Source organism: Erpetoichthys calabaricus, chromosome 5 (genome assembly GCF_900747795.2).
Source record: "Erpetoichthys calabaricus chromosome 5, fErpCal1.3, whole genome shotgun sequence".
NCBI classification, from domain to species: domain Eukaryota; kingdom Metazoa; phylum Chordata; class Cladistia; order Polypteriformes; family Polypteridae; genus Erpetoichthys; species Erpetoichthys calabaricus.
Window position 1 is genome coordinate 64223199 of NC_041398.2, and position 576716 is coordinate 64799914.

A 576716-nucleotide genomic window follows, 5' to 3' on the forward strand; every position below is an offset into this window, starting at 1 on the left:
GGCTTTCACGAAAAAAGTTAGGGCTTTGCTACAGGATACACCCTCCACAAGTTAAGCAAGTAAAAATAAAAGTATATATTTCTGTTTTATTTAAACCTTTTAAGTTCGTATGCATAGCCCCATTTGGCTGTTTTAGTTTTTTTTTTCTTTCTTCAGTAATATTTAATCTCCTTAAAGAAAAAGAACATATGCATTTTACTTTTTTTGTATCTCTTTAGTAATATTTTAGTGTAAAAGGATAACCAGTATTTAAACCTTTTATGTTATTTTATAAATTTATTTTACACAATGTTGAAAAATTAATAACAAAGCTACATATTTTGGCAGCTGCTGCTTTAATTTTCAATGAAATGAAAAAAGCTCTCCAAGAGAAAACCTCAATGAAGAAGAAACAGTTTGCACTATCTAAAAAGGAGAAACCCTCATTTATAAAGGTTTGCTGCAGATGACTTAACTGAAAATAAATAGTTCCTATGTGTATAATACATATTTATCTGTTTTACTTATGCCTTTATTCCAGCAACTTGCAACATCTGAGGTACAATTTGTTACATTACTTTTGTTTTTTGCAGCACAGGCAGGTGAAGTGACTTCCTCAGGGTCACACAGTGGTGTCAGTACCAGGATTTGAACTGACAAGCTCCGGGTTTGCTGAAATATTACTGAAGAAAGAAAAAAAACGAAAACGGGCAAATAGGGCTGTGCATACAGATGTCCATCCATCCATTATCCAACCCGCTATATCCTAAATACAGGAGCCAATCCCTGCCAACACAGGGCACAAGGCAGGAAACAAACCCCGGGCAAGGTGCCAGCCCACCGCAGGGCGCACACACCCACACCCACACACACCCACACACCAGGGACAATTTAGAATCGCCAATGCACCTAACCTGCATGTCTTTGGACTGTGGGAGGAAACCGGAGTACCCGGAGGAAACCCAGACAGACACGGGGAGAACATTCAAACTCAACGCAGGGAAGCGAACCCGGGTCTCCTAACTGGCACCTTTCACTGCGCCACCATGCCGCCCGCATACAAACTTCAAAGGATTAAATAAAACACAAATATATACCTTTATTTTTACTTCCTTAACTTGTGGAGGGTGTATCCTGTAGCAAAGCCCTAAGTTTTTTCATGAAAGCCCCTTTCAGTCAATTAGCCTTAAAAACAGGTGTAAAGCTAAACTTGCAGCACCACTATTCAATTACACTTGCCTAACGCGTCTCCTAAGGGGACATACTGTTGGATCTGGGCATCAGTCAAAGCACCAATCACAGGCCCGATTAGAAAGCGGGAAGCTGTGATTTGTCGTCTCCCTCCCATGTAACAATCACAGCCCGTGTTACAACGCACTATGTATGTATGTATGTATATATGTATATATGAAGAGGATGGATGTATATGTGTGAGTTTATGTATATGTGTATATGTATGTGTATATATATATGTTGATATGTGTATATATATATATGTATATATATGTTGATATCCATCCATCCATCCATTGTCTCCCGCTTATCCGAGGTCGGGTCGCGGGGGCAGCAGCTTGAGCAGAGATGCCCAGACTTCCCTCTCCCCGGCCACTTCTTCTAGCTCTTCCGGGAGAATCCCAAGGCGTTCCCAGGCCAGTCGAGAGACATAGTCCCTCCAACGTGTCCTGGGTCTTCCCCGGGGCCTCCTCCCGGTTAGACGTGCCCGGAACACCTCACCAGGGAGGCGTCCAGGAGGCATCCTGATCAGATGCCCGAGCCACCTCATCTGACTCCTCTCAATGCGGAGGAGCAGCAGCTCTACTCTGAGCCCCTCCCGGATGACTGAGCTTCTCACCCTATCTTTAAGGGAAAGCCCAGACACCCTGCGGAGGAAACTCATTTCAGCCGCTTGTATTCACGATCTCGTTCTTTCGGTCACTACCCATAGTTCATGACCATAGGTGAGGGTAGGAACATAGATCGACTGGTAAATTGAGAGCTTCGCCTTGCGGCTCAGCTCCTTTTTCACCACGACAGACCGATGCAGAGCTCGCATTACTGTGGATGCCGCACCGATCCGCCTGTCGATCTCACACTCCATTCTTCCCTCACTCGTGAACAAGACCCCGAGATACTTGAACTCCTCCACTTGGGGCAGGATCTCGCTCCCAACCGTGAGAGGGCACTCCACCCTTTTCCGGCTGAGGACCATGGTCTCGGATTTGGAGGTGCTGATTCTCATCCCAGCCACTTCACACTCGGCTGCGAACCGATCCAGAGAGAGCTGAAGATCACGGCCTGATGAAGCAAACAGGACAACATCATCTGCAAAAAGCAGTGACCCAATCCTGAGCCCACCAAACCGGACCCCCTCAACGCCCTGGCTGCACCTAGAAATTCTGTCCATAAAAGTTATGAACAGAATCGGTGACAAAGGGCAGCCCTGGCGGAGTCCAACTCTCACTGGAAACGGGTCCGACTTACTGCCGGCAATGCGGACCAGGCTCTGGCACCGATCGTACAGGGACCGAACAGCCCTTATCAGGGGGGCCGGTACCCCATACTCTCGGAGTACCCCCCACAGGATTCCCCGAGGGACACGGTTGAATGCCTTTTCCAAGTCCACAAAACACATGTAGACTGGTTGGGCAAACTCCCATGCACCCTCCAGGACCCTGTAGATATGTGTATATATGTATATATATGTTTACATAACCTCTTTAACACACTACTTCTCCGCTGCGAAGCGCGGGTATTTTGTTATATATATATATATGTGAATGTGTGTATGTATGTATATATGTATGTCTTTATTTATATATATATATATATATATATATATATATGTGCATATGTATATATATATATATATATATATATATATGTGTATATATATGTAGATATGTATATATTTATGTAGATGTGTAAATTTGTATATGTATATATATGTATATGTGGATGTGTATATGTATGTATATATATATGTATATGTAGATATGTGTATATGTAGATATGTATATATATGTATATGTGTATATATGTTTACATAACCTCTTTAACACACTACTTCTCCGCTGCAAAGCGCGGGTATTTTGCTAGTATATATATATATATTGTCACACACATGTGTTTAGGAGACAACTAAAGGGCTTGAATACATGTGATTCCATGCCAGACCAGGGGGTGTCGAAGTGCACTAATTTTCCCTTTCGATCTTTTGCAGACCATTCTAGGGAAATCCCGCCCGACTCTGGGGCAGCCAATGACGTCACTTCCGGTTCCAGTGTTGATGACATCACTTCCTTCGCTGGCCTTTAAAGCCACCATATTGCCTGAAGAGAATCAGTTCTGTTTTGGACTCAGTTGAATGAACATGTCTTTGTTTATTAATCAGTTTTGCAGCCGGGAACAATTATACGGGTGGCTGCCCCAAACCTTCGCAACGTCTTATGGTTGTTTTTGTGACACTGGCGTAGCCGGCAGGATGGAAGAAACCCAGAAGAGAATGGGACCGGACCTGAATCATATCCAGGTGGGAGAGTACCTGGGCCGAGTTTTTGGGTGGGGATTGTGTCTCGGATTTCAGAAAGAACCGGTGCAGACTCCACTCCCTTTGTCTAGCTCCGAATCACCTAAATCAAATAGGGAGAGTGTCGATGGGACACACAGACGTGGGCTGGTTTCTATGGGGGAAGCGAAGGGGACTTATTATGCTCTCTCGGAGGAGAGAGCTGTCCTTCCCACTGGGGCTAAGGCCTCAGAGCAAAGTGGGGATTCCCCAGACCAGCAGGTGAGAAAAATAAAAAAATGGAAATTTGACCCTGAGCGGTCTACCCAAGAGCAGCTTGATGCTCTTTGGGAAGCGGTAGCAGGTTGGTTAAGGCCAGCCGAATGCACCCCCTTCCAACTGGTCAAGAAAGTGGCCTGCTTTATATTTATAAATAGCCTGCCCGAGCATTTCACCCAGCTGGTCTGTGGAGAATTTTCTAATGTCACCGAGCTCATTGAGCTCATTGAAACCTTGTGGACAGCCTCGCAATTTGGGAGAGCAGAACTGTCCTTAAGCGGACGCCGTAGAGATTACGTCCCTCTTAATCTGCCCTCTCGGCATAAACCGGAGTTTGCACCGGAGTCCCCGAGTCCGCGGGCGTGGCCCTCGCTCGAGAGCAAGGCGGAATGTAAATGGAGAGAGAGGGATGGATTGTGTGCGCTTTCAAACCCCTTGTTAATGGTTGATAAGGGAGAGGTCATTATAAATGGGTACAAAGTAGAAGCTCTGTTTGATTCCGGCAGCAACATTTCTATTGTTGACCGTCGATACGTACTACCACGACAATGGTTAAAAATAAAGACCAGAATTACCTGTGTACATGGAGATGTCCGCTCCTACAAATCCGCTCGATGTTTAATCAGCCATGGAGGATCACTTAAAAGACTTATCGTAGCGGTCCTCCCAAATCCACCATGCGCTGTGATTCTCGGGAAGGACTGGTCTGATATTAAAAGCGGTGAAGTACTGATCTCTCCTAATCCGAAATTGGGCCTAGTAACAGACGGGAATCCACCGTCTCAGGTTGTCTCCACACCATGTACGCAGCCGGTGGAGAGAGGTATGGGAGACCAAGAGGTTGATGAGGAACTTCCTGGACCATCGCGGACAACTACGTCATCTGTCCGCGTCTCGCCAGAACGGGATGATTCTCCGCCACTTGAGGTCAGACCAGACCCTCTCTCAGATCTGAGCTTTCAATTTAGACAAACACCGGCCTCATTTAAAAGGGAACAATGGAATGATGATTCCCTTAAATTTGCTAAGAATGCAGTTGTCCTAGTCAACAGCAACGCACCAATCAGCCCATGCCACAAGGGCCCCACTTTGTTTTAGACAATGATTTATTATATCGGGTCAGTCAGCACGATGGGGGGGCGCGGAAGCTGTTGCTAATCCTGCGAACTTTCCGGCGGCAAATTTGTGAGTTAGCGCACGCCCACCTCCTAGAAGGCCACCTGGGCACCGAGAAAACACTACAGCGCATTAAGCTCTGTTTCTATTGGCCGGGAATTAACGAGGAGGTTCGCCACTTCTGTATTTCATGTCCCGAATGTCAGCTGTGGCAAATTCCTAGGAGGGACCGTGCTCCTCTTGTTTCCCTTCCCTTGATAGATGTCCCACTTGAAAGGAAAGGGGTCGACATAGTGGGATCCCTGGAACCCTCGGCCCGAGGACATAAATATATATTAGTCCTCGTGGATTATGCAACCCGATATCCAGAAGCTGTTCCGTTGTGCTCAGCCAATTCTAAAGCAATCGCACGGGAACTAATGGGTGTCTTTGGGCGAGTTGGGGTTCCTAAAGAAATCATTACAGATCAAGGGACTCCGTTTACCTCGGAAACGTTCAGGGAAACGGCCAAGTTACTTAAAATAAAGCACTTGAAAACCGCGGTGTATCATCCTCAAACCGACGGTTTAGTAGAGAGATTTAATCAAACTCTCAAACAGATGCTTCGCAAGGTGGTCAGCGGGGATGGGAGGAATTAGGATCAACTTCTCCCCCTCGTACTCTTTGCCTACAGGGAAGTCCCTCAAGCCTCCACGGGGTTCTCACCCTTTGAATTATTATATGGACAACAACCCCGGGGCATATTGGACATTTTAAAAGAAGGTTGGGAAGGAGAGGCTCTTCCCTCCACTAATATTTTGGAATATATCGCGCAATTACGCGATAGATTTAAGAAAATTCGGCCCATATTAAAAAGTCACATAGAGGAGGCACAATCAGCACAGACCCATTATTATGACAGTGGCACGACACTTCGGGAGTTTCAACTGGGGGATCGAGTCATGGTATTGGTTCCCACCTCTCACTCTAAATTACTTGCCCATTGGCAAGGACCATACGAAGTTAAAGAGAGAAAAGGACTCGTCGACTATTTGGTGAAACAACCCAATTGTCGACCAAGTGAGCGGATATATCATGTGAATCTGCTGAAGCCGTGGAAGGAAAGGGACCCTGATCCTCCCTCTGGCCAGCCTCGCTCCTTCTTTGCTCAAACTAACACACTTAACTTCGGGTCTAATTTGAATACCCGACAGGCGAGAGCTCGAAGCAGTTATCTCGTCCGTCCCGGAGGTGGTAGACGAAAACCCAGGAAGGACCTCTCTGATTGCCCACGATATTGTGACTGAGCCTGGGGTCATCGTCCGAGAACGCCCATATCGTCTTCCTGAGGCAAAGAAAGCTGAAGTGGAACTGGAAATCAAGCAGATGCTGGACCTAGGAGTCATAGAGGAGAGTCATAGTCCCTGTGTCCAGCCCAATTGTCTTGGTTTCTAAGCCCGACAGGAGTTGGAGATTTTGCAATGACTTCCATCGGCTTAATCAGGTCTCACTATTTGATGCTTATCCAATGCCTCGAGTGGACGACCTCCTTGAGAGGCTTGGACAGGCTAAATATCTGACCACACTTGACATGACTAAAGGGTACTGCCAGGTTCCTTTAACAGATTCTGCAAAGGGTAAAACTGCATTTAGCACCCCTAATGGGCACTGGCAGTATCGTGTCCTTCCATTCGGGTTACATGGGGCTCCTGCAACTTTCCAACGTCTGGTGGACAAAGTGCTCCGCCCCCATAACACGTATAGTGCTGCCTACCTGGATGACGTCGTCATCTATTCCAGCACCTGGAAGGAACACCTACAGCATGTCCGATCAGTATTACGGATGCTAGGTGAAGTCGGTCTTTGAATCAATCCAAAAAAATGTTTCTTTGGATTGGAAGAAGCCAAATATTTGGGCTACCTGGTGGGTCGTGGTACTGTGAAGCCGCAGTGCTCTAAAATAGAAGCCATTTTAACATGGCCCCATCCGCGAACCAAGCAGCAGGTCAAGGCATTTCTCGGCTTAGCAGGGTACTACCACCAGTTTGTACCACGCTTTTCGGAGAGAGCCGTGCCCTTGACTAATTTAACAAAGAAGAGGGCCCCTAACACTGTGGTATGGACTGAGACGACTGAGGTAGCCATCGGTGACTTAAAAAAGGCCCTGACGTCAGCACCTGTTTTGAAGGCACCTGATTTTTCACTTCCCTTTATCCTCCAGATGGACGCTTCGGACACAGGCCTAGTGGCAGTGCTGAGCCAAAACATCGATGGTGCTGAACACTCCGTCATGTTCCTGAGCCGGAAACTGCTGGATCGGGAGACCAGGTATGTGGAGAGAGAGTCTGTTGTGATTAAGTGGGCGATTACACAGTTGAGGTACTACCTCTTGGGTTGGGAGTTTACACTTGTCACAGACCATGCACCTTTACAGTGCATGGCCCTGCATAAGGAGTCTAACCCTTGAGTCACGGGGTGGTTTCTTGACTTACAACCTTATAAGTTCTTGGTCATTCATCGGAAGGGTTCTCTCCACACCAACACCGACGCTCTCTCCTGTGTTCACGACCTCTCGGTGCAGAATGCCCTACCTGATGGGTCTGGGCTAAGGGGGGGGGGGCCCTGTCACACACATGTGTTTAGGAGACAACTAAAGGGCTTGAATACATGTGATTCCATGCCAGACCAGGGGGTGGTGAAGTGCACTAATTTTCCCTCTCAATCTTTTGCAGACCATGCTAGGGAAATCCCGCCCGGCTCTGGGGCAGCCAATGACGTCACTTCCGGTGTTGATGACATCACTTCCTTCGCTGGCCTTTAAAGCCACCATATTGCCTGAAGAGAATCAGTTCTGTTTTGGACTCAGTTGAATGAAGATGTCTTTGTTTATTAATCAGTTTTGCAGCCGGTTAACAATTATAGGGTGGCTGCCCCAAACATTCGCAACGTCTTATGGTTGTTTTTGTGACAATATATATATATTGTGACAGATAGGGGCGCTGTCATTCCTTTGAACTCTCAGACCACACGTCAGGTGGCACCAGGTAAAAGTCCAGATATTTAAATTTATCGGTGTAAACCGTAAGTTTAAATGAAGTTTATAGAAGCGCTCCCGCTGCCGTTTGCAATACCATATTCGCGAGATACAAGTTTAATGAGAAGACACGAGGTATAAACGAGACTTTGGATCACTTTGTAACAGAGTTAAAATTGCTGTAGCGAGAAACTTTTAAGTGCCGGGTCTTAGCTAACATTAAATAAAGCCGTGGACATCGCAACATCACACAAGAGAGCGGCTCACGTGAATTGACTGAACGCAGCACGTCGGAAACAAAACACCGTGTAAACCTAAAGTTTAAATTAAGTTCATAGACCTACAAAAGGTTGCCATTGATTTGAGGCAAGATTGATTTTCTCCTGTACAACTATACGTTGCATTCTCAAGAGTGTGCTTGCATGGCTTGGTCATATTACAACCGGAGTGCTGAACTGACAACGTGGTATACAAAGAGAACTATAACAATCGTAATATGTATATATATATATATATCTATAATAATAAAAGGCAAAGCCCTCACTGACTGACTCACTGACTCACTCATCACTAATTCTCCAACTTCCCGTGTAGGTGGAAGGCTGAAATTTGGCAGGCTCATTCCTTACAGCTTACTTACAAAAGTTAGGCAGGTTTCATTTCGAAATTCAAAGCGTAATGGTCATAACTGGAACATATTTTTTGTCCATACACTGTAATGGAGGAGGCGGAGTCACGTATCGCGTCATCACGCCTCCTACGTAATCACGTGAACTAAAAACAAGGAAGACATTTACAGCACGAGTCGCACGCGGGAACGAAGGTAAATGACGTTAATTTTTGACTGTCTTTTAATACTGTGTAAGCATACATATTAACACATGTGCAATTAAACGTGTGCATTTATGGGGTGATTTCTCAGGCTTAAAAGCTCACCTTTTATCAAACGCGGGAACAAAGGTAACTGACGTTGTTCACTGTCTTTTAATACTGTGTAACCATACATATTAACACATGTCCAATTAAACGTGTGCATTTACGGGGTGATTTCTCAGGCTTAAAAGCTCACCTTTTACTAAAAAGGTAAATGCAAAACTATTTTCAATCAGTTTATTGAAACGCTCCCGTTAAGGATTGCAATAACATATTCGCGAGATAAAAGAACGAAGTGGGGTGAAATGGAGGAACAGCCGCAAACAGCGAAGAGCAAAAAATTAATTAAATAATTGAGAACGGAGCGAGTTAAGCATACAAGCATGTTCATAAGGGAAACAAAGCACGGTGTAAAACGTAACTTTAAATTAAGTTTATACAAACGCTCCCGCTGCGGATTGCAATAACATATTCGCGAGATAAAAGTTTAATGAGAAGACACGACGTATAAACGAACCACATGCCGTGGCGCAACGTTAGGGGCAACAGTTTCAACCATTCTATGATCTGCTTCTCGCAACTGAAAGACGGCACATGGCGGATGTTAGCCGACTTGCTGACCGCAACGTTAGGGGCTTCAACTATGGCGCTGACGCCACATCTCAGTGCCAACACTTTGCAGGCTGTAGTTAAAAGACACGCCCTCCTCACTGAACAGTTAAAAACACCAATCAAACTAACTATGACATCAAGTATTACCCAATCAAAAGTAGGAAAGGAGGCATCTTCATAAAATGCGTGTGGGATGATTTGCATGAGACGCTGCTTTAAAAAAAAAATGATAAAAAAAATACGGGATAAATCCCGTCCAGTATTGATTCAAAACGGGACGCGCAATTTCATTCTCAAACGCGCCACGACTCCGTATTTTAAAGGACAGGTGGCAACCCTACAGTGCCAGGTAACCACCCATACAATCAGATTGTGATTCAGACTAGGAATGCAATGAATGTAATTACCCCGATCTACATACAAGGCGAAAGTCTTGCAACATTCAAAGATGATGGTTTGGGATAAGTACACCATACAACATAAAAGAGCTTATGAAGCCTTGAACCGAAAAAAGCAAGATCTCAGAGATCGTAAAAAAAAATAACAGGAGGTAATGTTGTTTTACTCGCTGTACATTTTAGTCAAACATTACCAGTTATTCCACGAGGGAGACCAGCAGATGAACTCAACGCGTGTTTAAAATCCATGCTTCTCCCACGCTCGGTTATATGTCGCGTGTTCTCCGGTAGGTGCACCAAAAAATGTATACATTTAAGCATGTAATTGGCAAACAAAAAATGAGGTATACCCGAAGGCACTGCAGTAGTACTTAATGTAACTTTACTTCTTAAATGTTAATGTTTTACTGTTTAATAATTTATACGCTTCTTATATGTTGTTCAAATTCTTTTATCAAAATACCACTGACAGCGCAATGCACGATAACATGGAGTGAATACACCATACGCATCCGCCCACGGCTGCCCTGCTGTGCGCAGATAGGAGTTGATTCTACAATAAAATAAAATAAAGATAAAAAGAGTAAAACAATCATCACCCATAAAGCGGATAGTAGACGTGACGTACTATATGTGTACCACATTTCAAGTGTATAGGTGAAACGGTTTGCGAGCTACAGGTCATTTAAAATCCTGGACAGACACACAAATTGCCACAGTAGCAAATTACAGAAGAAGATTTAACTGTTTAATAATTTATATTTATATGAAATGTGCTTCTTATATATTACTTCATATTCTCATATGATAATGATGTTAATGTTTATATTGATTTCTGTGTTATTAAAACTGCATGTATGTGTATATATGTATATATATATATATATATACTACCAAAATACCCGCGCTTCGCAGCAGAGAAGTAGTATGTTAAACAGGTTATGAAAAAAAAAGGAAACATTTTAAAAATAACGTAACATGATTGTCAATGAAAGCCCGTTTCAGTCAGTAAGTCTTATGTGTGTGTTTATGTATGTGTGTGTATATATATGTAGATGTGTATATGTAGATATGTATATATATGTATATGTATATAAATGTTTGTGTGTGTGTATATTATATATATAATATATATATATATATATATATATATATAAAAGACAGCAACAGTTATAACAATGACAACACAATTACATTGACAATCATGTTACGTTATTTTTAAAATGTTTCCTTTTTTTTTCATAACCTCTTTAACACACTACTTCTCCGCTGCGAAGCGCGGGTATTTTGCTAGTATATATATATATATATATATATATATATATATATATATATATATATATATATGTAGATATGTATATATGTGTGTATATATATGTAGATATGTATATATATATGTATATATATATATGTGTCTATGTGTGTACATATGTATATATGTGTGTATATATATATGTATGTGTATATGTATATGTGTGTGTGTATGTATGTGTGTATATATATGTGTATATTTATGTTGATATGTGTATATATATATGTATATATATGTGGATGTGTATATGTATGTATATATATATATGTATATATGTGTATATGTAGATATGTATACTATATATATGTATATATGTATATGTACTGTATATATATGTTTATGTGTGTCTGTGTGTGTGTATATATATATATATATGACAGCAACACTCATAACAATGACAACACAATTACATTGACAATCATGTTACGTTATTTTTAAAATGTTTCCTTTTCTTTTTCATAACCTCTTTAACACACTACTTCTCCGCTGCGAAGCGCGGGTATTTTGCTAGTATATTGATATAGCAGATCATTTTAACAAGCGATATAAACAAAAGCTGCTTGTGCAAAAGCTCATGCCGGTTCATACACATTAAAAATCATTCAGTTTGAGAGTATTTACTATTATTAAATTAGAACAAGGGAAACATTTGCTTTCTTCAACCCTGATTTTTCCACCAATGAAAATTGTCCTTAAGAAATGTAAGTTTATGATCCTGTCTGAATCCTGAATGAATAAATGCTGTGGAATTTTGTGGTGAATGGGCTAACTGTAAAGCATATCTTTATTGTCTGTTTTCTGCCTCACAGAAAAGTTCTGTGCAAGAAACTTAATCTGGCAATACTCTAAATGTACATTTTAGTTGCTTTGTAAATAATACTTTGTCTATGTTAAGAACTATGGAATGGCATTTGCAGTGGAAAGTACTATGTAAAAGAAAGATTTAGCTGTATATTTTAAAAAGAAAAGTTGACCTAAAGATTTATTTTTTATTTATTGGTACTTACTAAGAGATGAGTTTAGTGCAATGAAGAAGTTACATCCCAGTAGCATAAATAAGCTTTGGGAGACTGAAGTCTTTAAAACTATAGAATGATAAATAGGTCCATCAAATAAATTTATAACATATTTGAAGGCATGCATTTTTATTAGGAAACCATTAAATGAAATCCATAGACTGCAGCCTCTCCCAGCCCCTGCTTTTATAGCAAGTCATTAGATTATTTATGTGCAAATATGACAAGGTGTGATAAATGGCGTGAATGTAACACTTCTAAAGGAAACTTCAGTAATGTCAAACCAAATAAACTATTCGGCTATAAAAGAAATGAAGCCAATCTGTGATGCAATATGATTGTTTGTGAATGTGTGTGAGATTGGGAGACAAAGAAAAAGTAAAGGATGATTTAACTGATTACAAAATAAAAGACTGCAACCATTTAAAACATTAAACAGTAAAGTCAGTTATATATCAGAATATTGATGATGCTCTGTTTATTTAGTTAGTAACAGAAGCATTCGGTATTGCTTGGAATATTTCTGGTATGCTTGTCCAAATCAAAAAACCTTACCATAGGACAGAGGAGAGCTGCATAAGATTTACCTCTGGCAGGCGTTCTTAAGGCTTCAGTATACATATACTGGGAGTATGACACATTCTTTTGCTACATGTTTTTATTTTTTAATTCTAATGAAATGGTTCTGTACCCTAAGATAAAATCCAAAACATTATCCCCAAGATGCTGTATATTTAGTACAGAGTAATGTAAATGACATTTTAGGGATTTATATATGATCTGTGTGTACTATTATTTATTTGAATTATTGTAACTAAAAACTATTAATGCATATTAATGTTTTATGATTCATTTCCATTTCAAAATCTTTATTTTTCTGTTAAGAAAATGATTTGAAGTGTTTTGTCTGCTGTCAAGTTTTCATCTCTTAATGATTTTTTTTATTTAGGAAGCAGTTACAGTTGTTATATCCATCCATCCGTTCATCAGCTCAATATATTGTCATGGAAGGCCACAGTTTTTTGCCTTCCAAACTGGGACTAAGGCAGGAAGCCAGCATCACACAGATGCCAGTTTATCACAGGGTGCACCCCAGGACAAATTTGAGCTGCAAGTTCACCGAATATGTATATCTTTGTGGATGTGGAATGAAACAAGAGGACCTGCGGAAAAAATGTCATGAACAGTAGCTAAACATGCAGGTATAATGGAAAATGTAGGATCACAAAGTAGATGGGTGGATGAATTCCTTCTGCTGTGTTTAATTTCAGACCATAGTTCTTATTTTCTACATATTATAATGACCTTTTTTTCCTGCAACTAGCTTGATATTGTTATATTTGGGAGCTGGTATAATCTCATGTCTTCAGAATCTTAGCATATGTATGAAATAAAAAGTATGAATAAGGAGAGCAGTACAGGTGTGTGTCTGTGTGTCCTGTCCTACTAGAACATACAAATGAGTGTCTTCACAGTTTGCACAAGTGTGTGTATATCTTATATATCTTATATATACTGTAAACATCTACACATGGAAGTGTGTGTGTCTGTCCGGCCCCTAAGTGAGAGGTGGATTTGGGGTAAGGGCTCTACCTCCGAGAAAACAGAAAACTCGCTTAGCCACTAATAACACAAGTGAGGCCAGCATGTCAGCAAAATGAAACCTCAGAAGAAAGACAGAGTCGCAAATCGGTATCCCTTTTACTTTTTCACCTGCCACTAATGCACAAGCGATGCGAGCACGTCAGCAAAACGAATCCTCCTGGAAGAGAGATGCCTAGAGTAGTTTCTTTCAATTACCTGACATCTCTACATTTCAATTTTTTTTTTTGACAATTTCAATAGTTTCTAGGACCCCGAGCTTTTTACAGCACGGGCTTATACAGCTAATTACATAATAAATATCTCATGCTATTACATAATAAATATCTCAATCCATTACATTGCTTTCTTCACCCCTTACTAATTCCATGTTAATGGAGCAACTTTGGCTACAAGTATTTAACAACTGTTGGCGTCTGTAGTCTCCACACACGTATATGAAACAGCCACACTCCCTTCTTGACTGTTAATGAGGCAGACCTCAAGAGCTGGCAGATTTTTTACTTGGATAATATTTTGAAACTAGCTAAGAACTGACCCCATGAAAGGAACTCCTGTGTAGTAGTATTTTTTCTTTCTAGTTTAAATGTTTGTCATTCTTAAAAACACATCATAATAGTATGTACTATGAAAGTCAATATATGAAAAAATGTTTATGTAAGGTGATCTGCCAGCACACGTACAACAAATGTAGAACTGCTCATCTTTTACACCTACCATGTCAACAAACATTAAAATCTCATTTGATCTCAGACACTATTCTGCACCTCAGAAGAGCCTTCATGTGTCAGTCCTTTCTATTTGAATTCCTTGGGGTCCAGAAGGTTTCAGAGCTCAACTGTAAAGACTGATGCCATTTGTGTCCAGGTAGTCTGAAGCCTGTGTACTCCGAGCCTCCCCTCCCAAATTGTGTATTTCAAAATATGCACAGGCACTGCCTGTTTGATTTGCAATGTTTCAGTACTGCAAAAAATTAAAAATATATAAATAAGCAATAAGTACTAAAGCATTTTTATCATAAAGTACATAATACACCAAGTAAAATATTACTGGCTAACACATTATTATAGGATATGATTTGCAATAATGTCTTCCTCTCTTTAATTTCCTCAGATATGTGGTGCACACAGAGTACATCTACAAATATGCTGCTGGTGCTTTTATTCACAAAGTGAACTGTGGCACTATATGTGCTTTCAACATCTGCTACCAGGTCATAACAATCAAGAGCAAAGATTTACCTTGATCACTGCAAAATGCTAGCTTCCATTTTGTGATGCAGTCGTCCCAGAAAACAGCCCAGCATGAGCTAATAGTGGCAACTCAGCATTCTATCATTTCTGCCGCAATTTGGAGAATTGCTCTTTTTGTTCGCTGATGAATCAAACACATAATGTTTCGTTTCTGGGATCTGCTGTTTATTTCAGACTCTTAAGAATGGGGACAAAAATGCTATTTTCTAGTAATGGAAATTTTACCTAAGGAGAAGTATTCTTTTGGCCACACAAATCTGCTTTGAAAATACAGTGTTTGCCTAGAGCTGATACAGTGCAGTATATTTTTGCTAGCTGCCTAAATTAAAAATTCAATAAATATTTTAGTCAGCTGCAAGAATTAATTTCCAAAATGAAATACGGAACTTTTGATCCCATAAAACTGCATTGCTATATTTACTGTATGTTCTGACAGAGACTGTTGTATCATGAGGTCATATTTGTTTAATTTTGAGTACAGAGAATGAGGGTTCTGAGGGCAAGTAACCGTTAAGGCCCCATGAAATGTGATGAGGAACCACATTAAATAGCAAAAGTCAAAATAAAATAAGTTGGACGTGTTCTCTGTAAATAATAGGAAGGGCAAAATGAGATAATGGTGAGGTAAGTTAAGATTTCATGTGATCTTTGTGTTTTAATAATTAAATCAAATGATCTTCCTTTTATAGTGAATTATGTTAATGTACAATATAGTTACTCTCAAAAAATCCATGTCTCTTAAACCCATCATGTCTTAAGAATTTCCTCTTGCCGCTTTATTACCTATAATTTAGGCTTTGCTGAAGGCATTTATGTCATATGTAGAAGAGGAGTTGTCATCTTCTCCAGTTAAACACAAGCTACAGGTAACAGAAATTTTATGAATGACAAATTTTCCAGGAATATAGAATTATAATGGTTATAATAGTGGCATTTGGACATAGCAGTACAACTTTATGAATCAGAATACAAATACCTCCCTGTGAAAAAACAAAAACAGAATAATATGTCTAAATTGTCTTAGGCACGAGACAATAAGAAGGGCTGACTGGTCAGTAAAAGGATAGCCATCTGTCAGACCAGACTATATTGATTACCACTTACAGCACTTTCGTCCATACATTATCATATTAATGCAAGTAGAACTAGTGAAGAGTGAAACTTTTTGCATTCTTAATGCATTCTAAAGTAATGGTAGCACTGAAAAGGCTGGTAAATAGCACTAATGAAGGTCATCAGAAGCAGATGGTTATGTGATTAGGCATTGACAAGGCCTGGGATTGGTAGACATTGTGATCTGGTACCTCAGTAGCTCAGCTTTTATAGACAAAGTGATGAATGGTTGAGATTTTTTAAGTTTCAACAAGCCTTTCCCCGAGAGATATAAATATAATGAAGCCAGTCTGGGATGCAATATGTATGTCTGTGAATAAGTGTTACAGTTGACTCAGTCATTCAGTACTGATAGGACAAATCTAAACTGTATCAAATGTCATAATTTCTATAGGAATTGGCATCAAAAATGTAAAGTGTTCCAGTGATTAGAAAGGTAGCAAATTGTTTTTGAATTCACATGTTGCATTGTTTTATTCAATATGAATTGTTGTTTTATTTTAACAGTACAGTACAGTAATCCCTCGCTACTTCGCGGTTCACTTTTCACGGATTCACGACTTCGCGGATTTTATATGTAAGCATATCTAAGTATATAACGTGGATTTTTCGCTGCTTCGCGGGTTTCTGCGGACAATGGGTCTTTTTACTTCTGGTATTTGCTTCCTCAGTTGGTTTGCCCAGTTGATTTCATACAAGAGATGCTATTGGCGGATGGCTGAGAAGCTACCCAATCAGAGCACGCAGTTCCTGTGTGCTGCTGATTGGCTCAGCGACGGAGTGCTGCATTAACCAGGAAGTCTCATCTCACTCATTCACCATTAACGTGCTCTTGTTACTGCATTCAGGGGATTATCACCTTCATCGTCATCATTTTTACTGCGCAGCATATTCATCACCATCATCACGTCATATATAGCTACGTGTACTTCGCTATACAGTAAGTGTAAACTTATCTACCGATTTCATATTGCTTAGCAGTTGTCCCTGTTATTAATAGAGTAAAGGGTGGGTTGTAAACAATACAGGGAGGGTTTAAAGACGTCCAAATACACGTTAAATAATTAAATAAATATGGTGTCCCTACTTCGCGGAAATTCAGTTATCGCGGTCGGCCTTGGAACCTATCTCCCGCGATAAGTGAGGGATTACTGTAATGAACTTTGAACTTGTCTATAGAAAGATATGTAAAAATATATTAAATTTAATTCTAGTCACTTAGTGTACTATTCCTCCACTAACAAGTGTACTTTTATAATATAACTGTGCAAACAAAGAACCCTTCAGCCTTGTCTCCTTTTTAACCCACTCTCCTATCTCTCTTTCTTTTTTGTTTCTTTCTTTCTTTCAGAACCTATTACTTTTCTGAATTTGTTTTAATGCTGCGCACTGAGGGAAGGGGCTTGGGAATTAATTCCTTCTCAACATTTTTGGAAGCAAAAGACATGTTTGTTCATACAAATTATCTAATTTGTTTAACTAAGATGGGTGTTACTTTGTGTCAACTTAGTAAATTTTGAGAAACAGTAATTTTTCTATGTCTTCTTTGTTCTCTATAGAAAGGATGCAGAAAATAGCCTCCTGAAAACAGAGGGTGCGCCTTATTTGAATAGTACCCTCTAGTCACCCCTTTAAGACTTGAACTGGATTTGGGGTGTTGCTTACCATTTATTCATATTGTCTATCTAGCCAGTACACTTCTTTCCTATAAATCTACATTAATTGTACATGATTTAATGAGTGCTTGTCAAAAGCCAAAGCTCTCTTACAGTAGCCACAGAAACATCATATAGATGTAGCTACAAAACCTTAATAATAATAATAATAATTCATTACATTTATATAGCGCTTTTCCTTAGTCTTAAAAAATAGTTAAACATTAGTCATCAACTATATGAACAAAATCTTCAAATCACTAACAGAAGATGAAAAAAAGATTGTTCCTCTTATGCAATTTCAAATTCAGCATTGTCCAACACTAACAATACTGTACAGTGAAATTGAACTTAATGCTGTCTGCATGGAAAACACCACAGGGACTGATTTGTGGGAACTGAATACTGAGTGACAATGAAAATCAAACGTCCAAATGAAAAAAGCTACTTACATGGGGGCAAAAGCAAAATATAAAGCCCTAGTACCCTGCTCTTTTGTAACAAAAAATATGCAGGTAGTTGTCGACTTATGACCATGTTCGGTTCCAACAGATCAGTTGGAAGTTGATCTAGATATAAGACGGACTGGTATATGTATTCAAACCTGACTGTATTTATAGTACTGTATAATAAGTCCCTTATGTCATATTGTTTGTTTTATATCATTTTTTATCGTCATTCTTAGAAGCTTGTGTAGATTTCCTATCTTTTTTTTGTGTAAATTGATTTTTATTATTATTTTGTTCCATTATTACTGCTACTCGTATGGGTGCCAATCCTTTAGCAGCTTCACAAATCCTTTCTTTGTGTTATGTAACATCATCAGCGTGAGCCTCTCCCAGTGTTCATTGTGTTACCTGTGAGAGGAGGAATTATACCGGCTGAGTCTGAGCATTCACATGTTTTTTGTTTTGACATTTCAACATGTTAACAATAAACTTTAATAGATAAAGGACTTCAGTGTGGTTTCATTATCCCTTTGTTGCAGTTCGCACAGAGCGGCACATCGTGAGTCACAAATCAGAAGCTTCAGAGGTTAACTGGATTCAAAGCCAGAGCACAGCAGAGCAGAACAGTGCTCTGGTAATAATGGATACAATGGGATAACAAAAGTCAAATGGCTCTCGTTCGCTTTCTTTCCTTCCTCATACTGCTTGATCGCCTTCATTTTTGTGTCGAGATCAATTGTCTTTTTTCCAGTAATTGTAAGACAAATGTAACTGAAAGTAGTTGAAACCACTACAGATAATAAACTGAGATCAAGATGATTGAGTCACGGCATACAGAGCTGGCATGGCAAAAACTGCCTTAAGTCGAATGGTTGTAAGATGCATAGGTCATAAGTCAACAACTACCTGTATACAACTGAAAGACAAGTTTGGAAAAAAGCCACACATTCTCTGTTTTCTAGACTTTTGTTACTTGTAGTAAATGTTATATTGTTTTATGTCATAAATTCTGTGTGTATCACCTTAAAGTTTATATGTTGTGTACTGCATTCCTAACCCCATACACAATACAACTATTTATAAATGTTTCAGGTCAAATAGATGCTTTTAGTCTGCATCAAACCTTCTCATGAAAGCTCCAAATAACACGAGTAGATATTGCTAGTATAATAATCTATTTTTCCTTCCACCTCCACTCCTCTCCAGGTATGTTTTGCCCCTACTCTGTTCCCAATTCTGACTCACCCATCTGAGAGGATATGCTCCTTTTAAAGTCAAAACTGGGTGTACTTCCAGCATGTATAAGATGTGGTTAAGAAGCATTTCCAGCTAATAGAGATCTCCATGATGGGGATGGGGACTCCGTAACTCCTCCAGCAGCATTGAAAAAAATAACTCGTTGGATCTATGTTAACCTCCTTGGTGTTAATACTAAGCATGACATGAGCTCAGAATGCTATGTAAATACATTTAAGCCCAAGTTAGACTCTCAGGATATTATTCTACTGCTGTCTTGTGAATGAAATAACATCTGCTGTCAAAAATCATGAATATTTCTTTACATTCTGCCACTTTGCAGTTACTCATCAATATTCATGAGTTGGCTGAGTCTTCACCCAAAAACACAATGGCAAATGGAAAGATGTAAAGACAGTTTTAGAACAAACTGAAACTGAACTATTGCTCAATTCGAGCAATAGTGATAACTAAGTGAATTAGTCATCAGACTTTGACATGGACAGTGAAACTGACAATGTTGGTAGATTACGACCTGGCAAGTTTCAAAGACATTTGTGTTTGGTATCAGTTTCATGCTACTGCTGACAATTCTCAACCTCCTTGGTGCCCATTTACGGGTAACCCCAGTCTAAAGATATCTGCTTATCATGATTATCTGGGCTATTTAAGATTTGTTGAGGACAGTCTGTTGGAAAAGATTGCTGCAATGGACTGCTATGCAGAACAGTGTCAGAAATGTGACAGTAAACATTTTTCTTGTCACAATTACTCGCTGCCTTTTGCTGCAGACAACATGTGGTTGTTTTTTAGCCTCCTGACATTGCAGGGCCTAGTGGTTAAACCAGTCCAGAGATGGTTCTGTTGTTACATCACATCCAACAATTCAGTAATAAGTTCTACATGCTGTGCAAAGCAAGCTCTGAGTACATCTGCAACCTGATACTTTACACGGGTAGAGTGACCAAACGGGATAGCAAGTACAGGCAATATCGCATTGCTACATCATCTGTGCTGCCAGTGACAACCCTTTGCTTGACCAAGCTTACTGTGTAACGATGGACAATTTCTATAACTCACCTGAGCTGCTTGAGATCTTACTTCAGCATGGTGCAGTACCTGTGTGGCAAAAAGGCAAAATGATTATGATCAAGTTGAAGGACAAGAAAGTTATCTACTTCCTAAGCACAGTTCACATGCAGCAGCTGACAGTGTTCGTGTCGGAGAAATTTGGAAGTCACTACGTCTTGCACGGTGAAAGACTACAGTAACACAATGGGCAGTGCCAAGTGTAAGCAACATAAAAAATATAAACAAATCTGCTTGAACAGTGCCTATGTGCATTGTTTACTATTTCAAAACATACAACACAAAGCACATATTCTAAATCTGCATCAATACAGCAGTGGACATACCTTTCCTACTGTGATTATGTTGACATTTTGGTATTTGCATGTTTCTGTTACACATGATAACATTTTTTGTTGTTGGGAAGAAAAAATTCAGCAGTTTTGGCTCATTTTTCCAACGGAAAACAAAATGCTAAGGAGGTTAATAAAATGATGATGCATATTTCCATTTAATTGAAATAAGTAGTTATAATATGAAAGAAATGTGCAGGACTAACATTCTCATGTTTTGCTATTACAACGAGAGTTTATTGAAAAAAATAATTTGTCTGATCAAGTTAATAAACTTGTCTTACCTATTTCCCTTTAATTATGCCAAGTTGCTCTAATCTAAACCAAATGTGTAGATCTAATCAACAACTTTCTTTGTTCATTAGCCAAACATAACTTTAAAAATATGCAATTACATCATCATTTTTATATAAATGTATTTTCTTTTTTTTGAACCAGCCTCCATTTAGCCCACTCCTAAAGGCCAGACAGCTAAATAACCAATTTTACCAGATGGTATAATCTGAACATTACATGGCCTCCCAATTTGACATGGAGGATACATGTACTCTATGCTCCTGTGATGCAGGGTGTATAAAAGGTTTGCTAGAGTGCTGAAGGTACATAAGCCTAAAGCCACTTTTATAACAGTACAAACATTTGGCAGTTAAAAAAATACTTTTATGTACAAAGTTTTGGACACTGCACAAATGAGTGAAGATCCTCACAACTCTTTGCAATGTCTTTCCATAAAAGGTGGCTCCATATGCAAATACGTGTACTTTGCAAATTATTCATTTTTGCAAAGAAAAAATAACTGAAAAACTGTGCATATCCCCATAATATCACTCTCTGACCAGGCTCTCTTTTTCCAATTAGAAAATATTTTTAAAAAATCACATTATTGAGGGGAATCTGTGCCCTTGTTTGCATTACTGTCTAATGTTGTAATGTGATGGATGGTTAGATGCCTATGAGATCAGTTTGCTGTGTTTAATCATAAATTAACTAAATTATTATGACATCTGACAAAACGACGTCAATTGTACATATTAGAAACACATACATAGAGTCTACAAATACTCCAATTTTGATTTCAATTCCAGTAATCCCTCCTCCATCGCGGGGGTTGCGTTCCAGAGCCACCCGCGAAATAAGAAAATCCGCGAAGTAGAAACCATATGTTTATATGGTTATTTTTATATTGTCATGCTTGGGTCACAGATTTGCGCAGAAACACAGGAGGTTGTAGAGAGACAGGAACGTTATTCAAACACTGCAAACAAACATTTGTCTCTTTTTCAAAAGTTTAAACTGTGCTCCATGACAAGACAGAGATGACAGTTCTGTCTCACAATTAAAAGAATGCAAACATATCTTCCTCTTCAAAGGAGTGCGTGTCAGGAGCACAGAATGTCACATAGATAGAGAAAACAATCTCTAGCAAACAAATCAATAGGGCTGTTTGGCTTTTAAGTATGCGAAGCACCGCGGCACAAAGCTGTTGAAGGCGGCAGCTCACACCCCCTCCGTCAGGAGCAGAGAGAGAGAGAGAGAGAGACAGAGACAGAGACAGAGTTTGTTTTTCAGTCAAAAATCAATACGTGCCCTTCGAGCTTTTAAGTATGCGAAGCACTGTGCAGCATGTCGTTTCAGGAAGCAGCTGACAAAAGATAGCAACGTGAAGATAATCTTTCAGCATTTTTAGACGAGTGTCCGTATCGTCTAGGTGTGCGAACAGCCCCCCTGCTCAATCCCCATACGTCAGGATCACAGATAGTCAGTGCAAGAGAGAGAGAAAAGTAAGCAATCTAGCTTCTCAGCCATCTGCCAATAGCGTCCCTTGTATGAAATCAACTGGGCAAACCAACTGAGGAAGCATGTACCAGAAATTAAAAGACCCATTGTCTGCAGAAATCCGCAAACCAGCAAAAAATCTGCGATATATATTTAAATATGCTTACATATAAAATCCGCGATGGAGTGAAGCCGCGAAAGGCGAAGCGCGATATAGCGAGGGATCACTGTATCTTAAAGTTGCTATGTAATGGTAAATATTCCCAAAAATCAACTATAGTTAAAAACATATTATTTTTGAGCAAAGTCAATGTAAGGAAATTAGGTAATGGAAAAATACCCCAAAAATTATTTCTGTGGTTGGTGCTGGCATTTAAACCAATTAAATCCATTTATGATTTAACAAATAAATTACTCTTGTAAATGTAACACCAAAGAAATACAATTCAGTTCTCCTGGAAAAAGATATGTAAAGCCTTAAAAAATGCTGATTTTAAGTTAAGTCAATTTAAATTACAGTAGTGTAATAGCCCGTAAGCGTCCAAACAGGAGCCCTGCCAGAGGGATACGCCCACCTAGAACACTGGGTTAACATATACTGATCCTTAGGGGGCAGTCTCCCACTGCCTTGCTGTTATTTAGGCCCCCTAAATGGAGAAGGTACCATTAATGCTGAACCTGAAAATCGCTTCAGGGGTGCTGAACAATGGCTAACCATGCACTGTGATTCCCAGAGGTCAAGCAAAAAGACAATTTCCCCTCAGGGATTAACAAAGTATATCTCTCTATTATATAAAAAAAGTCCCGCAAGACAAGACTGTGCCAAGAGATGAATTGAAAGCCGAACAGGTCCAATAAAAGACAAAGAGTAGAAGACAAAGTAGAACGTCGTAAAGAGGTTCACATGCAGAGCAGGTTAGAGATTATGAAAGTACTAAAATTCGAAAGTTTCAAGAAAAAGTGATAGTAAGGATCGCATCAGCACTAACAAACGGAAATTATTACTCGGTGACATAACGGAACAGCGAAAAGAGATCAAATATAAGGACATAGGTGATATGACAGAAGTATGTAGATATTGTTTGGCTTTAAAGTTTAAGTCAGAGACTTGTAGATCGTCTAATTCATGTTGCCATCAGGGAAAAGTAGTGTTTCTTCCCAATGAAGAGGCATATACACGAGAAATAAAAGGTTTGTTATTTGGTGAAAGTGAAATCCACAAACACTACAGGCAAAATATCTGAATCTACAATAATCTGTTCATGATTACAACATTTGATGCTCAAAACATAGATTTGCACGATTCAGGACCATACGCTATGAGAATCTGTGGTACCGTAACAATTAAAACTACTACAAGTTTAATTTCAAAGAAACCACAATTTGGTCAGGTTTATATTTATGATCACGGAGAAGCGATGTAACATAGAATCGAAAGAGTTAAGCAATCAGACGTATTAGAAATTCAACAGCCAATAATGGATACAAATCCATTAGTCCAAAAGTATTGCACTTTACACAAAATTTATTTGAAAAACATGGACAAAGAAGTTTTCTTGGATTTCTATATGAATCCAAAAGATCACGCTCACATATATAATAAACCAACATGTGACAAATTGTCAGCAATAATAGTTTCAAAAGACAGAGATATCAAAGACAGAGTTGATATTCGTATTTATCCAAAAGCACATCAAGATTCGTCGCAAGCGGCAGATCTGGGAAATGACTACTGTGTAGGGCCCACATGGGGGTTGGTGAGCAAAGCAAGCAGGGAGAGCCCCCTAGTCAAATCAAAAAACCATCCCAGCCTGAATGTCTGCCCATTCATCCCTTCCACAACAATGAATATAAATAAATAAACATTTATTACTTTACTACTTTTCAACTAGTTTTAAAATTATCTGTAATACAGCTGTATGCACAATATTTATATTTTGTATAACAGAGCAAAGAAGAGTTAAGTGACACACGGGATCACATAGTAAGTCAAGGGTGGAGACAGAACTAGTAACAGTGTGGTTTAGTGTCCCCACTCTAATCTCCCATACCACATAGACTTTATAAATTGATTCCTCTTTAAAAAATTAAAGAAAAATCTAAACTCTACTAGTACACATTCTTGTGCATGCACTCCATACAGGAGCTTTAAAATTACAGAGGGAACAAAATAGAGAAAGGTGAGGAAAAACTGTAGAGGAACAGAGATAAGAACTAAAGAGGGAAAACGGTGGCAGTTGGACAGATGAAGGATCCGATTAAAAATTATATGGATGTTGCAGAGTGGCAGATTGATCAACCCATTACTACTTTGCAGCAAAGCTGTACTCAGAATACCATTTAATTTCAAGAATAATTCAGGATCCACTTTCCTATAATTCTTTAATTTCTCATGTACAATTCCAATGTGTACATAAAGAAATAATTTACCTGCAGTCAGAGGTTACTGGTTTATTTTTGGACCAATTCTCTGAAATCTTTTATTGCATAGATGGGCAGATAAACATGTAGCCAGGGGATGCACTCTCTTCTTTTCAGGAAGACAGCCCTGAGTAGCGCTCAATGGCCTCATTAATGGTGGTGAACTTGAGTTAAGTTAAAAAAAATTCTGATCCTTATGCTGATTTTCTATTTATTAGTTAATACCTCTACTTTCCTACATCTACAGTGCATCTGGAAAGTATTCACAGCGCATCACTTTTTCCACATTTTGATATGTTACAGCCTTATTCCAAAATGGATTAAATTCATTTTTTTCCTCAGAATTATACACACAACACCACATATTGACAACGTGAAAAAAGTGTACTTGAGATTTTTGCAAATTTATTAAAAATATAAAATTTGAGAAAGCACATGTACATAAGTATTCACAGCCTTTGCCATGAAGCTCAAAATTGAGCTCAGGTGCATCCTGTTTCCCCTGATCATCCTTGAGATGTTTCTGCGGCTTAATTGGAGTCCACCTGTGGTAAATTCAGTTGATTGGACATGATTTGGAAAGGCACACACCTGTCTATATAAGGTCCCACAGCTGACAGTTCATGTCAGAGCACAAACCAAGCATGAAGTCAAAGGAATTGTCTGTAGACCTCCGAGACAGGATTGTCTCGAGGCACAAATCTGGGGAAGGTTACAGAAAAATTTCTGCTGCTTTGAAGGTCCCAATGAGCACAGTGACCTCCATCATCCGTAGGTAAAAGAAATTCGAAACCACCAGGGGCCTCATGTATAAACGGTGCGTACGCACAGAAATGTTGCGTATGAACCTTTCCACGCTCAAATCGCGATGTATAAAACCTAAACTTGGCGTAAAGCCACGCACATTTCCACGGTAACTCATTCCTTGGCGTACACAATTTATCCGCCCGGTTTTGCAGACTGGCGGCACCCAGTGTCAAAGCAGTGCTACTGTTCCTGTGTGATCAACCTTTCTTTCTTAAATCCACATTCCTGGCGCGGCTTTATAAATACACTGAAATTAACTGCATATTGTTTATTAGTGTAATGCATCTGATTGTAATTAACCTGTAGCAATATAATGGTCCAGGGAATAGCCATAGTATTCCAAATACCAGAACTGCTTTAGCGTTGTAACTCTCACTGCATCTTATTTCAGCTGATCCCGTTAAGGGTTACCACGGCAGATCATCTTTTTCCACATTACTCTCACTGCACCACTCGGAGTATTTATATCACTGTATCTGAGTGGGAAATTACAGCAGCAGCTGATTGGAAAGAGAATTATCGGTACACAGCATGAAGCAGATGCTGCCTGAGCCACAGCAAACGCTTTAGTCCCTGTACGGACTTCGCGGTTTAGAAACAGTTTCATCCCAAGAACTCTAAAGGCACTAAATCAGTCCATCAAGTGCTCCTTGTAGAACTGTTTGTACTTATAAGTACAATTACCCCACTGTAAACTTGCACTATAGTTATAATATTGTACAACCTGCGCCACTTTATAAAGCGCGTATTTACATGTGATGACGGTATTCATTTCTAAGACGAAATGCAGCAAAACATGTTGATTATATTATACAGATAAAACTTTAACTTCATTTAAATAATCTGTATTGTTAATAATTAAACATGTGAAGACACGGTGCCGCAGCGCTAGCTAGTTCCTGCCTTGCGCTGTATTCTTGCTGGTGCTGACGCGACACTGGAAAGATAGACGGATATAATAATTAAACACGTACTACTAAGATATTTCAATGTTCCTTAAAAGTTTTGAAGATTCGAAGTTCTAAGCTTACAGATGGCTTCACGTCTATTACATAGCTTATTGTGTGGCGATTGAGTTTTTGGAGAAAGAAAAGTAAGGACAGGAATTGGAGGTTAGTACGTTTGAAAGAGACAGTACTGCTGTGATAAATTATGTCATTGAAGGTCGCGCATGGCGCAGCAAGCCTCTTGCGTGAGACATGAACAAGCACTGCGCCACCGTGTTCCCATGTTTAATAACATGCTTTCATTCCTATCATCATGAAAAAGATATCCATCCATCCATTTTCCAACCCGCTGAATCCGAACACAGGGTCACGGGGGTCTGCTGGAGCCAATCCCAGCCAACACAGGGCACAAGGCAGGGAACCAATCCTGGGCAGGGTGCCAACCCACCGCAGGACACACACAAACACACCCACACACCAAGCACACACTAGGGCCAATTTAGAATCGCCAATCCACCTAACCTGCATGTCTTTGGACTGTGGGAGGAAACCGGAGCACCCGGAGGAAACCCACGCAGACACGGGGAGAACATGCAAACTCCACGCAGGGAGGACCCGGGAATCGAACCCAGGTCCCCAGGTGTCCCAACTGCGAGGCAGCAGCGCTACCCACTGCGCCACCGTGCTGCCCCATGAAAAAGATATCACGTATATATCTCAGTATTTTAATTATTCAGAGAGCTGTAATATCACGAATGTAATGGATTATGTGTCCTGTCGGAGAAAGAGAAAGCCCGTTTAAAAAGCAGGTAGTGATTCATACACATAGAGCACATAGAAGAACAAATACAGAACAAAGCATTTAACATGCCACTTTAGTTACAATGGGATTTGAGAAACTAGTAAATTAAACGATTTTAAGATGAAGTTTATGATGTTCTACTTTAGGCAAAATAAACTACGTGATTAAAGTGGAAATTTCGAGATTACAGTTGACATTTCGTGCGTTTTTCCCCACTGTATGCCTTTTTTTTGTCTGTACCCTAATAGGCTTTCATATGACACTCAGACGGTGGGCTACGACTCGCTTTTTCACGGCAACTTTGAAATGTGATTTCTTTTTTATTTCGGGCACTGTGCGACTTTGTGAAGTTGAGCCTTCGAGTTTCTCCGACACTCTGTCACTCGATCAGCTTTCTTTTGTTGATTATACCACTGTTTAAACCAACAAATAGTACGTTTTTCCTTTGCCTCCACTTGGTATTCGCTGAAATTCTTATATTTTCTCCTGTGCTTTTCCCATTGTCTTTTCACAGAAGGCTATTTATATTGATTTGCATATTCAAAGAGGCGTAATTCTGGGAGGAGTTGGGGCGGGACAGAAGGCGCGTGCACGTGCGTTACTTTTCACACAAATCGGGATTTATGTAGTGGAAGAACGTGAAAGTATGCATGAGCACAGATTCCTGCATCTGGATTTTTCTGTGCATACGCACAATCCCGCTTTTGTGCTTACGCCATGTTATAGTGTGAGTTCTACGCACGGCGTTATACATGAGGCCCCAGGACTCTTCCTAGAGCTGGCCGGCCATCTAAACTGAGCGATCGGGGGAGAAGGGCCTTAGTCAGGGAGGTGACCAAGAACCCGATGGTCACTCTGTCAGAGCTGCAGAGGTCCTCTGTGGAGAGAGGAGAACCTTCCAGAAGGACAACCATCTCTGCAGCAATCCACCAATCAGGCCTGTATGGTAGAGTGGCCAGACGGAAGCCACTCCTTAGTAAAAGGCACGTGGCAGCCCGCCTGGAGTTTGACAAAAGGCACCTGAAGGACTCTCAGACCATGAGAAAGAAAATTCTCTGATGAGACAAAAATTGAACTATTTGGTGTGAATGCCAGGCATCACGTTTGGAGGAAACCTGGCACCGCTCATCACCAGGCCAATACCATCCCTACAGTGAAGCATGGTGGTGGCAGCATCATGCTGTGAGGATGTTTTTCAGAACTGGGAGACTAGTCAGGATAAAGGGAAAGAATGACTGCAGCAATGTACAGAGACATCCTGGACGAAAACCTGCTCCAGAGCGCTCTTGACCTCAGACTGGGGCGACGGTTCATCTTTCAGCAGGACAACGACCCTAAGCACACAGCCAAGATATCAAAGGAGTGGCTTCAGGACAACTCTGTGAATGTTCTTGAGTGGCCAGCCAGAGCCCAGACTTGAATCCAATTGAACATCTCTGGAGAGATCTTAAAATGGCTGTGCACCGACGCTTCCCATCCAACCTGATGGAGCTTGAGAGGTGCTGCAAAGAGGAATGGGCGAAACTGGCCAATGATAGGTGTGCCAAGCTTGTGGCATCATATTCAAAAAGACTTGAGGCTGTAATTGCTGCCAAAGGTGCATCGACAAAGTGTTGAGCAAAGGTTGTGAATACTTATGTATATGTGATTTCTCAGTTTTTTTATTTTTAATAAATTTGCAAAAACCTCAAGTAAACTTTTTTCACGTTGTCATTATGGGGTGTTGTGTGTAGAATTCTGAGGAAAAAAATGAATTTAATCCATTTTGGAATAAGGCTGTAACATAACAAAATGTGGAAAAAGTGATGCGCTGTGAATACTTTCCGGATGCACTGTATATCTAATAATACTATAAAGCTCACTGTGACACTGTTATCTGTTTTTCACTTCTGCCATTTAAATCTACACGCAAAAAGAATTTTAAGTGAAATCTATGTGCAGGGCAGGTGCTGTGAATCTCTATGTAATAAACTTATTAAGTTATAGTGTAATGAAAATTGCATAATTAGATCTGAACCACCCTATAGATTGCTTTGTGCTGTCACGTGTTTAACTGGATATGCAGTATGTGTGCATCCTGGGCACTGTTATTAAACTATCTTTCCTCCCCATGACTTGTTTGCAGTCTTTCAAATGTTGGTCTTGTCTCAACATATGCACTCACCTATCAAACGTGTGAAGAGTTAATGCTCACCACAGTGGCAACAGTGGAATGGCGATGCACCTTCTGGCAGAACATAAGAGGCACAAAATGAGAGCTGATCTGCTCCTGTAAGTACAACACAACCCCTAGTGTGATGAAAAGGGGAATATTAATAAAGTTAAGTGAATGAAAGCACAGTTACTGATTTGGAGCAACAGGTGTGTATGTGAGCCAGGTATTGAAATTTTAAAAAGGGAGAGCTCTCACAATAGATAGTGGCAAGAGCAAACCAGATAAGCCAGCAAATGCAAGTGTTCAAGTTAAAGAAAGACTGAGGCCAATGGCCTTTTCCTTGTGATGCACATTGTAAGGACTGCGTTCACGCTCAGATGGCAGCAAGTTACACACTCCGGTTGTGCTGGAGCAAAATATGGACTCAGCCATGCCAAACCGTACTTAATCTTCAGTTTCTTACTTGCCCTCCACTCAAACTCATCAGTCAATGGACAAAAACAGATAAATCAGTCAGAGATAAAGGCTCAGTAAGTGTAAAATGAGTATACAGCAGTGGTGGGCCGTCAGGGCCTGCAAGGCCTTCGCTGCTGGCCTAAAAAAATATCTGAATCACAAACGGATGTTAATTATATTTTGTCCATGAATACTTATTAAATATAATTCCAAATAGTCTGTCCGCTTCCTTTCATAGCTTTTCCGATGGTTGTGCCGCGCCTGCTTCCAGACATGTATTTTTGTATTAAAGCATTTAACCAATCACATTTCAGCCATCATTTGTTGCCAGGCAGGGTCAAAGTCAAAGAAGTTTGCCCGGAGGCCTTCACAATCCGTTCTGCAGGCCTTCCAACACAAAATGAATGTCGATTAAACTGTTGCTTCAACCAATCAGATTTTGAGTTGGTTTCACTAGGGCCCTCTAGCAGGTGTACGGCAACGTCACCGTATTCAGACCCGTTGATTGGATAGGATGGTGTAATAGAAAAATCTGAATGAGAGCATCATGGGGCAGCTGTACACATTGGTATGTTTGGCGGTGACCATTCCCATGTCCACTGCTTCTGTCAAGCTGACATTTTCAGCCCTAAAGTGAATTAAAACTTGCCAGAAATGCCAGAAATACGACAGGGCAGGTTCGACTTTCAGCATTAGCTTCGATGGCAATAGAAAGAGACTTTGTGATGGAACTAAAGCGCACGGAAAATTTGTACGACAGAGTAATTGAACTATTTTTGAGGAAAGAGGGGAGGATGGATTTTGTTTACAAATAATCTGAATTTTTGGTGAGTAAAATGTTGCGATTTTCCTAAATAATATTGCATGCTTATGAGTTATTATTGTTGTTTTTTATGTGTGTCGTGGGCTGTAGCTGCAGTAGAAAGGAACTTGTTCACCCCTGGTTTGTCTATTCAATAAAGGCATTTATTGTGGCTGCAGGAGTTATCTATCTGCGATACAACGGCTCTTTATACTGTATTTCTGCATATTAAGATGGTTTTTATAACCATAAATTAGTTTTTGAGTGACAGGTTGATTCAGATGCACAGTCTGCCACTGGTATACAGTATATGAAAATGATGAAATACTACACATACACCCCAAATTCGCCGATGCATGTATTGAGAGTGATAGAAAAAAAAAAAAACATGAAACAGAGCTGACCCACCATTATCTTAACCAGAAACACGTATAAATTACAAAACAAAAAGCAAACATTCATATACACACAAAGTCAAATGTGAAAACAAGGTAACTGCAGAAATTGAGAAATGGATGGAAGTCCCAAACTATGATGAGATGACAGCAAAACACAATTCAAATGGAGTAATTTGAAATTGTGAGCAAGTCCTGATAGCAGTCCAACAACTATATTTAGTGGATGATGAAAAGTCCTAAACACTTTACTGCTATGTGTAACTGGATGAAACGTGATGATCTGTTGTTACTTTTGATGAAATGATATCAGCGTTTGTTATGATAAATCTTTTTTTTTCATTGCTTCCATTTCCTCTTTGTCATGCGGTTCAGCCAGCATTTTCCCCCTTGCTGGGGTTCACAGTTGTGTTTTCTGTTTGTAATGTCTCATTTCATGTCATTTACTTGTATTTGTTTCTTCTGTGTATTATGTGCACGCTTTTCTTTGTGCTTACTTTTAAATGAATGTGAACTTGGCTATGTCTCTTTTGTGTTGTAGGTGGTTCCATAAGGGGCAGGACCACCTGCCAATTACCACCAGGAATGGCCCTCCATCCTATTTAAGGGAGGGCTTCCCAAAGTTCCTGGTGATTTATTGTGAATGTGCTAGGAAGTGGAGTGTTTCTTGTGATTACTGTGCTTTCTCTTTTTTCTTCATAATGATGGTACTGTACTTTGACCCTGTGCTCTATGTCTCGACTTTGTCTCTGGATTCTGTTTTTGAACTATGTTTACTACTATTTTGAACCCCTGCTCTGCTTTGATGACTACCACCTTTGGATTCTGTTTTGGGACTTTGTTCATGGTAGATTGCTTCGCCATTTTCAGGCAATTCCTTATGCATTATGGTGCTTCTTGTATTGCAGAGTCTTTTCAAAATAAACCTTTTATATTTTTGAAATTTTGCAGGGCTCTCTTTGGCATTTTTGATGGTGTTTTCAACCCTTCTAGTGGGCAACTTTGGAAAGTGTTTTGGTACCTTTGCTTCAGAACTCCCCATTTTCATGACACTCTTGCAATGTGAGAAACTAACAGGAAACCCCACCATCTCCAGTAAGATTGAGCACTGTGATCGGTGACTTTCTTGCAGATGCAGAGGGGAAACTCTTCTTCAGGTGTGTGTGTATTTATATGTATACTAGGGAGTTCCCCCCTGCTCGGTTTGTTCGCCAACCCCCCCGGACTGCGCTATGCGCAAGCCACTTCACGTCTCTGCCACCCACGTTGTGAAGAGGGGGGCTGAAAGCACCTCAAGTAGACGCTGTCGCTCCTCCAAAACCCCCTCTTAAATGGTGATACAATGGGAAACAAATACAGTTTTTTTTTACCTCCTCTTTGCTTGATCAGCCGATGACTTGCTGCTGTTGCCGTGCCACGTGATCTGCATTTTGCGTGGCACTTTGAACATTTAAAAGCCTGCACAGCAGCTGTCCTACTCTTTGTGTTTTATTTCCGACCCCGGGCGTGGTTAAACCTTTTGGCACAAAGTCTCATCTCGTGGGAAGTGAGTTCTTGATATTTTTAGTTTAGAATTTAAAAACGAAATAAGAATCTGAAAATCTAACAACATCACAAAAAAGTTTAATAAATTCTGAAAAGAACGATACCAAACATATATATGTAGATTTTAAAATAAGCCCGATTTCAAGCATGACAAAAAAGTCACATAAAATCGTTGCACTTTTAGGCTTAGGATTTTATATATAGAGAGTATATATATATAGGGCGGCACGGTGGCGCAGTGATAGTGCTGCTGCCTCGCAGTTAGGAGACCCGGGTTCGCTTCCCGGGTCCACCCTGCGTGGAGTTTGCATGTTCTCCCCGTGTCTGCGTGGGTTTCCTCCGGGCGCTCCGGTTTCCTCCCACTGTCCAAAGACATGCAGGTTAGGTGGATTGGCGATTCTAAATTGGCCCTAGTGTGTGCTTGGTGTGTGGGTGTGTTTGTGTGCGTCCTGCGGTGGGTTGGCACCCTGCCCAGGATTGGTTCCTGCCTTGTGCCCTGTGTTGGCTGGGATTGGCTCCAGCAGACCCCCGTGACCCTGTGTTCAATTCAGCGGGTTAGAAAATGGATGGATGGATGGATGGATATATATATATATATATATATATATATATATATATATATATATATACATATACATAAAATACCAGAAAAACATCAGACAAATACAACACTTATAAACATTGAACAAACAAACACAACTGACATTTTATGTAGCCCCACTACAATGTCTATATTTGAAGAAGCGTGTCAAGAAATGCTACTGGGGCTCCTTCATATTGTAATGTCCCAGTCAGGTCAAAGGCCTTTTGGAGTGACTGTTGGGTCTGATTGATGGAGGGCGGAGTATAGCGTGGAGGACTGATAGCGGGGGTATGATTGAAGTGGAAAGGGGGGGGGGGGAGATATCCAGGAGGAGGGTTCAAAGTCTCGTTGGAGAAAGGACTAGAAGGTTGTGTTGTGGGGTTACAAAGTTGGCATTTTTCTTTTTCTGTTTTGCTTTTCTTTAACGGCATCCCTCAGGACCACAAATATGAGAGAAATAAAGGAGATTGTACTGTAAATAGTTCAAAGTCAAAACGTTCATTTTTTTCGCTGTTACAACCCTGTGGTTTTTTTTTTCTTCTTCTTTACTGTTCAAGTAAACTGTTTTCTGAACTTTACGTCATCCATCTTTTTTTCTTCTTTTTTGAACCTGATGTGGAGATATCAACAGCATTATGTCTGCATAATGCCTCACTGTGACTGACTGCCAAGTCAGAAATTTTCTTTCTTTAAATATTTCTTGCTTTTTATTCATTCTGTTGTGTGCTCAGACCAAAGTGCTTGTGTGTGTAAATTTTTATTTATCTGCCTATTTATGTATTTATTTATTTAAAGAGCATTTGTAAAATGCCCATTTCTCTCTGGGGACAAATAAAATTCTGTCCATCTTTCTGTGTATCAATGAACAGTCAGTTCCGGCTTCAGTTCCTTAACAGAGTTACTTCTTTATATTTCTGTAGCACCTCTGAGTAGATTGTGAGGAGAATCCAATGGAAATGTATCCTTTGTTTAGCAGTGACTCCTAATAGGTGCAGAGTGACAAAGCCTTCTGATCATTTGACGTCCTTGGACCTCAGAAAGTTAAAGCCACAATAAAACTGATAGTCAAAGAAACATAAATTTACTTGACTGAATTTTTCAACATTCAAAGGGATTACTCCTAAAATAAGCTATAGGAGTGGGCTTTGTGCTCCAGGGTTGAGAAACTGTAGTTGAAGGGATGTTGGCCCCTTTTTAACATTTGGACTTATGGCATCGGACAAGTGTTGGTACCTGAGACCATTTGCTACCGATGCAGTCTTACATGCAATTCGGTAAGCACCCGTTCATTCCCATGGATAAAAGCCTTAGTAGACCGTGTGTCAGCACAACTGTTTTTCTTATTTATAATCTCATTGACACACAATTTAGTCATGCATTCTTTCTTCCAGACATCTATCATAAAAACTGTTAAATTTAGCCTTTCCTGATAACACCAGGCGCAGAATAAAAACAAAGTTTGGATGGGTATCATATTTATTTTTATTTACATTTTGAAATCTAATAAAGTAAAAATGAACAACTTCCTAAGTGAATGGTTACCTAGAAGTGACAAACAGGTTGCCCTGCAACTTTTGATCCTATTTCTCTTTTCCCCTGTGAATATTAATAGTAAAAAATGTAGATTCACCCTGCCTCCTGGGAGTTCGGAGGAAAACAGGTAAAGACAATATTATTGACTTATCGTAGAAGAAGTAGTCTTGTTTTTTACTGTTTTTTTTTAATTATAACAATTAAAAATAATGATTTTGAACCAAAAATGTGATTTAATAAAAATCCAAACAACAAATATAGCAGCCTATTAAGCTATTGCTATGAGATTCAATAAGTGTTTCTGTTGAGAGTCACAGCTTTGACATATCTACAACTTATTTTGCTTAAATGTAACTTTTTTGTTATGTATTTGACATTCTTTTTAGCATTTATCTTTCAACACCAGTTTGAAGCCCCTTCTGTGTCATATTATAGTTAGTTTTGTTACTAGTTATATGCCTCACATTCTCACGGTACATGATGCTACAATGTGTAATATATGAGGTGACTGGGCAAGCAGATAAGTTGGAGAGCCAAAGAAAGGCTGGGGTACCACACTGGTAATCTGTGACACCCCGTGTATTGGTAAGGTTGGCACCCGACCACACAATGGGCGTCTTGCAGTTTGGGACTGACCGGGATCAGATTTGAAAGAAGTCAGACATGAGACACAGACACAAAAAGGTGGTATTTCCAAAACAAAAGTGGGTTTTATTTACAGGTACAACAATAGAAAGAAAGCCTTAAAGCTTCACGAGGCTTCATTTTCACATCACTAGAAATAAGGCTCAAGCCGCTATTTGGTATGCTAACCGAATGAGCTATACTAACACACTATCCATGCCAGACTGGGTCAAAAGACAACCCTTGTGAAGCAGGAAGTGCCTCTTATAGTCTGGGAACAAATCTTTAGCCAATCCCGTGACACGTTGCTCCCTTTCACCAGTTGTGACTGACACAGGTGCTCCTCTCAACCTTTGTAAGACATGTAATAAATAGGGCTAGCGGCCTTGTGTGCGTGTACCCCAACACGCTCCCTTGGAATAGCCAATGCGCACTACAAAAATTAAGTTTCTTTTTTTCTTGGGATTTCCCTCCTCACACTCATGCATGCATGTTGTTAATTAAAATGCTTTCTGTGCCAATGGCAGGACTAAAGAGAAGCTCGCCTTTATGATGGGGTACACGCAGCGTCCTCCAGCAGGCCTGACCTGGAGGAGCGCCCGACCCGTTGCCAGCGTCTCGCTGCGTGAACCTGCCGAAGACAAAGTTAAAATGACTGCAAAAGAGCACCCTGCACTTAATGACTTAAACAGGTAAGTGCTTTAACGTTTATTTTGCAAAAGTTGACTTTACCCTATTCTTAGGACTTTCTTTCCTTTAAAGTGGTAATGCCTAGTAGGCGGATTACAACATAACCCCGCTCAGTTTCAACAAAAAAGACATCTCAAACAAAACGTTTCAATTGTTGCTGCAGGCGTTGAATAGACTAGTAGGAGTTCTGTCCTCTGATAAAGTCAGTTTGGCATTTGAAGGCACCTTCTAGGAACGTGCTGACTTTACAGGGCTGAGACTGGAAGGGGTGGAATTTTCTCGGTGTGGTGGGGTCAATTGTCTTGTCTTGGGGGCAGTGGTTCCCAATCTTTTTTGTGCCCCACACCCCTAGAAAATATTTGATTTATGTTCGTGCCCCTAAAAAAGTAATATCACATTTGAAGAAGTCAAATTTCTCATTTTTGAACAAGTAGTACTAGGGTGTTGTACCATGCTGGCCATTATGAATGGAGTGAGAAGTCAAGCATATGTGCATATTGTAATCTTTTTAGTTAGCCAATAAAAGGTGTCATTTTGCTTGACTTCTCAGTAATTTTTGAACTACGTACAGACCTGAGGATGAACAAACTGAACTAAAAAAATAAATACAATTGAAAACTAAATCTAAAGCATTCATAACTTTTATGGACAGAATTTCTAGGCACAGCCAGGGTGTTGAGGGGGTCCGGCTTGGTGGACTCAGGATTGTGTCACTGCTTTTTGCAGATGATGTTGTCCTGTTTGCTTCATCAGGCCGTGATCTTCAGCTCTCTCTGGATCGGTTTGCAGCTGAGTGTGAAGCGGCTGGGATGGGAATCAGCACCTCCAAATCCGAGACCATGGTCCTCAGCCGGAAAAGGGTGGAGTGCCCTCTCAGGGTTGGGAGCGAGATCCTGCCCCAAGTGGAGGAGTTCAAGTATCTCGGGGTCTTGTTCACAAGTGAGGGAAGAATGGAGCGTGAGATCGACAGGCGGATCGGTGCGGCATCCGCAGTGATGCGGGCTCTGCATCGGTCTGTCGTGGTGAAAAAGGAGCTGAGCCATAAGGCAAAGCTCTCAATTTACCAGTCGATCTATGTTCCTACCCTCACCTATGGTCATGAGCTATGGGTAGTGACCGAAAGAACGAGATTGCGAATACAAGCGGCTGAAATGAGTTTTCTCCGCAGAGTGTCTGGGCTCTCCCTTAAAGATAGGGTGAAAAGCTAAATCATCCGGGAGGGGCTCAGAGTAGAGCCGCTGCTCCTCCACATCGAGAGGAGTCAGATGAGGTGGCTCGGGCATCTGATCAGGATGCCTCCTGGATGCCTCCCTGGTGAGGTGTTCCGGGCACGTCCAACCGGGAGGAGGCCCCAGGGAAGACCCAGGACACGCTGGAGGGACTATGTCTCCCGGCTGGCCTGGGAATGCCTTGGGATTCCCCCGGAAGAGCTAGAAGAAGTGGCGGTGGAGAGGGAAGTCTGGGCATCTCTGCTCAAGCTGCTGCTCCCACGACCCGACCTCGGATAAACGGAAGAGGATGAATGGATGGATGGAAATCTAAAGCAGTGAAACACAGTTGACAAGCTTTGTATCCTGATAAAATCTGGATTATAGTTACAACTGCTGCGCTACTGCCAGGACTGCCAGCAGGAGACATGGGGCTGAATGTAAGCAGCAGGTGATGCCTCCAACTCAGTCCTGTTGCTCCACCCCTGGCAAAAACATCAATCAAACCTCGAAATCAGTGACATTTCATGATCAGGACTTGCACAGAATTCAATACTGGATCTCCCCCTTTTCTACAGATCATTGCAAGGTCCAAACTCCATTCTTTTGAAAAAAGTTATTCTATATTATGAATGTTCCACCTGCAGCAAGGAATGTGCATTTCTGTGGCTCATTCACAGGTAACAAAGGCACATGCAATGCTTGATTTGTGAATGTTTAAGTTGGTGAATAGAAAATCTAAAACCTTAAATCTTTGTTTGCCATACTAGTCATTTGAAGAAAGCTCTTTAGTATAGCTAGGAAGTGTTTTGTTTTCTGACATTAATTTCTAAATGTTGTAATTTTGTTTTGATGATCAGATTTGTTGCTCTTTGTTTCAGACCCTTGCCCTATCCCTTCACTATTCTTTGGATTCTCCTCAAAGCTATGTTTGCAACTCAATTGTTTTCATTCTGTAGCTTTTCAAACTGCTCACAGCAGTTATAATGAGCATACCTGTCAATTTAGGTGAGCTTCCTCACCAAGGGAATATTGCAGACTTAAGGGCTGAGGATTTATTATTAGTAGAATGTACCAGTGTGTTTGATTGCTAATAATTGTTTGTCATAGAGGTGGCAGCATGAATCATAATAAATTTACATAAGAAACTCTATTACTGATGGTGGAGAGTACGTTTTATTGACAATAAATATTATAAGGTGATACTTGTTTTCAGTGTGTCTCTTTACAGGTAACACTGATTCAGAAATCTTAAAGAATACTTTAAATGTTGGTACAAGGAAATGTTAATGTGTTTTTCTCAGAAATGTATATAGTGCTCACCACTGTATGGTAAAATGGCAACAACTAAGGAATTAAATAAATATTCATTATCTGCTTGTCTCTTATTCCAGCAATTTTGAGTGTGAGACAAACTGCTTTCCTTTCAAAATTTAGAATCGCCAACTGACATAAGAGTGAGAACAGGTCATTCAGCCCAATATTGCTTACCAGTCCTATAAACCTAATTCTTCCAAAATAACGTCAAGTCAAGTTTTGAAGGTCCCTAAAGTCCTACTATGTTATCAAAGTGTCTATAATACTCTGTGTAAAGAAAAACTTCCTAATGTTTGTGAAAAATTTACCCTTAACAAATTTCCAACTCTGTCTCCATGTTCTTGATGAACTCATTTTAACAGTCACGATCCACTGTACTAATTCCCTTCATAATTTTAAACACTTCAATCATGTCACCTCTTAATCTTCTTTTGCTTAAACTGAAAAGGCTCAGCTCTTTTAATCTTTCTTCATAATTCCTCCCCTGTAGCCCTGAAATGAACCTAGTCACTCTTCTCTGGACCTTTTCTAGTGCTGCTGTGTCCATTTTGCAGCCTGGAGACCAAAACTGCACCCAGTACTCCAGATGAGGCCTCACCAGTGCATTATAAAGGTTGAGCATAACCTCTTTGTTCTTGTACTCCACACATTGTGTTATATAACCTAACATTCTGTTTGCCTTCTTAATGGCTTCTGAACACTGTCTGAAAGTTGATAGCGTAGAGTCCACTACGACTCCTAAATCCTTCTCATAAGGCGTACTTTAAATTTTCAGACCACAAATTGTGTATTCAAACCCAACATTTTTATTTTCTACATTTAATACTTTGTATTTACTGACATTAAATTTCATCTGCCACAAATCTGCACACGCTTATATGCTATTTGTATCCTTTTGTAATGATTCAGTGGGTTTAAGATTATCTGCCAAACCATCGAGCTTGGTATCATCTGCAAACTTAACCAGCTTGTTAATTACATTCATATCCAATAATCTTCTCTCGGCAAACTCACATACACACATGCAGTATGTCTGTGGAACACGGAAACCATCCGACCAAGTTTAGATTCAATACCAAGGACCCCCTCCCAAAATAGTTCATTTGTAATGTACATAAACAAGCTAGAGATTTAAGATAACAGCTTAATATTTTGTATACCTCAAAAATGGTATATTTTGTAGCAATCTTACATATTAGGAAACACCGAAAATCACATTACCATCCAGCAAAATATCAAAAGCCTTAAATTATAGCATACTGTTTTCATTTTTTGGCACAGTCAGACTGCTAAACATCAGCACAACAAGCATTTCACACTCCCATGCCAAAGAAACATCATTGTTGAAAACTTGACAACAGACATGTCTCCACAGAAGCCAAATACATTATCTAAATTGTCATGTCTTTATCTAATTGTAGAAAAAGTCCCCAAAACCTAAATGGAGACCCTGAATACTTGCTCTGATGTTCAGAAAGTGTCTGTTAGTTTGGTGCATACACTTGTGTGTGTGTGTTGAGATCAGAGGAGCTGGAGCTTTGTGCTTTGTTGTCTACACATTCAAGCAGAGAAAGATATTTAAACTATTTACATGTCTCATAATTAATGAATTAGGGGAGCATGATAAATGACTGCAGTTTCAAAATAAAAAAAACATACAAATTTTAAATATTATTTTTAAAAGAAAAACAAAGATTAAAACCTCTCAAGCTAAAATAAATGACTAAATACACATATAATTGAAAAAATACTGCATGAATAGTGTGGCACCTCTTCCCAGCAGTCTTGTTCTCGGTAATGTCTTAGTAATTTGCATTTCTGTTTCTATTAAGGAATCATAATGATGAATTGCAAGATGAAACAAACTAGAAGAAGAAAGAAAAATGAAGGTGGGCACCATTTTATGGGGGTATGGTGACAACTGTTATACTGAAAACTGGTGTAGCAATTGAAATGAAAGATTCATTTGATTATGCTTATATGGCAAAATGAAAAAAAGTCTTCACCACATAAAAAACTGCAAATTAACAGGATATTATTTCTGTCAGAATTTATCATGTCAAAAGCATAATAAAAATAAATAGATTGGGCTTGTTTATGCTCTCGAGTGTGTCGTAAAACTCAAACAGAAATCTATAGCAGCTTAAATTTTGTTTCCTGGTTATTATTTCTGTCCTCACATTTTACAGTGTCTTCTGTATATGTTTTTAAAAAAGCTCTTGTAGTAGCCCTGAATTTAGAATAACATCAAGTAAGCAAAGTGTGGAAGAAAAAATATAAAGGCGACATACACCTAAAGGGGAAACCCAAAATATACTGTAAAATAAAGTCAGCCAAACCCTGCTGTCCCCGCTGTCTCTATTGGCACACCATTATGGGTTCTATGTTCCTTAAAGTGTCAAGAACAAAAGACCACTCGTTCCGAGATCTCACATCTTATCCTCTCTCTCTGTCTTCTCAGACTCACTCTGGCATCTATATTGGACAAGAGCTTGTATTGTACTTCTCCCAACTCCACACTCGGGTACGGACTGGCTGTGAGGTGACTTTAGGCCTTAACTTGCTGACTTGGCCCTCCCGGAACAAGTTCCCCTTGATTGCTCCTGAGACACAGGGCTAAAGGTCCCTCTAGGGCATTGTCGCAGTTAAGCCCCTCGTCCACCTCTCGGACCCTCAGGTACCACTCCAAACACGATGTAAAAGTACAATTCTTGTTTATTGTACAATCACGTGCACAAAGCACCCTCCACTCCACACTACTCATATATTCAATATTCACAATAATAAACACCAATCCTCCTCTCCCAGACACTTCGCCACCCTACCTCCCAGCTCAGCTCAGTGTCTGGGCTTTCCCACAGTCCTTTTATACACCCTGACCCGGAGGTGTTCCTGCCCAATCAGTCCACAGTTCCTTATCCCTTCCGGGTCAGGGTAAACAGTCCTTTTCCTCAACCCGGGAGCACGTCGTTTCTTCCTGTCACGTGATGATGACGTACCCCCAGGTTATAGGGCACATAAGAGCCCACGAGCCCCCCTACAGCGACGCCTGGTGGCCCCCAAGGTATCCAGCAGGGCTGCGTATAAAAACTACATAGTCCATGAGGCCCTGCTGGAACTCGGGGGACGTTCACGCTGTTGGGAGAGCTCCTCCTGGCGGCCTGGGGGTGAGAGCCGGAATCGAAAGCCGGCAATCCACCACAGCATATAAATATATCCTTCTATACGCAGGACATGTTTCTTTCCCCTGCCTGTAGTGCTGCCAAGGCATCCATAACTTCTGTGATGCCAAGATTAGACTGAGTTGGTAGCCTGGGTCAACATGTGATTCATTTATTTTGAAGCAAAGTAATTTGGGCAAATGCGATGTTGCTGTACATGGTGGCTAGCTTGTTGGTAAGGTAACTAGCTGAACCCTCAGTGTTTCATATGGCCTGCACTATTCATTGTATCAGTAATCATGTCACTACATGTGCCAGGTGATTGTGGCTACCCACTCAGGTGGTGGTGCCTTACACTTTTCCTCAACCCCCAGAACAAAGAGGAGAGGCGCTTCAATGTTGCATTGCATTGATTTTACAAGGTCAGTTGTGGAGAGCAACTAGATAAGCATAACATCTCTGCTACACCATCTGACAATGAAGCACTCAAGACACCTGCTAATGTGCCCTCATCACTAGCTGAAGAGTCTACCCCATTATTTCAAAGAACTGTGTGTTATTTCAAGAAGCTGGAAGTGGTTGTTGGATACAGTGACTTTGACATGGCATGTATATGTTACGGCCAAAACCGAAATCGGCCAAAGCGGGAAATGTCCGGCCAAATCGGGAAATGGCCAATGTCGCTGTAAATTGACCGGCCAATGTCTGATCTTTTCCTCGATTTCGGGATTTGGCCAGCCAGTTTGAGAAATGGCATGGGGCAATCGACCAAAGTCGGAAGGAAAAAGGCATGAGCAGCGATTTGTTGCGCACTTAGTAGTGCAATTGCGTTGAGTGTAGCCTTGGCGGCTCTTGTTCAGAAAGCAGACTCAACTTGGTTGTTTCACAATAATTAAGATTAGGTATATACTGTAAGTAGATTTCACATTTCTGTTATCATTTTAGCCGTAAAATAGTGACTTAACATCAGGGACCTATTTTATTGACCTTAAGGTTAGTGTTTGGGCGAGGGGAAGGACGTCTCAAGTAGTGTCCACTTTCTGAACAAGACCCGCCTTGAGCAGTTTTCTCGTGCAGAATGGAAAACTCACTTCTGAATCTGCATCTGAAAATTTTTAAGCATCGGATTTTGACCAGGTAGTTCTCGCCACTTCGCGAAATGGCTGGCCAAAGTAGCATATATGCTGGTCATTTCTAGTACTTCGGACTTTGGCCACACCTCGCGGCCAAAATGTGAAATGGCCGGTCAATTCGGGAACTGGTTGAACTTCGGGTTTTGGCCGTAACATACTGTATATAATGATGCTACCAAGTTACATCAGCCAAGGGTGCGTCATTCAGATAATACAAGTACACACACAAGCCCTGTGTGTGCTATTATACTAGCATTACTAGTTATGCTGTTAGTCCTAGTGTGTGCAGTTCCAAAGCCATACATGTCCTTGTCCCTATCCTGTGCTATCCTGAGAGAGCCTGCATTGCTAGTCCTGAGCATAATGTTTTCTGATGTACTGTAGTTATTTGTGTACTGACTCTGCTTAAATAAGAATGGAAGCAGGATATGGATTGAGATATTACTAACAGACAAAGATCAATATAGGAAATGCAGTACTCTAATAAACAAGCCCTGGACGTAAAACCAAAATCATAATTCAAGAAACATAACCAAACAAATGTCACATAACCAGAGTCAAAACTTACGTCAAAATCAATAAACAAAAGGAAATCGTTGCCACAAAAAAGATTGAAACATTAATGAAAATGGCAAGTCTTTTCTTAGGAAATGGATCACCAAAAACTGTACAATGCTAACCTTTATACCCTTAACTTGGCGTGATCATGTAGTGCGCACTTCAAGTTGACCTTGTCTAACTACTGCTTGGCAACAAGACCAAAGAGAATGCACAAAACTACAGTGCCCATATCATAAACAAAATGACACCATGGCATTGAACTCATTATATTCCTTGGCCTCCTAAAACTGCAAAACGTTGGTTAATTTCAAGGGTCAAGGAATGGCTACAAAAACATAAAACACTACTCAGATCATGAAGATCAGAACCAGTGAATTGCTATTAAAATAAAAGTAAATATTCAGAACATTGAGCAGTGCACAATGGGTTAGCCTTTCAATAATTGCTAATAAGCTTCTGGACATCAAACAAACTATTTACAGGAGTTTAGCATGTTTCTGGTTACTTTAAGCAAATACAGTTTTCTGGTCTGGTTTTTGTGTTTGACTTTTGATTAATCTTTTGGCACTGTTATATTGGATTTCCGATTTCCTGTCATTTCAACTTGTGTCAGTCCCTGATGCTGATTTTTGTTTTGCTCATCTTCGGGGTTTGTTCTTTCTTTTTCCTCTGTGGTTTCTTTTTCTGACAGCACATTCAAAGGAATGTGAGTGAATGCTTCGTAGTTAATGCCAACCAGATCCATCATCTGTGGTCTTACCTGCTTCTGTTTTATTGACCCTAGTTGCAATTCCTCTTAACAGTTTACACTTTTATCCATAAAAAAGATGTTATTCATTCTTTAAAATACACTTTACCCCATCTATATATAGTCAAACTTGCAAGTATTCTGAGTGTATCGCAGGGTCTTGTCAGGGAACATGAAAGGGAAAGAATAAGAGCCAGTGTCTTTTCCACATTTAGATAAAAATAAAAAAGTGCCATGCCTGGAAAAAGGAGGCCAACATACAATTCTTTTACATTACTCATTTATTTGAGATCATTGTCCTCCAGTTCTAATCTGTTCCTGTACAGGGTTCAGAAAAGTAAAAAACAAATACTTAGAAAACTGAAAAAATAAATGAGAAAAATAACAACACATTCCTAACCTACAACTTTTGCTCTTGTTCTACTGGGACAAAACCGAGTACAACAGTAAGCCTGGTACTCCATACTCCTGAAGAACCACCAAAGGACACCCCAAGGGACCCAGTCACATGCGTTTTCCAAGTCAAAAACACATGTAGACGGGTTGGGCACACTCCCATGAATCCTTATGATGGTAAAAAGCTGGTCCAGTGTTGCTCGATTGGGATGAAATCTGCAATATTCTTCCTGAAACAGAGGTTCAAACAAAAGCTGGACCTTACTTTTCCAAAACCCTGGCATATGCCATCCCAGGGATGCTAAGGAGTGTGATCACCCTAAAGCTGGAACACACCCTCTGGTCCTCTATCTTAAAAATGGGGAACACCATCCCAGTTTGCCAATCCAGAGGAACTACCTCCACACAATGTTGAAGAGAAGTGTCAGCTAAGGTAGCCCAATAACATCAGGAGTCTTCAAGAGCCTTCATGGATGATATTCAGAGTGAATATCATCCACCTCCAGGGCCCTGGAGTTTTTTAACTTTACCTCAGTGACTTCAGCTCCAGGGATGGGGTAGTACTCCTCCAAGTCCCCTGACTCTGCTTCCTCAAAGGATGTCATGTTGGTGGGATTTCGGAGTACTCTTTCCACTGCCCAACTATATCCCCAGGTGAGGTTAGCAGGACTGCACCTCTGCTGTAAACATAATGAGCAAAGTACTACTTTCCGTCTTGAGCCTTCTGGCAGTTTGGTAGAATCACAAGCATTACTTTATATATTGAGTTGCAGACATGTAAAGGGTGCTGCCTTGCTAGGCATGATGACAATCATTTTATCTTCATAATATTGAATGAATGAAAGTGTGTGTTTGTTTTTTAAATGTTTTCAATAGAAAAGAAAAAAAATATCTATGGATAATGTAAGAGATTCAATCAAATAAGTCAAGATTGGAGCTTCAAACACACAGAAGCAAGACAACACTAAGCAGTGAACAGGGCTCCATTTTATCAAATAGTAAACACAGAGATAACATACAACCATACACGGAAAATACACCAACTTGATTTGGTCATCCAACATCTGCTGTACCGTAGCTCTATCTGCCATGCCACTGTGCTGCCTTCAACACACTGCCAGAAATGAAAAATGATGCTTTACTCTACAAGACAGGAAAAAGCAACACCAAGCAAAATAAATAAATAAACATTAAAATGAGAAATGAAACACCTCAGCAACCACAGTCAAATGTGTTAATTCATTATCACCTCTCACAAGGCTGCAGGCAACAGTATTAAACAAATCTACAGTTGGCTTGTCAACACTACATCGAAAAGTGTCTCATTGAAGATCTTACACTTCTGATCATTAGTATTTAACTTCTTTGCATATAAATAATCATTTCCAAATAATTTGACTATGGGCTTATTTATTAATAATATCAATTAATACCGACCATATTTTCATGCATTCATACAACAAAATCAATCATGTTTTTACTATGTTGATAACATCAACACAATATTTGTACTGTATACAATATTTAAAAGAAGATCCTGCTACCATTGGACTGAATACATATGTATATCAATATTATAAAACATAACTGCCAAATTCCTAACCACAAATGTTATGATATGTTTTGAGTTTTTTGGAAAAATATGGAAAGTTGTTTATCTGGATATACAGAATAGATAGATAGATTATAAATAAATCATTTAGATTCCTAACCATAAATGTTTAGATTATCTCCAATCTCTGCACCACTGCTGTTCTCACGTTTCATTCCCACTGCAATATGCAAACAATAAAACCAAAGCCCAGTACGCCCAGATTTCCAATATTGTTAACAGAACATTATGCATACACAGTTCTTTCTGCTATACTCATCTTTCCATTTTATAATTTTTTAAACAGTGAGTTACAATTTAATTTTCAGTTCCTCTTCATCAGTTACACACAGCACCCCTCTCACTCCATATATATCCCCAAACATGTCGGTTGTGTGCATCAGCTTATAATAAGCAAATTCAAGTTTTAGCCTTGTTTGAATATTTAACCTAAAAAGTAAAAGGGTGTCCACAGGTTGTTTTCCACACTGTTTATCTTTCCTGCTTTTTAAGATTGCTGATTTTAGATAGATAGATAGATAGATAGATAGATAGATAGATAGATAGATAGATAGATAGATAGATAGATAGATAGATAGATAGATAGATAGATAGATAGATAGATAGATAGATATGAAAGGCACGTTATGATAGACGGAGAGATAAATAGATAGTCATTTGGGTGATGTCCAGCTTTTCATCTGTACCTGATTATCAAAATGCCATTTTTTAAATTTCTCTCTTTGGGAAGGTAATTAGTCCTTGGATTTTCAAGGTTTGAAAGTTGAATCTTGATTAGCCAGTAGCTTAATGAGAGTGGAAAAGCAGAATAGTGTGAGCATTGTTCCAAATCGAGTTGCTATTAAGTGCTGCATCCCGTGATGTCACGTGACGTAAGGGTGTATTAAACAGCACAACAAGGCCTTTCAAAAATGTTGGAAAGAACTACACTGTACACTCTCCAAACATCAGCAGGCAGCTGCTTTCCATTACCTTTTCAGCACGAGTAATGCACATGGTCTCCTGGCTTGACTCTGGAACATGTCTGTGAGAGGCACATGTGTAAGCAGGCTGAAGAAAGAATTTTCTGCAACAGAATCAGAAAACTCTAGTGAGGTGTGACATTCCTTTAGCTTTGCAGTACAGGATTAAGGATGTTTGAGACTGTTATGCTATGTTACATTAATTTATTGAAACCCACGCATATGTGTTTCAGCAGTTTAAAATCCAAGCAAGCACGAAAACATAATATGCCAATTCAAATTACGGAGTGGTGATTTTTTTTTTACTTTAGTATTTGTTGTGAAGTTTCTACACAATGGCAGCCACCTATTATAATGTTGTGTTATACTTAAATTTCCCTGATCTTGCAAAATGATATTTTTTGAATTCCTTGCAACCATTTGGGGATTCTTATTACAGAGGTTAAGTTTCCAATGTTGGCACTCAAAGATGCAGATTAAAAATAAATTGCTTAGTTTCATTGATTTTCATGAGCGTTGCCATTTATTTATTCATTATCTTCGTGGCACGTGACGTCATCAGAAAGATGGGATAAAAAGTCGCCCAGAATAACCTTTGATTATGTGAGATTACTGACAAACCACACCTATATGAACTTCTTAAAATAACTTTTTTGTGTTTGATCTCATGTTTTAAGATTTTTTATTTGATTTTTACCCGGTACCCAGTTATAGGCACTGACTGTTTCCCGACAGTATCTTTTCTTATTTACTCTAAAAGTTTTTCACCTAGCGGAACACAGTAACTTTGTGCAACTTTGCCTGTTTGAAATCATTCATCAATATTCCCTAAATTAATTCATATCTTCTAAGTATGGTGAGGTGTTCCTCACTCACTTATCAAGTGCAAAGGTCCAGAGGACAGTGTATTCGAATGGCTGCAGCCGACATAAAGCACAGTGGTGTGAAGCACAGGCTTTGGAGTAAGCAGGCTTCCAGGTCTTGGATAGGCTTTACAGCTTTCCTGGTGCACCTTGAAGAGCTGGCCAAAGTACAACGTCCTCATGTATTTTCAGTGACTTGAGATGCTTAAATTCATTTCAATTCTAGTCTGTTAATTTCAGGGGTCTCCAACTCCAGTCCTGGGGCCTCATGTATAACACCGTGCATAGAATTCACACTATAACATAGCGTTTGGACAAAAGCGGAAATGTGCATACGCACAAAAAAATCCAGATGCATTAATCTGTGCATTCAGCAACTTCCATGTTCTTCTGCTACATAAATCCCAGTCATCGTGAAAAGTAACACATGTGCACGCGCCTGCTGCCACTCCCCAACTCCTCCCAGAATTACGCCTCTTTGAGTATGCAAATCAATATAAATAGCCCTTAAGCTCAGCGTTCTGTGAAAAGGCATGGCAAAAGCACAGGGGAAAATAGAAGAATTTCAGCGAATACCAAGTGGAGGCAAGGAAAAACGTACTATTTATTGGTTTAAACAATGGTATAAACAACAAAAGGAAGTTGATCGAGTGACATAGAGTGTCAGAGGAACTCGAAAGCTCAAGTTCACAAAGTCGCACAGTGCCGAAATAAAAAAGAAGTTGTCAGATATCAAAGTCGCCATGAAAAGGCACGTCGTAGCCCATTGTCTGAGTGTCATATGGAAGCTTATTAAGGTACAGAGAAAAGAAAAAAAAATAGGGACACAGTGGAGAAAAAAGCTTGAAATGTCAACTTTAATCTCGAAATTTCCACTTTAATAACATAGTTTATTTTGTCATTAAAGTAGAACATCATAAACTTCATCTTTAAATCGTTTAATTTATTAGTTTCTCAAATCTCATCGTAACTAAAGTAGCATGTTAAATGCTTTGTTTTGTATTTGTTCTTCAATGTGGTCTATGTGTGTGAATCACTACGTGCATCTTAAACGGGCTTTCTCTTCCTCCGACAGGACACAGAATCCATTACATTCGTGATATTACAGCTCTCTGAATAATTTAAATACTGAGATGTATAATTGATATCATTTTCAGAATGACAGGAATTAAAGCATGTATTAAACATGGGAACACGGTGGCGCAGTGATAGTGAAGAGCTAGCGCCATGTCCAGAGATTGTCCATGCCTCCCGCAAGATGCTTGCTGCACCGTGCGCGACCTTTGATGAAATAATTTATTGCAGCAGTACTGTCTTTCATACATACTAACCCCCAATTCCTGTCCTTCCTTTTCCTTTTCCAAGTACCCAATCGAAACACAATCAGCTCAGTAATAGACGTTAAGCCATCTGTAAGCTTAGAAAGTCGATTCTTCAAAACTTTTAAGGAACATTGAAATATCTTCGTAGTATGTGTTTAATTACTCTATCCATCTATCCTTCCAGTGTCGCTCCAGCCCCAGCAAGAATACAGCGCGAGGCAGGAACAATCACTGAATGGGGCTCCAGCTCCTTGCTAGCGCTGCAACACTGTGTCCTCACATGTTTAATTATTAACAATATAGATTATTTAAATGATGTTAACATTTTATCTGTATTATGTAATAAACATATTTTGCTGCATTTCATCTTAAAATGATATCATCATCATATGTAAATATGCGCTTTATAAAGTGGCTTAGGTTGTCCAATATTATAACTGTATCACAAGTTTACAGTGAGGTAATTGTACTTGTAAGTACAAACAGTTCTACAAGGAGCATTTGATGGACTGATTGATTGCATTTATAGTTCTTGAGATGAAACTGTTTCCGAACCGCGAGGTCTGTACTGGAAAGGCTCTGAAGCGTTTGCCGTATGGGAGCAGTTCAAATAGCGCATGCCTGAGGCAGCGAGTGCTTGATGCTGTATACCCATAATTCTCTTTCCAATCAGCTGCTATAGAGCTGTGATTCCACACTCAGATGCAGTGATATAAATACTCCGAGTGGTGCAGTGAGAGTAATATGGAAAAAGACGATCTGCTGTGGCAACTCCTAACGGGAGCAGCTGAAAGAAGAAGAAGAAAGTGCAGTGAGAGTAACAACACTAAAGCAGCTATGGTATTTGGAATAATTTGGCCATTCCGTGGACCATTATATTGTTACAGGTTAATTACAATCATGCCTTAAACTAATAAACAATATGCGGTTAATTTCAGTGTATTTGATAAAGCCGTCAGGGATGTGCATTGTGACAGATAGGGGGCGCTCTTGCTCCCTTGAACCCTCGGACACCATGCCAGACACCAGGTAAAAGTCCAAATATGATATTTATTTGGTCTATACAGTGCACAAAGCACTCTCCTCTCCATAATACTCATAAACAATAAAGAATACACTAATCAATAACACTCCACCACTCCCAGACGCGTTGCCACCCTTCCACTCAGCTCAGCTCGTTTGTCTGGGATTTCCCAGAGTCCTTTATAGTCCGTGACCTGGAAGTGCTTCTGAACCCTCAGTCCATGTGACTTCTGTTTCATCCCGGAAGCACGTTATTCCTTCTGTCCATGTGACTGGGACGTACTTCTGGGGTGTAGGGAAAACAGATGTCCTTGTGCCTCCCTGCAGCGACTCCTGGCGGTCCTTATGGTAGCCAGCAGGGCTGTGCATAAAAAATTCGTTCTCCATAATTCCCTGCTGGCATTCGGGGCACCTGCATGCTGCAAGGAGGGCTCCATCTAGCGGGCTAGGGGTATTGGCTGGGATGAGTGACCGGCCATATCTCACAGCATCTAAAAAAGAAAGGGAAACCACACTGGAACAAAAGCACTGCTTTGACGCTGGGTGCTGCCAGTTTGCAAAACCAAGCGGAGAACTTGCGTATGCCAAGCATTTAGCTGGCATGAAAATGTGTGTGGCTTTACACCAAGTTTAGGTTTTATACATCTGGAAACGGGCGTACGCAACATTTTTGTGTGTACACACCGTTTATACATAAGGCCCCTGGAGAGCTACTATGGCTGCAGGATTTCATTCTAACCCTTTTCTTAATTAATGACCAGATTTTACTGATAATTTAACTGTTTTCTTTAATTTTTATTGATGCACAACTTAAGTCTCAGGCCCCTTAATTATTTTTCCTTAATTAGCAAACAAACAATATTAAGACACAAAATGGACCAACATATAAACAACAAACTGCGTCCAGCACACAATATCTCAAAATAAAGAAAGGAGAAGGCCTCAGTGATGTTGATCTGCTCAGGTCCACAAAACATTAAGACAGCGCTCTTAGAAAAGAAAATCAACAGTTTTGGAAATGTCTGCCAAGGCAGAATGAGCACCATGGAATTAAATTAGCAACAAAAATTGGCTTCAAATTAAGAAACAGAATGAAGTGAAGTTGGTTGGAGTTTGAGGCCCCAACTTAGTTGGTCATCTGTTGGCTCACTTCACGTCAAATTTATGTTTAGGTACCGGTTAAGGAAAAAAGAATCAATTCAGTGCTCAGAGTCTCAAGAAAAGTCGATGAAAATAAAGGGAAATAGTTAATTAGCAGCAAAAACTGGTCACTAATTAAGAAAAGAATTAGAATGAAAACTTGCAGCCACAGTAGCTCTCCAGGACTGGAGTTGGAGACCCTGGCCTATTTGCATTACTTACTTTGTTTCACATTACTTGCATTTTTAGATTTGGTTGGAGGGGCCGGCGTGATTGAGATTACAGACTCTGGAGAATTTCCTTTTCCACTTTAAGTTTCTCTGGAAGGCTGCACCACATTTGTTGAAAGAGAACTTTACACCTGGGATAATGATGGATATTAACCTCTAAAAGAATGATTTACCCTTTGCCACTCAGTGCAGAAATGGAAGAAACACTGACATATGATCTCAGACGAATCATCTCTTTAAGATTTGTTCAGTGCAAAACACAGAGGTTCACTCTCCAGTTAGCTGATCCTGCAGTGAAGCAATTACTCTGCCGAGTCCCCTCCGTCAGCTTAATGGCAGGGTGAATTATTCAAAATCCACAAGTTAGGCTGTACTGATATAGTAATGATCCTGGTGTCCACAAAGCTAACGGTTGTTGCTTTTATTAGATTCATGTGCTAAATGGTCCTGAAAAGAGTGTATGATGAAAATATTGCTAAGACTGTAATAACATCACATATTGTAAAGTACATTGCTGACACCTAAGCATTGATTTACCTGAAGACAGGTGGTGTGGTCACTTATTCTCTACAAGATGACAATAAAGCTAAATAAAATAAATAACATTTCAGGTTTCCTTTACCCTAAATCAGGAATAAGTATCAGCAACAAACTGATAATCGAGCTTAGAAGAACGCAATTGATGCCAATTTAAAGGTGATGCCGATCTGCGGCTTGAAACACACTACAGTGTGTCCTGTCTTTTATGGACATTTTGTGGTCGAAGTAATTTTAATAAACAGTGAAGTTACAGTATTACTGTTTATTAAAGGACACCTTGACAATCAGCCCACACATGGAGCTTTTGCACTGTCTGCTTTGATTTAGGATTAAGGATATTCTTTTACCAAGACAAACAGGCCAGCATTTTGATTTTTTTTTATGCTGGTTTTGCTTTTCCATAAAAAACAATTCAGAAAAAAATGACCAAATTGCACACTCCCTTTAGGGTGCTGTTGTGTCATATTGATCTGTACCACCACCTTGCAGCCCCAGTAGGCTGCATTAAAATGTGACCTGGCCAGCTTTTGGGGGACTTTGGGAGAGTTCTTCTCCAGGTATTCTGGTTTGCCCTGTGAGCAAAAAGATATGCGAGTTAGGCTGATTGGTGACAGATGTGGACACGTGTCAGTGTGTATCGTGATGGGACTGGTGACCAGTGTGGATATTTATCAATGTGTTTTGTGATAGGATTGGTGACTAGTGTAGCCATTTGTCAATGTGTATCATTATTGGTGTTGACACGTGTCAGTGTTCATAGTGATGGGATTGGTGACTACTGTGCCCACATGTCAGTGTGTATCATGATTTGTATGGACAGATGTCAGTATGTATTGATCAGTACCACCACTTCACCACCCCAGGAGGCTACATTAAAATCTGACCTGGACAGATTTTGGAGGAGTTTGTATTTTCTATATGTGGCTCTGAGAGTTCTTCTCCAGGTAATCTGGTTTGCTGCATTAGCAAAAAGCTAAACTGGTGATTGGTGACTGGTGTGGACATTTGTCAGTGTGTATCGTGACTGGTGTGGACACGTGTCATTGTATATCATAATGGGATTGGGGACTGGTGTGTATAGGGATTGGTATGGAGACATGTTAGTGTGTATCATGATGAAACTGGTGACTGCTATCGACATGTGTCTGTATGTTTGATGATGGGATTGGTGAATGATGTAGACACGTGACAGTGTGTATCGTGATGGGTTGGGTGTAGTCAGTGCTTTTTGGTTAGACTGTGACCCCCATTGACCCTAAAAAGGAAACAAGTGCAGTCCTCTTTACATATGCAAACTGTTGGCAATCAATATTCTCCTAAAATAAATTTTAATCCATTCTAATTAGAGGAAACATTATGGTACTGTAAATGGTGCTGTAAATCAATGGTGCCAGCCTACCTCACCCAGATGAACAGCAGTCACTCAGTCAGAAAACTGATATACAATACATATCACTTGTGTATAAAGTTATAGGACATTATGTATTGGTGCATCCGACGCTGCCATGTAGAGCCACAGACTATCCAGGAGTTTACTGATGGACTGATTCAGGTCTAGGAGGAGATCCCCCATCCGCCATCTCAGTGCATACAGGCATGTGGGGGCCATACACACTGATGAGTAACATTATGAGCTGCCATGATGAAATTCATGCATGTTGGATCAGCCTGTGATTTCAGTTTTTGACTTTGATTTTCAGCGTGATGTTGAATCAGCCCTCAATGTATTGGTGATTTTAGTTTCCATTGACCATTGTTCCATCATTTTGTTCTCAGCAAATTACACAGTATTACTCAGTAAAGATTTCCACTTGAATATTTCATTCCTTGAGATCTGATGTGTGGTTAAAGTGATCCTTTATTTGTTTTGAGCAGTGTATATGCCCTTAATACCCATCTGGCTAACAGTTCATGTTTCTTTCTAGCTGTCTAACTTTAATCTAAAGGCTATTCTATTGTTATATAGAGGTAGCATTCCATTTTCTTTAACTTATGGGGACATTAAACTGAATCTTCTATTATCTATGTTAAGCTATATTATATTCAACTTCAAAACTAAGCAAACTAAGGAAAATTTAACATAAACATTAACTTAAAGTATTTAGCTCTTACAGTGGTAATTGAACACATACATGTTTTTTCTTATGAACACCATCCTTAGTTACAACTCATGTATCTGATGCTATCTGTTGTCATTCTGTAAAAGCAGATCTCCTAAATGCATGTCTCCTTTTTTTTCGTTTTTTTAACAAAGAGAATAATGAAACCTGGACAGTCTGATTTGGCTAACAAGACGCTAACAAACTTGTCAGGTCATTCTGCACCACGCACATTTTTCTGATATTGCACAATGTGGCTTTTTAATTGTATTGCTCCCAGGTTGTGACTGTCGTGTAATCTCTGGACACTCACACACACACCACTAATGGGTGTCACACACGCGTGTTTAGGAGACAAGTAAAGGGCTGGAGTACATGTAATTCCACGCCAGACCAGGGGGTGGCAAAGTGCACTAATTCTCCCTCTCGATCTTTTACAGACCATTCTAGGGAAATCCCGCCCGGCTCCCAACGATGTCACTTCCGGTTCCGGTCCTGATGACATCACTTCCTCCACTGGCCTTTAAAGCCTCCATCTTGCTTCCAGTTAATCAGTTCTGTTTTGGAATCAGTTGTGTGAACATGTCTATTATTTCGATGCAGTTTTGCAGCCGGGAAAAATTATACGGGTGGCTTCCCCAAACCTTTTCCATGTCTTATTGTTGTTTTTGTGACATGGGATACTTTGAATGTGGAGTCCAAGCGTAGACAGATTGCCTAAGGTGTAAAGCTGATGGAAGTGGCCCCACATATCTTTGTGATCCATGTGACATTGCTGTTTTTTTCACTTATTCATTATTATGAGGTTCATACTCCTATGAGATTATGCCTTCAATTGCTAAGTGCTACCACTTACTCCCATCAGTAATCCAGTGCCTCTGGGCCTATGGGGTTTTTATATCTTCAGTATCTAACATATCTTTTTCACATAGGTATATTTTTCTCATTCTCATGCTATACTCTGAGATCTCCTTTGATGTTCAATATACCGAATGGTCATATAGTGAGTGTAAAATCTGAGGTGGTTTCAAAATCTCCCATGGCAAACAATTAATATGGAAAAACTATCTATCTATCTATCTATCTATCTATCTATCTATCTATCTATCTATCTATCTATCTATCTATCTATCTATCTATCTATCTATCTATCTATCTATCTATCCACATTATATACTATATAAATATATATATATATATATATATATATATATATATATATATATATACACTGTATATACTTGTTAGTGTTACATTTGGACTATAAACAGTGAGAAACATGCAAGTAGGGCGCATCAGAAAGCAAGCCATGAGCCAGAATTCCTACTACAGGTAACAAAAAGCAAGATGTTTTCTACTAATAGTAAAGCTTCTGAAGCACAGACATGATTTATTATTCTTTGCTGAAACATCACTTGCCGGTAACCTATTTTTTCCCCTTTTTTATCCCCCTCCAACTCTTCTACCTTTTAGTAACGCAAAAACAAATGATCAGTTAAGATCTGAAATCTGAAAGTATAAATCATTTAAGACATTTTTAAGTAGAGTGGAGGGACAGGCCTAAATAAAAAGTGTCAAACAGCTCCCTCTAGTGCTCCTTTTCCTAAAGTAACCCCACAGCTGTTTCAAGGAAGTCCAGCCTCGGCACTGGCCTATAATCACTGGGAATGGGAAACGAAGTGAACAATGCATCTTCAGATCAGTTGGTGTAGTAATAAATATTTGACTGTTTGCACTCTAAACTCAGGAACAGGTCTTCTGGATAATTCTTTGTGCACACATTAGCCATACTAGTAAAGCAAATTATTTATTGCCATAACATCATCAGTTGCATGTAATTTGATCTGGTGAGACTTACTCAGACAGGTTTACGGGTTTTATAGCATTATTATTGTCACATGTACAGAGAACAATGAAATTCTTACTTGAATCTGCTGATCAACACACACACTATTGTGTGCCCACTTCTCACCACCATGATTAACTCGATTGTGTTTCTTTCCTGTAGCGCTCTTCACTGAGTGCAGTATTACTACCATACCTCAGTATTCTCAGAACACAGTTTATAACACTGTCCACTAGTATGAGACATATTAATTCAGTACATTTTAGAAAGTGAGTAACCGTAATAAAGGAAAATATGCTTAGTAATCCACTTAATAGAAATAGTGATATGTTTATTATTTTTTAAATAACACACTAGACAATAACCTGCACTTCAACATCAGCAAGACAAAAGAGCTGGTGGTAGACTTGCGGCCATCCAAACAGCCATTGAGACCAGTCACAATTCATGGGGAGGACATGGAAGTGGTGCAGAGCTACAAGGACCTGGGGGTCCACATAAACAACAAACTGGACTGGTCTGACAACACAGTGACGCTGTGGAAGAAGGGTCAGAGCAGACTGTAGTTGCTAAGGAGACTCTGGCCTTCTGATACATGCAGCAAGCTGCTGGAAATGTTCTACCAGTCCATAGAAGCCAGTGTGGTGTTCTAAGCTGCAGTCTGTTAGGGAAAAACCTGAGCAAAAAGAAGTACAATGCCTGAACAAATGTATTATGAAAGCCTGCTCCATCACAGGGTGAAGAAAAGAGGATGATGGGAAAAGTGGATGCCATCATGAAAAATTCCCTCCAGAAGGTGCTGTCTTGGAGCACTTTGAGCCACAGGCTCATTGCACAACAGTCTGCTAAGAAGCACCTCTGGGGGTCTACCGCTGTCAGGTAATTCAATGCTTCCTCCTGATGTACTCTTGAAATATTTGCACAATATACATTTGTTTATTTATTTATTGATTGATTTGATGTTTTTTTTTAATGTCCTGTGAGTTTGTATCCTTGCTTTTTATGTTTCTGCTGCTGTATACATCTGATTTTCCCCTTGGGATTAAAAAAGTTTATCTAATCTAATAAATAAATAATCAGTAAGAGCATACGAAGAACAGTCATCATTATTATTACTTGGCTGATGCCTTTATTCAAAGTGACCTACTACTGGTTACATTTCTTTTATTTTTTACAGTCAGAGCACAAGCAGGTCAAGTGACTTGCTCATGGTGACACAGTGTCAACAGTGGGATTTGAACTCACAGTTTCAGTGTCCAAATCCCTAAATGCCTGCAAGTCCTACACACACATCACTTCAACTCAAAATTAATGGCAACTCATTAGTTGAGGTACTACAAAAATGGATTTGGTACTCATTTACTCTTCTATAACAAGATTTGGTCTTCATAACGCTTACAGAACATCAGTAGATATGTTATTGATCTCTGTGCAGTGTGGCAAATTGGCATGATGGTAAAATGAATTGTTAATACAAAGGATGCACAGGTTTTAAACTAAAGATGTAACATCAAAAGAAATATGTCTCTATGCAGCCACCTCAGACTACCTCAAAGTGAAGTTTTGTTAGTAGGTCACATGACAGATATGAATAAACACTTTATGGATGCTTTATAAGTGTTATGAAGACCCAGAGAAGTGTTTGTTAAGCTCTTGTTACATAATAGTACATGACTAATAGATGCATTTTTGCAGTACATAACTAAAGTGTTACCAAATTAATTTATCAGGTTATTGTAGGTGACTCCTAAGATCAAGGCATTAAACTTGCGAGAGAAAATGAGAAAATGCCATACCAACTATGACGGGAAACACATTCAGTAATGGACCAATAGAACATGAGCACATGGTCATTGCTTCCTTTGCTGGTCCAGACTCATTCAGACTGAGTTGTCTGAATGAAAACAGATGTGTTGTTAGATTTGACCTCCACAGGTTTGAAATTATAATAATAGGCTGTTTATATTAAATAGCACTTAATTAAAATATAAATGTTTATTATCAGTGCCCCAACCTGTTAATATATAGTGCAAACTGCAGATTTCATTGCAGTTCACAGCAGACCACAGGCCCTACAAGTACATCCACACAGACACCATGTCAATTTTGAGTCAAGTGACAGCATGACTTTCCACTGGGAGTGAAATTAGACATCAACGCTGCCATAAACTTCACAATCAAGGTATTCCAACCCGAAACCCAGCTCTTTGGGGCCTATTAGTCAATCATGCATTTCATGTAATCTAAGAAACTCAACTTTGGTAGTTTTTAAGTGGAAGTGCGTTTAAAACTGAAGACAGGAAGCACTTTTTTACGCAAAGAGTTGGAAGAAACTACCAAGACATGTGGTTGAAGCAGAAACCTTGAGAACCTTTACAAAGAATCTGGATGAAATATTGGGACAGCTTAGCTATTAGTGAAACAAACAGGCTTGATGGAGTGAATGGTTTCCTCTCATTTGTCAGATATTTTATGTTTTTCTTTTTAAAACTGCTTTGAGGTGAGTAGGTGCCACTTCATTATTATAATTGAGGGTTCTAAAGACCATCCTGGCAATAATGGACACAAGATAAGAAGCAGCACTGGACAAGCGACAGTTCATTGTAGGGCATACAGATTCACCACAATCATTCTAAAAAGGCCACCAACTTATCTACATTTTAATGGAACAATATGAATAGTCAGAGAAAAAAACCTCACACTTACCACTACACCATTCTACATTGTCTGAATTAAAGTAAAATCCTCAAATAGCAGTGGTTAAAGATTCTGTATTGAAGTATCTATTAGAAATGTTGTATTATTAAAACTGAAAAACCGCTTTCAAAACCCCATCACCTTACATTAAGATTTCAGCACCTATCAGTTTACCCCGATTTACTTAACAGGTAAGCTACATTGATCATATACATTTTGATGTGTTCTTGAACTTCATTCACAGAGGTATTTAGGTTTTTAAAATATCTTAAAAGGCGCTATATGAGCGCCGACCTGACACAGACAGACACGGGAGGCACACTGATAAAACAAATAAATGTTTTATTTCTATTTCTTCACCTGTGGGCAACACCTTCCCCATTCCCACAAGCACAACTCCCCACAATACTTCTATGTCTCTTATTCTTCCTCCACTCCTCCTCTGTAAGCTTCGTCCTCCTCCTCCCGACTCTGGCCTCCGTAGTAGTGGCTGCTGGCTCCTTTTATAATACACCCGGAAGTGCTCCAGATGCTTGATGACTTCATTTCCGGCAGCACTTCCGGGTGTTGCGAAAGGACTGCCCATAGGGGCTCAGCAACTTCAGGTGCAGCACCCCTTGGCGGCGCCTGTGGATCCCAACAGAGCTGCACCAAACTCCAACTCCCATGAAGCCCTGCGGGAGTCCGAGGCACAGTTGCAACCCAGGGGGGTTGCCATCTAGCGTCCCAGGGAAGGTAACATACTGGCTACGCCTGCTCCCCTGGTCTTCCCAGCTTGGAGGCATGGAAGCTAGGCAAAGGCCCCCGCCGCACGCTACACTTTTTAATTAATTTTTTTCAGGATGGGAATCTATTTCAAGTTTAAGTTAGTTTCTTCTAATGCCTGATTTTCCTTAGATTACGGTATCCAGTCTAGCCATCTTTAATGTGAGCCTAGAATTGCAGAAACCTAATCAGCCCTCAGGGCAAGAAACAATGAGCACAATGCAATTGTCCATGTTCACTCCTGCAAATATGCTATTAAGTGATAAGAAGAAATAAGTCAGGGCTTTGAATTGTTTTCAAGGCCTCCTTGCTCTTAATTTTCAATATTCAAATCAAATCCTTCTCTGAAATGCATTATACGAAAAAAGAGGCAGAGAGGGTTAAGAAAATTCCCTGCTGTAGTCATCAAGAGCACTGTACAGCAAGTAGATTTAATATAAACAGCTATTCATTTTAATGCCAGAAGAGTGAGGGAAAATCTTTTCTTTAAAGTGAACATGTACAAGTTAGGGTGATTGGTGACTTTCTCTATAAGACGCCTGGCTGCCTGGAAGTCTTTTGTGACCAGAGTGACTTGCCGAACGGTCTTTAATTCTGCACCTAAGAGAGAAATAGTTTTGTTATTATTTCTCCCAATGGCTACTTGTACAAATGGCAAGAGGCATGCTTTTTTTTGGACTTTGCTCAATTAAACAGGATGACCTGGTTGTTGTTCCATCTTTTATCCTTTCTGCAACCAATTATTCCTGCACCCAGCCATGAAACAGCATCCAGAGTTGGTTTCTGCCTCACTTTTGATGCTGCCTGGATGGGCTTGGGCTCCCTGAAACTATCATATCCTTAAGCAGTATTCAATGTTGCTTGGATAGACAGATAGGTGTTTCATCCTACAAAACAAAAAGAGATACTTTTATTGTATTTATATTTATATAAGGTATTGTCCCAGTTCTTTTGATTGCCTAGTAGAGGTCTTTTCTGTTAGTGAAATGCTTTAATATCTAGTTTTTACATTAGTCAGCTCCTTTAGGTTTTCTTTATTTCCTATTTTTATTTAGGATTTATTATGCATATTGTATTAGCCTATCCCAAAAGTATTGGCTCAAGAGAGGAGCCAGCCCATCTTAGGTCACACCTGCGTTCACTCTCACCAGGCATCTTTAGACTCCCCAATTGACTTAACATCCAGGTCTTTGGATTATTTAGAAAAAGTAAACCTCCAGGAGAAAAAATCAGGTAGCCATGTGGAGAATGTACAAAAGTCCACACAGTCAGTTACCGTGCCTGGATTCAAATTCAGTTTCCATGTTGTCACCCATGCAATATGCATGTTACATATATATATATATATATATATATATATACTGAATATATAAAATCCAATGTCTGTCTGTCTGTATGTCTGTGCACTTTTCACAAGAGAATTACTTAAAGGATTTAGATCAAGTTTTTTTCTATAATTTGCTTGAACATTCCGGTTGATTTTCTGACTTCTCTCATAGTTCACTTGTGGCAGCGATTTATTTGTGCTAATCCAAGACAGAGGTTGTGGGCTGAAGGGAGGGGGAAGCGTGACGTCAGTAGTGGGTTGCTGAACAGTGCCCTCCTCACTCATGTGCTAGCCTCCATTCGAATCGGTCTACCACTGGCCACGTTTTGGAGCGTACCTTGCCTCTGCATAGCTAGCGATACCTGTTTGTTTATTGATTTTTAAAGTTTGTCCTGTTTCCCTGCTACGCGGGTGGAGCCAGGGGGATAGCTAGTATATATATATATACTGTATATATATATATATATATATTTATATATATATATAGATATACTGTATATATATATATATATATATATATATAGATACACTGTATATATATATATATATATATATATATATTGTGGTAGACAGCCGGCAGCTAATCCCGGCCGACACCCCTGAAGTGGAAGGATGGGGGAAGGCAGCTTTTTCAGGACACTGCCTTCCCCAGAACGCTAGATGGCAGCTCCCCTGGAGTGTAGCGGTGCCCCAGATTCCCACAGGGCATCCTGGAACTTAGAGTCCAGTTTCTCAGCCCTGTTGGGTGCCGTGGGTGCTGCCAGGGGGAGCTGTGAAAGGACCTGGGGTGTTATGCTTCCCTTGCAGCCCGGAAGTGCTTGGAAGTCATGAGGACAGGAGCCCCACAGTACTTCCGGGCTGATTAAAGACTTGGGATTCTCTATCTGACCCGGAAGTGCTGGCAAGTCACATGGGAGGAAGAGCAGGAGAACTTCCAGGTCAAGAACTATATAAAGGACTGGTGGAGACCCAGCAAGCAAGCTGGAGTTGGGAGGTAGTAGGACAGAGCTTGCTGGGAGGAGTGGAGGAGAGATTTGTGTTTATTTATTGTGCTTAGTTATTGTACTTATTGTTACTGTGCTGCTTTGGAAGCAATAGTATAGAAGTCTCCTGAGTGCTTTTAACCTGTGTCCTGCATCTGTCTGTTAGGAAAAAGTTGGGCAACAGTGCCACCTAGCATCCACCTACTTACTGTATATACATATTATATAAAAAAATCTTGGGTTTGAGACGTGATAATCTCGGAGAGACACTTTGAAGTCCTGCTAGACTTCTTGCACATCATGCCCTACTTACAAACAATTTCTCAGAGACACTTTAACGTCTCACGACACAAGGAAGTGAGACAAAAGGACAGCTGGTGTACAGGCTTTTAAATGATCGATGCGCAGCGCGACATGCAGATCTCGCAGCTTGGCAGCAGCTAGGAGACAGCCAGCAGCTGATCCGTCCACATCTCCTTAGCATGCGTTTAGCCCCACCCCCTTCATAACACGAGCGGCAGAGACGCGAAGTGGCTAGCGTGAAGCGCACCCCTGGGGGTGGGGGTTGTGGGGTGGGTGAGCAAAGCAAGTAGGGGGCACAGCCCCCTAGTATTTATATATATAGCTATAGATATATATTGTGGAATATGACCCGGACACAGACAGGCGGACACCGGAGGTACAAAACCCATCACTAGTTTATTCATATTATTTACAGTGAAACAGCACACAACCCAATACTCCCCCAAAGTCCAGGCCTCTCACAATGCCTCTTTTCAGGTCCGCCTCCACTCCTCTCCTCCCGAGCTCTGTCTTTCTTCCTCCCAACTCCAGCCATTGGATGGAGGGAGTCGAACCCTTTTATATCCACCCTGAAGTGCTCCAGGTGCCTCCCAATGAGCGCCTGCCGACCCTCCCTGGTGTGGCAGAAGTGCCGGCTGTGCACCCGGAAATGTGGTGGAAGTTCTGAGGGCCAGGGCTGTTCAGGCATCGGGGCGCCCCCGGCAGTGATCACGGGTCCCTATAGGATTGAGATTCTATGCTCCTTCCTCGTGGTCCCCATAGCCACCAGGGCAGTCGCCCCCTATGGTCTGGAGGAGGAGTAATCCCTCCTCCGGTCCTTCCGGGCATCCCGGCTGGGTACCACCCCGAGCTGCTCGGCACAATATATATATAGCGCCTTTCCCTGTAGCACTCAGTACAAGACAGGAAGCAGCCATGGAAAGGGTGTCACTCCACTGCAGTACTCCCACAATCACAATGTCACAGGACAAATGTGGAGTCACTTAACCTCACCAGCAAGTCCTTGAGAATGTGGAAGGAAACCTGAGGGAAATCCATGAAAACAAAGAGAGAAGAGGAAAAGCTAAATTCAAGTTCCAGATTCCAAATGTTCTAGGTGAGATGCTAACTGATTCCACTGAGGTGCAGGTGGTATTTGTAAAATTTAATGAATGCCTAGCATCAGGTCACTCATTTGTGACAACTCGTCGACTACAGTGTCCCAAAGGACATCAAAGTGACATTCTGTATCATCACACCCACATACCACTCAGTCTTTGATGTGTACTAATGTGAGACATCTTTAACAAAAGTAAAGAGTCATTCAGTATATGAATTATTATGAAACACAAAATGCATATATAGTATTCTCTAAACAAGACTTCCTTTCTGCTGTAGAACAGACTGATTGATCCTCAGTCAGGTTTCAAAAGGGGCAATTCCACTGAGACAGATCTACTGACTGTTGACAACATTTAACGACTGGCTAGATCTACCAACTTGTCATCTGTCATCTTCCTGCTTGATCTCTCCTCTGCCTTCTACGCAGTAAACCACCAGATCCTCCTTGCCACCCTCCCTGACCTTGGCATCACTGGGACTGCCCTCAGGTTGTTTGAGTCCTATCTCTTGGGCAGATCCTACTGTGTTTACTGGTGAGGACAAATGGCATGAGTGCACCAGGCAAGCACAGAGGTGCCCTAATAATCTGTGCTGGGCCCTCTTCTCTTCTGTCTATATACAGTACCTCCTCAATAGGTCCTATCATTGTGTGCCATGACTTTTCATATTAGTGCTATGCCAGTGATACAGGTTGTAAAGGACAGCCGGGTCCCATGCCCGGCAGGGACGCCCCTGCTGCATCTGTTCCGGGGGAGCCACCGTGGGCAGCTCAATACCTCCCCCGGGACGCTTGGTGGCAGCCTCCTTGGCGGACGATGATTCCCCAACCTGGCGCATGGCTCCATGGGACATGGAGTCCTCCACAGCCTGGTTGGGGGCTCGGATGGCCGCCAGGGGGAGCTGCATGGACTTTGCAGCCTGGGTGGTCAATTCCTCAGCCCCACCCGGAAATGCAATTAGGCCCAGGTGATTAAGCACCTGGAATACTTCCGGGTGGGGTATAAAAAAGGCCAGCCACCACCACTCAGGAGAGCCAGAGTCGGGAGGAGGAGGACTAAGCCTGAGGAGGAGTGGTGGTAAAGGAAGAGAAGAGTATTGTTGTAAGGATTGTGAGTGTTTTGGGACTGTGTTGGGCCTGTGGGACACGGGGAAGGCGTGCCCCACGGCTGAAGAAAAATAAAAGTTTTATTTAAGTACGTGCCTCTGCATCAGTCTGTGCTGGGTCAGGCGCTATATAGCGTCTTTATTACAAGGTGTACATCTTGTTACTTCCAGAGGACACCACAATATCGGTTAGAATCTGTGCATGTCTCACTGATATTGCAAATTAGATGAAGGAACACCATCTTCATCCAAAAATTAATATCTTGTTATCTTGGCTTGTCCATCTATTCAGTGCCTTATCTCAGTTCAGCTCAGATTATTATCGCTAACACCCACTGAGTCTGCATGCAGTATAGAAGTGGTGATCAATGAACAACTGTCCTTCAGGGACCATCCAGCAATGGTTTCTCAGTCATGCAGATTCACTCTATGCAACATCTGCAAGGTCAGACCATATCTGACTGCGTATGCAGCACAGCTCCAGGCTTTGGTCTTGTCACATCTGGGCTACTGCAACTGTCTATGGGCAGGAGTACAAGTATGTGTCACCAAGCCTCTGCAGATAATTAAAAAAATGCAGTGGCACATCAATTCAACTAGCTTAGGTGGGCGCATGTCACTGCTCTTTTCAGATCACTACGTTGGCTCCCTATAGTGGCACATATTAAGTTCAAATCCTTAATGCTTGCCGACTGCAGGGTCCTGGACAGCTTATGCAGCTCAAGCAGAATTATCTATAGTAATGTTTAATAGTCAGTCTGTTCAAGTTGTTCACTTACTGCTCTCCAGTTAATTCAAAATGCTGCCACCAAGATCATAACTAGAAACTAATAAGTAGGTCTTCACTCACATCATTGGATTCCAGATAAGTTTAGGGACAATTTTAAAATCCTCCTTCATACATATACATTTGTAAACAGTTTAGTTACCCTCATGTTGCAGAGCTTGTTGTTATTATTGCTTATGCTCCATTGCGATTTCAGGATGCAGACCTCCTTAAATTAAACTACTGTACGAGGAAGAGCCTTTAGCTATAGGGCGCTCGAATGCTGGAATGATCTGCCTGACAATATTAGAGAAGCCCCATCGGTCTCAGCACTTAAATCAAGGTGGAAGACTCATTATTTTAGTGCAGCATACGCATCTTAGAGCTGCTTCCGATGTTCCTTCATATTCCTGTCACATATTGCTTTGTAATTGTAGTAATTGTTTCTGTTTTGCCATTATTAAGTTATTTCCTTTTCATTCTGTTTTGGTGATGTGTGGTCTGCCTTGGAATAAACGTGATGTCGCACATGATGAGCTTATTTTACATTTTTAATCTAAATTAAATTGTTATCATTTGCATATAGAATGATCCTTTTCAGTATGCACCTGACCTAGTAGAGTTACAGTTTGGACCACCATGCATTTAAGTACTTGTTTCACACTATATTTGTAATTTTTAGTGTGCTGGGCTCACAATTGAACTTATTCTTATGCACCCAAACCCAATAATGTTCAACTCAGTCATTAGTTTAAATAATTAATGTTTTTTAATCTACTAATTACCAAATATTATAAAGTACTTCCAATAATTATACAAAGTAATAACACTTTTCCTCTCCTTCTGCCTCCGGTTGAGTGTTGCCCGCTTCTTGTGACCCAGCATGACTTGTGGGGAGTACTTCTGGGCTGTTTGAGAACCAGGGTGGCCCTCCCCTGACAACACCCCCTTGCGACACCCAGGGACCCTGACAGGGCTGCACTTCTTGACTCCAGTTCCCATGAACCGCTGCAAGTGTCCAAGCTGAGATGCCTCCAGAGGACCATATAGAATTTTTAGTTAATATATAATAATCTTTTAAAATATATTACATGTACATACAGAATAGGGACGACACAGTGGTGCACTGGTAGCACTGATGACTAGAAGTAGGGAGATCAGGGTTTGCGTCTCTTTCCTCCAGGAGTGGAGTTTGCATGTTCTCCCCATGTCTGCGTGAGTTTCCTCCCACAGTCCAAAGACATGCAGATTAGGTGAATTGGCGACACTAAATTGGCCCCAGTGTGTGGTTGGAGTGTGTTTGTGTTTACCCTGTGATGGAGTGGCACCCTGTCTAGAGTTTGCTCTTGCCTTGTGCCCTATGTTAGCTGGGATAGGCTCCAGCCGACCCCCATGACCCTGTTCAGGACTAAGTGGGATTGATAATGACTGACTGACATACAGTATATATATGTTGTGGCAGACGAGCAGGGACCTTGCCCCAACAGGACATCTGGAGAATGGAAGGACTGGGAGAGAAGCAATATTTTCCCCGGGATGCAAGAGGGTAGCCCCCCTGGATTGCATCGGGGCCACAAGCTTGGAACTTGGAAGCTCAACCATCAGGGTGCGCTTAGACGGTTCCAGAGCCTTGGACTGCAGCATATGTGTATAATGGAATGAATATATTAGGCACAAGGAAAAGAATTGAATGTAACTCAAGAGTTAACTAAATGTAACTTAATGCTAAAAGCATAAGAGATCTCTGCTTCATCTTAGATAAGTCACCAGTGTCATTTTCCAAGGTTAGAATGAGGTAAATGAGTAATGAACACCCCTCCAGAAATTGGGGATAAACTGATGGGAAAGCCTATACATCCCTCCTATGAAATGGTGCTAAGATCAATAGGACAATCTGCAAAGCATTTGTCTTAATAAAACAGTGTTCAGAATAAAGGGAGAATCGACATGAGTCAGAAATCACTGGTGGTGTCAGTTGATTGGAGAAGGTAATAAAGTTGTGCACATTAAGAGTCAAATCACATGATGTATTAAATAAGGCGATACAATCAGAAAAGTATAAAGGCAGATGAATTGTTGAATTTATTGCTCAGTCCATGGACAGAGAAGTATGTGCAAAAAAAATGGTCTCCAGTTTCTGCTTGTCCATCCCCTGGCACCTTCCCTCTTGTCCAGAGGTCATGCCGTCATCCAGCCTGAATACCTGTCTGTCTTCCATGGCACAACATTAATCACCAAACAACTGAAAGCCAATGGTTTCATATATTGACAACTTGGCTCATAATATCTACCCAGAGATGCTATCTAAAAGCAAAAAGTGTTCTGTGACGAGAACATGACGTTTCACTTGTGTGCATGCAATAGTCTTATATTTTGCTAACATATCATACTCTATAGCTGCCCAAAAATATTTTTTTGTTCATTTTAATTTGAATAGATTTGCTTTGTTCATTTTATCTGAGCATGGGAATGGCTTCAATTAGAAATAAAGAAAGATGTCCATTCAGCCTTCTGTTATAACAGCCACTTCAAGGTCACAAGAGACAAATATGCCCTGTAGCAGTAGAGGTTCCGATGCACCTCTTGAACCCTCAGGTACCACTACAAACACCAGGTAAAAGTCCAAGACTCTTTTATTTTGCAATTATCACGTGCACAAAGCACCCTCCACTCCACACTACTAATATAAATCAATTCTCCAAATACAAACACCAATCCTCCTCTCCCAGACACTTCGCCACCCTACCTCCCAGCTCAGCTCAATGTCTGGGCTTTCCCAGAGTCCTTTATACCCCCTGACCCGGAGGTGTTTCTGTTCCATTACCCACAAGTCCTTATTCCTTCCAGGTCAGGGTAAACAGTCCTTATCTTCAACCCGGGAGCATGTCATTTCTTCCTGTCATGGGATTATGACACACTTCCGGGTTATAGGGCATATATGAGTCCACGAGCCTCCCTACAGCGACTCACGGTGGTCCCCAAGGTATCCAGCAGGACTGTGCATAAAAACTACATAGTCCATGAGGCCCTGCTGGAATTCGGGGCCTGTCCATGCTGTCGGGAGAGCTCCACCTGGCGGCCTGGGGTTGAGGGCCGGAAACTCTCGCCAGCCATCCATCACAGTCCACATGTCATTGCTGACAGCAGGATCTTTGCCAAGCAGTTGGTCTGCTAGTTCCCCACTGCTGCCATCATGCTACAACATGGGACAATTTTTCAAGTTCTCCACTAAATCCGAGACCTAACTGCTCAATTATTGCTTCATTGATAACCATGGTAAATGATCATTGGTCTTCTTCATGTCTAGAAAAGAATATGCCTGATAGAAAAAGAAGGATCCTTGTGTGGTTGTCTGTTGCCTCAGTCACAATTAAAGTTCTTGCTGACAGGAGCTATATTTAAGTTTTCTACAGCTTGAATTGCAGTTACTACTATTGCAGTCTTTCTGTGCCTAATGTACAATAGTATATTCTTAGATGGGTAACTTGGAACAACTACAGTGTCTGTAAAAAGTATTCACCCTGTTGGAAGATTTCACACTCTACTGTTATACTACAATGAATCACACAGGATTTAATTAGGCTTTTTTGACACTAATCAGCAGAAAAAGACTCTTTAATGACAAAGTGAAAACAGATTTCTGCAAAGTAGTCTAAATTAATAACAAATATGAAACTCAACATAACTGATTGCATAAGTTATAAGACACACCTAAATCATCACTGGGGCAGCCAATTGGTTTGAGAAGTCCCATCATTAGTTTGCATGGAATACACTAAGAACAGCCTGTATGTGCAGGAGCTCCTTCTAGACAAGCGTAGTAGTAGTGTGGTCATGGGGGGAATATGTGGGCAACAGCTCTAATGCCTTGAGATAGAGTAGAGGTTTGGTAATTCTAAGTATATGGAGTGAATTAGAAATCATTACTGATAAATGCTTAAGAAAAATCATCGCAACTGCTACTACCTGTTCTCATGATTCTGGTGTCTTTTAAATTTTTTTCATTAATTTTGGTTTATTATTGTTGATTTTTTTCTTCCCTTTTTTAAAGTTTTAAAATAAATTTTAGATATTGTTGATATCATTCTGATAAAATTTTGTTGTTTATTCCCTCACCACCACTTTGAGGATTTTGTTTTTTTTTTCTCCAGCCATATTGTTTATGGTTGTTTGGTCTGTTAGCAGCTGAATGCCATGCAAGTTATGTGATGTATTACATCATCCTATGCCATCTGTATAAGATGGTGGAGTGAAAACTCAGTGGTCCAAGTAAATGGATGAACACATTTAAAAAAACAGGGCCCATAGTTATCAAGCGTCTCAGAGTACAAAAACGATTCTAATTGCCTCAAAATTCTCAGAATAACGCAATTTTGCTTCTACTCTAAGGAGTACTCTTAACTTCAGCAGGATTTAGGAGAGCTTGTGATTTGTCCTAACACTCTAGGAGCTGCCAGATGATGACCCTCAGGCAGAGATCCTGGGAAAGGTTGAATGACTTGGAAACACTAACCAAATGAACTTGTAAAAATATATAGTTTTGACAGAAATTGGATAATATTCATCACAAATTTTGCACATTATGTGATTGCTCCATCTGCACGGAAAAGCCAAGTGCTCTCAGCCAAAATGACAATGAAGCATTACATGTAAAATGAAGCTTTGCAATGTTGATGATTTGGGTATCTGCGGTGGGTTGGCACCCTGCCCGGGATTGGTTCCTTCCTTGTGCCCTGTGTTGGCTGGGATTGGCTCCAGCAGACCCCCGTGACCCTGTGTTCAGATTCAGCGGGTTGGAAAATGGATGGATGGATGATTTGGGTATGTCACAACCAAGCATTTCTTGAATTTTGCTCCAAACACACTCGGGTCCCAATTTGAGGCGGCCCATACGGGTGGGCGCATGGAACATCTTGTTTCTCCGGCAAGATGATCTTCATCCTCTGCTGTCGGAGGAGCTGCGTAAACTCCGCATTTCAGTGGCAGCACTCTTTGAGGTGCACAGACTGGGGACTGGCCAGATCTCTGTAGGTGGATACACCTTTTATTGGTCTGGTCGGTCTGATGGCTGTCATACTCAGGGAGTAGCTGTTGCTGTAGTGGATTGGCTTCTTCCGATGGTGTCCGATGTCACTCCATTCAACAATCGTATTATGAGACTCAAATTACGGCACTCTCTGGGTGCCCTGTCTGTTGTCTCAGTGTATGCTCCGACCGTGGTGAGTGATGTCTCAGTGAGGGAGACATTTTATTCATAGCTTCGCTCAGTGATTGATGGGTGCCCACAAGGTAACACTCCTTTGGTCATGGGTGAATTCAATGCAACCACTGGCACTGACACAGCTGGCTATGAGGATTGTCTCGGTCCCCATGGGTCTGGTGACCGTGGTGAAAGTGGCTCCATGTTCCTTGACTTTGCAAAAGGTCAGGGACTGCGAATCACTGAATCCTGGTTCCAATACCGGACTTGGTACTCCAATACTGGTGGTGCGGTGAAGGAGATCGATTACATCCTCATGGGCAGACGCTGGAGGGTCTTGCAAAATTGCAGGGTCTACAGAAGTGCCCAGTTTGTGAATTCTGACCACAGACTTGTTGTTACTCTGAAGATCCAGCTTAGGTCCAGTAGGTTACCACCTACTAGGAAAATGAGCCTGGACTTGGCCAGACTCCAAGACCAGGCTGTTTCTAATGAGTTTGCACACAGTTTGTTTGAGGAACTTTCAGATTTGGGTATGACTGCTGATCCTAATGTGATGTGGGAGACCTTCCTTGACAAGATCCTGAAGGTTGCTGAGGGTTGTGTTGGTGTTACTGGTGTTCCCAGAAGGAGGTGTTTCATCTCGCAGGGCACCCAGGATATCATTGAGAGGAGTTGCAGTGCACGGCTCAATGGCAACTCTGGTCTGTACCGGGAACTGAAAGGGACGGCTGCGAGGGCTCTGAGGGCAGATAAGGAGGCGTTTGTTTGAGGAATCTGTGAGCAAGTGACACACCATCTGTGGTCTAGCGACCCACGTCCTGCTTACAGAGGAATCAAAACATTACGCACATCTGAATCTGTTCCTTGGAAAGTTGCAGTCAGGGCAGCTGATGGCACGATCCTTACGGATGACACTGCAGTTGTGACCCGCTGGGCTGGCTACCTTGAGCAGCTGCTCAAAGCTGATCCTCCGGCTTGATGACATCAGTTCCAGTCCCGAAGACGTCACTTCTGGTTCCGGCATAGATGACATAATTTCCTCTTCTAGCCCTCAAAACCACCATCTTACCGCCACTTAATCAGTACTGTTTTGGACTTTGTCTTGCAAACAACTCAACTTTTCAAACCTTTTGCAGCCAGGATTATATTATACGGGTGGGTGCCCCAATGGCTAGGACATTGAATATTTCTGGGTCCACAGTTCTTGAGGCTGATCCTCCAATTAGCTGTGAACCACCCATTCTCACTGAGGTTGCACAGGTGGTGAGCCAGCTGAGGGGGGGAAAGGCTGCAAGGATCTGTGGTATCCGGGGTGAACTTCTCCAGGCTGGTGGTAAGGCTGTCCTCCTGGCATTGCAAGCAATCTTTGCTTCCATTTGGGAGACTGGCATCATCCCAACTGACTGGAAAATGGGACTTGTCGTCCCTATCTGGAAAGGGAAGGGTGATTGCCTGGATTGCAGCAACTACAGGGGGATAACACTGCTCTCTGTGCTGGGTAAGGTCCTTGCTAGGGTTGTCCTCAATAGGATCAGTGATAACTTGCTGACCTATCAGCGACCGGAAAAGTCTGGTTTTACGCCTAAGAAGTCTACCATCGACCACATCCTGGCATTGAGGATTCCAATGGAGTGCAAACGCGAATATCTGCAGAGTTTTTTTGCAGCCTTTGTCGATTTTCGCAAAGCGTTCAACTCAGTTGATCGAGCTGCCCTGTGGGATATCCTGAGGATTCGTGGGATCCCCTTGAGGTTGCTGGATATCATGGCCGGCCTGTACACTGGTACTGTGAGTGCTGTGCAGAGTGGAGGCAGAACCTCTGTGTTTTTCCCAGTTGATTCTAGAGTTCATCAGGGGTGTGTTCTTGCTCCTACTCTGTTCAATGCTTGTATGGACTGGGTGTTGGGCAAGGTTGTGGGGTCCAGAGGCTGTGGGGCATCTGTTGGTGAAGAAAGATTCATGGATCTTGACTTTGCTGACGATGCTGTGATCTTCGCGGAGTCAATGGAGGTTCTCATCGGGGAGCTTGAGAGACTGAGCGAGGAGTCTGAGTGTCTGGGCTTGCGAGTGTCCTGGATAAAAACCAAGATCCAGGCCTTTAATGACCTCTTGGGCACAGCCATCAGCAGTGTGTCTGTTTGCGGAGAGAGTGTCGACCTTGTCGAGAGGTTTACTTACGTTGGCAGTGACATTCATGTCTCTGGTGACTCTTCCTATGAAGTCAGTAGACGGATTGGGAGAGCATGGGGGGTCATGAGGTCGCTGGAAAGGGGTGTGTGGCACTCCTGACATCTATGCAAAAGGACGAAGGTCCAAGTCTTTAGAGTCCTGGTGCTTCCTGTCTTGCTATATGGTTGTGAGACATGGACGCTATCCAGTGACCTGAGACGAAGACTGGACTCCTTTGGTACTGTGTCTCTCCGGAAAATCCTTGGGTACCGTTGGTTTGGTTGTTGATGGAGTCCTGAATGAGGCACATTACCTGCATTGTGAGGGAGCATCAGTTACGGCACTACAGCCATGTTGCACGTTTCCCCGAGGGTGACCCAGCTCATAAGATCCTCATTGTCAATTCTTGATTTTATGTTTTGGGTTTAACCATGGGCTCTCTCCTTCATTTCCTATTTTATAACTCTTAGTCTGTTCTGAGACAATGATTTCAGTTTGCTCCTTAACTCCCTTTTCATCTCATGCTCAATTATTTTCGACCTGTGCCTGTATTTATCAAGCGTCTTAGAACTACTTCTAGGAATTGCACTAACAAGTTTGACTAGGAAAGAATTTGTCCTGCCTCAAAGCAGGACATGAACTATTTCTTTAATTATGCATTTTTTGTAGCCTTGTTTTGCATGTTTTCTTGGACTTTTTGGTTCACTTGAGGATTTTGAAGTTTGCTGAATCTTATTGTGATAACAAGATTTTATAAAAAAAGTTTATATAAACACATTAAACATTTGAACATCTTTTACACAACACTATTTTGTTTTTCTGCGGTCATCGCCATTTTTGGGTGATGTACTGTTGCTGGTCCCATTGCTTTGCAAAACAGCCTGAGGTCATGACCCATGATTGCATGAATTAAAGGTTATATAGGGCAGCTCAAAAATCTCCTGCTTATATGAGGTTGTGGACAGAAAACTTGATTGTAGTGAGTACAGTTTTGCATATCAATTTCCTGGTTAAGTCCAAGGTTTACGCTTGACGATAGATCGGCTTCAATTTTGTATTAACAAACTTTTTTTACTTAATACAAACTTTTGTATTAACAAACTTAACTTTTGAAAACATGTCTTAATCAAGAAAATCTGCTTCAGTTCTTGCTGTGGCATAATAGATCCAAGAGTTAGGAAAAAGAAATGAGAGTTGTGTCACGATCTGACTGACATTTGTTTTTGATGTTTGTATATTTTGTTTTTCAAAATTATTGAGACTTTGTTAAGGGGTTTTATATGTCAAGTAGTCTTGTGGTTAAATTTGTTTCCATGTTAGACATTGTTAAGTGAAGGAGACATGAACAATGCAAAAGCTGAAGTGAGGCTTTAACAAAAAAGCATAAAGCAGGCCAGAACCTTAACCAGCCGGCTCAGGCGAAACTCACCCAGACCAGCTTAATCCCCAGCTACTACCAGGAGGCTAACTAGGTCCCAAATAGAGAAAAACTGGTTTCACGACTCAATATAAATCTAAATAATCCCACAATTCCTTAAGAAGAGAAACCATAAAAAACTCCAGCTTGAGGGCAAAAGGATTAGTTGTAAAATGACAATATTTTATTAAAGAGTGAAAATGGACACAAAAGGTGCTCAAAACGCAATCCTCAAGTCCCAAACACTATTTTGAAACAGAATCCAATAATGAGAGCAAAATGTTAAAAAAAACCCAGTAAAATCCAAACACAGTAAACACAATACTTTAACTCCTACCAGCAACTTCAGTGAATAGCTGCTCAATCTCCTGTTTCTCTGGCTTGAATGGAGGGCTCAGGTGTGGTGACGTCTGTTGCAGAGCTGTCCACAAAAATCAAGGAACATTGAGAAACTTAAAAAGACAATACACAATTATCCAATGTCACACATGTGCGCATGGGAGGCATCTAAAGGGCTTGAATGACAGTAATTCTGAACCAGACCGGGAGATGGCAGAGTGCACTGACCCTTTTTCTCGCTTTTCTGCAGACCGTCCACGGGAAATTTCTCCTGGTCCTGGTGACATCAATTCTGGTTCCGAACCCTTTGACGTCACTATTGATGAAGACCTTTCCAGTTCTGGTCCCTCTGATGTCATTTCTGGGGCCGAGCCTATGGATGAAGACCTTTCCGGTCCCGACCCCCCAATGTTATTTTTTTTACTGGCCTTAAACAGCTGCCACCTCTCCGCAGTCCCCTCAGTTCTGTTTTAGATTCCGATTTGTGCACATCGGCGCAATAATTTTTTCAACTTTGCAGCCAGGAAACAATATATGGGTGGCTGCCCCAAACCTTGCTATCGCTCTTTGTCGAGTGACACCAATTATAATCAAAATTAACAAAAACAACATAAAAATAATTAAAAACTAGCAAAGACACCAATAAATTATAATATACATATCAGTTGAAGTAGGAATACAATGGACATGTTTTTACCAATGCTAAAAACGAAGGTCTTAACCCACTGTGCCATTTTGTTTTTAATGAATGCGCTACCATTTTGTGACCTCTGTTGTCATGGGTGCCAGGTTGTTTGTTAAGATGTACAAATGTGCGATGCATGATGTCATTAACATGATGATATAAAGGTCAGCATCATGCACTTCTGGTTTTCCAAGATTGCGGGTAACAGCCTGTAAAAGGCCAAGTGTCTAATATAGCATGTTCTAAACATTTTTCGATTTGAATGTTTTGTGCCCTTGACTTCAATTTACCTCTTTCGATTTGTCTCTGGTTTAATGTACTTCCCCAGCTTTCAGAATGATTACTGGGCCATGTCTTGGGCTTTTTTTAATATTCTGGTTGCGACTTTGGCGTGGTGACAACTACTACGGTCTGTCGCCTGATTCTGATTACTATTAAAACTACTGTCATTCAATGCAGAGGTGTGACCAGAACATCATGTGTGGGTGGGCATTTGGCTTGTCTGGGGGGGCAAAAAATATCCTTCCATCCATCCATCCATCCCCATTTTTGTAGGGGGGTCAAATAATAATAACAACATAGTTTTATATAACATATAAAAGCAAAAATTGTGGCATAAATCATAACCTATTTTTCAATAAAATTAACAGAGACAATGGAACTTGTATTATTATTTTTTGTGTACAAATATAGAACTACATCTACAGTACAAGGTAAATATCAATAAAGTTAAAATGTATACAACATCTGCGGTGGGTTGGCACCCTGCCCGGGATTGGTTCCTGCCTTGTGCCCTGTGTTGGCTGGGATTGGCTCCGGCAGACCCCCGTGACCCTGTGTTCAGATTCAGCGGGTTTGAAAATGGATGGATGGATGTATACAACATATAAGAGCAAGAACAGAAACGTGGCTTATTGTAGTCATGGGAGGCTATAGACATCAGTTTCCAGTGTTTAACCTGGATGTTATCTACAGGACCTGTCTACGGTTACTCTTGGCAAATTCTGAAATAAATTCATTCATGTCTAGATTTTCTATGATGTTTTTCTCATGTGCCAGAATGACTACATTTCTCCTCCTTGAATGCAGCATTGTTCGGCAGAGTGGAGTGAGAATGCGGTTCAAAGTAGAGAAAGAGCTTTCGCATGCAGCTGAAGACACACCAATGATGAGTGCTGTGATGCAGACATGGCTCTGACGTGCGGGATACTAGACGCGTGTTTGTGGAAGCCGCCACCGTCTTTTTCTAGAGCTTTTTTCCAATTAGTGTAGCCGTGTTTGGTGAATATGTCCTCGCGGTCCGAATTGGAAACACTAAATTTGTGGCAGGCAAAGCAAAAGCTGCCATCACGGACAACAGAATATTCAAGCCATGGTCGAGACTGATACCAGCTTGCACTAAAACATCTGAGTGTCTTTCCGAACGCGCTCTTGGGATAATTAATTAAAATGGGCTGGGATGGGCTATCCATATTTAAGTCAGGCAGACCGGACTGTATATTTTGTTGAAGTCAGAGGATTTGAGTACCCGACACGGGTGCAGAGCTGGAGGATTGTGTAGGCTTATCTACATCTTTTGGAGTTTCAGTTCCCGATGTGGGTGCGCTGTGCTCCGTGTTGGTACCAGCGGTGCTGGGCTCAACCGTGGAGCCAGCAGCTTGCGGAGGGACAGAGGTTGAAGATGTCTGTTTTTTAATAAGCCGCCTATGCATAGCCTTTGGTGTTACCAACCAGAAAATAAAAGAAGAATGGAACGTATACGCTGTTTTAGTTAAAGAATGCGGTCAACAGGTTCAAAACGTGCTGCAAAATGTGCGGCGAAGTGAACCGTGAGCAGCACGGTGCCTCTCTAGTGGAGGAGACACTGACGGATATGCCACAAATTCAAACGGGCCGATTGGAAAGCAACTCAGTTTTGAAAATCAAAAGTTATTCTTCTCCAGAATTTTCATTGGACAGACAGAGCATTTCGCATGGGGGGCACGGCTTGTCTGTGGGGGGTCAGTGCCCACCCCTGCCCCCCTGTGGTCACGCCTCTGATTCAATGCAGTCACTACAAGCAGAACCTTGTCAGATGAAACAAATGAAGATTATGAGGTGACAAGACTGAAGTGTTTGAATGCATGAAAGAAGTTAGTACAGTGGATCTCGACTATTATTTTAAAATGAGTTCTTCAACAATAACACAGGGAGACAGGTAGAAACTTGGTAGAAGCATGTCTCAAAAATGCTGCAATAATTTTCTTCATACAGAGAAATATAAATACATGGAATATGTTAGCAAATATGATCCTTCATCCTTTACTATGTTCTTGACATAGTAAATTCGTCATTAGATACGGGGGTCTTCCCAGACTGTCTTAAGACTGCGGTAGTTAAACCCCTACTTAAGAAAAATAATCTCGATCCCTCTGCTCTTGAAAATTATAGACCCATCTCTAACCTGCCTTTCTTAAGTAAAATTCTAGAGAAGGCAGTCATTATGCAGTTAAATGAGCACCTCAATAAACATGCTATTCTTGATAAATTTCTGTCAGGTTTTAGAACAAATCACAGCACAGAAACTGCACTCGTTAAAGTAGTAAATGACTTGCGGGTAAATACAGACAGAGGCCATTTATCTGTTCTCATCCTCTTAGATCTGAGTGCCGCATTTGACACCATTGATCATAATATTCTTAAGAATCGCCTTAGTCAATGGGTGGGCCTCTCTGGCAGTGTCTTAAATTGGTTTGAATCCTACCTGGCAGGGAGAAAATTCTTTGTTAGTTGTGGTAATTATAACTCAAAGACACATGATATTCTATATGGTGTTCCACAAGGCTCTATCCTGGGTCCACTGCTCTTCTCAATCTACATGCTTCCATTAGATAGATCATTAGGTCAGATTATCTCAGGGCACAACGTGAGCTACCACAGCTATGCTGATGACACACAGCTGTATTTATCAGTAGCACCTGATGACCCCAAATGTCTTGATTCGCTAACACAATGTCTAACTTGTATCTCAGAATGGATGAATAGTAACTTTCTCAAATTAAATAAAGAAAAAACCGAAATCTTAGTGATTGGCAATAATGGATACTATGAGGCTATTAGAAATAAACTGGATGCATTAGGATTAAAAGTCAAATCGGAGGTAAAAAGCTTAGGGGTAACCGTTGATTGTAATCTGAATTTTAAATCGCATATTAATCAGATCACCAGGACAGCATTTTTTCACCTAAGAAACATAGCAAAAGTTAGACCTCTTATATCATCGAAAGATGCAGAGAAATTAGTTCATGCGTTTGTTTTCAGTCGGCTAGATTACTGTAACGCACTCCTCTCAGGTTTACCCAAAAAAGACATCAATCGTTTGCAACTAGTGCAGAATGCAGCAGCTAGAATCCTTACCAGGAAAAGAAAATCCGAACACATTTCTCCAGTTTTGATGTCACTACACTGGTTACCTGTGTCATTCTGAATTGACTTTAAAATTCTGCTTATGGTTTATAAAGCTTTAAATAATCTCGCCCCGGCTTATATATCGGAATGTCTGACACCTTATATTCCAAATCGTAACCTCAGATCCTCAACTGAGTGTCTCCTTAGAATTCCTAGAGCAAAACTTAAAAGAAGTGGTGAGGCGGCCTTCTGCTGTTATGCACCTAAAATCTGGAATAGCCTGCCAGTAGGAATTCGCCAGGCTAATACAGTGGAGCACTTTAAAAAACTACTGAAAACACATTATTTTAACATGGCCTTCTCATAACTTCACTGTAATTTAATCCTGATACTCTGTATATCCAATTCATTATAATAACTATTCATTCAAAATCTGTACTAACCCCTACTCTCTCTTCTGTTTCCTTTTCCGGTGTCCTGTTGGTGGTGGCATGCGCCACCACCATCTACCCAAAGCACCATGATGTTCCAACAATGATGGATGGATTAAAAGCCAGAAGTCTGTATGACCATCGGCATCAAGTGACTCCGTGAAAAACCCGAACTACAAAGAGGACTATTTCATTTATGTTAGGTAGAATGCCCAGAGGGGACTGGGCGGTCTCGTGGCCTGGAACCCCTACAGATTTTATTTTTTTCTCCAGCCTTCTAGAGTTTTTTTTTGTTTTTTCTGTCCACCCTGGCCATCGGACCTTACTCCTTTCTATGTTAACTAATGTTGTCTTATTTTAATTTCTTATTTTGTCTTTTATTTTTCTTCTCTTCATTATGTAAAGCACTTTGAGCTACTTTTTGTATGAAAATGTGCTATATAAATAAATGTTGTTGTTGTTCATGACACAACTCAATGTCATTTTGAAGAAGTTATGTGAGAGCGATTGGTGTGCTTGCTGGGCTGAAAGGTGTCTAGTATTGACGACTGTTCTGCTGTTCTAGATGCAACACCCTTTAGCCACAGTGCAATTTTGCATGCCAGTATCTAATGGCATACTGAAGAACGTTACTATTGTTGTAGCCACACAACACACACACGCACAAACACACAGCCATCAGTTGCAGTGCAGTGCAGCCTTGGAGCTCAAAGTACTTCAATTGTTCGAAGAATGCCAAGATATTAAAACAAACCTGGCTAAAATAAAAATTCTGTGGTTCAATGATCTTTGTTCACCTTATTTTTATAACTGGCTTATAAAAAAGCCTTCAGTTCACATCTTTTTTGCTTTATGTACGAACCTGAAGTCTGAAAGCATTGTGCGCAGGTGTAAGCTTTGCAACAATAGAGGGATTAAGTGCATGAGCCTGAAAGACCTCGCAACAGCATCCTCTCTCGGAGTAATCCGTCATTTCTTTCTCAGTAAAACAACCTAATCTTTTCTGTTTCTTTGCTGCTCCTCCTAAGGGAAACTGAGACACCTGAAACCCATTTTTAAACTTTCAGCCGTCCTTCTTCTGTTTCACGGAGATTATATTTAGAAATGCTGCAATTCCAACTGCTGAAGCTTTAAATTACCCATTCAGCATGACACGAATTTTCTCTTCACTCTTCTGATTTATTAACCTTTTCTGTTTATTGGTGTGAGGAAAAAAGAGAAGGATGTTCCTTGGGGAGGTGAAACGCTTTACAAGAAGAGAATTCCCTCAGGCACTTTGCTCTGACAGAAGAGAAACTGCATGTGTAGGTTAACAATTTCTAGTCACTTGCTGCACAAAATGTAGCAGTCCATTAAAATGCTGAGCAGGTAGAGAAACACACATCATTAATCTGAGCAGATATTTTAAGTTGGAAGAAGGAGGATGCCTGTTATGACAGGCAATCTAAAGCATGACAATTGTGTTTAGTCGGCTTTCTCTCCTGAGCTGGTAATGAACAAATCAGAATCAGGAAAAAGAATTGAGCAGCTGTAAATAATGGACCTCCGAGTGTGTCTGCCAGATGGTTTTAACTGTTACACCATATTCCGTTAAAATGGGAAATCTAGTCTCAAGGATTAAGGGTTCTCCTTCCACTTTGTCACCAGATCACGTTCCTTTCACCATCCTCGTCTTCACCTCTTACCATTTGATGCTCCTTCCTGCTGTTGTGTGTAAAATGAATCCACACATTTCTGTAAGTTACTGTAGCTCCATAGCTGCTGGACTGATTATTTATCACTTATTTTTAATTTCTTTTTGTTTTGCTTTTGTTTTGTTTGTCATTTGGCTGTTGCATGATGATGTTATTGACCCACCATTTCAGATTTTTTGATGGTTCTGACACTTTGTGCTACTTAGGAGTTGTGCCCGCAAGTGCACAAACTGAGAAATACAAGCATGAGCCTTGCACAGACCATCTTCACTTTATATGTTAGACCAGGGGTCTCCAACTCCAGTACTGGAAAGCTATTGTAGCTGCAGTTTTTCATTCTAACCCTTTTCTTAATTAGTGACCAGATTTTACTACTAATTAACTCTTTGCCTTAATTTTAATTGATGCACAACTTAAGACTCAGGCCACTTAATTATTTCTTTTTTCCTTAATTAGAAACCAAACAATATTAAGACACAAAATGTACCAACACACAAACAACAACCTGCTTCCATCACACAATAACTGAAAATAAAGAAAGGAGAAGGCCTCAGTAATGTTGATCTGCTCAGGTCCACAAAACATTTTGAGAGCACTCAACAGTTTTGGAAATGTCTGCCATGACAGAATAAGCGCCATGGAATTAAATAACGGGTTTAATTAGCAAAGAGACTTGGCTTCAAATTAAGAAACTGAATAAAGTGAAGTTGGTTGGAGTTTGAGGCCCTAACTTAGTTGGTCATCTGTTGGCTCACTTCACATCAAATTCATGTTTAGGTGCCATTTAAGGAAAAAAGAACCAATTCAGCGGTCAGAGTATCAAGAAAAGTCAATGAAAATAAAGGGAAAGAGTTCATTAGCAGCAAAAACTAGTCACTAATTAAGAAAAGAGTTAGAATGAGAACTTGTAGCTACAGTAGCTCTAATTATCTAATAGTATCTAATATCTAATCTAGTATCTAATTACAGATGGCATGACTATGTAATGAACAATTCGTTCTCTCCTCCAGTCCTTTTCCATGCTGTCTTCATCTTTCCTACCATCAGGACACCACGTCTGCTTTTACCAGTTCTGACATACTTTTGGCCTCACACACTCCAGTCACTAAGAAATTGATGCTCCTATGTAGTCTACTATAATAGCTGCCACTGGCCACAGAGCCAATCACATTCAAGTGTTGTTAATAGGACATTCAAACAGCATTGTGGGATAAATTGTACCCAACTAGAAAAGGACTACAGCAAATAAACAAAACTGACATGATTTATTAATGGTTTAGATATCAAATTATAAGAGCTACATATGTTAAAGTAGAATGTGTAAATGTTTTTCTTTATTCAGTGATAATTTAATTTGTTCATATTAATGCTGGGTTACTTACAGTTACAACACCCAGAATTTAATGCAAAGCTAAATCACCATTACAGCTATACAGTCAGTACTACTGTTATTGAAATGCTGTTTATATAATACAGTAGACTAGCAATAGCATACATTTTTTAAAGATGTTCAATTACATGTCAAAGTGTATGGCATTTTTAAATGTGCAGTAGAACCTCTGGTCACGAACGTTTCCGAACACATACAAATCGGGATACAATCAAAAAGTTCACCAAACTTTTGCATCTGTTCACAACCACACACTCTGGTGGCAAACAAAAACACTGGCCGCCAGTTTCCCTTCCGGTTCGTACGCACTAATGATTTCTGCACGTGTTCAGTCTCTACCTGTACATCATTCTCGGTCAGATGTGTGTGCATTCACTGTGAACTCTTTGTGCTCTATTTCGTGTGCTTTTGCATTAATTTTGCAATTAACCATGGCCTCTAAGCAAGTGAAGAGTGGTAGTGTTGGTGAGAAGAAAGGTTCAAAGAAAATTTAAATCCAATTAAAGAAAGAAATCATTGAAAAGTATGAGCGTAGCATTCATGTTACCGATCTTGCCGCTGAGTACATGAAGTCGAAATCTACTAGAAACCTATCGATTTCTAAATTGAAATCTTCCTTCGCGGAGCCGGACTCTTCCTCAAAACTGTAACCTCCTCTCCACCCAGCTTCCTCCTCACTTCCTTCATGCCAGAACTCGACTCATGCAAGGTTAGATTTCTTGGTTGTTTATGGTTAAGTTTTTGTATAAATTAAGGATTTTTCAAACTTTAATTTTTTCCCTGTGCTTAAAAAAAAGTGTTTACAGCGAGCGGTTCATAAGGGTGTAGCGTGAACTCTTACAATGTTAGTTTTCTCTGTTGTTCAAGGTTCTCTCAGTGTTATTCAATATTTTTACATTTAGTTTACAATTAAATGGTGTATTCTATGGTATAATTAACTATTTTGGTGCTTAAAAATCTTTAAAAAAATGTATATACAGTTCGTATGGGGTGGAATGGATTAATTGTATTTACTTACAATCTTATGGGGAAATTACGTTCAGGTCGCAACCAAATCAGGTCGCATCCGAGTGAATAAGCAACAAAGTTGGAAAACAGCGAGAGGGAAAGAACAGGAAAAAGAGAAAGGCATCCTGACAGCAAACAGCAGAGCGCATGATGTACACCTGAAACCCTATATTTAAGCACTAACCGCCTACGTAAGCATTAAACATGGAATAAGCAGACATTCTAGAGGCACAAAGCAATCCATGTGATCTTCTAGTGCTTAGCAGAATTTGCCAAAAATAAAATGAAGGTTAAATCTATTTTGAGTTGCTGTAATTTGAAAAGAGTACAGTAAGTTCCCATCTGTGTAAACTTTTACACGTTTATGATTCTCTACATAAATATTTACCACATTTCTTGGATTTTAACATGCCAAGAAGAGAAAACCCTGGATGTCCTTGAGGCTGACTACAGGCTGCTCCCACAATGAGCTTCAAGTTCAGAGGTAAGTTGGGGCAAAAACTCAACTAGCATGGAGGCAATGGGGTAAGAGACTGGCGAGGATGAGAAGGAGGGAAGATGGAAGCTGAGTGCAAGATTCTCTGGTACTTGAGGTAATGAGTTGAGATGAGGAAATAAAACCACTTTCGTAGCTCCTCAGATTTATATAAAAATAATTATACTTTGGCTCAAACTACTTTTCTGCAGCATTGCTTAAAAATATATTCACGAAACAGCAGCAGCTTACCACATACGAGGATCAAATACCTCTAAACCTAGGAGACTTATCGTGCATTTCGAAAAATTACAATTTAAATTACATGTAATGTCACTTCTCAGACAAAAACAAGAGATTATATTTGAAAATAACCACATTCGCATCTTCACGGATTTCTCACCCTCAACAGCTGCTAAACGTGCCGTTTTTTACAACATTAAATGGCCCAATTACGGAAAACCAATTTCAGATTCAGCCTCTTGTATCCTGCCAAACTGAAAGTAGACATTCAAGGCAAGCATTACATCTTTACCTCTATGGAGGAAGCAGAAAAAGAGTTAAGAAAACTGATCCAGACACTTTTTTGAAATACGATCATGCGTCGCATCCTGTCATGGCATGGCAAAGAAGATCTTACTGGCTGTTTGATCCGCTTGCAATGATACTGGTACTGTAATCATACATCCTTTTTCCTTCTCTGACACTTTTATGCTTCAATTACAATTATATGTGTATATGTATGTATACCCTCCACTATTATTGGCACCCCTTGTAAAAACTAGTAAGAAGGGTTAGAAAAAAGTCACTGTTCACTGAAGAACTGTCATCTTGCACTAAAAAAATGACAAACATCTGACTTTTAATATTTCTAACAAAAACACATGTGCCACAATTGTTGGCACCCTTGGAAATTAATGTGAAACAATGAAATTGAAGCATGTTTCCCATTTAAATTGGACATTGTTAAGTTGATTAGAGTGTATAGGAACTTTCCAGCTGAAATCAATGACTGATTAACTGGGATAAAAATGTGAGGAGACACAGAAACAAATTTCCTTAGCCAACCATCATCATGGCAAAGAAAAGAGAACGCTCAATCCAAATGAGGGAGGGAGAAGTGTGTTGCCCTTCATAACTCATGGAATGGTTATTAAAAAAAAATAGCTACTCACATGTAAATGTCCATTTCTACAGTTAGGGCAATAACAAAAAAAATGGTCATCTACTGGAACTATAACAAACTTGCTTGGAAGTTTATTTTACCCCGATGTACAGTGAGAAGGATGGTAAGAGAGGCATTAATATCTCCAAGGATCACTGTTGGGGAATTACAAGAAAAAGTAAAATCCTGGAGTTATTAAGTCTCCAGAACCACCATCAGATGGCATGTCCATGCCAACATATTATTTGCAAGGTATGCCAGAAAGAAGCCTTTTCTATCAGTTATCCACCAACGTAAGAACCTTGAGTTTGTAAAATGTTACTACAACTTTGACTGGAACTGTGTTCGATGGTCTGATGAAACAAAAACTGCACATTTTTGGCAATAAACACTCAAAGTGGTTTTGGTGTAAAAAGGATGGCTATAATGAAAAGAACCTTGTCCCAACTGTGAAATATGTTTGGAGATTCTGTGATGTTGTGGGGCTGTTATTCTTCCAAAGGCCCTGGAAACATTGTTGGGGTACAAGGGATAATGGATTCCATGAAATATCAGGAGATTTTAAATCAAAACCTGGCTGCCTCCACCAGGAAACTAAACCTGGGTCGTCATTGGATCTTTAAGCAGGATAACGATCCAAAACACATGTTGAAATCAAACCTGCAGTGGTTAACTGACCGCAAAATCAAAGTTCTGCCATGGCAATCTCAGTCCCCTGACCTGAACTCTATTGAAAACCTGTGGAGTGAGCTGAAGGGGAGAGTACACAGGAGAGGGTCTAGGATCCTGGATGATTTGGAGAGATTATATAAAGAATGGTCTCAGATGCCATGCTCTGTATTCTCAAACCTTATGAAAGGTTATAAGAGAAGACTCCGTACTGTTATATTGACAAAGGGAGGCTGTACACAGTGTTAAATGCAGGGATGCCAACAATTGTGGCACATGCGTTTTTGTTAAAAATATTTATTTCTTGTTGAGGGCTTTTGTTTTTTTTTTTAATGTACTTCAATGTTTCGATTAAAAGTCAGATGTTTCTCATTTTTTCAGTGCAAGATGACAGCTCTTCAGCAAACAGTGATTTGTTTTCTAATCCTTCTTACTAATTTTTACAAGAGGTGGCAATAATAGTGGGGGCACTATATGTGTGGAAGAAATTAATATATTTTTTCTCTTCTAAAGGATACTGTTCAATATCATACTCTTGGTTTATTGTTATTGTTATTATTGTATTAGGGTTTACTGTGCCTGCAGTGGGTTGGCACCCTGCCCGGGATTGGTTCCTGCCTTGTGTCCTGTGTTGGCTGGGATTGGCTCCAGCAGACCCCCGTGACCCTGTGTTCGGATTCAGCGGGTTGGAAAATGGATGGATGGATAGGGTTTACTGTGCTTATCCAGGGCCCCTTTTTAACACCATTCCCTGGGTTTACTATCTTACTATCTCAGGATTGTTGAAGATTATATTTTATGCTTATAGTAATTGGACTGTGTTGGCAATAGGCGTCATGGCAATAACTCCTGGGAAAATTGGAAATTAATGTCAAAGCTGTCTTATTTTCAGTTAAGACTACAAAATGACAACAAAAGTTCAGAAGCAATGTCTCCAGGACAGAACAGTTAACTTTGTGAGCTTAAATGAATCACAAATTAAAGAGAAAGAAAGCATTCTCTCACCTAACAGGTCTAAACGCTAAAATAGTATTTTTACAAGGGACCCACTTATTAAGCAAGAATCAGTTTTGGTTGCACAAAGACTGGACCGGCCAAATGTTCCATTCCAGCTTTACAAAGAAAATTAGAGGGGTGGGAATTCTTATACATAGAACAGTCTCATTTGTAGTATCAGATGTAGTATCTGATCCTGAAGGAAGATATATGATTGTCATAGGGGCAATTTATTAAATTTATTTATAAATGTTTATGCACCCAATGTTGATGATGAGGAATTCATGCAAAATGCATTTGCATCCATTCCCAATGTGTACACTCATAAAATTATAATGGCTGAGGACTTTATTTGTGTTTTAAGTCCAGAGCTAGATAGGTCTCCTGTCACAGGGGCGATGACATCTAACACTGCAAAGACAATTACACAGTCTTTAACTGACCACATCTTATCAGACCCCTGGAGATTTCTACACCCAAACTCAAGAGCATATTCCTTCTACTCACCAGTGCATCATTGCTACTCAAGAATTGATTATTTCTTTGTAGATAACAATTTCTTGTCTACAATTAAATCTTGTAAGTACAACACTTTTGTTATTTCTGACTATGCCCCTTTAAGCTAAAATCATTATGCCCCACATACTCATCTCACAGATGGCGTCTTAACCCATTTTTATTAGCAGATGAAAATTGTACAGAATTTATATCGAAGCAAATCAATATTTTTTAGAGACAAAAACATCCTCAGAGGTTTCTGCAGGAATACTCTGGGAAACCCTAAATGCCTTCTTAAGAGGACAGATTATTTTATATCTTTCCCACAGAAATACATTGGAAATCAAGAATGTATCAGAGCTAATCAGCGAAATTACTAGAATAGATCAAGAACATGCCATTATCCTCATGTATACGTCACTGGACTTCCTGTCTGGTCGCTCCCAGAGGGTCAGGCTGGGTCTCCACACATTCACTGCTCTCAGCCTCAACACAGGGACGCCGCAGGGTTGTGTGCTCAGCCCACTCCTCTACACCCTCTACACATATGACTGTGTCCCCACTCACCATAGCATCAAGATTATAAAGTTTACGGATGACACGACGGTGGTCGGACTCATCTCGGGCAAGGAGGGTGAGCTGGCATACAGGGACGAGGTGGAGCGGCTGTCAGAGTGGTGCACAGTCAATAACCTGCTCTTTAACACCAAAAAAATGAAGGAGCTTGTTATTGACTTTAGAAAAAACAAAACTGACATCCAGCCACTCATCATTGGCCTGTGTGGAGAGGGTCCCGTGTTCAGGTTTCTGGGTATTGAGCTGGAGGATGACCTGACCTGGAGCGCAAACACCAAGGAGCTGCTGAAGAAGGCACAGCAGGGACTGTATTTTTTGAGAATTCTCAGAAAGAACCATCTCCTTGATTTTTATCATTGTTCCATCGAGAGTGTGCTCACATATGGACTGTGTGTGTAGTACAGCAGCTGCACTTCCTCAGAAAAGAAAGCGCTCCACAGGGTTTTCAGGACAGCGGAGAGAACAATTGGTTGTACCCTCCCCACTCTGGAACAAATCTACACCTCCCGATGCCACAAAAAAGCAATAGACATTTCACAGGATTCATCACATCCCGGTCATTGCCTCTTCCATCTTTTGCCATCGGCCAAGAAATACAGAGCTATGAAAACCAGGACAAACGACCTTAAAAACAGCTTTTATCCAAAAGCAATCATGGCCCTGAACTCAGAATAAAACTGCTCCATATCATTCTACCAATGTGCAATATAGACCTTAAGTCAACAAGTGCAATTTGTATATTTTGTAAAGTACTTTTATTACTATTTGGTTTGTTATTATTTTCTCTCTTCTTGTCTTTTTGTCTTTTTAACTCTTATTCCTCACACTGAGTCGACTGCACCTTCAATTTCATTGTTCCTTTGTAAAAGTGACAATGACAATAAAGATCTATCTATCTATCTATCTATCTATCTATCTATCTATCTATCTATCTATCTATCTATCTATCTATCTATCTATCTATCTATCTAAATGGTGCGTATGCACAAAAATGTTGGGTACTACTGTTTCAACACTCAAATCGCAATATATAAAACCTAAACTTGGTGTAAAGCCACGCACTAGCTCAAACCCTGGCGTACGCAAGTTCTCCGCTCGGTTTTGCAAACTGGCGGCACCCAGTGTCAAAGCAGTGCTACTGTTCCAATGTGGTTTCCCTTTCTTTTTTAGATCCACATCCCTGACGCGGCTTTATCATATATAATGATATTAACCGCATACTGTATTGTTTATTAGTTTAAGGTGTCTGATTGCAATTAACCTGTAACAATATAATGGTCCACGGAATAGCCAAACTATTCCAAATACCATAGCTGCTTTAGCGTTGTTACTCTCACTGCACCTTCTTCTTCTTTCAGCTGCTCCCGTTAGGGGTTGCCACAGTGGATCATCTTTTTCAATATTACTCTCACTGCACCACTCGGAGTATTTATATCACTGTATCTGAGTGTGGAATCACAGCTCTACAGCAGCTGATCGGAAAGAGAATTATCAGTATACAGCATCAAGCACATGCTGCCTCAGCCATGCTGCCTATTTGAACTGCTCTCATGCAAAAACGCTTCATAGCCTTTCCTGTACGGACCTCACAGTTCAGAAACAGTTTCATCCCAAGAACTATAAATGCACTCAATCAGTCCATCAAGTGCTCCTTGTAGAACTGTTTGTACTTATAAGTACAATTACCTCACTGTAAACTTGCGATACAGTTAAAATATTGCACAACCTGCGCCACTTTATAAAGCGCGTATTTGAAATATGATGGCGATATTTTTAAGATGAAATGCAGCAAAATATGTTTATTATATTATACAGATAAAACCTGTAGTACTAGGGTGTTGTACCGTGTTAGCCATTATGAATGTAGAGAAAAGCCAAGCAAAATGACACCTTTTATTGGCTAACTAAAAAGATTACAATATGCGAGCTTTCGAGGCAACTCAGGCCCCTTCTTCAGGCAAGATGTTATATGGGTTGGAGACGGTGGCACTGACCAGAAAGCAGGAGACAGAGCTGGAGGTGGCAGAGTTAAAGATGCTAAGATTTGCATTGGGTGTAACAAGGATGGACAGGATTAGAAATGAGTACATTAGAGGGTCAGCACAAGTTGGACGGTTGGAAGACAAAGTCAGAGAGGTGAGATTGTGTTGGTTTGGACATGTGCAGAGGAGAGATGCTGAGTATATTGGGAGAAGGATGCTAAGGATAGAACTGCCAGGCAAGAGTAAAAGAGGAAGGCCTAAGAGAAGGTTTATGGATGTGGTGAGAGAGGACATGCAGGTGATGGGTGTAACAGAACAAGATGCAGAGGACAGAAAGATTTGGAAGAAGATGATCCACTGTGGCAACCCCTAATGGGAGCAGCCAAAAAAAGAAGATTATTAGAATTACTAGATGCTATAAACTAACTTCAGAATGGGAAAGCAGCAGGCCCTGATGGCTAACCTGTCGAATTTTATAAGAAATTCTCAACTCAGCTAGCTCCCCTTCTATTAGCAACATTTACAGAAGCGAGAGAAAATAAAATTATACCTCAAACATTTTGCCAAGCATTAATTACAGTCTTTCCTAAACAAAATAAGGATTTATTACAATGTGCATCATACAGAGCAATTTCACTTATGAATAATTCTGTTAACATACTCCCCAAAGTCCTAGCTAGAAGGATGGAGAAAGTGCTGCCTTCGGTAATATCACAAGACCAAACTGGATTTATTAAAGGCAGACACTTCAACGCCTGTTTAATGTAATATATTCACCCACAAAGTCAAACACCCCAGAGATATTATTATCGTTGGATACAGAAAAAGCATTTGATATGATTGAATGGAACTACCATTTCACTACATTGGAGAAATTTGGGTTTGGCCCGAACATTTGTGCATGGATCAAACTACTGTATACTAATTCAGCAGCTTCAGTTTGTATTAACACCATTAAGTTAGAATACTTTAAACTAGAACGTGGTACCAGACAAGGATGCCCCTTGTCACCACTGCTTTTTGCAATTGTCTTAAAGCCAATGGCAATTCACTGTCGACATGCTAATGAGATAAAGGGAATTATCAGAGAAGAACTTGAAAAGAACATTTCTCTATATGCAGATGATATGGTACTGTATATATCTAAACCACAATATACTGTGCCTGCAGTGTTAACAGCACTAATAGAATTTCACAGGATTTCTAGTCTCAGAATCAATTTGAATAAAAGTGTGCTCTTCCCAGTGAATTCTCAAGCACACAATATTAGACTGGACACCTTCCCTTTTATCATCGCAAATCAGTTTAAATACTAAGGGGTAAACATCACAAGTAAACATAAAGCTCTTTATCGACAAAATTTTGCCGTCTGTATGGAAAAAAATTAAGCAAGACTTGCATAGATGGTCAACTTTCATCTCACTTTAGCTGGAAGAATTAACATTGTTAAAATGAATATCCTTCCTAAGCTTCTCTTTTTATTTCAGAACATTCCAATATACATCAATAGATCATTTTTTAAGAAATTAGATTCAACCATAACCTCATTTATTTGGAATTCAAAACATCCACGTATCCAAAAGGTGATTCTACAAAGACCTAAGGCAAAAGGTGGCATGGCTCTACCTAACTTTCAATTTTACTACTGGGCAGCAAACATATAAGCTATAAAAACCTGGACATGGACACAAATAGATAAACAAACACAGTCTTGGTCCGCAACAGAAATAAAATCCTGCAGTACTTCTTTATATTCCTTGCTTTGCACCCCAATAAATACAAATTATCACCAATATACTAACAACCCAATTGTGCTTCACTCACTCAGAATATAAATCTGCACAAGAACCACCTTTTTCTACCCTCTCAAACGTACGCGGTTTTTAATGTCTGGAAAACATTTGGGATTAAATCATTTAGAGACCTGTACATAGACAAAGTCTTTGCATCCTACAAACAATCACACTTCAAATTTAACTTGTCCAGCAACACATTTCTTTCACTACCTTCAAATTAGAAAGATGGTTAAACAGAACCAATTTTCCTCACCTCCCACCTACCTCTATGCCGGAAAAAATATTGATCAGTCTTGAAGACTCAGACAGCATTTCCGTAATATATAAAACCATTTTACAGCCCATTCCTTTCAAAGATCCAAGAATACAATGGGAAAAAGATCTCTCACTCAACATCTCAGAAAAGGAGTGGAAGGTTGCAATGCAGAGAATTCACTCGAGCTTCATATGCACAAAGCATAGAATTATTCAACTCAAAATTATATATCAAGCGCATCTCTGTCGTTTAAAATTGTCCAAAATGTTTCCAGGGCAAGATCCAATCTGTGAATGCTGCAATCGAGCTCCAGCCTCATTGGGTCACATGTTTTGTGCCTGCACCAAATTAACATCATTCTGGACCAAAATTTTTAAATGCCTTTCAGACAGCCTTGGTGTCACAATCCCTCCTAACCCATTAACAGCTGTGTTTGGTGTCCTTCCAGATGGGTTTAAAGCGGAGAAGGACAAACAAATTGTGATTGTCTTTACTACACTATTGGCACGTAGCCTTATCTTGCTCAACTGGAAGAATCCTAACTCTCCTATTCTAACTCAGTGGATAACCGATGTTATATACTATTTGAAACTGGAAAAAATCTAATTCGCACTTAGAGGATCTGTACAAAACTTTTTCAAAACCTGGCAGGATCTAATGAATAACATTTTAGAATAAGCTTTTAAATTTAGGAAGCAGATTCTCTCCCCTCTTTTACTCCATTTATCTTTTTTCATTTATTAATTTATCTATTTACTTATTTTTACTAACTTAAAGTTTTACTCTGCTGGCCTAGGTCTCTTTCTCATGGGTGGGGGGTTAATTTGTTTCAAACATTTTTTTTGTAAAACTTGAGTTATTTGTATGGAATGTTATTTGATTTTAATAAAATCAATAAAATCAAAAATATATATATATTGCCATCAGAATCACTTTAGCATGCAGATGGATGTCAGTACTTGCTGGGTATGTAGGCATGCAGGACAGAAACATCATGTTAAGGCACGAGACAAGAATCCCTGCTGCCCGTTTGCAGTAGTTTCTTATTTCACAGTTCAAGGGATTAGTGTCTTTGGACACAGATCAAACATCCATCCATCCATCCATTGTCCAACCAGCTGAATCCGAACACAGGGTCACGGGGGTCTGCTGGAGCCAATCCCAGCCAACACAGGGCACAAGGCAGGGAACCAATCCCAGGCAGGGTGCCAACCCACCGCAGGACACACACAAACACACCCACACACCAAGCACACACTGGGGCCAATTTAGAATCACCAATCCACCTAACCTGCATGTCTTTGGACTGTGGGAGGAAACCGGAGTGCCCGGAGGAAACCCACGCAGACACGGGGAGAACATCAGATCAAACATCCCTTACAAAATTTTATTCTTCTGCATTCTTTGGAGATATTTTGCTGATGAGAAATGATTCTTTATGGCCAAAGCATTCCATTTTACAGCAGAACATTTTGAGCAAAATTCATGCTAGCTTTTGGCTCAGTGGCACGCAGGTTGGCACACAGGCTGCCTGCCATTTCACTTTTGGATTTTTACTTCTCCTGTTACTTTTTGCTGCTGCACATATTGGCTTTTGATTGATTATGTGTCTGTCATGATTTAAATGGCCACTTTCTAAGCTGACTGGATTTGAATTTGACTTACCGTCAACATCTAGGGTCCCCAATTGATCATAAAACCCGCTAACTGTTTGAATGTTTCATATTGATACTTACCATTGTAATTTACAGCAACATTCTAGCACTACTTCAACAAAAATCTTGAGAATGACAGAACCTAGAATGTTCAGATGTCTGCTCCAACTTCAGGAGAAACTTGGCATTTTCTTGGTTACACTGTGACATTAGACTTGCCTGAAAATGAGTTCTATTCTATTTTGTGTAAATATTTTACTTTATTCCTCCACTTTGAAGTCAGCATGGTGTGCAGATAACTGCTAAATTCCCACTACAGCAGTACACTCCTTGAATGATGAACACCAAGAGACTGTCCTGGATGCTGCTGTTATTTGCTTGGTAGCAAACATGAATGTGAAGTTTCAAAGAAATGTATACTGCAAGAAAATGAATTTCTAGACCTTATAAGGCTATTGTAATAGTTACAAAGCACCAAATTAGATAACATTTCAATAAAATTTAATCCCAGAACCTTATCCATTGTTACAAAATGTGTCTTGATTTTGAACATTATTTATTATAATTCCTGTTGTAACAAATTGACTCCAGACAGTCACAAAGGTTTGGGGCACCCACCCGTATAATATAATCGTGGCTGCAAAAGGTTTGAAAAGTTGAGTTGTTTACAAGACAAAGTCCAAAACAGAACTGATTAAGTGGAGGTAAGATGGCGGTTTTGAGGGCTAGAAGAGGAAATGATGCCATCTATGCCGGAAACGGAAGTGACGTCTTCGGGACTGGAACTGATGTCATCAAAGGCTCCGGGACCGGAAGTGACATCCTCAGCTGCACTGGGACCAGAAGTGATGTCATCAGAGGTGCCGCAACCTGGCGGGATTTCCCGGGAATGGTCTGTAAGAGACTGAGATAGACGATCAACACACTCCACCACCTCTTGGTCTGACGTAGTATTACAGTTACTCAGGCCCTTTAGCTGCCTTTTAATCACTTAGGAGACAGTCGATAAGCCTGAAGTTGAGTGAAACATCGTGAGATAAGGGGTCGATATACGTTAATGATGCCTCTCTCTCTTTACTTCTGGCAGAAAGAAAGAAGAAAAATAAATCAGTGTGGATGAACTCTAAAAATGGCCGCCTGATGACGTCACTTCCATCTCCTCCTGATGACATCATTCACCTTGCTACATTACTTTTTTTTTTGGCATAAATATGTTTTATCTAACTGCCTTACCTTAACCTTTCTTATTTCTATTTGTCTGTTTTATTTCATTCTGTCTGTTACCTGTTATTAGATGCAACTGAGAAGGCAAATTTCATGTTTTCCTGTGTAAACATGACTAAATAAAGAAACCTAACCTAACCTAACCTAACCTACTTCTGGTCCATCCTTGATGAGGACGCTTCCATCCCTCTGATTCAACGTCATCTCCTGCCAACTCACTTCCTGCATCCATTTTGTATATCAATGTATAAAAGTGCCATCATACTGTACAATGACGGTCAAATACTTACCGTTTTGATCAAAACAAAGTCTGTTTTATCTTTATGTGTCCATTGGACGTTATATGGGGACGGTCCCCAAACCTTTGTATTTTGTGAAGGACTCTTTTTTGAAGAAAATCTATCACACACTGTTTATATTTCATTTTCCTCAGGCTTTCCTGAAGTTGTAATAATAATCAATATATTTTTTGTGATATTTTTTACCAAGAGAATTGTTTTTTGCCATTAGTTTTTTTATTCTATTTTATTCTGTAGTTCATCATTCATCTTCTTCTTCTTCTTTTGGTTGCTCTCATTAGGGGTCGCCACAGCGGATCATCTTGTTCGCATATTGATTTGGCAAAATTTTACACAGGATGCCCTTCCTGATGTAACCCTCCACATTTATCTGGGCTTGGGACCGGCACGAAGAAACACACTGTTTTGTGCATCCCCTGTGGCTGGGTTGTAGTTCATCATTCATCATTTTTTCTTTTTGTTTGTTTTGTTATTGTTTTTCTTCTCAGCCTTGTCCACTGTCACGAGAATCCTTCTCTGTGTAGTGTGTCAGTAACATCACCAGCGCGTCCGCATAAAGCTCACCTGGGCACAGCCTCACTCCATCTGTGATTAGACTCATTTATCGTCAACTACGTGTTTATTTTGAGACTTTTGAGGACACACTCTTACTCAGAACTTAAACTTCCATTTTTGAGGTGGTATTTCTGACTTTGGTATTTCTCACATTGATTTCTGGTTTTGATCAATTGCTTTTTTTTCTGTCCGATTTAAAATGGGGCTCTGGCTTTTAACAGTTCAAGAAATGCATAAAAATACCCTTCAAGGGATAGGATAGCCAGAAACCTCTACTTTGAAAGACAAAAACAGAACAATTATCCTAAACTTCAACGAATTTATTAAATAAACAAAAGAAGAACATAAAATTGCAAATGGGGTATGCCTAAATAGAATAGCAAGTCAAACCCACAATCAAGAAATCAAGAACCAAAGACGGAACAAAAATCCACAATAATCTAGAAGCAATCCAATCCAAGCACATTCTTAGAACACAAGATGAAGCTTCATCCACAACAATCGATCAGGGACTCGTCTCCTTAGCCTCAATTTAGTTGGCTGACTGTGGACCATCAGAATAGACGTCCTGGTATCCTAAATTTATTTGATATAGTATGTTTTTTTATAACAATATGTAGTTGTTGAGGTAAACAATAAATGACATGTAACACAAGCAACAATAACTAAAAAGAATAGACTTTGCCAACATGAATAAGTGCCACTTAATAATAATAAAGTAAAGCTGCTCTCCTCATTACACATTTTTGTTTCAAAATTGAATTTTATTGTTAATAATAATGCTAAACTAGAGTATATGTAATTATGCCATAAATTGCAAAGCACTAAGATATCTTATAACTTTAAAAACTACATTTCATGTCAGAGTAATAATTGCCATGTTCACTTTTAACTCTGGCTTGCTCTGTGATTTCATTAATGCTTGTTACAGAATTGTTGGGCCATTTATGAAAATGGCAGCACCTAATGGGCAATTTGCTCTTTACTCCTACGCATTTCTTTTTTTGAACTGTCATAAACACTTAAGGAACAAACAACTGCATTTTGTGTTATTGCAGTTTGAAAAGCTTAAAGATGTGACAGAAATGAAAAAGAAAGAAAGCGAGATTAGCAGAAGAGAAAGAAAAAGAGACTAACCCCACAGGGAATATAAGAGTCCTGGTCACAACATGCAATGCAAATGGCCTTCTTCAGCAAAGATGTGACCTATGATGGAAAAAATGGAGAATTTGAAAATCAATACTTCCATCTGAGAGCAGAGAGCAATCAGAAGTGTGGTTTGTGAGTAATTAATTTGCATGTGGACATGGTAATACACCAGCAAATGCAGTTCTCACGGTGCTATCATTTTCTCACTTACAGCAGTCAAGATTACGCTGGTGAAAGGGAGGTGTGAACAGATGTTTCTTATTTTTGAAAACAATTACATATTTCTGTTAGCATAGCAGAGAGGCTGATTATTGTAATTTTCAGTTAACGACAGGCTAGGAATGTGGAGCAATGCTGACACTAAAAAGCAAAAACTACGGTGGAATGTCCATATGGTTTTGTAGATTCCAGGCTCTTTCACTGAGCAAAGCACAGGAATGCTAGACACAGATCTGAACGTAAGAACATAACATGAATAAAGAAAACTCCCAGAGGACAACAAGCTTATTCAAGGACTGAAAAAGTAGGAGTTATGCATATTGCGTTGTTTTTTTCATCCTTATTATCCATTTTAGTGTTGTTATTCACTTGAAGCAGAAGCCCATTTAAACAATGTAGATAAAAGGTAATTGCAAATTACTTTTGTAGAGTTATGGAAATGAAAAGGGTGAGGGATGATTTAGTGTAAAATTTAGCTAAGGCATTGGTCGGTGGAAACATTGTTCCTAAAAAAATCGATTGCTCTAAATTGTCTGGCATTTTTTTGTTGCATTATTTGAAAATCAATAAGCTTTGTATGAGTAAATGAAGGTAATGATCAAATATCTGACACTGTGCTATTTTCACACCAAAGACGCCAAAGGTGCTTTATTTGTTCTACTGTATATTTTATAAAAAGGAAGGATAACAAATATAAGAGTGTTGGGGCTTCAGCTAAGAAACACCCCTTCAACTGGCAAGCTATCACAGCCAAGAAAGGTTAGAAACTCCAGCAATTTAGGGGCTTGGTGCCCTCTGGTGACAGAGATTTGAACTAATACTGCTCACTGCTGTGAGTTGTGGTATATTGACCCCATTGGTTGTACCACGATGGTTTTTCCTCCTCCTGTCAGAAGAAGCAAAGAAGGGGGCAGAAAATAAGTGAATAAACATTCTGCTGCCAGAGCTGTCAGATTGGGTGGTTTCATGCCCGGTTTGGCTATTATACAATCTCAATTTTGGGCTATTTTTCTTTAAGTTGTGTGCAATTTTGTAAAGGCCAAAAATGTTTACTTGCATTCCCACGTACCTTTAGCCTATGAAATGGGTTATTTTACTTTTCCAACCTATGACAGTGAAATGTCACACAACCCCCTTCATTTAAAGTTTAAAACCTGTCAACTTCTCAGAGAGTTTCAGTTCATTTATCAATGACCTGGCAGTCACAGCTACTGCTACCTAATTATCGATAAAATCGAGCAATGCAGTAGCAAGTATACGTGAGAATTTAAGACTAAATATAAGGACTATTTTATGTTACCAAACAACTGCATGAAATATGTGATATGCCTGCATCTTCAGTAACTAAAGCAATGGAAGTTTGATAATTGATGCATTTTTATTAATGCATTGGTTTTTTGTTTGTGTAACAAACTTGGCGACGAGGATGGGATAGACAATAACCTGTCACAATGTTCAAAACAACCCAAGCTTCTTTGCTTTGAATTGAGTGAATTATCGATGTTTTCAATGTTCTGTGTGGCGTCTTGAAGTGAGCACCCTGGGTCTGCGAGAAAAGCGCATGAATAAAACAGTGAGTAAAGTGAGTAAAGAAAATCTTAAGAATTTGAAATGAAATGTATGGATGTGTAGGACAAATGGTTGCTTTTGACTGCACTGAGACGGAATGGGCTGCTTATATTGAGAGACTTGAATAGTACTGCTTCACAAACGATATCAGGAATGAGAGAAAGGTGGCCGTGGTTTTAAGTGTAATGGGTCCAAAAACGTATAATCTGTTGCGCAGTCTAGTGGCACTGGCATTTAAAGATGTTGTAGATGTATTGCAAGCACATTTGAACCCAAAGACGATGATTATTGCCCAGTGATTTTGTTTTCATAAATGGGATCAAGAGAAAAGTGAGTCAGTTTTGGACTATATTGCTGAGCTAAGGAGGCTATCAGTTTGGCGAGGCCTTGTCCAACGCATTAAGAGATGGACTTGTGTGTAGACTTCACAGCAAGAGTATACTGAAACGGCTCCTCACCGAAAGAGAATTAACATTACATCGCATACTGGAAATAGTGATTTTTATGGAAACGGCAGCAAAAGACACCCTAGAACTTCAGAGAAAAGTGACTCCATAGTTCAGCGTCAATAAGATTATAGCAAAGCATGCTGAGAAAATGCAGTCCTGTTTTAGATGTGGAAAAAAAAATGACACATTCCGACCCAATGTTGGGTTAAAGATAAAGAGTGCAGGCAGTGTAATAAAAAAGGGCACATCCAGAAAAAGTGCAAAATGAAAGAAAATAAAGGAATGTCACATACCATGGATAATAAAGGCAAAAAGGTGCATGATATAAATGAAACCAACTCCAGTGACTCAGAAACTGAACATTTTGTCTAGAGCTCCATTCTATTAAATGCACAAAGAGCAAAATATTATGGGTGACACCCAAAGTTGACATTAAATATGGAGGTGGACACTGGATCCATCCATTTTCCAACCCACTGAATCCAAACACAGGGAGCCAATCCCAGCCAACACAGGGCACAAGGCAGGGAACCAATCCCAGGCAGGGTGCCAACCCACCGCAGGACACACACACCGCTAGGGCCAATTTAGGATTGCCAATCCACCTAACCTGCATGTCTTTGGACTGTGGGAGCAAAACCACGCAGGCATGGGGAGAACATGCAAACTCCACACAGGGAGGACCCGGGAAGCGAACCCAGGTCTCCTAACTGCGAGGCAGCAGCGCTACCACTGCGCCACCGTGCCGCCCCTAGACACTGGATCATCCCTGTCAATTATTTCAGAAAAAGACTATAAAGAAATTCCCAATGTGAAACTGAAACGTTCTTCAGTAATACTAAAAAACATTCAAAGGTGAAAATATTGTTCCTATTAGTAAACCTAAGGTGAAAGCCATCGACGTGTGCTGGAATTATATGTGCTACCAAGACAGGGCGTTCCGTTATTTGGACATGAATGGCTAAAAAGTATCCAGCTTAACTGGCAGTCAATAAAAGAAATGCAGTTCACCACAGGACAGAACACATTGCCTACGCAAGAAGAGCTGAGTTCACTATTGGATCACTATGCACATGTGTTCCAAGAAGGAATTGTGACTCTTAAACATATCAAAGTACACATTGCTGAGGAAGAAGATGTGCATCCAAAGTTCCATAAGGCTTGCCCTGTACCATATGCTATTCATCCTAAAGTTGAGGCAACGTCCAGTGTTTAGAAGGGCAGGGTGTCCTCTCTAAAGTTGATTAGTGTGAGTGGGCAATGCCTATCGTGCCACTGATCAAGAAAAATGGGGCTGCACGCCTCTGCGGTGGCTTTACAATAAATAACAATAAGTCACAATAAATCCCGTACTGCATGTCGACAAGTATCCATTACCACGCATAGAGGATATCTTCACCTCACTTGCTGGTGGTGAATATGTTTGAAAGACAGATTTGGCCCAAGCATATTTACAGATGGAATTAGAGGAGTGATCTAAAAAGTACTCCATAATTAATACTCACAAGGAACTCTTCCGTTATAACAGACTGGATTTTGGAGTTTCGTCTTCTCATGTCTTGTGGCAGACAGCAATAAATCAGGTGATGTGGGACATTCCTGGTGCTAAGCATTACCTAGATGACAGAATTGTGACTGGAAATGATAATAGTGCAGATCTGGCAAATCTTGACTCAGTCCTTACCAGACTGGCAGAATAAGTGCCAATAAAAGTAAATGCCAATTCTTTAAAGACACCCTAGAGTACTGTGGACGTATTATTGTTAAGCATGGACTCCATTTACCCCCGGACAAGACTGATGCCGTCCTAAAGGCAACCCAGTTATGTTCATTCCTGGGCCTTGTAAATTACTAACACCAATTTCTGCCAAATTTTTCAACAGTGTTGCATCCACTAAACTGTTTGCTGCATCAGCAGAGTAAATGGGAATGGTCACAAGTTTGTGAACAAGCGTTTAAAACTGCCAAGCAGCTGATTAGATCTGATAGTGATGACACATTTTAATCCAAAGATGCCATTGTGCCTGGCTTTTGATGCATCATCATATGGCATTGGTGCTGTTCTCTCTCATAAGATGCTTGATAGCATGGAATGACCAATTGCTTTTGCATCAAGGTCCCTAAATCCTGCAGAAAAAAATGATATACTGATAGGCAGAGAAGGTCTAAGCCTTTTGTGGGTGGTGAAGAAATGTAATCAATGTCTATATGGTAAGCATTTCACATTAGTCACTGATCATCAGCCTTTATTTGCTATTTTCAACAATGGCTGCAGCACACATACAATGATGGGCTTTGTTTTTACATGGCCACGAATACCAAATCGAATTCAGAGGCACAAAACAACATGCAAATGCAAATGGACTCTCACGTCTACCATGTGATTTTCCATCTATCCATCCATTATCCAACCCGCTATATCCTAACTACAGGGTCACGGAGGTCTGCTGGAGCCAATTCCAGCCACCACAGGGTGCAAGGCAGGAAACAAACCCCAGGCAGGGCGCCAGCCCACCGCAGACCACGTGAGTTTAATGGATTTAAAAACCTTTCCGATCCAGTTCAAATTTTCCACCTAACACAACTGGAGCCCTTACGCGTTACAAGCATTCAAATTCAGAAATAGACAAGTCGAGATCCCACTATGGCCAAATTATTTGACTTGATAATTAAAGGCTGGCCTTCTGGATGCTGATTTTCCAGAGCACTCAAATTGATGTGAACAAGTTATCAGTTTCTCAAGGATGCATTAAATGGGGAACAAGTGCGATTATGCCACCAAAACTTCTTCCAAAAATACTTGATGCACTTCATGAAGGTCATTTAGGTGTTGTGAAGATGAAAAGCTTAGCCCAGAGCTACACATGGTGGCCAGGAATCGAACTTCAAATAGAGAATCTGGCCAAGTCGTGCACTGGATGCCAACAGACTCAACAACAGCCCCAAAACGCTCCCCTTTATACCTGGGAATGGCCAAGCTCTGTCTGGCAGCGACTTCACATTAACTATGCAGGACCTTTCCATGATCAAATGTTTCTTGCTGTAGTTGATGCACATTCGAAATGACCTGAAATGTTTGCAGTTAAAAAGACATCATCTAAAACAGTAGATATACTCCACAACTTATTTGCACGTACGGGTCTTCCAGAACAATTAGTCGGTGACAATGAAACTCAGTTTACATCATCAGCCGTGTTCCTGACATTTATCATGAAGAATAGCATTAAGAACGTCACCTCTGTTCCTTACCATCCTGCAACAAATGGTCTAGCTGAACGTTTTAATCAGTCTTTCAAACTATCCATGAAAGCCTTGGAAAAAGAAAAAAGGGTCTCTACACGAGAAAACCGAAAAGTTCCTTCTAGCCTATCAAAACACAGCTCAGTCAACCACAGGTCAGACTCCAGCAGTCCTTTTCTTGGGAAGAAGATTGAGATCGAGCTTGGATCTGCTGAAGCCTGATTTGCATCAACATGTGCAAAAGAAGCAGAGCTTTCAAAACCAAAAACAAGGCAGGCTTAGAATATTTGAAGTTGGATAAAAAGTGCTTGCTAGAGAATACTGACACTAAAATCAGAAATGGCAGCCTGGTAAGACTGTGTCACGGACTGTCACATACACAGTGCAAGTTGGTTATGATACGGTGTGACGCAGAGATATTGAACAGCTGCTAGATGCACAGGCTTAAGATGTTGCAGCACAATACATTGCTGAGGAGCTGATCGTTCCACAGGGCTCAAATGAGTTTACTTTTTTGACATCTGATACATCCCTTGCTGCTGGTGAATCTCAGCTTCAAGTATCTGCTGAATAAAAACCTCATCTCAAATGCCTGCTCCAGCTACATGAGCAAGATGCTATCCAGAAAGGATGTGTAAACCTCTGGAAAGGTTCAACTTGTAGTTGATGTTAATGTACAAAGTGCTTAAGAGTTCTGTTAGCTTTGGAAAATGGGGTTTCCCAGTATATAAAAGTTTTGTACAGATACATTTAAATTTATTTTTGCCATGTATTTCTTTGCTAATTAAAAAAATTCCCAGAGTTAACTTGTTAAAAAAAAAATTGGGTGCGTATCTGTGCACTGGCGGCTACTGTATCAGTTTGGCAGTTTCCCTGATTATGTTAGCACAGCATGTTATACAGTACTAACCCGCTTTACTAACTTTAACCTTTAATTATCAGTTAATCCTGGTTTGGGATGCACTACACTGTACTGTGCTTTTACCGTAAGGCTTGATTGTATGGCATTTATTAACACTTGCTGTTTAAAACTGATGTACTCGTTCTGGTATCTTGATGTGCATTTATTATGCACTGCTCAAAAAATTAAGGGAACACTTTAAAGCACACATCAGATCTTGATGAATGAATATTTAAGTGGAAAATCTTTACTGAGTAACACTGTGTAATTCTTTGAGAACAGAATGATGTAACAATGGTCAATGGAAACCAAAATCACAAACCCACTGAGGGCTGGATTCAACATCACACCGAAAATGAAAGTAAAAAAGTTAAATAACACACTGATTCAACGGGCATGAATTTCATCACGGCAACTCATAATATGACTCAGTAGTGTGTATGGCCCCCCACATACCTGTATACACTCCTGATAACATCTGGGCAGCGGATCTCCTCCCAGACCTGGATCAGGGCATCAGTGAACTCCTGGATATTCTGTGGCATGATGCATTGATACATAATGTCCTAGAGGTTCTCAGTTGATTTCAGGTCTAGGGAATGTGTGGGACAGTCAATGGCATCAATGCCTTCATCATTCAGGAACTGTCTACACACTCTTGCCATATGAAGCCGGGCATTGTCCTGCACCCGGAGGGACCCAGAGCCCACTGCACCAGTGTAAGGTCAGACGGTGGCTTTGAGGATTTAATCCCGATACCTAACAGCAGTCAGGGTACTGTTGCCAAGTATTTGAAGATCTGTGTGACCCTCCAAGGGTATGCCTCTCCAGACCATCACTGACCCATTGCCAAACTGGTCATGCTGGATATGTTGCAGGCTGCATAATGTTCACCACGGCGTATCCAGATTCTTTCATGTCTTAATGAACCTGCTCTCATCTGTGAAGATAATAGGCACCAATGGCAGAGCTGCCAATTGTGTATTCTCTGGAGAATGCCAATTGAGCTGTAGGGTGATGGGCCGTGAGGACAGGTCCCAATAGAGAACATTGGGCCCTCATGTCACCCTCATGAAGTCTGTTTCTGATAGTTTTGTCAGAAACATGCACACCAGTAGCCAACTAGAGGTAATTTTGCAGGGCTCTGGAGCAGATAACACTCCTGCTGCTGGGTTGATGCCCTTCTACGGCCTTGCACAGCTCTTCATGTATAATGGCCTGTCTCCTGGTATCTCCTCCAATGTTCTTGAGACTGTGCAGGGAGACACAGCTAACCTTCCTGCGATGGCACATACGGATGAGCCACACTGGAGGGGCTGAACTCCCTGTGCAACCTGAGACAGTTGCAGGTACCACCTCATACTACCAACAGTAACAAGAACACTAGCAAAACTTCAACATTAGAAAAGAATCGTCAGGAAAGATAAGGGAAGAGCAATTGTCCATGGCCACCACCTTCAAAACCATTCCCTTTTTGGGGTTGTCTTGCTGTTGCCTCTCCAGTGCACCTGTTGTCACTTTCATTTGCACCCAAAGCAGGTGAAGATGATTCACAATCACTTATGCTTCCTAACTGGACAGACTGATATCCCTGAAGCTTAACTGACTTGGTGTTAGACTGGGATGATTAAGTGTCCCCTTAATCTTTCTGAGGTGTGAATAGACTGCACCATGAAACAGAGCTCCCTATCAGTTGACAGAACAACATTATTACACCCAGAGGGCTTTTCTTATTTTGTTATTTGTAGTGGCATACATAGTGGCCTTTTTAAAATTATTTTTGTGATTGCATTAAATGGGGATGAACGGGTTGGCGCCCCAAGATTTACCTGTAGGAACCTGCATTGCTTTATTCAATCACATTGTTCACTGCAGCTATCAAAGCAGTTAACTAAATCCCACACACGCCTGAATGTTAAACTTGCCATTGTGTTGTTACTGAGTGAACAACCCACATTGCAATCTGCTCCAGACACAGACAACCTGAGCATGAACTTGAACCTGTCCTGTGTCACTGCTCAATTCCGGCTCTTACAAATGAACGGCCGCCTTCTGACATTACAACAAGTCACACGTTTGAGTCCTGTGATATGTTGTTCATTTAGGGTAATGCACCCCTATCTAGCAATGCATCCCATAGCTTATGGTTTCTGTTTCACATACTGGACTTTGCAGTTTCTCCATTAACTAAAGATTTTGTTATATGTAAGTATTTCTGAATTCCTGGGGACGTTCCTTGAAATTGATTTTTTTTTTTTTGCCCTACACAGTGCTCTGTACATTGGAGCCATGCTGATTACTTTCAAGCCTGATTAGGTTCACAAATTGACTGTTTACTCGTCCAAAACAATAAAACAAGCATGGCTTTGATCAGAGTGAATCTGATTAACACATGTTCAAATATTCATCTGTCCACATTTACGTAAAATAAAATAATGCAGCAGGTAATTCCGAGCAGAACAAAATGTAGATTTCCAGCCACACTGTCAGGATTGAAGTCCTTTGCATGACCTCTGACTCCACACATTTTTTTTTTTTTTACTGTTAACGGTGAGCTGATTTTTAAAATGCAAAACAACACTTTTTGACAAAGATTAATTGCTTGCCCTCTTCATGTGCTTTTGCAACACTTGCATTTTTTTTCAAAGGTGCAATTTCAGCACATAAAGGGTAGCTAACTGTAAAACATACTACAGGACTGGATAAAACGGTGAAAACCACAACCAAGTGCCTTTACTATGGAGACTGTGCAACTAGAAAGCAATCCATAGTGAATATCTCACATTGTAATAATATATGGCTGGACGTTAGCCCTGCTGTCACAATTCCATTCTTACCCAATTGCTCTCTGTGTGCTGTTTGCATATTCCGGCCATGTCTGTGATGCTTTGCCCCTGTGTGGTCCTGTTTCCTAGCCCATAAGGAAAAAAATGTGTCTGGCGCATCTAACAATGGACTGGCACCCAACTCAGTTTTGTGTTTTGCTTTCTGCCCACTGCTGCCGAGATAGATAAAATAGGATCAGTTACTTTTGTCTTATGATTACAGGAAAAAAGGCAATTGGTCTCAACACAAAAATGAAAGTGACCAAGCAGCATGAGGGAGAAAAGAAAGTGAATGCAATCGCATGTGACTTTAAGTTATCCCATTGTAACTGGTGCTCCCTGCACGTGCTGTACTTCTGCGCTCTGGCCTGGCCTGGAATCCAGTTAATCTCTGAAGCATGTCTGTTGTGACGAACTGCCACAAAGGGGTAATGAAACCACAATGAACTCCTTTATCTGTTAATGTTTATTATTAACAGGATGAAATGTTAAAACAGAAAGCATATGAGTGCTCAAACTTTGCAGGTTCAATTCCTCCTCTCACAGTTAACAAAATGAACACTGGGAGAGGTGAACACAGATGACGTAACATAACACAGACAAAGAAAGGATATGTGAAGCTGTTAAAGGTTTACCTGGTAATAACGAAATAAAACAATAGAACAAAAAATAATTGACAAAAAATGATAGAAAATCTACACAATGTGTATTGACAAAAAAGGATATTAAACAAACAATATGACTTACAGGACTTATTATAGGAGTTTGCATGTTCTCCCCGTGTCTGCGTGGGTTTCCTCTGGGTGCTCCGGTTTCCTCCCACAGTCCAAAGACATGCAGGTTAGGTGCATTGGCGATTCTAAATTGTCCCTAGTGTGTGCTTGGTGTGTGTGTGTGTGTGTGCCCTTGGTGCGCTGGCACCCTCCCCGAGATTTGTTCCTGCCTTGCGCACTGTGCTGGCTGGGATTGGCTCCAGCAGACCCCCGTGACCCTGTGTTAGGATATAGCGGGTTGGATAGTGGATGGATGGATGGACTTATTATACAGTACCATACATATGGTAAGGTTTGAATACATATACTAGCCCATCTTACGTCCAGATCGACTTGCGATCAAAATATTAGAACCAAACATGGTCATAAGTTGACGACTACCTGTATTTGTAATTCCAGCAACCTGCGATTGAATCCATCTGCCGCCATCTTAGGGAGGATGGAAGCTGAGAGAGGATGGGGGTGACACCCCGAGTAAATTCTTCAGCAGAGACAAATGGTGCTGGTGACCTGGATTTGCTCATTTTGGGGGGAAGTGTAAGCAGAGGGGTATGAAATGTGAAGCTGAGAGAGCCATTGTGAAGCCCTCCTCACCTGGCAGCTGGATCAGCCGATGACGTTAGCAGAGAACTTGTTGCTTGAAATTTTAGGCAGGAAATCCTGTGTAAGGGTTTAGAGACACCCTGGGTGAATCATAGACAAACACAAAAAGCAAGTATTCTATAGCAAAATCATTTTGTGAATTGTAGATGGTTGTTGTCTCAGCTAACAAAAATACCGTATATACTCGCCTATAAGTCGGGTCTTGAAGCCTGAAAAATCGATCATAAAATCTGATCCCAACTTATATGCCAGTTCAAAAATATGACACTGAATTTTTTTATTTTTACATCTTTTTGCTTCCTCCAATCTCGCACCAGTTTCTCAGACACATCCAATTTTGTTGCAGCAGCGTAGTTACCAATTTCTTTCACCACTTCAACGACTTTTAATTTAAAACCAGCTTCATATTTTCTTCTGATCGAATGCTCCATCGTAGATAACAGATGCTATTATGATAAAGATGTACATAAGGGTGTGAGATACAAAAAACACAAAACAGTGTAAACGTCACTTTAGAATAGTTTGGGTATAACCGTGTGGTCACGTAGGCACAAAACATAGAAACAATAACAATAAAATTTTATAGTTTGCTTCACAAAACTACATGCAGATTGAAAGTCGGCCATTTCTGTCATCACCAGTGGATAGTAATAGAAGGCTCTCCTCTAGTCATCTACTGTGCCACTGTTGAAAGATGCAATAGACATGCTACTCGTCAAGATATCCTCTAATATACCAGAGAATTTAAAGCTTTATAGATGAGTAGAAGTGTCTTAAAATCAATTTGATATCTTACTTATTACCAATGTGTGTAACAAGTGTGATTTTGATGGGTGAATATACTTTATTTAGGAAAGCTATTTAAAACTGAAAAGATGTTAAGATTGTGCTAAGTTTTTATTTGATTTTATTTTAATTTTTCTCAATCTATTCACAAGTATATTATATAACAGAATTTTTGATTATGTAGAAAATTGTATTCTTTTCCAGTCTGTTTACTTTTGATTCACCACCATTTTGGGAACCTTTGTTTCTGGTTATCACCTGAGTTGCTACCTCATAACATCCTGAACTGTGAGATGAGTGATGGCATAATTGTGACGGTATGAAGGTCAGCGTTGTGCATGACCATGTTGTCCATTCTGGGTAAAGGAATAATAACATGAGTGCTCTTTTTTGTTTCCTTATCAGTTTATAAGATTTTGATTTTCAACTACAAGTTTTGTGTAGTAATTTAGGTTTTGGTGCACTGAGCCTTTCAGCTATGAGTTTTGTGCATGGTGCATGTTCATGTTTCTTCTCTAACTGGTTTTGACCTGTCCCCTGATTTTTTTGTTTTTTTACTAATGAAGTTCCTGGTTCCTTATTATTTCTTGCCTTTCTGTCCTGTCAGAACACCGAAACAAGAGAACAGAACCCATTTCAGGAGGATTCAAGTGTCGGGCATTCAAATTACATGGTGAACCCAGTGGAGCTGATGATGCTAGCATTGATGCTGGTCATGATTGATTCACAATGGTTCTTGGAACTCCTGTCTTCCCAATTAACTTTGCTCTGAAGTTTGCTTTTGTGAGATTTTTTTTTGATTGAGGTGTTTACAATTATGAAGGGAATTAGTACAGTGGATTGAGACTGTTACTTTAACAACAACAATATTTATTTATAGAACACATTTTCATACAAACGATGTAGCTCAAAGTGCTTTACAGGATGAAGAAAGAGAAAATAAAAAAGACAAAATATAAAAATAAAATTAGTCAATCAAATTAACGTAGAATAAAAATAACGTCCAATGGCCAGGGAAGACAGAAAAAACAAAAAAAAAAACTCCAGACGGCTGGAGAAAAAAAACAAAATCTGCAGGGGTTCCAAGGCCACGAGACCACCCAGCCCCCTCTAGGCATTCTACCTAACATAAATGACCTCAATCAGTCCTCATGGTTTTCAGGCTTCACATGGAAAAATTAGATGATGATGGTCATGTGGACCTCTGGCCTTCAATCATTCAATGTAGGGACTGCACGGTGCTTGGATCAGGTGGTGGTGATGCAGATCGCCACCACAGAAAACCAGAAAAAGAACAGAAGAGAAAGTAGGGGTTAGCATGGATTTCGGAGCCACGAAAAAAATGATAATTAAATGCAGATACAGAATATCAGGGTTAAACTATAATGAAGCTATGAGAAAGCCATGTTAAAATAATGAGTTTTTAGCAGTTTTTTTAAAGTGCTCCGCTTGGCAAATTTCAATTGGTAAGCTATTCCAGATTTTAGGTGCATCAAGAATACAGGGACACATCTGGGAATGTTGTTAAGGATAAATGCCGAAAAAAATATTAGGAGGTTTTTCTTCACACAGAAAACCATAAAAACATGGAATAAGCTACTTGGTAGTGTAGTAGACAGTAGTACCGAATGGACCTTCAAAACTTGACTAGATGTTATTTTGGACAAATAAAGTGGATAGGAGTTTTGTTGAGCTGAATGGCCCGTTCTCATCTAGATTGTTCTAATGTTCTAATGTTAGATTTGAACACACAAATGGGAGGCTTGAAGTTTGAGAATGAGGGGGGCCTAAGAGCCATAGTGGACTCTTCACTTCTCCATTCAGAGGGTGTACAGAAGCAGATCAAAAAGGTTAGCAGAATGTTAGGTCTTATAGTCTTATGTGTGGAGCAAAGCTCAATGGAGGGTATGCTGAAGAAATATAACTCCACAATCAGGGCTCATCTGGAGAATCATCAGTATGTTTGGTCTCCATATTACAAAAAAGACTTAGCAGTGCTAGAGGAAGTCCAGAAGAGAGTGACTCGGTTGATTCCAGGACTGAGAGGTATGATCAATGAAGACAGAATGAAGAAGTTGTACTTTTTCACTTTAAGCAAGTGGAGATTAAGAAGTATCAGGATTAAAATGTTCTTATTTATGATTAGAAGTAGTTTGGTGGAACCAAGTTGTTATTTTACAATTAATTCTTCAAGAACATAAGAAAACCGAGGGGAACTTATTAAGAGTGAATTTTGGACAAACTTTGAAGAATTTTATTTCATACAGAGATCCACACTTGGGATAATCTGCGTCAAAACTTGACTCTTTTTTTTTTTGGAGAAATCAGCGGGAAAGGACAGACAAGCTTTTTTGGACTAAGAAGTATGCTTTTGGCAAAATTATTCTAATGTTCTATAAAAATGCAGTGTTATAAAACCACATCTAGAAACTATTTTTTTCTGTCTTTGCTGCATTTTCCTATAGAAGACAATGTCACAAATTGTGCTATTAGTTTTCTTCCCTTTGCTGTTATTACTCGTCCCATCATCTACCAAAGGAAATGACAGAATGAGTTCAAAAGGTAATTAATGCAGACATTTACGATTTTATGGAGTAAATGACAGAATGAAGAAATTTAATATGTAAAAAGCAATGGAGAAATCCCACAGGCTCTGGCTGAAGGTTATTAAGAGAAGACTTCAATTATCATTGATCACATTAATTAGGAAAGTTAAATGCTTTCTCATAAGGAGGATATTATTATATCAGCGATTTCACCATTTTAACCTAATGGTATGGAAGTGCCATTTTAAGAGCTGGAGGCTCTTATTATCGAGTGCCTTGACTTACTGGACCTAAGGTATGGTGTGAGGAAGCCAGGTAGTCAACGGTAGTCGGGGAGAACATTTATATTCTCAGCAAGCACATCTGTGCTGTGACAGCACTCTGCATGAACCCCAGATATGGCGTCAAACATCAGAGTGCTTACAGCCACCGAACAATCCATGTGGTGATGCACTGCGTCTCGCTAATTAATGACCCCTGCTGCGTAAAGGAGATAATGAAAATTAAAGAAGGGGAACATGCACACATTAATTCATGCATGTGATTAGAAAATTGTTAGTCATTTAGGAAATAAGTGCCCATTTAACTGCAATTCAAAACAACCTGGTGTTTCAGTACAAACCTGGTAAATAGAAATCCAAGTCTGAGAGACCATCTATCATGTCATACATCAGTTAGGAAAGCAGATTTTTTTCTCTTAAGTTTATGCTATTAGCGGCAATAACAACATATGTTTTTGTCTGCTGAATTTCTCCAACTATAAAAACAATTATATTGAAATGTTTAATCAATAGTTGACTAGGTGAAAAAATATGTGGTGTCATAATCTGGACAAAAATAAATACTGTATGGCTTTTCTGTCCTGCGTGTGTTTCACTTCATTGTCTTTAATAATTTTGGTAGTTTTTTGACAAAAAGGAATTTCCTGGTATCATTATTTTTATAAATTATTGTCTCTGGACATACATTAACAAATATTATCTTTATGTATTTGTTGTACCACAGTGACATGACATTTTCAGGAGCTGTTGCTAGGCCACATCCCTAGAAGCCCTGTCATGTGACATCATCATCGTGAAACTTTATAAGCAGGCACCCCACACTCATTAACGTCTCAGACATGTGTTGGTTGTTTTCAGGGTGTTTTGACTCTTCTTGGTGATTTACAGCAAGAACTGAGACATCTTGATTGTCCAGCATTTTGGTTTTGGTTAAGTTTCCTGATGTCCTGATTTCTGACTTTGTTACATTTAAAGTTTTGGTCCATCTCCTGGTTCCTTTTGACAGTTCATTTTAGTAGCAGGGAAGTTCAGGTTTGATAAAGCATTTGGGATTTGCCAATGTTGAACTTCTATCTTTTCAGCAATGCCAATAAGACTAAAGTGTGTTTGTTTTTGTTTTCTTGTCTCTGTACTTTTTTTTCATTTGGTTGGTTGCTCTTCAAATTCTCTTTATGTCCAGAAGAGTTCTTCTTTAATGACAAAAAAGGGCAGGAGAAACTAGGAAATAACAGCTCATTTGCATCTTCTTAGAGTAAGAAAGATTGATTGTGTAAAGTATTTTCATGGTGGCCAAACTGATATTGCTTATGATTTAACTGGGAACAACATGATTTGTGGACAGAACTGGTTATGGTGGTAACTGTTTGGTGAAATTGTCAGTGAGAGTAGAACCTCCATGCTTCTTAGATCCTTTCCCAGCCAAAAAAGTAATTAGTTGCTTCTAGATAGATAGATAGATAGATACTTTATTAATCCCTAGTTTGCCAATTTCTCTCTATTATATAAACAAATCTTGGGACAAGACAAGACTTTTTCAGAGAGACGAGACAAGACATTTTCAGAGAGATAATTTCACGTCCCGCGAGACGAGACTTTGTGCCAAGAGATGAACTGAAAACCTAACAGGTCCAAGCGGAGGCGGAAATAAAAGTCAAACAGTAGAAGAAGAAAAGACAAAGAGTAGAAGACAAACTAGAACATCATAAAGATGTTCAGAAACATTGGTACGATACACATGCAGAGCAGGTTAGAGATTATGAAATCCACATACGCGAGTGGCAGAGATGCAAAGCTCCCTAGTTGTTCATAAAACATCCTCCACTTTGCAAAGCTTCTGCTAAACAAACCTCAATATTGACACTTTTTTCACAGTTACAGTGGTCTCATCTGCTAGTAATGTAATAGCAGTAAATATTGGCAAATAAGTCTTCCTGGCATTCAACACTGGAATTACAATCACAGTTGTACTTCCTGTTTACATTTCAATGTATGCAAATAGAAATCTAAAAATGATTTGTAAACATATAACATTCTCATTGTCTATTTAATGTACTGAAGAATTAAAAAAGCAAAGTACATTTCAGATTATATCATACAGATCTTCAATATAAACCAAAGGCCATTTATCTTGGACTCTCTAATACACCAATGACACTGCATCTGCAGGACTGTGTAGGCGATTTTCATCATCATAGTTTGAAAATTACATTTGTGCAGTAGAAGCACTATAAAAAGAAAGAACCAAGTTCATCACTGGATTAAAAACTGCTTTGACAAGTTAAGGGAATTAAATTTCCTAAGTCTTAAACAGAGAGGTTTGCGTAGGTATTTAGTTCTGATCTTCAAGATTTTGAAAGACATCAGTAAAGTTGATTCAGCAGCATTCTTCCAGTTAAAGAGTGAAGTGTGTACTTTGACGGTACCGATGAAAACAAGTCAAGTCAGACAAGAGTCAACCAGGGAGCACACATAATGTTGATGGGAATCTGGATTAAGTGTCTTAATCATGTAGCAGAGAATCTGATAAATTTTAGCACAATCTGGAGGTAATATTGAAACAGGTTGTTTTTTAGCTAAGTAAACAAACTGAACAAATTGGATTTTCTTCCGTTATTTTGGATGTTCACAACAATCATTTAATTCAGAATGACACTGTGAGAATCAGTGTTAAAACTAAAAAATATAATTATATATATATATATATATATATATATATATATATATATATATATATATATATATATATCCATCCATCCATTTTCCAACCCGCTGAATCCGAACACAGGGTCACGGGGGTCTGCTGGAGCCAATCCCAGCCAACACAGGGCACAAGGCAGGAACCAATCCCGGGCAGGGTGCCAACCCACCGCAGGATACACACAAACACAGCCACACACCAAGCACACACTAGGGCCAATTGAGAATCGCCAATCCACCTAACCTGCATGTCTTTGGACTGTGGGAGGAAACCGGAGCGCCCGGAGGAAACCCACACAGACACGGGGAGAACATGCAAACTCCACGCAGGGAGGACCCGGGAAGCGAACCCAGGTCCCCAGGTCTCCCAACTGCGAGGCAGCAGCGCTACCCACTGCGCCACTGTGCCGCCCATATATATATATATATATATATAACTATTTTCCTTTCCAGTGAAACTTGTGAGACTTTTGCTGTATTTTTTAATCAAACAATTAATGATATTAGAGATAATACAGTACATCTCCCCAACACTGATCCTCTTAAACCGGTACTCTATTATAAATAAATTAAATACTTTCACCAGGATAGATTTACCTGATTTATATAAAATAATTCCTCAACTGAGATCCTCCACCTTCATCCTTGACCCAATACCAACAAGATTTTTCAAAGAAGTTTCGGGCGTGCTAATTGATAATATTCTTGACATAGTAAACTCGTCATTAGATACGGGGGTCTTCCCAGACTGTCTTAAGAATGCTGTAGTTAAACCCCTGCCCAAGAAAAATAATCTTGACTCTTGCTTTTGAAAATTTTAAACCCATCTCTAACTTGCCTTTCTTAAGTAAAATTCTAGAGAAGGCAGTCATTATGCAGCTAAATGACCACCTCAATAAACATGCTATTCTTGATAAGTTTCAGTTGGGTTTCAGAACAAATCACAGTACTGAAACTGCACTCGTTAAAGCAGTAAATGACTTGCAGGTAAATGCAGACAGAGGCTGTTTATCTGTTCTCATCCTCCTAGATCTGAGTGCCACATTTGACACCATTGATCACAATATTCTTAGAAATTGCCTTAGTCAATGGGTGGGCCTGTCTGACTGTGTTGAATCCTACCTGGCAGGTAGAAAATTCTTTGTTAGTTGTGGTAATTATACTTCAAAGACCCATGATATTCTATATGGTGTTCCACAAGGCTCTATCCTGGGTCCACTGCTCTTTTTGATTTACATGCTTCCGTTAGGTCAGATTACCTCAGGGCATAACGTGAGCTACCACAACTATGCTGATGACACACAGCTATATTTATCAATAGCGCCTGACGACCCCGACACTCTTGATTCACTGAAACAATGTCTTACTTGTGTTTTTGAATGGATGAGTAGTAATTTTCTCAAACTAAATAAAGAGAAAACAGAAATTTTAGTGATTGGAAAAAATGGATATAATGAGGTTATTAGAAATAAACTTGATGTATTAGGATTAGAAGTCAAGACGGAGGTAAAGAATTTAGGGGTAACTATTGACTCTGACCTGAATTTTAAATCACATATTAATCAGATTACTAGGATTTAAGAAATATAGTAAAAGTTAGACCTCTTATAAGATGCTGAGAAATTAGTTCACGCGTTTGTTTTCAGTCAGCTAGATTACTGTAGCGCACTCCTCTCAGGACTAACCAAAAAAGACATTAATCGGGTGCAACTAGTGCAGAATGCAGCTGCTAGAATTTTAACTCGGAAAAGAAAATCCGAGCGCATCTCTCCAGTTTTGATGTCACTACACTGGTTACCTGTGTCATTTTGAATTGACTTTAAAATACTGCTTATAGTTTACAAAGCCTTAAATAATCTCGCTCCATCTTTTATTTCGGAATGTCTTTCACCTTACACCCCAAATCGTAACCTTAGATTTTCAAATGAGTGTCTGCTTATTATTCCGAGAGCTAAACTTAAAAGAAGTGGTGAGGCGGCCTTCTGCTGTTATGCACCTAAAATCTGGAATAGTTTACCGATAGAAATTCGCCAGGCTAATACAGTGGAGCACTTTAAAAAACTGTTAAAAACACATTATTTTAACATGGCTTTCTCATAGCTTCAACTAAGTTTCTTCATCTTGCAAAGTTATAAGGGGTTTAACTTTTGCTGTATTCCTTAAGTGAAAAAATGCTGTCCTGGTAATCTGATTAATACAATATGTCAATAGTTACCCCTAAATTCCTTACCTCTGTCTTGACTTTTACACATAATGGATCGAGTTTATTTCTAATACCGTCATTATACCCATTTTTTCAAATACTTAAGATCTCTGTTTCCTCCTTATTTAGTTTGAGAAAATTACTACTCATCCACTCAGAAACACAAGTAAGACATTGTGTCAGTGAATCAAGAGAGTTGGGGTCATCAGGCGCTATTGATAAATACAGCTGTGTGTTATCAGCATAGCTGTGGTAGCTCACGTTATGCCCCGAGATAATCTGACCTAATGGAAACATATAGATCAAAAAGAGCAGTGGACCCAGGATAGATCCTCGTGGAACACCATATAGAATATTGTGTGTCTTTGAGTATAATTAACACAACTAACAAAGAATTTTCTACCTGTCAAGTAAGACTCAAACCAATTTAAGACACTGCCAGAGAGGCCCACTCACCGACTAAAGTGATTTATAAGAATATTGTGATCAAAGGTATCAAATGCGTCACTCAGATCTAAGAGGTTGAGAACAGAAAAATGGTCTCTGTCTGCATTTACCCGTAAGTCATTTATTACTTTCACCAGTGTAGTTTCTGTACTGTAATAAGCACATTATGAAGTGCACATATTTGTTTTTCTAAGCACATACGGAAATTTCTTCCATTTTAAAAAGAACTTTACCTCTCCTATAAATCATGATGCCTATTATTTCTAAAGAAGCAAAATTTTTAACTGGAGAGCTGAAGAGAATGTCAACGTCCTGAAGAAAACAGTAAAACATCTTAATGGAAACATACAGGGAACGTATTGTTATTGTATAATTTATTTCTAGAAACAGTTCAGAAAACGCTGCTAATAGCATTGCCAGAAAGGAATACCTAGGCATTACTTTAAAGAGTGACCCTGACTTACTTTACATTTCCAGACAAGTGACACTTGAGGGTGCTCCTATTAGACATGGCCACAGTTTTCAAGGGGAAGTCAACACAAAAAGGGCACCACTTAGTCGTACAGCTTTGAATAACTGTGTGTTAAAAATCTGCTTGAAAATGTTTAACAGAACAGATTGCCATAATATTTTACTGCTTGTGTAATCGCTCCAAAATGGAATCACTGATATTGATTTATGTAATGAGAAAAACTGCATGCCCAGATGTCATCAGTGATTGTCAGGATTTCTTTTCTGTATGCTTCTTTGTTTTACATTGACCACAACATTTTTTGGACTAAAATGAAGCAGTATTAATGAAACCTGTATACATTTCAAGGAAAGGCGTCCTTTAGAGATGGCATTTGCAGAATGATGGCTGGCAGTGTCCAGAGATGGCACACAGAATACGTGTGAATGTGTACAAAAGGAGAGGAGCGTGTGCCAAATGAAAGAAAGGCGAAAAGGCCATCAGGTAAAAACTGGAGGATGCATTTGCCTTAAGGTGTGCAGGCAATGGACATTCTAACTTTAAGAGAGCTTTCAAATTCCATTGCTAAAGGATTTCTAGAAATATATATAATTAGAAATATATTGGTTAAACGGTGAACATATCAGGATGTTTGTTGGTCTTTAAAGTGGCTGCTATCTTTAACTTGCCTCCTCTTTGGTTCACCTTTACGCTCGCTAGCACAAAGCTGCCATCATTGTTTCTTTCCATACATTCTCCTTTTTTTCATTCAGTAAATATTATCTCTGTAATAGATTTCTTTCTTGTTAATATTTACTATTTATGGCCAGACTGGACACTTTGCATGACCGCAGATATATTGGCTTGCCTTGGCCTCCAACAGGACAGGTGCTTAGTAAACCACATTATGATGGATTCATTAATAAGATGACGAGAATGCATCTAATATAATGCTTAGTAATTTTAATCACAATACAAACCTGCTTCACATTTTCAAACCCATTTTAACATACATGAGTCAAAAACTACATGTTTTATAATGTATTAAGCCCAGAAAGAAAAGCCTGCTTGTTCAGTTCCCTTATTGTATGTTCGTTTGTTTTCAAGTAAGCCATTAGAAGGATTTCGGCTCTCCTGTATATGCATCCATTGACTTGCTGACCGGCATGTGCAGCTCAAGTTCACAGAGGTGAAGGCATATATTTGCATCTCACTAACAGGCTTTTAACCAAATCAGGCCTGAATCCAGCTGATAAGAATTTTACAGCTTTCTCTTGCTACTGCATTCAGCCACTGTGCCATTTAAAATTATGCTTTGACTGCAAGTTTTTTTTTTTTTCCTTTCAGCAAAATCTTATAAAATATATCACTAGAACACCACCATGTCTCTGGTGTGGCCTAAGCTAATAAAAAATGTGATACATTTCTACTAAACAGCTGTGGCGAACAGTTCACAGAGGACATTATTTATGGACATGTAGTGGCCAGCCATGCTGCTTGTCAGCAGGGGGCAGTACTGCAATCAATCTCGCTTTCTCTTCATTTTTCTTAAGGCCCCTCGTACAGTTGTGCCTGTGTGGCATTCACACACTCTCTGTGTCTGCATGTTGTGTTTCTTTTAACTCAGGTTTCTTGGATCCATGTAAGACGAGCTTGTTAGGGTACCTGGTGCTTTTAAAAATTGGTCTCACGTGAGTAACGGAGGGTGTAAGCATGAATGTATCCTGCTAGGGACCGACACTATGGGCGTGATTCCTGTATTGCATCAAATGCTGCTGGGACGGCCAACTTTACCCTGAATTGGACTGAGCTGTATATCATTTAGGAATGGGAGAAGCATGGTGGTGCTGTAAAGAATCCAGGATTCGCGTTCTCTCGTGTTTCTGGGTGCTCTGGGTTCCTCAAACAGTTCAAAGACATGCAGGTTATATGGATTGGTTCTCCTAAATTAGCCCTAGTTTGTGTTCAGTGTGTGTGTGTGTGTGTGTGTGTTTTCACCCTGCGATGGACTGGTGCCCTGTCCAGAGTTTGTTCCTGCTTTGTGCTCCATGCTAGCTGGGATAGACTCCAGCACCACCCTGTGACCCTGTTCAGGACTAAGTAGGTTAGACAATGACAGTGAGTGAGGATGATGGGAGGCAGACTAGATCCTAACTGTCATAGCTACCTGCTCTATCTGCTCTAGATAAATCCGTCAGCCTTTAGAGTCATTGAACCTTGTACAGATGGTCTAAGAGCATAACGCCTTACAATGCCATTAAGAATAACATGGTCACTTGGTCATCCATTTTATGGGTCTTTTCTGTTAATCATATTTTGTCCTTATGTGACACAGGAGAATATATTTTAATGATATTTAAATTCTCTCTTCAAATGTCTAAGGGACTGACACATTTTAGGTATCCTGTAAAATTTGATTTGACCATTGGCTGCATCATGTCAGTTTCTATATTAGTGTATTTGCATGTCTGAGGCACAAGTACCACGTGAACAGACTGATGACTGCCAAATTTGTCCTGCTCATCACAGTCCTGAAATGCCATATAATTACAGTGGTTTTGAATTAAATCACTTCACTGGAACTGCCAGTATGATGACTATAATCTCTGTTTTTTTAACCAAAGTGACTCTCAGAATTTCCTTCTGAACAAAATATCTCAAATGAAAAATTGTTACTGCATTCTGGATGCATTTTGTTTATTAGAAGTCCAGAGAGCTTTGAATATTCTTGCCCCTTCCTATATTCTGGAGTGCCTGAACCCTTACACTCCAAGTCGTAACCTGTGTAGTGCCACCTTGAATATATTATATACTGTACGTACTGAAATATATACTTCTTGGATTTAGGAACTACTTGAAGGACTGCTCTATGCAAAAACGATTTAAAACAGTGTGTCACAATAACGACCATGAGACATTGCGAAGGGTTGGGGCAGCCACCCATTTAATAGTTCCCGGCTGCAAAACTGATTCAAAAATAGAGACATGTTTATTCAACAGAGTCCAAAAAAGAACTGCTTCTCCTGAGAAAAGATGGCGGCTTTAAAGGCCAGCAAAGGAAGTGATGTCATCAACACCGGAACCGGACGTGACATCATTGGCTGCCCCAGAGCCCGGAGGGATTTCCCTAGAATGGTCTGCAAAAGATCGAGAGGGAAAATTAGTGCACTTCGCCACCCCCTGGTCTGGCGTGGAATCACATGTATTTAAGCCCTTTAGTTGTCTCCTAAACACACGTGTGTGACAAGTGTTAAAAACCCTCTGTATTTGTAGTGGTAGCCAAGGAAAAATTTTAATCTCATTTTTTTCACGGAGAAAAAGACATAAGGTTTTAGATAGAATGGGATCCACTAGTGGCAAATGCTGGACATCAGCAAACAATATCATAAACATCTGTGAAAAAACCTCACGTTACTACTGTCCACACTTCAAGTCATTTAGTCCTATACTCACAACCTGTAAAACGCGTGTACTTCTTAGTAAAATATGGTTAAGTAAATATCTCAGGAAAATGAAAGAAGTGCACAAACAGGAAGTTACTTAACACAGGTTCACGCTTTTGAATTGAAGACTCACCTCTACCCATCATTCACTGGTAAAGAGTCCTGTGTCCAATACAAAAGCACGTCCCCATATGAATGGGCTCCTTGTATGTGCATTACTGTCATTTTCTGGAGTTATTTATTTAACGGTATTTCAACAAAAACACATGCTTTTGACTCAACGTGTGGGTTATTAGACATAAGCAATGTGAGACCTTTTTTATGGATGTTTTAGATATTGTTTCCGGTTATCCAGTGCTGGTCACTAATTCTATCAGAAACTTGAGATTAAAAGGTTTTATCAGCTTCCACTACAAACTACATGTGATAAGCAACATATAAAAAAACATTACTTTAAGCATATTTCTGTTTGGTAGAATGCCCACTGGGGGCTGGGTGGTCTTTTAGACTTGGAACCTCTGCAGAATTATTTTGTAGACCATCTCTACAGCTGGAAATTTTTAATGTTTTCTGTCCTCCCTGGTCATCTGACTGTAGCATCAGACTTGCAATTATAATTATGAGAGATTTAAAAACAAATCCATAATTCAGGACTCTACTTTATCTATTACGTGGGCCACATGGAGGTCGTAACAAATGAGAGAATTAAAACAAAATGGAGTGCCATTATGAACACTGCTGTACATCCTCTCTCTGACACACTAACACTGAAGACTTTCAGCCAACAAATTATTGCAGCAGAAGTCTGTGAAGAAATGCTACGGGAGCTCCATTATACCAACACCAATACGCCTGCATAATGCCTCTCTGGGACTGTGACAGCCAATTCCGAACTTTGGTTTCTTTTCAATGTTCTTGCTTTTTAGTCATTCTAGTGTGTGTTCAGACCTTAGTGTGTGTGTATATATATATATATATATATATATTGTCACACACGTGTGCATGGGAAACAGCTAAAGGGTCTAAATAATGGTAATTTTACACCAGACCAGGGGGCAGCGGAGTGTGCTTACTGTCTCTCTCAGTCTCTTGCAGACCATTCTTGGGAACCCCCGCTTTGTTCCGGCGCCGACGATGACATCACTTCTGGCCATGAACATGTCACTTCCGGTTCCGGCGCTGTTGACGTCATTTCCCGTCCTATCTGTTAAAACCGCCATCTTGTCTCAGTGCAAATCACTTGTGTTTTGGACTCTGTTCTGTGAACATCAAGTATTTAAAATCAACTTTTGCAGCCGGGAAAACCATATAAAGGTGGCTGCCCCAAATCTTCATGATGTCTGTGACTCGTTTGTTTGACAATATATATATGAATTTATTGATTTAAAGAGCTTCTGTAGAAAAACAAATTTAAACTTTTGGCAAATAAAGTTCTATCTATTGTCAGAAAAACAACCAACAGACACCATAAAGGTATGGGGCAGCCACCCGTATAATATGCCCTGGCTGCAAAAAGGTTGAAGTTTTAACAGAGTTGTTCACAATACTGAGTCCAAAACAGAACTGAATAGGTGGAGGTAAGATGGTGGCTTTAAAGGCCGGTGGAGGAAATTATGTCATTGAAGCCAGAACCGGAAGTGATGTCTTTGAGACTGGAAGTGATTTCATCGCAAGTACACCCCACCCCCAAACCGACCGGCAGTGACATCATCAAAGGCGCCAGAACCTGGTGGGATTTCCCAAGAATGGTCTGCAAGGAACTGAGAGAGACAGTCAGCGCACTCTGCCGTCCCCTGGTCTGGTGTAGAATTACAATTACTCAAGCTCTTTAGCTGTCTCCTACTCGCAACGTGTGTAACTCATCTATCTATCTATCTATCTATCTATCTATCTATCTATCTATCTATCTATCTATCTATCTATCTATCTATCTATCTATCTATTGTCACAAGCGGCTGAGGGACAGACCCAGCCGGGATGCCTGGAAGGACCGGGAGGTGGCGTATTCATCCTCCGGGCCATGAGGGGGCAACCGCCCTGGATCTGGAGAGGACCACGGGTGAGGAGCAAAGAGGCTCAAGCTCATTGGGGCCCGTGGCCACCGCCAGGGGGCACCCCAAGTCTCAGAGAGCCCAGGAAACATCTACTTCTGCCACACCCGGGAACATGGAGGATGATCCTTCCAGGGACACCTGGAGTGCTTCCAGGTGCTCTCCTGACACTTCTGCCACACCAGGAAGTGTCGTCAGACGGAGCACCTAGAGCCCATCCAGGTCATTACAAAAGAGGCCACCTCCCTACAATCAGGGAGCTAGAGTCGGGAGTGGGAGCAGGATGAGGCTCCCGTGGAGAGAGGGAAAGTGGCCCATGGACAGTAAGAAAGAAGCCCGGAGTAGGGGTGAGAGGTGCTGGGAGCACAATGTGCTGTGCGGGACTGTGTTGTGTAACCTTTAATAAATGTGTGCTTTTTGATAAAGACGTGGTCTCTGGCTGGTGGTGTCTGGGCGTAGCTCACACTACCTATATTGTTTAAGTTCATATTGATTTATTCTTACTTTCTTTTATTCATTTGTATACTTATTTATTTGTAATTTATTTTCCTTCTTTTATTTTAATTTTTCTTTAACTTCCTGTAAAGTGCTTTGAGCTGCATACCTTGTATTAAAATGTGTCATAGACATAAATGGTGTTGTTGGACCATATTTTGCACTTATTGAAGAAGTGTGCATTTTATGTACTGTAGTGCTGGATTTCAGTAATTATCTGAAAAACTAATTGAAAGGTTCAGCTCTACCTAATGATGTCTCAGATTACATAGGCAGTGACATTTTTTTTTGCTTGTTTATAGAGAACAATGGTATATTAAGGGCAGGTCAAGAAAGCTAGCCAAGTGTCTTGTACATAGCAAAAGAAATACATTAATAAAAACGTATGTAGTTGAGACTCAGTTGTTCAAAAGATAAAGCTCTCTAAAGGTCTGAAGAAGGGGCCTGAGTTGCTTCAAAAGCTTGCATATTGTAATCTTTTTAGTTAGCCAATAAATTGTGTCATTTTGCTTGACTTCTTACTAATAAAAACAGAGGTAAAAATAAAAAAAAAATAAAACAAAACAAAAAAACTGACAAAATGCACACAATTCTTGGAGGCTTTCAGAAATGTCTCAATACTACAATGCAGTCAGTACCACCATCTATTCCTCAAAGGTATCACACTTTTTTTTTCCTTTTTAATTTGTGATTTAATTTAATGACTAAACGTGAGAAGCCGACACTGTGGTCCTGTCGCTTACTTGATATAGCTTTGCAGTGTTCAAGTGTAACATTGCATCTTTTACTAAGAGATCAATGCACCAAATTCTGCTCTTCAGAACCACAGACTCCAAACATCTAAGTACCTCCAACAAATAAATTAATAAAGTGAACAAAAACAGAGCGGCACGGTGGCGCAGTGGGTAGCACTGCTGTCTCGCAGTTAGGAGACCCGGGTTTGCTTCCCGGGTCCTCCCTGCGTGGAGTTTGCATGTTCTCCCTGTGTCTCTGTGGGTTTCCTCCCACAGTCCAAACACATGCAGGTTAGGTGCATTGGTGATTGTCCGTAGTGTGTGCTTGGTGTGTGTGTGCCCTGCGATGGGCTGGCGCCCTGCCTGGGGTTTGTTTCCTGCCTTGCGCCCTGTGTTAGCTGGGATTGGCTCCAGCAGACCCCCGTGACCCTGTAGTTAGGATATAGTGGGTTGGATAATGGATGGATGGATGATTAAAAACATGTAGTGTGTTGCTCTTTGTTGGCCTAACTTTGGTCACAGCCACTTTCCTTTCCCTTCTCAAGTCTTGCTGTCCCTGTATCAGGTTGTGACAACAATGCCTTTTGGTCATTTTTTAAAGAGCAAACTTTCATATAACAAGTTAAATCCACATGAGACACGTCTAGCATAGGCTGTGCTTGAATAATGCCTGGGGCACTTGTAATATAAAGCTGTAAAGCTGAAGGGACTTTGCCACATGAGACAGCTGGCGTTCACAGGAATTTCACTATTAGCAAGTTGCCTGGAGCGTATTTATTTAAGGCACAAAGGAATAATGGGACCACTAACACATTTCTACATGATAATAATTGTTGCTGAGTGGGTAACTGGACATTTAAATAAATGTCTTAAACTAATATAATAGTTCACCGAAATAAGATTGAATTTTATTGTGCCATTTAGATTTTTAGTACGTTTCTGATTTCCAGTTGTTTTCCAAAATGATTCACTTCAATAATCCTTATTAGTAACCAGCATTACACAGTAAATTTATAAATGAGTCAGCAGTAAAAGTCCTTTGGAATAAGGTTTGTAATGTGCTCTAAAATGATTAAACAGATAAGCATAGCACTGTAATTCAAACGTAGCAACCCTTGGATTCCATTACTCATTTTATTTACTATTTCGAATACAGAACCAGTAATCCAGATGAGTAATTTTCAGCAGGTTTTATTTTTGTTAAGGCAATAATGGATTGTAAACATGTAACGATTCATTGTAGCTCAGGGTCACCAACAGTATCTGACAAAAGGCTGGAGCCAACCCTATATGGGGCACAAGTCTATTGTAGTGCACGCTGGTGAGCACAGCAGCCCACTGGTGGTCCCTAGTGTCTGTGCACCCCGGTCATTAAAGTGCTAGACATCACAGACTAAATCATGAGCATCAGGGCTGCAGATATCCCAATCTTGGGTCACACTGTGCTTTCTAACAGCCAAGAGGATTTTTTTCCTGTGCCGTCTTTTCCCATTTAATGACTACGCAGGTAGCTCCACCAGTTCCTGGATTGCAGGAGATGCTGTGCCTCGTGTTCCCCTCCTGTACTCGGCTTGTACAGAGACTGAGGGTCAGGCACTCCATTAGGTCAGCCTTAGCATCACGACAGAGGTTGGTATTTTTCAAACAAAAGTTGTTTTGCTCACAATTATGGTATATATTAACATGCCAGGGGAAATTACATATTTAAGAGATGCATCGTTTATACATTTTTTTAGAAGTACCTTCCCTACTCTTGCGATTTAAAATGGGGTCAACAAGGTACCGGTAAAAAATGTGAAAATAAAAGCCTACAACTTGCCAAATGTGTTCATTTTCAAACCAAGAATGTTCTTGATTACTGATCTGTGTAATATGTCAACCTGGTTCTGAACCTCGACTTGCAGAAATTTTTGTTGTTTGTGAATTAATGTATCCATAAAGCTGACAAATAATGCACCATGGGTGACTAACCATATGACAACCTACACAATCACAAATTTCCATTCACATCCATGTACCTGTTCATCCATTTTAAGAACCCACTTAGTTTTACTTACTTACTTACTCCATCTTCTCCCATTAAACCTTACTGTGTTGGGGTAATTATGTCTCTGAATCATTCTTACCCTGTGCGAGTGATTAGCCCAGGTAGACCCCATTTCCTCAGTTCAACTGGCCTTTGACACACGACTGCTTATTCTGAATAATCACAGAAATCCCATTTCCAGGACTTCCTTTCCACCACCCAGTGGATGCTCTCTCTAGGGGTATGGTGTCCTAAGAGTAGGAGTGTTGTCTGCCAGTTAGTCCTGGCTTCAGTAGGTGCACGGCAGGAACCAGCACTAGATGGAATGGTAGTTCAGCAGAGGGGTATACCAAAGTACACACCCATGCGGCCCATCAAATACTCGTTTGTTTTGTTTGTCCTACAATGCGGAACTCTTTCTTCAGATCACTGGGTGAGGCTCTAGTAGTTTTATCAAACAAAGCCCATCCTCTTCTTCTTGAACTAAACATTAGGACGCCAGATTTAACACTATCTGAAATACTTCAAAAATGTGCAATATGTAGTGTAAAATGAACATGTTAATGGTCAATAAAGTACTATTGGCCTTTTTCATCTGTATTTGATAGACCCCACGCTAAATGGATGGACCATAAGAACACAAGGAATTTGACAAACAAGAGGAGACCATTCAATCCATCAAGCCTGTTTATTTAGCTAATAGGTCAAGGTTTCTGCTTCAACTCAAAGTCTCAGTAGTTTGTTCCACATTCCCACAACTCTTCCTCTTAATTTTCACTAATGTCCTCAAATATGAGATTCACCATTAAGTTGAAAGAATCCATCTGGATCCACTTGATCAATGCCACTGAGAATTTTAAAGACCAGAATTAGGTCCCCACACAGTTTTCTTTGCTCAAGACTAAGTAGGTGTACTTTTCTGAGTATCTCAGAGTAGGACATATCCTTACGTCCTGGGATACACCTGGTCGCTCTCCTCTGCACACCATCAAGTGCTGCTATGTCATTTTTCTAGTGTGTATAGACAATTGTATTCTTAAAATTGTTAATTTACACGTACTAGAAAAGTATTATACGTACTTGAGACAAGTAGATATAATATTTCACTAAGCATTAAAATGGATGAGGTAGAATTAAAAAGACTTATGCCTACATATTCTTTATTATATTGTATGAGCCAGAAAACACCAGTTTTTCATAAGCCAAAGGTCAGATGTGCTATAGAGCTGAAGAATGGGCCCCTCGCTTAGAGAAGGGACTGTGAACTCTTTGGTTATAAATCGTTGTAGCAAGCAAGCTGAGATAGTATGGGGAGAGGATAGCCCTTATCAAACAGATAAGATGGACAGTGCAGGGTTTGACACCCCGTTAACCTTAGAATTATTGATGGAATTAATTAGAGGCAGGACTAGAGCAATGGAATGCTAGAAGTCAGATGAGGAAGAATAATGGCTTAAATGATAAGAATTGTAATAAAAGTAAAAGGTGCCCATTGCTACGTGCTCACTGTTCCATTTTCTGTATGCACGCCATACAATAAAGCTGAATTCTGCTGTTTGTTCTGAGTCTCTGAGTGCCTTCACTGGGGCTGAGGGTGCCCCTGCTGTGTCAGCCTGCTTCAACACGTGGTGACAAGAACTGCACACAATACTTCAGATGTGGTCTCACCACTCTGTTATATAGTCTGAGCATAACATTCCTTAATTGATATTCAACAATTATTATGATAAAACTTATGATTTCATTCACCTTTTTAATTGCTTCTGTACATTGCTTAGTCAATGAAAATGTTGTGCCAACATAATCCTCTAAATCCTTTTCAGAGGTTGCTTCCTGAATGACAGTGTCTCCCATTTTGTATTAATAACTGATGTTCCTTTTGCTCACATGTTAAAGTGCGGTGCCTATTGTTAATACAGAGAACTTAGAGGGAAAAGCAAAACTCTTCTTACACTGCATCTCTGCTGTGGTAAAACTAAAAGGGTGAGAACAGTTTTACACTCAGCTTGGTTGGTCTACTTTATTATTGCTCAGGGTTTACTTCATTGGTCAATTTTGGACTGAAAAGCACATACTAGCTCCATGACACACTCAGTGTTCTTTTGTTCTGTATAACTTTTTAATTTCCCAAAACACAAATGTTCTATCAAAGCAACTCTCTACATGACATCCATAAGGAAAAGCTGAGCTCCCTATAGCAATCTCCCAAATTTTCTGTGACAGGTAGGAAATGGAAGAGGTGAGCACGGAGTGACGTGGGGCTTGCAATAAGAATTAAAAAGAATGCAATAACACTGATAAAATGATTTAGATTCTAAAATTAAAATTAGTCTTCATACACACTTGTGCTTGGGAGACAACTTCAGGGCTTGTCAAATGGTCAAAGGTTGGCACAGTTGCCTCTGATCTTTTTCCACCTGCGGATCCAACTAGTAAAAGAACATCACTGTCTTACATTACCTCCAGATTCCGGTCATTTTACCCAGGATCTTCTGCCCCTTCCACCTCATTACCTGCTCAAGCGCCATCTTGAGTCAGTCTTGTCTAGGACTCCAGTCTGAAAAGATGTTATCGAGAAGACTTTGTACAACTGATTTTTTTGTTTTCCCACCAATTATATGGGGATCACCCACTGGCACCTCAATCCTTTATGCTCTTGTCTTTGCTTTATTTACAGTGTCCACATTTAGCAGCCACACCTCATGGTAGTTTACAAGTTATATTTTCAATTATTTCAAGATCATAGGGAAGGCTTTACTAATTTACTTTTTTATTGTTTGCTTTGTTAGATTCCTTCATATGGTGTTCACTGTTTAAACACTGCATTTGAAAATAAAGACCTGCTGAGTTTCACCAGGCTTAATGCTACAGCACCTGCTCTCCAACATCCTTAAAATGGCTGACAAAGAGAGAAGTTCAACAGCATAAAAACATCTGCCCAAGATCTTTACTTGCCATAGACAGGCCAGGGACCAGCTGCTGCTAATGCCAAGAAATGATTCTGGACAAATACATTTGTAGGCTGAGACAGGAATCAGTAATAAATAAAAATTGGACAGGGACATGACAGCGAAAAGGAGTGTACATCAACCAAACTGCACTTAATGAATCTTTCTCTTTCTTATTTTACAATGAGTGCATGACAAAATGCATAGAACAAAATTTTCTCAGCAGCACCATCCTTAAAACAGAATATGTTTCTGCATTTTTAACAGCTGCTCTTAGAAATAAAATATCCAAAACTGCTTAATCTAATTCTAATCACAGGTAGGGTCTTGGCTATATATAATATAATGACTGGCTTGACACAAATCTCCAGTTTATTAACAAAGAGCAGGTGTGAAATTACAAGTAAAGAAACACAGTATTCAGCACGCAAATAACAGTTTGGTAATAGCGGCAGTACAGAACGGTAATATTTTACATATACTGTATAAACTTACCGGCTATGCTACCACAGGCTTAAACAGGCGGGATGAACTTCGCTTGCATGAATTTGTGGCAGATACATTACTTACATTGGGAACGTCCCACTGTAAGGCGGCCCAGGAAGGACAAATATCACAAGGTAAGCATATCTGAACATAACAACAGTTTACAAAATTGAAGTGGTTAATACTTAAGCATTTTGCCCCTCTTTAAGAAACATGACAACTAGCCTTATCATGTTGTATGGTTTGGTTGGCAAACAACACTAATTGTACTCTGTTTCCTTAAAATTTGGACATATCTCTATCTATATATATAAAATTCATTTTGCGTTTGAAACGGAAATGACATATGACCACGCGATATGGAAATTACGTAAAAGTGGTAAACACAAACACGCCGATCTATCCCATACAAGTGCACCCCGCATCGCCCTCTCCCAGCCCTCCTCTCTGGACTCCAGCACTGACCCGTCCGCTGCCAGGCACGTTCTCACAGAGAAAACTGCCACATTGTAACTTTTTTTTAATTTGCAGTACTTGATAGTAGAAGAGATGAATAAAACAGCTTTGCATCTTTCTACTTTTTAACTGCGCCGAGTTGTAAACAATGTGAAGACGAGATCGCCCTCAGCGGCGAGGGGTCGTAAGAACAAAGTGGACGCTTCGCAGTTTCAGGCAGCGTCCTCTCTTCTCGCACTCCTCGTTTGTCAAACTTCAAGTTCCCCATCGGCTCCTGGGATAGTGGAAATCTTTGCGAATAAGTGTAATCAGTGCTATTGAAGCGGGACTCTCTTGGTAAATTGCGGTGCACGGCTACTTACTGTCCCTTAAGATGAATTTGGGTCACTAAAATCCCGCAACATTCAAGGTTGCTTTTGTGATGAATTCTTTTAATAAGATGGAGGGTTTACATCTAAAAAGATGTACAGACCTCTTCATGTTAAGTATTGGACTTGGGAATTGTTTGGACCTTCTGCCCGTTAAGCATGGAAAGGCAGCATCCACATTTCTCAGAATAATTTTTCTCTTAAATCACAGGCACATAGTGCAAGGTTGTCAAGCAGGTAGTTTGCCCGAAACCACTACAGTAGTACTCAATGTATCTTTACTTCTTAAATGTTAATGTTTGACTGTTTAATAATTTATATGCTTCTTATATCTTCTTCAAATTCTTTTATCAAAATGTTTTACTACTTAATAATTAATATTTATATAATTTCTATTTACTGTAAATGCTCTTTATTTGTTCAAAAATAACATTGGTAATTAACAAACTTATTTTATAAATACTACATTTTAGTTTTTTTCCCTTACATTCAGTGAGTGAAGCCACTGGGTAATCAGCTAGTAAGATATAAAATCCAGTGTCTATCTGTCCATCTGTCCACTTTTCATGAGAGGACTATTTAATAGATTTAGATTGTTTTTTTTCTATATTTTGCTTGAACACTCCGGACTTCTTTCATTGTTTTAAGTATCATAGTCTGCTTGCAGGAGCGATTTATTTGCGCTAATCCGAAACAAAGGCTGCAGGTCGAGGGGAGGGGGAAACGTGACGTCAGGAGTGGGAAGCCAGGTGGGGCCCTCCTCACTCGCACGACAGCCTCCGTTCTAATCGGTCTACCTCTGGCCACGTTTTAGAGCGTACCTTGCCTCCACATAGCTAGCGATACCTGTTTGTTTATTGATTTTTAAAGTTTGTCCTTTTTCAGGTGCTTCACTCACTCAGAATATGGAACCAATGTAGGAAGCATTTTAAGATGGAAAATCTTTTATCTGTGGCACCTCTGCATGAGAACCACCTTTTTCAATCCTCACAAACAATTTTTAATGTGTGGAAAACATTTGGGATTAAATCATTTAGAGATCTGTACATAGACAACGTCTTTGCATCCTATGAACAATTACATTCCAGATTTAACTTTCCAGCAACACATTTCTTTCACTATCTTCAAATTAGAAACTTTGTTAAACAGAACCTGCCTGATTTTCCTCATCTCCCACCTTCCTCTATGCTGGAAAAATATTGCTCAGTTTCAAGGACTCAGACAGCATTTCTGCAATATATAAAATCATTTTACAGTCCCTCCCTTTGAAAGATCCAAGAGGACAATGGGAAAAGTTATCTCTCACTCAACATCTCAGAAAAGGAGTGGAAGGTAGCAATGCAGAGAATTCACTCGAGCTCCATATGTGTAAAGCATACAATTATTCAACTCAAAATTATATATTGAGCACATCTGTCTCACTTAAAATTGTCCAAAATGTTTCCAGGGCAAGATCCAACCTGTGAACGCTGCAATCAAGCTCCAGCCTCACTGGGTCACATGTTTTTGGGCCTGCACCAAATTAACATCATTCTGGACCAAAATCTTTAAATGCCTTTCAGACAGCCTTTGTGTCACAATCCCTTCTAACCCATTAACAGCTGTGTTTGGTGTACTCCCAGATGGGCTTAAAGTGGAGAAGGACAAACAGACTGTAATTGCCTTTACTACACTATTGGCACGCCGACTTATTTTGCTCAACTGGAAGAATCCTAACTGTCCTCTTTTAAGTCAGTGAGTAACTGATGTTTTATATTATTTGAAACTGGAAAAGTCAAATTCTGTGCAGAACTTCTTCAAAACCTGGCAGGATCTAATCAATAATATTTTAATGTAAGATCTTACAGCACTGAGGAAGCAGATTCTCTTCCCATTTCATTTTCTTCTCCATTTATCTTTATCAGCCTATTAAACTCATCAATTTACTTATTTTTACTAGCTTTAAGTTTTACTCTGTTGGCCATGCTCTGTTTCTCGGGGGTGGGGGTTGATTTGTTTTCAATCCTATTTTTGTAAAAATTGATCTATTTGTATGGAATGATTACAATAAAATCAATAAAATTAAAAAACAAATTGTATGAAAATCAGATATTCTTGTATTTTGTGGGCTATAAACTTTTCATTACACTTGTTATAAGCTTATACTGAGCAACTGGACATGATTGTGCATGGTTTACTTCAAAATGAATGCCACCAACATTCGAGTCACCATGGAGGGTGCAGAAGGGGGCATTTCCCCCCTTCACTGAACTGCCTCATCCCCTTAGATTTAGATGAAGGGGTATTTGAACACTTTTACTTATTTAACTTACATACCGTGAATTCAGAGCAACATAAGCGCTCATCCATCCCATTTACAATCACCAGTATTGATCAGTATTTTAAGGCTGCAGGAAGGAATGAAAATACAAGTTTCATGGTTTTGGAAGTCTTTTGTGTTCATTTCTCAGCATTTGTCTACAGGAGCTTATGGCTGATTTTATTTTCATTTTGAGAGCGTACTGTAAGTAAGTGAACTGAACTTTATTTCACAATAGCTGTGAATATTCCCAGTGTAGTATGTTTAATTTGTATTAACATTAATAAATACTGTTTTGATTCTGTCCTGTGAGGTTATTGTTGGGTCAGAAGCATTGGTGATGGAGTAGCGTAACAGGAGACTGGCTGAACACTGGAAGACAATGAGAAGATGGGCAGCATGATGAGGAGAGCTCGCCAAGATGGCAGTTTCCTCCATGGAGGTTCAGGTATTTTACTAGACATCTTCGGAGATCATTTTTTGGCCTCAACAAATTAAGCTGTTTTTTTAGGGGTTTGTGAGGTCAAGGAATTCAGTAGTTTCATTTATTTTTTGTTTTGATTCATTTTACTGAATGTTCCAGCAACGCTATATTGTTTTTGTATAAATGCCGCTATTGTTGGTGAAAAGTTGCTAGGTTTAATGATCGGAGGTGCGTGTTGTGTGATGTCACCACTGCAACAGGATAAGGGTCAGCAACATGCCTTTCTGAATCTTCTGAGAATTTACATTACTTCTAAGTACTTGTTGAGAACTGACCTTAAAAATCAAAGTGTTGTGATACTAAGTGTTGCATCTACTAGTTTTATTTATATCATTAATGTATTTATTCAGTAAGGGACTTGCTTCTCTCCCACCTATTCTACAGACAGGAGTGGGCAGAGCTCAGTTTCTTTCTGTTTGAGGAGTGGAGAGTTTGGGACACGATCCTTTAAATGAATGGGCAGAAGCAGGCTTAAAAAGATCACACAAGTGTAACAACAACAACAGCAATTTATTTCTTTTAGAGCCCAAAATCACACAAGTTGTGCCACAATGACCCTGTTTTTTGATGCCCCCCCCCCTCCCCCAAAAAAAAGCCTTGCAGGGAAAAAATGGAAGAAATCTTAAAGGCAATTCAGAGAGAGAGTCCCTTCCAGATAGATTGGGTGTGTAATGGGTGTCAAAATACAGAATACACAAAACAGAACACAAATAATCCTCTTCACAGAACTAGATGGCCTATCTGTTATTGCCACCTCAGAAGTGCAATATAATAGTACAATAGTAAGAGTACAAACTACAACGCAAAATGCAGGAATAGATTATATCACTCGGTAAATACAGAACCATCACATATGAGGATTCAGATTTCTTCAGAGTCCTGGAGACCTCAGCCAATAAGCTAACCCCACCATGGCCATTCCACAGCTGTGTCACTGGTGGGCCAGACAATCTGATGAAAGGACCCTTCTAACTGATGATTCCAGTGCTCCTTTATCAGAGATGACTATTACATAGGTAGGCATGCAACTTGGCAGTGGCAACATGTGAAACATGCAAGTACTGAGAAATGGAATAGGTAAGTGATAGTAACAAATTATAAATGTTGTATTACTTATGTTTTAATACTAATGACTAACAACAGATTATCAATATGCCCAGTTAGTCAGCAGCTTTGGTCTGGCTATGCTAAACTGAAGTAGTGAGGTGGGATTTAAAAGGGGTACCTCTTATAGCAGCAGGCTGACCATTGCACAGATTCAGGGCCCTGTAACTAAAATCTCGACCTCCCACTGTTATTTTATTAATCTTTGGACTCATAAGCAGACCGGCATCTTGAGATCTTAATGTGCGCTCTGGTTTGTAAGTCATGATAAGCTCAGATAAGTAAGCCGGACCTTGGCCATTTAAGGCTTTACATGCTAAAAGGAGAATTTGAAATCTGCCCTAAACTTAATCAGGAGCCAGTGTAAGGATTTAAGAACTGGAGTTACTGTATGTGTTTGTATTTTCTTGTTCTTGTAATAATTCTTACAACAGAAGTTTGAATTAACTGAAAGCTGTAAAGAGAACAATTTGAACAGCCAATAAACACCACATTGCAATAGTCAGTCCTATCTGAAACAAATTCAGGAATTAATTTCTCAGTAACCTGCATATTAAGAAAATGCCTTAATTTCCCAACATTTTTAAGATATATAATATTGATCACAATATTCTTAGAAATCGTTTTAGTCAATTGGTGGGCCTCTCTGGCAGTGCCTTAAATTGGTTTGAATTCTACCTGGCAGGTAAAAAATTCTTTGTTAGTTGTGGTAATTATACTTCAAAGACCCATGATATTCTATATAGTGTTCCACAAGGCTCTATCCTGGGTCTGCTGCTCTTTTTGATTTACATGTTTCCATTAGGTCAGATTATCTCGGGGCACAACGTGAGCTACCACAGCTATGCTGATGACACGCAGCTGTATTCATCAATAGCACCCGACGACCCTGGCTCTCTTGATTCACTGACACAATGTCTTACTTGTGTTTCCGAATGGATGAGTAGTAATTTTCTCAAACTAAATAAAGAGAAAACAGAAATTTTAGTGATTGGCAATAATGGATATAATGAGGTTATTAGAAATAAACTTGATGCATTAGGATTAGAAGTCAAGACGGAGGTAAAGAATTTAGGGGTAACTATTGACTCTGACCTGAATTTTAAATCACATATTAATCAGATTACTAGGACAGCATTTTTTCACTTAAGAAATATAGCAAAAGTTAGACCTCTTATAACATTGCAAGATGCTGAAAAATTAGTTCACGCTTTTGTTTTCAGTTGGCTAGATTACTGTAACGCTCTCCTCTCAAGTCTACCCAAAAAAGACGATTGCAACGAGTGAAGAAGGCAGCTGCCAGAATCTTAACTTGGAAATGAAAATCCAAGCACATCTCTCCAGTTTTGATGTCACTACACTGGTTACCTGTGTCATTTAGAATTGACTTTAAAATACTGCTTATGGTTTACAAAGCCTTAAATAATCTCGCTCCATCTTATATTTCGGAATGTCTGACACCTTACACTCCAAATCGTAACCTTAGATCTTCAAATGAGTGTCCACTTAGAATTCCAAGAGCTAAACTTAAAAGAAGGGGTTAGGCGGCATTCTGCTGTTATGCACCTAAAATCTGGAATAGTTTACTGATAGAAATTCGCCAGGCTAATACAGTGGAGCACTTTAAAACACTGCTAAAAACACATTAATTTAACATGGCTTTCTCATAGCTTCATCTTAGTTAAATCCTGATGCTCTGTATATTCAATTAATTATCATTATTATTCATGGTGGCTCCAAAATCCGTACTAACCCCTACTTTCTCTTCTGTTCTTTTTCCGGTTTTCTGTGGTATCGACCTGCACCACCACCACCAGTGATCAAATGTTCCTACACTGATGGCCAGAAGTCCACATGACCGTCATCATCAAGTTCTTCCATGAGAACCCTGTGTCAGAAAAACAACCATAAGACGTTGCGAAGGGTTGGGGCAGCTACCCGTATAATTGTTCCCAGCTGCAAAACTTATTCAATAACAAAGACATGTTCATTCAATTGAGTCCAAAACAGAACTGATTCTCTTCAGATAAGATGGCGGCTTTAAAGGCCAGTAAAGGAAGTGATGTCATCAATACTGGAACCGGAAGTGACGTCATTGGCTGCCCCAGAGCCCGGCGGGATTTCCCTAGAATGGTCTGCAAAAGATCGAGAGGGAAAATTAGTGCACTTCGCCACCCCCTGGTCTGGCATGGAATCACATGTATTTAAGCCCTTTAGTTGTCTCCTAAACACACATGTGTGACACCTGAATACAATGTGGACTGATTGAGGTCATTTATGTTAGGTAGAATGCCTAGAGGGGGCTGGGTGGTCTCGTGGCCTGGAACCCCAGAAGATTTTTTTTTCTCCAGCCGTCTGGAGTTTTTTTTTTGTTTTTTCTGTCCTCCCTGGCCATCGGACCTTAGTTAATTAGTGTTCCCTAATTTTAATTCTTATCTATTTTGTCTTTTTTCTCTTTCTTCATCATGTAAAGCACTTTGAGCTACATTGTTTGTATGAAAATGTGCTATATAAATAAATGTTGTTGTTGTAGAAAAAACACGTTTTGGACAATTTTGTAATGTGCACTTTAAATGACATGCTAGAGTCAAAGCTAATGCCTAGATTGTGGGCTGAGTCAGTAAAACTAATGGTGATTCCAGCTGAGTTAAATAACAAAAAAATATTGTAGCAGTCAGCATCATTCCCTACAATAATTATCATCTCTGTTTTTTCTGTGTTTAAAGACAAGTAGCTCTAATCCATCCACTCCCTTAATTCACTAACACTTCTAATTAAGGACATCGGAGAAACATCATTTGGTCTAAATGAAAGGTATAACTGGGTGTCATCTGCATCCGAGTGAAAATTAACATGATGTTTTCTAATGATAGATCCCAGTGGAAGCATGTAAAGTGAAAACAGTAATGGTCCCAGTACTGAACCCAGCAGGACCCCGTATCTCACTTTTGTGTATAATGATAGAGTATCGTCAGCACATTTCTGTACATATTGGAATAGATTTGATAAATAAGAACTAAACCAAGCGAGCATGATGCCTGTAAGCCCAACATCATTTTCTAGCCTGTGTAGTAAAGTAGAATGGTCAGTGGTGTCAAACGCTGCGCTTAAGTCTAACAACATAATTACAGTGGAGTTTCCTTCATTAGAGGATATCAGAATGTTGTTTACAACCCGCGTTAGTGCCGTTTCTGTACTATGACCAGTGCGGAAACCAGACTAGAATTTCTCAAATAAATTGTGATGCGTAAGGTGAGACTGAAGCTGACTGGTGACTACTTTTTCAAGTATTTTAAAGAGAAAAGGTACATTTGAAATGACCCTATAGTTAGGTATATGTGGGTAAAGGTCTGCCTTTTGAATAAATGGTTTGATGACTGACACTTTTAGTGCATCAGGAACTGCACCTTTCAATAATGAGCTATTGATAATACTAAGAATAGGTGATGCAAGAACATCCATTTAGCTTTTTACTAGTTTTGTTGGTATTGGATCTAAGCAACAAGTAGTAGGTTTCATTTTAGAAATTAATATTAAGACTTTAAAGTGTAGCCCTATAGTTGTTAGCTTGTGTGGAAATGTTTATAAATAATCAGCAATTTGTTGTTTTTTTTGGAATTATCTATAATGTTGAATAAGCATTTCAGCCTTGATAGCAACCCTTGCAGGCTTGACAATAATGGTTTGGTAAAATTACACTTTTCAAATCTGGTTAGTTTTGTACCAGCAAAGTAATCACAAATTGAGATAACCCATCATGTGCACATTCTGAAACTCCTTTTGCAGACATTGTCAGAATCTAAAGGGAAAAAAATACCAAGGAAAAGGGTTGGAGGTTGTTTCAACCTCCATATATGAGGGTAAGTCATAAAGTAAAGGCAATTTGAAAATTACACAGTAACTGCAAATAAAAGTTGATGTAATAAAACATGTTTGCAATAACTTATGGGGAGCTTTCTACTGATTTATAAGTTGTTTGTTGTATCATGTTGTTTTTACTTCCATGCTGAGCCAACATCTTTCAGTAAAATTCAATAGGTTTCACTCCCTGTGCCCAAAGAAATCTCGGTACGGTGTGTTGTTCATCAATGGTGCAATCCCACAGCAGAGCATCCAGAATCATTTGACCTTGGCTTCAACTAAATTAGTGGAAGAGCACTGCTCTGTGCATGTTCAGACTACCAATAAGCCATTGCAAGTGTGTTCTATTGCATCAACTTCTATCCGTTGCGTAGACCACATAATTTCAAAAATGCTTTTACTTTTTGATTTACCTGTTTATTATTAGTTAAGCACAGAGGTGCTATCCCTATCAAGGCCTCAGCTGGACTGCTCAGTCCTGTTAGTCACTTTCTTCTAAATCAAATGTACACAAGAACAGGAGGGACAGATGGAATGACAACATTTAGTACCAACTCCTTGGGTACCTATCATGATATTCAGAATATAAACATGAATTATTTGTTCACATTATTTAACAATTTCCAAAGCATTTCATTCAAATTCAGTGTGAGTGGGGCCAGCGCCTATCCTAGAAGCAACCAATCCTAAGCAAGTTGCCAGAACATCACAGGGCACAGTCATTCACACTGTGCCACCAATCAACTTAAATTACACATCTTTGGGATATGTAATAAAATAAATAAAAAACCCTGGGAAGACCATCGAGGAGGTTCAAACTTCATTCATGCTGTGAAAGGACCAGAAGCTGAACTTTAGACCCTTGGGGCTAAGAGGAAGCAGCACTTACCACTATGGTACCACATCTCCCTTATTTAATGCAGCTAGCATGTTGTCGTACACGGCTGGGTGTCGGACCAGGCCGGGACTCCTGTAAGGACTTGGTGCTGGCATATTTGTCCTCCGGGCCACGAGGGGGCAACCGCCCTGGAGTAGAAGAGGCCCACGGAAGGGGAACAGGGAGGCTCAAGACCGTTGGGGCCTCTGGTCACTGCCAGGGGGCGCCCCGAGTCTCATGGAGCCCGGGACTTATTCACTTCCGCCACACCCATAGAGGATGATCCTTCCAGGGTCACCCGGAGTGCTTCCGGGTACTCTCCTGATGCTTCCGCCACACCAGGACGTGACGTCAGGTAGAGCACCTGGAGCTCATCCGGGTGAGGATAAAGGGGGCTGCCTCTCTCCTGTCAGTGAGCTGGAGTCGGGAGCAGGAGCAGGACGAAGCTCCTGGAGAAAGGAGACAGGTGGCCCAGGGACGAGGAGAGAGAAGGCCCAGGAGAAAGGTGACTGGGGCTGAAGACACTGTGATGTTGTGCGGGACTGAGTAGTGTGTTGTGGGAAGACAAAATAAAAAGGTATTTTGATAAAGATGTGGTCTCTGACTGGTGATGTTCAGGCAAATATCACAATGTATATAAATGAATAATGCAAACAATGACCTCAAGGTTTAGGTAAGGTAAAACAGCTCAGTTTAAGTACAATAAATGTGAGCATCCACACCATAATGATCTCTTATTTAAGAAGCCTTTGTCCCAGTTTAGAGATGCATGAATCCATAGAAGAAGTGCAATTGTGATTGTCGGCATAATTAAAACGATTTTCAAAACCTTGTTCCAAACACTTGGTGTAATAGAAAAAATTACTCATCCCTGAATAAATTAATTCAAGCCCATTTCTTTAAATCAAATGTTGAACATCAGCCATTCTCACAACAGAATTAACTAAATTAATTACAAATTGCACACAGACATCAATGCTGTAAACACTAAAGAGAATATAGTGCGGGTGGGATGGAAAGTAATTGTCTCATGCAAAGAATTCTTCTTTTCATTTAATAAAGGACTGCCAAAAAGCCGTTTAAAGGCACAGGATACATGTGTCATGTTAACTCTACAATCCCCAGAGTTGTTCCAATTGAATAGATTGTGATAAACTGTAAGCATGAACAGTAGAATTGTGTGTAAAAATGCATCAGAACAGGAGTGGCCTGGGTGGCATAATGGCACAGCGACTAGTGTTGCTACCTCACGGATCAAATGCTCAGGGTTCAACTCTCCCCATGTCCATCTATGTTTCCTCTTCGGTCCCAAAAATGTGTCTGTTAGGAGCCTGCATTAGACTGGCAACCCTGTTTTTTGCTTTGTGTCCAATGTTGTCAAGTTAGGCTCCAGTGTGCCATTAGTCACCGGGTGAGAATATTGTATGAATAGTCTTTTAAGCCAGGTGAGAATATTGTATGAATAGTCTTGAAATAATAAACTTTTTCCTAATAGTGCATTAATAACATCAACACTAGTAGTTTTCCTAGAATCAGTTTATACTGTTTTGCTACAGTAATGAATAACAGTGACCACTAATGACAGTGGGAAACTTTTATGTGCCATACACGTACACAAAGGTTATTACATGGAAATAAGGAAATGAGCCCAAAGTGTAGTCAGGAAGGCAGGGGTCAAAATTGTTGCGACAAAAATAAAGCAAGCGGCAAGTTAAAGAGGGGAGCCAAGAAGAGTTTGTCTCGTAAACAAAGCCAAAGTCAAAAGAACAAAACAAACCTCTCTATCGGATTTTTGGAAGCTCCCCATGTAAAATGCCACCGACTTTATACATAGTAGACATTATGTCATCGATGTGACTACCATAAACGCAAAATAACATAATGTTAAAAAATATTAATATTGTTTAAAACAAACCTGTTTCATTTTGTTGGGGCAAGTTGCAGACTGGTTGGATTGAGTCACTGGAAATGTCAGACTACAGAACTAGCAGTCACTGGAGTGCAACACAACTGCCTCTGACTCTCTAAGATTATGTAAATGAAAATCACTGGAAACGTCGTGTGATATGACGTGGCCTTAAACTGACACACTGTAAAAGAGGGCTGGAAAGGAAAACAACTGACTTCTGTCTCACAGTGCTACAGGCCTGAAACATGCATAAGAAACGTAAGAAATTTGACAAATGAGCCCATCAAGCCCCTCGCTGCTACAAAGAAAGGCACTGGTTACTCTGGATAAAACATTTTCAAGTTTATACAACAAAATACTCAGACAGAAGGGATCAAAGAAAGAGATTGTAGAAAGACAATTATGAAGAAAGAAAAGTGAAGATGGATTGGAAATCTGGAAAATGAAGAAGGTATAGTAAAAAAGTAATCCAAGTATTGGCATGACCTCTTGAACCTTGTTACAGCTGTAGCATTCCAAAACTCAGAATAATAAACATAATAAATATTTAAATGATTTGGACAAATACCATAATGACAACTACCATAGTTTTCCTAGTGACCCCTGCAATTTACTCAGATGTTCAGTGTTAAGGATAACTTGGTATAAAGTAATCTAATTAAATAGCATAATGAGTTATTGTTTAAATTACTCTTATTGACTTAATTAGAATTTTGTTGAATCACACATGTTTCTAAGACAATAATATTAATGCTAAGATTTGCATTAGGTGTGATAAGGATGGATAGGATTAGAAATGAGTACATTAGAGGGTCAGCTCAGGTTGGACGGTTGGGAGACAAAGTCAGAGAGGCAAGATTGCGTTGGTTTGAACATGTGCAGAGGAGAGATGCTGGGTATATTGGGAGAAGGATGCTAAGGATAGAGCTGCCAGGCAAGAGAAAAAGAGGAAGGCCTAAGAGAAGGTTTATGGATGTGGTGAGAGAGGACATGCAGGTGATGGGTGTAACAGAACAAGATGCAGAGGACAGAAAGAGATGATAGAAGATGATCCGCTGTGGCAACCCTTAACGGGAGCAGCCAGAAGAAGAAGAAGAAGATTATGTACACCTATAGCGATGTTTGGTTTAAGTGTTTGATGATCTACGTGAGCCCTTCACCAATGGTCTTCCAAATCGCAGGATGCACTGCACTTAACTATGCAGAGTCTTTTTTTACGCTAAACTTCCTTGTTTTGTTTATTTTCTTTATGTACTGCTTTAGTACTGTTTCCTTTTAAGCAAATATGTTATTTATCTTATATTTCATCTTTATTTTGACATTTGGTTTATGCAAATTTTAGATACATGCATATGTTTTTACTTCCATTTCTTCCTTTGTTTTGCAAGAATAGTGTATTGCCATTAATAGCAGATTTAGAAGGATTGCTTATGTGTCTGTTATAAATCCTGAGACAATATTCATCTGCACCATATGAGGACCAAAAATACTCGAGGGATGACTTTCTGACTGTTTACTGAATTGGTCAATATAAACTCTACAAAATTGGCACTTATTGAACTTATTGAAAAAGAAGAATACATAGAACTGATGAGCAAGGCCCTATAAAGGTCTTGAAGGGCCTTCCATTTCACATAAGGGTTGAGTGACGCTTCTAATGACAGCCCTTCTACAAATCTACAAAAGTAAAGACTTCAAGCAGTGCAGTATCCTCACATGTATGCTGGCATGTTTATGCCAACCCTTTAAGGCTGTAATGAACAGGGTGAAGAGCTTTATGTATGAGTAATTTAACTTTACTTTCATTGTGAGTAGTGTTGATCGGCAAAATCCGCAAAAGCATTTTTTGCACCAAATTTACTTGGTTTGACAGTGACCTTTTTGCCAAAATTCTCCCTGAAAATTCACTGCTTAAGCAAGCTTTCCTTTTCCCAGTGTCCCATAATGCTTTGCAAGGCCAATTTGACATCACAGAGGCATAGCTGCCAATTTTGGATTGGACAGTCCACTTTATATATTGCTGGTCCTTTGCATGGCAGACTCAGATTTTGCCAGTGGAATCCAGTCCTCAGCTGTACAACCAAGAGCAATGGCTCACACCCAGAGGCAGCCAGTATGCACTTCTTTTATGATTCCCATGCCGGTCCTCCATCACACAGATGCTGGAGCATAAGAGACCCCTCCTACCCAGCCACCCCCAAATTTACCATCTAAACGGGCACCTAGATAAGTCATTAGTGTTGCAGCTCCTGCCCTATCAGTTGGTGGACATGACCTGATAATTTGCAGCATCCCCAGCTGGCAGGTCCCTAGCCGCCATTACTTTGTGATTCTTCAGACAATCTCTCATTCATAAAAATGAATTAATCACAAAAGCCATCAACTTATACCAAACCATCTGCAAATTAATACAAATACAAATTAGGAAATGCCAAGTCAATGGTCAAACATCTTTTTATCAAAAAATTAGTTAATCCAACCTACATACTGTAGATATTTTACATACATCTGGAAGAATCCACCAGGTGGCACTGCAAGATATTATCACGGTGAGAACAGGTTTGGCTTCGCTGTGTTGTGAATTGCCTGGAACACCCATTAAACTCTGATGACACCTTACCACAATATCTCTGAAAAGGATGTTTAATGATTAAATCCATCAGTCCAGGGATGTGTCCATTCCAGCAAGCATTGGGCATGAGGCAGAAACAATCTCTAGATGGGGCATCAGCTCATCGCAAGGTGAATACAAGCACACACATACACGCTGGCGTCATTTTAGTGTCACCAAATCTGCAGATCGTTGGAAGGAAAGTGGAGCACACTGTGGAAACCCAGCAGGAAAACATGTAAACTGCAGGCAGAGAATACCAGCGACGTGACTCTCTGCAAGACAGCAGTGCTAACGCTCCGCCACCGTGTCACCCCCAGGTGTGTAATTATTAACAGTTTTAATTATTTAAATGAAATTAACAATTTATCTGTAAAATGTAACATACTTTAATGCATTTCATCATGAAAGTGATATCAAGTATAAATCCAAGGATTCTAAATGTGTAGAGAGTTGGAATATCATACATTTAATGTGTTCTGTGTGGTGATCTATTGCTGTTTGCCACTGCTGTCAGGTCAGGAGGATGCCCCAGAAAAAAAAGATGGCACAGAAGACGGTATGTGACACTTTTAAAATGTATCGTGTCATTACGATCGGGAATATGCGACACTTGAATATAAAAGCACCACGAATGTATTTGTATGTCGGCATTTTGCTTCACCACTTCGAACCATTCATCAAACATCGAAACGCGCACACCAATCTCGTAGGATCCGCAAAGCAGCTTTCTGTCACATGTAGATAGTAAACAGAGACTCTGACGTCACATTCCAACTATTAGCACACTGCACCCCCTGACTTTTTGCTGGTATTGCACTCACACACGCATCACGTTAATTTCTGAGGACCTGCTCAGAGGACATGTCAAATGAACGCTGGGAACGCATGGCAGCCATGATGCATGTGCGTACGCGTTCTGAGTGTGAAGTATAAATGAGCCATAACAAGGTCATGTTCATTGAATCACTGATGTGGAATGTGGCCTTTACAATAAGTAGGGCCAAACCTAAACAGTATACCAAATTCATTACCATCAGCTTAACTGTTTTGGTGTGATAATGCAATTTCATTTTGTGCCCCCATTACAATCCTATTTCACAATGGAAAAGTGTATGATTTAAGTTGTCACAACAATTAGATGCTTCCGAAATTTCATGAACTTGACTTGCTCATTTTGGAGTGATCCATTTTTGGCCTTGGTTCCCATTTCAACCCCCCATCCCTGTGAAACTTTTCAGATGCTTTGTACAGTATCTTGGATTTTAAGTTGGTTCAGCATTATTATAAATGCAAATGTTCATTAAGGCAGAGTCAGACATTTTGGAATGATGTGCAGTTTTTGGGTTCTTCCCCATTTGAAACATCCATCCATCCATCCATTTTCCAACCCGCTGAATCCGAACACTGGGTCACGGGGGTCTGCTGGAGTCAATCCCAGCCAACACAGGGCACAAGGCAGGAACCAATCCCGGGCAGGGTGCCAACCCACCGCAGCATTTGAAACACCTCCATGGTTACATTTTTGAAACATCACATACCAGGGAGGTTCACAGTGGCTACAGGTTTTCGCTTTATCCAGTTTCTCTAACTAGAACCCACTTATTTACTACAAAAGCAATATTTTTTGTAGTTTGTTTTAGTTAACTCGTTTGAATTTAGAATCCTTAATAATTCCTATTTTAAACAGTTCCATTAAGGTTTTAATTGTTGCCTGTTTTCTTAACCAGCCATCATAAACAACAGAACATTTGAACTATTTAAATGAGAACAGGCCATTCAGCCCCACAAAGCCTGCTGTCCTATCCACCTACTGTATTTCTTGCAAAATAACATCAAGTTTAGCCTTGAGTGTCCCTAAAGTCCTACTGTCTACCACACTACTTGTTATCTTATTCCAAGTGTTTATCGCTCTCTGTGTAAAGAAAAACTCCCTCATGTTTGTGCGAAATTTACCCTTAACAAGTTTCCAACTGTGTCCCAGTGTACTTGATGAACTCATTTTAAAATAACAGTCTCGATCCACTGTACTAATTCCCTTCATAATTTTAAACACTTCAGTCTTGTCACCTCTTAATCTTCTTTTGCTTAAACTGAAAAGGCTCAACTCTTTTAATCTTTCCTCATAATCAATCCCATCACTTAATAATGAGATGCAAATGACAAAGGAACCACCAGCTCTCCGGCTTATATGCTTCCATTCAATCCTGTGTACATGCATCTTGAAGTATCCGTATAAATAAAAATATTTTGAAGTAAACGAGAGACAAGGGAGAGACCAAGTGGTACAAATCTTTTCTGGACCACAAACATATGGATAATATTCTCAGAAAATGAAAAATCTACAATGTGATAAAGATTTGTCTTGAAAGGATGAAAACGATAAAAAACCATACAATTAAATGCCATGTTTCATTACCTGCTAGAGCTGGCTACTAATTATGAAACTGGATGGAGCAAAAACCTGCAGCCACTGCAGACTTCTAGAACCGTAAATGAGGACTCCTGTTATATAGCGTATATTGTAATTTGGACCAATGGCAACCTACACGCAAAATTTGGTGAAAATCTGTTGCCTGATTAGCAAACAAATAAAAAGATAAGATGTGACCTAAGGGATGAAATTGATTTGGATGATGTCTTTATCAAAGGCCAAGGCAGGTGAAGTGACTTGCTTCTAGTCACACAGTGTCAATATTGGGAATGTTTAAATAATATTTATAATAATGTTTAAAATGTTATAATAATGTTTAAACTGTTGGAAGCCTTTGTGCTCAAATTAATAATGTTAAATATTTTGTGATATGTATTTTTTGATAAAAAGATTTTTGATGAGTGACCTGGCTGTTTGCTAATTTGTATTTGTATAAACTTGCATTTATTTTGGTATAAGTTGATGGCTTTTGTGATTAATTGATTATCAGTCTTTGACAGCCTCCATCACCATGTTGGAAGCCTTTGTGCTCAAATTAATAATAAATATTTTGTGACTATCTATCTATCTATCTATCTATCTATCTATCTATCTATCTATCTATCTATCTATCTATCTATCTATCTATCTATCTATCTATCTATCTATCTAAAGTACTCACGCAAGTCAGTCAGCCAGTCATCATCCAACCTGCTACATCCTAACACAGGGTCACAGGGATCTGCTGGAGCCAATCCCAGCCAACGCAGGGCGCAAGGCAGGAACAAATCCCAGGCAGGGCGCCAGCCCACCGCAGGACACACACACACACACACACCAAGTACACACACCAGGGACAATTTCAGGATCGCCAATGCACCCAACCTGCATGACTTTGGATTATGGGAGGAAACCCACGCAGACACGGGGAGAACATGCAAACTCCACGCAGGGAGGACCTGGGAAGCGAACCCGGGTCTCCTTACAGGACAGCAGCGTTACCACTACGCCACCATGCCCACGCATGCAAGTATAAACAGTAAAACGCTTGCATAGCAGGAGCTGGAGCATGTGTCACGTCACGTGAAGTATAAACCTGGCCTAACTGGTGTGACGGAGAACCAACACAAAAATCATGCAATAATCAAAAATATCTATGTGTACTTTCAGAAAATTTTGCATTCATGTTATTGTTCATGCAGTTTAAAATAATGGCTTCTTGGAGTTTGAAGAGTTTCATTGGGTGGTCGCAATGGGAGGACCAACATCACAGTACATCCAGAAATACAAGGAAGTAGTGTTTATGATTCCAAATCAGCAAGGAATTACCAAAATTATAGAATTCTATCATACTCATCATGAACAGTAATCTAAAGCTTCATGGGACTGACTTTTTGAATTGAAGACCCCCTCTCTCCCCTCATTGGCAGGTCAGCAGTTTTGTCTTCAGTTGAAAACATTCCTCCCAAGAGCCTTTAGTTTACTTTTTCTGATTTATGCTAACCATATTTTAGCAAAAAAAACATGCATTTTCCACATTTTGAGCATACAAATAGATAACTGACATGTGGCTTATGTGACATGAGTAACATGAGATTTTTTTTTTCTTTTTTCCACGGGAGCTTGTCACATCATTTGCCATTGTACATCATTGGTCATTATTGGCTACCATTATGTCATAAACTTTTTTCCCTCAATTCTACATGAATACATGAGACTACAATTTTATTTTGGTCACAAATACAAAGTACACGGGGGGTAAGTAACAGATAAAAAGTGTATTTTTGGGTGGAGTATTCTTCTAAATTTATTCAGACCTACAAAAGAGCAGAGAAACTGACACCACCTTCTGCAGACCGACTTGGGGTTGGTGTTGTGGCAAGGATGCCCAGGAGGACCGGAGGAGGGCTTGTGCCTCCTCCAGACCACAAGGGGGCATCCACCCTGGTTGCTTTGGGGGCCACGGGTACAGGGCTTAGAAGCTCAAACCTGTAGCGGCCCGTGGTCACCGCCAGGGTGCGTCCCCATGCCTGATGGACCCTGGACCCCAGCACTTCCGCCACACCAGGAAGTGCTGGGGGGAAGAAGAGAGGGAACACCCGGAGTGCTTCCGGGGAGACAGCCGGCACTTCCGCCACACAGGGGCGTGTCGGGTGGAAGATTGCCGGTGCACACCTGGAGCACATCCGGGTAGGGATAAAAGGGGCCACCTCCCTTCATTCAAGGTTGGATTCGGGTGTAAGAGGATGAGGTCTGGAAGGAGAGAGAAGGAGGTGGTCTGAAGGAAAGGCGTTGTGGTATTGGCCTGGACTTTGGGGGAGTCTGTGGGTTGTGTGGCACAATAACTTTGTAAATAGTGTAAATAAACGTGTGTTGGGTGACCATACAATGCCTGTCTGTCTGTGTCTGGGCTGTTCCCCACAGTGTTTCCCAGCATGTACTCGGTGGTCAGGTGCAGTGCTAATCAGATGAGAGACCCAAAACACCCTGAAGGGATTACATCTCTGGGCTTGCCTGAGAACATCACTGGAAATAAGGTGGACTTGTTTGTCAAGTTCTGTGCATTTCTACTGTAGCCTTCACTAGGAGAAGAGCGCGGATGGTGAAGAATTAATGAAGCCATGCAGAGAACCTTACAAAGGAAAACACAGCACACTAGTCCAATCGGTCAAAAAAAGTGACAGTCAAAGAGAAGGACGCAAGCGCAACCATTTGATGAACCAGCAGAAATATACTGCTCAAAAAGGAACACTTTGAAAACACATCAGATCTCAATGGGAAAAAAAAATCCTGCTGGCTATCTATACTGATATAATAAATAATAATAATTCATTACATTTATGTAGTGCTTTTCTCAGTACTCAAAGCGCTATCCACACAGGGAGGAACCAGGAAGCAAACCCACAATCTTCCACAGTCTCCTTACTGCAAAGCAGCAGCACTACCACTGCACCACCTGTGAGTATGTACTGGGTAACATGTTTGGAACAACATATCAGATCTCAATGGGAAAAAAATCCTTCTGGATATCTATACTGATACGGATTGGGTAATGTGTTAGGAACAAAAGGATGCCACATCGTTTGATGAAAATGAAAATTATCAACCTACAGAGGGCTGAATTCAAACACACCCTAAAAATCAAAGTGAAAAAATGATGTGGCAGGCTAGTCCATTTTGCTGAAATTTCATTGCTGCAACTCCAAATCATATTCAGTAGTTTGTAAGGCCCCCACATGCTTGTATGCATGCCTGACAACATCGGGGTATTCTCCTAATGAGATAACAGATGGTGTCCTGGGGGATCTCCTTCCGGATCTGGACCAGGGCATCACTGAGCTCCTAGAAGGTCTGAGGTGCAACCTGGCATCGGCAGATGGACCGAAACATAATGTCCCACAGGTGTTCTATTGGATTTAGATCAGGCGAGCATGGGGGCCAGTCAATGGCATCAATTCATTTGTCCTTCAGGAACTGCCTGCATACTCTCGCCACATGAGGCCATGCATTCTTTGTTCACCAGGAGGAACCCAGGACCCACTGCACCAGCATAGGGTCTGACAATGGTTCCAAGGATTTCATCCTGATGCCTAATGGCCGTCAAGGTGCCGTTGTCTATCCTGTAGAGGTCTGTGCGTCCCTCCATGTGTATGCCTCCTGAGACCATCACTGGCAAACCACCCAAACGGTCATGCTGAATGATGTTACAGACAGCATAACGTTCTCCACGGCTTCTCCAGACCCTTTCACGTCTGTCACATGTGCTCAGGGTGAACCTGCTCTCATCTTTGAAAAGCACAGGGCACCAGTGGTGGACCTGCCAATTCTGGTATTCTATGGCAAATGCCAGTCAAGCTCCATGGTGCTGGGCAGTGAGCATAGGGCCTACTAGAGGATGACAGACCCTCAGGCCACCCTCATGAAGTCTGTTTCTGATTGTTTGGTTAGAGACATTCACACCAGTGGCCTGCTGGAGGTCATTTTTAGGGCTCTGGAAGTGCTCATCCTGTTCCTCCTTGCCCAAAGAAGTAGATACCAGTCCTGCTGATGGGTTAAGGACTTTCTATGGTCCTGTCCAACTCACCTAGAGTAACTGCCTGTCTCCTGGAATCTCCTCCATGCCCTTGAGACTGTGCTGGGAGACACAGTAAACCTTCTGGCAATGGCATGTATTGATGTGCCATCCTGGAGAAGCTGGACTACCTGTGTAACCTCTGTAGGGTCCAGGCATCGCCACATGCTACCAGTAGTGACACTGACTGTAGCCAAATGCAAAACTAGTGAAAAAACAGTCAGAAAAGTTGAGGAGGGAAACATGTCAGTGGCCTCCACCTGTTAAACCATTCCTGTTTTGGGGGTCGTCTCATTGCTGCCCCTCTAGTACACCTGTTGTTAATTTTAACACCAAAGCAGCTGAAACTGATTAACACCCCCACTACTTAACTGACCAGATTAATATCTCAGAAGTTTCACTAACTTGATGCTAGACTGTGATTAAAAAGTATTCCTTTAATTTTCTTGAGCAGTATATTATAGATGCCTTGATGGAACCTATAGAATTTGTCTGTGACATGAATTTACAACAGGCTAATGGAAGCGGATGAGATCCCTGCTAGATGGAAAATTAGAAGTGTCATTTTAGTCTTCTTAAAAAAACAAACCAGAATCAGAGAGTAATAGGCCAGCGAGGTTAACCTTAACAGTGGCTAAAAAGCAATGAAGAGGCGAATTAGAACTGAATTTAATGGATATTGGTCAATTTCCATATATAATTCTTAAGAGACTGGGAATGAAACAAAGTAGAATCACTTAAAATGTACTCACTGGACTGCAGCCAATGTCCCTCTGCCCGTTCAGTCCAAGTACAAAACATTAATTATAAAGACAGTGCCATATAACAGTTTTTCATTGTTCTTTCTTGTGCCCCCTTGTAATATAATTTGTCCCCTCCCCAACACAATAATACTGCCTTTTTCTTTTCCCTTTTTGCAGCTGTGTTACCCACACCAGTGTCCTTTACTCTAGTGTTTTATATGGTTGAGTGGTGTATTGATTTTCTTCTGTTAACAAAAATCTGTTTTCATTAATGTCTTTTTTAACACACACAGGCTGCACTGCAACACTAGCATTTGACATGAAAGTGGAACAAATTGCTATTACAATGTACAGAGAGGTAACAGTGCAGGTGAATCACAATGGAGATTTGAAGGCATTGGCAGGCAAACAGGAAATCTGAATAAGATATATCATCTTTTGAATGCAGCATTGATTGCTGAAGTGCTCATCCTGCATTATCACAGTTTATGCTTGGGCCTTCATCCCCACCCCCAGCTTTTTGTCTGCAACGAACAATGATTTGCTGGTTGCGGTTTTCCAATATTCATTGCTTGTGATCTGTGCATTTATAGTTTGTTTAATGACATATTGAATATTGTGGGTGGCACAGTATTTAGTGCTGCTGACTCACTGCTCCAGTGTCCCCCTGTACAGAGTTTGCACATTCTTCCTCTGATGGCATGGGTTTTCTCTGAGCACTCCATTTCCTTCTCAGCCTGATGTGTCACTGAAGCCAAACATATAATATATAGTATGTCTGGCGACAACCATGAGTGAATTTTGTTTCAGACTCAGTGGGAACAATTAGACGGCTCACTGAGTGTCACATTTCTAAACCAATCTAACGCCTCAAAGAGGTGGTGCTCAAAGTAGTGGCAGTGATTGTGGACTGCAAAGATCAGAGGTGCTCTCATTAACCTGGTCTAATAGAGAGCAAGCTTCTGATTATGATGAACCATCTACACTCGAAAAGTCTCCTAGATAGGCCCCTATTAAACATAAGCGTGCTGGGTGTGCTGAGAGCACATTGCGTATTTTAAAAATAAACATAACCTGATGCAGAGGAAACCCTTTCTGTACACTCCATTCGATGGCATCAATGGATGAATGGCAAACATGAACGATGTGTTGTCGCAGGTGCTGGGCGTGCTTTCTGTTGTTCAGCGTTATGATGATAGTGTAGGATTCGATGTAAGCTTGATAGAATTGGCAGCTATATTCATGAAGATATGAACATTTGAGATAAATGGTGTGTCACACTCCATCAAAAGGACTGCTGTTAAGAGAGCTGATAACAAAAAGCAGATTTCAGTGCTCAAAACACCTGAATCAACAAATCTAAAACACAACACCAGTAGATGCACAGATGAGGCTGCACAACATCCACCTTCTGACTGCATGGCTGCACAAATAACTAAAGAAATTAAACATTACTGTCTAATTGGAAATGCAAACATGTCATAACAAAATAAACACAGCATGTTAACACGTTGGATACGCATAGACTATAATGCTCACCTAAACTCCTATTTGCTGTTGTTATGTCATGCAGTGATGCAATAGTTAAAATGACAGAAAGATATCATAGCAGGCAGAGGCACTTCTCAAAAGTGTGGAGTCTGGTAGCTGCAGTGGTCTATGTGTGTGTGTCTGTTGTGGACCACCAGGGGGGATACCGCTCTCCAAACCACCACACAGACAGGCTGAGACACCAGATCAATACGGCACACATTTTATTCAGGTGGGGAAGCGTTTTTCTTTTGCTCCCCACCTCACAGCACAGTACAAAAACATCAACTAATATAGCACACAGTCCTTTTCTTCTTCTCTCTTTCTCTTCTTCTCCTTCCAGCAAGCTTCATCCACCTACCACCTGACTCTGGTTCATTGCTGTGAGGCTGGCAAGTCCTTTTATAGTGTCCAACCTGGAAGTGCTTCTGTTCTTCCGTCCCTTCCGTCCACGTGGTCTGTAAGCACTTCTGGGTTGGGAGGAAATCCTATGCCACATGGCTCCTCCATTTTTACAGTATCCCCTGGTGGCACCCACGGTACCCAACAGGGCTGAGATAAAGAACTCCAAGTCCCATAGTGCCCTGTGGGAATCCAGGGGAGCTGCCATCTAGTGTTCTGGGGGAAGCAGTGCCCTAAACAGGCTGCCTTCCCCCATCCTTCCACTTCTTGGGTGTCCTGGCCATCTCTTACATTGTCTGTCTGTCTCCACTGTTGCAGCGCTCATTACAACACACTAATCAATGATTAAGTTTCATTTACCTTGTGCTATTGGGCTCCTGAATGGATAACAACAATTTTAGCTTTATATTTTTTCTCAACATGAAGTCTTTTCTTCATTATCTTTTGCTCTCACCTTGATACCCCGGTGGTGGTTTAAAATGCTGTGACTGGAGAAATCGAGGACGGGTGATTTAGGAAGAAGCCCTGTGGGTGTAGTCTTTGCAGTGCAGGATTTTGCCACTCTCCACTACACACATTTAATGGGTTGTTCCCAGACTTGTATTTTTCTCTGAGAGATTAGTGCCTCTGTAATATGTCATGTGAGGCAACTATTATATTGAAATGCAACTATGATTTTGAAATACTCTGTGCTGAGTGATGTGATGTGTTCTGTTAGGCTGTGTGCTTGTTAACCTAGAAGTGTATGCTATGAGGTAATTACATTCAAAATAACCAGCATCTCCTGTTGTCAGATGCAGGGGCATCTCCAAAATGTAATGGTATCAGGATATTTAGCCCACTTAAATAAAGAAGACAAAACAAGGAAGAAAACATCATGGGCTTGGCACAATATATCAAAGCTTAAGCCTGTAAAGCCCATCTATTCTGACACCTCTGGTCAGCTGCAATGTTGAACGTCAATAACGTAAAAGTCGCAATCACTTTAAATATACCCAGATCATGACAAAGTTGGCAACCAGCAGCCATACCATGACTTACCAGGGTTCCATGCCAGAAATAAGACCATTTGGGGACTTTTCAGAAGTTCAATGTCTAGTCAAGTCAGGTCCAGTTCATTGTCACATGTGTATAGTTGTTAGGAAGCCATTTCTTATTTAATTTTTTCTAACCTTTGAAAGGATATATTTTGACTTTCCACCACAGGTTTGGGGTTAGAACCTTGGAGATTATGTTTTCTGTGTACATTTTAAATTTTGACTGCTGTTGTAGATGTTTATAATTTATTTGTACCATTTCATTGTTTTTCACAGCTTTAGATAGATAGATAGATAGATAGATAGATAGATAGATAGATAGATAGATAGATAGATAGATAGATAGATAGATAGATAGATAGATAGATAGATAGATAGATAGATACTTTATTAATCCCAAGGGGAAATTCACATACTCCAGCAGCAGCATATTGATAAAAAACAATATTAAATTAAAGAGTGATAACAATGCAGGTATAACAGACAATAACTTTGTATAATGTTAACGTTTGCCCCCCCCCCCCCCCCCCCGCCCCGGGTGGTATTGAAGAGTCGCATAGTGTGGGGGAGGAACGATCTCCTTAATCTGTCAGTGGAGCAGGACAGTGATAGCAGTCTCTCGCTGAAGCTGCTCCTCTGTCTGGAGATGACACTGTTTAGTGGATGCAGTGGATTCTCCGTGATTGACAGGAGCCTGCTCAGCGCCCGTCGCTCTGCCACAGATGTCAAACTGTCCAGCTCCATGCCTACCATAGAGCCTGCCTTCCTCACCAGTTTGTCCAGGCGTGAGGCGTCCCTCTTCTTCATGCTGCCTCCCCAGCAAACCACCGCGTAGAAGAGGGCGCTCGCCACAACCATCTGATAGAACATCTGTAGCATCTTATTGCAGATGTTGAAGGATGCCAGCCTTCTAAGGAAGTATAGCCGGCTCTGTCCTCTCTTGCACAGAGAATCAGTATTGGCAGTCCAGTCTAATTTATCATCCAGCTGCACTCCCAGGTATTTATAGGTCTGCACCCTCTGCACATAGTCACCTAAGATGATCACGGTGTCCATGAGGGGCCTGGGCCTCCTAAAATCCACCACCAGCTCCTTGGTTTTGCTGGTGTTCAGGTGTAGGTGGTTTGAGTCGCACCATTTAATAAAGTCCTTGATTAGGTCCCTATACTCCTCCTCCTGCCCACTCCTGATGCAGCCCACGATAGCAGTGTCGGCAGTGAACTTTTGCACGTGGCAGGACTCCGAGTTGTATTGGAAGTCCGATGTATATAGGCTGAACAGGACCGGAGAAAGTACAGTCCCCTGTGGCGCTCCTGTGTTGCTGACCACAATGTCAGCAATAAACAATAAACCATCAGTTTATTGTAAATTGGAAGAGAGAAACTCACTAGCTTTGTTATTGTTATTGGAATGGCTTACTCTTGCACCCTAAGCTTAACATACTTGGAAAGACACATAAGCACTGTTTCTGAGTGAGGCCTGCAATGTCTGTCACTCCTCAGTACTCCACATTGGGACTCACTATCTTCATTGTGAAAAACATACCGGTGTTCCCAGGTACATTTCAGATGTAAACGCTACTTTGGTCACCTATGCACATGAGGGCACATGAGGGCTGCACCCGTTGGTTATATGCCACTTACCAACCAACAATGTTTTACTTCTACCGCAATGTTCTTTTATTTGAAAGGTCTTTTGTCAGCCTGATAACCCTATAGGAAAAGCGTAGCTGCAATCTTAGACTTTTCTAAGGAGCTTGGTTTGATGAAGGTCACTGATGTTGCTGAAGTTTCAACCCAAACTCGAATTTGTGGTCAAAAGGTACGGCTGAATGAACCTGTTTCACTGAAACAGAAGTGTTATTGCCTGTTACAATACAACAATGTAAAGTCTCTCCAATAGGTCCACTACTAAAGGAAAAATGAATTGGTATATATTTGCGAAGACGTCAAGGTGGCTCTACATTCTGTTCTAATCATTGTCAAATGGTAACTTTTTGTATCAATTTCTGGGGGGCAGTTTTTCAAGTCAAAGTTATTTCTTCAAAATGTTATATATTAACCTCCATAGTGTTATATATACTCCGAGAAAGACGAGTCAAAAGTGTGAATTTTCTTCAGATAAGAGAAAATGCTATTACATGTAAGAGAAACATATAAATGCCAAAACGTCAACATAAATAGAGTAGGGAAAGGTATGTCTAGTGTCCACTGCTGTACTGATGCAGATTTAGTACCCGTCCTTCATGTGATATGTTTTCAAACAGTCACCAACGCACAACCTGATGTTGCACTCAGGACAGTAGTAGCGTGTTTCTTTTTTTCTATTGCTTCTGCACGAAAGGGTAGAATGTCAATGCCTGGTACACACCATGAATGTGCCCCTTGTGTTGTTGTAGGCTACCACAGTGCAAGGCTTAGTGACTTCCACATTTCCTCTGACATGAATGACAGTCGCTGCATTGTGAACAGTGCTTAGGGAGCTAACACTTTTCTTGACCTTCTACTTGATTGCAATCATTTTGCCTTTTTGCCAGGCACCTACTTGTAGCATGGTGAAACTTCACATGATTAAATTCAATGAGCATATCATGGCCGTTCGGTCATACAGTGACATATACATTGTGGCAGGTGGCCGGGTGTGGCCTTCAATTAGCCGCCTATATAACGAGCCGCCCTGCAATCAAGGCTTGAGTCGGGTGAGGAGGTGGATGAGGTCAGAGGAGGCGGCAGGAGAGGCCCTGAGTGTTGTGTTGGAAGAGAGAGAAGAAAGTGGCTGCTGGAAGCCTGGACTTTGGGAGTCGGTGGGGGTTTGTGTGGTGCACTTAAGACTTTGTATATAATAGTAGTACTGTGTAAATAAACGTGTGGTGATGGCTTGCAATGTGTCTGCCTGTCTGTGTCCGGGCTGTACCTTTCTACAACATCAATTTCACTATCCGTGTTGACATCTAATGACCAAGTCACATTGTCATCACTATCTCTTGGTTCAACTAATGGTTCAGTTTCAGTTTATTCTAAAACTGGATTTACAGCTTCTCATTAACATGCCAGTGTGTGTATTATTTGAAGTCTTCACCACACTCATGAACATTGATGAACTACTTTAAATCATAGAAATATTTATGATTTATGGCAGACTAATGTTATTTAATCTACTAGAATGCAACAGAGAGTTATTCAGGCTTTAAACCGTAAAGCAGATCATTAAACGTTACTCTGAGTCTGACTCGAGTTTACCAAAACTATGTAGAAGTTACACACTTGGAGTTAATGCCAAGGTGGTTCCATTACCAGATTAAATTGTTTTCTGAAGTGAACCCATTTTTTTATTTAAAAAATGCCTAGCTTATTCTTGTGTTTCAGAATGGAAGCCATGGAGCAGGGGTGCAAACAAAAGAACAAAAGCCTTACAACTTACCAATGAAGTTCACTTTGAAGCAGTAAAGATTTTGATTTAAGAATACATGCCTGCTGCTTTTTTGGGATATCTTTTTGACAACGGTAAACTGGAAGTAAATTATTTTGCCACAGATTCTTTTGACTATTTTCTTGTGGTAAGGATTGATTTTGACTTTTTTCCACAGGCTTCTTTTAGTCTGTCTAGCTAAGCAAAGCAAAGCAGTCAGTGTGTGATGAAACCATCTGATTTAAGTACGCGTCTGCTCTCAAATTATTGTGACTATGTGTGATTCACAATGTGTGCCAGCCCCAGTGGCATGTACGTCCTGAAAATCACATTTTTTTCTTATGTCATTTGTACTCAGAACATATTTTGTATATGCAGTTTTGGTGCACATGCTGAATTACATGCAGACACAGAGGTTTAACAGGAGATTTACAATCAAATCATATGATTATTTTTCCTAAATGGCGCCTCATGTACACTCTAGTTCCACATTGCATTGATCCTTCTAGCTACAGCCTCGATGGAAACTCAGATGTGTGTCCTCCTCAAGCAAAGAAAACCAAAGATTTATTGTCACATTTTCTACCATATCTGTGAGTGTGCCGCCTTCCAGCCGGTGCTGTCCTCTTCATTCATGGCTTTCACGTTCCACTCTATGCCATCTTCTCTGTTCTACACATGAAAAATGGTGCCCGCTGGGTATTAATTACTCCAAGTTGTGTGAAACACACTGTAATGCCATTCAGGGTGATTATATGTAAGGTGGGGTGTTTTTCTTTTAATTATATTGTGTGTAGTTATACTTTACATAGTCTACAGAGTGAGATCCACACTGAGAGGCAGCATGTTACCCACTGGTCAAACGCACCTAACAGTTCCATTGTACTTTGTACACATGACAATACATACCTGGACTATTTACCTTATATTATTTATTTATTAAATACTTTTTTGAAAAGCCAAACCTGCTTGTGGACACCAAGCTCACAGTGACAATCAGCAGTGATAAGTCATCCTGAAGCCCAGTTTGGGACGAATGTTAAATTGGGGAAATGCCAGTCCTGGGAAAGAGTGAAATGTCATAAATTGTCATTTAGTCAACCTAAATTCCAAACGTTTAACAAGCTATTGTGTGGAAAGGTAATTACTGTTGTCACAATTAGCATTTGTTTAGGTGCAATACAATAATGGAAGGCCACAGATGTTGCAGGTCTTTATGAAATACCAAAGGAGCGCATTTGAATATCCTGCACTTCCTTAAGGTGTGTACAGTTCTTATTCGACATTATGCAACTTTCAGAGTGTCTGTATTATTTAATTTTAAGTAAAGGTGTTGTAAGCATCACTTTTCTTCTACCCTTGCAAACTCAAAGGATTTCTAAGCAAACTGGATGGCAACTGGAATATAATGTTATCCTGATTTCCCACATGCAAACCTGTGCCGTAAAACTTAAAGATGTTCCATTATGTGTTTGTGTTCCTGACAGTTTTATTTAGTTTGCATCAAGATATGTAACATACCTGTTTGAATTGTTTGACTTTTTACTTGGAATTACAAATTACTAAGGCAAACACAGTGGTACCTGCACTGCCCTTTGCACCTTCAGCACTGATATGAGTGCTATTGAAAAGAGACACATCCATAATTGGTTCTCAGAGCTGCAGTATAACCTGACAAGATCATTTGCAGCTTATCTCTTATTCTCATGTCTGCCTCTAATCCCCAGTCCCCAACCTTCTTGATGTAGCTTCACCTCTATTAGCCCTTGTTGCTGCCTTTCTTTATCCTGATATGCCACACTGTTCTACACTGCAACTATGCATCATGACAGTAATTTGTTAATGAGCTAACACTCTCTGCTGTAAAAACCTGACAGTTCCAGTAGAATCCTCGCTACAGGAAAATTAGACAAGTAAAAATAAATAATCCTGACAGGGGACCAATAAATGTAATGAAATTTGAACCAACTGTGTCTAGTCTTGATCTCACTTAAGAGAGTTTAATAGAAACGTATGTAGCGCCTGTGCACGCTTTTATGGATTCACAAATTATACAGAGCTCTTCAACGTTTTTTTTGCTTTTTTCTTGATCCTTAACAAGTAAATCGAGTCCTGAAAGATAAACTTAGCAAATGCTTGGTTACCAAATTATCTTAAGAGGAACATACATCTTGACAATGAAATTTTATAGGACCATTGACAGCGCACTGCATGATAGCGTGCAGTGAATACACTTGACTTGAGCATTCCTAGTTTTCCTCCTCTTTCTCTGTACATTTTGTATTCGTTTGCTCAGAGGTTGATGCGCTTGATGCTTCCTGAGCAGCTCTTCTTTTCTCCACCCTAGCGGCCCACTTCTTCTCTTCTTTGATCTGTATCTTTTTGCGTCAAAAACTGATTAAGTCAGTGTCTGTGTTGCAATTACTTAGTATGTTTTCTTTCATTTTTCACTTAAGCTGGCACTTAAGTCTTCAATCTGCCTCAAGAATGATTTAAGATATGAAGAAGTAGGGGAAGTGACGGTGAAGGTGGTAGGAATGAGAACGGCGCCCGTATGCAAGTGTCGCACGGCCACCCTGTTGGCTGCTGCTGAGCATTGATTCTACAATAAAATAAAAATAAAAGAGGAATAACCTTGGAGGTCAATCATCACCCTGAAAGCAGATAGTAGACGTCATGTAGTATATGTGTACCAAATTTCAGGTCAATAGGTCAAATGGTTTGCGAGCTACAGGTGATTTAAAATCATTGACAGACAAACAGACAGCCACAGTAGCGTATTATACATAAAGACTAGTATGGTACGCTGGATTTATACAGCTACTGGTCTGAACCATTTCTTAAAAGACTTAAACATCACTTTAAAAAGTCCATTAGAACACTTACAAGATTTTATGCTGATGCTCCAAGCCATTTTTACATCCTTTACAAATACACAAACATTGTTATATAAATATAAAGTGATAGATGTGTGGGGTTGTGTGTGTGTGTATAGATAGACAGTGTCACTACCACGGGGCATTACAGCACCCCAAATCCCTTAACAAAAGGCTTCTTTGTAATAACAAACACAAGTACAATAGAAAACCCAACTTATCTCTTCTCTCTTTTTTCCTTTCTTTCATTCCTCCCAGGCAATTGTTGTCCTCTTCCACCCAACTCCAACTTGCCTGGGTGAGGCAGAATGGCTCCTTTTATCGGAGACCCAGGAGTACTTCCAGTGTCAGGGCATGGCTCATAGAAAGCACTTCTGGGTCATGTTGAAACTCCACAAAGTAGGGATCATGGAACCCTGCAGCACCACCTGGCGGCACCCACAAAGCCCAGTAAGGCTGCCCCAAGTTACTACAGTTCCCAGCATGCCTTGTGGATGTCTGTTCTGGTAGAGCAGTCCAGGGATGTTACCACCCAATGCATTGGGGGAGTATGTAGCCCTGACAGGTTGTCTTCCCCTGTACTTCCATCACACTGGCCTCCCAGCCGGATATTGTTCTTCAGTTCCTCCCGTCCAAGTAAGATTTTATCTTTGTGAATGTGGAAACAATTTCTTTTAAATCCATTGTTTAAGCTAGTTCACTCACCACTCCACTGATAAGGCTGATGCAAATTATATGAATCGTAATGATGTCCATATCTACTGTATATACAGCATATAAACTACACAAATGACTGCTAGGTTGTACTATAGGGTTTCTCCGTCATTTTCAGTAATTTCACAAATTATCCTAGTTATCCGGCTTGACTGATCCAGTATGGAAATTTGTATTGTTGTCCGCATATTGATTTGTCAAAATTTTACACCGGGTGCCCTTCCTGACATAACCATCCCCATTTATCTGGGCTTGGGACTGGCACGAAGAAACACACTACATCCCCAGTGGCTGGGTTTAGGTGTTGTGATGGATGGCCTGGGCCCATGCCTGGTCGGGACGCCCCTTCACCACATCTGCCAGGGGGACAAGGGTGGGAAGCCCAGTATCTCCCCCTGGATGCTAGATGGCAGCCTCCCTGGGTTGCAGCGGTGACTCGGACTCCCGCAGGGCTTCATGGGGGTTGGAGTTCTGTGCAGCTCTGTGGGGTTCCATAGGCGCCGCCTGGGGGTGCTGCAACTGGAGCGGCTGGCCCCTTTTGGGCACTGGTTTTGAATTACCTGGAAGTGCAGCTGGATGTCGATAATCAACCACCTGGAGCACTTCCGGGTACCCAATAAAAGGGAGCCAGCGACCACCACTCAGCGGCCAGAGTCAGGTGGAGGTGAACAGAGCTTGCTGAGGTGGAGTGGTGGTGGAAGAGAGGAGAAAAAGAGTGCTTGGTTTACTGTGCTTTATTTGGGACTGTGTATTGCCTGTGGGTCACGGGGAAGACGTGCGCCCACAGATGAAGAAAATAAAAGGTTTGTTTTATTTTACCTGTGCCTCTGTGTCAATCTGTGTCAGGTCAGGTGCTATATAGCGTCTTCTTACAGTGTAAATAATATAAAACAATAAAATAAGGTTAATAGAAGTCGGACAGCTATTTTGAGTCAATTTGTAAGTTAGGATCTCTATTGTTTAGAAAAACACCACAAACCAAATTTTGCCACCCTACTGTAACCACCTAGTTCCCCTAAATGGTTTTGCTAGCACTGATTGCAACCAAAACATTTTCATAAAAAATATTACCAGCAACAAAAATGTGAACTGTGAAAGACCAGCCTGGCATTCAGACCAACTCCAAAGGGAGTAATCTGTGTGAATCAGCTGTAATTGGCATTTTATGTGCAGCAGTACCACTTGTAATAGATTACCAAGTGGATTTGGCCATCTAGCCAGTCGTCCCACAAATCCACAAAACCTTATGCAAATGCAGGAAACAAAAGAGCACAATAACAAAATACATGGCCCTTCCTTTAGAAGCTTTTTCTTTTGGCTTTCTTTGCAGCAATATCTTTTATGATTCCTTTGAAATCCAGATGCCAAAGGACATCACTTTCAAGGGACATCAGCTTTAGACTGTGGACCTCCAGTCTATTTTTACCCAAAGCTCACTTTAAAGAAGAGTGCTCCCCCTTGGCATTAGTGACAGGTAATCAGGGATGGACTGAGATTGAAAATTGGCCTTGGACTTTTGACTATCACAATCAGTCCGCGTAACACCAATTTGTAAATGAAGCAGTTTTATTGTACAAATAAAACATTCATAGAAGCTATTATAGAATTTCATAGTCTTAGATACTGACCTGATTTGACTACATACAAGTGATTCAGATCTGCTAAAGGCAGCATGAAATGTAAATAAATGTTCAACGCTTTATCTCCCACAAAAGCTAACCCCTGATGAATTGACGGTGATTATTCTGTCACCTCACTACCTGAAATGCTACACATTAAACTCTACAACTGAAGTACCTTCCTTATTAAAATAGTTTTACAGTGCTTAATCGCAGAACCCATCTTGTTATCAGACTCAATATGTCTGATCTCCACTGATCTACCAGCTCTCCTTGGCAGGCACTCCAAATTCTTTTTTATATCTGTTCTCCCTGGGTTGCACTGCTGATTACTAAAAATGTACAGATTAGGCCATTTGTCTTTGATGAAAGCAATTAATGTGTGCTTACCTTTAGTGGACCACATTCCTGCTGTCTCCCCCGTTGGGTTTGTTCAACCCCAGAGTCCTAGCATGGTCAGTTACTTTCTTTAGTATAATTTTGATTCACAGGGTAAAAAAGCATTTTATTCATTGAGTAAACCTTTAGTTATTTAAAAAATGAACAATATAAGTATATTTTTAAAGGTAATGGGATATCAATATAGTGCTAAGCTGACAACAACTTTTTTGCAACCACCTAACCTGCCATCTTCTTAACCCTCTGTCACGCATGCACACAGTGGATTGCACTCCAGTGGTAATACCACTCCGGGACAAGAGGGGGTGCTGGTGCTAATCACGTCCTCTTCCAGTCCCTCCACACTGCCAGAAATTCAACCAGTGAGGGCAGCTGACTCTACCCCTTCTGGTCTCCCCCCTATAAATCACAAGGCCACCGGAAGGAGGCATCACTCCGTGATCAGAGCACACTGCAGGACAGAGCTCCTATCTCGTGGCCTTCACCAAAACAATGAATCCCTTGAGGCCTCACTGGCTTCCTACTTTATTTATTTAATTTCCTATTTGTGCCACAGAGTGCTTGTTTTGTTTGCTTCGCCTTAGATTAAATGGGGATTGGGTGCCCTAACATTTATCATTTTGGATTTGTTGTTCCACACTTGACCTCTCCTCTTTATCTTGAGTCTACCCAGAACCAAATATGGATGGAGTGTCAGTCCATTGTATGGCACACTCACTTATAATGAGTCAGTTCCTAATGAATATTTAACCCAACATGCAAATCTTTGGGACACAAAAGGAAAGTGAAATTGTGCAAACAGAAGACAAACAGTGACCAGGCCAAGATTCCAATTCCATCTCCTGAGATTGTTTTTTTCCAGCTGTCTTAATCACATTTGTAAAAATGATCTAACAAGAAGGAAGACAATGCACAAAATGGGGACACAAATAAAAAAAAAAAATACTCCAAACATCAACCTAAATACAGGAACTATGCTGTACAATTCCTACTGTTAAATTAACATTGAGCATATATGGGTCAACTCATTCCACATATATAATTTTAATGGTTACGTCATCCCTATGAGAGCTAATCTAACACTAGCAATTTTACTATGTGTTTGGCTGTTCTGCTCTAATGCATCACTGTTGGCCCTTATCTGATGTAGGTAGTGGGGCCCGATGCTCACAAGCTTATCTCAAACAAACACTTGTCCTTTAACTGTCTCATTCCTTCTCCAGGCAAGCATGAAGCAAAAGGCATAAATATTGGCATGGCTCCTGTCACCAGACAGCATCCCTTTGGGTTGCTTAAACTCAAACAGTCAGCGCATGCATGAGTTGCCCAGTTGCAATCCAAGCTCTACTTATAAAAAACATGGTCTAAGACGTTTGATCATTTTCAACAGACACTCGGTTTAATTGATCCAGCAAATATACTTGCACAGTATCCACACGAAGAAGGCAAAAGCATGGCTTAATACTCTGTTATGGCTTGTGCCAATATCAAGAATAATCATTAATAACCTCATAAGGTAACTGCAAAAGTAACCATGAGCACTTTCTTTCAAGTTGTCAACTTGACTATATCTGCCCACACAAGAAAAGTACCACTTTTTTCAATATTTAGTGAAAAGCTTATGCCAGAGTCCATTAATATAAACCTGAAGTAAATGATTAGGAAACTATAAACCTCTTGCATCAATGTTAGATTCCTACTGACACAATGTGGCTCTTATCTAGAACATGGATCACAAAACTGGAGCACTAACCTCATGATCTAACAAGTAAGCTTACAAATAAGCATATTATACTTTGTTCTAGGGGAGTGGGTTCAGATGAGGGCTGAGTAGTGCTGGGCGGTATGACCAAAATTCTATATAACAGTATTTTTCAGAATTATCCCGGTTTCACGGTATTCAACAGTATTTTTTTCCCATGCATGAGTGGATGTTAACCACATTTTCCACTACAATAACTGGCTAAGAATAACCTATTCCACTGTCATGAGAATTGTACATTGTACAAAAAAACATTTTAATGTGCACACACGTATTAATAGAGGCTTGCATGGCCCCATAAAGTGATGGTTTTCAAGTGGGTGGCACTAATGAAGAGAAGGAATCACATTTCATGACAGTTGCAGTCAAAATATAGAACCTTTTTATTGAACAAATTTTGCAAACAACTTAAACTAAAATTTTGACAACATATTTTCAACCATCCAAAGAGGCATTTAGACTTAGTAAAATATCCAGGGGTGCTTGTCAAAAGTTGTATTGCACTGAACATGTCTTAGAAAAGGAATAAATAGTAAATATTTTTTGTAAACCAACTACACTTTCTGTTAATGTTAACAATCTCTGTCCACTGACATGTTAAAGTGACTTTTTAAACAACTTTACCATCATTAAACTGCATAATATTTAAACTAATAAATAATAACAATATAATAAATAATAGTGCAACTTCCAGTAATAATACTATTACTTCAAGACTTCAAGCCTAGGTACATTACACAGTACAGTATTCACCAAATAAAAATAAAATAAAATAAGTGCAACTTGGTGATAACGTTCTTCTGTGTCATCATCTTCAACTTTATTGTCTGCTACAGTTTCAGTTTCGGAATGTCTGTCCATTTTCACCGCATAATACCTCCACTACCGCATGTACTCCGTTGCATGTGTTTACTGGTGTAGCAGTGAAAAAGGTCCCCACTTAAACAGTTTCCCGCTGTGCCACGTTCTGAACATTGTTTAGGCAATTTAAACCGGTGTTGTAGTATAAGAAAAATCCATATCATAACAAAAATAAAAAATGGTTTTCGGTATGAACCAGTATACCAGCACTAGGGCTGAGGCATCAAAATTCAACAACACTTCACTCACCTCTCAAATATATAAAAACTATTGCACAGTCTACATTTCCAGCATTTCTTTCAGGAGGTAAAGGCTGTGATGAACCAGACAGGGTCCCAGCTGGCACCCTTACATGGCCTGATAGCGAAAATAAGGGATGGTCAGGAAGGGAGCTGCAATCTTCCTCCTCAGTGCAAACAGATAAATGTAGTGGGATGCTGCAGCAGCAGGTGCACCCGAGTTGGCATCTTAGCAGTTGGCTGGGCAAGCAACCTGGTTGGGCAGGAGACCAGAAATAGAGGAGAGTGAGAAATTGCCTGCTATGGGCATATCATTCCCCCATACACTGTGTGGTGGCAACTTTTGGATGCCCACAGGTCTCATACAGCTGCCCTGTCAGGTTCTGTGGCAGTCGCCAGTGGGAGCTGCTGGAAATTAACTGCTGAGTGACCAGAGTGGTCCTGCCTAACCTGGAAGAGCTTCCAGGAGGCAACAGATTGAGCATGCAAACTGCTTCCAGGTTGGGAGTTAAAAGAGAGAAAGCCCTCCACTTGGCCTGGTGAGTGGAAGTGAAGAAGGGCAACATTTGTCTGACAGGAGTGGACGAATAAATAGTAAAAGGAGAATAAAAGAAAATTAAGGAAAGGAATTGGACTGAGGAATTAGAAAAAGGGCCTCTGGAAAGGTACTTTGTTAAATAAAAAAATTGTGAATAAGGAGTTGTCTGTGTAATGCTGTCTAGGGTTTGGGGTTCAGTGGCATCCCTAGAGGCCGCTAGACAATCTTGAACGCTTGGCTGAAGCTCTCTCTACCTGTCAGTAGCTCTCTCTCCTATTCCCTGTCTAGTGGCATCCATAGAACAATTTGGACATTATCCCAGATTTTCTTCAGTTCATAAAGTCAATATTGTCGCATTGAAATTCTTGCATATGCTAATCAAAATGGAACATGTCACTGCTCTTTGCCGTCATAATCAGTTAGTATTACTACTTTAACTCAAAACTTCTTTCTTCCTTACCTCGAAATGTATATTTACTCTCTCTATAGAAAATCCTAATCCTAAAAGTGCAACGATTTTATGTGACTTTTTTGTCATGCTTTAAATAGGGCTTATTTTAAACCTACATATATATGTTTGGTATCATTCTTTTCAGAATTTATCGAACTTTAATGTGATGTTGTTAGATTTTCATTTTTAAATTATAAACTAAAATATCAAGAACTCACGTCCCGCAAGATGAGACTTTGTGCCAAGAGATTTAACCACGACCAGAGCCGGAAATAAAAGAAAGTAAAACAGCTGCTCTACAGGCTTTTAAATGTTCGAAGTGCCGCGTGGGATGCATATCACTTGGCACGGCAGCAGCAGCAAGCCAGCAGCTGATTGAGCAAAGAGGAGGTAAAAAAATAAAACTGTATTTCTTTCCCATTGTATCACAAATTAAGGGTTCTATTCAATAAGGGCGCGCACAAAAAGACGACCTTCAAAAGGGCGACCTCAATTGGGCGCAGCGAATAAAAGCGCACATAAATAAAAGCGATCTTCAAAAGGGCGACCTCAATTGAGCGCCGAATAAAGGCACCCGTAAATATAGGCGAGCTTCAAAAGGGCGACCTCAATTGAGCGCCGAATAACTGCGCGCATAAATAAAGGAGTGCTTCAAAAGGGTGCCGTCAATTGGGCGCAGCGAATAAAGGCAAACGCAACAAAATGATTACATCGCTTTTATTTATGTGCGCATTTATTCGCCGCGCCCAATTGAGGTCGCCCTTTTGAAGGTCGCCTTTTTGTGCGCGCCCTTATTGACGGATACCCAAATTAAGAGGGGGTTTCAGAGGAGCGACCACATCTCCTTAGGGTGCGTTCATCCCCCTATTCACAACACAAGCAGCAGAGACGCAAAGTAGATGGTGCGTAGCTCAGGCTAGGGGGGTTGGCAAGCAAAGCAAGCAGGGGTAAGCCCCCAAGTATGATAGACAGTAATCCCTCCTCCATCGCGGGGGTTGCGTTCCAGAGCCACCCGCGAAATAAGAAAATCCGCGAAGTAGAAACCATATGTTTATATGGTTATTTTTATATTGTCATGCTTGGGTCACAGATTTGCGCAGAAACACAGGAGGTTGTAGAGAGACAGGAACGTTATTCAAACACTGCAAACATACCTTTCCATTAAGTTAGAATTATAATTGATAAGACCCATCAGTCACAGTATCACCATTTCCTTGTTAGTTTCCTCCATTAGTCCAGGTTCCTTCTCACATCTCAAACGCCTCGTATTCGATTGAATGACAGTTCCAAATTGGCACTGCTAGGCTATTGGAGGCACACAAGGATTTTTCTTTTAAAAGAACAGACTTACCAGAGAAGCAGAAAGCAGGCAGCTCTTGCTCCACCTGCAATCCAGAATGAGATTAATTTGTAAAACTGAACAATTCTGCCACTTTCATGTTAACCAACATTTGGTCAGATTACTTTCTGAATTTCGTCTGACAACAAGAGGTGTTGAAGAACAGTTGACATATTTGTAGGGACTCTTGTTAGAGGAATAACGCATTTGCGTGTGCTTCAATAACCAAATTATTGAGGGAAACCTTATTTCTAAAATGCCCCTGTAAAGATGTATTCCCATTACAGAAACTGGGCTATTAGCCTCTGAGAAAACTGATGAACAGTAATAGATTTCTACGTGAATAGTCCAATTATGTGGCCAAGTAAACATTAACCTGTCACTGTGAGGAATTTTGTAGTCTGCGAATGTCTGTTGCACTCTGTCAGCCTGCACTTGTACTTGCTTTGCATACACTTTCACCAGCTATGGGTAGAAACATCCACAAAATACATAACCAGAGGCAAACATTCAGGCGATTGTAATATACCTTCTCCTAGCAGAAATAACTTCAATATTTCAGAAATCACTAAATTTATATTGATGAGCTTAACGTACAATGCTAAACTCTGCTAAGCAATCACGAGAGCAGTAGAGGAACATGGTAAAAGTAATGTGCGTTAAGTAGTCTGGTTACATTTTTACAGTAACAAGTAACCTAACACATATTTTATTGAAGTAAAAATACCTGCATTATTATTATTCCAGCAGCACTGGGTGGAAGGAAAGAAGCACACTGCTCAGTTGCAGGGTTCAATCACAGAACCAAGCAGAAAAGATTTTCCTGCGTGCAACCTATGAATAAAGCATCAATTTGATTAATTTATAATATTTTTATTACATATTTATATATAAAACACAATTTATAAATATTTACAAAACACAAGTAAAGTATTACTTCTTTCTAATTCACGGTGGCTGATGATGACGTTTATCTCTTTTTTTGGCGCAGTTTAGTGATCTTGGAGTGTTTTCCCAAAGGAGAATTCCAGAACATTACTTGCGCATGTAAACATAGATTTTTAAGAAAGCTAGTTTCTGCTTTAACCAGGTTATTCCCCTTAACCTGATTATGTGTGGGCATGTAAACACACTGAAAGAGAGGCATACAAGGACATTGTTCTTAATTTTGTAAGTGCACACTGAACCCTTTCTTACTATGATCACCAGCCTCCATAAGCATCCATAAACAAGGATGGACCTGTAAATGAAAATGGACTATAATCCAAACAGCAGTGGCTACACCCTACCCTACCAACCTAAAAATGCATGCATTTCCTCACTCTGTTTGGAGCAGCTATGCTCATCTAGTCTCTGGTAGACAGGAAACTCACCCATGCATCTATTAGGGCACTGGGTGCTCTTTCTGCCAAAAGCTGGACACCCTGAAAACCCCTATGTAGATAAATCACTACCCTTGAAGATTCACTCCTTCATGATTAGACTTTGTGCCAGTGACTGAGCACCATCTGGGAGAAGATGTTTTGCTTCAAGAAGAAAATCGTCAGCACCAACATACCTCTTCCAGAAAAAGTCATGCTTTTCCCTACAAATATACAAAGGACAGGGCAAACACTCCAAAATGAGCTAAGGAGAACATTTTGCAGTCCAAAGACAATGAGTGCACTGCATTGCAAGTGAAGTTCATCACAACATGCACCACACTACTTTAGATATCATCCTTGAAGGTTTGGTATCATAAAACTACATTTTAAATGTGTCAACAAGATAAATTGAAACTCAAAGCAGCTAGTAAACAGAAAGCTAAGGACCTGCTTTCTTAATTTTGTGAGTGTTCTACAAGCTCTTGATGGACTATGTGAGGTTAACTTCTAGCTTTTTCAAGCTTTGAACTAATTTGGAAAACAAAAGAGCCTCAGGCCACAGCTGTTCATTAGGGCAAGGGTAAGTTGACTGTGCCATCATGTTAAAATTCCAAAAGTGAAACACTAAAGTAGAACATTTATAAAACTCAAGAAACTTAGAAAAAGCCCTAAACAAAATAAGAACAGTTGCTTTTGTGCTGTATGCTAGTCTCTCTCGTCTGTGTCCAGTTTTAATATACTAGCCAACCCGCAGCGTAGCATACGCTGCATAATTATTTATTTGATGGGTGAACACTTCCTGAAAGACACAGTTGTCCAAATGGGATAAGTTTCAGCACTTGTTCATTAAGGTGTAGCGAGTCTTCATTGGTGACGCTTAATATACAGGAGGAGGGTTAGAGTTGGCGGCCGGGGCTCTGTCGTGTGTATCCCATGACGCAGGAGGGGGGGTTAGAATTGGTGGGCGGGGCTCTGTCTTGCGTGCGTCTTGCTTGCCATGGTCTTAGTGAATTATAGATAAGCAGTTGTCATAGTGCTATTGACCTTGTGTGTTTCTTAAAAGTGAGTGTGCTTCATTTTCCATGTCTTCAGGAGGGGGGGGTTAGAGTTGGTGGGCGGGGCTCTGTCGTGCTTATCCCATGACGCGGGAGAAGGGTAAGAGTTGGTGGGTGGGGCTCTGTCTTGTGTGCGTCTTGCTTGCCATGGAGACTATTAAGAAATTCTTTGGGGAATGAAAGTTGATCTGCAGGATCGTCTGTGACGATGGAGTCAACGCTGATGAAAGTCACTTCGTCGGTAGGGATAAGTTTCAGCACTTGTTCATTAAGGTGTAGCGAGTCTTCGTTGTTGACGCTTAATATACGGGAGGAGGGTTGGAGTTGGTGGCCAGGGCTCTGTCATGCGTATCCCATGACACGGGAGGAGGGTAAGAGTTGGAGGTTAGGGCTCTGTCGTGCGTATCCCATGATGCGGGAGGAGGGTAAGAGTTGGCGGGCGGGGCTCTGTCTTGCGTGCGTCTTGCTTGCCATGGTCTTAGTGAATTATAGATAAGCAGTTGTCATAGTGCTATTGACCTTGTGTGTTTCTTAAAAGTGAGTGTGCTTCATTTTCCATGTCTTCACGGAAATCGAAGTGCTGAGAAATCCCATCTATGCAAGAAGACAAAGGAAATAAAATGGGAGCCTTACCAACATGTCTCATTAATTATTGGCATTGACAAAAAGCAAAAACAATAAATAATTTATTGATTAACATCAATCTATCTATTTGTCTTCCTCACAAGTTATGCTTAGCAGGAACTGAAAATCTGCCTCAGCTAGTAATCGGTGTGCAGGCTTTCGGCAGATGTTAGCTGGCAGCCAACATATTTCTGGACTGCTGTAGGCCAACGCAGCTGTGAGCTCTGGGCACAAGGCATTGATGGTTGGCTAGTAGCTGCTGCTGCAGGCTGAGCAATAGCCAGGCTGGCCAGTGAGTCTTACCAGCTGTCAAAAATATCATGCAGGGGCACTTCTGAACTGGTGCAGCTGGTGAGCAGTGAGGAGGTGGGATGGCAGACCTGCTAACTGATGGTGCTATTGTGATGGATAATTGGTGAATTTGTGGAGCAATTATGTGTTGTACTTTATCAGTGCCACTAGCTAGGCCAGAATGTCAGCATCAGTCTTGTTGAATGATGCAAGATCTCACCCACTGGGAAGACGTCTGGAGATCTAGTGTGTTAGCTCTCTGTCCAGTAATGGTTTAAAGGTATGTCTGAGATGACAGCCGGTCTGCCACATTCTCTTATGGTTTAACCAGAGTTTTACCCCTGGCTCAAGTAAATTTTTGTTTTATGTGTTATTTTTATGCTTTGTTATATATTAAATATATGCTGAATTTTGCTTTAAATATCTTGTTTATAACATAATGGATGGACAAACACCTTGTCTGGGATGATGAAAAATAGCTTACCCTAGTAGACAGAATTGATGGATTGAGGATTCTGTTCCTTTTATTATTTGCTTGAATTTTGTACTCATTTTGAAGAGTTTTGTTGTGCAACATCCTGGGCACCATTTTAGGTCCTCCATCGCCACCATATCGTAATACTGTCATTAGATCTATTGCATTGGGTTTCTAGGGGTGTGGCCTTTGAGGTCGTGACCTGTGCTTAATTGACATAACAGGATAGAAGAATGGCTGGATTGTCATTTCCTTATATGACGCCAAAACTCTTAGAAAAACACCTGTGCAAACCTTCTCGTGTGTTACTTCCAGTTTTGACCTGTTGCTTCTTCTCTTGACCTCAAATCTTTTCTCTCATTTTGCCTTCATTTTCCTTTGCTCTCGTACTCTTTTTGTTTTCCCACATGCACCTTCTGGTCATGCTGAAAAACTTTGTCTGCAAAACACTTCCAGCTATGAGTTACAATAAAACAAAAAACTTTGATTTTCTGGTTCAAAGATTTCTTGCTTTGTTTTATCAGCATTGATTTTTGATTACTATTCTTGCCATTGTTAGAAGTTAGGATGATTAGGCTGGTCTCTTGTTTGCCATTTGTATATTCTGGTCACTATTTTCCTTTCTGTTTTACTGCAGACGGAACACAAAGAACAGCATTCTGTCACAATGAGTGGAAGTACCTGGTATGTAGAATTGTGTGAGTGAATTTTGTATTAATCTTGGGCAGAGTGGTAATGAAATTTTTAAGATGTTACAGCAACCATTCAATCTGTTACAAGAAGACAGAAGGCTCATTTTATGCAAACTTTTGGCTTCACTTAGCATCTCATTCAATTGGACTGAATAAATTGCAACCAAGAAACTGAAAATTTATTGAGTGTACACAAGGTGGGTACCCAGAAATCTCACAGAAAAGCAGATGCAATGATGAGTTAAATAACGCAAGAATGTCGAGAGAGGACCCTTGATTTCTTAACGTTGATTGTGACATGTGATACTTCTGTCCTCATGCAACAGTTCATTTGTCTTGGTAATGTTGACATCTATAAACCTAGTGAAAGGCCTACTTGAATGCGCTTCGTCATTCACTTACTTGTCGCACACCTTAAAGTGCTTCCACCACCGAAATACAGAAGCACGGTTAATTGTTTCATCACTGTATGCTTCCCATAACATTTCATGTGTTTCATGACTGCTCTGCCCAACCTCAATGTAAAATTGAATTACATACCTCCGTTGTACTTTCACAGGAATGTCTTCTTCATCCACCATGATGACACATACGAGTTGCTTCTGCTCACTGTGACAGAATGCTGAAGAATATGGCGGAACAACTGCAGGTTCACACATGTTGATGTATGCCATTCACAAACATCTGCATAGAATTCCCATATCTACCTCCCTGGAAGAGGAACAGGGACAGTCTCATTACTTTTCAATCAGCCCTCATACATGTATGGTGCATGAATCTGCAAAATTGCACTTTAAAGGGAACCATGCACTGTCAAGAGTTTGAACTTTCACTATTTAAAGCAAATATATTGCAAGAAAGTGCTCCTTAAACACCAAACGTGTTAACTCTCTTCAGGCTCATTCTTCTGAACACCTTAGTTGTCAAAATCAACAACACTTGCTCATACTGAGTACACTAAGATTATAACATAAGCAGTTGCCAGCAGACATCTAAACTCTGTTATCATTTTGGGGGATTTTGTGGTTTATTTTTCCATTTTTATTCATACTGGAATTATGGTGAATATCATTTTATCTGGATTTTCTAATTATCTTTTTATTAATCTTGGCTGGAATTTTGTGATATAACGGCCATGTTATTGATGGCAACTTAGTGTCATTGCCATTATGTGACACCATTAAGTGACGTGTCGTGATGTCATTAAGCAAGAAGTGTAAACTGTGATGGTGTGCTATTCCTGGCATCCAAGATCCTGGATTCTGAACTAAAGAATAATTCAGGGCAGAAAACTTTAGCAGGTTTATTTTGTATTTGACTTAAGTTTTGAGCTAGATACTTTTGGTTTCATTCTGGCCTCAAGGTAATTTTGACCTTCCTTTTCATTCTTGACCATCTGTTTGTCCTTTAAAAATATTTTTCTCTTTGCTATCTTCCATCCTTCATAAAACATCATCTTTGATCGTTTTCAAATTTTGGTCCGTCATGCTGGAGATATTCCGTGATAAAATGGAGTGTGTACAGACTGAGGAGCTGAATCTTAGAAAACAAATCAATGAGCTTAGATCAGCTGTATTTGATAATATTATTGCTGTGGGGAAAGATCAAAAGCTTAAGAAGTAAATATGATAAATTATTCTCTAAAGATTCTGAAAAACAAAATGTGCATCTTCTGTGAGTACAACAAATTACAAGGGTCGTTCAAAAAGTTTCCGCACTTTTATATTTTCGTTGGAAACAGTGAAGGCAGGAGGAACAGTAATTGGGCATTAAAAAGTTGGTACGATGCTGGGAAAATTGCATTGCAAATGAAGGTGCCTGTGTAAAAAGCTGATGTAATTTGTTTTTGAAATTCTTAATGAATAAAGTTTAAAAAAGTGCAGAAACGTTTTGAACGTCCCTCGTATTATCATGGTGGTTCAAATTATTGGTTTATTACATGTCCAAATTTGCCAACAGGACAAAGGATCCAGTCTCCTTTAACAGCTGGAAAAGCCAGATATTGTAGTCAGACTTAAGTGGAAAACAGTTTGTCGATTCCTCTAAGAATAAATACACACAATACAGTGGTACCTCAGTATACTTCTGCTTTGGCATAAGTCCAACTTGGTATACATCCTGTTTGGACGCGAAAAATTTTGATTGGTATACAACCTTTGTTTGGAATATGACTCACGTGCTAGAACACCGCGTGTGGTATAGCGGGTCCACGGCTTCAAGAAAAGGGCCAGGTTTTAACCCGTATAGCCGTATCGTTCTCCATGGGCGTGACTGCACAACCGCGGGGAAGTTAATGAGGTAGTTGGAGCGAGTCGCACCTGCACAGGTGGGCTGTGATCGGGAACAGTGAGACTGCATTTTTAACCTTGGATTTTATCTGATTTATTTATTGTTGTTTTTATCCCCACAGAACACTTGTTTTTATGGTTATTTATTAAATAATTATTTATTGAAACCAGATGCACTGCACTTTTTGTTTAGACACTGATTTTTGTTTTAAATAAAAGGCACTTGGCATTCTTGCACTATCCCCTGGCTTCATTTGAGAATTGTCCTCATTTGTCAGCTCATCTCGGTGACATTACTGACGCTGTTGGGTTCAGGGCTCCCGTAAGGACGTATGGGAGCGTTGAGGGGACCTGCATCATCTCACCGCGCGCTATCCTACGCTGCCCACGAGTGTCAGTACGCCAGTTGCTAGCATTCAGTGAACAAGCGCTATAACTCTATGTGAATTTTCATGTGATTTTGTGTTTTTTCGCGTAAATTTGAATTGATTGTTGAAAAGTATGAAGGTGGCATGCGTATGGGACATGGCTGCTGCACACCATATGCCGAGAACGACGGTATCTACGATTGTGAAAAACAAAGACGTTATTAAAAAGTAAAGTGAGGTTAAATTTTAATTTATTTCATCTAATTGCTTTTGTATTTATGTAGTAAGCAGTGTTTAAATTATTTTATACAACCCCATCAATGTATAATATGCCAATAACAATAGGATTTTTTTTTTCATGGGAACAGATTAATCATTTTCCCTTTATTTCTTATGGAAAAAATTAGTTTGGTATACGTCCTGTTTGGTATAAGTTAAAGAATCTGGAACGGATTACAGATGTATACCGAGGTACCACTGTATTTGGAATTTAGTAGATTCAGGACCAGCAGAAAATGTTATCAGCTAACCTATTGAAAAACCTTGGCGTTAGAAAGGCATCTTTAAGATTTAAATCTTGGATGTCTTCAGATGATGGCAGTCCCATTGGTAGTGGAGTTTTAGGAAGTACTTCCCCTATTTTAGCCATGTAAATTGTTTGTTTGAACTATGAATAACTCACCTTTGTGTTATTACAAATAATATCCTAATCCTGGGCTACTCTTGGATAATTAAGTACAGTCCTTGGATAAACTGGTTTAACCATGATGTAGAAGCTTGTAAATCACAATGTTTCAAGAACACTTTACATAACATTTCTCCAATTTTACCTTGCAACATTTCCATTCAACATTTCCACCACAGTAAGTAGACCTTCCAAAAGTTTTCAGTTAGAAGAAATTGGAATTGCAATCATACTGTAGCTATGACTGTGCTATTGATTTGCTTTCTGGAGCACCTTTTCCTAAGGGTATAATTTATGTCCTGTCTAAACAAGTAGCAAAACTAATAGAGGAATATATTCAAGAAAATCAGCAAATAGGGTTTATTAGACTTTCTAGCAGTCCAATATTATTTGAGGAAAAGGATTATGTTGATGATAGAGAGTTGAATAAAATTACTGCTGTGAAAAATAAAAAAGCCAAACAAAAGACAATTATCCTGTCCCCTTAATATGCTCTTGACTCAGTGAAGTCACCAGTTTGTCTGTTTTTGTGAAGCTCGGTTAACAGAGGTTTATAACCTAATGTATACCAGAGAAGGGTATTAACGGAAAATAGCATTTAATAATGGAAATGGGGATTGTGAGTACGTGGTAATGTATGGACTGGCCAATGTCCCAGCTATTTTCTAATCCATTGTTAATGATATCATTCACATTGTATTGGGGATTTAAATGTTAGTATATAGCGATGACATTCTTATTTTTGCCAAAAACTTAAATCAACACATTTTTTGTTATGCTGTATTCAAATCAGCTCTTTATACTTAATATACTGCTGTGAGAAAAAATGATATTTTTCTGACTATTGTAATCACATGGAACTGTAATAACTTTGAGGGATGACTAAATGTTAATAGGGTTTACAGATTTGTCTCCACCATCAGATCTTTCTCACCTGTCATTTCTGTAGAATGTGTCTAAGCAGGAGATATTTCAGCAGGTGGTGAGGACTCATTTATATCCACTGCCTCCTTCAGTTTGTGAGTGACATTAGAATTTACTATTTTGAAGTATTATCTAACTCTGCTTTGCTTCACAAATTGATATACGACTGTCTAAGATACCACAAAATTAACTATTGCCACAATTTCTGTGAACAAATGAATCTCTTACTCATTCACTCTTATGTATCAAGACTTTAACAAAGGCTTCTTTAGGTCTTCATTATACTTGTAAAACATCAGTAAATACATTATTCTTTTGTATGTATTATTTTATTTGTGTTTATTTGTCTGCCATTGTTTGTGTTTATATTTCAATGCCCTAGCTATGTTCCAGGTGTTTTGTGGGTGGTCCCACAAGGAGGAACTGCAGGAACTGCCCTACATCCTATAAAACCAGAGGGTCTTTCACAATTGCTGGCGGCTCATAGTGAATGCATTCAGCATTTGGGATTTTGACATTTATTGCTCTGTGTTTGACTATGTTTCTAAATCTTTTTATTGGGTCTCTGTTCTTTTGCATTGCCCTGTGTCTATAAGTAATTCAATTTTGCCTTTTGCTCAATGGAGTTTCTGTGCATTAGGAACTCTCCTTGTGAAGAATAACGCTTTGATTCAATAACGATTCTTCAAGACCCTGTCTAACCGTGGATTTTGATGGTGTCACCAAGTGTGGGCATTATTCAAAGTGCATTTTGAACTTTTTGGGACTTATGTGCTTTGGAACTCCAAGTTCACAACAATACTATGCTCCAACTCCACTCACCAATTTGTGTTTCATCGATGCTCAGGTCTCAAACTGTGACACGATTTCTATTTTTCTTTACTTCTTCAATAGCTGCCAACTTTCAATAGTTGAATACTTTCTGCTTTCATTGCCTTTGTGTGATATGAATGCTTTAAGCAATTCTTCATCCATTACCTAACATCAAAAAATTATAATATTATAATAATAAAATAATAGCATGTATTTTAAAATATTTTGAGAACATATGTGCATGGGTGGCATGGTGGTGCAGTTGTAGCGCTGCTGCCTTGCAGTAAGGAGACCTGGCTTCGTTTCCCGGGTCCTCCCTGCGTGGAGTTTGCATGTTCTCCCCGTGTCTGCGTGGGTTTCCTCCAGGTGGTCCGGTTTCCTCCCACAGTCCAAAGACATGCAGTTAGGTGCACTGGAGATCCTAAATTGTCCTTGGTGTGTGGGTGTATGTCTGCCCTGCAGTGGGCTGGCGACCAGCCCAGAGTTTATTCCTGACTTGCGCCCTGTGTTGGCTGGGATTGGCTCCAGCAGACCCCCGTGAATCCTGTTTTAGGATATAACGGGTTGGATAATGACTGACTGACATATGTGCATTAAGAATTTTAACATAGGGATATTACACCCACCTTGCGCCTCAATTTGTTGTGTGTGAATCAAAAGTTTTCATACAACACTGTGCATTAATGTCAATACTTACCACCAGTGACTACAAATCCAAGGGTCTTGTTGTTTTAAAGTAAGTATGTAAAAATACTTTCTTCCAGATTAAAAATTTAGCTTTGAATTATCATACATCTTATATGCTGTTAAAACTTAGAACATGTTAGATTTTGGTGAACTGCTGCAGATTTATTTACCAACTCAAAGATTCACCACAGTGTGCATGTGAGTGCAGCATCTATTACTGCTAGATTAACATTACTGCACAGCTTATCCGAATGTGGTATTTATTAGTGATAAGGTGCAAATGCAGTTATTATACATTTTGGGGTTGCAGATCCCATTTCTAGCATTTATTTTTAATTTGATTTAAAGTAAGTGAAAATACATCATGTCTTTCCAAATGCCATGTTGTTTCTTTTCTTGGACATCACCTTTTTGTAGGTTCTTACTGTGTTGCTGCTAAGGTGGTTGGCATGCAGGATGACTAGAGGTTATGATCTGTGATGTCATCAGGCCAACTGTATAAAGGTCAGCAACACTAATTTCTGGGTCATCTGAGATTAGATATTACCTTGAAGCAACAATTTTCATGGGTTATAGATTTGTGGTAACAGAACTTTGGCTTCAACTTTTGAGTTTGACTTAGGGTTCTGTTTTTGACTTTTGTGACAATGCATCTCCAAGTTCTGAACTTTGTGTTATTCGCTTTATCTCTTGATCCTTTTATCTCTTTGCCAGTTTATTTTTGTAAAAGGAAAGTTTGGTACTAATAAATCAGGGGAGTGTTGCTTATGCCGTGGACCAGCTGAACTGATAGATCGCTGGTTTGGCATTATTATTTATATAAAAGCCTTAACAGAATGTAATGCTAGTCCCCAAAAAAAGCTAAGTGGGAGAACTCTGTAAAGTTCACAGAAGCTGGATTCATCATTGCATTCTGCCTAGTCAGTGTGAGCACCTGCTTATTATATCTAGCTCCTAAATAAAACCTAAAAGACCATAGTGCTAAAAAATGTAACCTACAACAACCTTAAAAAGAAATAGGGGTACAACATTTTTTATGATACATTCTAAAGAAATGAAAGTTCAAAAGCACTAAAAATGTAAATAGTAACAAGGCTGCATTACAATAATTACATCAGGTTAATTCCTAAAAAATATCTTGATAATCTGACACTTACTAGAGCAGCTTATATTGTATTCCAAAAACAGTGCCAAGACCATGTGACTGCACTCCAGAATAACAATTGTCAAACTTATGGCAATGGCCACAAGACCACATGTTCACCTCCATGTGATATCACAATGCAATCACCATCTCGGTTCCCCCTGAAACAAAGAGAAATCACCAACAAAAACAGCAAAAAAAGATTTAACATTTAAATAGTGGAAAACAGTGCTAATCAACATCTTAACCAAGAAATACCTTCTTTAAAATGAAAAAATGGATAACCACAATAACTGTGTAGTCGGTATGAGATACAAAGTGAAGTATTTTTGGACAAATATGCAATAATCAGAGTATTTTCAGGTTGAAACAGTTTTTTTTAACCTGGAACCAAAACTAAGCGCAGGAATCTAAGTCAAAAAGAATGAAGCAAAAGTCAAGAACTTTTCTTCAGAATCAAAACATGATCCAAAACAAGAGCAATGATTTGTAAGATGGAACTAATCAAAGAAAAGTCTTTGAAAAACAACTCAAGTGCTTACCCATCAAACTCAGATAAAACATGGCTGCTACACTTCACCTAATGAGATTAGGGTTGCGATCTCTGAGAACACACCTCCAGTAACTAGAAGACTCATCATAGCAAAGAGATCCACAAAATGGTGGGGCCCAAGAGAATTATAAAATAGTGTCACAGAAAATATAAATAATGATTAAACTTTCTTAAGGTGCATGAAACTCAAAAACAACCCTCAAATTTGGAATCTCTGTCTGTCAAATCTCTATAGTCGATATAGAATTAGCAAGGAACTCTGCTAGAATTTGTGTAGTAACTGTGTATAAGTTAAGAGCTCATAACACCAGGAACACTTTGGGCACCAGTCCATCACAGGACCTATTCAGATGGGGAACTCAAAACTGAAAAAACATAGCCCAGTACTCATGTCCAGGATTTAATGTCACCTTTTTTTCTAAATCAGGTTTAGTAGAATCTATTTCCTCATTATTGATATAATTTTACACTGGCGGGGGAAGATATTCAAGAATAAAAAGCACTCGGGTATTGTTTTTGAATGTCTTTACATCACTGAGGTAATGTCGCTCCAACTGCAGTATATGATGTATCAATTTCAAAGATGGAGGTGAAAAACTTAAAGTACAGTAAAATCAAATATACACTTCCAAAATTCAAGTGACTTCTATATATCTAAAGTCCTACGACAAAGGTGACCCTTTTATTAGTATTAAAACAGCAACAGAAACAATCAAAATGTTGAAATTTTTAAAGAAGCTTTAGTTACAACTAGGGATCCCTGCAAATATTAAAACTTACTTAACTGAAGTATTAGACATTTAATGACAGAATTAATGTTACCTGGATCCATCATTAACCTTTTCCTAAACTTATCACACAAATGATTATTCCATAAATTATCTACTGTAATTTCTTAACATTAATATTGATTCAATTGAAAAAATATGTTAATAAACACCATTCAAAATGCACAAGATGACATAAAAATATCAAAAGAAATGCTGCAGAAGAATTGATCAGATCTATGTATTCAGAATACCCTTTAGTAATGCTGAAAGGGATTTAACAACGTCATTTATTCCATAACCAACGAGAATGCCTTTTCATTAAAATACCTATTGTTGGCTTCGTTTTCTAAAGGCAAAGGTTGAAAATGCTAAACTGGAAATGACAATGAATTAATTTAATTAAAATGTAGGATCTTCTTAATTTCCCTCTGGTAAAGGCACCAGATTGACTGTGTAGGAGAACCAAGATCCAGGGAAACAAGTAAATTTACCAGCTGGCTGTGCTACAATTTAGCAGTAAACCATTTTTCACATCCTTGTATACAAATTGCCACTTGATGTCACAGTGAGTGTCGTTTAAAGTAAATCCACAGTGAACGTCAGGTGTTTATCAAAGAATTGTGTTAAATACAATATTAAGACAGAAAGTATCCACCCAAATTTTCAAAATTATAAAAATGAAAGAAATGGAAATTAAGCTGGGAGCTTTATAAAACACACACTAATCTAAATAATAATAATAATACATTTTATTTATTTGTAGGCGCCTTTCTAAACACTCAAGGACACCAAACAATAGACAAAACACAGATTATAAACAATAAGTAAAATACAAAAGTTAAAATCAGACAGAGCAATTGTAATCAAAGAGAAAAAGCAGTCTTACACAAGTGAGCTTTAAGTTTAGATTTGAAAAGTGAGAATGATTCAGTATTTCTAAGCTCAGGTGGTAGTAAGTTCCAAAGCTGGGGAGCAGAGCAACTGAATGCTCAGCTCCCCATAGTGGTAAGACGGACGAAGGGGACAGTCATGTGGATGGAGGAAGAGGATCTAAGAGTACGGGAGGGAATGGCAACATGGAGGAGGTCAGACAGATACGGAGGGGCAAGGTTGTGGATAGCCTTAAAAGTTAATAGGAGAGTTTTGAATTAAATTCAGAACTGAACTGGAAGCTAATGAAGCTGCTGCAAAACGGGAGTGATATGGTGAACAGAGGGGGTTCTAGTAATGATGTAGGCAGCTGAGTTCTGGACCAGTTGAAGCTTATAATGAGATTTGCGAGAAAGACCAAAGAAAAGGGAATTGCAATAATCCAGACGAGAAGTGACAAGACTATGAACAAGGATAGCAGTGGTGTGGGGAGTGAGGGAGGGGCGAATACGATTAATGTTACGCAAGTAGAAATATGCAGACCGGGAGATGTTACTGATGTGGGACTGAAAGGATAAAGTACTGTCAAAGATGACACCCAGACTCTTAACCTGTGGGGAAGGGGAGACAGAGGAATTATCAATAACAAATGAAAAATGATCAGTTTTGGATAATGTTGATTTTGTACCAATGAGGAGAACCTCAGTTTTGTCAGTATGTAATTTAAGAAAATTTGAAGAAAACCACAATTTGATTTCTGCTATGCAATCAGTAAGTGAGGAGGGTAGAAAGGAAGCAGTAGGTTTGCTAATGAGATAGAGCTGGGTGTCATCAGCATAACAGTGGAAGCTAATGTCATATTTATGAAAGATATTACCAAGGGGAAAGAGGTAAATAATGAAAAGGAGGGGTCCCAAGACAGAGTCCTGGGGCACACCTGAAGTAACAGCGGTGGGTTGGGATGTGAAAGTTTTAAGCTGAACAAACTGGTAACTGGTGTCTCTAAAGTGGCCCCCTATGGGTGAGTGCAGGTGTATTCCCATCCAAGGTAGATGCTACTATGTGATGATGAGCGTTCTGCTCCATGCTCCCATCTTGCTTCCGGGAGCCCTTGAACCCAACACCATTGGTAATGTCACCAATGAGCTTGGCAGTGACGCAAAACAATGAAGCAAGGGGATGGTGTAAAAATGCCAAGTGCTTTTATTAAAAACAAAACAATCAAAACAGTGTCCAAACAAAGTGTGGTGCCTCAAATATCCATAAATAAATAATTCTATAAAATGAGCAAAAGGTGGAGGTTAAAAAAATAAACAATAAATAAATCCTTTAAAGCGAGGTTAAAACAACGGCTGGAAGCAGTCTCTTTAAAACCAAAGCCTGGTGCCTTCTTTTTACCTGGTGGCTCCCCTGCTTCTCCCATAGGGCTTCGCAACAGGAGAGTCGCCCTACCTGAAGCTGACCTTCTCTCACTGTTCTGATCTGGAGGCTTCCTGATCCCTGGCTTCAGTTTAGCACTCTCCAGACCGAGACTTAGGTTCCCCCAACGGCTAGGACGCTCACGCTAGGGAATCCAACTCCCAAGCCTCCCGACTCCCACTGTCTTCCGCGGCGAGTCATTCTTCTTCTGGTCACTCCTGCTCCTCACAGAATGCTCAGCGGGAGTGACCACAATCGACTGCCCTAGGTGTCGGCCAAACACCCCGCTAGGGCTGAACTGTCCAGCTGCCTGCGCTCACTCACTCACTCACTCACTCACTCACTCACTCACTCACTCACTCACTCACTCACTCACTCACTCACTCACTCACTCACTCACTCACTCACTCACTCACTCACTCACTCACTCACTCACTCACTCACTCATACCAGGTTTCTCCTCGCTGCTTCTTGCCTTCTTCCCTGCAACCTCCGTCTTTCTTTTCTCTTTTCCTTTTTTCTTCAACTAGCCGCCTCGCGCTTCTATTTATCACAGGGATGTGGATCAGCTGTGGCAATCAGCAGCTCCCGGGAACAATTGCGGATGCAGATTACTCCTCACCTGTGCACGTAAGTGAGAATCGCCCGCATCACAAACTCCCTGGGAACCACTCGGCCAAACACCACCACACCCCCTCTCTAAGCCGCAAGTGCAGCGATTATTTATTTTAAAAACTGGCCCTTTAGACATGAGCTGTGGACCTGCTATACCACATGCTCCCTGCAACTGTAAATATGATTTAGAAAGATACAGATAATAGATGAGTGGATGGAAGATTAAAGTGTTTGAAGTGATGTCATTTATCTAAAAGCTGAACCTTTACAAACACTGGATTAAATATTATTAAGTGATGGTGAGGTTCCAAACACTATGCCCCAAACAGCAACACATGCCAATATCAATATTACAAACATAACGATCAAAGAGATTTGTTAATTTTCCAAAAGTCGTAATGAGCTGCAGTTGTTTACAGCAACATTCAGTGTAAGACCCAACCCTGGAGAGTATGCCAATACACCTTCTATCACACTACATCACACACAACCAATTACGAGGCACCAATCAACCCAACGTGCACATTTCTGGGATATACTTAGCTCTGCTGCCTCACATCTTCACCCTCCTGAGTTCTAGTCTGGAATCGCCAATGAACTGTAGAGTTTGTAACTTCTTCATTTTACTTGAATATTAGTGTGAATGGCAATTTTGATTTATGTTGTGTGTGAATGTGTTGAGCAACAGGATTGTTGGCAATCCTGGGTGGGTTCCTGCCTTGTTTACAGTCAGCGTTGTTAATGTTAGGAACAGACAGAGTCTATTCCAAGATTATTGTGAATAATATGAACAGAAGATTAAGAGGCTAAACAAATTGACAAGCAGGCTCAAGATGGGTCAAAACCAGTAAAGCTAACAAACTGACACACCTAAGGATTTTCTAGATTAGATTAGATAAACTTTATTAATACCATCTGGGGCAAAGAAAGAATCAAGGTCAAAAACTAGAGCAGAACTCAGCAATCAAACCAACCCAAGGAAAACCTTCAGCACACACAGCAAAGATCTGCCTTGAAAATCCCAAAGTTAGGGTAACCAAAGCCTGTGGTGCCATCTTTGTATATGCTGGCAGTGATAATGTTCTGTACCATAAGGTTGGGGGGGGGGGGGGGGGGGGGGGTATGTCACATGACCAAAACCAGTCAGTCTAGTCACAACACAGATAGACGTCCAAATGAAAAATGACCTCACCAAAATGGTGGCGACATGACATGTTCATCACAACAATAAAAATAAGCAAACTCAACAAATTCCAAACATAAACTCAAAATGAGACATGAAATTGATACAGAAGCTAATAATAATGAGAGATACAACAGTTGAGACTCTTCTCCCACCTCCAAGTTTTGGTCATGTGAAGCCCTAAAATTATCAGATATAATAAAGAATTAATAAAATGATGCTCTCACTGTTTTATTACAGTACATTTTAACAAGAAGAGAGTGTGCTCTGAAAAAGGAATGATGACAAGAATGTTGATCTTTCAAAGATGGTGTGGTTATCATTCAAACACAAATTGAGGAGGGGGGAGAGAGGGAGAACATAAAGAAAAATCTTAGGATGAAACAGAAAAAAAAACATAGTTGTCTCTGAAACCTAGCAGAAAAAAACAATAAGCAGGGAATTTAATCCACCTTAATAAAAGGACAAGGGTCTGTGTGTCTGACTGTGTGTTCATCCGGTTTCTGTGTCTCTGCCATTCCACAAACATTTTTAGTAATAAAATGCACTGCGTTTATTATTCCAACACATGGTGCATCACAAACATTAACACTCCTTTTACAAATCCCATACATCCCATGGCATATAACAGAGACATATCTATTACAAGGTGCAGTGCAAACTTTAACATTGATTACCGTATATATTTGTGTATAAGTTGGGTCTTGAAACCCAAACAATCAATCATTAAATCAGACCCCGACTTATACGCCCGTTCAAAAGTGCAAAACTTAATTTTTATTTATTTTTTTTTTGCATCTTCCTGTTCCCTCCAATCTCGCACCAGTTTCTCAGACCCATCGAATTTTGTTGCAGCAGCACAGTTACCAATTTCTTTCGCCACTTCAAAGACTTTTAATTTAAAACCAGCTTCATATTTTCTTCTGATCGAACGTTCCAGCTTAGATAAGGGATGCTCTTACGATAAAGGCGTATGAGGGTGTGAAATATAAAAAACACAAAACAGTGCAAATGTCGCTTTGGAATAGTTTGGGTATTACTGTGTGGTCACATAGGCACAATACATAGAAAAAAAAGGCAGTGTGCTCAGTGGTCACTCTCTCAGGTGGGCATTGGCATATCATAATGTCTTGGACCAATAGTGTGAGTGTTCAGCATACGACTTACGCGACCAACATTATACCGGAAATTATACGGTAAAATCAAGCCCCGACTTATCCGCGGGAGAACTTAAATGCGAGTATATACGGTACTTAGATTTCAACCTGTCTTAGATAAGTAGCACAGCTAGTTAGAGAAAATATTGTATGTTGAAACAAATGATTAGTAAAGGGAATATAATAGAAAGCATCTGTAATCATCCAATTATAAACAGTAAACAAAAATTGAATATACAGTAAATTGGAACAGATAGCTCAAAAATACAAAAGTAGACTCCAAAGTAGGTAACTAATCCAAAATCAGCATGACCCCTATAGGTTGGCCATCAGAATGCAGAAAAGATTATTCGGAGCATACAAACAACAACAAAAAAAATAAACAAAAAGAAGAACAATGTAACAAAGGTTTATAATATTTACACAGATGTAAACAAGCAATTAAATACATATAAAATGAAATAACACATATATGAATGTATAATAACAAAATGGGGGGTATGAAGGAACACATGCATGGATGGGCATCCCTGTTGGGATTGGTACCATTCCCTTAACCAGCTGGAAGGTCAACATGACAGAGCAATGTAAGGATGCTCAGTCTCAGAAATATATGCCTCCCCAAACCACTAGATGGCAGCATCCCTGGGCTTCAGGACCCATTCCCATAACTGCAAGGCATCATGGGATTTGTAGTGCCGTGGATGCCACCAGAGAAGTCTTTAGGAAGTTTCACTCCCTCCTCTAGGAAACTCCTGATTGCCCGGGAAGTGATTCTATTCCCTGCTCCACGATAAAAGGAGCTGCTCGACCTCATTCAAGTTATGTTTGAGTCAGGAGGAAGAGGGCAACACTTGTAAGAGGAAGAGAAGTCTGGAGAAGACAGAACAGAGACTATTCCGTGTCAGACTATTCAGTGTCACTATTTGTGTCAGTCTGGGGTTTAGGGCTCCGTGGCACCCCCTAGTCTCCACAAAGGGGTAACAGAAAAGAAAAGCACTCAAAAATGCATAAAAAACAATATAAATGCATATATTGATAAATAGAGCTCCAGGTCACACTCAGAAAATATATCTCTTTAGGTTGAGTTTTAAAGCAAAAGTTTTAAAATGAAAACTAATGAACACTTGAGTATTGTTTATCTACATTGAGCAGTCTGAAATATGGCAATGTTCTTAGCAAAATGATTCAGTACCCAGAGGATGAAATCCTCTTCTTCTATGCATTTCTTTTACTGAGGGAAAAAAATGACTATTGAATATGTGTTCCTACATACATTACTATTTATTAAAGGGTCTGGTTCAGATGCAGCACAGACAACTCTTACTTAATAGGATAATAATGAATGAGGCTGTCATCAAAGCAGCTTATTTGTTGGAGCTATAAGCAACACAATACTATGACTGTGAGTCAATGAGGAGGGCCATTGCAGTATGTACAGTACCAATGCCGAGGCAGCAAATGAATTCATGAAGAATGACTGGAGTAAATATCAGCCTAGGCCTAGTTACACAGAGTTCTGTCAAATGGCTGCCTGGCTTTCTCCTTTAGTCACCCTTTCAAATACCAGCAAAGAACTCTCCCTTCTCTACTTCTTACTCTTCACTTTTTTGCTATTCCTGGCTTTTCCTCCTCTCACTGTGAGCCTTTGTCCCAACTCTCCTCCTGACACAACATTCAAATGTACTTCAGCTTAAGGTGAGTTTAAAATCTCTTCCAGAGTTACTTCTCCTTTAAGACCCCAACCATTTGTGGGATCCGGGTAGCATTCTTTGGCTATATAGACTCTAGGCTAGAGCTCCCTCTACAGATCCCTTGTCTCCCTTTACCCCTTAACTTGGTGTAGTTCTTTAAGGTTACACAGGTGGCTGTCTTAAGAGGACAACACAGTAAACCTCCATTAAACATACCCCTCATACCCCCCATAAAACAATCCCCAGTCCCCTAGTTCAGATCTGGACTATGTGCTGCCTTCTATCAGACTGTCATAACCTTATCTCTCTCAGATGAAAAGTATTAGGCACCCATAGTCTTATCTGTATTTTCTACCTTCAGGCATCCTAGGCGAGATTTTTCCTTATTTTGTTTCTGGCTCTGGTATGTTGTGTGATTCCATTCTTGGGAAATCAGTCCTGACGACAGTCAATGTTCCCAAAGGACTTTACACAATAACAGGCATAAATGCTCTCTCATTGCCAGTTTTCTCATATCACATCTTGGCTGGAGTTTACCCAGTGGCATGCGAGAGACTGAAAACTTTGGGATGAAGATTCTATATTCTGTTGAGAATAAAACAGAGTTTTTAGGTCTCAATTCTAAGTGCTGTACTTTGCACAAACCAAAAACAGCATTGTAATGCCTGATGAAACCTGGCAAGCCACAAGAGCTGAAAAGAATATTTTGATCACTAAATCACAGGCTTTATTTTAGGGAAATCCAGAACATTTGGTCAAAACGAACAGGCAAGTGTCTGAAAGCAAAAATAAAGTGATAAAAATTGGGCCACAAAAAACAACCAAAATTAGGTCAGTATTAAACAAACCTAAGTTCTCGAGACTAGTCTTTCATCCTTTTCCTAAATCGCTAGACGTTTTTAGCATTTTAATGGAGCAAATTTAAACACTGGACACATGGCAGCATCATTTCATAATAAAGTAAGGTATCCCACCCATATGGCATCACTTAACAAGCTCACACAACTGGCAACCGTGGTGTAATGGAGTGACTTCTAGCATATAAATTGAAAAAAAAAGTTGTATGTCTTTCTTTGTAAGCTAGACAAAGCAAATGAAATATTAGTGTTTCAGGAGGCAAGTTTTACTTCATTGATGAGAACAGCAGTGCATTGATGTTCACCTAACCAACCCCACCTTAGTCTTTAGGACTGAGTCAGGATGTGAAATGCATGGTAAGGGAATGGAGCATCAGACCAGCTTGGCAAAGGACTTAGAGTCTATAAGCCATTCACCACAGGAAGGCCATATACTGACTAAACAAAGTAACTGGGGGATGAGTTGTACCGGAGCACTTTCATTGGTAGATGAACTAATTCTCTTGGTCTAAATTATGGCTGTTTATGATTGGTTTTGAATTGGAAGTCATTCTGTACTATAAAGTCCCATTGGTTTGAAGCAGTAAGAAGAATATAAAGTTGGTCACCTTACCTTTACCCCTCTCTCACTCTCACTCTCACCATTTGGCCACAAAGAGAAAACCATGATGAAGACAACTCTATCTCGACAGCCATACTGAGATAGTCGTTTGGCCTGTTTCAATACTTCCTATATAGGCCATGTGGTAGCAAAGCAAGCTGGGCTATACATAAGTCAAGAGCTGCCTATGGAGCATTTCTGGACACACGTCCTGGTGAGGCAGAACAAAGTAGGGCTTTGCAGTCCCTGCAGCACCCCCTGGTGGCACCCATGGAACCCAACAGGGATGTACCGAACTCCAACTCTCATGAAGCCCCGTGTGAATCTGAGGCACCGCTGCAATGCAAGAGGGCTGCCCTCTAGCACTCCGGGGGAGGTAATGCCCTGTGCACGTCCTCTCCCCTGGTCACTCTATAAGACAGGCGTCCTGGCCAGGTAAGGGCCCTGGCTATCCACCACAATGGATTAACAATGTAAAAAATATTACATCAGTCTTTCATTTCAGAGTTTTGGTGTTACTGAAACAGTGCTTTAATATTTAACATTTTACCATTGTTTACCTTTGCCATTTAACAGTTTTTCTCTGTAAAGTTTTTACAGTATGTGTCACAAAAATAGTAACCATTTTCTTGATTCTTAACATACAGTTGGTCCGCAGTAAACTGATGACATTTGCACCTCATCATATTTTTTCTGCATTATTGTACTCTTGAATTTGGTCAGGTCTGTGAATTGCAGTGCTATAAAATGGAGAGACTGAGGGAATGTATTGTAATCAAATATAATAATAATAATAATAATAATAATAAATTTTATTTATATTGCACTTTATATTTTAGCAATCTAAGAAAAAGTATATTCCCAACCCAAATAAAGGAATAATTAGCATCATAGTTAACAATTAGACCAATTTAGTCAATCCCTGTCCCCTATAAATTGAATTAAATTTGCCCCCCCTACAATAAAAGTGAAGCTAATGCTACACTGGTTCTAAATCCTCAGCATTTAACAACCAATAGAATTTTCTGGCCAGCCTTCAACAGGACCAGGGAAACTTGACATCATTTTAGGAACAATACATTTTACTCTTAATCTTAAGGGGAACATCAGCTCATTTGTGAATGAAATGGAGTTAAAGTACGGCTGTGCCAGGCAGTAGCAAAATGATCCAAAAGACCCAAACAAGTGTATATCCACATGACTGATAAACATAAAATTTAAGATTATTAGAATGGCTCAGTCAAAGAGGTTGTAAACCCCAATTTAGATGATAATGTGACAGGACCTGAAACAAGAAATTCGTGCTCAAAAACTCACAAACAAGTCAGAGTTTAAATAGTTCTCATAAGAGGAGTGGATCCAAATTCTGTCAGATTGCTGTGAGAAGCAAAGCAGTAAACTACCAGAAGCCCCTGGATGCAACTGTCACTGCTAAATCTGACATAAACAGTTATTGAAATCAAGAGGTTGGGTATTTTAACATGACACTCTAAGCATTTCGTATCATTTATTAAAAAACTGATAAGTTGGAAAGTTTTGTGTTTCCTCTCTATCCAGTTTATCTAATGTTGGATTTTGATCGATGATTTTCTAACATTTACTGTAAAAATATGCAAAAAAGAAAAAAAAACTGCTTGCATTGTATATATTGTGTTATAGCTTAATGAAACTGTATATCTCTCCATCCATCTGTAAATGTGCTTTATTCAGTCTAAGGTTGGGCCTGCAGCAATGGGCAGGAAGAAAACACTGGCTCTGGGTCCCAGCAGGTACAACCACACAGGCCCATTTAAAATCACAGAATTCTGGAATATTTATAAGCTTACATATTTAAATTCAATGTGAAAACTTCATTTTTTTACAGTGCATAACATTTTCAAAGAATTTCTCATTCAGCAATGTTTAAATTCAATAATTATTCAAAGCACTATCACACCCAGAGTTTTGTTTACCTTCTCAGAACTCTTGCTGTTTGTAACATTAGTGTACTTTAAAAAAGAAATACTCCCCCAAAAATGATATTTTTTTTATATGTTACTTATACCATGTAGTTTATATTGAGGGCCGATTAATCTCACTTTTTCATGAAGAATGGAGAGAAAAACATTTATGATATAATAGAAGCTAACAGTGACCAATGCTGAGCCTTTTTAAATTAAAGACAGGATTGCTGACTAATGAATGAGGAGAGGCGAGTCTAAAATTCCAAAAGTCAATCCCATGAGGCTTTATGTTTCCTGTTTATAATGTGTGATGATTGTACCAGAATTGTACCATTATCCAACCCGCTATATCCTAACTACAGGGTCACGGGGATCTGCTGGAGCCAATCCCAGCCAACGCAGGGCGCAAGGCAGGAAACAAACCCCAGGCAGGGCGCCAGCCCACTGCACCAGAATTATATATTTAATAGATAGATAGATAGATAGATAGATAGATAGATAGATAGATAGATAGATAGATAGATAGATAGATAGATAGATAGATAGATAGATAGATAGATAGATAGATAGATAGATAGACACTTTATTAATCCCAAGGGGAAATTCACATAGCATTTTGATAATAAACAATATTAAAAAAAGAGTGATAAAAATGCAGGTATACAGACAGACAATACTTTGAATAATGTTAACGTTTACCCCCCTGGGTGGAATTGAAGAGTCGCATAGTGTGGGGAAGGAACGATCTCCTCAGTCTGTCAGTGGAGCAGGACAGTGACAGCAGTCTGTCGCTGAAGCTGCTCCTCTGTCTGAAGATGACACTGTTTAGTGGTTGCAGTGAATTCTACATGATTGACAGGAGCCTGCTCAGTGCCCGTCGCTCTGCCACGGATGTCAAGCTGTCCAGCTCCATGCCTACAATAGAGCCTGCCTTCTTCACCAGCTTGTCCAGGCATGAGGCGTCCTTCTTCTTTATGCTACCTCCCTAGCACACCACCGTGTAGAAGAGGGCACTCGCCACAACCGTCTGATAGAACATCTGCAGCATCTTATTGCAGATGTTGAAGGACGACAGCCTTCTAAGTAAGTATAGTCGGCTCTGTCTTCTCTTACACAGAGCATCAGTATTGTCAGTCCAGTCCAATTTATCATCCAGCTGCACTCCCAGGTATTTATAGGTCTGCACCCTCTGCACACAGTTATCTCTGATGATCACGGGGTCCATGAGGGGCCTGGGCCTCCTAAAATCCTCCACCAGCTCCTTGGTTTTGCTGGTGTTCAGTTGTAGGTGGTATGAGTCACACCATTTAACCAAGTCCTTGATTAGGTTCCTATACTCCTCCTCCTGCCCACTCCTGATGCAGCCCACGATAGCAGTGTCGTCAGCGAACTTTTGCACATGGCAGGACTCCGAGTTGTATTGGAAGTCCAATGTACGTATATAGGCTGAACAGGACCAGAGAAAGTACAGTCCCCTGCGGTGCTCCTGTGTTGCTGACCACAATGTCAGACCTGCAGTTCCCGAGACGCACATACTGAGGTCTGTCTTTAAGATAGTCCACGATCCATGCTACCAGGTATGAATCTACTCCCATCTCTGCCAGCTTGTCCCTGAGGAGCAGAGGTTGGATGGTGTTGAAGGTGCTAGAGAAGTCCAGAAACATAATTCTTACAGCACCACTGCCTCTGTCCAAGTGGGAGAGGGATCGGTGTAGTATGTAGATGATGGCATCCTCCTAATGCTATTTTAGCAAAATATTATGCATTTTGCACATATTGAGAATATGACTGGATAACTAGCATGTGGCAGGAGTAAGGTGATTTTTTTCACATTATTTGTTGTTGTACAGAATTGGTCACTACTGGCTTCTACTATATCATGAACATTTTTCCCTGCATGAAAACATGAGATTAAAAAATTTTCTTAGCCATCACTACAAACTATATGGGGTAAGTACCACAAAAAATCAATTCTGGTTGGAGTATTCCTTTAATGTGAAATATTTTGTGTATTTTTAATATGTTAGTCTCAGCTATAGATTAGTAAAAGACCATCTAATAGATTAAATGATTCTACATAACATCTCCTTCTTTGCATCATAAATATTCCTACAGTTTTAACCCATGTGATTCCCAGGTTGCCTGCAGCTGGCATTACCATCCCTGAACTTGGGACATCAATAGTCACAAATGAGGAAGGACAAGACACAACACAACATAAGAATGTGAAAAATGTGCTTTGAGCTTTTATTTCGAAACAATTAGTGTCCAAAACCATGTGCACTGCAGATTTAATAAATAAATAAATAATCCATAATAAAAACAGTGCCTTTGTTAAAAGTCAATAAATAAATAATCCAAATGATTAAAAATTAGGTTAAAATCACAACGGGGCCCTCTTATAAAACCCATCAAGAGCTGTGGTGCATCCATTCCAAACTTGATGTCTCCTCTGCTCACCCTTTAAAAAATCTCCTCAGCAAAAGGAGACATCCACCAGCAAGTGCAGTCATCCTGTTGTCGGCTCGCGTTCCTGCCGCCATCCCTGGGCCTTCAGCTGGGAACCCATTTGAGGTCCTGCTCCTTTCTCCCACTGCCATCCCTCAGCATTCTGTGGAGGACTTCCTGGAGTGGATGATTGCTCCTGCTCCCTCAGTGCTCAGGAGGAGTGACCCTGCCCCATGAGCACTGTCTGTTCGCTCCCTTTAGGGTGACTTCCCAACCACTTGCCTCTATTCCACATCACTGGCTTTGCTATGATCATGTCTCTCCTTTTCCATCCTTATCCTATCTTTTAACCTCCAGACTCTTTCTTAGTTCTTGTTTCTCACTGTCTAACCTATTCATGCTTTTTTCATACAATTTTGGGCATAGTTGACTTGATTAGAGACCACAGAGCATTAATGAGGAAGTCGCCTGAACCACACATTTCTGCACATGAATGTGTGCTATGCTAATTTCCTCATCAACACCAGGGTGCTACTCCGCCATGCTACTGTGCACACTGACCCCCATCCCCAAGCCTGAGCATGGTTTTTCAATTAAAATTTGCACACTTCCAAGAATCTGTAAGGCACTTTACCACAACCCAATATAAGCTTTTCTTCTATGGATGAAAATTAAATTTACATTTCAGCATATTCTTACTAATTAAACAATAACTAACAGGATCTATCAAATGTTGTACATATAGCAATTTTTTTTCATTTGACTACTAGAAAAGTCAATTCAATATGGTTAACTTCAGAAAATATCAAAAAATTATTACAATTTTTCCACTGCTTTCATCTCTTTAACTGTAAAAAATGAAGTCCACTAACATCTTTGGTTTTAGTCATTGCCTATCCCAATGTTTCTCAGCCTTTATGGTGTGGCAACCCATAGTAAAATGTAGTGCGGTCCCCCTCAGTACAATGAGCATGCATGTAAAAGCTGAGGGGCTGGGGGTTCGCCCTTGGTGAAATGATCACAAATGTCAAGGGTATAGTATGGTTCTCCCATTGGTGAAATGAGCGCGAACATCAAGTAAGGATGTAAAATTGTTGGGGAGGTTTGGCAGATTTAGTATTGTCATTAATTTAATATGGGGATAAATATTACTTAAGTGACCCACTAGCACACCCAACAATGACAACCACAATCCAGAACCTGTGGCTGTGAAGCATTGACCAAAGTCAAACTCTTGAGCTCATGAAAGGCTGTCAGAAACATTACCCAAAGGTTTCTCACTTTTCATGATGTTTTAGAGCATCCTTATTATAATCTGCAAAAAACAAGCAAAAAAAAAAATAAAAAAAAAAATATATATATATACAGTATAAATATACAGGATATAGTCACACAGAGAAGTGTGATTAGTCTCTTACAAGGACAGTATTTTTGGGTACAAAGTGGTAAGAGCAGGGGAGTGAACAGTTGCTCACTCAATGTCCATTTCCCTCCTCTCCAAAAAGGTAGTGTCACTTCTACTCCGTCTATGGGTTTTCAGGAAGGATAAAAACCCACCTCCTTCTGACTCCGACATTATTTTTACCTCCCAAGGTCAGGAAAAATGTAGCATTCTCTGTGGATGTATTTCTGGTTGGTGTGAAATTTGTAGTGCATTACAAGGTTGTCTCTAACTGTTTTCCTGTGTTTTTGTATGCACAATAACTACAAATTAAAAGGAGCTCCAATTCTTCTTTTCCCTATCTGTCCTTCCTTTTCAATATATATTACAGCATATATCTGTATTTATATATAAACTAGCTGTGTAAACCTGTTCTGTAAAAAGCCCGGGGTCCTAGAAACTATTGAAATCATCAGAAAAAAATTTGAAATATAGAGATGACAGGTAATTGAAAGGAACTACTTCTGGGCATCTCTCTCCTAGGAGGATTCATTTTGCCAACGTGCTCGCCTCACTTGTAAATTAGCGGTGGGAGGAAAAGTTAAAGGAATACCGTTGTTAGCATCTAAGTGAGTCTGTCTTTCTTCGGAGGTTTCGTTTTGCAGATGTGCTCGTCTCAGTCATGTTAGTAGCAGCTAAGTGAGTTTTCTGTTTCCTCGGAGGTAGAGCCCTTACCCCGACTCCACTTATATCTTCCGGGCCGGACAGACACACACACACTTCCATGTGTAGACATTTATATATAAGATGTTGGTCTGTATGTTGACATGTCACTGTCTTTTAATAAGTCTTGAATCAGATAGGCTAGCTTAAGTGGGTTTTGGTCAGGATGTTTCTTATTACCATGCAAAGAGTAATTGTAAATACAGGTGCTGGTCATAAAATTAGAATAGCATGACAAAGTTGATTTATTTCAGTAATTCCATTCAAAAAGTGAAACTTGTATATTAGATTCATTCATTACACACAGACTGATGTATTTCAAATGTTTATTTCTTTTAATGTTGATGATTATAACTGACAACTAATGAAAGTCCCAAATTCAGTATCTTGGAAAATTAGAATATCAATTAAGACCAATGCAAAAAAAGGATTTTTAGAAATGTTGGCCAACTGAAAGGTATGAACATGAAAAGTATGAGCATGTACAGCACTCAATATTTAGTTGGGGCTCCTTTGGCCTGGATTACTGCAGCAATGCGGCGTGGCATGGAGTCGATCAGTCTGTGGCACTGCTCAGGTGTTATGAGAGCCCATGTTTCTCTGATAGTGGCCTTCAGCTCTTCTGAATTGTTGGGTCTGGCGTATTGCATCTTCCTCTATACAATACCCCATAGATTTTCTATGGGGTTAAGGTCAGGCGAGTTTGCTGGCCAATCAAGAACAGGGAAACCATGGTCCTTAAACCAGGTACTGGTAGCTTTGGCACTGTGTGCAGGTGCCAGGTCCTGTTGGAAAATTAAATCTGCATCTCCATAAAGTTCGTCAGCAGCAGGAAGCATGAAGTGCTCTAAAACTTCCTGGTAGACGGCTGCATTGACCTTGGACCTCAGAAAACACAATGGACCAACATCAGCAGATGACATGGCACCCCAAACCATCACTGACTGTGGAAACTTTACACTGGACCTCACGCAACGTGGATTCTGTGCCTCTCCTCTCTTCCTCCAGACTCTGGGACCTTGATTTCCAAAGGAAATACAAAATTTACTTTCATCAGAAAGCAGCAGTCCAGTCCTTTTTGTCTTTAGACCAGGTGAGACGCTTCTGACGCTGTCTCTTGATCAAGAGTGGCTTGACACAAGGAATTCGACAGCTGAATCCCATGTCTTGCATAAGTCTGTGCGTGGTGGTTCTTGAAGCACTGACTCCAGCTGCAGTCCACTCTTTGTGAATCTCCCCCACATTTTTGAATGGGTTTTGTTTCACAATTCTCTCCAGGGTGCGGTTATCCCTATTGCTTGTACACTTTTTTCTACCACATCTTGTCCTTCCCTTCGCCTCTCTATTAATGTGCTTGGACACAGAGCTCTGTGAACAGCCTGTCTCTTTAGCAATGACCTTTTGTGTCTTGCCCTCCTTGTGCAAGGTGTCAATGGTCGTCTTTTGGACAACTGTCAAGTCAGCAGTCTTCCCCCATGATTGTGTAGCCTAAAGAACTAGACTGAGAGACCATTTAAAGGCTTTTGCAGGTGTTTTGAGTTAATTAGCTGATTAGAGTGTGGCACCAGGTGTCTTCAATATTGAACCTTTTCACAATATTCTAATTTTCAGAGATACTGAATTTGGGACTTTCATTAGTTGTCAGTTATAATCATCAACATTAAAAGAAATAAACATTTGAAATACATCAGTCTGTGTGTAATGAATGAATCTAATATACAAGTTTCACTTTTTGAATGGAATTACTGAAATAAATCAACTTTGTCATGATATTCTAATTTTATGACCAGCACCTGTAGACTTTGAGCACTTCTATTTATTTTCTTCTCGTATGTCTCTGTATCTATGAAACACAATCTTTATTTGTTCTTTATGCACAATTTTTTTTTTCAATCCACAGATTTGAAATCACTTCTTACGATAATTCAGGTTTTTGACATGCAACTTTTAGTCTTGTTCCACCAAGAAACAGTGGGAGTGGCTCAGGGTTGGAGTAAGCAGCAAGACGTACTACAATGTCATCTCTCAACAAAGAAAGAACTCCATGCATGTTATGATGATAATGTAGTAGTTAGCAGGCTTGCCATGCAAACAAAAAATCTGGGTTTGATTCCCACCTATTACACTAACTTTTTCATTAATCAAGTCTTTCCCGCATTGTTTTTGTCATGGTCTCAAGCTGCCACAGGTGAGCAATGTTATCCCTAGAGTTATTTATTGCAATGTGGAGCCACAAGTGCAATCTGTCACCATTACATCACCATCACAAGCTACCTGGCACACTTTCTCTGTCGCTTATGAAGCTGCATAAGTCAGGTTTTTGACATAGAGCTTTTGGCCTTGCCCCCATTGGGTTTCAGTGGAGAAGGTGAAAGGTCTGAGTGAATTGTTGTAATTGCATGACTAATTCAAACCTCCTAATGAATTTTGATTACCAATCATATTCAGTCTAGATGAAATAATTATTTCCCACTTTAAATTTACATTGACATTTGGAAATGATACCTTGGAGCTACAGTACATCATTTAGAACAGTGAGCAGTATGAAATAGAGAAACAGAGAAACAGCACACTTTGTGATGGTTGTGTGATTAGCATGCTTTCTTTTAACCAAAATGTCTGGGCTTGGTTCCTGGCCATTACTGTTCCTGTAACTTTTTTCAAATATTTCTCTCATTATTTTTGTCATGGCACCAAGCTGTCCTGGATGAGACCATACTGTCTCTGGAGATATTTATTGTTATTTCTGAGCCAAAGGGCAAAAACAAGATTATTGTATACAAAGACGTTTTTTGTATTTCCATAGTTATGTACTATTAAATACAAAAGGTTTGGTTATAACATTATATGTAAGTTGTATATACTTTTTACCTCTCCATCTTCTCACCTGGACAATGCAGTGTCACACATTTAGTGCTATATGATCTGACTAGAAATTGAAGCAAAAGAATGATTTTCTTTTAAATAAAACATATACATAATGAGTAGTCACATCAGTCTGGTACATTAGAGATGGAAAAAGTGTCACTATTAGGAAAATGTGTAATTATTTTGCCTCAGTTCACCATTTTTAAAAACCATTTAATGACCGTTCACATGTTATATTGGCCCTAACATCTGCGTCAAACTTGCTAATGACACAACTGTGGTGGGCCTGATATCTAACAACAATGAGCCGGCTTACCTGGATGAAGGGCAGAGTCTGTCACACTGGTGTCAGGACAACAGTCTTCTCCTAAATGTCATCAAGACAAAAGAGCTGATTGTGGAGTTTGAGAGAAAACAGCAGAGGCACTTGCACCTCCTCAGTATTAACAGCACTCAGGTGGAGAGGGTGAACAGATTCAGATACTTCAGTGTCCACATCACAGAGGACCTGACCTGATCCAGGTATACTGACACCATGAGGAAGAAGGTATGACAACATCTTTACCACCTCAGATGCCTTAGGAATTTTAGGATGCCCTCCCAATTATTAAAGAACTTTTATATTTCCACCTGACAAGAAGTATTAATGTAACTACTAATGAAAACAGCACGCATCATGACTGCCAGGCTCTACAGAGAGTGGTTCGGTCAGCTGAAAGCATCAATGGGAGTGCAATCTCCAACTTCTAGAACATCTATACAAAGCAGGGCAAAGACAATTATCAGAGACAGCAACCGTCAAAACAAAGGCTTCTTCTCTGTGCTGCAGTCAGGGGAACATTATCTCTGCTTGAAGACCACTTCAGAGAGACTGAGGAGGAACTTCTTTCCACAGTCCAAACATCCACATCATAAATTAGACAGTGCCTAGAATTACATCATGTCTAATTGCTAATTCTCTTATATTATGTATGCTGTCATTTTACATACTGATTTTTATTGTGTATTGTCTGTTATATTTATCTTCTAATACACAGTCTTGCACTTTAGCAACTAAGCACTTCAGGACATGTCGTACTGTGTGTATAATTGTATGTGACAAATAAAATTTGATTTTGATTTGATTTGATGTCAAATAAGACTAAAGGTATTGATAAGATGCTATAACCCCATATTTATTTTTATGTACTTTGGGAGTAAAAAATATAAATGCCCAAAGAAAAGATGCTTAGTTTATTTGTGTCTCCAGTTCCATCTGGTATACACATAAACTGTAACTGAGCACCATCTTCTCCAGGGCTGGGTGCTGCCTTCTGTTTTTAAGGTGACAGTTACAGGCTGAGGTCCCCGCAACCGTGTAGTGTAGAAAATAGATGAGGTTCATAATATAATCTTTTACATGTTAATGTTGTGTACCTCTTTACATGTCTTAAAATGCAACTTAATTGTACTCCTAAGAACAATACTACATTTAAATTTTGTTTGTATAGTATTGTGTTAATGTTGCGGCTTGAAGACAAATTCTGCACATACGAAATTTTATTTGCATGAAAAAGTGATGACTAATTTAATGTTAAATATTGCTCTTGTCAACAAGTTTGCTCTAAATAAAGATGAACAGATTTCACTCATAAGTGACACCACAGTTAACACTGCTGTCATTCTGCTTCAGGAAACTGAGCTCAGCTTGGCCACTGTCTGTGCAGTTTACTCATTCTGTCCATGTGTGTATTGCTTTTTCTCCAAAAAACTCTGGTTATAATTCTTACTCTGAACTGGTACAGTATGGATATGAAAGTGGGGTCTATAATGGACTGGTGACAGTGTCAGTCTCTTTCCTTGAACCTGATGCAGCAGGCATAGTCTCCTGTCCAGTGTATCCCAGTACGACTCACAATAGATTTGAAAATAAATGGATGGAACATTTTATTCATGCACAAATGATTGGTTTTCATTTGCATGTTGGTTTAAATACAACCAACATAACTTATTTTCACCTGTACCTAGAAAAAATGTCTATTCTGAATATTTTAATGTGTCTGCCAGTGATGCAATCATTTGGAAAGGCTATATTTTTTTCTTTATATCTTAATGTTAAATTGTTATGTTTCACACTGCAGTGTATTTTTGCTGTACTGTAAAGCTCTGCATGCTGCTATATATAATAAAGATGAACCGGTATGGATTGATTGTAAAGAAAAATGTGTACATTACCTGTTAAAAAGGAGTTTATACATTATTTGCTATATAAGGGGTCAAAGGTGTTGACTTATGAGTCCCATGACACCTCCATTATAAGCTGGGCTATGAATTGCCCTCTTAAGTACTGTATAACTAATAAAGTTAAGGAGGTTGCATACAATTCTTCGAATTTATTCTGTAAAGATTCTAATTGTTAAAAATTAATACAGACAATAAATGTACTTTGTGTGACAGTATTTCTGAAACTACTTGACATTTATTGTGTTCATAAGAATCATGGACAGATCTACTATGAAACTAATGAAGTTTCAGCTTCAGGGACTCTAATCCTTGGAAAGGGCCCCAGCAGTGACTACAGTAATCCCTCCTCCATCGCGGGGGTTGCGTTCCAGAGCCACCCGCGAAATAAGAAAATCCGCGAAGTAGAAACCATATGTTTATATGGTTATTTTTATATTGTCATGCTTGGGTCACAGATTTGCGCAGAAACACAGGAGGTTGTAGAGAGATAGGAACGTTATTCAAACATTGCAAACAAACATTTGTCTCTTTTTCAAAAGTTTAAACTGTGCTCCATGACAAGACAGAGATGACAGTTCAGTCTCACAATTAAAAGAATGCAAACATATCTTCCTCTTCAAAGGAGCAAATAAATCAATAGGGCTGTTTGCTTTTAAGTATGCGAAGCACCGCGGCACAAAGCTGTTGAAGGCGGCAGCTCACACCCCCTCCGTCAGGAGCAGAGAGAGAGAGACAGATAAAAAAATCAATACGTGCCCTTTGAGCTTTTAAGTATGCGAAGCACCGTGCAGCATACTTAAAAGCTGCACACAGAAGGTAGCAACGTGAAGATAATCTTTCAACATTTTTAGACGAGCGTCCGTATCGTCTAGGTGTGCGAACAGCCCCCCTGCTCAATCCCCCTACATCAGGATCACAGATAGTCAGCGCAAGAGAGAGAGAAAGAAAAGTAAGCTGGGTAGCTACTCAGCCATCTGCCAATAGCGTCCCTTGTATGAAATCAACTGGGCAAACCAACTGAGGAAGCATGTACCAGAAATTAAAAGACCCATTGTCCTCAGAAACCCGCGAAGCAGCGAAAAATCCGCGATATATAATTAAATATGCTTACATATAAAATCCGCGATGGAGTGAAGCCGCGAAGGGCGAAGCGCGATATAGCGAGGGATTACTGTACTTCAGATTGCTTAAAAATTTTTGGTGTCCACTGCATGAGAAGGGTTTTTTTTAAAAATAATACAAATAATATAGTGTAATTCAGTAGAAAAAATAGTTGAACTAAAAAATGAAAAGATTATTAAAGTATCATGTAGGCTAGCCGTGAAAAAAATGTTCAAATTAAGAATATTTCATTCTAAATACAAGGGGGTACCCAAAAATAACCGTAGTTGAAAAAAAAAATTGTTTTAATAATTTTTACTTCCTGAAACATTAGTTTCCTTCAAAGTACTCTACATGTGAATGAATGCACTTGTCCCAACGGTTTTCCCACTGGTGGAAACATTTTTGGAATCGCTGAAGAGGAACATTGTCCAATACCTGCAGTGATTTTTCTTTGACTTCCTCCACAGTACAAAAACGCTTTCTTTTGAGTTCTTTTTACATATGTGGGAACAAGAAAAAGTCACACAGAGCAAGATCAAGTGACATTTCCCCTCATTTGAAAACCACTCGTAGACCTGTGTTTTACTTACAGCTTCCTCTTTGAAACAAGTTTCAAGCATCACTACAGTTTGAAAGAACAGCGAGTCTGCATTAAAATTTGTTACCTCTTAGGGAAAACAGCTGCTGAAACTGTAGTGACCCTCTGGCTTTCTAGCAGGAAACTACAATTATCTGATCCCTAGCTGTCCCTTATGCACATGCGTGTGACACATTTATGACAGAAATTAAAGTTTTTATTAAAATTATTTATCTAAGACTAGCCGTAATCAAAAAATGAATGCATATTCCATTGCTTGCAGTCATTGTTATGTACACCATTTCGGAAACTTTTTATATATTGTTCATAGGTGTCTAAAATAAAAGATTATATTGATTGTGGACTTTTCTATGTTTTATGATGCATCATGCAACTATATAACATTTCCCTAATTTTCACCCCCCTATAACTTGAAAACTTCAAGGCATAGGAACTTTTTATTCACACTAGCGACTTTGACATGTCAGAATAATCCAGTACAGCAGTTTTAATCAAAATCTAATATTTAGTGGTTAAATGTTTAAAACATTTGTGATGATCTGACATGGAACAACCCTAGTGAAGAACATAACAGTGGTTAAACAGACCTCACTGCTGTTTGAGAAGGGGCCCCCATAACAGTTCATGCCTTTTATGAGTTCATAAAATGTAGGTCTGCCACTGATAAGAATTATTTATGAATTATTTGAAATTAGTTTTCTTTTTGACTTGCACCACCTGACCCACAGTACAAGAAAACCCCCACATATGAAAAACCCTGCATTTTAGACCATTTGTGGACCATATTTTGTGCAATAATTTACACCCTTATGATAAAGAGAAAACAAATAGGTGTTTGTAAGAAAAATGATCAGGAAGACTTGAAGCTGTGCACGCCACATTAACTGACTCCAGGGGTTCACCCGCTAATGAGATACGAGGAGTCAAAGTTACTCCTTTTCACAAAACTTGGGCATGTGGAATGCCGTTTTAAGCTATTTCAAGGTTGCAGATCATACAAATATAGTTTTGATATTTGATTCCTTATTGGTGATATCAGACCTCTAAGACCCACTCCCAGAAGGTTAGAAATTACAAATTTCATACATAAGCCTGTGGAGTATAGTTTTTTGAAGATTTCAAGGTCAATGATTACGAAAATGATGTTATTTTTGATATTTTCTATAACAATCGAGAATATTTAGACTTTAAACATTTAAACTGAAGCATACATATTAATATTCCAAGTATTGGATGAAACGATTCTTGTTTATTACTAGGGGGCTCTGCCCCCTGCTCGCTTCGCTCGCCAACCCCCGTGTGCGCCCTACACGGTAGTCATTTCCTGGATCTGCTGCTTGAGACGAATCGTGCTGTGCTTTTGCATAAACACGAATATCAACTCTGTCTTTGATATCTCTGTCTTTCGAAACTATTATCGCTTACAATTCCTCACATGTTGGTTTATTATATATGTGAGCGTGATCTTTCAGATTCATATAGAAATCCAAGAAAACTTTTTTGTCTGTGTTTTTCAGATAAATTTTGTGAAAGTGTGATATTTTTGGATGTATGGATTTGTATCCATTATTGGTTGTATAATTTCTAATACGTCCAATCGTTTAACTCTTTTGATGCTATGCTGCATCACTTCTCCGTGATCATAAATATAAACCTGACCGAACTGTGGTTTCTTTGAAATTAAACGTGCTTTAATTGTTGTGGGACCACAGATTCTCAAAGCGTATTGGTCCTGAATCGTGTAAATCTACGTTTTGAGCATTGAATGATGCGAACGCGAACAGATTATTGTAGATTCAGAATTTTTTGCTTGTAGTGTTTGTGGATTTCACTTTAACCAAATAACAAATCTTTTATTTCTCTTCATTGGGAAGAAACACTACTTTTCCCTGATGGCAACACGAATTAGACGATCTACAAGTCTCCGACTTAAACTTAAAGCCGAACAATATCTACATACTTCTATAATATCACCTATGTCTATATATTCGATCTCTTTCACTGTTCCGTTATTTCACAGAGTAATAATTTCCATTTGTTTGCGCTAATGCGATCTTTACTATCTTTTTGAGACTTTCGAATTTTAGTTCTTTCATTATCTGTAACCTGCTCTGAATGTGTATCATACCAACGTTTTTGAACCTCTTTACGACGTTTTATTTTGTCTTCTACTCTTTGTCTTTTATTTCCGTCCTCGGGCGTGGTTAAATCTCTTGGCACAAAGTCTTGTTTTGCGGGACTTGAAATTATCTCATATAGAAATCCAAGAAAACTTCTTTGCCCGTGTTTTTCATGTAAAGTGCGAAACTTTTGGACGTATGGATTTGTATCCATTATTGGCTGTAGAATTTCTAATACCTAAATTCTATTATATAATGTATCTATGTACATGGGTCCTGCGGTGGGTTGGCACCCTGCCCAGGATTGGTTCCCTGCCTTGTGCCCTGTGTTGGCTGGGATTGGCTCCAGCAGACCCCCGTGACCCTGTGTTTGGATTCAGCGGGTTGGAAAATGGATGGATGGATGTACATGGGGCGGCACGGTGGCGCAGTGGGTAGCGCTGCTGCCTCGCAGTTGAGATATCTGGGGACCCGGGTTCACTTCCCGGGTCCTCCCTGCGTGGAGTTTGCATGTTCTCCTCGTGTCTGCATGGGTTTTCTCCGGGCGCTCCAGTTTCCTCCCACAGTATAAAGACATGCAGGTTAGGTGGATTGGCGATTCTAAATTGGCCCTAGTGTGTGCTTGGTGTGTGGGTGTGTTTGTGTGTGTCCTGCGGTGGGTTGGCACCCTGCCCGGGATTGGTTCCCTGCCTTGTGCCCTGTGTTGGCTGGGATTGGCTCCAGCAGACCCCCGTGACCCTGTGTTCGGATTCAGCGGGTTGGAAAATGGATGGATGGATCTATGTACATGTCACAATGTAAAATATGAAAGCAATTTGTACTTATATACATCGTTTAAACGTTTTTATAAGTTGTAATTTGTTTTTATTCTGTATCACTGGCAGTGTTTTTGTTTGAAGTACACCTTTGATATGTGCTTTTGCTTGTATTGTACTTTTGTTGTTGACGTTATGATAAAAAAGGCGCACACCTTATGCTGTTTGCTAAGTCACGGATTTTCTGTGACTCCGGAGAGGAAAGCAAGGGTGTAAATAATGATCAACAAAGAAAACTAGATAAAAACAGCTCATTCGAACTTTTACAAACTGATATAGTTTTACTTTTAAAAGTTTGTAGTTAATCAAAGCGAATGACTACGATGCCAAAACTGAAATCTTTCCAATTCTCAGTCACAAATGGATTTTTGAGGCAAACCTACGAAACAACAGGCATGAAAATCATTCAGTTCTGATTATAAATGATGAGCCTCATTTTTATTCCTAATTCTGTCAAAAGCCTCACCCCGCTATCTTTCTGATTGGCTAACAGATTTGGCTGTCGCAGGGCCCAATGGGACATTCCTGTAGTAACTTAAAAATCGTTAGAAAGAAATCGTGATATTCATCGAATAAATGTAACACATTTGGTCTCGTATTCTGATATGAAGAAAATATTTCTACAGCAAGGACTTTTTTCTGGCAATCAAAAATGAATTGTTGTACACTGCTGTCCCACCCTCTGTGAGGATTGGCTGTACAGAGCAGGAAACTAATGCGATTGGATCACCGTTGCTGTCATTTATGGTACCTTTACCGGAACAAGAATATTCGGTGCTATCTTTGAGTTATATTTTCAGTACCTTTGCCAGATTTTTTTTTAACACTTCTTCTATTTAAGCTTTTTTTCCCGGCTGTGTAATAGCACCTTTCAAACTTAAGCGAAGACTGCTATTCCTCTTTAGTTACACTCCACCCCAGACGCTGGTTAACCCATGATGCAGTGCAGTATTTTTGTGGCTCTTCAGTTTTAATGTAGATTTTTTTTTTCCCAGTCGAAGATGGCGGTGCAAGAATCAGCTGCTCAACTCTCCATGGCGTTGAAGGTTCAGGAATATCCAACTTTAAAGGTGTGGTATTGAACTCCAGCCAGTCATGACAATACTTAAATCGGGTTATAACGCTAATTATTTTGAGAGGTAGGGGGAGTGGGGCCCCCGTGATGTCTGAGTGGCTCGCTGATTTCTTCATGACACTCAGTCGTATTTCTCTGTTTTAAAACTCTATAGTGTATTTGCAGGATTTAGACACTTGCGAAAGATCGATATTTGAAAGCCCCCTTTGTCTATCGTTGTTCGTTTTTTTAACGAAATGAATTTCGCAGCCTTCTTATTGATGTGATGTTCATTTTTTCGTAATAAAATAATGAATCCTAATTATTATTTATTGCATTATGGAAGAATACCGTGTACCTGTTTTAACATCATCTATCACCTCGTGCTCGATTTTGCTGGGCCTCAAGTTTAGGTGGAGTTGCCCTGAACCTCACACTGCTCTGTATGTCACACACATGCTGTCAAGCCAGGTATGCACACTTGTACTTGATCTGTCACCTCATAAAACAACTTATGGTTTCTAATGTGTTGTTTATTGAAGTGTAGTCTACACGTGGAAACCTCAATGGCAATAGAACAAAACTATTTCATTTTTTTTATCTTGAACTATACATGCAATGCAGTTCTAAACATTTTGCAGTTTCCTTTGGTGACGATCAGAACTTGAATAATGTTTTGCCATTATGGTTTACAGATAAGAACATAGATAGGTTGAGTAATTTGCTTGGAGTTAGTGGCAGGGATTGACCTGCCAGGCTTGGCAACATTGGAATGGGTTACATATGCAGCAGTCGTGTGGATGATGTATGTGTTAAAGCTACTGGCAGTTATGGTGAAGTGTATGATTGAATGATTCATTATTGGAACACATTTAAAACAAACTCAAATATATTTGTCAAACACATAAGTTTGTGTCTTTCAATGTTTATTAATCTGAATGTTGCTAAGACCATTTGCTGTCCTTGAATTTGGAGACGGCAATCTATATTGTACTGGCACTGCAGAGATACTACTAGTGAGAATGCAGAGAGACAAGTGAATAAGGCTTTATTAGATGAAAATTATGTTCATTTGCAGACAGTCCTGATAAATGTCCACACCAGTATTTTTAATGAGGGGTTAGGGAGTTATTCTCAGGTGTGTATATGACCTCTTCATGCCATAGGGGTTTTTATAAGGTGTTTTCTAGTGGAACATAATTACCAAGAGCTAAAAGAACATGAAGAAAGGGTCAGGGTGAAGTGCAAAGTAATTTTTGCAGTTGTGGAATTTATGGAAGAGTACAGAAGCATAACTCTGCTTAGGTCTTTGTCTCATTTACACTTTCAGCAGTCTACTCTTAAACATGATCACATTGTTACTCAGAGTTTTATAGTGGCTTTTTTTTGTCATTGTATTTACTTTTTCTTCTCACTCAGTTGTTTTTCATGCTGCTAAAGCTTGCATGTGTTGTTTAAAAATATGCTCCAGTTTAAATTACTTGTTTAATCTCTTTGGTGACTACTGAGCATTTCCAGGCCCAACACCTGAACTACACTGGCTTCCTGGCAGATACGGAAACCATCTGTAAAACAAAATTAATTGACTTAAAAATCAGTCATCACCAATATCATAAAATCCCTCGGCTTCTTAATCCTGTAGAAGCCTGTGAGACAATTCAGATCTTTTGACTCAAGTCCTCACACTGTGCCAAAAAATATGCAGTACAACTTTTGTTGACTTTGTCAATTTAGATCCTTTTTTTTTTTTCTTAGACTTGTCTTCCTTCAGTGAATTTCTGAAATTTAACTTATGGAGTGTGTTATAGAGCTATAGTTTATGTTTTGGTTCCTCTGTTCCCATTGTACATCATTCTCCATTTTTAATGTCTGGCCTTTTGCAACGTCCTTCCAGTGCCTGTCCATATTATGTGTTCATTTTAGATAGATATTTGTCCCCAAGGGAAATTCAGCTTTTAATAGAAGCTCAAGAAATATAGGAATATTATAACAAACAACATCATCCCCCTTCTGACACACACATAAGAATATCCAAAAAAAGAGAAACATCTGACTTGGCTAATGTTAGTCTGCTGTACAGGCCTAATTTTTTTATTGTTCTCAACTTGATACTGTATTTCAGTCTTGTTTGATTTGTGAAACACTTCATGTTGATGAGTGTATTTTGTGGCCCTATATAAAATAAAGGTTGCTATATTAAATGATTGGTTCTGCTTATGTTTTGATGTTAATTAGCTATAGTACACACAATGGCCACTGTGAGTATACAGTACATAGCTATTACAGGCAGGGCCTCTACTTGCCTCCATGACAGCCCAAATTCTTTGACAAGTGGATATGAGAAGGTGCTTGAAATATTACTTAAATACTTTTGTCTATACTTACTCGAGAACATCACCCATTTCCTCCTATTCTACTTTAGTCTAAAGGCACCTTATTGGATTGCTATCCAGAGACTGACCAGGGTGTTGGAATATATTGAAATCTGTGTTATATTCATGAATTCAGCTTGAGATAATGTATGCTTTGTGATGTGGTGCATTATTCTGCTGGGAATATTCATTGTGGGGTAAGAAAGGTACTCTGTGCCCACAGAATGATGCACATAGTCAAGAGCAGTGCTCAGGTAAGCAGTGTAATTTGTATGTCACTCAGTTGGTACTGAGACCTATCGTGTGCCAAAAAAAACCCATCTGATTGCATGTCTGTTATATTGTATGTTTGAGAATACCTTTCTGTGTAGCACTGTTGTGACAGGTTGGTTGTTCATCAAAGGGACCCCTTATATACATACTAGCATTTCCACTAGGGTTTTTGTGGGAGTGACATTAATCAAATCCACACAAGAGTAAAGTTGGCCTCTGTGAGTGTTCTTGTGTCAGACCAACATTGTGTCTAGAGTTAATTCCTTTCTTTTGCTAAATGAAGATTAGGTAGCTTAGATGTTGAATACATTTTGTTCAGCGATTAGCGATTTTTGTAGTTATTGTTGGATCTCTTATTTTGAAACTGGAAGCTCTAGCAGGTCATTTGGAATGTTAACTATTTTGTGCACAATCGGAATATTATTTGTCCCAATGGTGAAATTTAACATTTACAAAATCTCATGGAGTATAATATAAAAAAAAAAACTCAGTCATACACAACAATTGCAAAAAAGAAGAAAACTAAGAATGAGAGCAGTCTCAGTGAGTGATTATAAGGGCGTATTTGTTGCAAGTGTGTAGCTTGTCATACATCTGTTGAATAATTCATTTTCTACAAAATACTCAATAATAGTGTGTCATATATAGGATGTGCAACACTGTTAATAATGGCACTCGGTTTTGTCTTCATTCTGTCTCATTTACTACTTCCACCACCAAATCAAGAGTGTATGCTATAACTGAACCTGCTTTCTTAATTAGATTGTTTATTTGATGTGCCTCTGATGTTACCAGCCCAGATAGTCCATTATCCAGGACACTACAGGCTTATCCTTATGCATATCCATAAACTTACCCCTTCACAGGGGTGGCTGGATGGTATTGGAGAAGACAAAAAAAACATGATTCTCCCAGTGCTGCCAGACTTGTTTAAATGGGAATATGCCTTATGGAGCAGATAGATAATAGCATCTACTGCAACAATCTTTGTCCACCTAATTATTTCACATTACGTGACTTTTTGTTATGGAGTTTGTCAGATTTGCAGACCGCAGGCACTGATTTCATCTCTGCACCATGTCAGTTTGCATGACTGAAAATCACAAACCTTGTCATATTTATTGACCAACCTCTAATTTGTGCTGCCTGACAGAACTAGTGATGTTTGAAGGGTTAACTGCAGAGGCAAGTTCAGCAGCAATCTCTGCCCTTTATTTATTTTTTCCACTCTGTTATGATATGTAAAATATGAGACATCAGACAGATAAGCTTCTCTTCTGTTTGTGATTTTTACAGAACACATGCTGCTTAATGGGGCCCACACAGTACGAAGGATTAATTGTTGTGGTGAGTTGAGCCATGGTTTCGGGCCTTTTTAGTACATAACATGGACCAGCTGTTCTTCTGTTTGTGAGGTGCAAAATTCTTCGCATTGTACTTCTGAATGAGCATTCATTGTTTGTCAGCTCTCCTGCACACACAGCCCACACCTCCAAGAAAAGACAAAATCAGACCTGTTTGATTTTATCATAGTATGTTGGATATGTCATATCAAATGATCAGCTTCACGGGAGTGTGCCGCCAAATGCCTCTGACTTGCTAAGATTATGTAAATGTAGGCTATTACTGAAAATCACTGTTAGTCACGTAATATGATATAGGGTTAACAAAACCACAGTGGATCCAAATGTTCTTTTATAAGAAGACTCATATAGTGCAGGACCAATCTTTTAAAGGTGTCCATGATACAGGTGAGGAAGCTCCTGCTTCCTTTGGAACTGGAACAATACAGAAATACTGTAAGGAAGAGGTAAGAATGCAAAACACTTGGCATCCTACACTCAAAGAGGTAGACAGCTATATCTGTTTCTGACTCGACCACCACCAAATAGTGAACAATTTGTATGTAAAGGTTTTTTTTTTTGTTCTTTATTTCGCCTTATACAATTTCTTGTATTAGGAATTTGTTAGTTTTCGCATACCCCTTGGGGTCAGAGCGCAGGGTCAGCCATTGTACAGCACCCCTGGAGCAATTACAGGTTAAGGGTCTTGCTCAAGGGCCCAGCAGAGCTGGATCTCTTTTGGCAGTGACAGGGATTCAAACCGGCAGCCTTCAGGATACCAGCGCAGATCCTTAGCCTCAGAGCCACCACTCCGCCCTAATTTAATTTAATTTAATGTAGAATTTGCCATAGTTTTTGTAATTCAGTTGAAATGTTTCTTTCATTACGCTTCCTATTCATTTCCATGACATTGTGTTATTATGTTAAACTAGCCAGCCGCATAATCACTCTGCTTTTTTAATGATTTTTAAGCACAGGGAAAAAAAATGAACATTTGACAAATCCGTAATGTAATAAACAACCAAGAAAAGTAACATTGCAACAGTGCACGCTACGAACCAACATACAATCATCATTCAGTACGCACTGCCTGCTCATGTCCCCACCCCCAACGCTTTTGTCTCTGCTACAGTCCACATGCACCTCTGAGCCACATTGTCTTTTCATTGTTCTTTGCGGTTCCGGCTGCTTTTCTATATATAATCCACGAGGTCACCCGAACATGGTAGCATGGTAGTATCGAGGGGGGTGCGGGGGGGAGGTGTGTACAAAGGGCAGGGACATAATCAGTGCGAGCGTATGACCCACACTTACTGGGAATTCCTCGACGCCGACCGGTTGGCGATCGTGAAACTATTTAGCTGTAGGGAGTCTCATTCGTTTTCGGAATTAACCAGACAAATCGCTCCACCAAATAAGAACGGCCATGCAACACCACCCAGAGAATCGAGAAAGAGCTATCAATCTGTCAATCCTCTCCGTGTCCGGGCCGGGTGAGGTTTCCTGTGTTGAGTCAAATTAAGCAAAATTTGTGTGTGATGTGTTTTTGCGTCTGGGCACATGAGCAGGCACTGTCAATGCCTTGAGAGCGTGGGTGGACGCGTGCCTGGGAATAATGAGTATCTATATATCTTCTTAGATATAGAAAGCGTCTGATGCGGTGTTTGGTGAATTGTTGCAGTTTGTGAGTTAGCAGTACATTGCGGTGAGCGCTGGTAACAGTCAGGCAGGTGGGCAGGCGTTTTCGTCCCATGCTCTTAGAGTTGGTGGGTGTGTCTCTGTATCGGTTCGAGTTGTTGAGCGGTGCTCTGTCGTTTGTATCCCATGATCGGACGACTTGGTGGATTATATATAGAAATGCAGCTGAAACCGAAAAGAATAATGAAAAGTCAATGTGCCTCAGTAGTGCATGTGTACTGTAACAGAGACGAAAGCGAGTTGGTGAGTTGTTGCGTCTGGGTACATGAGCAGGCACTGTGAATGCCTTGAGAGCGTGGGTGGACGTGTGCTCGAGTTGGTGGGCATGAGTTGGTGGGCTGGGCATTGTGAGTTGACTGACATGGCTATTTTTTGCGTATCCCATTGTTGTCTTCTGGCAGTGTGAATGCCTCGAGAGACAGGGTGTCCTTGTTTGGTGAGTTGTTGCAGTTTGTGAGTGCATACAGTGATTCACATCCGCGACAAACATGCCTCTTCTTAGATGGTCCTGCGGCGTCCACCCTCGTTCTCGAAGCATACACACCGCCTGGTCATGTGCCCGCTCGCAAGAGCAACTCACAGAGACCCGCCCACCAACTCTAAGATCATGGCGTGTAAAACAGTTTGCGATGGTGGACGCGGTCGTGTGTCATAACCGAAAAGAATAATGAAAAGTCATCGTGGCTCAGAGGTGCATGTGGAGTGTAGCAGAGACGAACGTGAATGACGCCCTGTGTTGTGAGTTGCTACGTCCGAGTTGGTGGACGTGGCTCGGCGAGTTGTCGTTGTATTCAGTGACGCCATGTTTTGTGAGTTGGTACGTCCGAGTTGGTGGGCGTGGCGCTGCGAGTTGTCATCGTATCCAATGGTCTTAGAGTTGGTGGCCGTGGCTCTGTCCTGCGTGCTTCCATGGGTGTCTTGCTTGCGCTGGCGGCAGCTTAGTGAATTATATATATAGATTAGTGTTAATGTATGAGTATTGGCCAAGAGAATGTATCTGTGAGTTTGCCCCTTCCTTGGACCTGTTCGCTGTGAAGTGTTGGTTCCCTCCTTGTACCTAGTTCTGCTGGGGATAGGCATCAGCTCTCTGCAACCCTGAACCTGATGAACAGGTTAGAAAATTGATTTAGTAATAATTAAAATACTTTTTTTAAAGAATTCCTTTGAAAAATACTTAAATTCTGGGTTGCTTGATGTGCAGTATTTTATTGGGAAATGCACATTTGTGCACTTTTGTTGGTATTTTAGTCTTTTGTTTGATTTGTGAAACACTTCATGTTGATGGGTGTAATTTGTGGCCGTATATAAAATAAAGATTTCTTGATTAAATGATTAGTTCTGCTTACGTTTTGATGTTGATTAGCTACAGTACACACAGTGGCCACTATGGGTACACTTGTACAAAGATACAAAGTGAACCCATTGCATTACTTTAAAAGATATTTCTGAAGTTATGTCAAAGGAACACAATCTTTGCCTTAGTCTCTTCTGTGCATTGTTTTATTGTTTTCTTTTAGTTATTCTCTATTTGTTGCAATTGAATGTGGGGCGGTGATATGGCCAGGAAGTACTTGAACCTATTGCAATGAATAAGTAACCACACAGTGATACAGTATGAAACACACTTTTATTTGCATCACACACCTGTGCATTTTCATAACTGGATGTTCTTGTACTCTTGGGAAGAGTTGTAATGTCCTGTCTTTTTTCTACTTAGTTTTTGGCTTTTGCTGACTGCCAAAAGTTAAATGGGGCACTCACCTGAGAACTGCATGCTGGATTTGTATTTTATTCCATTGATCATGATGCATGTTGTTACATGTGACACAGATATAACATTTTTTTTTTGATCTCTGGATTTTATTTTTGTAAAGATCAAACGTGTAGAAGTGTCCCATGAACAAAGAAACTGTCATTCTGGTTTCAATATTGAGTATTAGTAGAATTATTATTATTTTTTTTGTATCTTAAGCTGAGGAAGCATTTGTTCTTCTTGTCTGACTTTTGCTAAAACTGCACCTTCTTGAGAAGTTTCAACAATTACAGCATGCCTTTAATACTTAACAGTGGAATCAAACTTGTCTACAGCATATCCAGTCAATAATCTTGTGTTCCCTGAGGGATTTTTTTATTGCAAGCCACTTGGATTACTTTTCTTCTTTAATCTGTTTGAGTACACTGAAGTTACAAATTGTGTATCACAAAATAATAAGATTGAAACTTCCATTAGTCACTTGTATTTTTCTCTTATTGTAATTGAAAAATTTCATGATTGTTAAGTAATAAAGGTTAAAAGTGAATGGTGAGTCACTCACTTTTCAGACAGGGTACAGTTCGTATAATTTGGAGGATATAGATTAGTTATTTTTCCCCCCTAAAGATTTGGCCAGCTTTAGAAATGTGCTGCATTTAGAACTGTGGTGAAAAAGTAGCCTTATAATGACCAGTTTAGCCTTTTCAAGTAATCATCATCAGATTATATGCAACTTTGTGAATCTTGCAAATATGGCACTTAGCATTTTATGCTGCTACTTGTTCTCATAACTATTTATGAACATTTTACTTGGTAATTTCCATTTTAACTTTGTTGCTATTTTTAGTTCTTTCTTTGTTTAGCCTTTAGGAAACATTTTCTTTTGAAATAATACTCATTACTTCACCCAAAATATTGCATTCATAATGAACTCAGTTTCCAGTTATTTGTTACAATCTAGGTGGATGTATTTTTTTTATTTTGGTAGACAGCCATCTCTCCATATTCTGAACTCAACTTTTCCTAGCATAGGTTTAATGTAAACCTGAACCAAGCATAGCCAATGTCATATTTTTCCAGTGTTCCACCTTTCAACTGCTTAGTGCATGCTTAACATAAATTACTATGTATACCAACTTAAAGGTATTTGCAAATTTGCTCTTGCTGATGTCATTGTTGCAGTCATTGTTGGACAGCACAGTATGTGATAGTGGATAGTAGCTTCAGGAAATGTAAATGGCTAGAAGTTGCATTTGCCTGCTAAATTCATATTCTATGTGATGGCATGATCTCATTCATTTGATTTATTTTTTTTACATTTTTTTTATATACCTCTGTATTCTGTCACTATAGAAATGTTATTTGCATCCAGTTTAATTGGCAAAGCTCAATAAAAACTTAGGATTGACAAATACTGTTGTTGATAAATTTTAACATACTCCAACAAATATACTGTACAGTCCTTTTTTATTAAATAAAAAAGAGAAGTATTTATGTTGTCCTTTCACATAGGAACTGACACAATTATTTTGTAAAATGATTAATCTTGTCAGTTATTTTATCGAATATTCAATTAATCTAACTACTGTACTAACTTTAGCCAAGTAATTCAAATAGGCATATGAATGTATGCTGTACTGTAAATAATTTTATGTTGTACTTTTGAATAATTTCATGTGCAGAATTTAAAAACCTCAGTATAAGGGAAAAAAACAACTAAAATAACTCTTAACAAAAAGACAAAGAAAGGTAACACTGTTAACCATAAAACATTTAAGTCAAAAGAGTCTAAAAGTAAAAAAAAAATGTTTTTGGTTAATACTTTATTAATATAACTTGGTTTCAGAAATTCTATATCCTGGGTATGACGTTAAACTGCATCCGGCCCTGTAAGCGGTCCTCCAACTTGCAGGGAAATAATGGGGGTTGGTGGCAGGATTGGCACTCCAGCCACGGTAAAAAAAAACTTGACAAAGCTCCGAGACTACAGAAAGGACTTCTTTTTGCTCTCAGCGGGAGTAGCTCTGCTGCGAAGGCTGCTCGCATCATGAAGAGGATGGGGGAAAGCCCTTGGGAGCCCCATCCCCGGAAGAGTCGAAACCGTTGGAGAGCCAATAGGGTCAGGTCTGTTGGAGATCAGAACTGGTGTGGTGCTGAGGTGTCGCCTGCTGCACGGCAGCACTTGGGTCCCAGTTTGAGGTGGCCCATACGGGTGGGCGCATGGAACTTCTTGTCTCTCCGGCAAGATGATCATCTTCCTCTGCTGTCGGAGGAGCTGCGTAAACTCTGCATTTCAGTGACGGCACTCTCTGAGGTGCGCAGACCGGGGACCGGCCAGATCTCTGTAGGTGGATTCACCTTTTATTGGTCTGGCCGGTCTGATGGCTGTCATACTTGGGGAGTAGCTGTTGCTGTAGCGGATTGGCTTCTTCCGATGGTGTCCGATGTCACTTCTTTCAACGAGCATATTATGAGACTGATTACGGCACTCTCTGGGTGCCTTGTCTGTTGTCTCTGTGTATGCTCTGACCGCCGTGAGTGATGTCTTGGTGAGGGAGACATTTTATTTACAGCTTCGCTCGGTGGTTGATGGGTGCCCATGAGGTGACACTCCTCTGGTCATGGGTGACTTCAATGCAGCCACTGGCACTGACAGGGCTGGCTATGAGGATTGTCTCGGTCCCCATGGGTCTGGTGACCATGGTGAAAGTGGCTCCATGTTCCTTGACTTTGCAAAAGGTCAGGGGCTGCGAATCGCTGGATCCTGGTTCCAGCTCCCTGAACCACATTGTTGGACTTGGTACTCTAGTACTGGTGGTGCGGTGAAGGAGATCGATCACATCCTCATGGGCAGACGCTGGAGGCTCTTGCAAAACTGCAGGGTCTACAGAAGTGCCCAGTTTGTGAATTCTGACCACATACTTGTTGTTGCTACTCTTAGGATCCAGCTTAGGTCCAGTAGGTTACCACCTACTAGGAAAATGAGCCTGGACATGGCCAGGCTCCAAGACCAGGCTGTTTCTAATGAGTTTGCAGTTTGTGTGAGGAACTTTCAGATTTGGGTACGATTACCGATCCTAATGTGATGTGGGAGACCTTCCGTGACAAGACCCTGAAGGTTGCTGGGGGTTGTGTTGGTATTACTGGTGTTCCCAGAAGGAGGTGTTTCATCATTCAGGGCACCCTGGATATCATTGAGAGGAGTCGCAGCGCATGTCTCAATGGCAACTTTGGTCTGTACCGGGAACTGAGAAGGATGGCTGCGAGGGCTCTGAGGGCAGATAAGGAGGCGTTTGTTTGAGGAATCTGTGAGCAAGTGACACACCATCTGTGGTCTAGCAACCCACGTCCTACTTACAGAGGAATCGAGGCACTATGCGCATCTGAATCTGTTCCTCGGAGAGTCGCAGTCAGGGCAGCTGATGGAGCGGTCCTTACAGATGATACTGCAGTTGTGACCCGCTGGGCTGGCAACTTTGAGCAACTGTTCAAAGCTGATCCTCTGGCTAGGATGTTGGATATCTCTGGGTCCACGGTTCTTGAGGGTGATCCTCCAATTAGCTGTGAACCAGCTGAGGGGGAGAAAGGCTGCAGGGGTCTGTGGTATCCGGGGTGAACTTCTCCAGGCTGGTGGTAAGGCTGTCCTGGTATTACAAGCAATATTTGCTTCCATTTGGGAGACTGGCATCATCCCAACTGACTGGAAAACGGGACTTGTCATCCCTATCTGGAAAGGGAAGGGTGATCGCCTGGATTGCAACAACTACAGGGGGATAACACTGCTCTCGGTGCCAGGTAAGGTCCTTGCTAGGGTAGTCCTCAATAGGATCCGTGATCACTTGCTCGCCTACCAGCGACGGGAAAAGTCTGGTTTTACACCTAAGAAGTCTACCGTCGGCCACATCCTAGCACTGCGGGTTCTCATGGAGAGCAAATGTAAATATTGGCAGAGTTTCTTTGCAGCCTTTGTCGATTTTCGCAAAGTGTTCGACTCAGTTGATCGAGCTGCCCTGTGGGACATCCTGAGGATTTGCGGTATCCCCTCGAGGTTGCTGGATATCATGGCCGACCTGTAAACTTGTACTGTGAGTGCTGTGCAGAGTCGAGGCAGGACCTCTGCGTTTTTTCCCAGTTGATTCTGGGGTTCGTCAGGGGTGTGTTCATGCTCCTTTTCTGTTCAATGGCAAGATTGTGGGGTCAAGCGGCTGTGGGGCATCTGTTGGTGAAGAAAGGTTCACAGATCTTGACCTTGCTGATGATGCTATGATCTTCACGGAGTCAATGGAGGCTCTGAGCGAGGAGTCTGAGTGTCTGGGCTTGCGAGTGTCCTGGATAAAAACCAAGATCCAGGCCTTTAATGACCTCTTGGGCACAGCCATCAGCAGTGTGTCTGTTTGTGGAGAGAGTGTTGACCTTGTTGAGAGGTTTACTTACCTTGGCAGTGACATTCATCTTTCTGGTGACTCTTCCTATGAAGTCAGTAGACGAATTGGGAGAGCATGGGGGGTCATGAGGTCACTGGAAAGGGGTGTGTGGCGCTCCCGATATCTATGCAAAAGAACGAAGGTCCAAGTCTTTAGAGTCCTGGTGCTTCCTGTCTTGCTATATGGTTGCGAGACATGGATGCTATCCAGTGACCTGAGATGAAGACTGGACTCCTTTGGTACTGTGTTTTGTTGTGTAGTGGGTGCGGCAATGCACTGTACCAGTGCATGCTCCCCAACTTGACTTGTTTCAGAAAGTTCAACTTGAAACAAGACCAATAACTAGGCTTTTGGGTTCTTTTACTCTATTATAATGGATCAGTTACAATACTAATAGTACATGTATTTTTTTAAAAAATCCATCTTAATTTAAGATCAAGGCAATTTATAGAGATCATGAATATAGCTGCTAGGTGTATTTGGCATAAAGCATCTTAACAATTTTTGTAAAGTATAAATCAAACAAACTGAAATCATATTGACTGGCAACTTGTAACTTTTGAAGAGAATCAACAATCTATCCTTTTGCAACTGCAAAGCTTTAAATGAATATATGTGAAACATTTCAGTAACTGTTACTTTTTGGACTGCCAACATTGTACTTTGTACTGAAGGATGCAATGTCTGCACAACAAGCATTATTTTTAATTCCCATTGCTTGTTATTGTCATCATCACATTAAATATGTATTATTTATAGGAACAGTCACAAGCTGGGCTGTTTAAACGCATGTAAATCTGTTTATATTTTAAATTCTTGATGTTCCTTGGCCTTTCTTCACTTTTTCAAAGGCAACCTACTAGATATCTTAATTTAGTATGTTATCCCATACAGTGTGGATTAATAATCCATCAAAAATTCTGTGCATCAGGTTCTAGTGCTTACGATATTGTTGGCTTGTCTGTTGCTATACTTCATTGTGCTTTCCTCTTCAGGTACATGCATTGAGCTAGTTCTGTTGTGGAACACCATCTGTTGTTTTACACCATAAACTATCGTTTTCATAGATTTTTAGGCAAAATACTCTCGCACAGAGAAATTACTGAAGTAGTGTTGAACTGAGCCAAGCGTGCTAATAGTGTAGTTTAAAAAGTAAATGGACATAGTAGGTGGCAATAAAAAAATAATGGGGTTCCTAAAAAAAGAGAAGGTTTGAAGTAACTACATGAACACACTGACAGATGAGAAATCATAGTTTTATTTCAACAAGGCTGTAGGCTGAGCTACAGCACGCTATTCCGGACTCTAAGGCGTAGACCCAGGCATCACTCAAGCTGTAAAAACAGTGCTAAAAGTGTTAATCCCAAGTGTCTCTCAGGCAACGGTATAGTCGTGTCTCACATAAGACCCAAGTATTACTCAGGCTGTAGAAGTGCCGACAGCATTAGTGGCGAGCATTACTCGGGCAACAGTATAAGCGTGTCTTCTCCTAACCTCATAATGGTGTCTTGTAAGAAACGCGTGTCATCAACAGTGATGACAAGGTTAATCTGTCTTCAGGCAGCGAAATTGAAACGGACAGTGAAACCAAAAGTGATTCTTGTGAATCCGAAAGTAATGCTTGTGTCACTTGCACATATGCAGTGTGCTGTTCATATCATTCATTATAATAAAAAAATCCTGGGACGAGACGTGACTTTTTCAGAGAGATACTTTCACGTCCTGCAAGACGAGACTTTGTGCCAAGAGATTTAACTATGTCTCAGGCTGGAAATAAAAGACAAAGAGTAGATGACAAAGTAGAACGTCGTAAAGAATTCAAGTTGGCGTGATACACATGCATTGCAGGTTAGAGATAACGAAAGTACTAAAATTCGAAAGTCTCAAAAAAATAATATTAAAGATCGCATTAGCGCAAACAAATGGAAATTATTAATCGGTGAAATAATGAAACATTGAAAAGATATTGAATATATTGTTCGGATTTAAAGTTTAAGTCGGAGACTTGTAGATCATCTGATTCGTGTTGCCATCAGGGAAAAGTAGCGTTTCTTCCCAATGAAGAGGCTTATCTGTGTGAATTAAAAGATTTCTTATTTGGTGAAAGTGAAATCCACATACACGAGTGGCGGAGGCTGGGTTGGGGAAGGGGGGGGGGGGGGGTTTATTGCGGTTGGCTAGCGAAGCCCCCTAGTTGTTAATAATAAAAATATTGCTATTATTCATTATTATTATTTATATCGTTATAGTACAAAGTCAGAAGTGTAGGAAGTATAATAAGTGTTTTGCACATTTACTGAAGGAAGATGATTTAATAAAAATGTCATTTTCAAGCCAGAAAATGCAATGCTTCTTACATGTTTTTTTTTTTTTTGAGAAAAAATTTAACTCTAAGGAGGTTAAGTTGTTGTAAAGTAATGGAAAGAAACAGTGTGTTGAGGATGGAAAATGCAGTGGAAGTCTCAAAACATCTCATTCCTTAACAGTATTTAAAGGACAGACATTTGTGCTGTTAGTGCCTTCTGGCATCAAATTAAATTCTTTGACTGGGCATAAAAGAAAGAATACAGAGTCCTGATACACTTAAGAATTTTTTCTTGCAGAATGTCAACAGGAAGAACAGACTGCAGTACGTGTAACACTGTAAAACTTGAAGCAATTATCAGTGGCAGACTGTTTTATGTAACAAACCCAGTTCTGAATTTTTTTTCAAGTTTCCAGAATGTTAGAAAAAGAGTGTGCAGCTTTCAGTGAAGAGCGGTGGTTATTTTTGTCATGGCCATATAGTACATTTCAGCCAGTGTTTTTGTTGATTTGATCAGAATGCAACTTCGTTTTATAACTGCTAAGAAGTTTAAATTGATTTTGATACTTCATTCTGTACCTCCAGGAAAACAACATTTTGGCTAAAACTTGGTCTTTAAGCAAAGTAACCACTACAAAGCACAATTTAGATCTACTTGAAGTGGTAGTCTGCAGCACTAAAATATTAGATTGGCCACATCATGGCCCCAAACTAAGTGTAACTGAAGTGGTGTGCAATTACTGTACTTAGTTAGAGGAACAGAGCAAGAACCAGCTGAAAGAAATGTTATGGTAAATTCTCTTGAGCTTTATGAATTAGCCTTGAATTAGATTGTTTTTCTTCTTTTCCCTCATTCTTATTTGGTGTTACCTTTTTCCTTTTACGCATTATTTTTTTGGGTTGCAGATTCTATTTCTGGAATGTAATATTACTTTGGAAAATGGTTTAAAGTAGTTCAAATTAAATACATTAAATCACTTTTTTCGTCTTTTTTCTTTTTTTTTTTTTTTGGACAATACCATTTTGTATGCTTTTTGTGTGTTGCTAGGGTGGTTGCCACCACGGGATGACTGAATCTCATGACACGTGATGTCATCGTTTTAACTGTATAAAGGTCAATGCCACTCATTTTCAGGTATCCTTGATTGATGGTGTGTATTTGTTCATTTGCTTATAGATTCCAGATAAATAAGCTTTGGCTTTGCCTTGAGAATTTTGTTTTTAATTCCCTGGCACTGAAATTTACCTGATCTCATCACCTGATTGTTTTTTTTTATTTATGTATGTATATATGTACTGTAAGTCACTTACTTTTTATAACAGTGAATTTTGCAATTTTAAAAAAGCAGATGGACCAGCTGAGTTGGTAGCTCTCTGGTGAGGTCTTTTTTTCCATCTGTGGCAGAACACTAAGAAGCTTGAAAGAATTTACAATGTAATTTGTTGAAAAAATGGCACAGCAGTGTACCAAACTGATTGATTCAGTTTTGTATGGTATAGTTGCACAAAATACTGATTTGTGTTAAAGTCAGCAACCTAAGAGCAGTAGGGTAACAAGTTAAAAATAATGCATGTTAAGTAGTCTGATTAATTTTTAAATGAATGAATAACCTAGCACAATACTTGTCTTGAAGTAAAAATTCTGGTGTTATTATTCCAGCAGCACTGGTTGTAAGACAGGAAGCACACATACCAGGTCCTTTGCAGGGCTGAATTGCACAACCAAGTAGTAAAGGGTGAGCTGCATACAATCCGCTACCAGTAACCTATAAATAAAATGTCAATTTGACTAAACATATTTACAAACCATAAGAAAATTATTTCTTCCTTAACTGGGTTATTCCTCTTAACCTTGTTATGTGTATGCATGTAATCACACTAAGTATTTGTTTGTTTATTCTAATACAAGCCGCCCCCATGGCTCCGCCCATGTAATGAAACTGGACAGTGAGGAGGGGGCTGTGCCTGGCTCCCTACTCCTGATGTTATGTTTCCCCCTCCCCCCGGCCCACAGCCTCTCTCTCAGATTAGCGCGAATATATCACTCCTGCAAGTGAGCAATGATTCTTAGCTCGATGAGAGAAGTTGCAAAATCAACCGGAATGTTCAAGCAAATTCTACAAAAAGGCCAATCCAAATCCGTTAAGTAGTTTTCTCATTACCTAGCTAAGTAGATGTAAAATACGCCCCGAGGCTGGCGTGTGAGTGAGGAAGGCCCCTCCCCTTGGCCTGCTGCATCTCTCTTGAACTCTCTCATATAAAAAAAGTACCACAAGCAAACTATGATACTTGGCGCAATGAGAGAGGTTGCAAAATCAACCGGGAATGTTCAAGTAAATTATAGAAAAAAAATCTGATCTAAATCCGTTAAGTAGTTCTCTCATGAAAAGCGGACAGATAGACAGAAAGACAAACAGATATTTGACTTTATATATACAGTCATATGGAAAAGTTTAGGAACCCCTCTTAATTCTTTGGATTTTTGTTTATCATTGGCTGAGCTTTCAGAGTAGCAACTTACTTTTAATATATGACATGCCTTATGGAAACAGTAGTATTTCAGCAGTGACATTATGTTTATTGGATTAACATAAAGTATGCAACTTGCATCATAACAAAATTAGACAGGTGCATAAATTTGGGCACCCCAACAGAGATATTAAATCAATACTTAGTTGATAGATAGATACTTTATTAATCCCAAGGGGAAATTCACATACTCCAGCAGCAGCATACTGATACAAAAAACAATATTAAATTAAAGAGTAATAAAAATGCAGGTAAAAACAAACAATAACTTTGAATAATGTTAACGTTTACCTCCCCGGGTGGAACTGAAGAGTCACATAGTTTGGGGGAGGAACGATCTCCTCAGTCTGTCAGTGGAGCAGGACAGTGACAGCAGTCTGTCACTGAAGCTGCTACTCTGTCTGGAGATGACACTGTTTAGTGGATGCAGTGGATTCTCCATAATTGATAGGAGCCTGCTGAGCACCCGTCGCTCTGCCACAGATGTCAAACTGTCCAGCTCCATTCCTACATGAGCCTCCTTTTGCAAATATAACAGCCTCTAGATGACTCCTATAGCCATTGATGAGTGTCTGGATCCTGGATGGAGGTATTTTTGACCATTCTTCCATACAAAATATCTCCAGTTCAGTTAAATTTAATGGCTGCCGAGCATGGACAGCCTGCTTCAAATCATCCCATAGATTTTCGATGATATTCAAGTCAGGGGACTGTGACGGCCATTCCAGAACATTGTACTTCTCCCTCTGCATGAATTGTCTTGCTGGAATATCCAACCCGTGTAACTTCAACTTTGTGAGTGATGCTGGAACATTATCCTGAAGAATTTGATATTGGGTTGAATTCATCTGACCCTCGACTTTAACAAGGGCCCCAGTCCCTGAACTAGCCACACAGCCCCACAGCATGATGGAACCTTCACCATATTTGACAATAGGTAACAGGTGTTTTTCTTGGAATGCGGTGTTCTTCTTCCGCCATGCAAGGCGCTTTTTGTTATGACCAAATAACTCAATTTTTGTTTCATCAGTCCAAAGCACTTTGTTCCAAAATGAATCTGGCTTGTCTAAATGACCATTTGCATACAACAAGCAACTCTGTCTATGGCATGAGTGCAGAAAGGGCTTCTTTCTCCTCACCCTGCCATACAGATGTTCTTTCTGCAAATTGCGCTAAATTGTACAACGATGTACAGATACACCATCTGCAGCAAGATGTTCTTGCAGGTCTTTGGAGGTGATCTGTGGGTTGTCTGTAACCATTCTCACAATCCTGCGCATATGCCGCTCCTGTATTTTTCTTGGCCTGCCAGACTTGGGTTTAACAGCAACTGTGCCTGTGGCCTTCCATTTCCCGATTACATTCCTTACAGTTGAAACTGACAGTTTAAACCTCTGAGATAGCTTTCTGTAGCCTTCCCCTAAACCATGATAATGAACAATCTTTGTTTTCAGATCTTTTGAGAGTTGCCTTGAGGATCCCATGCTGTCACTCTTCAGAGGAGAGTCAATGGGAAGCACAACTTGTAATTGACCACCTTAAATACCTTTTCTCATGATTGGACACATCTGTCTATGAAGTTCAAGGCTTAACGAGCTAATCCAACCAATTTGGTGTTGCAAGTAATCAGTATTGAGCAGTTACATGCATTCAAATCAGCAAAATTACAAGGGGACCCAAATTTTTGCACAGCCGGTTTTTCACATTTGATTTAATTTCATACAACTAAATACTGCTTCACTAAAAATCTTTGTTTAGAAAACACCCCAGTATTCAGATGTTCCTAGGAAATGAAATACATACCACTGTTATCTTTTTTGTTGAAAGTAGAGTAAATTATTATGCAGTCTTATGACTGTATATAGAGATATTTTCTAGTATTTTTCTCAAACAAACACTTGCTGCCCAGTTAACTAGTTTTAAAAATAATGTTCTTCAGTGGCTCAAGACTTTTGCACAGTACTATATGTTCAGGGAAATTTCAGCTTGAGTTAAGTTCCACCCCCAACCCCATTGCCAGGCTAGTCTCAGAGAAAAATTTGAATATGTGGCTTCAGTACTTTGTGAAGGTTATTGTAAACAAATGTTTTTTTTTATTGCTTTATAACACTTGGTTTTACATGCTTTGGAGTTTGTTTTTCTGTTTTACTCCCATTCTTTTTAATCACTTTTTTTGCAGTGCTACAAAGTTTAACACACTTTTATTTCTGCTCAGAATGTGCATTTGCTGGGTTACTGCAAATTAAAGAAAATATTTTACTCTTCATTTAGTCAATCAATATGGTTACCTCTAAGCAGCTGCAAGCTTGCAGTACTGGAGATGAAAATATGAGGTGTGGGCGGTCATGAAACATGCAGATGTTGGAAGTAAGCACAGAGAGGAAGAGTTTAATAAGCATTGAAGAAATGTAGGTTATTGCAAATCAAGATTGTACACCACAACTGATACAGAACTTATTATAGTGCTAAATCATTCACAATTTTTAGCCATTCTTGTAAAACTGTATGCTGCCATAATAATCAGTAAGAACGTCAAATTTTCAGTTTGCACATCATGCATCCTATTTGGAGCACACCACCCAGTGAAGTGACTGTTTGGCATCTGTGACTGTATTTTGAAGCAGAGGTACAGTGAGACTATGTACTGTAGAAATTGTCATCAATGAATGATACAGTATTGATGTATGACATTTTAAAGTGATACACAATCAGGGTTTCCTTTTCAGTAGAATACATAAACAGTATCACTCATTGACACTTTTTTTTTCTTTATTTCTTATATTTATCTTTATCATACTAGAATTAGGAGTTAATAATGGCATTCTGGCTTTGACTTTACTGCTCAGTCTGGCTTACAACTGTAGCTTTTTTTTTTTGTTCTTTATTTTGCCTTATACAATTTCTTGTATTAGGAATTTGTTAGTTTTCGCATACCCCTTGGGGTCAGAGTGCAGGGTCAGCCATTGTACAGCGCCCCTGGAGCAATTACAGGTTAAGGGTCTTGCTCAAGGGCCCAGCAGAGTAGGATCTCTTTTGGCAGTGACAGGGATTCGAACTGGCAACCTTCTGGATACCAGCACAGATCCTTAGCCTCAGACCCTAGCTATTGACCCTTTTAGCTTTGCAACGGATGTGGAATCTAGTGATGTGTCGTTCGCGAACTAGCCGGCTCTTAGAGCCGATGCTTTGAAGCGAACGAGAGGAGCCGATGCCCATTGAGCAGAGCTGAAGCTTCAGCCGCTCCTGCTCAGCTCTGCTGAAAATCCATTCGGCAGGGGCGGGACTTTACTTATATGGGCGCTCATAATGCCGGCTCGTTCACGAACAACACATCGGACTAGGATCGTACCATTATGTGAAAGAAGGAAGGGGGGCAGACGCTCCGAAGACAGCGAGTGTTGGTACAGGCCAGGTACACAGAGTGACACTGTCGCTCTGTGTACCTGTCGCTGCGACAGACGAAGAGCCAGATTTAAATGCAAGCGCATCGTGAAAAAAAAAAAGAAGAGTGAAGAAATGAGTGAAAGCTGAAAAAGAAGCAGCATCTGGCTGCATTTCAGTGATATTGGAGACTGCAAAGCTAAGTGCAGAATTTGTAATATGAAAATATCCGTTAGAGCAGGGTCAACAACAAACCTGCACAGACATATAAGAACCACCCACCCATCCGTGCAACTTGGGGAGAGCGTGCCCTCTTTCCTGCCATCCACTGACCTTGGAAAAGAGCCAAGTACTTCTGCTGCAGCATCCAATGTCTTACCGAAAACTGCAGGTATAACACGGCCTTCAGTTCAAACCAAAATAAGCACATTTATTCCAAAACAATTGACGCCAAACAAACAAATAAGTGTCGATGAGGAACTGGCTAAAATGATAGCTAGAGACTTTCAACCATTTTCCATTGTGGAGGACAGAGGATTTACATCTTTTGTACAGGCCTTAAACCCCATGTGTGTTCTCCCTAGAAGAAAAACTTTGTCCCAAACAATTATTCCATAACTATATATCTGAGGATGGAGTACAACACTGTGCTTTCAGAAACCACTGCTCTGGAAAAAAGGTAGCATTTAATGACAACAGAGCTGTGGATGAGGCATTTCAAAGAATAAGTGCAGCAGCAGAAAGATGCAACCCTAGCAGCCTGTCTGCTCCTCCATCAGAGGGCCAAGAGGAAGAAATTGGAGCAGGGGCGTGTTCACAGGAACCACAAGCTTCTGCTGTGTGGAGGCTCTTTGGCGAAAGAGCAACAGGAGACACTGCAAGGAGAAATCCCACAGCTGATGCTATGCTGGAGTTGAGGTCCTATCTTGAGGAGCCCCTCATCCAAAGAGCTGAAGACCCACTGAGCTGGTGGGAGGCCAAGGCTGCAGTCTACCCACACCTGGTTAAGGTAATGGTAGGAAGACTTTGCATTGTCGCTACATCGGTCCCCTCAGAAAGAGTCTTCTCAAAAACAGGACAAATAATCACGGAGAGGAAAAATCGCATCAGCCCATCTAAGCTCAGGCATCTGGCATTTCTGAATGCCAACCTGGCCTAAAAACTTTTATGCAAAGAGTCATAGTGTTGTGTTGTTTTTGTTGTTGAGTTTGGCCTTTATTTAATTTGTTTGCTGTGGTTTTGTGTTAAGTTGTTCATTTAAAGCTTTTATTAAAATGTTAAACAATAGTAACTGTGTATTTTTTGTAATGAAAAAATGCATAAAGATACGTAATGTCTGAAAACAATGAATAAGAAATTGCTTATACACAAACCATTCATAATTGCTTAGTTAGGCTAAAATATAAGCATCCAAGTGATACTAAACGAAGAGCCATTCGGGAGCTGTAAGAGCCGGCTCTTTAAAGGGAGCCGATCCAAAAGAGCCGAAGCTTTGAAAAGAGCCGGAGTTCCCATCACTAGTGGAATCCCTTGCATGGATTTTTGATCCCTGTCCTGCACTGGGCAGAAAAAATTCAAGCAATCCATTGCATAAATGTTGTTGATAAGGGATTCATGGGACACCCAAATTTGGAAAGCCTTGCAGTCGCTGAACAGCTTGTGTTATAGAAACAACAGTCTGGCCAAGGGGCATTTTATATTTGTTTCTATAATTAAAACAAATACTATAACAGAGCAAGATGCAGAGGACAGGAAGATATGAAAAAAGATGATCTGTTGTGGCAACCCCTAATAGGAGCAACCAAAAGAAGAAGAATTAAAACAAATACTGTAACCAAAATCATTTAATCTGTTGTGCCCATCATAGCTTTGCTCCCTCTTTAGCTTTGTGTGAAAGGCGCTCAGTCCTTCTCTGCAAAGTGGATGCATAAGTAAGCTAACTGGCAAGGGTGAAGAGTGTCTTGTTTATTCTTGTCTTTTGTGTCAGTGTTATCGACATGTTTGAGCAGTCTTGGTGTATTGAGCATGAGTATGGTGTTGTAATGTCTGATTACTGATGAGAGTGGATCCAGATCTCTGTGGGAGCCTGGTGGTGTGCAATCAAGGGAGTGCATTAGTGAGCAGGTGTGGGATGAGATTGTGCGTGAGACCCCTAGGTAGCTTCATGCTTGTCTTAAAAATTCTCTCAGTTTTAATCTTCTACCCTCCTCCCCCTCCTCGCCCTTCCCTAAGTAGCTTTGAAGCAGAATTTTTATTTGCCAGTTGCTAGGTATTAGTAGTATTCATCCCACTAAAACATCTTGTGAAATTATCAGCTTCTTGTTTTTTTCTGTTATTTTGATAAGTGTATGCTGTGAGTTAAGAAATTTAAAGCTTTCACTTTGTAAAACAAGAAAAATGATTTGATCATATAAATGTAGAATATTGCAAGAATTGGTGTCTTGCAGATATTTAAATATGTTTGTATTTGTACATTTTAACATATGCAAATAATGCAGTATGTTAACTTTTATGTAAAGAATTTTTTTTGGCATTTTAATGTTTAAGAAAACAAATTCTGTGATCAGTTAAGACAGTTCCTATTGTGCTGCAGTAAGCCATTATTTGCGATAGCTATGAATGCAGCAGACTTAATTATCCCTGATAATTAACTAGCAAAAAATAAATAAAAATAGATGGGTTAATTAAATTAAAATTGCCATCACACTTTCTTCTTTTTTATCTTGGTGCTGTCTGTTGTGCTAGTTTCTGATGTGATATAAAGTGCCTTTGGTTGCATCCTCCCCTCACCAAGGTGCAGTAAAGACTAAAGTTGAAAGAATATGTGGCCTGACTTTTTTGTTTGAATCAAAAAGAAAATAATCTTCAAGAGGCATGTTTGTAGACTTGAACTACTATAAAATACTGTTTCCAAAATTATCTTCATTTAAGGAGCAAATGTTATATAGTTTAAAGAGAAAAAAGCAAGCATAGCTGCTCAAAATAAATGTATCTTTCTGAATAATGGCCAGCATAGTAGGATGTCAATTAAAACTGCTTCAAGGATCAGCTTCTTGGCTTTGTATCCCATGCTTAATTGCTGTGTGGAATTTGCACATTTTCTTCCCAATACTCCGGTTTTTCTCCTATATCCCCAAACATGCCCCTGTTAGATAACTATTGATTCTGGACTGGGCCCATGTGATTATTTGTGTGTGTGAGTGGGCCCTGCAATGGACGATCACCCCAGTTTGGGTTCATTTCTGTCTTGTGCCCAATGTTACCAGGGTAAACTTGAACTTGATTTTGTATTAAGTGGGTTATGGTTGCGGAATAGTGCATTTGCCAATCTACTTTTGTTTTCCTTTATTGTATATTGCAATAACTGATTTTACTACAACACAATATGATAAATATAATGCTCACTGAACGTAATGTTAATAATGGTTTTGATAGTTTGTTGAGGAAATAAAATAATAGAGAGCAAAAATATGTTGAATTGTTTATTCTTTCTTTTAGAAGCTGGAATTTTGTGAATGATGGACTATATTTGCATAAGAAAAGAAATAATCGGATTAGTTTTTTGTTTTTTTTAATTCTACTTTTTCACTACTGTAGGTGCCATATGAGACATTAAACAAACGATTCCGGGCTGCCCAGAAGAATATTGACCGTGAGACAAGTCATGTGACCATGGTCGTGGCAGAGTTGGAGAAGACACTAAGCAATTGCCCTCAAGTGGACTCTGTTGTCACTTTACTTGATGGAGTTGTGGAGAAACTGAGTGCACTGAAAAGAAAAGTAAGTTTTCTATTATATTTCTTCAGTTTCTGTTTATATGTTTGTTCCAGATAAGCTAGTAGTCAAAAGTAATTGTCTTCTGCATTGTTGAGTAATCAAATATATTTTAATAAGAAAATAATTCACAGTAGTATTAGTATGCTTAATTTAAAAAAAATTAAAATAAACCTTAGGTGAAATCTGAATCAGTGGAAAAAGTTTAAAAATAATTAGGGAAAAACTTAATAGCGGAACATTTTGTCAGTGTGATTTTGTGTGTGTGTGGTTTTTTTTTTTTTTATAAATTAAATTAGTAAACCCCATTAAAGAATACAGCTTTGTAGTATTGCTTTTTGACTGCTTCTGACTGGACTTGATTCCCTGTCTACTTTCTTACTGTGTGAAGTTTGCACCTTCTCCAAATGTTCTTATAGATTTTACTACTCTAATTTTCCTGCCACATCTCTTAAGAAATTCATGTAGGTAAATTGGTGACTCTGAATTGTACTTCTTTGAGTGACTTGTTGTATTGCCACCAATGTGGGGGAGGTAAGTTGTTTTTACATTCTAAACTTGTTATGATTGTTCAGATCTATTGTGTTATCTGTTGATTCAATATTGTGTAACCATCTGCCATTTGTATAAAATTTTAGTTTGCATTTCGAATGCAGATGGGAATGTACAATGAACAAGGCTCCTGTGTATAAGGAGTAGAGCTGTTAGATTTTATTGATCCTTTAACATCAGTTTAATTTATTGAATCAGTGTGTTTAAAAATTGATTTTTGGCAATCTAAAGTAGCTGTAGGACTTCAGACAAAATGGCTCCTTGTGGCTCCTGAAAGAAAAACCTTAAGAGCCAATAGCGTTGATGTAGGTGCAAAATAATCAAATGTGTAAAATATGAATCTTTCAGTCTCTCACCTTTGCAGCTTCCATGTATGTCTACCTAATTATTTTCCTTCTGTGAAGTGCATCTTTTCCTTGTACATTTGTGTCCGTCTTGATGATTTGGGTAGCTGAATGTCATAATAATAATTTACACACTATGCACAGCCATTAAAAACATTGTATTTTATTCAGGATTTGAGTCTGTGTCACTGAATGTCCGTGTCAGAGGGCCATCCAGTGTAATTTGGCGGTATTTTCCCTGTGTTTGAAGTGAGCCAGCAACCCTTTTAAATGTAGTTTGAAGAATTCTAGTTGTCCGGTGTTCATTTTGCAAGCAGCAAGACTAGGTTAGGGCAAACTGACACAGTGAAGAAAAAAGTGTCATTGGATTCTTTTTAAAGACGTTTAGCTCAATGTTAGCTGTCCAGTGTTCATTTTGTAAATAGAGCATTTCAATGACAACGGTTCAGCTGTGGAAATGAGTGTTCCCACCAGTGGATGAGGTAGAGAGGCAAATTAAATATGAAGTTGGTATATAGAAACAGGTGACAATGACATGCATTTCTATAGCAAAGGCTCAGCTGTGGAAATAACTTCCCCCTCTGGGGAAAGGAATGGAGGGGCACAGAAGACATGAACGTGCTAAAGAAGACTGCCTGATAGAGCATAGTATCTTTAATAAGCCTATTTTAACTATTCAGTGTTCATTTTACAAAGGGGAGCAGCAGATGATTACCTTTGAGTGCTTTATTCAAGTTTTATGAAATATATTGCCATGATCAGCTATGCTTGTAATATACAGGAAAATCCAATTAAGTGGTGGTCATAAGTGGCAAGGGAATTTCTTTTTTTGATAGAATTTTTAATAACTCATATGACACAGGTGAAATTTCTGTTCCACAACTTAGCCTTTCCCATGGAAATGTTTTTTTTTTTCCCCTCTTTCTTTCTACCCGAAAAAAACTTCCCACGGAAATGTAAATTAAGAGCAAGGCACCACATATGGCGTGAAAGTGGATTAGTACATTTATTTTAACAATTGTCTTTTAAATGTCTTTGTACAGAGTTCTTGGTTGTCAACTAATAAATTATTATAATTATTACTGTTATTTATATTTTACTAAATCTGTTTCTCTATGTCTGCGGTGGGTTGGCACCCTGCCCGGGATTGGTTCCTGCCTTGTGCCCTGTGTTGGCTGGGATTGGCTCCAGCTGACCCCCGTGACCCTGTGTTCGGATTCAGCGGGTTGGAAGATGGATGGATGTTTCTCTATGTTTCTTTGAGCTCCCATTGAAGAATTTATTGGTGACAGAATGTATAGTGAGCGCACCAAAACAACTTAAATAACTAACAAACTGGCATTTATTAATACCATTTTAACAAAGTTTACTGTCCGCCACTGATCATAGAGCACCCTGGTAAAACTATAGTAATATGTAATACACCTGCAACCTTAAAACAAAGACTTCACGACATCGCTGTGTGTGAGGAAATGGCAGCCATGCGGCTATGATTTCATGTTTACTTATGGTTAGGCAGGTGCTTTGTATGGAGCATGCGTCAAATATAAAGAGAAACATGATGCATAGATGCTTAAACACAAGGTGGTCCGTGATAACATTTTAGTATGTGTGCACCAAGTCAGAAAGAACTACTGAATTCCATGGGGCACATATATCTTCATAACAGGGGGCTTACGTCATGGGCAGATGAGTTTCAAATGTTTTGCATTTCTTCCTTGCATTATGATGATCTGTTGTGTCATTTTCAGCCCTTCGTTCATTATTCTGGCACAAACGTAACAAGCCTGTCTTTGAAATTTACCACTTGGAAAACACGGCTGCTCCATGTAGTTAGAAATATTTTCGTGCATTTGTGTCCAAGTCTGACATCATGTTTGGCACTTTTCCCGGTTGCAGCAACATAATACAGTGGAACCTCGGGTCACGAACGTCTCGGGCCACGTACAAATCGGGTTACGACCAAAAAGTTCGCCAAACTTTTGCATCTGTTCACGACCACACACTCGGGTGACGAACAAGCCAGTTTCCCTTCTGGATCGTACACGCCGATAATTTCCACACGTGTTCAGTCTCTCCCTGTGCAGCGAGCGAGAGAGAGAGCGCGAGAGAGACGGCTGGCTGCACATGGCCGAGAAGGCAGTTAAAGAATGCACCGGGCTTGTTTTTAAAGAGACTGCTTCAAGCATTGTTTTAACCTTGTTGTATTTAATGAAGACTTCTTTCTATTGGATTTTAACCTCCACTTCACGTCTGGTTTTATGGGATCATTTATTTATTGAAGGATTCTGAAAGCACTGCACTTTATATAATTTGGACTTTGTTTTTGATTGTTGTTTTGTTGATTTTATTAAAAGCACTTGGCACTTTTTGCACCATCCGATTGCTCCATTGTAGTGCCTCACTGTCGTGCTCATCGGTAACATTACTAACGGTGACGGGTTTAAGGGCTCCTGGAAGTGAGATGGGAGCATGCAGCGAACTCACATCGTCACAGACTTTACCTCAAAACTGTAATCTCCTCTCCACCCAGTTCCTCCTCACTTCCTTCATGCCAGAATTCCACTCATGCAAGGTTAGTTTTCTTGGTTGTTTATGGTTAGTTTTTGTATAAATTATGGATTTTTCAAATGTTCATTTTTTTCCCCTGTGCTTAAATCTCATTAAAAAAAAAAAAAAAAGTGTTTACAGCGAGCGGTTCGTAAGGCTGTAGCGTGAACTCTTGCAATGTTAGTTTTCTCTGTTCAAGGTTTTCTCAGTGTTATTCAATGTTTTTACATTTAGTTTACTATTACACGTTGTATTCTATAGTATAATTAATTATTTTTGTGCTTAAAAATTAAAAAAAAAAAAAATTTTACATACAGAATGGATTAATTGTATTTACATACAATCCTATGGAGGAAATTACTTCGAGTCACAACCAAATTGGGTTGCAACCAGAGTTTTGGAACGAATTACGGTCGTGATCCGAGGTTCCACTGTACCTGCGTTTCTCTCGCGCTCAGTGCGGGGACGTGTTAAGTATAAATTAGCCTTTAGTATTTATTTAGTAAGTATTTATCTCTGCAGCAGTGTTGAGTAGGAGGATATACTTGACAGGTTAAGTTGAAGTTTTCAAAATAAAAGTTTGTCATGAAGACTCTGAAGTTTTCACATCCTATGCTACATATAATAGAGAAAATAAACAATTTAAATATACAATTTAAAACATAGACCTAGACCAAGACCAAGAACAGCCAACCTAAGGTCATGTTGATTTCAAGCTGCCATTTTTTATACATCACTTCATGCTGAGAGTTTTTTCAATCTCTTAAGTTTTCTTTTCACATTCTGGATTTTTAATGTGAATTCTTCATTTCACACTGCATTTTTTATGTGGCACAGCCGTTCAACAATTAAAAAAAAAAAAAAAAAAAAAAAAGGCCTTTTACATCTGTTACAATATAATTAAAGTTTCAATGATTTTATTGCCCACTGGCGATCTAAGTATAAATTATAATAGCCAAAGCTTATTTTTGGTTGCATTTGCGACCATTTTAGTTGCAGTCTGGAGCCCTGACTTGACAAATCTAATGCATTGAATAATTTTTCCCACCTAAAGGAAAGCGATGTGTAAATGATTAAGTTTTTTTTTTTTTGGTCATCCGTTTGGCACGCAGCATGAAGGCAAAAAGAACTTTGATTCATGATTTTAATTTACACTGGGATTGGGCAGGAGATGCACAGTTCTTTGCAGGAAATCTAAATTGTATTTACTGGGGCTTCTATCTCATGGTGAGCATGAAGAACTGAACTGTGACATATCTAATATGTGTTAACTTATTTTAGTGATACTTCACAATTCGGAATGTGCTAATTCTTGCCTGTACTAATTCTAGTTATATAATAAGTATACTTCAAAATGTTCTTCAAGTGTTCCTTTAAACTAATCCTAATATGAATGTAGTTATTGACCAGAGCTGCAGGTTCAAGCTGTGTGATATCCAAGCCTCTGTCAGGCGAAAGGGAAATGCAGAGAAAAAAAAAAGAGAAAAGGTGGTTCTTAAAAAAAAAAAAACAAAAAAAACAAAAAAACAAGAGGCTGATCTTGTTTCTCAGTACAGTGATCCCTCGCTATATCGTGCTTCGCCTTTCGCGGCTTCACTCCATCGCGGATTTTATATGTAAGCATATTTAAATATATATCGCAGATTTTTTGCTGGTTCGCGGATTTCTGCGGACAATGGGTCTTTTAATTTCTGGTACATGCTTCCTCAGTTGGTTTGCCCAGTTGATTTCATACAAGGGACGCTATTGGCAGATGGCTGAGAAGCTACCCAGCTTACTTTTCTCTCTCTCTTGCGCTGACTTTCTCTGATCCTGACGTAGGGGGATTGAGCAGGGGGGCTGTTTGCACACCTAGACGATACGGACGCTCGTCTAAAAATGCTGAAAGATTATCTTCACGTTGCTATCTTTTGTATAGCTGCTTCCTGAAATGACATGCTGCACGGTGCTTCGCATACTTAAAAGCTCAAAGGGCACGTATTGATTTTTGACTGAAAAACAAACTCTGTCTGTCTCTATCTCTCTCTCCCTGCTCCTGACAGAGGGGGTGTGAGCTGCCGCCTTCAACAGCTTTGTGCTGCGGTGCTTCGCATACTTAAAAGCCAAACAGCCCTATTGATTTGTTTGCTAGAGATTGTTTTCTCTATCTATGTGACATTCTGTGCTCCTGACACGCACTCCTTTGAAGAGGAAGATATGTTTGCATTCTTTTAATTGTGAGATGGAACTGTCATCTCTGTCTTGTCATGGAGCACAGTTTAAACTTTTGAAAAAGAGACAAATGTTTGTTTGCAGTGTTTGAATAACGTTCCTGTCTCTCTACAACCTCCTGTGTTTCTGCGCAAATCTGTGACCCAAGCATGACAATATAAAAATAACCATATAAACATATGGTTTCTACTTCGCGGATTTTCTTATTTCGCGGGTGGCTCTGGAACGCAACCCCCGCGATGGAGGAGGGATTACTGTACTCCGCTTTGCGTCAATTGAACTGCTCCACACCATTCTGCGAGATTGCATTTTCATCTCTCCCACCCCACTGTGTTATCTTCTTCATTGTCCAGCAACCACCCACCCCAATTCAGTGTCTCCTTCTGCTTACTTAATGTCTGAGGTAACCCCACCCTCTTAACTCCCCGCCTCTTTGCAACTCTCTCCATTTTCAGAAAACCATGCTTCAAAAACCAAGGTTTTTTTTTTTTTTTTTTTTTTTTGCGTAAAAGATCATTCTACCAAAATTAAAACATTTTTAGTTTTTAGTGTACTATCATTTATGGAACATTTATAGAAATTGTCAGACTAATGCAGAAGAATATGCAATGAGGGACAAAGACCAATGTTTACAATTATTAATAACAATAAAATAAATGTGTTTAGGATTACAATTTTGATATTCATCAACAATGGAAAGCTTTTTTTTTTTTTTTTTCTCCTTTCTTTTGGACAGAATTGTCAACATTCAGGGGCCTTCACGGTGGTGGCTCTGAGGCTAGGGCTCTGTGTTGGTAATCAGAAGGTTGCTGGTTCGAATCCTGTAAATGCCAGAAGTGATTCCATTCCGTTGGGTCTTTGTGCTAGGCCCTTAACCTGCTGTTGCTCTATCATGGGTATGATGTTAACATGCATCTAGCCCTGCAAGCAGGTCTCAGCTGCAGGGAAAACTTAGGGGTTGGTGGCAGGATTGGCACTCCAGCCATTGTTGTTGAGGGGAGTGGTTGAGGAGAGTGGGGGGGTTGGGGAGGAAAAACCCTCACTCCGTTCCACTTCATTTGACCTATTGTGGGTCTGAGGTGTTACCCATTGCACAACTGCACTTGGGTCCTAATTTGGGAGGTAGTTCGTTGTATAGTGGATGTGGCAACTTGCTGTTTCAGTGCTCCCAACCTCTCTCATTCTGTCAGGGGCCTTCATCCTTCCTTTAAAAATAAATGCAACAGGTACAAAAGCAAACTTGGCCTATATATTGACTTGGAGTTATTTTGCAATTTTTTGATCTGTATGTAAATTTGTGAATATTTCTTTTGATTAGATTTCACGTGTATTTTGTTCTCTGGAAAATTATTGTATGTTAAAGTATGGCTATTTTAGGCTTTCAGTTTTTTGTATTCCATATTAAACCACCTTCTGTTATTACATAAAAAATAATTTACTAAAAAAGTATTTGTCTTAAATAAGAAAAACTTAAAACATATACCTATGCCTACACAAAAACTACCAGTAGTCACTTGTTAAATTCCCCAAATACAATATTATGGATGGAGGATTTAAGAAACATTACCTTTACTTGTTTGTGCCTAATCAGGGTTCAGTAGTTAATTTAAGACATCATAAACTGTGGTATTTCGAAACATTCAATTCCTGGAGGGGGTATGCAAAAAAAAAAAAAAAAAAGGTTGAGAACTCCTTGTCTAGAGATACCAAACATCTGTTTACATAGGTGTCAGTAGTGTACTATAGTTGGCTTAAAAAAGTTTGGGAACTCGTGCATCAATCTGTTGCACTGTAAACTAAGCGAATGTGTTTAGAAGAATGAAATTATAGCTACTTTGTTTTTTAGTCTCAAAAGTTTCACTTAAGTTTTTATTCATACATTTTAAAACTACATGAGATTTTTTTTTTGAATGTCAACCTTGGCAGGGCTGCTGCAGCTCTCCTGATTAGGAGTTTTTTTTTTTAGTTTTATTGCAGCCTATTGATGATTAGGTTATGGAGACAGACCTGTTAACTTAATTATACAAAGGGCACAGGTGTTATTATTAGGAATCAAACTGAAGCTCTGTGCTTAGGGTATCCGTGAACAGTTAACCATTCACTTAGGTTGCTACTATCACCTGAAGTGCAGATGGATGCAGCCAGTTGCTGTATGTTTCCTGCTGTAATCAAATTCTGCTTTGGTTTGCTACCTGTAGGAAATTTTGGGATGTTTATATCACAACACTTTTTCATGCAGTATATCATCTGATGCAGAATGAGCACAAGACTGTCTGATTTAATAATTACATACCAACTTATCTTTAATTTTGTTACCCTTGGCCCCAAACGTGTTGCATGCCACCAGGTATTACCAACATAAATGGGAAAAAAATTCACTTTAGTGACTTGTCACATGCTGTTGAATAAAATATACTCCAGCCCCATGTATGATAATAAAATAATGTACGATGTGATGTTTAGGAGCTAAATGCCCTGAAGTAGAAAAAACAATCTTTTGTGTAGTCTCACCATAAATGTGTTTGACTTTTGCAGTGTTAGATTTATGTTTGTAACTCATCTGTGAGTGGGATGAGGGTTGTAGAACCTTCAGGGACAGGGTTTAGAAAAGCATAAAAGAATATCTGAACATAAACATTAAACATCATCCTAACTGCCTAGTTTGTGATTCATGCTCTGATATTCCCAGACTTTTTATCTTTTTTTTCCTGTTTACTCCATGCAGCTCCAGTATGTTTGTTATTATATGAAGAAGATTTCAATGAGGGTGCTTAATAGACAGGTGCAATCATATTGAATATGTGTTTTGGTGAACGGGACACTGTCTCCATATCAAGAGCAGTATCCATATCAGGCCGGATCCAGATAGATAAAGGGAAGATATGATGGGGAAAATATAAAAAATTAGCATGATGCCCCTTCAGGCATAACTAAACATAAGACAGCACTAACTATCCCCTAGCAGACAGTCCCTTTTCCCACTGTCCGCATGCGTTCACTCAGCCGTTATCTCCATTCTGTTTCTCCATCACTGTCTTCTCTCCTCCAGTTCTATACACGTTATGGCTAGTCTCCACTTCCTCCCAACTCCAAGCTTACTTGGAGGTCCTCTTTAGGGCTAGACTTTGGAGTAATTTTGGTGTGAAGTACCTCCAGGTAATCTAAAACCCCATAAGAATGCTGAAGCTTCCTCTGCTGTAGCACACTGCAGCAGACCCAGGTTTTTATGCACAAAGTGTTTCCTGAAGAAACTTCATCTTCCAGTCAACTCTGCTTGAGACTGAAGTAATGTAATAAAGTAAAATAAAGTAATGAAGTAAGTAATGTGGATGCTGTCTCATATCATGCTTGGGACTCAAATACTATAAGTCCTCACCCATTTTTTTCACCTTGTTATTCTCCTGTCTATTATGCAAAAGCCCTTGTAGTAATGATTGCTGCCCTTTTTTTTTTGTTTTGTTTTAACATTGTATTAAAATCATCTATTTTTAATCATTCTAGAAAGATCTGTGCACACCATATTATCTATACTAATTAATAAAAGGCAAAGCCCTCACTGACTGACTGACTGACTGACTGACTCACTCACTCACTCACTCACTCACTCACTCACTCACTCACTCACTCACTCACTCACTCACTCACTCACTCACTCACTCACTCACTCACTCACTCATCACTAATTCTGCAACTTCCCGTGTAGGTGGAAGGCTGAAATTTGGCAGGCTGATTCCTTACAGCTTATTTACAAAAGTTAGGCAGGTTTCATTTCGAAATTCAAAGCGTAATGGTCATAACTGGAACCTCTTTTTTCACAATATACTGTAATGGACGGCAGCTCGATGGCCGTGGGAGGAGGAGTTGAGTGTCACGTCATCACGCCTCCCACGTAATCACGTGAAAAGACTGTGAACGCAGTAGGGAGAAATGAAGGAAGAGCCGCAAACAGCGAAGAACAAAAAATTTATTAAACAATTGAGAAGGGAGCGAAACAATAACAAGAGCGAGTGAAGCATACAAGCATCTTCATAAGGGAAAAAAGCACGGTGTAAAATGTAAGTTTAAATTAAGTTTATAGAAACGCTCCCGCTGAGGATTGCAATAACATATTCGTGAGATAAAAGTTTAATGAGAAGACACGAGGTATAAACGAACCACACGCCGTAGCGCAACGTTAGGGGCTTCACCTCTGGCGCTGACGTTCGAGATTCGATTCCCGAGAGGGGATGCAATGAGTGTGTACGCATGAAGAGCACAGAATTAGGGCGAAACACGTGACGCGTACTCTTTGCATAATTTGAAAGTAAACAATTTCAACCATTCTATGATCTGCTTCTCGCAACTGAAAGACGGCACATGGTGGATGTTAGCCGACTTGCTGACCGCAACGTTAGGGGCTTCAACTCTGGCGCTGACGATAGAGATTCGATTCCTGAGAGGGGATGCAGTGAGTGTGTACACCTGATGAGCCCAGAATTAGGGAGAAACACGTGTCACATACTCTTTGCATTATTTGAAAGTAAACTGTTAAAACCATTCTATGATCTGCTTCTGGGAACAGAAAGAGGGCACGTGGCGGACGTAAGGCGACTTGCTGACAAACCACAAGCGTGACCTGGCAGGTAACCACCCATACAATCAGATTGTGATTCAGAAAACGAATGCCATGAATGTAATTACCACGATCTACATACTGTCAAATAAACGAAACACACGCCGTAGCGCGACAGCTGTGAAAAGGGAGGTTCACAAAAAAACAGATCCTTAACAAATTGTTATTGGTATATTTTCGATCCGTTTAAAAAGGTTTTCTTTTCTTCTTAATAAAAATTAAAAGCAGTACTTCGCCGCAACGAAGCGCGAGAATTTGGCTATATATATCTGCTTCTCGCAATTAAAAGAGGGCACGTAGTGGATGTTAGACGACTTGATGCCCAAGCATAAGCATTACCTGCCAGGTAACCACCCATACAATCAGATTGTGATTCAGACTAGGAATGCAATGAATGTAATTACCCCGATCTACATACAAGGCGAAAGTCTTGCAACATTCAAAGATGATGGTTTGGGATAAGTACACCATGGAACATAAAAGAGCTTATGAAGCCTTGAACCGAAAAAAGCAAGATCTCAGAGATCGTAAAAAAAAAAAAAAAAGGAGGTAATGTCGTTTTACTCGCTGCAGATTTTAGTCAAACATTACCAGTTATTCCACGAGGGAGACCAGCAGATGAACTCAACGCGTGTTTAAAATCCATGCTTCTCCCACGGTCGGTTATATGTCGCGTGTTCTCGGGTAGGTACACCAAAAAATGTATACATTTAAGCATGTAATGGGCAAACAAAAAATGAGGTATACCCGAAGGCACTGCAGTAGTACTCAATGTAACTTTACTTCTTAAATGTTAATGTTTTACTGTTTACTAATTTGTATGCTTCTTATATGTTGTTCAAATACTTTTATCAAAATACCAGTGACAGCGCAATGCACGATAACATGGAGTGAATACACCATACGCATCCGCCCACGGACGCCCTGGTGTGCGCAGATAGGAGTTGATTCTACTTTGAGTACTGAGAAAAGCGCTATATAAATGTAATGAATTATTATTATTATTATTACAATAAAATAAAATAAAGATAAAAAGAGTAATACAATCATCACCCATAAAGCGGATAGCAGACGTGACGTACTATATGTGTACCAGATTTCAAGTCAATAGGTGAAACGGTTTGCGAGCTACAGGTGATTTAAAATCCTGGACAGACAAGCGAATAGCCACGGTAGCAAATTATAGAAGAAGATTTTACTGTTTAATAATTTATATTTATATGAAATGTGCTTCTTATATATTACTTCATATTCTCATATGATAATGATGTTAATGTTGTTTATATTGATTTCTATGTTATTGTAAGTGCATGTATGTGTGTATATGTATGTGTGTATATATATATACATATATACATACTCCAGCTGCAAAAAATATTAAATTAAAGAGTAATAAAAAATGCAGGTAAAAAAACAGACAATAACTTGAATAATGTTCAACGTTTACCCCCTCTGGTGGAATTGAAGAGTCGCATAGTTTGGGGGAGGAATGATCTTCTCAGTCTGTCAGTGGAGCAGGACAGTGACAGCAGTCTGTCGCTGAAACTGCTCCTCTGTCTGGAGATGACACTGTTTAATGGATGTAGTGGATTCTCCATAATTGATAGGAGCCTGCTGAGTGCCCGTTGCTCTGCTACGGATGTCAAACCGTCCAGCTCTATGCCAACAATAGAGCCTGCCTTCCTCACCAGTTTGTCCAGGCGTGAGGCATCCTTCTTCTTAATGCTGCCTCCCCAGCACACCACTGCGTAGAAGAGGGCACTCGCCACAACCATCTGATAGAATATCTGCAGCATCTTACTGCAGATGTTGAAGGATGCCAGTCTTCTAAGGAAGTACAGGCGGCTCTGTCCTTTCTTGCACAGAGAATCAGTATTGGCAGTCCAGTCCAATTTATCGTCCAGCTGCACTCCCAGGTATTTATAGGTCTGCACCCTCTGCACACAGTCACCTCTGATGATCACGGGGTCCATGAGGGGCCTGGGTCTCCTAAAATCCACCACCAGTTCCTTGGTTTTGCTGGTGTTCAGTTGTAGGTGGTTTAAGTCGCACCATTTAACAAAGTCCTTGATGAGGTTTCTATACTCCTCCTCCTGCCCACTCCTGATGCAGCCCACGATAGCAGTGTCGTCCACAAACTTTTGCACGTGGCAGGACTCCGAGTTATATTGGAAGTCCGATGTATATAGGCTGAACAGGACCGGAGAAAGTACAGTCCCCTGCGGCGCTCCTGTGTTGCTGACCACAATGTCAGATCTGCAATTCCCGAGACGCACATACTGAGGTCTGTTTGTAAGATAGTCCGCGATCCGTGCCACCAGGTATGAATCTACTCCCATCTCTGTCAGCTTGTCCCTAAGGAGCAGAGGTTGGATGGTGTTGAAGGCGCTAGAGAAGTCTAGAAACATAATTCTTACAGCGCCACTGCCTCTGTCCAAGTGGGAGAGGGATCGATGTAGCATATAGATGATGGCATCTTCCGCTCCCACCTTCTCCTGGTATGCGAACTGCAGAGGGTCGAGGGCGTGTTGGACCTGTGGCCTCAGGTGGTGAAGCAGCAGCCGCTCCATGGTTTTCATCACATGTGATGTTAGAGCGACAGGCCGGAAGTCATTCAGCTCACCAGGACGTGATACCTTTGGGACTGGGGTGATGCAAGATGCTTTCTAAAGCCTCGGGACTTTCCCCTGTTCCAGGCTCAGGTTGAAGATGCACTGTAGAGGACCCCATTAAACTCAAATTATAGAATTTTTCATGTATCTGTGGCAGTTATTAATTTATTTGTTAAAGTGAGCTTCCTTCTGGGGTGTAACGAAACTCATGGGACCATAAGAATATTTTGTGGTAAAAGAAATTTTGTTATAATGAATATGGGGAAAATACGTATACTATTGTGACAGGGGTTGCCATCTCTAACAGCAGGGAGCAAGGACAGATCAGTTGCTGTTCTTCTGCATCTGGTAAGCAGTAAACCAAAGGCAAAATAATTGGTTCTCCTCTGCAGGAGCAGGGTTACTGCATAACCTGCTTGACCACAATGTTTAGAACATTTAACACCAGACTTTGATCTGCTCTTCCTTGCAGTTTCCTGATATCTCATCTCCAGACTGAATTTGCCACAGTGTTGATTCTGAGCCGCTGGTGTTCTTCTGACGATGAGAGCTAAAGCAGAACAATTGCCTTTGTCAAGCGTCCTTACAGCTCCTAATTTGAATGAAGTCTTGAGACTGTATCTGCCTTCTCTAAAAATTAGTACCTGTACTTTCCTTGGAATCCTGAATTCACCTTCCGGTCCTTCTCGTTCAACTCTGTGACCAAAGCTTGGCAATACCTGTATAAAAAAAAACAAAAAACAAAAAAACAGTGCTTCTTAAATGGCAAAAAATATTTTATTTGAAAATAACTTTTGTATATAGAAATACAGGTATGGAAACACAGAATGAAAATGAGTTGTTGGATGTAACTTTTTTTTTAATGGAAATTCTGGTATGAACACAAAGAAAACGAGTCGTTAGATGTAGTTTTTTTTAAATAGAAACACAGGTATGAGCACAGAATGAAAACAAGACGTTAGATGTAACTTTGTATTTCTATTAAAAAAAAAAAAAAAAAAACGTGCTCCTAATTTTATTTTTTTCATTTGGGTCCAGTAGCTCAGTAGGCATTTGGCTTTGTGTATGATGTTGTGACCACACTCTCACTGAGACTGCCAGAGTCTGGAAATTTCGCAAAAGACCATCTCTTTCAGACAGTCTGTTGCAGGGTCCCTAAGACTTGACGTGGAAAATGTAGGCGCGGCATTAAGTATTTTTTGTATCTCATTATCATCTTTGGTGGCATTTTTTGTCACAAAAATGTTTGTTATACTGAAATTTACATTTTGCTAAAATGAAATTAATTTAAGACAATGGTGTATGAATGTTTGTCCTGGCCCACAGAAAGTATTCGTTATTCTAAAAATTTCTTTACATCAGTATTCGCTACAACGGGATTTGACCTGTGTGCGTGTGTCTGTACACATATTTTGTGGACACTAGAGGGCACAGTTGCCCCACAAACTCAACACAACAGACAAAGGGCATGAGTTAAAAGCACAAAGAACTTATTTTACTCACTCTTTCCAATCATTTCCCACCACCACTGCCACAAGTAAATACTTAGCACGACACTCAATTCTTCTTTCTTTGTGTCTTTCTCCTCTTCTCCTCCCAGCAAGCTTTGTCCACCTAACACCTGACTCTGGCTCCTTTCTGTGAAGTCTGTCCAGTCCTTTAATATTGGCCAATGCCCATGCTGCAAGCAATTTTGGGTTAGGCGGAAATGTTATGCCACATGTCTCTTCCACAGCACCCCCTGGCAGCACCCATGGTACCCAACAGTGTTGATAAATCGAGCTCTAAGTCCCATGGTACCCTCTGGGAATCCAAGGCACCGCTGTAAACCAGGGGAGGTGCCATCTAGTGTTTTGGGGGAGGCAGTGCCCTAAAGCAGCTGTCTTCCCCCATCCTTCCATCCTCTGGGTGTCCCGGTTGGGTTGGGATGCTGGCTGTCTCTTAAAATATGTGTGTTTGTGTGTATAAGTATATACAAACACGCACACAGGGCATGAATGAAAATTCAGGCTGTAATTATATTTGTTAGTTTATTTGTATTGTCTTGGGCTATACCAAAGGTTTTATGTTTTTTAAAGCTGATTAGCAATTACTAGTGCATATGTGCAACATTGCTCTTGTAATCTATTTTTGCTGGATTTAATTCTGTAGTTTTCTTTTCTGTTTGAGAAAGTGTTTCAGGAGCAAAACATTACCTGTCTCCTCATATACCAACCCGAGTGCCAAACAAGAGAAACATTTGCCTTTGTGAATGGCTACATCAGAAACATTGGTGGGTTTCCAGTTTGGACTACTGTGAATCAGTTTGAATTGGCTCTCACTGGGGTGAAGAGCTTGCCTGAATTTTGTTGGCTTTTTGTTAGTTGAGCTTACAAACTGCTTTGTATATTTTCCCACCATTTTGAGTTTTGTGGGAAATGGGCACTGATAAATTTATAAGGTAAGCAATATGGGCTGCTGAAAGAAAAGGCTCAAAATACCAGCCTGCAGAATCAGAGGGTGGCATTTCAAGCAAATATCTCTTTTGTTACTAATTGGAAGTTAATTCAGAATTGCCTTTTTTTGTATGTTGTACACAAGAACCTCAAAAATACAGAAATTAACATTTTGAGTTCTGCTCTGTAATTAACTAGAAGCCTGTGTAAAGATTTAAGAACTGCAGTTACATGATTATATTTTTTAATTCCAGTATGAATTGCAACTGAAAGCTACATATAGAATGGTTTGAACAGCCTGTGAATAGTTCATTATAGTAGTCCGTTCTAGAAGTAGGTGCATGGATTTTTATTTCTCATTATCCGTTATATTTAGAAAAAAATCGTAATTTTGCAGTTTATTAAAATTAAAAAAGAATGAATGATTTAAAGTTGTAGAATAATAACACTTGAAATGTAAAATCAAAAAAAAGCTGGAATTTTCTAAAACTTAGTGTGCGATTGTTATACTACATCAAACTCATCAGCAGATATTATCAAATTAGCAAAATCTTGGTTGATTCTTTTAATGCAGTTATTTTTCAACTGCTCTTTTTGTGTCAGTGATGCCCTGATTTTAGTATTGGATGCAATAATTTTCCTGTACAAGTTAAGTGCCAAATGTAAACATTTTTCATTTGTAATTACATAGCACACAGTATGAACAGGAGGCTTGTAAAGATGTGAAGGCTTTTCATATTGAGAGAAATACAAATCCACTGAATATAAGAGTGTAGTTAACTGCAGCATGGATGTTTATTTGAAAAGATGGGAAGCAGCACACTACTGGTTTAACCTAATGTTACTGGGATGAATTTATGAATATTAAAAAAAAACATTTATTATGGCAGTTTGCCTGAGTTGGTCTGGTTTGTGGATAGCCTCTTAATGAGCACAGTTTTAATGATTGCAGATGGTTTTTTATTCCCTCCCTAGATAAAAAGGCAGATTGCTGAAGGCTCTTGCCGATGGCACCTGCCTCAGAGCTAAAAATGATTGAATTGCTGGTTCCCTAGAAACTTTGATTCATAAAACAATATTTCTTAATGTTATTATTTATGTAGCAGTTGCCTTCATCCATGGTAACTTACAAACATTAATATTTATACAATATCTTTGATTGTTTGGCAATAGAGTAGGATGTTTACATGCAAAATTGAGGATAGTTTAAAGTAGATTACAATTAGTTTAACAATCCGTTTCAGCTAGTATTGACATACAGTAGAGATTATATAGGGTGGCACGGTGGTGCAGTGGTAGTGCTGCTGCCGCCTCGCAGTTAGGAGACCCGGGTTCGCTACCCAGGTCCTGCCTGCGTGTCGTTTGCATGTTCTCCCCATGTCTACATGGGTTTCCTCTGGGTACACAGAGTCCAAAGACATTTAGGTTAGCTGCATTGGCGATTCTAAATTGTCCCTAGTGTGTGCTTGGTGTGTATGTGTGTGTGCCCTGTGGTGGGCTGGTGCCCTGCACGGGGTTTGTTTCCTGCCTTGTGCCCTGTGTTGGCTGGGATTGGCTCCAGCAGACCCCCATGACCCTGTAGTTAGGATATAGCGGGTTGGATAATGGATGGATGGATGGAGATTATATAAATCTTAGACAGCCTTGTGAAAATGTGGGTTTTCCAAAGGTGCTTCAGTATTGGTTGATTTGACATCAGTTTTACACATTCAGGTGCAGGTTAACATAATCCATTGAAATGCTTACCTCACTTGGTCACTTGTTTACTAGCAGTGGCCACTCACTGACAGTTGCCTGTAATGCATAAATTACTGAAAGTATGTTAAAAGTCTATAGCTGACTTGAGTTAATTAAAAAGTGTGACTTTAAAATTAAATAACAAGCTTGTAAAAAAAAATTGCAAAGCCCACAAAAGTAATTTGGTGTTCTGCAGTTAAAATAAGTGCCATTTTACAATACTTATGTCAATATGGTCCTCGTGGTATTTAGAAACAAGAATAGTTGTTGGGACTATCTTGTAGCTCTTTAATATTACACATAATCATGAACAGATTCAAGTGAGTCAGAATGTAAGTTTATATTCTCATTTCCATTTTAAGTGATTCCTCCTGCCACTGCTCAAAGCATGACATGTCAGCTATTTGCACAGTTTGCAAATTTGCAAGCAGCTGTGGCTGGAGACTGTGCACATAAATGATTTAATCAGAAAAACTAAGATATTGTAGCTCCACAGGAGCAACAACAACACTAGAGGCTTGCTTCACTTGCCCTCTTGTGAACCCCTCTGGAACAAATTTCAAACCTTAAGTGCCAAGATATCCAAATACAGTTTTCAAGTAAATTAGTAATTTTTATAAAGAATATTTTTGTGATTAGATTTTTAATATAATTATTTTTATTGAATATGTCTGAAAGGCAATATAAATCATTCATCTAGCACAAATCAATATACAGTAGGTCTTGCCAGATTAAATATTTGTCCTGTTTCAGAAGTAAAGCTTTAGTTAATCTATATATTATTAGAAATAAATAAAACATTTTAAATATGAATTTGGCTCAGCAGTTCAGGAGAGCATCAGAGTACAGATGCTGCTTCTCCAGATTGGGAGTAGCCAATTGAGATTGTTTGGGTATATCATGTAGATGCCCCCCAGAGAAGCACCCCCTGGGCATGTCCCACTGCATGAAGACCATGCAGCAGAACCTGGATGTGCTGGAGGGATTATTACTCTTCGTTGTCTTGGAAACACCAGAAGAACTGGAATGTGTAGCTGTGGATAGGGAAGCCTGGTCTGACCAGCTTGACCTGTTGCCACTGCGGCCCTCACCAGAAAAAGCAATATGAGATAAGAATATGAACTTGGCAATGTGCTGTGGCACTGCTGATAGAAATTACACATTTTTAAAGAAACCAAAATAGGCATTTATTTATTTTCTTTGAAGCCTCCAGTAGAAACCAGATGCAAACAATGAGGGAAATCAGTTTGGCATCGGTAGATATTAAACAGCTAGCTGGAATACTTTAGATCCATCTGCCTGTATGGCTTTACATTTTAAAGAGTGCAGTTAGAACCTATGGATAACAAAATACCTGCTGTTTGTGTGCAGACTGTAATTAATAATTTGTTCAGTTTCAGCTTATTATTAATGGTTTGCCCCATCAGCAACATTTCTTAAATATTTTTAATACCTTTACAAATTATAAAGGCTTTAGGAAATAGTTATTTTTTATAACCATTGTGACACTTGAGTCTCTGTCTTGCACCCAAGAGATGAGGCCGAGTCTGATGACTTCAGAAAAACCAGCTTTATAACACTTGAAACAGGAACAGCAAGGTTATTTATTGCAGCAGGAACTACCACTCTACTACACTCTACTACATGGCAAACAGGCAGGGCCGGAGCCAGGGCCAGGGCCAGGTCAGTGGCCAAGTTATAATGTTCCCTGCATCACCCATCAGGCAACAGATGCTTTGTGCGAGGTGGCAGTGAGGTTGTGGTTGCCTCTGTGGCTCTGCGAACCTGCAAGGTTTTCCAAATCTGCGGGTTGCTGTGTACCTGCAGTTGCCTCGGCAACAGATAAGCTCCCCTCAACAGATGCATCGATCATGTTTCAGCGTGTTGTCCCTGTTGCTTTGGGGGTCTCAAAAGAGTTCAAAAATCTTGTACCATATTTTATCGAAGCCAATAACATCTAGCATCTTTTATACAGCTGGCCCTCAATTAGGAAAAAAACTATTATGCATTTGCATTGGGTCATATTTTATAGGACTTGGCATTATTTTATTTACACTTTTGAAAGTATATGAATATTTTAAATATAGTGTCATGAATAGTGGTTTACTCCCCTTTCTGACTTCCTTTATTATTGCAAAGTTTGAGCACTGAATGTTTGCATGTATTTAACCATATGAGATAAAGGACACTAGAGTGAACAAATAACAAATTTCTTAAAAACCTGCTTCATTTTTTTCATTAACAATGCTGTCTAACACTAACTGGCTCTGTATGAAAACTTTTTTGCCTCCTAGTTAAATTCATCAAACAAAAAATAATCAGGAGTCCGCTGATTATACACGGCCAGGCTTGATTATAGCTAGCTAACTCTGCTCCATGTAAACCAAACCTCTTATGAACATGGCTGCACAGAGATTCAGCAAGTGTATAATTCTGCAATCAAAGGGAGTTCCTGAAGAGAAGAAAAAGTTGTTGCTATCTATCAGTATGAAAAGGGATACAAAGCAGTGTAAAATCATCCTTGATGTTGCAAAGGATCCTACAAAAATCCAAAGAACCGCAGAATTCTTTTGCATCAACAAAGGTCAGTGTTCATAGCTCTACGTAAACAAAGTTGAAACCACTGCTAACCAAGAAGGCACTGTTTGCCTCTCATTTGCCAGAAAGCAAATCGATAATCTGTAGAAATTTTTGTTGAATGTTAGTTGGATAGATAATTAAAGTAGAATTGTTTGGATAGCATGAGTTCCATCATGTCAGATGTAACACAAAAACAATTCCTCAGTGAGAGCATATTACAACAGTCGAACATGGTGGTAATAATGTGATTCTGTGGGGATGCTTTACAGCCTCAGGACCTGTATGTGTTGGGATCAAAGCAACCATGAATTCTGTTCTGTTCTGAAAATTCTTAAGAACAAAAGTATGGTCACCTGTCTGAGCTGAAGCTCTTGAGATCCAAAACACTGAAGCAAGTTCACATCACATTTCCTGAAAAGATGCAAATTTCAGTTTACATTTGGCCTAACCAAAGTCCAGTCCCAAATGCAGTAGAGATTCTGTGAAAGTACTTACTGTAAAACACACAGTTCATGTTTAAAAATCTAGCACAATTTCTAAAGTAGAGCAGTTCTGCCAGAAGGAGTGGGCTAAAATTGAAAGATTAGTGTTGAGTAATAGAAGTATTTGGTTGCAGTAATTGCAGCCAAAGGTGACACAATCAGTGTAAGGGGGCAACTAATAACTTTTACAGAATGCCAGGGTGTAAGGATAGAAGATATTAGGAAGTGGACAAAAGTTTTTCACTCCACTCTTTATGTTTAATTGGAATAGTGTTATCACATAATATTATAAACTAATGTTCATAATTACCTGTAGTTGGATTGTTTACTGTAAAAAGTACAGTGAATTGTGACCGAACGAGGCTTAGAGCAAAACCACCTTTTTTTCCAGTATTCAGGACACACAAGCTCAGCTTTGAGGTTTGGGCATTTTGCCTACAATAATAAAACCATAATCACATCTGGTTCCATTTTAAACTGGCATTCTTAGGAGAAAAAGAAAAGATATTCCAGAACTGTCTTATCTTAAAAGAAGATCAATATAAATTATCCAAGTGCTTAAAATGAGAGAAAGCAGCCCTGTGTCTTAGACAAAGATATTCCCAAGACTTGGATAACAACACAGAGAGTTTTAGGTGTTCTGTTAATTTTTAAATGGCAATCATTAGGTGTACACTTAACAATATACTGTACAGGTGCATCTCAATAAATTAGAATATCATCAAAAAGTTAATTTATTTCAGTAATGCAATTCAACACACACAGTGCCATATTTCAAGTGTTTATTTCTTTTCATTTTGCTGATTATGGCCTACAGGTAATGAAAACTCAAAACTCAGTATCTCAGAAAATTAGAATGTTACACAAGACCAATAAAATTATTTTTAATACAAAAATATTGGCCTACTGAAAAGTATGTCCATGTACGCACTCAATACTTGGCCGGGGCTCCTTTTGCATGAATTACTGCATCAATGCAGCGTGGTATGGAGGCAATCGGCCTGTGGCACTGCTCGGGTGTTAAGGAAGCCCAGGATGCTTTGATAGCATGTGGTATAGTGGGTCCACAGAATGTCATGTCAAAAGGGCCAGTTTTTAAAATAATCGCCGCACTCGTGGCTTAGTGAGGGGGCGTGGTGGTGTGTGGCTGAGCGGTTCTCGGGAAACTCGTGATGCGGGCAATTCTCACTTAAGTGCACAGGTGAGGAGTCGTCCACATCCATAATTGTTCCTGGAAGCGTCCCCGTAATAAATAGAAGCGCAAGGTGGCTAGCAGGGGAACATGAAGAAAAGAAAAAAGGTTGAAACGGAGGTTGCAGGAGTGAAGAAGAAGGCTGGAAGCAGGGAGAGGATAGCCGGTGCGAGAGAGAGCGAACGAGCACAGGCAGCTGGACAGTTCAGCCCTATCAGGGTGTTTGGCTGACACCTAGGGCAGTCGATTGAGGTCGCTCCCACTGAGCATTCTGTGAGGAGTGGGAGTAACCAGAAGAAGGATGACTCGCCACGGAAGACAGCGGGAGTCGGGAGGCTTGGGAGATGGTTTCCCCAGCGGGAGCGTCCTGGCCGTTGGGGGAACCTAAGTCTCGGTCTGGAGAGTGCTAAACTGAAGCCAGGGATCGGGAAGCCTCTAGATCAGAACAGTGAGAGAAGGTCAGCTGCAGGTAGGGCGACTCTCCTGTTGTGAAGCCCTATGGGAGAAGCAGGGGAGCCGCCAGGTAAAAAGAAGGCACCAGGCTTTGGTTTTTAAGAGACTGCTTCCAGCCGTTGTTTTAACCTTGTTTTAAAGGATTTATTTGTTTTTTTTTTTGTTTTTTTTTTTTACCTCCACTTTTCACCTGTCTTTACTGGATTAATTATTTAAATGATTTTGATACACTGCACTTTATTTGGAAACTTTGTTTTTATTTGTTTTCAGTTGTAATAAAAGCACTTGGCACTTTTGCACCATCCCCTTGTTTCATTGTTATGCCTCACTGCCTAGCTCATTGGTGACATTACTGACTGTGTCGGGTTCAGGGGTCCCGTAAGGACAATGGGAGCATGGAGCCGGACCCGCATCGTCACATAGCAGCCTTCAGCTCATCTGCATAGTTGGGTCTGGTGTCTCTCATCTTCCCCTTGACAATACCCTATAGATTCTTTGTGGGGTTTAGGTCAGGCGAGTTTGTTGGCCAATCAAGCACAGTGATACCATGGTCATTAAACCAGGTATTGGTACTTTTGGCAGTGTGGGCAGGTGCCAAGTCCTGCTGGAAAATGAAATTTGCATCTCCACAAAGCTTGTCAGCAGAGGGAAGCATGAAGTGCTGTAAAATTTGCTGGTAGACGGCTGCGCTGACTTTGAACTTGATAAAACACAGTGGACCAACACCAAATCATCACTGACTGTGGAAACTTCACACTGGACCTCAAGCAACTTGGATTCTGTGCCTCTCCACTCTTCCTCCAGACTCTGGGACCTTGATTGCCAAATAAATTGTAAAATTTACTTTTATCTGAAAAGAGGACTTTGGACCACTCAGCAGCAGTTCAGTCCGTTTTCTCCTTAGCCCAGGTAAGATGCTTCTGACATTGTCTCTGGTTCAGTACTGGCTTGACACAAGGAATGCGACAGTTGTAGCCCATGTCCCGGTTATGTCTGTGTGTAGTGGTGCTAGAAGCACTGACTCCAGCCATAGTCCACTCCTTGTGAAGGTGCTTGTGTACCTTTTTATGCCACATTTTTTCCATCCATTCAACTTTCCATTAATTACAGCACTCTGTGAACAGCCAGCTTGTTTAGCAATGACCTAGTGGAGGGTGACTATGACTGCCTTCTGGACAACTGTCAAGTCAGTGGTCTTCCCCGTGATTGTGTGGCCTACTGAACCAGACTGAGAGACCATTTAAAGGCTCCAGACACCTTTGCAGGTGTTTTGGGTTAATTAGCTGAGTGGAGTGTGACACCATGAGTCTACAATATTGAACTTTTTCACAATATTCTAATTTTCTGAGATACTGAATTTTGCCATAATCGGCAAAATGAAAAGAAATAAACACTTGAAATATATCATTCTGTGTGTAATGAATCTATATAATATATCCATCCATCCATCCACCCATTATCCAACCCGCTACATCCTAACTACAGGGTCACGGGGGGGGGGGGGGGGGGGGGTCTGCTGGAGCCAATCTCAGCCAACACAGGGCGCAAGGCAGGAAACAAACCCCAGGTAGGGTGCCAGCCCACCGCAGTATATAATATATGAGTTTCACTTTTTGAATTGAACTTTTCGATGATATTCTAATTTATTGAGATGCACCTGTACAGTAAATCCATTGTGGCTTGGAAGACATCTTTATTAATCTTGGTTTTGTCCACATTTTGCATGTGATTTTTAGAACATTTTTTATGGGTTAAACATTGGCTCTATAAAGCTAGATCTTACAAGGAAATATGTAGATTTGATGTTTCTTTTAGTCTTTTAGTGATATGTATCCTCAAATCTAACATTTTTTTTTTTTATTATTATATATTTAAACATTTTCAATCTTGTTTTTGTGTAGCAGTGAGTTTTACATTTAAGCTACATTCACAGCCAAAACATTACACGTTATAATTAATTTTCTTTTTAACCTATTTTCAAATATACAACACAACCCTACCACTTTGATTAAGTGTTTCTATTATTTTATATATTTAAGTAATCAATGTAATTTGTTACACTTGTTTGTAAATCTATTAAATCAGTTATTACTTTAAAATCACAAGGTTTTACTGCATGTAACAATGAAACAAAATCTTGCAGTACAATATGTACTTTAGTTTTACATTCATAATAAGTGGGCTTTTGAAAAGTCTTTGTTCATCATTTTTGTAATTAACAAGAAAACAAAGTTTTTAATTTTTCTTTGCTTTTAACTATTTTTTTGACATTCTGTAAAGCACTTTGAGCCACATTGTTTGTATATAAATGTGCTATTGAAATAAATGTTGTTGTTGATCCTAAACAGTGTGAAACAATAACTGATGGTGTTCTTACTTGAACGTGATCCCTATTATCACCATTTCTGTCTGTATTGCTAGCATATGCAGCCTGTCTTTTGCAAAAGAATAATAAATATTAGGTTTGTGAAACATCCTTGTCAGATGTGTTATGGTTTCCCAGAAGTGCAAGTAAAAAAAACAAGAGGTACCAATATTTTTTTTTTGTACTTGAAAGTCCGCATAAATAGGAAAACAATTCTGGTTTGGTAGTGCTGCTGCTTTGCAGTAAGGAGACTGTGGAAGATTGTGGGTTTGCTTCCCGGTTCCTCCCTGTGTGGATAGCGCTTTGAGTACTGAGAAAAGCGCTATATAAATGTAATGAATTATTATTATTATTATGGGAAAAAAACCATAATTCCGTTTTGTAATATAGTTACATGGCTTTTCTAGCAAATAACTTTGATTTTCATCACAACATGCTGTTAACACCTAAGAGCATCACTTTCAGATCTGGTTCCTGCATTGACGTTCCTGGTGTAGTAAACAAGGAGAAACCTTTGAAAATCAGATTTCCTTTTACATTGTGTGCATGTACATCCTGTTGTGATCTGGCTGTCCTGGTTACCATGTACAATACTGTGCAAAAGTTTTAGGCAGGTGTGAAAAAATGCTGTAAACAAAGAATGCTTTCAGAAATATAAATAATGATTGTTTATTGTTATCAGTTTACAAAATGCAAAGTGAGTGAACAAAAGAAAAATCTAAATCAAATCAATATTTGATGTTACTACCTTTTGCCTTCAAACCAGCATCAATTCTTATAGGTACACTTGCACAAAGTCAGGGATTTTGTAGGATTATAGTCAGGTGTATGATCAACCAATTATACCAAACAGGTGCTAATGATCATCAATATCACACGTAGGTTGAAACACAGTCATTAAGTGAAACATAAACAGGTTGTGGAAGACAGTTTCATGTCATGGCAAGATTGAGCACAACAACAAGACACAAGGTAGTTATACTGCATCAGCAAGGTCTCTACCAGACAAAGATTTCAAAGCAGACTGGGGTTTCAAGATGTGCTGTTCAAGCTCTTTTGAAGAAGCACAAAGAAACTGGCAACGTTGAGGATCGTAGATGCAGTGGTCGGCCAAGGAAACTTAGTGCAGCAGATGAAAGACACATCAAGCTTATTACCCTTCGAAATTGGAAGATGTCCAGCAGTGCCATCAGCTCAGAACTGGCAGAAACCAGTGGGACCCAGGTACACCCATCTACTGTCTGGAGAAGTCTGGCCAGAAGTGGTCATCATGGAAGAGTTGCAGCCAAAGCCATACCTCCGACGTGGAAACAAGGCCAAGCGACTCAAGTATACACGAAAACATAGGAACTGGGGAGCAGAAAAATGCCAGAAGGTGCTCTGGACTGATGAGTCAATATTTGAAATATTTGGCTGTAGCAGAAAGCAGTTTGTTCATCGAAAGGCTGGAGAGTGGTACAATAATGAGTGTCTGCAGGCAACAGTGAAGCATGGTGGAGGTTCCTTGAACGTTTGGGGCTGCATTTCTGCAAATGGAGTTGAAGATTTGGTCAGGATTAATGGTGTTCTCAATGCTGAGAAATACAGGCAGATACTTTTCCATCATGCAATACCATCAGGGAGGAGTATGATTGGCTCCAAATTTATTCTGCAGCAGGACAACGACCCCAAACATACAGCCAAAGTCATTAAGAACTATCTTCAGCGTAAAGAAGAACAAGAAGTCCTGGAAGTGATGGTATGGCCCCCACAGAGCCCTGATCTCAACATCATCGAGTGTGTCTGGGATTACATGAAGGGACAGAAGGATGTGAGGAAGCCTACATCCACAGAAGATCTGTGGTTAGTTCTCCAAGATGTTTGGAACAACCTACCAGCCAAGTTCCTTCAAAAACTGTGTGCAAGTGTACCTAGAAGAATTGATGCTGTTTTGAAGGCAAAGGGTAGTCACACCAAATGTTGATTTGATTTAGATTTCTCTTTTGTTCATTCACTGCATTTTGTTGATTGATGAAAATAAATGATTAACACTTCCATTTTTGAAAGCATTCTTTGTTTACAGCATTTTTTTCACACCTGCCTAAAACTTTTGCACAGTACTGTACATTAAAACATCACACAGACAAAAGCGTGTTGACACATCACCTAATAGACACCCTCAGCATCAGGGATATAATCACCAAAAAAATTACATACACTATCCCTAAGAAATCGAGGAGGATCACTTTCTTGACTCCTACAAAATTATTTAGCGGCCTATATGATTATTATTGGAATATACACTCTGGCATCTTTCAATAAGAGAGGAAATGTCCTTCAGATGAGAGGATATGGTAGACCATTACTCTTTCAAGAAATCCATGAGGCTTCTACCTTATAGTTGTTCTATGAGCTCAACAATCCACAAATTACTTGTTTTTTTGATCTTTTTGTTAAATTTAATGCTAAAGCAGACAGTTGGCTTTTTAATGTTTTAATTTGCTTATCATGTTGAGTCGACTGAAGCCCTCAGCATGCCAAAGTCCTTGGTGATTTGCTTTTGTTCTACCATGACATTGTTAATATGACAATGCTGAGCTTGACTTTCATAAAAGGACTGCCCCTCATAACGATGATTTTGGTTGGATACATATTTTTTGATTTCCTCAAAGAAGGCTACCATAGTGGTGTTATGTCCATATTCCAATCGTGGGAGTAAACCTGGAACTCCAGACCTTTTCAGAACAAACACAAGCGGTACATGGAAACTCTACTTGGATGGCAAGAAAACATGGTGTGTGTTTATCAGAGATTGTTTTATATAGCCAGCACCTTAGTCTCTTGTATTCTGCCCTCAGCATGAAGAGTGAACAACACCACCTTTAGCCAGCCAAGTGAAAGAGAAGTCGTTTTGGGCTTTTTACTGCTATTCTGCCCAGAATTTAAAAAAAAAGAAGATAATCAGAAGGAAATTGCCAAAAGAGGAAAAAATAATCTTGATTTTTAAAATACAGCATTTTGTGCAGTAACTATTTTTGACCAGTTATGTATCATCTTTCTGCAAATAAGTTCTCTTCTTTCATTTTACATTTGAACCTAACTTTTCATTACACACTCATTTGCTGACAGTCCTCATGCTTTCTGTCACCTGCTAATGCTGCCAGTTTCATGAATTTTTACATGAACCAACCCTTAATGCTGCTGCCTCTGTATTTTGTGCACATGACCTTATTTGTTTAATGGTTTTGCTGGTTACATTTTGGATCTACTGTCGTGTGTACATAAGTAGTAAAATTTTACACAAACTTTCTTGCTATATTCTAGCTCAATAAGGAGTTAAACATGATCTGCAGAAGTTCTGTTGGTTGACATTCTGGATTATAACTCAAGGATAAAATTTGAAAAAACTCCAAATATGTATTTGGTTCATAGGGTATTGTTCCAAAAGCCCAGTTCCAAGCAATATCAATGCAGAAACCCATTTCATTACCGTCCCAGGACCTGCCCAACACAAAGTTTATTTGGTCCAAGGTTACAATTTGTCCTTATGAAAAAGTATTAATTTATATTATTTGGTATTTATTTTAAATGTTAACACAGAATGAGAACACATTCAACTCCTGCTAGTCTTTCTCTGTACTCCATTAACTGATAAACAAGTGCATATAAATAGCAAGTCTGCAGAAATGAAATGCTAAGTATATGATACAGCATCTCATAGATTGATGTCAAGCAGGTATGAAAGCAGATGAGAAAAGTTCCTTTATTAAGATTTGTCAGAACTGGTTTGCTGTGACTCTGCTACCCGCCATGTAGTGTAGAAAGAACATGCATATTTAACAATTCAATTCAGCTTGACTGATTTTACTTTGTTAGAATCAATACAGAACCGTGCGAGTCTGAACTCATTATTTAAATCAGTTGCTGCCTTTTATGTCACTGGAATTACTCTGTTTAAGGGTTACACATTTTAAAAGCAGCAGGTGGTGAGATGGAAATGGTCCTTTGATTTTTAGAAGAGAAATATATTTAGTAGCATTATTAAAATAATAAAATCTCTTTCTGTAAGTGAAGCATTTCCACTAAGATGAATACCTTACTGCCCAAGTACAAACATGTGAAAGCCAATATCGCTTGTATTGGATATTTTGTGCTGTTAAGACAGCAAAGCTTATTGTTTTTTTTACACTTTATTGGAAAAAGCAATTTCTTTGAAGTCATAAATATTTGAAGACGGCAAGGGAGAGAGAGAGCCAGCCTGGCTTTCTAACAGGATGTGCCTGAAATTATTCAGATTAACAAGTATTGATGAATTTGAATACAGCACTGAATTTTTAATCCTTCTGGAGAGTACTTGTCACATTCTCCTTCCTACTTCTAGAGGTTTGAGCATTTTACATTTTCCTAAACACCATATTTTTCAAAACTAGGAAAATTATAATGTTGCTAAAAGGAGTCAGATTAGAGTCCTTTTTTATTTTATTTTTGTGTTTTGTTTTGATTTTTACATCATCTAGGCAGCTTTTAAATGCCATCTGGCTGTGCTTTTTATTTACAGCTTTTACCCGTGTGTGTGTGTGTGTTTGTGTGTGTATAGAGATATATACTGTAGATATAGTTATGGATGAAAGAGTAGCCCTTCAGCTCTTTTTATTGTGTCCTGTCCTCGGGTAATGAGCTTACAGAGATTTTCAGGAGTGAATTCTGTTTATTGTTTTTTCTTTCTTTCTTTTTTCCCCTCCCTGCCTTTCGTGCCTTTGTTAATTTTTGCCAATTTTGCTGATTTTATTGTTCTGGCTGTTGCTAATGTTTTTTCTTTCCTGTAGATAATGGACACATGACCTGAGGTTGTATATTTTTAAGTGTGCAATAAGCTGCTGCCTTTGCATAGTAATTTTATTTTTTTTATTACTTTTATAAGCCTTTTTGTGCTTTTTTTGATTTAAAATGAAAGATTATAAGAATTACCTTTCTTTTTGAAAGAAATTTTTAAACAGTTCTTGATAAGTGTATCAGTAAAATTATTACTACTAATATATTTCTTTCTATATTTCATCCAGCCTTTGTGTGAAAGTATTGTTGGTATTTTGTAGAGGTAGCAGAATCAAATATAAAGGAAAACCTTAACGGGCATCCATTCTCATTTCAAGTAATCATCAGGAGAGTTTTATGGATTCTGTTTTGTAGTGGGAGATGTATCAAGCTCTTCTTGCTTGACTGTCAGCAAATGTGAAGGCTGTTGTGCTCCATATTAATTCTTTTTTTTTTTTTTTTTTCTTTCCTCCAGTCTTCCCAGCATTCATGTTTAGCTCTGGGGTAGCTATTCTTCTGCCAGCTAACTGTGTTAAGAGGATTGTTCCCTTAACACTGTTGGCAAATGAGAAATAATTCATTAGTATGATTCTTTGAATAATATTGGACATATTATGTTTGATGGTGGTTAAATACTAATTTGGTCATGAGTTGCATTTGTATCTGTTATTTTTTGTTAAGAGTGTTGTACATCATTTTTATATGTATTGAGTAGATAAAACACATCATACATAGCACTTGTCAACTGTTACTCTCCAAGTCCCATTACAGTGCATTGTGCATTTTATAATAATCATTATCTGTGACATTTGCATAATGGTGCAAAGCCAAAATGTGCATATTGTTAATTTGTTACTCATATTTTTTGTTTATTAATATTGTAGTGGGGCGACATGGTGGCTCAGTGGTAGCCTACGCTGCTGCCTCGCAGTTAGTAGACCTGGGGTTGCTTCCCGGGTCCTCCCTGCGTGGAGTTTGCATGTTCTCCTCGTGTCTGCGTGGATTTCCTCCGGGTACTCTGGTTTCTCCCACAGTCCAAAGACATGCAGGTTAGGTGTATTGGCGATCCTAAATTGTCCCTAGTGTGTGCTTGGGATATATGTGTGTGTGTGTGTGTGTGTGTGTGTGTGTGTGTGCGCGCGCCCTGTGGTGGGCTGGCACCGTCCCCGGGGTTTGTTTCCTGCCTTGCGCCCTGTGTTGGCTGGGATTGGCTCCAGCAGACCACCGTGACCCTGTCGTTAGGATATAGCGGGTTGGATAATGGATGGATGGATTGATAGTATTGTAGCATGAAGTACCAGTGGGGAAAAAAAAATTGGAATATGAGCTTGTGAGGGTGTTTGGTCTTCTTTTTCTTTATTTTTGATGTAAAATGAAAGTGCCATGTGTTTTGCTCTTTGTATTTTGTAGTTTTCGTATAACTTTATCAATTTTACACAATATGCTGACCAAGTATAAATCAAATCATTCAACCATGTACTCTATTTTCATAGTTACCTATTTAAATTTGGAGTTGTTACATTTCAGTGCATAGTTCCTGAGGCATACGTGCAAAAAGTCCTAAATTTGACATTTCATGATCTCTGTCATTCTTACTTATACTGTGACAGGTTTCAAGTAACAAAATTTCCAAATTTCCATGGAGAAAGCATGCAGGAACATTGGGGGACTAGCCTTATCTGGACTGTGCTTGAATATATTTCATATATCTTTTTTGGTGTTTTTTTTTCCACAATTAACTCACAAAAAAGTAATAGGATCATTGCAAGTATTGTGTTGGTTATCATCACTTCCTGGGGTGATGCATAATCTATATATACAGTATATAATGCAAAGTTCACTCATTCACTCGTCAACAAAAACACTTTTTCCCTCTTTAGTTTAAAAAGCTGAAATTTGGCAATATGGTTCATTTAGGCCAATAGGTTTTGCTGTAAAAAAGCACAGTATTTAGGATTAAACATGCCCCTAACCCCCTGAAAAATTAAATACCCCAAAATTAAATACCCCCAAAGGGCTTTGACAGATTTCATTGAAACCTGGTAATAAATATTTTGTCAATATTTATTAATGTTATGCCAACTTAAAGGCAAGGCTCATGAAGCTATGCTGAAAGTGTGTTTTATGTAAATGAAGAATCCAGCAGAAGTGCTTGAGAGGCCACAGGAATAGCACCAGTAACCAATAGAGTAGATAACTGACAATAGGGTGCTGTCCTTGACCGGAAAAAAGAGATGTCCTCATGTTGTGAAATGAAAAAATCGAGTGATCTGAATCACCAACACTTGAACAATACACGAGTGGTTGGAAAGTGGAGGTTTGGAGTGGATCAAGCACTGCAAAGTATCAACACATAAATAATGACTATGGGGGTTTGACTCCTGGGTTTTCATGAGTAGTGGGTGCATTACCAAAGGATGAAAGGTGAGATGGCAGTTAAAAAATGCTATGATGCACCCAGAAAAAGGAGCACAGCCACAACTTAGAGCAAACATAGCTGATTGCCCATTTCAGTTAAAAAAACAAAAACAAAAAAAAAACACAAAACACTTTCTTGTAAAATTGCTTATTGCAGTGATCATCAACAAAAGCCAAGTCACTACGAAAAGACAGGAATAATTGGTCAAATACAGGAATGTTTTACCCATGGACAATTGTGCATGTTCAAAATTATGCAGCTTCAGGGACCTAATAATATTTAATATAATTAGTTATTATTTGACTAATGCCTTTATCCAAGGAGACTTAAAAAGCGAGTCCCATTGTGCATTCTGTATTGATCCATTTTTTTAATGTTTTCAGCTGTAGATTAACTGTTATTTTGTCAGTGCATATATTCCTTGGCACCCCTGAGAAACAGAACAAAAAAAAATTTAAAGGGCTGAAGTCATACAGATTTCTGAGCCTTTGTTGACTGCCCTAGAGCAGTGTTACTTTTTAATCTTTCACCTGTGTGTATCATATGACTGTGGAACGTCACAGTCTTTATAGTAAAACAAATGACTGTATTGTTATATCTCAAAACTTTCTCCGTGACATCATTTGATCTTAATGTACCTGTCGTTTACATCAATTAGCACTTTTTATTTAAAATAATGATTCATTGTGTTTTGTTTTCAGTAATCTTAGAACTAGGAAAGCAGGCTACAAAAAGCATTTTGGATCATTTGTGACTTGGTTAGGATCATTGCAGAGTAAAAATAAGAAAGTGAACTTAGCGGTTTGTGAATTTAGACTTTGTCATAACAGTCAGCAATATACAACACCAGTACATGCTTGTTGTTTCAAATTATAGTCAGGAAAAAATGCAAGAGGTGTGGGATTTCATGTGCCTGATTGTGATGCAGTTAAACTGATAGGGCCTTCATTTCTACTGTCCCAGAAGACTCAGGTAGATAAACTGGGAATTAATTAAATGGAATTTATGACCAAAGCCTACATCAGCATTAATATCACATTTCATCAGTACCTTTGAGAGCTTGGACTAATTAAGGCTTTGTCAAATTGTTATGGAAAAACATAACTTAAAATGTGTATTAGCTATGTTTTTAGTAATTCTCTTTTAATAGTTGTTTCACACCTTTATACGTCAAAATAGGTGCATATAAAATAGTATGTCTGTATACTAATTATTCAAATCTTATTCTTTCGGCTGCTCACGTTAGGGGTTGCCACAGTGGATCATCTTTTTCCATATCTTCCTGTCCTCTGCATTTTGTTCTGTTACACCCATCACCTGCATGTCCTCTCTCACCATAAACCTTCTCTTAGGCCTTCCTCTTTTTCAGTTACTTGTCGGCTCCATCCTTAGCATCCTTTTCCCAATATATCCAGCATCTCTCCTCTGCACATGACCAAACCAATGCAATCTTGCCTCTCTGACTTTGTCAACTGTCTAACCTAAGCTGATTCTCTAATGTACTCGTTTCTAATCCTGTCCATCTTCGTCACACCCAATGAAAACCTTCAAAACATCTTTAACTCTGCCACCCCCAACTCTGTCTCCTGTTTTTAGGTAAGTAACACCGTCTCCAACCAATATAACTTAGCTGGTCTCACTACCATCCTGTAGACCTACCCTTTCACTCTTGCTGATACTCATCTGCCACAAATTATTCCTGACACTCTTCTCCACCCACTCCACACTGCCTGCACTCTTTTTCATCTCTCTTCTACACTTCCCGTTACTCTGTACTGTTGATCCTAAGTATTTAAACTTATCTATCTTTGCCAACTCTACTCCCTGCATCCCCACCATTCCGCTGACCTCCCTCTCATTTACACACATGTATTCTGTCTTGATCTTACTGACCTTCATTCCACTCCTCTCTAGGGTCTCCTCAACCTGCTCCCTGCTCTCACAATATCATCTGCAAACATCATAGTCCTCTTGTCTGTCAACATGTCCATCACTATTGCAAATAAGAAAGGGCTCCGAGCTGATCCCTGATGTAATCCCTGATGTAATCCCACCTCCACCTTGAAATGTACAAGTCACTTCTACCGCAGACCTCACCAGTGTCACACTTCCCTTGTACGTATCCTGTACAACAATTATATACTTCTCTGCCACTCCGGAATTCCTCATACAATACCACAGCTGGTCTCTAGGCACCCTGTCATATGATTTTTCCAGGTCCACAAAGACGCAATGCAACTCCTTCTGGCCTTCTCTATACTTCTCCATCAACATCCTTAGAGCAAACATCACATGTGTGGTGCTCTTTCCCTGCATGAAACCATACTGCTGCTCGCTAATCATCACCTCCCTTCTTAACCTAGCTTCCACTACTTTTTCCCATAAGTTCATGCTGTGGCTCATCAGTTTTATCCCTCTGTTGTTACTACAGCTTTGCACATCCTCCTAATTCTTAAATATCGGTACCAGTACACTTCTTCTCCACTCCTCAGTCATCCTCTCACTTTGCAAGATTGCATAAAACAATCTGGTTAAAAACTCCACTGACATCTCTCTTAAAAACCTCTGTGCTTCCACAGGTCTGTCATCTGGACCAGCGGCCTCTCTATTCTTCATCCTCTTCATAGCTGTCCTTACTTCCTCCTTACTTATCTGTTGCACTTCCTGATTCTTTGATGATGCGGGTTCAGCTCCATGCTCCCATATGCTGTTTGGGAGCCCTTGAACCCTACACTGTCGATAATGTTACCAAGATGAGCAGTGAGGCAACAATAGCAAGGGGATAGTACAAAGTGCAAAAGTGCTTTTATTTACAATAGAACAAAACAGTGTTCAAAATAAATAAGTACAGTGCTTCTAAAAAGTCTTCATTAAATAAATAATCCAATAAAACAATGTGGAGATAAAACAATAGAAAGATAATCCTTTAAAAATCAAGGTTAAAACAATGCTGGAAACAGTCCTTTAAAATACCATTCAGAGCCCGGTGCTTCTTTACCCTAGCGTCTCACCCACTTCACCCATCTGGGCCCCACAGCAGGTGAGACTCACTCTCTGCAGCTGTCCTCTTTCACTTCCAACACAGGTCTGGAGGCCTCCCGGTCCTGGATTCGGTCGCGCTCTCATTCCAGGCCTGAGACTTGGAGTCCTTGATGACCAGGACGCCCATACCAAGGACTTCACCACCAAGCTTCCTGACTCCCACTGCCGATCCGGCCTCACGCGGCCAGTCGTCCTTCACTGGTCACTCCCACTACTCGATCACTCAGTGGGAGTGACCGCTACTATAACTCCTGGGTGTCGGCCTAACACCCAGGCTTCCGTACAGCTGCCTGCGAGCATTTACTTTCTCTCTCTCTCTCTCTCTCTCTTTCTCTCTCTCTCTCTCTCCTGTGTCCTGCTTCTTCCAGCAACCTTTGTCTCTTTCTCTTTCCGTTCATCTTATTTTCCTCCTAACCGTCTCGGGCTTCTCTTTATAATGGACGTGGCAGCTGTGGCAATCAACAGTTCCCGGGAACGATTATGGAGCGGACTGCCCCTCACCTGTGCACTTAGGTGAGAAATGTCCGCAGCATGAATCCACCCAGGAACCGCTTCAGCCATACTACCACGCCTCCTTGCTACGCCGCGAGCGCGGTGATTATTTATTTAAAACGACCTTTGCTAAGAGAGCTGTGGACCTGCTATACCACAACATTATCCAACCTTCTCTCTCTCTCATATTTTCTTAATTCATCAGCCTCTCAAAGTACTCTTTTCACCTGCTGAACACCCTCTCTTTGCTTGTGAGTACATTTCCATCTTTATCCTTTATCATCCTAACCTTTTCTCCCTTCTAGTGTCCATCCTCTCATACAGCTCATCATACGCCTTTTATTTAGCCTTCACAACCTCTCTCTACATCTTTTGCTTATCTCCTTGTACTCCTGTCTACTTTATGCATCTATCTGACTATCCCACTTCTTCTTCACCAACCTCTTCCTCTGTATACTTTCCTGTACTTCCCCATTCCACCACCAGGTTTCCTTTTTCTCCCTCATCTGTCCAGATATCACGCCAAGCACCCTTCTTGCTGTCACACTTACTATTGCTACCCAGCTATCTGGTAACTCTTCTCTGCCACCCAGAACTTGCCTTACCTCCTCTTTCCTTTTCAACTTCAACCATTTGATCTCCAGCGTTATCCTACAGACCACCATTCTTTGCTACCTAACTACATTTTTCCCTGCCACCACTTTGCAATCTCCAATCTCCTTTAGACTGACCCTCCTGCATAGAATGTAATCCATCTGTGTGCATCTTCCTCCACTCTTGTATGTCACCCTATCTTTCTTCCTCTTCTTTAAATATGTATGCACCTCAGCCATGTCCATCCTTTTCACATAATCCACTACCATCTGACCTTCTGAATTCCACTCCTTGTCACCATACCTACCCATCACCTCTTGATCTTCTCTATTTCCTTCACCAATGTGTACATTGAAATCCACTCCAATCACTTCTCTCTCCTTTGGGTACACTCTCCACCACTTCATTCAACTCACTCCAGAAAACTTCTTTCTCATCCAGTGCATACCCAACTTGTGAGGCATATGCACTAATAACATTCATTGTCACACCTTCAATTTTCTGCTTCATAATCATCACTTTGTCTGACGCTCTTTTCACCTCCAAACAAATCTCGACATACTGTTCCTTCTGAGTAACCCCTACCTCATTTCTCATCCCATCCACACCACAATAGAACAATTTGAACCCACTGCCGATCCACTTGATTTTACTCCCCTTCCATTTAGTCTTTTGCACACCCAATATATCAGCCTTCCTTCTCTCCATCACACCAGCTAACTCTCTCCCCTTACCAGTCATAATGCCAACAATCAACGTTCCTAGCCTCACTTCCACTCTCTTTACCTTCCTCCTGTCTTCCCACCTCCCTCCTCTCTTTCCACATCCGGACACTCCTTCCCCTCCTTCTTCGGCCAACAGTAGCCCAATTTCTGGCTGTACCCTGTTGGCTAACAGTACTGGTGGCGGCCTCAACCGATTCGGAAATCTGTATTGTCCACTTACTGGTCTGGCAAAATTTTACACTGGATGCCCTTCCTGACGTAACATTTCCCATTTATCCGGGCTTGGGACTGGCACGAAGAAACACACTGGTTGGACACACTGTGCAGTTTATTAAAGGGTGAATAGATGTCTTATATTTCCCAGGTATGTCCTTATTTTTAATTATTTGCAAAACTTATGAAATATTATCTGGGATTTGTAAAATTCCTAAAATTGTCCAGGATTTCATTTTGCTTGTCCCAGACATAGTGTGAACGAACAAAGAGCTATTTATTTTCATTTTTTTTCCATTTACTACTTGTAACCAATGAAAATACAGAAAATGCAGATTTTTTTTTAACTTCCATGGAGCACAAATTTTGTATGTGAATAATGTGTAGCAAATGTTGCTAGGGAACAGAACTTTTTTCGAAACTTGGTTGACAGGTGCAAGGACAACGGTATAAGCTGCATTATGTATAACTGAATACCAGATCATAAATACAAAAGATTGCCAAACAAAAGTATAATTTACAGATGAGTAAAAAAAAATGTTTGTTTTCAACCTGGATGTAATAAGTTGGAAGTCAAATGTGTACTATCTATAGAGCTGACATGTACATGTCAGTAGAGAGTAAAGGAGCTAGAGACTTAGAAACTCATCTTTGGTTACTGTACAAAGCATAATGCTGGTGAGCTTATTAGCAGATGGGACAGACTGTTTTGCAAGATCTGTTAAACGGAGGATGCTAGAACTACAGCTCATGGTGTTTTTGGCATTTCACACAGTTACACATTACAAAAACTATAGATCATTAGAATTAACTGCCCTGATATAGAAGGCATTCCCAAATTCAGACATTGCCAGAAAACTGTCATTTGTTGGCATCAAAACAGAAACGCTCATTAATGCTCTGATTTCACAGCATTCTGTTCAAATAGCACTAAAAGCACTTGAAGGTGTTACCAGTTGTGGTATTGCAACTGATAGCAGCAATCACGATGCAGTTCAGATATTCTCAAGTTATAATTTTCTGTTTGTTTTGTTTGTTTTTTGGAAGAAAGATGGCACTAAAACTAAATTACTCTAAGTCATATTCACACCCAGTTAAACAGATGGGTAATATGTTAGAGAAACAATAGAGAATACCCTGGAACTATTTAAAATGTTTACGAAGATGTTTTTATAATATGTATGTTCAAGGTTTTAAGTTAAAATTTTTTAACAGTAACAAGGACATTGGAGTCGTGTGTCTCTTACCCAGCCCTCCCCCCTTGTTTTGAAAAAGTACAGAAGTCACCCATTTTTAATAGTTGTAGGCAGCAATCAACCTTGACATATCTTGTGTCCTGTCCTCTACACAGACTCAGTGCTTTGTCAGCAGATAAACACCTTTCTTCTTTTTCCACATTTTTATTGGTGTTAAGACACCAAGTGGCTTTCAAATTTAAATTATGCCATTATATATAAATTATGAAGTATTTTTAATACAGAATGAAAATTAGTAATATCTATATTCCTATTAATCTTAATACATAATTCGCCTGCCTCCTCACTCACACACTCACTCACTCACGTCCGTCCGAAGCCGAATGCGCAGTCGCCTTCTGCGCAGCTGCCCGAAAAACCTTGCGAGACCGACATCCAACCCCAACATCGCGGCAGGCGGCGGATTTACGGCTGCAAAAATTCAAAGAGAAAGGTGGCTTCGATTAAAGCTCTAGAGGCCTGAAAGGCGATTTCGACTACAGCTTGAGGCCTAATTACGCATTCTGATTCAATTACGCATTCATTCAATACACCTATATCAGGTTTGTGGTGCTTATTACTATTCCATATTGTACTGGAACATTCATCATTCAATATTATACTATAGGCCTGGAAAATTCATCAACTAACAGTACAAGCCTGTACAATAATGAGTAAAGCGGACTACAATCATTACAAAACAACTTCTTCGTTACTTATCATTTGTTCTTAATACACTGCTGACACAAACTCTTGCCCATTTCATCTTACGTTGTCAAAACGGGCTCTTTGTCTAGTCTATACAGAAAGCATCCAATATTATGAATAGCCAAAGTAACAAAACTTTACAAAATATACATTAAAAAAGTTAACTTTAAAGCAAAGCAATATATTCAGTTAGATTTTTGGACAGTGGCACAATTTTCATAATTTTGACTCTATATGCCACCAGAATTGTTTTGAAATGAAGAAATAATTACATGATTGAAGTGTAGGCTTTCAGCATTAATTCAGTGAGTTTAACAGAAATCTAGTATGACTACCATTTTTTACACATGGTCCCCCCCATTTTCAGGGTTTCAAAAGTATTTGGAAAATTGACTGACAAACTGTTCCATAGTTAGGTGTAAGCAGGTCCCTCATTATTTAATTAACTATTCAGCAGGTTATTATTATTATTATTCAGCAGGTAGAAGGTCTGGAATTGATTCCAAGTGTGGAATTTGCATTTGGAAGCTGTCAATATGAGGACCCAAGAGCTGACCATGCAAGTAAAAACGGGGCCATCATAAGGCAGAGAAAATAAAATAAACCCATCCAAGAGAGAGCAGAAACACTAGGATTGGTCAAATCAACCATCTGGTACATTCTTATAGAGATGGAACGCACTGGTGAGCTCAGCAATACCAGCAGTCCTACACAACCATGGAAGACAGCTGTGCTGGATGATCACAGAATTCTTTCCTTAGTGAAGAAAAATCAATTCATGACATTTAGCCAAACCAAGAGCACTCTCTTGGAGGTAGGCCTGTCATTGCCAAAGTGTACAATCAAGAGACGATTTCATGAAAGTAAATACAGAGGGTTAACTACAAGGTGCAAACCATTGGAAATCCTCAAGCATACGAAGGACAGATTAGACTTTGCCAGAAAATATTTTTAATAAACTAGTCCACTTTTGGAACAGTTTTTGTTGGACAAATGAAGTTAAAATCAGTATGTACCAGAATGATGAATAGAGAAGAGTATAGAAAATTTGTAGCATACCATATCATCTGTGAAATATGGTGGAAGCAGTGCACTTGGGCAGACACGACTTCCAATGGAAGTGGGTTACTGGTGTTTATTGATGACATGACTGCTGACAAAAATTGCAGGATGATTTCTGAAATGTACAGGGCTATACTGTCTCCTCAGATTCAGACACATGCTGTAGAACTAATAGGATGACACTTCACATTATAGATGGATAATAAGCCAAAACATACTGTGACAACAAGCCAAATGCATTTCAAGGCAAAAAAGTGGAATATTCGTCAATGACCAAGTAAGTCAACTGACCTCAACCTACTTGGACATGCATTTCACTTGCTGAAGACAAAACTAATGGCAGAAAGTCCAACAAACAAGCAGCACCTGAAGACAGCTGCAGTAAAGGCCTGGCAAACCATCAGTAGGGTGAAAACCCGGCACTTGGAGAAGGCTATGGGTTCCAGATTTCAAACAGTCAATGACCACAAAGGATTTTCAACCAAGTATTGAAAATGTTTGTTATATTCATGACTATGTTAGTATGTCCAAATTCTTTTGAGCCCCTGAAAATTGGAGGACCATACATAAAAATGGCAGTCTTTTCTAAATGGCTCTTGCAATCATCATTGTCCAACCTGCTATATCCTAACACAGGGTCACAGGCTCTGCTGGAGCCAATCCCAGCCAACACAGGGTGCAAGGCAGGAACAAACCCGGGGCAGTGAGCCAGCCCACCGCAGGACACACACACACACACACACACACACACACACACCCCAAGCACAAACTAGGGACAATATAGGATCGCCAATGCACCTAACCTGCATGTCTTTGGAGGAAGGAAACTGGAGCACCCAGAGGAAACCCATGCAGACACATGGAGAACATGTTAACTCCACGCAGGGAGGACCCCGGAAGCGAGCCCAGGTCTCCTTACTGCGAGGGAGCAGCGCTACCACTGCACCACCATTGCTCTTGCAATGTTTCTGTTAAATGCCTTAAATTAAAATTTCAAGTCTACATTTCAATCACATCTTGATTACTTCATTTCAAATCCATTGTTGTGACTCACAGAGCCAAAATTATGAAAACTGTATCAAGTACTGTCCTTATGGACCTAACTGTATAGACAGACGATGCTATCACAAATATGAATATAAAGGCAGATGGCAGTGCATTGGAACTGGTTCGTTTACATGTGTATGAACAGCAGCCATAATGCTGCTGAACTAACTCCCTGGTTACATTCCATAGGATGCAAGGGGCAATTAGGAAAAATGCCAAATATATCCTATAAATGCTTTAGTTTTTTTTATAAAATGAAAAAGTGAAACAAGTCCTAAGAGAATACCTTCATTTGGATGCATGTCACGAGTAACAAGCCTATTATCACGAGGCAAAAAGCTTAGTTAATGACAGACCCTTTCATTGTTTTTGTAAGTGTCCACACAATTAAATTTCTGTTTTTGTTCCCCACTGCGGCTGTCCAAGATGGGAGGAGCAATCCACTAGTTCCATGAATTTCTCATTGCATGCTTTTGTTAGTGCCTATTTTTCAGCCTGTTTTTGACCTGTGCACTTTGTCATGCCACATTAAAAGTTTCTTAACAAGACTGTAAAACACAAGTTATTCCAGGGGCCTCATATATAACAGCGTGTGTAGAATTCACACTATAACATGGTGTATGGACAAAAGCGGAAATGTTCGTACGCACAAAAAAATCCAGATGCATAAATCTGTGCGTACGCCAACTTCCACGTTCTTCCGCTACATAAATCCCGGTCAGCGTGAAAAGTAACGCATGTGCACGCTCCTGCTGTCCCGCCCCAACTCCTCCCAGAATTACGCCTCTTTGAATATGCAAATCAATATAAATAGCCCTTAAGCTCCGCCTTCTGTGAAAGACAATGGCAAAAGCACGGGGGAAAATAGAAGAATTTCAGTGAATACCAAGTGGAGACAAGGAAAAACATACTATTTGTTGGTTTAAACAGTGGTATAATCAACAAAAGGAAGTTGATCGAGTGACAGTGTGTCGGAGAAACTCGAAAGTTCAAGTTCACAGAGTCGCACAGTGCCCGAAATAAAAAAGTGGTCAGATATTAAAGTCGCTGTGAAAAGGTAAGTTGTAGCCCGCTGTCTGAGTGTCATATGAAAGCTTATTAGGGTACAGAGAAAAGGAAAAAAAAATAAGGGACACCGTGAGAAAATAAGCTCGAAATGCCAACTTTAATCTCGAATACCATCGTAACTAAAGTAGCACGTTAAATGATTTGTTTTGTATAAGTTCTTCTATGTGTATGAATCACTATGTGCTTCTTCTTAAACATGCTTTCTCTTCCTCCGACAGGACACAGAATCCATTACATTCGTGATATTACAGCTCTCTGAATAATTAAAATACTGAGATGTACACTTGATATTATTTTCATGATGATAGGAATTAAAGCATGTTATTAAACATGGGAACACAGTGGTGCAGTGATAGTGACAAGCTGGCGCCCTGTCCAGAGACTGCCTCACGCAAGATGCTTGCTGCACCGTGCGCGACCTTTGATGAATTAAATTATTGCAGCAGTACTGTCTTAGCTTAGAATATAGCTTAGAATGCCAATTCTTCAAAAGTTTTAAGGAACATTGAAATATCTCTGTAGTACATGTTTAATTATTCTATCCATCTATCTTACCAGTGTCACGCCAGCCCCAGCAAGAATACACCGCGAGACAGGAATAATCGGGGCGCCCACTCGTCGCAAGCGCTGCGACACCGTGTCCTCACATGTTTAATTATTAACAATATAGATTATTTAAATGACATTAACATTTTATCTGTATAATGTAATAAACATATTTTGCTGCATTTCATCTTAAAAATGATATCGTCATCATATGTAAATATGCGCTTTATAAAGTGGTGCAGGTTGTGCAATATTATAACTGTATCGCAAGTTTACAGTGAGGTAATTGTACTTGTAAGTACAAACAGTTCTATAAGGAGCACTTGATGGACTGATTGAGTGCGTTTATAGTTCCTATGATGAAACTGTTTCTGAACCGTACAGGAAAGGCTCTGAAGCGTTTGTTGGATGAGAGCAGTTCAAATAGCGAATGGCTGAGGAGCGTGTGCTTGATGCAGTATACCGATAATTCTCTTTCCGATCAGCTGCTTCGAGTGGTGCAGTGAGAGTAATATGGAAAAAGATGATCCGCTGTGGCAGCCCCTAACGGGAGCAGCTGAAAGTAGAAGAAGAAGGTGCAGTGAGAGTAACAACGCTAAAGCAGCTATGGTATTTGAATGGAATAGTTTAGCCATTCCGTGGTCCATTATATTGTTACAGGTTAATTACAATCAGATGCCTTAAACTAATGAACAATATGCGGTTAATTTCAGTGTATTTATAAAGCTGCATTAGGGATGTGGATCTAAAAAAGAAAGGGAAACCACACTGGAACAGTGGCACTGCTTTGATGCTGGGTGCCGCCAGTTTGCCAAACCGAGTGGAGAACTTGCTTACGCCAGGGTTAGAGCTACCGTGAAAATGTGCGTGGCTTTACGGCAAGTTTAGGTTTTATATATTGCGATTTGAGCGTGGAAATGGGCTTACGCAACATTTTTGTGCGTACGCACCGTTTATACATGAGGCCCTGTCTGTCTAGCATGTTGTTATACATTTATGGTGTATGTTATGTATGTTGAAAGTTAAAGGTTTAATCCTTTATACTTATTTGTGAGAATTGAGAAGTATTTACAGTCGGATATTGTTAGAAAGAAAAGAGAAACCACAATCTATGGAAGAGTACATTATAAACTTTCAAAGTGAAGTTACATACTCAGTGGCAGTGATGGTGTCAAAGTAAAGAGAAACAAAATTCACAAAAACATCTGTCATTTCAATGGCAGGTTCAAAGGACACTGTAGTACTTCAAAGTGGTCATATGTGTATTTAAAGTATGGAAATTGTAAAAATCAAAAGAAATGCAAACTGATGTAGTCAGTATAGAGAACGCTATATATGGGAGGAAAAACAGGTTAGAAGCTCTATATCTTCTTGTTTGAATGGAAAGACTACAATGGTTAAGATATTGTAAAACTACAGTATAAGCAATGTGCACTTGTAAAGCTTGATCCTGTTCAAATGAATAGTTGAGATATTTGAATGTTAGAATGTTTTATAAGTAAAATGTAGGTTTTGATTTTTACACACCTGAAATTCATTCCAAAATTTTTATTCCTGTTTTAGGGCAGTGATTACAAAATTGTTAGAACTGCCTTTTCTTAAGTATATATGAAGGTGAACTGCTGCTTGAAAATGTCTTGTTTTAAGAATTGCGTAGTGAAGTATTTTGAAAGAGATAAATGTGTTGAAAAAACTTATAAGGTGTATACTTCTCCAGAAATCCTGATATTGAAGGAGGGAGTTGAATATTAAATTGACTATTCATGGTGCTTAGTACTATATAATGTTTTTACTGCATATTTCTATGATGAAGATATGAAGGCAGTGCAGCGTGTATTTTTAAATGGTATTGGTCTACTATATAATAAAAGGGCATGGTTGACCAATAGTACTTCTAAACTTTGACACAGTTTTAGTTAATGTTAATTTGGTTGTTTTGAGTATCTTTAATAGATTTTCATTTTTTTTCTTTTTGTTTATTAGGCAGCTGAATCAATCCAAGCCGAAGATGAGAGTGCAAAACTGTGTAAGCGTAGAATTGAACATCTCAAGGAGCATAGCAGTGACCAGCCAGCAGCTGTGAACTTGTGGAAGAAGCAGCGCATGGATCGAATGATGGTAGAACATCTCCTGCGGTGTGGCTATTACAACACTGCTGTGAAACTCGCCAGGCAGAGTGGAATAGAGGTCTGTTCCTGGGGAAAAATAATGGGTTTATTGCCTTTTAAGCTGAAAATAATTGTCAGTCATAATTGAGTTTAGTCAAAAAAATAATTCAACAACTTCTTTTTACCAGGAAGGGAGCACATTTTGACATTAGGTGCAAATCTGAGTTTATTCTTCAGGGCAGTTGGGTTCATAGGGAAGTACAAACATTCTTCATGGTGACAAGAGACTCATATTTTTGAAATGAATGGGCTTTTGGGTAAATGTGAGTATAGTTTCAAGGTTTAGATTAAAGTAAAATGTCTCCTGCCTCCCTGGTATGAGAAAATCCCACATATGATATACCATTCGAGATGTGTTCATGTCTAGTTATTCAAAGTATCAAGCTTTTTGGAGTTCCTCCTTAATTTTTTTGGACCCCTGGACTTGTAGACCTCTCATTTTTAGGCCATATTTTGTGCAAGAAATTAGACCCTTGTGATAAAGAATAAACTAATCTGTCTTCAGCAACAATGATCAGAAAGATTTGAAGTTTTGCCCGCCACATCAGCTGACTCCAGGGGTTCACACCTTAATGGAATACAAGGTGTCAAAGTCACTCCTTTTCTAAAAAATTGAAAAAAAGGGGTTGATAATATAGGCATGTGTAGTGTTGTGTTGTGCAACAAATCAAGGTTGCTGATCACGAATATGATATTTTTGATATTTGATTCTTTACTGGTGGTGCTAGCCCTCTGAGAGCCGCTCCCAGAAGATTAAAAATGACAAATGTCAAATATATACTTGTGGCATGCCATTTTAGACTATTTCAAGGTCAGTGGTTACAAATACGTTGTTTTTGATATTTTTTTTTCTATTTAAGAATATTTAGATGTTAAACATTTAAACTGAAACACACATTTAATATTTCAAATATGTGTCGCAGCTGATTTTTTTTATTGTGTACTTCTTCCTCATGAAGTGAATCATTACATTTTTCATGGACACCCCACATTAGGGTTGCATACTATAATTCAGACTTTTTTTCTTTTGTAAATGCCAGTGCTGTTTAGCATACCTTTCTTGATGATATGTATTGATATTTATGATAGGGTTAGGGTTGGGTTAGTCTTGCAGGGCCATAAATGCAATGTATATCATATGTCTGGAAAGAACTGTGAATGAATCTGGCTTAAGTGTGGATGGAGACAAATGGGACTGTTCACTGGGTATGACAAGGCCAAGTAAGGGGTGGTTATTTAAACAGCAAAGAGCAATGGTACTCTTGTTAAGCAAGCCTATGTTTATGATGGCTGCAATGTCTATGACTCAAATGTTTTCCAAAAGCAACCTCGTTAAACATAAATGTGTGTTGTGTGTTTGGCGAGCACATTACATCTTTATATATAATACGCTACCGTGGCAGTTCGTTTGTCTGTCCAGGATTTTAAGTCACCTGTAGCTTGCAAAATGTATGACCTATTGGCCTGAAATTTGGTACACATATACTACGTGACGTCTACTCTCCGCTTTCGGAGTGATGATTGACCTCCAAGGTTATTTCTTTTATTTTTAGTTTATGTTATTGTAGAATCAACACTCGCCAGCGGCGCATGTGTATGGGCTCTGTTCTCATCCCTACCACCTTCCCCTACCTCTTCGTATCTTAAATCATTCTTGAGGCATATTGAAGACTTAAGTGTCAGCTTAAGTGAAAAATTAAAGAAAACGTACTAAGTAATTGCAACACAAACACTGACTTAATCAGTTTTAACGTGAAAAGATGCCGATGGAAGAAGAGAAGAAGTGGGCCACTAGGGTGGAGAAAAGAAGAGCTGAACAGGAAGCAGACAAATGCACTCTGAGCAAACGAATGCCAAACATACAGAGAAAGAGTCTGGAAACTAGGAATGCTCAAGTCAAGTGTATTCACTGCACATTATCGTGCAGTGCACCATTACTGGTGTTAAATAGAAAGATAACCTGTTCCATGGGTCAAAGCATTCAGTAAACCAAATTAGATTTTGGCATTCGAAATCAACACTGAACTAGTGGTAAAAGTGAACAATGCCTTGTCACCATCAGTATGCGTTTCTATTGCTCACAGTTTAAGTGATGTAGTCAAAGTAAATGCAAAGTTTAAAGAACTGGCAACTACACATGCAAAAAAGATGAATTTGCACTCAAGATAAATGCTGTGCTGCCACACTCACTTTGAAGGTGATGAATAGAACTCCCATTAAGCAAGGTCTTTTTTCACTAAATGTGCCTAACAATTCTTATACCAGTGAAACCATGTATCACAGACAAGGTTTCACAACATCTAATTCAGATACCAAACATGTCATATCAGAATATACTATATATATAATTCACTAAGCCGGGAGACAAGTAGCCACCCATGGAAAGCACGCCGGAAGGGGCGTGGATTCACTAAACCGCCAACAAGTAAGACGCCAATGGCGCACGCAGGAAGGAGCCATGCCCACCAACTCTTAGACCATTGGATACGACGAAAAAATCACAGAGCCACGCCCACCAACTCGGACGCGACGCCTCGGAAAACATGCCGTCATTTCTGTTTGTCTGTGCCACAGTCCACTTGCAGCTCTGAGCCACATTGACTTTTCATTAGTCAATCTCAGTGGAACCTTGGTTCACACAGAGGCAGCGCCAGAGAGAGACAGAGGCACACACAGGCAGCGCGAGAGAGAGAGCCACGCACACACAGGCAGCGCCAGAGAGACAGAGGCACACACACACACACACACACAGAGGCAACGCCAGAGAGAGACAGAGGCACACACAGGCAGCGGGAGAGAGAGAGCCGCGCACACACACAGAGGCAACGCCAGAGAGAGACAAGCGAAAACACAGGCAGCACGCGAGAGAGAGCCACACACACACAGGCAGCGCCACAGAGAGACAGAGGCACACACAGGCAGCGCAAGAGAGAGCCGCGCAATCCTTTAAAACTGAAGTTAAAACACAATGAAGGAAGCAGTCTTTAAAAACCAATAAGCCCTGTGCCTCTTTTTCATTAGCGTCTTACCTGCTTCAGGCCTTGCAACAGTCGAGACGCTCTCTCTGCAGCTGACCTTCTCTGTGCCTGACTCCACTACTGTCAGTTGCCTGATTAAAAATGGCCTTTTGAAGGGGAGCTATGGACCCGCTATACCACAGGAACACATTGCCTTCGAGCCTGCTCTCGCTCACTCTAATGTACCGGCTTTCTCTCTCTCTCTCCTCACTCGCTCACACACTGCACAGGGGAGAAATGCCCGAAGCACGAGTCTACCCGGAAACCGTTTCAGCCACACTTCCACGCCCCTCGCTACACTGTGAGTGTGGTGATTATTTATTTAAAAATGGGCTTTTGAAGGGGAGCTGTGGACCTGCTATACCACAGGATCACCTGTGACATTGCCTTCACATTCTTTTCCTTTTATTTATGATCCTGTTGAGCAGATCAGACACCCAGGCAAACAACACTGAATAATCAATAGCTCCAACTACTTTGCCCGCCCCAACTCCTCACCTGAATCGGTTTTGTCTGTGTTCAGCAGTGTTTCCCAAACTCGATCCTGGTGAACCCCTGTGAATGCAGGGTTTTGTTCCAACCAGATTCCTAATCATTAATGCCGGTGAAACTCATCCGGGATAAGTCGGTTTTTCAAACGCAGACGTGTAGCACATTAGTCTAGCAGACTAGCTGGATGTAAAAATGTCATTGACGAAACTGTTGCTCTCAAACTTCGCAACATGGCTGTTGGCTTTGTTTGCCAACATTGGGATAATGTCGGCGACGTGGTCACAAACTGCAACAACTCACCACACAAGGACGTCCTGTCTCTCGAGGCATTCACACTGCCGGAAGACAACCATGGGATACGCAGAAAATAGCCATGTCAGTCAACGCAGATCAGACACCCAGGCAAACAACACTGAATAATCAATAGCTGCAACTACTTTGCCTGCCCCCCACTCCTCACCTGAGTCGGTTTCGTCTCTGTTCAGCAGTGTTTGCCAAACTCGGTCCTGGTGAAACCCTGTGGCTGCAGGGTTTTGTTCCAACCAGATTCCTAATCATTAATGCTGGTGAAACTCATCTGGGATAAGTCGGTTTTTCAAACGCAGCCATGTAGCAGATTAGTCTAGCAAGATGTAATAATCCAAGATGAATGCGCGCCCTCGCACTGAGTGAAAAGCCAATATATATTGAGTCTACAAAACATGATCAGCAAGTCTTTGATAGGCAACAAAATGATGAAAGAACGGGCGCATTTTTTTCACACAAGCTGAGTGGGTGGGTGTTAGTTAGTTAATTAGCAACTCGAAGGATTTCAAGATATAATATACACAAGAGGTAACACTGCAAAAGCGGCCCAAACCAGAAAAGACGGCTGGCAAAAAGTGGCTGACAAATTAAACGCGTGTGCATTGTACTTACTGAAAGCAGCGTTATGGATTTTGCAAATGTTCATTTTTTTCCCTCTGCTTAAAAAACATTGAAAAAGCGGCGCGGATTGGTTTGCAGCGTGTAAAACAGTTTGTTTGTCGCGGATAATTTGCTATCCACACAGGAAGGAACCGGGAAGAGAACCCACAATCTTCCACTGTCTCCTTACTGCAAAGCAGCCGTACTACTACAGCGCCACAAGGCAGTTAAAGAATGCACCGGGCCACATGTTCATTTTTTCCCCTGTGCTTAAAAGACATTAAAAAACTGTTTCTCAACTGTGACTCCGGAACAAGTCAGTACGCGAAAAGCGGCCAGAATCGCAAACAACAATGAAAACTCTACGTGACTCACAGGTAGTGATGGGCCGCTCGATACTCAGGTTTCGACACTGTGTCGAGCTTTCGAAGCACTGCAGATTTTAATACTTGATCGAATAATGACATCTGTGATTTAAGGATTTCACATTTTCTTTCTCAAATGTGCTTACCTATATCATGGCAAAGTACAGGGATAAACCTTTATTTTCTGTCTACTCCGTTTTAATTAAGACAGACCAAACAAAACATTTAAGGCTATTAAATGTGATCTCAAGAAAAGATCAGGGTTAATTATAATACTAATAACAGGAGTGATTATAATGATACAGTGCAAAAGTAAATACTAATTGAAAGAGCCGGGAATGCATGAGGTGAGGCATCTTATTTTGTTTAACTCTTGCTATCGTATAGTGCATTCTGCCTGTCGGTGTTAGTTATATTTATATTTTTAGACATCACACACTACAAGCTGCTGACGAACCCTTCTCTTCGTTGTCAGTCTGTAGCTACGAAAAAATAAAAGCAATACGACTTTTAACAGACGTCATTGAAGTGTATCATAAGTTTCTGTAACGTTAATGAAAATGGCCTGGAGGTGTCACGAGAGAGGTGAGTGTCAAATGCTTCGAAACTTCGATACGATTTCCGACACAATTGCTTCAAATGTGTTGATGCTTCGTGAGGCTTCACTCCGCCCATCACTACTCACAGGTTACTGAACGAGAAATCAGCAGACTAGCATGACGGATGGGGCGTAATGGGCGTCCTTCCCCTCTCCTCTGGATTTTTCAAATGTTCATTTTTTCCTTGTGCTTAAAAATCATTTAAAAAGAGGCCTGATTATGCGGCGTATGGTACGCCGCGGGTTGGCTAGTATATATATATATATATATATATATATATATATATATATACACAGTGCATCCGGAAAGTATTCACAGCGCATCACTTTTTCCACATTTTGTTATGTTACAGCCTTATTCCAAAATGGATTAAATTCATTTTTTCCCTCAGAATTCTACACACAACACCCCATAATGACAACGTGAAAAACGTTTACTTGAGATTTTTGCAAATTTATCAAAAATAAAAAAAATTGAGAAAGCACATGTACATAAGTATTCACAGCCTTTGCCATGAAGTTCAAAATTGAGCTCAGGTGCATCCTGTTTCCCCTGATCATCCTTGAGATGTTTCTGCAGCTTAATTGGAGTCCACCTGTGGTAAATTCAGTTTACTGGACATGATTTGGAAAGGCACAGTTGACAGTTCATGTCAGAGCACAAACCAAGCATGAAGTCAAAGGAATTGTCTGTATAGATAGATAGATAGATAGATAGATAGATAGATAGATAGATACTTTATTAATCCCAATGGGAAATTCTTCTGTAGACCTCCAAGACAGAATTGTCTCGAGGCACAAATCTGGGGAAGGTTACAGAAAAATTTCTGCTGCTTTGAAGGTCCCAATGAGCACAGTGGCCTCCATCATCCGTAAGTGGAAGAAGTTCGAAACCACCAGGACTCTTCCTAGAGCTGGCCGGCCATCTAAATTGAGCAATCGGGCGAGAAGGGCCTTAGTCAGGGAGGTGACCAAGAACCCGATGGTCACTCTGTCAGAGCTCCAGAGGTCCTCTGTGGAGAGAGGAGAACCTTCCAGAAGGACAACCATCTCTGCAGCAATCCACCAATTAGGCCTGTATGGTAGAGTGGCCAGACAGAAGCCACTCCTTAGTAAAAGGCACATGGCAGCCCGCCTGGAGTTTGCCAAAAGGCACCTGAAGGACTCTTAGACCATGAGAAAGAAAATTCTCTAGTCTGATGAGACAAAGATTGAACTCTTTGGTGTGAATGCCAGGTGTCACGTTTGGAGGAAACCAGGCACCGCTCATGACCAGGCCAATACCATCCCTACAGTGAAGCATGGTGGTGGCAGCATCATGCTGTGGGGATGTTTTTCAGCGGCAGGGACTGGGAGACTAGTCAGGATAAAGGGAAAGATGACTGCAGCAATGTACAGAGACATCCTGGATGAAAACCTGCTCCAGAGCTCTCTTGACCTCAGACTGGGGTGACAGTTCATATTTCAGCAGGACAACGACCCTAAGCACACAGCCAAGATATCAAAGGAGTGGCTTCAGGACAACTCTGTGAATGTCCTTGAGTGGCCCAGACTTGAATCCGATTGACCATCTCTGGAGAGGTATTAAAATGGCTGTGCACCGACGCTTCCCATCCAGCCTGATGGAGCTTGAGAGGTGCTGCAAAGAGGAATGGGCGAAACTGGCCAAAGATAGGTGTGCCAAGCTTGTGGCATCATATTCAAAAAGACTTGGGGCTGTAATTGCTGCCAAAGGTGCATCGACAAAGTATTGAGCAAAGGCTGTGAATACTTATGTACATGTGATTTCTGTTTTTTTTTTTTTTTTTTAAATTTGCAAAAACCTCAAGTAAACTTTTTTCACGTTGTCATTATGGGGTGTTGTGTGTAGAATTCTGAGGGAAAAAAAATGAATTTAGTCCATTTCGGAATAAGGCTGTAACATAACAAAATGTGGAAAAAGTGATGCACTGTGAATACTTTCCGGATGCACTGTATATAGACAAAGAGTCCATAATACTAAATCAAATTTTCATTTTTTGTTATCCATTTTGAAATACTACCATTAATGTTGCCGTAACAAAATCAATACATTTTGCCGGCCATCAGGATGTTGCTTTGTTTGTGTTTTCAGTTGTACTCCAAGCTTTTATTTTACATTGGGGTTGCATTTTAAAAAAGAACCTCTGTGGACATTGCCTTTTCAGCAGTGGATTTTGCCACAGTCTACTAAGTTTTTAGTGATTTGTCCCAAGGTATGTATTCCCATCTGGGAACAGCTTGCTTTTTTACATAAACATTTATAGTATACAGTATATGCAGATATATAATGTGTATTTTGTGTGTGTGCATGTATATTGCTGATGTTAGAACCAAAACTTTGGTATCAAGTTGATACAAAAGTTCAGAAAACTTAACAGTACCAGCTTTTTTACCATAACAGTCGTACTGTGAAAGTAGGTACCACTTTCATGCGTGACTGCAAGTAGACAAATTACTTTGGAAGGAACAATAATATGAAAGAAATTAATGAGTAAAAACTACTTAAGAAAATGACTCTCAGAGATGAAGATTCAAATCTCTGGTAGTTTGCTGTTTACCTTTTCACCATTTTAGGTCATTCATTACGTCAACTTTTTAAATTTGAGTGTTCTAAAACTTTTGACCGGTAGTATATTTACTGTATATAGCAACAGCAAGGTGAAATGCCATTTAATGAGTTCAGCTGCCAAGAAAAAGAAACAAAGAGGTGTTGATTCACCTTAAAATGACTTCACAAGAATTCTTTCATGAGGCGTTCAAGGGTATAAATGACAACTTCCTGCTGGCAGATTGTCTGTCTGCTTTATAGATATGAACCCAGAAGGGGTGGGTCTTAAAACATGCATCAGGGCTAGGCATCCTCTGCAGGGAAACATTTAGAGCTGTGAAGAAGAAACAAGATAATTGTTAGCATCAGTGCACTTTCCTGCTGAGGTGTGGTATTGTCGGTCTTACCTGACCCTTTTGGTTGGTCCCTATGTGTACATTTGAATATTCATTTGTATATGTTGAAACTATGTTGTTTTGGTTCTGTTGTATTTTATTTCAAAGTTAAAACAGGATTGTGAAAAGCAGGAAGCAGTTGTAACACAATGACATTAGTGAATTTATAAAAAAAAAAAACCCCAAAAAAAACCAAAAGAAGTATTCCTTCAGTAGAATTCAGTCCTGTACTATTCAGAACTAGCCTTAGGACTTTTGACATTTACTTGCCTGCACATCCAGAAGAAACTTGAAAGAGGGCTGCACAATTTATACCATTTATTTAACTGGGATGAAATTTCTCATAAATACAGAATTATTTAGGTAGCCTTTTAAGCTGTTTGATTGTACTTTTCTCTATGAAATGGTAAGTTAAGAAAATTTGCATCTGTATTTGATTTATTTAACTGAAGTCTAAAAATATATGAAAAGGGCATTTAATACTGATTTATTACTTGTAAATGAATGTTTCAACAAACCGCTTGGAATTTGGTCTAAAGTGCTGTCAGTAGATTTAATTTTAAAAATCCGATCAGACTACGGTGGTAAATGCAATAGATGATGTTAGACAATATAGTGTTGTTAGGTCTGGAAGCTGACTGTCTACGTGTCTATTGTGTTATTTATTCATGAAGTCATAGCTATTAAGTAGACTTTTGTTTAGGAAAGTTTATATTTCTTTTTTTGTCAGGTTAGATATTGTTTTGAATAAAAGCTATTTATAGTTTCATCAGTTTTTCTGGAAAAGTAATGTGAATGTGCTTTTTGGAGATCTCTAAATTTAAATACTGCTAAGTCTTTGCAGAGTGATTTACTTTTGAGACTGTTGAAATCCATTTACACTCTAATATACAATAGTGTGTGTTTAAAAAAAAAAAAAAAAAATAATAATAATAATAATGTGACTCTCTTTTCATTAGGAGCTGCTTCATCCAATGTGTTTTCATGCATAAGCAATTTTTGTTTTGACATCTCATTTATATTTATTAGCTTTCAGGCTTAGATTTAAGGACTTTGTAATGTCATTAAATATCAAAATATTATGTTGCTTAAATGTTTCATTGTTGTGGCATTTGCCATTTATTTCTAAGAGAACAACCAAATCAAAGGGTAATCAATTATATACGCTTTCTGGGCAAAGAATTTCAACTGGACTTCTGGAGCAGTGAAACAGCAGCACAAACAATTGCACCATGGTGCCACCTCAAACTGTAAATTATTTGTGTTTGTTCAAACAAACAATCCTGTTACAGAACTGAGACAATCTGAGTTAACTTGCATTACCCTCTCTACACGTACAGACAAATGCACTATAAAAACAGAGCAAGCTGATGCTACAATGATACCATAATAAATCCAAAGCTTCTTTGTGTATATGTTTTATCTAATGTTATGTGTTTACTTCTTCCTATATTTCTGTTATACAATAAAAAATAGGAACTTTTTTTTTTTTTTACTTTTTAATTCCTTATCCAGACCCAGAGTTCTATAGTAATATTTGCAATATTATTTAATGTGCTCTGTCTGACTTTCATAACATGTAGCATACAATATTACTTGTTGATGGTAAAGTCTGACCCTTAACATTTTGACTTGGGGTAATAATGAAGTGTTAAATGCTGCTTTTCAGTCCCTTTTACAACATCAGCTGAACTTGGATGAATGGGTGCCCTTCTGACAGATGAACTCATCTTTTTATGTTGTGTTCAGTACAGTATCTGATATTTTAAATTAGAAAAAGAAGAGATAAAGAACAATTTCTCCCTGCTGCTTAGTAAACAATAGGCTGGTCTGCTTGAGTGTCTACTTTATTTGTAATCTTATTAAGTATGCCTTGTATGTTCTTGATAAAGATGTTATGAAAATTTTATTAGAATGGTGGCATGATTATGACAAGTGTTTTATTTTATACCTTATACTGCTATATTGTGGATAAATGTTTAGTATACGTGTTTTATAAGTTAACAAATGTGTAAATGAATTTGATTTAATTTAGCACTTTTATGGTCACTGAGCAATAAGCCTGTATAAATGAAACGGAACCGTAATTCCCATGGTCCTAAATGGGGGGGGGGGGGGGGGGGGGGGGGGGGGGGGGGGGGGGGGGGGGGGGGGGGGGGGGGGGGGTGGGGGGGGGGGGGGGGGGGGGGGGGAGAGAATAACACTTTAAGGAATAAGGATTCTACGTGGCTGGTCATACAGGAACTTATTGTTTACTAGCCAACCTGTGGCGGGCGCACAAAATTATTTATTGATGGGTGAACATTTCCTGAACGACACAGTTGTCCAAATGGGGTGTGTTTGAGGATACGACTGTGAGTGAATGATAAGACGGAACTCTGGAGAGAGCAACATACAATTGTCCGTGACTGAAAACTGGGTTTGGCAGATACAGGCATATCGTTTTGAAAGTTTGGCCCTGTGCCTTATTAATTGTCATTGCAAAGGCCAATCTAACAGGAAATTGTCTGCGTGTAAAAGTAAAAGGCAAATTTGAATCTGATGGGGTCAGGGATATCCGGAGAATAAGGACAGTTTGTGAGGTAGGAGCTGCGATAGTTTTACACTCCAGTACGTTGCGGTGAATGCTGGTAACAGTCCGTCTAGTGCCATCACAGAGACTTCTTGCTGGCATGAGGTTTCTGAGAAGCATGACGACTGAACCTATTTTAATTTTGAGTTTATGCGGAGGCATGCCAGTGGGAGTAAGACTGTTAAGAAATTCTTTGGGGAATGAAACTTGATCTACGGCATCATCAGTGACGATGGAGGGAACGCTGGTGAAAGTTACTTCGTCGGTAGGGATAAGTTTCAGTACTTGTTCATTACGGTATAGCAAGTCTTCGTTGGTGACGCTTAATATAGCTTGCGTACTGAGTTGTTCCAGAGTCACAGTTGAGAAGTCGATGTTGCCATATAGTTGTTGAACGGGATCAGAAATAAAAGGAAAACAGTGTGAAGGCAATGGACGTGGGAGGAGTGTTAGAGTTGGCGGGAGGGGCCTCTGTCACAACACGTGCCATGTCGGCTGCTTAGTGAATTGTTGGTGGGCGGGGGCTCTGTGAGTTGGCCGGCGTGGCTGTGTCTTGCGTCTTGGCTGCCTTAGTGAATTATGGGTGCGTCTTGCCTGCCATGGGCATGGCTCTGTCTTGCGTCTTGCCTGCCATGGTTGACTGCCTTAGTGAATTATATATATAGATGTTAAAAAAAAAAAAAAAAAAGAAACTTTTAAAAGGATAAAAGAATTCGGAATTGGCCAATTTTAGTAACACGTTAATCGATGATCAGTATCAGCCCTAAAAAAAATTTTAAAAAAATCATGACAAGAGCTTTCCAAATTAGTGGATTCTTCAGTGATGGATAATGGTTTTCTCGGGTGTTCTCATCTCATAAACAAGAAAAGGTGCTTTACAAATGTAGGCATGCTTACTTCCTGATTGCAGTTATGATATTTACTGTTGCATTTTATATCAGCTGTTAAGTGAGCTTTGAACAACTGAATGACAGTTTTTAATAATCAGTTTGTTTTGAAGCAAAAAAATGAGGGTAGCTTTTGTTATCCTGCATAGTTAAAAGTTTCCTTTAATTTTCCTATGTACAAGTAATATGGCTTAAGTTGGTGCCTAAATCCTAAGTTAATATCACAAAAAATAAATAACATGAACCCTTCCATAGTTGATAATACATACTGTACAATAAGGATCTCTATCAAAATATATTGATTATATATTCCCATAGATGCTGAATGGTACTAATGTTAGTTCCTGCAGGCTACTATGAATGAAATATGAAATTATTTGTCCTCTTGTATGGGTTCTTTTTGATTTTCATAATGTTAGAGGAAGAAAGAGCTTGATATACTGTATAAGCAGCGTCAGACAAAAATCAAGTAGTTGGCAGTACGGTTGCACAGTAGACTGGTATTGAAAAAGTACAGAAAAACCTAATTTTTTAAAGCATTAGTAAATGGTAGTTTTCGAGAACTGCGGTGGGTTGGCACCCTGCCCAGGATTAGTTCCTGCCTTGTGCCCTGTGTTGGCTGGGATTGGCTCCAGCAGACCCCCGTGAACCTGTGTTCGGATTCAGCGGGTTGGAAAATGGATGGATGGATGGATAGTTTTCAAGAAATTCATGCTTAGTTGTTTAATAGCGTAATCAAAAATCCAAGTAGGACCCTTTGCTCACCAATTGTTGTAATGAATATACTGCACATATTACATTTAGGTTGAAAGGTGTCTGCCTGCACCCCACCAGGTCTTATTTATATAAACATACCAGAGACTGCAAGGAGCTGCTGCTGTTAATGATTTGCAGAGTAGAGCTCTGCAGGGAGGCGTGTAATCGTGTAGCAAAGCAGGGTGGCAGGAGAATGGAAATTATCCGTTATTTGCTTCAAAACAGTTTTGGTACCAATACTGAGTTCCGTAAGATGGTATCGAAAACAAAGTCACAATTTTAATATCGATCCAGCACTACTCAGAACACACCAAACTTGAGCTGTTTCACCCTGCCACCTTGCAGGAATTCTTGAAAGCTGAATTTTTTACCTTGCATTTATAGGTTTCTTTCTTCCAGTAGTACATGAAGGATAAGTGCCCTGACTGGTCAAAGATTAGATTGCTTTTGTCCTGAGATGCAAATAAGCCTGGGAAGCAAAATTATTATTATTTTTTTACAGGATACCTACCTCCCCATGTTAATTAATTAATTGGAACTTTGAAAAGTAAAACGTGCTTAACACATTTCCTTTTATGTGTAATTGTTGAAAAATATTTTGCAAACAGGAATATTCTAATCAATATACATTGTATATACTGCAGGGAGGTATTTACTCATGGTTCTGGAGGTCGACAGTGGCTGCAGGTTTTCATTCCAACAATTTTCCTAATTGGAAGCAGTCCCATGCTGATAATAGAAACTTAGTATTTAATTATATGGCTTGTTGGTACATTCATTCATCCAAGACACATCTGCATCAAAGTATAGAGTGTCTTTTTCTAAAGACAGAACATATTTGCACTCCACAGTCCTTTCCTTTTCTCTCTCATTTATTTCTAATCATTTTATTTACACAGATACTTCATGATGCATAGTCAAAGTGGCTCCTTTGTTATTTGCATTTCATTATTAACTGGTTGCTAAGAAAACAGGTAATGGTTAAAACCAAGGTGCAGCTGTTTAAAACTAAAATAGGCAATTAAGGGTTCTGAATCGTAACAAGTGAGTTAATTAAAATGAAGCCCAAAAACATATTGCTTTAGCAGCAAATAAATAGGTTCTAATTAAGAAACTGGTTGAAGTGAAAACCTGCAACCTACCAGGACTGTATTTGAAGATCCCTGCTCTACAATGTAATTAGTATTTGTCTTGGATGAATGAAAGCGCAAACAAGCAATATAGTAAAAATTCCAAGTTTCATTATCCTCAAATACTGTCGTCTGATTATGGAAACTGGTTGGAATGAAAACCTGCAGCCAGTCTGTCTCTCCAGAACCAGTCTGGTATACTGTGTACTGCGTAAAAAGCAAAAACAAATGTGTATGCTTCATTCATTGATTTTCACAGAGAGTGTGTATATTTGTCCCTACTTCCGATTTTAGTTGTAAACCGTAACAAAATCCATACCCTTCTTCTAATATTATTTAATAGCAATTTCAGTATGTTACTACTATGCTGCAGTCAAAGCTGTAACTTTTATGGTTATATAGACTTCATATGGTTAGTAATACAATAAGAGCAATATACCAGCCTTGAAGATGGCCTAATGTGTAAAATTTAATGCAACTCTGGACAAATGGTGAAAACAGCATTATCTGCATTTGTCAGTATGAACTCATATTGGTTTATATGAGATTATGTTGCTCAATTACTGCATCTGGCATAATAATATATGAATGGGGTTTATATATCCTTTATCTCACCTTTTCTATTACTGATTTATCAATATACACAGCAATTATATGTGCAATAAAAAAATAGAAAATACTTTTTAGTAATTCACCGTATGCAAATACAGAGGGGCAAATTAACAACAACTGAGGATTCATTTAAAGGAGACCTTCAACTGATTTTAATTACATCCTTCTTTCACATGCCTCAATATAATGACCAATGACACAAAAGTTAAAGGACATTGCCTCCACCTATTATTTATTAATTTTCTGATTTCAGGTTCCTCCATGGTGGATTATTTTTAAAATCCTTATCAGTTACAGTTGTTAGTGATTGCTGCATAAGCAAAGCAGCCTTAATGGTTTTTAAATCCCAGGAGCCTTTTTTTTTTTAAAACTGCTATAGATAACCTTCAAGCAAGGGCTGCATTTAAAGTCTTAAGCCACCAGCACTTTTTCAGTTCTGCTTAGTTTGTTTACTGCTTAATACTGTGTGTTTTACATACTTGCTACAATAAAATATTTCCTTACTTTATGTAAAAGCCTTTTAATGAATTTATGTGCAATTCTTAAAATTATACTTTTACTTCAGATCTCTTTTTACACCTTTATGGTTTATTTCTACTGTTTGTCAAATTGTTAGTGGTCAGATTTAAAATATTTTATTAGGAATTACATTGTGATTCTGTATTCTAGGCCAATATTGTATGCCTTTAGCAACCTTGTGTTTGAGGAAATCAAAACACTATATAAATAAAATGTTTAGAACTGTATTAGCAGCAGACATCTTTGCAATAGCAAATTCTGCACACAATCATCAGAGATGATATGAAAAGATGGCCAAATGAGTCAGCCGACATTGCAAGGGCATTATATGTCTTTATACTTTCTGCTAGAACAACACTGTACAAATTAAATAATGAAGTAGCAGCTTAACTGACACAGTGACAAGTTATGAGCAGGATTTCTAACAGTTAAGTGAGTTGTAGGAAATATTTACGGTATACGACTTGACATCTTAATTTGAGAAGGCTGGAGTTATGAGAAGCAAAAAACTCTTTGTTTTACTTTTTTTCGGTTGATCATTGATAACACAAATGATAACCTACAGAAAATGGGCAGTTCTCTTTATGAGGTTCTTGTTGCGAAGAATTCCTTCTGACTTTGTCAAATAGAACATAATATTAAAATAAAAATCAATAGGCTATTTTCTATAATCTTTCCTGCTAATAAATGAAAATCTTCAGATTTCCATCTTTAGCCTTAAAGCAAATAGATATCTTTATTCATTATATGTAGGTTTCTTTTGTAGTGATCAACCTGCTGTCTAAAGTGGAATAAAAATCAAGAAAGAGCTTTCAGTATACTCTCACCTCTATAGGGTGGCATAATCAATTTCAATTTATTCTTATATTGAAATACTGTTCTTTACTGGTGACATTGTCTGAGTGCTTACACAAATTTCAACAAAGACCAGTTGAAAACCGAGCAGAAAAAACCCCAAAAACTTCAGTTAACAACATTCCTGGAGGACATAGAACCTCATGGAATCAGTGTTTTGGAACAAGAAAAACAAAGCTCAACTAACTTAAACCTACTAGTCACTTCAACTTTTGGGCATTGTAGAATACGATAAAACACATGATGAAATCCGTAACTGCAATATAATATGATTGTCTGGTGTTATTTCAGTATTCCTTAATATGCATTGTTTCCAACCACTCTGATATCTCCTTTTCACATTTAGAAATAGTAGCTTTTTCAAAGCAGTGGCACCAAGTGAAACAGCAGGTTACAGAAGTAAAAACAAAAAAAGCAGTGATGCTAAAATTTAATATGGGTTTTATTCTTTGTAAATTTTGGAAATCATGTTACACTATGTAAGACCGAGATCAATAAAGTATATAATCAATACTACTTTCTGTATATTTGTTTCATATCAAATCAATCTCAGCCCTCCTCCATCTTCCCAATTTGAAGAGTTTCGTGAACAAAGAGACCAAAATGATGTTATGCCACATTCATGTGGAGCTGTCAAGTAGGTTAACAGAGGCTCAGTTCGCTTATTTCAGGATAGCATTAATTGTAACAACAAACATTGAATATCAATGGCCTAATCAGCAGCTCTAAAAAGTGTACAGTAAATTAAACTAGTGAACATTCAGCCTGGTTTTAATTTCTGAGACTGATGGAAGAATTCTTTACAATAGCAGGGAGATTGTCCTACAGTTTGTTGCAGCCTTGCACCTTAAAGCTGTACCTCAGTTAAGTAAGTTTGTTTATTTTGTGATTTTTACAAGACATATATCTTGCATATGTGTATTGTTAAAAGTGCTGTTGAGGCCATTTGAAGCACTTTATGTGAGAAATAGTTTTAAATCAACCCTAAGTGATAGCCAGCGTGGAAATATAAGAACATAAATTTGTCTTGCACATCTTAATTCTAGTACAAAACATGCAGGAGTATTGATGAATCGATAAATAGATAGAACAGTTCAGTAATGTGACCACTGAATGATAAATTGTCAAAGTAATTGTTGAGTTTTGTGCTGATTTGACAAAGCTAGCATCTGCTCATTCCAGGTTCAAAGTTATTAGCATTTCAGTGCTGCCAACAGCATTTCTAACAACTAAAAGGATTTTTGTTTTTATCAGGTTAAAGATAAGTAGTTATCATTCTATAACACAATTGGAAAAACACCATTAGATTTTATTGATAATACAACTGACTGTTTACCTGAAGACATGTGAAAACGTATTAATATATTTTATTGAATTGCATTTGTTAATAGTAGCATTTCCACAGTCAACAGTATTGGCGCTTAAAAGAGAATATCATTTCATTTTCAGCTAGCTGCATATTTGGCCTTCCTTTTTTCCCCTCTTTCATCAGTCTTACTTGTATCAGGTGATGGGTAGGTATGGTGTCAAGGAGAGGAATGAAGAAGATCAGATGTTACTGGATTTTGCGAAAAGGATGGACATGGCCGTGGCAAAGATTTATAACAGTGTATTTTAAGATAATTTGCCTGGCACCTTGCAGTCACCAAAAATGACATATAAAATGGAAAATGTAACATTGAAAATGATGTTGCAAAGTATATGGACAAATAAAAGTAGTATTCTGTACTTTGGGGACAAACAGATACATACTCCATGCATACTCCACATTAGTGACTGACTGCAAGCTATGAACACAGAGCACTTGATTTGCCTGCAGTTTTCGCTTCAGGGACAGAGCATAAAAAGCTTAAGGTTAGAAATGTAAATATATTCTTATTGAAAAACTACACTTTGTTTTCCTAACTGTATATGACAATGAGTCTATTTTTCTTCAGTTTTGTTTAAACATAGATAGGTGAAGTTTATTATCTTGACCCTTCTCAAAGTTCATCTGGTGCCCTAATAAAATATAAAATCAAGTTTACTTCTGGATTACTACTGCATTATTTAGTTTGAATGGGTTCAGGCCCGTAATTTTGTATTGTTGCTGTCTTTGAGAGCTAATGATGTCCACTACCAGACAGCTGAACGGTAACAGGAGTTGTCCTGTCTTAACTAATGATGAAAACACAGATTGCCACAAATATTTTACATCTCTTACAAAGACAATTTTTTAAGTTTTTGTTTTTAACACTATACTGTATATAACTGTGTAAAGCTGCTTGCACCTTGACATAACATTTAGTGCTTAGCTTGTCAACTTCAAGGACCTATATCTGATTCCTTATTTAATCACTATCAGTGTTAAGAGAGCTTTTTTTCTCCATGTAATTGAGGGCTGCTCTTCTAATAGTAATTTTATTATTTAATATTCATTTGATATTTAGGCATGAATTAGGTACTGTGTATATAAAAAATAATTGTTTGGTTACTTGTCCATTCCAACCTAGTGAAATGTTTTCTGGTTCATGCTTATTGTTGCATGTTCTCCCATAGACTTGTGACAGTAACAATAACAGAAAAAGGTAAAGCATATATACACAGTATGCACAAGAAACTCTCTTTGTCTGCACAAACGAAGAGGGAGAAAAGTGACTCTGTATGATGGTTGAAGTCTGTTAATGATACTGTTAGCCTTTCTAAGCTAGTGTATGTTATATATGTCTGAAGATTAGGCGGTTTTGTATCAGTAATACTCTACCACCTTCACTCCCTCTGCAGTGCTTTTGTGGTTCTGCTGTGCTGCCTGTGAGAGCAGACTTTACTGTGGACTTGACTGAAAGGAACATAGATATGGAGTCATCTGGGCTTTCCTCAGACATCTAAATAAGTAAAGGCATTGGAGAGCTTCCTTGTCTATAGCCAAGATGTGTTATACCCACTACAAGTCACCCGTAATGGCTGTAAAATATAAAGCAGCTAACACCCTTTACTCTTCATCACCACCTAAAATGTAGATAAATGTGTTGTCTGCCTTGTGCTTTCTGATGTCTATGACCACCTATTCAAGCTGACATTCAGGAAAATAGTTTTTGTATATCACTGTGTCAGACTGGGAAATCGTTGCTGATTGTCTGGCCTGTAGTAGACACCTTCATTACTTTGTAAATAAATAATCCTGATTACTTAAACTATCCATCCATCCATCCATCCAAACAATTAGAATAAGAGTATACACTGTGGTATTGAAAAAGAAATAATGACTTGAAAGGTTTTGTGGTTTCATTGTGTTACAAGGCCTTTATCTATTGCACGTCTATTAGAATTCAAGATTTTAAATTTATATCTTAAAAGCAAGCAGTTTCAGTGCTTGATGTATTTTAAAATTCTCTACATCTGCAGCTGTTTTACCCAGTCTGTTTCTTTCATTTTGCTTTTTTCTACTTACTGTTGTTTGATGTACGCTATACTGTTTCTTTAAATACAGATCTCTCAGAAGTGAATAGACTGATTTTGTGCAAGTCTTACTTCTTTGGAAATTAAAATGTACGAAAAATATGATACAATAGATCTCCAGTTTCAAAGAATTGTGCATGATACTTTTTTATCACAACTCCCTTATATGTAGTACTTGTTATCTTTTACTGTGTAAAATATGTTCCACTTACTTTTACACTTGGAATTTGGTGCTGTGTGAAATCATTTTCATTGCAAAGAAAATGTATACTTTCTGGTTATGCCTAATCCTAATTTTAATCAGAACTCTTGATGAGAAAGGCTGTACTATTCTTAAACTCAGTCAGGTCCCTAAATATAGAGGTACTGTTGTAAACAAGTGCACTGTTCCACCTAGTGGCAATAAAACAGGTAATGATTTTTGAAATTCTTACTTTAGTTGTGTAAATGCTAAGCCTCTCTGCTCTATAAAGAGTTCTAAGAACTGAGGGTTTATTTATACCATTAGCCGATCTAATGATAGCAGATTTATTTTAATGTTTTTTATTTATTTTATTTTTAGGATCTTGTAAATATTGAAATGTTCCTCACGGCCAAAGAAGTAGAAGAGTCTCTGGAGCGACAGGAAACTACGACCTGCTTAGCCTGGTGCCATGACAATAAGTCGAGGCTTAGAAAAATGAAGGTACAAATGTTTTACTTTGTATAATATTGTATTGTGAAGATTATTCCAAACACTCCAGATCAGTTTTTGGCAGAAACGTGTTTTTCCACAAATGTTGTATTAAGTGGGGTAAGAAACTTGAAAGGAGTCGCACAGTAAATCATTGGTGTGGATGGAATTTATTGCCTTGTGCTTTCCAGCCCAATTTTTCAGGCAGTAGGCAACACTGCTTGCCAAGGCCAATCTCAATGTAATACTTTTCCATCTGAAAAGATGGCTTATGCAGTTGACTGATTTTATTGTTGCTCAAGCCTGGATTCATCGTGCAGTAATAAAACGTCATGTTGATTCACATCTGGAAACTAACTTGCCATCAGAATCTCTGGGTTCATTTTAGGTAAGCTGAAGTTTATTTATTATTTCTCTGAAAGTAAGAAAACACTGTGTATACTAAATTACATTTTTCCTTTAAACATTTAATAAAATATGCATTGTGTAGAGTTAAACAATTTTTGGTCATCCTTTCTAACTACTTTGTATTTAGTTATGTAATAGTTTTATTTAAGACCATATGTTAGAACGTTTGATGAACAAGAAAATCTAATTTAGAAAGAAAACTTGATTGAATGATTACAAACAACATTATAAACTTTTTTTTTACAGTTTCATTTACACTAATTATTTGTATTTTTTTGGATTTAAAAATGTAAATACAGTATATTTACGGTGTCATGTAGATTCCATTTTCTGCTTGGAAAGGACAATTGTTAGAAGACATCCCCAACTAATATTATACTCCTTATGTGGAGTAGAGTTGATAAATAGTCTTGTACTGCAGGTTGTTTCTAAAGTTTAAATTTCTTCCTTAGACTTTTAAACTCAAGCTACTGTGGAATTGTACTTTGTTGTTTGCCTAAAGTTAAACAACTTGGTTACAGAGGTTTCCATCTCATATGTGTCAGAGGTATTTTTAATTTTTCAAGCTGCAGCTTTGCTTTTGTTTTAATATTATATATTAAACTAGCAAAATAACCGCGCTTCGCAGCGGCGAAGTACTGCTTTAAAATTTTAAGTAATAAACTGAGGGAAAATGTACCAATAATTATTTGTTAAGGATCTCTTTTGTATCGCCCCTCCGGTTGTAATATAACCAAGCTGTGCACTGAGTTTACTCTTGAGCATGCAACGTATAGTTGGCCATGTGAAAAGCAATCTTGCCTCAAATCAATGACAACCTTTTGTAGGGTCTGTCCCTGAGACTTATTAATTGTCATTGCGAAGCAGAGCCTTACTGGAAATTGGAGGCGTTTGAATTGAAATGTGAGATCAGAGGGTATAACGGGGATGCAAGGAATAAAAACTCTCTCCCCTGAGCCACCGCCAGTAAAAATAGTTGCCTCAATTAGGTTCTTTTGCAGGCATGTGACCTGAAGTCACAAGCCATTACAAAGTTTCAGTGGCTGTAAGTTTCTCAGCCCCAACCTTCAAAATTAGATTATGCTCCGGAGTGCCTGGAAGATTCAGAGTGTGGACCGAGCTGCAGGCTATGGACGTATATATGTACGTAAGTAGGATTCAGTTATAGTTGGGAACCCGCGTACCAAATTTCTTGAAGATGGGCCCATTAAGTAACAAAGACCGTTGGAAAGTTCAATATGGTGGCCGACAGTGGTGTCATACCACCGAAATAAGTACGTACATCGGTTTCGGTTAGCGCAGGGAAGCCGCCTACCAAATTTTGTGAAGATGGGGCCATAAATAAGAAAGTTTAACATGGCGGACGTTGTCGACCGTTATGACTGTTACGTGTAGAATTTTGAAATGCAACCTGCTTAACTTTTGTAAATAAGCTGTAAGGAATGAGCCTGCCAAATGTCAGCCTTCTACCTACACGGAAAGTTGGAGAGTTAGTGATGAGTGAGTCAGTGAGGGCTTTGCCTTTTATTAGTATAGATTACAGTGTTCTCCCCAGAAATTTTTCCCGGCCAGGTGGCATGAAAAAGTAGCCGGGTGGGATGGGGAAATTTTGTGGTAGGGAAAATTAAATGTGCACTATTATTATTAGTTAATTATTATTAATTATTTTACAATGCTCAATATGACTTCCTTTTTTAAGGTTTGACAATTGTGCCAGAATATTTTTATTAAATTTAAGAAGTATCCAATTCAGGATCCTGCAACCCTAACAAAAATTTTAAATAACAATTTTTATGACATAAACCAAGAGGCACAAGTATTGTTGCTGTCGGGAAGAAAAGTGAAAACAATGGGGGAAAAAAAGTATGGGAAACCTAATGAAGAAAAATTTTTAAATATTCTTCAAAGCCAACTTGCATATGCAGAAGGTGTCTTCAGTTAAATATTTATTCTTCTTTTCTTTCTAGAGGCCCAGTTGTCTGCAGCTTTCCCATAATCAAAGTCCCCAGGATCTGGGGTGACCCTGCATGATCAGCATGAGATTATTTAGTGTGCTTTGATTCATGCGATTTCTCAAACATGCCTTGAACCATTTAAGGGCAGAAAACCCCCTTTCACATTCAGCTTTGCTCACCAGGATCACTAGCCCAGTATGAGCTAGTTTGGCTAAATTTGGAAACGACTCTTTGAGCTCTGATGTAATTGCCATTTTTAGTAAAATCTGTTTTGGACTGAAGTCTTTGTATGATTGACTTCTGATCATTTTTGACGCAACTGTCCATTCTTGCCAGCTACTTTCATATTTTAAAATTGGAGGGCTACCATTTTTGGAGTAATGATCGAAAAGAATTTCAGCAGACTCACTTGAATCGTGAGTTTGACAACTGTCTCTAGGTATTTATCATATATTGCAGTTTTGAATGACATTACATCACTCTGTGTATAAACAGTATGGAGATCTGACCATTCTTCTGCCAGACAATGATGAAGGCTTTGAAAATATCTCCCAGGAGTGTCTTTCAACTCCATGATGGACAATTTTGTGGCAAGCAAAATTGGCTCAATTTCGGTAAGATTGACATCTTGCCTTTGCCAAGCCTTAGATAAGTTGGAAAACAATGGTAATATGTCTGAAAGCATCATCAGAGAGGAAACAAAATTGTACATTTTAATACATCTGCATAATCCTTTAGCAGTAATGTCCTCATGCACTGTCGTAGTGACTGTACTGCAGAGTCATGAGACAGCCATCTAGTGTCACTGGCCATTTTCAGCTTAATCTGGGGAATGTTCAGAATATTTTGGATTTCCGTTAAACCAGCCATCCTAACTGAAGAATTTTGGAAGAAATAGATTATCTGCCTTGAGATGTTGTTCAGTTTTGTTAAATAAGGTATAGCAGCTGCTGCTTGGGCACTTGCAAGGGCCAATCGGTGGTTTACACAGTGGCAGTAGACCAAGAGACCAGATGTTTTATCTTTAAGGAGTTTTGCCACACCTTTCTGTTTCCCAATCATAACAGCCCCTCCATCTGACCCTAGTCCAACCAGATTAGCCGTTTTCAAGCCTAGATTGTCCATAGACTCACTCAGTGTGTTGGTTATAGTCTCCGCTTTGCCATCAATCATATTGTGGGTTGATACAAAACTAAATCTGACCTCTTTAGTGACTTGGCAAACATATTTAATGTAAATAATTAATTGTTTTTCAACTGAGATGTCTGTGGTTTCATCACTCAGAATACTGATAAAATTTTCAGCATGTAAATTTTTCAGTATGTTAGACTTTATTTCTGATGCTAAGACATCCAGCAGCTCTGCATTATTCTTTCAGAGGTGTAATGTGCATTTTTACCAACATTGAGATGTTGTAAAAAGGAACCACCCATTTCTTTACAATATTCCAACAGCTTTTCAAACAACGTTATATGTGGCAACTCATTTTTTGCCAACCAATACATGGATCTTAAAGCTCCCACAAAGGCATCTCTCTGTAAGTTATTTAACACAGATATAGATCTTTCAATTTGACCGATTCCAGTTTGCTCTAGTACACGCTTTCCTAAAAGGTCAGCAGAAGACTTGATGTGCGTTTTACTTTTTTCGTGGTCCAGCAAGCTTTCTTTTTGAATTCTTGTGCATGGCACATTTACCCAAGGTAACTCCCTCCTTGGGGGGTGTTTGTTTGAATATTTCATGCACAGTGAGCACCACATACCATTTTCTTTGACTATTAGCCATTCAAAATCTTTAAACCATTGTTTGTTTATGCCAGATAAGCGGTGCTTAGATTTATCAATTGGCAGAGTGTGTGCTGAAGAGATTTCCCCTGATGGACCTCTGCAATGTCTTTGTCTGAAATTGCCACATCAGGAGTTGATGCTGCACCTTCATTAGTTTGTGACGTTTCTTTTCTGAAATAACTGAACAGTGTTGTTTTCTGAACACATTTTTTTACTCATGTTGGTGAAACGTTTGGTAAAATTAAAAGTACCTATGAATAAAACATTTGAGGGGGAAAGTGGGAGCCTGTTTGATATTCAATGCACTTGCAGTATGGCAGGGCAAAATATGAACAAAAAAAGGAATGGCAGATGGGTCACTTTAACAAAACCCTCAGCAATTCAGTGACAAAACTTTTGCTCTGCACACAGTGTGTGCTGCAAGGGTTTCTGCACACTTTTTGCCATATGAACGCAGGTCCAAATATGAGCAAATATAAGAACGGCAGATGGGATCACTTTAACAAAACCCTCAGTATGAGCAAATATAAAAACGCCAGAGGGAGTCACTTTAACAGGAACCACAGTGAGTGCTACAAGTATTTTTGCACACAGAACACAACTAATGCTTAGCCCTTAAACCACATAGTCAGTTCCCAATGCAGTTTGCCAGCACGCTGGAGCCAAGTATATTCGGCAAAGTACATTTGTTGTAGCGCTGCATCCGGCTAAAGTCGGTTTCAGGTGCAATTTGGAAGCACACTGAAGCCAAGTATATGTGGCGACATACATTCATTGAACTTCGCAACCGGCTAAAGTTGTTTCTCAGTGCAATTTTCCAGCACACAGGGGCCGAGCATATTCAGTGACATACATTCATTGAATGCCGCAGCTGGCTATAGTTGCTTCACAGAGCAATTTGCCAGCACGCCGGAGCTGATCAGTCAGTGCCGTATATTCGTTAAGCAGCCAGCTCTTGATCACTGCCTGCCCCGGCAGCACTGCAGCATCATTGTCTCTGGGATTCAGCTGCTGCACTAGATGAGCTTGCCAGCATCAGCGTTGGGCTCTGTATGCTTGCGTGCAGCCAGTTTAAGTGCATTTGGCTCGGTGATTTACTGAATTTCATCAATGGCGTCAGTTGCACCTTGTACATATAATAATTGATTGTTGCAGTAGTTTTTTTATATACAGTTTATTGGCAGTGTGTAAAATGATCTGTGTTGCAGTAATTGTGATGCTCTTTGCATGAAAAAAATACGTGTTCCATTAAAAATTTCACATTTTCTTTGTGAATTGTGACATTTACTTAAAAAAGTGCAGCAAAAACAGTATTTGGCGTCCAGGGGTGCATTAACCCCCAAGTATGTGGCGGTTTAAGGGTTAAACTACTGTGTGTGTGTATCAGTGGCGGACCGTGCATTTCACACCTAGGCCTTCAGTAGTGCTCCGTCTGAATCAACCCGCCCCTCAAAAACTAATTTATGGTTATAAAAACCATCTTAATATGCAGAAATACAGTATAAAAAAACGTTGCATCGCAGATAGATAACTCCTGTAGCCACAATAAATGCCTTTATTGAATAGACAAACCAGGGGTGAACAAGTTCCTTTCTACTGCAGATACAGCCCGTGACACACATAAAAAACAACAATAATAACTCATGAACTTGCAATATTATTTAGGAAAATCGCAACATTTTACTCACCAAAAATTCGGATTATTTGTAAACAAAATCCATCCTCCTCTCTTTCCTCAAAAACAGTTCATTTACTCTGTCGTACAGATTATTTGTGTGCTTCAGTTCTATCACGAAGTCCCTTTCTATCGCCATCGAAGCTAATTCTGAAAGTCGAACCTGCCCTGTCGTATTTCTGGCATAAGTTGTAATTCCCTTTAGGGCTGAAAATGTCTGCTCGACAGAAGCAGTGGACACGGGAATGGCCACCGCCAAACATACCAATGTGTACAGCTGCCCCATGATGCTCTCATTCAGATTTTTATATTACACCATCTTATCCAATCAACGGGTCTGAATACGGTGACGTTGCCGCACGCCTGCTAGAGGGCCCTAGTGAAACCAACTCAAAATCTGATTGGTTGAAGCAACAGTTTAATCGACATTTATTTTGTGTTAGAGGGTCTGCAGAACGGATTGTGAAGGCCTCCTGGCAGACTTCTTTGACTTTGACCCTGCCTGGCAACAAATGATGGCTGAAATGTGATTGGTTAAATGCTTTAATACGAAAATACATGTCTGGAAGCAGGCGCGGCACAACCATCGGAAAAGCTATGAAAGGAAGTGGACAGACTATTTGGAATTATTTAATAAGTATTCATGGACAAAATATAATTAACATCAGTTTGTGATTCAGATATTTTTTTAGGCCAGCAGAGTAGGCCTTGCAGGCCCTGACGGCCCGCCACTGGTGTGTATATATGTATAGGTTCGGTGTGTACTGAACAAGAATAGAACAGCTGTACTCTTAGCAGCACTACACAGACTGCACTGACACTGAGAACAGAGACGTCACTTCCTGGATACCTTTTTCTAATATCTGACAGGATGGTTCCACTAGGTCTTTTTTTATTTTATTATTTACACTGACTCTGCATACACTATAATCCTGAATGCTAATAAAAGGTGTTATAGGTTTGTAACACCTTATATTAACATATCACAGCAGTCCTCCTCTCGCCCGCCCACCTCCACATCCTCTTTACTTGTGAACTCTGCTCCGCCTTGTCCCTGCTATTAGCTTGTTCAGCATCTGGTGATCCATAAAACCCCGCCCCGCCTCTCCTTCGCCACTTGCGATCCTGCTTCTAAAATATTTGAACCAAGAAAACTAACCTTGCATGAGTCCAGTTCTGGCATGAAGGAAGTGAGGAGGAACTGGGTGGAGAGGAGATTACAGTTTTGAGGTAAAATCTGTGACGATGTGGGTTCGCTGCATGTTCCCATCTTGCTTCCGGGAGCCCTTAAACCCGTCACCGTTGGTAATGTTACCGATGAGCATGACAGTGAGGCACTACAATATAGCAAGGGGATGGTTCAAAAAGTGCCAAGTGCTTTTATTAAAATCAACAAAACAACAATCAAAAACAAAGTCCAAATTAAATAAAGTGCAGTGCTTTCAGAATCCTTCAATAAATACATGATCCCATAAAACCAGATGTGAAGTGGAGGTTAAAATCCAATAGAAAAAAGTCTTCATTAAATGCAACAAGGTTAAAACAATGCTCGAAGCAGTCTCTTTAAAAACAAGCCCGGTGCATTCTTTAACTGCCTTCTTGGCCTTATGCGGCCAGCCGTCTCTCTCTCTCGCTTGCACGCTCGTTGCACAGGGAATGCACAGGGAGAGACTAAACATGTGCGGAAATCATCGGTGTGTACAAACCGGAAGGGAAACTGGCTTGTTCGTCACCCGAGTGTGTGGTCGTGAACAGATACAAAAGTTTGGGGAACTTATTGGTCGTAACCTGATTTGTACGTTGTCCAATACGTTCGTGACCCGAGGTTCCACTGTATTACTGTTAAAATATGAAAAAGTTTATAAAATAAAATTTTGTTTAGATCTATAAATAAAGACATATCTATTCAATTCATTCTTCCATCATCTAAACTGTATTTATTGAATGTAGTATTACTAAGCATTATATATCAGGTATATTCAAATATAAAAATGTCATTTTTGAGCACTTTGAGTTACATTATTTGTATGAAAATGTGCTATATAAATAAATGTTATTGTTGTTTACATGTGTAAAAATATTACTACAAAATTTGCATACAATTTAAAAGAGGAAGCAAACTGAGCTATGCGTGATATTATGTGAATCATCTGATAATGATCTGTAAGTAATTTTAGGAGCATAATTAGGCAAATCATGCAACTTTTCTCACTTTTCCTATAAAAGGCTCATTGAAAAACTTCAAAATGCAGTATATATAACCTACCTTTTCAGTTATACACCAGAAAAAAATCGGCACATTTTCCAGAGTTAACTGTGTTCTCGCTCTGTATATGTGTGTGTGTGTGTGTGTGTGTGTATGTATCTATATATATATATATATAATATATATAATTTATTCAACTTTTCTTCCATCTATATTCTGTAGAATTCTAAAAGCTAAAAGTAGTCCTCTATGTTGAGTATAATTATTAGTTTCAGTCAGATGGAATTTGTAAAGAAGTTGCCAGGTCCTGAAACAATCTGTCAGTCACATAAATTACTAATAAATAGCCTGATTGAGTGTTTTTGTCTTCTTAAAGAGCTGCTTGGAATTCAGCCTTCGAATTCAAGAGTTTATTGAGCTCATTCGACAGAACAAAAGGATGGATGCTGTCAGGTAAAAAAAAAGTTTATAAAAGTTTTATGGTTTATAAAAGTGTCATCTGTCTAATATAATGTACCCATGATGTGTTTTAGGGCAGTTAAGTCAAAATTGCCTATTTTCCCTTGTATACATTAGCAATTTTAAACTTTCTTATTAATGTTTGATTCTATGTATATGTATATATTTAATGGGCATAAAGTTACTTGTGGCAGGAACTGTTTATGATTTCATTTTTTAAGTCAGCAGTTTATTATGAAACAATATTTTTTTACTGCCTAATTATGGTAAAGTTTGTATTTTGCTTGTTATGAAATTTAGTTCATGGACTGCAGAGAACATCCTCTTAAATATGTTTTTATTGATATTCTCATCTCCATAATAAACCTACAGTACAACACAAGACATAAAGCCACAGTTGACACCTCATGTATTTAATAATTAGAATACTGTGTTTAGTGTTCCCAGTGTTTTCCTGTTTTTGTGGTGATATTTTTCAAGTCAATAAAATATCAATACCATTAATATTAATAATAATATTAATAGTGCAACTCAAAATGAGGTGAGTTATGCTGTTTGACTTTAAAATGAAGCATGTTTGTTTTTTTTTTCCTCTCATTGTTTGTTTGTTATTAAGAACAGAAGACTTAAAATTGCATTGTAGTTGAAACTAAATGGAATGATCGCTTTAGTGTACCAGCACAAAAACAGGTGTTCTCTTCTTTTGGAGGTATGGATTGTGAAAAGTAGCACAGTGATCCACGAATGTCACCACTAATGATTATGTAGAAGGCACCCATTTCAAGAGGAACGTGCGTACATTGCAAATGACAAGTATACATTTTTTGTTTGAGGGAGTATGTTATATTTTCAGTCCGTTTTATATTTTAAGTCGCTCACCTAGCTTTTAGCATGCAAGATTATTTTGCGTAATTCAAGGATATATCCGAGGTTTAAGAAAGATACCAGCAGCCATGGAACCAAAATCAGCATTGAGTGGAAAAACATTATCTCTAGTGTTTTTACTACCTCGTGTCCCATCCCCTCCACTCATTTTCAATAAATGATGCCAGAGAATACTAGCACTTTAGTACTGATCTTAAATCAAATTAATATTAATTTACCTTTAGCAATGGAGTATATTAAAATAAATATGCAAAATGCTATCACTATATAAATATAACAATACAACAGTAATGGGTAGGTTTATCAATTGATGGTATTTCACTTTTAAAAACAGAATACCAGTTTAAAAAAAATAAATATGTTTAATTAAAGACACACATGACAGCTACTTTGTGTGATATGGGGTTTTGTGTAATTTCCACTATGATATAAAACAAGCATACATATATTAAATATGCAATTCATAAAATGCTACGGTTTTAAAGTGAGAGCTGACCAGTTCAGGGATAAGGCAGAACTCCAGCCTTGGAGCTTTTTGATTTCTCACATTTTGAGGATTTACAAAAGCACAAGAGTTATCCTAAAACCAGCCCTAATGGCAGTTTACTGTGCTTAAAAATAAAACAACAAATTGAAAGAAAAATCAATGTACTATATTCAAAATATGCATCATGACAATGATGAAGTAAAAATGGAAAAGAAGATGAAGGACACACTTGCTGTAAAGGACAAAGAAGTAAAACAAAAATAAAAGTATGAACTTGAACTTGGAGAAAATAATGACATTCAGCTAAGGAGTGCCTCTGTGAAGCCTAGTACATTACACTGTGGTATTTGGAGAAAAGCCAAGCAAAATGACCTTTTATTGGCTAACTAAAAAGATTACAATATGCAAGCTTTCGAGGCAACTCAGGCCCCTTCTTCAGGCAAGATGTAATACAGAGACTGGAGTTCCCTATGTTTATACAGTGAGTGCATCCGGAAAGTATTCACAGCGCATCACTTTTTCCACATTTTGTTATGTTACAGCCTTATTCCAAAATGGATTAAGTTAATTTTTTTCCTCAGAATTCCACACACAACACCCCATAATGACAACATGAAAAAAGTTTACTTGAGATTTTTGCAAATTTATTAAAAATAAAAAAATTGAGAAAGCACATGTACATAAGTATTCACAGCCTTTACCGTGAAGCTCAAAATAGAGCTCAGGTGCATCCTGTTTCCCCTGATCATCCTTGAGATGTTTCTGCAGCTTAATTGGAGTCCACCTGTGGTAAATTCAGTTTACTGGACATGATTTGGAAAGGCACACACCTGTCTATATAAGGTCCCACAGTTGACAGTTCATGTCAGAGCACAAACCAAGCATGAAGTCAAAGGAATTGTCTGTAGACCTCCGAGACAGGATTGTCTCGAGGCACAATCTGGGGAAGGTTACAGAAAACTTTCTGCTGCTTTGAAGGTCCCAAAGAGCACAGTGGCTTCCATCATCCGTAAGAGGAAGAAGTTCGAAACCACTAGGACCCTCCCTAGAGCTGGCCGGCCATCTAAACTGAGCGATCGGAGGAGAAGGGCCTTAGTCAGGGAGGTGACCAAGAACCCGATGGTCACTCTGTCAGAGCTCCAGAGGTCCTCTGTGGAGAGAGGAGAACCTTCCAGAAGGACAACCATCTCTGCAACAATCCACCAATTAGGCCTGTATGGTAGAGTGGCCAGATGGAAGCCACTCCTTAGTAAAAGGCACATGGCAGCCCGCCTGGAGTTTGCCAAAAGGCACCTGAAGGACTCTCAGACCATGAGAAAGAAAATTCTCTGGTCTGATGAGACAAAGATTGAACACTTTGGTATGAATGCCAGACGTCACGTTTGGAGGAAACCTGGCACCATCCCTACAGTGAAGCATGGTGGTGGCAGCATCATGCTGTGGGGATGTTTTTCAGCGGCAGGAACTGGGAGACTAGTTAGGATAAAGGGAAAGATGACTGCAGCAATGTACAGAGACATCCTGGATGAAAACCTGCTCCAGAGCGCTCTTGACCTCAGACTGGGGCAACGGTTCATCTTTCAGCAGGACAACGACCCTAAGCACACAGCCAAGATATCAAAGGAGTGGCTTCCGGACAACTCTGAATGTCCTTGAGTGGCCCAGCCAGAGCCCAGACTTGAATCCGATTGAACATCTCTAGAGAGATCTTAAAATGGCTGTGCACCGATGCTTCCCATCCAACCTGATGGAGCTTGAGAGGTGCTGCAAAGAGGAATGGGTGAAACTGGCCAAGGATAGGTGTGCCAAGCTTGTGGCATCATATTCAAAAAGACTTGAGGCTGTAATTGCTGCCAAAGGTGCATCAACAAAGTATTGAGCAAAGGCTGTGAATACTTATGTACATGTGATTTCTCAGTTTTTTTATTTTTAATAAATTTGAAAAAACCTCAAGCAAACTTTTTTCACGTTGTCATTATGGGGTGTTGTGTGTAGAATTCTGAGGAAAAAAATGAATTTAATCCATTTTGGAATAAGGCTGTAACATAACAAAATGTGGAAAAAGTGATGCGCTGTGAATACTTTCCGGATGCACTGTATACACACTCTAGGACGAGAAACAACATTGGTAAATCTTTAAATGAGAAATTTTAAATGTAAAAAATTAATAGGTTCATTCAGGCTAGGGTTAATTTAACAAGAGAGAGAAGAACAATGTATGGTCAAGATCTCTGGATAAGATAACTGTCCAACAAAGTCTTTTGAAGTTTGTAATGAGTTTTTTCAAAATAATGTAGGTCTGTAGACAGGCTGTCTGTCATTCTGAGAGATGTAAACAATCCTCATATCTGGCCATAAAACTCTTGTCTCTATTCAATCCATGTTGTAATGTATTAAATTTTAGCATGAGTTTAACTTCCCATTCTTTTCTGTCTTGCTGTGTTTTGAAGTTGCCCATAAGCACGGTGACTTTAAAGTCCCTCTCACAGTGTCCATGGCTGTTGAAGTGGGCCGATACAGGAACTTTTGTGTTGCCATGTTTAATGTGGAACCTGTGTAAATTCATTCTCTGGTGGAGTGTTTGTCCAGTTTCTCCCACATAGAGTGCAGTGTCAGGACATTTCATGCAGAAACTTGGGTAGACTACATTAGATGATCTGCAGGAAAATGATCCCTTGTATGTGATGTTCATGTCTGCAGTGTGGTATAACTATACGGTCTGTATCATAGATGTGGGCACATGTTTTGCATCTTTTCTGTAAGCATGAAGATGTGCCATTTTCTGTTGGTTTACTTAGGGAGCTTCGGACAATTAGTTGTTGAAGGTTTGGTGGTTGTCTGTATGCCAGGAGGGGAGGTTCAGGAAATACATTTTTCAGTGTCTGGTCATTGTTTAGTATTGGCTGAAGTTCTTTTATAATTTTTCGAAGTGTTTCAAGATGTGGGTTGTGGGTGAAAACAAGGGGGATGCAGTTCTTGTTGTCTTTGTTTTTATATTCCAGAAGGTTGTCTCTGTACAATCTTTGGACAAGATTGCTACTTGCAACAAATGGGGACTGCAATGGGCTGTCAGTTTGCACCTCACTATGCAAACCTATTTATGGCAAAATTGGAGGAAGATTTCATGTCAATGTGCATCGTAAAACCAGTGTTGTATCTCCGTTACATAGATGACATCTTCATAATCTGGACTGCCAGTGAGAAGGGCCTCCTCCATTTTCATAATGAATATAATTGTTTTCACCCCTACATAAAGTTGAAGCTGAATTACTCAAAAACAGAAGTCAGCTTCCTTGACACTACCGTTCAACTGAAAGACAACACCCTTGTAACTTCTGTTTTTCACAAACCGACAGACAGACTGACCTACCTGAAAAGTGATAGCTTCCACCCCAAGCATATAAGGCGCTCCATTATTTTCAGCCAAGCAATACGGTACAATCGTATTTGCTCTTACCTGACAGACCGGGATCAACAACTGCAGGAGCTCAGACAAGATTTCTTCAGACAAGGTTACACCCCCAAAACAACAGACACTCAAATAAGAAGAGCTACTGCCATACCCAGGGACAACCTTCTGGAATATAAAAACAAAGACAACAAGAACCGCATCCCCCTTGTCATCTACAACCCACATCTTGAAACACTTCGAAAAATTATAAAAAGAACTTCAGCCAATACTAAACAATGACCAAACACTGAAAAATATATTTCCTGAACCTCCCCTCCTGGCATACAGACAACCACCAAACCTTCAACAACTAATTGTCCGAAGCTCCCTATATGAACCAACAGAAAATGGCACATCTCCATGCTTACAGAAAAGATGCAAAACATGTGCCCACATTTATGATACAGACTGTATAGTTATACCACACTGCAGACTTGAACATCACATAAAGGGATCATTTTCCTGCAGATCATCTAATGTAGTCTACCTAATTTTCTGCATGAAATGTCCTGACACTGCACTCTATGTGGGAGAAACTGGACAAACACTCCGCCAGAGAATGATTTTACACAGGTTCCACATTAAACATGGCAACACAGATGTTCCTGTATCGGCCCACTTCAACAGCCATGGACACTGTGAGAGGGACTTTAAAGTCACCGTGCTTATGGGCAACTTCAAAACACAGCGAGAGAGAAAAGAATGGGAAGTTAAACTCATGCTAAAATTTAATACATTACAACATGGATTGAATAAAGACAAGAGTTTTATGGCCAGATATGAGGATTGTTTACATCTCTCAGAATGACAGACAGCCTGTCTACAGTTCTACATTAGCATCAGCATATTAATTCTGTTAGACCTCAGTGCAGCATTTGACACGGTCAGACATGACATCCTACTGTCCAGAATGGAGAACATACTGGGTATCTCTGGCACTGCCCTCCAGTGGTTCAAGTCCTATCTGACTGATAGGCAAGAGTTTGTTAGTCTTGGCAACAGCAGATCCAGCTCAGCGCTGGTCACACAAGGAGTTCCTCAGGGCTCTGTCCTCGGTCCTCTGCTTTTCTGTATTTATATGCTTCCCCTTGGCCATATTATCCGTAGCTATGGACTGGGTTATCATTTTTATGCAGATGATACTCAACTCTACTTCAATGTTAAAACTGGAACTTCATCAGCACTTTCTCAGCTCATAACCTGCCTTAGTGAAATTAAAACCTGGATGGAGCAGAACTCTTTAAAATTAAATTGCAATAAAACTGAACTCCTGCAAATTGGGACTAAAATGCAACTTAATAAAATGAGCTCCTTCCCAGTCTATCTTGGCGGTGATCTCATCAGACCTGCCTCTACTGTAAAAAAAAAATCTTGGTGACATTTTTGATTCCTCCCTCTCTTATTCTGCCCACATAAATCACATTAAGAAACTTTCTTACTTTCACCTCCGTAACATATCCTGTGTTCGCTCCTTCCTCTCCTTCTCTAATGCTGAGAAATTTGTCCATGCTTTTATCACATCCTGCATCAATTATTGTAATTCCCTACTGGCAGGTGCCCCTTCTAATCTTCTATCACAGCTCCAGCTTATTCAAAACTCAGCTGCAAGAGTCCTTACTCAAACCAGCAGCAGCGAGCACATCACACCCATCCTGGTCCGTCTTCACTGGCTCCCTGTTTCTTACAGAATCGAATATAAAATCCTACTAATAACCTACAAAGCTTTAAATAACCTCGCACCAAACTACATCAGTGACCTTCTCCATCACTATGTGCCTGCCCGCCCACTAAGGTCCTCTGATTCTGGCAATCTAGTTGTACCCCACACTAATCTACACTCCATGGGTGACAGGGCCTTCAGCTGTATAGCGCCCAGACTCTGGAATGACCTACCGAAATTAATTAGATCAGCTGACTCCTCAAATTCTTTTAAAAAACAACTCAAAACTCATCTGTTCAGGAAGGCTTTTAGCTCTACTTGACTTTATTACCCTTCTCTCAGTTTACTTCTCTGTCAAGATGCTCATGTAACCTGTGTGTGTGTGCTAGACCATCAATTATGTTGTCTGTTTTTTTTTTTCCAGAATTCACTGTCTTAATCTTCTTTATTTATTTATCTGGTTTGTACAATGCTATATACTGTATACACTGCGTTCTTTATTATATTCTGTAAGTGCCCTGAGCATGGGAAAGGCGCTATATAAATAAAATGTATTATTATTATTATTACATTGTTTTGAAAAAACTCATTACAAACTTCAAAAGACTGTTGGACAGTTATCCTATCCAGAGATCTTGACCATACATTGTTCTTCTCTCTCTTGTTAAATTAACCCTAGCCTGAATGAACCTATTAATTTTTTACATTTAAAATTTCTCATTTAAAGATTTACCAATGTTGTTTCTTGTCCAAGAGTGTGTATATAAATATAGGGAACTCCAGTCTCTGTATTACATCTTGCCTGAAGAAGGGGCCTGAGTTGCCTCGAAAGCTTGCATATTGTAATCTTTTTAGTTAGCCAATAAAAGGTGTCATTTTGCTTGGCTTTTCTCTACATTCATAATGGCTAACACAGTACAACACCGTAGTACTACTGTGGTATTTGAAATAGCAGCTTCTAAAGAGTGCCCTGGTCAGCATAGATACTTGAGAAAGTCTAGACACAGAGAAGAAATTGTTGCTAATGCTTAGATCATCCATTTATACCGGCATTATTCCGTGCATTACAAATGATGACACCTGACCACGTTAAAAACAGATGTATTGTCAATACACTGGGGATGGTGCACAAAGACACATTTGGAGTAGTTCAGCAAAAAATTGTGATTATGTTTAATACATATAACAATCGAGTAAAAGAAAAGACAGAATAATTTTGTAGGGCGGTGGCAGCAATCAGGTATGATTGGTAGCCAGCATTAACTCTTGTGCAGCTTTAAAAAATTAATGTAGTGGTCTACATGAGATTGAGCTAGCATTTCCATTATGAGATTCTCACATCGTTTTCCGTCTTGTTTAAACACTAAAGCTTATTTATGGCAGTGTAGGATCTCAACCTCTTTTTACATTTTCTTGTTGGGTCATTATAAGCAGCCTGTTTTCATTCTAACTACGGGTGTGTTGTTCTGTGCATAAAGCAACAACCATTAGAGGCAGTTGTAAATGTAAATTACGGATAGAATCTATATATGAAATGGCAAATTTTGAGAACACTAGCAGTCATTACAGGTGTATGTAACATGTTTTGAATGTTAATGAAGTGGGCTGCATTAAAAAGATCCAAGCGCTTGATCCGGCTTGTGGGCCTTGAGATTGACACCCTTAGTTTAGGGAAACTGCTACAGTCCACATTAAAATCAAAACAATATCAAAAAATGTGCTTTTGCAGCATAATGAGGAATCTACTGTTGAAAAAGGTAGACTATGCCATTGAATCCTTGCTTAGTAACATTAAGCATATTGTTCCTAAGCTCCCTGCTGGGAGGTGCTGTCTTTTCCTGTGGTGTAAGGGCAATTTCAAAATATATACTTAACTCCTAAGAGTTACCTTTTATTCAAAAAATACATGGTTGTCTTGCAAAATATCACACCTTCCTCTACAGACACACAGTGAGAGTTGAACTTGCAAAGGAAAATATCTGTTTACTTGTTTAATTAAAAATGCCACATGCACAAACAAATACAGAATAAAAAGAGTCAAGTAATAAATTAAAAAGCGTGATACAGAAAAGTAATGCATTTAATACATTTAAATACATTTAACTTTCTGTTGGAATCGAATGCTGTGCAAGAAGAGATTAAATCTGTCAAAAGACGAATCTAATCTTCAGAGTACAGAAATTAAGAAACACTCGCCAGATGCAGTAAAGTATTTGTATCCCACAAATTCACAAAACCATTAAGCTACCATTTAATCTCTATAGCATCTGGAAATTCAACTGCATCAGTATCCAAAACTATCATCTCCATGTGCTCCTTGGAGGAGATGGCAAGAGTGCAGTCACTGTGTGTAATGGTTATAAAATGAGCCCACTTGACCCTCTACAAAGTATCTGTGCAATACTTAGCACAGTCATCTTTTCAGATAGCCATAGCCTACAGTAGCGTAATATAATAAAGTTTTGCCTTTTAAAAACCATGGACTCTAAACTAATGGTATTCTTTGTTCACCTTAATATGGTGTGAAATGCTGCACAACCAGTTGAGGTTTTTGAGACTCCTATAACCCCCCAACCCCCCAAAAAACTCCAAGTGCTCTATGCGACAACACTTTGATAACGCAGGCAGGAACTGGTTATTCGCTACCGGTGCAACTGCAAGTTTGCAAGCTTACCGCATAACGCGTCTATTGCCTGCTGGGGAACATTTAAAACCGGCTGCTAACTTGGCCGTGAGCTCACTTTCTGTCTCCTTGCTTGTGTAGGGAGGCTATGTGTTTTTTTTGATCTGAGAAGGGAGAGAATGCTGGACAATGTCATTTTCTCTGCTTGTATGTTGCGTGTGTTTGAGTGACAGCTCACGTTTGAAACATTGCTTTAAGAATGTTCCCGTCTTCACAGCAATAAAGCTGATTTTTTTTTTTTATAAGATTCAGCTGTAGCTGTTACCAATTGCTTTCTAGAACAAGAAAGAGAGCATTAAACCATTAATGGTGGAAATAAAACAATATGAAAATAGTCATAGGAGCAAAGGAAGGCCAGAGCTTTTCTTTTAATCTGAAGTAAACTCGCTCAACCTGTGGAACAAAATATGCCAGGCTATTGGACATTTAGTTTTCATGTCAGTCTGTGAGCATTCTGCTTTCATTTTAACTCTGTCATTATATTTTTGACAGTATATCCTCACCTTTATAACATTTCTAAATTCACAGTACTTAAAGAGTATAGTGGTAGTTTGGGATATATACAGTACAAGAAAGGGTAGCTGATACACACTATAAGGCCAGGTTTATACTTCGCGAGACATGACACATGCTCCAGCGGATGCTACTGCTACACAAGCGTTGTACTGTTTATACTTGCGCATGTACTTTACGTAAATCTGGAAGATTCCACCAGGTGGCACTGCGATATATCATCACAGTGAGAACAGATTCGGCTTGCTATGTCGAAATTGCCTGAAACACCCATTAAATTCTGAGGACACTTTGCCGCAATATCTCTGAAAAGGATGTTTAATGATTAAATCCATCAATCCAGGGGTGCGCCCATTCCAGCTAGCATCGGGCACAAGGCAGAAACAGTACCTGGACGGGGCATCACCTCATTGTAATGTGAATACAAGCACACACATACACAAGCATCATTTTAGCGTCCCCAAATCCCCAAACCTTCATGTCTTTGGAAGGAAACTGGAGCACACTGTGGAAACCCACCAGGAAAACTTGCAAACTCCAGGCAGGGAACGCCAGGGACGTGACTTCCTGTTAGACATAGACAGCAGCACTACCGCTGTGCCACCATGCCACCCCCATATGTGTAATTATTAACAGTATTCATTATTTAAACAAAGTTAACGATTTATCTGTAAAATGTAACATACATAATCTAATGCATTTCATCATGAAAGTGATATCAAGTATAGATCTAAAGATTCTAAATATGCAGAGAGTTGGAATATCATAAATTTTATGTGTTCTGTGCGATAATGTATTGCTGCTTGCCACTGCTGTCAGGTAAGGAAGAAGCCCCAGAAGCATATAGCGATTAACAACTGGGTCGGTTTTAAGATGATGTTTACGATGGTCTGCTTTAATGATAAAGTAAACTACGAGGTTAAAGTGGACATTTTGAGATTAAAGGCGAAATGTCCACTTTAATCACAAAATAGACCTTTTCACCATGTTCTTAAGTTTTTTTCTCTATGGCTTAAATACATTGCCGTACATTCTGATGCTGTTGTGAAGGTGTAACAGAACATGGCATGTGAGACTTTTAAAATATATTGTGTCGTTATGTTGGGGAATATGCAACGCTTGAAAATAAAAGCACCACAAATGCATTTGTATGTTGGCATTTTGCTTTACCACATCGAGCCATTCATCAAACATCGAAGAACGCACATTAATCCTGGAGGATCCTCAAAGCGGCTTTCTATCACATGTAGATAGTAAACAGAGACTCTGATGTTGCGTTCCAACTTTTAACACACTGCTCCCCCAGACTTTTTGTTAATAAAAAAGCTCACACACGCGTCACGTTAATTTCTGAGGACGGGCTCAGAGGACGCGTCAAATGAACGCTGGGAACACGTGGCAGCCATGATGTGTGTGCATACGTGTTCTGAGCGTGAAGTATAAACAAGCCTTGAGAGTGTTTGTTTTTAGGATGAGGGATGATGTTTTAACAATTGAGATTTTGTTTAGTTTACTTGGAAGCAACAAGGAGAGTTGGCTGCTTAGCTGTGTATGATTCATTGTTCTGGCTTCTAAGCTATTCATGTAGGTTAGGGTTATGAGAAGCTGGTGCCTATTCCAGCATCACTGGGAATAAAGTAGGAAGCAACCTTGAATTGGATGCTGAACCATTTCAGGGCTCGCTCGTAAGCATAACAACACTGGACCAATTTACAGTTGGACAGTTAACCTAACATGCAGGCCTTTGGAGTGTGGAGAGGGAAAACAGGGTTTTCGTTGTTTCAGTACTCTCTACAAATATGGGCAATTTCTGTTTTCTAAGGTAATGTTGATTATTTACACAGACCTGCTTGTCTCCCTCTTAAAATTCATTTAAGAAAAATAGACAGATTTAGGTCTGAAAAACATGAAAGAATATAAAGAAACATTTCCATTATGTCTCCTTTTTCTTTGTGTCTGAATTTGTTAATCTTGAAATGTCCTTTTTTTTTTTTCTTTCTTCCAAGACATGCAAGGAAGCATTTCAGTCAAGCTGAGGGAAGTCAACTTGATGAGGTCAGACAGGTGATGGGAATGCTGGCATTTCCTTCAGACACTCACATATCACCTTATAAGGTATGCTGGTAACTTTCAACTATTGCTTTTGGCGTTTACTTTGTCTTGTGTAAATGTGAAAAATGTAATAATGCAGAAAGTATGTCGCAGTCTATTACCATTAATCTGTGTCTATATATGAAGATGTAAAGGAAAAACAATTAGTCTAAAAAAATTTGTTTTGGTAGTGTTAATAGTTTGAGACAGTTTATGAAAACTGCAAATTATGAAAAACTACTAAATGTTTAATTAATGTATCATTCATTTTCTTTCTTGTTTCAGTGTTATTTTATTCCTAAATGTAATTACAGATTAACAGTTCAAATGAAAAACTACTATCTATTTCACAACTGGCCCCATTACAGGGTGAACTGAAGCCAGCCTAAACTTGTTATTACACTTAAATGCCACAGACATGTTAATAAATTGTCTTGTTTATTTTCTGACTTTGAAGGATCTTCTGGACCCAGCCCGCTGGAAGATGTTAATACAACAATTTAGATATGACAACTATAGATTACATCAACTTGGGAATAATTCTGTCTTCACAATTACTCTTCAGGCTGGCTTATCTGCCATAAAGACACCGTATCCTTTCCCTTTAAATAATGATCTTTCATTGTTCTTAGCAATTTAATGAAATAGTTTATAGTCTCTTTTAGGCCACTTTTATGTGAAATAGACAACATCGTCTTAGCCTGGAGACAAAAAAAAGCAAAATATGTTAAATAGTTATCAGTTTGTTTTTAAGGTGATAATATGGTTTCAGGTAAAACATTTTCATAGTTTTTTTAGTGGTAAGACTTTAGTAAAGCTGGAAAATACCAAAAATAGAGGGGGGAAAAAACCAAAAGCAAACATTATTTATAATGTTAAGAATTTATGGTTCTTGTGCCGTATACATTTTTAGATTTTGGCACAGGTTTTGACAAACCCTCCTCGTCTCTTTTCCAGGTTTTTGATGTCTGTCTTAAATGCTGCATAATGCACATTCACAACATCTGTAGCAATTGCTCAGTTAGTTTATTGTTATTATCATTGCTATTATTGTTGTTACTCTACTTAATGGTATATAGTAATAATAGTATTTTTTAAAAAATGTCCACTGTAATAAGTAACCAGTTGTTAAAAAATATATTAATTTTGCATTCTTCAGTTAGTACAGTTTTAGAAGATGACCTCTGCCAATATGTATTTAAGAGCCTTGGTTTATTCAGTATTCCATGACAACTACTTGTGGATTGTTATTTTTTCACAACCATAAACAGACTTTGATCAGATCATTGGTTATGTTCAAAAATGTAAACTTAAATGCTGTGTCTGTTTGTCCAGATTGACAAACCAACATCTTGTCAAGGAGGAAGGTGTTGTTATGAAACAAGGTTGTTACAAAGGATTAGTGTATACTAGCTGAAATACCCAACGTTGCCTGGGAGGAAAATAGTGGTTTTTTTTAATTGTTTGAGAAAAATATCTCTATATTATAATAATAAAAAAAAATCCTGGTACGAGACTTTTTAGCCTGGAACGAGACATGACTTTTTCAGAGAGATATTTTCACGTCCAACAAGTCGAGACATTGTGCCAAGAGATTTAAACCATGCCCGGGGCCGGAAATAAAAGACAAAGAGTAGATGACAAAGTAGAACGTTGTAAAGAATTCAAAAACATTGGCGCAGTGCACATGCAGAGCAGGTTAGAGATAATGAAAGTATTAAAATTCGAAAGACTTCGAAAAAAATTCGAAAAAAAAAAAATGATAGTAAAGATCACAAACACATGGAAATTTTTACTCAGTAAAATAACGGAATAGCAAAAAGAGATTGAATATGTTGTTCAGATTTAAACTTTAAGTCAGAGACTTGTAGATCGTCTAATTCGTGTTGCCATCAGGGAAAAGTAGTGTTTCTTCCCAATGAAGAGGTGTATCCGCAAGAATTAAAAGATTTGTTGTTTGGTGAAAGTGAAATCCACATAAGTGAGAAGCAGAGACTCAAAGTGGCTGGCGCATAGCGCAGGCCTTTGTTGGCGAGTGAAGCCCCCTAGTAATTAAAAAAAAAAAAAAAATACAACTTCAAAAACAAAAATAAATTAACAAACAATGTGGTCTTGCAGTCTTGTATGTATGTTATCATCCAGTTGACCCTCTGAACCAGCCAACTCTATTTAATTTCAAAAGCAATAGGGATGCGGTGGTGCTCAAACATAAAGAATGCTGGCTGTCACCTCCAGTTCACCCTCTGGTGGTCGTTCCGAGTGTCAAGTGGATGATGACATGCATACAAGACCGCAAGATCACCCCCCACCCTACACAGAAGGGGGTGGGTTAGGGTTGATTTCACCCTACAGTATTTTTTGTCGACCAATGAGAAACATGTGTATCAAGTTTCATGAAAATCACTCCAGCCGTTCAGAAGTGATGCTGGAACATACATACATACACACACATACATTGACTTTATATAATATATATATGTATATATATATAAATTAGCATTACTTATTTTTAGTAAATGTGACTTAATAGTATTGCTACTATCCTGCTAATATCCTGATCCTTATTGAAATGAGGATACAGATAAATGGCATTGAAGGTACATCTAGTGAACAAGTCACTTCACCTGCCTGTGTTCCAATTGGAAAAACAAAAGAAATGTAACCAGTTGTATCTAAAATTCTGGTCAAATATTACGTAATAATAATATTATTAGGTCACTGGAGCTACTTACTCTTGAAAGTACACAATTGTTCTTGAGTAAAGCTTTCCTGCATTAGATTAATTCTTGGCTTTTCCTAGTGACGTGAGTTTTGTTGATGATTATTGCAAAAAACAATTTTGGTGTGCTTTGTAGCCCTTTTGATCTTGCCGTCCAGCTGGTATTGCATTTCTTACAAGCCCCTACTGCACAGCATTTTTGAAGGGCTGCACAACTATTATCTTGCCTTTTACTCGTATGGTAATGCACACACTAGTCACAAAACTCCACAGACCCAACCCCCTGGTCATTAGATAACTAAGACGAGAGTTGGTACTCAAGTGTGGGTGCTGCAGTCAACAGCAAAAACCAGTGCTTGCTAACTACTGAGCTTTACAACTTTATTGAGTCTGCCAAACTTTGTTTTTCCATTACAGAATTTGATGAAGTCTCTTTTTTTCCAGTCCATGACACCACCCCATCTTCAATCATCAGGTGTCTACTAAAAACATGCAGTTTTTCAAAATGTGAGCATAGACTGGTTCAGTGAAATTGGTTTTAATCATGTTTGAGGTTTGATTTGCATTTGTGACATTTTAGTGGTACACCTGCTTCCTTACTAATAGTGCTGGAGTGGTCTCGTCAGTTGAAGCATTAACGTACTGTACTTTGTTTCTTTACTTTTTTTCATGCTTGTTTATGGATTTATTACCTTGATACACCTCAACAGACAGTGTTATAAAGAAGATGGAACTTCCAAAAATCCCGACTGCCCAGTGTGTAGCAAATCATTAAACAAGTTAGCTCAACCATTGCCAATGGCTCATTGTGCTAACTCTCGCCTAGTCTGTAAGATCTCTGGAGAAGTTATGAATGAAAATAATCCTCCTATGATGCTTCCAAATGGATATGTTTATGGATATAATGTAAGTATTGTCAGAAAAAAAAAGACATTACTGTTCCTTGTCTTTCTCACACACACCCAGACAAGACTATATTAGTGTGCCATTTTTCACTTTGTAGCATCTCTGATCAAAAAACTATACTGTATTTAATGGGGCCATACTTCTTTTGGATTTTATTGAAATCAAATAGCATTCCATACAAATAAGTCAAGTTTTACAAAAATAGGTTCAAAACAAATCAACCCCCACCCATGAAAAAGAGAGATAGGCCAGCAGAGTTAAACTTTAAGCTAGTAAAAAATAAATGAATAAAAAAATAAAAAATAGGAAAAAAAAGAAAAAAGGGGAGAGAATCTGCTTCCTCAATTTAAATGCTTATTCTAAAATGTTATTGATTAGATCCTGCCAGGTTTTGAAAACGTTTTGTACAGATCCTCTAAGTGAGAATTTGATTTTTTCCAGTTTCAAATAGTATATAACATCAGTTACCCACTGACTTAGAATAGGAGAGTTAGGATTCTTTCAGTTGAGCAAGATAAGTCTGTGTGCCAATAGTGTAGTAAAGGCAATTACAGTTTGTTTGTCCTTCTCCACTTTAAGCCCATCTGGAAGTACCCCAAACACAGCTGTTAATGGATTAGGAGAGATTGTGGTTCCAAGGCTGTCTGAAAGGTATTTAAAGATTTTGGTCCAGAATGATGGTAATTTGGTGCACACCCAAAACATGTGGCCCAGTGAGGCTGGAACTTGATTGAAACGTTCACAGGTTGGATCTTGTCCTGGAAAAATTTAGGACAATTTTAAGTGAGACAGATTCGATATATAATTTTGAGTTGAATAATTGTATGCTTTGCGCATATGGAGCTCGAGTGAATTCTGTGCATTGCTACCTTCCACTCCTTTTCTGAGATGTTGAGTGGGAGATCCTTTTCCCACTGTACTGTTGGATTTTGAAAGGAATGGACTGTAAAATGGTTTTATATATTATGGAAATGCTGTCTTGAGTCCTCAAGACTGATCAGTATTTTTTCTGGCATTGAGGTAGGTGGGAGGTGAGGAAAATTTGGCAGGTTCTGTTTAACAAAGTTTCTGATTTGAAGGTAGTGAAAGAAATGTGATGCTGGAAAGTTAAATTTGGAGTGTAATTGTTTGTAGGTTGCAAAGACATTGTTTATGTAGATCTCTGAGTGATTTAATCCCGAATGTTTTCCAGACATTAAAACTGTGTATGTTTGAGAGGATAGGAAAAATGTGGTTTTTGTGCAGAGGTACCACAGATAAAATCTTCTCTATCTTAAAATACTTCCTACATTGTTTCCATATTTTGAGTGAGTGAAGCTCAAGTGGGTTGTTAGTATATTGGCGATGACTTGTATTTACTAGGGTACAAAGCATGGAGTATAAAGAAGTACGGCAGGATTTTATTTCTGTTGCGGACCAAGCCTGTATATGTTCATCTATTTGTGTCCATGTCCAGGTTTTATAGCTTGTATATTTTTTGCCCAGTAATAAAATTGAAAGTTAGGTAGAGCTATGCCACCTTCCACCTTAGGTCTTTGTAGGGTCGCCCTTTGAAAACGTGGATGTTTTGAATTCCAAATAAATTAGGTTATGGTTGAATCTAATTTCTTAAACAATTATTTATTGATGTACAGTTTATTGGAATGTTTTGAAATAAAAAAGAAGCTTAGGAAGGGTATTCATCTTAACAATGTTAATTCTTCCAGCTAAAGTGAGGTGAAAGGTTGACCATCTATGCAAGTCTTGCTTAATTTTTTCCATACAGATGGCAAAATTTTGTTGATAAAGAGCATTATCTTTACTTGTGATGTTTATCCCTAGGTATTTAAACTGATCTGCGATGATAAAAGGGAAGGTATTCAATCTAATATTGCATGCTTGAGAATTCACTGGAACGAGCACACTTTTATTCAAATTAATTCTGAGACCACAAATCTTTTGAAATTCTGTTAGTGCTGTTAGGACTGTAGGCACAGTATTTTGTGGATCTGATATATACAGTACCATATCAATCGCATATAGAAAAATTTTCTGTTCAAGTCCTTCTCTGATAATCCCTTTTATCTCGAAAACATTTCGACAGTGAACTGCCAGTGGCTCAATGGTGACTGCAAAAAGCAGTGGTGACAAAGGGTATCCTTGTCTAGTACCATATTCTTCTTTAAAGTTGTCTGAATTAATGTTTTTAATACAAACTGAAGCTTCTGGACTGGTATACAGTACTTTGATCCATGGACAAATGTTCGAGCCAAACCCAAATTTCTCCAATGTAGTGGAAAGGTAGTTCCATTCAACCATTTCAAATGCTTTTTCTGCATCCAACGATAATATCATCTCTGGGGTGTTTGACTTTGTGGGTGAATATATTACATTAAACAGGTGTCAAAGATTGGAAGCTAAGTGTCTGCCTTTAATAAATCCAGTTTGGTCTTGTGATATTACCAAAGGGAACACTTTCTACATCCTTCTAGCTAGGACGTTGGAGAGTATCTTAACATCATTATAACAGAAGTCTGTAATTTGTCTGTATGATGCACATTGTAATACTGTAAGTCCCTATTTTGTTTAGGAAAGATGATAATTAATGCTTTGCCAAATGTTTGCGGTAGAATTTTATTATCTCTAGCTTCTGTAAATGTTGCCATACTTCTTTGGGTCAGTTTATACTTCATGCTCAGAACGCGTGTGTGCACGCATCATGGCTGCCACGTGTTCCCAGCATTTATTTGACACGTTCTCTGACCACATCCTCGGAAATTAAGACGACGCATGCACGAGTTGCAGTACCATAACCTGGAGAGCGCAGTGTGTTCAAGTTGGAACATGATGTCAAAAGTTTTTCTTTACTATCAACATGTGACAGAAAGCGGCTTTGCAGATCCTACTGGATCAATGTGCATGGTTCGATTTAGTAAAATGCTGACATACAAATGTATTTGTGGTGTTTTTCTTTTCAACCGTCTCATATTCCTCATTGTAATGACGCTATACATTTTAAAGGTCTCACATACCATCTTCTGTGCCATCTTTCTGTGCAGAGAAAAAAAATAGGGACACAATGTAAAGGTCTATTTTGTGATTAAAGTTAGGTTTAATCTCAAAATTTCCACTTCAATCCCGTAGTTTATTTTGTCATTGCTTCTGGGGCTTCCTCCTGCAGTGACAGCAGTGGCAGGCAGCAGTTGCCACACAGAACACATTAAAATTATGATATTCCAGCTCTCTGCACTTTTAGAATCCTTAGATTTATAATTGATATCCATTAAAGTATGTATATTATATTTTACAGATAAATTGTTAACTTCATTTAAATAATGAATACTGTTAATTTCACATGTGGGGGTTGCACAGTGGCAGAGCGGTAGTGCTGCTGCCTCGCAGTAGGGTGTCATGTCCCTGGTGTTCCTTGCCTAGAGTTTTCATGTTTTCCTGGAGGGTTTCCATAGCGTGCTCTGGTTTCCTTCCAAGGACATGCAATTTTGGGGATTAAAAATGAGGCTAATATATGTGTGCGCTTGTATTCACCTTGCGATGAGCTGATGCCCCATCCAGGGATTGTTTCTGTCTCCCATCCAATGCTTTCTGGAATGGGCACGTTCCTGGATCGATGGAAGTAATCATTAAATATCCATCCTTTTCAGAGATATTGTGGCAAAGTGTCCTGGGAATTTATTGGATGTTTCAGGCAATTCACAACACATCGAAGCCAAGTGTTGTTTTCTAACCATGATGATATCTGACACTGCCAACCAGTGGGATCCTCCAGATTTACAGTGGGTATAGAAAAGAATCACCCCCTTTGAAATATTCCCTTTTTTTTTTTTTTTTTTTTTGTTTACAGCCTTAAATGAAAACACACACACACAAATATTTCTTCCCAGCCTTACTTACTCAATGCAGCCTTTAACATCCAAGTGAAAGATATCACAGCTACAGTTCAGAAAAATTATAAAAAATCAAAAACAGTAACATCTGCATGTGAACGCGTTGCGTGAATTATAAACCCGGCATTACTCTTATTAATAGTAATATTAAACTAGGTCCAAGAAATATTTATAAATTTTATTAGTTTTATTAAATTTGTTTTTCTTTTTGTTTAATTATAATGTGACTGCAAGGTATGACCTAAACCAGCATACCAATTCATTGCATTGCATTTCCACAGTCATTAGTGCCAGCCCAAATTTGAGGTGGGAGTAAATTGGAAATGCTGGAGGCTTAAGAAAAAATGTCATGGAGAAACTTTCAGATTTCACAAAACGTCTGGGCAGCAAGTCATACCTGTCTCTGCAGAGTTCAGACCGTGGCTGTAACCAGTGTTGCTTTCTGTTAGCTGAACTGTTGTGAGCACATACTTTTGTCGATGCCTTTGCTGTTTTTTGAAAACAGTTCAGTGTGTGTATGAATCTTGACTTTTAAGGCACTTCACAGCTCTAGAAACCTTCACCCAAGATAGCTCAGCTTTTACCATTTTATAAAATTTTTAAAATGATTGATTGGATGTTGTAGAGTAGGAATTGTAGGTAAATTAATTAAAAAGATTTAAGGCAGTGAAGCACCAAAACGCCATTAAAATGGTCAAAAACATTTTTATGGGTGCTGCATATACCTCTCTCCTTTGTTTATTTTTTTAAATAGAAAATGTACAAAAACTTTCTAAACTACTTGAATATGTAAATATTAGTTGTAATGTACACACCAGGTACACTCATAAAAATAATGGCTCTTTAATTACATTTTATGTTTTTTTATTGGGTTGTATCCTTATACAACCATTGCTTAACAAAGAATAATTTTGTTCTAAGAAGGGCTCTCTGCATATGAAGATGGTTCTTTGTGCTTTGAAAAACTTAACATGTAGAACAAACTGAAATCCTTAATGTATAGGTAGGCTGCAGTACACTAACAGATTAAGAATACCTGGAGTTAGCAAGCATGATTCCCCTATGGCATTACTCAGAAGACCACTCTGGCACCTTTATTTTTAAGAGTGCAGGCACAGCAGTGAAGGTTGCAAGATCGATTTTATAATACTTGACATTAATGTAGCAGTTATGGAAGATAAAGCCTACTATATTACCAGACTACCTTTGCTACTAAAGACTGCAGATGTGGTCTATGGCTGGCATTACATTTGCAAAGGAAAGCTGTCTTCACTAGATTGTGTTTGATAAATGGGATAGTGAAAGGAGTAAAGCAAATTGACTTTTATAAAAACCATATGTTGCAGCATAACACAATCATTGGGCTTATGGATAGGTTTCAGTTCAATGTAATTTGGCTTTTTTTTTTAAAAACAAAAACAAAACACCAGAGTTGTACTTTTCTGTTTTTACTCTTTTTGTTCCATAGTCTCTGCTCTCTATTCGTCAAGATGATAAAGTTGTTTGTCCAAGAACCAAAGAGGTCTTCAACTTTTCCCAAGCTGAGAAGGTCTACATCATGTAAAGATCGGGACAAGTGACAATGCTACTGAACAGGAACTGATGGCTTTCTGTGCCAGAGACAGTCAAGTCTGTTGGAAAAATGGGACCTACATTGTAAAGAGCGGCATTGTTTCTTGTAACCAAAGAACAGACGTAAGGAAAGCCTAAAGAGCATTTGCTTGACTGGAAGCAGAACAATAAAAATCCTGCTTAAAACTCATGTTTTCAATGTGGGGGTTTATAATAGAACTGAGATTGTTTTTCCTAATAATTAATCTACAAGCATTAGTGTTGTGCATAGGCGTATCAGAATCATTAGTGGTGCTGCCTTATTTTTTGCCATTATTATAAAGTAGCAGTTTAGTTTTATTGGTGCTGGATAACAGAATGAAAACTAGTCCAACATATCCAAATGATTAACCAGGACTGCATAATTCTGTTTAAATGCAAATAACATGATACAGTGTCCTCCATCATTTCAGAAGGCAAGCTTCTTCTGGCAAAGTTAGTATTTGGAATCGTAGCTGATTGGTTGTTTTAGTAACATTTATTTATGCATGTTTCTATCTAGAATATAGAAAAAAACTGTACATGTAAAATTCCTAAATCAGGTTGGTAATAAAATTGCAGTTTTTCTTCATTTGTTTTTTTTTTCTTTATGTTCAAGCAATTGATTATAGAGTACAGTGTTTCCTGCTTATAAACAGCTGTAAGATTTCTCACAATGAATACTACTTGCAGATTGTTTTTCCTATACCAAAGCTTCTCATTTTCATTTGTTCACTTTTCTGATCTATATAGTAGGTCCTATTTTTTATCATATACAATTTTAGTCATTTGCCCGCTTAAAACTACATGATGTTTATAAGATGTATCATTCCAAGTTTGAAAGATTTGACAGACTTACAAAGTTATTTATTTCTCTTGATCAACTGCAACTCTTGTTGTGTTACTACCTTCATCCTGAATTCATTGAGTTGTTTGTTAAAAAATAGTGACAAGTTTCACAAGAACAACAGATGAAGCCCAACAAGGTTGTCAGTCCCATTTACCTAATTACTTGAAAGTCACATTAAATTGAGTTTTGAAAATTTCACCCCCACACCCCCAAAGTACTGCTGCCCTACCACACTACAATACTTGGTAATTTATTCCATTGGTCTGTGGTTTTTTTTGTGTGAAGAAAAACTTTTACACATTTGTCTGAAATTTACCCTTAATAAGTTTAGATCTGTGTCTCACTGTCCTTGTTGTAGAATTTCTTTTAAAGTAACAGCTGGGATCCACCCTACTAATTTGCTTCATAATTTTAAATATTTCAATCATATTATGTCTTAATCTCTTTTTGTTTAAACTGAAAAGGTTTAGCCTCTTTGACCTTTCTTCATAAACCAAATCATTTTGTCCTAGAATCAGCCTACATGCTCTTCTCTGGACTTTCTGTATCACTGCTATGTCTTTTTTTTATAATATGAAGACCAAAACCACGCACAGTTCTACAGATCAGGCCTCACAAGTGCATGTTAACTGTATGTTAAGCATAACTCTCGGTTTACTTTTATTCCAAAGATCAGGCTATGTAACCTAACATCTTAAGTAGACTTCTTAATGGTTTCCATATACTGCCTTGAAGTAGAATGTTAGTCCACCGTGGCTCCCAGATCCTTCTCATAAGGTGTACTATTCAAGTTCCAAATCTTCCATTGTGTATTTAAATTTTACTTACCTTTGGCTTTTCTTGATAGAGTTAAATTGTTTTTCTAGAAACCTTGTGATATCTGCTTCATTGTAAGGGTAAATACATGGTGAGTCAGCAAATATTTTTTCATCACACTGTGTACATGAGGGTGTGCACCCCTGAGCTAACCTCGTGTCCTACTTTGACAGACTTTGGGATTGTAATAGCTTTCATTTAAATCAGAGAAGTGTTTGTGAGGATCTCATTCAGAAGATCAAAATCCTTAAATGTGATAATTCTAATAGATATTAATTTTAACAGGTTTCCATCACCTAAGATGGTAAACGCGCCTATGGTCAAAAGGTAAAGCATTTTAGGATAAATTGGCCCTTGCCCTTTCTGCCAGGCTACAGTGGCAAATCAGGTCAGTAAGGCAGAGGTTTTATTAGATCTCAAGCTGCACAAAACTCTCACTTTCATTCCAAACTAAATGACTAAGCTCTTCTTACTAAGATCTGGCTGTACTTCAACAGATAACAAAGGTTTAAATCAGAGGTGACCTGACATATTTGCCGAGGCATTCTCTCCTGCAAAAGAGCACAAAAATAGACTTGTGATTCAAGGAATGACAACTAGGATGGACAGAATAACTTGCCTATAAGAAGACACTGACTGTAACTAAAAGTGACTTTACTCCATTCAGGGTAAGGATCAGCCTTCTTTTATAAACTAGCAGCACCCTACAGGGAGAGGCAGAGAATGTTAAGGGAAGTTCTGGGATTCTCTCAGGGATGGAGAATTGTTCAAAATGACTAAAAACCTCTGAAACTTGCGCTATGAACTTAAAAGCTTATGAGCCTGTCTTCCTTGGAGAGCTGAAGCATAAAATTTTTTTTGGAGCCTGAGAGCTTGGGATCGAGCTGGGAATCCAGTCTGCCAAGCTATGCACTGAGCCCTGTCTGCTGAGAAGCAACCATTACATCAGGAAGGGAACTTCTGCGTCTAAGATCTTGTGCCAGAAAGACTGATACTTTTCTCCATGAAGTTGTAGATGACTCAGCAAAGGGCTTATCCGAGGAAAGCACTGCACACTACACACAAGGATCATGCAGCAAAATGAAATAGTGCACTTTGACGCATGAAGAATCCTATACTTGAACCTAAAGCAACAACTCCACACAACATCAGACATCATCCACAAAGACTTGGTATTGTAAAACTATCTGTGATCTCTAAATACCACTAATAGCCAGCCTATTATATGTCAATATATGTGCATTTATCATACTCTATAATCCTTGTGTTTATTAATAAATAGTATTATTCTGTTCTTTAAACTTGATAAATGTCTAAAGGCCGGAGACCTGCCTCCTACAACAGAGAAAGGTAAGGAAAATAAAGTAGGAGCCTTGCTGGAGTATTAAGTTAATTTCCGGTATTGCTGAACGCAAGATTAATAAATAAACTAAACATTCACTCAATTCTGCATTTAAACGGACAGTTCCTAGGTGGGCAAATTATTACTTTTTCAGATCTACACCATCCGACCATCTGTTACTGAATGCCACTAATTAAGCTCAGAGTTACGGTGGCAGAAACTCTGAGAGGCATTAGGCTCAAACCTGGAGCCAGCTCTGGACAGGACACTAGTGTAAAGAGACAGTACTGTATTGATTCCTGAAGAAATATTCACAGTATGCAGCAACTAAACCTGAAAACATAAAGTAAAAAGCTAAGTTTTATTATATAAATGCAAGAATACTTCGAAATACATACATAACCAACACACATATAAGTCTTTCAAATATCCCTTTCCTCTTCATATCCAAGGAAGAATGCATTTAGGACCTGGCAACTGGGATTATATATAGAATAGTACAAGGCAGTGATGGGCCATAGAACACCCTGATAATGTATGTATTGGCGGTGGAACTGAATACTATTGTTCACATTGACAAAAAGTGCCTGGACAAAGTTGTTAGTAAAGGTGGCTTTAATATTAGAGAAGGTTAGCATCCTGTAGGAATGCAGAACTCTTGAGATATCTGAGGGCAGACATTCCAGTTCTAACAGGGTAGTCTGACCCATCCCCACCCTTTTACGTGAGCAGTTGCTATCAGTGTAGGTGCACTATGTATACCAATTGTATAGGTTTTTTTTTTTTTTTAACATTAATCGGAATGACTGATGGGATCAGAGGAGGGTGTCGGCGTTCCTTTAGTCCAGTAGGGTGGCAGGAGAGAGCCCCAAAGGTACCTCTGTGTTTAATGGAGCATGTGGCTTCATGCTGCTTGTATTAAAGACCGGTAACTTGTGATACACTAAACCAGGGGTCCCCAACTCCAGTCCTGGAGGGCCCCAGTGGCTGCAGGTTTTCATTCTAAGCTTTTTTTTTAAATTAGTGACCTGTTTTTGCTCCTAATTAATTTCTTTTGAATTAATTTTATTTGACTTTGTCTTGCAGACTCTGACCCTTGAACTGTTTCTTTTTCCTTAATTAGCAGCCAAACAATAAGATACAAAACATAACCAACAAACACTGTCCATCATACAGTATCTAAAAGTAAAGGTGTCAGAAATGTTGATCTGCTCAGGTCCCCAAAACATTTTAACAGTGCTCTTAGAAAAGAGAAAATCTGCAATTTTGGAAATGTATGCTATTGCACAATGAGAGCAGCAAACAACAACAAACCATGGAATTAAAGAACGGGTTTAATTATCAACAAGAATCGGGGCCTTATTAAGCAACTGGTTGGAGTTTGAAGCCCTGACTTAGGTGTTTTCTGTTGGCTCCCTCATTTCACATTTCATTTCTGTTTGGGTACCATTTAAGGAAAGAAAGAAAGCAATTCAGAGGAACAAATCTTTAAAAAAACAAGTCAATTAAAATTAATTCAAAAGACATTAATTAGCAGCAAAACTGTGCACTAATTCAGAAAAAGGTTAGAATGAACACCTGCAGCCACATGTTCCCACCAGGACTGGAGTTGGGAACCCCTGCCCTAAACTTTGCACTGATGCTGAAATTTAGGAGTGGAGCTGGGAGAGAAAATTTCAGAGGCATGTCCTCACAGTGGGGAAGTGCTTTGCACATCCAACACAAAAGTAGTTCATTGGCCTCAACGTAAATGATGGAACTTTGGGGTTTAGGGGATCTGGCCAAAGACTGGATAGAAGGAGCAGTAGTTTGACTTTAGGTAAACCTGGAGGGGCTGTCGTATTGTTTCAGACCCTACAAGGTGATGTAGTCAGGAATGTCATCATTTTTAAGGTAAGGCAGTTTGTTCAAGTAAGCAGAACAGACATTTTAAGTTAAGGTTGTTCTTCTCACTGATAGCAACATGTATGCTGATGAGCATGTGTGAAAGCAATTTCCACTATACTCTGCATGTATGACAATAAGGACTCTTTTTGTATTTCTTTGCCCCAACACCCTGTAGCTTTCTCTTTTCTGATTATTCTTGGTGGTAAACATTTTTACTTTTTGTCTTTTTGGTGTTACTTTGTTTCATGGATGGCTCAACAACATCTCCATCTTCAGCAGTTTTGTCAATTTAACATTTTTTGTAACTCATTAAATGATTTTTAAAGGTTTAGGGGGATAATGTTTATTTAAACTTTTAAAATAAATGTCACGTGAGTGAATTTGTGTTGTACACTAAGCCTTAATGTCAGTATGCCTCAAGTAATAAAGCAGCAGAAGTCTTGGTGTTTGCATCAAACCTGTATCATTAATACACCTCTTGTTGATAAACCTTTCAGAACTGCAGCTATAGTGGTCTGTTTTATAAATGTTTGATGAAAGTGTAATAGAAGTGGGCTACTTTAGAATGTACATGTCATTATACCCTGTTTTAGCCCAAATCTCATTCAACCCTTTGATTTTAGTAGCATAAAACTAATGAATGCACTATAACAGCAATAAACTAAGTCAATAAGGTTTCAGATTATGTCCACTACTGGCCAGGAGCATGTCATGTAACCCAAGTGTGCTCCGTCTGTAGAGAATATTCATTATCTTAAAAATGTGTGTTGCTGTAGTCATCAAGAGTTAGGACTGGACTTTACTCTGACAGGCACTATATAAAACTGTACAATCCCTACAAAAGATGACCAGCCACGATGCCACGTAACCATTGCTAGTGTTTTATTACAACTATTATATATAATAATTATCAGTTTGCATAACCAGTATTGTGTCCAAATCCACAAGATACAATTTTAGCACAGTAAACATTATTTGAAAATGATTTTAAAATGTAAAAATAGAAATAAAAAATAAATCGTATGACACATTGTGCAGACATTCTCTAAGTAAGACGGAGAGGATTTTAATTTTTTTTAAATGTCAATTTTTTTTTTAAAATGTAAAAATAGAAATAAAAAATAAATCGTATGACACATTGTGCAGACATTCTCTAAGTAAGACGGAGAGGATTTAAATTTTTTTTAAATGTCAATTTTTTTCAACAACATCCCCTGGTCCAGGGTTGGCTCCTGCTCTGTGCTTAGGCCGGAGTGACAGAGTAAAAAAAGGGTCAAAAACAGAAAGATGGCAATTCATCTTAAAAATATTAAATGCGAATGACTGTGTCCTGCGATAGATTAGCACCAATTAAATCCTATAGTGGGATAAGTGCATTTGCATTGCATTTCTGCTTTCCACACACACACACACACAAAAAACCAACCAGTAACGTGCTAGCACAAAGTCTCCAGCAGATGGCGCTCCTCCACGAACCTCCCTTTTCTATGAGCGAGCTGCGTCAAGTCGAGCCACAAAGGCGAGCGTCGCTTGCATCGTGACGCCAATTACAGCGCGCCTGGCTTGTTTACAGGCGTCTTCTTTTTCAGGTTTGTAAAAATTCTGAGACAGCATTCGAATCTATTCTGAAAATGACGGGTGGATGAAAACAACACTGCACGAGGGATTACGGATTTCATTTTGTGCGTTAGTTTGGACGTCTTCCTGCTTGCCAGGTAAAGATATGTACGGTTTTCTTGTATTGTAAACTGAAATTCCGTGAACATCAAGTAAATGTTTGCATTCTTAATATAAAAAGCAATGTATTTCTTTTAGTTTACATTTCATACAGTTTAATAAAATGTAAAGAAAGGGAAAACGAATCTGTCGTATTGGGAAAATATGCAACCTTTGTGTCCAATGTTGTCGTGTTTAGTAATTGGTGGCATTCGGCTGAGGAGGCGGGGTTAATACATGTGATTGGGTCACCAATGTGCCACTCACTATATGTCCGGGCAAGTCAGCTCGAGTCAATGAATTTGATAGAGATGTACATACGGTAAAAAGCACTTTAGACAGGAGAGACAGTGACACACAAACTGGCATACTTATTGATTTACCTAATTACAGAGGCAAACGGATCCACGGTTAGGAGCCCAAATAACACCTCGAAAAGAACAAACAAGCACCGAAAACATTAGGACATTACTTCGCTTTGCCTCCCTTCTCACGCGCACTCGTAACAAACACGGGCCGTACTGCAACTTGCACCTGCTGATGTGTGGGCCAGCTCTTCGCGTACAGTAGTTGAATTCTCAGTGATCCTGACTGCTCCGCCACTCCGATGCGCACAATCCCTCATTCCTTCATCCAGCTTCAGCTCAGTCTAGACGACGGTGTTTTGACTCCTTCATTCAGCCGGAGATCGCATTCGAGCTCAACTCTTGTTGCCGGACCGCCTGGGAATTGCGACGCTCGTATTTAAAGTACCCGTACTGCGAGATGCGCAGTACCTGGACTGTACTCCCCATAAATTGTGGAATAGACGGGGTAATTCCGAGTTAGTTTCCAATCGAGTAGTTGGCAGCAGTCCGTCAGCAAGTGATGTCCAATACAGTAAACGCTGCAAGTGTCTGGACCCAGCCATTCCGTAAGTTTTGACTTCCAGCAGCTACACTAGTCGGAATAATGTGAAATGGGGTCAGATGATATGGGTGTCTTGTTTGTATCGCGTTGACGCGTTTTTATCTGTATATTTAAATCGGCGAGAGAAAGCATGTATTTTATTTTATATACTGTTTGTATAGTAGATGCGCCTCGAACTTGAACGATTTTGGAATGCTATTGCTCTTGAAATTGAGAGCGATAACGGGGTTGACATTATAATGCAATAAAATCATCGCACTACCCAGCCGCCTTATTAATTTTGCTTCTACTTGATACATTTAAACAAGGATTCAATGAACTTATGCCATCTGTGATTGTGTTCTCAATCTGTGCTCATATTTAATTGTTTGGATTTTCCAAATCAATCAAGTAAACTTATTGGAGGAGCCTGTTACTCAGATGAACTGAAAATCCAGCTTTCAGCATGTTTGAGTTTCATCCTGGTGGTCTGCAGTGTCGAGTTAAATTTGCTTTCTACCGGTAATTAAAACGTCTCTCTTCTGAACGGTGGCTCTGAGGCTAGGGATCTGCGCCATTGCCGGTTCGAATCCCGTAAACGCCAGAAGAGAATACACAGCTTGAACAAGGCCCTTAACCTTGCACGCGTTCAGTCTTGGGTATGACGGTAAACCCTAAACTGCATTCAGGCCAGCAAGGAGGTCCTTCAACTTGCAGGGAAAATTTGGGTGTTGTTGGCAGGATTGTCACTCCAGCCAATGCTAAATATAAAAAAAAAAATCCTCACACCTCTCAATGTGGTGTTGAGGTGTCACCCGTTGCACCACTGTACTCAAATCTCAATCCGGGTGGTTCATAGACAGGCTCCCAACCTCCTTTATTTAGTCTGCACTCTACGTGTTGCGTTCAAATGGGCAAGTCAAGGCATACATATGAGATTTAAACCTAACCATACTTCAAGTAAGATCCCCATAGGCAGTTTTAATTGAACTGCTTGCTTAATTATGCTACTGGCATCACAGCTTCCAAATGCCAGCAAATGTGTATTTTTTTTGGTAGTCAAATTAGCATTTCCATTTAATTTCTCTCCTCAAAGTGGCCTTTGGTAAGGTGTTCCTATATGTGTTGAATATGCAGCATGCTAAGTGTACTCTGTAATGGAGTTACTTCCCACCCAGGATTTATTCCTGAACACCTTTTCAAATTTGCAACTAGTAATCAGCCTGTCCCACCTTGCACATTTGTGTGTCAAGAGCCTTGACCTCAATTCACAAGCTCTTTCCTATATGAATGTGTTTCTTCTGCTTGCACTACACTGCTTTTCTGGAGGTATGCACTAATTTGTTTTATGTTTGGTTTATACTTTTGTGTATTTGTCTAAATCTATACACATTTTCTATTAGTTATCCACATGTATAACTTGCATTATAATCCTAGGTTAGAATGACCAATAAATTAATGGCTCAAATGCCTTGTGGAATGTATGGATCCCAAGGAAATTCGGGCGGAGTGGTGGCTCTGAGGCTAAGGATCTGCGCTGGTATCCCGAAGGTTGCCGGTTCGAATCCCCGTCACTGCCAAAAAGGCCACTGCTCTGCTGGGCCCTTGAGCAAGACCCTTAACCTGTAATTGCTCCAGGGGCGCTGTACAATGGCTGACCCTGCGCTCTGACCCCAAGGGGTATGCGAAAACTACCAAATTCCTAATACAAGAAATTGTATAAGGCGAAATAAAGAACAAAAAAAAAAAAATTGGACACAGTATAGGTAAACGATCGACACAATAAGGTGCTTGTACATAGTTTTAGGATTAAAGCTTTTTGGACAAGCGGTCTATCATCAAAGTAGTTAGCCAATTGGTTTTTGTGTAACATCACAGGGTCCAGAACCCCACATAGTACTTTTGACATAAAGGATGGACTGCCCAAAGGTAAGACAGAGACTCCATCCAGCTGAATTTGAGAGGCAGTGTTTATCGTATCATCCTGAACTCTTAGTAAAGACAAGTTCCCTTTATCATCTTCTCTCACTTTCTGGCACAGATGTTTCCTTTGGTGGTATTCTCCAGTTTTCATATCCTTATGGAAAGTATTGTTTACTCTGAGAAAAAGGGTGGATTTTATTAGGGTTTGATATCCAGGCATTGACACTGAATTATATTTTTCTATTATTTATTTAGTTTATTTTTTTTACTGTTGTTATTCTATTTTACTAAATATTACTTTGTTTTAAATTTCTATACTTAGCATTTCTTGTCTGATTGAGGTAAATGAAGGGCACCTGGCGTGGGGAAATAGACACTTTTTTCCCCACAGTGTTAGTGGCCAAGGAGGGATGCCTTCAGTATTGAACAGCACAGTAAAGAGTAATGTGCCATTGGTCAGTGGCAATAACTAAAGCCAATGTCACATAACTTCTTGTCGTGGGATATGTTAGATTTGATGACTATAGTTCCTGATCATCTAGCTGGACCATGTTAATTTAAAAGACTGAAAATCGCTGTGCATGTCACATCTACCTATTGAGTTTTGATCTTCCAGCACAGTAGTGCTCTGTTTGTTTTTTATGGTAGAGTTGCAGCCCAGTTGGAATGAGTCACTGGGCATGTCAGATTACGTGATCACCTTCACATGAGCATGCAGCCAACTGTTTCTGACTGAAAATCGCTTCAAATGTTGCATAGTATGTGACATAGCTTTAACACATACCAACCTTCAGTATCTAGGAGTCACCCGAGGCACCTCTGATCTGCTAGTGAGTCCCCAAGTTGAATACTAAAGAGTGATAGGCAGTGTGAGCATGATTGCACTTTGTTTGTTTGTGTGTGTGTTAATTAAGCTTAGTCTGTATGAGAGAAGGCCAATCTATAATGTACTTGGTGAGTCCCTCTCACCCCACAATGGAACACTGGGAAAAATGTTTAACTGTTAACCTGTGTAAGCTAGAGAACACCATTTGCAGAAGGTTGATGTACTAATTAATTATAGATGGGACAAAGTGAGGTAAAAGACCAAAAGTGTTCTAATTCACTTTTGCCTGCAAGGCTGCTTTGTCCATCCATGCAGCACACCCAAATTTGACATCTGCAGACTGTTACAACTTTAATTTGTAAACTTAGTTTTTGTTATGGTTTTTGTAATTTTAGCAGTTTTTGTATTAAGACATTTAAATTCCTCCATCCTTGCATTGTTGTTTTTATACATTTTTTTTATAAACTACCATGCTCACAGAAGTGAATAAAAATGTTGCAAAACTAATAGATAACATGCTGTAATTGTCAAGTTAAAAAAGAAATTTAATTACTTTTGCCTTTTTAATGTCAGATGGACAATCAAAAGCGGGAGACACTTTCCGCTCTAGTAGAGGAGCTGACCACCTCAGGACAACCCCAACTTGATTCTGCTAAAATGAAGCAGCTGAAACAAATATGCAAGTATGGTTTTTTGATTACTTTTTTGGTTTCTTCATGTCACCATTATTTAGCTGCAGTTCATTGTATTAAATACATGCAGATTCTCTGTTGTATTATGGTAACTAATAAGTATCAACAGTAGTGATACCGTAATGTTAGTGTATTGTAATATAGAACTGTTATGGGAATAAAAGAGAGATTACACTGGTCTACAAAAAATATTTTTTGTTTGCTACTGGGAACTTCAGAGCAGCTTTTTATTTTATTTTTTTATTTTTTTTAAGTTTTTTACACTGATTTCATATATGAAATCGGACTTAAGCTAGCACGTCAGGTTTTTGAAATAAACATCATTGATGTTTTGACACTTTGATGTTTGTTTTTGAATATCAATATAATATATCAACACGATATCTGGAGTTTGGACTATGTCCCACCAAAATTGTTTTGATGTGTTTATTCTGAAAACCAACCAGAAGACAATACCAGAGACATGTTAAAGCATATTTATGTCAATTTACCTCAATATAAAAGTGAGGTCAGCGTGCCCAAAAATGTTGGAGGCACTCGCTTTTGCGCTTGTACTGCACATTCGTCTCTCTTTGCAAAAACCAACAGTAGTCACCCATCATGCTCGGAGTGAATTTTCCCCAATATCAGTTTTCCATCACTTTTATATCTTGATGAAATTTTTCCCCATGCTCCTCTCTGACATCGCTTAGATTTGGTGGTAAAAAGTCGAGATGAGAATGTAAAAAATGTGTCTTCAGTGACATTCTGGCTCCCGTAAGCTAATATACTTTCAGCATATTCTCCACAAGCTCAGCATTATTCTCTGCTTTGTGACTATGAAGAAAATTCTAGACAACCTGCACAAATGAGGGTGCTGATTCAGTTGGCTTCAGTTTCCTTTTGAACTCATCATCAAGCATCAGTTCACGGATTTCAGGGCCAACAAAAACACCTTCCTTAATTTTGGCTTCACTTTTCTCGAGACCAGACTTATTTCTTAAATGCTGAAATGCATTGCCTTTACCGTCCAGTCACCCTAGTTGTCCAAGACCTGGAACATCATAACTAAAAAATGGGACGTGCTGGACGAAAACAGTTTTCCGATTTGGAGTCAGCAAGTGAAATTTGTTAAAGTACAAATGAAAGAATCCCAGTAGCAAAATGCTTGTTGACCAGTGATATGTATCTATTTATGTCCCTTGACCAATGTTCTGTTAATATTAAAGTGAGCTGAACTGAGTTAGAAAAATAGTATACATATATCAGTGTACTGGTTTTATATCTTAGAAATTTTAGATTTACATAAGGTTTATATAGCTTGAATATTCCAGGATTGCAGAGGCCTTCAAAGAAAAATCATACTCTTAAAAAAAAAAAAATAAAAAGGAGAAACATCATTAAAAAATTAAAAATATTACGAAGAGTAATTTTTTTTTGTCATGGTTTGAAAGAGCCTTCCATGTTCAAGGAGTTTCAAAATATAGTTGATACAACTAAAAATCTTGCCAAAGGTGCATCGACAAAGTATTGAGCAAAGGCTGTGAATACATGTACATGTGATTTCTCAGTTTTTTATTTTTAATAAATTTGCAAAAACCTCAAGTAAACTTTTTTCACGTTGTCATTATGGGGTGTTATGTGTAGAATTCTGAGGAAAAAAATGAATTTAATCCATTTTAGAATAAGGCTGTAACATAAAATGTGGAAAAAGTGATGCGCTGTGAATACTTTCCGGATGCACTGTACATAGGACTACTACTAACTTACACATTCTTACTTAAAATTACCTACTCAGTGAATGTAGCTGTTTCTGGAGTTGCTCTTTCCTTTTTATAATTCACACTAATTTCTGTATTTCACAAACAGTATTTTTATCATTTAAAAAACGGAATATTTTTCTCATCTCAAAATGATCTGTAAGCATACTGTACGTTTGTCTTTACAAAACTGTTTTTGGATTCCAGTGTATCACTGCTAGCAAAGCTAGCTGATCACTTTTAATTAATGTGATTAAGTAGGATGGTAGAACATCCCTTGTATTTGTAATATACATGTCCATTCACAGCTAGAGCTTTGTCTACTTCCTCTTCATCTTTTCCCACTTCTATGTGGGGTCCATATGCTTGATCAACCTTCTGCTAACAGCTCAATCCTGTACTGTATGTGCTGTTTTTTAAATACTAGCTGTCCCCCACGACTCCATAAAATATTAGTGAAACAGGACAAACTTTTAAAAATCAATTAAAAAAAAAAAAAAAAAAAAAAAAAAAAGGACTTTGATAATAGGGTCACTGGACTGATTTGTTGAGGGATCTAATTTGCACATACAGTATAATGCCTAATGTTTATTTGAATTAAGCTGCTTGTCTGGAATTGTATTTTTGATTCAGTTAACTGTTGTAAATCAAGAAAACATTTTTCTGTTCTATTTTACAGATCTTCTAATGAATATATTGATCATATCTACCACTTAATCATGACCCAGTTAAATGAAGACCATGCAGAGATTCGCTTGTCTGCATTTCAAATAGCAGATGAACTTTTTGCTAGATCACACCATTTTCGTTCTCTTCTTGTCTCCAATTTTCAAGAATTCCTGGAACTAACGGTTGAGACAGACCCTGCTGAACAGCCTCTCCCTCCACCTAAGGAAGCTGCTCAGAAACTGAAGATAATGGCCATAAAGTCAGTACAAGAATGGCAGAGCAAGTATGGAGAAGCCTACAAGAAGCTTGCTGTAGGGTACAATTTTCTGAGGCATGTTAAAAAGGTAAGGAACGATTACTATTTTTATATTCCAAAACTTAATTGTTTAAAATCTAGTTTTTCCTCACTTCATTCTTTTCCCAATCAAACACTTACTACACTTTCAAGCTAGTATGCTCAGGAATGCCTAAAGATCTATATTTGTATCAATTTTCAACCAATGTTCTAAATTCACTCGTGCAATGTTACCCCTTTGCATATATTGTAATGGAAGCCTGCAGGTTTGTCTTCTTCACTATAAGGGAATATTAAACTCATTTTTGTCTGCTGCAGAATTAGTGTATATATAAGAAAAAGTAAAACTTTCAAATGTGAAGTATATGTTTGTTCTTTTAAAGTTGTTTTTATTGCATAATTATATTCCTAAAAAGAAGGTAACATTTTGTATGCTGCTGTTGTCCTCTGGACACATTCCTTATTTACATTTTTTTTTTTTTTTTTTGCACTGTCCATTTTAACTTTATCACTTGTATAAACTTTGCCACAAAATTATCACTTTCAGTGTCCTATACTTCTTTCTCTCATCACCTCAGCAGCTAGGCTGTGTGGCAATTTGTATTTATTTTTTTCTGAATTTTCAAATGTGTATGGCTTAGTACTTGTCATTATGGGTGTTTTAGCACAGTAAAACTTTAAGCTTTTTTTTTTTTTTTTTTTTTTTTTTAATGTTGATAAAAATGATAAAGAGCACAGTATGCAAATTTGTATAGATGTGTAAGCAAGGAGAATGTCTGTAGGTTTAGTTTCGTTAATACCTAGACATCAAAGTTTAAAATGAGTACCCACTGATTGTCAAAAAGTCTTTGTCCCATGGGTTATCAATTTTTATTTGATCATTTGTGAAATGACGTTCATGTTATTTGACTCTGCATATTATATGATCTTCCACTGCCACCAACAATCAGTATTTCCTATCTCAGATTAAATATAATAAAGATACATTATATAAATCCTTCTTTTAAAGTTACTTTGTTTTAAAAAAGTAATATCCACTTATTATACACTTAAACTACTTAAAAGTGCACCCCCACCTTTTGAAGCCAACAGAGATCTCAAGAATTCTGCAATGCAGACAGATGCATTCAACCGGTCATATCTTTCTGACAAGGTGGAAAAGACACCCTTGGGCTTTTTGGAGAAGAAATGGGTTTGGCCATGGTGTGTGTTTGTAGACTGCTTTATTAAAAAAATCTGAGCCACTTTCACAGAAAATTAAATGTGGATTCATTTTACATTTGCTGTTTTGCCTCCTGAGGAAGTTTATTTTAGGCAGCCTAAAGGTGGATATCTGAAGTCTTTGCATCTTTATTGAAATACACGCTTTTGTTCCTGTCAAGTCTAAACACCTGACAGATAATCATGGACCAGTTTTCATCTTTAATAACATCTTGTAAACAATAATAATGATATGATTCTTAAAGGGATTATTTATAAAGAAAAAAGAGTACTTACACTTATTTCATTATGGAAGCAGTTTTTAATTTCATTATTTCAGCAGTTAAATTGGTTGGATTTCTATCAACATAGCACTGCTAGATGTTGTAATTTGCAGTGGTTCTACAGTAGCGATATACACTCGCCGGCCACTTTATTTATTCTTAGTACTGGGATGGAACCTCTTTTGCCTTCAGAACTTCTGTAATTCTTCATGGAATAGATTCAACAAGGTGCTGGAAACATTCCTCAGAGATTCTGGTCCATATTGACACAATAGCATCATGCAGTTTCAACAGATTTGTCGGCTACACATCCATGATGTGAATCACGCATTATCCTGCTGGAAGTAGCTATCAGAAGATGGGTAGACTGCAGTCATAAAGGGATGGACATGGCCAGAAACAATACTCGCATAGGCTGTGGCATTTAAATGATGCTCAGTTGGTACTAAGGAGCCCAAAGTGTGCCAAGAAAATAACTTCCACATCATTACACCACTACCAGCCTGAACCATGGACACTGCTGCTCCCTGGATATTTTCCTTTTCTGATACCATTCTCTGTAAATCCTAGAGAAGGTTGTGCATGAAAATCTCAGTAGATCAGCAGTTTCTGAAATACTCAGACCAGCCAGTCTGAGACCAACAACCATGCCATGTTTAAAGTCACCTTTCTTCCTGATTCTGATGTTTGAACTTCTGCAGGTCATCTTAACAATGTCTCCATGCCTAAATGCACTGAGTTGCTGCCATGTGATATTTGTGTTAACAAGCAGTTGAACAGGGATACCCAGTAAAGTGGTTGGTGAGTGTAAGTTAACCATAAAAAAAAAAATTAAACTTACAAGTTTATTTAATGTGCGCCATTCTTTTCCAATATGTGGTGTGATGAACTCAACAGTATTGCACAAGCCTGCTGGATTAAAAGTAAAGTTTGTTATCGTGTATAGTTTAGTCAGATTCATATCTATGTGTCTCCTCAGACAACTGACAAAAGTGCAATACAAAAAAAGTATACTTAGCATGCAACAAGTTTTGCAGTTTAAGACATCAAAGTAGCGTGGTGTTCTTTTGGTTCATGCCACATAATATACATTTTATGTAATGTGTAAGTTCCTTGCACATTATATGGACATCAGTTTGTTTGTTTTAAAAAAAAAAAAAAAAAAGTTCCTCTCCTGAGAATCAAAACATGGAGGGTCAGTTGCAGTGTACCTGAGATTACGTACTAAGAGGAGACAAGCCTCCGGTCTAAGTGCTATTGCAATGAACAGCAGAATAAGATCAGTGCCAAGTTTAACTCATCCACAGTTAGTATTGTTTTTGTTTCTTGTTTCTCCTCAGTGTGCTCAGCTTGCCATCTGATTGCCTGTTAACAGTGGCACATTGGCAGTTAACGTCTTGCCCCCTCTCAATTAATGACATGCCACTACAATATCCTCTCAATTAAAGGGACAGAGCACAGGGAAAAAGTATGTCCTCATGTAAACATATTTAAATAATAATTGCAATCGTTAATCTACATTAGATTAAAATGAATGTCACTGTTGTCGATGTAAATGTTATTCACTACGAGTGTATGAAAAGGAAATCAATCCTTATGCAGAAAGGAATGGCATTGAAAAGTAAACATTACGAAAATGGTATCTAAAGCATAATTCTTCAACTCCTGAGAGAATCTACCATCGTAGTGACCTGGGTGCATATCCAGGGGCCTTGACACATGTCACAATAAAGTAATGCTGGCATTTTTGTTTCCATTTTTACCTTGCTTCTATGCAACAGCTGTACACAGTTTCTTGTCCATTATATTGTCACCCCTTGATCTAATGTATGAGTGACCAGTAGCTTAAATCTCAGGGAGACCAGCCCCTGGCACTCGTTTTTATATTTGATGATAGTAAAGTGTAAATATATGAATGTGACACCTTGGGGCCTGTATGGATCTAAGTCTTGTCTTTATAATTCATTTTCCAATTACATAGATAATATAGAAGAGTTAACACTTGTCATTCATTATTAACCCAGCTTTTCCTAAAAAACAAATGAAGCTAACAGTCACCAAAGCATATAAATTACCTAGTCAGAGGCAGGCAGTATTCATAAAGAACATCTAGTCATACTGCAGACTTCACTTTAGAGCACAACTTCTATATTATGCGTATTGTGTGAGATCTCATATCAGATATAGAAAACACTTGCAAAATAACCTCCATGCCACTCCAAAGGAATATAGTATGGAAGAATTTTTCAATGCGCAATTTCCAAAACAGTTTTTTTATTGGGGACATCAACTCTGCATCTTTAAGATTAATAGTTAAATGTATACTGATTCACATTTTCCTATTTCTTGCTTTGCTTGTCTTTTTCTGTGACATTGAGTTAAATATATTTGATTCAGTATTGCACCATACTTCAGTCCAAATATGGTTTCCATATTTTTTTTTAATGACATGTGCTTTTACATGTTGTTTGTGACAGTCTGTCCAATGTGTGCCAAATTAATTTTTCAGCATTGTCCACCGTACTAAATCCATTTAACCTATTCACGAGGTGGTCTAAGTTAGTACTCCACTTTGTTCCCCTTCACTGGCACAAAAAATGCAACTGCACTCAGTTTTATTCTTGATCCGATGCTAGTCTGCACATTGTAACAGCGCAAAACCCAAAAGTTAGTTTTTTTTTTTACTGTAAATACATTATAAGACCAAATTAGCACAGGATCATCCCCAGCTGACAACACAATGCAACTGTCCTGGAATGACTACAGTTTTTGTGATTTTGCAAAACTGCTGTTATATTTTGGGGTGTTAGAATTACAATCTTATTTTGTATTATGGTCTTGCTTTAAATAATTGGCTGATCATGCTTATGTCTACGCATCTCTGCTAATGACAAATTTTAGCTGTAAACTGGAGCTGTTTACAGTTGCATTAATGAAAAGCCACATTAGGAATTCCTAAAGGTATTTTCTTTTTTATTCTGTGCACTGTTCTTGTTAGGTTGATTTCAATGATGTAGAAGCTAGGACTCTGGCAGAAAGGAAGAAAGCAGAAGAAAAACAGAAGAGGCTTGAAAACATATACAAGGATAAAGTTTGTAAAGTTGAAAAAGAAATGGGAGGTCTGTCTGGTTTTTTTTTTATCTTCCCAGAATCATTTTGGTTTATTTGAATAAGCTAAGAATTCTTCTGTCTCCAACTTTTCATGTATTATTAGCATTGGTCATATCTGTTCACGTTCAGAATTTATGCAAAATTCTGTATTGTTTTTTTTTTCTCCCAGCATGTGCATAAAGGTAGTTCTCCAAATGCAGCACAGGTACACATGGTATTTGCACTGATTTATCATCATCACTCAAGTATGCAGATATCAGTTTTCTCTGTTGGTGTGTATTTTATAAACCATTTTTACTTTACATTTTTGCTATTTTAAACTCCGTTCCTTTTTACCCATTGATAAATTAACTGATTGTAAATTTGTTTTTATGAGCCAGCTTGGATTTTTATTTTATTTTTTCTTTATTAAAGAAAAAGTCTGCTTTTCTGCTTCCTAAATCCAGTGCATTCTGACTTCACCCTTCTAGCATCTATAGAGCAGTGACATCCTAATAATTTGGCTTATAATAAAGTTAAGTTGTAGGTTTTTTCATCTTGTTTTTAATTTCTCTACTATTTTGTTTGCTTTTTTTTATATGCACATCTATCATTGTTTTTACCACATAGTGCATTGTACAATCTCTTTGATATATGAACAGCTTACCCTAAGGGTCGATTGGCAACACCTACATTTTAAATCCAGTACAGTGGTACCTGTGGTCACAACCGTAATTCATTCCAAAACTCTCGACGCAACCCAAACGTAATTTCCCCATAAGATTGTATGTAAATACAATTAATCCGTTCCTGACCGTATGAACTGTATGTAAATATATATATTTTAATCAAAAAAATAATTATACCATATACCATAGAATATACAGTGTAATAGTAAACTAAATGTAAAAACATTGAATAACACTGTGAAAACCTTGAACAACACTAACACTGTAAGAGTTTGCGCTAGACCCTTATGAACCGCTCGCTGTAAACACTTTTTTTATGAGTTTTAAGCACAGGGAAAAAAATTGAATGCCACTTCTCTTGAGAAACTTTTCAGACTATCCTCTACTGGCTTTAAATTCCTCACCTTCGCCGCTTGAAGAAGGATTTTTTTTCAGCAAATCGGCATGAATCTTCCTGGCTTTCTCGCATATGATCACCTCGCTTAAGCTATCCCCTGCAAGTTGCTTCTCGTTTAACCACACTAGCAACAGTTTTTCCACCTCTTCCAGCACTTGAGGCCTTTGCTTGGTTAACATTGTAACTCCTTTTGCAACATCAGCTGCTTTTTTAGGCCCTGTATACGCAAACAAAAGAAAATGGGAAACGGAGAATGTGATATCATTGGCGTGTACGAATGCGCGTAGGGAAACTGTCCGCCAGTGTTTTTGTTCGCCACCAGAGCGTGTGGTCGTGAACAGATGCAAAATTTTGGCAAACTTTTTGATCGTAACCCTATTTGTACATGTTTGGAAATATTCGTGACCAGAGGTTCTACTGTATTGGTAATTTGCTTTGCCGTTGAGCAGACAGCAAAAAATGACTATTGCACATCTGTGAATAATCACTGACAGGACTGGTTTTTATGATCACCAAATATTGAAATAATATACTAACATTTACATTTTATTTAGAAGATATCACAGTGTAAGTACATATTTAAAATGATTATATTAAGTTACTTGCAAAAACCTTAAATCAAGAGTGAATATTCTGAGCCATCCATCTTTATTAAGTATTTTTACATTTTGTTTTACATCAGTTTTGTTAGTATAATAGTTTGGAAAACCTTTAAAATATAATGTAGTATGAAATAATTCCAGCAAAAAAATCTGTAATCAGCTATAATATTTTTAAGTTGGAAGAGGTTTTGTGAATTTGCAAATAACAAAGATGAATTTTATTTTAACAGAAATGGCCTCAGAGATTCAGGAATGTCTGACTGAAATTGATAATTGCTTTAAGCTTCTGTTGTCGGATCCTGCTGATTTTACTTTCGATGATTTTATACCCTCATCATACAAACAAAATCATTTTGAAAAGTCTACATCCACTCAGTTGATAAGTAATAATCAATTGGTCACGCCTGATATTGATGATGAAGTGCCATGTTGTAGTAAGGATCTTCTACCTATGTCCATGTTGTCAGAAGACAGGAAAGTAAGTGAGTCCACTGTAAAGCACATGGCCAACCAGCAAACTAAGGATAGCAGTGATGATGAGTCTGATATTGAGCAAAATTCTGGCCATGATAATGAAACATTCCTCCGGAATAATGGCATTATTTCTTATAAATACAGCCTTGATCTGGACATATCCTCAGGTGAGATTGATGCTTTGGTAATATTTGTTTTATTTACTGTTGCAGTTCTTAGATGTTGCACATTTTGCAGTTTTGGCAGCATGTTAAAAAAAATATATATGTAATATTTATGTAGGTATCTTAAGTATGTGTGTGTGTGTATATGTATGTATGTATGTATGTATATTATATGCCCTCCATAATGTTTGGGACAATGTATATGCAGTATATGCTCTCCATAATGTTTGGGGCAAAGACACACTTCTTGATATACAGTACCCCTCCGCTCCACATTTTAAAATTACAAATTAAACCATTCAGATGTGATTGAAGTGCACATTGCAGATTTTAATTTAAGGATATTTGCATACATTTTGGTCACACCATGTAGAAATAAATACATGTATATATGTATGTGTATGAAACAAAGTAATCTATCCCAGATGGAATACTTTGGCCAGTTTTGGAATATTTATTTTCTGGGCTGAAAAAAAGTACAACTTATATTTAAAGCATCAGTACACGGTAACAGAGGTAGTGTCCTCAATAGCTTAAATCAGTCATTGTTCTAGTATTCCAACTAGTTTTCTGTACAATTCAGGAAAAATTTTACTGTCATACAAAATTAATAGAAAAATGTTAAATATCGCATGCTAAATTTAGATAGTTTTTTTTGTCTTCTTTGCGGAGTTATTGTTAATGCAATCACTCTTCATTTATTTCGAAAATGATGACCATCCAACAAAAACTCTTATTACAACATGGTGTTAGGGTATGAGTTCACCTGTTTTAATATATAGGCTTATTATAATGCTTACCAGGTGCTTGTGTAGATACAATAAACTAATTTTTGTACATATTGTTTCTGTTTGTAGTAATTTACTTCTACTCCAAATTACCATTTTTCTGTTACAGTATGTAAAATATTCTCCAAATTATTTTACCATGCTATTAAAAGTATTACTTCATTTTTAAATTGCATTTTTTCAAAACAATAAAGGTCCAATTATTTCATGCACATTCTGTCATATCTTCATGATACTCTCCATGTACACTAATGTGGGTCTTATAATATTAATTAGTCAAATTCCGTGTATACTTGGCCAATAAGTCTGATTCTGATTAACAGGAATTTTCTGTGCTACTAAAATAAAACATTCTGTAGCTGACATGACGTATCATCATCATTGCCGTTACACATCCCATGGATGTAGCTCTTCTGGTTGAAGGTCAGGTTTTGGTCACATGGGGCCAGGTTTGGATAACAGGTGAATGTTGCATCTTTTCACCCAAATCCATGTCTTTACAGAGCATTCTTTTAAACCTTTGCACTCTCAGTGGGGCCATTGTCATGAAGAGAGGGAGTAGACCTCTTTCCTCACTGTTCATAGACTTAAGCAGAGTGCCACAGCAAATCTGTGTATTATTGATCTGTTATATGGGTCTTCTGAGGCACTATACATTCAACATCATAAGCAATTATGGATACTTCCTTTCTGGCAATGGTTTGAACTTTGTGTTTCTTTGGAAATGCAAAATCACCATGCTTTCATTGTTTTGATTACTGTTTGGACTGTGAACCATTGTCCTGTTTCTAGTGCTATCTCTTTCAATAGCCATTAAAAACACTTCTTAAATTGCTCATTGTTCAACTTCATTAGCTCAGGCCTCTCCTTGGAACATTTGAAGCAGTGATACTAGGAGTTTTTTTAGGAGTCTGCGCTCTCGACACCCAAATGGTACAGATTGTTCATATTCAGCTGTTCCAGAAGAACAATACATTCATCTGGCCCATAACTAATAACTTAGTCTTCTGTCTCATTCACCACGATTCTTTGATTTCTCCATTACAAGTTAGTCCATGGAAATTAACATTTTCTACTGTCTTCCGTATTGAAGGCCAGGTCAGACCTTTGGTCAATTTCAGAATGCATATTGCCATGAAAGAGTTCTGCAGCCCAACTTTTGACTTGTTCTATGAAGACGAATTGTCCTATTACACACTGGCTTTGAAAAAATGTATCTCCAAAGCCATATTGTTCTGTAGTGTTAAAAATTTAGATAGTGCTAAACTTTATTTTTCTTTTTTTAACATGTATGTTGAATGAGTTCTGAAATAGTAAAGATACAGTATAAGCTACAAATGCTATACACATTTAATTTACATATTTTGGTACAGCAGAGCTACTGTTTGTCCAGTTACATAATCAGCAGTGAAAAAGTACCCCTCTGAAAACATTTTGATCACGCATTTGTACACATGCTGATTTTTTGATGCCTCTTGACACTGGTTAAGTACTACAATGATCCTATATATTCAAAAGTAAGAATTTTTGTTTTTCAAAGAGTCAAGGGTTGAATATTTGTCAGTGGTGGTAATATGAGTTAATGTTTGTAGATTTAAAATAAATATTTTTCATGGTACCTGCCTATTTCTGTTGTTTACATATATTCCTGATTCTTATATTTAAATGTAGGTTTAAACATTAATGAGAATGAAAACAATGAAGCAGTGGTTGCTACCATACGAGACTTGCATAGATTAATTACGACTAAGCTTTTGCCTTCAGTTCAGTCTTGGATTCAGGTATGCAATATTTCTTTAGATTGTGTGTCACAGTCTTTGTTACATTTTTAAGCATACTCTATATGTTGTTGTTAAAAAGCATTTTGATGTCGATCAGTGTTTCCTCTAAGGACAGAGTTAGCATGATCAAAACTTGTTTGTTGTAAGCAAACATTTTCTGTTATATTACTCTGTGAAAAATAGTAATTATTATACATTATAAATATTTATTAATATGTAACAATGTGTATGTATTACAGAATACATTTAAAAATTTATTACAGTGTCTTGTTTATTTAAACAATTCAAGCATACACAATCTGTTAATTCATTAATTCCCTCAGACAGATAAGCTGTATGTTGCTCATTACCAGAAATGAAAAAAAAAAATCGCACAGCCATCTAAACATTGTATCGTTTTTTTAAGTGTGTTCACGTATAATGTGATTAGCACCAACTACAATTAACAGATCTTAGTAAATCAATATTTTTCTGACACTATAATTTATCAGCAAAGCTCCAGATATGTTGTCCATCGTGGTTCAAAATAGCTAATAATTTTACTTTGTGAATTCAACGGAGATTTTAAATCTGCTTTGGGTTCTTGCTTTAAAAATGCTATGTTTATATGTAGCTTAAATTTAGTAGTTGCAGACCCTCTACAATGAAAAGCTAACAGGACATCAATCAGTGCCATTTTTATATAACTTGAATTAAAATCTTCTGCCATGAGTACATTTACATGCACACACAAATCTGGGATAAGTTAAATACCCATTTTACTCATAAATGTGTGAGTCCCCTTATGGAGTTGTCCCTTGGCAAAATGCTCCTACATTAAATTGCAAAAAAGATTAAATATGTTAAATGTCATTGTTGGTTACTATAAACTCGAACCCAAGCATGGAGCCAGTGGGTCTGCTGTGCTGTACCTGAGATAGTACCATACTAGGAGCAGATCAAAACTGGACTACGTAGCACTGTGTGAGTAAACAGCAGAACAAGATCATTCCCAGGTTTAGCTAATCTGCATGTATTCTTGTTTTTGCCTTGTTTTTCTTTATTTTCAGTTTGCTCAGCTGGCTGTGTGATTGCCAGTTAATGGTGGCACAGTGGCAATTAATGTCTTACCCTCTTTCAATTAATGATGTACCACTGCTTATTCCTCTTGATTTAAAGGAACAGAACACAGGGAAAAAGTTTCTTTATGTAAACTTGTAAAAACTTCACATAAAAAATAATTGCAATCATTAAGCTGTTGTTATTGTAAACATTATTCACTTTGAGCACATGAAAAGGTCCTGAAATCCATATACAGAAAGTAGTGAGAGATGCACATTAATAAAATAATATTAACAACTTGGTGCATAACCACGTTATTTAAAGCATGTGTAAACGCAATCGATGAAAGCTACTGAGCCCCACCTGAAGCCTTTTTGGGCTCCATTTTTAACTACATGATATTGTAAAGTACCGTTAAGAAGCATTCAGTTAACTTGGAGGACACCCATAAAGTATATAGGCCACAAGAATTTATTGTGATAGTCTTTTGAATAGATGTTTGACATAAAAAACTGAACACCACCCTTGACATTGTGATATTGTCAAACCACTGTTTTGCATCACAAACCTCCACTTTATCACTCCTCTCAGCGATCTCTACGTACAAATATGTCAGTGATAATTGTGCTGATAACAACAGCTACTATGTTTTATTTTCTTTTTCTCTTATTAGCCATCATGAAATGATGAATTTGCAGATGTCCTACATAGAAATGATGTGAAGTACCACAGCTGTCAGCATGCTGCTGTTGGTGTTTATGATGGTACATGAGTGCACATCTATCTGACCAATTTCACATTTATGATGGTTAGCTGTACACACTTTTATTGTATTTGAAATTCTTGTAAAATTAATTTGAACAGTCAAACACTTAGATATGAACCAAAAATTGGAGCTGTGTCTTATACCTGCATTTTGAACAGATCCATTATAAATCTTACAGTCATTATTTAAGAATGGAAAAATTAAAGAGTATTTTACTGGATGTGGTGACATTCTTATGAAAAAACCTAAATGATGTACTTTTGCATTTTTTTTACTATAGCTTTACTGTTGAAAGTAAGCGTTCAATTACTAATTCAAATAGTGTAAGTTTTCAAAGTGTTTTTTCACCTTCTTTCAGATATTTACTAAAGCTGGAATAAATGATGACCGAATGAAACGTGCTATTGATTTCAAAAAAGCATTAGAAATCGCCATTAAGAAACATGAAGATCTGCATATTAATTATAAATGGAGAGAGAGAAAAGTGGTGAGCATTCTTAATTCCTTTTTTTATTTTTAGTGCCCTCTTCAGCTTTAATTTATTGATAGTTTTGTGTAGGTATGCTTTGTAATTTTATATTCTCGAATGAGCTTTTTACAGATAATGACATTTCATTTATACTGTGTGTTAGCAACAGTAGTTGCTTGATTTACTAATTAAGCTCCTTGAAAAGACTTGCAGATATATGTCATGTAATTCACAAGTGTAGCTTGGTTTTCTTCACTGTTTAACTTGTGTTAATTAGTCTTTGCATGACAGTTGATAAAAACTGTAAACATTTTTATGTAAATGTTTATACATGTTACATTGTTATATTTATATATACCTTTAACATAATGTTTATTAATGCTTTGTTAAATTAATACAGTTTTATAAGATCAAGTATGTCTTCATTTGTAGGCCTGTTTTTATTTATTTATTAAGCAAACTAAAGAAAGAGCAGTTACACATCTGTAAAAGGTTGTCTTAAAGAGTTAATAAGTGCCTTTTAAATGTGTTGTGTTTGTATTACAAGGATTGTCCTTCTAATATGTATATAGCCCAAGAAGCCAACAAAAAATCAAATGTAATTTCAGAATAATGCCTCAAGAGGGAAGCATTTTCAGTAGTTTGTGGTTAATGAATAACTTTATCTATTTTGCTATAATCCAGGCACCTGTTATTTGGGTTTGTAAATAACACATTTTTTGGTTGAATCTTATATTACTTTATTTAATAAATCAATAATAAAGCAAATATACACCATTTGTGGACATAGAAAATATAAATATGTTCATATTATTTCCAGAAGAAATACTTCCTTTTATCTGGATGACCTAATAGTAGTGCAGGTTAGGTGAACTGGAGTCACCAAATTGGCCCTTGTGTGTTTGTGTGCGTGTGTTCATCCTGTGATAGAATTGCACTCTGTCCAGGTGGTGTTCTTGCCTTACACCTGATGATTGCTGGCAGAGGCTTCAGTTGTCCAAAAACCCTTCCCTGGAGTAGTAATTGTAATGGTTTTATATTAAAAGGTAATACATTGAAAGGAGTTGGTTCCTCACAGAATTTATTTGTTAAGTGACTTTGCATTTTCTGTTCTTGCTTGCATTTATTTTATGTTATAGCTGAAAGTGCTGTTTGTATAAGTACAACATGTGATGAACAGTGTTAATTCCATTGGTGTTTTCCACTTTGGACTTGTTGTTATTAAGGATAAACTTTCATTGGCTGAAAAAGGTGAATTACAAAAATGAATGTTAAGGAGGATGTTTCTTCATCCATTTATTTTTATACTAAATGATATTTAAGGTACAGCTAGTTTTCACTGAATGAGTTTGCACAGTAAGTAGATCTGAGTATTTTTTAAAATAGCATTATACAAGAAATAACTCTGTGTGATGTGCTACAATCCAATTTACTGTAAAAACAAGTATAACATGTCCACATGTCGGCTGACATGATGTACTTGCCCACTGTATTAGTGTAAGGATTGCAGATCATTTGATCACGAATATGCATTTCTGTTTCAAAAAACATTCTAGATGAATGTATAGGATGTACTGTAGAGTATTTTAATTCATAACGCAGAACAAAAAACAGAAAATTGTACAGTGACCAATGTATGCCAGAGCTTATTCTTTTTTTATTCATTAGCTATCAGAGAATGTGCCAAAGAAGTAATATAACATTTTATAGTGCTGCAGCTCAGTGCACTATGTTTAGTGTCTCATCTTGACATAAAACTTAGAGAATTTTCCATTCAGTTCTTCTTCAGTAACTCTGCCTTAGTGCCATGTTGATCAAGATACCTTTTTCATATTTTACAAAAACTTAGTATATATTTTAAGGAAATTGGTGCTTAAATCAGAACATCCATGGTTGGCGTTGTCAGGGTAGGAATTTTTCACAAAAGGAGAACATTACAGTATTTGAAAAGACTGATTTGCATTCTAAACTTTCGGCTTAAATGTTATAAATATGTTTTGCCATTTGACTACAATTATCAAAATATTTTGGTAATCTTCTTAATGTTTTAAAAGAAAATACAACTTTAAAGATCATAATAGAGTTTCATTGTTTATCATGATGCCAGGGAGTTTGTGACATGTTAATAGTAATTCTTTACTTTTTATAGCACTTCTCACTACTCAAAGCGTTCTCCACACAGGGAAGACCCAGAACATGAACCCATGATCTCCTTGCTGTGAGAGCGCAGTGCTACCACTGTGCCACCTGCGTTGCATGTTGATTGGAAATAAAAGTACAAATTTCATTATACTCTGTACTCGTATGTTTTTTTTTTTTTAACTGAATCACTCCTTTTTAGTAAAAGTGTCTCAGAAAACTTGAATAACAAACAGAGTATTTGTTAATTAGTTGTCATTCATTAATAATTGTAGCAGTAAGGAAGTTTAGTTCTGGCAGGTTTTTGAAATGTCTTTAACCACAAGTTTTATCATAACCAAATGTAAAAATATTTACATTTTTTAATGTGAATTACTATGTATGCTAAGTGCTAATTGGGAATGCTGGGGACTCCATGTTTTTCTAAACTAATTAAGTGCTGATGATCTAATCACTTGGCTGTTGTTAGTGTTGATCAGTGAAATTTGCTGAAACTTTTTTCACAGTGAATATACTGTATTTTCCGGTGATCTTGTTTTCTGAATATTTCTTGGAAATTCACACTTTGGCTGGCTTAAGTAAATATTTTTCCTCCAGTGCCACATGATGTTATGCATGGCCAGCATGACATCACAGAGATTTGGGCATGCATGCTGTTGCCACTCTATCAGTACTCCAACCTTCCACCTTGCATTAAAAAAACAAAAACTAAGCAATCTTCATTTGAGGGGAACACTTTCTGAGCATAAAGAGAATATTACAAGTTCTGGTGCCAGACTTAACAACAGTGATCCCTGTGCAATGGCCATGCCAGCTACAATCTCAAAATAAGCCTTAAAGGAGATAACGTAAAGAAAAAGAAAACCCATGCAATCCTGTGTGAAATAATAACAATAAAGAAAGATGCAAGGTGTTTCTACCTTCTTCATGAAAGAAAAAAGTGCAATGTATCTGCATCTTTTTTTTCTTCTTTTGGCTGCTCCCGTTAGGGGTCGCCACAGCGGATCATCTTCTTCCATATCTTTCTGTCCTCTGCATCTTGTTCTGTTACACCCATCACCTGCATGTCCTCTCTCACCACACCCATAAACCTTCTCTTGGGCCTTCCTCTTTTCCTCTTTTTCTCTTGCCTGGCAGCTCTATCCTTAGCATCCTTCTCCCAATATACTCAGCATCTCTCCAAACCAACGCAATCTCGCCTCTCTGACTTTGTCTCCCAACCGTCCAACTTGAGCTGACCTTCTAATGTACTTATTTCTAATCCTATCCATCCTCGTCACACCCAATGCAAATCTTAGCATCTTGAACTCTGCTACCTCCAGCTCTGTCTCCTGCTTTCTGGTCAGTGCTACCGTCTCCAACCCATATAACATGGCTGGTCTTACTACCATACTGTAGACCTTCCTTTCATTCTTGCTGATATCCGTGTGTCACAAATCACTCCAGACACTCTTTCCACCCTGCCTGCACTCTCTTTTTCACCTCTCTTCCACAATCCCCATTACTCTGTACTGTTGATCCCAAGTATTTAAATCCCTCTACCTTCGCCAACTCTACTCCTTGCATCCTCAACATTCCACTGACCTCCCACTCATTTACACGCATGTATTCTGTCTTGTTCCTACTGACCTTCATTCTTCTCTTCTCTAGAGCATATCTCCACCTCTCCAGAGTCTCCTCAACCTGCTCCCTACTATCGCTACAGATCACAATGTCATCAGCAAACATCATAGTCACGGGGACTCCTGTCTAATCTCATATGTCAACCTGTCCATCACCATTGCAAATATGAAAGGGCTCAGAGCCGATCCCACCTCCACATTGAATGCATCTGTCACTCCCGCAGACCTCACCACTGTCACACTTCCCTCGTACATATCCTGTACAACTCTTACGCCATTCCCGACTTCTTCATACAATAGCACAACTCCTTTCGAGGCATCCTGTCATATGTTTTCTCCAGGTCCACAAAGACGCAATGCAACTCCTTCTGGCCTTCTCTATACTTCTCCATCAACACCCTTAAAGCAAACATTGTATCTGTGGTGCTCTTTCTTGGCATGAAACCATACTGCTACTCACAAATCATCACCTCACTTCTTAATCTAGCTTCCACTACTCTTTCCCATAACTTCCTGCTGTGGCTCATCAATTTTATCCCCCTGTAGTTACTACAGTCCTGCACATCCCCCTTATTCTTAAATATCGGCACTAGTACACTTCTTCTCCACTCCTCGGGCATCCTCTCACTTTACAAGGTTCCATTAAACAATCTGGTTAAAAATTCCACTGCCATGCTCCTAAACACCTCCATGCTTGCACAGGCATGTCATCTGGTCCAGCGGCTTTTCCATTCTTCATCCTCTTCATAGATGTCCTTACTTCCTCCTTGCTAATCCGTTGCACTTCCTGATTCACTATCTCCACATCATCCAACCTCTTCTCTCTCTCGTTCTCTTCATTCATCAGCCTCTCAAAGTACTCTTTCCATCTTTTCAAAACACTCTTCTCGCTTGTGAGTAAGTTTCCATCTATCCTTTATTACTCTAACCTGCTGCACATCTTTCCCAGCTTGGTCCCTCTGTCTAGCCAATCGGTACAGGTCCTTTTCTCCCTCCTTAGTGTCCAACCTCTCATTCAACTCATCATGAGCCTTTTCTTTAGCCTTCGCCACCTCTCTTCACCTTGCGCCTTATCTCCTTGTATTCTTGTCTATTTTCTGCATCTCTCTGACTATCCCACTTCTTCTTTACCGTCCTCTTCCTCTGTATACTCTCCTGTACTTCTCCATTCCACCACCAGGTTTCCTTTCCCTCCTCCTGATGTCCGGATGACACGCCAAGCAACCTTCTTGCTGTCACCCTTACTACATCTGCTGTAGTTTCCCAACTGTCTGGTAATTCTTCACTGCGACCCACTGCTTGTCTCACCTTCTCCCTAAACTCAACCTTGCAGTCTTCCTTTTACAACTTCCACCATTTGATCCTTGGCTCTGCCCTCACTCTCTTCCTCTTCTTGATCTCCAACATCATCCTGCAGACTGCCATCCTATGCTACTTAACTACACTTTCCCCTGCCACCACTTTGCAGTCTTCAATCTCCTTCATATTGACTCTTCTGTATAGGATGTAATCTACCTGTGTGCATCTTCCTCCACTCTTGTACATAACCCTATGTTCCTCCTTCTTCTTAAAATACGTATTCACTACATGTTCATCCTTTTGGCAAAATCCACTATCCTTGACACCATACCTACCCATCACCTCTGTCTCCTCTGTTCCCTTCACCAACATGTCCATTGAAATCCGCTCCAATTACCACTCTCTGTCCCTTGAGTACACTGTTCATCACTTCATCCAACTCACTCCAAAAATCATCTTTCTCATCCATTGCACACCCAACTTGTGGGGCATATGCACTAACATCATTCATCATTGCACCTCCAATTTCCAGCTTCATAATCATAACTCTGCCTGACTTTTTTCACCTCCAAAACACTCTTGACATACTGTTCCTTCAGAATAACCCCTACTCCATTTCTCCTCCCATCCACACCATGATAGAACTATTTGAATCCACCTCCGATCCACCTGGTCTTACTCCCCTTCCATTTAGTCTCTTGCATGCACAATACAGTAATCCCTCCTCCGTCGCGGGGGTTGCGTTCCAGAGCCACCCGCGAAATAAGAAAATCCGCGAAGTAGAAACCATATGTTTATATGGTTATTTTTATATTGTCATGCTTGGGTCACAGGTTTGCGCAGAAACACAGGAGGTTGTAGAGAGACAGGAACGTTATTCAAACACTGCAAACAAACATTTGTCTCTTTTTCAAAAGTTTAAACTGTGCTCCATGACAAGACAGAGATGACAGTTCTGTCTCACAATTAAAAGAATGCAAACATATCTTCCTCTTCAAAGGAGTGCGTGTCAGGAGCACAGAATGTCACATAGATAGAGAAAACAATCTCTAGCAAACAAATCAATAGGGCTGTTTGGCTTTTAAGTATGCGAAGCACCGCGGCACAAAGCTGTTGAAGGCGGCAGCTCACACACCCTCCGTCAGGAGCAGGGGGAGAGAGAGAGAGAGAGAGAGACAGAGTTTGTTTTTCAGTCAAAAATCAATACGTGCCCTTCGAGCTTTTAAGTATGTGATGCAGCGTGCAGCATGTCGTTTCAGGAAGCAGCTGCACAAAAGATAGCAACGTGAAGATAATCTTTCAGCATTTTTAGACGAGCGTCCGGATCGTCTAGGTGTGCGAACAGCCCCCCTGCTCAATCCCCATACGTCAGGATCAGAGAAAGTCAGCGCAAGAGAGACAGAGAAAAGTAAGCAATCTAGCTTCTCAGCCATCTGCCAATAGCATCCCTTGTATGAAATCAACTGGGCAAACCAACTAAGGAAGCATGTACCAGAAATTAAAAGACCCATTGTCCGCAGAAATCCGCGAACCAGCAAAAAATCCGCGATATATATTTAAATATGCTTACATATAAAATCCGCGATGGAGTGAAGCCGCGAAAGGCGAAGCGCGATATAGCGAGGGATCACTGCATATCAACCTTCCTTCTCTCCATCATATCCGCTAACTCTCTCCCCTTACCAGTCATACTGCCAACATTAAAGTTTCCTTCCGTCAGTTCCACTTTCTTTACCTTCTACTACTTCTCCTGCCTCCGGGCACAGTAGCCCAATTTCCGCCAGCACCCTGTTGGCTAACAGTACTGGTGGCAGTCATTGTTAACCCGGGGCTCAACCGATCCAGTATGGAAATTTGTATTGTTGTCTGCATATTGATTTGGCAAAATTTTACACCGGGTGCCCTTCCTGACATAACCCTCCACATTTATCCGGGCTTGGGACCAGCACAAAGAAACAACAAAAAAGACATTTGAGCTATACTTAGTGCCAGGACTTTAGATAGACAGATAGATACTTTATTAATCCCAAGGGGAAATTCTCATACTCCAGCAGCAGCATACTGATACAAAAAACAATATTAAATTAAAGATTGATACCAATGCAGGTAAAAACAGACAATAACTTTGTATAATGTTAACGTTTACCACCCCCGGGTGGAATTGAAGAGTCGCATAGTTTGGGGGAGGAACGATCTTCTCGGTCTGTCAGTGGAGCAGGACAGTGACAGCAGTCTGTCGCTGAAGCTGCTGTTCTGTCTGGAGATGACACTGTTTAGTGGATGCAGTGGATTCTCCATAATTGATAGGAGCCTCCTAAGCGCCCGTCGCTCTACCACAGATTTCAAGCTGTCCAGCTCCATGCCAACAATAGAGCCTGCCTTCCTCACCAGTTTGTCCAGACGTGAGGCGTCCTTCTTCTTAATGCTGCCTCCCCAGCACACCACCGCGTAGAAGAGGGCGCTCGCCACAACCGTCTAATAGAACATCTGCAGCATCTTATTGCAGATGTTGAAGGACGCCAGCCTTCTAAGGAAGTATAACCGGCTCTGTCCTTTCTTACACAGAGCATCAGTATTGGCAGTCCAGTCTAATTTATCATCCAGCTGCACTCCCAGGTATTTATAGGTCTGCACCATCTGCACACAGTCACCTCTGATGATCACGGGGTCCATGAGGGGTCTGGGCCTTCTAAAATCCACCACCAGCTCCTTGGTTTTGCTGGTGTTCAGTTGTAGGTGGTTTGAGTCGCACCATTTAACAAAGTCCTTGATTAGGTCCCTATACTCCTTCTCCTGCCCACTCCTCATGCAGCCCATGATAGCAGTGTTGTCCACGAACTTTTGCACGTGGCAGGACTCCGAGTTGTATTGGAAGTCCGATGTATATAGGCTGAACAGGATCGGAGAAAGTACATTCCCCTGTGGCGCTCCTGTGTTGCTGACCACAATGTCAGACGTGCAGTTCCCAAGACGCACATTCTGAGGTCTGTCTTTAAGATAGTCCACGATCCATGCCACCAGGTATGAATCTACTCCCATCTCTGTCAGCTTGTCCCTAAGGAGCAGAGGTTGGATTGTGTTGAAGGTGCTAGAGAAGTCTAGAAACATAATTCTTACAGCACCACTGCCTCTGTCCAAGTGGGAGAGGGATCGGTGTAGCATAGATGATGGCATCCTCTGCTCCTCTGCTCCCACCTTCTCCTGATATGCAAACTGCAGAGGGTCGAGGGCGTGTTGAACCTGTGGCCTCAGGTGGTGAAGCAGCAGCCTCTCCATGGTCTTCATCACATGTGACGTCAGAGCATCAGGCCGGAAGTCATTCAGCTCACTAGGACGTGGTAACTTTGGGACTGGGGTGATGCAAGATGTTTTCCAAAGCCTCGGGACTCTCCCCTGTTCCAGGCTCAGGTTGAAGATGCGCTGTAGAGGACTGCCCAACTCCAGCACACAGACCTTCAGCAGTCGTGGCAATACTCCATCTGGACCCGCTGCTTTGCTGGTACGAAGTCTCATTAGCTCTCTGCTCACCTGCGCTGTTGTAATTGTGGTTGGGGATGTCTCTCCTATGCTAGTATCAGCAGAAGGATGTGTGGAGGGTGCAGTACTCCGAGGTGAGAGTGAGAGTGGGTTAGGGTGGTCAAACCTGTTAAAGAAGTTGTTAATTTGGTTTGCTTTCTTCACGTCTCTCTCGATGGTGGCACCCCGCTTCGAGCTGCAGCCAGTGATGAACTTTAAACAACAGAGCGAACATCTGTTTCATTACACATCTAATGAGTTCCTCAAGACTGGAACTCTGTGAGTGCAATAATATGTATTGCTCGTTTGTGGCCGTTTGATGTATTTTGGTTTTGGTTATCATTCAGTTTATGCATTTTGTTTTTTCAGGCACGGTGGCACAGAGTTTAGCAATGCTGCCTCATAGTTCTGATCACGTTTTTGGCCTCAATAATTGGCCCAACAGAATAAATGTTGTATTTTTTGCATTTCAGTAATTTTTAAATTTTTACTCAAATACGGTTTGTTGGAGAATTTGTAAAAAAAAAACAAAAAAAAAAAAAAAAAAAATGCATATAATTTAAAGCTGCATCTTTAGAACTTTTATTTTCAAAGGTTGAAATTAACCCATTTTATTTAAAAGTTGAACAGTAATTTTGATTAATGATCTCTAGATTTATCTACATAGCTATAGAACAAGCAGATTTACTGTGTACACTTTTACATTTTAGCACATAGTAATATTATATGACCCATGTTAATCAACAGTTTTTGATCTGTAGTAGCATTTAAGTTTTGCAGCATGTTTTTTTTATAATGTGAGCATTACCTTAGGTAGTTTATTTTAAACACCAACACTAAATCACTGTGGAAAAATAATTGACATTTTCAGTTACCTTTTTTCTTGTCTTCTTTAATGTAAAACTTACTGTGAAATGTTAATGTCCTTAAAGTTTTGTGAAATTCCAGACTGCTTTCATATACTCTATTTTCCCTTAACTAAATCAATGATGGGGAGAAGACATGTGATGGATAAATTCTTGTTAATCATCATTTAATTAATTAATTTAATGAATTAATTAAATATGTGTTTTGCTTTGGGTAGTGGCAATAATTAAAGGGAAAATTGCATAAGACTCCCTGGCCATTAGACCTGTACCAAGGTAACACACTTATGTTAAGGAATAAAATGATACAATTTATTAAAGCACAGAAGGATTATAGAAATTTACTGTAACCATTTGTATATCAACATAAAATTGTGTCTCAAGACAGACAAACATACTGTATAATGGAATAGATTGTTCTCAGTTTCTTAGGGGTTTCCTGGTATTTGTTAATTTTACTTTATTGTTTAGAGTTTTTCTCTTTAAGATTTAGCGTGTTGTCACAGTGAACTTGCACTTAGCCTAACAATTCATATCTCTCTTACCTGTAGCTGCATATTTGACCATTTTGTTTCCAAATTAGTTAAAAGCTTGTAAAAGCTAGACACAGTTATTCATACATTTGTTACACATAAAATAATTAGCTACTCAGAGTTATAACTTACCATGGCACAGGTAAAGCAGAGTTATGGTACAAAGCTTTTAAGGATAATGTCCAATGCTGTTTGTAGTTGTATGTCATGGCTTCAGGTTCAAGTGAAGAACTTTGCTTGTAGTGGAATGCAGTTGTTGTCTTTGCCATGAGGTTATTTGTCCATTTTAGTGGTGAGGCTCTGTCTGTCTAGGGGTGCTTGCTGTGATTTTTCTTCAACCCACACAGATAAAAAACATGATTTGTTCTGTCACACGAGTATAAACGGATACATTTCCTTCTTGTAGTAATGTTTCTTTTTGGTCCTAAACATTTGCATTTCGCCTGGAATGGAAGAATGCGTGTCAGAACTAGTAAATCCTTCCTATGGTGTTCAAAAGGAGTCCAGAGTGTGTCTCTTCAATAACATTATAGAGAGTGCTTTCAGGCCAAAGATCCAAAGTGAAGTTGAGCTTCTTGTCTCCTAAGAGAATGTGTCAGTTTCCTAGCTCCAAGATGATGGATACGTGTTTTACCTCCAAAGATAGTTTGCTTAAGCTTCCCAGTCTTCCCCAGAAAATGAAGAAATCCACCTACCTAGATTTTAAAGAAAATGGCAGTCTGTGCTAAATGGAACAAAGTCCTTGTCTAATTAGTTCAGCTTGTAGTTACAAGCTTTAAGATAAATGTCATTTTCATCCTTAGAATCTTGGAAAACATGTCAGCTCATCTTTAACACATCTTATCGAATGAAACTCCAAAAACAACCTGACCGTAGGTTGGTAAAGGTGTAAAATATTTTGGCTCCTCAAAGGAGTGTCCTCATAAATTCCTAACAAAATGGGGAAATGCTCACTTTTTCCTGCCTAAGCTACTTTTGGGTTTGGCATTAAAATCTAGACTGAAGACTTAAAATATACATTTTTTTTATATATATAACTTCCTTACAATTAAATTCTAATTCTTCTTCTGTTTTTCTGCTTTTACTTTCTGTATCTTTTGTGAAATTAACAAATAAGTGTATAGTTAAAAGACATCATCACCTAGGAGAATACTGTTGAGAGCTTTAACTAATTTTATGATTACTTGGCTCTTCTGTTTTAAGGTCAACCAAAAGAATGATTTATAAGATTTTACATGAAATATCTACTTAAATCTCACACAGTGAGTGAAATCCTTTTAGGTGTAGAGCAAAACGAGGAAGGCGTTGTATCACCCCTTCATTTTTTATTATTTGTGATTTTCCGTTCTAATCAGAAGAAATTTTAGTATCAAAATGCAATTTTATTTCTTCTGTCACACCCTTGATAAAGTAAACAAAGTGATTGAATGTTTTTAAAACTGTAATTATGATAAAAGACTTCCAATTGTATCTTTATCAGAAGGCAAAGCCTTTTGCATTTGAAATTCAACCTGACATTGATAAATCCATACAGTTAGCAGTGGAGTGCTTTATCACTGTCAGACAGCTCCATTTCCTTAACTGAATTGCCTGTTTTGCTCAGTTAAAAATGATTTTCAGTGTCATATTAATATGTTTTATAACTACAGTATACATTATTTCTTATACCAAGTGGCTGACATCAGAAATCATGTTTAGAAAACAGATAAATTTCACTTTCAGTGCAATTTACTTAGTTCTTATTGTTTGTGAAGTAGTTAAGTAATGAGATTTCTATTAATCTCATTAATACACTATATATTTTTAAAATGTTGGACCACACTGTTTGAATGGCTTTTAGAACATGTATATAGACTGAAGTGAACTGATACAAACTGTCTCTTCCATTAATGTACAACTTCATGACACTACGATATGCTTGTTAATTTGACATTTCATAGACTATGTTGTGAATTCTGCTTCTTCACTCATTTTTAAGCAATTTATGAATGTTTGTAAATAATATGCATTCACTTTGTACTGAGCTTTTGGATAACTGAATTATTCTGTTAGCTCTGGACATACATAACATCCTATTTTTTGAAAACATCAACCCTGCACCAGGGTTTTTTCTTTGAATGTTTTTCCAAACCTGCTGCTTGCCTGATGGATTATATTAAAAGTAGCAGTAAGCATAATTATTACAATATGATATTTAGTACGTGTAGTTAGTTTGTTTCACTAAAATTAGTACTGGCTAGAGAGCTGAACAGGATTTTTTTGTCTTTTTTATTTTTCATTTATATATACCTTTCCTGCACCTTTATAGTCTTACTCCTGCTCCTGTGTCCACTTTGTGGTGCTTCACTTATTGAAGTGCCATTCTTTTAAATATTCATCACAGCTATAAATGATAGATGGTTTCCTTTAAAATCAATAACAATAGGAAATGACTGCCAGTTGCCCTCTTTTCCCCTTTTTTCTTTTATCATTTTGACAGATTCAAAATTACTACATTTTGGAGTCTTTTCAACATGCTCTTTTTACCTGTCTTAGATACTGGGAAGTTTCCTTATTGTCTGCGTCCTAGCTTGCTGCTGGGTTGAAGCACACTGCCTAAAAGAGTACAGTGTAGCATAAAACAGTACAGTGTAGCATAAAAGATATGATTCAGATCACCTGTTACTTTTATGCAACAACTATTAAGGAAAAAATGACTCAAATTATTTTAATTTCTTGTGGTATTCCTTGACCTTCTGCGTACAACACTGAGCTGGAGTCCCATACCTCAGAGTACTAAGTCAGGTTCCACTGACATTATCAGGCATATATATTTTCTTTTTCCTCAGTAAAAGCACCATGCTCATCAAAGGTAGCCTCAGCCACTTTGGGATAGCAATTTCATTGTCTTGCTGGATTGCAGTGTTTATTTTAGAGCAATGTTTCCCAACTTTTATGGTGTTAGGGACTCAGTTTTACCTTTAACAGCATTTATAAATGGGGATTTTACCCCTTTGTGAATCAACCATGATTGGAAAAGTGGGGAGAAGGGAGATTCATTGGTGAAAATGAGTTTGCGTTTTTGAAAAAGTCAGCACTGTTCATCACCTATATATCGTCATTAAGTTTGCAATACCAATTAATAAACAGTGTTAAGAGCTTTTTGAAAATTACAAAAAATTACAAAAAAAAAAAAAAAAAAAGCAAAGCAGCAAATTAATCATTGGAGCTAAGCCACAATTGAACAGAATTATGTGTGGTTTTTTTCTATAGATAAGGGAGAATTTTTGTTTTTCAATGAGAAGAGAACAAGACAGTGCTTTTGAGTGAGTAAAAACAATTAGTAACTTTTGTTTTTTTTTTCCTTGATAGACATTTGCTCCAATCTACAGTATATTGAGGAATTACTAATTTTAGGCTTTTATACTAATGTACTGTCTAGATTTTTATCAGTTTTTAGCTTTAAATGAATACAGAATACTGCTTTAATACAGAGTTTTGCAGAAATCTCTTTAATACCAACATCAAAATGGACTTTTAAACAGTAAGCAGCACAAGTGAACTAATAATTTGAGCCCCTGGTAAAAAAAGAAAAAATATTGTGTACAGAAAAGTATTTAGTAGTGCTTCTGATACATCTGATTAACCAATGGCACAATAGCTGAGGCCCAGTGACTTGGAAAATTTCAAAGCCAGGTAACACAGCTAGTGCCCATATAAGGATGAATACACATTAGTATAGTGTATCAATAATAATAATAAGGAATGCACACATGAAACAAATTAATGAATGTGCCGAGGTATTGACTGGGGGAAATGCATTATATTGTGTTAGGCAGAAAAACTGAAGATGCATATGCTCACACTCATCCAGTATATGTGATGAAGAAACATATAATGAACTGGGACTTTTGAACACCCTTCTCCACTTTTTTTTATCACTTTGCAATTAGAGATTCTATGATTTACCTTTATGAAGGAATTTTTTTTTTATTTCTTTCTCTCCTCCCCAAGTACTGCTCATTACATTTATTCAAAAGCTGTGGTTTAAACAAAAATAATAATTATGTCACGCATTACAAGTACACTGTACACAAAAGGGTACAAAAAAATATAAGTGTCAATGGGTAGTGAATAAAGTACATCAAATGATTTTTTTTGTCTCTGTTGACTGCAAACAAAATTGAACACATTTTGAAGCATCATTTCCAAGACGTACTAAATATGTTAAATGTGGAAAAAAAATTAAATTGCATTTTAATAGAATGCTTTCTAGTGTAAGATGGGAACATACATGTAACACTATATTCTAGTAGTACATTCATCTGTAGATGTAGCAGTTCTACACTAAGCTCCTTCTTTATTGATAAGCCATCCCCTCTGTTAATGAAAATGTACCCAGCAAATGTGCACAAGTGCCTTACTTTAACCATTTCTACTCATAATAAAATTCTTTTGATCATTATCCATAGCCCCCAATACAATAATGGATTAATATTGACCTTTATTAAAAACTTAATCCCTGAGCTTGATTTTCACTTTTTGCAACAGTATTACCAAAACTGGTGTCACTGTGCTGATTTGTTGGGTCAATCTCATGATCAACTCTACTCTAACTCATGCAAAAGAACCAGAAATACTTAAACTCCTTTACCTGGGGGAAGTTTTTCCTCCTCAGAATCTGGACTAGGAGTATCTCAAAGTACTCTTTCTACCTCTTGACAATAACTTTGGTTGAGATCCATGTTTCTTCGTCCTAGCTGAATGCAACCTAAGTAGGGTTCAACCTTTACTTCTTTGACAGATTTTTTTGGCAGAACCTTTTTAAAGCTACTCATAAATTCCTTCTCCTTGGCCTTGTGAAACACCTCCCATACATGAGGTTTCGCTTCAGCTATCTTGACTTTTCTTTAATCATCTTAGGGCTGGAACCATGCTTGGCACTGATTATTTTTTGCCCCCAGTATTTTGCAACTCTTACCGCTATTGAGGTCTTGGGCATTTCCTTCCAATTGCATTGTACATAAATTCTCCCTATAAACACGAGTAGCTCCCTCCAGCCACTACCAGTTTACCCTTTATCACTTGCTTTGGTTTCCAATGTCTATCCATCTCACATACCACCAGTCTGAGCAAGTTCATCAATCAGTTTACAGTTATATTTATCTACTCGGCAGATGCTACAACTTAGAGCAGAGGTCATCTTAATTGAGTAAACATCTGTCTGGGGACTGTTTGGGGAAACAGCTGAGAAAGTGTTACTCACCAAGTGATAACTCAATGCCTCCCTTTACCAGTGTGTCCTAAGTATTTGACCTCAAGTCAAATGATATGAGTAAAAAGTTGATAATTGACCTTTTAACAAAAGGATAAGCTGTACTTACAAGCAAACTTCTGATAGAAAATGATGTTTGCTGAAAACCATTCATTACTAACACAAAAATTAAGCAATTCGCCATTTAGATTCAGATCATCTAAGCTTTTTTTGTCCAGTTATACACCTCCTCAAGGTAGCTACATCAATTTGGTGAGGTCTGAATTCCCCCAATATGAGTTGATGGTACCCTTTTTAGAACAGAATTCTTGTTCTGTCAAAAGTTTGATATAATTTAGCTAGAACCATAGTTAAATTAAATACTTGGTACCCTTGTTTGTTATAACCCTTCCTTTTAGATCAGTCTTCCATGGGTAAATCTACCAGAAAAACAAGGCTTCCAGCAGCGTAGCTTTGAGGATGAGTAATGCACATGTGTCTCTCTATCTTACCAGGTTGCAGTTCAGGCATTTTTTTTTGTTTTTGTAACAATCCATTTAAAAACTAAGATCATCAAATGTCTCTTACCATTTGCTCTGTGCATAGATTTTGTTTGTGTGTTAAGAGTCAATTTTGTTATTGAAAAACATTAAACCAGTTAGCGAAATTAAATCTGTATCTGCTAGAAATTCCTCATGAGACTTAAAAATGTTTTAACGATGCGTAATTCCAGAAATATTCAGGAAGAATTATGCAATTATATGCCCAAAGTAAGTAATTATGTCTGTATTACATTTTTAAACTTCTCAGTCCTCCTCCACTTGTGCTAAATATTTAATTCTATTATTCACCCATGCCTGCCGCAGAGCCACCTGAGTTATTGACTTGCTGTAATAATTTGCAAGACCTTCCTGTAAGAGAGAGTATTAGCATATAAATAGCAGATGCGGTGAAGAGCATCACAGCTGAGTACGTTTAATTTTTAGTTTATAAGACAGAATGGGTTTTTAAATGCATAGCCATCAAACTTGCCAAAAGACAAATGAAGTTTAGAGTTTGCTTGTCCAAGGAAGCCCTATAAGATCATTTTTTATAAAGGAATGAGAGAGTTATTTAGGAAATGTGCAGGGGGACTGATTATTTAGGTAGTAAGTAATTGAGATTGCTTACTGAGTTAATTAGACCTTGCAAAATATATTAGATTGCTCTTGGAACATTTCTCCCCTTTTAAAGCCTTCACCTAATTATCTCTAGCTAAACCTTGAAAGGCAAAAGGAAGGACCATTTTAACTCTCATTAGCAAATTCTACCTTCTAAGAACAGTTTTTTTAAAGGAAAATGTTCTTATACTGTTGCTAATTTACATTATTTTGAATCCCTCTGTCACTTAATTTGAATTATCTCTGTTTTTTCCCATCTGTCTGCTTGTAAGGTGAAGTGACAGTTAATAGAGTCAGCCACCTTTAGGGCTTCCTGTTTTAGATTTCCATTTGCTTTTTGTAGATTACTGCTGAGTCTGGATATATCCATAGCTAACTAGGAAGGGATTGTTGCATAACCATTAATCTGCTTAAAATATGAGACAATTAGTTACTTCTTTCTGAGAAATATTTGGGGTTTTACGTTTGCATAGACATGAGCTTGAATTTTGATTTTGGACTTCTCATATTTAAGTCATAGAGATGTGACTGCTCATAAGTGGATTTGCTAAGGGGTGCCAGCAGAGGGCTCCCAGTATCTTGTTAGTGTTGCTGTTTTACCTGTCAGATTATGGTACAGTTTGGTAGCATAATAGTGGCACTGTCTTTTATATTTGGCAGCCATCATATTATCATAGTAGAATTAAATAACAGTAGGGTTTGCTTAGGGTTTTATTGTTAACTGGAGTGCACTTTTGTTGATTCTCCATTAAACAAACCTTCCCTGTGTTTATATAATTTCAATAATAATAAACCCAAAGATAGGTAATATTTTAAAAATATTTTTAAAGTATAATTTTTCCTTGAGAATCTTGAAGGCAGGATTATTTGTTACTCTCTTATGGTAAATTACATGAAATGTGTTCTAAAGTATATACCTGTTCTTAGCCCATACTTGCCTATATGAAGTACCTGATTTTGTTTTGTAAACTTATAATTAAGACATTCCTTAAACATATTTTAGTGTTTAAGTGTTATTAATAGAGACAGGTAAAATGTATTACTGTAATAGTGTATGCCCTGAAATAGTTTGTTTAAATTCTTAAATGATATTAATTCCAGAATCTATTAAACATTATTAAACATATAATCTTTGTTTTCTCTTACTCTGGATATGTATTAGCAATGTAGATAAAAAAAATGTTTAAACGTTTAGCTGATTTGAAGATCAAAACAGTTTAGGGAATTGAAAAAAACTGTTTAGCACCTAAACTGTCCCCCATCAATCATAATGTAGTTACAGAGAAAAGACAGTTGGCCTTGCTCTTCTTCTCATGGGTGGGGGTTGATTTGAACTTAGTTTTGTCAAGTTTGACTTGCTTGTATGGAATGTTTCTTGCTTTTAATAAATTCAATAAAATTTAAAAAAAAAAAAAAGTTTTAAATATAGTTTGCTTGACATATTGCAGGTTTATCCTATAAATTAAAACTGAATCAAATCAAATATTGTACAGATGGCCCTCTGTGTTTGTGAGTTCCAGTTCCAGAGATTCAACCAACCATGAGCTGAAAATATTTGGGTGAAGAAATTCCATTAAGCTCCAAAAAGCAAAACTTCAATTTGCTGTGCGCCAAGCACTATGGTGAATTCATGCAAATGAAGTAATGTATAGGTATACAGTAATATGAAAAAATTTGGGAACCCCTCTTAATTCTTTGGATTTTAGTTTATCATTGGCTGAGCTTTCAAAGTAGCAACTTCATTTTAATATATGACATGCCTTAGGGAAACAGTAGTATTTCAGCAGTGACATTAAGTTTATTGGATTAACAGAAAATATGCAACATGCATCATAACAAAATTGGACAGGTGCATGAATTTGGGCACCCCAACAGAGATATTACATCAATAATTAGTTGAGCCTCCTTTTGCAAATATAACAGCCTCTAGACGCCTCCTGGAGGTATTTTTGATCATTCTTCCATACAAAATCTCTCCAGTTCAGTTAAATGTGATGGCAGCCGAGCATGGACAGTCTGCTTCAAATAATCCCATAGACTTTCGATGATATTCAAGTCGGGACTGTGATATTCCAGAACATTGTACTTCTTCCTCTGCATGAGTGCCATTGTAGGTTTCGAAATGTGTTTTGGGTCCATGTCTTGTTGGAATATCCAACCCCTGCGTAACTTCAACTTCGTGACTGATGCTTGAACATTATCCTGAAGAATTTGTTGATATTGGTTTGAATTCATCTGACCCTCGACTTTAACAAGGGCCTACGGTACAGTACTTTACTTTTTTTTTTGTTCCTTGAGGAGGCGCAAAAAAAAAAATTCTTTCAGCTTTGGGGCGTCAAATTTTTCACCGCCCCAGGCAACATGATCTCCAGCTACGCCACTGATATATAGATATTAATTTAATACACAAATTTTACAGTAATTTTTCATTTTTTATTATAAGTATACATTTATTATAAGTATACATACATAAAAAACTATACTATATTTACTTTTATGCAATCTTAATAATTATTATAACATAATGACTGATTAATGTGATACCTGCGCTTGTTTCAATGAACACAAAAGTTTTATATTCGGCTCAATATTTGACTGCGCAACCCGAAGTTCTTGGTCAAGATCTTTTAAGCATGACCGCTTAGCATTTTTAATTAACACAAGAGTTGTTTGTCTTTTTTGGCGTAACTGGGATGGTTTGAATTTAGATGGCGATTTAGTTTACTGGGTGCCATTGCCTCGTTTGATAGCTGATCGCCGCAAATGATGCATTGTGGCTTTGGAGCCGTTTCGTCACCACACCACGAGAATCCATATCGAATGTAGTCTTCGTTGTACTTCCTTTTCACAGTCTTCTTTGTTATTTTGCAACACTTGTGCTGGGTTCTTCATCATCTGTACGTAAAGACGAATCTTTTCCAATTTTCCAATTAAAAATTTATCCATATTTAAAGGGGTATAAAACTAAATATGAATCACACGAAGAACGTTAACCATACACAACTCAGCAACACAACTAATAGTAATGAATGATAACTACTGTCGCAAGGCGAGTGAATGCGACGTAGCACGACTAATACGTCGGCTTGAATTGAATCTAGGTGAGGGCACGGAGCGCTCTGCCTATCAAAGCATACTACGGAGTTGTCTGGCGACTACGTAGGGCCTACGTCGTAGGCGCCAGGCGATGGGATTTATTATTTCAGAGAAATCACACATAAAATTATGAAACCTTTAAAAGGCTATTTACGCGAATATTTCATTGCACGTATTCTCGTTATTGTGTTTCTAAGTAGGACCTTTGACATATTATTTAGTTAGAAAATTGTCTTATTTGACCACGTCACACCTGTATCGGCTCAAGGCACACCAGTGTGCCGTGGCACACCGGTTGCGGAGCACTGGCCTATAGACTGTAATAAAGCGACCTTAAACAGGCTGTGGGACCCCTCCTCATTTTGTGTGCTCCATGACACACATGATGAGAAGATATTAATATACTATACCTATAGTAAGTGTTCCCACACTAATACCCTTTATAACAGGCATGGAAGCAAGCAGTGAAATTATAGTCAGGCAGTGACTATAAAGTTGAGAGAAAGCATGCTTTGGTAAGACTGAGTTACTTCAGTGTGTAGTATCCGCATACTAACGAAAGAAGTGTCGGAGCATTATCAGATTCAGGAGAAAATATCATGAGTACAAAAAGCAATTCAGTGATACAAAGTGGATTCAGAAATGCTTGCACATTTTTACTTCCTGCCCACTGTTACAGACAGTTAGGGTCCTTACCCAGCCAGGATGCCTTTGGAGTTGAAGTACCGGGGAATTGAGTGTGCATAGGATACACGATTCCCTGGATTGCTAGATGGTAGCCTCCTTGGGTTGCTTTGGTGCACCATGGGACATGGCGTTTTGCAACTCAGCTTTGCTAGGCTCCATGGGTGGTGCCAGGAGGTGCTGTAGGGACTGCAGAACCCTACTTTGTCTGGTTTCCAGCTTATCTGGAAGTGCTTCTGGAACAAGTCTATGGGACACTGGAAGTACTCCCGGGTATTGCATTAAAGAAGCCAGCTGCCACTGAGTCAGGAGGGAAAAGACAATGCTTGCTAGAAGGAGGAGTGGAGGCAGAGACAAAGACAGAGTAAGAGTAAGCACACAATGTGCTGCTCTAACTGTGTATTGCTTGTAACTGTACTGTACTGTAAATTGCTACTAGTGTCAAACATTTTGGGAAGTGTGTAGCCGGGCCACATACTGTAGGTATTGTTGTTTATTGTGTTGCACCCAGTCGCATCTCGTCTCTGCACCCCATTTAAACTAATGTGTGTCTGTTTAAATGTCGTCCCCGTAATAAGAAACGGGGAAGGGTGTTGCAGGAAGGTAGCAACCCCCTGGACACGTCAGGACCAGGATTTTAACAGTTGCATCCGGCTCATCAGAGAGATGGAGATTTCAAGTACCAACAACTGATCAACATTATTCTGCTATTATTTACATTGCGTCTGGTTCCAGTTTGATTCTCACTCCTCCGAAATCACGACAACACCATCATCGCCAGAAACACCGGGGTTGGACAGTATAATCCACCATTCGCCGAGGAAGCACGGTGAGGTCGTTCTGTTTTATTCGGGAGATTCAAACATACCCATTTTGATCAGTCATCCATATTCTGGACAGTGAATTACCCGGACTCAATTTCATGTTAATTGTCATTCAGTACTCATACATTGCTATAATTTGTGTTTTGTGTTTGTTAAAACCTCCCTTGCCCCTGCAAACGTATGTTATTGTACAGGTGTTGTTTTCACTTAGCTGCTTTGGTGGAGGGATATATATATATATATATATAATTATAATAATAATAATATACAGTGGTACCTCGGTATACGTCTGCCTTGGAATAAGTCCAACTTGGTATACATCCTGTTTGGACACGAAAAATTTTGCTTGGTATACGACCTTTGTTTGGAATACGACTCGCGTGCTAGAACACCGCGTGTGGTATAGCGGGTCCATGGCTTCAAAAAAAGGGCCAGGTTTTAACCCATATAGCCGTGTCGTTCTCCGTGGGCGAGATTGCACGACTGTGGGGGAGTTAATGACGTAGTTGGAGCGTGTCGCACCTGCACGGGTGGGCTGTGCTGTGATCGGGAAAAGTGAAACTGCATTTTTAACCTTAGATTTTATTGGATTTATTTATTGTTGTTTTTATCCCCACAGAACACTTGTTTTTATGGATATTTATTAAATAATTATTTATTGAAACCAGATGCACTGCACTTTTTGTTTGGACACTGATTTTTGTTTTACATAAAAGCACTTGGCATTCTTGCACTATCCCCTGGCTTCATTTGAGAATTGTCCTCATTTGTCAGCTCATCTTGGTGACATTACCGACGCTGTCGGGTTCAGGGCTCCCCGTAAGGACGTATGGGAGCGTGGAGTGGACCTGCACTGTCTCACCGCACGCTGCCCACGAGCGTCAGTACGCCAGTTGCTAGCATTCAGTGAACAACCCGCACTATAACTCTGTGAAGTTTCACATGATTTTGTGTTTTTTCACGTAAATTTGAATTGAATGTTGAAAAGTATGAAGGTGGCATGCATATCCGGGACATGGCTGCTGCATACCATATGCCAAGAGCGATGGTATCTACGATTGTGAAAAACAAAGACATTATTAAAAAGTAAAGTGAGGTTAGATTTTAATTTATTTAATCTAATTGCTTTTGTATTTATGTATTTTAGTATTAAGCAGTGTTTAAATTATTTTATACAACCCCATCAATGTATAATAATACCAATAACAATAGGATTTTTTCATGGGAACGGATTAATCATTTTCCCTTTATTTTTTATGGGAAAAATTTGTTTGGTATACGTCAAAGGATCTGGAATGGATTAAGGATGTATACTGAGGTACTATGTATGTATGTATGTATGTATGTATGTATATATATAATATATATATATATATATATATATATATATATATATATATATATATATATATATATATATATATATATATATATATAATAGTGGAAGCATGTTTTCTGAAAGGTTTGCAACTTTGCTACAAATTGAAAACCTAAAAACGTTTTATTTTATTTTATTCAGACCCTTTGATTTGGCACTCCAGATTATGGTGAGGTGCATCCTGTTTGCTTTAATTGTCTTTAAGAGGTGTTCAGAACTTGATTGGTGTTCACATCTATCTAACTCAATTGACTGGACATAGCTTAGAGAGGCACACGTCTCTGTATATAGGGTGCCACAATTCACACTTCTTATCAGAACGAAATCCAAGCCATGAAGTTCAAGGGAACTCTCTGTAGACCTTTGGGATCAAATTGTGGAGAGGCAAAGATGATAGAAATGGTATAAAGCATTTCTAAAGCTGTGAGTGTTTTCTGGAGCACAATAACCTCAATAATAAGTGAAACTGAAGAAGTTTTGTACCACTAGCACTCTTCCTATAGTAACCAGGCAAGAAGGGGCATGGTTAGGGAGGTGACCAAAAATCCATTGGTCACTCTGACATGGCTTCAGAAGTCTTCTTCTGAGGTGGTAGTACCTTTTGAAAAGATAGATAGATAGATACTTTATTAATCACAAGGGGAAATTCACAATAAAATTCACAAATTCACTTAGATGACCATCTAAGCAGCATTTCATTAACATGGCTAAAGTCAGTCTTGAGTAAAAGGCACATGACAGCCCACTTGGATCTTGCCAAAAAACTTTTAAAGGACTCTGACAGCGCAAGGAAAAAGATTCTTTGGTTAGATGAGACAAAAATTGAACTGTTTGGTCAGAATTCCAAGCACTATGTCTGGTGAAGACCAGGTTATGCTTTATCATCTGCCTTATTCTCCTTGCTGAAATCTACTTTTGTTTTGCTCATGTTAACGGACAGAATGTTTTTCCAACACCATAGTGACAGGCCAGTCATTTCATTTAGTTAGGACTTCTCATTATTGTTGCTAATGAGGTGTACATCAGGTGTGTTTTCAGCAAATTTTACAGTGGTATTTGAGCTGTATCTGGCCATCTAGTTATGTGTATATTGAATACAGAAAGGGACTAAGAATGCATCTCTGGCTGGGTGCCGATATTCAGGAGCTGGGGGTGTGTTTTTCACCTAGACTGCTTGGGGTCTATCAGACAAGAAGTCCAGGATCCATGTGTACAGGGTGGAACTGAGACCAGATTCTGTAATTTTGTTGCTAGTCTAGTGAAGACAATTGTGTTGAAGGCTGAGCTAGAGTCAATAAACAACAGTCTCTCCTAGCCTTTATTAGACAGATTCCAAATGGGAAAGAGTAGAGTTTAATACCTGGGAAATGGCATCATCTGTTGATCTGTTTGCCCAGGTTACAGATGATGAGTAATTTAGAGTAATTTGAAACCTATTCTAGACACTTAATGTAAATGCTGTCAAGACATCTGCTTTCTTTTCGGGCTCTGACATCACTTCTATTTTAAATGTATTTTACTAGAGTGCAGGGGCATCTCTCTTTTTCAGATTTTGTACAATCTCTCACAAGAGGTAAATATTAAGAAGGAGTTATCTCTGTCCTTTCCCAGATTACTTGATCAATGATAAACAATCTGCGCAAATAAAAAGGCTTTGCTGTTGCTTGGTGACCTTAAGAGATTTAAGAAAAGCCTATTAAGTTATCCATTTGGATTCATATTTTTGGTGTTTAATACAGTGTCTTGCATTTTGGCAACAGATTCCCCTTATTTATGGTTCCTGAATATTTATGTATTTGCATTTTATTAAAATAGGTGCACTGGTACAGCATGTTGCCGCACGACGAAACAGCTCGAGATCCCAGGCAGACTCACGGTCCAGTCCCTCTCTACAGAAATTACCATTTATCTGCCGCAGCCAGGTGTTATGTGGGCATCCCCTTGGTCTGGTCTAGCCGCTCAGGTTCTGTGTCAGCTGGATCACCCTCGGAGAATCGTGCCACATTGCTGTAGTGCTGTAACTGAATCTCCCTCACAATGCAGGTAATGTGAGACATTTTGACTGCACAAGCACCAGCTCATTATACACAGTCAAACCACTGGTACCCCAAGGATTCTCCAAAGAGACACAGTACCGAAGGAGTCAAGTCATCGTCTCAGGGTACAGGATAGCATCCATGTCTTGCAACCGTACAGCAAAACAGGAACTACCAGGACTCGACAGACTTGGACCTTCGTCCTTTGGCAAAGATATCAAGAGCGCCACTCACACCTTTCCAGCAAGCTCCTGACCACCCTATGCTCTCCCAATCCGTCTACTGACTACAAGAGTCACCATAGATATGAATGTCGCTGCCAAGGGAAGTAAACCTCTCGAAAAGATCGACATTCTCTACACAGACAGACACGCTCCTGATGGCTGTGCCCAAGAGGTCATTGAAGGCCTGGATGTTGGTTTTTATCCAGGACACTTGCATGCTCAGACAATCACACTTCTCACTCAGTCTCTTGTGAGCTCTGTTCAGAGCATCCATTGACTCCTTGAAAATCATGGCATAGTCTGCAAAGTCAAGATCAGTGAATCTTGCTTCACCAGCAGATGCCCCACTGCCGCTGGACCCCACAACCCTGCTCAACGCCCAGTCCATGCAAGCACTGAACAGAGTAGGAGCAAGAATACACCCCTGACGAGCCCCAGAATCAACAGGCTGGTCATGATATCCAGCCATTTTGGGGGGAATCCTGCAAAGTCTAAGTATGTCCCACAGGTCGAATGGTTCACAAAAATTGACAAAGGCTGCAAAGAAACTTTGTTGATATTCGTGTTTGCACTCCATGAGAACCCTCAATGCCAGGATGTGGTAGATGGTAGAGTTCTTAGGCGTAAAGTCAGACCTCTCTATTTGATGGCTGGTGAGAAAGTGATCACGGATTCTGTTGAGGATAACTCTAGCAAGGACCTTACCTGGCACCGAGAGCAGTGTTATCCCCCTGTAGTTGCAGCAATTGAGGCGATTACCCTTCCATTTCCAGACAGGGACAACAAGTCCTGTTTTCCAGTCAGTTGGGGTGATGCCTGTCTTGCAAATGGAAGCAAAGATTGCTTGCAATGCAAGGAGGACAGCCTTACCATCAGCCTGGAGAAATTCACTCTGGGTACCACAGATCCTTGATTAACAGTGAGATTGGGTGGTTCACAGCTAATCAGAGGATCAGCCTCAAGAACTGTGGACCCATAGATGTCCAACGTCCTAGCAGGAGGATCAGCTTTAACTCTTTTAGGGCTAATAATTTTTTCTTCCTTTAGTCCCAGGGCTGAATATTTTTCTGAAAAGCACGCAAAGCAATGGTTTCATGCATAAATCAACATAAAATACTTAGTTATGACAAATGTCACTCTGATTTATGTTCCAGGAGCCACTACAGTATGTATATTCACATACTTATTACATACGTGTTTGTCCCAAACAACGGCTTGAAGTAGTCGAGTGGCTGCTAATCCATAGTGTCCATCAGCAGGCCACGTCATTTGGTGAAGTCCAGTTGCTAGCTTGTCTCCCACAGATCGATGTCTGTGCAAGGCAAACGTTTTCGTTGGCGTGTCAGCTGCATGAGCGTGTCCAGCACTATGATCAGTTGATGCAGGCACCTGACTTTCGTTTTGATCTCCAGGTCACTTGTATCAAAATCGGAGTTCAATAAGTCAGAGTCTGATTCAGCAATAATACGTAAAAAATAAAGAAATAAACAATATGCACAGAGTATTTTGCTTTGTGCATTTGCTTTGCTCTCTCGCTTGATGTCGATGCCATTCTAGACGTTGCTTACTATACACTACTCACACACATGCAGGGTTTCATTGTCAAGTCAGCGAATCTATCGGTCCTTCCAGCAAAGAGGGTCTACCTATAACATAACAGTGAGTTTTATCAATATTTACAGCTTGCTTTTGCCCTCTGCCCCGATATCCATCCTCAACCCCTTGTGTCGACAAAAAGAGTTAAATAGCTACACAAAGTAGCCAGCCCAGCAAGTCACAATTGCAGCATCATCCGTAAGGACCATTCCATCAACCGCCCTGACTGTGACTGATTAGGATACGCATAATACTTTGATTCCTCTGTAAGCAGGACGTGGGTCACTTGACCATAGATGGTGTGTCAGTTGCTCACAGATTCCTCTAACAAATGCCTCCTTATCTGCCCTCAGAGCCTGTGCAGCTGTCCTTCTCAATTCCTGGTACAGACTGGAGTTACTATTAAGAAGTGTGCTGCAATACCTCTTGATTTTATCCAGGGTGCCCTGCGAGTTGAAACACCTCCTTCTGGAAACACTGGCAACACCAACACAACCCTCATCAATCTTCATAGTCTTGTCACAGAAGGTCTGCCATATCACATTAGGATCAGCAGTTGCACCCATGTCTGCAAGTTCCTGTGTGCAGACTCATTAGAAACAGCCTGATCTTGGAGTCTGGCCAGGTCCAGCCTCATTCTCCTAGTAGGTGGTAGCCTACTGGACCAAAGCTGGATCTTCAGAGTAGCAACACCAATTCTGTGGTCAGAATTCACAAACTGGGCACTTTTGTAGAACCTGCAGTTGTGTAGGAGCTTCCAAGATCTGCCCATGAGGATGTGATCAATTTCTTTCACTGCATCATCAGTATTGAAGTACCAAGTCCAACGATGCGGCTCAGGATGCTAGAACCAGGATCCAGCAATCCACAGCCCCTGACCTTTTTGCAAAGTCAAGGAACATGGAGCCACTTTCACTACAGTCACCAGACGCATGGGGATCAACACAATCCTCATAGTCATCCCTGCATGTTCCACTGATTGCATTGAAGTCACTCATGACCAGAGGAGTGTCACCTCGTGGGCACCCATCAACCACAGAGCGAAGCTGCAAATAAAATATCTCCTTCACCGAGACATCACTCACCGCGGTCATTGCATACATTAAGACAACAGATAAAGAATGCCTTAATCTGAATCTCATAATACACTTGTTGAAAGGAGTGACATCGCACACCATCGGAAGGAGCCAATCTGCCGCAGCAACAGCTACTCGCAGAGTGACCAGACCAATATAAGGTGCACCCACTTACAGAGATCTGACACCTTGGAGAGTGTCGCCACTGAAATGCAGAGTTTATAAAACTCTTGTGACAGCAGAGGAATGTGAACGATACTCAGTTTGGGACCCAAGTGCTTCCATGCAGCGGGTGACCCCTCAGCACCACACCAGTTCTGATCCCCAACAGGCCCGACCCCATTGACTCTCCGGTAGTTTCGACTCTTCAGGGGCTGAGGCTCCCAGGGGCTTTCCCCATCCCCTTCATAATGCGAGCAGCCTTCCTATGGGCAGCTGCAGCAGAGCTTCTCTTGCAGAGAGAAGTCCTGTCTGTTGTTTCGGAGCTGCATGAAGTTTTTGCAGTGGCTGGAGTGGCAATCCTTCCACCAACCCTTAGATTTTCCCTGCAAGTTGGAGAACCCCTTGCAGGGCTGAATGCGGTTTAATGTCTTACCCAGGATTAACTACATTAAAAAAAATACTGCACTACTTTTTACTTTCTCATGTAAGAAGTATAGGGAAAGTATTGAAATCGTCCAAAAATTCAATTTTGAGATTTTGATGAATCTCCATGTTTTTAGAAGTCCGTGAGTCTGAAAATATCTTTTTTGGAATTACAGTGCATCCGGAAAGTATTCATAGTGCATCACTTTTTCCACATTTTGTTATGTTACAGCCTTATTCCAAAATGGATTAAATTCATTTTTGTCCTCAGAATTCTACACACAACACCCCATAATGACAACGTGAAAAAAGTTTACTTGAGGTTTTTGCAAATTTATTAAAAATAAAAAAAACTGAGAAATCCCATGTACATAAGTATTCACAGCCTTTGCTCAATACTTTGTCGATGCACCTTTGGCAGCAATTACAGCCTCAAGTCTTTTTGAATATGATGCCACAAGCTTGGCACATCTATTCTTGGCCAGTTTCGCCCATTCCTCATTGCATCACCTGTCAAGCTCCATCAGGTTGGATGGGAAGCGTCGGTGCACAGCCATTTTAAGATCTCTCCAGAGATGTTCAATGCGGATTCAAGTCTGAGCTCTGGCTGGGCCACTCACAGCAAAGGCTGTGAATACTTATGTACATGTGCTTTCTCAATTTTTTTATTTTTAATAAATTTGCAAAAACCTCAAGTAAACTTTTTTCACGTTGTCATTATGGGGTGTTGTGTGTAGAATTCTGAGGAAAAAAATGAATTTAATCCATTTTGGAATAAGGCTATAACATAACAAAATGTGGAAAAAGTGATGCGCTGTGAATACTTTCCGGATGCGCTGTATGTCTCTGTATGTGTGTATATGCATATGTAAACATGATAAATTGAGTATGCTTTCACTTAGGTCAACTAAATGTTTCATGCAAGTATTTCCGCTAACTGGAAGTAGTACTTTTTTTTTATTCATGCAGCCGCAGAGTCCGATTTATTCAACTTTACTTTTATAATAATTGTTAAATATATTATTAATTTGATCCGATTTGTTGTTGATGGTTCTTTAATGTACATAAAATATAATAATTGTCTTGCGGTTTACTCCTCAAATATTCATTCCCATACAGTAACTATACGAGACAATCTAGGGGAGACCATGCCCGATTTTTTTTCATACTGAAGAGATTGTAACTTGATTCATTTTTTGGCTTTGTTTTATAGCTGTGTGTCTTCTACAAATTTTTTTTTTGAAACTGTATTCATGTTTGGTATATGATTGTCAGGTAAAGCTATTTGCCACTGTGTACAAATCACAGAAGTCATCATCATATACTATAACTCCTTCCACTTCCAAGGTTTTGTATCTACTTTGTTGACCTTGTAGTCTGCGGAATACTGGAGGAAAAAACTAGATGTCTTGTCAAAACTCAAATTTGGCAATACCAATCCTCTGTCTGGAAAAATGTGTTAATCATTATGCTGAAACAGGATGCACTGTCTTGTACTGTCGGAAAAGAAGCTGTAATATCTTACCTTGGAGAATAAGAGGTGAAAATATCCTTTTAGACATTTAATGCCTTTTAGAACCTTCAGATTGGCCCTCATTTAATGTGTTAAATGAGGATTTAAATCTGTAAATGTATTTGTATTAGGACACTGAGATATTTCTGTTATTGTATTAATTACACTAAAAAGTCATCATGTAAATTATAATGTCTACACACATGCTATTAAATGTCAAGAGGAGATTTAAAATGTAACACATAACATTGTCAAACAGTCTTAATCTAGGTCATGGCATAGAGGGCTGGAGCCCATCCTGGCAACACTTGGTTCAAGGCAGGAAACCAGCTTTAGACATGGCAACAATCTATGAAAATGCTTAAAAGCAAGATTTCTGTACTCTGCTATTTCATTAACATCCTCAAAGTCATGCTGGTTAGGTAGATTGCCAACTCCAAAAATTCCATGTTGTCCCTTATATGAGTTTGGGAGGTGTTGTATGCATGAATGAACCCAGTGATTAACTGGAACCCTGTCCAGGGCTATTTCTTGTCTAGCGCTGCAGGGATATGCACTGGCCTGTCTACGACCCCGATTTGGATTAAGTTGGTTTGAGAATAGGGCTGCACAGTTAATTTTATATTAATCACGATTATGGCTGCCACAATATACTAATTGCAAAAAGTCATTATTACTGCATTCCATTTAGCATCCTTGATCTGTTGTAAATCAAGCTTTTCCATTTTCAGACTGATATAATCAGCAAAAGAATGTTGTAACCTGTTGCCAATTCTTTCACTAAGCACGACCATACTCAATGTTTGTTGTTCAGGAATTACACTCCTAACAACATATTTTAAAATATGTGATTTTTTTTTTCTCCTCTTTTTGCAGTAGCCTCCAGAAAAATTGAGAAGTTCAAGTAAAGTTTACCCAACACTTTATTTTTAGACATTTTAGTACCAAAAGAAACAGAATTAATCATCCGTAATATGGAATTACCTTTATTTTCTTTTCAAAAACAACAATATTGATGAAAAAAGGATATCGTGCAAGCCCTCAGAGTATTGCACTCAAATACTTATACAACCACATAGTCCATAATAGTGCATGAAAGCTATGCCAGAAGCACCAAGTTCCAGTAACTTTAGGTTTTTGACAGATAACTGGTAGTTATTTGTTTATGAGAACATATGTCTGCATCGAGAAGGCTATCAAAATAGAATTATGGAAGTATGCCTGAGCACTATGGCTCATTATATTGATAAGGATTTACAGTATGCCAAAAAGCCGATGCTTGCAAACAGCATTCTTTTCTCTAAAACAGGAAATCAAATGCCCAAGGACTGAGAGTTGTACTGGCCGTGTGGAGCTTGAAGGAAAAAGTAGTAAGTTTGCATTGTTACAGATAACAGTGCGAACCTAGTGAACATCAATGCTATCGGCGATTGGGCTGGAGTCCTGAGCTTTGGTTATAGGCTGCGCATAGCAAATAGTTAAGTATCATGTGATATTTATACTAATCATAAACATTGCATAGTAATGTATCTATGTGGATGCAGTATTTTTATATCTTAAGTAGGTAACAATTCTTTGCTTGGTAATGTGCAAATGTCATGTAAGCAAGTAGTATTCAGTAATGTTCTTTTAAGATTCAGTGGTGATGTACAGTATGTGCTTTCTATCACATTTTATAAATGACACAATGGGAGCAGTATGTAACAACGTATTACTACCTACTGTAAATATCTCTTGATCTTGCTATATATTAATATTGGTACAGTTAATGCTCTTACATACCAGTGCAATAGAAATATGTTGTATTTCCATTAACATCTTATTCGAACATTACACTCATTTAAGATTTTATCTGTGCTTTGACTTTATGTACACATTCAACTTGTGTTTTCCTAATGCATCAGTAGTCCCTATTTCTATGTTTAACATTTTCCCATGTTTTGAATGGTGAGTAGTGGTGATGGCTGGTTTTCGGAAGTAACGTGGTTAAAAAAATAAGGTGTTTTGTTATATTTACGTATTATTTCTTAGTTATTTGAATATTAGGAAACAACTATATTACACATTAAAAACACAAATATTTTAATAAGTGCCTTGTATCTTTAATGTAAACAAAAAAGAAACATTTGTTTAAAACACTAAACTTAAGAATTTCAATTAATCCAACTTTAACATTTTCACATTAACAATCTTTTAATTGGTTCCCTAGAAAACTGCAAAATAGACTGTGTATATACAGAATACAGTATATGCTGGTGGTACACATTATACATATTTAAATACATATTTCATTGTAGTGCTATGGGGTATTAATTGAATGGCACTCTTTCTATTACCTGGCCAATTTAGAGTTCTTGATTAATGCAGATAGTTGGTGGATAGGGGTGATTTGGGATTATGATTAGTGCAGACAAGTTATTGATCTGTAGGTTGGTGGCAAAATCTACAGATAAATCTTGTCATCTGAGGGTCTCTATAAACAATTTTTTCCCATTTATGCACTGGCATTAAGTGCATGCTTTTCTAAATCACCATGGAGTTAGATTGATAACTTGAGGGAGTTTGTAAAAACATTTATAAAATGTTTGCAATTTGAATACTATTGGTAATGTGGCTTTGCATTTCTTTAAAATCCACAAATATGGCAAAAGCAAATGTTTCTGATGCAAAATAGGTTTTACTTACCCTTTATTAAAATAAGTAACTTGTTACTGGTAAAATAACTATTTAGCTTTGCAAATCTGAAATGTCAGTTTATTTAATTGGGTAGTTAATCTGTCATTTATATTTACAAAAAATGAAGTGTTTTATATGTTAATTAATGAAGTTCTGTGTGTGTTTTGTTATTTTGTTAAAAAAACGGTTCCTTTACTTTGAGTTGATGTCCTTGTGAAAGAAAACATTATCAAGGCATAATTGCAGCAGCATCTTCTTGTTTGTTGTTGCTTTAACATGATTTCTTGTATAGTTTTATATACTTATTTGACCAGTTGGTTTTACAGATATACAGTAAGCAATTAAAATTTACAGTGATAAGGACCTAAATTCGAAGGTAAATCAAAAAGTAAGTGTTTTTAAACCACTCGGATAGAAAGTGATACAATGCAACTCAACTCGGATAGAAAGTGATACAATGCAGCCAATTTGCATTGGCTTATGGGTAGTTTGAACATGTACAGCACAGTGTTTTGCCGTTAATCTAGTTGAAGCTAATGTCAAATGAACATGAATGTTCCACTGTGGGATTGCAACATTACTGAACTTTGCACTGTAGTGAGATTTCTTTGTATGGTTAGAGTAAAACCTACTGAAATTCCATTGTTGATTTATTGGACAACACAAAATATACAAATTAAGATAAACACCCAGTGTTTCTAAGTTCAAAAGGGAAGAGGGTGCAAAACAAAACCTGTTATCTCTTCTAGGGCTGCCCATATTATTAGGTCACTGTCTGCAGGTCCAGATTTTTCCAGAATGAAGTACTTCTAAAACTTCCTTCCGTTTATTTTCTTTCTCGCCTCTCTTCAGCTGAATGTTTGTCTGTCTGTATGTCTGTCAATCAATCAATCAATCAATCAAATCTCCTGACGCCATACTCACTGCCTGGTAGAAAGTGTATCTTAAACCTTATGCAAAGCTTTTTCTGACCAATACTTCTTTAGGTGGGTTCAGGTGTCTTTGTTCATATAAAGTTCCAGATACTATTTTAAGGGTCATTCATTCCTTGTATTCTCCATACAGTCAAATAAGAAAAAACATCTTGTTGCAATTATTTGAGCTGGAGGCTTGTAACTACTCATCTTCTTTGTTAGCCTATTGCTATTGGGGGCACTCCTTTCATATATTGGACCATTTTCCACCTTGCAGTATCTTACTTTCTGCAATGGCATGTCATAATCTATTCTTGCTGTTTCCATTGTTTTTCAAATATGTAGGTTTCTTCCCAGCCCTGGCTATGCATTGCATAGTGTTCTGCTGTCTGGTATTGACCTGACCACTTGTGACAGCTGACTGTGTCCTGTAAATGGGGGGAAAAAAAGTAGTTTATCTCCATGAACTCACTGGTGTTCATCCAGCAAGTTTCAATGTGTTCTGAAAGTTGACATACTTGGAACAGATATTTTAGAGCATCAGTGACCAAGCTAGATTTCAAGCCAAGTCTTCTGGAGCTGTAAGGCAGTAGCACAAATTACTGCACCACCCTGCTGTTTGATATTAGTTTGTGATCTTAGGTTGAATACAGCATTAAATACATAGTTGATCATTCACTCATTAATTTTCTGTACCTAAATACAAAATCAGGCACTAATGTCATATTTGGTGTGTTGTAATATATTGGCTTTCTCCTTTGTATAATGTGATCCTCATTGTAACTGATTATACTGTAATTCAGATCTTTATAGTTTGTACATGGCTTAAGAATGCAATTTGTGTTTTGCTGTGTGTCTGCTGTCGCTCATGCAAAGCAAGTTCTTCATCAATATTGATCTAATTTCTTTTTTTACAAGCAGTATGAGCTACTTAAAGATAATTCATTGTCAACCTTAATTAAGCAAAGCTAAGTACTATTTGGTTTTCAGAGATAATCAGGCTTCCCTGTGGACAAAACTGAATTTATCAGGATGCTAACTTCAAATGGCAAAGGGGTTCATTGTCAAATAAAAATTAACTTGACAGCATGGGCAATACTTTCAAATTTTTCATAGTTGCTGTATGGTGCAAGATGGCTAATTTGTCAGTCAGTGTCCAAAATCATAAATATCTTTATAATTTCATCCAAGACGAAATTTAAAGGCATGTTTAAAGTGGGAGAATTACAAGTATTGGCAAACCTTACAAGGTATGGTCGTACAGTTCATCTTAAACATCAGTATTTTGGTATGGTTTTAAAGTAGATCACCCCATAAGAAAGATATTACATACTTCTGTGTCATCATCCAGTGGCCACATATTATACGTTAAAAATGTAGGAAAGTGCTGTTTTATTAAGATTACTGTTATGTCCCAGTAATCTTGAAAAAACACAACACTAAGATTTTAGTTCCAGAATTAGGGAACTGTTGTTATTTAGATCAAAAGGTTTTCTTATTCTGTTAATACAGTATTGTGTTTGCTCTATATAATGTGCATGTAATGTTTAAAAAAGCTGTAAAGTTTAAAAAAATATATAAGCTTTACAAGATGCTGAGCCTAATTTTATTACATTTCAAAATGGCCTTGACTCAACACTCTGCATTAAATGGGTATACAAGGACAGTTACTTGTTACATAACTTTTTGTCAAGAAAACTATATTCTAGTGAAAATAACCATTATATACGTACAATAATGACAAAACATGGTTTTCTAAAGAGTTGAAAAAGTAATGGACAGCTAAGGAGGAGCCTTATAAAATTAGAAATCAGACCGCCAAAACCAGATTAAAGATCAAGCTGGAGCAGGGTTTTTCCACCAATGATTACTCCTCTAACCTGTATGCTATAGATTACTGGTTAGAAACACAGAGCTTTCCCTCCACAAAAAAATCCCTCTGTATCTAATCAACTAAACAGTTTCTGTTGATGGTTTGAGAAGCACCTCTCCACAGCTCAGGACCCTGTTTGTTGCCATGAACCATTCAATTTCTATGCAACTCCATCATTCCCCATCTGCATCTCTGAGCATGAAGTCTATTTCCTCTTCTAGAGACAAAAATATTGTACAGTTCCTGGTCCAGGCAATATTTTCTCCAGGCACACACAGCTCCTACACTGATCACTTTGCACCTCTATTTACTGTAGTAATAATAGACATTTGAACACCTAATTCTTCAACATATCTAGTCACAGATAAGTCTCCTTGATTCACTACAGTTTGCTTCATATGCCAATAGGTCAGTTGAGCATGCACTAAACATGGCCTTCCACCACATCTTGCAAAATTTACACTCTCCAGATACTTTTGCCAGGATTTTATTTGTGGATGTATAGTAATTCAGCATTTAACACTGTCATATCAGAGCTTCTTCAAGGTAAACTTCTCAGTATGAAATTAAACTATGGTATATGTTTCTTGTTATCCAAAGCTGAGAAATGGACATCAAGCAATGACCTGGACCACATGGTCTCTTTTGTGGTATGTTCCTTTGCCTCTACTCTACTCTGTCTACACCAACAATTTAATATCCCATGATATATCTGTAACTTGCTAAAATTTGCAGATGATACTACCCTGATCAGCATTACTTCAGACAGGGACAAGGTACAGTATCAGTATACCTTCAAAAATTTCAACCTGAATACTCTGAAAACCAAGGAAATGGTCATGGATTTTAGGAAATACTCCACACCACCTACACTCATAGTTAGAAATGGTGTTATTGTAAAATGGTTGAATCATTTGAATTTCTTCCCACCACTAACACTCCCAGACTCAACTGGAATGAAAACATAATTTCCAGTTCCAACAACTTAAAAAGTTTAACATGTTCCAAACAGTGCAGGTTTGGTTTTATATCATTTTCTCAATAACACTTGTATGGTAATGCATCTGCTCATTCAAAACATAAAACTACACCATGTCATTGGAACAGCAGAAAGGATCAAATGCCTAAAACTGGACTTTATTGAGGAGCTGTAATACAACACGGGTTACTAAAAGGCATACTGGCGCAGGCAACCATCTCTTTTAGTTATTACCATCACAGAAACTTTGCAGGTCATAATTTAAATACAGCCTCTGATTCATTCCTCCCTTTTCCTGATCTCCAAACACTTCTATCTAACTTATATTATGCTTACTTTAAAAAAGTCTTGTACTGGGCATCAGTGAAATACTTAATGTTGCATTGTTTCATGTCATTTTTTGTGCAATTCATTAACATTGTTTACCACTCTCGATATAATTATGTCATTGTGTCCTATATTGAGCTGTTGACTGTATTTACTTTTGTCACCTATGGATGTAATACCAAGAGAAATTCCAAGCAACTGTGTTGCCTGGCAATACAGTTAAAAGTTCAGGATCATTTCAAGAACATAGTAGCATGTTACAGTGCATTATTAGTTAACTATTTAAATAAAATTTAAAGTTCAAACATAGTATCATATGTTTGCAGTTGCATATCTTCCATACACTAGAGATGGTAGTATGATGCAAACAACAGATTTTGAATACAACAGCATTAAATGCAATACCCTCTCTGTATGTATATATAAATAAATATTTATGTAGCTGAGCTGTAATATATTTAATATAATACCATCATAGTACAGTAGATTATCCCCTTCATTTAAGTTCCCCTCCCCTCCCCCCCCCAAAAAAAAACACCAAGAAAAGTAAAATAGAAGGTAAAAATATATTAAATATAAAATTTCAAATAGTGTTAAAATGGCAAAAGTTTTACAGGAGGTAAATGCAGTCAGTGTTCTTCCAGCTACAAAAAGGTGAAATGGCCCAAAAGATTTGCAGCTCAACTGCTGTCTTCCTGTCTTTTTACCCAAACCTACTGCTACAGGTTGAATATTGACACCATTTGTTAGAGGGCACTGCTTAGATGTTAAAATCAGCTGAGGGCTTAAATATAATTGTTGTCAGAAAAGAAATGCAAGCAAAATTCTACAATATAATCCGAGCCAAAACTCTATGACAAAGACTAAATGAAAACAAAAGAGCAAGAGTCAACACCACAATACCAAAAACGAGAATTTATAAGAGCATTTCTTTACTGACAGAATCTGTATCAAATGCAAAGGAACTCGTGCTGCTTCATTGTAAGTTGTTAGTTTGTAGCAGGAAGGGACCCTAGCAACAGGCAGTAATGTAGCCATGATCTCCCCAGGGCAGCTTTCAAAATGGTGATATGACACAGTTAAAATCTGAATAAAAAAGTAAACACTTTTTTGAACAAAGACCAAAAGGTTGAACTCATCCCATCAGAATGAAGCTCCAGAATTAATCTTTCAAAATATTCTGATAAAATTCTCAAAAACAAAAAAATGATTTAAGTTACAAAAAATTGCCTAAACAGACAGACTGGTTTTCCAATTCACAATAGCCACTTTGGAACAGAATTTGTCCATGTCTGACATGAATTGAAGAATGTATGACTTAAACTCATTGACTAACAATTGTTTGTTGTGAAAGCACAGGTATAGTTTTGACATTCATCCAATATAATTTAAAGCTGGGGTGCTCGGAATATGGTTTTTGAGCAGTGTAGCCTACATGAAAGTAACCAGCCCCTTACCCCTTCCAGCCCTCTTATTCCCTCCTTAAGAATGGAGAAGGTTTAACAAAATTGAATTGAGCTTTGATGGTCCCTGCAAATATTTAATTTACATGTAAGGAATTTTTCCTGAGATGTGGTATTTAGAATGAAGTTGTTGATACATTGCCAGTATGTGAGTTTTTAACATTCTTAATAGTATATGTGTGCTAATTACTGAATACTACAGATGGGGTAGGGGTGGTATCTAGATTCTAAAGTTTGTTTAAAGTAACACTTCTGTCTTAGGATAGCATCTGTACTCATACCCATTTTCTCTACAAGTCCCTAATCTTTGCATTTTGACATGTTTCCAGCAGTTTGGGAGCAAAAAGTAGAGGCAAAACAAGTCTCAGATAAATAGTTGTTATCCTGGTTGAGGTCCAGAGTTATACACTTCACTTGAGAGTCTAATTTTATTTAACTGGAATCATTCTCTGTTTAATATAAATAATATTATAACTGCTGCTAATACCTAAAAATAAGTATTTATTTATAGAAGCAGGGACTAATGGGAAGTATTTAAAATGTTTTTTCTATAACTATGTCACAGCACAGAATGGAACTATTAAACACACTGGGAAACGAAGAGAAAAATTAGATATAAATTAGTTGACAACATAAATTTATTTTGGGTACATACATTATTTTCATGGAATTGTTGAACTATGACAACACATTGATCCCCCCTTTGACAGAAATGTGAGATCCCAAAAAAACAGCTTTCTGTATCAGAATTCATGTTTCTCTAATTTTATTGAATAAGAGTGAAATATTTATCCAATAAAAATTGTCCATCTCAAATTTTCATAGTCTTTATTTATGCAAATGTGTATTTTGTATGAGAATATCTGCCTTCATAGAACTTAGATAAGATAGCATTTTATTTGTTTTTATAATTTTGATTCAGTCTCTTAATATTCCAGCTAAAAAGGGACAGCGGTCAGTGAAAAATATCCGACATTGTATTTATAGGGGCATTGTCATCAAAAGGTAGCTCTCCTTGAACACAGTAGGCAGTTAGGTTTCAAAGTAAGTAAACAAGATAAAAAAGATTGACATATTACTTTTACTTATGCTTGTTTATTACTTGTATAGATCTATTTTTCTCTTTGTTAAACATGAATATGGCCCCAAATTAATAGACAGCAAAACAAATAAGTTATAGAATATTAAGTTAATAGCTTTGATTTATACTATAAGTTCCTTTAAATTGTTCAGTGTAAAAGTTTTTTTTTTCTTTTTTTTTTTTAATTCTGTATCATTTTCATGCTAAGGAGCTTAGGAAAGATGTTGTGTTTTACTTGGTCGAGTAGCTAAAAACCTAAGAAGTCAATTTGAAAGTTTAGTCTTTCAGTTTACATTTCAAACTGTCATTCACTGTGTCCACTTACTGAGTGTTACCTTACCTGAATTTTTAAATTTTTATTTTATGGAACTAATTTATGTAAAATAACTGGTATTATTTTTGATTGCTTGAATGACTCATCTCATGTCTTCCCTACTGGTTAAGCATATATTTTAGCAGTGTAATAATTGAAAAGTTTGTTTGTATCTGACAGTATGTTTATATTTTAGACAGATTTGATTACATTCTGAGAATGTGGCTTATTGTATTAATTTTTAAGGTGAACTCCTAAGGTTTTAAGCAGTCTTGAAGGAGAATGTCAGGGTGATCCTGTAACAAAGACAATGTCTTCACTAAAAGGACAGTAACACAAAGTATAATGTTTTATGAAAATGACCCCTAAAAAATGGAAAAGGCATTAATATGTTATGCATTGTAGCACCAGGCTGGTTCATGGCTAGCTTTTCATGAAATTAAAAAGCATAAATTCTGTTTAGCATTTGATGCTTGCGGCATCAGACCTGAAAACCATAATGTTCCTCAAAACCTTGGGTTGCTTTTCACCTTTCATAAATTTACGGGCAAGATTCTATACCAAAAAATAATTTTCAGCTCCGTGGCTCATTGTTATTCAAAGTTGATTGATTGTCGTAATTTACTCAGTGAGGAAGTTAAGTGCCCCTGTCATTTCTGAAGAGTATAATTGGGACATTTCACAGGTCAGCGATGGTGACAGTTTTCTCTTTTGATTAGTGTTAGCGTGATATCAAACATTACGGTACCTAGTGATGGATTATCCCCACTGAATATACCTGCAGCCTGGGCTTTAGTAGAAGGTAGAATTAAGACTTGTAGGGCCCTAAACAATAGACCAGAATATATAAAAAGCAGTTAATACATCCATCTCAGAATGCCCATAGCATTTTAATTAAAATTTTGTTGGGAATTTTATGTTACAGATTTCTTATTTTAATTTTTGAATTGACTCCCGTCACTTTTTTTATTTGAATTCAACCTTTTTGTATAGATAGTACTGTTGCCAGCATTTTAAAATATGTGATAGATTGTCACTCAGGTCAAATTTGGGATACAGTAATTATTTTTAAATATTTTTTATTTATTTCAAAACTGTGTAAGGTAATCAATTTTGTTTTCTCTGTAGTAAACACAGTTAAACATGCATTTTCATTTATTTGTATTTATTATTATTCTTTATTGGAGCAAGTACCATCACTGTTACTACTTTATACGAGTGCAAGTCTGAATTCAGTAACTTTTAGGTACATGTAAAAGACTATTTTTGGTTTGCTTTATTTTATATATTTAAATACTTGTCCATGTAATTAATGCTGTGGCTGATTGTTCTGTGCTTTTGTAGTTATGCAGTAACCAATTAAAACTGAATAAATTTGATTTTAACTCTGAAGCAATAAGGCAATTTTTACAAATATAATTTCTTTTATATTAAAAATAAGTCAAGTAATTCTTCATCCTGTTGTCCACTTCTCTTACATTCTTGTAACTGTTGGTATAACAGATGTTTGAAATTTGCTATGGTCTTGAAGTATTAAATTTAATTATTCTTTCCTATCTAATGGTATCTTTGAAATCAGGTCCGAAGTACACTATTGTCCCAGCAGAACATTTTTTCCAGACCATGTTGTTTAGAGATTTAGCAGCCATGCAAAAGATAGTCCAGGAACTTTTTAGTAATTTATACTAATGAACATTGCACTTTGTCTTAAATTCTTTTTAGGTATGTCACATGTGATAAAAGCTTAAAAATTACAAGAAACATACTAAGTTTGCAAATGAACCATTTCCCTTGGTACAGTTCAACTTGATCCCCCTACTGCTTTCACCATTTCTAACTGAATTTCCTAAACTGTTATCAGTAATTTCCACTCTATTGCTTAAATCTGATCTTGAAATACAAGACCAATATCTAGCCTCAAAAGTAACTGTTCTTTGTACTTGTACTGAACATTATTCTTCAGTTATCTTAAAATCTCAATGCTTAGATTGAAATCTCGAAGTCTTTTGAGCTACTCCAGTAATAAAAAGGGAATTAAAATGCTGAACATTTGTTAACTCTGTGAATGGCCAGGTGCAAAGGAGTTTTTTTCCCTTTATATCAATTTATAAGTTGAGCTGAAGACAGGGGGAAAAAAAAGAGAGAAGTATGGTGTTAAAAAGTAGTCATAATGATTTAAAGAAACAACTATTTACAATCTATTATTCATTTTTTTTCTTTTAGTAGTTTTAAATCTAAACAAAAATTAATAATATTATCATATCATTTATATTCAAGCTGACCCTTTGTTTTTTATTGCTTAAGCACCTCCATGGCCATACTATATTTGGATAATGCTCAAGGGAAACAAATGCATCATCGATAAATTGACAAGCTTTTGGCAACCTGTCTCAACTGAAGGCTTTTTTCTAAGCACCATATTCATCACAATATGATGAAGAAGAAATAATAAAATGATGATCTTCAGCCCAGTTGCAATTACTAGGCCCCTGTAGTGAAAAAACAATTGGAAGTGGTCAACTGGAAATTCCATTAGGGACCCGAATTAAAATATTCTCACATCCCCTTTATTGCATAGTTGCATTTTCAGTATGCAGTAAATCTCGAGAATTGCAAATAGCTCAGGTAGGTCTTATAGAGTGCTAATAAGCTAAGTGAGCCTAGGGTGACAGTCTAATCCTTTAATAATCTCCTAGCAAGCAAATAAATGAAACCCCCTCAGACAGTTTGGTGGAAGTGCATGATTTGCTTTTAAGATGTGCACTAAACTTGAGCTTCTTGAAATCAATGTTTGTTTAAAGGGTTGAGACCAAAGAAATGCCCTAAGGACTGAACAATAAGGAATATGTAGAACTGTACTCATTTTTGCAACTAAAAAAACTTTCCAAGGTCTTACATTTTTTGAAATGTTTTGGCATTTCAGTTGTCTTCTGCTAGCCCAGTTATGAAAAAGCAGTATAAGAAATTGTCACAATTTCTGACACAACTTAATTAAGAATATATTGCTTTTGTGATGATTGTAGTACATTTTCCTTTTTTGCAAGTATAATAAGATAATATTAATCCATCAATTTTTATTACCCCTTTGTTTTTTTTTCATTTGCAAGATTTGGGCAGTCGGAGTTCAACAGCATCAAGACACAAGGCAAAAACCAGCCTCCGAATAGGACACCAGCCTATTACAGGGTGATCTTATACTCAAACACTCTCACTTACTCCATGCCAGTTTATACTTGCCACTTGTCCTAGCAAAATCCCTGAAATAAATCCATATAAGGAAGACAATATGTACACTCTATATAGACCACGCCAAAGCAAGGTATTGAACCCAGGCCACTGGATTTGTGAGGTAGCAGTGGTGACCAGTGTGTGTCACAGTGCAGTTGAACAAAAGTAAATACATTTTGATACAGTCATTTTTCTTCATTTTCTGCCTATTTATATTAACTCTATGTCCTAATTAGATCATTGCCTTTCTGCCTTTGTATATTGTATTGTGACCACCTTTTTTTAAAGAATACTATCTATACTGCACTCAGCCTTATTTGTGGAATATTGATAATTAAAGTACCATTTTGTCTGTACACCAGTGAACAGTTTTCATGGCAATACAAGAAGTATAATTTCTATACCAATAAGCCTCTTATCTGTCAAGTTTAAGAATCAGCAAATAGTTTTCAGAATAGTTGTATTTATAGAATGCACCAAAGTGCCTCTGTGTCTGGTCACTGTTCAGTAAGTGGATGTAGAGGTGGTCCACATCAATGACAGACTGGATTGGTCTTGTGATGCAGAAAAACTATACAGGAAATGACAGAGCAGGCTGTTTTCTCCTTAGGAGACAGAGTTCTTTTAATGTTGGTAATGACATCCTTCACATCTTCTACAACTCTGTGATGGCCAGTGTAATTTTCTATGCTGTGGTGTACAGGGCCAGTAACATCACTTAAAGAGATAAAGTAATGTAAGTAAAGTAAAATCATACATCAAGGGTTACCTTATAGTCTAAAACACTTGATAGCTAGTTAATAATCTGAGAAGCCCCCTTGAGCTTTTTCTACCCTACATAATTGAAGTAGTGTGCTTTAGGACTAATTGAAGGTCTTAATGTTTACTTTTCCTAATTTTGGTTACTTGATGGGTTTCTGTACTATGTTTAACATTTGGGAATGTTGGTTTGGCTTTTTTTTATACCAAAATGTTTTTTCCTTTGTTAAGTCGACAGTAATAATGAGCATCTCTTATTAAATTTGCTGTCTATCCGCCCAACACCATGGTAGGTTGAAGAGAAAGAGATAGAGTTGGGGTTGTACTTTCTCGATTCTTCATTCATGTTAAAAGATTTTATTGAGAAAATTTAATTGAAAGCATCTAACTTAATTATTATTTCTCCATTACAGGAGTACAACATAAACACATTGGCTTAGTAGATGATCTTATTCTGATCTGGTTTTATTCAGAGTTTGTCTAGTGACCAGAATACCTAAACAAACAAAAAAAAGTCCACTTTAAGTAACATTAAATAAACCATCAAAAGACCCCAAAATAGTTTTTATTTATTACAGTTTAGAAAGTATTTACACTGGTAATATTCCAACATTAAAGTCCTTATCCTCAAACACTAGCTCAAACACAAAAATGTCTTTTGTTCCTTTCACGTTCTGCCCTTTGCATACCAACTCGGGCAACTTGCTCAACAGTGGTAAACTGTTTGAAGCAGTGCTTGGGTATTTTTTTTAAATATGAAGGTTACCCATTCCATTCATATCAAAATGTATTATTTGTTTTAACTGCAATTCTGTTAAATAAGAAGGCAGTTTGAACAGCATGTGAGAATATTATTGCAGTAGTCAATTTTGGCTAAAACTGATCCATTCATTTACATTTGTAGTAAAAAAAACACTCTTAATTCTCTTTTTTTAGAAAACACGATTTACATAATACTGTATGTAATAGAACTAAGAGATTAGAATAGCTTTAAAGATGTTCCTGAAATCTGTGTGCTGGCCAAACTAATATTTAGGCTGGCTGAGTTTTAAGTTGACTGTTTATTGTTGCTATTTGAAGAATTGCTCATAGAATATCTGGCCATCCCTGGTTTGAGGAGCCGTTTCTTAATTATTTATTTTCAACTGATCAAATTTTAAATAATGACAGTTTAGTGTTGCTATTTGGAAAGTTTCCACCTAATATGATTTTCATGTATCCTCAGTTAAAGGATGAGTATTTCTTTTAAACAATTAAATAATATCTCCATGGGTACAATTAAACAGGAGTAATTCCAGTTAAGGTCTGGTAATCCCTGGAGAAAACCGAGAAGGGTAATAAGTGGATGAGAAAAGGGAAGTCTGTTCTCTCCCCCCTCTGCTTTTGCCCGGATTCTTTTTACTGTAGTCCATTAGAAGAAAGGCAAATTAAAAAAAATTAACAGAATCTATTCTTCTTCCTCTTATTACAGCTATTCTTATAGGTATCCCCAGTACTTACGACTACATATTTCTAAAGCCCTGCATTTTTTGTCTTCTTAGTTGAAAGCAAGTCATGATGATGATGATGAGGAGGATGATGATGATGATGATGATGATTTCGAAGAAGTTCCAGAAAAAGAAGGTTTTGAACCAACTATACCAGACCACCTACGTGAGGAATATGGTGAGTTTTCCCAGCTGCATTCTGTTTTTGATCTCTAACTAGCATACCCTGAGCAAAGCAAATAAACACTGATTAAAAAGTAATAAGGCTCAAACCATGTGACTATTTTATTTAATTCTTCATTCTTTTAAAGTGTGGAATAAAAGCTGTTTTGTGTTGATTAAAATATATTTTTGTTTGTTTGTAATGTGAAGCATTTTTTTAAACATTTTGTTTGATTATATCTTTTTAGCTGCTTTTTGGAAAATGCAATAAATAATGCAAGTTAAGCTTTTGCATGTTTTGCCACAATGCAGTGTTTTTTCCCAAAATGTTGGGTTATTTTTTATTTTATTTTTTTTTAATCAATGTTTTATGTCCCCTTTTATATTAAGCCCCATGCAAGATTTTTTTTTTCAATTATTGTAGTTTGCATAATTTTTATGTGAACCATTTGTGGATTAAATGACTTTTAGGGTGAGCAAGCAGTGTGGCATAATCTTGCAGTCTTATTGTTTCTTTAATCCTTTATCCACTAGGCCATACTACCTCAACTACTTAACAATGTCCATCTCTAAATCCGTAAGGAAGCTAATACTGTGAACTGGTACTGTAACCAATAATATTGTTCTGTATGTATGTAAAAATCCGTTTCAGGGTCATGGAGGCCAGACTGCACACAAGGTAGAAACCACACTGGACAGGATACCAGTCTGTCATGCGGCACACACGTTTACACCCAAACTTACTCAAGTGTGGCCAATTTAGAGTCATCAGTTAATGTAATCTGTACTTTTGAGCAGGGGTCAAAGTGTTTTCAAAGACTTGAGTCAGAATGAGAAGATTAATGTTCATCTTTTACTATATGTTTGCATACTAATGCTATATATATAATATGTCATATGAAAAAGTTTGGGAACCCCTCTTAATTCTTTGAATTTTTGTTTATCATTGGCTGAGTTTTCAAAGTAGCAACTTTCTTTTAATATATCACATGCCTTATGGAAACAGTAGTATTTCAGCAGTGACATTAAGTTTATTGGAATAACAGAAAATATGCAATATGCATCATAACAAAATTAGATAGGTGCGTAAATTTGGGCACCCTAACAGAGATATTACATCAATACTTGGTTGAGCCTCCTTTTGCAAACATAACAGCCTCTAGACGCCTCCTATAGCCTTTGATGAGTGTCTGGATTCTGGATGGAGGTATTTTTGACCATTCTTCCATACAAAATCTCTCCAGTTCAGCTAAATTTGATGACTGCCAAGCATGGACAGCCTGCTTCAAATCATCCCATAGATTTTCGATGATTTTCAAGTCAGGGGACTGTGACGGCCATTCCAGAACATTGTACTTCTCCCTCTGCAGGAATGCCTTTGTAGATTTCGAACTGTGTTTTGGGTCATTGTCTTGTTGGACTATCCAACACCTGCGTAACTTCAACTTTGTGACTGTTGCTTGAACATTATCCTGAAGAATATGTTGACATTGGTTTGAATTCATCTGACCTTCGACTTTACCAAGGGCCCCAGTCCCTGAACTAGCCACACAGCATGATGGAACCTCCACCAAATTTGACAGTAGGTAGCAGGTGTTTTTCTTGGAATGCGGTGTTCTTCTTCTGCCATGCAAGCAAGCACTTTTTGTTATGACCAAATAACTCAATTTTTGTCTCATCAGTCCAAAGCACTTTGTTCCAAAATGAATCTGGCTTGTCTAAATGAGCATCTGCATACAAGAAGTGACTCTTATTTGTGGCATGAGTGCAGAAAGGGCTTCTTTCTCATCACCCTTCCATACATCATTTTCTTTGTGTAAATTGCGCTGAATTGTAGAACGATGTACAGATACACCATCTGCAGCAATATTTTCTTGCAGGTCTTTAGAGGTGATATGTGGGTTGACTGTAACCATTCTCACAATCCTGTGCATATGCCGCTCCTGTATTTTTCTTGGCCTGCCAGACCTGGGTTACTGAACCATGATACTGAACAATCTTTGTTTTCAGATCTTTTGAGAGTTGCTTTGAGGATCCCATGCTGTCACTCTTCAGAGGAGAGTCAAAGGGAAGCACAACTTGCAATTGACCACCTTAAATACCTTTTCTCATGATTGGACACACCTGTCTATGAAGTTCAAGGCTTAACGAGGTAATCGGGGACCCAAATTTTTGCACAGCCAGTTTTTCACATTTGATTTAATTTCATACAACTAAATACTGCTTCACTAAAAATCTTTGTTCGGAAAACCCCCCAGTAGTCAGATGTTCCTAGGAAATGAAAGACATACCACTGCTATCTTTTTTGTTGAAAGTAGAGTAAATTATGCAGGCTGAGAGGGGTTCCTAAACTTTTTCATATGACTGTGTATATATACAGTGTGTATATATATTATAAAATTGTATGTATATACGCACACAAATATACACATACACACTGTGCCTATAAAAAGTTTTCACTCCATTTGAAATGTTCAAATATATTATTGTTATGCAACATTGAGTCACAGTGAATTTAATTTGGCTTATTAGATACTGATCAACATAAAAAAGGCTCTTCAGTGTCAAAGTAAAAGCAGATCTCTGCATGGTATTCCAAATTCATAACAAATATAAAACATAAAATAACTGATTTTACAAGTATACACCCCCTGTACACACCTGAATCATCAGTTCTATAACCAATTGTTTTTAGCAGTCCCATAATTAGTTAAATGGAGATCATCTGTCAGTTGATTGTAGTCTAAATGCAACTATATCTGGAGTATCCAGCTCATGCACACATCCAGATAGGAAGGAGGAGTAGCTGTCTGTAGGTAAATCCCATTTTCTCTCACCTTTCTTTTAAACTGCAGCCTAACATGGTACCATCAAAAATAATTCCTGTTTACAATTCTAGCATTAAAATCTGTTATTTTCAAGAGTTTCCACCTTTAGCTGAAACCAAGATTCATATGTGAATGGTGTTGCTAGATTAAAAATAATTACAGATTTTTCTTAGAGATGCATTGCTCAATTTTTTATGGTATATACTGATCCCAGACTTATTTTACAGACAGTGTCAAGGCCTAGTACTATACTTTATGCAAGTGTCATGGGTGAGATAGATAAAGCTCAGTTTTAGTATTATGTAGTGGTTACAACTTTGCATAGTAATAATGTAACAAACTATAAACAATGATTTTTCCATCCTTCCTTGCCTGCTTAGTTCAAATTCATGGTCACAGGGCACCAGAGGTGATCCAGCAGCATCAGAAACAAAGCACATTAACAAAACACCTACATTAAGTTGGTGCCAGATTAATTGTTCATTTTATTTATGTTTATGTAATTACACAGGTACAACTACTTATTATTTGAAATAGTTACATTATTTTGTAATTTAAATTATTTGAACCTGGTTCCTACTATAAGGTTGAGAAGTTCACTATCCTGAATTACTGGTTGCATTTCTATTTTCTAATGACAAGCTGACTGGACAGACATTTTTTTGTGTGCTCGTAAGCAAAAGAAAGAAAGACCTCACACCACAATTAAGTGATAGAAACACCGGTAGCACATGTGAAATTCTAATATAATCTGAGTATGTTGTGCATATTCAGTATATTTGATCATTTGTAGTATATGCTAAGACACAGTATTGAGTTTCTTGTGCTAAATTATAATGTGTGCTGTGCTAGTATTCCAAGATCATACAAATTGCTACTTAATGAAATTCGGCATGAAAAGTGTAGACTTCTTTATACTGTGGCTATTAAATTGAATTGTCTGTAGTGCAATAAACGAGTTCTGACATAGAAAGTAAATGTAAACTTCTAATCACAGCATACAGTATATATTAAACATTCCAGTTATCCATCCATTATCCAACTCACTATATCCTAACTACAGGATCACGGGGGTCTGCTGGAGCCAATCCCAGCCAACACAGGGCGCAAGGCCATTCCAGTTATATGGTTAGAAATCCTCATAAACAAAAAGGGTTTTGGTTTACATACTGCACCAAGCTCTTTGAGATCCTTCGTATCATTTCTGGAGAGCTGCAACATCTGCAAATTTACACTTACTCTTTAATCAAATGATTGTTTATAACTTTTATTGAACTTCTAGTAGAATTCACTTCTGATTTACAACTCACCGCTCTTCGTAGATGTCTTCAAAATACCTATTAACCATTAAGTATACTTTATATAAATTTTTGCAAAGTTTTGAGAACTCATTCCAAAAAAATTTAAATGCAAAATTTTATTTTGAGTAGTCGACTCACTTGCTTAGCTCATATGTTAATGGTTTGTAAAAAGTGAAGAAATTCTGAAGACTAGGTGCAGAGTAGAAATCAGTTAATTGTCACACCTGTTCTTTTCAAATAATTTTGATAAAACTATGCATGATTATCAAATACACATGCTATACATTTATATCAAAACACAAAAATATGATGCTCCCTTTTTTGTAAATTATTAAACAAATGAAAAATTGATCCTTTTCAGCAAATAATATCTTATAAACAGGTTTTTGGATCAGTGTAAAAATACGTATTTCAAGAATAACTAAGCTAGAAGAAAACAGAGGAAAACAAAAACAAGCAAACCCCCCCCAAATAGGGGCCCATTCCCCCTGTCAAAACAGTGTTGCACCATAATACATTTTATACTGAAGGTGGTTATGCACAAAGTTACAGGATGTATACATGTTGTGCATTTAAATGTTAAATAAGGAGGTCACTTAATAGCACAAAATTAGAGTTTGTAGCTGCTGTGACATGCACTGAATACCCCCTTTATTAGAAGCTTGTATCTTTGTCTCGCAATACAGTATATCTTTATACAGACACTTTTGTGCAGCACTGACTTTTCTTAAACTGTAATATTAATTTCAAAAAAATTACAAGGTTTGTTTAGCTTCTTCTGACTAAGTATAGATGCAAATATCTGTTATGAGATGAATATCAAAAAAAAATATTCCTCCATGTCTGACAGTTGGTGTAACACATTGAGGAACCGTTCTTTCACCAACTCAATGGTGTACAAACACCCTGCTTGATGAATCCATGGTTTCAAGTTTTGATTCATCAGTCCATAAGATTTTCTTTCAGTCTGTAGTAGTCCATAGCCGGTACTTCAGGGCCCTATTTTGTCCTTTTTAGGAATGGCTTTCTTACTGCCACTGACCCTGTCCAACCTGCAGCACAAAGTCTCCTCTTTACACACGCCTATCATACAAGCTGGTGACGCTCAGAAACTTGTCTTCTGATAGGGTTTTGACTTTGGGCCTGCTTGATCTCTTCCTCTCAGAGATTAATCCAGTTTCCATTTGCCTTTGTCTTGTGTATGACACCATACTCAATGACACTTTGATTTTTTTTTTTTGGCAGTTCATTAATTGCTGTTTTCTTTGCCATTATCAATGGATTTACATTTATGGAATTTACTTTATACAGTGCAATATTGTCCAAGTAGTACTTCAGAGTTCCAACTCTAAGATAGACAGAGGGTTTTTAAATAATCAAAAGAAGTTGGGACACCTGTGCAAAATGTTTGCTTCAACTTCCATCCATCCATCCATCCATTTGCCAACCCGCTGAATCCGAACACAGGGTCACGGGGGGTCTGCTGGAGCCAATCCCAGCCAACACAGGGTGCAAGGCAGGAACCAATCCCAGGCAGGGCGCCAACCCACTGCAGAACACACACCCACACACCAAGCACACACTAGGGCCAATTTAGAATCGCCAATCCACCTAACCTGCATATCTTTGGACTATGGGAGGCAACCGGAGCACCTGGAGGAAACCCACGCAGGGATGACCCGGGAAGTGAACCCAGGTCTCCTTACTGCGAGGCAGCAGCGCCACCCACTGAGCCACCGTGCCCATTTCAACTGATTAAATTTGAAGAAGAACTGGAAAAACAGAGGTGTTCTAAAACTTTTGACTGGTAGTGTATATAGGCCTACATACTGTAAAGAGACAATAGGCACAAGATAAATGGTCTGGGCCACCCGAAGGCAAACCCAGTATATTGTAGTACGTAAATGGCGTAAAATAAAAAGCGTGTTAGAGCTCCAAGATGAGACATTAAATTTCAGATAGATGCTGTAGTTTTCCATTATGTGGAATTCTGGGAGGAAGAGGAGGATCCAGGTGGTCTGACCCCAGAAGTGATATCAGAGTGGGAGAGATGTCAATCTTCCTTTCTGTAGAAGGGGAAGGAGAAGAGGGAATGTTATTAGACAGTACCTCCCTCTCACGTCTCCTCGCATATGACAATACATATGTACATATAGGTCTTAAAACTACCCAGTCACTGCTCATACTGACAACCACAGTGTTTTTTGTATGTGTATATAATATATTTTTTGTCTCATGTTGCATTTAATGTATTGTTTATGCATTGTCTGTTTTTGGTGTTGTAGTACCTATACTAGTCTGTGGGAGACATGCAAGTAATACTTTCATTTTTTTTTACAATTTAACAGTGCAGTCACTCACTGCAGCATATGAATGGTAAGACACACATTTCCAAACTTTCCTTAGGTCTGTCAAGCTCTTTGACCTTAACTTGGTTACCATCCATCCATCCAGTTTCCAACCCGCTGAATCCAAACACAGGGTCACGGGGGTCTGCTGAAGCCAATCCCAACCAACACAGGGCACAAGGCAGGAACCAATCCCAGGCAGGGTGCCAACCCACCGCAGGACACACACAAACACACCCACACACCAAGCACACACTAGGGCCAATTTAGAATCGCCAATCCACCTAACCAGCATGTCTTTGGACTGTGGGAAGAAACCGGAGTGCCCGGAGGAAACCCACGCAGACACTGGGAGAACATGCAAACTCTACGCAGGGAGGACCCGAGAAGCGAACCCAGTTCTCCTAACTGCGAGGCAGCAGCGCTACCCACTGCGCCACCATGCCGCCCTAACTTGGTTACCACAATGTCATATTCAATCATGTATGGAGATTGTTCTGATTTGGGATGCATGCTAGATTCTTCCAAGTTTTCCTAGAAACAGTAATCTTAAGACAAGCATGGGAGAGCTGAAATCTTTTTATTTATTAGAAGATTATTTTTTTTCTCTTTGCAGACTTCAGGAATTACCCAGGTTTTCACTGTTTTGTTTAAGCATGTTAATGTTTAAAGCCAAGTGTGTAAGCTGGCAGGGGTTACGATATAATGTACATGTAATATAGAGTGCTACCTTTTATTATTTTGCACTTTGAAAAGTTTTAATGTATATGTGTATATGAAGCAAAGGGAATAGTTTATTTAATACAAGCCATTTTTAAATATTTGAAATGAATAGGTATGCATTTACTTTTTCAAATCTATACATAATTTTTTTAATGTTGATGTACTAAAATACAGAATTCTCTCACTTATAATTTTTATTTTATGCTTTTAGAGCTTATTGTCTAAGTCTTTTGAAATTATTTTCTGGTCTGTTTTGCCATGCCGCATTTTTCTTCCCACTACACTTTCACTGAGGGGCTTTTATCTTCTCCTTAATCCCACCATTTCTGTCAGGACATAATCTCTTTCTCAAATTTACATTTTAATTACAAGGCCTGCTGAACTCAGTAAAATCAATAATGTCAGCATTGGGCAGCCTAACTTTCAGCCAGCGGCTCTGCCTCTCTATTTCCTGCTATTGATTTATCTCTTTAACACCCTCAACTTTATTGCTTCAGACAAATAGGTGCCATTTTGGTCAATTTGAACAAAAAAGAAAGGATTTGAGGGTGTTTTACAATTCCTTCTAGAGGGGTTTTCTGATCACAAAATGAATTACTGTGATTTAGTGTTCCAGAATTTACAGAAGTTTTATATATTTATACATTAGGAAAGAGAGAGGGAGATACACATAGATAAATGAAAGGGAAACTTGTTTTGACCCTGTATATGAAAATCATGCTACTGTTAGAGGCACAGTGACTGATAGGAGGATTGTATTGCCCAGAGCAAAAGGAAGAAAATAATATAGTTTCTTGGAGATCATATTTATCATTCTATCAAAGCAAGGGAGCATATAGTTCCCTCCAAACATAATATAAAGCTGCTGCATTCCCTGTGTTTTAAAGACAATGGTTTATGACTACATGCTGTCAAAATTGCTTGATTTTACATTTTAATATGAGTTTTTAATTTACAAGGAAAGGAAATGTCTAAGTTGATTGGTTATATCGTAGCAATAACTATTGCTTGATTTAGCTTTGTTTGTGTCAGTTACATTGTTAAATTTACACAAATGTTTTGTAACTTTTATAATGCTAAATAGAACAATATGTAGAAGATATGGAATAAATTGTTAAATTGTTTCTGCTATGTATTTTTTTTGCCGAAGAAAGTAGACTATTAAATGGTTTGACTGTTGGCGTCCATCAGGGTCTGTGAGCCATGGTTAACATCATTAACATCATTGTTTTTCAACCCCCGAAAGAGTCCGATTGGGAGAAGGGCTTCCATACTCCAAGTCTTAAATTCCCCGAAGTTAATTAGTCATGAATAGCTTTCTTATACACTTGTTTTAGTTTTAGTTATAGCCTGGCCAACAGTGGAAAGCTAATATTTGAATAGTTTCATCGAAGACTGTAGAGTAGCAGTTAGCACTTCTGCCTTACAGTTCCAGTAAACTTGAATTCTACCTTTTTCCTTATTTCTGTAGTACTAGGGTGTTGTACCGTGTTAGCCATTATGAATGTAGAGAAAAGCCAAGCAAAATGACACCTTTTATTGGCTAACTAGAAAGATTACAACATGCAAGCTTTCGAGGCAACTCAGGCCCCTTCTTCAGGCATCTTGCCTGAAGAAGGGGCCTGAGTTGCCTCGAAAGCTTGCATGTTGTAATCTTTCTAGTTAGCCAATAAAAGGTGTCATTTTGCTTGGCTTTTCTCCTTATTTCTGAGGAGTTTGCAGATTCTCCCCATGCCTGCATGGGTGTTACAGAATGTTGCTCAATTTCTTTGTTGTTTCCTAAGGACATAAATGGTTGATTAGTCACTCTGAGCTGTCACTGGATAACTTAGTACATTGTGTGTGTGTATAAATTTGCCTTGCAGTGATCTGCCACTTGCATCAGAACTGGTAAGATATTTTATCATTCTAACTGAATTATTTTTTAGGTAATGAATAGATGAAAATGTACATTGCAGTGAATTTTTCAAATGCAAAAAATATGGAAATTAATAATCAAATAATTTTTACACAGTAAAAGAGAATAATCTTTAACACATTTTAAAAAGTTAACATCTTGCAACCTAAATTAAAGGATCCAACTTTAGTATTCTGATATTACTTGAAATGTAAAGTAAATTGGGAGACCATGCTGTCTTGAAAGTTCAGTTCACTTAATGTAAAATTTAACTACACTCTTTAAATTCTTTACTGTATCATGCTAATTTTTGCATAAAGTTTAGCGAGTTGGGGACAAAAGGAAAAAAGCATTCTAAAGCAAATGCTAGTGCAGCTTATATCTTGTCTTATTCAGTTGCAGCTCATAATTTAGGATTTCTGTTTTTTATATAATTATTTAATTTAGTTTTTCTTGTGACGTTTGTGCTGCGTATAAGTTTAGTTAGAATTATTTTTTTCACAGATGTATTTTTGGCTGCTATTTTTTTATTTACATTAATTATTGATGCCTTTTCTGACATTTATAAATGAAAAGTTCAGCTGTTAAGTGTATCCTAAAAAACCTTTGCTTAATGCTTCTCTCTCCATCTGCTTCCCTCTGTGAAGGGTACAGTGGCAATATGCTGAGATGAATAGACCAGACTGCTTTATCTTTACAAGCAACCTGTCAGAAATTCTAGGTAATCTACAGAGTTTTTGTCTTTTCCAAGCCTTTTGAGTCGACACAGTGGTACCTTCAAAGTTGCTTGGAAAGTTGCTTTCGATACCACAGGCCCTGGATTACTAGGAAAATAAAATGTCTCCTGAATGAGAAAATGAAAGCATTCAAATATGTTGACAATGAGACTCTGATTGATACATAGCAAGTGCTGAAGAAAAAGCTGAGGGAATAAAAGGAATCTTACAAAGATAAAATAGAAAATAAATTCACTCATAATAACATGAAAGATGCGTGGAAAAGAATGGGCATAATTATTGAACTCGATAAATCCAGTCAGATGCTAGAAGGGGATGTGGACAAAGCTTTTGCCCTGAACAAATGTTTTTCGTAGATTTTCCTTCCCACTTTCACCTTCTTCCACTGACTAGCCCTCCCACCATCCCTACTACATCAATAGCTCTTGCCACTTCATCTGGAATGGCCAGAAATGACTAAACCTCTGACCATGAATATGGGCTGTCCATGACTGTAGACCAAGTGCAAAGACAATTGAAGAAGGTACACTGAGGAAAAGCTGCAGTAGCAGATGTAGTCAGTCCTTGAGTTCTTAAAAACTGTGCTGACCAACTTTATGGTATCCTCTGTCACCAGTTCAATCTGTCCCTAAGGCTCCAGAAATTACCACTGCTGTGGAAAACATCCTGCTTTGTTCCTGTTGCAACGAAGGTGGACACCTCTTCACCTAATGACCACAGATCCACAGTGGCATTTACATCTCATGTCATGAAGACCTTTGAGAGGCTTGTCCTGGACTATATTTGTCCTCTTGTGGTAAACCACCTAGGCCCATTGCATTTTGCCCATTGGACAAAGTTTGGAGTGGAGGATGCAATTATATGTCTGCTCCACAAGCTGGCTGCACTGTGAGGACTGTATTTGTTTTGTTTTCTCTAGTGCCTTCATTTACCTATTCCTATTAAGGGGTAAACTCGGAGATATGCAAGAGGATAAGCTTACGGTGGACTGGATAATGGACTATCTGTCGGGTACACCGCAGTTTGCGATTCTCAAGGACCGTGTCTCTGATATGGATGTGAGTAACACTGGAGCACCAAAAAGAACAGTCCTGACTCAATTTCTCTTCACTCTGTACACCTCAGACTATAAGTACTACACCAGGTCATGCCACGTGCAAAAATTCTGAGATAGTTCTGCACTTACGGAGTCGTATTGATAAAGGGGACGAAACTTAATATAGGAGTCAGGGTGGAGAACTTTGTTTCTTGGTGCAGACAGAATTGTCAGCATCTTAACATCAGCAAAACCAAAGGACTGGTTATTGACTTTCACTGCACCAAAGATCCTCTGTCTGGTCACTATTCAGGGAGTGGATATAGAGGTGGTGCACTGCTGCAAGTACTTGGGATCAACATCAATGTCAGGGTGAACTGTTCTCGTAACACAGAGGAACTATATAAAAAGGGCAGAGCAGGCTCTTTTTTCTTAGGAGATTTTTTTTTTTTTTTTTAAATAATGTGGGAAGTGACATCCTTCCCATCTTTTATAACTCTATGGCTAGTGCGATTTTCTACACTGTGGTGTGTTTAACCAGTAACATCGCTTCAGGAGAGGTCACTGTTTCAACAAGCCAATTAAAAAGGCAGGCTTAATTATTGGATGCACTCTGGACCCACTGAAAGTAGCAGCGAAAAATCAAATTAAACGAAAAAGTGCCATTAGAGGCACATCCACTCTCTGACACACTAACACTGAGGACTTTCAGCCAACAAATTTTTCAGCAGAATTGTGTCAAGAGACACTACTAGGGCTCCTCTATACCAACAGCAGTATGCCTACGTAATGCCTCATTGTGACTGCCTAGTCAGAAGTTTTTAGTTCTTTTAAGTTGACTTTACTTTGACTTTTGGAGTCATATCCCAAATAGGCTTGACTTCACAGTTCTACCATACATTTACTGTGCTTTCCATTACCTTTTCGTGGTTCACCACATATTTCTCTGTTCATCCTTTTGGTTGGATTTCTTTAAAAATATTCACCCTTTTCTACCATGTTTTTCATTTGTTAGTTTTGCTGTCCACATTCATTTTGAGTGTGTATCTATCCATGTTATCTTTATCATCTTTAATTGACCATCATTCCTCATTTCCCTTACATTTTATTCCTTGAACTTCTAAAATATCCTAGTCATCTGTATCACTTTCTTATATTTCACTGTTTTGTTAATCACCATAATACTTTTTTCTGGTGCTCTGTGATTTCATACTTATAGCAGTCATTTCATTTGTTTTACTTATTCTCTCTATTGCCATATCTTTGGTTTGTCTTTTGGTTACCTAATTTTGTCATTTTTCCCATTGCTCCTGGGTTACATAAAGCTGCCATAGCATATGTGCTATTGTTTGTGTTTTTTTTTTCTTTTTTTCAATAAGACTATGACAAAGAATGTGAACTGTATTACAAGAGCATGAATTATCTAAGTAAAAAGACCCTAGTATTTAGGTTACAGCAGTATTTGTCACATGGTGTTGTACATATGTTTGGAGCATCAGTCAAACCATAGAAAGGTCAGTTCATAGGGATAATAGAGTAATCTATAATAATAAAAGGCAAAGTCCTCACTGACTGACTGACTCACTCACTCACTGACTGACTCATCACTAATTCTCCAACTTCCCGTGTAGGTGGAAGGCTGAAATTTGGTAGGCTCATTCCTTACAGCTTACTTACAAAAGTTAGGCAGGTTTCATTTCGAAATTCAAAGCGTAATGGTCATAACTGGAACATATTTTTTGTCCATACGCTGTAATGGAGGAGGCGGAGTCACGTATCGCGTAATCACGTGAACTAAAAACAAGGAAGAGATTTACAGCACGAGTCACACGCGGGAACGAAGGTAAATGACGTTAATTTTTGACTGTCTTTTAATACTGTGTAAGCATACATATTAACACATGTGCAATTAAACGTGTGCATTTACGGGGTGATTTCTCAGGCTTAAAAGCTCACCTTTTATCAAACGCGGGAAGAAAGGTAACTGACGTTGTTCACTGTCTTTTAATACTGTGTAACCATACATATTAACACATGTCCAATTAAACGTGTGCATTTACGGGGTGATTTCTCAGGCTTAAAAGCTCGCCTTTTACTAAAAAGGTAAATGCAAAACTATTTTCAATCAGTTTATTGAAACGCTCCCATTAAGGATTGCAATAACATATTCGCGAGATAAAAGAACGAAGTAGGGGGAAATGGAGGAACAGCCGCAAACAGCGAAGAGCAAAAAATTAATTAAACAATTGAGAACGGAGCGAGTTAAGCATACAAGCATGTTCATAAGGGAAGCAAAGCACGGTGTAAAACGTAAGTTTAAATTAAGTTAATAGAAACGCTCCCGCTGCGGATTGCAATAACATATTCGCGAGATAAAAGTTTAATGAGAAGACACGAGGTATAAACGAACCACACGCCGTGGCGCAACGTTAGGGGCAACAGTTTCAACCATTCTATGATCTGCTTCTCGCAACTGAAAGACGGCACATGGCGGATGTTAGCCGACTTGCTGACCACAACGTTAGGGGCTTCAACTCTGGCGCTGACGCAACATCTCAGTGCCAACACTTTGCAGACTGTACTTAAAAGACACGCCCTCCTCACTGGACAGTTAAAAACACCAATCAAACTAACGATGACATCAAGTATTACCCAATCAAAAGTAGGAAAGGAGGCATCTTCATAAAATGCGTGTGGGATGATTTGCATGAGACGCTGCTTTAAAAAAAAAAATGATAAAAAAAATACGGGATAAATCCCATCCAGTATTGATTCAAAACGGGACGCGCAATTTCATTCTCAAACGCGGCACGATTCCGTATTTTAAAGGACGGGTGGCAACCCTACAGTGCCAGGTAACCACCCATACAATCAGATTGTGATTCAGACTAGGAATGCAATGAATGTAATTACCCCGATCTACATACAAGGCAAAAGTCTTGCAACATTCAAAGATGATGGTTTGGGATAATTAGTACTTATTAAGTACAACATTGAACATAAAAGAGCTTATGAAGCCTTGAACCGAAAAAAGCAAGATCTCAGAGATCGTAAAAAAAAAAAAGGAGGTAATGTCGTTTTACTCGCTGTAGATTTTAGTCAAACATTACCAGTTATTCTACGAGGGAGACTAGCAGATGAACTCAACGCGTGTTTAAAATCCATGCTTCTCCCACGGTCGGTTATATGTCGCGTGTTCTCGGGTAGGTACACCAAAAAATGTATACATTTAAGCATGTAATGGGCAAAGAAAAAATGAGGTATACCCGAAGGCACTGCAGTAGTACTCAATGTGACTTTACTTCTTAAATGTTAATGTTTTACTGTTTAATAATTTATACGCTTCTTATATATTGTTCAAATTCTTTTATGAAAATACCAGTGACAGCGCAATGCACGATAACATGGAGTGAATACACCATACGCATCTGCCCACGGCCGCCCTGGTGTGCGCAGATAGGAGTTGATTCTAAAATAAAATAAACATAAAAAGAGTAATACATTCATCACCCATAAAGCGGATAGCAGACGTGACGTATTATATGTGTACCACATTTCAAGTCAATACGTGAAACGGTTTGCAAGCTACATGTGATTTAAAATCCTGGACAGACCAACGAAAAGCCACGGTAGCAAATTATTGAAGAAGATTTTACTGTTTAATAATTTATATTTATATGAAATGTGCTTCTTATATATTACTTCATATTCTCATATGATAATGATGTTAATGTTGTTTATATTGATTTCTATGTTATTGTAAGTGCATCTATGTGTGTATATGTATGTATGTATGTGTATATAATATATATATATATATTAAAAATATATATATAAAAAATATATGTGTATATCCATCCATCCATTTTCCAACCCGCTGAATCCAAACAGGGTCACGGGGGTCTGCTGGAGCCAATCCCAGCCAACACAGGGCACAAGGCAGGGAACCAATCCCGGGCAGGGTGCCAACCCACCGCAGATATGTGTATATGTATATATAATATATCTGTATATGTGTGTGTATATGTGTATATGTATATATATATGACAGCAACACTCATAACAATGACAACACAATTACATTGACAATCATGTTACATTATTTTTAAAATGTTTCCTTTACTTTTTCATAACCTCTTTAACACACTACTTCTCCGCTGCGAAGCGCGGGTATTTTGCTAGTTTAGAGTAATATAGTTCATAATTCAAAACTTATACAGTCAAATAATCAAGACTATAGAGATAAGGAATATGATGGAAGGTGGATTTATGATGAAGTATCTCTCATGGACATAAGCAGCCAATGATGATGCTCAGCCTGTTAGAGGATACAGAACTACACACTGAAGATCCAGCATTTCACATGGAAACAGGCAGCATAGTTAAAGACGAGGAAAACCGTGAAAATAACAAACGCTGGATAACAGCCACTCTTGTTAAATTCAACTACAACTCTGCAGTGGATCAGCTGTTTGAGAATGCATGACACTAATCCAGAATTGGTCAGGTATTGCGGAATGCACATAACATGCAGCCAGATGTGGCATTCAAGGTATGCAGTGTGGCTACTCGTATCAAATGTACTGTAGCGCTGTATAAAATGTACATGATGCCAACAAGATTGTGAGAGAATCCAAATTAGAAAAATGAAAGGCATCCTGTACAGCCACTTTTCTTCTTGTTTAGTTCCAGCAAAAAACTACCAAATTATTAGTAATCACGAGTGTAGGGGTATGTGATATTGGCAAAAAATTATATGTCAGTATTTTCTGGTACTTTGGCAATAACAACAATTAGATGATGTTTTGCATTCTTTAAAAACGTGTTTGTAAAAGTCTTATTGCTTTAGCTTGGTCTTGAGAATAAGATATTAATTGTAGCTTATTAATGAAATTAATGGATACAACAATTAAGGAAAACAGGTCTTATTTACTTACTTAAAACTGAAGAAAATAACACAAAAACATTAAAATCACCAGTCAAAGTATTACTGAGATCAAAAGTACAAGTATGAATAAAGCATTTCAGTAAGGCCAACAAAACTATTAAAATGAGAGCAATTTAAACATACACTTGCCCTTAATGTAAACAAGATATGAATCCATATAGAATAAAATACTAATCATAACTGGAAATATAGGGCATGAACATTACAGTGTGGATAAACAAACTGCTCTGCTGTAAGGGGAATTGTGCAGCATACAAGCAAGAACAAAAATCTAACATACTGTACAATAGTGTAAAAATCCAAAGTTCTGTCAAACACTGCGCAGGAAAAAACTATAGCATTTGTAAACAAGTTCTGTCATATATTGCACACAGATACACAAAGACCCCAAACCTGTAACATTTTTAAACAAATTACTAACTTCAAGTTCTGTCCAGTATTGCACAAAGATATCAGAAAAAATAAAACAATTGTAAAATTCTGCTGAGGAAACTTCAAGTTGTGCGACAGAATCACTAATCATCAATCATCAAAGCAGCAGGGTTACACGTTAGAACAGTTTCCTCCAGTGCAGAAAGCCCTCTCAGAAGGGATGCACACAGATACTTTGTGCAAGTTTCCCTATTTTGGGGAACTGCACTTCTTGCATTTCCACCACTGAAATGGATTTATATCAGGAATCATCAAGCAGCTCTTGGTCTCTTTTTCGATTGCAGTTTGCAGACACTCGCCTTCTCTGATTTCCTTTGTGTGTGTTTTTTAAAATAACTACTAAAAAGCTTTTTTTTTTCTTTTCATTTATTTTTTTTTTTATTTTTTGCTCCCTACCTTGTGTCATGTGACATATTTGCAGATTGCTGTCTTTTAAGTAACATCAGTGTTTTCAAAATCAAATCACCTCCATGCGAGTGAGGATGATCCATGTCTTGCAATTAAATCTAAAAATGAAGATTGTGAGGCTGTTTATCTCCTTTGCTCACTCGGTTTTAGGCAACTACACTAGCTTCACTAGTATGTCTATCCTGTTAGGTTACTTGAGACAGTGAATTGTTGGACTCTTTAATGCGTGTTTTTGATTGATTTTTGCAAAGTGAGTGACATACTCCATAATTTCAGCTAGTATATCCTTAAAACAACAATTAAGATATTATAGACGATACATATCACACACTCCTACTTGTGACTAGTGGCATCTTTGCATTCAAAGCAAGTGCAGCACTGCCATGCCAATCCCACCCACCTACCCCCAGTCTCCCAGCAGATGGCACTGTTGTGCCAAATTAAATTTAAGTAGTAAACTCATCTAAATAGTATGATATACTGTATATATACTGTATTGTTAAAATGTTTATAGCAAACTCAACTTAGTCATTATAATTAAATGTTTAATTTAATTAATTAATTAACATTTAATTAAATGTTTCCAGTTTTTTATGATTTGCAATATCCAGAAAGATAATTGTTTTTGCAGTATGTGATATTTCCTTTGTAACTTTGTACATGGTGTTGCCAGCCTGTTTTCAGGCTGCTTAGGCACACTCTTGGACCCTAAAGTCTTCTCAGCATAATTTTGCTTATGTCTGTACATGTGCAGCCAAAACTTTTAAATTCTGCCTTGAATCTTGAACACCATTGACATTTTTATGCGGCCTAGTGGTTGATTTTTTTTTTATGACACAGTTTAACACTAGAATCTCTGAAGCCTACAAAAAACTTTTTTTTTTTTTTTGGTAAATGTGTCGATCAACACAAGCAGCAAGCAGACTGCTGTCGCATCCCCCTATCAACGGAGGTTAACTCTAGCAAAAAGCTCTCCCAGCTCCAGTCTTGTTTATCTCGATGTGAGGTGCCTGGAGTTGTATAGGGTAAATACTATATTGTTATTTGGAATACATACTGTACATTTAATGTGTGTTCCGTGTCTACAATGATCTATGTAATTGTAGGATTACATGAAATGTGAGAAATGCAAGAAATGTTGAACACATACCTAAAAGACAAACTTTTTTCATGTTTTAGTACCAACGACAAACTTTTGACATGAAGTGTATAATTTGTGAAGACTGAAATCCAAATATCAAATTAACACTTTCACAAAAGGTACACATTTAACAAAACAAGTGTGCTTTTATTCAAGAATATAACTGAAGAAAAAGAAATTGGGTTAGGGTACGATGTTCACACCGGCCGCCTTTGTGGTGCAGCGGTAAGAACTGCTGACTCATAATCAAGAGGTTGCGGGTTCGATCCTGGCCCCTTCCAGGAATTAACATTTTGAGTAGTGAGCTGCTCTTATTGCTACTATTAATGATTATGACTATGATTTGAGTCTGTAACAGCCGGTGTAAATTTGTTGCACTTGTAAAAGTTAGTGGGTTTTTTTTGTTTTGTTTTATTTATTTTATTTTATTTATTGTTTTGTTTATTCAATTATTCTCTGAGTTGCGTTCATGCTCCCCCCCGATCTAATACTGCTGTTTTCAAATAAAGACGTGCTAGGCTTCAGGGATTCTAGTGTTTAAAGTTTGTGTGAACCTGTATATCTCACTATTTTGGAGTAGTCATCATAATTATCATGAATCACATTGATTACTTAGGTACAATATGATTTAGCTCTTTGAACAAAATTGAAATGTTATGAACATTCATTTGCGTTTATGATTTCAGTGTGTTGAGTATTTGATGTTGAAGTTGAGATATCTTTAATACTGTTCTTGAACTGTTGTATTTTATGATTTTTTTGGCTGAATTGTTATCGTCATTGGTGCTGACAGCCTAATACACCATGAAATGCAACATCTTTCTCTTGCTTTCTCACTTGAAGTTTACTGTAGGCTGTCTCCTTTTTTTGCTGCCGTGCAGCACTGCTTCAGCCTCTCAGATTTTCAACAGCTTTTCCAATGCTCCACCTCACACCACTCACTTGGGGTCAGTGGCAACACACTCTGCACTTACAGTAACTTTCCCCAACTCCACAATATGCACAACGTCTTAGAATAGCTTAGGCCCTGCCCACAGTATCTCTGTTTCAGATCTGTGTGGCATACCATCATGTCAATATAAAAAGCCACTGCTCATACCACCAGATTGTTTTTTTTTTTAACCCATAAGTCACATTGCTAATTGGCTACTCTTATTCACATGTATGTGTGTGTGTTTTTGTTGAAAATGTGAAGGGTAAACATAATGTTTCAAGTCTGACATATTAACTTGTATTTCTCTTAAGACTAATAGTTTTATTTTCCAACTTAATCCTAATGAATACTAATATACTTGTTTATTGTAGTCACAAAGCTGTTCTTTGCCACTTAGTTTTTCCTTGCTTCTGTATTCACTCTTCTATAGATCTATTGATATCATTTTCACTGGCATAGTGCAGGTGACAGAAGTAGGCTTCCATGTTGGAGAATAGATGGAAGTCAAATGGGGCCAGGGCTGGAAAGTGGGATGGGAGTGGCATCTGTTTGAATCTACAGTATTACAGAGCAGCCTGTGCAACCCATGCAGTATTTAATGGTTGCTTAAAAAAAAGATGGGGAAATGGTCGACAGCTTTCCTCACCACTTTCCCTTTACTGACTGCTGTAAAAATTCAAGCAAATCCCTATAATATTGACCAGTTATACTGTTAGGTCCATAAATATTTGGACAGAGACAACTTTTTTCTAATTTTGGTTCTGTACATTACCACAATGAATTTTAAATGAAACAACTCAGATGCAGTTGATGTGTAGACTTTCAGCTTTAATTCAGTGGGGTGAACAAAATGATTGCATAAAAATGTGAGGCAACTAAAGCATTTTTTAACACAATCCCTTCATTTCAGGGGCTCAAAAGTAATTGGACAATTGACTCAAAGGCTATTTCATGGGCAGGTGTGGGCAAGTCCGTCATTATGTCATTATCAATTAAGCAGATAAAAGGCCTAGAGTTGATTTGAGGTGTGGTGCTTGCATGTGGAAGATTTTGCTGTGAACAGACAACATGCGGTCAAAGGAGCTCTCCATGCAGGTGAAAGAAGCCATCCTTAAGCTGCGAAAACAGAAAAAACCCATCCGAGAAATTGCTACAATATTACGAGTGGCAAAATCTACAGTTTGGTACATCCTGAGAAAGAAAGCAAGCACTGGTGATCTCAGCAACGCAAAAAGACCTGGACTTCCACGGAAGACAACAGTGGTGGATGATCGCAGAATCATTTCCATGGTGAAGATAAACCCCTTCACAACAGCCAACCAAGTGAACAACACTCTCCAGGGGGTAGGCGTATCAATATCCAAGTCTACCATAAAAAGACTGCATGAAAGTAAATACAGAGTGTGCAAGGTTCAAGCCACTCATAAGCCTCAAGAATAGAAAGGCTAGATTGGACTTTGCTAAAGAACATCTAAAAAAGCCAGCACAGTTCTGGAAAAACGTTCTTTGGACAGATGAAACCAAGATCAACCTCTACTAGAATGATGGCAAGAAAAAAGTATGGAGAAGGCGTGGAACAGCTCATTATCCAAAGCATACCACATCATCTATAAAACATGGTGTAGGCAGTGTGATGGCTTGGGCGTGCATGGCTGCCAGTGGCGCTGGGACACTAGTGTTTATTGATGATGTGACACAGGACAGAAGCAGCCGAATGAATTCTGAGGTGTTCAGAGACCTACTGTCTGCTCAAATTCAGCTAAATGCAGTCAAATTGATTAGGCGGCGTTTCATGATACAGATGGACAATGACCCAAAACATACAGCCAAAACAACCCAGGAGTTTATTAAAGCAAAGAAGTGGAAAATTCTTGAATGGCCAAGTCAGTCACCTGATCTTAACCCAATTGAGCATGCATTTCACTTGTTGAAGACTAAACTTCAGACAGAAAGGCCCACAAACAAACAGCAACTGAAAGCTGCTGCAGTAAAGGCCTGGCAGAGCATTAAAAAGGAGGAAACCCAGCATCTGGTGATGTCCATGAGTTCAACACGTCATTGCCAGCAAAGGGTTTTCAACCAAGTATTAAAAATGAACATTTTATTTCCAGTAATTTAAATTGTCCAATTACTTTTGAGCTCCTGAAATGAAGGGATTGTGTTAAAAAAACGCTTTAGTTGCCTCACATATTTATGCAATCGTTTTGTTCACCCCACTGAATTAAAGCTGAAAGTCTGCACTTCACCTGCATCTGAGTTGTTTCATTTAAAATTCATTGTGGTAATATACAGAACCAAAATTAGAAAAAAGTTGTCTCTGTCCAAATATTTATGGACCTAACTGTATGTGCTTTTTGAGGTATGTAATTACATATTCCGTATCTAAAAAGTTGTACAAAAGATCTTGCCTATGCTGGATTGGAATTTGAAATTCTTCAGTTTTGCACAATTGATATTCTTTTATCGTATCAGTTGTTGTTTATTTTATGGGTCATTATGATGTTTCAAGTTTTCAGTTATGAAAGTTTTCTTTAGATTCACCTAATCTGAATGCAATAGTTCTGACATTCTCATTGGAACTTTGTATGCAGTGATGCTTAATTTTAGGGGTCAATGTTCTGGGTGCTAAATATGCACAGATATTGCTTATGGGTCACTTGAATACATTTATAATAAAAAAAAATTAAACATTCTGTAGTGTCTAATTTCTTACAAACCATTATTCTTTGATTCCCCATTATAGTTTGTTTCAAGATGGCAATATTTTGTCATCAATATCACCCGGCATTTGTTCCTGGCTTGCACCCTGTGTTGGCTGGGATTGACTCCAGCAGACCCCCGTGTTAGGATATAGTGGGTTGGACAATGACTGACTATCAAAGACCAGTTATACACTTAGGTTATTTTCAAGAATTATCCTGCCATGACAGAATTCCTCAGGTCATCTCTTGACTGTGGTGTATGGAGGGGACTGGGCTTGGTACTCAATATCTAGGCAACAATGAATGCCCAAAGGTGTATTGTTGTCTAGTACTAGAAGCTATTGTTCCTCAATCATTTTTACATAATTTTTACTTTGATTGAGACAATGGTGTGTTTACTTGTCTTCTACATGGTTTGAATCGTTAGTTTAAATATAGTGTTGGATTTATATTATTGCATACTTTTGATCTAATTTTAACTTTTTTGATCTGACCTGTGGGGTGCACTAAACTGTTCACAGAACTAAAGTAGGCATGTCAAGTAACTACCATGTACATGCTGGTAAACAAAAAGATGGGTAGGACTTTTTTTTTTTTTTAAAGGAAACATTTTACTTTCAAAATATACTATATCATGCAAAAGTTATTTTGTTGACATCTGAAGTAAACAATAATAACAATTTTGACATTAAATTAAAACAATGGTATTTTTTGAAAATATTAATGTACAGTTATGAATTATTTGTTGGACTGAAAAAACAAAGGCTTGATTTATGTATTTGGTCATTGTGATTGTGAAATTTACATATTCTTCTATTATTTGCTTGTGCTTTCTTTCTACATCCTTGCTGGTTCCTCTGATTGGCAATTCAAGATTGGCATTGTTTGGGAGTGAGTGTGGCTGTGTGTCTGAATGGGCTCTGGGATGGACTGGTCATCTGTCCAAGGTTGTTTACTGCCTTAAGCTTAATGTTGCCAGGATAGGCTCTGCCCCACAGTTACCTTGAATTGGATTAAGCATGGTTGAGAATGACATGAATTTGCCCACCTTTATTCTTCACAAGCAAGAAATGAAAGAAATTATTCCAGCACTCTGATGTCATGAAATGAGAGTGCGAGATGGTACATGATAAAACAATACAAACTGGGAATTCAGCTTATGTCTACTCAGATCAGGATGAATTTAAATAATAAAAACAAAATTCTAAAAAGGTACAAGGTGACACACACACAAACACTGACTTTAAAATCTAAAATATTTTAAAAAATTGTGGGTTCAGAGAAATAAATAAATAAAATGTATAAATTATTTTTTGAAAACTCTGATTCTTTGAAAGCACATTTTGTCTTTGTGATGAATTTTTTTTATCAGAAATGTGACTTCTAACTTTTTTTCCCCAAAAAGTTTTTAGTTGATACTTTGACGTCATTTACTTGTGACTTGCTTTTCAGGCCTTGAACCTTCTCAAAAGGAGGTAATGCAGACAGCTGCTCCTGACCCCCCACCACGACCAAAGAGGAGGGATGACAATGAAGAGATGGATCCAACTTGTGCTGCAGCCACATTAAAGATCTTTAGGCACAAACTGCAATCTTCCCTTTCTTCAAGGTAATCCACAGGATTGGGAGAGGATTTGGTAAACTACTCTCTCAAGGCCATTGCACCTGCATAAACACTTACCATTTTTAATTAGAAATTTTTTACTCCATAATCAACACCTGTCTCCTTTTTTTGAAGCCCTATCACAAGCAGTCAGTTCCTTAGTCTGGTCAATATTTTGATATATTTAAGACCTAAAAATCTGATTTTATTTCTCGGCATTAAGCAAGCAATGATGATCTGAGGTATTTAACCACAGCTTATTAAAATGTTGACCTCTACTTAAGCTTTACTGATTTTAATGTTAGTAGTTGACTTTATTGAAATGTTAGATGGTTACAGAAAAGATATCCCACATTAGATTTTCTTTTTATTCCAGGACTAAACCGGGATTTTACCAAAACATACTGTAGTTTGAATATCACTTGTATATAACCATATACCGTTTTCATACCATATGGTGTCTGTGCTTACAGAAATAAAACCATTTTTCCATAATTGTTTTCACCTCTTATTATATAGGTTTAGTATTTGTCCATTAGTGGACTTCTGTAAATGTAATTATAAAGTCAGCAGTTAAATACCTTATTGATGTTTGCAGTAACAGTGCCTTGTAAGTGTGCTTGTTATAAAACTTGCCACATAAAATAAAGACTTTTGTATTTGTGATTTGTTAAATTGCATTTTTATCATTTGGTTGTTACCTTATAATTTTGTTCTAAGTATATTATTTCTAGAAAAAAAAATAAAATGTGTGCAGCATTCACTGTTCTGTGATTAAGCCAGATAAACATGTGAATGTCACAGTTTTTAAGGTAGCTCAGACTCCCTTTTTAAATAAAATTAATCAAAATATCTTGAAACTTCAAGGTTTCTTAATGCTTAATTACATCTGGAATATTTCTACAATCAACTTAACTTTGAAAGTGCTAAGTATGTTTGTTGCATTATGCAGATCTAGGGTGCATATTTATGTGTATTTTTTAGGCAGTACATACAGTTATGAAGATTTACAACTTAACTCTGAATATATTTTAACTTTTAGTTATATTTTAGTTTATTTTAGTTTGACCACAGATATAAGTAGTCAAATGCATATACTGATTATCAGTTGATTGCTAAAGAAGGCCAAGGATACTTTGTGGAAAATGGCACAAAAGGAATTAGAAAGCCTAAGAATCCACTGCCACAAAATAATCTCTGATCAACTGAGTGAAGCAAAGAGAAGATAGATAAATAGTTAAGTTTGCTTAAAGGTTTAATAAGTTCTGAAAGTTTCTGAAAAAAAACATTTTAGATGAGTAAAAACACATTTTTTAGGAAAAAGCTTTCTGATGGGTGATTTTATTATTTTTTAATTAAAATGTATAATATATGATAGAAATTTATTCCCAAACATAATACTGTGAATTCATTGCAACAAGAATTAACATCATATTATATGAATGCTCACAGTTTTCCCAAAGTCTACTGAAACATTTGTTATAGTGGTGATGTATAGAGTAATTATTTTGCCTTTATAGTTTTTAAAAGAAGCATATCATAATAAAAACATGATGAGCACTGGGATTGACAGACACACTGAAAAGATTATTAGAGTATGCAAACAAATTATTACAGTGGAGGCAAAATATAGTTATATTTGTGGCATATCATCACTAAGGTAGGAGATACTAGTACTACTGCTGCTTTTTCAGACAGGCAGCCTCAGTCTAAAATATCTGAACGCCTGATTTGTATATAAAAACTTTCTTTTGAAAATGTTAAATCATCCGTCCTGGTTACGCCTACCTAGAATGTAAATGTCATGCCAATGGAGGTGGTTTTCTAATGGAACTGTACAAATAAAATTTATGTTAAGTATTAATTCAAATATTATGTATTCAAGAAAAATGTACAATATATAATTCAAGAAATTGGGCATCCATACAGAAAAATAATTACATAAAATACTGTTGAAAGTATCTGGCAATCATCATCCATGTGCAAGTTTATGGAAAGTGAGATAAAGTAAAAAAAAAATACAATCCTAGACTATAAATATAGAATATTAAGAAAAAATCAATACTATTCTTAAAAACAGTTACTGTAAAGCAAGGAATAAGGAGCAAAACAACATAACAGCAAAAACAACAAACACTTGATGCTTTTCTTGGCCCTCCTACTCACAATAGTTTTCCTAAGGATTTGTGAGGTAACCACATTTCTGTACTGATTCTCAAGCTTCATGTGCTAGTTCTTGAATAATCTACAATGGCAGAATCTCAAGTGAAACTTAACTGTGTTTTTACTCTCCAAATTTAGTGATGATGCAATATTTTATGACACCCTTATTCTGAATGCCTAATTATCAGAAAATATTAATAGCTACTTTTTCACTAATTAATGTGGCACTTTGGAAATTAGGGTTAAGTAAAAATCTAATTTTAAGATCTCCAAGTTTGTATCTTGAATATAATTTAAAATATTCCCATAAAATTTTTACATATATGTATGACTTATTTTCTTTTATACCTTTTCTACTCAAAATTATTTAGTATAGTTGAATTTATTTATTAAACAAGTTTTCTCAATCCATAACTTAGTTAGCGGTGAGCTGTTGTGTGTATGAAGAGCAAAGAATACATGACAGACATTTTTGTAACTCCTAACATGAATTATCCATGTAAATACATTTTTTTTCTCTTAAGGTTTCAAACTTGTTATATCTATCTACAGTGGCATGCAAATGTTTGGGCACCCTTGCTTAAAATGTCTATTACTTTGAATGGTTTATGTGAGCAGATGATGAACTGAACACCAAAAAACAAAGTTAAAGATGGCATTTCAAGCAAGATTACATTTTTCCACCATTCACAGATACAAAATACCTAAAAAATGAAAAGAGCCTGAAGCAAAAGTTTGGGCACCCAACATGGTCAGTACTTAGTTATACTCACTTTGGCAACTATCGCAGCTTGTAAACGCTGTTTTGTAGCCAACTAAGAGTCTTTCGGTTCTTATTTGGGGTATTTTCACCCATTCATTCTTGCAAAAAAGGCTTCTAATTCTCCAAGATTCTTGGACCATCTTGCATGCACTTCACCTTTAAGATCTATCCATAGATAGATTTTCAATGATGTTTAGGTTGGGGGACTGTTACAGCCATGGCAAAACCATCAGCATGTGTCTCTTGAGGGTATTACATTGTATATTTTGAGGTGTACAGTATTTCAGATCATTCCCTTGTTGTAGGATCCATCATCTTTTTATATATTTTTTTTTTTTTTTTTTAACTAATGGTCTGATGTTTGCTTCCAAAATTTGCTGGAATTTATTTAAATCCATGATTCCCTCTACCAAGGACATGTTCCTTGTGCCACTGGCTGCAGCACAAGCCCAAAGTGTGATCAATCCACCCCCATGCTTATTAGTAGTTGGAGAGTTATTCTTTTACTTGAATTTTCCTTTTTTTTCTCCAAACGTACTTTTGCACATTGTAGCCAAAAAGTTCCATTTTTGACTTCATCAGTCCACAGAACTTGTTTCCAAAATGCATCAGGCTTGTTTAGATGTTCATTTGCAAACTTCAGGCGCTGAATTTTTTGGCTAGGACACTAGGAAACGTTTTCTTCTGCTGACTGTATCATGAAGGTCATATTTGTTCAGGTGTTGTTGCACAGGAGGACAGTGCACCACCACTGTAGAGTGTGCCAAATCTTCCTGAAGGTCTTCTGCAGTCAGATCAGGATTTTTATTTGCCTTAGCAATCCAACGAACAGTTCTTTCAGAGAGTTTTCTTGGTCTTCCAGACCTCCCCTTGACCTCCACTATTCCTGTTAACTGCCATTTCTTAATAACATTATGAAATGAGGAAACAGCTACATGAAAGCTATCTTCTTACAGCTTTCACCTGCTTTGTGGTCATCAATTATTTTATTTTTCAGAGTGCTAGGCAGTTGCTTAGAGGAGCCCATGGCTGCTGATTGTTGAGACAAGGTTGGAGGAGTTTGAGAATTTGTACAGTTTTGCAATTTCCATCACCTGGGGTTTCCTAATGATGACTGTGAACAGGCCATAGCTATAATGAGCTAATTAAGTCCTGAGACCTTCGTAAAAGTTATCTGAGACCTCAAATATCTTGGGGTGCCCAAACTTTTGCATTGTGCTCCTTTGCTTTTTTCACTGTACAATTGTACAAAACAAAAGCATTACAGTAATTTTGCATAAAATGCTGAAACAAAATGTGTCATCTTCAACTTTATGCCTTTTGGTGATCAGTTCATCTTCTGCTCACTTAACTATTCACAGTAACAGACATTTTAAGCAAGAGTGCCTAAACGTTTGCATGCCACTACCTATTCCATCCGTCTATCTAGTCTGTTTATAGTGAGCCTGAATTGTGGCTTATATTTAAGAATGTACTAAAGTTGTGGGAGAAGTCTATAAACAGTAAAAATGTAGGCAGAATCTGGAGCTAAATAGTAATAGTTATTTACATAAACTGAATTCCAGTGGTGTAAAAGATTACCATTATGTATGCTGTCATATTATTGGCTGTAGTTTAACATTGAGCCTGGGCCCTTTCTTAAGAGAGACATATTTTTTTCTGAATTTAATTAACACATAATAACTGTAAATATTTTAGAAGTCTAGTATTAAAAAAAAGTTATACTGTATATTCTTAATAGCAATTCAAGTCAAAACCATAACCTTTTAGTTTTTCACAATTGTTAAGTAACTGGCAAATGAAGTTCTCAGAACTAATCAGAATATGATTAAAATTTATCAACTAGCCTTTGAGCTTCACCTGCTGGTGAGTGCTGATATAGCAAAGAGAATGTGGCATAGCGCCATAACATATTTCATCTTCAGAGATGCTTTCCCAAATAAAAGTCACTGAATGAAAAGTTGAACAAGTGAAAAATGTGTTCAGGCCTTGCACGAGGTCTTTGAAATAAATTTAATAGAAAACAAGACCACAATATTGCATCAACCTATGTCTAAGTCTTAAAAATGTAAAGTTTTATGAATTATAGAAAACTGTTTTTGTAAAATGCACTATAAAATAGTTTTATTCTCACATTTCTGTTTATTTAGAATGATTTGGCAGCCATATCAGTGAAACAAAACATTTAGCAGCATAAGAAGGATAAAGCTACAAGAAAATATATATATGTGTGTGTGTGTGTGTGTGTATATATATATATATATATATATATATATATATATATATATATATATATATATATATATATATATACTCGTCGACATACGACCTATGCAAGTTACGACTGTTCGACTTTACGACGCGTTTGACTGTTTCCCCTGCCAGCTGTTGGCAGCGCCAGTTTCCCGCACTCTCAAGTCTCGCTACGCAGCAGTAAAAATATACGCAGCAGTGTTGCCCCACGTGTGTTTGTGTCTTGTTGTTTTGGCAATTTTCGATAATAATATAACCCTAACATATAACCCTATAATATTAACACTAATAGCAGCTTTCTACTCAAAACGGCAAACTTGAGAAGCTGCCAGCATCAAACCCAGAAGCTCTTGATTGGGCAGTTCTTAGGATTGCACTACGCAAGCAGTCGCATCAACTGCTTACCGCAACCTGCTTTCTTTTTTCTTCTTGAATAAAAGCGCACTTGTTCTGTTATACTTGTACTTGTGAAAGTGTTTATTTGATATTTGGACTTCAGGCTTCACACCAGTCATTCTCAGTCACACACACCACTCACATCCACATCCACAGTTATCCCAGTCTCGTTCGTGCACAAGTTTTATATACAATCATCACATTCAAATGTTAACAGTTCCCACACACAACTGCTGACTCCCAATCAAGAGCTTCTGGGTTCGATGCTAGCAGCTTCTCGAGTTTACCGCTTTGAGTAGAGAGCTGCTGTTATTGTTAATATTATACAATAAAAACATACATTTGATTTACGTCTGTAACAACCATTGTAAATTTATAGTGCTTGTCAAAGTTAGCGTTCACGCTCGCCCCGATCTGACACTGCTCTTTTCAAATAAAGACGCGCTATAACAGAGGTGAACTCAGATCAGAGAAAACAGAAGCCCTCCCCGCAAGAAATGTCGACTCACAGTGTATGAATGGCGCATGGAAGAAGTGTGTTAAGCGTTATGTAAATACTTTTGCTGGATTTAACAGTGAACAAGAACTTGATGAGATTCGTGAAGAAATAGTGAAACTGTCAAAAGACCTTTCATTGGAATGTGAAATGGAAGATGTCGAGGAGTTGCTAGACCGGGAATCAGGTGAACTTATGAATGAAGAGCTGATAGAATTGGAAGAAGAAAGAGTGGCGGAAGAAGAAACAAGAGAATTGGAGTAAGACGAAGAGGAGGAGGTGCCACAAAGAATGTTCACCACAAAGGGATTGTCAGAAGATTTATCTACTGAATAAACTCCTCGCTCATTTTGAAAAAATGGACCCAAATATTGAACGATTTGCGAGGATTGAACGGATGGCACGCAACACATTTCGTCCTTATTGCGAAATTTATGAAGAGAAAAAAAAAACAAACAATTCAGACGAAGCTCACTATGTTTATGAAAAGAGCAACTCCTCCCATCACCCCGTCCGCAGCCTCGCCTGATCTGATGAAGGCGATATCGACAACCCGCAGCCAAGCACCAGTGGTGCCAGGAATTAAATGTACAGTACAGTATTTCTTGTTTTGTACGTTTTCCACATATTAAACAAATTGTACTGTAGTATGCTGTGTTTGTCTTAGAAAGTAAGAAAATGTTGATAAAATATTACTTTAAGATGATTACAATATTATTACCCAGTCTAATATTCTTACCTTAAATTAACATAGGCCGACTTACGTCCAGATCGACTTACAACCAGTCAGTCGGAACCAATCGCGGTCGTAAGTCGACAAGTACCTGTATATATATGTGTATATATATGTATATATGTACAGTATATGTGGGTAGTAGTTCTAAGTGTAATGTAACTAAGTGTCTCTTACTTGCCTTTTGATTCTAGGTGTCCATCTTATATTTTAACCTCTTTATAGCTAAAAACTGAAACCAGTACCACTGCAATAAATAAATTATACAGATTACACCAGCCTTTAGGTATATCTGTAAAAAACTACATTTCTAAAAATGTAGCTTAACAAACATGGTTAAAAGTTGAACAGCAGTGTATTAATATTATTTATTTATTTTTCCTAATTTCAAGCATGTCTAAAGCATCTGAGTCAATACTTTCTTCACCAAAAGCCAGCATTGAATCAGAAAAACAGGATCAGGAGTCTGCAGCACCAGTCATTCCATTTGGGCTAGATCTCTACTACTGGGGAGAAGATCAACCTACAGCAGGTAGAATACTTAAGTAAGTTAAGTCTCTAAGCAGTATGCTTTCTAGAGAATGCAGTTTGACCCATTCATTATTGGAATTTGCATCCCCATAGAAAAACATTGCTTTTTATTAATGATGTGATCAGCTGCAAAAGTCTGGAATTACTTACATTTTAAAATGCTTGCTGAGGAATGGCTCCACAGTAGGTGCTCCATGTTGCCATTTCATTTTTCTGTCCCCGTACCCATTAGTAATAAAGTAAAAGAATTCACTTCCATTCGTGCTTGTAATTATAACCAATCTTAGAATCCTTGGTATTCTGCCAAATACCAGGAAGTTGAAGTCTCTGTCTCGCACTTTACCTGAAACCGCCTCAGGACAGGGGTCATTGATGTTATTGGTAACTGTTTACTGGGTTTATACTGGGTTTTGAGATCTGGCTATAATGAGTAATCGTAACACTAGGGGTAACTGTCTGCTGCTCAGAACAGATCAAGTTTTGATGATCTTTTTCCAAGAAATGTATCTTAATTCCAAAGATGCACAGCACAATGCCTCTAAACAATATCCTATTGCTTCAATACCTACTCTTACAAGCAGCACCATGAGTTTAGTTTACTGGTTGTTACAGCTCAAGATTATTGGCTACAGTACAGATGATAAGGAACATTCTGCTACACTCTGGCTGTGCTAGGTGACAGGAAACTAATTTGCTTCTTGATTTATATGCAGATGCCAAACAGAAAGACTTTCTTCTAAATAAGGTTAAAAACATTTTAGTGTTTGATGGTTCTGAACTTCTTACTGGTATTGATGCAATATTGGTATTTTTTATTGACCCACATTTAGATAAAGCTCCTCACTTGATTAGTCAGCATATTCCTCTTGCATCTTCCAATCTCTCCAAGTTTCTGATCTAGCTCCGTTTGATTCAATTCAACACTTTTAATCAATCGGTAAAATAATTTTCTCTTTTTTCATATGTCTCAAATATTATTCTAGAATTCAATACATTTTATATCCAAATAACTTGCTTCCCAATGTCTTAATGCACTGTAAACTATTGACCACCCTTTCTGATTTAGATTTTCTACTTTAAACATCCACCTTCTGCTTCCATTAACCAGGCCTGCTCATTGGCATTTTAACACCTCCCTGTTAGAGTGAACAACAGTCATCGGATAGCTTTCAACAAGACTGAATTAATTTATCGAAATCCTTGTAAATTCAGTATCCAGTCCTGCTTTTGTATTGATGGCTATTAAAGGTTTCATAAGAGATTTCTCTATAGCTGAGCTCAACAACTGTCTATTAAAGATGAATTTTAATTCATCATACTTGTCAGTCAGTCATTGTCCAACCGCTATATCCTAACACAGGGTCACGGGGGTCTGCTGGAGCCAATCCCAGCCAACACAGGGCGCAAGGCAAGAACAAATCCCCGGGCAGGGTGCCATCCCACCGCAGTCATCATACTTGTGCTAATTAATATTTATCAGAAGCCAAGGCAAGTACATTATTAGCTTTGAGGGCCCACAAAATGTGATGTGCTGAATTGGCCAGCCTGCATTCCAGACCTTTCACCAATTGAAAACATTTGGTGCATCATGAAATGAAAAAATGACAAAGGAGACCCAGTACTGCTGAGCAGCTAGAATCCTGTAGCAGACAAGAATGGGACAACATTCCTCTCCCAAAAGTCCAGCAACTGGTCCCAGATGTTTACATACTGTTGTTAAAAGAAGAGGGGATGCTACACAGTGGTAAACATGGTCCAGTCCCAATTTTTTTGAGTTGTCAACAAATTCAAAATGACCTTATTATTTTTTAATAATATGCTGTGCTCCACACACCTTAGCATCTTGAACCAAGAACTGTCGATAACATGTCCGAGGATGAGCCAGACAATAAGGAGACACACAGACAAAAGGGGATGAAAAGTGCTTTGTGTTTTATTCAACAAACATAAAAAGTCCAAATAGTGCAGTGCAGTCCACCCATAAAATAAATAAGCAATTAAAATAGGAGGTCAGTGAAGGTTTGAACGTACCATTAATAATTATATTAAATGAGGTTAAAAGTCCTTTTTTATTTTATTATCACACTTCCCTCTAAAACCTTTAAAATCACAGACTTTGGTCACTGCTGCCATCACAGACGCCCTACAGGGAACCACCCCGAGCCTTAATAACACACCCCCAGCTTTTCATGTTTTCTCTGACGAGAGTACCCTCAAAGCCCAGGGGTTACTCCTGCTTCAAAGCCACTCAGCAGGAGTGATCCTCTTCAGTCCCTTTGATCATCAGCCGCACACTCCTCAGTGGGGCTCTCATCTGGCTGCCTGCTCTCTACTGCGCTGGCTCCCCTCTTGCTCACTCGCACTCTTGTTTTCATTTAACATCCCGGATTTTCTCTCCTTTTCGTTCTCACTCCTGTTTCCTGCCCAGGCTCCTTTCTATACTTCAATCAGGTACAGGTGTTGCCATCACAATTTCGGAGCACTGACAACGAAATTGACTGAACCGTGTAAGTGGATGCATGGCCAGTTAATTCCCCCATTAAACACCGGGTTGCCTGCTCATGCACAGTTTTGCATACACTGGCACGGAGTCTTACCTTCTTTATAAACTTATTTAAAAATGCACAACATCACAAACCTCTCATCACATATTAACAGTACAGTGCATACATCTTCTAACCCATTTAATTTAGTTTAATGTCAGGGTGGCCAGTGTCAGTTTAAGAAAGGAACTAACCCTGAACAGGGTGCTAGGCCATCTCAGTAAACACTCATTCACATGCCACAATCATTTCTATGGAGCCAGTTAAGCTGACAGTTAATCTCACACACGTTTCTTTGAGATTTGGGAAGAAAACAGGTGTACTTGGAAAATACCCACAGAAACATGGGAGAGCATTCAAACTCCACACAGAAAGTACTGGGACAAGGTTTTGACTGAGGAATCTAAAGCTGTTATACAGCAAGACTATCTACTGCACCACCATGCTATCCATACAGCCTGAACAATACTTTTTTTAAGAATATGATATTTTAAATCCAGAGGCAGTCCACAACCCCCAACACACCACCAACCCAAGCAAGTCCCCACACCAGCAAGGTGCTTCCTGTCATAAGACTACTTTCTGTTCAGCTTTATAGCTGTTAACTCTTTTCAGTTTTCCAAAGGTTAGGTCCTATAAAACCATAATAAATATTACCACATTGATAATTAGAAGGCATCCATTATGGTTGGGGTTGGGTTTAAGGTGGTATGGAAAAAAAATGATTAGATCTTATTCTAAAAACAAATTCAAATAGGTCTGACCTTCATCAGAAAGATAATGTGTAAATATATTGAAAACGGCAAAAATCCTTATGCACACTGAAGCACAGTTTTTGGTGAAAGGTTTTGTGAACTGTTGAAAACACTAAAACTTGCCTCTTGTATGACAAGGTTTTATACAACTTGCTACTGTTGATTATAGGGTGAAGAATGTTCAATCCATTTCATGTCTAACTTGGCATTTGAAATGTATTACAAGTAAATAAATAAACCTATAAACCTCTTAATGCAATGTTTGGCTTTTAATTCTTCTTGTTAAGCTGCATTTTGCATTCTTGCCAACAGAGGGCAATATACACTATTAAATTACTTGAGACCTCACAATTATATTTATCTTTCTTCACTAAAACATAATTTAGTCAAAGCATTTTTGCATAGAAGTTATACATGGGACAAATGCATATTTTGGCTTAATCATTTTCTCTTTAAAATACACTTAATGTAGTTTACACTGTGGTACAATGCAGGTTAAAATTTGCATTGCTAAATTTTATGATATAAGTCCTGTCAAAAATTAAGGCTTTAATTATAAATTCATCCATCCATCCAAGACCCCTTATCCAGAGATGGGTGTTGGGAAAACTAAATATTGCATAAAATATCTATGAACAATTATTAACAAGATAGTAAGTCAATATTAACTTGTTAAAAATGTGCTAACAATTTAATGTAATAGGATATGTATGGTAAACTTAAAGATTAAGTATTTGTTATTAAAGAAAATCAATGTTCAAATTTAATTGTTTAATAAGCTTTAATGAAAAGAATTGCAGAAGTAAACTAGATAAAAAAAGTTAATATAAAATTGCATTTTGATACTTCTAGACCATGTATACTACTTTGTAGATTATAAGTTAAAGGCAGAGTGGTATTTCTGTTTACTCATTTTAATATTGGTTGGGTCTCCATATTTGCATAGGGTTAGATGTCAATACCACCTGTGAAAACTGAAATCCATGAAATAACATGGTTCTCACTTAAAGATACCATTTTAAATGGTTTTTACATAAGCAAATCCAACTAGTGTAGTCTAAAAGGGTAAGCAAAATCTTTAACATTATGTAAGAGAGATGCAGATCCATAATTAATAGATAAAGCATTATTTTATCTGATATATAAGCGGCACGCTTTTCTGGACGAATCCCAACAGTTTGCACAGCTTCTACTGTACTGGATTTTTGTTTCTGCATGTATCTACTATGTAAGCACTTGGCACTTCGCTTTTTTAACTGAGGAGTACTGGCACTTATTGGATGCATACCATGCATGCTTAAACCATCAAGGTTGAACTCCTCTCATTCATCGAGGTAATACTTGTATAACAGCACACTTACAATAACCACTGAAAAAATGGTATGTTTGTGGTTCATAACACAGTTCAGCGAGTAGAACTGATTAATTTGTTCAACTTAAAACACTGTGTGTAACTTTCCTTTTGTTAATAGCAAACATTATACAAACATAACTTCATGTCTGTCCTGCACTAGGTGAACTTCAAGTCAAAGTTGTTTAAATAGCACTAATAGACTGACTGAATACTATGAGTAATCCACAGGGTGGTTTTGCTGTTGTCAAATTTAGTTCTGTGAAATGGTGAGCTAGATATGCTGAGGAAGTGACGTCAACTCGTCAATTACCTTCTTTGAATACTGCAATCCATGAATACAGATCCCATGAATATGGAGAGCCAGCTGGACTTTAAACTGTTTATGTACTTTTGTAGTAGATTTTATGTGCCTCTGTAAACTGGACAAATATACAGTGGAAGCTCGGGTCACAAACGTCTCTGACCACATACAAATCGGGTTATGACCAAAAAGTTTGCCAAACATTTGCATCTGTTCATGACCACACACTTGGGTGATGAACAAGGCAGTTTCCCTTCCGGTTCGTACATGGTGATGATTTCCGCACGTGTTCAGTCTCTCCCTGTGCAACAAGCGAGAGAGAGAGAGAGCGCGAGCGAGAGAGCAAACGAGAGAGGGCTGGCATAAGGCCGAGAAGGCATTTAAAGAATGCACCGGGCTTGTTATTAAAGAGACTGATTCGAGCGTTGTTTTAACCTCGTTGTATTTAATGAAGACTTTTTTTCTATTGGATTTTAACCTCCACTTCACTTCTGTTGACAGCGATCGGTTCGTAACGCGCATTGTTGCAATGTTACTTTTGTTGGTTGTTTATTAAATTATGGATTTTTCAAATGTTCATGTTTTCCCTGTGCTTAAAACTCATTAAAAAAAATGTTTACAGTGATCGGTTCATAGCGTGCATTGTTGCAATGTTACTTTTCTCTGTTCAAGGTTTTCTCCGTGCTATTCAATGTTTTTACATTTAGTTTACTATTACGCTGTGCATTCTATGGTGTAATTAACTATTTTTGTGCTTAAAAATCTTTAAAAAAAATATATTTACATACAGTTCGTACAGTCTGGAACGGATTAATTGTATTTACATACAATCCTATGGGGGAAATTACTACGGGTCACGACCAGATTGGGTTACAACCAGAGATTTGGAACGAATTACGGTCGTGACCCGAGGTTCCACAGAATATATATAAATATATATATATATATATATATATACAGTAGAGTCTCGCTTATCCGACATAAACGGGCTGGCAGAACGTCGGATAAGCAAAAATGTTGGATAATGGGAGGTGTTAAGAAAAAGCCTATTAAACGTCAAAGTATGTTATAATTTTACACATTACGAACCTAATAATCATGTTTTACAACAGAAAAAATGAACTTAGTTACAGAATTGTCTGAAGTTAAATACAGTATGTACTGTACTTAAAAAGTTCAGTCCTGTGATGATTTAAAGAATTTTTTTATTGTAGTCTGCTTTCCTGACGAGTGCCGTTTCTTCGCTGCCAAGTCTCACCATCTTTGCAGCATCATTATGTTGATTCCTGTAGCTTCTTCTTGTTGCTCAATGTATTTAATTGCAGTTTCTAGAGCCTTAACTCCGTCGTTATGTGAAATTCTGAGAGGCTGAACAGTTGGTGCTTGATCTTGATCAAGCGCAACAATTTCTTCATCAATTATTTCATACTGATCATCATCCTCCATCCAACTTTCGATTTCTTGCAAAGATGCATCCTCACATCCAGGGATACGTTGCACTAAAGGTAGAATGGTTTCTTCGTTTTGATCTGTGCTTTCCGTTTCCATACATTCATTATCGCCTAGCAGCTTCTCCCATGATTTGGCAATTGTTGGAGCCCTTACGTCAGCCCAGGCTCTTGCAACCCAATAAGCAACATCCTTTACATTGAAGCGTTTCAATTTTTCAATCATGTCTTGTCCTTCTTCAATTTCTTCTATCACTGTGGACAGTAGCTTTCTGCGATAGTTCCTTTTTATCATTTCCAAAACGCCCTGATCCATAGGTTGGCATATGGCGGTTACATTGGGGGGCAGAAACATTGCCTTAATATCACCGTCTTGAAGCTCCTCTGCATCAGGGTGCGTTGGAGCATTATCTAGCAACAAAACTGCTTTTCTGGGTAAATTATTTTCTTTCAAAAACTTCTCTGTTGAAGGAATGAATTCCTTAAAAAAACAGTCTTTGCAAATTTTACTGCTCATCCATGCGCTTTTCTGACTGTAGTATTTTACAGGAAGAGCGTTTTTTGAAACTGTTTTAAAGGCTCTAGGATTTTTGGACTTTCCGATCATTGCAAGGTTCATTTTGAGGTCTACTGTAGCATTGCTGCATGCTAAAATTGTCAGCCTTTCCTTGCTACGCTTGTAGCCAGGGGCTGCCGCTTCAGTTCTGGCTGCAAGACTCTTACTAGGTAACATTTTGTAATTAAGGCCTGACTCATCACAGTTAAATATCTGATCACCCGTTAGGCTTTCAGTTTCAATAAATTCCTGAAATCTTTATTGAATGCTTCCATTTCTTCAAAATTCGATGATAGTTTTTCACCACAAACACATAACTGACGGATACCGTACCGTTTCTTCCATCGGTCGAGCCAACCGACACTTGCTGTGAAATCTGGGTTCTCTTCATTGAATTCATTACGAAAATGCAACGCTTTTTGCTGTAAAATAGGCCCTGAAATAGGCACACCTTTGTCCCTGAACTGTGTAAACCAAACATACAAAGCTTCACTAACTTTTTCATAGTCACATTTTTTCAGTTTTTCTTTTTTTTAACGCACCCTTCGTAACTCTTGATGCACACCATTTTTCTATTTCTATTTGTTTCCTCTTCCAGTCTCCTACTGTTACCTGTCCAACACCAAAGTTGTCAGCTACCTTCTGCATTGTCTCTCCCTTATCCAGTCTCTTGATTGCCTCAAGTTTTTGTTCCATCGATACAACAACTTTCTTTCTTTTCGTCTCCATACTACTGTACTTGCGTAAATTTCAACTTTTAAACAACACAACAACGTTTGTCAAATTAACACACACAGACATATAAGCATGTAACAGACGATAAACCGATCCGCATACAATGATAAACTGTGCTGCACTGAATAGTGAGTTGTAACAGTGAGTGAGAGAGTGTGGGGCGAATGACAGACACATCAGTCATAGTGTAGATGGGTGCGCCACTGTACAGTCGGGGTAACTAATTAGCTGCAATAGAGTCGGGAGCAACAAAAAATAGACTACGCTCACGCTCGCAACTTGCAGTTCTTGTTGCCGATTGATGCGTTTTTTTGTTTTTTTTTTTTTGTGGTGGGACGTCGGATAATACGGAATGTTGGATAAGCGAGACTCTACTGTGTGTGTATATATATATATATATATATATAATATTTTTTTTTCATCCATCCATTTATTAATGAAGTTACTTAACACTAGAATTACCAGAGCCTATGAAAAAACTCGTAGATCCAGCCCAGCTTAAATCCCATTGCACCTCTCTGTCAGTGTCTTTTGTCCCTTAAATGTGCCGATAAAGACAAGCAGCCTGCTATTCCATCCCCCCACTGCCGCAGAACGTGCACAACAGGTACACATGTCGTAAATGTAGGAAGGATGGTCCTTGCGTGTGTGTGAACTGTTAACATTTGAATTTGATGATTGCATCTAGCGTTGAACTGACCTCTCTGTACTATTCTTTCTTCTGCATGTCCTGAAGTACAAAAGAAACAGCAGCATACAGCAACATGTGGGGACTGGCAAGATTGGAGAGAAAAAAAAAACACGCAGTCACGGATTACAAGCACAAGATGTTATGCGAATGAATATGAATAATATGAATAATGTTGCATCCGTGCCACAAAGTTTTCCGAAATGTAGGCTACTATACAGGGCATAAAATGTGAAAAGTGTTTATTTGATCTTTGGACTTCAGGCTTCACACATTATATAGTTTATGCCTACATTTTGTCATTTATTACTAAAATATGAAAAACTTTGTTTTAACAATGTGTTTACACAGATTATTGTTCTGTGGCAGTGGGGCGATGGAATAGCATGCTGTTTGCTGCTTGTCATTATCAGCACTATTACAGGACAAAAGACACTGATGGAGAGGTGCGATGGGATTTAAGGTGGGCCGGATCTGCAAGTTTTTTTGTAGGCTCTGGTAATTCTAGTGTTAATGCATTTCTGAGTCATGGGGGCCCACAGTCTATCTTGATAGCATAGTGCACAAGGTAGAAACCAGCCCTGGACACTTGAATGCTCACTTTCTGCAAGGCCAGTGTTGGAAGAAAATCGGAGAGCTTGAGGACAAACCTATGCAGTTAGAGCAAGAATATGCAAACTCAGTACAGACTTTGACATGTTGTTGCCCACCTTTCATATTAACTATCAAAGTTGCAAAAAGATAGCCTTGAACGTATTCCACAGCTTAGAAAATACAGTAATTGACAGCTTTTATCTACAGTAACAGGAAAATGCCTCCTCTTGCTGCTTGCAACTCCTGGAATAATTCCAAGGAGCAAAAAAGCATAAACAATTGTGTATTTATTGAATAAAAACAGATAAGGGCAGAATAAAACACAAGAAGAGCACAAAATACAAGTAAAGAAATACCGAACACAATGCAGCTACCTCTTTGGATACTCCTACACAGAGGGTGAATCACTATCTTCCTTTAAGGGTGCCTGCTTAATTTTTAAGTACCACAAATGCACTTGCAATTATAACCTTTTATTCTTCTCTCTTTCCCATGAAAAAAATACATTAAACAAAGGGTGCTTTGAATATATAATTCTTGCTAATCCCCCAAAATAAAAAGGAAACGTAAAAGGCCGCCCATAAAACACTTCATTTCATTTGGTAAAGATGGAAGTATTTGTAATAGGCATGAGTAGTGGGGGGATAACATTGCCAAAGTAATGCTCGGGACTTACACTGACAGCACTTTTACAGCCCGAATGATTCTTGGTTCTAACGCTTACGCAAGATGCACCTGTACAGTTGCCTGAGTGACACTTGAGAGTAACGCTTTTAGCATAGTTTTGGCAGACTGAGTAGCGCTCGGGTCTAACACTACGGAGGTTAAATATATGAAATGCACTAGCTACTTTAGTTCCTCGATCCATGAAGTGAAGTCAGTGCCCATCTGTATTTATTATAATTGTGGCAAGGTGAGTCTATTCACGTCTCACAAAAGGAGTTACTAAATGGACTAGATGTTGCAATGTAATGATCTTTAAATACTGTATTATCCCTGCTGATTATATTTTTTGTTTGGCAAACACTTAAGTTTTCAGAGTGGGCACAGATGGTCAAAGAATAACATAAAGGATTAACTCTTTACAGGTGCAACATAAATATAACACATGTAATTTTAATACATATTTTTCATTTCACCTTTGTTTTAGTAACTATGTGTCAAGCCAGCTGTTTTCAAAAGATGTGGTGGTGAGGTAGCTTTCCTGACCCTGAAAATGCTCTTTTAAGTGTCAATTTTAAAGTTGTTAGGATAATAACTGTAATGTCTGATTTTACTTTTATTTCCTATTTTTTAATGCGAGAGGAAACCAGCTTCTGCTGTTTCAATGAATGCTTAATAGTTTTAATATAAAACAACAGCAAATTGAGGACATCAGGTTCAAGAAGGAAATGGAAATGCATCAGAGGCAAAATGTATTTTTAGGGTGCTGAAGAAAAACCTTACTGTTTTATAAATAAATATACAAACTAATAATTAAAATTATAAAAATACTGATTGTGGAATTTATGTGCAAAATTAGTGCAAGGTAAAATAAATGACCATTTTTTTACAATCAAATGTTAGTTTTGCCTTCAAATAAGATTTTGTTTCATATATACTTGAATTGTATTCATTGCTTGAAGTGGCACCAGTACCCACAAGTACGCAATATTTGCAACCCCTCCAGTTTCAACATAGGTTACTGGCACCTCATTTTAGCATGTTGATTTGTACAGGCACCTCTTCAGAAATCTTCACCCTGATTCTTGAAAGTTGATTTTGTTCATCTGGGGGAAAAAAACTATGTCCAGATGAACAGAATCAACTTTCTAGAATTTCTTTGCCTGGATTATTGAGCATACATTGAGACACTTCACCCTGATGTGATCATCTGTCACTGTATTGCTACGATGTAAGTTTCACTATACCATCACCTTTCCTTAGTATACCAGAGAGTACCAGCTCTACTTCAGAAATCTTCACGGGAGAAAGCTCTTCGATCGACTGTCATTTTATCATGACAGCACAAGGATGTAAGTTTTACTTTACTTGCACTTATTCTTAGTGTACCATTGAGTACTGTCACCTCTTCAGAAATCTTCATGGGGAATCCTTACTATTTGGTCTAATGTCACTGTATCGTCGTAAATTAGAGTACTTCCAGTAATTTGGTTCCACTTCAAGCAGTGATTGTGTGCGAGTGTTGGCAGCTTTAATGCTTATTGGAAATCAGTCTAGGAAAAGCTACAAAAAATAAACAGAACACTGCTAATCATAACAATAATACTGATCCTAATTTTGATTTAATTTGATCCCTTGCTTCACAGGCGTAGTAGTAGGAGCTCAGGAATACCGACTGCACAGAGAAAGAAATATAGGACTTGTGCTTTGTTTGTAGCTATTGTACCATCTGTATCTTTCATTATTTGAAGCGTGGTGGCAGTGTATTTTATAAGCACTAAAGGCATTTCATCTGCTTCAGAGCTTTTACAGTTTCTGAGTGAAAACAAAACTTGTAGGATATGTTCCCAAATACCTTCCTTTACCCTGCTCTGCTTAAAGGTATACTATAATTGTCTTTAAATAAGTGGGTATTTGATATACATTTCTGTCTGAATACCAGGTTTAGCTCCCAGCATCAGTTCTGGGTGCCACATGAAGTAGAAGAGGAAGTGGAAAATAAGGAACTTGCAGCCATGATGAAGACAAGATATATCACATTTGCTGGAAAATTTGAGCCTGTAAAGCACAAGTGCAAAGCGCCCATGCCTAATGGTTCTCTGTGTGAGCGCCAAGATCGTATCAAAGTAAGTATATGTAGCAATTGTAAGGTTATTTTACAATAATTTTAAAATTTTACGTGAAATTCTGGGTTTTGCCTTTCTGTATGCATTTATCTGTGTCTACCATGTGCTAATCTATACTCTCTTTTGGGTATTTTTTTCTTAATTACTTAAAAATAATAATTGCATTTACATTGTGCTTTTCTAACCTAATTAAAGCTATTTACGTAGGCGGTGGGAACCACTTCAGCCACCACCATTCTTGTGCTAGTGCGCTCACCACACATTAGCTATTAGGTGGTGAAGAGGTGAGACATAGAGCCAGTAAGGGACAGGGGATGATTAGAAGGCCAGAATTGACAAGGCACTGATGGGCAATTTAGCCAGAACATCAGGAAACACCCTGTTCTTCTAAATATGCCCAGAGATGTTTTATGACACAGAGAGTCTGGTTTTTAAGTGTCATCAGAAGGATGGTGCCAACTTTCCCTGTCACATATAGACCACAGTTTAAATGCCCTGTGATGGCCTCACCAACACCTCATCCAGAAGCAACCCAAGTTTTTACTAGGTGGTCTCCCATCCAAGTATTGGCCAGATGCAAACGTGGTTAGTTTCAGGTGGATTACCTATTCTGTAGTGCAGGTGGTAAGGGCTGCTGACTTGATTAATTCACACATAGGAGCTGCTAAAATGCTGATACTTGTGGGACCACTGTTTGGCATGTGTAACAAATTTTATGTTGATTCAATTAAATTTTGAATTTTGTAAACATCTTAACACTACAATTTGGAACAAAACTGCCATTTTATACACACAGTGTTGTTTAGTGTAATACAGTTGTGAAATGCTTTTGCTGTGTCCTTATACAACTAGAGTCTAATATGTGTACACACATACACATGATTACTGTAGCTTCACTCCTTCTTTGAGCTCTTTTCAAATTTACTTTGCTGTTAAACTGAAGTAATAGTTGTAAGTCAATATAAGTGTATTTTATTAGTAATAGTTACTTTTTATTGCTTCATTTTTATCTGATTTGTTTTACTTAGACATCTTGTTTATTTTCAAGTTTTATTTAGTAAATTGAAATAATTATCACTTTAGTTCTAGTTTAATTTAATGTCAGTTTTATTATTTAGTAAATATTTTCACAGTGTTGTTATAATGACTTTAATTTATTAGGTTGAAATTAACATGTTTTGCATTAGGACTTTATAATTGAACAAAACAAGAATAAGAAGTTTCTAGGCCCTCCAACTAACACTATGTCTATTACATGTACTGTTCAGTACAATATACATAAATATAAATAAAAACGTAATTTCTCAGATTAACATTTCAGTTTTTTCACTCTTATTAAAAGTGTTAAGTGTTAATACTGAGGTAGTAATAAGTATAAAAGTTGTATGAAGTATGTTAACACAGTGATCAGTAGATTTTCACAACACTGATAGCTTCTTCCACTGTACGTATAATCCAGTGCGGTTTTCCTTCTTTTTACCATTTTCTGCTAATAAATTTAAAATATTTTTGAGTATGTTGGCTTTTCTATGTATGCATACCCAGCAGGTTTATGAAACAAGTTTCATAAATGCAGTTTTCATTTTACAATTAAGAAGTTTAATGCGTGTCATCAAATCGGGTCATTTATTAACACAATTTTATTCAACTTGCCCTCTGTTTGTCTGGGTCAAATTTTGTAATCAATTTTTTACCCACTTGTACTGAACCGATTTCCTTCAGACTTCACATGCTTGCTGATAAAAATTAAATTAAAATGCATAGATTACTTAAGTGATTTCTTAAAAATAACTCTTACAATTTGAAAATTTCTCCAGTTATAACCATTATCCTATGTACTTTAATCAACTTTTATATGATGTGACATTTTCTTTCCATAAATTAAGCTGATTAGAAATTTCATTTTAGCGAATCTATGCATTTTAGCTAAATTAAATGTATTCTTTTCTGGGCGTCCCACGATTTTATTTTTAGTCACATATGACCAACAGAATCTCAGTACAAGAAAAAAAACTTTACTTTTTAGGGCATTTTTGAATAACATCGTGTCACTTAAAAATTGTTTTTATATGTTTTTTTTTTTTTTTTAATATTACACTCCAAGATCGTTGACTTTAAGTTATGTACTTTTCAGTTTATACACATGGTTAATGGAAATCAGTTTACCTTCTAACACACATACTGTTTGTTTAACATTTGCTGAATATAAAAACAGGGAAACTTTGATGTGCAATGTGCTATTAAGTACTATTACAGTAATATTTAAAACATGAATTACCAAAGGCATGGCATGGAATACATTATGGTACTTTCTAAACAAGCTAGGTTTTTTTTAATTGTGGGTTGCATATTTTAAGTTTCTACTTATTTTTTATTGATTTCATTAATTGCTTTCAGTATAGAGAATATAACACAAAGTAACTGGGAAAAGGCATATATTGTGTTGCCCATTTCTGATAGTTAGCAGGAAGCTAATGACTAAAAGGGAATAAATTAACACTGTAAAGAGAAAGGAAGAAGACTGTATTTTTGTATTATAATTTGTTATAGAGTTTATCAGCAGGAGATGAAGCTGTGTGGTTTTCTTTTATCCTTACAGGGAGAACTATATTTTAATTTAAGAAGTGAATCCATTAATTTACATAAAAATAGTTTTGTTATAATACATAATTTGGTCACGAGAAAAATATTGGAAAATATACATGTTATTGAATAATAAGTGTAATTATACCATATGACAAATAAAGATGGATATAGCATAAGATGTTTTTTTTCTTAGGCATAACTCAATATGGTAAGATGAAAAGGTATCTATACCTAGAGTGTTTAAGCAGAACAGTTGAGGTTTAACCAAAATACAAGTATATTTTTATTTCAAACATTAATGTCGCTTTTCAAAAGAATGAAATACATTTCAATATCAGTGTATGGAATTTCTACACTTTGAATCATGTAAAAAAAAAAAAAAAAAAAAAAAAAAAAAAGTAGAACCGCTGATTATTGCTCATCCTTTTTTTCTTTTCAAAAACAAAACCTAGTGTCCTTTCCATGGACTTATTGTTCCTCGAGATGACTTAGGGAATCCAACCAACCCTGAAGACATTGTTCGACTTGAAAAAGAGAAGAAAGAAAAGCAAGAAGTTCAGCCAGGTACCACATGATTGCTAAGATTTTATTTACAGAATTTTAACACCATTAAAAATTAATATGAAACTGATTTGCTTATTACAAAAAAATACTATTATTTGGCCAACAGTTTTTAGGTTTGTGTATGGATTTCCACAATGATGGTATACTGTACTTTCCTTGCACTAAAAGAATTAAAAGTGACACATTTAAGGTTCTAAGGTTTTAAGCAATGATACTGAACCCATACTCTATGTACACACGTTATTTTCCAGAAATCTGCAAAAGTAAAAGCTTCTGGTTACTTTTTTTCTTCAGTAAAATCGATTATTTTTCTTGAACGGGGCTAAAAACACTTAAGTTACAGTTTTTAATCACCTACATACTGAAACTTCTAAAGCAAAGAAATGTGGTCATTAATATTGTTGATAAATTTGAAAGAATCCATAGACACACATAGCTACCCTCCCATAACCAAATGAATCTAAGTCGTAGAGAAAAAAGTATTTAAAGTAAGTGTTATGTACAGATGTTATTTTCTAATTTGCCCTTGTTCATAACTGGGAAATTAGATTTAGTCTGATATACTGATTTTTTTTTCCCAATTATTATAATTTTTTATAGTAAGGCAATTGGGCAGTCGATTCTGTTGGAGTTTTTTTCCAGGATTGCTCATTGTTTGGTTTTTGAGTGTTGTACCCGTGTCTACATCAGTTTTCCTTCCCCGTCCCAGACAAATGTGCCCTTGGTTAGCTGGTGACTTCAAATTTGCCCTGTGTATGTATGTTGCGTAAATGGACCCATTCAAGGTTGGTTCCTGCTTTCCAACCAATGCTAAGAGAGTGGGCTGTCTATGCAACCCTAAAAAAATACTTCAGTTGGATTCAGCTCGTTTGAACATGCTAGGAGTTCACACACTTTGGATGTGCATGTGCATTATCCACACATGCTTGGTTTTTAAGCATTGATATAATTTAATGTCTCTGTGTGAATCATTTGTCATGTTTACCTCAAATAATATGTCTCAAGTTGGATACAGTGCCTTAAAGCACAATAACCATTTTCATTAAAAAAAAAAAAAAAGCTAACACAAGTACTTTAAATGTTATTTTGTAAGATGTCCCTGGCAGTGCTTTTAACTTTCTTATAATTCAATGACGTGCACACCAGTAAAAAGCATAGTAAATCCTGCATTGTGTTTTGTTTATCTCACTGCACAAAGTAGTCGCATAACCCATGAGCTAACTGCTTTTAACAGCTGCAAGACAACTTTTGGTACCTTTTACAATTACCTGGTTTTTGGCATTAACTACTCACAAAATGTTTGTGGTGTGTTCAGTGCTGACAAAAAGAACAAACATTTGCCATTTGTATAAACAGCTTATGTTTGTCTACTGTTATGAATTATTACAGATAACCAGGTAATTGCAGAAAAAGTTCAGACTTTTTTGTAAACTGTATGTATATAAGATCAAGCTAATTATTACTTGTTGAAAATGCTGAAATATAATCTAAAATAACTTAAGAAAAAGTTTTAGTTGGGTAGTAAATTGGGCAATTTGTAATCAATAACAAATATCACCTCTTCTTAACTCTAGCTCATAAAATAAAAATAGGCAGTAGTTTCCTCTTGTGACTGTATTCGAGTATGTTCTGTGATGGACTCCTGGTTTTTTGATCTAGGCTCCATGCCGCCAGGCAAAGCAGTGCTTTCCACAAATCTTGCTGTACACTACTGTGTAGTATTCTTAGATCATTTTATTTGGTTATTTTTAGTGGTGCAGATCCAATCACGATTAGTGTACCAGCATATGATCACACATACAATATTACTACACATGATTTTCATAAAACTAACTGAAGTGGGGTGTTCATGGTGCAGTGTGTGATCTACAGAGCTGGACAAAATTGGACTGAATACAGAAATCAAGTGGTTCTGATAGTAGGCACATTGGTGGTCTTCTCAGTGATAAGTGCTGCAGCCATTGCAATTTTTAATTTACTATATATAAATGGTCATGCTTAAAACATAACCAACAAGCTGGATAGTTTGTCGATGACAATAAACTAGGTTGAAGAGCAGATTAAATCATGCAAGTAGAATTATCACAGACATGGACATGGAAATTAATTTAAACAAATGTAAGATTTTACATATAGGAAGTAAACAATTAGATACGATTACAGTGTGTTGGGCAGGAATGGGAATCTAAAACTTGAAATTGCACTTTCTGAGAACAACTTAGATGTCATTGCAAACTTGTCACTGTCTACATCCAAAATATACAATAAGAGGGTATCATCTGGAATATTGTATTATGGAGACCAATACTACAATATTCCTGATGAGACCTTATTATTATTATTATTACTAGACATTAAGCCCGTTACAATAACGGGCGCTAGAACAGTAGTGCATCAACATTAGTAGGAACAGTCTATATTAGATGGCAAGGGACCTTGACCTCATTCTGTTTCTTGTCTTAATTTTTTTTTGTCAAAAATATTTTTGCAAGAAGCCTAAAGTAAAATAATAATAAAAATAAAATAAAACGTATATGACAATACAGTAAGTATAATTAATATTACATTTATCCTCTCCTTTGTGGCTGTTTATTGATGTGTTGTGTCCGTCTGAAGATCTCCTATCCTGCCTCTTTATTTTAGCTTGCTGTGGCGTCTCTCCAGCAAGTACTGTGCAGTTCCCCAGCAAGTATTTTAATCTCTGCTGGCGTGCAGCCGATTATTGTACGTGTGGCATCTCCCCAGCAACGGATTTTATGTGCGCAGCCGCGAGTACCCAATCTGCACTCTCCCCAGCAATGATGTCCTTTATTAAAGCGTGCCCCACACATGCACACTTCACCAGAAGACACACACACACGGACACATGGACGCACACAGGGGTTTTATTAAAGAGGATTAGCATTACAGATTGTACAGAGAAGAAGGACTAGATTATTCCAGGAATGCAGGATCTTAGCTGCGAGGATAAATTAAAAAAAAAAAAAAAGTTTTTAAACAGTCAAAATATAAAAGGAGGCATGGTAGATATGTTCAGAATTATGAAGAGAAATAGTACAGTAGATGCTGTTAAACAGCTGTTACTGTAAAATTAGTTCATTAATTTTTGCAGAAGTTACCTCATCAATATCTATTCACCTGTGTTTCACTAAATGGCCTGTCCTTTTTCTTATGTAATTCAAAATTACGTTCTTAAGTCTTTTTTATCACAGTTTTATAATCCGAGCGAATCACATGTCTTAGACTGTGGGAGGATAACAGAATTCTATAAATAAAGTATCCTGAACACAAGGAGAAGAAAACAGTGTTTGGCTTTGTCTTTATTCATACATTTCATGGCTTCCAATAATTTTGTTTTTATTCAGTTTGTTTCACATATTAAAATGAATACAAAAACCTGGTAATTGAAAGGAAAATATCAGATTGTAATATAAGATTAATAATGTAATAATAATAATAATAATAATAATTACTTTCATTTTTTTGCCAACAGAAAATGTAAAAATTTTTTAAATGATATTCATACAACAAATCCAAGCATATCTTGGAGCCTGGGAAATGCAGTCTGTTTATTCTGCAATCACATCAATTTCTCTTTGCTTTCTTATAATCTTCTGGAATACTGCACTACAATGTACTACTTTGTCAAATACTTTTTTTTTCCTTCATTGTCAGAGAACTCTTGTTCTAATAATTAGCTCCTCTAGTATTTACAAAAATATTGATATGTTCTTTGGAATTCTTACTTAGTGCTATGCTTATTTGTTTACTTTTTTAAAAAATTGTATTCAGTTTGCATTCTGCTAAATGTGCATGGTAGACACACTGCTTCAACCTTTTCAAGGAAGGCCATAATTGACCAATGACATGACAGAAAACTTTGAAGGAATTTAATAATATATGTTGCATTTTTTGTAACAGTATGATTTATATATAAAACACAAGACTTCCCAAGTGTTGAATCTTAATTTGAAATTCACCATCCTCTTATGTAGCCGATATGTGTTTTTTTTTCATTAAAACGTTCTTCATCCATTAAAGCTTTTTCATAGTTGTATTTTTATTTGTATAGCTTATTATTTATTTTTTTGATACCAGGTTTGTCTGCACTTAAAAGTATTTTAAATGAATCTACCCAAATTCCAGTGCAGCCCACCATAGATAAACCAGTGCTTTGTGAATTAGGAGGCTTCACTTGTATTGCTTCCAGTGCTCTGATCCTGCTATCATCCATGACATATTTACGCGTTACGAAAAGAGTTTAGTACTTCAAATGATGAACTGATGAAATAACATAATAACCTGATAATCTGTGATCCGCGTTCTTTTTGCTAGTATACGCACAAAGAACAAATTAAGTGACTATTTTTCTGTGTCATTCAAGCATTGTATGTGATTTTTCAGCCTTTAGTGACTTGTTAACAAACAGGTATCGGGACAAGCAAACAAAGGGAGGCTTCTGGTCAGTCAGATGTGAAATGGCATCTTTTTACTAACTATGCTATTGATTCCCACCTTCCATTCCAAACAGTGTAATTTTCTCCTCACTGCCGTTAAAGTCAGTGACAATGTATGAAGAGCTTTAAGGGCCCATCAAGGCTCAAAAAGCCTGCTCTTTCTTGGCACTCTATTGATTTTTCTCAAAGGCTTTTAAATTGCTCCTTCATTTTGTTCAAATGCTCATTTCATCTATACCGAGCTGTGGTATGTTGTTTTTTTTTCCATGCTGCTCAAACAATTGTCCGATTCACCACAGCCTCTAAACTGTAACGCCTTCTTATTACGAGAAGGTAAACTGTTTAGACACTCCCTCCCCCTGCCACCTCTGCTAATCCGGGATTACTGGATCCACATTCTGAAGTGTTTCTCTTTGCCATTTCATCTTGGCAGTAAGTAAACTCTGAATCAACTTCTTCAATAGATTTAGTATTATGTTGCAGGCAACTGAAGGAAGCATAAGAGCTATACTTTTTAAACTTTCACTGTTGTATCAATTCACACTTAATCACAAAGTTTAAAATGTTTGTATTATCAGTTTATGTCTCCTATGATATTCACTTATAAATACCTTTGTCCCAATCATTTCTAAGTATCATTTAAGGGCGCCACTTGCAACCTAACAAGTGCATTATCCTAAAACGGTCAAGTCAATATTAAAGGAATTTTGTCTCCCAAGGAAAATTTGCCTCTTAACAGGAGTTCTTTAAATAAATAAATACATAAATAGACAGATAAATATATATATTTGTATATATATAAATATATATATGTGTGTGTGTGTATACTCCCACACTATGGTCTGAACACACACCAGAATGACTAAAAAGAAAGAAAACTTCTTACTTGGCAGTCACAATCACACTGTAGCATTATGCAAGCATATTGCTGTTGGTATAAAGGAGCCCCAGTTGCATTTCTTCTGCTGAATAATTTGTTACCTGAAAGTACTCTGTGTTAGTATGTCAGGAAGAGGATGCGTGGCATTGTTCATAATGGCATTCAGTTTTGTTTTAATTCTCTCCTTTGCTACAACCACTAGGCGGTCCAGAGTGTGTCAAATAACTGAGCGTGCCCTTTTAATTAGCTTGTTGATTCAGTGGACCTCTATTAAAGTGATGTTACCGGTCCAGCACACCACAGCATAGAAAATCACTCTGGCCATCAGAGTTGTAGAAGTTGTGGAGAATGTCACAATAGTAAAGGAATGCAGTCTCTTAAAAGAGGAAGAGCCTGCTTTCCCCTTTCATATATAGTTCCTCTGTGTTACAAGACCAGTCCGGCTTGGATTGATGTAGACCCCCAAATACTGTACTTGTAGGAATGCACCACCTCTACATCCACTCCCTGAACAGTGACTGGACTTAAAGGCTTTTTTTGTGTGGTAACAGTCAGTAACCAGCTCCTTGGTTTGCTGATGTTAGGATGCAGACAATTCCCTTTACACTAAGACACAAAGTTTTCCACCTGACTCCTATACTCTGATCCCCTTTATCAATATACCTTATAAGTGTAGAATACCAAGGCAATGCTGAGTACTACAACTAGTTAATAATAATTACAGTACAGCAGACAGAATTACTAGATGCATAATAGATGCCCACCAGTTTAGGACAGTTTTTTAAAAACTTTGCAAAACTTTTTATGTATTGTTACATGGGAAAGAAAATTCAATATCTACACTTAAGAAAACAATTAGTCACAAGTTAATCTAACTTGATAATTACTTGCTGCAAACAAATCATTTTAGAAAAGCTGCTCAATTTTGTCTAGGACTTTGATACCTGTTATTGGTAGGTGGATATGCACATATAAATACTGATATCACATGCTAGCAGTTATGAAAAAAGCAGCTTAGAGAACTTTTATGTAACATGGAAAAGAAGTCTTGTTCTGCAGGTTGCCATTTGGACAAAAAAAGTCTGTTGAGAAGCTGTTAATTTAGCAGATCATATTTGATGGCTAGCACCGTTTAAATCTTTTAGATGTTATATGCATAGTTAATTCTGTGTTTAAAATGCAATGACCAATGCCCATCTGTATTTGAGCGTGATGAAGTTAGTGTCGTCTTTCTTTAAAGCCACATGCAGGGCAGTTAAACATGGCTGATAAGCCTTTTTTGCTCTGTTTCTTTTTTAGCTATCCACTAATAAGTCACCTTTTGTGTTAATTATATGCATTGCTTTACTGTACCAATCCCTCATTTCCTGCCTAGGTGATTTAGGTTACATAGGGCAGTTGTTCTCAAATTCAGTATTGGAGGCTCACTGTGGCTGCAAGAGATGAGAAAACAAAAAATCTCCAGGCTTATTCGACCCTCACCTCTGTAATTCCTTACTGAACCAAGCACTTTTGAGAAATTAATAGAAGGAAAATGGTCTTAAAGTGTAAAGGTCAGCTGGACTTTATTATCCCAGAAGAAAGAACAGAGACATGAAATAAGGCAGGAGAGAATAAATATTAAACTAAAATCATTAATATTAACATTACACTGTGAAAGTTTGAAGTTCATCATAGATCCAAAAGGCACTAGAATTCAAAATGCTAACAATTCTAGACTTCTTAAACCCATTGTCATTAATTCTTGGGAATTTAAAATTGTGACTTGATAGCAGTGGTAGGGTGTTGTACCGTGTTAGCCATTATGGGTGCAAAGAGAAGTCGAGCAAAATGACACCTTTTATTAGCTAGCTAACAAGACAGATAAAACTAACAGATTGTAATATGCAAGCTTTTGAGGCAACTTCTTCAGGCATCTTTTTTCATATCATCTTGATGAAAGGAATGGTGCCTTCAGGCTCTAGTCCTAAGTTATACTCTCTGAAGATAAATCCTGTGTCTCAAACTTTAGATAGAATTCACTGTCTAATTCAGTGATTTAGATCTTTATTTTTTAAAATCAAGATATCACCACTTTGTGACTTATCAGTGATGGCAGTCTCTATCCATGTGACTCATCCCCAGGTTATCAGCCAGGTTTTTGTAAAAGCCAAATGGCTTGCATCTCGGCTCACAGGCTCTCCTAAATCCTGGTGACGTTAAAAGTAGTTTCTTAAATTAGGAAAACTGATAAAATACTTTTACTCCTAAGCGTAGGCCCAAATTTGCACCAATTTGAGAATTTTGAGCCAGTTAGGACCGTTTTCCTACTCTGAGATGCTTGATAAATACGGGCACACCAAAGATAATAATAAGCTGTCAACAGTAAAACTTTTAAAATGAGGAAACTTATGAGACAGACAAGTTCATGTCAAAAACTGAGCAGTTTTGTCTTGCTGGTATTGTTCTGAAAGACTACGTCGTGTTCTTGTTGTGTCCTATAAAAAAATTTTGCAGAACAGGGCTATAGTAATGGTTTATGATAAAAAAGGAAATCAAAGTTTATCTTGTTTTTATGCAGATTGGAGAGACCCAGAAATGATGAGAGAAATTGAAGCAGCTACTGGAGTGGATCTAGGCTCCGCAAAGAACTTTGGAAAAGGAAAAGGTTCTGGAAAGGCAAAGAAGAGAAAATATCCTAACCTCACTGATCTTAAAAAAAGATCAAATACAACTAGGTCAAGATTGGAGAAAAGAGTTTTTAACAAGTAAGCTGATCATTTGTTTGCTAAAATTCATTCAAACCAAGTAACAGTGTGTAAAATAAATAAATAGATAAATAAATAAAGAAGAATAGTGTGTCAGACAAATCAGGCAAAATTTTTGGTTGACATAAAGATAAAACTTGAAGGTGCTGTAGTATTCTAGTATCCTCATAATGTAATTATGTTCTGGATTTCCTTAATAGTACAGCATTATTACCATTTATTGCTTCCAACATTCTGTTTTGCCATACAATCAATTTGTGATCATTAAGCAGCATTAAAGAAACAAATACAGATTTACACATTGAAAGGGGGGGTGGGGGGGGGGGTTAAGTATATATATCAGAATTTGGAGAGGAGTTTCTGGAAGGGGTTTGTTATTTATATGATATTGATTATGCAACACATAACCTTTTGATACTACTGTTTGCTGTTTTTTGCTATTGGCCCTCATTAAAGTTTACAGTGTCAGGAGTTTTGTTATCTCTGTTCCTCATAAAAACATGAGATACCCTTTTTTATTTGTAGTAATAACTGAGAAAAAAAATGTAAGTAATGGATAAAAAATGATCATTTTTGGGTGAAGTGTTTCTTTAAATTCTGACTCCACTAAAACAAATTTATAATGAAGCCTAATATTTGGCAATAGTATTAACACTAGAATTACCAGAGTCTACGAAAAAACGTCATAGATCCGGCCCACCTTAAATCACTTCTTAAATCCGTTCACACCTCTCCGCCAGCATCCTTTGTCCTCTAAATGTGCTGATAAAGACATGCTGCCAGCAGCTGGCTATTCCATCCCCCCACCGGCTTAGAACGTGCACGAACTTCTCCCAGCTCATGCCTTGATTGATTATCTGGGAGTGAAGTGGAGTTTTAGAGTGGAAATAATAGACCGTTATTTGGAACACACGCATTTCATGTGTGTACCGTTTCTACAGTAATCTGTGTAAACACATTGTTAAAACAGAAACTTTTTCATATTTTAATAATAAATGTTACAAAACGTAAGCATAAACTATAGAATGTGTAAAGCCCGAGTTCTAAAGATCAAATAAACACTTTCACAAAAGCTTCAACCAAACACAAACCAAGTGCATGTGTGTACTGTATAATATTAACAAAAAGAGCAGCTTACTACTGAAAATGGCAAATATAGGAGTGAGTGGGGATCGAACCGGGGACTCTTGATTACACTTTGTTTGCGTCTGTAGTTGTGCTGTTACTTAGAGAGTCAGATTGGGGGAGTGGTGATGTTAGAGCGCGTGAGCTTATTCAGTGCTGCAGGAACAATGCACATGTTGATCTTTTTTTTCTTTCAGTACATGTGCCTTCCCTGTTTATTTGTATATCTCTGCCTGTCTGTCTCTTTATTACGCGGTGCTCTGTCTGCCTGTGTGTTATGGATCTTGAAAAAATAAGTTATAAGGACAGTTGTTCATGTTAATTGCAGTCTCAATTGTTAAAAAAATATTTTAAAAGGAGCATCCCACATGAAAATATAACGATCTCATTAACTGACAGTGCATACCAATTTATAAATTTTATGTCTGTTTGAGGTTAAAAAGAAAAAAAGAAGTAACACTTTATCCCCAGCAGGGAAATGAACTCATGTCTGTGAGGCACAGCAAAGGTACTGCGCTCTGAGAGGCAAACCTTAGCGCGCTACGCCACGGAAACTGTTGTATAGTTGTTGAAGCTTTTGTGAAAGTGTTTATTTGATCTTTGGAACTCGGGCTTTACACATTCTATAGTTTATGCCTACATTTTGTAACATTTATTATTAAAATATGAAAAAGTTTCTGTTTTAACAATGTGTTTACACAGATTACTGTAGAAACGGTACACACATGAAATGCGTGTGTTCCAAATAACGATCTATTATTTCCACTCTAAAACTCCAGTTCACTCCCAGATAATCAATCAAGGCATTAGCTGGGAAGAGTTCGTGCACGTTCTAAGTCGGAGGGGAGATGGAATAGCTGGCAGCTTGTCTTTATCAGCACATTTAGAGGACAAAAGACACTGGCGGAGAGGTGTGAATGGATTTAAGAAGCGATTTAAGGTGGGCCGAATCTACAAGTTTTTTTGTAGGCTCTGGTAATTCTAGTGTTAAACAAGTTTACTAATCCACATCCTTAGCTGAAGAAAGCACTGTATACTGTAATGTCATTTCTGCCAATACATTCTATAATGTGTCCCCCTTAATTCCAGGGTGCTTTTGATGTGTTCCTCTTTGAAGGTTATTGTGCTATTCCTTTTGCTCAATAGTGACTGTGCTGAATCATTGCTGCCAGTTTTTACAGTTTTCTTCAATATTAATCCATTTGCTGCTGTATGTCTGTCAAGACTTAGTTTGGTTAAAAAAGAAGCTTTTTTTCTTGTCTCACTTTTTCTTTTTCTAGATTTATAGATGCATCTTACCATTCCAGTATTTGTCGGTACATGACCCTGTATTTACTTAACATCCCTGGGCACATTTTTCCAATGTCTGTCTGGGTTTTCTGCAGATTACATTAACTGCCATCTGGCCTAGTGTTACGTAGCACTGGTTCCCAATAACACTGAACTGGAAAAGCAGCTTAGATTACTTGAGAAGAATTCCAGGGTTCCATGTGCCCACTTGAAAATACATGACCTGCATTCTGGTTTGCTGATTATTCACAAAGAGCTAGCACATGCTAGTTTTCCAATCACAGATTCTTTTTTCCTGCCATTCCTCCCTCTTTTGTCATATATATCAGTGCACTGTGATGGAGGAGAACCATAAGCTGAGAGTCTGCAAAGCACACAGGCTGTTGGCTATTACATTCTCACAGTAAGAGGGATGAAGCACAAGCTTTGATTTTTTTGGACTGTTTTATTTTAAAGAAGTTACTGTTTGTGTGTTTTTTTAGTTGGAAAAGTTATCTTGGTAGCTTGCTTTTCTTTGATTTAATATAAAGTTTGTCTTACCTGCTAGCTCCAGCGTCTGCATGGAAGTTAACCAACATAGACTGACTTCACTAGCTGACAGGATTATGCCCAGTTAAGCTGCTTATTCCAATGAATTTCATAATCAGTGCATACTTCTTATTTGTAATTGATCTTATTGTTTAGTTATCTTGCCTCCAAATATTCCAGAGTAATTCATAAATATTTGTAATATTTTGTCGTAACTTTAATAATGTGCATATCTTTTGCTGTTTTACATTTAATTTACCCTCCTCTATAGAGTTTGCACCCCTAATTGTATCCAAATGCTAATGATTAGTGATGTGCAGTGAAAACGCAGGTGCAAGCAACACTGGATGCCACAGGAGAACAACAACTTCACTGCTGTTTTCACTTGTCTGCTGATTAAGAAACGTCTCCTACGAATGAGCAGACGTGAATGTAGAACTGAAGTAATCGCTCCCTTTTAGTGCTCAGTGTGGTCAGAGTCTGGATACATTTAATGGAGTAAACTCTATAGCAGTGGATCCCCCTGTCCTTGCCCTTCTCTTCCATATCTACCACCCATACCAGTTAAAAATCTCTCACTGCTTACATGGTTTCTGAGGTAAGTGCTCTCCTCACACTCTCCACTTCCTTGGGCCAATCCATGTCAGGATTGAGACTCCCTCCGAAACACCTAGCAAGGCAATGGATTTCTATGAAAATGAGTGTCTTAACAAGTTAATGCTCTCTTTCTCAACCATCCTCCCCCACATATGCAGTTCACACAATGTGTCTTTCTTTCTGTCATGTCTGGTCTTCCAATTATACAATATTTTTATCTTTGGTAAACTTGTTTGGTGTGCCATCATTTTACAACCCTTTACAAATTAGGAGAATAATGCTGAAGAATATGTCATGAGGAATAAAGATGAATATTAATTATTCAACACTTTATTAATCAAGAGTGTAATTAATAAGTTTCCTAACATTTTTGTAGTACTAGGGTGTTGTACCGTTAGCCATTATGAATGTAGAGAAAAGCCAAGCAAAATGACACCTTTTATTGGCTAACTAAAAAGGTTACAATATGCAAGCTTTTGAGGCAACTCAGGTCCCTTCTTCAGGAAATTTCTCATTTAAATATTTACCAATGTTGTTTCTTGTCCTAGAGTGTGTATATAAACATAGGAAACTCCAGTTTCTGTATTACATCTTGCCTGAAGAAGGGGCCTGAGTTGCCTCGAAAGCTTGCATATTGTAATCTTTTTAGTTAGCCAATAAAAGGTGTCATTTTGCTTAGCTTTTCTCTACTAACATTTTTGTAACTTTCATCCTACCTCAAACATTAAATACAAGAACCTAGAAGCAGAACTGTGCTTGACGTTATCGAAACTGGAAAGTGACACAATGACCCTCTGTGCCATAAAACAGGCTCAGCATTCACATTGACTTTTACAAATTTGTGAGTAATTTTAATTTTTTTTGACCCGAAATCTGAAATTACATTTTAAGTAATTTTTTCTCCTTCTATTGATCTGAACATACATGTATCTCTGTATTTTTTGCAAATTAAACTTATGGAAATGTTTGTCACTCCAATTTTTATTACATGTCAAATGGTGCTACTGTTCTTGCATTAAAAAGAATTCATACAAAAAGAATTTAGCATATGTAAGTAAAATCAAAAGACCCACACACAAATCTGTAATCCCTTGTTACATCCCCCCCCCCATTAATGCAATGCAGTATTGTTTTATTTGTGCTTATTAAGAGTTTAGTAGTTAATTTAGGACAGAAAAAAATAGTGATACTTCAAAATGTGTCAATTCCTAGAGGAGTTACGCCAAGTAATAAGTTTTAGGACCCCTTCCCTGTAGAAAAGGATGATTAAAAGGAAAATGGCAGAAGAAACTTGCGCATTTCATTTTTGACAAAAGTACAATTATTTCAGTGTCTTTGAATAAGAGAATAAAAAGGACAGTTCACTTAACAATAGATCAGTTAAAAGTAAGTATAATGTGATGCTCATTAAGTTGATTAGAATTACAATCTGAGTCACAGAGCTGAGCTTGGGAACCCACTGGTTTATATTAAATTGCACTCTAATCTTAAATAAAGAAAATGTAATCTGGTCTGATCATCCAGAGATTAAATCGTATCCATTTTAAGCATATTTCATACTCTAACACAGTGCAGTTCAACCAGGGTGCCTGGGGTGCTGCAGTAATAATCTAGGGTGCTGTAGAGGCATTGTTAATTAATTAAAATTAAAAGCAGTGTGTTTTCGGTATGAGTTCTACTGTTATCCAAGACCGTATTTGGTAGTGTGTTCCAAGTGGTCAAGGCAAAAAAAAAATTTGAGATAAAGCAAGATTATAAACATAATATTCTGTTACTACAGCATGTTGGGATCTGGAGGTTGGGGTTCAGCTGTGTGCAGGTATTAGTTTGGGCGTTACTTCCATAAATAATGTTTCACTTCCTAAAATCTCAGCAAAATTCACTTTATTGACTCTGGAATAAAGGTGTTAGTTCCTGTCCAGAGGTCCACCTTGCAAGCAGGTTGGACCCCAAAAGCCACTTCCAGTAACCAATCAGCGAAGTTGAGGTGCTGCTACTTGTCGACTTCTGTTGGTGTCTGTGCCATTATACAACTCCCCCTTCATGTTTGGGAAGTTATACAAATGGGGCTCCGTCAATGGTTGGTTTAGTGAAAGGATTGTATCTTTAGTGAAGAATGAAAACACTGATATCGTACTAACATATTGTTTTCTTCATCTTGAAGTGCTGGTTGGGAAAAGAGCAATAAGTAAATGAACTAGATATAGTTTTAACAATGGTTAAGTATATAAAAAGCAGACCTCTTAAAGTACATCATGTTATTCATTGTCGTCTTCACTAGGAAGCAAGATTGGTATCTGAAAAGGACAAAATGCTGGCAGAAGTGTTTAAACTTAAAGGTTGACGTAATTTTTTTACCTTTCTGAAGCCAGAAGAATTTTGCATGTGGCGTACAGCTGATGCTTGGATTGCAAAATTATCATTCTTAGTTCATATATTTCAACACTTGAATAGGATTAATTCAAACATGCAACAAAAAGCTGAAAATATCTTCCACTGCTAGAATCAAAGCTTTGAGAGATGCGTTTGGCTTGGGGGGTCTCCATGATGGGGCAAGTCAACTTGTATGTTACCACATGTTACTGCAACAGAGCATGAGACCATGCTATTCAGCATTTTGAATACAACAAAAAAAATATTTAGTTGTATTTTCCAAATGTGTATACTAAAGAGTATCCATATAAAAATATGGGATGAAAAACACATCAGTATCAAGCCGTTCTAAGCTCAGTCTCTTAAAAAGTGCTTTCTGGAAAATTATGAATTGAAATGATAAATGAATATCTCATTTGAGAAAAAAAAGTCCTAGTAATTGTACTACAAATGTTTACTGTGTGAGTTAGGATTTTCCATATTACAAGTATGGAAACTAATGAGAGAGAGGCTATATACAACTGAGGAAGTAAAGAGCGTATGTCTCTCCATTATTCTTCCTAATATCAAAAAGATCTGTGAATCATGTCAGGCCTAAATATCTTATTGAGAAGCTGAAGTCATAAACCAAGTTAGTCTGCTTGTTTATTTCATGGTCACTATAGTCCGTGTATATGTAGTGACCCTAAAGATGCAATCAAAGTTGTAACTCTGGTGACATTGGGGAGTGGACTAAACAGAAAGTTAAATAGGGGTGCCATCATTAACATAGGTAGGAAAACACTGCTCTAGGGAATTGCCATTGCAGTATAGTGTGGAGTGTGCCTCAGAAAAAGCAATTGGAGAAAATCTTAAACAAACCAAACCAAAAACCCATCTGAGCTCAAGCCCACACGGTGCAGCAAACAGCTTCGGGGGCCCTGCAGTACCGCATGTAGCAGTGTGGATATACTGGACATTAGTCCTCCAGGAAAAAGTTGTCAGCAGCCCATCAGCAAATTTCTAAATACCCCCAAAAGTATGTTTTTTCAAAACAGTATTTGATGAACATTTTGATACTTGTAGATATCCAAATACCAAAATTAGTTGAAAATGCCCATCTTTAGCTGTATGTTTGTAAGCCCTGCATACAGATTTGTAGCAGCTATGTGGGCAGTTGGAATCATACATTGAGTGATATGAGTGAGAATATTTTATTAGTCTCAATCAAAATTCATTACTACACATTACCACAGTTTACTACAATAGGTACAAAAGTTATAAATGTAGATTTTTGGTTCATGTAACATTTATCAACATAGGTTAATTCTTAACGCAATCCTTAAATTGCATGATCCTGGTCAGATCTGCTTGGAACGCGTGTCACATAATTTGCTCCTGTTGTAACTCTTGTAAAGCCATACGCCATGTACATCTATTAAAAATGTGGGCCTGTGTTACATTTATTACATGGCAAAATTTTAATACCTCATCATTTCTAAGGCGAATCTCTTTACGATATGACTCCTCTTCAAAAAACGGAGGTTAGTCGGATTGCAGTCCAAAATGTTCATGCAATAAAAGCACAGACAGTGGAACATGAGTCATGAAAGGAATTTCTTCTTAAAGCTAAAGATATAATGTTAAAGACTCATCTATGTGTTAATTGTAAATACTCATCTAGGAGTATAGGGACCTAATCAATGACTTCGTTAAATGGGTCGACTCAAACCACCTACACCTGAACATCAGCAAAACCAAGGAGCTGGTGGTGGATTTTAGGAGGCCCAGACCCCTCATGGACCCCGTGATTATCAGAGGTGACTGTGTGCAGATGGTGCAGACCTATAAATACCTGGGAGCGCAGCTGGGTGATAAATTGGACTGGACTGCAAATACTGATGCTCTGTGCAAGAGAGGTGAGAGCCGACTATACTTCCTTAGAAGGCTGGCGTCCTTCAACATCTGCAATAAGATGCTGCAGATGTTCTATCAGACGGTTGTGGCAAGCGCCCTCGTCTATGCAGTGGTGTGCTGGGGAGGCAGCATTAAGAAGAAAGACGCCTCACGCCTGGACAAACTGGTGAGGAAGGCAGGCTCTATTGTTGGCATGGAGCTGGACAGTTTGACATCCATGGCAGAGCGACGGGCGCTCAGCAGGCTCCTGTCAATTATGGAAAATCCACTGCATCCACTAAACAGTGTCATCTCCAGACAGAGGAGCAGCTTCAGCAACAGACTGCTGTCACTGTCCTGCTCCACTGACTGACTGTGAAGATCGTTCCTTCCCCAAACTATGTGACTCTTAAGTTCCACCCGGTGGGGTAAACGTTAACATTATAAAAAGTTATTGTCTGTTGTTTATCTGCATTATTATCAATCTTTAATTTAATATTCTTTTTTGTATCAGTAAGGTGCTGCTGGAGTATGTGAATTTCCCCTTGGGATTAATAAAGTTATCTATCTATCTATCTATGTGTGAACTGTGGTGCCATCTGCAGTGCTACTGTAAACTAAGGGGATCCCACTACTTGTCTGGACCATCAGGTTTTTTTGTCAACTTGCAGTGCTGTATGAGCAGCTATGGATCTTGCAGTATTGATTCAGCGATGCACCATTCAGTGTAACTGCCACAGGGTAAATCCATGTTCTAGCTCTTGTACATAAAACTGCAATTTTTATTTAATTCTCAGATTTCCCTGGAAGGCATTGCTGTTGCTACCATGCCATTTATAGCTTGTGCACTGAGGCCAGGAAGAGAATGAGACAGCAATTTAAAAGAACTGCCTGCCGTCTGTTGGCTTTATTGTTACTATGTAACTGTTATTATTAGTATATTCAGGAACAAAACTGAATATAAAGCTAGACAGATTAAATATTTATGTCATTTGGTTATTTTTTAATGTTGAATTCTTAACCTTTATTTAATTTGAGGTCACTATTGTATATGATGTATTTTAATGTGCTACAGGATGCCTTGAGGTAGCCCTGTGAAAGGCACTATTTTAAAAATCAATAGATTTTATCCTGTTTCAGCCATAAAAGCTATTCAGTGTTATATGTCACTGTGTCAAATATATAAAGTAGTGCTAAAACCTAAAAGTAAGTTGTGAAATGACCTTCACCATTAATTTATCTTGCAGAGCGGCAGTGAAACGCGTGACGGAAGCCATGAACAGGATTGATTCGAGGAAGCATGAAAAGTTTTCCAACCAGTTTAACTATGCATTGCATTAAAAGGAGACCTCAGACATTTTCTGGCTGTTATGAAGAAACCACCAGGATGAAGTCTGTTTGGTTCATCGCACTCTTTACTGTTTTTATATAAAGAACACTGTTTTTACTCAGCTCTTAAAATAATTTAAAATAAGTGAAAAATGTATCTTGTACCATAAGTCTTTTTTTTTTTTTTTTTAAACCTCTTTTGAGCGTTTTTACAAATTTCAGAAAACTTTGTCACAATGTTTTTATCTTTTTATGTGAATTATTTATATTGCCTGCTAAACATTTTGAGCAAATTAAATACACAGCTGCCTCCAAGTTACTTCAAGTCTCCGTAGCCTGACTTCTTTGTTAGGTGTGGTTGCAGATGCACTTTTTATTACCTCCGATTTAAGTGTATCTTAGAGGTTTTGTAATTGTGTTCATGTACATCATGGCTGGTGCCATCATAAAATGGGTGGGAACCTGCATTTTAAATATAGCTATGCCTTTTTGCTCTCTAGCCATATTAAAAGGTCAGCAGCTTATTACCTTTTCACGTGTTCTTGGCCAAGGTTTACTGCAGACAGAGGTACAATTATATAATACACTAATTCAAAACAAAGAAGCTACCCACGTCAGAAATAACTGTTCTTATCTAGAAAGTTCTTGAAGCAAGCAAAACATGCCACCCTTACACTGAAATCTCAAGCAGCAGCTGAAACAAAATGTAGCTTTGGTAGAAGCAAACAGCCCACCACCAAGAATACTGACAAAGCTCTCACTCTGCAAACCCTGACTAGACTCCAGGTGGCACTGCTAACCACCATAATTCTGTAGACCTCCACAAGGAGACTACTCTCTAGTACTGTGTGCATACGCCACCTCCAAATCTGCCAAGGATTTGTACATACAGATGGAATTTGTGAGGCCTACGACCCTTAACTTTCTTTTGTAAGGCCCCCATTTCTTGGATTTTAACTAATGACTACACAGTGTTGGCCTGGGGTCTCCTAGTTACTCTGAAAATGTCAATGTGTTCAGAGCACATTGACTTAGTGGTCTTCTTGAAAAGCAGAGACAACCATTGCAGTAACAGTGCAGAGCTATGGTTTCCAGTTTATGTATGTAACAGCCTAAACACTTTATAGATAACAATGGGCTGAAGAGGCTTAGAGTCTTTGTAGCCTTTGCACCAGAAATATTTCTTCGTATGGTGGGTGAATCAAAGCTTTCCAAAAGGTTCATGCTGAAATATTTCACAAAATTGCAACTTGAGCTTATGAAGTGCTCAAAACATCCACTTCCAAGAGGCTTCGACTGATCAATACATGTAACGGTAACCATTCTGTACTGTGTATTACTTTCTATTTTTTAAAAACTTTGAAATTATTTTAACACTTTTATAAATTGTAGCACAGCTTTCCCCAAATGAAATCAAAGAAAAACAAATGTCTACTGCCACTGGAATGCTTGACCATTCCATACCACTGAGTGAGTGAGCATCGAGATGCATGGCTGTGGATACCAGAATGGCATCACTCCTCCTGATTAGATGAGCCAAAGCAAAATCCTGCTTTCTTTCAAAGATGTCCTCCAGCAAATGTTTAGACATCCCTTGCCAAATTAAATGTATAGTTACGATTCAAGGAACTGAAAATGTTTTTTTAAAAAAAAAAAAGTGGCAATAGCAAAAGTATTGGCCCCCTTTCAGTTGTAAGGTCTCAGAACTTGTTAGGTCAATCTGGTCAGGCGTTGCTCATTAGGCGTTAGTCTGGTCAGGAATTGTCAGCTGATGACAATTCAATAACTACTACATTCTTAATAAATTCAGAAATTAATTCATTTTTTGACTCTTTAAACATTGTATGACACTCCACAACCATGAGCTTCTCTAAGTAACTGACAGACGATCTGAAAATTAAACTATTTGCTGTCTAAAATTCATGGGAAGGCTATAAAAAGGTATCAAAGCACTCCAATGACAGTTTGGTCTGTAAAATCTAAGAAATAGCAGTTATTGGGACCAGTGGTGGTCAAGACAAGATCTGGAAATCCACAAACACTGACAAGACAGAACCGCTTATATACACTTTGCAAAGGAAAGCCACCATGTAGTATTTCTGTAAGACACCTGCAGGCAAGTTTAGATGAGGACAGAGTAATGGTGCACTGCTTTACTGGTCAGTGACACTTTCGCAGGCATGGCCTTCGTGGAAAAGCCATCAGAATGAAACCTTACCTGCAATCTCATCACAAAAAATTTGCGTCTTAAGTATGCAAAACAGCAGCTGCATAAAAGAGGCATTTTGGAACTGAGTGATATTTGCAGATGAAGTTAAACTCAAACTCTTTGGCCACAACCACAAAAGGTTCGTTTGGAGAAAAGAAGATCTTCCCAGCTGTTATATATGGGGTGGCCTGATTATGCGGCAGCTAGTGGCACAGGAACCGCTGTGGAAATACAGAGAAGAATGGCGAATATCTTGCAGCTGGAAGTGATATGCAACGAAGAATGGGAGAAAAAAAAACCTCTATTATATTAAAACAATTTTCTGTTGTGTCCGTGTTATTCAGCCGTGACCACCCTCCACATCGCTCGCCCAAGCATTACTCCTACTGTGCACATCCTCTTTCTGTACCACTCACCCTTCAGCGCAATCTGTTAAGTTAAGCAGGCACTGGGATGTTGGGGGGTGGGGAATTTTTAAAGAAGTTACGAAAAAAAAAAAACGAGGTACGGAGGAGGTAGAAGTGAGTTTGAGTGGCGTTTGACACGCGCTTGTTCTTCGTCTGTTGTTTTTTTCCCCAGAGTTAAGGCGGAAGAGCAATAAAACCTTTGCTTTGGACTGCAATGACCACCTGCCTGCGTGGTCTATTTCTCCCACCTAGAAAGAGACAGTAGAATATTGTTTTTGAGGAGGCGTTGATGTAATTTAATATTTTATTTATTTTTTATTACATTACTTTTTAACTATGTTTTATTATTCATTGCTATTTAAAATAGACAGCTATACTGAAATACTCAAGTAATACTAGGGTGTTGTACCGTGTTAGCCATTATGAATGTAGTGAGAAGTCAAGCAAAATGACACCTTTTATTGGCTAACTAAAAAGATTACAATATGCAAGCTTTCGAGGCAACTCAGGCCCCTTCTTCAGGCAAGATGTAATCATACTCAAGTAACTGATTTTCTCTCTGTAATAACTAAGGACCAAACCATCTTCATCCCACACCACTCAGACTCTTCTATATTCCATGTCTAGTGGAGGAGTGCCCAGGCTTCTCCCCTGCCTTAACACAGCAATGGCCTGCTTAGCTGCATGTTGTTGCTTACTTTGGTGGATATGTCTTCAAATGACATCTGCAAAATTAATTTCTACCAGAAAGGAACTTAAAACACGTCTTTATGCAATTAACATGTTACTCGAGCTCATTTGTATTCAAAAAATAAAGATGAAACCTAATTTACTTGACTTGTCTTCTATTGATGATGGTCTCCGTAAAGGCAGGAGCTTACCGGGTGTAGTACTGTTGTTTTTCGTTTATGAGAACGATGCCAGACATATTTAAATAAACATCCCTTATGCAGGCAACACTGCAATATTAGAACCCAATGACAAGGAGCTTTTGTTTCAGCTTTTTACCACTGAAAAACTGTAAAAGATTTAGTTCAGTCTGTCAAGGTGGACATTTTCCTGCCCTCAAACTGTTGAGTCCATGAACGTTATGAAAATGTGAATAACTGATTACCATTACAGTACAGCTCACACAATTATAAGAAAGTTGCAGAGTAATAATGCAATTTATGCAGGGCAATCTCTTTTAAGAATGCACTGTCAAGGATTTGGAATGAAACCAAATGCAATATTTCTTTATAGCTGTATACATTTAATCACTGGAACTGTTGACCTCAATTCACTATTAGCACCGTCATTTTTTCTTTTCTTTTCTGTAGATGTTGTTTGATGCATTTCTGAGAAGGGAAAATAAAAGTTCTCTTCTTATTGCCTGGTTTTAATCACCACTCCCAACAGTTAGAACTTCCAAGAAAAATAAAAACAGAATACCATATTAAACCATATAGAGTCATATAAATCATGATTAAAAGAAGTTTAATCAACTATAAAATTCAAAAGAATATCATGCAGATAAAAATCAAATAAGTATAATGCAGAAAGGTACTAAAAGTGGGTTTGATTATTAGTGTGAAGGCATAATTCTGAACATTAAAAGGAGTATTTAAATAAAATACAGTAAAAGAATAAACATGCTCATAAAATCATTTAGCTAAGCTGCAGTGATAAACTTCATGAAACACTCTATTCAGTCCATTTGTTTCTTTATAAAGGCACATTTACAATATGCCCAAAGCACTATAAATGATTAAAAATGCAAAAAACACTAGAAACAACAAAATACACAACTCTCCACACTGGAAGACCTTACAATAATATAGAGAGAGGAATACAAGGTACATGTAACAAAATCGTCAAACCTTACTGAACAGCTTAACATCTTTTATGGTTCAAATTGTTTAACCCACACACACCTAACGCTCCATGTTATCCAAAGTCTTTCAGAGAATTCCATCCCTTCCTCTTGTAACGCTTATCCCAGTCTGAGTCCAGGTCACATTAGTCTAAGCAGAGTTGTCCAAATATCCCTTTTCCCTACCTCCTGCTCCAACTGCTCTGTGGGAATACCAAGGCATTCCAAGGCCAATTAGGAGATATAATCTCTCCAGTGTGTACCTTGGTCTGCCTGGGGGTCTCTTCCCAGTTGGACATGTCCGAAACACCACCACAGTGAAGCATCCAGATGGAATCCTAATCAGATGTGTGAATTCCTCAACTGGGCGAACAGCAGCTCTACTTTGAGCTCCCACCATGACACCAAATGTCTGCGCTCCTTACCCTATCTCTGAGACCAAGCCCAGACACCATGTGAGAAAACTCACTTCCACCACGAATCCACAATTTAGTTCTTTCAGTCACCACTCAGAGCTTGTGGCCATAGGTGAGGACAGGGATGTAGTTTGATTGGTAAATCCATAGCTTTGCCTTTCAGCTCAGCTCTCTCTTTGCCAAAACTGAGCAATATAACATCCCCAAAACTGTTGATGCTACTCAAATCTGCCAGTCTCTTAATCCTTTCTTCACTCACTCACCCCACTCATCCACTTAAGACAGCACCTCCTCCCCAACCTGTACCACTCCACCCTTTTCTGACTGAGAACTATAACCTCAGTCTTGAAGGTGTTGATCCTCAAGAAGTCAAATAGCTCAGTTACTGTATCTCTGGGTTACTTTCACCAAAACAGTCTCTCTGGCTACATTGTGCAAAGCCAAGAGTGTCAGCTGCTGCTGTCTAGACAGCTTCTTTGAAAGTGCTCCATGTCTCTTCTTCATTTCCTAACATAGGACGAGCTTCAGGAAGAGCTTCTTGGATTCTCTGCCACAGTGTATCTGAAGTGGAGGGGAGGTGACTGATGTTGAGCTTCTTGCAAGGTTTCTGGCTGGCTGGCTGACGTTTCCATACAAGCTGGATGTTCATCTTACTTTTGATCAAACGGTGATCAGACCAACATCCAGCTTCCCACATACAGCAGGTGATGTGCACGTCTCTTCTGGCATGTTGGCAAACAATAGCATAGTCCAACATGTGCCACTGCTTTGAGGGTGCATCCATGTGTTCTAATACTCTACTTGTTTGTTTGCTGGAAGAGCATGTTTGTAATTGTTAGCTCTTGCTTGGTGTATTGCAAGAGCAGCAACAGACCATTACAGCTGCATTTACAGGTGCCTGGCCTAGACCCCTAGGCCACATTGTGTTGTCTTTTCTGACTTGTGCATTGAAATCCCCAAGAATGATGAGTTCATGTCAACATTAGAGATGAGATGGCTAAGATCCTCCTAAAGAACCTCCTTCAGATCATCTGGATTTGTCATAGCAGCTAAAGACTGTGGTAAAGGAACCCTTAGGCAGCTTCAGGTGCAGATTTAGTCTGTAGTTAATCTCTTAAGGTAGGCTGTCAAGCTGCCTTGCCAGTTTAGTTCAAATGGCAAATTAAACACCAACGTCTTCAGACTTACAGTGCATCTGGAAAGTATTCACAGCGCATCACTTTTTCCACATTTTGTTATGTTACAGCCTTATTCCAAAATGGATTAAATTAATTTTTTTCCTCAGAATTCTTCACACAACACCCCATGATGACAACGTGAAAAAAGTTTACTTGAGATTTTGCAAATTTATTAAAAATAAAAAAATTGAGAAAGCACATGTACATAAGTATTCACAGCCTTTGCCATGAAGCTCAAAATTGAGCTCAGGTGCATCCTGTTTCCCCTGATCATCCTTGAGATGTTTCTGCAGCTTAATTGGAGTCCACCTGTGGTAAATTCAGTTGATTGGACATGATTTGGAAAGGCACACACCTGTCTATATAAGGTCCCACAGTTGACAGTTCATGTCAGAGCACAAACCAAGCATGAAGTCAAAGGAATTGTCTGTAGACCTCCGAGCCAGAATTGTCTTGAGGCACAAATCTGGGGAAGGTTACAGAAAAATTTCTGCTGCTTTGAAGGTCCCAAAGAGCACAGTGGCCTCCATCATCTGTAAGTGGAAGAAGTTCAAAACCACCAGGACTCTTCCTAGAGCTGGCCGGCCATCTAAACTGAGCGATCAGGGGAGAAGGGCCTTAGTCAGGGAGGTGACCAAGAAACCGATGGTCACTCTGTCAGAGCTCCAGAGGTCCTCTGTGGAGAGAGGAGAACCTTCCAGAAGGACAACCACCTCTGCAGCAATCCACCAATCAGGCCTGTATGGTAGAGTGGCCAGACGGAAGCCACTCCTTAGTAAAAGGCACATGGCTGCCCACCTGGAGTTTGCCAAAAGGCACCTGAAGGACTCTCAGACCATGAGAAAGAAAATTCTCTGGTCTGATGAGACAAAGATTGAACTCTTTGGTGTGAATGCCAGGCGTCACGTTTGGAGGAAACCAGGCACCGCTCATGACCAGGCCAATACCATCCCTACAGTGAAGCATGGTGGTGGCAGAATCATGCTGTGGGGATATTTTTCAGTGGCAGGGACTGGGAGACTAGTCAGGATAAAGGGAAAGATTACTGCAGCAATGTACAGAGACATCCTGGATGAAAACCTGCTCCAGAGCGCTCTTGACCTCAGACTGGGGCGACGGTTCATCTTTTAGCAGGACAACGACCCTAAGCACACAGCCAAGATATCAAAGGAGTGGCTTCAGGACAACTCTGTGAATGTCCTTGAGTGGCCAGCCAGAGCCCAGACTTGAATCCGATTGAACATCTCTGGAGAGATCTTAAAATGGCTGTGCACCGAAGCTTCCTATCCAACCTGATGGAGCTTGAGAGGTGCTGCAAAGAGGAATGGGCGAAACTGGCCAAGGATAGGTGTGCCAAGCTTGTGGCATCATATTCAAAAAGACTTGAGGCTGTAATTGCTGCCAAAGGTGCAGTGACAAAGTATTGAGCAAAGGCTGTGAATATTTATGTACATGTGATTTCTCAGTTTTTTTATTTTTAATAAATTTGCAAAAACCTCAAGTAAACTATTTTCACGTTGTCATTATGGGGTGTTGTGTGTAGAATTCTGAGGAAGAAATGAATTTAATCCATTTTGGAATAAGGCTGTAACATAACAAAATGTGGAAAAAGTGATGCGCTGTGAATACTTTCCGGATGCACTATACCAGTGCAGTAGAAGGTGTAGCCTCCACCAACTTCCTCCAGTTCGTGTATTACCTGCAAGCACTGTTTCACAAAGGACTCTAATATCCACCTGGTAGCAGTCTAGAATTCCGGCAACAAGATCTTTGCAGCACTCAGGCCAGTCCTCAATGTCCAGCAATGTACGGACATTCCAGGCCCCAAAAGTCATGTTTTGAGTCTTTGATATCCTTAGGAGCTTTCTGCAACCACAAAGTTGAATGGCCAAGCAGGCACATTACCTGCTTCGTGAATAAAAAGGTAGGCTTTGTTTCTGGATCCTGTTTTCTACCCCTTACCACGTGAGAACAGCAGTGCGCTCCCAGAAGTGGACTGCTATGTTGCTGCAGGTGGATATTGGCACTGCATCTGCCTTTATGTACAGTGGACACAATCCTCCTATAGCTGCCTATGTGCAGGGTTATTGCTGGGATCTTCCTGGAGCATTCTCTGCCTGTTCCTGTTCCTACTTCTTCATCGCCACAGGAATTGTCATAGCTGGTATTTGAATGGCTTGACTCTCTCTTCCAGCATAAACATATCTGCCTGACCAGCACCAAGGAGATTTTAAGGTATATAAGGGTTGGGCATTCCCCTCGCCACCCTGTAGCATACTGACACTCAATGTCTCACAGCTGCAGTAACTGTCACATGTAAAAATATAAAATATACTGCCTCTCAAAACCAATATTAAATGCTCAACATCAAAAGCAGAAACACCAATGAATATTCATTAATTTCCAATTTTTGTTCAAAGAGCAAAATGCTAACTCAGTCTATATGTAAGTAATTGATGTGCTTTATTATAAGAATCACACATCCTATAAATTGCTTCACAAATAAATAAATCTCTATATAAAAGGAAATCCTGAGACGAGACTTTTTCAAAGAGATAATTTCAAGTCCCTCGAGACGAGACTTTGGCCATGAGATTTTTTTCAAGTCCGGCCCTCCTTACAACCATATTCAACCACGCACACGGCCCTCTCACCTCTCATTCGTGTGAATCCTTTTGACAGACACAGTTCCTGCTCTCTTAGCTCGAGCAGCAGAACTGCAAAGTGGCTAGCGCGTAGCGCCGGCCCAGGTGTTGGAGAGTGAAGCGAGCAGGGGGCAAATAAATAAATAAAAATAAAATAAAAATAAAATGTAAAACCAAGTGGGTCACTTTAAAGATCTCTCGTCTACAAGCCCCATGGCAGACCTGAGAAGTTCGTGCTGCACATAACATACCTTTATTCAGATATGATTATGAACACTGCAGGCTCCAAGGGTCTGTCCAGGTAACCAAGAAACAGGCCAGTGGCACCAGGCATAAAGAACATTTTACATACTGCAAAAAGTTATATTTTTGTACTTAAGAAACTACATTTAGCACATCATGGAAAACTGGAAAAAAATACCATTAACAATTTCTCAATATGTTAAGTTTGATTTAAGTTTACTACTTATTTAAGTTTGGGACAATAGCACCACCTGCAGGGAGATGGGGAGCAGTGCCCCACTTGCCCTGAATGCAGGACACCACTGAGATCAAGCATGAAGTTACTAACTACCAAAAATGTATTATGAAAAAGTTATTATGACATCTAATATAAATGAAATCTTTAAAAAAAAATTAAACTATATAAAAAAGGAATAGGTCATTAAATGTTTTTAATTTTAAAGTTGTCTGGCATATTTTAGCAACTATACCAGGAGATCAATGCCAAAGTTATAACTTCAGAGGCAAGTCATTTAAACAACAACCGTGATGAGAAGGGAAAGGACAAGGACATAAAGAGAGAGATGAAAAAACTGGAGCACAATGGTTTTCAGGAGAAAGCAGGTCAAGGCAAGCATACGACTTAGTTGGAAAGATCATCTGATTCATGAAAGCAAACAACCCAGAGAGCTTTGTTTCACTAAACCATTAGAGCTTAGACAGACAGAAGGAAGGAAAGAAAAATGCCTTCTGGGGCAACCATATGCATTCAAATAGCTGTAAGCAGATAAGGTGTGTCTGTACCATAAGGGACTACTGGATCAACAGAGTATCCTGCTCACTATTCCTTACTTTTAAAAGCATTAGTCAGTCCATGTTTCATGTCATTAAGATCCATTTAAATCTAGTTCATCTACTGCCTTCTACTGAATGACTGGGCATTAATTTTTTATATAATGATATCTTCTGTGTTGTATACAGACTGCACAAATACAAACTTAAGTTTAATGATTTAGTAATACATCAGGGTGCTGTAAAGGGAACACTCTGCACCAAGAAAATTGTACAAGAGACCAAATACCATACAACATTCTCAAACACATTTAATCCAATTCAAGGTCAAGGGAATCTTCATGTGACTTCTGTGTTAGCTGCTTTTCCAACAGGAACACCAAGCTAGAACTCCTTCTAGTAGCTCTTAGGAAGTCCCTGCGCCTCTAGGCCTTTCATTGCCTTTAACACTAGAATTACCAGAGCCTACGAAAAAACTCGCAAATCCGTCCCACCTTAAATCGCGTCTTAAAGCCGTTTGCACATCTCCGCCAGAGTCTTTTGTCATCTAAATGTGATGATAAACAAAAGCTACTAGCAGCCAGCTATTCCATCCCCCCACCGACTTAGAATGAACTTCTCCTAGCTCATGCCTTGCCTTGATTTGATTATTTGGGATTGAAGTGGAGTTTTACAGTGGAAATAATTCGAGCGTTATTTGGAATACACGCATTTCATGTGTGTTCCGTTTCTACAGTATAGTAGGCTGTGCACACACATTTTTAAAACAGAAACGTTTTTCATATTCTAATAGTAAATGACAAAATGTAGGCATAAACTATATAACGTATGAAGCCTGAAGTCCATATATCAAAGAAACACTTTCACAAAAGGTACAAATAAGAGAACACGTGCGCTTTTCTTCAAAAATATAACTGCACAAAAAAAAAGCCGCGTTAGCATGCCACATTGACACTCTTACTACTACTGCTACGGTGGCGTAATGGTATCAGCTCCTGACTGGGAATCAGAGGGTGGCGAGTTCGATCCCACACGGCTCCACTTTGAGAAGTAACCTGCTCTTATTCTTACAATTTTAGAATAACAACATAAATTTCATTTCAGTCTGTAACAGCCGATGTAACTTATGATACTGGTAAAGGTTAGCTTTTTTTTTTTTTTAATTCACTTTTCATTCTCGCAGTCGATGCATACTAACGCCCCCCCCCCCCACCCAAAAGGGTTCTGACACATAAACGCTGGCGAAGCTGCCTTCCTTCGTATCTCACCGTCACTTGATTTTCTTTTTATTCAGTGTTATTGAGTGTTCCTGCCAGTCCCCACATGTTGCTGTATGCTGTTTCTTTTGTACTCCAGGACATGCAGAGGAGAGAGTGATTTCACATTATTTATGCTGTTTTCACATAAAGACTGCAGTATACTCGTGACTGCATTCTCGTACCAATGCACTTTTTCCATCACCTTTTCCTGTAAGAAGCAATGTACTCACTTCTCTCTATGCTGTGGTTTCTATTACACACCTGAAAGAGACAATATGTGTGAAAACTTCATCACACTAATGCAATATTATTTGAAAACGAACAGCGTCAGATCAGGTGTGAAAATTTTATGTGAGATACGAAGAAGGCAGCTTCGCCAGCGTTTATGTGTCAGAACCCTTTTGGGGGGGGGGCGTTAGTATGCATCGACTGCGAGAATGAAAAGTGAATTAAAAAAAAAAAAAAAAAGCTAACCTTTACCAGTATCTCACATAAAATTTTCACACCTGATCTGACGCTGTTCGTTTTCAAATAATATTGCATTAGTGCGATGAAGTTTTCACACATATTGTCTCTTTCAGGTGTGTAATAGAAACCACAGCATAGAGAGAAGTGAGTACATTGCTTCTTACAGGAAAAGGTGATGGAAAAAGTGCATTGGTACGAGAATGCAGTCACGAGTATACTGCAGTCTTTATGTGAAAACAGCATAAATAATGTGAAATCATTCTCTCCTCTGCATGTCCTGGAGTACAAAAGAAACAGCATACAGCAACATGTGGGGACTGGCAGGAACACTCAATAACACTGAATAAAAAGAAAATCAAGTGACGGTGAGATACGAAGGAAGACAGCTTCGCCAGCGTTTATGTGTCAGAACCCTTTTTGGCTTGGGCGTTAGTATGCATCGACTGTGAGAATGAAAAGTGAATTAAAAAAAAAAAAAAAAAAAGCTAACCTTTACCAGTATCATAAGTTACATCGGCTGTTACAGACTGAAATGAAATTTATGTTGTTATTCTAAAATTGTAAGAATAAGAGCAGGTTTCTTCTCGAAGTGGAGCCGTGCAGGATCAAACTCGCCACCCTCTGATTCCCAGTCAGGAGCTGATACCATTACGCCACCGCAGCGGTTGTAGTAAGAGTGTCAATGTGGCATGCTAACGTGGCTTTTTTTTTTGTGTAGTTATATTTTTGAAGAAAAGCGCACGTGTTCTCTTATTTGTACCTTTTGTGAAAGTGTTTCTTTGATATATGGACTTCAGGCTTCATACGTTATATAGTTTATTCCTACATTTTGTCATTTACTATTAGAATATGAAAAACGTTTCTGTTTTAAAAATGTGTTTGCACAGCCTACTATAGAAATGGAACACACATGAAATGCGTGTATTCCAAATAACGCTCGAATTATTTCCACTCTAAAACTCCACTTCAATCCCAGGTAATCAAATCAAGGCAAGGCATGAGCTAGGAGTTCATTCTAAGTCGGTGGGGGGATGGAATAGCTGGCTGCTAATAGCTTTTGTTTATCAGCACATTTAGATGACAAAAGACTCTGGCGGAGATGTGCAAACGGCTTTAAGACGCGATTTAAGGTGGGACGGATTTACGAGTTTTTTCGTAGGCTCTGGTAATTCTAGTGTTAAAGGATCAGATATGCAAGTCAGGTCCTCCACTTCTTAAAGACTGAACACCTTCCAACTTCTTCCACCTGTTAGGCTAAAAGTCAAAGGTTTCTACTTAGGCCTTTAATTAGCCCCACTCTGAAAAGGGAGACCTGGTCCCTCATTTTGCAAACACTTACTATACACTGCTCCCCGACTGGGCGGGTAGAAATCCAACCACTTGCTAGCCCTCCATGGTCACACCATTATTTCTCAAACTAAGGTCAGTCATCCCTGTTGTCTTGTGGGACAGTCCTTGTTATCCTGGACCCTGTGATGTTACCTCCTGGCTCAACAGCTGTCAAAGATTTGGATTGTTTTGGCCGCATTTGTTACTTGACCCTTTCAAACAATTTATTAAATGTGCAGGCTTAGTGCCTACAACCACCCTCTATCTTCCCTCATTAGCCTATTTGTTTATACTTTCATTCTTGCCCAGTGTAGGTTTTTGGGTCTCGCATTCTTCTGACACTGAACACAGGTTTTCACCCATAGCTGGGCAGCCCTTCTCTGCATTTCTAGATTTGTTTCTTTTTGTGGGGTTTTTGGTTCTTCATATTTACTATATAATTTAATAAAGTTTTAGTTCAGTAAATCATTTTACTGCTTTACTAATATATACAGTGCATCCAGAAAGTATTCACAGCGCATCACTTTTTCCACATTTTGTTATGTTACAACCTTATTCCAAAATGGATTACATTCATTTTTTTCCTCAGAATTCTACACACAACACCCCATAATGACAACGTGAAAAAAGTTTACTTGAGGTTTTTTGCAAATTCTTAAAAAATAAAAAAACTGAGAAATCCCATGTACATAAGTATTCACAACCTTTGCTCAATACTTTGTCAATGCACCTTTGGCAGCAATTACAGCCTCAAGTCTTGTTGAATATGATGCCACAAGCTTGGCACACCTATCTTTGGCCAGTTTCGCCCATTCCTCTTTGTAGCACCTCTCAAGCTCCATCAGGTTGGATGGGAAGCGTCGTTGCACAGCCATTTTAAGATCTCTTCAGAGATGTTCAATCGGATTCAAGTCTGGGCTCTGGCTGGGCCACTCAAGGACATTCACAGAGTTGTCCTGAAGCCACTCCTTTGATATCTTGACTGTGTGCTTAGGGTCGTTGTCCTGCTGAAAGATGAACCGTCGCCCCAGTCTGAGGTCAAGAGCGCTGTGGAGCAGGTTTTCATCCAAGATGTCTCTGTACATTGCTGCAGTCATCTTTCCCTTTATCCTGTCTAGTCTCCCAGTTCCTGCCGCTGAAAAACATCCCCACAGCATGATGCTGCCACCACCATGCTTCACTGTAGAGATGGTGCCAGGTTTCCTCCAAACGTGACGCCTGGCATTCACACCAAAAAGAGTTCAATCTTTGTCTCATCAGACCAGAGAATTTTCTTAATCATGGTCTGAGAGTCCTTCAGGTGCCTTTTGGCAAACTCCAGGCGGGCTGCCATGTGCCTTTTACTAAGGAGTGGCTTCTTTCTGGCCACTCTACCATACAGGCCTGATTGGTGGATTGCTGCAGAGATGGTTGTCCTTCTGGAAGGTTCTCCTCTCTCCATAGAGGACCTCTGGAGCTCTGACAGAGTGACCATTGGGTTCTTGGTCACCTCCCTGACTAAGGCCCTCCTCCCCCGCTCGCTCAGTTTAGATGGCCGGCCAGCTCTAGGAAGAGTCCTGGTAGTTTCAAACTTCTTCCACTTACGGATGATGGAGGCCACTGTGCTCATTGGGACCTTCAAAGCAGCAGAAAATTTTTCTGTAACCTTCCCCAGATTTGTGCCTCAAGACAATCCTGTCTCGGAGGTCTACAGACAATTCCTTTGACGTCATGCTTGGTTTGTGCTCTGACATGAACTGTCAACTGTGGGACCTTATATAGACAGGTGTGTGTCTTTCCAAATCATGTCCAGTCAACTGAATTTACCACAGGTGGACTCCAATTAATTTGCAGAAACATCTCAAGGATGATCAGGGGAAACAGGATGCACCTGGGCTCAATTTCGAGCTTCACGGCAAAGGCTGTGAATACTTATGTATTATGAGTGGCCAGCCAGAGCCCAGACTTGAATCCGATTGAACATCTCTGGAGAGATCTTAAAATGGCTGTGCACCGAAGCTTCCTATCCAACCTGATGGAGCTTGAGAGGTGCTGCAAAGAGGAATGGGCGAAACTGGCCAAGGATAGGTGTGCCAAGCTTGTGGCATCATATTCAAAAAGACTTGAGGCTGTAATTGCTGCCAAAGGTGCATTGACAAAGTATTGAGCAAAGACTGTGAATACTTATGTACATGTGCTTTCTCAAATTTTATATTTTTAATAAATATGCAAAAACCTCAAGTAAACTTTTTTCATGTTGTCATTATGGGGTGTTGTATGTAGAATTCTGAGGAAAAAAATGAATTTAATCCATTTTGGAATAAGGCTGTAACATAAAATGTGGAAAAAGTGATGCGCTGTGAATACTTTCTGGATGCACTGTACTTAAATCATATGTAATGTTTTTGAATAATTGATAAGGTTTGCAAAGATCTGTCTACTTCTCTTGCTTTGCCTTAGGCAGTTCTATCAGTTTTTACGAAATGTCACAAATAGAGAGCTAATAAAACTTCAATTACATGATGCTATTCTGAATCTCCTTTTCACAGAAGACCCTCAATAACTGAACAAGCCAAAGTCTGAACCTGAACAAAAGGAACCTTCAAACATTGTATCAGCAGCAATCTTATATTATGAGATTTGAAAGGAGGCTGCTATCTGTTTGTCAGATCAACTGTCTGTCTTTTCAGCTGAAATGATGGCAATTATTTTAACCCTGGAGTGGATGGCCAAAATACATAGACAAAAGGTGACTTTGGCAGATGCTTTATCATCTAGTGTCCATAAACTCTGGCAAAACATCTTGTAGGCAGGACCTACTTATGGAAATAAACATATGGCGATCAGATAAACATTGGATATATTACGAATTACAGTACTGAATGAGCAGACAAAATTACAAATCAGGCTTGACATAAAACTGAGGTGGACTTTAGGGTCCATTTGGGTAGGTTAGTAAAGTGAAGAGCATAAACATATACAATTTTGAATAATTGTCAGAGATTTGAATTAAAAGAAATAAAATAACAGAAGACATACATTATTAGTTGAATCTCATCATTCGAGAAAGGCTGTATTGTTACAAGGCAAAGGGGATTATTGTAGATTACATAAACATCAATATCTCATTGAAATTCCATTTTGTGGTGTTTGAAAAAAATAAAAAATAATATTTCATTATGGATTTAATGAACTTACACCTGAAAGGCACCACTAAGTAAATATTTTATTATAGACTAGGGGGCTTACCCCCTGCTCACTTCACTCACAAACCCCCCTTGCCTGCGCTATGCGCCAGCCACTTCGCTTCTCTGCCGCTCGTGTTGTGAAAAGGGGGGCAGAACACACCCCAAGGAGACGCGGTTAATCCTCCAAAACCCCCTCTTAAATGGTGATAAATGGGAAACAAAGAGGGGTTTTTTTTTTTTACCTCTTCTTTGCTCGATCAGCTACTGTGCTTCGAACATTTAAACAGCTTTCCTACTCTTTGTCTTTTATTTCTGGCCCCGGATGTGGTTAAATCTGTTGGCACAGAGTTTTTGATAGTTTAGTTTATAATTTAAAAACGGAATAAGAATTGATAAATCCTGAAAAGAATGATACCAAACATATATATGTAGGTTTTAAAATAAGCCTGATTTAAAGAGTAACAAAAAAGTGACATAAAAATGTCACATAAAATCTTTGCACAAAATCATTGCACTTTTAGGCTTAGGATTTTATATATATATATATATATATATATATATATATATATATATATACATACATACAGTCATATGAAAAAGTTTGGGCACCCCTCTTAATTCTTTGGATTTTTGTTTCTCATTGGCTGAGCTTTCAAAGTAGCAACTTCCTTTTAATATATGACATGCCTTATGGAAACAGTAGTATTTCAGCAGTGATATTAAATTTATTGGATTAACAGAAAATATGCAATATGCATCATAACAAAATTAGACAGGTGCATACATTTGGGCACCCTAACAGAGATGTTCCATCAATACTTAGTTGAGCCTCCTTTTGCAAATATAACAGCCTCTAGACGCCTCCTATAGCCTTTGATGAGTGTCTGGATTCTGGATGGAGGTATTTTTGACCATTCTTCCATACAAAATCTCTCCAGTTCAGTTAAATTTGATGGGTGCCGAGCATGGACAGCCTGCTTCAAATCATACCATAGATTTTCGATGATATTCAAGTCAGGACTGACATTCCAGAACACTGTACTTCTCCCTCTGCATGAATGCCTTTGTAGATTACAAACTGTATTTTTGGTCATTGTCTTGTTGGAATATCCAACCCCTGCGTAACTTCAACTTTGTGACAGATGCTTCAACATTATCCTGAAGAATTTGTTGATATTGGGTTGAATTCATCCGACGCTCAACTTTAACAAGGGCCCCAGTCCCTGAACTAGCCACACAGCCCCACAGCATGATGGAACCTCCACCAAATTTGACAGTAGGTAGCAGATGCGGTGTTCCTCTTCTGCCATGAAAAGCACTTTTTGTTATGACCAAATAACTCAATTTGTGTCTCATCAGTCCAAAGCACTTTGTTTCCAAAATGAATCTGGCTTGTCTAAATGAGCATCTGCATACAACAAGTGACTCTGTTTGTGACGTGAGTGCAGAAAGGGCTTCTTTCTCATCACCCTGCCATACAGATGTTCTTTGTGCAAATTGCGCTGAATTGTAGAACGATGTACAGATACACCATCTGCAGCAAGATGTTCTTGCAGGTCTTTGGAGGGTTGTCTGTAACCATTCTCACAATCCTGCGCATATGCCGCTCCTGTATTTTTCTTGGCCAGCCAGACCTGCTGGGTTTAACAGCAACTGTGCCTGTGGCCTTCCATTTCCTGATTCCATTCCTTACAGTTGAAACTGAGATAGCTTTTTTTAGCCTTCCCCTAAACTATGATACTGAACAATCTTTGTTTTCAGATCGTTTGAGAGTTGCTTTGAGGATCCCATGCTGTCATTCTTCAGAGGAGAGTCAAAGGGAAGCACAACTTGCAATTGACCACCTTAAATACCTTTTCTCATGATTGGACACAGCTGCCTATGAAGTTCAAGGCTTAACGAGCTAATCCAACCAATTTGGTGTTGCAAGTAATCAGTATTGAGCAGTTACATGCATTCAAATCAGCAAAATTACAAGGGGACACACATTTTTGTACAGCCAGTTTTTCACATTTGATTTAATTTCATACAACTAAATACTGCTTCACTAAAAATCTTTGTTTGGAAAACACCCCAGTACTCAGATGTTCCTAGAAAATGAAAGACATACCACTGTTATCTTTTTTGTTGAAAGTAAATTATTATGCAGGCTGAGAGGGGTTCCCAAACTTTTTCATATTACTATATATATATATATATATATATATATATATATATATATATATATACACATACACACACACAGTTAGGTCCATAAATATTTGGACAGAGACAACCTTTTTCTAATTTTGGTTCTGTACATTACCACAATGAATTTTAAATGAAACAACTCGGATGCAGTTGAAGTGCAGACTTTCAGCTTTAATTCAGTGGATGAACAAAACGATTGCATAAAAATGTGAGGCAACTAAAGCATTTTTTTAACACAATCCCTTCATTTCAGGGGCTCAAAAGTAATTGGACAAATGAAATAACTGGAAATAAAATGTTCATTTCTAATACTTGGTTGAAACCCCTTTGCTGGCAATGACAGCCTGAAGTCTTGAACTCATGGACATGACCAGATGCTGGGTTTCCTCCATTTTAATGCTCTGCCAGGCCTTTACTGCAGCGGCTTTCAGTTGCTGTTTGTTTGTGGGCCTTTCTGTCTGAAGTTTAGTCTTCAACAAGTGAAATGCATGCTCAATTGGGTTAAGATCAGGTGACTGACTTGGCCATTCAAGAATTTTCCACTTCTTTGCTTTAATAAACTCCTGGGTTGCTTTGGCTGTATGTTTTGGGTCATTGTCCATCTGTATCATGAAACGCCACCCAATCAATTTGACTGCACTTAGCTGGATTTGAGCAGACAGTATGTCTCTGAACACCTCAGAATTCATTCGGCTGCTTCTGTCCTGTGTCACATCATCAATAAACACTAGTGTCCCAGTGCCACTGGCAGCCATGCACACCCAAGCCATCACACTGCCTCCACCGTGTTTTACAGATGATGTGGTATGCTTTGGATAATGAGCTGTTCCACGCCTTCTCCATACTTTTTTCTTGCCATCATTCTAGTAGAGGTTGATCTTGGTTTCATCTGTCCAAAGAACGTTTTTCCAGAACTGTGCTGGCTTTTTTAGATGTTCTTTAGCAAAGTCCAATCTAGCCTTTCTATTCTTGAGGCTTATGAGTGGCTTGCACCTTGCAGTGCACCCTCTGTATTTACTTTCATGCAGTCTTCTCTTTATGGTAGACTTGGATATCAATACGCCTACCCCCTGGAGAGTGTTGTTCACTTGGTTGGCTGTTGTGAAGGGGTTTCTCTTCACCATGGAAATGATTTTGCGATCATCCACCACTGTTCTCTTCCGTGGACGTCCAGGTCTTTTTGTGTTGCTGAGATCACCAGTGCTTGCTTTCTTTCTCAGGATGTACCAAACTGTAGATTTTGCCACTCGTAATATTGTAGCAATTTCTCGGATGGGTTTTTTCTGTTTTCGCAGCTTAAGGATGGCTTCTTTCACCTGCATGGAGCTCCTTTGACCGCATGTTGTCTGTTCACATCAAAATCTTCCACATGCAAGCACCACACCTCAAATCAACTCCAGGCCTTTTATCTGCTTAATTGATAATGACATAATGACGGACTTGCCCACACCTGCCCATGAAATAGCCTTTGAGTCAATTGTCCAATTACTTTTGAGCCCCTGAAATGAAGGGATTGTGTTAAAAAATGCTTTAGTTGCCTCACATTTTTATGCAATCATTTTGTTCACCCCACTGAATTAAAGCTGAAAGTCTGCACATCAACTGCATCTGAGTTGGTGACGGAGGGCGGCTGTTCACACAGCATTTGCGGTGATAGAGCAAGCTGAGTGCGGGTGTGTAAAGCTTGAGAAATAGAAAGCGATTTGCGTGCCGCCTTTCTTTGTGCTTGTTGTATATCAAGATGTAATTCAAACGGCTGAAATCAGAATGTTCTGGTCAACAAAACGTTTACCATATGGACAGAAAAATCACGAGTGAGTAACGTTTCAGTTTATTTCTCAGGTATCTGCTTTTTGTTAACAGTAATTCACCTGCCACTTTGCACAGGAAAAATCGTTTTTACTTTCTCATATACCAAGTATAGTAATCATGAAAAAATTCAACCTCGATATTTTGATGAATCTTGACGTTATAGACTAACCAGTGTCCAACAATACTGTTTTTTGGAATTGTGTGTGTACGCGCGCTCGTGTATGCGTGTGTCTGTCTGTGTGTATAAACACGATAACTCAAAAACGCAACTAGATAGATGGATGAAATTCGGCATGTGGTTGTTACACCACAATTATAGATCTGTATTAATTTTTGGGCCAAATCCATCACCCGGAAGTGGTACGGTACTTTACTTGAACACAGACTCTGCAGCTGTATAAATAAAAAAAAAAAAACGAGTATGATTTTTTCAACTTTACTTTTATAATAATTGTTCAATATATGATTAGATTTGTTGTGGATGGTTCCTTAATGTAGACAATATAAAAATATAATCATTGTCTTGCAGTTTACACCTCAAATATCCATCCCCATATCTGAGTATACACTAAAGTTGAGGGGAGAGCACTCCCGGTTTTTGAAAATACAACGGCACTGATCAAGAGACTGACTAGGGCATCATACAAGATCAGCATATTGTTGCTGACCAATCACTTTTCCTTTAAAAACATTGTTTAACAATGAACCGATACAAACAAAGGTAGAGAGTCTGACAAGTGATGAAAAACTACACATACTAATGGGTTTTTGTATTTATTCCATATTTATTAAATTTATCTTTTTTAGTTCATATTCACAACTCAAAATACCTGATATTGTGAACGTAATCCATTAGCAGAATTATATTTTAAAATATTTGTCTTCCTTTTTTCAATGTTTTTCTCTCTCAAAATAGATTGTTGAAATATCATATTCTTTTTGTTCTTAACATCAGCCTTATAATACATATTGCATACCAGGGATTTATCCTGCCTTCAATCCAAACCTGCTGCGGTAGGCTCCAGATTTCCTGCAATCCTACTCTGGATAAACAGGTTTAGGTAATGTATATGTTGTTCTTAATCTCAGACGCTGTCTCTGTTGTTTTATGCCTGTCTGTACTCCTATTACCTGCTCTTACTCTGCTCATTATGGGTTTTACTGTCCTTTATGGTGGTCAATTCAAGACTCACGGCCCCTAACCCTGACACTACATGTGTGTTGTTCTTTGTTTCCCTCAATACAGTTAGGTGGGGTCTGCACACTCATTCAAGTTTAAGAGCTCTGTTCTTCCTAAGCCCCTGTGATTTTCATGAGAAAATATTTTAAAAATTATAAAATTGTGTAAAATTGTTCATATTCGTGTCTAGTTATGATTATGCTTGTTTTTATCAGACAAAAACAAAACCAGATAGTAAACCAGGCAGTGTAGTAAGCTTCCATTAGCATTAAACTCATATCCAAATCTGTTAAGTGTACAGTTCTGTCTGATTGTAACACAAAACTAACTCCGTAGGCGTTCCATGCCATAATTACTAAAACTAAAACTAATATATATAAAAATAAAATAGAAATGTCTTTGTGAAATAAAAACTAAGCTAAAACTAAAAATACACGACGAAGGAAAACTAAAACTAAACTGAATTTCCAAGTAAGGTCAGAAAAAATATAGAAATAAAAACTAATATAAATCGGCAAAACTATAATAACCTTGGTATAAACTACATGGCATAAGTAACATATTAATAATAAATAAAAAAAAAAAATTCAGTAGAGCATTCCTTTAAGATAAAGAATTTATCACCCTGGATTTGTCAAGACTAATGTGGCTTCCCTAATGTGGATAGGCGGACCACTCCACAGCTTGAAAGCCCAACAGTTAAAAGCTCCCTGTCCCACAGTAGTTTAATTGTCCCCAAAATACATCTGTCAAATGACAACTGCGCACACTTCAAAATATAGGCATGATGTGAGCAAAGCCATAAAGAACTTCACATGTCAAAAGTGAGAATTTGTATATCTCTTCTAACCCTAACTGGAAACTGTGATTCTTGCTGATGTATTTTGAATTAGAAAATTTTGAACTCCGGGGCAATAAATTATTCCTGCTTTATAAATGAGGCAACTCCAATATCCTGTTATGAAAATACCTTCATTTTACTACATTTATTGTTTGAGCCATACCCTAGGATGGAAATGTGGGGACTGAAAAAATTCTGTTAATATTAACAGCAAGTGGTGGTGCTTCATTTTAATTTGCAGGTCCTTAAAAGTTCTTGATATTGCTTCTCTCTTTGCTGATTTTTCATCCACTAAAGTAATTTCATTTTACAAGGTTAAGGACAAGTAATTTTTGCTTACTCAGTGTTTCACTTCACTAAAACAATTAAAAATCTAACTTATTAGATTTCAAAGGGCAGTACAGTTTATTAGAATACAGTGTCAACTAATTAGTTACAATTATATTCAGTATGATGTATTTAATACACTAATGACATTCAAGTTACCCCTTTATCACCAGAAACCAAAGAAAGCTAAATAAATAAATATTATAGAAATACAAAAATTAGCAAAGAATAGGTTTTGTTTTTTTGAAGTTGCTTATTTTGTCCCACAATTATGTGTGGTCATCTTCCCCAAACACTTGCTATGTTAAGTGAACCTGTATTAGCAATTTTTATTTATAATAAAATAAATAAAAACTACTCCACTAGCAGATTACAGCTGCGGCCATTAAGGGTATGAATCCAAATGTTACATAAAAGTCTCAAACACTTTGCCAGGCTCCTGCATTGTTTTTTAATGCCAACACTAGTGTTACTAATACACTCTCAGGCACTATTAAGCATGCGGTTTGGTGTCTTTATACATCTGGAAGAGGTGATCAAAGCTGGAAGCACCAAATGAACAACTTTCACTATAGCATGTTTAATCTTTGATCCTGTTTAGTTACGTTATAATTATCTGCTCAGCTACTGCTTATAATGGGGCCTGACAGAGGCGAGATCTCACTGGTTTCACACTATGTATTCTGAAATACCGAATATACTATATATATACTATATACTCAGTATATATAGTTTGTTAGGCATCGACATCCAATGTGAAGGTGATATCTCTTCGCTTCAAAAGTAACGCTAGGAGTTGATGAGCAGTACAAGCACATGACTTTTTCTTTCTGTATCCTGGGTATGTGCTTTTACACACTGCTTCATCTAGATCATTATTTTGTGCTAAACAGATGCAGTTTTTATTTCTGGATCATTCATAATTTCCTGCCAGAGAGTGCTGGCATTCATCACGTTATAGTTGTTTATGTGAATTATGTAAATAGGTATATTTTGTTGTACATTTCCAACACTCCCTTTTCATCACAAAAATACCTTAAAATGCAGAAGGGAGGTTTAAAACTATGAAGTGGTCATATTCTGCAAAATGTAAACCTTTAACATTTGGACTTCTTCCCTTTATGTCACAATTATGATCTGCTCCAGAAGATACATTTAATAACAAAACTGCTAAATAATGTACATTTTCACTTAACTAGGAATGTCTCTGGAGCAAATATAGCACAGTCCAACTAAGAAAAATATTTTAACTTAAAAAAAAGAGAAAAAAAAAAAAATCAATTTAAAATGTTTAATAAAGGTTCTTACTGGAAGTGTAGACAGTATCTTATTAATGACGGTCTGCTATATCTGAATGGAAAATGCTTATTGGTTTTCTGTGCTAAATTTGGATTGATAGATAGATAGATAGATAGATAGATAGATAGATAGATAGATAGATAGATAGATAGATAGATAGATAGATAGATAGATAGATAGATAGATACTTTATTAATCCCAATGGGAAATTCACATTCTTCAGCAGCTGCATACTGATACAATAAATAATATTAAATTAAAGAATGATAATAATACAGGTGAAAAAAACAGACAATAACTATGTATAATGTTAAATATTAACGTTTACCCCCCCTGGTGGAATTAAAGAGTCGCATAGTTTGGGGGAGGAACGATCTCCTCAATCTGTCTGTGGAGCAGGACAGTGACAGCAGTCTGTCCGCTGAAGCTGCTCTTCTGTCTGGAGATGATACTATTAAGTGGATGCAGTGGATTCTCCATAATTGATAGGAGCCTTCTGAGCGCCCTTCGCTCTGCCACAGATGTTAAACTGTCCAGCTCCATGCCAACAATAGAGCCTGCCTTCCTCACCAGTTTGTCCAGGGCGTGAGCATCTTTCCTCTTAATGCTGCCTCCCCAGCACACCACTGCGTAGAAGAGGCGCTCGCCACAACTGTTTGATAGAACATCTGCAGCATCTTATTGCAGATGTTGAAGGAAGCCAGCCTTCTAAGGAAGTATAACCGGCTTTGTCCTTTCTTGCACAGCGCATCAGTATTGACAGTCCAGTCTAATTTAGCATCCAGCTGCACTCCCAGATATTTATAGGTCTGCACCATCTGCACACAGTCACCTTTGATGATCACTGGGTCTATGAGGGGTCTGGGCCTCCTAAAAATCCACCCACCAGCTCCTTGGTTTTGCTGGTGTTCAGGTGTAGGTGGTTTGAGTCGGACCATTTAACAAAGTCATTGATTAGGTCCCTATACTCCTCCTCCAGCCTATTCCTGATACAGCCCACGATAGCAGTGTCATCAGCGAACTTTTGCACATGGCAGGACTCCGAGTTGTATTGGAAGTCCGATGTATATAGGCTGAACAGGACCGGAGAAAGTACAGTCCCTTGTGCGCTCCTGTGTTGCTGACCACAATGTCAGACGTGCAGTTCCCAAGACGCACATACTGAGGTCTGTCTTTAAGATAGTCCACGATCCATGCCACTAGGTATGAATCTAATCCATCTCTGTCAGCTTGTCCCTAAGGAGCAGAGGTTGGATTGTGTTGAAGGCGCTAGAGAAGTCTAGAAACATAATTCTTACAGCACCACTGCCTCTGTCCAAGTGAGAGAGGGATCGGTGTAGCATATAGATGATGGCATCTTCTGCTCCCACCATCTCCTGATATGCAAACTGCAGAGGGTCAAGGGCGTGTTGAACCTGTTGGCCTAAGGTGGTGAAGCAGCAGCCTCTCCATGGTCTTCATCACATGTGATGTCAGAGCAACAGGCCGAAAGTCATTCAGCTCACTAGGACGTGATACCTTTGGGACTGGGGTGATACAAGATGTTTTCCAAAGCCTCGGGACTCTCCCCTGTTCCAGGCTCAGGTTGAAGATGCGCTGTAGAGGACCCCCCAGCTCCGATGCACAGACCTTCAGCAGTCGTGGCGATACTCCATCTGGACCCGCTGCTTTGCTGGCACGAAGTCTCCTCAGCTCTCTGCTCACTTGCGCTGTTGTTATTATGGGTGGGGATTTTTTTCCTATGCTGGTATCAGCAGAAGGATGTGTGGAGGGTGCAGTACTCCGAGGTGAGAGTGAGAGTGGGTTAGGGTGGTCAAACCTGTTAAAAAAGTTGTTCATTTGGTTTGCTCTCTTCACGTCTCTCTCAATGGTGGTACCTCCCGCTTCGAGCTGCAGCCAGTGATGATCTTCATCCCATCCCACACTTCCTCATGCTGTTATTCTGCAACTTCTGCTCCAGCTTTCTCCTGTACTGCTCCTTCGCCGCCCTGAGTTGGACTCGGAGTTCCTTCTGCACGCGCTTGAGCTCATGCTGATCACCGTCTTTAAAAGCCCTTTTCTTCTGATTGTCCATAACAAATTCCATTTCAGCACAGGATCTCTCAGGAGATGAGGCCAAAGTAATTTGGATATGTAAGTAAAGAAAGGTACCAAGCTCCTAATTGATTACTACTTGGTAGTGAGCTACTCTAGACAGACAAAGTATCTACAAGATTGTAAAGGCCCAAATAAATCATAAGTGTGTGTTGGAAAGGACTAGGTGATGCCTCAGTTCACGAGGAGCTCAACTATCACTATTTTTTCTGCTAATGGTAGTTATCTCTAAAACACTGGAGATACCAGACATATTGGTTATCAATCAGCAAACACCATCATAGGGGAATTCCAAAGAATCCTGAATAAGTCAATCAAATTTAGAAATACTTGGGATTTCTGACAAACACTCACTGATCACTCACCGGTAACTGGTGAACAAGCTGCCCAGCATTAGCTTTTCTCAGGGGTTTTCACCATATTAAAGAAAAACTGTTGAAGACTCTCCTCTACTTGAATACCCACATGCTTATTAATGAGGTTTCAACTCAGAGGTCTAAAATGGAATATGGCAACAATCTTATTCCTGTACTGTACTGTAGTTTATTTGTTTGATATAATATGCTATAGCACTTCTGACTATTAGCTTAGTTAACTTTTCTCCATTTGCTTTTACTCATTTAGGTACCTTGCTGTGTGGCACTGTTAGCTATACTCACCTTAACAGTTTCATGCCTATGTTTTACCTCTTTTAAGTCACTGGATAATAGTGTATGAAAAACTAATAAATAAAAATGTGTTACAGATTTTACCAATTTCGGTGTGTATGAGTGTGTGTGGATGGAACACACATCTGTATCAAAGCTGTGAGACTAAATGAAGAAGTCTGTGAAAAGAAAGTCTTTTCACAGCAAACAATGTGCAGGTACAGACAGAACTCCAACTGTAAGGTGTCCATTTTAGGATATCCTCCTCCATCCAATAAACCACTATCCTCCAGTGCAACTATTTGTCTAAAGCTCCATACAAACACCTTGTACAACAATCTGAAGAAGGTAATTATCATGCAAAAACAGGGTATTGTTTAGTGTATCTCTATTGCAGATTTGTAAGTGAAAGTATTCAATCTTTGGTCACCTTTGGCACGTAATTAAAGGACAATACATTCAAAGCAGGCAGAACAACAAGCAACATCTCGGACAGTACCACTTCAATCACCAGCACAACTCAGTGTTGGCCGAACACTTAACCTCATGGGTTTTACACTTCTCTGATTGCATTTATATTATAAGAGTAAAATACAATATTTGCTTAAGTGCATACAGTATAATGTTTCAAATAAAGTAAAGTAAAATAGTCGTCAGATGTACATTCTGCACAATACAATCCTTTTCTACACAATATTTACATGCATTTCAGTGATTAACTTTCTTGCATATTAACTGTCCAGCATTATTCCTTCAAGACATCTCCCCTTTTTTTTATTTTTTTATTAGAACAATCTAGACAAGAAGAGGACATTCAGCCCAACAAAGCTAGCCAGTCCTATTTACTTAATTCTTCTAAAAAAACAAGTCCAGTTTTGAAAGTCCCTAAAGTCTTACTGTCTACAACGCTACTTGATAGCTTATTCCAACTGTCTCTGTCAATGGTTCTCTGTTAAAGAGATACTCCTAAGATTTTTGTGAAATTTTCCCTTAAGTTTCCAACTGCGTCCCCTTGTTCTTGATGAACTCGCTTTAAAATAACAGTCTCAATCCACTGTTACTAATTTCCTTCATTATTTTGAAAACTTTCCAAAACACTTCACTTTCTTTTGCATCACCTGTAACAATATCCCGTTGTATTTTTTTGTGATAAATTAGACAAAAGTACAAACAGAATTTTATTGTCTTTACTTGTATTGAACCTGATGCACTGCCCTGCTTCTCATTTATGGCAAAACAACAACTTTTAATATTACAATCTGAAGTTGCCATTCACAGATTCAGAAATTCAAACTCATGCTCTGGAAAAGGTGAATGCAATGAGTAATGAAAGAGCCAAGATACAACAAATTACAGCCCCAATGTACAGTATATGTAAGGAAAGAAAAGGATTCTTCTGTTTCATACAGTACAGTACATTAACCAAATCCAAACAATACCTGCAACAGGAAAACTGTATCCTAATTTTAATTTTACCTGTTGTAATTTTTATAGAGGAATATGAATCTCATTGAAAACATTGATTCTGTAGTGCAAAAACACCAAGCACCATGCCATGGAATGTGTAGGAGCTAAAGACAGAGTACAAGACAAAAGGCACAATACAAGACGTAGATGAACTTTCAAGGGAAGGGGAACTTTATTCATGAAAAAGTAGGTGGTACAGTGAATTAACAGGTTACACTACCTAATCAATATTAACCTCAGTTTTCAAAGGCAGCAAAAGACTTCTGTTGTCCAACTCCAACATTTACTCATTAATCCAATCCAGAATTTCTCATAACCATCAGATACACCCATCCAGACACCAACCCCTATCCTAAGAAACAGTTACACAATATGCAAGGCTGACTCGAGGGTACATTGCACCCCTAAGCAGTGTTGGGGAGCAAGCACCTACAATTCATAAATGACAAAGAGCAGGTCCCCATGGAGATCAGAAATCTGGTGACTGCATGTGAAATTGAGGAACTGCCACCTTTGAGATCGGAATGTGTGGAAAACGATGGATTGGTCCCCCTTGACAGTTGGTGCACTCAAGACCCCAAACGGTAAAATTGAAAGAACTCCCACTTGAAGATCAACGTGCCCATGACAACATGTGAAATATCTACGGACAGGTGTCCTTGAGATCGATGTGCATCTGCAGTGGTGGGGAGGGGTACTTGGATGGGTTTTGGTGTGCCCTCAAGTCTCTGTGCTCCTACTCAGCAGGGACAACTGTCAAATCAGCAGTCTTCCCCATGATTGTGTAGCCTACAGAACTAGACTGAGAGGACCATTTAAAGGCTTTTGCAGGTGTTTTGAGTTAATTAGCTGATTAGAGTGTGGCACCAGGTGTCTTCAATATTGAACCTTTTCACAATATTCTAATTTTCCGAGATACTGAATTTGGGATTTTCATTTGTTGTCAGTTTATAATCATCAACATTAAAAGAAATAACATTTGAAATACATCAGTCTGTGTGTAATGAATGAATCTAATATACAACTTTCACTTTTGAATGGAATTACTGAAATAAATCAACTTTGTCATAATATTCTAATTTTATGACCACCAGCACCTGTAGTTCTCTGAAACTGCTTCCTTTAATGTTTGAATGATTTTGTTTCTGGCTTACCAACAAAAAGTACACATAAGTGGAACAAATTAGAGAACTACAGTATATAATTAAAAAAGCAACTGTTTCTTTCTAACATACTCTGTCTTTTTTTTCCCTTGGCAACAAAGTAGCAATGATATCCAATGATTCACACCTGTTAGTACATTACTTGTGTTAATGGGTGATCAAGGAAAAAACAAGAAATTACCTTACATAAGTGCGGACCATGGGCAATGTTAACAGCCTTCCTGCGTTTATCAGGCTTCTGTGATACCTGTAGTGGAAAATTGACTAAAGTTAAAAGTATTTCTTCCACAACAACTTCATGGAACATTTAGAGATTTAGTCCATTTGGATGATGGGTTGAACACAAGTCAACAAACAGGAGTTTTCTTTCAGGATGGCTTCTTACAGTGAATTCAAACACACCTGAATTACATAATGATAATGAAAGCATAACATTTAAGCAATCATTTTTTTAATTGCAAAAAAATTATATACAACAGCACTAGCAAGACACCACTGGTTAATGGGCATCTTCCTTCAAGGCCAGTTCAAGAAATTCCTAACAGTACTGTCACTAATATTCAGTTAAAGAGGGTTTCCAATGTTTTTGAATCAAATTAAGTATTAGGTATGCATTTGAAATTAATTAATACTTAGAAAGTAAAAACTGAAACAAACATGAAATATATAATGATAAATATGAGCACATTTTACCAACTCTGTCAACAAAAGGAACATACCTGATGTGTGACTTCTAATATAATGATCCTGGTACACTTTAATGTACACATTTTTTATGAGGAAATTCAAATGCGTAACTTAGTTTTAATTCAACTTATTCTAATATAGCATGTTCCAAAAAACTGACTCATATGTAGCACTTTATAAACAATGTCATACACTTAACAACATAAAACTAAACACAATATCCATTTTTGCATTTGCTTCACCCCACCCTACTCCACCCGTTACAAAGAATACTGTCAGCAGTTAAATACATACAAAACCTAGACAGACATTGAAAATGTACTAATCCCATTAGCAGTTACTGGGCCAGAAATCAGTGTGCCACCAAGATATAGCCACGATACATGCAAAAGTTCATTTATGATACTGCAATATAAAGACTTTCTTAGACTTTTAGGCTCTTGTAGTAAAAATGTTAAAATAAATGATGTATATTATTTACCCATATTCCTACCTATTTAATCCAATTGCAGAATTAGGTGCAAATCCAGTAAAATGAAATAAACAGTAGAACAACAGTAATAATAGGGCCAAACGGTTAACAAACATGGGAACAGGCAAATCCTAAAGTAAATAATTCTCTGTGGACTATCATTCTTGAAGGAGTGACAGCTAATGGGACAACCATTCTTCTCCAAACATTCTAGTCTGAGATATGAACTTCAAGGAGTCATGTTAATCAAAATCAAGTTCTCCTTCCCCTGATGGGTAATCCCATTGTCTCCAAGCACTCTGAAGTCTTTCTCCAAGGTCATTGTTTATTTTATATCCAAGTTGCAATCCAAAAGATGTTGTTAGTGTATAAATGTGGTCTTTAAAATGATTTTGCAACCATGTGACCTTGGCAGTGGGTGGGGCATAATGATCCTTAGATGTGTGTTGTTTGGATGCATGTGTTCCTAACTGGGTTAACCATGAAACATTGGTCTACTTTAACCTTTATGTATTTCCTAATTAAACGTCACTTGGAAGAGGAATACCTAGGACCGATCTTGGAGCCAAGCCTGGGTGTGGTGTTCACCAGCCAGACATTAGTGGCTTGATGATTCACAAAGCCTAGTCTAGCTCACACCAAAAAAGCTCAATTAAATCACCCTATAACTTAACCATCCATAAGGCAATGGGCAAGTGTAAGGTGCAATGCCTGTTGGGCAAAAAAACTTCCCAATGGTAAATGTCTCTTAGGGTGTGGAACATAACCTCTTTATCTGTAAAGAAGCCAGAGTTCATCAGACACAGCTCCAAACATCTCATTGACTCATAAATCACACGTTTAAATCTGAGATGGTCTCTCTATTTGTTTATCTCTTGTTCTGCGTTTACCCCAGAGTAGCGGCTTTGGGTGGGAGGGGGGATACACACACACACCCTTGGCTGGTTCCCTCAATGCAATTTCATGTTGCTAAGAGTAAATATGGAACAAATGTTCAGTAAATACTGTACATGCAAAACAACAGTTAGTACTTTGCCTTTTTGGAGACATTGCATACGGAGCTTGAAAGGGTTCCTGCAGTCCTCACTGGGAAGTTCAGTCACACATGTCAGAAATGAGAGATACCCGGTGGAGCATTATTTGCAGGAATGGCCGGTCTGATCTGAACCATTAATCGTTTTCTGTACTAGTCATTGTCTGGCCACTTTAAACATAAGGTTCATCCTAAATGTACCTCAGAGTCAATGATTGATTTCGTAGATGTGTTTTCCGATCTGAGGTCACATACTCTAGACACCCAGGTCTAAAATGGTGTTGAGCTGTCAACTAGTCATTCACTGATGGTGAGATGGCACAAACAGATGTAAATGGAGCATCTTTAAAGCAGTTCAGCAGTCAAGGCTTTTGCTAGCAGCCATACCACCTGCACTTTAGAACAGGTAATCCACCAGAAGCTAAGCATGTTTGGGCACAGCCAGTACTTGGATGGGAGACCATCTAAGAAAAGCTTGGGTTGCTGCTTGGTGAGGCCAACAGGGAGCACTTACCTGTGGTCTCCATGTGGTAGCCAATACCTCAGTGCAGTGAGGGGAACACTGCTACAAAAATAGCACTGACCTTTGGATGAGACAGAAAATTAAGGTCCTCACTCTTTGTGGTCATAAGAGATCCCCAAGCATCTTTAGATAAGACAGTAGGGTGTACCCTGATGTTCTGGCAAAATTATCATGGCCTGCTCATTCTAGCCCCCCAATCATCTCTGTCCCTAATTTGATAACTATCTCTCACCCCTTCATCACCTATTAACTAATATGTGGTGAGCATACTGGTGCAAAATGGCTGCTGTTGCATCACTGAGGTAAGATGCTATAAGTGGCTAACCCTCTCTATGTAAAGCAGTTTGAGTATCTTGAAAAGCGCTATATAAAAGCAATGTCTTCTTCTGTAAGCATAAATGCTGTTAATTTAAGAAATGCATGATTTTGATTTAAAATATAGTTAATACATCCTTAGCTTAGGTGACATAGTAGCACAAACTGCTTAGTTCTGCCACTTTACAGATCCAGTGTACTTGATTCAAACCAAGCACCATAATGTCACTGTGGAGTTTGCATGATCTTACTGTGTCTTCTGTTTTTTTCTGGGTGTTCAGTTTTCCTCCCATACTCTTAAAGCCTTGTAGATTTGGTTGAATGGTCCCGGTGTGAGTGCAGGCATTTACTGGAGTGGACCCTGCAATGGACTGGTACCCTGTCCAGGTCCTTTTCCTGCATTGTATCCAGTATTACCAGGATAGGCACTCGTCCCTGCTCGTCTTCAATTGAAGGAAGTGGGTTTCTGAATGACTTACTATTAGATTGCCAGTGAACATAAAGCATTTGAATTGAGAATACCATGAACTGTTGGCAAAACCAAAGGACTAAAAAGACCATAAAAATAATGTAAAAGTGAATTGTGGAATAACAGGGAATGTATCCTGCAAAGTCCTCATTTTTCTTCTGGATTATCCTTCTTTTCAGAGATAGAGAAATGGAAGCCTTGGCCGTGCTACAGAAGATTTTCCTTAAAGCTATCCTTGAGCATCATTTATCTTGTGTGTGTGTGTCACCAATTTTACCTTTAAGTTTCAGTTTTAAAGACACTCAGTCCACCACAAACATTTCAAAGAAATGACGATAATGAGTGTCTAAGTTTAGTCACAAAGCTGCTAAAAATTGGCAGTGGTCAGTACATCTAATAAAAAGGAGTGAAACTGAATGAAAATCCATTAAACAATCGAAGTCAATTTCCTGAAGGTTTGCATTGATTTTAGCACAAGAATATACTGTATTTCAGCCTGGTTTTTAGCCTTCACTTTATTAAAGTTTAGTTAAGTTTCTTCTAAAGCAAATTTTAAACAAAAAGCACCACATGATCTATCTTCGACTCCTGCTGCATATTTCAACAGTTCCACTGAACACGCAACTGCCAAACTCCTCAACTGACTGGGCAGGTGATATCCAATGGATTAGCACAGACTTTGGTGGACCCCCACAATACAGGAGATGGGGGCCCCTCCCTGAAAAAAAATATTTTACAACATAACTCTGATTTACCGCTCTCATATTTAGCATTTTCACACGTATCTTTTTCAGATACTTTTGTTTTTAAGGCTACATTGGCATAATAGCTAAAAGTGAATCTACACTATTTTGATTTTCTCACTCCTGATTTTTGCCTTGTATGTTTTTGGTTTTTTTTTTTTGGGGGGGGGGGGGGGGGGGGGGGCCTGCTCAAATTTTGTGACTGATCCAAATAGGTATATCTCGTATGCACCCTGCATGCACAAAATGAATAAAACAATTTTGTGATGACAAGATAGATAATCAAGAAACAAAAGATCAAAGCTGTTGGTTTGAACATACTGCATTTATCACTGCCAGCGTTCTGTACACACAAAAACAAGTGGCCTAAAGGGCAGGAGAGAGGATTGCGGAAAGTGATGTGGATGATCTGGATGTAAAACAGTCATTATGAGAGTAGTGGAAATACTTTCTGAAAACTTTTGATTCCATTATGTTTTTTTTACTAATTAAACTTCTTTAAATAAAAAAAAAAAAAAAAAAAAAAAAGCATTTTTCTAGAGACTGGCAAAAGTTAACTCATTTGCCTCTCCGCTTAAGTCACAAACTATTCAAACAAAAATTTAGAATATAAATCAAACCCATGCTGTGACTGGCTAATGTGTTGCAGTTTGGAGGAAAAAACAGCCGTGCTATTACACATAATAATTAAAAACATTTGTAGACACCAATGTTATTAGTTATGTCTATTCAAATACTGCACATCCTAATTTCTACCTGGGTCTGGGGCTGTCAGATTGCTTGGCATATCATTATAAATAAGCTCATGGTCACCTGCAATGGGAAGAAGTGGTACAAGGAGGACAAGCAGAATAAGCCTTTTCTGTCACACTTGCCACAAAGTTCAATTCACCTAATGTACAATAATCTGTTCTGTTTACAGTAATCTATTCACTCTTCCACTGATAGTTTAAACATAGATGTTATCTTTGGTCTCTTGGCAATGGCCTGTTGTGACAGTTGTTTGATATGGGAAGCTCTTAGTCATTTTCTTTTTCTTCTCATGACAGGTCTCTTTGATGTCTACCAGCTAACTTATTCAGATTTACTTGTGTTCACCTGTCTGCAACGTCATTCTGTGTGACACAGCAGTTTTATACTTTTTCATTTAGCCTAAAATGCTGTTTTTTTTATTACAAACGGTGTAACTGACAACAGTTATAGAGATAATTAAAATATGAAGTGAAAATTAAAATCAATAAGCCTGGTAGAAACGCTAATAACTTTTGCAGATAAAACAACTTTCAAGTTTTTGGAACATCAGCTGAAGAAATACTGTGTACAAGAACTCAAGCAACACAGACTCCCCAACTAGTTGTTAAAACGTTCACTGTTATGCCAGTAAACGCCTTCCTGGTATTCTCAAGAGTATATTTCTCATAACAGATTTTTCAAAGTTTTGTGCTGCTGAAGACTTTTACTCGTATACTGCTCAAAAAAAGATCAGATCTCAATGGGAAAAAAAATCCTGCTGGATATGGACTGGGTAATGTGTTAGGGTTAACCTACAGAGGGCTGAATTCAAAGACACCCCAAAAATCAAAGTGAAAATATGATGTGGCAGGCTCGTCCATTTTGCCGAAATTTCATTGCAGCAACTCAAAATCGTACTCAGTAGTTTGTATGGCCCCCACGTGCTTGTATGCATGCAACGTCGGGGCATGCTCCTAATGAGACGACGGATGGTGACCAGGGGGGTCTCCTCCCAGATTTTGACCAGGACATCACTGAGCTCCTGGACAGTCAGAGGTGCAACCTGGCGGCGTCATATAGACCAAAACATAATGTCCCACAGGTGTTCTATTGGATTTAGGTCAGGCAAATACAATTATGTTAAAATTTCTGAAAAAATTTGAAAAGCAATTCAAACCTATTGCAAACTGCCTAACTGACCATTCAGTAATTAACTGTGCAATATTTTAGATAACTGCCATTACACATCAATTTCACATACTTAGAAGTGGTCAGTTAAAGTACTAATTATAAATTAAATTAACCACTAAATGACCATCACTTGAACAAGCAAAGTTTACATAGTTTGGTTGAGGTCTAGGTTTTATCTTGCTTCAAGAATCTTGCCATCAGCAGCAGTCTAAGTAAAATATTAACTCTACAAACACCTGCAATCCATTTACACCAGAGAAGATCATCACCTAAGCAAATGGCCACAAAGGAAACAAGTAACTATATTTATTACAGATAATCACTTTTTGAGTGGTTAATAAATCTATAATTAAATTCCTTGTTAAATCAGACATTCTGCTTTTTCAGTTTAGCTGTTTCCTTAACGTACTTAATCCAAATTCAGTTTAGAGAGCTGGAGCAGATCTTAGCAATGTTATTATTTACTTATTTGAATGATGCCTTTATCCAAGGGAAACTTAAAACATTTGAAATCCAATTAGTTACATTTCTTCTATTTTTCCAATTGGAGCACAAGTGAAGTGAATTGTTCATGGCCACATGTCAGTAACTAGGTTTGGACCCATGACGTCAAGGTTTGAAGACCAAAGCCTTACCCATTACGCCACGCTGCCTACCAAGCAATAACAAAGATAGATAGATAGATAGATACTTTATTAATCCCAGGGGGAAATTCACAACATGTTATTGTACAAAGGTACAATAGCAAGATCTGTTGCAGGACAGGGTGCCAGTTCATTACTGATCAAACATACACTGAGCTAATCCCGATTTGCCATTTAAACAGAACTATCACATTTTTGGAGTTTTGTAACCAAAACCCAAAGAAAAAATTATAGAGACTCCCTTCTTGAAGCTGTGAAGCAACACCACTAAGCACCATGCCACCCTTTCTTTACTCTATAAATTCCAACTAATAACACAATTTGAACTTTGTTTTACAGAACTATAACTTTGTTTTGAATTTTATGGAAAACTACTACATTCTGTCTTTTTGACACATTTCTTGGGCTTTAAAACTGGGAAATTTAATTAACATCAGGAAATGGCAACAGATACAAACAACTGCCACAAAAAGTTATCTGGGCATTGCAAACTACTGATCAAAAACCTTTCAGGTTTAAACCTTTCAATCATCTAACAGAAAAAAGGGACCAAACATAATTTTGCACAACCATTCAATTAACATACATTTTCTAAAAGTTTAATCCTTAGTTAATCATTCACTAAAAGAAAATGTAAAAGTAGGATACAAAATCTTGAATTAGCCTAGGATTAAGTGATTTGTGTAACACTTTACAACAAAGGTTTTCTATTGTCCAACAATTAATCTCTTACCTGTATGTAAAAAATAAAGCCTTTATGTGAATCTTGGTGCTTTGCAGGAACTGAATAACTGATGTGATGTGTTATACAGTAGGTTGTACCTGTTTTTCATTTTTGCTTTGTAAGCCTTAGTTTACCCAAATAAACGTTTCTGTTAAAAGACTTGCTACATAGTCATAGTACTAACTGATTAAGAGATACACCAAGGTAGGCATCACTGCAAAGTGTTTTTGGCACTTTTTGAAATGATGACCTAACAACTCTTACAATATTGCATAGACAAAAAGCATGACAACTCACCCCTTTACCACAAGAGGCTGTGTGCTCAAGACACCCCCAAAATAAAGCTTTTACATTTTTTCTCCTCATTTTCAGTCTGAACCTATCCTAAGAATCATACAATGCCAAAATAATCAGTGGCAAAGCAGGAGCCAGCCACAGATGGAACACAAGTAAATAACAAGACACTCATCCCAGGTGATTTTAGAGTCACCTAATTAAAAATTTAAGCCCAAAAACCACTGTGCACAGAATAGACAAATATCATACATATAGAAGGAACATGCTGACTTCACAAAGTCTGGGCTGGAGATTCAAATTCAGGGCTCTCATATCACAACTGCATGCCTACTCCCCCCCTCTGGATAACAAATTTGGGGTCTAGTAATTACTTCACCCATCCCACAGGGCTGCAAAACTGCAAGTCTTTAGGTTAAATTTCTCTAAAGAACTCAACCTGTTTGAAAGCATATTGGGATGACAGTGAAGATGGCCATCAATGGTACAGTATGTACACTCCTCTGAACCCTGCAATGCCGGTCAGAATCAGCACATGTAAACATATTCTATTGAAAACTTTCTGTATCTTTTTAGAACATTGTGTTCATAAGAATTACTTATGGACTCTCTGAAATCACTTCAGTTTTGTTTGTTCAACACCTCCTGACTCATCCATATATGAAAAACCCCTCATCTTAATGTCTAATTATGCAAGACATTGTTTTTGTGAGGTCCCCGACCCCCCCCTACTTTGTGCACTCTAGACCTGATGTTAATCTGGATCCAGCCCTGCAAGCAGGTCCTTCAATTTACAGGGCAAATTTAGGGATTGGTTGTTGGATTAGCATTAACATTGATTACATCTTGCCTGAAGAAGGGGCCTGAGTTGCCTCGAAAGCTTGCATATTGTAATCTTTCTAGTTAGCCAATAAAAGGTGTCATTTTGTTTGGCTTTTCTCTACATTAACATACAGTAAACAAAACCTCACACTGTTCCAGGTGTGGTGCTGAGGTGTCACCTGCTGCACTCGGATCCCAATCCAGGTGGTTTGTTGTGTGGAGGGTGCAGCATCGTGCTATCAGCACATGCTTCCAACTTTTCTCTCTCTCCCCACCTGAAAAACCTTTAACTTTTAGACCAAAAAATGGGGATCTGTAGCTTAGGCATGTGTAGTGTTACGCTATTTCGAAGTTGCTGATCACGAATGTGATAATATTTGATATCTGATCCTGCTAACAGCCACTCCCAGAATGTTAAACTTGACAAATTTCAAACATACGCGTGTGGACTAGTGTTAGAGTAGGTCTGTGATTATGGTAATGTTATTTTTGGTCCTTTACTAGAGATCAGGCCCTCTACGGACATCTATTAAAGGATGAAAAATGACATTTTTTATTACAATCGAGAAAATTTCCACTCGAAATATTTCAAATGAAGCACACATTTTAATATTTAAAATATCTGACACAACTATTCTTGTTTAGTATGTACGAAGTTCTGCCTCGTTAAGTAAATTATGATGACCCCGACATATTTTTCTAACGAAAACGCGTCTCTGTGCCACACTTACATGAAGAAAACATTTAGCCAGTTTGCACGCTGATAATTAAGCCGTTGAATGTAGCAGGTTAACTTGGACGAGTCAGTTGATTTCTTCAAGCAGACGTTCGAGGAATACGGATTGGCGTATCTCTCCATTAGTCTTCACACATTAAACAAGCAAAGCCTCACCTCTTCCTAATCACGCTAACCAACATCATTTTTATAAAACCCAAGCTTTGGTAACGTGTTGAAACTGATGGAGCCTTTTTTTCTTTTTAAAAACCTAAACAAACGAAGAATTGGGCGCTCCACATGAAGCAGCCGCCGAGTAACTACCTGACACACGTGACGCACTTGGACGTGCTGCCGTCGAGTTATTTGCATAAGCGCCTTGGTGTCAAAGTCTGATAAACACGGAGGACCGCCAGTACACACAAGAACTTGAATCCGACAGATGGAACATGATGACACCAGCACTGATAATACAACATCCATCCACCATCGAATTTGTTCAATTTCCGTAAGGGCCGCAGAGGTAGAAGTTCTGTGAGTAGTGTTGCCACGCTAACTTTTTAAGAAAAACACACACCACGTCATCAAATAAACACAGAAAAACATTGACATGTTTAATACTGTATACAAGGAATTTTCCAATTAAATACAACATCACATAATAAATCTAAGTGTCAAAAGAACTATATCATAATCCTGAAAGGCAGGAAATGTCAAATGCAAGCTTGGGAGAGGAACATTAAACAGGACTCGTCCTCACTCAAATCAACAACTTTTAATTTTACATTTTCCTCTTTGTAAACTTTTTCAGTTTCTCACAACATCGTTTAGGGCACTGTCCTTCTATAATGTCCTTGATGACAGATTTTGGTGACTACCAGGTGTAGCAGTTAATATTTAATAACCTCTTTCGCTATCAGCACGTGACTGACTGATATTAAGGCATGTGCACTATGCAGGATGTGACGTCAAGGCACAAGTCACCAATCACAATCACCAAGTTAATTTGGTTTTGCATAGACCAGTACTGTAATTATATTTTACAGATGCTCAGAGTTGATAAGTTTTTAAGAGGTACGAAACAATACATGTATGTAATAAATTGTAGTTCAAGAATTGAGCTAAAAGAAATACCTGTTTATGATGAAAAAACAGACCCAGGAGACAAAAACATAGAAACATAGACAGAAACAGAAAAAAATAGATCAAGGTGGAAAAGCATAGGGGTGGTAACACTGCTTGTAGGGTCCGCAAGGCGGGACCCATCACAAGATTCGCTGCTGTACACTCGTATCTCCATTTGAACCCAGGTCTCCGGCTGTGGTGCCAATGCTTACGCCAACCAAAACGACTCCATTTGAAACTGCAAGAAACGAACTGTTTTTTTTTTCTTATTTCACTAAATAAATTGGTCTTTTAACTCCATTAATGGTTCCGACTATAAAAGAAAAAAAAACTGCCAGCTAAGGTAAAAATGAAGTGGCGTGTAACCCCAATAAGTGTATATCAATTATTCCATCATATTTCTTAGCGCGTCTTCCCCATTACAAGGTCGTATTCTCTGTCCGGGACGCCGATCTAACGCATACACCCGTATTTACATTTTCCACGCTAACAAGATGTCAGTGACGAATACAGAGTCCAGTATATAACCCAAAAAAAAAAAAAACGAGACGAAAGTGTAACCAGACTGAGAATCTACGTGGAGTCCAACTACTGGCCTATTATGAGATCTTGAGAAATTAACTGGCAATGCTCAAGCTGAAAACATATGACATTGTGAGCTTCTGAGTGTGGACTCCTCCTTGACATCTTTACGAAATGTTATCGTGTGGAGTTGATTGTTCAGATAGGTGTTATTTTAATTCTTTAAATGTCTATATCACATAAAGTTTATACTCCAAACCACGGGAAAATGTTAAACATGAAATTGTTCCAATATAAATGAAAGTAAATGTGTACGAACTCCCTGCAGAGTACGTATCTGTCGTGCGCACGATGGTGACTGAACGGGGTTTGACTATCCTGAACGTAGTGGGGAAACAGATTTAGCAAAGGGCGAATAAAATACATAATCGGAATTATCTTATGTATTTTAAACTAAAACTGACTCGTTTGTTACGCCGAGAGTGTCGGACCTATTGAAAAACCGTGAGTTCCTAATTCAGGCTGTACTGTATCAATCTGAACTTGAACTAATGTTCATTGCCAACTAGTTATATCCCTTGAGTGACCTTATTGCACGACCTCAGCTAGTAAATAGTCCGGCAAATGGCGGACAAAAGATAGAAATTACATTAAACAATATTAAAATATTTTGTTAAAAGAGCGTCCAAATTCAAATATAAATGTGTCCCGATCTGACACGGTTGCCAACATGTTTTGAGCACATGTTTTACGTGAAACAAATGAGATATTGTCTGGAGGAGGAGGAGATTGGGAGCATGCGCTGATTATAGCGTGTTGCCGCATTCACTACACGATGAACCGCACGAATTGGGGCCCGAGTGCAGCCCTGCGACAAGTGACACCTCAGCACCACACTGGTACAATGTAAGTTTTTTTACAGTGGCTGGAGTGCCAATCCTACCACCAACCCCCAAGTTTTCCCAGCAGGTTGTCTGGGTAAGGGTAAAATAACTTCATTCGATTTAAGCAACTTTAAGATACATGAATAAACACTTAAAAACTCCCATACGTAGATCTTGTCATTTTTGTCTTAATACATGCTAACTTTAAAAAATCTCTCGGGAGAGAAGTTCGATTTTAATTAAGCAAACATACCGAAAGAACTGGAAATTCCCGATATTTCTAGTCTGACTGGAACAATAACTAACGGAACGACTCTTCAATTCACTTTTCCAAAACCACATGATATAGAATGTATTTTACCAAATTATTCTGTATCTTTGTTTTTAGTATATTGTTATAATTGCATTTCGCTGCTTAACCTAACATTAGGTTTAGGTAATGTGGCACTTGTAGATTCACTATTTCAATAAGCGTCACTGATAAGGCAAATATCTTTTTTCTTATAAAGATTAATTATTGCATATTATTGAAGAACAAGAAAAAAATCTTTTGCTTGTCAAAAATTATATGATTCGCTAAAATACTTTTCCCAAACGAGGAAATATGAACACATACTGTGCTGTGCATCAATGCTGTGAACTTAGAGCTACATGTGAAATGACAATAAGCTTTACATATTATTATATTTCATATCGGGGTCCCCAATCTCGGTTCAAGAGGGCGATGATGCGGCTGCAGGTTTTCGCTCCAACGAATTTCTCAATTAAAATTCAGTCCTTGCTTTTAATGAAACGTGTCATTCAATCATATGGCTTGTTAGTGCTGTTTCGTTCACGTCTGATATTTCTGATGTTGTAAATTGTCGTTTTTATAAGCATATCATCAAACTGCTTTACGGACGGAAATTGTCCCGTGCTACTTAAATATTTTAGAATGAACGCATACACGCACACATTTGTTAACTTTAGTATTATTTGCACCAGCAGTATTTGAAAGAAAGAAAGAAAGAAAGAAAGAAAGAAAGAAAGAAAGAAAGAAAGAAAGAAAGAAAGAAAGTGAACCCGTCTCTTTAAGAATAAAGGGAGCAATTAAGTTGAATTTTAGCAGGAAAGACCAATGAAACTAAGTAACAGCGATTTCGTTCGCCATCTTCCAAATCTGTGGAACCACTTCAGTTTTGCCTGACAGTAAAGGGCACATCCTATCCTGGACATGGCAATCACTAGCGCATCGTTTGGCACACTCGCTTATAATACGCCAGTTAACGGTCTAATAATATGCACGTTTTCCGGATGTGAAGGGGAAACAGGAGTATCCGGCGAACAACTCGCCGAGACATACGGAGAACGTGCTGACTTACACACAGACAGTGTTCAGTTGGCAGGAATCTTCACCTTCAGCCATGGAAAGAAACAGGGGATCTTATCTTCGTCAGAAACCAAATGAGACTTCGGACTGTTTTAATGGAGCCTGTCCACCAGAGAGTGCTGGATTGCTTACGTTGAATTAGACTCCGGTTACTGTGAGGAGAGAAGAGACTTCAAATATACATTGGATATATGGTTTACCATTTATGCACTCAATGGTACATTTTTCGGGTGAAATGGAATTGAGTAATTTTGATAATAAATACGAGTTTGTATTAACAAAAGAGAGGCCTGTCAATAATGCCGAAGTCATTTACCAAATATTTAGATTGTATCATACTTACTCCGAATCTGCAGAATGCAGGTTGCATATTATTCAAAATCCGTTTTACAAATGATTATAAACTGATTTCTTGTTTATATACTTAACCAATTTACAAAAATTGACGTTTGCTAATTAAAACAAGCAATATTAATTATTTAAGCAGTTAGTTAACATTTGTGGAAACACGAAAGTTGATGTTTGCTTATTTTGACAGTTTTAATTAAACCTTTTGTGATGCTTGTAGAGGTAGATGTACATATTAGTAGTTTGCGATGATAGTTTGCAATTTAATTTCACTGACAGTGTTTATCCTTGTAGTTTATGATTTAATTGTCGTGCAGCATTCTTTCAGGATATTGTGTCCATTTTAAACCCATCCTCCCGAGCTCCTTTACAAACCAAGAGCTGACTCTCTCGGCACATCAGTATAGTGCACCTGGAGTGATCTGTGGCATTTCAGCGGTGTCTCCAAGACTTCAACAATGATATGTGGGTTACTGCAGCTGCTGTCTTAAATGTTGTACGAATTCGATTCCTTATTAGTTGTGTGTGGGTGGTAGGGGATATAAGAGCGGATGACTTGAGCCAAACGTAATGTTTTTACTGTAATTTAAAATTTTGAAAATATGTCACAATAAAATTGTGTAAAATTACACAAAATTATATTTCAACACACAGCAGTTTTGTATTTGCACTGAAAATTTGAAGAGGCAAAAAGCTTTAAAATGTCGCGTCGTTTGCGTCTCTCCTAAAATTATCTTTCCATTACAGAGTCACGGAGTATATTTTCACAGTTCTCCAGACGGGACGCCATTCTGTTACAAAGCACACGTTATCACTTGGTATTTTAAAACAAAATTGACAATTGTATTCATATATGTAACATAATGCTATGTGCAGCGAACTTGTGCTTACTGTACTTTGAAATGCGCTATAGAAACTATAAATTAGCTTAATTAAGATTGTTCTTCCTATTATCAAAGGTGAGAACACAAACTTGCCAGGTACAAAAATACTTTCTATCAAAAGTGACCTCTTAAGGGATGATTCCCTCTGCTATATTCTAATGTTTCCGTTTTACGGAATGTATGTCGTTTTATTAGTTATGAGAGAATGGTGATAAAACTTTTAATATTGCAGTCTTTTTTATTATTAAAAAGTTTTGAACAGAAGAGATCAAAAGTAACATCTTTGAATCTGATGTTAAGAAAAAAGATGTACAAAAATATTGTTTTATCTCATTTGATAATATTCACAAAGAAATTTTGTTTAGATGTAACTGCTTTGAAGACTTTCCTTATGATGATGATGATGGAAATGGAAACCCTCATCTAGTCGAAGAAATATTTTATTAACGACATCTATTAAACACATTTATAAGGAGTTATATACAGTACACATAATTTCAGATTACTGGACAGCATAATTATTATTCATATTCTAAATACTGTGTTTATTTAAAACACTCGCACTCCCGGAAATGCTTTCGTTTTTCAAAAGTCTCCATACTTATGCCGACTGTTTCGATGACGCTTTCCTGCTGAAACAACGTTTATTTTTAAACATTAGACGTAAGTCTTAAAACACTTGCGATTTTTTATAGATATTTATGTAACTTATCAAGACAATTTGTCATTAATTCAGATCTTTATTTTAGCAGGCTAATATACGGCCAGAAGACATTTTGCCTTACATTTCTGTGGGCATATCCAGATTTCCCATAAGTAAATGAAAGAAAAAATGTGCTCATCCTGTCACTTATAGTCAATGTTAATAATAAAAATATGACTTAAGTTTTATCACCACTGAGAAACATTGAGCAGTACCCTCCAGATACAGAGAACTGAACTATCCACATCCAATTGTACAGTTAGAAGCAATTTCCGAAAATGAACAGATGGATATCATTTTTCATTGCAGCTATTCACTTTTCCGCTTTAATGCTTTTATAAAAACACGCACGCATATTTCATATAGTAACCCCTGGACTGGAACTGTTTAGCATTTTAGTGTACGGGTGACTTAACAAAATTTCTATAGGCAATTGTTATAGGCTGGCGTCCAGTCCAGGTATGGTTCCAGTTTTTCTGTTGGTGATGTCATCTGGTTTCCTGAAACCCTGTACTGGCATCAGCCAGTAGACAAATAAAAAAGAAGCCTCGTTGTAGAAAATCGGCAACTATAACATGGTGAATCTGGTAAGAATGGCGCATACAGCGTGTGAAACTGTGGGAATAACGCTATGTATTAACTCCTCTGTCAGTAAGGTACTGCACACCGTATCGGAATCTTATTCGGGTGAAAGTCCACATCACACTAGTTAATTCTCATGAAAAAGTCAGCCATATGAATCCTGTACGAAATATCATACAAAGGACTGAGGTAAGGATATACTGACTCTTGCCATAATTAGTGGCAACCCAAAATCGGGCAAAATTAAATGATTTAGTTTGAACAAAAAGAAACCAAACGTCTTGATTTGACGATTAAAATAGTTAACACCAATTCTATGTTTGAAGAATTGAACGAAGTGGGAAACACATCAACGCTTAGTTTCTAGTAAAGCTGCGTTTTTCTTATAAACTTGGCAAAAACGTAAGGGATACATGGGGCGAGTCACACTTTCATCCAGTGGACACGATCTCACGTAAAAGCTCACACTAAGCGCGTGCTAATTCTCCGGGGACACGGAGACTGGCACAGCGGTGCGCTCACTGTCATTGGACTGCGGCTGCGCAGCTTTAAGCGCACATTTCGAGACAGAGCGTAATAAGTTCTCATTTTGACTGCAGTCTATTTAAATTTCATGATATCAGTGACTGTGAAGAGATGTAATTTCTCTGTCAAAAATTATAACATCCCAGCGCTTCAAGTGTCATTACTCGCAGTGAAGGTTGTCAAAAAAACTCACTTACGGAAGCAAACGAGAGGAAGGGGCTAATAGGATTAGAAGACATCGTTTAATGCTGTCTCAGGGATGTTTGACTACTGCAAATTGTGTTGGAAACAGTTCAGTATGAGAAACCGTACATTCGATCAGTCGCGTCAGGTAAAGGAAACCTGTGAATCTCATTCAGAATTTGTGGAAGCGCTTCTGTAATGACCCGCAAAGTGATTATCCCCATCGATTTAACAGTATGTTCCCCTGGTAAGAAGAAACTTTGTCCAAAGAAAAATCTTTATAACTGGTTCAATACAATATCGCGTTCATGGTCACGTTTTATTTTCATTTCTTGATAGCATGTCAATGTTTATTCATGCCTTACTAAAAAAATAAACATAACACAGCTTGCCTCACTTTTGATCATTACGCTATCCAGCGAGGTACAGGTACAAAAGACACTGAAATAATAATTTCCAACTTCATGTGTAAAAGTGAACTTTGTAACATTTAATTGCAAAAAGAACAATCGCTTTTTCCCGCGAACGTAACAGAGCTGTACATACAGTATATACTTATTAATTCATTTGATTGTTTCCGTTTTAAGTGGTTCTGTCTCAGCAAAGTGCTCTTCTGGCATTTATTTAGTTCCGAGCAACACCTCAATGATAAAATTATAAATTTAACTATATAAGCAACTATACATTTACAATGCATATGATAAATTGAAATTACATTAAAAATGTTTCCATCCCCATATACTTATTAATTAAATATCTCCCAGCAAAAACATGTCACATATTTCCCGCCGTTATTTTCCCAATAAATTAGTCCATTTCACTTTGCTTAGTTTAATGTCAGTCACAGGCAGTCTGAATAGCAGACACAGCTGATGTAGCAAAACGGCACTGTATAATCCAGTTACCCTGAGATCAAATGGGCATATGTAAAATATTAAGCAGTCAAAAGTGTAATAATGAAAAAAAATCGTCTTATTTAAATCCAGTTATCATGTATCACTGCTATTATATCACTTTTAATGTAACGGCACCGGACCCCATAATGTGAGACGTGAAGACTGTCTTTTCCCCGTGTTGTTTTTATTGGTGTCTGGTCTTGTAAAGTTGGTGCAGATTCGAGCTAAGTTGTCCAAATCCCGTCTTTCTTTCTGAATATATTCATAAAGAAATGGTGTTTCCAATCATCAATGCAGGTGTTTCAGCGGCGGTAAGATAGACAGTGCAGGTCTAAAGTCGGCGTCCTTCCCTTGAAAAGTCCACCGTTTTGACGGAAACCTTGAATAGAAAAATCGATTCAAGTCAGAATGTCTTAAAGCGTCCATTTTGCTTGGTTAAGTTTGCTAATGCTGAACACGGGTCATGCGTGTGTCTGCTGTTTCAATAAGTTTCGGAAGTTTACGTTTCAGTTTGAATTCTGCTTTGCCCAGCAACCTCCGTTGTATACAAGAGTTATAAGTGAGGTGTATAAAAGGCCGGTGTCCCGTAAGCCTGAGAGCCCAAAACGAAAGGCGATAAGACAGCGTGGCTTGGCAGGAAGGGCAGCTGGGCGGTGCACACTAGCCCACCAGGAGTGTGACCGGAGTAGGTGGCATGCATGGACAACGGTCCCCCCATTGGAGGTGATGGACTGAGCGGGCTAAGACCACTGCCTAAAGGCCCTCCGCCGGCGCCGCCACCTCCTCCACCACTGCTGCCGGTAGGGGCGCTGGTGTCTGCCCCAGGGTTCTGTTTCTTCCATTTGGTTCGGCGGTTCTGGAACCAGATCTTTACCTGTGTCTCAGTCAGGCTGAGGGAAAGGGCCAAGTTGAGCCTCTCACAAACAGACAGATAACGGGTAGACTTGAATTTATTTTCCAGAGCCACGAGCTGCTCATAAGTGAACGCAGTCCGGGCTCGACGAGGTTTGCCGGACTTCGAGTCCGATCCGGTGCGCTTTCTCTTGGGCTTGGACTGTTGACTTTGGCCAGACGATTGCTGCTGCGATTGTTGGGGGGCGCCTGGAGTCGAACTTCGTGTCAGTGAGTCGGCCTCTTCCTGGAGCCCAAGATCGTTCTCTGCAGCGCCGGCCATTGCGCCGCTGCTCTCTTCGCTGCACAGTTCATCGTCCTGGGCCTCACTCTCCGGGCTTTGGGGGCTCCTGTTGAACTCGTCGCACTCCTCCGCCTTGTATACAATCCCGTCTTCTGCAGTGAAAGGAACACAATTTTGAATTAGAAAAAAAGCTGTTTTCTTTCGCAAACAAGCCGCATTAAGTACCACAAAGTATCTGACATGAAAATCATGAGATGTCATACTTGTTATATAGCGCCTGGCGTTGATTTTAGTAATCCAGTAAGTGAAAGTTAGTCTCTCCTGAAAATATATAATTATTAAATAACATTACTGTAAACTATATTATAGAAATTTAATATTTAAGATGTGGGACCAAATTAAAACGACTGCAGAAAAAAATAAATTTGTAAATACAGTACGTGAAAACATCTTCTGTTTCATTTATATTTTGTTAATCAATGTTAAACCCCGAACGCTTTCATTTGGCAACTCGAAAAGAGGCCTTATGAAATAACTCTTTCATAGGAAAATTGTACAAAATTGTGTAACACAATGTTTGATAACACCGATTTTACAAGCATGCATTTAAAAAGTCGGTTCAATTATATGATTATATTCTTGTGAATTTTATAAGCCTACGTAAGTCACGACCACATTCGAGTCAGTAATATAAAAAGAACATGGTTTAGATATAGCACATAGTTTATTTTATTAACTGTTAATAAATATGTGTATTCTGAAAGTAACTGTCAGAAAACACGCCAGATGTAAGTTTAACCTTACTCCAATTGTATACTTTGCAGTTTAGTGATGGAAACTGCGGGAAAATAATATACTTTGATTAATGTCAATGAGGGCTTAAGTATTATACTAACGTTCACGTTCATTTTATATCCGCTATATTAGAATTTATTTTCTCAGTGTACTTGATGTTAAAGCAATAAAGTAATTATATGATTGAACAATAGTCTAACACACTTGTGAAAGTGCACGTATGCTTAACTCCGGCACTCACCTTTGTTCAATTTACAACCTATAGTTCAATTAATTAATTTTCTATTACTGCATGGTGTTAAACTGTGCAGTTTTAATAAATTTCGTCTATGGTCCATTTCTCAATATATACACGTCTAAAAATATATAACAATTGCCCCAAAATATAATAAAGGAACATAGTCATCCATAAGTTAATTGGAACGTTTTGATTTTTTTGCGTTGACGTGGGACGTTTAGGTCGATTGAAGTATTTTTTTTTTAAAGACGAGAATCAGATTATCTTCAATAACTCATGACTTTTGTGTCAGACTAAACTAAACAGACATGTGGAAATATTTTGATTGTGATTTTTTTAAAGAGATCCTTTTCAATTTTTTCAGAAATTATTTCCGAGACCAGAAGGCAAAGAGCTTCAGACTAAATCGGAGCACCGGTCAGGATGTTCTAGTAAGAAAAAAAATGTTAAAAATATCTCTGTACAAATACTTGTTTTTACCTCTTTCCTGCTCTACATACATATCGATTGTTTATCAATACTGAAACTTTAAAATATACGCTTTAAATGTAGCTTTTCGTAGTCAATGACATGATTGTTTAATTACAGTTTGTAAGTTTATTTGCGGAACATAAACATATGTAAGGATCACTTCTTACTGTGAATATGTGAAGATGTAGAACTTTAACAGAGTGCATAATTTTAAAAATAATGTTAGTACACTAGCGCATGTATTTTTTTTTTAATCATGTTCAGTTAATTCAGTGCTGACTATATTAACTACCACTACTGCTATCAAGTGCATTGTATTTGATTTCAGGTATAGTTAAAACACAACAGGAAAACCGTAACAAATTAAAAGTATAGGTTAATATTATGTTATTAAAATGTATTAATTACTTTCGAATCAACACGTTCCTGTAATTCTACTTGTGATTCAACTGTTTATTCAACTAAAATAATATAAATCAATGAACTTTGAGTTACAGTACTATCTATACATGTATTTTCGACGGATTAAGACCAAGAATCTTGTTTTTCCCCCTTTTCTTTCTTTTTTATTTTAGAAAAGGCAATCTCCTTCTTTGGGTCGAAAGCAATCCACGATCAATAGCAACCCTTAATAAGTGTAATAGGTTTTAATCGAGTAATTATCCGAATTTTGACCCTATAATTTAGATGTTGGAGGGGAGTTTGCAAGCTGCCTGAAAGAGATATGCACAATTCGATAATAGGATATCGACCAGGCCAGTCCAACATGCCACTCTGGGGCGATTTTCCCCATTATCCAGCCTCTTTAACGCTGCTAAGCACATTTTAACTTAAATGTAATCGAAGGAATTTAATTGTTTTTCTAGAGATAACCAGCGTTTTGTCACAATTAGTCTGATTCGTCCTAAAAAAAGCCAAAGGGAGAAGAAAAAATTGAATCTGTCGCCTAGAGCACAGGAGAGCAAACTCGGGCCAGATCTGACTTTGTAGATTAGGACACAGGGGCTTTTGGAACAAGCGTAACAAGGGAGCAGACACTAAAACAAGGAATCCAAAATGTACTAACAACTTTATTCGATTTTACTGTTTTTATGCCGAGTACGATAGGTTGTATTAATAGGTACCGTCCCTGAATTTGACAATTATGTAAAGAACTGAACTCAAAGAATGAAATGTCACAGTAGTGAGCAGTCTTGATCCGTAGCCGTTTTATTTAGTTTTATGAATTGAGGTTTACTGTCTTTCACAAGAAGAAGTTATTTTCTTCTCATCTAAGTTCAAACAACGCCTCGTTAGTGACTTCATAGAGAAAGTCCTAGTTGCTGACAGCTATTCTGTCATTGAATTTCAAGCCAATACACAGTACACCAATAAATGCCGACTAACATGTTTGTACAGTTAAAGTTGTCGAAGCCCTGTATGCATGCTAATTCTTTTTTCTAAACTTAATACACCCAAACGCTTAAACATTCCGAAAGACCTGATCAAGTCGTCTCTGTGAGAGCATACAGTACACATATTTACACACTTAAGTACAGCAGCTCCTCGTGTTATTTTTACTTAAGCAAAACTCAGTCTAAAAGTTCATTAACGTGTTCTTTCATTTCTGCATCTGCAATTACATACATAGATGTCAGGTTGGTTTGTTAAGAACTTATGTTTTCTCCATTTGATCACGAAATAATTACAAAACATGATTTTGTTACAGAGCGGACAAACCTATTATAAGACTGTTATTATCTAAGACCATATTTTCCAAAATTTGCTTTAACATTTGAGTATTTACTCGTTAAGCCGGCACTTCAATGTTGTTTAACACTCGTGTCCGCATCTATTCACGATTACACGAAACAGCATGCAGAACCGCAACAATGATGCCAACTCCGAGTATACTTTCGAGCGCCTCGCCAGGAAGTTACAGGAGGGCAGATACTCACTTATGATATCCGAAGATTTCTTACACGTGTCGAACTCTTCCGAGAAGCCCTTCTGGTCAGCAGTTTCTCTGGACGAATCCTCAGCGGCAATATTTTCAGTTCCAAGCGAGAAATCGTGACCAGCTCGGTATAAAATATTAGTGCCGTAACGCTTTTTGCTGTTAAATTTATTAGGGTCCAAAATGTCCAAGACGGAAAAGGAAGTGGTCCTGTGGATGGTGGGAGCAGCTGCTACCTCTTGCCTGGGTGAATTACCTTGATTGTCCGCCTGCCTGTCCCTCCCTGTGGGACACGAGAAGACGGGTAGCTCACTGCCGGACAGCCTTTGCTCGGCAGGAGGATCCATGCTCTCAGGTCGAAGGCTGCAGGGGACCGTGTCTGGCGCTGAAGAGATGTCACCCATCTGGACCTTGTCTCTGTTCACATTCATGACTTTCCCGACAGGCGAACAAGTAAATGCCCTTGCTGTCGTCGCACAGTATCCCTCGCTTGTTACTGATTTTTAAAGAAAGGGGAGAAAACGCGTATAATTACATGAGCAGATCAGTGGTTCTGGTTCTTTACTGCCACTATGTCTGTTTGCTTAGGACCACCATGAACGTGCTCTTCTCGGCAGAGTTCCTGAATTCGGTCAGAAGGTGACAGTCCTTCTACAGGATGGCGATCTCTACAGCTCCGCTCCTTTTTTGGTTCTCTACCATCCCCTCATGCCCGACTACGGTTTATCCCCCCCTCCCCTCCCCAGCCCCCAGTTCGCACAAAGGCGTCAGGGTGCACCTTATTTATGCATTCATATTCAGCTTCGCATTGTAATTGGCTACAAATTAATCCCGTGCCCCTAATAGTCTGCAATCTCCTTCTGAGAGCGGCACAGAGGGAGAGGGAGGGGAAGAGTGAAGGATGATACCGCATCTGATAGCCACTTGGCTGTCATCTTTGTCTCCGAGCCCCTCGAGTCGACTGAATACCGTGCAAATAGTCCGAGTTTTTCATTTACTTTATTGTTTACCGTGCGAAGACATTTCTATTATAGCTGACAAATCTCGTAAACACTTATAATGACGTTTCTTTTACAACACATGAGAAACATTAAAAATCATAACACCAGAACTTAAGATTCTTTCTTTCTTTTGGAAAATTGTAAAAAGTGACATCAGCAGACTGCTCGATTATTGTCATTTTTTGCCCCCGGATTGTATGGGAAACCTTTTTGATAAGTATCGATTGAGGTTTCTCTTTATTGTAGTACTCTCATTTGTGAGTGTAAATTATTGCAAAAGTTAAAGTTATGCTTTTACAACAAAACGTGAAAGTCAATATTTTCCAAAACAGAATCGCCATTCATGTATGGAGCAGTAAAACTCCAAAAGAGTGAATTACTGGCGTATTAATCCCGTTATCCATTTTTATTGTCAAAAAAATTCATCCGAATTAGCGAATGCAAATTTGTAACCGTAATACACAAATACACAAACACACACACACATATACATATTATATATATATATATATATATATATATATATATATATATATATATATATATATATATATATATATATATATATATATATCCGTTTCATTTCCTACACAGCGGAGCGACTAAGTCCCTACAATGAGAATTAGCTGCCAAAAAGTAAAATTGGAAGCACATGAGGAAAATTAGATTTTTTCTTTCTGAGAGGTTGGTGACACATACAAGGACAGGTCTTTTGCAATTACCGCGGGCAATGATCCTTTGGAAAGCAGAAATTAAAAGTTGGGAAAAATAATGGGTAAAACAATCAGCTGTAATTTTGGTAGGGGTGAACATGATTAGCCCATCAGAGGGCTATGCCCAGGGGAGTTGGTGTACAGCTTTGGATTCAGGAGACCAGCAGCAGCCGCTCAAAATCTGTAATGTAATAGCTATTAGATTTTAATCAGGAATCCCTTCAGTGTCCTTTTCCACAAAGGATAGAATAGGGCTTGCTTTCTTTGTATAAATACAAATTAGTGGTTTTTTTTTGGTTGTTTGGGGTTTTTTTTTAATTATACAGACTTGTAGAGAATCCCAACTTATATTTTGACAATGTAAAATATCATTTACTGTAGTAATGTGAAAACAGCTTTATTTCACAATTTAGTTCTGATATTCATTGCGCAGTGCGAAAATTATGAATACTACGTAATTTTCTACTTTCTCTTTATAATAGATAAGCAAGCAGTCTAGAAAATTGTGTTTGTATTAAGTGAATTTATGACTACCAAATTTGTATTAATTTCGGTAGTATTACATCATGCCTGAAGAAGGGGCCTGAGTTGCCTCGAAAGCTTGCATATTGTAATCTTTTTAGTTAGCCAATAAAAGATGTCATTTTGCTTGGCTTTTCTATTAATTTCGGAAGAGGCAATGCTATGGTATTTCTCTCAGTGATATTGTAAATACATTTTGTTAAGTTAGCCTATAGGTCTTTGTGATCGAATTGACAATAACGACAAAGGCAATAGAGTTTGGAAAATGTATCAGCAAAAGGCTATCGATATTCAGTTATGTAATTCCACCCGGACTCTCCTTTGGGTTATTGTGGTCTCCGAAGGAAAAATACATTTTATACTGTTTTAGTGATGTTCTTCACTTCCATTTGTTACAATTTTCTTTTAATTGCTAAAGGTGCTCCAGCCGTAGTTATGCAAAACTATGTATGCGAATGCGAAAAGCACAATGGAAAAGACTTAAATATTGCAATGACATAAAGGCAAAATGCCCAAAGGAAGCCGGTGAGGGCCACCACTCCGCACTTCCAGACAAGCTCTATAGAGATGTTGCACAAGCCCTAATCACAATTGATTGGCCATAATGCACTCATCTGCGGGCATTCCAGTTCCACAGCCGCCCCTGGTTATCTGCTAACTGGAATGTTGCACCTGATCATTTGGGTCACTGAGATGAATTCTGACATCTAATATCTTTCTCAGCCTCCGCAGATGACCATTCTTTTTTGCAAGTCAGTTTTGTTTAACAGAATATCTTAATAACAAATCTATTAGGGATAGAGCAAACCAAACCATCATGGAAGCGCCTTACCCAATTTACAATATTTTTCATCGTCACTCGCCTCGATCTTTCTTTTCTTTGTTTCTTAACGAAGAGGGCAGAGCTTCATAAAACAATGTGACACCCACTTTTCACTCATTCTAGTATTTTTTTATTTTCCAGTATCATTCGGGGATAGCTACTTTACACAACAAATACCAGTGGTAAATTAACTGTTATAGTATTAAAGTTATACCATAAAAAAGTGGCATAAACTGAAAAAATGGTTTCCGTATATAAATGTTGTGTGTTAATTTAGCACAAGTGACTTTGCTGTGATAGGTCGTTAATTAGACTGTCAATTTTCAGTCTGTTTAAGAGTCATAGAAAAGTATGAATTTTTTTCTTTAAGCGGCTTTGGGAGCTATGAGAGGTTATAAGGTCGTTCTGCTGACCATTTTCTAATGTGCTGTTTTTGATAAGGTGAGGATATTTGCATGTAAATGAAATGGTGCAGAGGATTCTGTTTTGCCTTGTGAAGCCTAGGCCACTCAGTCATGTCAGTGCCACTAAACTTCAGAGGAGAGAACTGAGACCCCCTCTTTCATTTGCTGCAAATTACGATCGGTAACAGGGCAATCAGCTGGACTTTAATCACCCAAACTAGACAATTCAATCACTCGACAGGAGCCCTTTTCCATTACATTACTGAATTAGTATCATTACCGCTCAGGATTTGCTCGTTTCGGGTTCCGATTCCCTACAACAGTATGTGACTCTCCAAAAGTAAAGAATCAATGCCATGATAATTAAGTTGCGTGTCTCGTCATTTAAGGTAACGTAATAATTAAAAACAACTTCATGCTTATATATTGATTTCTAAATGCTTCCTGCAAAATATTAGACTAACCAACGCATACAAATACAAAACAAAACTCCGAAGTATGAATTCCTAAAAGGGTTTTTATTTACGTGTTGCACTGCAGAGCTGGTGTCATGCGGTACTAAAACTCTCTCATCCGCTATAACCTTTAAAATACATGTATAATGTGAACTTCTTTATTATCCTGTCTTGGATTTTAGTTCACATTTTTCTGAATGTGCTATATTAGCATAGAGGTTCATAAAAATGGCAAGTAAGTAACGTTGCTGATCTGAGCAATCCTAATTAAAATATAAAAAGACCGATAACGGAAAAAATAGCAATATAGCTTCCTGCAACCAAAGCACATTTCCTTTTTTCGTTTTTTCTTGCTTTTACTTAGAAGCTGATAGATGTCAAAAACGACAGTGAAAGAATCAATGTATTAAATAGACACATCGATTATCTTTCTCTAATTTCACTTTCAGTAAGAAGGCGTAACGGGTTAAAAAAAATTGTCAGTCGCGCAATGCTGTTGTAGATATATTCAGAATCATTATCAATCTAAGCCTTCCTTTTTTAAGTGACCCCCCCCCCCCCCCAAAAAAAAGCCCTAAGCTTGAACCACTTATAAAGGATAAAATTTAGAAATCCAAAGATTTTGTTTTAGAAATCACCAGCTATCAGTAATGTCAAGTAGTTGCGACAGAAGATTTAAATGCCCTGGGGAGCCAGGTCCGGGCAGTAATGAGCTTAATTGAGGTTAATGCTCTCGGCACAGACGCTTGATTATTAAATTAATATTATCACGTACATGAATCATAATTAGAAGTTTAAACCTACATCAAACAGTATTCTCAGAGGATCTATTATAAGCTGCTCCCTTTCGCGGTGTGAGGAAAATAAAGAGTTACAGTGTGAGCTGGACGTCCGTAAACTTCATAACCTTTTCTATGGCTTTATGCTAAACAATACCTCATACTCTTTTCACTGTTCTAAATAATATTTCAGTTCATTGAAGGGGATTAATAGTCGCATTTCATTAAGCATCAATAGTATTTAAATCATATTCGACACGAGTTTCTTTATTCCTACAGAAAGCTAGTGGATTTTCTTAATCAAATATCCATGATTAAGAGCTCTGTGCTGTTTACATTTTAAGGTAGAACATCTCATCTGCACATCATGAAATTGAAGTTACATGTGCAGTATGTTTTGTTTGCGAGTCTTCACTACATATTCTTTTCAGATATACTTTAATATCATGATGAATTGTGATATTGGTTTATGTATTTATTGTGATGAATTTGATCATTTTCCTGTAGAGCCACAATTCCTCTAGTCCCCTGTTAACAATTTTCAGTAGTAGACTAAATATAGCAGTAATTATTTATTTCTCTAGACAATGCTATTATTATTAGAAATATAGTGGCAGGAGGAGGAGGAATGGTTAGCATATGATCTGTTATTTGGTTTATTATATAAAGCCAAGTAACAATTGTATTAGTATTTGTTACAGTACGTTTATGTACACTTTTTACATTATGGTGTGAATGTGAATGGCATTAATTCTTTAATAATACGGCTAATTTCTTTATTTATCTATGTAGTGTAACGTTTGGTTCTCTATCTCATTTTAAATCTGGTGTAATTTATTTTGCACAGAACATAATTACAAAACCATCTTTCTTTCTTTCTTTCTTTCTTTCTTTCTTTCTTTCTTTCTTTCTTTCTTTCTTTCTTTCTTTCTTTCTTTCTTCAGTTAAACGGAATGCAGGAAATATTAAGTGTGACTCTGAGCAGCGCCGCTGGTTTAACGATTTCAAATGAGTTCTGACTCTGGTAAAAATCTGACAATTACCCATCATGTTGGCAGATGATGGTTAAAATTACCAGAAATCAATATTCTCTCCGGGTGTCCCGGCCTGATAAGACCAACCAAGACAATGTTGACTATTAAACTCGACAGCTTGAGATATTACACTATTAGTTATGCTATTTTTAATAATCTATAATATTTGGGCTATAATTAATTAATTATACGGGTCAGATAATATCTGGGGCTGGAATGAGGTCTGAAGGGTCTATTAAGGCTGGTAATGAGAAAGGGGAAATCTAATCTAAGGACGAAGAGCCGTGAAGGAACACATATACAACCAGTGGCTTCTGATACAGAGAGAGCGCTTGAGAGAGAGAGAAAGAAAAAGAGAGAGACAAGAGCGGGAGGGGGAAGGGGGTGCGACAAGAATGAAGCATTTTTACATTGAAATAGGTAGATCATTTTATTGTACTCTTCTGTTATAAAGTGGGCCTAAAGTGCTTCCCCTGTGTGCTGTGTGTGCACGTTTTACAATTATATATAATGGATATGAGTCTGTGTATGCATATATTTTATATATACTGCATATATATATATATATATATATATATATATATATATATATATATATATATATATAAAACATTGTGTGCATTTGTTAAGTCATTCAATTATTTTCTAGTTCATTTTCTGTCTTAGCTCCCAACAAGAAAATGAATGTGGGCAATGAAAAGAGTGCTTGTGTCTTAACTCAGTATTGGTTAGTAAATGACTTCCGTTGCAGTAGAATAATTTAGCATATACATTTCTGTATGCGTAAAGGTCATCTTTGTTCAAGTAATCAAAAGAAAGATTGTCTGATGTGTTAAACAGTTTACATTCTTCAAATAACTGTCAATTTATAATAATCAAGATTTCTGCTTTCAACTCCTAAACAGGTGACATTTCAGTAGATTTAATATAATAGCTCTATCTTTGTTGAGCATCACTGTGAATGAAATATTATTCATGTAGGTGTGACAAATGTGTATTCTTTCTCGCATGTTATATTTTCTGTACTTATATAATTTTATTTTTCTAGCAGCCTGAATCGTACAACTGGAAAATAATTTATTTATTAATTATGATCATGTTAAGTGATAAGACATTATATGCCTATAGATTTTTTCAATTCAATATTACACTACATTTGGCAGAATAACATTTCTTGTAGTGTTTTAAGTACAGTATATCTGCCCATGTTTATTTTTATATCACAATAAAAAGTTTTTCAGAACATTATTTTCAAAATTGCATTCACACCATTAAATTCTGATTAGAACAAGGTTTAACAACAGTTTTTGTAGTTTCCTGCTGTGTGATTGCTCTACAGCTATTATGCAGTTCGGCTTTACATCAGTGAGTCTTTTTTTGAATCACAGACCCCTTTAAGAATCTAATGAAATCTAAGGACCTCCTTCCCCAGAAATATTCATATAAACTCAACTTTGCCTGCAATGAATATAATGTACTTTATTGATCAAGATTTGACTGTCTCATACATATATGACATACACAAAGTATTATTAAACTTTAAAGTAAACATTCTAAAAACACTTCTTTTTCATGCAAAAAATAATGGCCACTCATTATAATTATGAAATACAATTATCTTGTGCAGATATACTACTACTACGTTTTCTGCTGCCATTACTGCTACTATTCTACCCTAAATCAAAAGTACCAGGTTGTATAGTGAATATAAATGTTAATTTTTGTCTGACCCTCACAGGCCCCCTGAAACCCATCCATGGACCTCAGGTTAAAAACCCCTGCTTTAGATGATTTTGTTTAATGAAACATACATTTTTCACACACCCTTCTTATTATATTAACTGCACTGAATTAATGTTCTTCAGTTTATACAGACCATTTTTAAGTTGAAGGTATTCTTTCAAGCCAGTGTAATTTCAGTTATAGTACAGTAGTTCCTTCAAATTAGCTTCTGAAGACCATTTTTATTTGCATCAGTTTCAGTTTTGCTCATTCCTATGGAGCCCCTGAGGGAACATTGTGTAACTTTTTTTTCTAGGGATTTTTCTGGTGCGCACCAGATAGTTTCAAGTGCAAACCAGATAGTAACAAGTGAGCACCAGATACTTTTAAGTGCACACCAGATACTTTCAACCGCACAGTAACTGAAATGGGGCTCCATACCTATACATAATTTCTGATGCATATTAGTTCTGTTTTATAGTTGCACTTAGGAAAAATGGAAATTGGAGACTTTATAGAAGTATACTTTCAGCTTGGTCTTAAACACAAAGACATAGCGCTTGTTTTTGCAGTTCATCATGGATACATTATCACTGAAAGGCATTTAAAACATACATTGAAGTCTAAAGGTCTATTTCGTTGTAAGGTCTATAGCAATAGTGAGGAAATTATTGTGTTTATACAGCAACAATTGCAAAGCTCAGGTCAGCTTCATGGCTACTGATGGATGCACACAAAATGTCAAAAAAATGGTTTGCATGTTTAGAAGGAATATTTCTTTCATTTCCATCGATAGCCATGAAGCTGACCTGAGCTTTGCAATTGTTGCTGTATAAAGACAATAATTTCCTCAATGTTGCTATAGACCTTACAACGAAATAGACCTTTAGACTTCAATGTATGTTTTAAATGCCTTTCAGTGATAATGTATCCATGATGAACTGCAAAAACAAGCGCTATGTCTTTGTGTTTAAGACCAAGCTGAAAGTATACTTCTATAAAGTCTCCAATTTCCATTTTTCCTAAGTGCAACAATAAAACAGATTTAATATGCATCAGAAATTATGTATAGGTATAGAGCCCCTTTTCAGTTACTGTGCGGTTGAAAGTATCTGGTTTGCACTTGAAAATATCTAGTGCACACTTGTTACTATCTGGTGCTCACCAGGAAAATCCCCAGGAAAAAAATTTACACAATGTCCCCTCAGGGGCTCTGTACATTCTACACAGTTTACCAACTTGATTTTGTAATAATTACTTTGAAGGTTTGTTTTAAGCAAACTAAATACAATTTTACTCATTAAGTCTAGATATGTATTGATAATGGTGATTCAATGCTTACTGATGATAATAGCTGTGCCACTTTATAAATAAAGAAGACGTTCTTGAGTTTGGACTTGAATGTTCTTATTCAAAGTGCCAAACAAATTACTGTTTTTCTATTGAATCTTTCTTAGCATCACTGAGTATATTTAATTGGTCATTGAACAGACTCTTCTATGAATCTGTCATTCGTCTGCCATTCTCTGTAACTGTTGTGGTACCCGGATGGGGGTGGTACCCAGCCGGGACGCCTGAGAAGACCAGAGGAGGGCTTGTGCCTCCTCCAGACCTTGAGGGGCCACTGCCCTGGGGGCCATGGGTACAGAGCTGGGAAGCTCGACCCTCTAGGGGCCCATGGTCACCGCCAGGGGGACCCCAATACCTGGAGGACCCTTGACCTTAGCACTTCTGCCACACCAGGAAGTGCTGGGGGGAAGAGGAACAGGGACACCCGGAGTGCTTCCGGGTAGACAGCCGGCACTTCCGCCACACTGGGGCGTGTCAGTGGGAGATTGCCGGGAACACACCTGGAGCACATTCAAGTGTTTATTTAAAGGGGCCGCCTCCCTTCAGAGATGGACTTGAGTTGGGTGGAAGAAGGACAAGGTTTCTGGAGGAGAGAAGGAGGCAGTCTGAAGACAGAGAGAGGAGGCATTGTGTTGGCCTGGACTGTGGGGTATTGGGGGTCTGTGAGTACTGCTTTGTAAATATGGAAGCCAGAAATAAATGTGTTTGGGGTGATTACAACGTGTCTGCCTGTCTGTGTCCGGGTCATATTCCACACTGTTAAAAAAAAAAGAAACACGACAATGACAAAATCATTATAAATTTACTTTCTGATCTTTTCATATACTCAAACAGAAATCTGTTCTCACATCCTCTTTCTGCTCATCGTAACTGCCCTACATAATAGGCCACATAATCTGCACTACCAAGCAAGTCCATGAAGTTAGTGTTTACTGTTTGATGCTTTTCTGACCTCAGGTCATTTCTTTGGTAGCAAGAACTTTAGTCATAAAACATGTTAGAAGAATTACATCAAGAAAAAAACAAAATCTTACAAGTATCTGTTGAATGACTATGGCATTTGCTAGCATTGTCCTTTTTTTACCAAGTGGCAACAGTAATTTTGGAAAGAAAGATAAATCATCATTTAATGGTACTGGATGCCAGGCTCTCTCTGAGCAATTGACCAGATGTTATGTTGACATTTTGCACCTATGTGAGTACAGGGAGATCATGCAGGTTTATGCAGAAGGTGTATCAGATATGAATCAACCAGGGATCCATTGTGCCGTTGATTATTAATTTGCTTACATAGTACAGTAAACCAGGGGTTTATTCCAACCAAGCCAATTTAACTGTTGAAACAATTATTGTTCAAGCAACAGTTCTGTGCTTTTTTTTTTTTTTTGCTTCTTAAGATTCCTAATCCGGCATTGCATCTTTTAGTCCAAAAGAGCTGTATTCACTATTTTCGATTGCTTCTTGTTATCTTAACCAACTGCCATTAACAAAGGAGTCAGCGGTTCACCATATAAGTTGGTCCCTTTACCACCTGTGTGTGCTTGTCACAAAGAATCTGGTTTTAATGAAAAAAAAATAGAAAGAAATGGAAGAGAAGGGTTGAGAATACCAATCTGCTCCCAGTAAAAATGTATAGATGATGTCATCAGAAAGGAAAAATCTGCAAATAAGAGTGACATAATGTGCAGAAAACATAAGCTATAAATATTAATAATAAGATCTATTGCCTACTTGGAATCAAGAAATAGCATTGGAACAAAGACCTACAGCCACTTCAGCTCTCCAGGCCAGAGCTTGAGGTCCCCTGTGGTAAGCAAAACTATTTGGTGACATTCACTGATTATTAATGATGCCATTGTATGCTGACCCTTACACAATATAATAAAAACATACATGCACTTCAGAACAGGTAATCTTAAAAGCTACGCATGTTCAGACCCATCCAGTACTTAGAAGGGAAACCACACAGGAAAAGCTTGGTTTGCTGCTGAAAGAGGGGTTGGCGAGGCCAGCAGGGGGCACTTACCCTTTGGTCCAAATGTGGATTCCAATGCCCCAGTACAGTGACGGGGACACTGTGCCAGAAAAATGGTGCTTTCCTTCGGATGAGACGTAAAGTTGAGATCCTCACTCTTTTTGGTCATAAAAGATCCCAGGCCATCCTTCGTAAAAAGTATTGTGTATCCTGATGTCCAGGCTAAATTGTCCACCATGGTCTAGTCATTCTGGCCCCTATTCATCCCCTGTATCTAACTGGCTAACTATCTCTGACCCCTTCAACACCTAACAGCTAACATGCGGTGCGTGAAATAATGCAAAATGGCTGGCATCGCGTCATCCAGGTGGATCCCACACATTAGTGGTGGTTGAAGTGGCTCCCCACTTTCAATGTAAAGCACTCTGAGTAGTGAGAAAAACGTTATGTAAACATGAAAAACTATTATTATAGCATCACACTGTCAAACCGTCCTAATCCAATCTGGGGTCACGGTAGGCCTGTTGTTTACCAACCACAATTATCTTTATTATCCCAACAGTCAATGCATAGGACAACTTAACTGACACATACATAGCTGAAAATGTAAGAAAGAGGTAACACAGATAGGTGGCATGAGCAGATGAAGCAAAAAAGCCAAACTGGTCAGTAGAAAAAAAAATCTGTGAAAATAATTACTTTGACTTTTCATTAATATTTCAGTAAATTTCTGAAACATAGTATTTGGGTAAATAAAATGGAAGATATCAGGCTAGTGTCCTCTAAAGCAAACTGGTGGTTCTGACGCAAGATTTCCTTAGCAGGGCATTAAGGCGATTGATATCTCAGCTTGTACATTAAAAAGCACTGTGTGAAACACTAGCTAACCATATAGATATTCTATAAAAAACACTCTCTCACTCATGCAGTTCAAAGTGAATTTACAGTTTCAGTTCTCAGGGAAATATAAACTTGGAGCAGATAAATGGAGACAGACAATACAAGCCTGCTTAAAGAATTTGTCCTGCTGATCTGGGGATGGAAGTTGAAACCCAATGTTGTTACAAGTGCTGTCAAAGATACAAGAGGGTCTTTCATTATGAGAATTTGTTTTTCAGGCACTAAAGTTATAGATCAGGTCAAAGTTAACAAAACAGTGACAAAATGAAGTACCGTGGCAAAATAATTGTTTTGAACTGTATGGAAGCCTTATTTAAAGAGGAATGCTGCAAATAGTGATAGTGCCAGCTGAATCTGCGCATCTGAAAGATTACAATCGGCTCCAATAAAATTGTTGGAGAAGACAACTAAACTTAGGCTCAAAATGCATTTTATATTAGTTTCTTGTAAACTTGCAAGACTTATTTTTTTGTTCTAGGGTTATGGGGAGTCAAAGCATATCCTAACAGTTTTGGATATAATTGAGTAACCATCAGGACACCAATATATTGAAGGTCGCAGTCTTTGAAACTTAAACAAAGTCACCAGTCACTCACATCAAGGAATATAAAATCATTCATGAAGGGGAAAAAGTTATTGCTTCTTGCTGAGTTTTCAAAGCATCATTTTCATCATTGTAGTTCTAGTGTTGCTCATAATTTCATGGCCGTTGCACGAAACTTTGCTTCTTTTTTTAACACTAGCTGTGTTTCCTGGCTTCACCTCAATTGTAGTGCCATTGCTTAAACAGATGTATCAGAAGTACTATGTAACTAAGTACTTTTTTGTATACAATATTTGAATTTTTGTTTTTTTTTTTTACCAGGGACTAATATTATTAGTTCACTCAAGATGCTTACTGTTGAACATGCTGCATACAGTCCTTGGTGGTATTTGTGTGAAAGAGACTGCAGCAGAAATCTGAATTAAAGCACTATTCAATAATGTTACAAAGGTGATTTAAAGTTGATTCAAAGCTCAATACTGCTAAAAATCTCAATTCTCCATTTCTTCAAAGTACTAGCTCGGTATATAGCGGACTTGAATAAAAGTCTAGCAAAAAAAAAAAAAAAACTCACTCAAAAGCACTGTCCTGTTCTCTTCTTATCTCATTTTGAAGAACAGCATCACCATCAGCTATAGAAAAAATCTTTATCTGAAAAATAAAGAAAATCTCATTGTGTTCAATCGTGGCTTGGCTCCATCTGTTAATTTGAGATTTTATTTTGTTTTATTCATTTCCTCGTTTTTTTTTTTAAATTTCAGAAAGTGCTTAACTCTGATCTTTGACTGTTATTACAAAATTAGTGATGATATGTAGGTGGACAGCATTGGTGGCTTTTTCAAAAACGCAAGGCTAGGCAGTAAAAATAAAAATGTTGTATAATCAGTTTCCCTCAGATTTATTGGCACATGTGACACTCTCCCAGTCCACTGAAGCGATCGAAAATGCTGCATGATATTTTCCCCCATTTCTACCTGCACTCAATTCAAAATGGGGAGACCCCCACCCCCTGCTCTCTGAATCAGACTTGATTCACGAAGGGGGAAAACCTCCCAGCTCTTCTAATTCTGTCTGTGGGTGATTAAGGAACTTAAAAAGCTATAACTGAGTCCCAAGGCCATAAAGCTTGAGAAACGCTGCCCTAAGACAAACACTATAATCCAGCAACTTGTAATTCTTCTGTTAACTTTTAAGGCTATCCACAACCTTGCCCCTCCATATCTGTCTGACCTCCTCCATGTTGCCATTCCTTCCCGCACCCTTAGATCCTCTTCACCTATCCACTTGACTGTCCCCTTCGTCCATCTTACCACCATGGGGAGCAGAGCATTCAGTTGCTCTGCTCCTTAGCTCTGGAACTCACAACCATCTGAGCTTAGAAATATTGAATCATTTACATTTTTCAAATCTAAACTTAAAACTCATTTGTTTAAGACTGCTTTTTCTCTTTGACTACAATTGCTCTGTCTGATTATAAATTTTGTATTTTTGTTTTGTTTATAATGTATGTTTCATCTATTGTTCGGTGTCCTTCAGTGTTTAGAAAGGTGCCTAGGAATAAATAAAATGTATTATTATTATTAATTATGATATTTCACTTTATTGGAAAAAGATAACTCTTAACAAAGGCTGTAAAAATGATAACCACAGAGTACATTATAAGCTTTGTGATTTTAAAAGGCCTGAAAAATCTTCCATCCAAATGGTGCATTGCCAGTGTTATTGTAGTAGCTTTGTTAGCCACATGCAGTAGTGGGCTAAGTGGAAAATGAGTGTGTATTTTTAGTTCTGTTCATTGAACTGTGCTATGTTTTGGGTTTTCTTCATGAGTCCAAGTGGTCAGCAGTGCAAGCTTTTGTTTGGCTTTGGGATTCTTGAGCAACATACTAACCTTTGGCATTGCATTGTGCAGGATGAAGTTTTGTTTGTTCTAATCTATTACAGTATGTATGCACTTTCAGGCATGTCAGTTATAGACTGAAAGTAGTGTGTTTTTTTTTTTGTACTGCAGCCACACATTGACACCCATGAAGGCCCCCTGTGTTACAGTAAATATGTTCTGTTATCCATCAATCCAGATATCTTCATAAAAGCTTTTCCAGGTCAGTGTGCCATGGATATCTGGACTTACACGAAGGTGGAAGGTGGAAAGCAACCTTTGATTGTGATCCAGTCTGTTACATGGCACAAAGACACATAGAACTACACTGTGTTCCAAATAATTATGCACATGCTGTTTTTGTTCATTATTTCTAAAGTCAAAATGATCAAGGATTTTTTTAAACCTCAATAGTTATATTATAATGTGGATTTTATTACAAGCAAAACTACTAATGATGATAACAGCTTTTTTAATATTTTCAACTTAAAATATAGTGGTCCAAATTGTTATGCACTACATAGTTTGAAATTATTTAATAGGTTATAAAGAATTCATAACAGAAATCTGTTGTATTTGTTGGATGAAGAGATCATTTATCAAAAAAATAAGTCAAAAACATATTTACAGATCAAGTTTCATATTAATATATGAGCCCTCTCTCATCCATTAAACTTGTAAGTCTGTGTATAGTTTCTGCCTGTATGTCTTCTGAGGATGCCAGTATTCCCTCCTAAAGCTGCTGTTTTGAGGTTTATTGCCTTCCACCCTCATAGATTTTCCTTTTAAGGATGCTCCTCAGGTTCTCAATAAGGTTGAGGTCAGGGGATGATGATGGCCACACCATGATTTTTATCTCCTTTTATGCCCATAGCAACCAAGGAGTCAATGGTGTTTTTTGCAGCATGGGATGATGTGTTGTCTTGCATAAAAATAATTTTATTCCAGAAGGCATGGTTCTACTTTTTATATCATGGCATGAAGTGTTCAGTTAGGAACTCCACATATTTTTGCAGAGGTCATTTTGAAACCCTCTGGGACCCTAAAGGGACCTACCATCTCACTTTCCAATATTCCAGCCCAAAATATCACTCTGCCACCTCCTTGCTGACTTTGCAGGCTTGTTGGAACTGGGTGGCTATTCACCAACCATACAGAACTCCCATCTATTTGGACCATCCAGTGTAGCACTTTGAGCACTTTCTCACTACGCTTTGAGTAGTGAGAAAAGCGCTATATAAATGCAAAGAATTATTATTATTATTAGCACGGCACTCATCAGTGAATAAAACTGTTTGAAAATTAATCTTTGTGTATTTCTGAGCTCACTGCAAATGCTTCCCTTTGTGAGCATTGGTTAGGGGTGGCCAAAATACAGCTTTATGCCCAACTGCAAGCCTCTGGAGGATCATCCATCCAGAGGTTATTGGGAATCCAGAGACGCCAGCAGCTTCAAATACCTGTTTGCTGCGCGTCAGTGGTTTTTAATAGCTGCCCTTTTAATGCTATTCATTTGCCTGACTGAAACTTTCCTTAATAAGCCTCTATCTGACCGAATTTGTTCATGTTGTGAATCACACACAAATATTTCCATAGTTTGATGATCTCAGTTTGATTTGAAATTAACCCTGTGTGAGTATGGGTATGTGTGCAAGTAGATCCTGCGATGGGCTGGTTTCCAGTCCAGGTTTGTTTTCTGTCTTGTTTCTAGTGCTGCAGGGACAGACTCTGGCCCTCTGTGACTCTGAATTGGATTAAGTGGGATGGAGAATTTTATAGTACGTTGATTCCAGTTCTTTAATTTAAGTAAAAACATTTATAAAAATCAGTATGTAATGTGTCTTGGGCTAATTGAGAGATTGTGTTTCACTTTTTCAAATTGAAATGGATTTTACCCTGAAGAGTGATATAAACACCATTAGAAGGTGTTTTACAAACAAATGGGAACAATATTACACTTCATTTTGTTTTCTTTATGTGCATCAAGGCTTCACTTAATGGACAGAGTGACATTTTAGGTAATATAGAATAGCTGCGTCATGATGGTTTTGTGCCTTCTTTTTATATTCTCCTCATGTGGCTTTCCTTCTGGGGCCCCAATTTACTCTCTCAGTTTGAAGGAGTGATTTATGCTTGATTGCCATCACGAATGTGGCCTGGTAGCTGTGTGTTTGTTTGTCCTACAATTGCCTGGCATAAAAGATGGTTTGCTCATTTTTGACTCTGGCAATCCGTATCAAGAAGTAACAGTGCTGGAAAAAATGTTGTATGGAGGTTTTCACATGTTTGTATATAAAAACAGAATGCAAAAAATAGACAAGTTCTTCATTTAATGTTCCCAACCCATCAGCATATCAATGCCATCATTTTTCTGAATATGCATTCTCCGGGATGGCATGGTAGTGCATTAGATTGAACTGGATTCAAATTTTAGCCCAGTCAATATCTTTATGGAATTTGCACATTTTTCTGTGTATGTTTCGGTTTTCGCTGTACTGCAACTCAATAATAGCCTTGTTTATGTGTATTTGTCCTGCAATGGCCTGGCATTCTCCAAGACTGGATACTGCCTTGAACCCAATACTGTATGAATAGACTTTCACTGTCTTCAACCCTGTGATAGAAAAAGTTAGTACGGTACAGAAAATCAATGGGAGAATATTTATATACCAGATTTAAAAGAAGTTTTTTAACAAGATGGACAAATTTAAATGGAATGCACTTCTTCACTTACTCAGGAAAAACACACAGTTGATGGCTCTGCTTTTTCTTTTCATTGCCTGTAAGAGAGTCATATTTTATTATTCTGCCCCCCTCTTGTTCAATGACTTTGCTGCCCCTGTGGATCTATGCTGGAACCTAATGCTTAACTTTCTGACCCAGTGTCAACTTCCAAGTCTTCCCTTTCAATCAGTATTCAGTGCAGTGAACAGAATCTAAGATAACTATCACCCTGTAGTGAGAGGCTGTAGAGCACTGAACTACTGCATTAACAAGGCCTATCTATTATACTGCATCCCTACCATCTTTTTGATCACAGATTGACTAAATTTATGGACAGCAGCCCAGTATCTGCTTTTGCACTGTTGGATGGAATCTTAAATTGTGCAATATACCAGGATTTGAGTCATTTAAATGCATTGGAATCTGGAGTTTATATCAGCTTAATTAGTATAAAAACGCCCCTTGGTTATAAATCTATAATGCCCCAGGTTGTTTGGGCCTCTTGAAAATTCAACTCAGTTTTCAGTTTAGATCATTGAATTTCTTTTGTGAGGGAAGTTTATTTGGTGTGTGTATATTTTTTTTCTCACTTTCACCGCAGGCAACCTCTGCTCTGTAAATTAACTGGCTCAGAATCAAACCCTTTAGATCAGCACCTTGCAGAGCCTGGCACATCTAGCAAAAAAGAAGCTCCATGACATAATGAATATCTTTGGGTGAGACATATTTCTTCAACACGCTGCACAGGTCTGTCGCTTGTCTCAGGATCACTGCAAGTTGCTTTATGGGGTTGTTGAAAGTGAAGCAATTGGAGGAAAGACTCATACATGATATGAACTGTTCTTGACACACAGGTAGCAAGAAACTTTGGTTAATTTCATGCACGATTTTTTATATTATTTTAATCACCATTTTTATTTTAATAAAGAAACATTTTCTTATTTTTGCACCCTTTTTGTTTTGTGTAGCACATTCATTTTTTGTGATAATTTTATGCCCTGATTTTTTAAAAGACTGTTTCAGGTTTCGTTTTTACTTCACAGTTCTTTTTCTGTTCGATTTTTCAATTTTGGCCACTGTTAGAAACACTAAAAATGTTTAGCTGATGTTGGGCCACCATGCTAAAAGAATAATTTGAATGCTTTGTGATATGAAGTCTGCCATGCCGAGAATTGGCTCTACTGGTCCATGAGAAACATCATTCCATGTTAATGGAGGAATAGAAATCTGCCTTGGACTTGATTTTATAACCATTCCATTTTCAACTGGATCCAAAGTACCCTGTGAATTTTTACACCAATAGTTCTTACCTGTATAAAAGCATTAAATAGGCCGTTTCTTAGCTTTTGTCTGCATGCTGCTCAGTTAAAATAAAGTATATTAGGACAGCTCAGGTACAAATGTGAAATAGAATTTAAATCAAAGAATAGTTTTTCAAAACAACTTCAATTAACCCAGCAGTATTTTACATTTATAATGGCTAATACACCTAGCCATTAAACAAATGAAACAGCATACTTTGTCTTTTTTATTGGTTTTATCATTAATAAAATATATTAATTAATCTATACTAAAAGAAGCAAATCTGACTGACTAGTTATGACATAGTAAACCTACAAGCAACATTAATAATAATTGAGCTGTAATTAAACAATTTTATTAGTGTTTTACAGAAACTCAATATTACAATTTCAACAACTGCTTTGATTTTCAAATTTCTGCATTCACAAGAATCGGTCCAAGTTCATTTTGATTTTCTGGATATTTGAAAGAGCCATGTGCAACTGACCTTGTCTCTCACATTTGTAATTTTGTTCCTGGTTTACCATCAATATTTCTGACCATACCTAGCAGTTCATTTTTCTGTGAAGTATTCTTCAATGTGTTGCATCTTTAGCGCAGGATAAAAGGTTGCCAATACTGTATGCCAGTGCTTCCCAAACTCGGTCCTGGGGACCCACTGTGGCTGCAGGTTTTTGTTCCAACCAGATTCACAATCGGTGATAATAAATGATAACAACTGATCTCATTTAATTAGCTGCTTATTCGACATTCAGAAAAGCAAAGCAGCATGATTTTTACATTTATAAGACATTTAGAAATATTTCTGCTTTTGCTATTGATTTAAACGCTCAACTCTGTTTTGTTGATTTCATTATATTTTGCCCTTTCTCTGTGCAGTTTCCCCCTTTCTTCTATCTTATTAATGACAATTAAAAATGAGCAGAGCAGACACGTTGGCAAACAACACTGAATAATCAAAGGCTGCAAGTACTTTAGTATCAGACCCACTGATTAGTAAATAATGGATTAATTAAACAATTAGAACACCTAGAAAAGTAGAATGAAAATTAAGATGAAAATACTGTTAAAAAGAAAAAAAAATACATTATTCCCATATAACTGCTTGGTACATTTTATTTATTTATTTGTTTTAACAAACTTAGTTTTCTAATTTCTATATTGTTCCCAAAACAAAGAACTTGGGAAATAACAATTCACTTAATTAGCCCAGGAGTCCAATTAAAAACAGAAGCTTGTTGGAACAAAAACCTGCAGCCACAGTGGATCCCCAGGACTGAGTTTGGGAAGCACTACTGTATACCATCAAATAGGTTAATTGTAGATAGTTTTATGATGTTCAGGGCTCAACTCAATACCAAAAAGTAGACTTACTAATGGTTTTCATTGGAGCGGATTCCAGCCCTTCAACAGTGGTCCAATGTGGTGAGTGCAACAAATCAAAATGTAAAAAGTTGCTTAGGGTGTGATTGTTAACATCTTTTATGACGATTCACAGGAGAGTTTTGTAGAAGAAGCTACATAACTAATGTATTTGCCTGCTTTATTCAGTGTCCTTAGTTGCTAACCTTGAAAAAGGTCTAGGAAACTCCATCCATCTATCTGCCCTCTGTCTCTTTCACTCCACACCTCTTAAGAAAGACTCCACTGGACTTAAGAGAACTGATCTTAGATAGTGTCACAAAAACAACCAAAAGACATTAAAAAAGGTTTGGGGTAGCCACCCGTATAATATGCCCTGGCTGCAAAAGGATAAATAGTAGTGAGATGTTCAGAAGCCAGAGTTCAAAACAAAACTGATTTGAGTTTGAAAGTATGGCAGCTTTAAAAGCTGGGACAGGAAGTGACGTCATTGCGACCGAAAGTGACATCATCATATATGGTGCCAGTACCGGAAGTGGTGTCATCAATGATGTTATAAGTTTACTGCTTCTCAGTTTTCCTTTAAAGATGTTGTTTTTTAAGGGCACACATACCCAATGGACAAGAATAGACTTTGTCAATGTGATTTCATATTCTTAAGTTGAAAATCAGAATTTTCTTTGTGCTGACAGATGACATTTAAAATTAGTACGTATAATATCTTCAAATATTTTGGTTAAAATAATATTTTGACAATCTTTTACGTTAGTTACATTATGTATTGTTGCTATGAATGGTAACATTTTAGATTAGGTAATACCTATAATGGAACTATTATGTCAGTCTTAATAAAATTTGCAAGTATTCAATAAAGTGGTTATTTATCTCTATGCCACATGGCCTACCAAAATAACTTCACTTTTGTGGCTTGCATAGGTCTTGCATATGTCTCTAAATTTTGCATATATCAGTATAAGACAGGTCGGTACTTAATAAATGTTTAATAAGACCAAATTAGGCCTTCATATTCACAAATAATTTTACAAGTATATTACAAACTCTAAATGTGCCACTTATGAATTACACAACATCAGTATATTCTTGTATATAGTACAGTATAAGCATTTGTAATTATTTCATAGAATATCTTTAACAATTTCACAGGAAACTGTTTCTTTCTATTATATAGCAACAAGTAAAAATAAATTAACAGTATGTTAAATAAAACAGAGATAAAGGAAAAAGGGAAATACACTTAGCCTGTCCACCGACAAAAACGCTGTATAATCTCTACTTTCCCACATAATCAGCTTAATTCTCCTCTCTCTGACACCACTTTAGAAAATGGCCTTGAAATCTGTGCATGATAAAAACTCAACATGTGAAAAATTTCATCCACAGTTGTATAATCAAATTATGAGAGACACTGTAGCCTTTTCCCACACATACTGCACTTCACCTTCTTGAAAAGTGGTAATGTAGTTGATACACAAGATTATAACTTGCCTTTTTAAACTTAGGCATTCACCTGCCATAGAAAGGTTCTTGTTTTCACATATCTTAAGAATGTGGATTGACAGCATCATAATAACATTTTTTTATTATCTGTCTATATTTCCAAAGTTTATATAATGGCAGGAGATGTGTGCTGGTTTCCGTTTAGAAGTTTTCAATTTACTCTAAAGTACACTGATGCTAGCAGAATTTGTAGGAAACTGTATTCACCCTGAAATATTTTTTTAAATATTTGGGACTGGATTGATAAAGTACAAGTGTCATTGGATGAAACCTTCATGCTGTAACACTGTACTAGTTGCTAAATATAATGAAAATATTGAATGTGATGATATAAATGACCGTTATCCTAAAAGGCAGTTTAGTATATACTGCGGAAATGTCAGAAAACACAAATGCATATGGCAGAACCATCATTCAGGTGAACTTCCGATTTTTGTAAAGGAAACCATGGAGAATGCTGTTTAGCTCATGATACTTACTATATTAAAGTGTATTCAAAGCTGTGATTGTTTGCAGAATTGGTTTAACTCAGGAAGTATTTACTCAAGAAAAAGCATTACAAAATTAGAAAGCCTAGAAAAAAAGAAATCGAATTAACAAATAAGGGCCTACTGAACATCATCTATATATATAAAATCCCTATGTGCGTCCAGGTGTCCGTGTGTGGGTGCCTTCTGGTGAAGTGCACATGCGCGGGGCACGGTGTGATGCGTGATATTACTGTCAGACAAAGTTAGAGGCGTTTTACGGAAATACAAACCAGTATTACTGCGAGAGGAAATTAAAGGTACACAATACAGTGACGCATATTACAGCCACATACAAGCCAGTATTACTGTCAGAGGAGATTAAAGGCATATTACTGACGCACACGCCTTTATTACCGCCAGAGAAAATTAAAGGTATATTACGGACGTACAAGACGGTATCCTTCAATAAGGGCGCGCGCAAAAAGGCGAGCCTCAAAAGGGCGACCTCAATTGGGCGCAGCGAATAAAGGTGCGCGTAAATAAAGATCTGCACCTTTGTTGCTCTTTACATATTCCAGAGCCATTTGAACTAAATTATCTATGAACGCCTTTATTCGCTGCACTCAACTGAGGTCGCCCTTTTGAAGCTCGCCTTTTTGTGCTCACCCTTATTGAATAGAGCCGTACAAGACAGTATTACTGTCACAGAAAAAAGACACACAATACACGGCGGCAGCCCACGAAGAACGGTCAGCTCAGCAAGTAAACATCAACAAAAGAAAGGCTGAAAGAAAGAAAAATACGACCAACAAAAAGAATGAGGTTAAAGTCCCTTGCCATTTAATATAGACTGTTCCTAGTAATGTTTATGCACTACTGTTCTAGCGCCCGTTATTGTAACGGGCTAAATGACTAGTATTTAATATGACAATAATCAGGTGAAAACTGAAGAGTTGCCATTACAAAAGCAATAAAGTGGTATGATAGGACGGTATACATGAGTCATGACAGAGGTGTAAAGTTAGTATGTAAAGCAAACCTCCTAAGTAGAGCAGCTGGCCTGATAAATGAAGAAGTCTGCCATTAGTGGTGCTATTTCAGTGCACAGGAGCAACAGGCTAACTGTGCACCGGAGAGTTGTAAGGGCCAAACACTTCTGATTTCTCCTCCTTCAAGACAATTATAGCAGCAAATGGCAATAGTGTCAAGTTACATGATTTATTTGCATAACTTAGTCCTAAAATTTTAGATTCACATACTTTTCTTAGCATTCTAAGACAAAAAGTAATGGGTACCCATCAGACCTTTATGCCCTAAACAATATTTACTCATTATCTCTGAATTTTGGACCATAAACTGCCCTTTAATCAATTAAGAGGCTTTCAGATTTTATCTTGATGAAGAACAACACATTGTACATTGACAAGCTATAAAGAACTTCAATTATACACTACTCGATTAAAGCTGTTTGTGGAAGTAATTCTTGTTTTACTTGTTTGTCTTTTGAATTGGACCTAAAAAACAGAATATGCTCAAATTAAAAAATATTGTGTGATGCATTGATTGCACCAGGTATAATCAAGGTATGTGGGGATTATATATTATGATGAAAAGTCTGTTCAGTATATAAGCATAGTAATAATTTACCCCGTTAGCATACATTTTTTTATTATTATTATTATCACACTTCTTTTAACTTCACCTGCTTGTTGTCTGGTACAAATCTCGTAATCGATATTTAACCCACTTCCTATTGTCCAAATGACTTGAAATTTTGCACACTTACTCACTTCCGATGACAATACATGAATCAATAATCAGTTTCACTAATTGATCAATTAATCCATGTTAAGAAATTAAATTTTCATATGAAGAATAATTAAAGATTTCACCAATAGATTGCGCTAGTAACGGATAGAAATATTAAAGGAAGTGTTAAAATATTGATTACAAAATTATACTAAAACAAACCCAAGACTAAAAAGTTGAAAATAATATATTGTGAGATGTCCCCCGAACATCATCAGACCAACACCAGCAGGGTTATAAAACACGCGTTTATTTATACCCAAAAGTCCCAACACAGTCCCGCACAGCACACAGTGCTCCCGTACTAAACACCCCTAAATACGGGTCTTTCAAATGTCCGTGGGCCGCCTTTCTTCCTCCTGTTGCTGGAGCTTCGTCCACCTCCAGCTCCTGACTCTCACTCTCTGTCTGTAGGAAGGCTGCCCCCTTTATAGTCACCCAGACGTTCTTTCAGCGGTACTTCCTGGTGTGGCGGAAGTGCCACATGAGCACCCGGAAGCACTCCGGGCATCGCTGGAAGGTCCTTCCTCCACCTTCCCAGGTGTGGCGGAAGTGTAGATCTCCCGGGCTTTATGAGGCTTGGGGCGCCCCCTGGCGGTAGCCACAGGCCCACACGGTTTTGAGCCTCCCTGCTACTTCCCCGTGGTCCCCTTGCTATCCAGGGTGGTTGCCCCCCTCATGGCCCGGGGAACGTATAGATCTCCTTCCGGTCCTTCCAGGCGTCCCGGCTGGGTCTGGCCCCCAAGCCTCCTGCCACAATATATGTATAAAAAATACTTTTTAAAAACCACACTTATATTAAGTTAAAAAGTGCACTGAAAAGTAAAAAATAAGTTTCTCATACATCTCTCACCTTTTATTTTACGAGTGATATATGAGAGACTTATTTTTTACTTTTTAGTACACTTTTTAACTTAATATAAGCGTGGTTTTAAAAAGTATTTTTTATACTGTATATATTAAACATATCTCATTTCACTTTGACAAAAAAAAAATCATTGATGATTTCCAGAACCTGCTTATTTCAGTGCAGGGCAGCAAAGTGCCAATTCATAGCATGGCAAACTTATTCAGAAATCTATACCCACATAAAATAGACTGGTTTTAATGAGGACAAACTGTTCAACCCAATATAGATTGGCAATCTCTAATTATTACTCACCCACCTTCTATAAAATATTATCAAATAGAAATGTAGAGGTCCCCAAAGTACTACAACCACCACACTACTTGGTTCTTTGTGTGAAGATCAATTTTCTAACCTTTGTGCAAAATTCATCATTAATCAGCTTCTGTCTGTTCTAGCTGAGGAACTCAATTTAAATTAACAGCCAGTATCCATGATATTAATTTCCTTCATAATACTTTCTTTTTATTCTCCTCTTGCTTAAACCAAAAAGATTCAATTCCAATACTACCTTGTTGATCATGGCCCACAATCTTTGAATAAGTCTATTGCTCTTCTTTTGGTACATCCACAACTTTGCTATTTTCTTTGTACTCCAGAAAGCAAAACTGCAGAAAGTTCTTTAGATGATGCTTCTCTACATTGCAAATGTAATGCATTTAACCACAGGTATGCCTGTTTCAGTTTGACTATAATGTGGGTTTGCCTAAACAGGGTTAGGATTAGGGTTCAATACACTGCAAAAAATGAAATTTAAGCAAGTGCAAAATATTTAAATCATACATTATATCTAGTTTTTGCTTATTGTAAAAATTATTAGCTTATCAAAAATGTTGTATTTATGACTTGCTTTAAGAAATACTGCCAAGTAAATTTTGCTTACCCCATTGGCAGATTTTTTTTTTGTGCTAAATAAAAGCAAAACATCTCTCATTTAAAGTTTTTTCTGTCTAGTTTTTGCATATGCATTTTTGCAGCATATTTTTGTGTTTCTTTTTTAATTAAGCTATAAGAGAATGTCTCAAAATGATTTAAAAGTACATTTTGTGCCTTAAATAATTTTAATGTGGCATGCTAAGCAAAGCATTAAAATGTGAAGATTTTTTTTATGTGGCTAGGCAATCATCCTGCAGAATGGATGCTGACATTTTTTCTTAACAAGCTGTCCATGTAGAATTGGTGAAATAGCACACTTCTTTTTTAGCATATCCTGTGATAAAAATATATATGGTATAAATGAACATGAAAGGATATGAGGCTGTAACCGATAGACCCCATTTAATTTTGATATTTTTTGAGTAAATAATAGTTAAAAAGTGCCCTCTTCTGACACTAACATAGAAAACAAGAATGAGAGAAGGGTGCAGGAATGTCATAAGTCAGAAAGATGCGTAATCATTAAAAAATTAGCTGCTTTAAAACATAAGGCTCATTAGTGACAGTATCTTTGTAAGTACTGGTTTATATAATGCAAACCTTTGGCCAGGGTGCTTCTCTCTTTTAGATCCATCACAAAGTCAGAGCTCCCAACCCTCTCCAGGAGAACAGCTCTGAAGAAGATGCCTTTGTGTTTTATTAAATCTAAGAAGACAAAAATGCAATTAAATTTTGATTAACGATTAATTTCTTTTCTGTTTTTCCAATTGTTGAAAGATTCCAAAACTGTTTTTGCAATGACAATAATAAAATGTGCTTGAATAAGGGAACTGTTAATTAATTTTGCTTGTGTAACACAAAGCCCAGAACATAGCAATATATAGTCATTGACTTCCTTCATCACTCCAGGATAAATGCTAACTGGTCCCCACAAGTTTTTTGATTTGACAGTAGTAACATTTCGCTCTCTTTGGTTTCTAAATCGTTTAGTACCTTTTTAATTGGTCCCTATAGCTGCTTGGAGGTTTCTAAGTTCTTCATGTGTGAAAACTTCAAGAAAATATAAATTGTGCGTATTTGCCGTTTCCTTTTTGGGATATTTTATCTCTCCCTTGCTGCTCCTAATACACTTCACCCATATTATTCTTTTAATTGTAAAGCGCTAAAAGAATTTCATTGGATTTGTATTTGACTCTTCTGCAATATTTTCCTCCAGTTGCATTTTAGCCTTTCTAATATCTTTTTTATCCATTATTCAATGTGTTCTAAATCATATAGTTAAGGTTGAAGTTATTTTTCATAGTCATTATAAAGTTTTTTTTTTTTTTTATTTAGCAAGTTCTTTCTTAGAATCTTATTCTTTAACTGGGTGTACACTTTTAAATTTCTGAATTTAAACCTGTCTAGAAAGAGTTGCTGCTAAATGGAAAAAAAGTTGCAGAGTGTACAGAATGACCTCTTAGTGAGAACTCAAAACAAAAGTTTGGGTGCAAAGGCAGCAATTAAAGTTAAATTTGCATACAGATTTAACCATAAAACAAAATGTCAAAATGCAGCATACATTATGTCAGAAAAGCAAAGGCAACATCCTTTGTACATGGAGAACCTTTCCACCAATAACTTCCATGAACATATATTTCACACATACAATAGACAGAACTGGTTTTGCTCTAGAAATCTTTGCTAAAAACTGCCGCATCGTATTGCACACTTGAAACTGTGTTCAATACAATTTCTGAGAACCAGCTAAGAACAGTCAATGCTATTTGTTTAAATGGTGCCCTAGAAGTGCTCAAAGACCAAAATTTGACAGAGGTTATTCTAGACCTGCAGAATGTCAGTAGAAATTCCCTGACTAATGGATATTAGCCAAAAGATGCTTGTTGGTGGAACTCATCTATATGAGCACTTAGGAAGAGCAGAAACAGACTGAAGATTAAATAAAAAAGGTAGAACTTTTAAAGACAGAAGAAGGCTCCGGCTAGTGGGGAATGGTGGTGCAATTAGGGGAAATGTAACATCATGCCTACTGTGGATTACTTCCATCGCTATAAAGGGTGAGACTTAGTGACACCACCATAGTGCCACTGGAAAATATAGACCTGCCTGGGGATTAGCATACATTTTCCTACAAGCTTGACATTTGTGTTAGTGATGGGAACAATTTTTGATTAATCAATTATTAATTAATTACATTTATATAGCGCTTTTCTACCTATTCAAAGTACTTTACATAGACAAAGGGGAGACACTTCAACCATCACTAATGTGCATCATCCACATGGATAATGCGATGACAACCATTATTGCATCAGTACACTCACCACCCATTAGCTATTAGGCAGTGAAGGGCTGATTGGTAACAAGAAATGATTAGCAGGCTAGAATGGACGGGGCTGAGATGGGTAATTTATAAGACATTGGGATAAACCAGGGCAGCACAGTGGCACAGTGGTGTGATAGCAGGTTTTGTGCAAATCAGGTGGATTGAAAAGAAAGAAACACTGGTATTAAATAATCATTCACTTAGGAAAGTTTTTATTACAGTGAGATATGTGATTTCTGAAAAATTGCAGAGGACCCTGCATTTGCTAAATGGCTATCTGCCTGAAAGTGTGTTTTCTGTGTAACTCTGTGGCTCTAGAAATCAAGCGTGCAGCCCACTATGTGACAAAATAAAGTCAATCATGGTGCGGAGTTTCCATGTATACCCCCATGTCTGCTTTGCTTTTCTCTATTCATTTTAGTTTCCTCCTATATCCTAAAGATTCTGTACATAGGGTAGCTAATTTGACAACTGAAAACTGCTCTTCCGTGAGTAAGTGAGTGTAGGTGTTTGCCTGATTGTGCACTGATATGGACCTGTTCTCCATATAGATGTGGTTGCTGCTTCCACCCAGTGTTCCTGATATAGGCACTAACTACCCATGACCCTGAAATTGTCAAACAGGATAGAAAATGTTTTGATTTCTGTTGCCTTTTTGCATTCCTGTTTAAATTTATCTGTACTATATTAGTGCATAATGCCCCAAACTTTACTTTACATTCGACTTTTGCATTATAAGCTTTTAAAGAGATCACACACCAAATTCCTAAAGATCACCCTAAGAGACACTAACATCATGATTTCAAGTTTCAAAACTATACCTTTTAAATCGTAAGTGAACCCTCCATTCACATGTATGACATTTTGAAGTTGCTATTTTGTTTTAATTAATCTTTGAGATACAGCAGATATGCTAGCTCTTTAATTCAGAATGTTTCATATGATACCTCATCATTCTGCAAAAGAACTATTTTTGGACATTGAAACAATACGCCACAACCCTAACATTTCTATCTTTAATTTCATTACAAATGCACAGTCTACTATGCTGTCACTGTTGAGTATAAGATACTCTCCAAGACAGCTATATAAAAGGTTCATTTTTATAACACCTTTAAAAAGGAAAACCAAAACATATTATTCTGGTTTGCCATAAATTTCTCTTTTATGTGACTCGAGTGTTGAGTCCAATAAACTGCAATTTTTATTACTGTTAAGAAAAGCTTAGCATGGGGTAAAGATATCCAGCTACGGTTTTATTGAAGTAGTGAATTAATTCTTTCATTTAAAGGTCTGTCAAGTTATCAGAAAAAATGTACTCATCAACTGGAAATCAGCGAGTAGGATCTTGTGTTGTAACGAAGGTTCTTGCATGCTGGCTTGGCGTGCAGTATATAGCCTATTATATTAGATGGCTAAACCCTTTGAGGTCTTAGTTTCAGTTTAAAAACATTTTTTACTGCTTTACTGATTGCTTCCATATCCAGGTATTTTACTAGAATTAAGACACACAATAGCAATTTAAATACGGTTCCGTAGAGAGTCCATGCTTAATGAGACATGACAAAATTTTATGGTCTCTCTGTGCTTTTGTATAATAAGCACCTCACATGTTTGGATACATGGATTTAAGGAAGAATGTCTTTGTTGTTTAGCTTCTTTGATTAAGTGACCATTTCAGGTTGAACATGCATATCTTTCTCCATTATTTTATTTTATAAGTTGATTGCTTTGTTATTAAGCAGCCTGTGATTGTTTAAAAAACAGTGTTTTTTGCAGACTTAATGTTCATTTCTTGCAGTAGAGTCTTTGACATACTAACATTAGGATACAATGAAAGACATTGACTTTTAAATTTGTGTATTAGGATAGTCATGGCAGATTGAAACAGTGTGGCCCCATACCTCTGGGAATTTGAGTTCAATTCCCAATCCAACCGTGGTCTTTGTGGAGATTGTGCTTTCACACTGCTTCTTCAAGGGTCTCTCTGGGTACTTCTGTTTTTTTTTTTCCAAAGTCTCAAACAAGCAGGTCGTTAGTTATTTGGTGAATATATGTCCTATAACAAACTGGCATTCCATCCAGGGTTATTCCCACTGCTAGTACATAGTATGCTAGTATATAGTAAATCTTAATAGCCAGTGCAGGGGATGCCAGCTAGCAAGATGCTCTATGAAAGCAACATAGAACAAGATAAAGTTCAGTAAAAAAGATATCAAGATCAAAGAAGATATTTGAGTGTAAGTGACAGAATGCCACCTGATTTGTTATCTCCATTCTCCATTAAAACATGAAAAATTTTCTTGTCTATCACTACAAACTACACAGGGTAAGTAACATTTAAAAAACACAAGGATGCTTCCAGTCTCCGCATATTTTCGCAAACATTTTCAGTTTCTGGTCCTACTCCTCCTCCTCCCGCCTTTTGTGAGATGGGCCATTGGCAATGCTTAACTCCTAACTTAGAGCCCATGGAATTGAGGACAAGAAGAACCTTTAAGCCTATCCAAGTATCACTTCCAGCTTAAAGCCCTATACCACTTCCCTGGTTAGGAATAGCCTGAGGTAATCCTGAGGCCATTTTCCCAAAGCTCCTCAACCCTCAAATGCACATTAAAAGGTATTTTCCATCCTACAGATGTCAGAAAATATAAAGCAAGAGGCTGTTCATTGTGAAAGATAAGCCTTTCTGCTGCCTACCATCATCTATTGTCCTTCCATTAATTAATAAAATGATATCCCAGACAGAATATACTAAAGTTTGTGTCCCTTCTGGTTAGTTTCCCAACAAGTAGTAACTGTGGCCCTGAGCCTGTCTAACTTTACAATAGATTTTTTTCAGAAATATAAATAAAGTGTGAATATTGTATATATAAAGAGAGAGAAAGAAAACCATTCACTATATTATTCAATTAAGTTTAAGAACATTCAGAATTATTTATCATAAAATTGTAAACAGCCAGATTCATGTTGTGGAACTCATTCATAAAATGCATTTGCTAGTGAAATATTTGCACAATTTCATAGTGGCTTACTGTTAAAAAATCTATTTAAATATGGCATCATCCGTTTACTCAAATCCTATTAAAGTCTAATCTTTCTGTTTGACATTTATGTTTAATAATTCTTTTCTAAATATCATCTCTCAGTTTCAGGAGTACGAATTTATACGCTGCCGCCAAGCTTTGCAATTACAGATATAAGTCACTGACTAAAGTGTGATTCAAATGTGCAATAATTGCAAGATGCACTCAGTGTAAACTAGCTTGACAATACAATTGAGCATGTGGTGACTGGTTTGCACACAAATCTGTCACTAATTCAGTTTTATACAAGACAGGATCAAGCTGATTAAATGTCTTCTCCAAAGGTTTTTAAATGGTCCTGGATTATAAATAATATATGCACATCTTTTCCAGACTTTTTTTGCAAATAAAGTTGTTGAAGAAAGAAATGGTGACAAAATTTGTTACTTTTAATTGATGATATACAAATATTCAGACCTATGTGCCCTATTAACCTTAAACTTTCATATTTTAAAGAAATGGCCCCATTAAGAATTGTTAATGTTGTCCTCTGCCTGTGCATCACTGATGTCTCTTTTTTTACATTTTCTAGATAACAAACTTTTGTCTGCTACAAAATCATTAGTCAAACCATGAATCTGAAGGAAAGATATAAGACTGAAGACTAAGACAGTCTATAGAATTCAAAAATCATCATTTGCATTTACAGTTATCCAAAGTGACTTATGAAAGAGGGACTGTTTGGAAAACATGAGTTATAGGACAAAGGTACAAAAATTAATCATCATAAGTGAAGAGTTCAGAAGAAAATGTCAGCTGGTTAGAATTCCTGGGTTACACATCATAACAGCTCATAGCAGTTAGAGAAAAATTCACCAAACAATAGAGCCTTCAAACACATTGAGGGTCTGTGAATTTCGAATAGAGGTGGGCAGTTCTTTCCACCATCAAGGAACTACACAACAAAAGAGTCTGGACTGAGATTTGATACCATGCAGAGGTGGCTTCACTAGACACCATCAGCAGACCAGAATAGTCTAGGACAGGCATGTCAAACTCACTACCATTGGTGGGCCGCTTCGACTGCCATACGTGCGTCAGTGGGCCGCACTGTAACATACTGAAAACTTTAAAAAATGTAATACTTAAAGTTTAAAGAAAAGTAATTTATTTCCATACAATCTCCGTACAACAGCGTACAATTAGAGTCTTAGTCTCTTAGCTATGTCCTTATATTATTATATTATATTCATTATATTACAGTATATTAATTGCTTATATAGGAGTCTTACAATGTGAGATTTATTTCTTTTGTCCCGACACTTGGCATGTCTTGTTAGTAACCAGTTCATCAATATCAGGCTTGAAATCTTGTGCAGCTGCAACTTTTATGAGGGATGAAAGGTGCTCGTAGGATTTTGGTAGCTTTCATTAACGAAAACAATTGCTCATAAAGGTAAGTGCTTCCAAACATAGACAGTACTCTCGATGCCAACTTACAGATCTGCACATACGAGGGTGGCAGGTAAGCATACAAGCCAGGCACACCAACTTTGTTGTATTTTGCCTTCAGAATAGAATCTGACTGCAGTTCAATCAATTCCATTTGGATATTCTCAGGCGCATTCTCAACGTTGTAAGAGTATGGTAACGTAAACAGCGCAAAGTCCTGTTCGTGTGAACTGAAATTACAAAAACGCTCACTGAATTAATTGCTCAGTAATTCAAGTTGGAAAACAAATCCTCCAAAAATCAAATTTTACTTTACTATGTCTACTTCAAAGTTTATATTGTAAAATAAGCTGATATGCAAAAAGCCCCCTGACCTATACTAATTTTACAAACTCAAAATCACAAAAATTTGTTAATAAACAATTCACCAACTTCTCGTGTCCACTTCAGATCTTCAGCTGTAGTCTGCACAAACTGTTCTTTACAATAATAGCACAAAATTACATAAAACTAGAGTAAAAAAACATGAAATTATGCGAGCTATTACTACTCGTGATGGTCAGTTCTGCCCAGTGGCCAGTCTCAGCAGCCGAGCCAGTAGTGTAGCCTGCCAGGGGCGGCTCTAGGCTCATGGCGGCCCTGGGCAGAGAAAGAATCGGTGGCCCCTTCGCCCACCAATGTCAATATGGTATCTTATGCACGGCGGATGGCCACGTCCGTTGCGAACACTGCATAGCCGCCTCGTGCTCATGACACGCTTCTATATGCGCATGTCCGTTACTTGAAAACCAAGTGGCGGCCCATGATATTCTCATTACAGCAGAACGTTATAATACTACATATAGCTTACTGCTCCGACTCGAGCGACATTAGTAAATACAGCGTACTAATTAACAAGAAACACAATGTTTTTTGGCCACATTGCCGTCAGCTGTGTTGTTATTTTCTCTTTATGTTTTATATTCAATATATATTGGTGTGGCGGCCCTGTGCAGGTGCACAGTTTGCACATGCCTAAGGCCGCCCCTGCGGCCAGGCTGCTGCAGCCTAGCACTTCAGTTGTGACGTCGTGGCTTAGTAACTTTGGACAAGGCTCGTGGCTATACTAGCAGATTCCGGTACCGTAATGCCATGGGAAAACGCGCTTTTGTCAGAAGGCAGAAGTAAGAAAATTCAATAAGTAACGCCGAAGATGCAGAATGATTCAATCACAAACAATAGTAATCATTTTGTACAAGTTTAGTGCTAACTAGGATCTGTTATGCGGGCCGCATGCGGCCCCGGGGCCGCGTGTTTGACATGCCTGGTCTAGAAGAAGCATATATATATATATATATATACAGTATATATAAAGGGGCTGACACACTGATTACTCTGTAGGCAAGCATTAAGGATTTTAACTTAATATTGGCTGCTAAAATAAACCAATGTAGTGATCTGAAAAGAGGGGTGGTATTCACTCGACTTGACTGGTTGAACACCAGATGTGAACTGCATTTTGAATTATCTGCAACAGCTTGGTCACACATGCTTGTAGCAATGCCATGAGAGTATTGCTGTAGTTCAAATGTGACAAGACCAGAACCTGGACCAGGAGTTGTGCTGCCTACTCTGTCAGATACTGTTTGATCCTGTGAGTACTATATAAAGTAACTCAGCAAAACTAGGATCTTCACTTCAAGACTGCATACCAAGTTGATGGAAGTTAGAGGTAATGAGCCAAAATAAATAAAGAGTGCTGAATAGACAGACATGAAGGTCTGCCTTTGCCAGGCTGAGTTGGAGAAGTTGCTCTTTTATCCAAGTTGCAATATCAGTGAGAGATGCAGAGATTCTAGCTGACATCATGTGGTCCTCTTGTACAGACATACAAAGGATAGGAGGGATAAAAACTGATCATTATATTATAGGCTACTGTTAGCTCAATAGTCAAAAAGCTGTATGAAACAATCCAGATACCACCAAGATACCTGCTATTAAGTGGTTTTTGCTATTGTAAAACTGGCCTAATGTGTGATGGCCTGCTTTGGGTCCTGTCTTTTAACTGTTACTGCTGGGCTAGTCATGTTAAAAATAGATAGATGGACAAACTATATGTGAATATAATCTGCATGTCAAAAGAAGACTTTCCCAATTACAGTTGAAACCAGGAGAGATTTGTTTTATTTTTTATAAGTGGAATTTGCTTGCATTCAGTGAAAAATTAACATCCAATCAACCATTTTAGGAAGCTGCATTTCTCAAACTTCCTGCAGCATACTGAACAAGGCAGATGCAGTCCTAGAATAAGCCCAGTCCATTTCAGGCCACCTTCATGCATACACCCTCATGCACTTACATTAGAGCCCCCAGTTATCTGTTAATAGGACACGGGCACATGTAAAGCTCGAAGAGTTAGTGTCAGGCCTGGCAGTGAAATGCAGGTCACTGGGGCAGTAATGTCGCAATGTTAATGACTGTGACATCTTGCCTCTTGTTATGTAGTCATGCACTTAGAATTTCTATACAATTAACATTTATCATAAGATTTATTTGATAATTTATTCATAATTTATTACTTTGATATATTGAAATTACTGCTGCAGTATTACACATTTAGAGCTAAAGTGAAAACCGAATATAAATGTTTAAATTATATGGTACTTATGCTACTAAAATTTGATTTTTATCCCACTGGATAAAAAAAAATACATTCTGCAATTTTTATAAAAAGAAAAGTAATCCTTTCTCAGGCCTCAACCATTCAAAACACTTTGTAAATATAAATGTTATTGCTGTCACGTAGCCATTGTGCAGATTCATCAGCTACTGCAAGATGGAAGTATTTGGATATGAGGTGCATTAAGAGGCTTAACATCATTTAGTATATTTCACGTTAAAAGGGCCTCTTGGGTTTGAAGAGTAGGTGTTGTGTGCCAATAATTCATTACTCTTACTAACATGATTACTTGATATATAATCATTTGAGTCTACTTCATTTAGTGACAATGCTTGATAACAGCAGTATGGGAATTGATCCACTCATTGTTCTGTAATTGTTATATTAAAAGTAGAAATTAAAAAAGCAACTCCTTATTATTGTCAACAGGCATTTAAACTTGCTATGAAGCTGGCATCTTAACAAGTTCAGGTATTTTTGTGTGACAAGAATGTGAGAGAGAGGTAAAGAAGCTGTACGGTTGCATCATTCACTGTGTGGATAACTCAACCGTACACAGTATGATGGCTGTGTACAGAAATATTAAAGATTTGGCTCTGTATTAATTTGTTTAAACAAAAATATTTAAAGAGTTCACCTCATCTAGATATTTGTATTTTTATGTATACTAGATCTTATATCCTACGTTAAACATGACCTTGTAGTAAATTACTAAATATGGTTATGACTTAATAGTTTAGTGTGACCATCAGCGGCCCATCACATCTTGCCTGAAGATGGGGCTTGAGTTGCCTCAAAGCCTGCATATTGTAATTTTTTTAGTTAGCCAATAGAAGGTGTAATTTTGCTTGACTTCTCATTACATCCACAATGGCTAACACGGTACAACACCCTGGTACTCCTTATCTACTCAAAAAAGACCAGATGGAACAAAAGTTAGTGGTGGTGATGTTAATTCCTTCCCTTTATTTATCTAGCACAAAACTATAAAAAAAACACCCCCTACACTCACATGTCTGACAATATATAGTGTGCGGGTGTACATGTGAAGAGAAGAAATGCAGATATGATCAGACAAGAAGTAGTCTTTCCCTTTACCTTAACATCACACAGCGACTTGAGAACACGTAAGGAAATACTGTATCAGTACTCCTACTTGATGTTACAGGGCAGGCAACTCCACATGGTAGACTTTCTCACTATCTAATTACTAATACATCTAAGATAAGTGGAAACTTTGGAAAAACCAGTGTCACAGTGAAGATCACCTTTGTCAAGTCCAAGACCATAACTAGTTGACTAAGTCAACAAAAGTTTGAATAATATTGAGATTAAGTCAAGAGTGTGAAAAAGAGAAAAAAAAGGGTCCTCTTAAAGACCAAGCCTTAATGAAAGTTCAGTTGATTCCAGCACATATTTGCTAGTTCTTTGATGGAGTCATTTGAGACTCAGCTATACTGCGGATTCACATTAGACAATGAATGTAATTGTATCAAAAGATATCGGCAGTTGTTGAAAAATAGAAATTCATAAAAGGACATTGAAATGTGGTGGTGAATATGCAGCTGTAAACCCAAACAATAAATCTGATCAAACTAAATTACAGAAACGAACAAAAATGTGAACAGTTAATGACTTTTAAGTATTTTTATAGAACGATTTATTGGCTAAATAAATGAGAATCATGTTGCACTTTTGTTTGTAATAATCAAAAATCAACTGCATTGAAACAATGGTCTAGGAGAAGTTTGTCTATTCACCTGGAATTATATTCTCTTCTTCTTCTTTCAGCTGCTCCCATTAGGGGTTGCCACAGCGGATCATCTTCTTCCATATCTTTCCGTCCTCTGTATCTTGTTCTGTTACACCCATCACCTGCATGTCCTCTCTCACCACATCCATAAACCTTCTCTTAGGCCTTCGTCTTTTTCTTTTGCCTGGCAGCTCTACCCTTAGCATCCTTCTCCCAATATGCTCAGCATCTCTCCTGTGAACATGTCCAAACCAACGCAATCTTGCCTCTCTGACTTTGTCTCCCAACTGCCCAACTTGAGCTGACCCTCCAATGCACTCATTCCTAACTTCACATCTTCATTAACTGCTCAACAACTGATTTTAATTCTAATGTATCACACAGGTCCACACCATTTTTGTAGTTTGGTATAGCAGTAACATTCTCGGTGCTGATAAATAACAACAAATAAGCTATAAAGTTTAAATTGTGCAAAACACCCACTCATATTAGCAAAATAGGCAACCCATTAGTCACTTGAAATGCATAGATATATAAGCTGAACTTTACCAATGAATTTAGCTTTTTAAAAAATCGGCTACCTGCTCTGTACAGCTCTTTTAAATAATTCAGCTACTTTTTTGTGGTATGTTTTATAAATGTTTCTCTTGTATGTGCACCTCTCTGCCCTGCAATGACAATACACTTGTGTTCTTTGTAACATCATATAAGTCAATAGTTGTATTTGACAATTAGGAGCGAGGATGTTACTTTTTGAGAGTTCAACTTTTCTTTTAGTCATTTGATTTTAATTTTCAAACATAATATTGAAAAAAGAAAGCTATGCATTTATCTTTTTAGTTTTGATTGTGAAACAGACTACAGATAAACAGACTCATTTTTTTTCTTCTAATCTGCAAAATTACAAAACAACAAGTTGACATTAAAATCTTCCACCTACACATCACATCACTTTATGCACAAGCATAAAACTGCAATCCATATACCCATCTGCTGACTTGAGTGTAAACAGAGGTGACTGAAATTATGGATCGTTACTTTGTTTTATAGAACAAATAATCTGCACAACATTAATCAATATATAGTACTTCATATCTAGTTAGCCAAAAATATTTTAATCAGTCTAAAATCTAAGATGAAAATGGATTTTTAACTAAACAAAATTCACAATTGCAGTGGTTAAGGTTGTCTGAAACAAATGCAGTTGTTGTTGAGATGGAAGGACAGATCAAGTTGTTTATTCTTTTGGGCATATCAAGAGAGCAGTCTTCTAATGAGCAGAAAAAGTACAATGGAATTCTCAGCAGTTTAATAAATGTGATCAAGATGTTAACCAAAAATCCAAGTGACAAGCAGTCACCAAGTCTTACTATAATTGTCATTAAATTGGGCACGTATGCTCTTCCTAAGGCTTTTCCTTGTTTTTGTAAAGATTGAGAAGTGATGGTGTGAGGTCAATGAATTAACTCCAACAAATTAAGCACAGTGAGATCAAACCTGTAGCACTTAAATCCTGGTATGAACATTTAAGACGTTCCAAGTCAGAAACAAACAAACAAAAAAATACAAATAAATATAGGTTTATGGAGTCTGGTCTTGATTCAATAGCAAAGACCTTATTTGGCAAGACCAAAACAAGGTTGAAACAATTGAAGAAGGTCTTAGAATGGATCTGAGTACTACAACTCTGGGAGAGACCACGACCTCCTGGAATCTAAATGATATATAACCAGAGTTTTGCCCACCTCCTTTGGCCCTTTGTGGTTTGTAAGAAGCCTGGGGTGCACAAAAACTACTAGAAGTTCTGCTAACCTTGGTGTTCCCACTACACATATGGAGAGTCCTCAAACCTAGAAGTGGCCTTAAGAAGAGCATTTAAAACCAACTTCCCAACAGAAGCTAGTGTATTATAATGTTGAAAGTTCATGACAAGCACTTGGCTGGTGGAGAGATGAGAAGCCAGAATTGTGAAAGGGTAATGGGAGTTAACCTCCTTGATATTAACCCCAAGTATCCCTCGTGCTCAGAGTTTTATATAAAAATGGTTAACCCCAAGTAATACTCAGGGTAACCTTGTTTGATCCCACTATTTACTACCATTAGTGGATAAAAAACATCATGCTGCTGCTGCAAAAAAAAAAATCATGAACATCTCTATGAGTTCTGCTTCTCAACTGTAACTCATCAATATTCATGAGGAGGGGGGCACAGATTTCAACAAACTGAAACTGAGCCATTAGTGATAGTGACAACAATGTCAATTGGTCATCAGACATTGTTTGTGAAAGTGAAACCTGTGTCTCCTAATTTCCCATTTTACTGCAAAGAAAAACTGATGCTTACAGCACAATGATATGCCTTGATATCCCTGGAAATTTTGGCTGCATGAAGCTGCAGCATGGTACAGTAGCTTTACGGCAAGAGGCAAAATGATTGCAATAAAGAAGTAGGACACGAAAGCACTTTTCACTATGCAGCCACTGTTGACGTTCATGTCAAGATAAATTTGGAAGTCACTAAGCCTTGCATTGTGGTAGCATCAGGCACTGACATTCTACCCTGTCATTCACCCAAATGTATGTTGTTTATTGCACAAAGTGTGATGGGTTAGGCAAAAAAGTGTGCAAAGGAACGCACTTCAACTGTCCAAATTGCTGTGAACTGATTTTCGTTACAAAACATATCACACAGAGAACGTGTACTATTTCTGCATCAGTGCAGCATTGGACAGTACCTTTCTTGTAATGTAATTATATTGATGTTTTCTTATTGACGTATTTCTGTTACACATAACACTTTTTCTTGTTGAAAAAATTTTGTTTTTGTTTTTTTGGTGGGAAACCTAAAATTAAGGAGGTTAAAGAAAGGAGAGCTTGTCTTTTTTGGTACTTTGTTTTTCTTAATAATGATAATCTATGGTTCCTTTTGATTAATAAATTACTTCTTTTGTGTATTTTGGTCTTTTTTTGTGTTTTTGTTCAAAAAAGTATATAAAAACAAATAAATAATAAATCAGGTATAGACTTTATTTCTGTATGTGCAGCTTGATGCTGTATGTCCATCTCAGGCAGCTGAAGAAAACGTCTAAGGCAATGATGGCAAACCTTTTAGAGACCGAGTGCCCAAACTGCAACGCAAAACCTACTTATTTATCACAAAGTGCCAACACGGCAATTTAACCTGAATACTGAGGTTTTAGTTTAGAAAAAACAACTCATACATTAACATATTTTGTCTTAAAAGAAAAACACAATAACAGAGCTTTCAATGATACAAACAACTTTTTATTGAAAAGTAAAAGTTTGCATTTGGCCTGCTTTTGAACAATTAGTGTGATTTTTGCTGTTGTACGCATACTGATCATTTGTCTAACCTTGGCTCATACTTTGTAAGTTTGAGAGAAACACATGCAGCACTCAGGTCATCTGTTAGTTTGTTTCTGGCACCAGATTTGATATAATTCAAAGCTGAAAACAGCTGCTCACACAAATAAGATGATCCAAACAAAGTAAGGAAAGCAATCCCAAGTGCTTTCATTGACTTAAATTATTTGGCAGAGAATTCCACACTTTAAGGATTTCATTTTCAGAACTAAGTGTGCTGTCCTTTGTCATCCCTTCTAGCTTCTCAAGTATTTCACGCAGGTCTCCCCCATTAACCTCCGTTCCCGTTCTCTCTTATTTTTCCCCCTTTCCATCCGCCTCGCGCTTCTATTATATATTACGGGGACATGGATCAGGTGTGGCGATTAGCAGCTCCCGGCAACAATGACAGATGCGGACGACTCCTCACCTATGCACTTAAGTGAGGACTGTCCGCATCACAAAGCTCGCGGGAACCACTCCGGCCACACTACCACACCCCACCTCTAAGCCGCGAGCGTGGCGATTATCTATTAAAACTGGCCTTTTCAATTTTGAGCTGTGGACCCGCTATACCACATCCCCTCCAACCTAGCTCCTCTCCAACCCCACCACGGGAATCACCTTCGCCACAGACTCAACAGGCTGCTGTCCTCGCCACACCCTCACGCCGCATGAGAGCTACCCGCCTTACCTCAGACAGGGGAGGGAGGAAGCGCTTTCATTGGGCTGCTGGGCAGAGGGGCGGGTGAGTTGAGAAATGTCCTCAGGCGCGTGTGGAGAGGGGGAGGGGAGCAGCCCGGCCCTGCATTCTTCTGGCTTTCTAGTAACGAACTCTGTGCTGGGGCGACGGCGTGCCCACAGAGAGGGCTCTGAGTACCCCTTCTGGCATGCGTGCCATAGGTTCGCCACCACTGGTCTAAGGTAATGTAAACAGGAGGACAGTGGCAGTCAGAACTCTATATTTCTGGTTTGTGGTGTCCAAATATTAGCTAAAGTTGTAGAGTAAACTAACAAGTAACTGTAACTCAATAAAACTGCATATTTCAATTTTTGGTATGAGCAAACATTTTAATTAAAATCAGCCAAAAACTTAGAGCTAAACAAAGCAGTCAAGATACTGTACTCAAGTCATTCACTAAAAGGTACAATTTACAAGTGTGCAAGTGCTGGTAACGGACAACTGAGAAATTAAGAGTTTTTATGTATGTCAGATAAATCATCCTGCACCATGTTCTTCACACATGGATGAGCAAGTATGTGACAAACAGCAACAGACTTCTGCAAGAAATGTGATGGGGTGCACTCTCTCCCCTTGTTTGTCTTTACTCATCCCCTTGAAAACAAAGTCAATGGTTATCATTTATCAGTGACTCTCTGCTGTCAACTTTTATCCTGTTTGACAGAATTTCTTTTTCAGAAGTGTTTTTAGGATAGTTAAATCAATTGTAAAAAATCATACCACACTGTACACTGTTATTGAAATTGTTTGTTTATATTATACAAGGAGTACATTTTTTAAGCGAGAAGGCTATATTCATTTAAATTTATTTTTTCTATATTTTTCAAAACATTAACATTATTTGTGGTGCCTGAGCATAGTCTGTAAAGCATTTTTCAAGCAAACCAAAAACCTTTCCCTGAAGGCTAGATATCTGATAATGTTTTCAAGCTTCATCCTTCATTAGCAATAGAAAGCACCATGATTGCCCTCCGAGTTCAATGTAGGATACAATTACAAGAGCAGTTCAGTGACTATATCCAATGAGACTTTGCTCTCTTATGCGTTTCCTGTAACTTTTGCAATTTTACCATTTTTTCTTCCCTAAAGGTGAAAGAAAAGCTAATTGAGCTGAAAACCAACAACATATTGAAGAAATGTTTAGTCACCTGTTCAGTTAGAAACATCTGGCATCTAATTGCACTGGAGTTTCAGTCTTGTTAATGCACTGTTACAAGTACTGAGACTGCAGACACCGGCTCTAACCAACATACTATTTCTGTACAGTATTATGTTTAGGATTTGCACATTCACTCTGCAGACCTAAAGGTTTTTATTTCAGGTAGTCTATTTTTTCCTCTCACATCTTAAAAACATGCATGTTAGACTAATCAGCATCTCAAAATTGTATCAACATGCTTGTCCTTGATTGTACCCTGCAATAATCAGGCATCCCATGTTAATTTTTGCCTTACACACAATAGTGGTAGGATAGATTTCAGCTCCTTGCAGAAAAGGGGGTTGTTCAGGTAATAATAATAATAATAATAATAATTCATTACATTTATATAGCGCTTTTCTCAGTACTCAAAGCGCTATCCACACAGGGAGGAACCGGGAAGCGAACCCACAATCTTCCACAGTCTCCTTACTGCAAAGCAGCAGCACTACCACTGCGCCACCTGTGAGGACGCAATGGATGGATAGGAGTATGAAATAGATAGATAGATAGATAGATAGATAGATAGATAGATAGATAGATAGATAGATAGATAGATAGATAGATAGATAGATAGATAGTGTAACAAGTAAGAGTCCAAGACATCATAAAGGTTTGGGGCAGCCACCCGTATATTGTTTTTCCCAGCTGCAAAAGGTTGAAATAAGTAGCACGATGTGCATAGAGTCCAAAACAGAACTGATTACAACAGACAAAGATGGAGGCTTTAAAGGCCCATAGAGGAACTGACGTCATTAAAAGGGCCGGAACCAGAAGTGATGTTGTCTGGACTGGAAGTGACATCAGCAAAGGGGCCGGCTTCGGAGGTGACATCAGCAAAGGGGCCGGCTTTGGAATAGATGTCTTCTGAGGCGCCAGAACCTTGCAGGATTTCCCGGGAAAGGTCTGTAGGGAACTGAGAAAGACAGTCAGCGCACTCTGCCACCCCCTGGTCGGATGTTTTATTACAATTACACAGACCCTTTAGCTGCCTCCTACTCGCACGTGTGTGACAATAGATAGATAGATAGATACTTTACTTGCCAGATCAAAAATATCTAAATACAGTGTTTGATTGCCTAAAAAGCCTTAATCTCACAATATTACACTATAAGCTACTTTTCACTAGTATGATTTTCAACTGTGACTGGTTTGTTGGGAGATTTTAAATTCGAGTAATTAAATTTTAAATTACATTTTAGATTCTGCTCTACCAAATAAAACTCTCTTTATTGTTCAATGTCTCTTGCTCTCTTATAGCCTTTATTTCTCAAGTGCGAGTTTGCCTAGGCCTCCTTCCAGCTTTAGATTCATATAGTAAGTGTGGCTCAAGCTTGAACCCTCTCCTTTAGTCACTCCTGGAGTCAGGGCAAGTTAGAGTTTCCTCTGTTATCGTAGAATCCCTAAAACTCTCAGTCAAAGGGTTATATCTTCAATAAAGATCTATTTCTTTAAAAGTACCACACTTGAAATCTTATTCCATTCAGGAACTGTATGCTACATTCTATAGGACAGAAGGAAATGAAAGTAGTTGGTCCTCCATGAATTAATTCTTCAATGGACCCATTTTTTTGTGATCAAAGTTTTATTGAAATATAAAGCAAACACTTTAAGGGGCAATATAAGCCTTTCTGACAGGAATTACAATAAGATAAAATCTCATGCTCAGGAACCACCCCAAAAACACAGCCCAACCCAACCCAACACTGCTACACTAAAATTGGACAGCAGAAGAATAAAGGAGTCCAGAAGGACCAGCAAGTGAGGGAACAGTGCAGCTCTGATCCTATTATTGGGCGGAAGAGTTAAGGGTTATGGTTCCAGCCAGGACCTTGGTGTATCCATGCTCAGGTTAGCTGTACTGTATCTGTCCATTTATCAATATAAGAACCAGATGCCCTATTGATTCTTGATGCAAACAACTCCAACAGGATTATATTAAAAAAGAAGTCAGGAGATTTCCAGCGAGAGGCAAGGGAAAGTTTGGCAGCAATTGTCCTTAACACAAATAGCCTCTGCTGGATAATAGATAAATGAAGTGAGGAAAACTCTAGAAAGAGGAGGAGGAGGATGTTGGGAGCATGTGCTGATAGTGCATTGCCATACTCACCATCTGGATTAGGACCCAAGTGTGGCGAGTGACACCTCAGCACCACACTGGAACAGTGTGAGGTTTTTTTTATGGTGGCTGGGATGCCAACCCTGCCACCAAACCTCTATAAGTAGGAAATTGTGGATAAGCAAGGGGATGCTAATAGAGAGAATGGAAGGAAAAAATCAGACACCCCAGACTAAAAAACTAAACACAGATGGACAGTCTCAGAATTTATGCGGAAATATACCAGGGGTGTTCAGAGAACAAAAATGACAATTAGGGTGAGAGGACAATCCCCAAGAACATAATTTTTGTGAAGTATCATAGAATCGGTGGACAAGTTTACATTGATTTTGTTGATGATTAGGATTCCTTGAAACCAATGAGATATTTTTAAGAACTAAATTCCTTAAAATTGATGGAGTGGGAGAAAAATCTCTGAGACGCACTGAATTAATTGATAGTGGGCAATATGATGCCTTACAAAGCATTGAATATAACGTTGACACTGCGAACAGGGGACAGAATGAGAAATTTGTAAATAAAAGAAAAAAGAAGATGAGGGATAGAAACGGAAGATTTTAGAGATTAGAATGTTCAAAGGCCTGACTCATCATCATAATGGGACCACCTCCAATGCACAGAGCCAGGTTGTGAAAACTAGCAGAGTGAGTGTCAGGCTGGACAAAGATCAAGATGCCTCTCCACCTTACGCAATATTTCTAAAACAAAAGTGATTAGAGAACCCATCTTGGAAGTGTCCAGAGAAGGGGAGGGTGGGAATACAACTTGGGAATAACTATTGGACTCCAGCAGCAACCATGAAGGACAGTCAGCAGAGGAAGACTCCCACTGTCTTACTGGACACAGTGCCATAGCAGAGCAGAATAAATCAAGATCTGACAGTGAAACACCTCCCTAACCTTTGTCTCCAATCAGTGTAGTGTGTTTAATGGTGGGTCTTTTTTTGTTCCACAGAAAGGCTGACAGAAGTGATCTTACATTAAACCAGTAGTTGAGAGGAGGAGGGAGTGGAAGCATAGCAATAACAAAACTGAGGTGGGGGACTATATTTATTTTAATAATAGCCAGTCTGGATCTGAAAGATAAGGACATAGATGACCATGAAGTCAGATATTTTCACTCCTTATTGAGAGATTGGCAACAATTGAGGGTAATGGTGTCATGCAGAAAAGGCAAAATGTCAATGCCTAGGTATTTAATCAAAATAGCTAAAGGGATATTAGGTGGGATGGAGCAGATTTTACAATGTTATAGGTAAAAGACATAATTATGACCAGTTTATTTAATAACCTAAATACCTGGCTAGAACCCCATGAAATACATGATCTGCCACAGAAATCTCCAGTTCAGCCAATCAAAGGCCTTTTCTGCATTCACAGCCAAAAGCCTAGTTGGATTGGATAGAGATGGGGCAACATCTGATACATACAGAAGGTGTCTGAAATTGTGTGCAGCCTGGCAAGCGCTAATAAAACCACTCTGATCTTGATGAATCAGTGTGCAAAGAGCAGCTAAAAGCTTAGCCAACAGGTTTGCATCTGTGCTCATGAAAGAAATTGGGCAGCTTTTCTGACAAGGTACTGTGTGCTCCCACATACAGTAGATGCTTAAAATCTAGCTCTATCCTTTTTTAATGGGCAGAAACTAGTGCCCTAGGAAGTGTACCACACATCCTCCCAAGGCTTCACAACCTTTCACTCTCAGGAGTGTTCAAAGGATTCCCTTACAGGACACAACCCATGATGACTCGGTGTATCATTTGCCTTGTCCTCAAAACTGACATACAAGGGTGTTCCTAGACTATGGCTGTGATAGGTGATACACAGCAATGATGAGGGTCATTAAGAGGATGGGGGTCACTAGGCTTTGTTGAAGGGTGCTGGATGGCTGTCAGAGGTTGGAAGTATCTTGTGGAGATTGTCAAGTTTTATCTGTGTCAGAGGATTTTACTAAAATACGCATTGTGTGCTAGTACTAAGGAGTGGCTTTTGACTTGTCTTTATTTCAAATGCTTCTTGCATTGGAAATTATTGCAGTACTTGATCCCTATGTAAACATCCACAGGAACTGCAGCTATTTTAATTTAGTCTCCAGTAGCTAAATACTGTATATATTGTCACGCACGCGCGCATGGGGAGCCGCGGAAAGACCCGACGAGCAGCGTAATACATCGTGCCAGGGGATCAAGGCGGGGTACTAACCTTTCTTTCTCTTGTTCCTACAGAAAGACAGAAACAACACCGCCATAATCCTCCCCGGACTCGTTAAACCACGCACTGCCACTTCCGCATTCCCACCTTTCCTCTGGTCCCACCTCGATGACGTCATGGCTCCCATACTACACCTTGGTTCCTCCCAGCATTCCTGTTACCAGTTTCCGGTCCCTCCTTATTTAAGTTCCCTCCATGCCGTACAAGGGTGTCTGTTGTAATGATTGACTGTCATAACATTGATGGTATTTTTTGTTTGCAAATCTATTTTCTGTACAGTATACGGGGCCGGAAACCCCAAACCTTCATAAGTTTCTGACTCCTTATTACAATATATACCTAGGAAATGAAAGGCTGAAATGGCCCAATAAAGGAGGACAAAGCGCCTAATGTGTGATATCAATAATGTTAAAAAGATTATTTTAAAAATTTAGAAGTAATTTAAAACATTACAACAGCTATGAAGGGAATGGGCCATTTAGCCCAACATAGCTGTTCAGTCTTTATTCACCTAACTCTTGCAAATCATCCAGTCAAGTTTTAAAGGTTCCCAAAGTCCTACCTTCTACCACACTGCTTGGAAATGTAATCCATGTGCTTATGAATCACTCTGAGAACAAAACTTTTTAACAACTGTACAAAATTTGCCATTTTCCATCTTAACAGTTTTAAGCAGAGTTGACTCTTCATATACTGGCCCTTTGAGAATGACACTGTGTGTATAATAAGAAAGATTAAAATAACATAAAATATCATAATCTCAGGAAAACTGGTCAAAAAGCTTCTAGTCATCTCATACAAGCTAGTGATCTACAATAGCGCTAGGACAGCATGCGAGCTACCGTGCCTTTGTCCTACTTTGTTGTAAGGAGTTTTACAAAATGGAACTGGGAATTTTGTGTGTGTAATATTTTAAAACTGTTCTTATTTTTGGATTCCACTAAGAGCTGTAGTCAATGTGTACATTTTAGACAAGGCTAGCTGACTAGGAGTCTGTTCCTACAGACAGAATGTGTCCTGCAGTCAATATTTATGACAACAAAGAAGCATTTTTAGTGCTATTTTCTTAATTATTTTTTTTCTTTTTGCTATATCTGGCAACTCGAGTTGTCTTTATTACTGTACTTTTTTCACTGACCAATGTGTAAAATGTTAGCCTGTTTTCTTCATAATGTCTGAAGTTTTTCATATTTTTTCTGTCCTACCTATCCTCCCTATAGCATCAAAATATTACTATAGTCATGAGAGAATTAAAAACAAATCTATAATTAAGGACTTGTAAATCTATATTATTTAAGTATATTTTGATTTATTCCAATTTATAACTTTTGATATTTCATGCATTCATTTATATACTTATTAATGTTTAATTTGATGTTGCAATTTTTTCTTTAACCTTCTTATAAAGCAATTTAACCTGCTTGCCTTGTATGCATTTTGTTGATGTTGTTGATGACAAATAAGAAATTTGACTTGTGTTACACAATTCTGCCTAAACTAGAAGTGAAATTCTAAATTTCTTTAGCGATGAACTAAACATTATCATCATGGGTGACGGACGGACAGACACTTGACATAATTTTGGATAGGAGTTGCTGGGAAGGAAAACATGGTCTTTCACAGATAAAGAACTAGAACTGGTCTCATCTGAGAAAGTAAAACTGAACCCATACACGTACTGAAGATACAAATGTATGGACACCGGTGCCAAACAAAGAAGACTCCAAAGTATTCATTTTTAGGTATGCAATATAATCGTAATGCTTTTCTATCAATGTAGTTAATATAATTGTCAATGTGCTGGTACAGAAATGTCAGCATTTCAGGTTTCCAGCAGAACAATTCTGTATAGGTTGATGCATATTGTAATAAAGATTGTGATTGCACACATATACAACCTAAATCTTGTGAATAAAAATCTGCAGTCAAGGCAGTTGGCGTCATTACAATTGATCATAATGGTACCATCACTACTCTATAAAGGGTTCACATGTTGCTGTACTCAAGGTAAGAAGTAATTTGACTAAAGACATATATACAACAGACGCAGTAAAGCAAGAATGCAGAAGACACATGCATAGGGTCTTGAATAAAGCTTTAAAAACAGATAGTGTCTCTGAAGCCAGAGGGAAAAAAAAAGTAAAATAATAATTCATAATTCATTTAGCTTATAATAAGGTTCTCTGGGAAAGTAAAATCCAGCTGTAATATTCCACAAATAATATTTGAAGGCAACAGAAAAGAACAAAAATCATACATGGATCCAGGAAAAGGTTAAATACAATCATCAAAAATGCAAAACAAGGAACAAAGTGTGGCACAGTTGCATTCTCATAGTACAATTTTGTCTGTGGCCTGTCTTTCAGTTCTTGTTCACTTAAATGCTTTAGTTTATGTCAGCTTCAATCAGTAGTGTGGAACAGATGAGAGTGAGATTTAGCATAGATAATTAAAGCAAGATGTTCATCTGTGTCACAATTATACAAGCTTGAAAACACTCATCTGAAATGAGCCTATGCTCATGCTTGTCAATCAGAACTTCATACTTCCCATAACAAATGCCACAAATGTCTAAAACTGAGAAAAAAAAGAGTGTAGACAATTTCAATGAAGTCAAATTTTTGCTTTTTTGAAAAAGTATTTACTAAAAAAGTTTTTCTTGTTTCAATAGAGAAATATTCTTTATAATGTCATTCATTGAATTAATCAGTATTTATGGAATGTGTATACTGTAACACCTGAAGGCAACTATGAATTTGGACTTTTGTGAGCCCTGTCTCTATGTGCCAGTCTTTACTGCACTATAAACATCTTTATGTGTTGGCACATTATACAAAGACTGGATGAAGTCAATGGGAGGTTTTGTTTACTGCTATTCATAACAAACACTTTTCAAGTGAATATGGAAAATTTGTACACAAAGTGGGAAATAGCCATTACTAAGCTTTAGAATGTTTTAAAGATTAATACAATTGAGGCCAAGAATTGGTTCAAGCATGGAAGGAGAGACTCACAAGTTCAATGTATAGAAAAAACAAGAATATTCAGCTTTGATTTAAAATTAAAGTCAATGATAAAAACTCAACACGCAGGGTGGTGTGATATTAACATATGCCCCTTGCTCACTGCTCCCTCAGACTGAACCAGTATTGTTCCCTGCTGAATCATGATTTTTTTTTTTGTTTAAAAGCGCGCTTGCGGATTTCACCCCAGTCAGGCTGCATTAAGTTGACCCACCTCCATGGGTGGGCCAGTTTTGATCAAATCAAGATGGATGTGACAATGTATGATGAGCTAAGTGTCCCGCAAGATTGTAATTTGCCACACGGTCTTAACTCTTAACTTTTTTTTGTGTGTGTGTTCACAAGCACCATTAAGAGAAATGGTTGTAATGACGGCAACAATTAATGGAGAACCCTACAAAAGTCCAAGCATGCTTTTATTATTGGCAGTAACACAACTACTCCAAGGTATACACTGAAGGCCCCCACAGCATGCCAAGAAGAGACAGAGTGAATGGCGGTATAACAGTCAATCAAACCAATTGCTTCAATAATGAAAAATCAATTTGAATAGCTTTATTGTCACCTCTAACAAGATATTACGTTAAAATAATCCTTGATTTAAATGCTGACTCCTCAGGATCTGTCCATTTAAGCATCATAAGATGGGCTATTACAACATCCTATGTATATCAAAGAAGACATTATCCAAAATTTCTTAATTAAATCTAAAATGGGATGGCCCATGCTCAAGATTGGTTTCTGCCCTGAAATGTTGATGGGATGGCACTGGCAACACTCTAACAAAAAAGCAGGCTCTGAAAATGTTGGATGGATGGGATTACATACATGTGCATTGAATGGAATAGAAATGTATTTTTACACAAGTCCTATCAAAAGCGGCGTTTGGGGGTGGCAAGTGGGGTGACTGCCCTAGGCCCCGCGCCTAAGGGGGCCTCATTTTTGAGGTTTTGTCAAGTTATATTCTCCAGTATGGATCAACCATGTCTCAAGACAGGCATTGCGGTCTGGCAATACTATCTACTGTATAGAAAAAGACATTGCATCCAGATTAGACTACGAAGATGTTATCAACGACTTTTCCAATCAGAAGGCAAGAAAAGTGGATTTTCATGTCTGAACCTGGAAACCAGTAAGAGATTTCATGATGATACCTCTACATTAATTTCACATTAAATTAATTTTTAATTGTAGGCCATAAAAATATTCAGATATTAATTCACAAAAACATGTATCGCTAATGATAACTGACTGACATGACATAAACGTGAGTTATGACTATGACATCCTGCATATCAAGACTCAGAGTATACTTGCAATTTGGATACTTTTCTAGAGGAGGCCCTGCTAATTTCCGCATGACACCGTATTGCATTTCGTACTGTTGTGGTATTGTCATGAATTATGAATTGCACTTTTTTTTTAGATTATATCTTTTTATTTTGATAAAGTCCGTGTGTTATCTTGCAAAAATTTAGCTGAACAGTGTAATGAGAAAATCCGGTGTATGTTAACATAATTTTTATTAAATTCACCCACAAGTTTATACAGTCAACACATACCGGTAACAGCGTTTGATGTAACCGGCCCCACATAGGGTTGGTCAGCCCTAGGGCCCACACACCCCTAAGGCCGCCTCTGAGTCCTATATACTACACTGTGTTTTAGTTCTTTATAATACATTGTTTAAACCATGGAGGTAGTTTTGATATGATCTGCTTAACTGTAGGCCTTACTGCCTAACTTTGCTATGTCCTGTTAGCCTGACTTTATCACTGGTACAAATGAATATCTTTATTAAAGTGTGAAACATATAATGCATGGTGTATTGCAAATGTTTTTTGTAATCAGTCATTTCTGGAGACAATTAAAACTAACAAAAATACAGGTTGAGCATCCATCCATCCATCCATTTTCCAACCCGCTGAATCCGAACACAGGGTCACGGGGGTCTGCTGGAGCCAATCCCAGCCAACACAGGGCACAAGGCAGGAAACAATCCTGGGCAGGGTACCAACCTACCGCAGGACACACACAAACACACCCACACACCAAGCACACACTAGGGCCAATTTAGAATCGTCAATCCACCTAACCTGCATGTCTTTGGACTGTGGGAGGAAACTGGAGCGCCCGGAGGAAACCCATGCAGACACAGGGAGAACATGCAAACTCCATGCAGGGAGGACCCGGGAAGCGAACCCAGGTCCCCAGATCACCCAACTGCGAGGCAGTAGCGCTACCCACTGCGCCACCATGCCGCCCAGGTTGAGCATCCCTAGTATGAAATTCCAAAATCTGAAATCCCCAAAATCCAAAACATTTTAATTGCCGACATGATGCCACAAATGAAAAATTTCATACCTGACCACACCTGCTCATATAGGGCTCTGACCAATGTTCCAGTTTGTTTCACTGACGAGTGGATATAAATGACACAGGAGTTGTTACTGATTATTTATGACTGACTTCTTCAATCCCCCCCTGAATTTTGAGCAGTGCGAATCACCACTACACAAGCAGGGGTTGGACCCCCCTTGATGTATCGAGGGCCAAAAAGCACCAACACATGAAAGACGAGCAGGTGGTGGGTTCCCAGCTGAGTTTTGGGAAACATGGGTGAATTTGCAAAAGGTGAAAGGCACATTAACAGCTGTGTGGTACTACCAACCTGCTGTAAGGAAGGGGGAGTGAGAGGCACAATAACACCTGTGCGGCAGTTCAAAAGTGCTGCGCGACACACAGAAAAAAGGTGCGTGGCTACAGTTCTGTGCACAATAATCTCTTCATCAAAACACAGCATTGTAGGTGGAGACAGAAAGTCTGCCATTGTTTGTTGTTGCTGTTATTTAGTGGTGAATACAGTAGGTGATGTTACTGTGCAGAAACTGTGTTTCATGCAAAAAATTATTAAAAATATTGCATAAACTTACCTTGAGGCTATGTATATATGAAAAAAAAAAACTCATGTTTAGGCTTAAGTATATGCAATTATTCCATACGTCTGGTCCTAAGCATGTCAGATTAGGAATGCTCAACCTGTACAAACAGATACCCAGCAGTACCCTGTAGGGAAAGAGCAAAGCAGGTTAGAAGCTGCCTGAGGCTAGTTTCCAGAGAGAAGGAAGTCACATGGGCTAAATAGTATTGCAAATATAATAGAAACTATTGTGACTACTGATAACCTTTTACAAATATTTAATGTTTGCTTGTTCCAAGAGAGGTTTATAAGTCTCTTCATCTATTTTATCAAATAAAATTATCACAGTTGACTTGAAAATTGTTATTAAAATGAAAACAAAAAGGTACTGAATCCATGAGTCACTATCTTAGTGAGTAAGCAGGATTTTTAGTTGAATGCGGTGGATGTGGTTCACTTAATGATTCATTCAGCCTTTCAGTACATCATATCTTAGCACTGGCTGAGGTGCATTCATTGCATTCATTAACTGTAACATCTGAAATGATTTTTGGCAAATTCAATGACACCTCATTCTATCGGTTTTAAATGGCAATTTTATATGAAGTTCAGGACATTCCTAGTGAGCATAATCATTTTCTTTTGATGGAAGGAAATCAATATTAATCTTTTCTAGGAAAACAGAAAGATGACACTTGTGTTCTTTAACTTAGTAAGTGGAAATAAAAGCAATGAATCACAGGTGTAACATGCTGTCATTTTACTGTTCTCCTCCACTTTTACTCATGCGGATGCATTCCATCTAACTTTCTTTTCTATTATGTATCTTCCATATTAAATTACTCCACGTTGCCATGTACTGAATGAATTTTACAGGTAAGACATTTTGCATCATATATAAGAAAGAAAAGTAAAATATGGGCAAAGAAATGTGTGCTGTTGGCATTGTGGAAAACTTACACAACAGTGAATGCTTACAACAAATGGAATGCCACTGGTAGTCTTCTAGTCAGGTAAATATACATTTTGCCTACAACATTTTAAATGCCTTCACACTATGAAATGCTATGGTGGCTATACGAGGAATTCTCTACTAATAACCTGCAAACTGAAAACCTTTGAAATGATCTAATAAGCTAATTTAATTATTTTTTCTGAATATACCCTAAAAATCCTTTAGAAGTTATTTTATTAAATTCAATTACCACTTAGTCACTCTGGTGATAGGGCAATCAATTTTAATCAATTAACCAGAACTAAGTGACACTTTACATACCTTTGCACTATTAGAAGTCCAAAGGTATGTAAAATAGATGTTTATTACTAAAACAGAGAATACAAAGCACAAAATGAGCTATATTATCCAATGTAAAACTCTGTTCCCTCTCCGCAAGCAACAATAGCGCTGCCCGTAAAAATGACGATCATACATGTTTGTTTTTATTTAAATGGTTTTATTAAAGAGTGAAGTAACAGGATGCTAAAAATTAAGTCAGGTACTGGAGAAATAACACATTTTGCATGTAAATTGAAAGGCAAAATCTGTTTGTCAAAAAAGCAAAAGTTAGCAGAACGCTAAAGGAGCTGTCCTATTTCTCTAAAATTATAAGTGATAAAGGTATTAATCCAAGAGTTTTATTCTCAACTATTGATCATCTTCTAAACTCAATGGAATGCCTCCTAAAAACTACTACTGAAACTTGTGAGGCTTTCGCTACATTTTTTATACACAAACTTAATGCCATTAGAAATAATATAGTACATCCCCCCCAAAGTTAATCTGACTGAACCCCAGTATTCCATTTTAGGTGAGTTAAATTATTTCACCAGAATAGATCTACCCGAACTACGTAGAATAATTTCTAAATTGATACCCTCCAACCTGCGTCCTTGACCCCAATACCTACAGGCTTTTTCAAAGAAGTCTCTGATGTGCTAATTGATAGTGTACTTGACATAGTTAACTCATCATTAGATACAGGAGGTCTTTCTTGACAGTATTAAGGCTGCTTTTGTGAAACCCCTGCTCAAGAAAAATAATCTCAACTCCTCTGTTTTTGACAATTTCAGACCAATATCTAACCTGTCTTTTTTAAGTAAAATTCTAGAAAAGACAGTTATTAGGCAGCTAAATGATTACTTGAATGAATATTCTATTTTTGACAAGTTTCAGTTAGGTTTTAGAAGAAATCACAGTACAGAAACTGCACTGGTTAAAGTAGTAAATGGGTTAATGTGGACAGAAGCCTTATATCTGTTCCTGCTCTCTTAGACTTGAGTGCTGCATTTAACACCACCGATCACGGTATTCTCATAAATAACCTTAGTCAATGGGTGGGTCTCTCCAGCAACATCTTAAACTGGTTTCAGTCTTACTTAACAGATGGAAAATACCCATGATATTTTATATTTTGAACCACAAGGATCTATTCTGGGTCTGCTGCTCTTTTCACTCTACATGTTTCCATTAGGTCAGATTATCTCAAAGCACAAGGTGAGCTACCACAGCTGAGAGATGCAGATGACATACACCTGTATTTATCGATAGCACCTGATGATTCTGACACTCTTGTATTTCTGAATGGATGAGCTGCAATTTTCTCAAACTACATAAGGAGAAAAAAAATAGACATAGTGAAGGTATTAGAAATAAATTTGCTCCCTTAGGTTTAAAAGTCAAGTCGAAGGTAAAGAAGTTAGGGGTAACTATTGACTCTGACCTAAATTTGAAATCACATATTGATCAGATTAATAGGACTGCATTTATAAGGAATGTAGCTAAAGTTAGACCTCTCATAACTTTGGAAGATGGTAAAAAATTAGTTCACGCTTTGTTTTCACCAGATTACTGTAATGCACTCCTTACTGGACTGCCTAAGAAAGACTTTAATCAGTTACAGTTAGTGCAGAATGCAGCAGCAAGAATCTTAACTAGAAAAAGAAAATCTGAGCGCATTTAATCAGTTCTAGCGTCATTGAATTGGTTATCCCTGTCATTTAGAGTGAAATTTAAAATACTGCTAATGGTTTACAAAGCCTTAAAAATTCTCGAACCATCCTATATTTTAGAATGTTTGTGCCCCAACACTCCAAGTTGTAACCTCAGATCTTCAAATAAAGGTCTGCTTATAATTCCAAGAGCCAACCTGAAAAGAAGCAGTGAAGCAGCTTTTTGCTGTTATGCACCTAAAATTTGGAATTCTTTACTAATAGAAAATTTCCAGGCTAATACCATTATTTTAAAATGGCTTTTTCATAGCTACATTTTAGTTGTATCCCTATTACACTATATGGGCATTGAATTATAATTGTCCTCTGGGATATGAAATTCCCTACTGATCTGTAAAATTCTCTGATGGAGAACCTTTGTGAATTTAAGGCCAGAGGTCCACATGACCATCATCATCAAGTTCTTCCATGTGAAGCCTGAAAACCATGAGGACTCATTGAGATCATTTATGTTACGTAGAATGCCTAGAGGGGGCTGGGTGGTCTTGTGGTCTGGAACCCCTGCAGATTTTGTTTTTTTCTCCAGCCGTCGGACCTTACTTTTATTCTATATTAATTATTTCCCTATTTTTTTTAATATTTTTTCTTTTTTCTATTTCTTCATCCTGTAAAGCACTACATCATTTGTTTGAAAATGTGCTATATAAATAAATGTTGTTGTTATTGATGTCTTTTCCAGTTCTTCTGTGGTGGCGGTCTGTATCACTACCCCCACCTAATCTGGTCCCATGCTGCTCCCTCTGTTTATGGATTGAATGGTGGGTGTCCCTGATGTCCATATGACCATCATCATCAATTTCTTCCATGTGAAGCCTGAAAAACATAATGACTGATTTAGACCATTTATGTTAGGTAAAATACCCAGTGGGGGCTAGGAAGTCTTTTGGCCTTGGAACCCCTTCAGATTTTGTTTTCTTTTCTTCAGTCTTACTGGAGATTTTTGTTTGTTTTTTCTGTCCTTTCAGCCATTTGACCTTACCTTTTTCTTTGTTACATACTGTACAATATTATTGCCTAAACTTGTTTGTATATGTTTTATATTAAATTCCTTTTATTTAATTTTGTAAAGCACTTTGAGCTACATTGTATGAACGCATGCTATAAATAAATGTTGTTGAAATACTTTAATTATAAACAATTAAAGTAATAATTTTGGAATTAATTTTCACTAGGAAACAATTGATAGTATGATACAATGGGGTAGAACCTTAGCCTTACAGCTCCAGAAGTTCACATTTATATACGAGTCTGATTGCTGTCTCTGCAGGTTTTACGTATTGTTGCAGTGCAGTTTTATTCCTGGTTATATGGTTTCCTCCCACATCCCAGGGTTGTGCATGTTAAGTTAATCAATGCCCCTATCCAGATCTTGTATTAGTGGGGGTGGGTGTGTATATGAATGTGCCCTAAGATGGGCTTGCATATCATCCAACTGAGACTGAGCCAACCCTATATTAGACTATGAGTTTGAAAAATGAATTAATAATTAAAATGAACAAAGAACAGTAATTAAATCAATATTCAAAACCCATTTTTAAAATTCCAGCATGTCCTTTAAAAACATTTTTTTTGCAAATAGGTTTCTAACTCGTTTTAATACTTAACCAATCACAGCACACTCTTCAGTAAAAAGAAAATTCAGTGACACAGTTGTAATGAGGGTTCCTTAAATAGGACAATCACAATCTCTCATGAGGATTTGGTGCTACAGCTGAGGCTGTTTATATCCTAATTGGCGGTTAAATCTGCTTGGTCCGCCTGGTTTCCTTATTGCTTTGCATAATTGTTTCTGCTCAGTCTGATCATTCGTGCTTTAATGGGTAACCCACCTGCTCAAGTTGGTTTAATTACCACTCTGTGCACATGTCCTAAATCGTTTAATTACCTGAAATTATGGTCTGCCTAATTATAAAATGCCTGTTTAGTACAACTCCCTAAAATGACTGTCTTTAGGAGACTTTTGAATATTAAATCATGATCTGGCAGAACAATATTACTGTGCAAGCAGTGACTTAGTGTGAAATCAAGAGAAATGGCATTAGGTAGATGGATATTGTTTACAAATGAATAGTTATCTCAAAATCTATAAATCATTTCCCTAACCTCTTCATCTGTGCAGTGAAATACATTTAAACTGTGACTATGTTTTAAATCTACCCAAAACAGCCAACAAATTAAACATATAATGAACAATATCCAATGCTAAATCTATAAACTGTACTGTATGTTTGCACACTGCAATGTCATCCTGTGAACTGCTGGAATAAACACAAATTTTTTGCGTAAAAGCAGGGAGGGAAATGTATGTCTGATAAAGGAACTACTTGTCCAGAAGCCACTTAGGCCCACAAGGATCACTGTACCTTAGCAGTCCTGAAAGCAAATTTTCAGGTCCCAGATGAGTAAATGCAAGTGATCTGGGTTGGTTGTTGGGGTTAAGGGTGACTTTGCAATGAAATGATGATAAAAAGCCAAATGGTATGTAAAAAATTTGTTTATCCCTATAACACACAAAACAAGGGTAGATAAGGGAAACCAACTAATGTAAAACTCTGCTAACCCACTTTGTTTTTTTTACTGGGCTGCATTTCAGAATGAAGTAGCAAAGAAAAGAGAAATGTCATCTGTAAAACAGAAGGCAAAACCTGAGGTCAAAAAAACAAAAGTATGCAAAATGTTAAAGTAATTTAATCAAAAGTACAGTAATCCCTCGCTGTATCGCGCTTCAACTTTCGCGGCTTCACTCTATCGCGGATTTTATATGTAAGCATAATTAAATATATACCGCGGATTTTTTTGCTGGTTCGCGGATTTCTGCGGACAATGGGTCTTTTAATTTCTGGTACATGCTTCCTCAGTTGGTTTGCCCAGTTGATTTCATACAAGGGACTCTATTAGCAGATGGCTGAGAAGCTACCCAACCAGAGCGCGTATTACGTATTAAACAAAACTCCTCAAATATATTGTGAGCACGGGGGCTGTTCGCACCCCTAGAGGATACAGCCGTTCCTCAAAAAACACTGAAAGATTACCTCCACATTGCTCCCTTCCTTGCTGGGCTTACATGTGGCTGCTTTGTCAAGCGATATGCTTCCCACATGGTGCTTCGCATACTTAAAACATCAAACAGCACGTATTGATTTTTGATTGTTTGCTTTTCTCTCTCTCTCTCTTGCTCTGATATTCTCTGCTCCTGACGGAGGGGGTGTGAGCAGGGGGGCTGTTCGCACCCCTAGACGATACAGACGCTTGTCTAAAAATGCTGAAAGATTATCTTCACATTGCTCCGTTCCATGCAGCTGCCTTGTTAAGTGACATGCTTCCCGCATGGTGCTTCGCATACTTAAAAGATCAAACAGCACGTATTGATTTTTGATTGTTTGCTTTTTTCTCTCTCTCTCTCTCTCTCTCTTACAGTCTCTGCTCCTAACGCGCACTCCATTGAAGAGGAAGATATGTTTGCATTCTTTTAATTGTGAGACGGAACTGTCATCTCTGTCTTGTCATGGAGCACAGTTTAAACTTTTGAAAAAGAGACAAATGTTTGTTTGCAGTGTTTGAATGAAGTTCCTGTCTCTCTACAACCTCCTGTGTTTCTGTGCAAATTTGTGACCCAAGCATGACAACATAAAAATAACCATATAAACATATGGTTTCTACTTCGTAGATTTTCACCTATTGTGGGGGGCTCTGGAATGCAACCCCCGCGATCGAGGAGGGATTACTGTAATTATTTGTTTGTATTTTGGTGTGAATGAATAGCTATGCTTACTTTTAGTAATGACAGCAGTGATTCTAAACTTGAAGTTTAGAGTATTTAGATAGAAAATCACAAATAAACACAAATACACAAAATAACAACAAAGAAACAACACCATGTTTAGAACCTGCCATTCAAATTTTGAATCTATACCTGTATCATTCAATTTACCAGATACTGCAAACCACAATCTCTTTCACCTCCTTCTTTTTCTTTCTCTCTCTTTTTTATGACCCTAACCTCTCTTAACACTTCCAATTTCACTCAAGGCATTTCTAAACCATTTGCCGGGTGAACTTCTACTCCAGAATCATTTTAGAGATAATGTTGATGCTTCTTTGACTAAACAGATAACAGCCTGGAACCTCCATTTCTGGCTCACACTGTGCCTTCAGTAGGTCTGCTAAGTCAAACAAGAGTTAAGATAAGTGTTATGCAAAAGAAACACCATGATCTTTCTTTTCTAAGTACTGGAGTGAGTAACACATAATAGTTAGCCTAGAGAGTTTAAGCTTCCTTCAAGTACAAGCTGAACAAGCCCTTGAATGTGCAGCCTGGACTGACCACTGTACCCCTGCTGGAAAGAAGGTCATCTTGATCTTGTCAGCCCTCCAAGACCTAACACTCTCTTTCAGGAAATGATCAGAATTCCAGCCATATGTTAGCCTGCCTAAACCTCTTGTGTTTCTAGAACAATATATATTTGCACACAAGCTAATAACTGTATCCCAAACTATTGCAGTTCTGGAGCATATCAGAATATCTTTTGGGTTCTGGTGATGAACCGCCCCTCGCTGCCCCCATTCATTCTTAATAGCAAGCCTGCTTGTACTGTTACGCACATAGCAGGAAGTTGTCTCTTGTCAGTACAGGGTGGTCCAGATCTAATTATGCAGATCCAGATCATCTGGATGAGTTTGATTTATGCAGGGACAATTCCAGTTCGGCATGAAGACGATTCTTCATATCATCAGTTTGCACACTTCTCGATGGTCCGGGATTTTACGGGTGATTTTCTATGTAACAAACTGAATAAGTTAAAGCGTAATGAAAATTGCATAATTAGATCTGGACCACTCTATACATCAGACGTGTTGACGACTGTTGCCGTCCTGCTGTGACAGCTGTACAGTGCTGTGCAGAAGAGCTCATCTTAACCTTTTGTCTTCACCCTTCAACAATGTCTCTGAAACACAAATCTGATGCAAGTGCTGGTGATATAGTAAAGAAGAGAAACACCATCACACTTGAAAATAAAGTAGAAATAATAAAAAGGTCAGAAAGAGGTGAAACTCCATCATTCATTGGCAGAGCACTTGGTTACAGTCGGTCAGCAAAAGCAATTGTTAAAATAATGTACCTGTTCCGACTTACATGCAAATTCAACTTAAGTACAAACCTACAGTCCCTATCTCGTACGTAATCCGGGGACTGCCTGTAATATAAATGAAGGCTACCACTGAAATAAAGCATGCAGTGACTACCACTGGTGGGAAAAACAAAACAAAACAAAAAAAAAAATCTACAAACCTCGTATTCTTTGTCATTTTGAAGCACATAAAGGTGCTTTGGTAACTCAAGAGAGCAGCCAGTTGTTACAGCAGAGCATTCTGACATTTATTAGGAGCCACAGTGCCACTGATCTGGACAATGAGCTTCAGGGACCCCCTACAATATTTCATGGAGGGCATTCTGCTATTTTCTTCTGACAACAAATGTAACGATTGTATAACTAGCCAATGACAAAACAGTGGTAGTATGGAAAAGAGGATGGGTACAGCAGTGTGCAACCTGGAGGAGCAAAGAGACTATGTAAATAAATCTTGCTAAAAATTTTTGTACATCTCTTTTCTTGTATTAGTAAAGAATTACTTCAAATTTTCATTTGCTCTTTGAATTTTCAACTACAACATTTTAATATAACATCTAATCTAATAATATATGAGGGGGTTTATGTGCTCGTCTGGTATGCAAATCCACATTGTTGACCCTATCTGGGGACTAGGGAAGACTGTAGGCTATGATTTGTTGCAAAATTGTTCCCCTTGAGAAACTTTACCTAGTGACCCTACCTGTACCCCTAAGAGGCATAATAAGGACTTGGTACAGGTATGCAGAGTTGCTCCACACAGTTAGTTTATTCAGTGAAATTTTGGTGTGAGGCCCAAATTTTCCACCCTGGGTAATTTATTTAGTGATCGCACCTGCACTTTATTTCAAGCAGCATGGGGTGTGTTAATGTAGCATGAAATGAAAGTAACATGAGTGAAACTGTAAGAGACAAACACACATGTGTTAGCTGTTCTGCACACAATGAGAGCTCCTGTGGTGGGTTCATAGGTTTCAGTACCAAGACATGTTTTTATGGTAACTGCAAGTCAACAGTTTGTTTGGTTAATGACAAAGACCTTGTGGGATTTGAAAATGCTGAGTCACAGTGGAACTGCTTGTAATAACAAAAACTGATAGATTCATGTCCAGAAGACTGAAAACGTTGAGAGAGGTATGAGAGGAGAGAGTGAGGTAAACAAAATTAAAGATTCGAGGTAAGATGGAGAATACTGCATGGCAACACTGCATAATATTAGAAATTTATCTTTAATAAAAATATATAAAGCATACATTCAATCCACCTGCATTAAAAGACAAGAATTTACAGCATCAAAATTAACATGAAGAAAAGCACCAGTGTACTGAGATACACAGAATTTTTAAATGGGAAACTGCATCTATTATAACGTTCAGCAATTGCTATAAAAAGTCCAATAAATCCATTTTAATCAGTGGAACTTGGTAATTACTGGCTTCATTTATGATGCTGCTCTCTCCCAACCACAAATGATCATAACCATTGTTAATTAAGACGGTCTCCATTAAGGGGCTAATTAACAATTAGCATAAACATAATTAGCTAACTGTGACATTTCACTTATTACATTGTTTAAATAATTTTAAGAAATTGCCCTTAGAGGCATTCTGTCATATTTAAATAATGGCAGCACTTTGTCATATATATCAAGTGCAGACTGTGCAGTGTTTTTCTCTATTCTTATGCTTAAAGAGGAAAAATACTACAGCTTATTGGTGAAGCTGGACATTCAAAACTAGCAATTTCAACAAAAACGGATAGAGTAAATAAACAGCTGCTTAAAATGCAGACAAAACCATGCAGTGACCAGGGTATAGCTGGTGTTTAAAGCACTGTACTGTGTGTCAGTCACCCAATCAGTCTCACCATTTATATACTCTGATATGCTATCTCTTATTTTTTAGGAGCCTCCAGTGCACCTTGGTGTAGTTTGGATTACCTGCCTTTCTGATGCAAGCTGTTGAAGCACTCTTGTAGTGTACAGAGAAATGAGAATCTGTTTTGCTGTTTTCAAAGCTGTTTAGATAGGCAGAGAGGCAAGCCTCATTGTGAACTGCTAAAGACATAAGGAATGCTTACCCAAGGAAGTCTGTGTCATTTATTTATAACTCATTCATAAAAGAATTTTTTAATGCCACAATAAGCTCCAACTGTCAAATACAGTAGTCAGATCAACTCTGGAGTACTCATTGTAAGGCCCCAAAAGAAACATTTGAGCAAAAAATTTAAATTAAAAATTTTACATATTTAAATATAAATTCAACAAAACTGAAAAATATATTTTCACATCAGTAGATAAAATGATTAGATGATTAATGAAATATCAGTTACTAAAATATAATTATTAGGTGCAGCTGTAGACTTGGTTTTGATCTGGGAAACTGCTGGCTTGGATTTTCTGGGATGCTGACTCCAAGTTTTATTCACATGCAAATTTGATGTAATAGCCTATATCAGTCATTTAATCCTTATTTATTATAGCAGAAGTAACAGGATGCACCATCACAAGGTGCTTTACAGAGGACACACAATTATAACACTGTACAATACAAAGAAAAAACAAAACAATAAAAATCCATCTATCAGCAGTATGCAATTGTTATTTTAGAGTTATAATTAAATAATACAGCTTGCTGAAATGCTACAGTTACTGAGTTTTCTTTTAATTGCAAACCAACTTCTTTCACCACCAGGGGGCATATAATAACCCATATGACAAAGTGACAGAATAAAGGTCTGGAAACTAAACTGCAAATAAAAATATCCACTTCCAGCAACAAACGTTTAGGTAGGACATTTCATACAAGATGTTTACTACGTATCCATTATCTAAATTTAATAAGCAATTGTCATTGTAGGACATGATTCGGAAAGGAATTCCCCAGTAAAAGAGAGGAAATGTAAACCTCTGAATGAGAAAAACAGAGGAGGAGAGGATAGACCCTTGTTGCCTGAAAGACAGCAGGGAAGGTATTTCTTCTCATTCTAATGGTACTTGATCCAAGAGCTAAAAATCTTGGATAATTAATTCACGGTTAATGAAATTCCTCCAGGGTGACAGATGTTTATAAAGAGATTCTTTTTGAGATAGATGGGGCCAAGTTGTTGGAAGTTGTGGTCACAGACCTAGTTTACCCCTAAATGTCACTGTTCTCTAGCAGCTTTGGAGTTGTAGAGAACATTCAAGAAAGTGTAAATGATTGTAGTTTTTAGCCAGAATGTAAAGGTGTAAATGATTCCAGTTCTTAGCCAGAATGTAAAGACTACACCCTGTTAATGAATCAGTGAATTTATGGCGACATAAGAGTGCATTATGTGTTCATTGAGAACTGGTCAAGTGGAGCAGCCTCCCCACCTGACACTCTAGTAGGTCTGAAAAGAGTTTATTTTTTCATAACATTAGAAAGTTGTTAAGAACATGTAAAAATGGTTAGTGATTATTGTGGTTATTGAAAAATACCATGAGATTAGAGGAAGAAAGAGAGCAAGCTACTTTTTATTTATGTATTTATTACCATGACAACATAATAGATAGATAGATAGATAGATAGATAGATAGATAGATAGATAGATAGATAGATAGATAGATAGATAATAGGCTCCTTAGCCATAATACCTGGCAATAATAAGATTCCTAGGTTAAAATTACTTTATGAAGCAACAAAATGTCCTCAAGAGTTCAGAAGCAGTTTCTTTCTGACCAAAAAGTGAACTTTGTGAGCTGGAATGTCAAAGGTCTCAATGACAATCTAAAGAGAAAAAAGTATTTTCTCACCTAACAGGCTTCTATGCCAAGATAATATTTTTACAGGACTCACTTAATAAGTAAGGAATAGTTTGGTTGCAAAGACATTTGGTTTGTCCAAATCTTTCACTCCTAGAGGTGTGGGAATCTTAATACATAAAACAATCTCATTTGTTATAACTGATGTAGTGTCTGATCCTGAAGGGTGATATGTCATGGTGATGGGTAATTTATTTAAATTTAAAGTAATTCTGATAAATATCTATGCACCTAATTTGGATGGTAGAGATTTAATCCAAAATGTATTTGTATTTATTCTTAACATTAACATTCAGAAAATTATGATGGCCAGAGACTTTAATTGTGTTTTAAATTCAGACATAGATAGGTCTTCAACTGCAGTAGTGGTAACATCTAATATTGCAAAAATAATATCAGAGTTTGTAATGTATCATAACTTATCAGACCCATAGATATTTTTGAATCCAAAATTCAAGAGCATTTTCCTTCTCGTCAGTACAGTAAACCGAATTGATTATTTCTTTATAGATAATTTACTGCCTACTATGAAATTTTGTAAAAATGATGCTTTTGTGATTTCTGATCATGCCCAACTAATCAATGAGCTTAAATCACTTTGCCCTACACACTCATTTCATACCTGGCATCTTAACCACATCATTAGCAGATGACAACTGTATAGAATTCATCACCAAGCAAACTGACTGTTTTGCTAGACACAAAAACATCTTCAGAGGTCTTGGCAGGAATATTCTGGGAAATTCTGAAGGTTTTTTAAGTGAACAAATTATTTCATATCTTTCCCACAAAAAAAAAATGGAAACCAAGAAGGCATCACAGTTAATCAGCAAAATTAACAGAACAGATCAAGAATATACAATAAAAATGTATAATGTATAATGCCGTGTGTAGAATTCACACTAAAACGTGAGGTATGTTTTTTTCCACAAAAGTGGAAATGTGCATATGCACAAAAAAACAAGATGCATAAATCTGTGCACACACCGAGTTCCACGCAGTTCCCCTTTACAAACCCCAATGAACGTGAAATTTAACACACATGTATGCACCTACAGCCCCACCCTGACTCCCCCCAGAATTTTAATATGCAAATAAATAGAAATATCACCTTCCATTCAATGTTTGATTAAAAAACAATGGAAAGGTACGTGAAAAAGAGAAGAATTTCAACAAGTGTGAAGTGCAGGGAAGGATAAAAATGTACTCTTTGTTGGCTTACACAGTGGTATAAGAAACAAAAGTGTGGCAGAGACACTTGAAAGTTCTAGTTCAGAAAGTTGCACAGTGCCTGAAATAAAAAAGAAATGGTCAGATATCACAGTTGATGTGAAAAGGCAATTCATAGCCCAACATCTGTTTATTCCATTTCAGACGATATTATAAAAACTTACCCCCATATGATGGTCAGGCAGTGATGATGCTGCTGTGTCCAGAACATCTCCACAAAATGAAATGAATTAATTAAAAAATAAATGCTGTATCTGATTACCTGCTTTTACATTCTGCTAATTACATTCAAATGAAGTTGTAATGCTATCTGATCTGGCTGATCATTTGGTGGGTCAGGGTTAGGTTCATCATAGTGCATCTGTTTAGGTACATGCTTGCACACTGCAACACACTTTCTGTACACTATAGAGCAGCACATTGATAGAGTAGAATTGCTTTCTATTTACATAAGCAAATTCATTCTTTGAAGATGCTTTTATAGCTTAGCAACAGCACTGAGTGCCAGAACGGGCCCATTCTTTATTCTTTACTTTGAGGTGACTCACTATTCTTAAAAGGACTGCTTGCCTTTTGCCGCACTAGTTGGAAAAAGCACCTGCGACTGTGCATAGCTGCCATTTTTATAGGTTTTCCAGCTATATATGATGTAATGTCAACTCATTCTTTTGGTGAGTCATAACTGGCTGATATAACTTGTCCAGCGTCATTGCAATAACAATGTGTGTGCAGATGACTGTTGCTGCAAATTGCACTTTTATGTTTGCCAGTTCAACCACAGTGTAAGGAAATCTTACATATCTGGATAACAAGCATATAATACTATCCTATAAAGTTGGCATGTCGCGACTCAGTCATGATTGTGTTCAAGTTGAAAAGCTCCTGTGGCTAAAAATCAGAGAGTGGACAGAACTTGCAAAGGAGTAGGAAGAACACAATTCATCAAAGTCTGCTTTTGTGAAGCCAGTTCAGCACACGGATCCAAGAGGATAGCTGTTGTAAACCAAAATCGACTTAAAAGCCTGTCGTCATCATCTGTAAATATGGCTTTCTTCTAATTCTTCCATTTGTGATGTCTTCTAACAATACTAAAGCAGCTATGGTAGTTGGAATAGTTTGGCCATTCCGTGCATCATTATATTGCTACAGAATGATTACAATTAAGTGAATTAAATTTGTAAATGATATGCAATCAATTTCAATGTATTTGATTCATAGATATGAATCTAAAAATGAAACATAGACCACAGAAACAGTAGCACTGTTTTGATGCTGGTTCAGCCATTTTGAAAAACCAAGCAGAAATGTAAATATGCAAGGAGGTCCCTTGCCGTGAATATGTGCACGGCTTTACACCAAGTTTAGTTTTTATACAGCATGAAAGTGGAAATGGGTGTGCACAACATTTTTGTGCATACACACTGTTTATACATGAGGTTCCAGGTCTCCAAATGTGGCACTTTATAGGAAAAGATAGCTTTTGCAATCAGAATTTAATCTCTTGACAACAAAAAAAAACAGAACAACTCATCCTTAAATCACGACATCATTACTATAAACACAGAGAGAAGGCTAAGATCTTTTATTTACTATAAAAATGTAACCCACACATTTAGAGAGTATTGTGAGTCGTTACATTCTAATCAGTTTAAAGAAGATAAGACAGAATCTAATGAGTTTTTTTATGCATTACAAATACCTCAGCTAGATACTCTTAGTGCAGAGGAACTGGACAAACCTCTGACTCTCTCAGGATTACAGGATGCTATAAACTCCAAAGTGGGAAAACAGCAGGCCCTGATGGCTTCCCAGTGGAATTTTATAAACAATTTTCAAATAAGTTAGCTCCACTATTACTAGTATCATTTGTAGAAGCTGGAGACAACAAAATTCTACTTCAAACATTTTGCCAAGCATTAATTACCATTGGGCGGCACGGTGGCGTAGTGGGTAGTGCTGCTGCCTCGCAGTTGGGAGACCTGGGGACCTGGGTTCGCTTCCCGGGTCCTCCCTGCGTGGAGTTTGCATATTCTCCCCATGTCTGCGTGGGTTTCCTCCGGGCGCTCCGGTTTCCTCCCACAGTCCAAAGACATGCAGGTTAGGTGGATTGGCGATTCTAAATAGGCCCTAGTGTGTGCTTGGTGTGGGGGTGTGTTTGTGTGTGTCCTGCGGTGGGTTGGCACCCTGCCCGGGATTGGTTCCTGCCTTGTGCCCTGTGTTGGCTGGGATTGGCTCCAGCAGACCCCCGTGACCCTATGTTTGGATTCAGCAGGTTGGAAAATGGATGGATGGATTAATTACCATCTTTCCAAAGAAAAATAAGGACTTATTACAATGTGCATCATACAGACCAATTTCACTTCTGAATAATGATGTTAAGATACACTAGATAGCTAGAAGGATTGAGAAAGTGCTCTGCAATATAACAAGACCAAAACTCACCCATAAAATGTAACACACCAGAGATCTTATTATCTTTGTATTCAGGAAAAGCATTTGATATGGTTGAATGGAACTACCTATTTACCACTTTGTTCAAATTTGGGTTTGGCCCAAACATATTTGCATGGATAAAACTACTCAAAACCAGTCCAGAAGCATACCTCCATCTTACATTAGCAGGGAGAATCAATACTGTCAAGATGAACATCCTTTCTAAGCTTCTTTGTATGTTTCACAGCATCCCCATATACATTAACAAATCATTCTTTAAGAAATTAGAATGAATTATAAGCTCATTTAATTGGAATTCAAAACATCCAATAACACTCAATAACAAAATAAATCAGAATGGGGCATGGCACTACCTAACTTTCGGTTTTATTACTGGGCAGCAAATTTACAAGCTATAAACACCTGGAAATTGACAAATTATTCAATATACACAAGCCTTGTCTGCAACATCAAATAAAATCTTGCTGTACTTCATTATATGCCCTGCTTTATACCCCATTAAATACAAATTATCGTCAATATACTGATAATCCAATTGTCCATCAGTCACCCAGAATTCAGGAAGCACTTTAAGGAAGAGAAGTTTTTATCTTTTATTTACACCTCTACATGAAAGTCATCTTTTTTTTTACCTATACAGTATTAAATGTTTAGAAAACATCTTAGATTAAAACACTTAGAGAATTGTATATAGATCTCTTTGGATCTTATGAACAATTACACATCAAATTTAACTTCCCCTCAACACAATTTTTCCACTACTTGCAAATAAGAAACTTTGCTAAAAGGAACCTGCCAAATTTTCCTCACCTCCCACCCATTTCTATTCCAGAAAAAATATTGATCAGTCCGGAAGTTCCAGAAAGCACCTCAATAATATAAAAAAGGTATGTTAGGGAAAGGATCTTTCACTTAACATGTTTGAAAAGGAGTGGAAGGCAGCCATGCATAGAATACACCATAGCCCCATATGCACAAAGCATTAAATCATTCAACATAGGATCTTTTAGCAATCACATTCATCTCTTTTCAAATTGGCCAAAATGTATCCAGTGCAATCTAGCCCCTGCCTCAACGGGGCCACATGTTTTCAGCATGCACCAAATTAACATAATTTTGGACAAAAATCTTTGAATATCTATCAGATAGCCTTGGTGTTACAATCACTACCAACCCATTAACAATTGTATTTGGTATACTCCGAGATGGGCTTAAAGTGGAGAAGGACAAATTGATTGTAATTGCCTTTACCACACTACTAACACAGAGATTTATCTTGCTCAAGTGGAAGAATTCCTTACTATAAACTAAAAATAAAAAATGGTTTTGAAACTTCTTTTAGCAGTATAAATGTATTTGAAATACAAGATGTTTGTCAAAGTAAAAGATTTGAAAAGCTCAATATTCAGAAATCATAGAATGGAAGAAGGGAACAGTAAAAAGCCTAGTTCACAATGACAACAAAAAAAATCTTTAGTTTTTCAAGAATTAATTGATAAAATATGACAATATTCTCAGTCAAAAAAAGAGATTCTACTAACTGGAGCATTCCCCTCCAAAGTAAATGTGAAATTGGTAAAGTGGGTTCTCAACTGTTATTTTAAAATGATTTCCTCAACTGGGCCAGACGGAAGCTGATTAAGGCTAAACCTTGCCAGACATTAGAAAGTTTTCATTTACAAAGACAACAACAGGCATATGGAATAAGTTACAAACTAGTTGCATCTTTAGGAATCTCAGCACTTCATGGAATATTCTTTTAGAGTAATGAAGTGAATAGGATTGATTATCTTTGTTGGGTTGTATACCCTTTCCTTATCGAAACCAAACTGAAATCCAGTTTTGCAAGTTACTCTGATACAAATGACTTCAATCTTCATATGACTTCATCTATATATGTAAAAAGGAGAATTAAGTAGATAGCAGCCACAAAAATTAATAGCATTGGTGAAAATATGAAACTGAAGTTATATAAAAGTACTTACTACTTCTAGTGATGGACCGTAAGTTGACATTTTCAATTAACTGTGGGTTAGAAATAAAACAATTTGAACTGCCTGACAGTAAGATATTGCAGTATTCAGTTGTAATTGACACTCACTTTTTGGGATCCTCTGCTGTAATTTTTCCATTTCTTTTCTAGAGAACGGAAGTAAGGGACAGCATAGTAATGTACAGTAAGTGCTAAAGAATAGATAATAGTCAAAGATAACACTCTAACTTGAGTGCATTCTATGTTTGTAGCACAATTTGTTGAACATTGTACTTACTAATAAAGGAAAAGGAAATGAAATTGAGAGAACAACTATTATTGTCATTTTAAATCCTTTAAAAAATAATTATTCTTTACACCACAATTAGGAAGTTTAGCTTATAGTTAAAGATGTAGATCATTCTGAAAAATATTTTTTTAGAATGAATAAAACAGTAGTCAGGTTTGACTGAATCTTACATAAATTAGAAATGTTGCAGCACTGACACGTAAATTTATTTTCTGGTTTATCTTTTGTCAGTCTATTGTGTTATTACCAATGTGAACCCTGTCTCTGTCTGAGCACATATAGAATACAGTGTAAGGCTTAAGATGGGTGGATTGGATATATGTCAATAGGGAGGACCTTTCGGAGGTATAGGTCTGTTGCCGCGATTTCCTGGAGGGTGCAATGGGAACAGATGTGGATGTACTGTTAAAAACAGTGCGAAAAGGCAGGAAGAGAAGAAGAAAAAACAGAGCCCGAGCTTTATGGTGGAGGGGACAGACATGAGGTATCTAAAACCAGAAAAAAGATTGTCTCATGTTTAGCGCCAAAGTCCTATATGGTTTGGAGGTGGGCACCTCGATGAGATCCCGGTATACTGAATGAAGTGGACTGGACAGTTAAGAGGATCGAGACTGAGTGAGCAAGTAATAATCTTTTATTCTGGAATAGCACGTCTGAAGACGTGGGAACAATGTGGGATATTATTATTTTATAAAGAGACAAAACCGAGTGGACATTTTGGGATATTTTGCATTCATGATTTTTCGTGTTAATT

At 38.4% G+C, this 576716-nt stretch overlaps 3 protein-coding genes across 6 annotated transcripts; 2 read left to right on the plus strand and 1 right to left on the minus strand.

The window, feature by feature from the left end:
- Nucleotides 1–205232: 205232 nt before the first annotated feature.
- Nucleotides 205233–323366, plus strand: maea (macrophage erythroblast attacher, E3 ubiquitin ligase). The gene is made up of 9 exons (XM_028801591.2): nucleotides 205233–205560; nucleotides 229220–229402; nucleotides 273447–273650; nucleotides 293305–293427; nucleotides 301823–301899; nucleotides 313591–313699; nucleotides 314133–314266; nucleotides 317105–317300; nucleotides 322653–323366. The coding sequence occupies exons 1-9, from the start codon at nucleotides 205492–205494 to the stop codon at nucleotides 322746–322748; spliced, it is 1191 nt and encodes a 396-aa protein (XP_028657424.2). The 5' UTR covers nucleotides 205233–205491; the 3' UTR covers nucleotides 322749–323366.
- Nucleotides 323367–329158: 5792 nt separating this feature from the next.
- uvssa (UV-stimulated scaffold protein A) lies at nucleotides 329159–455610 on the plus strand. 4 transcript variants are annotated; one of them, XM_028801593.2, is made up of 14 exons: nucleotides 329159–329384; nucleotides 333596–333705; nucleotides 336133–336466; nucleotides 340900–341020; nucleotides 342910–343320; nucleotides 345777–345886; nucleotides 348052–348180; nucleotides 392697–392820; nucleotides 415692–415848; nucleotides 423039–423191; nucleotides 434757–434940; nucleotides 437979–438090; nucleotides 445988–446174; nucleotides 455210–455610. In XM_028801593.2, the coding sequence occupies exons 2-14, from the start codon at nucleotides 333596–333598 to the stop codon at nucleotides 455301–455303; spliced, it is 2226 nt and encodes a 741-aa protein (XP_028657426.2). In that variant the 5' UTR covers nucleotides 329159–329384; the 3' UTR covers nucleotides 455304–455610. The 4 variants fall into 4 exon arrangements, with proteins under 4 accessions (XP_028657426.2, XP_028657427.2, XP_028657425.2 ...); XM_028801594.2 differs by lacking the exon at nucleotides 329159–329384 and adding an exon at nucleotides 329985–330298; XM_028801592.2 differs by lacking the exon at nucleotides 329159–329384 and adding an exon at nucleotides 331385–331602.
- A 45104-nt stretch (nucleotides 455611–500714) lies between these two features.
- nkx1.2lb (NK1 transcription factor related 2-like,b) lies at nucleotides 500715–506881 on the minus strand. The gene is made up of 2 exons (XM_028803069.2): nucleotides 506217–506881; nucleotides 500715–502927 (listed from the first exon to the last, which is right to left on the minus strand). The coding sequence occupies exons 1-2, from the start codon at nucleotides 506644–506646 to the stop codon at nucleotides 502194–502196; spliced, it is 1164 nt and encodes a 387-aa protein (XP_028658902.1). The 5' UTR covers nucleotides 506647–506881; the 3' UTR covers nucleotides 500715–502193.
- Nucleotides 506882–576716: the final 69835 nt, after the last annotated feature.

What these genes read in the sequence shown, in the direction of transcription:
- maea (XM_028801591.2), top strand. Translation starts at nt 205,492, where the DNA reads ATGGCGGTGCAAGAATCAGCTGCTCAACTCTCCATGGCGTTGAAGGTT. An exon ending in TGAGTGCACTGAAAAGAAAA is followed by an intron (nt 229,403 to 273,446) that starts GTAAGTTTTCTA and finishes TTTGTTTATTAG; the next exon opens with GCAGCTGAATCAATCCAAGC. An exon ending in CTCACATATCACCTTATAAG is followed by an intron (nt 313,700 to 314,132) that starts GTATGCTGGTAA and finishes CTGACTTTGAAG; the next exon opens with GATCTTCTGGACCCAGCCCG.
- uvssa (XM_028801592.2), top strand. Translation starts at nt 331,564, where the DNA reads ATGTGTTTCTTCTGCTTGCACTACACTGCTTTTCTGGAG. An exon ending in TTCTGAGGCATGTTAAAAAG is followed by an intron (nt 336,467 to 340,899) that starts GTAAGGAACGAT and finishes TGTTCTTGTTAG; the next exon opens with GTTGATTTCAATGATGTAGA. An exon ending in ACAGCAGGTAGAATACTTAA is followed by an intron (nt 423,192 to 434,756) that starts GTAAGTTAAGTC and finishes TCTGAATACCAG; the next exon opens with GTTTAGCTCCCAGCATCAGT.
- nkx1.2lb (XM_028803069.2), bottom strand. Translation starts at nt 506,646, where the DNA reads ATGAATGTGAACAGAGACAAGGTCCAGATGGGTGACATCTCTTCAGCG. An exon ending in GAAATCTTCGGATATCATAA is followed by an intron (nt 502,928 to 506,216) that starts GTGAGTATCTGC and finishes CTTTCACTGCAG; the next exon opens with AAGACGGGATTGTATACAAG.